This window comes from Zootoca vivipara, chromosome 1 (assembly GCF_965207765.1).
Source record: "Zootoca vivipara chromosome 1, rZooViv2.hap1.1, whole genome shotgun sequence".
NCBI lineage: Eukaryota > Metazoa > Chordata > Lepidosauria > Squamata > Lacertidae > Zootoca > Zootoca vivipara.
In genome coordinates, this window is record NC_142582.1 from 48,740,077 (window position 1) to 49,182,705 (window position 442,629).

Genomic DNA, 442,629 nt, shown 5'->3' on the forward strand with positions numbered 1-442,629 from the left:
GCAAGTTCTTAAAGAAATGGGAGTGCCTGATCACCTCATCTGTCTCCTGAGAAATCTCTATGTGGGACAAGAAGCTACAGTTAGAACTGGATATGGAACAACTGATTGGTTCAAAATTGGGAAAGGAGTACGACAAGGTTGTATATTGTCTCCCTGCTTATTTAACTTATATGCAGAATTCATCATGCGAAAGGCTGGACTAGATGAATCCCAAGCCGGAATTAAGATTGCCGGAAGAAATATCAACAACCTCAGATATGCAGATGACACAACCTTGATGGCAGAAAGCGAGGAGGAATTAAAGAACCTTTTAATGAGGGTGAAAGAGGAGAGCGCAAAATATGGTCTGAAGCTCAACATCAAAAAAACCAAGATCATGGCCACTGGTCCCATCACCTCCTGGCAAATAGAAGGGGAAGAAATGGAGGCAGTGAGAGATTTTACTTTCTTGGGCTCCTTGATCACTGCAGATGGTGACAGCAGTCACGAAATTAAAAGACGCCTGCTTCTTGGGAGAAAAGCAATGACAAACCTAGACAGCATCTTAAAAAGCAGAGACATCACCTTGCCGACAAAGGTCCGTATAGTTAAAGCTATGGTTTTCCCAGTAGTGATGTATGGAAGTGAGAGCTGGACCATAAAGAAGGCTGATCGCCGAAGAATTGATGCTTTTGAATTATGGTGCTGGAGGAGACTCTTGAGAGTCCCATGGACTGCAAGAAGATCAAACCTATCAATTCTTAAGGAAATCACCCTGAGTGCTCACTGGAAGGACAGATCCTGAAGCTGAGGCTCCAATACTTTGGCCACCTCATGAGAAGAGAAGAATCCTTGGAAAAGACCCTGATGTTGGGAAAGATTGAGGGCACTAGGAGAAGGGGACGACAGAGGACAAGATGGTTGGACAGTGTTCTCGTAGCTACGAACATGAGTTTGACCAAACTGCGGGAGGCAGTGCAAGACAGGAGTGCCTGGCGTGCTATGGTCCATGGGGTCACGAAGAGTCGGACACGACTAAACGACTAAACAACAACAACAAATGACCACTGTTAGGGACGCGGGTGGCACTGTGGGTTAAACACAGGGCCTAGAGCTTGCCTATCAGAAGGTCGGCGATTCAAATCCCCGCAACAGGGTGAGCTCCCGTTGCTTGGTCCCAGCTCCTGCCAACCTAGCAGTTCGAAAGCATGTCAAAGGGAATGTAAACGGCATTTCTGTGTGCTGCTCTGGTTTCACTAGAAGCGGCTTAGTCATGCTGGCCACATGACCCAGAAGCTGTATGCCGGCTCCCTCGGCCAATAATGTGAGATGAGCGCTACAACCCCAGAGTCAGTCATGACTGGACCTAATGGTCAGGGGTCCCTTTACCTTTACCTTTATGACCACTGTTAGTCAATGTGTACAATACCAGAAATGGTATGAGGCCACATCCTACAGTGCTGTGTTTCTTTTGTTGACCAGAGATCCTGTGATTGGTAGTTTCTGTTTCTCCTGGCTGAATAAATCCAGATGAATTAAAATGTCACAAATCCCAGAATTCTTAGTGGTACCAGAGGTTTCTGAGCAAACTCGGGAGATCTCCAGGAGATCTCCTGGAAAGCCAGGATGAAATTGTTATTCAATAGGGGTGAAAGGAGCTTGGGTAAGTCCAAAAGCCGCTGTAGGGAAATAACTAATTGGGAGAATAACTAAAATGTCAAAAAATAGCGAGGGAGCTTTTGATCTCCCTAAGTGATGCTGAGTAGACAGCTGTGTGAGAAAACGTCTGATATTCCATGCTGTAATCCAGTTCATCTCCAGCTTCAGTCACACGAGATTGTCAGTAAAACGAAGAAACACACGGTAAAGATTGAAAACAGATTGTATGACCCTATGGGTCTTTTTGAACTATATGAAATTCTTCATGACCTGTAGTCAACTTTGGGGGTCAAATGCAGTGTTTGTGGGTCTTTCCGTTTTGCAGTCATTCTCTGCTGCTACCTGTGACAGCAGCTACAGTGGTAAGAGGAGCATTCTTTCTTTTCCAGTAGCAATTCTCTTTTTCCCAAACTACCTGTAGACACAGCAGCATCATTCAAGGTTGATGGACAGGTGCTTCATTCCTTCTCGGGGGGCACCTAGTTAGTGACTGTGGCAAACAAATATGCTTGACTAGTTGACTCTTTTGTCTGAGCAAGTCTGTTCTTCTTATAATCTTAGGCTCCTTAGAGCAAAGTCATAGCTGCCAAGTTTTCCCTTTTCTCGCGAGGAAGCCTATTCAGCATAATGGAAAATCCCTGAAAAAAAGGGATAACTTGGCAGCTATGAGCAAAGTTCTTGGTGCAAAAGCTCTTAGGATGAGCAATTCCATGGTTCAGAACCACTTGAGGGCCCACACTCCAGCAAGGGAACAATCTAAAAGAGCCACCAGGACCTGCTGCTGCTGCTGCTGCTGCTGCGAGGATTTAGACTTGCTGGGGAAACTCCAGTCAATGGAGGCTGCCTTGACCATTGGCCCTCCAAAACAGTGGGTGAGAGCATTGCACAATCTGCATATTGATAACTTTGTGAGCAATCTTGAGGACAGAAAAAATAATTGTTTTAAGTCAGCAGTGGGGAAACTTTGGCCCTCTGGATGTTGCTGAACTGCAACTCCCACCAGCAAGGGCTTCTGGGAGTTGTAGTTCTGCAACATCCGGAGAGTCAAAGGGTCTCCACATCTGTTTTAAGTTGATGCAAAATCAATTACTGTGTCTCATCCTTAGGGCACGTCCATACCATACATTTAAAGTCCTCTTGTACCACTTTAACAGCAATGAATTCCTCTGAAGAATCATGGGAAGGATAATTTCTTAAGGGTGCTGGGAACAGTAGTTCTGTGATGGGTCTCCTAACTCCCAGCACCTTTAGCAAACCACATTTCCCATGATTATTTGAGGGAAGCAATATCAGTTTAAAGTGGTATGATACTGCTTTAAATGTATAGTGTGGATGTAACCACCCTCAAATTTCAAGCAACAGCCTGTGAGCTTAATGTCTGTGAGCATCAAGAGAAAAGGAAACGGGGAGAAAAGGGAGAAGGAACTGTTTTCTTTCCTTTTTTCCTTCCTTTCATCTTCGCCCACCAGTAAATAAAGGGGATAAGTGGAGGGTTGACTCAAGCACTTCACTTCCCCAAGACCCTGCTTTCATCTGCAACCACCAAAACCCAAATGTGAGACACATGATCTGGGACAAAGGGAATCTATGATTCCCCAACGGCCTGCAAGTCAGCAGGGCAGGCTGCCCTTGCTTCAAAGCCATTGAGCTGCGAATGTCTTTAACATGTGACACTGCTTAAATTCTAAATGTTCCAGAATTTTGGCCTCTAGGCCATCATGAAACGTCAAAGTGAACAACAGCATCTGGAGCTAGGGAATGGGAAAGTGGGGCAGGGCTCACTTTGGAAACGCGTCCTGTCAAAATCAAGTCGTATAAGGAAGGAAAGAAAGAACTGGGTATGTTCACCTGGAAGAAAAGAAGATTAAGGGGAGACATAAGAGTGGCTATTCCAGATGTGAAGGGCTGGCCGGGTGGAAGATGGAATGAAACTTGTCCGCTGTTGGTCCAAGGGGGCAGGACTGCAGCCAAATGAGTGGAAATAGCAGGGAAGCAGATTTTGGGCATCTGAATTTATTAGGCATCTGCTGTTGTTTTTCAATGCTGCTGCTTGAATTGTTGCTGTTTTTGTCAAATGTTTGGTATTTTAGGCTGCATAAGGCAGTCCTATGCCTGCTTACATGAGATGAAGCCCCACTGGAATCATCAGGACTTACATCTGAGAAATCAAGTATAGACTCAGGCTGGAGAAGTCTCTGACAATCATGTTAAGGCTTTTGATAAAGGAAACACTGTCGGGAAAGGTTTAGCCAACATTGCTCATGAGCTGTCTTGATGTTCCTATCTCCGTGAATTGATCGTATTTGCTATTTTACCATATTGCATTCAGCCTCCTTATATAAGTCATATTCACTTCCAGTTCAACTATTTAACAGCTATCTCCATACCGTGAAAGTGAGTTTTCAAAAACAGTGGTATGAGCTCTAGGTGTTGTGGTTTGTACTGAACAAATTCTACATGAAATCATTTTTCCTGTGGTCCCATATATTTCTAATATATCATCCCACACTCTCTTTTCTGGTGGAGAATCTGAATTCTTAAACTTTCCTCTATAGGGGAAGCATTCTGAGCCCTTGATGTCCATCCCTATACCCACTTGAATAGCTGATGTCTTTATGAAGCATCTGCTCTTATTAAGCCCCAGAACAACAATTCATGAAATTTAGTTTCAATTTTTAAATGTGGATGGATATTTCAGCTTGCATTGTACATAATTATTTCTTATACCAAATAGGAGTGAAAAACCGCATGTTTTGACAGTTTTACCATCTTTCACACCGAGTACAATATTGATCTTCCTGAAACGATTTGGGTATCCCCATCTTTGGCAACAATAACTAATCTGGTGTAAATAATTGCAGTTTGTCAGGCCGAGCTGATGAAATATCTTAATGGGAAGAAATGTGAATGGGTGAGACATTTCTGAGTGCTGGAGATCCAGTGAATTGAAAAATGAGTTACGGCTGATGGGTTTAGTGGAGTTCCTGTTGAGCAATTATATTCCATAAGGGTCCTTCATTGTACAATGTGCTATCAATTTTCACTTTATACAGTAGAGGGGATAATGGCTTCAGGTGCAGACTATGAGTTGGTTAGGTTTTCTCTCTTTTCGGCTGGGGAATAGAACAGTGATTGTTTAACATCTGACTTTTCTCACATAGTTCTCACATTTAGATTTAGTGCTGCATTTTGCATGCATCATAGACATGATCTGGGTTTTCATTCTCAATGACAGGAACGTAGCTTATCTCTAAAAACTAACAACCCGTGGATACTAAAGAGCTGTCGTCAAATGGAACATACTTTTTGAAACCCTCCACATGCCATTTTTAGGTATTACGATTCTGCAGAACTCTAAACCATTCCACAGATGTACCGTATGTTTGTAAGAAGGCTGCCTCTTTCCGAAAAAAGCCCAAGTTGCACCCTCGATGCAGTATGCAGAAAGGTTTAAAAATATGGTGCATTAAGATGGTTAATCGTGTGCTTTCACAGTATTCCACATTCTGCAAGTTAAAACAAATCTAAAGTATAAACGTGTGGTTGAATTCTAATTACATCAGTCCCGGAGAAATATAAAGAAAGCATTTTAATTTCTTTTGTTTGCACACACAAAGTTGGCCTAATCTACTGACATAACACACAGGTTGCCAACATCATGTGTGGAGGCTCCCCTGGAATGGACATTTTATTGCTGTATTTCATGAAAGATGGCATGTTGGTGCCAAACCAATCACTTGGTATGTGTCAGGGGTTCTTGCGCCTACTCCAGAGTAACAACGCTCCACATGCTTATCTTTCAACAGTATTTTATTGATGCACTCTATTTACAGTGAGACAGGTGTGGAAAACATGTCTGCTCATTCCGATGCAGAATCCGGCACTGCCCCTCCGTGTGACTTCCTCCAACATAAGAGTCTCAGGACAGTGAACCTTCTTCCCCTTTTTCTCCTGCGTAATTCCGGAACCAGAGGAAAGGGTCTACGCTCCATGCTTTCCTTCTCCCCCCTTTCCCCCTCTATCTCCTCCCTCCTGTGTAGCCGGGGCTCTCCCCTGCTGCCAGAGCCCTGGCACTCTCTCTCCACTTCCTGACTGGTTTCCTCAGCATCCTCGCTTCCATCATTGCTTGGGGAGGAGCTATTTCTGATGCAAGGGGGAGGTTCTCTATACTGTCTCCCCCTTACAGTATGCCTTTCAAATCTTTTCCCATCCAGAAAGGCACTGGATGGGTGCAGCAGTGGATGCCATGGTGTTGCTGCATCACTCACCTGACCCCCATCTGACTGAGTTGCTGCAAGCATACTGGCATGGAGACGAGTAGGGGTGTGGCAGCAGTAGGGGTGTACCCCTCAGCAACTCAGTTGAATGGAGGTCAGGTGAGTTGTGCAGCCCTGCCCTGCCCCACCACCTCATCCTCAATACTGGATGGAACGATCCCATCTATTTCATGATTGCTGTGGCCTTGCTGAAGCAACAGATAAAATTAAGACATTATAAAGTACACCAGGACTATACAATGGTAGCCTGCTACTCCAAAGGGGTAGATTAGTCAATCTTTAGTAGAAAATCCATGAATTCCTTTAGCCATGGCCTTGTCCAGTCAACTCACAGCTTGCCCCAATGTACTTCGCACTGTGGAAAGACCATCTAGCTATGGGTCCTACAAAACCTGGTCCTATATTTCTGTCTGGATCCTTTCCATTCAGCCTAGTAAGGCAGAATCCAGTCTGACTCCAGCTATGAAGGCTTTCCTGCTGCCAAAGGTGATGTATTTTATATGTTAGGGAAATGTCAATATGACTGTTTTAGTTTGCTAGCAAAAGGCACTCTATTTATGCAATGTTTTCAATATATTTATTACTACATCTGTTTGTCTTTTGCCTGTATATTGACTTGACTGTTTTTTGTGATCCTCTTTGAGCATTATTTGGAAAACTGTCAAATAAATAACCTTGATGATAACAATGATGAAATCCCCATCGTATTTCCAATATCCTCCCTACCTATTCCACCTGTTGCCCCCCTTTCTCCTTCCACCCCGCAAAATGTCGTGTCATAGCTAGAACCTGAGGATCATCTAAAGAACTTCACCCTGGGCTTGGAAATGTTGTTGCATGTCACACCCTGCAAAGGCAGATTTGCACTCACCAGTCCGTAGCAACTGCAACAACTGCCCAGCCATAATTACTGGTCATGGCAATCTCTTGACAAGCTTACCTAGTGACACTCACAACAACAGCATTTCACTCCTTTGTTTTACATTTTATTACATTTCCGCCCTGTGGTGAGACGTGCCTTCGCATCCACATTTTTCAAAAAGAGGGCTGTTGAAAAGCGTTGTTGAAATCAAAGATTGTGGGGCTATTTTGATTTGCTAATGAAACTTTTGTTTCTCCTTTCAAAAAAACAAATGAGGGACATTGGAACATTTGGACTCAATCTGAGCTGTTCATCCGTCAACTGTAAGATTGCCGCTGAGCCCAATATATACTTGGAACTGGCTCCTCTGAATGAAACGAAGGAATGTGTCACTTTCCCTATTAGTAAGAAATGAAGTCCTCAAAGACGACCTGCATGGATAAATGATATGTGCAGCAGATGTTAAAACAGAGGGAGTGGGTAGAAACAAGCTGGCTCGCGCAAAACAAAACAAAAACACAACACAAAAATTTAAAACCTGTTTCTCTTTGACATTTTGCTCAGCTGCCTCCCAAATCTTCTAGGAAAAACATTTTTTTCTAATTTTGTTATTTTGGACTAATCTTAACTTGCTTTTATCTAAAATTATGTGCATTTTTAACATCTGCACATATTTTGGAAACACTCGAATGCTGTTGCTTGGGGAAACTGAAATCATATTGAAAAAACTCTTTGCAAGGCAGTGAAGAAGAAGCTTCTAAGGATCCTGAGCAGTGAGGATTTAATCCTCTGAAATAGAGGCAAACTGGCATGCTAATTAGGCAAACAGAGAAGGCATGGGATGGGGGAAAGGCACCCCAGAATAAGAGGATTATATGCCTAGAGGATGTCTGCAGCGGAATGGATGTAGGGCTGGTTACTCTTAAAACGATGAAAAAACTTTCCATCTTTGATTGCCTTATTCTGCTTCGGAGCCTTCAAATACACCGCTGACTTTATCCCCCCCCCCTTTTCTCTTTCCAGTCATGTCCACCCCATGGCAAATATTATGGGCTATGAATGATTCAACCTGCATAAATTCAGTGCAAAAAAGAGAGCTGCGAATCAAACCTACTTTTCAAGTTGCTAGCCCTGGTTGTTTGAGTAATGCATTTCAAAATGTGTACATAATTATCTGCAAAATTAATTGTTGATAAAATAAAAGTTCTTTGCCCCTGGGTGGCTTTCTTGATTTTTGATTTGTGGCCCCCAGACATTTAGAGTGTTTTTCAACTAAACAATTGTATCAATGGAACGGCTGTCTTTCTCCACACACACTCTCTCCCCAATGTGTCCCTTGCTGCCCCCAAAACTACCCCAGAGAGTTGAGGGAACCCCCCAGAACAGTCTTAATGGGTATGTGGAGAGAGGAGGGGGGAAAGTCCCAGCACAAAAGCAGAAGTCATTCCCCATGTCCAGTGGTTTGATTGAAGACCATCCACACACACTCACTGTCTCTTAACTTCTATCCCTAAATTTTATATATGTTACTGCCATTCTTCATACTGCCAAAACCATCTCTCACACCCTACCCCCAGAAAATCCCCACCAAATATTCAAAAACCATGTTGAATCAGAAGAAACAAAATGAACAGCTAATTTGCATCTTTCAGGTTGGAGAGCAAGTGAAGGAGGGCTTTCTTGGTCCAGGGTAACATATGACTAAATAAGGACTGGTACCTTGGAACACAGACTTTAATTTCTTGCTCAGCGCTTCGATTCTTGCCCAGCTCTACTATCCATGGGCTTGCATCCAGAGGCATGTACTAAGTCCTCTGCCTCAGTGAGCCAAACTCCCAAGCTGAAAAGCCCACACACATGGAATTTGAGAAGCCAGCACTAAGGATTTCATGTAAAACTGACTCTTTTGCTTCCTTGTTTTCATCTCTGGATTGAAGCAGGCAATGTATGGTGGCCTGGGGGAAAGTCTGTAATAAGGAAGGCGGCAGTTTTTAGATAAAATGTAATATAGTTAGATCTATTTGGAGCAGATGCTTTAGGGAAGCTCATCACCAATCGAGCCTCCAAAAAAGCTTTTGCAGCCCATTCATCAAATTCAGAATTGCTTCTGGTACAGGAATGGTTGAGGAGGGGGAGGAATTGGGCTAACTTTCATCAGTGGTATGCCTCCTGCTGGTTCATATAGGCCCTGACTGGTGCTTTACTCACTTGACCACTGATGCTGAGCCTGGAAGCACTCATAAAGGTCACTCGTGCTCCCAGAATCTTATTGACTAAAAGTATATATGAAAAGATAGAATAGCCAAGGAATGAGGAGAAGGCTTCAGTCACTTCCTGCCTAAGGGGCTATTTGCTGGAACGTTCTGCCAAAAAATGCATTGGGGGAAGCAGATGTTAGTGTCCAAGTGCAGATGTGAGCATCCGAGATCAAGGCCAAGATACAGACGTTTAAAAACTTGGCCAAACACCGGACAACGGATCAGCTTCTGGAACATTTGATCAAAGATTTCAGTCCTCAAAACACATGCCCTTTAGTGCTCTCTCCTTGAAGCGCCTTTGTAGGCTGCAGGGTTTTTTCTCCGACTGTTCCAGAATAAATTGGTTGAGGATTGTAGCCAAAGGCATTCAAACAATGTGGCCTTGAAAGCAAACACACAGTTAATTATGTAATGGGGGGCGTGGTCTGATTCTCAGATAAGAAGCAATCAGTCTAACTGCCTTTTGTTAACTTGTTTCAGTAAGGAATTGTGTGCAGGGTGGTGGTAGATTGTAACTCTAGGTGCTTGTATGAATTTTAAAAAGTACTACTGTGCATATAGGTTTGTTTTTTACAGTGTGTAGAGAAAAGCAGTGATGGAGCTTACTTGGAGCCAGGATGTGGACTATGGACTGGTCTGGACCTCTAAGAATTAAGCTTTTTCCATCCTGTATTGTGGTATAAATATCATACTTGATCCAAGACGTCTACACTCTTAATCCATCCCACCCTTGGGCAATATGAATTCTTTCATATTTCTCAGTGCATACAGTTTGGAGGCCACATAATTGTTCAGATCTATCGAGCCTCAGAACTATGCAGCATGAGTTTAATAAAATGGCACTCGGCTGTCTATCGTTGTGGTTTAAAGTGGAACCTCGCTATCTAACGGTGAGGAAATGAAGCATTAAGGAGGAAATCCAGGCGCTGCGGTGAATGTGTGAAAGACATCACTCAGGGAAGTGGCTCGTCTAGCAGACAGGAGGGATGTGTGCAAAGACATGAAGGAAAATAATTGAAAACAAATCTAGGCTTTTAAATATCAGAAGAGAGGAAGAGCCTGCTGGATCAGGCTGGTCAGTTACCCATCTAGTGCAGCATCATGTTCACACAGTGGCCAGCCAGATGCCTGTGGGAAGCAAGCAAGCAGGACTCTGGCTACCTGATTCTCAGCAACTGCTGAGAGGAATAGTGCCTCTGACAGTGCAGGTGGGACAGGGTCATTACGGTTAGTAGCCCCTGCTACCCTTGTATTCCACGAATTTGTCTAATCCCCTTTTAAAGCCATCCAAGTTGGTGACCATCACTGCCTCCTGTGGAAGTGAGTGTTTACTTTTATCTGTGCTTAATCTTCCCTCATCCAGCTTCATTGGTTGTCCATGAGTTCTACTGATACAAGAAAGGGAGAAAAAAACTTTTCTCTATCCACTTCCTACATGCCATGCATAATTTTATAAGCTTCTGTCATGTTGCCTCCTAGGGGTCACTCACATTTGCCTTGTGCCTTGTGCCACAGGTCTGCAGTTTAAAGCTTTGTGTCAGAGTGCACGTTTTCCGCCCCACTGCTTTCCTCAGGAAAATCTGCTCTTTAATGCGGAATCGGAACAAACAGTGTAACCACTAAGTACAGTGGTACCTTGGAACTTGAATGGCCCCATTCTTGAACGTTTTGGCTCCTGAATGGCAAAAACCCAGAAGTGTGTGCTCCGGTTTTCAAACATTCCTCGGAACGCGAATGTCCTACGCAGCTTCTGCTGTGCAAAAACCTAGCTGTCGGCCAATCGGAAGCTGCGCCTTGGAGCTTGAATGTTTCGGAAGTCAAACGGTCTTCCGGAATGGATTATGTTCGAGTTCCGCTGGCAAAATGTTTCATGCCAGGAGGACATTGTTGCAAAAAGAGAATGCAAAAGCAAATTGCTGGCAACTCTGTTGCTGGAATCTGTTGTGGAATCTGTTCTGCTAGTTTCCACTAGCACAACTGTTGCACTGGATTCCTTCGTTGCATAATATTAAAACTCACCCAAGAGATCTTGTACTAGCAGACAGAGAGTTCTGGATACAGATGCTGAAGATTATACATTTCTTTCCTACCCCGCCTCCAGAGGGTGCCCAGGGTAGGTGTGCAACATCATAAATGCAATTATTAAATTGGCGGAAATGTTTTGCCACAGCTACTACAACTGCTTTGCAGGTGCCAAATGCCTTGGTGAAGAAAAATGTCTTCAGTTCCTGTCAAAATGGCGATAATGCTGGAGTGGGCTTCCCTGGGGAGAGAGAGAGAGAGGAAAAGGCCTTTTCCCAGGTCACCACAAACTGGTCCACACCTGCTAACAACACAATGAACAAGGCATTCCTGCATATCTTAAAACACACATACTTCCGAACAAAGCCTATTTCTAATTAACATTTATTACTACTATTATTGTTATTGTAATTTATTACCTGCTCTTCATCCTAAAGTCCTAAGATAGGTTACAACAATTAAAACACAATATTTAAAACAGTTTACAATGACTGAAATAAAAATTTACATCTCAGGGTCCTAAGATAGGTTACAACAATTAAAACACAATATTTAAAACAGTTTACAATGACTGAAATAAAAATTTACATCTCAGGGATCAAAAGCCAAAGTAAACAGATGTGTCTTCAGCATTCACCAAAAACTGTATAATGATGATGTCAGATGCACTTGTGTGAGGAGCAAGTTCCACAACCAAGGGGCTGCCGCAGAGAATTCCCTCTCCTGCGATATTGCACCTTTCACCCTAAGGTCACAGATTTGGTTTCAAGATCAGATAGTGCAATGAAATACAATCAGTAAACACAAAATTAAATTACTGAAACATTTATGCCTAGTATCAACAATCTCCATCATATTATATTTAATCTCTGGTGCACATTATAATTATAATTAACATCTGCTTCTACTGCCTGAAGGCCCAGTGAAATAAAAATGTATTCCACTGTTGTCAGAATGGATTCAGCATGGGAACCTGCCTGATCTTGGGGTCGGATGGTGGTGGGCTCATGCGAGGACTATGCATACCAGGAATTCAATCTTTGAGACTTGTGACACTAATTAAACTGACCCATACTTTGGTCACATTCACATGTTCCATGATACATCACCACTACGATACCACTTTAAACAGCCATGGCTTCCCCCAAAGAATTATGGGAGCTCTACTTTCTTAAGAGTGCTGAGAGTTAAGAGAACCCTACTCCCCACACAGAGGTAGTTGCCAGGTTATTGGTGAAGACGGCAATATCCCAAGTGAGACAGGAATGGAAGAAATTCACACAGCCTGGAGTTCACAGTGTTTGGGGGTACAACTTTTCAGTTGCAATTCACTACCTTAATCCTTGTAGGCATGCAACAAACACTTCACAATATTGACACTACAGGTCACACTCAGTCTGCTAAGGGTTCGACCTTATGCTTTTGTTTATATAAGTCCAGCTCTGGGGCAGAGTTATTGGGTTTGAGCTAGGAGTAGTGGTGTGAGCTGAGCCTGGATCCTAGGTGAGCAAATTAGCCAGGATTTACTCTGACTTCCCAATACCAATTCAGGCACATAGAATAGGGAGGTGACCAGTGTTTCTGAGGGGGTGGTCCCTGCCTGTTTGAAAGAGGCAGTGGTAAAACCACTCCTTAAGAAACCTTTCCTGGATTCAGAAAACCTAACTAACTACTGGCAGAGTGGTCACAGACCCATAGCTGCCAAGTTTTCCGTTTTCTCACGAGGAAGCCTATTCAGCATAAGGGAAAATCCCTTTAAAAAAGGGATAACTTGGCAGCTATGCACAGACCAGATCCACGCACTTTTGGAAGAAACTGATTTTCTGGATCCATTTCAATCGGGGTTTTAGCCCAGTTTGGGCACAGAAACTGCTTTGGTCACCCTGTATGATGACCTCTGTCAAGAAAGTGACAAGGGAAACATGTCCCTGTTAATTCTTCTCAACCCCTCATCAGTTTTCAATACCATCAACCATGGTATCCTTCTTGGAGTGACTGTCCAAACTAGGGGTGGGTGGCATCGCTTTGCAGTGGTGCAGTGGATCCAGTCCTACTTGGATGGTTGTTCCCAGAGGGTGTTGCTTGGGGAATGCTTTTGCGTGGACAGGCGGAGTCCCCCAAACCCCCAGGCAACCCCCTGAGTGGAATAAAGATGCAAGACAACGTGCTATGGGATTCAAATTGGCCACAACTTCATTAAGATTCAGATGTAGGGAGACCTTGGCTCAGGCATTGGGTGTTATCCTTCCTAGTCCCCAGCCGGGGTTCTGGGAGGCTTCGGGGTTATCCACATGTATGGGGGTTGGGGCTGGCTCTGGAGAACATATGTTCAAGCAGAGAGAGCCCGCCCCCCATTCGCCGCTGCAGGAAGGGGGAAGCAATGATGCCTATTGGTATGGCCAACGCTTCCCCCAATACCCAGATCTTGTTGCCACAATGGGGTGATGTCTCAGCCTCACGCCCCTCCCTCTAGGAAAATCGCCAAAGAATTCTGCCCAGGGTCTGACACTGCCAAAGTTGTGACGCATTGCTACGGGAAAGACAAAACCTGCCAATGCAGGAAAATTCCTTTCCAGCCCTTCAACAGCGGCCTTGACGTAGCACCACCTGTATACCTGTGGAGGAAAGGTTAACCTGCAAAAGAAACTTGAATGAGGGACACTCCCCCTCCTTTTTTTGTCTTTTTTTTTCTTTATACAATATATGATATAACTAAAATGATGGGAGTAAAAGGGAGGGGGTGGGGGAAAGTGGGTGGGAAAGGAGAAAAAGAAGAGAGTGGGATGGGGGGAAGGGAGAGGGAGGGAGATAATTGTTTTTCTTGGGTCGATGTATTTTGTCTTTTGTATGGATGTGCGTGTTTTCTGTTTTCTGTTTTATTTTCTGTAAGATTTTTTATATATTGAAATTTTTAAAAAGCATTAAAAAAAGAATCTTGAATGAGGGTGTGGAGGGTGGGAGAAGCTCTGGAACCAACTGGTGCTTGGAGGTAAGATTCAAATTATATTGTGTGAGCTGGAAGGTCCCTCCCCTTACCTGGCCATCCCCTGGCAACACCTCCCCAGGCAGGATTGGACGCTAGGCTGGGGTAGGCGGAGACCCCTGGCATCCTATCTGGGAAGGCAGTCCCAGCCCTGAACTACCAGGGAGTCACCTGACAACAACCTTTTGAGCACCACATATTAGTGTCAAATGGGGCTAGAGGCAAAAGTAGGCAGAGCAACACTTGCACACTGCTTCTATCCTCCGTCCAAGGCAAGTCAGATATGTTATAAGACAGGGGTGGCCAACTCCCAAGAGACTGCGGTCTACTCACAGAGTTAAAAACTGGCAGTGATCTACCCCCTTTTGGGGGGTTCAGGTCAAAGTTGTTGAGCTTTTTTTGGGGGGGAGAAGGAAACCCCTGTTTCTTTGGGATGCAGGGAAAAATCCAATGTTGTTCAGCTGCTTTGGGGGGAGCCAGTGATCTACCAGTAATCTATCAGAGACGTCCAATGATCTACCAGTAGATCACAATCTACCTGTTGGACACACCTGTTATAAGAGCTCAATGACACATGCCAGTCAGGCAAAAGTGCAATGCATAGCTGGAGATGGGTGTGGTCTGGGAACATTTGTCCCTGGGCCTGTGCTTCTACACTCCTCCTTTCCACAATGGAAATGTTGCATTCAATTTCAGGAGGCTCTGTTCCTTTTTAAAATTTCCCACTCATCTACATTATCCCTTCAAATACCCTTTCCCTCCCCCCACCTCCAGGCCTTCAGCAATCCCCTTTTCAGCTTGGAGAGCGATGGATCATGCAAAGGTCTGAGTATAAATTTTGCTTCTTGCAGACAGAGCAAGGAAATGCTTGAGCCTTCCCAGGGAGTGGTGATTTTTCCTCAGGGCATCTTTTCCCATGATGCAAAATTGAATTTGTTCAAAATTTCCAACCATGGAAGCAAGAAGATTTCCCAACTGAAAACATGAGAAGCTTTCCATGAAATGCCAGATTGTGTGATACGAACCATCAACAGCCCTCCCTCTAGCCACAGCTGCTTCCATTTAGTCATAGTGCAAGTGAAGAGACAGTCAAATAGCTCACATTCACTGGAACATCATCTCTCACAATAGCACGTGTTTACTGAAGCTGGAGCTACATCAAACCCCTGTGTATTGCATGGAAAGCAATTACCCACTGGAAAATGGTGGTGGAATGAAAGAACCTGCGGATAGCTCTTGTCCTTCGCAGAGCCGATATGGGTTGCCACTGAGGACTCAAGCCACCATGCTGCTGTTGCTCTGGTTGTTATTGTTCAGAATTGGCTCAGAATATTCAAAAGCAGCAAGAGAATAAAACCCTCTGCCAAGATAGACTTTTGCATGGTACATCAACACGGTTATGAGCAGGACTGAGTCAAAACAGATTCCCATCTTCACAAGCAATTAAAAGGGCACTCCATTGTCAGCACTTTTGGAGGAGAGCCAGCAAACATCTCAACCAAGGAAGTGTCAGCAGCAGTGGCAATAGTAGTATTGCTCCCCTTCTCCCCCAATTTGTCCGGGTACCAGGTAGCTGGTCTGGCAGCAGCTGTGGTTACAATGGCAGTGGCACTCTTCTTCCTTCTCTGCCTCTTCCTCCATCTTAGAGCTCTTTGAGAGTATCAACAAGCTTATAGATGAAAGGTGATCCAGTTGACACAGTGTACTTGGACTTTCAAAAAGCTTTTGAGAAGGCACCTCACTAAAGATTCCTGAGTAAGCTTGTTGTTGTTATTGTTGTTGTTTAGTCGTGTCCGACTCTTCGTGACCCCATGGACCAGAGCACGCCAGGCACTCCTGTCTTGCACTGCCTCCCGCAGTTTGCTCAGACTCATGTTCGTAGCTTCGAGAACACTGACCAACCATCTCGTCCTCTGTCGTCCCCTTCTCCTAGTGCCCTCCATCTTTCCCAACATCAGGGTCTTTTCCAGGGAGTCTTCTCTTCTCATAAGGTGGCCAAAGTATTGGAGCCTCAGCTTCAGGATCTGTCCTTCCAGTGAGCACTCAGGGTGATTTCCTTAAGAATGGATAGGTTTGATCTTCTTGCAGTCCGTGGGACTCTCAAGAGTCTCCTCCAGCACCATAATTCAAAAGCATCAATTCTTTGGCGATCAGCCTTCTTTATGGTCCAGCTCTCACTTCCATACATCACTTCTGGGGAAACCATAGCTTTAACTATACGAACCTTTGTCGGCAAGGTGATGTCTCTGCTTTTTAAGATGCTGTCTAGGTTTGTTATTGCTCCTGAGTAAGCTTAGTAGACATAAAATAAGGGTTGAGGTTCCTTTGTGGATCAAGAATTGATTAAGCAGCAGGAAGTAAAGAGTAGGAACAAATGGGCAGTTCTCCAAATGCAGTCATGTAGAAAGTGGAGTCTCCTAAGATCAAAGTTGGGACCTGTACTTCTTAAACCTGTTCATAGGGGTGGACAGCGAGGGAGCCAAATTTACTACTGATACTAAATTATTTAGGGTGGCTGAAACAAAAAGGGATTGTGAAGAGCTCAAAGACAATCCCTACAAACTGAGTGAATGAACAACAAAATGGCAAATGCAATTCAGTGCAAATAAGTATAAAAGTGATGCATATTGGGGCAAAAAAATCTGAATTTCACATATATGCTCTGATATGGGGCTTTAAAGTAGGGTTACCAGACATCCCCGTGTCCTGGGGACAGTACCCAGATTTGCAAATTTGTCCCCGGACAAATTCCGTCCCCAGAATGTCCCCGGATTTCATTAAATGTCCCCAGGAAATGTGGCAGTGGCAGTGGCAGTCTGGCTTCATTGAAAAAAGCCTCCCACCCAATGCCCCGCAGGCTTGCCGGAGAAAGGCCAAGAGGGCAGTGTGGCCAGGGGGGGCAGCAAGCAAGTGCGGAGTGGCCTGGCCAGTGGCGGAAGGGGCCAGGCGAGGTGTGCCGGGTTTCCACGGTGGAAGAAAAGGCAGAGGGCCCGTGAGGAGGAGCCACGGTGGCAGTGATCGGTAAAGCCGTTGGCCTGGTTGCCTTGGCCTGCTGCCAGGTGAGATGCCACCCATTTGCTTTTGGTTTTTGCCTCAGCACCTCATCCGGCACTCACTTGTGAAGGTGGAGGGAGGCCAAGCTGCGTAGGCCTCGCATGGGCCTAAAACTGCTGCATATTTATATATGCAGCACATCTTTTTGAGCTCCCGATACAGGTGAGGGTGAGGAAATGCTGGATTTAATACATTGCATGGTGGGTTTTGTTTTGTTTTGTTTTAATTAATCAAAGCTCAATTTTAAAGCAAACTTTGATCTGTGCTGTTGACTTTTTTCCTTAATTTTTTTTTCTTAATTTGTTTTCTTTTCTTCTTCTTCTTCTTTTTTTTAAAAAACTTTTATTTATTTATTTATTTATTTATTTATTTATTTATTTATTTATTTATTTTAAGTGTCCCTGGCTTTACTGAAAAAAAATCTGGTAACCTTACTTTAAAGAAATGTGTATTGGTAGTAGTTTATAAAACCAAGAATCGTATGGTGAAAGTGGATAGATAAAGGTTTCTTCCTCTCATAGAACTCATGGACGTCTGAATGTTAGAAGATTCAGGGCAGACAAAACAAGGTCCTTCTTCATGCAGCAGATTATGGAACTCGCTCCTATAGGAGGCAGTAATGACCACTAACTTGGATGTATTTAAGTGGTGTGATACTGCTTTAGATGTATAGTGCAGATGGGGCCATAGAAATCTAATTCAGGTGTCATGTGTGATTATCATGTGTTGTGGAGTTTAGAAGCCACATGTGAAGAAGCTGCAGCATCCGATCCATGACTCTCAGATGGGGGAAATCTATGTGTGGTGAACTGCATACACATAGCATTGTCCTGTGCAGCTACCTGCACTTTTTTTTACTTTTTGCATTTTTTCATGCTTTGGGTCCCCCCCCCCCGTATGCAATATGTAACATGTGAAGCATCCTCCTGAAGACAGGCATCCCCAAACTTCGGCCCTCCAGATGTTTTGGACTACAATTCCCATCTTCCCTGACCACTGGTCCTGTTAGCTAGGAATCATGGGAGTTGTAGGCCAAAACATCTGGAGGGCCGCAGTTTGGGGGTGCCTGGTATAATCCATCATTGCCTTCCAACACCACTAGCCAGATCTTTCCCTTCCTTCTTCTCTCCAAGCCTTAGTCTAATGGTCTTGCAGAAAGGTTCCATATGGAACAGTTTCCCAAGATGTTCAGAGAAGCATTAGATAGCCCAGTAAAGGAACACCCTGTTAAGCAATTACATATGCTTATGTCAAGCCAGGAGCAGCTGGATGGTGACTTTATGAATGGCACATAAATAACTCGGTGCGGGTGACAGAAACAGACTCCGGAGGGGTCTTGCATTATCTCACAAGCGAATCTCTCACAGCTACAGGGACATACTAATTTGGAGGACGTATGTTCAGTACAACTATGAGATTCGAAACAGATTCAGTTTGGGACCAGCTGGTAGCCAGGCAAAACATAACTGCAATGTTCTGAAGTTCTTGAGTTTTCAGTCTGGGATGCATGGGGCATGAAATGAAGGAGCATATTACATGCAGGGGCACATAATAAAGCACACTATTATTATTATTATTATTATTATTATTATTATTATTATTATTATTATTAATACCCTGCCCATCTGGCTGGGTTTCCCCCACCACTCTGGGCGGCTTCCAGCAAATACCAAAATACATTAAAATATCACAGTTTAAAAACTTCCCTAAACAGGACTGCCTTTAGGTGTTTTCTAAATGTCAGGTAGTTGTTTATCTCCTTGACCTCCGATGGGAGGGCGTTCCACAGGGCAGGCGCCACTACCGAAAAGGCCCTTTGCCTGGTTCCCTGTAGCTTTGCTTCTTGCAGTGAGGGAACCACCAAAAGGCCCTCGGCACTGGATCTCAGTGTCCAGGCTAAACGATGGGGGTGGAGACGCTCCTTCAGGTATACAGGGCCGAGGCCTACTCAGAATATCACTATAGCAAATGCTAGAGGCACATTGACATGCTGGAAATGTTTTTAAAAAGTGACCCACTAGAATTGTGTCAAAAATTCATCCTGCTTTTTAAAATTATTATTATTATTCTAACCACTCCCCATCAACAAATGGAAAAAGAAATTGTATTCAAATATTATCAAAGGGAGGAGAAAATTTCAGAAAAATTATCAGGGGTGTGAGGAATTGCAAGGTGTCTTTGTGAGTACAAAGTAGTTTCTTAGTGTGCAGTTGGACACCAAATATCAATTTGGGGAGAAATGTGCAGTTAGAAAGCTAATAAATAGGGGAAATTAGATGCATTAGATGCACATGTTTATTAAGTGCTTACATGGCAAGCAATGTCAGGGGCAGCATGCACATGAATTATATAAGGGGAGAATGTGCTTGCTTTCCATACCTCCCCCCACCTTAAACTGCCCAAACCATATTAAGAAACCACCTTCTTTTGGGCTAGAACCTCCTCTTCTGTACCTTTAACTTTTCTTCCCTTCCACCACATACATTTTCTTGGAAATTTGCCTTTAAATAGTATTTTTTTTAATTTAAAAAATGCATGTTCTCTCACAATATCCATCTCTGAATGTATCTTCTCTCATTGCTAAGCTACTTTCATGCTGTTCAGCTGCTGATAGTTGAAACATTCAAAATCCAGTGGCTGTTGCCATCTGGTTGAAGAGGTGCAAAAATGGCTGGTGCACTTTGGAATTTGCAAGTACTGTATTCTTTAAGCCACCCTACCTCTAATATAAAACCATAAAATCCTTTATTGTGTATTATGTTGTGTGCTGAAAAAGAAGAGGAGGAGGAGGAGGGGGAATCTTTTCTTAACATACTGTTCTCATGAAACTTGGTCCCATATCATTAGATCCTTTAGATATCTGGGGCTCAGGTCAAAAAAAGCATTTCCCCTGTTGTTCCTAGCAGTCACTGAACCAAGCTAGTATTAATTCAACAGAGCGACACATGTGGGGAGAAAGGGGAGCAGAGCTTCTCTTTGGAAATTCTGATTCTGAGGAACCTCCTAGGAAATGCTCAGCAGGAAACATAATCTCACCTTGGAAGCAAAGGGAAGGAACTGAGAGAACAAGCTGCAAAGGCCCCAAGCGCTGATGCTGGAAGATCACAGCAGCTCATGAACACGGAGGACGGCTAAGAGGCGGATGCCCAGGAGAAAGAGAGGCAAGGAACAAGGGTGTTAATGAAGAAAGCAGCAAAGAAAATATGAAATGAAATGTTAAGAGTCGGGGGGTGTCATTCAGCCCTCTGCTTGGCAGGACAAAAAGTATTTCACCAGAGTCTCGAGTTGCAGCTGCACATAGCAGGTGCAAGGCAGACAAGAGCCTGCACTGAAGCCGAAGGCAGGAAGGAAATTGAATTTTCCCAAGTTCCCAAACAGAGAGAGAGAGGCAGAGAGAGAGAGAGAAGAGATTGGCTGGGAAGCAAAAGGAGAGCTAGGCAGTGTCATTTTCTGCTTCAAGTACTTGATGGGCAGATGAAAGATGGATTGCCTCCTGGGCCTGTGGGATTTGTCAGCTGTCAAAGGGGAAAGAAATAAGTTAAACAAAATCCCCCCCTTTTTTCCAGTGCCCATGGGTCACAGTGTCTTGGGGGCATGCAGGGAGCGAGAATGTTCCTCACTGATTTCTTGAGCTACTGCTAATGCCTCTCTCTCTCTCTCTCTCTCTCTCTCTCTCTCTCTCTCTCTCTCTCTCTCTCTCTCTCTCTCATCTGGAGGAGGATCCAAACTGCTGGAAATGGAACAGCAGAGAAGAGAAATATGACTATCTGAAAATGGTAGCAACATAAGATGGAGGGGAATTTTCTCCCTGGTGCATTTTAATAATAAAAAAGGACGCGTCTGGCTAAATCACTGGTTAAATCAGTGGACCACAGCTCAAACCATCCCTGAACATCAGCCATGCTGCCTGGGTCTGATGTGAAGATATAGAGTCCAGCAACATCTGGAGGGCCACAAGTTCTCCACCTCTGGCTTAAGGAACATTAGACTTTTCTCCTTGTACACTCTATGTCTGGAGATTAGCCATGAAACTGAATTTACCACCAAAGTTAATTTCATATAAAACTTTGCACAAATGGCATCTTCAAATTCACCCTATTCACCAGCAGAGAAATTGTGGAGGACCCATACACAAAATTTGTCCGGGGTAAGGAGAAATATTCCAACAGTTTATGGCAGTGCTGCAGCTAGCTAACTTTAAGACATTGGACTTAATGGATTTATCAGGGTGGGATGGGTATTCTTTAAACAGTTTATATGTATTGCTTCAGCTGTGAAACATACAATGAACTTTTCACTACCACCACTATTTTCAAATTTTATAACTGTCACCAACAGAGTAGACAACAAGAATAATTTTGACAACTATGATAATGAAGGGAATTAAAACTAAGATTTATTCAGAGTAGATCCATTGAAAATTATGACTGAGTCACCTAGGTTCATTAATTTACTCAGATCTACTCTGAGTAAAATTGAAATTAAGGTTCATGACTAAGGGTCTGTCTGCACTTACAATTTAAACTGGGGCCCTTGCTGTTTGAGTCAGCATTTTAAGAATACAAACCACCCAGTTTATTTTTTAAATGAAAATGTCATATAAACTGGCATCCCGCCATGCTTTTAGCTATGCCTATTTTTGCTGTACTAAATGACCCATGTGGTTCCTTCCAAAATTCTATGATTCTTTGAGCGGAACAGGTGAGATATAAAAATAAAAATAATAAACTGTGTTTCTGCAACCAATAGATTTGCTAATGGAAAACCTGGCTGCTTCAGGAGTGGTGATTATGAGCAGGGGTTTAAGCAGAACTTCCTTCCCCAGCTTTGGACATTATCCCTTCACCTTTTTCATTCCATTCCAATTCAATGCAATGGAAGCAATTACATCAACGGGTCCAGAATAAAGATGTTCATGGGCAAAAAAGCGAGGAGGGTTGAAAGAATCTCATCCCATGGATTGTCCCTGTGAGGGCTTCTGCCCTTGGATGTTGTCCGCTTCCAGCCCCTCAGACTCCCCCCCCCAAGTTTGGATCAAGAGAACTTCACTAGAATCTGTAATGGCTGCAGTTCAAGGCTGAAGGAGAGACAGAATGAATTTGGGATTGTTGCTGGGTGAATATTGTATTATACAAATACTGCGTCTAGCTAGATTCTTCTTTTTCTTTCTTTTTTCCTTTTACTAATCAGCAAAATGACCTAATAAGTTCTTCTAACTAAAAAGCCTTTAAAAGTGCTTGCTCGCGTCTCAGATGCTAGAAATCGCCCATTCCTTCCTTCCTCTCCCTGCAGATAATAATTTCCTTTCTAAACCCCAAACCCTATCTGTGGGAATTAGGGTGGTCTCAGCCCTATGTTTGCCAAGATAGCAGGGGAGCAACTGCAAGGGAGGAGCAGTGGGCGTGGGTGTGCTTAAGAGGACAGCTGTGCAAGAGATGTGGTTCCCAACGCATTTTGATAAAACTCCTTAGCAAGGGAAATATTTCATGCTTCTTGATGAAAAGTGCTTGGGATAACTTTTCTACTACTGCTCATCCAACTTTCCAGGGTGGAACATTTTCAAGGGTCATACACCCCCTCTCCTTTCTCCCCTCCAAGAGTCTCCACCCCCCACGTTAGCATGACGAGGGTTAGGCCCTGGATCTCTCTTCAGCTCCCTCGACCATCCAGCTTTTCAAAGACTGCTCTTTGCTATTTTCCATTGATAGCGATCATTTCGTTCTTGCATTTAGCAGGCCTTCTAATACTGGGTTTCCTTACACTTTAGTAGGCAGAACGTAGTAAAAAAAAATGAAGTCCAATTGAAAAGAAAGGTTTGCAATGCAAGCCACCCATCACCCACCGGTGGGTCTTTTTGGACCACATCCACAGCCCCGGTGTTCATGACATGACAGCCAGAGTGGAGGGTGAGAGGGCAGTAAAATTACTCTGTCAAAAAGGAGCTGGTGTATTGGTCAGGTCTGGATATGCAACACAATGAGCAAGAGTCTCTTCTTCTGTAAATGAGACTGGTTCAGGATTCAATGTGTCTCCACCTCTCTAGAGCAACCCATGTTGGGGCTTTTCACTGGCTGCCACAAGCAAGTGTCTCACCAACAGCACTCCCAGGAGGAATGCAATGCCAATGGGAGGCCAGCTTATTCTGATGTGGAAGGACACTGCCATCCAATCCAACCCCTGCCCTCAATCAACCTGATACAAAGTGGGCTGGCTTGCTCTGGAAGTCGTGACTGTGTTGAATCCACTTCAACGGGTCTTAGTCACAGCTAATGGTTGTGGGATTGTGTCCCATTGAGTTTATCTATTTATTATTAAACTTATCCGTTGCACATAATTTTAGCATTTTGTCTTTTTATAAAGCTGCCTATGTGGAGATCTCAGAATGCCAATGTGAACAAAATAGAGACAAAATTCTTAGGCAACTCTGAGGTAATTTGTTCAGGCTTTCTCCTTTTCATAAGACTTGACCCTTTCTTGTGTTGCAATACTCTGGCTTTCTGTTTTGTTCATTTTTTATATGATTTTTTCTGTTTTTATATTGCTGTTTTATTCAGTTTGTGTTGTATTTTTGTTCTTGTTTTGATGATACTTTGTTTAGACAGTATACCATATTCAGTATAGAGATTTCTGAAATAGTAAGTGGCAAATAAATGCTAAGGAACAAACAAACAAACAAACAAACAGATACCCTGTTGCCCTCTGGGATTTTGATTCCTTAGAAGTCTAAATGGCTTAAACCCAACTATTTCAATTTACTTGAGTTGCAGAATAGCCTGTCTATCACTAAGTGGGATGAGGTTGGTAAATGTCACTTGAAAGCTATTCTTATGATCTTGTCTCTTGGTTGCTATGCTTCAACTGTGGGATGATTCAGAAAGATATCCTGTTTTTTTCTTTCAGGAGATAAGAACCCCACTGTTGAGGCTTCTTTATATCCATGCTGCCTTTTAATGGAACCGGTAATCTGTTATAATATTACCCAATTTCTGTGAGTGAATTAAATCAGAGCAAAATGAAATAGGTGATGTTAAGCAAATCTCTGTTCTTCTTAGGTATCAAATATTTATTTCTGAACTAGAATTTTCTGAAGCTGTACTATTTGCAATTAAACAAGGCAGCTTTGAAGGATCAAGCCAATACAAATGATGGCCAGTATGAATATAAGGCCTCAGCTGTAGAAGCCTGAAGTGGATAGAGTGACCAGGTGCAGTAATCCATCATTTGATTCTGTTCCCTGTTGTCCTCTGGCACAATTCAAGGTGCCAGTTTTGACCTATCACATTTTGAATGCTCTAATGTTTTACATACCAAAGAGATTGCCTCCTCCCTTCATATGGATAAGAAGACATTTAAAATTGACCTCATTTTGAATGTGCCATCTGTGTGCCAAGTTTGAAAAGCAATGATATGTGGACAGGTTTTTGGTAGCAGCACAATAACTGTGGGATACACTTCCTGAAGCAACTTGATGAAACCCCAGCATCTTCAGAAAAGCATAATCCAGTCACAGTTAAGCAGCTTACCACTGATTTCAGTGGCAAAGATGGGGGGGGGGGAATTATTAACTTTGGTGGAATCCCACCCTTTTATATGGAGGCTAAGATTTGGCAGTCATGTATAAGTTAGTACAGAGTCTGGGTTTGTGCAGTTGCATTCTAAGAGACTCTGAGCTTTAACTGAGTTGATAACCATTGTGGTTTTCTGGTGTTCTTTTGTTCTCAGACTCTATGAGAGTGGGGGTGTAAATGAAGCTCCCCGGGAAAACAGCTACAGGCTAATGGAGACTATAAGGAGGCAGACATCTGCTTCTAGGTCCGTTGGAATTCATATTTTGTAGGATGCTAAGCCTATGCCTTGGACTGGCATATATCTTGTGGAGCTGTTTGGATGTATCAATGGATGTTTCTGTTTTGTTTTAAAGAAAGTTCTGCAAGTAAAGTTTTAATTAAACTCATGGGCCTCGACAATGTTTATTTCCAAAAGGGAGTCAGTTTTCATGTATCCAGCAGCTTCAAATCTGCTGGATCACAATATTAATACCTGCAATAGGCTGTCTGCTTGCAAAGTATCCCGTTCAGAGATGGCAAAGGGGTTTTTCACAGAGACTTCAGGATGTAGGCTTGAGAGATATGTTCGTGTCGGTGGTTACTTAAACATACAGCACAATTGCTTTGATTTTATTTACTTATTAAAATAATAACAATATATAGTATACCAGATTTATAGTCAGCAAGTTTGCAATCTCAGCAATGGCATCCCATAAAGGCTTCTGTGGTTAAAAGACAATGTTCCCTTTTTTTTCCTTTCTCCGCGTCCCCAACTAATCCCCTCATGACAGTGTCTGAGGAGAAAATGGCAAATACAGTAGTGATAGGAGTTGTAGAATGGACCATAGCTCAGGCACACATAATTTGTTTCATCAACCCTCTGATAATTTCCTATAATTCCACAGGGTTAGAATTCTGGAATATTGATATATTTAAAAAGAACACAAAAAGGCTATTCTCCACCATGTATTGGCTTGAGGAACATGAAGGTGTGTAAGGGGCGCAACTGAAGTCATGGAACCTTTCTCAATTCAGGCATAACCTGCCATTAATATGGAAAAGAAAACCCCACACCCGCTCTCTAACAACAGTGACATGGGACAAAATGTGCAGACAATCAGCTTTAAATTCACTCTTTAAAACACCAGATAAAGAACCAACTATACATTCTAAGTGCTGAAAGGCACTTAATTCAGCTTTGTGGGATATTTATATGTCTTCCTGTTAATCATTCTTTCAACCAGCACTTTTCATCAATTGCCCTGTCAGTTTCCTAGCTGCAAAATGTCCATTTAAAGGGGGGGGGGCAGAGTGTTTTAATTCGCCTTAATTGCACACCCCTTCCCACAAAATGGTGACAGTCTAGAGGCTCCCACAGTTGCTTCAACAGCATGAAGAAATGTAGTATAAGGGGCAGGAGGGTTGACTGCTTTTTGAGCAAAGTTGAATCTACCTCAGAGAAAATCCAGTCCCAACACACACACATGCAGAAACACACACACACACACACACACACACACACACACACACACACAACCATGTGTACTCCTGGTCTGTTGAGTCACCTAGTCTAAGAGAAAAATTATACATTAGGAATGGAAACACTCCTAACAATTCTGATCTAACTGTGGTGTTACTGGATACTAAACCAGCAGCTATATTCTATGACTCCAAGCAACGCCTGCTTTCTTCAGTTGCATATGGGGGTAGCTACTTATGGGAACCCTGTGGTGTGCCTAGAATCACTAGATGATGTACAAACAGGGATCAGCATTATTTCCATCTACATTGTCTATGCACAGCTCCTAGTGTAGTGTGTAATTTATGCTTAAATCAGATTTTAAGCTTGGCCACCCCAGACATTTGGCTTTCAGCCCACATCCAGCTCAGATTCTCTCCACTGGGCAAGGGATATTCCCCACAAATTGCACACTAGATTCTGCCCTTGAGCTGCTGTTTGCTATGGCAGGCGGTATAGCTCTTCTGAGAGGGCTCAACATTCCCATCCTAGGGCATCTAAACAGCTGGCCTCCGTCACTCTGCCTTTGCCAAGCTAAGAAGTCTCCATGCCACATTTGCCACACTAAGTAGGTCCCCAGAATTCAAAATACTTTCTGAGCTTAACAAAATTTCACAGCTGGCTCTTGTCCTTGGCTGTCTGTCTCAGCTGGCATAAGAGCTGGGAGAGAGACATCTGGATCCATCCACTGCCTGTATAAGAATTCAGCACTCTTCTCTGTATGGTAATGAAGAGAGAATTATTGGCCCCTCCCTAGTCCTTTATTTAATCACGCATTTATCTCATTGATCCTTGAAACAGTCCCAAAAGACTGCTCTGGACTGTAGCTCATTTAGAAATGGAAAGGCGAGGCTGAGAGACAGTCCTTTGCCCAAGTCCACATCCAACTCTGCACACACCAGATAACATTGTGTTGCCACGTCAACAGGAGAAACACATGTTTGGGTCTTCAACCAAGAGTCGTGGTGCGTCATGGAAAATGGAATCTCTTGATGAAAAGAATTAGTGATGAGATAGGAGCCAAAGTTAGAGTAGGAGGGTGAGCGACAGCAGTGGCCGGGGAGAGGAGGCAACAGCTTACCAGGAAGCAAAGTTGAAGCAGTGGGGATGTCAATATTGCACAGGTGCACCAGTAGAAACACAGGGTTGCCTCTGTCTGTGGGCCAGCACAGCACTAACATCTCAGCCACGTTGCCCTTTGCCCTCCTGGTAAGCTGTAGTGATGCTACTGCTGAAACATCAGGTCCAGGGTGGCTGGTTACTATTTGTGAGCAAGGCTGACTAGCCTGGCTGTAGTACTGAAGTACTATACACAGGGCTAAAGCATGGGGCCTCTCTTAAGGATTCAGTTTACTGCTGTACCGAACGTTTATACAGCACGCACACACACCCCTGCAACATTTACAACCATTCCCCATCGATTAACGAGAAAAGAAATTGCATTCAAAAATTATCAAAGATAGGACAAAATGTTGGCGAAATTTTGATGGGCATGATCCTGCATTCACCTTACTTTTTGATTGTGTGAGAGGGTTTGTGATTGTCTTTCAGTCTACAAATCATCTATGTTGTGATCATCTCTCTATAGTCTCCTCAGGCGCTCTTGCTTCTGAAAACCACAGCTGGACTTCCTTGCATGCATGGGAATCTGAAGGTGCTGTCTGCCATGCTCCTGTGTTAGGTGTGTGTTGTTGTTTTTTAAGTGACTTCTTTCTTTCTTTTACAGCAATCCTTAGGGGATGATTCTTTTTTAAAGGTAACAGGAAGAATACTCCACCTTTGTCCGCCTTGCAATGATAATGCAAGTTTGACCCCTCATTTTCTGGAATTGTAAGAAAAATTCTAATGTACACCACAAATGAGGCAGAAAATCTTTTGCCAAAAAATTCTTTTGAGAAATTAGAGGACTGGTTTCAGCTCAGCTTTGGTTAGGGTTTGCCTAGAAATGTATCTACACAGTCGAGTTGAGCGCAATTGTGTGTGCATTATAAAAGGAGTTCTGTGGAGGTTCCTAACTTCAACAGATAAATAATAATAATTTTTTTATTTATACCCCGCCCTCCCCAGTCAAAACCGGGCTCAGGGCGGTTAACACCAATAAAATTACAATAAGACATAAAAGTAAAGAAGACAATTAATTAAAATACAGATTAAAATACAATATTAAAATTTAAAATGCAGCCTCATTTTAAGTAGTCCATAAATCAAAACTATGAGGGAGGAAAACATAGGGGTCAGACTGAATCCAACCCAAAGGCCAGGCAGAACAGCTGTCTTGCAGGCCCTGTGGAAAGATGACAAATCCCGCAGGGCCCTGGTCTCCTGTGAAAGAGCATTCCACCAAGTCGGGGCCAGTACTGAAAAGGCCCTGGCCCTAGTCGAGACCAATCTAACCACCTTATGGCTTGGAATCTCCAGAATATTGTTATTTGTGGACCTTAAGGTCCTCTGCAGGGCATACCAGGAGAGGCGGTCCTGTAGGTGCAAGGGTCCTAAGCCGCATAGGGCTTTAAAGGTCATGAGTGTTAATGTGTTGGCTAAGTGCTTCAATTAGGAAGAAACAAGGGGGCGGCATCTGCTTATGCTAGAGTATCTCACACAGCAAGCAAGAGTCATTCCCATTGTAAATGCTATGGAATGGTATTAGACCCGGTTCTCTAAGCCACACTTTAGTTCACTTTCCAGACAGAAGGGAGATTTCTAGAATCACGGTGCTGGGGTTCACAAAATAGCAGTGAGGACAAGATCTTGGGCAACAATCAAATATGGTATTGCAAATATGGAACTCACAAGGATATTGTCTAGCAACATTTTCTAACATCATAGCCAGGATAATATGAAGTACCACTGGACCTTGTTCTACTAGATCCTGAATGTGGCTCCTTTTTGCGCCATGACTTTCAGTCATGAGTCAAACCATCTGTGAAGGTTTACCGCCTAAAACATCAGCGCTGGAGCTTGTGCGGTTATCTTCCCTCCTATTTCAATCAATGGGATAGAAAATTTAAGAAAGAAGACCAAGTACAAAAAAAAACACTCCCCCCCCAAAGCCTCCGCTCTGACTGGCACAAGCTCAATGAAATTCTCGTCCTCTAACTTCCAACTAGTGCAAACTGTGCCAGTATTAAAATCTAAATTCTTACCACAGGTATTGTCCCTTTTTCTGATTTGTGCATAGTTTTTTGATAGCAGAACACTATTTCACTTACATGAGGAGTCAAGGTCCTAATATATACACATTTGAGAAGTAATATCTATACCTTCAAATGCACACATTTATGCAAATGCCCACCTTGGCTTCCAAGGAAACTCCCTCCTTTATTAGCTTAATCCAAATACTGACTTTGCATGCCCCCCATGAAAAATATTTGAGGAAATATTTTCATTACCAGCCCCACAATTCTATGGTTCTATACTGATTTAATAATTGCCTGTTAAACCAGTCTCAAGGTGAAATACACATAAGTAAATCACAAAGAGCTGTGTGCTCATAGGTATACATAAAGCTTTATAAAACTGATTAGTATATTAATATCCCATTGCACTATTAACCTTTTTAGGTGAGAAAGTGTCGAGTGTTTCCCCTGCAACCATGAGACCTCCCTTGCGAGCCTTTTTATTGTTATTATTAAGAGTGCAAAACATCCGAAAGGCTGAAAGCCAGTTGCTCCTCTGCTGGGGCTTTTGCAGATTTCACTGCGCCGTGTCCAACCTTTGCTTCCCCAAAGCTGGGCCGTTCTGATTAATGAGCTGTCGTCCCAGGTAAATGAGGTTCTCAGAGGTACCGGGGCTGTCCTAACTGCTGCTGCTTCTCATTGAGAAAAGCTTCGGGTTGCTCTGCACCATTAAGCGCAAAACTCACAGGGGTCTTAATTTATCACGTGGGAGCCGGAGATAATTACTTTTCAGGCATCGATGAGGCTGATGCACTCTGAGAGCGGATGTACAGGCTGAGGGGAAAGCAGAGCTCAGGTTGCATTTGCGTTCCATTGAAAACCGGGGCATAAAGCTATGTTCAGGAGAAGCAAAGGAGAGTCAAGTAGGGGACTGGGAGTGCCCACTGCAGGGTGACTGACATCTTAATCTCATCGTCCAGACTCTGCTCTCCCCAGGTGGGTGACCCAACAGCTGAATCTATTGAGCTTGCTGTCAGTAAAGTCAGCAGTGGTTTTAAGGAATAGAGTTGCTCTGGGTAGCATGAGCTGTTTCACCTTGCAACAAAACATATGGCTCAAGTATCACTGACTGTAGAGAGATTTGCTCAAGGAGAGATCACTCTCCTTTCTGTGGTCTGAGTAGGCTGGAATTTGTGTGTGTGTGTGTGTGTGTGTGTGCGCGCACACACACACACATGCATCCACACATGTGAGAGTGAGGTATTTTTGAGGGCTGAGGTGAAGTTCACAACCAAACATTTTCATTTTAAAGAGGGAATTCAAGGAGGGCTGAAATGCTCTCCCAAAGTCTCCCCAATGCGTACTTACCTTGCTCTGGTTCAGAGCATCTTTGTATCACTTACTGCTGTAGAACTCTCTCTCTCTCTCTCTCTCTCTCTCTCTCTCTCTCTCTCTCTCTCTCTCCACCCAACGAGTAAATGAACTGTCACATAAGGCAATCAGGTTTCGCTATGCAACAGCGTTACTGGTGGGAAAGAAAGCTAATTCGAGGTAAGCTCTTGCTACAAATTCACCTTATTTGCCGTCAGTGAGGACATCACCCGGCCAAGAAAGAGCGTGCTGCAGCACCCAGTCAAGGCTGAGAACATGCTCAGTATGGAACACTTCCCCCACTATTCCACATCGACTCCCAAGTGCCGCACACTAGCCAGTGAAGCCTGTTGTGCCGAGCAGCGTGGTTGCAATGCAGTACAGCCATAATGCAAACATTGTTGCATTGCCCCTTTCTGAGTACACACACACCGTAACAGTAGGGAGGTGCTTCTGCAGGTCACAAAGAAAGTTGAGAGGTTGGGATCATTTGGTGGGTCAATGCTAGTTTTTCCAGGTCAGTATATATACAGTGGTACCTCCGGTTGTGAACGGGGATCTGGCCAGAGGTTCAGCTGCATCCTGAGGAATCTGCAACTGGAGGACCGCTTCTGTGCATGTGTGCAGTGCGTAGAGCACTTCTGCGCATGTGCGAGGGGTGAAACCCGGAAAAATACTTCTGGGTTGGCCGCGTTCACATCCCAAAGATTACGTATCCAGAGGGATATATAAGCAGAGGTATGGCTGTAGTTGTTATCATAATCAACAGCTATTCTCCATTGCCAGTACATGGAACATCAATGCAGGGCAAACATGAATATTAGAGACAAAGAACCAGTAAATTCTGGATGGTAATGAAGTCACTCACATCTGGCTTATGGGGACTTAAAATGCTCAGCTCAAGCATAATGACCCCTGAATTCTTTTCTAGCTCAGATTTTAATTTGAGCCAGAGGGGAAGCAAACTCCTTGGTGTTCCTTACAACTCTATAGAGTTGTATGAGTGAATAATACTGAATTTCATAGGAACAGGATGGGTGGGTGGGCCTTTAAGAGCCAGCAGCACCATGCACAAAATGTTGCTTGCTGTCCGTTACTGCTTCACCATCTCTCCCCACTCCTTTGAAATCCCTCCAAGTTTGAAAAGCAACTTGGGGCTTGGCCAGGGAAACACCTTTGAAGGAAGAAAAGGGCTGGAAAAACTAAGGCGTGTGTTTGAAACTGATGTGTGTGCACCTTGCACCCCAGTCCAGGTTACATTTGCCCAACATCGCTGGTGAAAATAAGCAAGAGAATTAGTGGATTGGCAGTCCATTCTGCTCCACAAACAGTGGAGACACTTGAGGCTTCAATTCTTCCTGTTGTGATATCAGCTGCCCCCAGCAACCAGTTTTCCAGAAAACAGAAAATACACAATACACCCTTTGTATAAATAATGTGCTCTGACATAAATGGGAAGCTTGGCCGAAATATGTTGCAACTTAGCCATGGGGAAAAGTCCCAAGAACACCCATAACAACACTGGTCAATGTTTCATTGGCAAAGCATTTTAAAAAGCTTCCCTTTTTCCATGTTACAGGTTGACAAATCTGTTCCTCATAAATGGTTTAATTATGGAGGAAACAGATTGCATTTTTATGGGATTGAAGCAAATTTATTTCTAACAATATTTAATACATAATACTTCAAAGAAAAACTGGGGGTTAAATATCAGAGTGACTGCAACCACATTTCTAGTTACAGGTAGGTAGCCGTGTTGGTCTGACGTAGTCGAAACAAAATAAAACAATTTCTTCCAGCAGCACCTTAAAGACCAACTAAGTTTTTTTATTTTAGACAATTACAGCTCTCTTTCTCAAGCTCTGGGAGGAAGACCTTTCATTGCCTACAGACAGCCACCCAATCTTAAACAACTCCTCACCCACAATAATGCAACCACCAGACTTAACATAGACACTGGTACCAGAGCCTGCAATAAACCCAGATGCCAACTTTGCTGCCACATACACCCGGACAACACCATTACTGGCTCCAACAACATCCAACATACAATCTCAGGACTATTTAATTGCTCATCCTCTAACATTGTGTATGCCATCAAATGCCAACAGTGCCCTTCAGCTCTCTATATTGGACAAACAGGCCAAACCCTACGCCAAAGCATAAATGGACATAAATCTGACATCAGGAATTACAAGACAGAGAAACCATTAGGAGAACACTTCAATCTCCCAGGACATTCTATACAAGATCTCAAAGTAGCTGTCTTACTACAAAATAATTTCAGAAATAGACTGGAAAGAGAAGTTGCTGAATTGCAACTTATCACCAAGCTTAAAACCATGGAGAGACCTGGTTTGAACAGAGACGTTGGATTCTTATCTCATTATACATGATGAAGTGATCTTCAGCCATCTCACCCCTTGCTTTTTCATGCAAGACCATTTGCAGTCGTCAACAGTCGTCAACAGCTATCAGTCAGTCAATCACCCATTACCACCACCCTTCTGGGTGATACCCCTCCCCACCCTTTCTCTACATATAAGCGTCTGGGGACTTCTATTTCAGTGTATCTGAAGAAGTGTGCATGCACACGAAAGCTCATACCAAAATAAAAAAAACTTAGTTGGTCTTTAAGGTGCTGCTGGAAGGATTTTTTTTATTATTTTGTTGCAACCACATTCTGAGGTATAAAGTTGGAGCAAGGCAATGCATAAATGGATCAAGTCTGTGCATTACTTGTCATGCATTCTATTCACATAATCCAGAGTGGGCCAAAATTCTAAAGCCTGGGAGTTTCATATTAAAACTGTAATGTTTATTCATGCCCCATCATTCCCACAAAGATCCCCAAGTGGCAGATATTCTTTGACAATCCCCAGTACAGGTACCAGCCAGGGCAGATCTACTTATTTTTTGGAGATTAAGTTATAAGAGGTACCTTTAGGCTATTCCATAGCCTTTGCACATTGCTAGATTTAAGCCGGCTGTCATAGCCTCTTCAGTGCATCTTTTGAGCAAATGGGGACATCAGTAAGAATTCTGTCTGCAATTAATAAAACAAAAGAAAGTCAGCAGATTGATCAGTGAAACTCTTTTTGCTGCCAAGGAAATATAGCCTTGCTTACTGCTTTTATTCTCCTTGGCTGAAATTGATTTGTTTTGTTTTGGGCTTTTTAATAGGAAGAGATTGCCCAAAAAGAGATTGTACAGGATGAAAGCAAGAAAATATCAAAAGATGAAAAATGTAAAGCAGGCAAAGTTAATCTGGAAAATAGTCATAGAGAAGGAATTGACTTCAAAAGCCATCTATTCCAACCCCTGTCAATACAGGAACCCTGCCACCACTGACAGGTAGTTATCAAGAACCTGCTTCAAAACCTATAATGGAGAACCCATCACTTTCTGAGACAGTCTTTCCCATTGCTGAACTCCTCATACCATCAGGAAATCATAGCTGCCAAGTTATCCCTTTTTTAAAGGGATTTCCCCTTATGCTGAATAGGCTTCCTCGCGAGAAAAGGGAAAATTATGCAGCTATGCAGGAAATGTATAATCTGAATCTGTTTTCTTGTCATTGGAGTCCATTGGTTCATGAACCACTCCCTGGAGCAACAGAAAATTAAGGTGCTCCATAATCAATATGGCAGGCCTCTGACTATTTAAAGATGGCTTCTTCTTCTTCTCCTTCTTCTTCTTCAACTCACCCAACTCTTTCCTCCTAGGGCTTGGTCTCCAGGCCCTTCTCTATCTTGGTCACCATCCACCAGATATGTTTCAGTTTGTCGACATCTTTCTTGATATTGAGATGCCAAAAATTGGGCATAGTATCCCAGGTGAGGTCCGAACAAAGGAGAGAGAGAGAGAGAGAGAGAGAGAGAGAGAGAGAGAGAGAGAGAGAGAGAGAGAGAGAGAGATGCCATTTACACCAGGAGTGAAGGTTCTATCTAGTCCAGCATCTTCCTGTTTATACCAGTGGCCAGTCAGATGCCTTGGGGAGCTGACAAGCAGGTCATGAAGTTGTTTGTCCCCAGTACCTGGTGTGCTGTCTCTAGATGGATAGGTGAATATGGCTAATACATATCTTCAACAGCCTATCTCTTTCACAAAGTCATCAGAGCTAATGGCCACCATGGCAAGTTGAGCTTTGAGGCTCTCTCATTTAAGAAAAAGTGTGAACTTGTCCCATTATGTCTCAAAGGTACAGAGTAGGTCTCATGCCAAAGCTAAAATACCCCCTTATAATAGAAAGCAGTAGGGTGATTTTGTTTTGTTTTTGTTTTATTTGTATTTTATATGTTCATTTTGTAGTTTTAAGTTGTTTTATTGTGTATTTTATGATTTCATTTTGTAGTTTTAAGTTGTGAACCATGGTGATCTTTGAATGATGGGTGATATACAAATTTCATGCATTCACTCATTCATTAAGTATTAATAATACTAGTATTTTGAAAAACGTCAATTGGAAATTAACTGCAGAGCACTGTACAGACCACACATACACATTCACACATGAAACTTTATTGTTTATTATTATTATTATTATTATTATTATTATTATTATTCTAATTGGCAGTCAATGCAGTCAGTTGGTGTTATATGCTCAAACAGTCTTGCCTCAGTGAGCAGCTTGGTCACTGAATTCTGCACTGGCTGAAGTCTCTAGAATCCCTAACACTAAAAGCTAAGGAATAGAAGATCTACTTCTGAAAAACACAAAGGTTTGGACTTGGGTGAATGGCTATACCTGGGAGAAAATTCCACCTAGAGCAGGGGTCCCCAAACTAAAGCCCAGGGGCCGGATGTGGCCCAATCGCCTTCTAAATCTGGCCCGCAGACGATCTGGGAAACAGCATGTTTTTACATGAGTAGAATGTGTCCTTTTATTTAAAATGCATCTCTGGGTTATTTGTGGGGCATAGAAATTCATTCATATTTTTTTCAAAATATAGTCCAGCCCCCCCACAAGGTCTGAGGGACAGTGGACCGGCCCCCTGCTGAAAAAGTTTGCTGACCCCCTGACCTAGAGAGTAATAACCAAATATGCTACTATGTCTTTTTATGGCATGGTCTTTTTGCAAAGATGCTTCAAGGAGAATGGAGTTGTTCTCCATAGAACTCAGAACTTGTGACAAGGCACAGTGGAGGTGGGAATCTTTTCATTTTGCACCTCACAGAAGATGCCTAAAGAGATCCAGGACCATGTTTAAATCTTTGTTATCCTTGACAAGGCTTATAATTGGGTGCCTGGTAGAACAGAAGAAGAAATCACAATGCAGAAAACCCTGACTGCTCTTGAGAACTGGAAATAATTTTAAAGAGGTGAGAGGCTACAGGAAAGCAGGAGGAGGATTGCAAGGGAGACCATATTTGCTGTGTTAGGCAAGCCACTGAATTCTAGCTCAGGATGCAACATGTTTAGCCCCTGCTTTCATTTTGCTGAATCAAGAAATAATAGAGCCTCACATTCCTCGGCAACAAGTAATGGCAGAGACAACAACTGACAACAGATCTGCAAGTGATATAGTGAGATTATAAAGCCTACAAGTCCATTAAAGGTAAAGGGGCCCCTGACCATCAGGTCCAGTCGTGTCCGACTCTGGGGTTGCGGCACTCATCTTGCTCTATAGGCTGAGGGAGCCGGCGTTTGTCCGTTAGGGGCAACCTTAAGTCCATTAGGGGCAACCTTAAGAGAGGGGTCATCACAGCAAAGCACGAAGCACAGGAAAAATAGAGCTTGTGGGGAAAGCAACGACACAACGGCCCAGTGGTTAAAAAACCCAGCTCAAACATTACTACAAGCACTGCTCACTAGTCTCACTTACTGGCCCTCAGCCATCAAAGCTCAGGTTTACCATCTGATGTGATATGCATCAGGAGCCTCGGAGTGCCCTGGTTGTTCCTTTACCAATTTGACTTGCATTCGGTGCAGTTTGAATTTGGTGCCAAATGCGAGCTGTGCTGCTTTCAGCAATCATCCAATTCACTCAGGAGCTCTGATCAGGCGGTCCTATGAGGATCCACCCTGGCAGCAACACTTGTGTTTGGTTGGTTGGTTGGTTGTTTCTTTGCAAACTCAGCTTTACCTGTCCTTACATCTGACATCATACAACATCCCGGTGAGTGAAAGATGGACATGACCTGGACAAATGGCATGGTGGGCCAGGAAGCTTTATTCAGCACTCCGGCCAGAGATTCCCCACCAAAGGCGAAGTCAAGATGGTCTGATGCAGTTTAAGACAAATATTCCTATCCTCCTAGGATGTTTGATCTTACAAAACAACTTTCATTAAGTGAAAAAGGTGTTCACACTCCACACTCCAAACAGAAGATGTTTTTAAATCATCCCCACATACATTGCATCTGACTTTCTAAAGTAAAACAATAATTAAAAAAAAAACCCAGTTTCATTTTGACATCTGTGCAAGTGAAACCTATTTTGTTCCTGGCTATGTTGATGGGAGAGTTCCAACACTGACATCCAAACACATGTTCCTTGGGCTGCAGCTTCAAATAGAGTCTTTCTCTGGCAGTTGCAAGACGACCCTTTCCCAGAGAGGAATATTCTGCGCCACCTATGTAACTTTCATTCTTAACCAGTCAGCATTTTTAATCTGATCTGCTCATCACAGCATTTCATCTGTTCCATATTGTAGTTGATTTGGACTAGTGGAGACCACGTTTCTGTGGCCTTTGAAGAGGTGACTTTGAACTCAGCTCTGCTTCTGCTGGAACCCATAAAATATGAAGCAGTATTGCAGCTATGCCCACCAATTTTGGGCATCCAGCCCCATTCACAGCTGGAAACAGTCTTTTGCAAGTGAGGCCAACAGAGATTTGAACCCAGAACCTTCTGAGAAATCACCAGGTGTCGTAACAAGGGACAGGCAAATCTGTCCAATTCAGTTTCTCGATCTTAAGATCAATTATTCACATTTCCACATCAGTTTGTCATAAAAAAAAAATACTCATGAAATTTCACCTGCATTTTAATACAAATTTCTCCTAACATACAGATTATAAGCAATTTTGCCTATTATAAACATTTCTGCAAAGCACCCCCCCATTTTTTTGATATGTTCATAATGTAATTCATTTTATATATTATTTTAACCAATATATGCCTTTTCATGGACATCTTATCTGAGTGTGTGCAGTTTTGTACACTGGAGAGGTGGACTGCAAAATTTGCAAAGGTGCCGTTCCAAAGGATGGCTGTGTTTCAGTCCATGTATTGCTTTGGAAAGTGCAAATTAGTTAGATGCACCTTTAAATGTGAACTTAATTGAATTTCCCCACCTCACCCCACTCCTAGTCCTAACCAGCTGGCAGCCACCCCTCCCAACTGGTCTTATTGCCAAGACCAGACTGTATTGCAAATTTCATCGCTTGCTGCCTGTCCTTCAACTGCTGCATAAAAGTTATAGCTGGAGAGCCTGTGCCTCTGGTAAGGGAGGGAAGAGAATGATTGTTTTCAAAAGGGTTTCAACGTGTTCCCCCTTTCTTTTTAATCCTTGCCATATGAATGGCAATCAGGCAGAAACGAGCCTATTTCAGCAGAAAGGTGAGTGAACAGCATTGCGGGTGTGTCCCAATTAGTCCCACAGCCTGTGACTAAACAGGCCTGCAGGGTATGTTTATGTCTTCTTGCCTGCTTTTTGTATCTTGATTCTCTACCTCCCCCCCCCCCCCACAAAACCATTCAGCCCTGACATCTCACTCTCCCGAAGAGTATGTGATTCCCTCCTTCATCACAAAGTTGGCCATCCCACCATCCCATAATCAAAGCTGACAGCAAGTAGACTTTTTCTTTTTCCCTCTCCTCTCCTCTTCCTCACTCCCTCCCCCTCTCTCTTCCCTTTCTCTGCAGATTACACCACACACACACACACACCACACTGAATCCTGCACGCTTCTTGCCGGTGGCCATAATCAACTGTTGACTGACATTCATCCACAGCATTAACATATATTGTATTTCTAGGCTGTGAGGTTGGTAGCTAAAGGAGATAAAGCAAAACTGAGTCATACTCTTCCAAGAACCAGAAAGTTTAAGATGAGCTGTACATTTTGCGAGTAATACATAGCCGTATGCTTTGCTTTTCTATATGGATATTGTCCATGGAGCATCCAAATATGTCATAATAATAACATACAAAATAGCATACAAAAATACAATCTATTAGTCTTAGATTGTATTTTTGTATGCTATGTTGTATTCTTTGGCCACCTCATCAGAAGAGAAGACTTCCTGGAAAAGACCCTGGTGTTGGGAAAGTTTGAGGGCACAAGGAGAAGGGGATGACAGAGGACGAGATGGTTGGACAGTGTTCTCGAAGCTACGAACATGAGTTTAACCAAACTGCGGGAGGCAGTGGAAGACAGGAGTGCCTGGTGTCATGGGGTCATGAAGAGTCGGACACAACTAAACAACAACAACATGTTGTATTCTATTATTATGATATCTTTGTACAGTCTATTAAATACAAACATGAACACATTTTGTGTATAATATTGAAGAATGAAGTAATTTACAAAAAAAGAAAAAAGAAAGAGAGGAGAGATGAGAACCTGCTGCATTGCATACTCCAGACTGTTTATGTGTCGTCTAATAATAATAATAATAATAATAATAATAATAATAATAATAATAATAAATTTATTATTTATACCCCGCCCATCTGGACGGGTTCCCCCAGCCACTCTGGGCGGCTTCCAACAAAATATTAAAATACAGAAATCCATCAAACATTAAAAGCTTCCCTAAACAGGGCTGCCTTGAGATGCCTTCTAAAAGTCTGGTAATTGCTGTTCTCTTTGACATCTGGTTGGAGGGTGTTCCACAGGGTGGGTGCCACTACCGAGAAGGCCTTCTGCCTGGTTCCCTGTAACTTGCCTTCTTGTAGCGAGGGAACCGCCAGAAGGCCCTCGGCGCTGGACCCCCGTGTCCATTAACCTATAGGCTTGTTGCTATCCTGCCATCTTTGTCACTGTCCTGCTACTACTGCCCTTCCTCATCTGTTATTAGCTGGATCTGGAAATGGAAAGAGGGCTGCATGGCAAATCTGTGACCAATACAAAACAGTACCCAGCCCTGTTTGGATGAACCAATGAAGGACAGCAAAGGAAGAGGCAGTATGTGGTGAAGAAAACCAAGTGAACATGGCCAGTAGATTGTGTACTCTGCCCGTGTGTTTCATTGTACATTATGTACACACTCCATTTTTTCTCCCTTACAGCCCCCATGCCTTCCAGCAAGCTGAGTAATCTATATTTCTGATAAGCCGAGTGTGTGATTTTTATCTTGATAGTCTTCTCTTTGAAATAAGAAATCCTGTGCAACCCTTAAGGTTTTCATGTTTCATTTGATCTTCTCAAATCTAAGAAACCTTTTCTTTTTATACAATGTGAAAAAAGCACCCGCAAAATGTGTACTACAGATAAAATCCTCCCTTCAGGACTGAGCAATTTAAGAAGAGCAATTGCATCACTACTGTAATTTTAAAAATCTGATTTTCCTCCGGAGTTTGAAACAAAAGTTCTAAGTAAAGTTTGAATGAGGTGTGTCTGCGGTCTTCGAAATCAGAGACAATTTGTTTTTCAGATGTAAAGTAAAAGGATATATATATAAAACGATACACACACACACACACACACACACACACACACACACACACACACCATATATATGGCAACTGCTTCAGAATGTGACCAGTTATTGTTTATTCTCCAGTTTTGTTGTAAATTCGATAACTACACTAAAACTGCAATTCCAACCCCACTTACTTGGCAGTAAGCCCACTGAATTCAATAGGCCTTGCTTCTGAGTAGGCATGGTTAGGCTTGCACTACAATGCATTCACTAGTCATAAATATTGGGAAGATATTTAAAGTATTGAAATATGTTCTTGTAAGTCCAAGCATTAGATACCTAAGGTATCTAAGCCTATACACATTTACCTCAGAATAAGTCCCATTCAACTCAATCAGGTTTACTGCAGAGTAGATTTCCCTGGATTTGCATCAGATTTCCCTGCAAATTTGCATCAGATTTCCTTGTTATGCTACTAGTACTACAACTACTATAATTGCTAATTTGCATTTTAAATTGTTGTTCATTCATCATAATTTGGCAATTGATCAGCTAGATATCAAGGGAAGAATATGAGCCTAAATGTTTGTAGCATGAATGCCAAAGATGCCATCATAAAGTACAGTAAGATAAGCAGCCCAAGCCTGTGCATATTTCTATTCAGAAGTAAGCCATGAGGCTTAACCTTCAGCATGTAGCCTTAGTGGCATTGCCTAATAATTAGTACAAGAAGTTCAGAATCACGTGGTAAATTGCTGAAGACCTTTTTCTTCTGCCAGGCCTGTAGGTAGTAAGATATTTGAACAATGCACTACAATGAAGTTGTTTTGATGAGAGTATTAACACTGATAGATATATTGTGATGTATGGTTTGATTTCAATCCTTGTTATTCACCCTGAAATCTTTTGACAGCAGGCTGAATATGAATTGCTTAAAGCAGTATACATCTCAACCTTGGATTCCCAAGTGTTATTGGACTACAACTCCCAACATAACTGGGGATTTCCTATTTAGTTTTTCATCAGTTTTAGGCCATGAATAGCTGTCCTGTAGCATGAGTGCTTGAAATATACTCGGAGTCGAGAGTGAATTTCATGCTCTTTATTCAGCTCATAGTCATCAAGGAGAAGAAGAGAAGAATGCCCTATTCCCAAAACCATCTGCTTATATACATTATTTACACAATGGGCTTTGCGTGATTGGCTAATTCAGGGCTACACCTGCGGGCCAATCAGTTTGTGGATTGACTTCTGCCAGCAGCCTGATTGGCTGCTCCTGCAGGCCAATCAGGTTGCGGATTCACTTCTGCCAGCCGCCTGATTGGCTGCTCCTGCAGGCCAATCAGGTTGCAGATTCACTTCTGCCAGCCGCCTGATTGGCTGCTTCTGCAGGCCAATCAGGTTGCAGATTCACTTCAACCTGGAGCTGGATTGGGTGGCTCCTGCAGACCAATCAGACTGCTGATTCTGGATCCTATTGTTCTATGATTCAGCTCAGTACATAACACTGCTATTTACAAGTGGCTCAGAGCAAGGATTTTTTTTTTTTTTTTGGCACACATAACCTCAGACTTCAGGACTCTATTCCAGCCTAATAAATTGGAGCAGGGGTTCTTCTTCTGTTGTCCCTTTAAAAACTGAAACCTCATTAATTAGCCGCTTGGCAGGAAAAGGGAAGTGTTGGGGAGATTAATGGAACCCCCCCCCCCCGCCTGAACAGCTGATCATCAAAATTTCAGGTTTGAAAGGCAGGTTAATGCATACACGTATTGTAGAAGTGGAGAGAGGGAAGGTTGGAGGCAATTGGCTTGGATGATATATCTGAGACCCCTCCAAGCCTGTGGTTTCATAGCTGTAAGATGAGAGAATGTAGTAAAAGAAACTGCTGAAATGGTCAGACCACTTTCTAAGTTAATGACCCTAGCCAAGACTGGTAAGCATCCTTTTTACATGTTTAAAGAGTTGGTACTGATGTGTTGCCATAACAGCAACTAGCTAGTTGTTCTTTCCGAAGAAGACAGCAGGCCTCCTCCCTGATACCACCTGGCATTGTAGAACAGGCATCCCCAAACTGCGGCCCTCCAGATGTTTTGGCCTACAACTCCCATGATCCCTAGCTAACAGGACCAGTGGTCAGGGATGGTGGGAATTGTAGTGCAAAACATCTGGAGGGCCGAAGTTTGATGGGAATTGTAGTCCAAAACATCTGGAGGGCCGAAGTTTGGGATGCCTGTTCTAGAAGAACAATAGGCCAGTGGCTAGGCTAGGCTAAGCTCATCTGAAGCTGGGATTTTCTCCCTCTGCTGAAACCAACGCCATGGCTTTGAGGACCTCCCTCAAAACCTAATGGGGAAGCAAGATCTGCTGGGAAGTTAATGCTGTGAGCCCTTCCATCTTATGCAAACTTTATCAAAAAGACACTGCAGTCTCTAGCAGCCTTCATTCCAAGGAAACCGAAACCGAGGCAAACTGTAGCAACCTGAAGTCTCACATCACCCAGAGATTTGGGGGTGCGTAACAATATATGTGTCCCAGCTGCTCGAGACACACTTTTTTTATAACAGCAAACACTAGGCTGTGCTAGGGCAGCTGCATAAGGTATGAAGTGGCTCTGCATTCAGGTTTCTTGAGGTTTTTTACAGCTGTTTTAGCATCTCTGAACAATTTCATTTTAGTTTATCATCAAGTTTGTTTCTATAATAAAAATCCATCTATTTTGGCAATACTTGGGATTACTTGTCATTGGTTTTGTTGTTGTTGTTGCAGTTTCCAAATCAAATCACTTGATTTCTAAATGCAGCTTGTTGACTCTTTCAAGTGTTGGAGCTGGTTCACACATTTTTCACATCAGCATCTAATTTGGTAGTTCTTTCGGAAGTCTATATCTAACTGTACCAACCACATTAATTAATATGTTTCAAATGTTAATATTGAAATGTGCTGGCACACTCAAATATGAAGCACGCAAGCGTACAGCATTTCAATTTTCATTCTTGCTCCATTTTTCTTTTGCAAACTTCAACTACAGTAGTTGAAAAAGCAGGTCAGCCCTACTAATGCTATGGACTTCTTAGCAACCCCCTGTGTGCAGGGACAGCCTTGATCAGGTCTAGAGTACTTCACCACCTTCCTCAACCTCGGCCCTCCTGATGTTTTTGGTCTACAACTCCCATGATCCCTAGCTAGCAGGACCAGTGGTCAGGGATGATGGGAATTGTAGTCTCAAAACATCTGGAGGGCCAAGATTGAGGAAGCCTGTTTTGGATCAATTTGTTTCTAGGGAGATTACAAATTAAATGGTAAAAACTAGTATTATGATAAATAATAATAATCTAAATGTACAAGACTCCAGCATCCGTTCCTTGCAGATCAACAGAAAGATGCACATCTCCTGTTGGTTGGCATCTTTAGCATCACATTTGCAGGTTTTTCTCGCCTCTCCTGCTGGAGGAAAATCATGACACCAGGGATAGGGAATCTATGACCTTTCTGATGTTGCTGGACTCCAACTCCCATCAGCCCCAACCTGCATAGCCAATGGTCAGGAGTTCTGGGAGCTGGAGTACAACAACAACTGGAGGGCCATAAGATTCCTATCCCTGGCCTAGTGGAACCTGGGCAGCTTCACCACCTGCAAGAGGGCAGACCCTGCATCCCAACATAACTCTAAATTTTGTATTCTTTTGTGGATTTTTATTGTAAGCTGGAGGATAACCATAGCTGAAAACTGGGATATAAATATAAGAAATACGTAAACAGGAATGTCTTACCGGAGAACTGCCATTTGATCAATTAACACAGCACACAGCAGATGTGTTTGCCAAATGTTTGCATGGTGAACACTGTAGCTTCTGAAAGGAAGGCATATATCAGTGGACATTTCATGAATATCTGCTAAATATCCCCATATGGTTGCAGGCAAACAACTACTCTTCACATTTTGCGGACTTTGCCAGGTGACACAAAGTGGACACGACGTAGTACAATATTGCATGAAGTGTGAAGGAGGAAGGAACAGAGCTGAGAGGAAATGTTCCCTGATCTTTCCCTTACAGAACTGGACTAGATCAACTAATGGTGAGACTCCGAGAAAGGAATCAGCACACATCCATCAGAGTCAGATTTTCAGCTCTTATGTTTGCTTCCTTTCATTTTTAAGCGTTCCGGGGAAAGTTTCTTGTTCTTATTCAAAGCATTTGCAAAGCAGGATGACAGAAAATAGAACAGGTAAGACAGAGTGGCCTCTTTCTTCTCTTTACTGTGGAGCGACAGCACACTCTGGAGGTTCCTCTTGAAAGTTCAAGGTACTTGTTATACATCCTCAGTCTCTCAAAATTATCTTCCCCACTGGTGAGATTAACTTTTTTTCAATTTAAATGGTAGTCATTCTTTCTAAACTTTATGCAGATTTCTGTCTTCTTTTGCTCTTTTTGGGTGGCACGTAATTAGGCAGGTGACAGCGTCCAGGGAGGGAGGACGGGGCAGACATTGCTTTCTACACTGAGTTGATTGGGGTTCGACGTAGTGCAAATTTATGTAGTAGGCTTACATGGCAGAAGTGCCATGGGCTGTATTTTGCTATTCTCAACTTCTAATGGTGTCTTTACACGCAATCTATTCTTCTGTGATCCACTCTGTCTGTCTGTCCATCTGTCTATCATCTTTTCTTCCTTTTCCACAACAATATTCCCCCCCACCCCAGAGACAGGACCTTCCACATGACAGGAACAGTGCCGATGTGTTAATTCGGAACATGTTTGCTGCCCTTCCAGAAATGCTCCCTGTCGCCTTCCTTCTGATGTTCCCAAGCTAGAACTTCCTGTGGTCTCCTTGTCGGATTGCGTCAATAGCACTGCATCACATTAGCCACATGGCTGACAAATGCGGCAAGCATCGCATGACCGCAGGACTGCAGGGATCTGAGCAGAAGACAATGTGCTCTGTGAAAAACTTGCTGAACTTGGGGAAACCATTCAATCCAGTAATAAAGATGCTATAAAATTCCAGATGGCAGACCTTAGTTCCTTGTGGTATCAAACCATTGCAATGAAATGGCACTCCTATGCAACTGTGCAGGACAAGCCCGGTGGATGAGGTACTCTGCACGTACTATTGCTTGGTCTTATGTTCAGCTCCATCAAGGAGTGTAGCACATCATTCATTGATCCTTCTTCAATTGCAATTCCGAGAAAAACCAGCCATTTAAAAATGCGTGTGCAATGCTCCATCCAAAAGGCATTTCTTGGCTCTAGCATGATGCAGCCATCCTGACCAGAAGTAAACATGCCAGGAGTCAGAAGTGGAACAGAGGGAGGAATGTGGACTTTAGCAAAAGTCTATATCCACATACCAGCCAAGGGACAGGAGGACCATGGAAGACTGAACCAGTAGGATGAACACACAGGGTGGTGGCCATGGGAGCGATTGCAAAAGGCACCCAAGGCTCTGAGTGCATCCAAGGGGACTAACCATACTAACATCATGTTGACGGGAATATACCATTGTGAGAGGAGCACACATTACACCTGCACTGAGGGATCTTCACTGGCTGCCAGTATGCTATCAGGCCAGGCTTAAAGTTTAACAACAGGGGACCCAGGTACCTGAGAGATCACTTCCCCTCTATGTACCAGCACTACCACCACTCCAGCTGTCAGCTTCTTGTGGTGCCGCGTGCTCCTAAGGTCTCTGCTGTGGTGACACGGAGCAGAGCTTTGAGTGCACCATCTCTTATATTGTGGAACTTCCTTTGGTGGCTATCAGATAGGGCTGGCCTTCTGGGGATTTTGGCACCTATTGAAGAAAAGTTTTATTCCATCAAATCTCCTCAGGAAGATCATTCTGGCCTGGTTATACTTTGGAACAGTGTGAGGTAATTTTGATAGGTTCCCCCCCCCCCGCTTTGGTTATTAATATATTATACAGTGGTACCTCGACTTACGAATGCCTCGACTTCCGAAGGTTTCGACTTCCGAAGTCGGGAAACCCGGAAGTATTTTTGCCGTGTGCGCGTTCTGCGCATGCTCAAAGCACAAAATCATGCTTTGCGCATGCGCAAAATGAACGCTTTGACTTATAGGTAGGTAGCCGTGTTGGTCTGGATCGAAGTAAAATAAAAAAATTCCTTCAGTAGCACCTTAAAGACCAACTAAGTTTTTATTTTGGTATGAGCTTTCGTGTGCATGCACACTTCTTCAGATACCTGAAGAAGTGTGCATGCACACGAAAGCTCATACCAAAATAAAAACTTAGTTGGTCTTTAAGGTGCTACTGAAGGAATTTTTTTATTTTGCTTTGACTTATGAAGGACTTGACATCCGAAGAGCGCTGTGGAATGGATCGCCTTCGTAAGTCAAGGTACCACTGGATTGTGTTGATATATTATATTGTGATGACTTTGAGGATCTCTTTGCATATACTGTGTAGTTATTAATTAATTCCAAATCAATAATAGTTCCAGGTATCTGGTATGCCAAGGCCACAGCTGTATCGAAAGAAAGCACTTCACACAGCACATAAACTATGGAATTCATTCCCACAAGAAACAGTGATGGCCATTAACTTAGTTGGCTTTAAACGGTGATTAGACAGGTTCACTGAGGAGAATGCTCTTGATACTTCTGTTCTACCTCCACTGTTAGAGACAGCATGCCTCTGAATACCATTTACAGTGGTACCTCAGGTTACAGATGCAGGGCAGTCTCGAGCAGGTCACGCGCCCTGGCGCTGAGGGGCAGAGATCACTCCGGCGCCCCCGCCCTCGCAGGATGCAGCACAGCTTCCGCACGGCTTTGACGCGTGGCGCCCGGCCTATCGGCCCAGCGCCCTAGTGCCCTGCACCAACGGGTCTCTACCTAGAGCCGGCCCTGTACAGACGCTTCAGGTTACAGACTCCGCTAACCCAGAACTAGTACCTTGAGTTAAGAACTTTGCTTCAGGATGAGAACAGAAATCGCACGGCGGCGGCGCAGCAGCAGCAGGAGGCCCCATTAGCTAAAGTGGTACCTCAGGTTAAGAACAGTTTCAGGTTAAGAGCAGACCTCCAGAACGAATTAAGTTCTTAACCCGAGGTACCACTGTACCAGGAATCACACGCTTTTGGCTTCCATAGGCAACTGGTTCGCCACTGTGAGAACAGGATGCTGGATTAGATGGGTCTTTGGTCAGCAGGGCTCTTCTGTGTCCTATGAGCATCCTAGGAGGTAGACGTAAGATGCTGCCTTTCTGGAGGGCTCTATCTTCTCACATCATTTCATGACATTGATGACATTCACTGCAGGAAAAGCAAGGAGAGGAAAGCAAGGAAAAGTACTGAATGCCTATACACTGTTGGCCCAGGTTCAAAGTTCTTGCATTAATTAACAAGGTCTCTTAGACACTTGGGTAGAGGATACTTCATAAACTACCTGATTCCTTATATCCTGGCCTGATCACTAAGATCCTCAGTAACTGTTAGTGGTCCCCCTGGCTCAGATGTATGGCTCAGATCCACCAGGAGCCATATTGTGGGCCCAATTTTGTGGAATTCCTTCCCAGCTGAAATCAGACAGCCACCCTACCTGATTAATGTTCAGCACCTACCAAATACTTTTTAAAATTATTATTCCAGCATGCATTTAAAGCAGGCTTCCTCAAACCCGGCCCTCCAGATGTTTTTGGCCTACAACTCTCATGATCCCTAGCTAGCAAGACCAGTGGTCAGGGATGATGGGAATTGTAATCTCAAAACATCTGGAGGGCCGAGTTTGAGGAAGCCTGAATTAAAGGGATCTCTGAATATATATTTACATTTTAAACTGTTTTTATCTTTATTGCATGTATTGAGCTTGATGCACACCTCTTAGAAACAATAATAATCAAGCGGTATATAAATTGTTTAACTAAAAATAAAAAAAAAGGCATGGGCGTTTACTACTTGAAAATGGCCTTCTAAGCCATTGCACATGCTTTAGATGCATCACCAATAATTAAAAGCAGTATGAAAGTAATACAGAGTTGAACAGAACGGAATGTTGGCATGGAAAGTGATGTCATGTAGAACAGAACATTAAAATTATTTAAGCGCAGGCACTTATTCTTTCTTACATGCACATCAATCTGCACCCTTCAGTGAAAAAGAACTGAGCAGTCTTCATGATCAAAAACTCCAGATGTATATCAAAGAGCAACAAGAAGCTTAAAATAGGGGGAGCAAGCTATAAAACCCTAGACTATAGTCATAGGGAATATTGGGTGTGGGTGGGTGTTTGAATTAAGATAATAGAATTTTGATGTTTTTTTGCAAACTAATTCAAGTTTGGAGAAATTTATAGAGAATTACCCTCTCCAATTAATTAGGACTGCCATGCTCTGTAATGACCAAAGGCCAATGCAAGAATGTAAATTTCCTTCCCAAGGGACTCCTTTGCTGAAGGAATTATCTATTTCCTCCTGGATTTTTGCAAAAGCCACAGAAGACGCAGACTTGCGTGCTTTCAGCCCAAGGCCTTGAGAATGGGCTGAGGGAGGTGGGACACTCCGCACTAGTGTCCACTTGGGCAGGCAAACCCTGTAATTTAAGGTCAATGCCGGTGCCATTTGGAGAGGAGCTCACATTTCCTTAACTGCAAACAGCAAGCTCAGAGTGTAATTACAGGATTAAAGGCGTGTTTTGGAGTCAAAACGGATGATTTTTGAAGCAAAGGTTACACTTTCAGTCTGCTTTCTAAGGCACATTCAGCCTGGTTTAACCCTGTCTGTGCTGTCAAAGGAGAAATATATGCTTTCCAGTAAGTATATCAGGAGCAATGTTCATTTACAGTGTAATAAGCAATATCAAAAAACAGGCAAGCATTTATCTCACAGACATTAGAGGAACATCAGGGAGCTGTGATGGGTTATGGTACCCTGGCGTGTGTCTACTGTACACTGTAATTCCAGAACAAAGGCTGTGAATGTAAGGCAAACACCCTTGCCACAGAAAGTGTGACGCAGACAACTGTCCCTTTGCTGGAAATAAGGCTTGTCGTTTTAAGGCAGGTCTGACTGTGGTGTCTTTTGTGATAAATCATGATCGATTTGAGGACCCCCATATCTGTAGTCCCAGGCAAGCAGGAAAACCAGATGTTTATAGAGCCACTATTGGCCCTCATGTTGTCTTCAAGGTCACCAGAAGGTCCCATGCAACTTTGATGCAGTGCCTTAGATTTAGGATCCACAGCATCTAGGTTGCATGCACTGGCGGAGGAACGTGGGTGCGGAGGGAGTGGACTGCCTCCGGCACCACTATTATGGTAGGGTGCCATCACAGCGTCCATCCCCCCAACATGCGCTGCACTCACCCCCACACATCGGGCACCACACCCCCACAGGTGGCATGCCATGCCCCCGGAATGCATGCCACGGCGCTGCGGGCAGTGCGCCACACCCTCGCAGGTGGCGTACCATGCCCCTGGGATGCTTGCCACACCCCCGGAATGCACATCATGCCCCCAGGGGTGCCAGCCACGCCCCCGTCTGCTCTCCGCCTGCCCCCAGTAGCGGAGCATGCAGCTTCGCCACTGGTTGCATGGGGCCTTCTGGTGACCTTGAAGATGACTTGGAGGGGTAAACACTTGGGGGGATAAGTCCCCATCTGTAGAACGCTACTCAGGAGCTATTCCTAGTGTCATATATTACAAAGGCTAGCCCCCTCTACCCAAAGAGCTGTCCAAGGAAACTTGAAGGCAACTACTGTTTGAAGAGCTGCCCAGTCCGTCCTAAGAATGGAGGGAAGGAGCCTGCAACTAAGTAGCCCATCAACAGTGACTACCTGGTCAGCAAGCTGAGCAGGTCACCAGGTCACAGTGTTTCCTACTGCCATGAAATATTTATATTTAAATGACAGCAGCTCTTTCTAAAATTGAAGATATATTCGGATATGCACATTTTATGCTTATCTGTGTCTTCTTTTGTCCTTTTTTTTTGGTTATTGTTGCATTGCCTCTATCTTGCTGATGCAAAAGCGAACACCCTAGATATTCCTGCTGGTGCGAGGAGAGGTGATTTGCACCAATTAGCCTTCCTCCCGCGCCCCTGGAAATCTGGTCTAGATGGTTGAGAACCCTCTGGAACACTGTGGAAGATGGTGCTGGCATCGTTGGGTGGAACATTCCAGAAGGTCCAGTCAGGAAGTCCACGGACTGTGTTAAGTTAGGAGATGAGTACAGAGAGCATGGCTGATTAAAAGTCTAGCCTTGCCCACCGTGATCTTGTTTCACTCATTCAAGTGGAAAATGTGAAAAGGGATTTGGCGTGCATTCCTTTAAACCTTCCCTCACTCAATTCAGACAGACAAGCACACATCTGCCTAGTCAGCACTTTTAAGTAGGAGACCTAAAGAGACATGAAATATACCTGCAACAAAAGGACAGGGAAAACAAGATTTCAGGTTCTGCCATGTCTGGGCAAAAACAGCAGTAATGGGTTTAACCTCTCGATTGATTCTCTGATAAAGTTGTGCCTCACACTGCTAGCTGGAGGGGGAAAGCTGAGTTGTCCTCCTCTTCCTCGGAGCTTCTGTGATTTCAACAGCTTCAAGATAGGCAGACATTAAATAAGCAAAGTTTTCCCCATCTAAGGAATCTGATTTCCCACTCTTCTTGGGTAACTGTTCAAAGGTGGTTTTGGCCCCACCTTAGTGGTGACCCCAGGGATATCTCTTTACTTTCTCCAACACAAATGAATGGCTGCAATTTGATACTACGGGGGAATGTAAAGTTCTGTAATAGCACCCCCAAGTGCAATTGGGTGGCTCAGATGTTGTTGATATGGTTCCTGCAAGATGGAGTATTTAGACCCCGCCATCACCCATCCTGATAACAGGCCTTTTTTCTCAAACTCATCATTTATAGACCATTTTTTAAGTATTATCAGGCTGCAAACACTTACTTGAAAGTAACACAAAAAGTGCAAACACTTACTTGAAAGTAAGCCTCACTGAATTTTAAAGTACACTTCTCAATAGACATGCACAGAATAGTACTCTGAGCACTGTGTATGATTCTTTTGTTCCTTCATCCCCCAAGCAGCCCTGTGAAATCTATTTACACATTTAATAATTTCAATGGGAAGAATTCAATGCAGTGCTATGGTAATCGCTCCATTAGCACAAGCATTTCAACTTGTCAGGTGGAACGATCCCCCTGTCTCCCCCCCCTCCCCAGCAACATGCTGTGTTGGGGTTTCCCCAAACTTCCCAAAGCCAATTTAGATGGCATGGGGTGGCTGGCCTGGGGGGGGGAATAAAGCGTGAAAGTCCCCCATTGCACTAGCAGAAGCGCCTGCATCTGCTTCTGCCGGCAGGACTCATTAGTTAAATCTGACTCAATATACTGGGTATTCATTAGATCTTCTTCAACTGTGGATCTCAGGGCAGCTTACAGATAAAGCCAAGATAATGCACTAAAAAGATATCTCAAATGATAAATCACAGCAAGCTGTTTAAAAGCCCAGCATCAACTTGTTTTATTTTATGAATGGCATTTTTGTGCTGCCCAATAACAAAGTCCTCTGTGTGGCTTTCGAAGCCAATCAAATATGACAATTCAAATAAAAACAACTACCCATTTTTTTTAAGTAGCACAATATTGAGCAGTGAAGGTTATCATTGATAGCAGCAGGCTACTCTATAGTACAAGATTTTAAAACAAACTTTCAAGGGGGGGAACCATGAAAGGGGTGGATATATGCCTAGTCTATGCAGAGCCACAGAGTCTATGCAGAGTCTAACACAGTGTAATGCAGGCTAATGACCCATTTACATCAATGGGACTTCAAAGCACATAGGATTTCACTGGTTCTAGGCAAACTTACAGGTTATCACTGGTGTACATTGTAAAGGCCTTTGGCTATATACAATAAATTGATTGATTGATTGATTATTGATTGACTCACTGGTTCTCTGTAAAAACGTCCCAAGTTCCCTGAGAGCCAGGTCTAGGCAGAATGTGATTCTTCTTTGTCCTACAGAACTCTTCTCACATGCTTGTCACTTCAGTGGCAAAAGCAGTAAGTCATCAAGCATAATATTTGAAACGTTGTACTTTCAATTCGTCCTGATCAAAGTAGGTGTTTGAATTGCACCCTAAGAAAATGTGTGAGGCAGAAGATTTCAGACTTCCAGGCAAGTCATTAAAGCAGAAGATGTAGGAGTGGGAAGCATCACTTCCCCCAGATTTGCCAAGTTTGTGTTGCTCTGTGATGTCAGGAGGCTTCGTTGCAAGTTGTTTCCACCACCGGCGAACTTCAGGCAGACCTTTCCATTCCTCAGCAAAGGAGAATTTAATTTGAACTTGGAATTGGAACACTGACAGGAAACAGCTTATAATTTGCAGAAGTGTTTATAATTTCGCAGAAAAACAATGTATGTCCAAGTCTGTGTATCTTTTAAGATTCCTTTCAGCAAGCCATACTTCCTTACCTTGGGGCAATGAAGCTTCTGTGTACATTTTTTAAAAAATTTTTTTCTCCTCACCTCCAGCACACACACACACACTTTTGAGCTTCACCATCCCTGGCTTAGTAAGAATAACCAAGTTGTATCCACTTGGAGAAAATCATGTCCACTTTGCTGCTCCCCAGGTCCTGCTGCTGCCATGCCACCAAGAACTAAGGCTTGGTTTGATTTAGTGTTGCATGTGAACAAGACCAATGTCTCTTAATAATGTGTAAAAATCAGAGTCAGAAAAGCAAGAAAAACCAGAAAGTCTGAACTGAGAAGGCATAAAATTCAAAGTCACCCGTCACGAAAAGGGGTCAAGATGGTCTGGGGAAAGCCCCAATTAACATTTTTGGAAGCCATTTGCCTGAGCTTGCATGTGTTCCAGAACAATCCTTGAGGTCTGGAATGTGTCCAGCCAAGTGCCACCATTCCCACAGAAACCTAGAGACACACCAAGCAGTTATAAACCACAGGCATCAGCTGTGGCAACAGGAATGTTTTCTGTATCTATTTTAAGTGTTCAAATTGAGGAGAAGGCAAAACTGGGTGTTGGCTGAGGGGATGGGCAAGTTGGTGGAGGGGGAGCAGAACCTGATATCAGACACAGCCTTGCATCATGGCATCTTGGAGCAGTTAGACTATTATAACTTGTGTCAAGTGTTTGGGGACATATTGATGAAAAGAAATTCAGGACTACTGGTGGGCTGGTGGGGGCAGTAGCACACACACACACCATGCCATATACTGAGATGTTCCTTTTTTTAAAAAAAAAAAGTTTTAATTGAGTTTCCATAGCATTACAATCAGTAACAAACAAAACATAACTATCAACAAACATCACTGGTCTCCCGAGAAGAAAATAAAGGACTATATCCATACATGCAATAAATTCCACATACATCACTATGTTGAGTGAAGATATCCCCTCCACAGTGTTGAATGAGACAATGGTTTATTGACATAACTTATGAATGGCAACTACTGTATGCAGCATTAAAGGGGTCATGTTTAGCCCACCTTTTGATTACTCTTCCATTTTATATAAGATAATAAGATAGCTCTATATCGTGGGATTTTACTCTGAAATGCCTGTCAAAGATAGGCAAATTGGGGCATTAAAGTCATGGAGTCAAATGGAAAATTGGTTTTTCCCTTGTGATCTCTCTGTCTGGGGAGTTGGCTACCAATTACACAAGAGATAATTGTCACAGAGAAGATTGCCACAGAGAATCAAGTCAAGCAGAAAGGTCTCTTACTGAACAAGTTGCTCCGGCTCTAAAGTGGGACAAGAAAGGTAGAAGCCAGGGATTTTGTGAGGCTTAGACTTAGGAGTCCTGCACTCTGAATTTATGACTGAATACCACAAGACTGCCTCATAGTGGCAGTGGGAAGATCAGAGGTGGGGTTTTTGCATCTTCCCTCCCTTCTATGAAGCTCCAGAAATGGAGCCCAGAGGTTCATGGGGGGATGTAGTTCTCACAAAGGAAATTGCAGTTACATTGATCTTTGGGACAGCTACATCCACTTGACCTACCATGTTCAATTGATAGACATGCTGCTAATCTCTTTCCTCTCTCCACTCACTGCCTCTGCATGTGGTGGTGGTAGAGCAGTGTTTCCCAACCAGTGTGCCTCCAGATGTTTTGGGACTACAACTCCCATCATTCCTGACCACTGGTCTTGCTAGCTAGGGATGATGGGAGTTGTAGTCCCAAAACATCTGGAGGCACACTGGTTGGGAAACACTGTGGTAGAGGAAGAGGTGGCAATGGCTGCGGAGGATGACAACTGGGTGAAAGGAATAGGCTAGCGCTTCATGAAAAGTGAGAATGGACCAAAACCCTCTCAACTACATGCTGCTTGGGAGGTGTCTGGCAAATTGATTTGGACCCCAGATTAGGGTTGGGTCAGCCCCAGAGCATCCAAGTACTGGATCAGGGTCTAGATTGGATGGGGGGGCTGTGCACACCCACAATTTCTACCTCCAAAATCAAAGGCAGCATGCCTCTGTGTACTGAGCAAAAAAGTGTAGATAAATAGGTACAACTGCGACAGGAAGGTAAAGAGCGTTTCCATGCGCTCTGGCACTCATCACTGCATCCCATTGCACCAGAAGCGGTTTAGTCGTGCTGGCCACATGATCCAGAAAGCTGTCTACGGACAAATGCTGGCTCCCTCGGCTTGAAGGGAGATGAGTGCTGCACCCCATAGTCACAGTAGGTACAATCCAGATGAACACACATCACCTCCCTGTGTTCATTCTTTCTGATACATTGTCTGGCCAGGGCTAAAACAGCAGGGGATCCAATGCAAAATTTGCAGAACCAAGCAGAAATACGGCAAGGAAGTTCAGCACTGTGAATGACACAATTCTAATCAAAACATGCACGAGTTCACAGCAGTCGTTTAAAAAAGAAGAAGGCATATCCCATCCCAGAAATTGCCTGGTACAGTTTGGCCAACTGATTTCAGAGCTACTGTGGGTAAAAAATAAAATGAAAAAAACACACACAAAGACCAGGAAGGAAGGAAACAAGACTAGAATCCAAAGATCCATGTACTGTGCACTATTTCCACAATGTTCTTAACATTGGAACTCTAAAAGAAGACCTGGGAACATAAACACAGACCTTCTTCTTTTAAAACAGAGACATTTTCAAACCATCAGGAGCTGTGTCAGTTGAGCTTAATCCTTCATATATATCCTCCCCCCCTGGGAAATGAATGCAGCATGGCCTTGTGGTTAAGAAAGAAATGAACTCTGGAAAGTCCAGCCTGGAGATCTGGGATGTTTGAGGTCATCCACTTGGCTTGCTGCTGCCTGCAACTTGGTGAGCGGCCAGGCGAAAGGAAGGGCTGTTTCCCCTAAAATGATTTTGTGGGATCAGTAAATTTATCAAAATACTCTCAAAGCCATTTTAATGACAAAATGTGGGAACCTATCCTCCACCGAACCTCGGCTTTTCCATCCTAAAGTAGCCTATTGGTCCAGCTCGTCTGTTATCCTTCCTGTGGCTGCAGCCAATTCCTCATGCCTTGGAGGAAGACAGTAAGCCTCTATAAAGCACCTGGCCAATTCTACAGCACTGCAGAACAGCGGTGGAAAGACAGAGAGGGAGGGGGGGAAAACAGCTCTTTCCTGGCCCCTGCAATGATCTTAGCATGCTAAAGCAAGTGATCTGGTTACTGTGCTCGGCTGCAAGTGGTAGTGATCAAACCTCCATTAACCTACCCTTGATATTTAAATTCACTCTGCAAGTTCAAGAGGTTTCTTGTCCATTTGCAACGAACAGCTTGCCTTTCATTTTATTTATTCCTTCCCCCACCGCCTAATGTGAAAGCCAGTTTCCAACTTTGGTCACACCTCTCCAGAGGGACCTCTTGGAAAGAGGCAGCCATGGGCTCCATTCAGTGACTAAGAGCAGGTGATCTCCAATATTTGAGGAGACATGGGGCAGGAAGAGGCTATGGCTTTAAACCAATCGGAGATGTGAAGTCCCATTCAGAGTTGCCTAACTGCCTGATATTCCCCTGCAGGATAAAGCTGCACCAACTTACTTAGATGCCCACCAGCTCCTCCTCTTCACGTTGGTTTGCACAGCTTCCAGGTGAGCAAGCCAGCAAAATTCTCCTTTACACTAGGCTGATTCTAGGCTTCACAGAGAGGATCCCCCTGTATACACAGACTCTGTTTAATTCACCCTGTCCAAGCAACAGATCTGAACTTGTTTACATTGTGCAGTGGGACACAGTAAGTCACAGGATGAGAGTCCAGAACATTCTTTGTTGCTATCAATTATTGATGGAAAATGATAAGGATGAGCCGACTTTGAAGAAATATGAGGAAATTAAAGGACATATGACAGACTGGCTTCAATATTTTCAGCTAAATCAAAGATAAGAGGGAAGGTCTTGCAAAAGAAACATCTAAATTTTTAAAAAAGAGTTAACTCACAATAAAGGAAAATACATCTCACGAATTTATGACTCTTTATTAGAATGGGAAACTAAAGAAGAACAAGTCAAAGTTGTAGTGGTAAAGTAGGTGCAGGACCTGGGATACAACATTTGCATGGAACAATGGGAAAGATTATGGAGGACAGATATGAAATTCATGGCATGCTACAACCTCAGAGAAAACACAATGAAGATGATATACAGATGGCACCAACACCACTCTAAAACTTGCCAAAATGTATAAAGGTAGGTCGCCAACATGTTGGAGATGTAAAAAGGATATAGGGTCTTTTTTCCATATGTGGTGGAACTGTGAAGTTATCCGTGAATTTTGGAATAACATCCATAGTGAACTTTAAAAACGACAGTATTTAAATTTACATTTTAAAAAAGACCAGAAATCCTCCCATTAGGTATATTACCAACAGAATTTAAGAAAAAATATGAGACCATTGTTTATGTACACAATCACGGCAGCCAGGATAATGGTGGCAAGAAACTGGAAAAATGAAATTTTGCCAACAGTAACAGATTGGCAGATTCTCATGATAGAATACCTACAATTAGCCAAACTGCCGAGAAAAATTAGAGGAGTGTCAAATCAGAAAGTATATGGAGAATGGAAAATATTTAAAGAATACTTAAAAACATATTGTACAAATAATAAAATACTTGCAGAACTAGATTGATACTTGTAAGCAAAAAATGTATGAGATTCCGTTCTGGATTATATATACTTATCAAAAAAATGAAAAAACATGAATCTGTGCAAGAGAATACAGTTAATATAAGCAGTATAATGAGAATGATTGGAAGTTATAGATTTTAATTTGTTAGTCAATTGTAATATGTCATATGTTTCATGTTATTTTTATTTCATTTGTTTTTTATTGTATTGTTTTTGTTTTGTATGATTTGTTATTTATGTATATATATATGAATGGGATATTAATAAAGATTTATTAAAAAGACAGAACATTCTTTGTTTGTCAAACAGACAGCATGGCAAATGCAAATAAAAGCAGGTGGGGGTAGGAAATTGATTGGAATCATAAAGGGACACATTCAGGAAACCTCTTATGTCTAAATCAGCCACTCCACATTGTCACATCTGTAAGCAGTATAAACAAAAGAATTTCAGAGGATTGTGAATACATAGGCAACTCTGTGCAATAAGTTGCTTTGTAAGTCATTTCACACTTGATTCAGTAGTTCTAGAAGCATTATTCTTTCACCTGTCCAGAAAAATAAATAAATCCATTATTGTATATCAGTTCTGAAACTCCATGGAATAAACCAAGCACTGAGGACCTCTGTTGATCCACAGTTTATCTTTTCAATGGCATCCTTTTCCATTCCAGTTTTGGAATGCTAATTGGCCATAGAAGAAAGGGTGGTGACTGGATGGCTTCCTTCTGATGTCATATATAATTTCTTTGACATGGAAAGGATATAAAGGGGGAGTTGGAAAGTTCTGTAGCAGTTAGGATTGGCCAGCAGTAGCAAGCCACTAGTAATTCCAAGGGGAAACTTGGGTGCATTTTTGATTAGAATCAGCTGGAACTGAGCATGATAAAAATGTAATTTGCTCCTAATACTAATTTTCTTTGACTCATACTTGTGGAAACCAAACATACAGGGATTTGTTTGACTGGAAAAAGATGAAGGAAATGCCCAGGTATTTAAACCAGGATGCATCCATGTTGGTTGAGTTTCATGGGTACATTAGTAAAACCTTACTCTCTTTCAGTCCACGGGCTGACTTGCCAAAGTCATCAGTACAAGCTGTGACTACCCCTAAATGCTCCATGCAACTTGCCTGCTCTCTATAAGGACATATTGTTCTAACTATTACATATTACAACGATTGCATGCAGAACATGGGTAAAGTTTAAATAGAAGATTTTGTGTTTAAGGGCTGCTCCATGTGTTACGTTTTTAGTGTGTACCCATACTGTACACATCAAAACCACAGAATTAATGTTTAAAAAGATGCATTTTGGAACACATGTGCAATATGATACATGCTTCAAGGAACTTCCAATTATCTGCAGCTCCTTGCACTCATAGGAAAAGTTTGTTTTCCTTTCATAATGTGTGAAGAACCCAGCACAGGTCATTTTGTGACTTAGATTGAGGGCCAAGTTTGAAATTTAGGAACCATGTCTGATCTTGCAAAGTCCTAGACTCATAAACTTGGCTTCATTTGCTGTGTACTGTGTGTTTTGATGTTTTCATTGTTATATATACTGTCCTTTCATGCTGTCATTTCCTCCTATATACATAAACCAAAAAATACAGCATACAAGAGAGTGAGGAAGCAGCACTGGTGGCAGGTGTTTAACAAAGGAAGAGAGGTGCTTACAGAGCAGGCTGCTAGCCACAGTGTGAAGACTGTTGGAGTAAAGGAAATATATTTCCTTCTCTTGAGTTCGTAGTTAGTGCATGTGCTGCTTTGAACCATGTGAGTGCATTGTTTGTCCAGCAATCTAGCTAGCACTCCTTTGTAAGCCTCTTTGTCTAAGTTAACCTCACCTCTAAAAGCCAAGCCATTTTGTTTGTTCTTCTTTCCAGACTTTCTCTCTTATCTCCATGAATATAGCCTTTAAACTCCAGAAACTCTAAATGATTATTCTAATCTAATTCATCCAAGCTGCAAGGTCTCCTAACAAGGTCCTGCCTTATTAAATGTGGCTGCAGGGGGGAACGACACTTCACAGCACTGTGAACTGAGCTCTGTGAAGCACCTCACCCCCTCCTTTAAAAAAGGATGGAGGTTGTGGTGAGCTGTGAAGGGATAGGTGAGGTGTGAGAGAGATGTAAAGGGAAGAGCCTTGGTCAACTGTAGGGGGAAGCTGATTAACAAAGGGGTAGGTGGCATTGGTGAGCAGAGCACCTAGTAAAAATAATATTTCTTTAGCTGTCATTTAACAAGAAACCATTGCCCCTGACACCCACATTTCTTCGGAGCAGAACCCTTAAGTCAGATTTCCAGCTAGAGGCAGGAGGATTGCAGCCCCCCCTGGTCTTCTTAATTTCTGTTCTGATCAAAGTAGATAATTCAAAGACCTCTAACCAATTCCAATTGAACTGTCTTAAATCAAGGACAGAGGGGCAGAGCCCCTGTGTCAGCTATATATGATGGCCTTTAGGACATTACAACAAGCCCAATGTCAGATTTAAACTTCTCTTGAGAAAAGGATGTGAATATTTATATAAAGGAAAAGGACTGGAATACACTTTGGAATTCTAAACTTTACAAATCAGGATCTGTACATGTGAGAAGATGTTCCTTAAAAATTCTATACCAATGACATCGTACACCTGTTCAGCTATCTCATATACTTCCGACAAATCACTGTATACTGCTATTATTTTAGTTGTGTTGCTTTCAAGGTGTTCTCGATTTCTGTGTACTATTGCTGTACTTATTATGTTGTGCACTGTCCTGTGTTTGTCAAGAGGAAGGGCAGTATATAAATAAAAACAAACAAACAAACAAGCAGCATCAGCATCTGCTTGGCCTTTGTGGGAACAGAATGCTGGACTAGATGAACTTTTGGTCAGATCCAGGAGGGCTTTTCATACATTCTTACATATAAAATTAAAGTAAAGCATGGATGGAGAACAAGGTGAGATGCTTTTTTTCAGTATTACTCAGATAGCAAGGGGATCTTAAGTACGGTAGGCACAGACACTGGGGAGAAAGTAGCACTGAATAAGATATAATCACTCACACAGTTTACATCCATTTTCATTTGCCGCATTTGTCTTCCACCTCTGGCTTCTGCTGCTGTATTGTGGCAGGATTACCAATACAGATTTTACACTGCCTGTGTTTGCAGCTGTTGTCTCACTCTTTGCAGCTGCGGGAATCATGCTTCTCTCCTGTCTTTGGTTCCCTCCACATCTTTCCAGTGAATTGAGTTCTGCCAACCATTTCTTCGGCCCATGAGGACATCTGCTGGTTGGGGGCGGGCATGGGATGGGCTCACTGTCCCTTCCTTGTGTGCCTGGTCAAAGAAACTACTCAGAAGATTGCAGCAGATGGTTTTAACTAAGAGTTGTGAGGGGTTGTTTTTTTAAGTGTTAACTAGCCAACAAGTAAGCTCAAACATCAGGTTTGTTTGCTTGTCTTTTCTTTCCTGTGACACAGCTGAGCTCGGAAACATTATGGTCAAAGGGTGTGGACTGGACTTCTCTGGAGCAGAGGAAATGAACTTATTCTGGAACCCAAAAGAACAATCCTCTGTACTGTGACGATCTCTGAAAGAGCCTTAAATTGGGATTGCTGAAATAACTTGCTTGGAATGGAAAGTATTGCAATACCATCTAGGGTCAAAAAGCCACCAATGCTCTTGTAGTAATTACAGCCTATGGATCAAGGAAGACACATAGCTGGCCCTGCCATTAGGGCAAAAGTGGCAGGTGTTGTGTGTGGGAATGTTCAGGGTGGCAGGAGAGGATATATTGTTTATCAATATCCTTCCTAACTTGTGCTAGCTAAGTCCTTGATGTAACAGAGTTACATTCCCCCTTTTATATGCACAGCAGATAGCTGGTTGCAGGCTCGTGTGAGCCTCTCACTATTATACGTTCCTGGTAAGTTCCCTTGAATCCCTCTTAAAAGAATAAAGGCACAACAATCTTATTCAAAGTCAATAAAAGAAGATTACTCACATCAGTTCACAGTTGGATTCCTGAAGGCAGACTTAGTTACAAATATGTACATATGGATCTACCCCATATGGGGGAATAATCCCAGTGCTTCTGCTAGCTGAGAGCTAGCAGAGCCGTCCTAGCTAGAAGCTGGTCAAATGAAGAAGGAAGTCAAAAAGGTGTGACGCACGACTCATCCTTTTGTTACCAGGACAGGTTAGGTCATGACCACCTTCTATCACATACAAAGGCAGCAGCCAGGAGGAACAGGAAGTTTCGACTGGACTGGCTGGACCAAACATTCCCTCACATGTCTTCTCTAGCATTACAAGGAATGTTGTACTTGACTGCCTCTCATGGATCACATCCCACACTGTGGAGCAGTGTTTTGGCTGTTCTTTCTAAGCCCCAAAGCCATTCCCCTCTACCAGAGGATGGTGCTGTTGAAGCCAGTCCAGTTTGGCCTGGAATGACATGTCATCTTGTCTATTGCCTTAGACAGCAAGATATCTTGGATTGGCCCTGTGAAAGCATTCCCTTTCTTCATCTTAGACCTGCACAACTTGTGACTCACAAAGCCAGACACAGGCTTCTTCTTTGTTGAGGCAAGAGGGACCTGTACAGCTGACCTCTCTCTACATGTGCATCCATTTTTTTTTAATGGTTGCAGCCTTTTTTATCTAGAGCGACATAGCTCCATTAGACTAAATGGGGAGAATTAAAGAAACTATACCTGTGACCCACTCTTTGCAGGGGGGCTCCTCATAAGCTTTCATAGGTGCAGTGGTAAAAGGAACCCAGGGATTGTGGGAGTTTTATAACCCGCCCTGATCCTTGTCTGCAGTTGACATCCTTGGGTGATCAAGAAAAGTTTCAGGGGGGCTTCGGAGATATAGGGCTGGCTGAGTGAAAGTGAGTAAGCTGGGGGTTTTTCTCTGATTTGAATTAGAATCTAAACCAGAGCAGAATTTGGAGGATGTGCACTGCTGGGTTCTTCTTTGGCGTTAGCATTACGAGCCCCCTAAGGAATCTCCAGGCCTAATTCAACAAGCTTCACTGGCATCTGTAGTGGGCATTGAACTCAGAGCTGGCTCTGTCATTAGGCAAAGTGAAGCAATTGCATCTGGCACCGGGCACAAGGGGTAGCAAACTTGGTCTTCCCAGCCCCCCACATATTTGCCTTTTCAGCTCACCCAGCCACACTCAAATTGTATCCCTGTTAATCACTCTTCTGCCCCACTTACTCACATACACCCCTCAGATCAATTCATTTGTTACTGCTAAAATGGCAGAAGTCAAAGCCAGACCTCTGCTGTCTGCTCCTCTGTCTCAGATGTTCTTCAGAGAAGGCATTCTGGGTAAGGAGATTGCCTACACTGCCAGGGCTTTGCCTAACCATGCTTAGAATTTCTCCTTTAAATTTAGTGGGGGGGTTTAAAGGGACTTCTAGCTCCCTTTCATGCTGGCTACCTACCCTCCAACATTTCTCTGATGAAAATGGGGACGTCCCATTCCATAATGATAATTTTACTATTTATACCCAAAGCAATTTGCTGGCTTTCTCAAGTCACTCTGGACAGCTTCCAATATATATAAAAACATAATAAAACATTAAACATTAAAAAAACCCACTTCCCTATACAATGGTACCTCAGGTTAAGAACTTAATTCATTCTGGAGGTACATTCTTAACCTGAAACTGTACTTAACCTGAGGTACCACTTTAGCTAATGGGGCCTCCTGCTGCTGCCGCACGATTTCTGTTCTCATCCTGAAGCAAAGTTCTTAACCCAAGGTACTATTTCTGGGTTAGCGGAGTCTGTAACCTGAAGTGCCTGTAACCTGAAGCGTTTGTAACCCGAGGTACCACTGTACAGGATTGCCTTCAGACAGCTCAGGGGTTGGATAACTCCATACCCTCCAACATTTCTCCGATGAAAACAGGGACATCCTGAGGAAAAGTGGGACATTCTGGGATCAAATCAGAAACCGGGATGGCTTCTCTAAATCAGGGACATCCCTGGAAAATAGGGACACTTGGAGGGTCTGTGGCTAGGGATGATGGAATTGGAATCCAAAACATCTGGAGGGCACCAGGTTGGTAAAGGCTGCTCTGAAATGAGCCTGTCTCCTGTGGAACAGAAACTCGTGCATCACAGCCCTTTTCTTAGCAGTGTGACATTTAGGTTACAGGAAAGCCACGTGAAGCCAAGCTGGGGGTGTGTGGTGGAGGGGAGCATCAGCGTGTCATTCCCAAGCTAGCTCTTCCCACATCCCTTGTCTCACTAACAAAAGGGAAAGTATTTTTATTCATAGCTGTTTAGAAAGTGAATGGGTATGAATAAACAACGGTTGATATTTCTCCACTGCAGCCATCATGTCCTCTACGTAACATTCTCCAAAAATCTGTGGTGGAAATCAAGACCAGATCTCATCTGAAGTTTACCAGAATCTTTGGCAGGGGAAAAACATGAAAGGGGGGGGGGCGGGGACTATGTAAAAATAAACCCCAATGTGAAGTTTAGTGAGTCCCTAGTTGACACTTAAGATGAATTGTAAGAAATACTTTTAGACTTTAGTGTCTTCAAGGTGGGGAACAGTTCTTAATATAATATAAATTCCATAGGATTGGCTTTGTAATACAGACTCCTATTTTGTTAGGATCCTGAGGATATGTGTCTTATTTATTACCATTACCATAATTATTAGAAATATTGTGTGGCTGGTAAATTTCTAGTCCTTTTGACAATATAAATATACAGAAAATGTAGGAATGGCTGCTCAAAAGGTTAGCTGCCAGTGAACAAAATATATTCATTCTTTATAGCTCCTTTCTCTTTGGGGACTCTCAGCCCTATTGGCCTATATTTCCCTGTTCATTTTCCTATTTATTTCCACTCTCTGTACTTTGCAGAAAGAATGGTGCTGTGTTATTTTATTTTTTTTATGCACCAAAGAGCTTCACAATACATTGTTTGATCTCAAAACAGCTCAGCAACCTAGATGCCCATCATTCCCATTTTAGAGACAAAGAACCAATCAGAGGGATGAGAATTCACCTGTGGCACACTCATAATAGGGATGGATAAATCCGTCCATTTCAGTTTCTCTCCATTTCTCATTTTTCCAGGTTTAAGCTGCATGTTTCCACATTGTAATTTTTTTCTTTTTTCCTTTCTTTTTTTAAAAAAAAGCCCTCATGGAAACCGACCAGCATTTTAGGGCAAATTTCACCTAATTTTGTGTGCAATTTTGCCTAAGTGTACACATGTTTGCAGGTCAGTTTTCCTTAAAGTAGCATGTTTCTGTCTATTAGTTTTGCTAATATCTGCATTTCTATCCTAGCATATATTTATTTTTGCCCATATTATTTAGCTGGAAGACTGTACTGCAAAGATTTGGACAAGTGTGAATTTTGAAGGATGGCTGCATTTCAGCTTGTGCATTGTTTTGAAAAGTGCGGATTAGGTAGGTTTGCTTTTAAATGTGAATGCAATTAAATTTCTTCCGCATCCCGATCTTACAAGGTGGTGCAAGAGTTCCCCCATCATTTTTTACCATTAAAAACATGCCCCTTCAAGCAACACAAGGCTCTCTTTTCTGCTTCCTGCTGGCTGTGCTTTGTGCAATGCCTTTGGAGTGACGCCACATCGTAACACTTTTGCATTGCTTACAAGATATTTCACAAAGTGCAGCCAATGGGAGATTTTCTCCACAGCTTCCCAACAGCTAAACGGCTTGGTGAGAATCAGTAAGGTAAGTGCCACTGCCTTCTCAGTTTGGTGCAATTACCCATACCTCCACCATGAAAAGGGACCCAGGTGGCGCTGTGGGTTAAACCACTGAGCCTAGGGCTTGCTGATCAGAAGGTCAGCGGTTCGAATCCCTGCGACGGGGTGAGTTCCTGTTGCTCGGTCCCAGCTCCTGCCAACCTAGCAGTTCGAAAGCACGTCAAAATGCAAGTAGATAAATAGGCGTTTCCGTGTGCTGCTCTGGTTCGCCAGAAGTGGCTTTGTCATGCTGGCCACATGACCTGGAAGCTATACGCCGGCTCCCTCAGCCAATAATGCGAGATGAGCGCGCAACCCCAGAGTCAGTCATGACTGGACCTAATGGTCAGGGGTCCCTTTACCTTTACCTTTACCACCATGAAAAGAGCAGCCCCAAACCAGTCCCTGTTTTTTGTAGCGGAGGAATATTTTTAGGTGTGGTATTGACCCAGCTTTAAACACAATGACTTTTAGGAACTTGCCTATAAAATGTTTGCAACTCTAGTAACCATGCTTCCAAAGAGGTTGGCAGAATGGTTATTGTTGCTTATATATATATAAAAAATTGTGTAGGGAAGTAGGCTGGCTCTGGATAACATCATTCTAATGCTTACTTTAGACACACACCCCATTTCCATCCTTTGCCCACAGATTCAGGAGACAATGAACTCTATTGCTCCTCCTTGGCTGAAAGGGAATGTCCCCTTCAAAACTGAAAGTGTGCTCCATGGGAAGATAAGCAGGGGACAGGATGTGAGGAATTATTGGGGGGGGGATTAAATGATGGCGGGGTTTCAGAAAGAAAATGTGCACATGGCTCAGCCCAGGCCTGTGAGAGAAAAATATACAGCTGCTGGCACTCAACAGAAAGGAAGCTAGAAGACAAGTTTCTTCTTTACAGATTCCATTTGGTAAAAGGTACTAGTGGCCGTGAAACCCTGATATCTGCTCTTCCTGGCATCTCATAGTGTTGTTGTTTTCCTTGAAAAGAAAACTATACAAACTCTATATTCCTTAATAAATACAGCTTAGACAGGAATGCTGTTAAAGCAGATTTTAGAATAAAATTGACCATCTGTTGCCCATTAGACAATTGTCTGTTCCTGCTGCATTCTTATAAAATCCTTTTGGCAAGTGAGCGCCACATGTGCTTTATCTTCCAGTGTGGCCGCCTGAAAAGGGAATGACCCCAATTTAGGATTTTATAGAGGTTGGAGACTTGCTTTCTATTTTCCCAACTGGCCACTGCAGCAGCACATGTAGCGGAGTGTCTGTTGTTACTTCCAGAACAAACTAGCTCACTGCTTTCTTGCCCCAGCTGAGATTAAGTCACCTATCTGTTCTCCCTGGTTGTATATTTGAAATAGATTTTGGTATTTTAGGCTGGAACGACATGCTTCTGCTCTGGAAAGTTGGGTTGAAAGGGGTCAGAGCAACAGGTAGGCAGGGGGGCTGAACTTTTCCCAGGGTTCCAAGGTTCTCTTGGGAAAGTGGCAGGACATTTGTTTTGCGTCAAGTTCAATCTCCAGCACCTCAAGGAAAGACTCCTATCCGAAGAACTCTCTGGACAGTTGCTATCAGTCAGTGTACACAATACTGAACTGGATGGACTGATTCAGTATGAGGCAACATCCTATGTTCTGGATACGTCTTTGAGAGGGAAAACATACCTATGGAAACCCCCAACTGATGTGAATGATGCAGTGGGTGAACTGCAGTGGAGAACTGGCAGCAGGCAGGAACAAGAGATTTTGAAATGCCCATTTCTTGAGAAGCAGCTTAAAGCAAATTTGCACCTAGGAATCTGCTCTCGTACATGTTTGCCCCACCATTAGGGACACAAAGAAATGCATATGTTTGTGAAAACAGCATACAGAAATGCATTACTTTAGGGGAAATCACTTATATTATTTTAGGGGGAAGTGTTTATATTAGGCAAAATTACAGGCACATATATGTACATTAGGACAGATGTACATTTAAGATGCTGGTGTTTTTTGTGATGACTTTTTTTAAGGTCACTAACCATTTATGCAGAAATATTAAAAACTGATTTTAAGATGGGGAAAAATGGAAAAGTGAGATCCATCCCCACTATAGGCACATGAGAATGTCCTAGTCATATACTCACAAGTCAAAGTGCTCTAAGCACCCCAACTTTCTCCTTGAGTGACTGAGGAGTTTAAATGGATGAAGAGATGCACCTCCTTCTCTTGTCTTCCTAATAATCTGTTTCACAGGGGCAAAAAGGAGGTTCAGTTAGTGTTTCACTGCTTTCAGGGCCTTTGGTCCCTAATTCACTACAGATAGACATTTTTGTCATGTTATTGTATTTCTAAATTGTGAAATAATATTTGCATTGGTGTTTGGGAACTCAACCAATCCATAGTTTTGGAAATGCTTTTTGGCCACAGTTAGGAATTTTACAACTCAAGCCCATCCCTTGAAGAGCTGTGTTTCCTTTTCATCAAGCCAAGAGCAAAATGAGCTGAAGTCTGAGAACCAGGAAGAGAAAACAGTCACAAGAGCTGAAGAAGAAAACAGTTGACCGACGAAAACAGGAATAAGGATGCCTATTCATTCATACACCAGATCAAGAAAGGCAGGGAGGCAGCAATTACTGTGATGGAGAGACTGTGAGGTGACATCACTGGCCAAAACCAAAAGCCAAAAACATGGACATGGAAGGGTGGTGGAGGTCTGCACACAGTGATTTTGAAGGTATGTGCACCCAAAACACAAGAAATCAGAGCAGTCCACAGGCAGCCCCAACTTCATCTCATGCTAGCTATCCAAGCCACATGGCAGCTGCCTCTACTGGCCCAGCACAAGCAATGCAGTCATGTTTTATGTACCACAAATAACATGGCCTTTTCTTTTCTTCAGATTCCGCCTTAACCCTGCAGTTCCCTTCACCAGCATGTTGCTTCCTATTCTGCCCCAACCCCCCATGAGCAGATTTAGGGATACACAGGGGGCTGCAGAGGTATCAGCAAAAAATGTCTCTCCCACCCCCCCTTTCCACTCAGGGAAACCTTTGCTGAATCAAAGAGGCTTCTGTCAGTGAGCAGAGCCGTTGGGTCTTGGCTTGACCTTCAGCAGTGGGCATAGATCTGCTGTGCCCAATCTTGTGCACTCTAGATGTTTTGGACTACAGCTCCCATCATTTCTGACTACTGGCTACACTGGCTGGGGCTGATGGAAGTTGTCGCCCAAGAACATCTGGAGGTCATATTTGCTATCCTCAATTAAAAGCTCCAATTTGTCTTGCTTGTTTCCCATACTCTGTGCATTTGTGTAGAGACAACTGAAACCATGAGTCAATCCCTCCAGCTATTTCCTTCTTGTAGTTTCTTGCTCTTTATCAGGTTTCTGGAACACCACCTCATTTTCCTATGCATTAATGAAGCTATTATTCCCAGTACCAGGTGTTCTTCTATCATCTGTAATGTTGTCTCCCTCCCCACAGGATCTACTTTAAAGCTCTCCTGATCAAGTTTGTGAGACTCTTAGCAAACACATTCTCGATTTTGTATGAATTACTATTGTTGTTATATTGTTTTAGGCCTGTGTAGCTTATGTACATGACTACTCCATGTCCCTGACTCAGTGGAAGAGCTTTTGAGTTCCTCCAACCAATGGTGTAGCTCTAAGAGGGGCCCTGGTCATGGGAAAGTTTGTTGTTATTTGACTGTGACATGGATGTAGACATTTATAATGTTGTCTCCTACATTTTCCTTTTCTACAAACAAAATACAAAAAAATGAAGGGATGCTTCTAAAGAAGAAGAAGATCTCTGCCCCCACCCCCTGCCCAATACTAGTCGGACGGGACAGCATCAGATGTATATGCAGAGTTATTATTATTATTAAAATGCATAAAAGAATCTTGGAAGTAGAGTGCTAAGTGACATCTGGCAGTAAGCATAGTAGAACACACCTTCACTTATCAGCACCATTTTTAAGTGTACTTTTTAAAGCTCATCTTTTAATTTTTGCTAGGACCATTAAAAAATATATATTGAAGTACCTATGCAGCAGCCCTTGAATAAAAAGGCATGTGAGCACAAATCTAAATGCTGATTTTAAAAACATCTCGTATCACTCAATGACATCTTAGCAGCATGGTGTTTTGCTTTGTTTTGCCAAGCTTTTAATTTCTGCCCAAATCATTTTTAGCATTTCATTTTAAAATGGTTCTCACAGTATTAATGTACTGCAGAGTGTTCCAGTGCAACTTAAAGAACTGGTTTAAAAAACTGATTTAAAAAGAATTAGAAACAGCATGCTCAGAAGTGTCCCTTCTCAACCTACACAACTATGGTATATCACATCAACTAGTGTAGATACAGTAGTACAGGCATCCCCAAACTGTGGCCCTCCAGATGTTTTGGCCTACAACTCCCATGATCCCTAGCTAACAGGACCAGTGGTCAGGGATAATGGGAACTGTAGTCCAAAACATCTGGAGGGCCGAAGTTTGGGGATGCCTGCAGTAGTACATAGCAGGTTGTAGACAGGTAAGATGAGCCCTGCTGGATGAAGCCAGGAGCTTATCTAGTCCAATACCTGTCATCACAGTGGCCAACCCAATGCCCATGAGAAGCACACAACCACTGTATATGGTGGAGAGTCCATTGCAATTTTGTTCCTCTGCTAACATACATGTGGTGACTAAGTGCTAGCACCAAACAACCTGTAAGCCCCCACAATTCTTACTGTGCCACAGGCTTCCTTTGCCTTCTATTATGGCATGTTAACATGATTCTTCTTCTATAACTTATTCCTAGTATTTTATGTTTACTAAGCCCTGCAGTGGAATAATTAACTACTACCGGTAGAGTTGCAATTCCAGAAGTAATACCCACAGGGTGAGCTTGCTTTGTGGATCAGCACCTTTGCTGCTAGGGCAGTGCCCGTGATTGGAACCATCTTGCCTTGGATCTCGCCACAAAATAAATAAATAAAATAAAACGCTTCCCCTCCCCACCCAACCCAAGGCAGGCCTGTAAAGAACAAGGCTTTCAACACCCCCCATCCAAATATAGGTTGCTCTGATCCCCCTTCCCTACCACAGCCCTGGGGAGGATAATCATGTGGTGAGAGGACATCTGGGGACTGCAGGCGTACAGAGACATCCGTCCCCCTGCTTGTCACGTACAACAAACTTAAAGCAACTGCTCATTCTGGGGTGGCGGCGGGTTCCTCCACTATTTCTTCCTTTCTCTCAAGTTTTCAATAGCCACAGAACTTCCCAGTACTGACGCCATCACGAAACTCAGTCATCATACCAGATCATGGAGAGTGAAGACTTCCTCTGGCTCCCTCCTTTCTTCTGAGACATGTGGAATAGTGTGGTGACCAAATCATCACTGTCGGGGCTGGTGTGAAGATTACTGTTTTCTCCAGCCAAACCTCCCTCCATCTCTTAGATTCTAATAAAGGAACAGCAGCAGCGCTTAAAGTTGATTTCAGGCTCTTTCTTCCAGACACATTGTGCTGTGGCTAAATCCACTGCTCAGTTGGCCTACGAGAGAGGGAAACTCCAGGGCTGGGTAGTGACTGCTTCATCCTTAAATTGTGCAAAAGGGCTACATTTTTCACATGCAGCGTTTTACGTGTCCTCTTTCCAACCTCTCTTCCCTCCCCCTTGTGCTTCCACTCCATCCAGCCTGTTTGTCTCAATGTCTGGGCAGATGTTACTGTTTGCATTAAGAAGCAAAGAACTCGGGGCTACAGCTGGGCTGCAACCATCTGGATTTGGAATGGAGGAGGGAAATGGGGAGCAGTTGGAACCAGGGTTTCCATTTCAGCATGTGCTTTTAAAAGAGTAGCAGCTGGTTCCCACCACAGCCTTCACAAGCGCCTCTGCTCACATACATCTAGGCATGCTTCACTGGAACCCAAAGTGGGAGAGTGAATTTTTCTCACCTGCTTCAAAGGACAGATGCTACAGAGCCACTGAAGAAAAAAGCTCGTATGTCCCAATTAGTGCTTTGCCAAAAATTTATTCTGCCTTCCCCCACACTCCACCCTCTTCGATCAATTAATGAGAAATGTAATTGCATTTGAAAAATATCAAAGGGGAGGGGGGAATTTGGTGAAATTCTTATGGATCTGGTACACAGTGTTTATAGTGCTTACCTTGGCCAATGGATTTTGGGCTTTCCTTCTGCTGCATGCCACCCCAATCCCCGAGCAGTGCAAGACTCCTGGGGTTCCAGGCCCTTACCCAGGGTTCGGTATCCTTGGAATGAGGGACAGCGGAGACTGTGGTGTCTTCTGGATATATGGTTTATTTACACATATATACAACCTGAGTCTACAATTGAGGGGTTCACAACATTAAAACACCAAGAAGGCATTGCTTCTCCCATAGCCACTGTCTTGGATTTAAACACAAATCCAGCATGTCTCTCCCTTTCAGGCTTCTGCTTGCAGCTCGCTTAGTGGAGATCAGACACCTCCACTATGGTTTTTGTCCTTCTAACTACCAGCCAGTTGGTCAGCATTTTTCAGCTTTCCAAAGGTGCACTGCTTTCTGAAAACTCCACAATGTCCTTAGCTAGATTTCCTGTCAGTTGGTAAGAAGAGGAAGCTGCATATCATGCACCTGAGCACTGTCAGGTTATGCTATTTTTAAAAAAGAATTTTTATTTTAATTTTAAAACAAATCAGTGCAGAAAGGTAAAAGGAAGGGTTTCCCTTATAAACAAAATCAGTGAGCATGCCACTCTTGGGCATTCTAGATACTTACAGCCTCCCCAGCTTCCTGCACTTCAGTTAAAGCCCAGGGAAAGGCATCAAAAGAAATGGGGGGAGGGGAAGAAAAACCTCCCTTGGAGGTTTTTCAGAACAGAAAGCACCCACCGGGGAGGCTGCAGAGAGCTGGAAAGAATCATAATGGAAAGAAAGGCGCATATAGAATCCTGGGCCTTCTCATAACAATAAGGTATGTGCAACCAGTGTTAGAAACTGAGATATGAGAGCTAGGAAATAAATGGCACCTTAAACCTAGGTTATGGGCACTGCAACAGAGTGTCTAGGCGTGTTTTTTTTATAACAAAAATACAAAGCTGAAAATGAATGAACTGCAGCTAAAATCTTTTGTGCATTTTTCACATGGTCTAGTCCTATCTGAAGACTGCAAAAAACAAAGCCATGCTTCCCCTGCCTGCCCCCCCCCTAATATTCTTAAGAGGGTACTGTGACGTTTTTACGCTGTTTGTTATAGCTTTATCAACCCAACCCATCAAGGGTTAACTCAGACTCCGTGTGGACTGACTGGACATTCCAGGAGGGGAGGGGAATGGTTGAATGTTTAAAGAGAAGGGACAGCCGTTTTGTCCGTTGAGACGGTGCTGGGGAGCGGGAGTGTGAGGGTGGTTGTAAAGAAGATCTAGGAGAATAGGTTTAGGTTAGGTAGTTGTTAGGTTATCTAGCACATGAGTAACAAGCAGGCAAGGCCCTAAGGCAAGGCTGGATGGCACAGGGCGCCAGGGGGGCGCCCGCAAAGGCCGTGCTGCACCCGCCAGACAACCGCATGCTCGGAAACGGGGAGGGGGCGCCGGAGGGATAGTTCACACCCCAGCGCCAGGGCGCCAGCTACGCTTAAGACGGCCCTGGTGACAAGGTTATTACCATTGAAACTAAGCTTGTACAATAGGAATACCTTAAAGCAACCATTACGTTCTTGAGAAATAAAATTTCCAGTGTTAAAGTGCCAATCAGAAAATCGTCTGTGTTATTTTCCAGCCAAGTTACATGAAACTCATTCATGAGGACACCCATTAAAAAGACAACATTTCCTTCAAGAGTGGAACGTTGGGGTGTACCAAGAGGGCCAGCCAGGCAGACAGACCCAGGGTGTCATAAAGTTACCTCAGGGAAGGGGCAAGCTTTTACAGAAAGGGATTCTTAGAGGCAGAACTCCCTATACTGTGGACACAAGGGATAGTCTCAGATACAGCCCTGAACTTTAATAGGTACCTGGCCACGGTTGTGCTGGAAGAAGACTCTCTTTTGTATTAAAGAAAAGGAAATAGAATTAAACCCTTGAGTGCAGGAGGGAATACAGAAAGGCTAAGGGGAGCAATTGGGGGGGGGAGCCTCGGTTTACCCCAGACCATCCCTGTTAGTTCTGGCAATAAGTGAGAGGTAGAATAAATAAGACGGAAGCAAGGGTCTTTCGTCACAGGTACCTTCTCCAGTCTTCAGAGAGTGGCTGGAAGTGGGGAGGCAGAAAAAAGGTCCTCCTTTCCTTCTGGCAATGACAGTTTTAATTTGAAATCTTAGGCACAATACTGTGCCCAGAGCTCAGAAACTGCTTGCATTAATGAAATTCCCTGTTGCAAAAGGTGCGTAGAACAATGGGAATTTCAAACGCTGTGTGCAACTCGGCACTCACTATAAATAAATTAGAAAACATCCTATGAGTGAGGCAGAAAAATGGAAACCTCTTTTGCAAAGGAAGAACACTTTCAAGAAACCAAGGGACTAATTTCCGCACAGCACTAGTCCAAATACAACATGAGGGTGTAAGTCAAATGGATCTGCGCAGAGTATAGGATTTGATGCTGTAGGTCTCAGCTGTAACTTGGACCTCCTAACAACTACTTATGGCTTTCCATGGAAGACAATCTCAAATTTGGCTCCACATGCTCCACATGGTGAGAATGGCCCAGACTCTGCCCAGAAATCTCTAGCAAACTTAACAGAATAGATGTTATGGGAGATACTTGTCTACCCCCAATCCACATTTTTCCCATGCATTTTCCCTGTAACATCTAAAGAAAGAAATGTGTGGCCTCCATGTCATTGTGCTCAGCATTTCTCTGCCTACTGCAAGCACTCAGTGAACCAGAGTGGGAATGCAGACATGTTGAGCAAGATGCTGTCAAAACATGAATCACTGTCACTAGAGGTAACTGTCACTGCAAGTTCCTTTTGGGAAAATGAGAATGGGCAGTAGCCATGCATTCCCAGTAATGTTTGGGGTGAAATCCAGCAGAGGAGAAAGGAGGGCTAACCCTCAAGACTTCTGGCCAAAAGCTTCCAGGTCTTTTGCCCAGCTGCTCCCCACTCTTGAATTCCTAAGACTTTGAACTTAGTGTCATTGCTCACAATGCAGTCACAACCTCTGACTCCATGTGGCAGCTTGCCCATAGCTCTGTGCAAAACTCTCCTGGTATCTTCTAGGGATGGGGAAATCTGCCACTTTTGGTTTTTCTCAGTCTCTTATTTTTCCAATCTTAAATTCATTTCTCCACATTTCCGCATCAATTTGCAAAATTATTTGTCATGAAAATTCATCAGTATTTTAGTGTAAATATCTCCTAATAAGAACAGTTTAATGCAATATTTTTGCATGTTGTTTCCATCAATATATTCATTATTGCACACATTCCAGTAGTATATGCAGTTTTGTACACATTGTTTGGTTGGAGAGCTACGTTACAAAATTTGTAGAAGCGAGAATTTTGAAGGGTGGCTGTATTTCAGTCCAAATATTTATTTGGGAAGTTCATATTAGACAGATTTGCCTTTAAATGTGCACTGAATTAAACTCTCCCCTCTGTCCTTAGTGTCTTCTGGGATATTGTTTCATGGACAGATGTCCATGAAACATCCATTGCAAACTGCCATCATTTATTTGCCAACATAAATGGTGCCACTAGGATACCAGACAGTAATTGGTGTGATGTCTGAAAACAGCTGTTACATTATATCGTTGATGCCTTCCATCATCAAGAAGCAGACTATGAGAAATGGCCTCCTTCTAGGTGGCAAGAAGACCTAATTTCTTTCTTGGTCCAACAGGAACAGAGAAGGAGAAGGAGACGGAGAGAAAGAGACTCACTCAGCTGCTAAATTTGCCATCAGCAGCTAGCGAAAAGTTGGCTTGGCTGATTGCCCTGACAGAAATTGATGGGAGTCATGTGGCAGGCAGCACGGGAAGGAGCAATCCAATGCAAGGATTTATTATTATTATTATTATTGCTCAAGTTTGCAGTTGCTTGTGGTGTGCTGTGCCAAGTGGGCTGTGGAAGCGCAAATGAAATAAAACCAAATTGAGGCACTGCGTTAAAGAGCGAGAGAGAGCAGATCCATATACTTATAAGCATATGGAGGTACTGGGGGCACGCCAGATGGTTCACCACTAATTGGGAAAGGCCTGGGTACCCTCTTATTGTGGCTATCAGAAGTAACCTCATGGTTATGGGGAGGGAACAAAGGATTAGAATGGAAGACACTCATCTGTGGATCAGAAAAGGCTTTGAGACCCTCAGGGTAATTTTAGCAGGCTGCAGTGGGTGACTGGATTCATGTGGCACAGAAAAGGACAGGCAGGGAGTGGAAAGTGGATGGCACTCTTCCAAGTACCACCCACAAAAGCAGCTCTCTATAACAAAAGGTGAACCACTACCTTACCGAGGCATGAATTCAAGTCTCTGCTCACTCATATGCTTTCCTGATCTGACTCTGGAGCTTGTCCTCAATTTCCTTTCCGTAGAATGGGAATGTCAGTGATCTACTGCGAGAATAAATGGGGAAGTAGTTATCCTTAAATACATTTACTTTAGGAATCATCAGTATTAGTAGTTTTTAAATTACGAGATCACACAACCTTTCTTTGATTGCTTATGGGTTTCTGCAGCTTACGATAACTTGAGTTCTTGAGCTATGAGCAAAGGTCTTATGGGGAAACTGGCAACAATCCAGAACTATTGGGTTCTGGCGGCTCCCTCACTGCGGGAAGTGAAGTTGCAGGGAACCAGGCAGAGGGGCTTCTTGGTGGTGGCGCCCATCCTATGGAATGCCCTCCCATCAGATGTCAAGGAAATAAACAACTATCTGACTTTTAGAAGACATCTGAAGGCAGCCCTGTTTAGGGAAGTTTTTAATGGTTGATGTTTTAGTCTGTTTAATATTCTGTTGGGATCTGCCCAGAGTGACTGGGGAAACCCAACCAGATGGGCGGGGTATAAATAATAAAGTATTATTATTATTATTATTATTATTATTATTATTATTATTATTATTTCCACATTCCCAAGGAATCAAAATTCTGCATAGCGTGACCATATACCCTCCTTTGCAAGGGATAGTCCCCCATTTGAAGGAGTCCTGTTTTAAGTTTGTTTGTTCTCTGCTTTGTTTTGAAGAAGAGCATAGATGATGGGTATATTGGAAACATGGAGGAATTGAGAGAAACAATTGAATGAAGTCACCTGTTAATATAAATTTTATAAGAAAGACAGGCTCTTTGATCCAGCAGTAGCTTCTTTCAAGAGGAAAAGCAAAGCAATGGTGATTTAATCCCTCTTCACTCTGCAATCCTGTGTGTTCCCAATCTGCTCCAGAGGATTAGAGGACCCACCAAAACATTATGGGAGGTAACATGTGGGTTCTAATAGAAAGGGGAATTAAAAAAAAAAAAACATACCTCCTTCCCTTTTCCATTCATGGTAGCCTCCATTGCATTGAAGAGCCTTCCAGGGCAGCACTGGATACAACCCACTGTACTGCTTAGTTTACTAGCTCAGGAGAACACTTCTTCTCAAGACATGGTGTCTGGGCATGGTGCCTTATTGATGAGGTTATTGTAAGTACATCGTAAACAGGAGTACAAGGTGCATGTACATATATAGCAAACACAGAACAGGAAAATATCACAGCATTGGCTTTTCATTGTGTTTTGCCAAAATAATCCTTGCCAATGAGTTAGCGCTGCTCCTCAAGTTCCAGTTCCACTTTCTCTTAGGAATTTCTTTTTTATATATAGAAGAGATAAGGAAGGGTGCACAAGACTTCAGGGTTCAGCACAGATGGGTGAGCAACAGCCATATTAACTACTAACTAGGGACCTAGGTGCACCAAGGAGCCAAGAGGGCAAGACTCTAGTGTCCTGACTCATTGTGCCAGTAGCAGCTACAACTGCAGAATGGGTTGCCTGTTAGTATGGCCTGAAGCTGTTTTCCCAAGAATGTTTCCAGCACTTAGTTCTTTTTATAGATACAGCTTTGGGGGGTCTCCCCTCCCTGTTTAAAGGCAAATGGCTCTGAATGTCTCGGAACATGTTTCCCTAAGCAAACATATATCTTTTTACATTATGGTATCTGCTTTTTCAGATTCTATAAGCACTCTCAGAGGAGAACTAGCCCTACTGTACATTGGGGAGGGCTGTGTGGAGAGAGTTAAATTCCTAGGAGTTTATCTCAGTGACGACTTTACTTGGAAAATCAATACAACTCAGGTGGTTAAGAAAGCCCAACAGAGACTCCATTTCCTTAGAGTATTGCAAAAGAACGATGCCAATCAACATTTGATGATCTCCTTCTACTGTTCCACAAAAGAAAGTGTCCTTTCATACTGCATCACGGTGTGGTACGCTGGCTTGACATCAACGGATAGGAAGTGCCTAAAGAGGGTGGTGAATACAGCACAAGATATTATAGGCTGTCCTGTGAATCCGCTGGATGTCATCGCGGAAGACCGTTGCCTCAGGAGAGTGAGGAAAATTATTAGGGATGATTCACACCCTGGCCGGCACTTTTTTGATCTCCTGCCCTCGGGCAGAAGATATAGAAGCATGATTAGTCACACCAACAGGGTAAAGAACAGCTTCTATCCATGGGCTGTTAGGCTGCTGAATGAAAAGATAACAACAGGACAACTGACTTTCAGGTTTGGTGGGTGTGCGTAGTAAACGAGGGGGAATTAAGAGTAAGAGAGCTGAGTGGGGGTGCTCCTGTAACCTCACTGTAAACAAGTTTTACAAGTGACAATAAAGTATTTCAATATTCAATATTTCAATATTATTCTCTCTAGGTAAGTGCACAAGGCTCTTTCCTTATTGACACTGAGACACTAAGCAGGCCTTCCCCAACCTCTTGCTGTTTTCAACATGTTCCTTTTGATATCTTTCAATATGATTTTATATCATTGTTTTGTTAGCTGCCTGGGAGACTTTTAATCAGAAAGTGGGTGATAATTTTTTTTAAATTCATACATAAATGCATGTCCAAAGCTTTTATAACAGGGCTATTCCTTATAGCAATCACAAAAGCATTGAATTTTAAAATTATACAGCAAGGGCACGATGAAATGTTAAATTCCCATTGATCATTATTTTTGCCAAAGGCAAATGACGTTTATTCATAGTTGTGTTTTGGGTTTTTTTAATGAACTTGGCAGCCCAAGGCTAAACATATTTTTTTAGAAGTCAGTTTGCTCAGAACTGTAGCCCAAAACTCATGGAACATTTCAGTTTGCCGAGAACAAACATAAGAGCAAAGGGGGTGGGTGGAATATGGCGCAGTGGCTTTGGGTCTGAGCCCAAAGAGTGGGAGAGATGAGAGACTGTCCCCCCTGTCCTTCTTCAGAAACTGGAAGTTGGTTGTGGTTGTTTTAAAAGCTGTGGTCCTAACAAGAATCAATTGAAAGCAACTCCCACAAGAAATCAATGGAGCTTGTTACAACATCCAAGTGAGGAGCCTGAAAATCTAAAATCCTGTCTCAGTATGTGAGCAAAGGGATGAGGAAAATGCTTCCTGGCCTGGGATCCACTCTGCTGGCAACAGCCTTCATGTGGCTGCAGCAGCCAGCCGGATCACTGCACAGAGTGATGAAAAAGTCCCAGTCCACCCCCCCCCTCCCAAAGGGAGCTTCAGATTTCACTTCTGGTTGCATGAAGCCCATGGCGTCTTGCCAATGGCCAAGTAGCTATCAGAGCCCTGATGGATGACGGCATCCGCCACCTGAGCCAATTTCCACTGGCAGCACCACAGACCCAGCTTTCATCACCCATCAAGACATCTGTTGGTGTCCACTGGGGGCTCCAGGTCTCTGTTACAGTAGGGGATATTTTTACAGCTGAGTGGTAGGACTGGGATAGGTGAGAGAGGAAGGTTGAAGCAAAAGCCCAAGAAACTTTGCTTAAGTGGAAGGGAGGTAAGGTACCCCCACAACTTCATGGAAACTTGGGAGCCAATAATGAGAATGCTGACAGATGAGATCACTTCATTAGTATGCATTTTACCCATAAGGCCTTTCTGCACCCACCCACAGGTACTAGGATGTAAAGTACCATGGGCCTAATCCACCCACAGTCAAGGACTTTCAAGCTCTTTTGATTTTACACAAGAGTTTTAAATGCCTTTGACACTCGATACTGAGGCTGCCTTGGTGGCTACTAGTGCTTTCCCCCAGCTCCAGCTAGTTCACTAGTTCTAGACCCTTTAAGCAAAGATGACTTGGCTATGGTACTGCATGCTGTGGTAACTGGATTATAGCAATGCTCTCTGTGTGCCTTGAGGATGACTCAACAACTTCAATTGGTCAAAAATGCAATGCCCAGATTACTGGCTGGGGTTTTGATTAGGACTCCTATAACCCCTGTTTCCCCTTCATGGATCACTGCCTTGTCATGGTAAAGGAGCTTGAATAACTCCAAGAAGCTATGAGCTATGCCATGCAGGGCCACCTAAGATGGACAGGTCATAGCCGAGAGTTTAGACTAAATGTGATCCACCTGGAGAAGGAACTGGCAAACCACTCCAGAATTTTACCAAGAAAACTCAGTGGACATAAAAAAGGAGAGGCTTTGAGAAGAAAGTGAGAGTTTCAAGGCATGTTCTGGTTTATGGGGTCATGGAGAGTCAAACATGACTAAGACGACTAAACAACAACAAACACCTGTTTTAATACAACTGCATCATTTGCCAGCTGATTTCAATGCTCAACTGAAGGTGCTCATGCTAGTGGTTAAAGCCCTAAATTTCTTAGACACTAAATATCTGAATGACTGCCTCCTTCTCGAGAGATCTTCTTGGATGTTCAGATTAGCAGAGTAGTTTGTGAGGTTGGCTTGGGAGAGGGCAGACTATGACTGTAGAATTGTTTTTAAACTGTTTTGAGGCATATATATATATATATATATATATATATATATATATATATATTGCTGCAACCTACCCTATGACCTGCTGGTGAAGGGCAGGTAATAAATTGGATGGTGATTATAATTAAAAACAAAACAAAACATGTCATTGACAGTGCAATCCTATACATTTCTACCCTTTGAGTTTAATGAGACTTACTCCAAGGTAGGTAGATATAGGATTGCAGGCTAATTCTCCATTAATGAAACTTCAAAGTGCTTAGCATTATGTGGGTCATGCCATTTATTTCTGGCTTATGTATAAGATAAACATGATTCTCAGTTAACCTCTCACCTCTTACTAAATTGTTCAGCAGAAATAAAGAAATCTGAGGAGCTACTGATGACATCTGTTGTAACATAGATGTCTGAATCTTGCATCCTGACTATTTGAAACTGGGCTGCCTAATCCGCAAAATCGATCTGCTTTAAGACCTTGGGAGTGGGGCTTTGATTTAACACAGGTGCCTGCATGGCAACCACCATGTTTGCTTTGAAAAGGTCCTCTTGTTTTTAGTGAGACTCACTTCTGACTAAACAGAATTTGGTGCAACCTGCAAATCTCAGTCACGAGCTAGTACAACAACTAAGTACACCAGCTAGTGGAGACAACTAATATGAGCAGAGCAAGGACCAAGTAGGAGAGCAGAAAGCATCATGTTTTTGATTCAACCTGGTGCAGGCCAGGTCGTGTGGGTCAGGTCCTTTAAATTTACCCTACACACCACCACTAACTCATTTAATGAGTTGTTTTTAAAAAAAACAAAAAAACCACCTCCATATGAACTGACCCAGACCCTGAAACCATCATTGGAGGTCATTTTTCATGTACCTCCTCTGTAAGAGCTCCAGAGAGTGGCAACACAAGAATAGGCCTTTTCTGTGGTGGCTCCCTGCTTGTGAAATGCTCTCCCCAGGGAAGCTTGCCTGATGCCTTTATTATACTTCTTTAGGCACTGGGCAAAAACATTTATCTGGATAATTCAGTTGGTAAATCAAGAGACTCTTAATCTCAGGGTTGTAGGTTCAAGCCCTATGTTGGCCAAAAGATTCCTACATTGTACGTGGTTGGACTAGATGACCCATGTGGTCCCTTCCAACTTTACAATTCTGTGGTTCTATTCTAGGGTGCCATATCTCTGGAATTTCCCGGACATAGCCAGCAATTAACCATCTGTCAACCCATGTCGGCAGTGTCATTTTGGGCGATTTCCCTTAAAAGCGGCACAAAAACCTTTTTGCAAAAACGTAGAAAAAACTCAAATTTTCTGTCTGGATTGAAATACGGCAACCCTACATAATTCTTCCAAGCCTGTGCCTAATTAAACATTCTATGGCCTTTTAAACTGTGGGTGGGTGGGGTTATTGTTTTTGTTTATTATTATGGTATCTATTTTTGTGTTTTTACATTGTAAAAACTGTGATCTTCAAGTGAAGGGCAGTTTAGAAATTAAAATTTAAAAAATAAAGTAAAAGCTGAATATAGCAAGTTATTTTATTGTTTGTTTTCAGTAACAATGTTTGGATATTTTGACTTTCATAACATGTGCTTGAAGCTCTATTTCTAATGCAAATCCTAATCCTGCCTACTCTACCCACTGCTCCTCAGTATCCATACCACCCACTCTTCTCCTTCTCCCTCCCTCCCTCCTGCCATTTTCCTTCACACACACACCTGTTCTAACTGTCACACTTCACCCTCAGCCAATCAGCACCTGCCACACTCCAGCATTCTATCCCCCTACCCACCACACTCACTTTAACTTCAATCTTTCAAATATCTCCCTCCATAACATTTTACCGTATGTCTCTTAATATGCAAACCTGTGCAAGTCAGTTACATTAACAAACGCCACAGTGTTGCCTACAGGGAAATGCAGCCTTGTGGGGTTTTTCTTTGGGGGGGCAGGTTCCCTGCAGCACTTTTATGGTGCACTCCTCCCAGGTATCAAACTGAAGAAGGCTGCTCTCTAAATATTTTTAATGATAAACAAGCACTCAAATTAATCCCTGCTGAGGTGCAGCCACAATTAGTGAGGTCTGAGGAGATGATGACGATGCATCCTCAGCTGTGGGAATTGGACACCTGTGTTACCATGGCAACTGAGGAGGCCCTTCCCTCTTCCCCAACAGGACACAGCGAGCAACAGCTGTGATGTCCACCATTGCCCAGACTCTTTCTTGGTGGAGAAGGTGGGCTGGCAGAAGGACACAGGAAGGAGGCCCTCTGGCTGCAGAGCAATAACAAGGCAAGTTCAATTGCGGAGCGGGAGCACGGCTTGAAGGGGGCTGGTGCCTAGCGGGGGACCTAGGCCTAGGGGGAGGTGGCAGGCGTTGGTGGGGGGAAGACAGTGGAGTTTGCATTCGGAAGCTAGTGAATGCCCTTAGGTGGAAGAAGCAGGTAGTTGTTTGTGGGTGTAAGCTGGTTGATTGGAAGCCGGTTGACAAACCACAATGGATATTGGGGTGTGTGTGTGTGAGTGAGTGAGTCCATTGGGGTTCTTAATGGATGTTGCCTGGAGTATGGGGAGTTTTGAATGTGAGGCTTTGAATGTGATCAAGGTGAATGGTCTGTGTATGTGCACGAATGTGATGTGTAAAAGGAAACTGGTGGATAGATGAAACACACGAAGGGCTTAAATGCCACCTAATACTTTTAAAAAACAAAACCCACCAGTTATTTAAAAGTATATCTACCTTTTCTCTGCAAAGAAAAAGAACGGAAAGTCAAATACTTGAGTTTATGGTGCAACCTTCCCCCACTCCCATATCACTCCCCACTCCCACATGAAGGGTGGACTGTAAATATTTTCAATAAGAAATAAATAACTGCTGAGGCACCCCTTATATTGTAAAGTCTAGAGCAGGCATCCCCAAACTTCGGCCCTCCAGATGTTTTGGACTACAATTCCCATCATCCCTGGCCACTGGTCCTGTTAGCTAGCGATCATGGGAGTTGTAGGCCAAAACATCTGGAGGGCCGCAGTTTGGCGATGCCTGGTCTAGAGAAGCTGTGCTGATGCCTTTCCAGCTGTTGCCATTAACTACTACATACTGCCTCTGTTGTTGCAAAAGGACATGGCAACTGAGGAGAAAGAAACAGTTATTACTGGGAAGGGAGAGTCCAAGGAGAAGGAGGCTGAAGGGAAGCTGAGGAAGGGGCACCTGGTGGCACAGAAGGCAAATCAGGGATGGTTCTTTCCTGTTTTCTTGAGTTGCCAACTTTTTCATCTCATGAGGCTTCTGTGCCTGTCTCACCTACATAAATGTAAAAAACAAGCACACAAATTGATTTTGTCCCTATGAATCCCCTCCCCCAATCCGAAATAAACTTAAGAACCCTAGGGTCTGACTTTATTGCCATATGGAGGGGCAACCCTTGCATTACAGCACAACAAAAGCAGAACACCCTACCCCCAATGTTTGTGGTATGAAAAGGTACAGGATTTCATCAGGAAATGAAGGGACGTTCACTGATTGGAAACAAAGCAGTATGTCAAGCCCCAAAACATCTGCAGCTGCAAACAGTATTGAAGGCAGGATCCCTTATAACGCCACGCCCCCCGATACCATTATGAGCATATGTCATCATGAAGCTACAAAGGGAACGACATCTGAGGGGGCCTTGTACCTAGTTTTTACTCAGTACTTGTTCTGATTTGTTTATGGGACATTTATATGACAAGGAGCATTCATCTCCATTCAATTTGCTTGCAGCATGTTTTGGCATTTTCCTCTTAGCAGTCAGTCACCCTACAGTTTTCAATTTGTTTCCCATCACTTTCCAATCGGCTGAAAGGTCAATTCTTTTTTTACAGTACAGGCGGTAAGCATTTTGTGCGCGTCCAATTGATGTGAAACCACCAATGTGCCAGTCCTTTTGGGTGGGGCAAGTTTATGTGCGCTCCGCCAATATGTGTGGGGGGGGGCAAGAAAGGAACTGCCGTGCAAAATGGCCACTTCCTGTAGACAGTCTAGGACAGGTATTCCCAAACTTCGGCCCTCCAGATGTTTTGGACTACAATTCCCATCTTCCCTGACCACTGGTCTTGTTAGCTAGGGATCATGGGAGTTGTAGGCCAAAACATCTGGAGGGCTGCAGTTTGGGGGTGCCTGGTCTAGGGGAACAGGGCCCTTTGACCCACTTTATGTAAATCTGAAGTTCCTGTATGTGCTTGAATCATTCCCACAAAATAGTCAGAATTTGGAAGAACTCTAAATGTTAAATACCAGTTCAAAGGTGGGGAGAGTGCTGTTATTAATATTTCAGCATGCAACGAGGAGATATTTAGGCTTTCCTTCTCAACTGAAACATCTGTAAAAATCTCCCTCCCCAGAATAGCAATTAGTCTAAGGAGGAAAGTGCAATTATGCTATCTCTTAGTGCTATGAATGTTTATTTGGGTACGTTTCAAATATCTATTTATCCCAGTCATTGTGAAGCCCTTCCTTGTCCACGACCCTTTTTAGTGACTTGTTGTTGTTTTTAAAAAACTTTTAAATGCAGAAATATACCTATTCATCATTTCCTACTGAGACTTTTTGTTTCCACTCTTGTCTTTCCCACTAACCTTGAAAAACCTTCAGCTGTTTTGCAGTTTTACAGACCTCAACCCTATTTTCATTTTTACATTTCCTTTGGACAAACCCAGAAAAAAAGCAACTGGGGGCAGCACACAAGTGGTCTGTGCTCAAGTCTGCCATTACATTTAGTAATGTAGTGCATTGGACTAGGAGACAGGTGGCCCAAGTTGAAATATCCACTCAGCCATGAAACTTACTTGGTGATCTTAGGCCAGTCACTGTATCTCTGCCCAACCTACCTCACAGAGTTGTGAAGATAAAAGGGAAAACCACCATGCTCATTGCCTTGAGATCCTTGAAGGAACAAAGGAGTAAAAAATAATATAGCAATATTGGCTATATTAATATCTTTAAAGCAGTACAATTATTCAACAAAAGGACAAATTTCTGTATAGTACCACTCCATGCTTTCAGGGGACAAAGCCATGGGTAATAAAATGTTAACTAAAATGGTGGGGGGGGATTATGTAGTCACTGAGCTGCTGGGCTGATCATAGTGTAGGGATCCTAAATATCGACAGTATTGCTTTATTAATCCATGAATGCTTTGTTTGATTAATAGGATGCTTCGATTGCTAGAAAATATATACTTTGGCAAAGTAACTTACTCAAGTTTTTAGAAGGTCATGGAACATGAAAGTGGAACTTGACATTTGTAGGCAAGGGAAAGGGAAGTTCTCTTTACATACTTGGATAACTCTTGTGGTTAGCATTAGTCCATTTTGGAGCAATGTTTGGATATGCTTGGATGTGGATGATTGGGATATTTAGAAATCTAAAACTGGTACATTTGGAAACTGGTACATTTGTGAAGTTGAAGACATACAGTGGAACCTTGGTTTATGAACACCTCAGTTTATGAATTTTCGGTTTACGAACGCCGCAGACCCATCTGGAACGGATTAATTCACTTTCCATTACTTTCAACTGGAAAGTTCGCTTCAGTTTATGAACGCTTCAGTTTATTAACAGACTTCCGGAACCAATTACACCCGTGCTTCGGGTTAAGTACGCTTCAGGTTGAGTACTCCACGGACCCGTCTGGAACGGATTAATCCACTTTCCATTACTTTCAATGGGAAAGTTCGCTTCAGTTTATGAACGCTTCAGTTTAAGTACTCTGCGGACTGTCTGGAACAGATCAATCCACATTCCATTACTTTCAATGGGAAAGTTCGCTTCAGTTTATGAATGCTTCAGTTTATGAACAGACTTCCGGAACCAATTGTGTTCATAAACCGAGGTACCACTGTATATGCAAAATTCTGTATACTTTCACAGTTCATGTGAAACCAGCTAGGGAGGATGTGAAAGGTCAAGGGGAGTGAGTGATATTTAGTGATTACCTATGATGGACATAGGGGACCCTAGGCCAACTGCATAATCAAAATTTATGTGTTGCCTTATTTACCTTGGCTATGGGAGAAAAATAAGATGAAAAGAATGGAGAACAGCTGGGAGGAGGTTGTGTTCATCCAACACCAACCAGGCTGAGAGGGTCCATCTCAGGATGCAAATGCTATTTATTCTAGGGTGAATGCCATTGCCTGAATGGCTTGGAACATGCTGTCACTTTTTTTGTAAAAAAAATCTGCAAAAATTAAAAGCTAGCTGTGTTTAATTTCTAGAGGTGACCAAAGGCCACTTTCTGAGGAAATCTTGAATCTGCCCTGGGAATTTTGATCGATGGATGCGTTTACAGGAAATTGGCAACAGTGAAATCCAAAATTTTGTCCTTCACTGGAACAGTGATCATCATTTCCTGTAGGAATTTTGGGCACTGCCTGTGAGCGCAGACCGCAGAGATTTTCAACTCATGTTATTTTTTTAAAAAATTGTTGATATAGCAATGATTGGCACAAGCCCTGCTCCATAACTCCTGGCCATGCATTCATAAATGCATGGAGGGGAGAAGCAGGGCCATGCTTCACTAGCTCCACCTTCTCAAGCCCCCATACATTCAGCAGAAATTATAAAGCATGGAGACTATCCCTTCAGGTTGTCCTCTGAACTCATGTAGGTCAGGAGGGGCATACCTTTGTCCCTCTTATTGATGCTACAAGCTCACATGTGCGTTATCCATTAACCCTTTCCAACATTTCATGCACAGTTGCCATTTCTGACAGCAGCAATACTGCCACAATGAGCTACACATTTCATAGCCAAACCTCATGTTGAACTCAGTGAACTGATCCCCAGACCAGAGATCCAAGGAGGATCCAGTGGAAATGTTTGTATTTATTTATTTTTGCTGGCATTCTCCACATTGTCACTAGAGTTTTCCAGAAAAAAACAGAATGGGTGCCCAGAAATCCAACACAAAGTGCCTCCTCCCAGCCTCTGTTTACAAAATTATAAGCATTCCCCCCTTCCCATTACAATAATATTCTTCATCTTCTATCTGAGTCAGTGCATGGAAAAAATGATTTCACCGCGCAAACATTTCTGATGAATCAATACAGAGAAAGTAAACCCATGCAAATTAAAAATACTGGGATTTGGGGGGGGGGGGATCACCCTTGAAGTAGAAGCATCCAGCATTTGAGCTTTAAGAACAAGCAAATCATTGCTAGCTATTTCCAGATGGAAGGGAAAGGATATATTTTCCAGACGCCGTTTTGCATGTTGCACCTATACTTAAAGCAGTTTGGGGTTTTGCCCATGCTGTAGGAGAATCGTAACTTGAAATGAGGAACACATATTGCCCAAATTGCAAACAAATGGATGGGTTCACAGAGGGAAAACTCCGCCTAAAATTGACCAGAGTTGAAATAAAGGTAGGAGGTCAGAATTAGGAGCCAGGCAGGCCACTACACAAATTACTTAAGTCTTTGCAGTAGGACTGAGGTGGCAGGTCAGTGGCAGTGAAATGGCTCTAAATCCAAGTATTCCAGTTTAAACCATTTGTGGGTTGGGGTGAGGCCAGCTGCTAGTAATTGCTCCAAATCTGGGAAATTATTTGCATTCATTGCTTCTGAGCTTCTCTGCACAAAGAAGATGGAAGACAGGTCCCTTTTTTGCAGTGATGTACAATAACTGTATCACTGTGTACTTTCCCATGGTAGCCATGTCCCTCTCTCTTGCCTTCTGACTCCATCGCTCTGTATGATGTCTCTGCCACCCTCTTATAATTGAACTTAAATAGAAATGCATGTGTGTTACATTTGAAATGGCAGCAGTGGGTGCATCCATGATAGCAGTGGATAAGAAGCTTCTGTGGAAATGCATTATGAAACTCTGATAGTATTTTAACAGGACCTAAACCACATGGTCTTTATAGTCTCAAAATTGCCAGCTGTTGATTCTTCAACATGTCTACCTAGTAGTGCTATCTTATGCAATGTGCAATGAGTGTTTCAGAGACTGACACAGCATAATGGAGCTAATACTGAAAGATTTAAACCAGATATGGGGAATGTTTGACCCTCCAGAAGTTGCTGAACAATGATTCCCATCAGCCCCATGGCCAATGACCAGGGATAGAGTTGTAGTCCAGCAACATCTGGAGGGCAAAATGTTCCCTCACATGTAGGATGAAGGAAAAGAGGGAGTTTGATGCACCTGAGTAGTGAAAGGAGAGGCAGAGCAGGGGCTTCCTGTCGTGCCGCGCAGCCATTCAGTCGGGTTTCAGTTCAGCTGAGCTGAAACCGACGCGTCAAGGACTGGGCGCCCTGCTCCGGCGAAGCGGGCGCCCTCAGAAATCTCAAGAGGGGCTTCTTGAGAACATGGACGGTCCGGCAGCGCAGTTTTGCGGGCTCCCCCTTCCCCGGAAAGGCTTAATTTTGAGCCCCCGAGAGCGAGGGGGTCGGAGCTGCAGCGCTATGGTGGACACAGCACTCTCCTTGACAGCGTGAAGCCGCAGGACTGAATGGCAACAGCGGGCGATTCTTCCTAACAAAAGGCTAAAGAATGGACCGTGAGTACTTAGGATATTAATCTGACTTAATTTGGAATAAATTGGCCACGGATAAGGGGTTTAAAAGAAGGAAGCCAGCCCCTTTCTACTGATTGAAACGGCAGCAGCAAAAGTTACTGAAGCCGCAAAGACTTTTTTCTTTCTAAGACTCTTTCTGGAGAGCTGTCAAACCTCCCCCATAGAGAGGGGGGGGGAGACGATTTAGGTGTACTTAGAGAGCAATTAAGCAATTAAGCAATAAAGATCTAAAGGGAGTCATTTGCTGGAAACGGAGGACCTGTCAGCTCAGCCAGAGAATAGAGGCTTTGTTAGTGTAACAATGCCTCAAAAGAACTGAAAAAGAGCTGTTGAAGTCTGCCTCTTTTTAACTATTTGTAAAATTGGAGACAGTGTTATTTGAGAGTTAAGGACTTGCCACATTGTTGGAACTAAGTTATATTAAGAAGACTGCAATAGACTTTGTTGGATTTTGACTATACCCCTATGGACAGAAAGAAAGTACTTGCCGCCTGTGAGAAAGGAGCCTGATTTCCAGCACCTACCCAGTTGTTTGGGTTACAAGAAGGTTTGATGACCTTGGGAGCCAGCTGGGGGAAAGTGAGTGTTTTCCAGCATTGCAGCCTCTGTTGGTAATACAGGGGTGTTTCGAACTAAGAGGAAACGAAAGTAAATTCCAGCACGTTGGCTGCTGTGTGGATTACAAAATATTTTGGGTTTTGGAGAAAGAGAAAGTGTGTTCCAGCACATCAGCTGCTGTGTGGATTACAAATGATTTTTGGTTTGGTTGTGGAAGAACTTATGTGATTTCCAGCACGTTGGCTGCTGTGTGGATTACAAAATAATTTTAAGGGCAGGAATCCCACTGGTCTAGCACGCTAGCTGCTAAGTGGATTATAAAATTGGGGACTCTGCAAAGAAGGCATCTCTTTGGAATTAGAGACATAATAATTGCATTGTGGATTACAGTTTTCTGGCTTGGAAAGGCACATTAGCTGCCTGGTGGATTACAAATTATTTGGCAATCATAAAGGTGGAATATATAAATAAAAAATGTCGGGCACCGACAAAAAAATGCAATTGAGAAGGGATTCTAAAGATCAAGCTTTTCAAGAGCAAATTTTGGAATTTATGAAAGAAAATAAGCAGAGTCTACAAAGTTTAACTAAAGAGGTAAAAGCCACCACAAAGTGTCTCCAGGAATTTAAAGAAGAATTTGGTGTGATGAAAAAAGATCTTCAGGAAGTTAAAACACAGGTCTCTGGTTTAAATGTGAGAGTAACAGACATTGAAACAACTAAGCTAACAGACTTAGAAAAGTTGCAGGAAGAAACACAAATTAGGCTTGCTTTTATTGAACTACGGGATAAGGAGAATCAATTAAGACTCAGGAATTTGCCGGAGCTGGAGAAGGGAAAAGGAGATTTGGGAGATTTAATCGCACAAGAATTTTCTGATTGGTGGGGCCTGGACAAAGAAGAGATAAAAGCCACTATTTTGAGGGCTTACAGAGTAGGCCCAAAAAAGAAAAAGGATTCCAATTTCTTGAATGACTGTATAGTGGTTTTTCAAACAAAGGAGCAAAGAGATAAGATACTAGGTCACCACTACCAGAAAAAATTGGAAGTTCTCCAGCATACGGTAATTTTGTTTAAAGAAACTCCTAAATTCTTTTTGGCTAAAAGAAATAAATATTTAGACCTGACAACGATTCTGACGAGGAAAAATATTTTCTTTAAATGGAAATTTCCAGAAGGCCTGGCATTTAAATACAAACAAAAAGAATACAAGATCCGATCGGTTGAGGATAAAAGAAGATTTTTGGAAAGCCACGCAGAGGATTTTAAATCACCAACTGGAGGAGGCCAAGGTTTGGGAGCAGGAGCTGGACCAGGAGCATTCGATTTAGAATTGCTGGCAGGAGCAGGAGCAGGGATTGGCGCTGGACCAGGAGACGAAGATTAAACTTTAAAGTAAAACAAGATGGCGTTAAGAGTACTTTCGTGGAACGTGAATGGACTAAATTCATGCGTTAAAAGAAGGAAGATTTATCATGTAGTTAAAAAACAGAATTTGGACATTATCTGTTTACAAGAGACCCATGTAATTAGGACTCATAGAAGAATTTTACAAAATAAGTTATTGGGCCAAGAATTTATATCTTCTGATAAAGTTAAGAAAAGAGGGGTAGTCATCTATGTAAAGGAAAAATATAACCCTAGACTATTGTTTAAGGATGAAACAGGGAGATATATCGCAGTGGAAATATCTCTGCAAGGCGAAAAATGTTTGATACTTGGAATTTATGCACCAAATGAAGCTAAATCAGACTTTTTCAAGAACATTCATACTGCGCTGTTGGAATATTTGGATTATAAGATCATAATGATGGGAGATTTTAATGGGGCTGTATCGACTATGATGGATAGAACTCAAAGACAAAAAATATCTAATGATGGCAAGCTTCCAAAAACATTCTTTGATTTGGTGGAGAATTTTGATTTAGTAGATGTTTGGAGGCTAAAAAATCCATTAGAAAAAGAGTTCACCTTTTTTTCGGACTCGCAAAAGTCAGGAAGTAGATTGGACTATATTTGGATTACAAAGGACTTATGTCCAAAAGTGACAAAAAGCGAGATATGCCCCAGAACTTATTCAGACCACAACGCAGTTTTAATGGAGTTAAAACAGTACCTGCAGGGTTCTTTTAGATGGAGGATGAATGACTCTCTACTGAGAAATGAGCAGATAAATAATAAGGCCCAGAAGATGTTGAAAGATTATTTTGAATTAAATCTGAACAAAGGACAAAATATTACAATGGTTTGGGATGCCGGCAAAGCAGTAATGAGAGGATTCTTGATTCAACAGAATACAATTTGGAAGAAGAGGAGGAATGAAAAGAAGGAAAAGATTTTAGACAAATTGAAAGAAAAAGAAAAAAAATTGAGAGATAATCCAAAAAGTCAGGAAGTTCAAAAAGAGATAAAAGCTTTGCAGGTGCAGTACTCCCAAATAATAAATGAAGAAATTGAATGGAAAATTAGAAGAATGAAGCAAAGATCTTTCGAATCGGCCAATAAATGTGGAAAATTGTTGGCTTGGCAATTGAAGAAAAGACAAAAAGAGAATACAATTATAAAGATTATGGATGAAGGAAAATCTATTGAGAACCCTGCAGAGATACGGAAATGCTTTACAAAATATTACAAACAGTTATATAAAAGGGAAAAAGAAGATTTAGATGGAATTGAGAAGTTTATAAAAGAAAATGGACTGCAAAAAATTCCAACACAACAAAAGAGCCTACTGAATGGATTGATTACAAGACAGGAGGTTGAAACAGCAATACAAGAATTGAAAAACGACAAAGCCCCAGGACCTGATGGACTTACCTCCAAGTACTACAAAACATTAAAAAACTGGTTGATACAACCATTAATGGAGGTAGCAAATGAGATTTTAGGGGGGGGCAAAGCACCAGAGACTTGGAAAGAAGCTTTTATCTCTCTGATACCAAAACCGGATGTGGATAAGACTCAGGTTAAAAATTACAGACCAATCTCCTTATTAAATGTGGACTATAAGATATTTGCTAGTATTTTGGCATCAAGATTGAAAAGGGTGTTGAAAGACTTAATTCATAAAGACCAGGCAGGATTCCTGCCTGGTAGACATATGAAAGACAATGTGAGAATTATAATAGATATTCTTGAGAGATTGGAAGTGAAAATAAACACCAAAGCAATGTTAATTTTTGTAGATGCCGAAAAAGCTTTTGATAATATCTCTTGGAATTTTATGAAAAGAAATTTTGTAAAAATGGAGGTTGGCCAAAACTTTGTTAATGGGATTAATGGTATTTACTCTGAGCAAAGAGCTAAGATTATTGTAAATAATGTGGTCTCAGAAGAGATAAGAATTGAGAAAGGAACAAGACAAGGGTGCCCACTCTCCCCCCTGCTATTCATTTCCGTTCTGGAGGTTTTGTTGAACATGATAAGGAACGATGATGGTGTTAAAGGAATTACAGTGGGTACAAAACAATATAAGTTAAAAGCCTTTGCAGACGATTTAGTACTGACCTTGCAGAACCCTGAACAGAGTGCAGTGAGAGTACTGCAGATAATTCAAGAGTTTGGCAGTGTGGCAGGCTTTAAGTTAAATAAAGGGAAAACTAAAGTACTAGAAAAGAACTTGACATTGCAAGAGAGACAGAATATAGAGGATTGCACAGGACTGAAGTGTGTAAAAAAGGTGAAATACCTAGGAGTTAATATGACGTCAAAAAATTTGAACTTGTATAAAGACAATTATGAGAAACTTTGGAAAGAAATCCAAAGAGATTTGGAAGTATGGTCAAGGTTGAAATTGTCCTTAATGGGAAGAATTGCAACTGTTAAAATGAATGTATTGCCGAGAATGTTGTTTTTATTTCAGGCCCTACCGATAGTTGACAAAATGAAATGTTTTCAAGAGTGGCAGAAGACACTGTCTAAATTTGTCTGGCAGGGGAAGAAACCCAGGATTAAATACAAACTTTTGACTGATGTAAAAGAAAGAGGAGGATTCTCCTTGCCAGACTTAAAGATTTATTTTGAAGCCGCAGCTTTTTGTTGGTTGAAGGAATGGTTTTTGTTAGACAATGATGACTTGTTGGATTTAGAGGGCCATGATAATGCGTTTGGTTGGCATGCATATTTATGGTATGATAAAGTAAAATTACACAAAGGTTTTAAAAGCCATATAATTAGGAAATCATTGTTTAATGTTTGGATTAGATACAAAGATCTATTGGAAAGAAAAACTCCTAGGTGGATCTCACCACTTGAGGCAAAGAAACCTAAAAGGACAAATATGGATGAGAATAGGTTGAAATACAAAGATATCCTGATGGAGGTGGGAAACCACTTTAAGTTAAGGCCATATGAACAACTGAAAGATAGGTTGAGTGACTGGTTTCAGTATGTGCAGATAAATGAAGCATTGGTGCTCACCTGACCTCCTGTTAGCTACATCACTGCTGTGTACCATGACAAAGAATGAGGGGTGAGGTCGCAGGAAGGTTGGCTAACAGGCCAGGAGAATTGGATTGACTCTACTCGTGTGTATGCACCATACCAAGCTTGCTTCTCTCCTCTCTGTCCTGGTATGTAGTGGCAATGTGACCAATGGGAGGACAAGTAAGTGGTGACACCCTATTCCACCAAATGCCAATGACCTAACCAGCATGAGGCATCAAGATGGTTTGGTGTGCTTTGCGTAAAACAAACACAAATTCATTTCATCAATATTCTACACCAAGGAGCATTCAGTTCTTCAATCTGTATATATATTATGCAGATCAAGCTGAAGTGCACATTTTGCTTATTTTATACAATTTATTTGGTCTTTGGTGTTGCTCTGTCTCACGGGAGACAGCTAGTCTGTTGATGTTGAAATCTATGATTTAAATCTCATAGGTGGGAATCTGTGCCCAAGTTGTGCCACTTCAGGCAAAATGGGAGCTTACGATAAAAGCTCCTACATTCCAAAAAACACATGAACTTCATTTAGAAAACTAGCACATCAGAGAGAAGGCTAGAATCCTTCACTTGGACATCTGATTTACTGTGTTCCCAGACATTTTCTATGAGAAAACATTCAGTGATGTGAGCTTCCATCCACAGTGCTACAACCCAGACACAAATTTTCCATTCAGTTTTACCTCACTCTGTGAGGAGAACTATGTCTATGTTTTCATGTATATGTGAGGGAACTTTGTCTCTGCCCTAATCTCATCACATGCAGGGAGAGAAGTTTAAAGGTTTCCCTGTACAGTCGTACCTTGGTTTTTGAACAATTAGTTCATGAAAGTTTTGGTTCCCGAATGTCACAATCCAGGAAGTGACTGTTCGGTTTGTGAACTATTTTTGGAAGCCAAACATCCAACAGGGCTTCTGTGGCTTCTGGTTGGCTGCAGGAGCTTTCTGCAGCCAATCAGAAGCCGCACTTTGGTTTCCGAACATTTTGAAAGGCGAACAGACTTCCGGAACGGATTCCGTTCAACTTCCAAGATACGACTGTATATCACTGGCAATTGTGTTCACCAGCTAGGAAACAGCTAAACTATTGCATATCCTAGAGGTGTGCTAAATATGGAATAGAGGCTGTGCTTTTAGTATTGCAGCTCTAGCCTTCTGGAATCTGTTACCAACTGAAATTAGAGAAGTGCCCAGTATCTTGGTATTTAAGCAGCTACTTTTGTTAAAGGAGGCTTTCCCAATCATTTTATGGATTAATAACGATACAATGGCATGCATGGTTTTTATTACTTTACTGGTTTACCGTACTTTTGCATCTTATCTTGTTGTTTTGTATACTGCCTCAGTAGGTTTTGGTTGTGAAGCTGTTTATAAATCAGCAAACAAATAAATAAAATATGCCATAGCATTGGTGTTTACTGACAGTCTGTGTGAACCAATCTCTCTCCCTCTTAACTAGGGATGAGGAAGAAATTTGAGTCAGTTTGCATTAAAAGACAAACTTTCTGAAACAATATGAGGACCAAAGCACAGGCATCCTTCAAAATTCACAATTGCACTTCCCGAAATTTTGCAATGCAATTCTCCCACTAAGTAATATGTGTGAAAAATGCACACACTAGGATAAAGTGTACCTAAAAATGTATATATTAGTGGAAATAACCTAGAAATGTGCATTATATTAGGGACAATTGCTTTACAAATATTTGCATTTTAGGTAACAGTGCATTAAAAATGTGTGCATTAGGAGAAATCCATACTAAAATGATTATGAATTTTCATGACCAATTGATATGCTAATGTAGAGGTCTGAATTAAAGTTTGGAAAAATGAGCAACTGAGATGAAAACGAAATTGACAAATTTGTCTATCCTTACCCCATAGCACTTAACTTCTTCTGGCATATCCTGAATTAAAGAATTGGCACAAAAGGATGACTTGAAAGCCCCTGTCACACAGTTCCACAACAAAGACATCCCTGCCTTGGTGGGTGACTGCTTAGAAATGAAATGTAAACAGGTTTGGGAGGGGAAAGGTTAGCAGGAGAGAATAGCACAAGTGTACTTAATAAACTGCAGCCGCTAGCATGCCTACACTTAACCACCCACCCTGAATATTGTGGAAAAGGGAATCCTTTCCAATGGCTGGCTGTTTTTTTCCACCCAAAGAGGCAGCCTGCTCGCCTGCCCCTTTCCCCTTTGCTCTTCAAAGACCGTCTATCTTGTCAAAGGAGTTGAACTATAAAAGGAATAGCACCAACCCTGGAAAGCTGGCCCAGAGCCTGGAGAGAAAAAACTGTTTGAAAGGAAGTAGCCGACTGGCATCCACACACTGACATACCACTCAGTCCATTCTCCAGCCAAGCTATTTGCAGTTGGTCCTTTATCCCCCACCCCCCAGCAACCGCTTCGTTTGCAGGGGGTGACTAACCCCTAGCGGCAAAACCCCATAAACAAGTGGAAAGGAGCCTGGAATCATATAGCTGTTACCAATCAAAACAGCCACAAGAAAGTAATTGAGAGGAGAAAGGAAAAAGGGACAGCTTTCCCAGTGATGCTTTCAGGGTAGGGCTTTGGGGCAGTGGAATGAGCAGTGGGGCCCCAAACACAGCAGGTCTGGCTTAACACATTTAGAAGTACAGTATGTGAAGTCATATGCATTATCACCTAAAGACGTGCACACCCACACCCAAGGCTATTCAGTTTAGTGTGTGTAAGGCTACATCTGCACCATACATTTAAAGCAGTATCATACCACTTCAACAGCCATGTCTGTCTATCCCCCCGGGGGGGGGGGCATCCTGTGAACTGTAGTTAAGGATGCTGAGAGTTGTGAGGAGACCCCTGTTCCCGTCACAGAGCTACAATTCCTAGTGTTTCTTGGAAAGAGAGAATGGGGGTCTCCTAATAACTGTCAGCACCCTACACCAATTACACTTCCCGGGATTATTTGAGGGACATAATGACTGTAAAAGTTTCATAACAATTCTTTAAAAGTATGGTGCAGATGTGGCATTAAGCTACCTAAAAGAACCCATCTAGCAAAGCTCTCCAATTCATCCTTTCTTAGAGCAAGTCAGGGAATGAGCTGGTGGAGGCAGCAGAAGCAGAGGGGAGATTAAGACAGTGTGGTGGGGGTGAGGAGGACAGTGTGATTTTCCATAGGCCTTGCATCCCCTCGTACAGTCCTGATGAGGGATTAATTACTATCCAGCACTTTGCGCTCTATGATTACTCTAATACAGTAAGAGCCACAAAAGTTATTCCAGGGGCTGGGTTTATTTACTTTCTTCTCCATAGGAGGAAACCTCTGCCTGCCTGCTCCCATGCTAGCGAAAGCATGTCTAAAGGCAAAACCAATTGCTGCATCTAGCTGCGGGGCTAACATATGGATTTAGCTATAACTGGGTGGCAGGGTGGGGTGAAACCATGCTAAAGTGGTCAGCTTGGTTTTTGTGTGTTTCTAAGAGACAAAGGCATCACTTTATAGAACCCTGCGCTTGGGAGTGGGGAAGTCTGAGATTGAAAGTCTTTTAAAAGTGAAGTGACTTAAAAAAAAAAGAACAAGCCCTATGGAGAAATTCAAGGATTCTGGGCCGAAAGCATTTCCATGAAAGAGAGAATCTAGCCACCACTGCCTTCCCAGTCTTTCCAGCAGACAAGGCAAATGGAACTGTGAGATTAGTACAGTACTACAGGGCTGGAGTTAGGCAGAAGTTGGCAGGGGCCTGCTAGTAGATCTCTGGATTATTTACAAGAGATCTGCAAGGCGTTTCTCCTGTCTCCCAGTTACTTGGAATAAAACCAAAGCCCCTTTCACCAACTACATAGGGCTGCTGAAATGAAGAAAGCTAACCAGGAGTGGACTGAGCTCTAGTAACTTCTGGTACACCCTGTTATTTAATTCTTAACTACACGTACTCGGTATTTTGCACCTGGCTCTGGTTGGTAAATCTTGAGGTTCTAGCAAAAAACAAAACAGATCCAACAAGCCTGAGGTCTGCCCACTCTGCTCTACGAATCAAGTGTAACCATGTTTATTTTCCATTTGACCAAATCTCCCTGAATTTCCTTATTAATACATACTCATCTGGGTTATGAATTCCTGCGTGGTTACTGAGTGAGTGGGAAATGGATGTGAACCAATTAATTTTCATGGAGTTCTGTCTTTGCAGAAGTAGCAGTGTCCTTTTCTAATTCACATTCAGCAAAGGGATCTGTACCTTGGACTAGCCAGTCACTTCTGTTCTTCCCCAGGGATTAAACTGGATTGACCTGGTGTTTTGCAAGGAATAGAGTCAGGCTTGCAAAAACTTTAAAAAGCAGTTGGGGGCTGAGCACAGACTTGGGAGAGATCACCCAAAAGGTTGCTCAAGGCAGTTTGATGTGGTATAAGCCTAACCTGTGTCCCTTCCAAACAACCTGTTTATTGAGCATTCACCCTGCTTGGTTTGCACAGAGTTTATGCTGAGACTAGATAATACTGAGCATGCATTCTGATTTATTTGAGGGGCAGTTGTATGACAATTAGCATTTGTTCTGCATTCAGCCTCATTTGCTTGTGGGATGTTTATATGTCTTCCTTTAAGTTATTTGTTCATCTTTCACTTTTCAATGTGTTGCCCCGCCACCTTCCAAACTGCAAAAAGTCTTGTTTCTTTTTAAAGTGGATTTGTTGCACTAGGGCAGGGGTCAGCAACCTTTTTCAGCCATGGGCCAGTCCCCCGTCCCTCAGACCATATGGTGGGCTGGACTATATTTTTGGGGAAAATAATGAACGAATTCCTATGGCCCACAAATAAAGAGATGCATTTTACTCATGCACATTCTACTCATGTAAAAACACACTGATTCCCAGACCATCTTCAGGCTGGATTGAGAAGGCAATTGGGCCGTATCTAGGTTGCCTACCCCTGCACTAGGGTGACAGAACCGTTAATCCACTTTGACTGTGGAAACCTAAAGATCTGGTAAGCAGGATCATGTAAATCTGTCCTGATACCATCATGATCATAAGTTATCATGAATACACAATAAAAAGAGTCACTGGTGAGGCCCTTGGTCCCACAGAAAGCTAACATGGTCCATAATCCACCTCAAGGACCTGTGATTAATGTTAATGAGAGTCATGAGAGAGACATGCAAATGTTGAGTTTAGAAATCCAACCTAAACAGGGAACACACTGCAGATGAGTGAAATAAGAAGAAGAAATAAAGAAAGGGACTCAGAACAGAGGTATGATTGGTAAACCAAAAAGTTTGAACTAATTGAGTGTTAGCCCCGACTAAGGGCATTGCTTATCCAGAACAGGAAAGGAAAGGAAGGTAGGAAGTACTCAATATGTAAAATGACATTTCTCTCTGTGTAGAAATATGCAAGTACAATGCTGCCATCTAACGGGCAGAACAGGAAAACCATATTTTCTGTACCGCTGTGGCTTCCTATTTTAATATGCTGTAGAAAGACTTGCCACTGATGCGAAACTGACTTGTGACCAGAGCTTTTTCTCAGCCGGAACTTACTGGAACTCAGTTCTGGAACCTCTCAGGTGGGCGTCATGAACAAGGGAGGTGTTCATAGTGAGCCTCTTTTTGTAGAAAAATAGCACTGCTTGTGACTTTAAAACAGCCAGCTATTTACATATGTGCCTGATGTGAAAGGTGCCAAATTCATGAGATGGCAGAGCCTGCCCACCCCACCCTTGGACAGAGAGGCCTTTGGACAGGTCATGTGTACAGAGATGGAGACACATCTTGAAAGCAGAATTTCCCCATGTGCTGTATTCTCATAAGGCCCAAGTCCCACTCATCCCTGCTATCTCAGCTGTACAAGGACGAATGAATCCTCCCTATATATCCTGCTGAAGGGCACCTAGCAGGCTCTTCATGGAACTCTTTGCTGTGAAGAATTTTACGGCTTACCGTAAAATATATTACCCCCATTGGGTGGGCTACTCTGGCTTTTGAATTGTGGTGCTGGAGGAGACTCTTGAGAGTCCCATGGACTGCAAGTAGATCAAACCTATCCATTCTTAAGGAAATCAGCCCTGAGTGCTCACTGGAAGGACAGATCGTGAAGCTGAGGCTCCAATACTTTGGCCACCTCATGAGAAGAGAAGAATCCTTGGAAAAGACCCTGATGTTGGGAAAGATTGAGGGCACTAGGAGAAGGGGACGTCAGAGGACAAGATGGTTGGACAGTGTTCTCGAGGCTACGAACATGAGTTTGACCAAACTGCGGGAGGCAGTGCAAGACAGGAGTGCCTGGCGTGCTGTGGTCCATGGGGTCATGAAGAGTCAGACACGACTAAACGACTAAACAACAACAACTCTGGCTTCCTATTTTATTTCTGATCAATTCATAGTTTTTTCAAGCCACAAACAGGCTGCTTTGAGCCCCATATAACTTAGGCTGTGTTGTCTCCCATGTGTACACCTTTATAAAGAAGGGTGGGGTATAAATGTAATAATTGGTTACAGAATAAATCCTGCATTGGTGGCCAGTGGGGGATTTCCTTTTGGTGAAAATACCAGCTTATTAGGAAGGCTTTCCCTCAGGATCAGTGCTGGGGAGTAAGGAGTTAACTCCTCCTCTCATATCTGCTTCAGTCCTGATAAGTAATATTCTCTTTCCACTTTGTTTTAACGTATCTATATGGGGTTTATTGTTTGTTTGTTTGTCTGTCTGTCTGTCTGTCTGTCTGTCTGTCTGTCTGTCACTTTGAGCTGTTTGGAAATTTCTTTGGGTTGCCTGGGGCATGAAAAAGCGGCTATCAAATTTAATAAATAATAATTGTCAGCCCCCTTTGGCCATGCCCCCTTTGCATTTTCAAACAACAACAACCCCGCACATTAAATGCAAAGATGCATCAAGTCTAGTTTGGCCCTAAATCCCTCCCAGTCTAGCTGAATCTAGAGAGGTTGGGGAATGACAGGATCCTGAGTCTGGAAAATGGAACTTCTCAGGTGGAGGGGTGACTGGCCTGGGCATGACCTCAAAATGGTTTATGTAATTGACCGCCTTGGGCATCAAGTGTCACCAGTCTACTTCTCCCCTCCAAAAAACATTCCGTTGGGTGTGGAGACTCCCCACCACACCCTTGTTGATTATTACTGTCCCTGCCTACATGCCATGAACTTCATTTACAAAAAAACAAGGGTGTGCTTCTTCTCTAGCTTTTATTGCATTGAAATGAAAAACAGCTAGCAAATCCCCAGTGCATTTTCAAAATAAACCCATCTTCCTGTTTCTTATTTTTCTTCCTTTTTTCCCTTTGCTCAATCCATCATACTATATACTAAATAGTCATCTCACAATTTGCCTATTCTCCTTTCCTTTCCTGTTCTCCTCCCAGCATGCCCACCCCTTTCAAATCCTCACATCCTGCCATGTCATTCTCCCCCTTGTCACCTTCTTTGGCAGAATATTTTGCAAAAATTGTTGTCCTCCTCCCTACTGTAGGCCAGCTCCCTACGCATAGTTCCAAAGAATGAAACATTCTAGATCATTCCTAGAGCATGATATTACCTGGGACTATGTCTGCCAACCTAGCAGTTTGAAAGCACATCAAAGTGCAAGTAGATAAATAGGTACCGCTGCAGCGGGAAGGTAAACGGTGTTTCCGTGTGCTGCTCTGGTTCGCCAGAAGCGGCTTTGTCATGCTGGCCACATGACCTGGAAGCTGTACGCCGGCTCCCTCGGCCAATAATGAGAGATGAGTGCCGAAACCCCAGAGTCGGTTATGACTGGACCTAATGGTCAGGGGGTCCCTTTATCTTTATGTCTCAACTGCCAGGCTCAACAGCAGTTAGCTTCCCTGAAAACAATCAAGACAAAGACCAAGATAGTATGATCCAATTCATATAAAAATGCTCCCTTATCTAAGAAGAACCTCTTTGATGTAGTTGAGTACAGAAGCTTAGCCCTACAATGGATCTCAAACTGCATTTGAGGAAATGAGCTGCTTTCACCATAGTTATTGAAATTGGCAGGATGGCAAGAGGAAAGCTCAGCTTTAGCTCATGGGGTGGGGGTGGGGAACAAGAATAGGTGAAAATTGTTTCAATCTATATTCAGAAACAAAGGACACCGTGGTCAGGTAAAAATAATCTACCCAGGTTTTGTAGTTAAGATGGCTACAAATACTGTACATACCATATTTTTCGCTCCATAAGACACACTTTTTTCCTCCTAAAAAGTAAGGGAAAATATCTGTGCATCTTATGGAGCAAATGCATGGTCCCTGGAACCAAATTGCCCAGGGGTGAAAAGCAGGTCGTGTTTTTTAGAAAGAGCTAAAGGCTAAAACTCAGCAGTGGCCAGTGGATTGTCCAGTCTACATCTCAATCCTAAAGAAGGGCAGTGCCAAAGAATGCTCCAACTACCGCACATTTGCGCTCATTTCACATGCTAGCAAGGTTATGCTTAAAATTCTACAAGGCAGGCTTAAGCAATATGTGGACCGAGAACTCCCAGAAGTGCAAGCTGGATTTCGAAGGGGCAAAGGAACCAGAGACCAAATTGCAAACATGCACTGGATTATGGAGAAAGCTTAGAGAGTTCCAGAAAAAAACATTTACTTCTGCTTCATTGACTACGCAAAAGCATTTGACTGTGTCAACCACAGCAAACTATGGCAAGTTCTTAAAGAAATGGGAGCGCCTGATCATCTCATCTGTCTCCAGAGAAATCTCTATGTGGGACTAGAAGCTACAATTAGAACTGGATATGGAATAACTGATTGGTTCAAAATTGGGAAAGGAGTATGACGAGGCTGTATATTGTCTCCCTGCTTATTTAACTTAAATGCAGAATTCATCATGTGAAAGGCTGGACTAGATGAATACCAAGCCGGAATTAAGATTGCCAGAAGAAATATCAACAACCTCAGATATGCTGATAACACAACCTTGATGGCAGAAAGTGAGGAGGAATTAAAGAACCTTTTAATGAGGGTGAAAGAGGAGAGCGCAAAATATGGTCTGAAGCTCAACATCAAAAAAACTAAGATCATGGCCACTGGTCCCATCACCTCCTGGCAAATAGAAGGGGAAGAAATGGAGGCAGTGAGAGATTTTACTTTCTTGGGTTCCATGATCACTGCAGATGGTGACAGCAGTCACGAAATTAAAAGACGCCTGCTTCTTGGGAGAAAAGACAGCATCTTAAAAAGCAGAGACATCACCTTGCCGACAAAGGTCCGTATAGTTAAAGCTATGGTTTTCCCAGTAGTGATGTATGGAAGTGAGAGCTGGACCATAAAGAAGGCTGATCGCCGAAGAATTGATGCTTTTGAATTATGATGCTGGAGGAGACTCTTGAGAGTCCCATGGACTGCAAGATGATCGAACCTATCCATTCTTAAGGAAATCAGCCCTGAGTGCTCACTGGAAGGACAGATCGTGAAGCTGAGGCTCCAATACTTTGGCCACCTCATGAGAAGAGAAGACTACCTGGAAAAGACCCTGATGTTGGGAAAGATGGAGGGCACAAGGAGAAGGGGACAACAGAGGACGAGATGGTTGGACAGTGTTCTTGAAGCCACCAACATGAGTCTGACCAAACTGCGGGAGGCAGTGCAAGACAGGAGTGCCTGGCGTGCTATGGTCCATGGGGTCACGAAGAGTCAGACACGACTAAACGACTAAACAACAACAAATGTTAACAAGAGGGAAAGAGGAAGCCGCTCAGCAGCTGATTGCAAGAGATCGGGGAGGGAGATAAGGGATGCTAGCTCCCTTCCGACCCTGGCCCCTGCCTGGGCCTCCATTGTTGAATGTTCTGCAGAGGGAGGCTGTTTATTTCCCCAGCAACACGTGACTGGCTGATTGGGTTATCTGGCTGATTAGATTATCAGAAGCTGCAGAACTGAGTTGAACAGGATTTTTTCCCTTTGCTAAGTAAACTCAACAACTTTGAGCTGATCCTTTAAAAATGGGGCTTTTCCTCTGCAAAAGAAGCTGCACAACTGTGAGCTGATCCCCCCAAAATGGGGCTTTCCCCCTTCCCTCTCTGAAAACTAAGTGTGTCTTATGGTCTGGTGCGTCTTATGGAGCGAAAAATATGGCGCTTCAGATATATACATATTTCTGTCACAATAAAGCAAGATTACCACTAGTGTTATTCCACTGTATTTATGGTGGTTGGGTTTTGTATATGGGGCATAAGAGATACCCAAAGCATTAGTCAGTGGTGATGTAGTAAAGGAAAAACGCTTTGAAGGAATGTTGCAAAACCCAGAAGAGGGCATTGCAGTGTCACTAAAACACATGTGCTGACCTGGGGCAGTTTGTGTTCTCAGAAAGTCCTTTGCACTAGGCTGCAAAAGGAGCACTTCTTCAATAGAAAGTATTTCCATATAAGATAGATTCCTGTTCTTCATGAAATGTATGTGTGATAGATGGGGCCAAAACAATGGGAGGGAGTTCAGTCATCCTAAAGACGACTATGCTTTCATTCCAAATATTTGGTCTAGTGTCCACACTTTTTCATCCCTAACTATGGGAAGTAATACTTTCAGGAATGCTACCATCCTCAACATTGGAGACTGAATTTCAGTTTTGGAAACAACAGAGAATTTCCTCCAGCACAACCCAGTCATGGAAAGGGATTGCAGTTCTTCCTCCAAATTGAATGAAAGAATAACAAGAGTAACTAGTAACTAATTAATTAGGCATTGTCTCCCGCCATCCCCCAAAAGGTAGGCTATCTGTTGCAAAGGACAGGATCAATGTTCACTGGAATCAAGGGGTGCAGAAGTAAGGCTGTGGAGATGTTGGGAATCACAGGGTTTGTTTGACATAGTTGGATAAAACAGCCATTGCTAGTTAATGTGCTGTTACACCTTAGGATGCATGAAGAAATTGATAAATTAACATTCTGAAGCAAACTCACCTGATCTTCCAGATTACGTATGCAGATTGGAACATGGAATCCACATTTAATTCCACAAGGTGGTCTAAGGGTATATTTTCATTTAAAAACAAAAAACAAAAAACCCACAGAAAACTGCCACTTGGAACTTCACACACACAGTGAAAATGGGGCTGAAAGTGTCCCAGTGTTCCAGACATGGGCATATACTGAGGGGTGGGGATGGGCAAAGGAGGCAGTGCCTCTCCCAATGGAGCATAATACCCAGATTCCCATATTTTGTTATTTTTTTCTTTATGTTAAAGTTCAGATAAACACTTTTGTATTAGCCTATAGTTTAGGCATCCAACTTTGATAAAGTTAAGATGTTAGGCAAATGTACAGGCACTATCTTCATTTGTGTATGAGAAACTAGATTGCTCCCCACTTTCAGAGTTGTCCTTGCTGCCACCCCCACAAAAAAAATCCAGTAGACTCCCAGGCACTTTGTACAAAAGCGAGTGGGGGGAAAGGATGTGTGGAACTTGTCCAAATGATTCCAACAACTTTGGAAGGTGGTGACTGTTCCTGTTTGGGGTGTGCACTGAAGAAAAGGTTCCATTCAAGCCCAGATTTGACTCTTTAGAAAATGGGCTGGCTAAGCTTGAGTAGCTTCGGAATTTACCAGCTTCAGCTTGGGGTCAAATAGGTCAATTGCTTCAGAAAATCCCTTGATTTAGAACTATTGAAGTGACCCAATCAAACACTGAGGATGATAATAGTAAATGTTTGGAATTTCACTCAAAGGACTCCTATTGAAAATAGATCTGCCAACTTTGGTTCTCTCCGTTTCTCCTTTTTCCAATATTAAATTCAGTTCTCCACATTTCTGCAGCAATTTGCTTTAAAAAAAACTCATGAAAAGGGTTGAACATTTTAATGTGAATTTCTCCTAATTGTTGTTGTTTAGTCATTTAGTCGTGTCCGACTCTTCGTGACCCCATGGACCATAATGGACCATAGACCATTCTCCTAATACACACATTTATTTATGCAGTTTAGACACATGTACCACATCTTTGCAAACAATCCCCCGTAATATAATGCAATGTAAACATTGGTTGGTGAACTGCATTGCAAAATTCAGAGAAGCATGAATTTTGAAGTAGGGCTGTGTTATAGTTCTATTGTTTTAGAAAGAGCAAATTTAAAAGATCCACCTTTAAATGAAAATTGAATTGAATTTATTCCCCTTCTGTAGCTCCAGTCCTCCCTGCCAACCTGTCCAGGTCCCAAAGGGGGAATGTTTGGGATGTAGGACAGGATAGCAGGTAGCAGTTTCGACAGCTGTCGTTTCATGGATGAGAGGGGAACACTTAAGGTGCTTGCAGCTTATTGGCACTATCCCAATTGGGGCTTCATGGGTTGAAACACAATTCTCATCAGCCCCAACTGAAGCTGCCAGCATTGTTCTGCAAACCACAGCCTTCACTTTTCTGTACATTGTTGTACAGTCGCACCTTGTTTTGCGACCGGGATCCGTCCGGAGCCCTGGCTCCTAGCCAAAAAGTACGCAGGGCAAAGTGCCACATCTGCACACACACACGGATCAGTTTGCGCTTCTGCGCATGCACGAGCAGCAAACCCAGAAGTAACCCGTTCCGGTGCTTAGTCCTGGCAGTTAAGTATGAGTATGTAGGATGGGCAGTAGAACTAGGCTGTGGTAAATTAACAGATACTTTGGCGTGCAGTAGGACTCGCACCACCTACCCCCAAAAAAGGATGGAAAAGAAATCCTCCATCTTGAGAGAGGGTGGAGTCATATGGCATGAATAGCCCAGAGCAGTAAAAATTATAAATGCCTGCAATTTCTGTGCAAAACAAGCTGTTGGGCAGCAATATAAACCAGAAGCCCTGGAGGAATGTTGAAAAGGAAATAGGGCATTTGCTCCCTAACAAAAAACATTGCATTGTTTTACTGGTTTAGCAAAGAGATGTCTCCTTAGATTTACAATATATATTTTCTTTCTCTCTCATTCTGGCAGTCAAATCACACTGGACATATGGGCCCACCCATGTCCATGCTAATGCTCAATGTCAGAGATATTTGAGGGAAATCAGACTTCCTAGCTTGCTGTGGTATACTGGCTGATTCTCTGGCAAGCTGAGATTGTGAAGTGGTTGTACATGAAAGCTCTGAGCCAGTAAAACTATGGCTGAATTTTTGCCTCGCCTATACAGTCATGAGTTTGTGGTAGGCCAGTGATCTCTGATACAGAGGCCATGATCATATTGATCTTCCTTAAAGGGCAATTGCAAAGATTACAGGGAAAGCAAGAAAGTTAAACCCTTGAAAAAGACTAGAGGCCTGGAGTTGAAGGTGTTTGTTTTGTTCTTTCTGTGACTTGTAACTCACCCAGAAAAAGAACAGACACACATTTTGTTTGAGTATTCTGAGGCTGCATACACAATACACATTTTAAAGGACATCCTCCCCACTCCAAAAGAAAAAAAAGAAAGAGAATCCTGGGAATCCATACAATCCAAAGAATCCATACAGTGTTGATAGAGGATCTCTGATGCTTACAAACAAGATTTCCCTAAAATATATCTGTTTATTGTAACAAATGCATGGTGAACTGAGAGAGGGATCATTAACAGAGCATTTAAGGGTCTGAAGAGAAGCTGTAAAACCTGATTTCTGAAGAGCTGGCACCTAGGAGTGGTGTCTAAAGTGTTTGGTTGGAATTTGTTATAAAAATTAATGTTATTTGTTTTAGGACCCGCTTTCTTTCCTAGGAAGAAAAGATAGCCAGGAACTTTGATTTTATTAGTCTCAGAATATGAACAAATTTATGGCAGAAGTAGGGAACCTGAGGCCCCCTGGATGTCATTGGACTCCAGCTCCCATTGGTCCAAGCCATCATGGCCAATTGTTTGGGCTGATGGGAGCTGTAGTTCTGTAACATCCAGAGGGGTCAGGTTCTCCATCTGATTTACAGAAATAGTCACACTAGAAAACAACCCTTAGGCATGGCATACACAACTGTCTGCAATAGGGAAACATAATATCCTGCATTTCTCTCCACTGTGTCCCAGCACTCCATAGCTTGTGATTCACCTTACCCTACACTCTGATATCATACCCTCCAACACTCCACAGAGGAAAATCAGGATGCACGTCTTTCAGGGCCGTGCTCTCATGAGAGCTAGGTGACTCGTACAAGAGCATGCCCCCCCCCTAAACAGAACATCCTTTTTAGGCTGTGCTCTTGTGGGAGCCAAAACAGTAGATCCCAGGATCCAATCAGAAGCTGGGGTGGCTTCTGTAATTCTGGGATGTCCCATTCAAAGTGGGACAATTGACAGGTATGTGATATCATTGTGCTGTATATTTCCCAAGCTTCACTTTGTTGGTTGTTGGCGATGTCAGGGATTGCGTAGCAGGAGGAGGATTGCAGAATATAGGATAAACTGAAGAACATGCCGCAGAGGGGAAGAACCTCACAGATTGTTCACCATTATTGGCAGTGTCCCATGTTTCCCGTTGCCTGTAATTTTGCTTTTCCCAGGCTGAACAGAAATTACAATTTGTAATCTTGCTGAATATCATGGCTTAACATGACTGAAGATCTTGGGCTTTGTGTGTTGTTCCAAAGAGTTATTGGCAAGAGTTTGTTGATGGAAAACATTTATTGCATTGTGTGCTTCATATACTAAGTAATTTATTATTAAGTCACTGATAACAGCAAGCAACTGAAAAATATGTCAGTCATCTGGTTGCAGATGTCACTCAGAAATACCTACGTTCCAAAGCACCTTGTCTCTGTTAGGAAGAAAGACGGAAAGAGAATTGACATGGTGGACATGATGGGAGAAGTGCTTACCCAGTACATTAAGCTCCTTCAGATGAGTTTTTATTCACCGTTCCAATTTGCTTGCACAAAGTGTGCACAATGGTGGTGATGTCTGGTCTTTATAGTGCATTAATTCTTTTTTGTTCATGGGCAGATGCTTGCCAGGGTGTTTGTATGTCTTTCCTTAGTGAGTTGTTCAGCCCACACTTATCAATGCATTTCCCCATCACTTCCCAAATTGCAAAAAAGTCCATTTTTTATTTTTCAAAAGTGTATTTGTTGTGCCAGGGTAACAGTGTGTTTTAATCCACTTTAATTGTGCAAACCTAAAGTCCTTACATGTACTTGAACCCCTCTTTCAAAATATGGACACCTGCATTTTGGAGGCACTCAGATATTGTTTTAAAAAGATCCCATTTTCTAAAGAACAGAGCATAAGAATCCCACCCACTCAACCAGTGGCAAAGAGTTCATATGATGTGATATATCTAGCATGGCACAGGTGAGAGTGACTTCCCCACTTTCTCCCCCAGTGTTACTTTCCAGTGTGACAAAAGAGAAAAATAAAGCAGATTCTACGTACCTAGGCAGATTGTTCTCATCTCCCCCTCATATCCCATCTTCTCCTCAGCTCCTATTTCTTCCTCATCTCTTCACCCTTTCCTTCATCTAACTTTCCTCTTAGACCCATTGTTCTTTTCTCTGCTACTTCCTAGGGATTTTCCTACTTGGATTTCCGCTATTGCTTCTCACCAAGACCACTCCACCCACTTTTTGTAAGGGTCTTTGTGCAGCTTTACTCTGGCAACTTTATATTCCCTTCACAACAATGGCACTGCTTTTTCAAATATTGAGAAAGAATCCTCTCAACAGTATTTATAATGTATGTGACTGTCTGTGACATAATAACTTAACCAGTAGCAGCAGGAAGGTGCTTACAGTAAAAACAAAAACAAAAAACTGCCAGTTATTAGCCTATGATAATATGATAACCAGATAGATTCCAGGGACACGGATGGCGCTGTGGTCTAAACCACTGAGCCACTTGGGCTTGCCAATCAGAAGGTCAGCGGTTCGAATCCCTGCAACGGGGTGAGCTCTTGTTGCTCGGCCCCAGCTCCTGCCAACCTAGCAGTTCGAAAGCACGCCCAAAAAAGTGCAAGTAGATAAATAGGTACCGCTCCGGTGGAAAGGTAAACGGCATTTCCGTACACTGCTCTGGTTTCGCCAGAAGCAGCTTAGTCATGCTGGCCACATGACCCAGAAAAACTGTCTGCGGACAAACGCGGATCCCTCGGCCTGTAAAGCGAGATGAGCGCCACAACCCGAGAGTCATCTGTGACTGGACTTAACTGTCAGGGGGCCTTTACCTTTTTAACCAGATAGATAGATAGATTCCCCCATTTCTGTATCATACCCAATGCCTGATATGGTGCAACCTTCTTTATGTTTTTGCATGCATTGGGAATTCTAGATAAACCACTGCAGTGTAAAGAAAAGGATTCTGTGGACACAGTGACCCTTGTGTCCTCTCAAACAGGTACATGCAAGGTGCTCCACTAGAAAGCCCCTCCTGCTCTCCAGCCCAACTTTTTGTTGCAGAGGCTGGGCTGCTGTAGGAGAGGTCCACATTTACCTAAACATTTGCTTAGGTGATAATGAGTGGAAACTGCTACTGGTCGTTGTGCAATCATTTCAGTTTTTCTTCAAAATTCTCCAGGTTTGTTTGTTTGTTTTTTGTTTGCAAAAGGGGCAAGCAAGAATGGCCAAATTCACCTCAAATTTCTCTTTGGGTGAAATTCAGGAGCAACTCTAGAATTGGCTGGGACCATTTTCTATTATTCTTTTGCAGTGTGCAAACTCTTTGGTGTGAGAGTGCAAGGGAGTAGGAGTGAATACAGCCATCATCATGATTTCCCTGTGCAAAAAGTAGAGAGTCTTTATTCCTTTGCTCCCTTAAAGTTTTGAGATACAATTCCAGCAATCCAGACACCAAGCTGGGCATTTTCAAGCAACAGTATATTTCATATAATAGATTTTGTTTAAAATCTTATCATTTATAAAGCCATACAAGGAACTGCAATGAGTCAAGATAGCTGTACAAAGGGAAAGGAGAGCTTAGTTGTGCATGGTCCATTCACACGTGAACCGTGGGTGATGCAGAGGCGTCTCTTAGAGAAGTGACAAAGGATATGGGCACAAAGATACAAAATATAAAGGATAATTTTGTCTGTATAAATACATAAAAAGGGAGTTAATTCTGGCATGTGGCTTGTTTCCCTTCCCAATTACTCTTTGTGTAGGCATTTGCATGTTTGGTGTGTGCTTAAAAATGGGAAGGGATGCAAGAAGAAACAAAAAGTTGCTTTAAAAGGTCATTAATACTGATAAAGGATGCTGTAACAATATTAACCATGGTAGTCATAAAACAGCAAATAGTCTGAACTGCAGTTTTAAAGTCTGGATCTCCCTGCTTCTGGCGGCTGCAACCCTATAAGCATTGCCTATAAGCTCTATTGTCTTCAGTGGAATTGACTTCTGCATAGAACTGCCCTCTTAACTTGAGAGTAGGTGTCACTGACTTGAATGGGATGTATTTCCTAGTAAACACTGTTAGATTTGGACCATTTGGCTTTCAATCTGAAACTCATTTTGGAGCTGTGCCACTCATCTCCTGTAGACCTACTTTAAAAAATTGGAATTGACTACTGGAGATCAATGGGCGTGCTCCAGAGTTGAGTAATTTTATGCTGCTCTTTGAAAAAGTACCTACTAGCAACAGAAACCAGCACCCCAATCCTAAACCCATCACTTGTAGGACCACATAATTGTAATGGGACACTTCCAAGGAATATGGTTAGGAGTAAAATGTCATCGTTTTGTGGGGCTCAATATTCCGGTATCGTTTTAGGCGTCTTTCTTTGTTGCTTTTATTAATAACCCTATATATGCTGCTTTTCATTAGCCCCAAATTCAGGTATATATTGGATGGCATTGGCTAATGATATATTTGGAGAACCACAGGAGCTTTGTGGGTATGCTGCCAGGTTGCCATTACTGGGCACTGGGTGAATGAGGGGCCATGTTGAACAAGTTTTTGTTTTTTTGTTTTATGTGGGTGAGAATGCTGATGAAAATGGTGTACAAACACTATGATGACAAATTATGGAACAACTTCTAAAATGGGTGAAAGCTTTACAAAGGGGGCTGCAATAGGAGATGCCTTAGTATGACAGAAGCTATTATGTCCATGTATAAACCTGGGAGTTTATTCCTCACATAAAGGTAAAGGAACCCCTGACCATTAGGTCCAGTCGCGGACGACTCTGGGGTTGCGGTGCTCATCTCGCTTTACTGGCCGAGGGAGCCTGCATACAGCTTCCAGGTCATGTGGCCAGCATGACTAAGCCGCATCTTGCGAACCAGAGCAGCACATGGAAATGTCGTTTACCTTCCCACCAGAGCGGTACCTATTTATCTACTTGCACTTTGACGTGCTTTCAAACTGCTAGGTTGGCAGGAGCTGGGACCGAGCAATGGGAGCTCACTCCATCGCGGGGATTCAAACCACCAACCTTCTGATCGGCAAGCCCTAGGCTCTGTGTTTTAGGCCACAGTGACACCCGCGTCCCTTATTCCTCACATAGGCAGAGTTAATTCATTCGGTGATGGCTTTCTCCCTTTTAATTTTTAACTGAACTTCTTGGCTTAATCAGAACAGACTCAACTTGAATAGCATGTTCTGAATCATCCACAAACAGATTAATAAATTGATGGTTGCCAGGATATAGTAATATATTGGGCCTGTGGCCTTTAAATGTTTCTCCAATACATCCAGTTCTAATTACTGAGTACAGGCCATTGGTTTCTTTTGGGTATTGGTCTAGTATGATCCTTATGACTCTGGCCTTATGACTTTCTTAAACTACAAGAAAGATTTAGCAAAACTACAATGCTAGCTCAATGCCCCATGTAGAGTAGCAGTGCAGCCAGTTGCCATAATGCAGAGAGATATTAGGTCATTAATCCTCACAGCTATATTGAGCTGGGTGTCAAATAATAATTGTTGCTGCAAAATATTAAACATCTTTGTCACTGTATGTCAGCTACATAGAGACAAAAAGTGACAGTACTGTCTCTAATGCTGTTTACTTTAAATTTCTTTCACAGGCATTGGGAAGGGATTACTTATTTAAAAATGATTACTTATTTGAAGTTGTATTTAAAGCAAGCAACTGCAGGAACTTTAGGGATGAATTTGGGATTTTTATAACATTTAAAGAACTGGACATGAGGGTATCTGAATGGCTTTGCTCCTGTTCTCTTCTACATCTTACTTTGGCTGATTCACTGCTCAGTTACCTTCCTCAAATCTCAAGTTATATATCAAATTAGTTATCACGACCTAGCTGGTGGAAGGGTGATTTGAGTTTCACAAATTTGCTAGATAAAAACATAATGAACAAAGTACCACTAGTAGACAAGATTTTAAAACAAAGAAAGAAAAACTAAAGAGAGGCAAAGAGGCACATTCACGAAATGTACAGCCAACAGGAAGAGGAAAGTGCATTTCAAACAGGTATCTTTGGCAACATTATGCAGTTCTTTGTGTACGGAGGAGAGTGTTTGTGTGCATGTGTATAAAATATAACACCTTCTATTGAAAGGGTAGTGTTATTACTACATTGCATACATGAGAAAATTTACATTAGACATCAGTCCCAGGCATTGGAAATGAGTTGCTGAGTTTCAGATGGAATAATCTTATCTTGTGCTCTTTAAAAGACATTCAATAAATGGCACAAGTTTTTTGGGGGGTTGCAGCAGCTCCTCCAGCACTTGGGAATTTGGCAGAAAGCAAACTAAACCAGAGACTCTCTCTCCCCTGTGCCACAAACAGGTGAAGAAACTGTGGCTGAGGCAAATTAACACCAACAAACCAACCCAAGGATGACTCACCTAGTGAGCAGCTCACTTACATCCTGGCCAAGTGCATGGGTGGGGGGAGATCAATGGGTAAAGAACATGGCAAACGCAAATATCCCCACAAGGAGATTGCAGAGAAGGAGACAATCTGTTGCCTCTGAAGTTGTGACAGTGTTTTGAAAACTGGTTGCCTTCTCCTTCTCACATATGCCAGGATGTTCCTTCCTGGGTTGGCACTGGCAGTCCATAAAAATGGACCAGAGGTTTCCATCGAGATTGGTCTCCTTTTGATCCCTGCTCTATGGCTCTTAGCACAAATGGAGAGGCACACTGCAAGTTCAGGGAAAGGAAGGAAGGGCAGATAAAAATCATACTCCTCTAACCCAATCAAGATATACATAGAAATTATTGGGTCTGGGGGAACTCTCATTTCTTCTAGCAACTTCTTGTGCCTCTCTGTGCTCTTTTTCACAAGGACTTGGTTAGCTCTGGATTGAGAGCCACCCTGGAGGAGCTGGGGACGTGATCTATGGAAAAACTGTGGTTGATAAATACAACAGTTACTCCTAAATGCAGCTTTTGTCTTGAATGCAAGCTGGAAAAGCAACAAGTTACATAATGTGATTAGCTTTGCCTTTTAAAATAAAGCCATAGTCAGCAAGTATGGCCCAAACACATAGGGATCTTTAAATTTTCCATCTTCAGATAGTGAGTTAGTAAAGGAGCAGTGAGCAGGTCATGGCTGGAAGCAGGTATTCTGACATGCGTGTGCTCGCCATGATGACATATATATGTGACCACAGAAGCCTTATATCGAGGTCACTTCCTTTGAATGGCAAAACAATAATGAACCATAAAGTTTCAATACCGTTCTCTGTGGCAAGACAGCAAATGATGAAGGGGAAGGGTGAGATTGCAAATTTTAATTTTTTGAAAGCAGTGAAAAAAATGAAGTCTGAAAAATAGAGACTTTCAAAAAATATATATATTTATAATATTTATATATATATATCTATAGACACAGTGTTTCTCTAATTGGTTAATGGCAGGGTGAGACAGTTGCAGGTGAGGGAGGGGGAATCATCTTGCTTGAATTTTGCAGAAGGAGGAAATATTTGTAACCTATAAGAGAATAAGCTACCACAGTCTCTGGCATCCCATCTGGATGCGGGTGGGGCAGAGCCTGGACGATGACACCAATAACTGATGCTCCCACTCCATCCAAGGAACCACCTTGATGACAGTCCTTGGATGCAAAACTCATGCTTTATACAGTATCCAGAAATAAATCTCTCTCCACACACTTTCACACATACGCACACCTCTAACCTTTGCGTCACTCAGAAACAAAGTACAAAATTTATACATGTTCACTTGCTCATTTCTAAAAAGGAGGTGGTGGGGATGAGAAAGGCTGTATTGTTGCATTACCCTGTGGCATGATATCAAAATACATTGCTCTTGGGGGGATGGGGTGGAGAGGGATGGACATCTTTTGAAATCTTGCCCATGTCAATAATACTAACCAAATTAGCACTTTTACATACATAACATGGATGGGGAGGGGGGGAATGTAGGAAGATCAGAGGAAGTAAAAGATAGATAAAGCAATATGGCAAAAATAAATACTTTTTGTGTAAATTTCACTTTAAATTTTTTTGATTAGCTTACATTATTTCGTCAGTATATTTCATACATACATACATACATACATACATATATATATATTATATCAAGGCAATGAGAGAGCCACACTCTCTTGGGGAATTTAGGTGACTGCATGACTTGGAGTTCGTATTTTGATTTTTTAGTGAATGTTGCATGGCTTCATGCTGATGTGCCTCATCAACACACAGCCTGTCCCTAAAGATCTTCCCCTGCCATTTCAGGAACCCAGATGGCATTTTAGGGGAACAGACTTTTCATCCACTGTTTTAAATGGGAGGTCCCGGATACCTCTTCAAGGGTATCAGCCCAACCCAATCCGCACTGTGTGTTATGAGTCCTGTTGTGTGTTATCAACAGAGGAGGGTGTGAAGGGCTTACTACCCACATGCTCCTTATCTGTTGACTCAAATTGTTGTCATGCATGCTAGTCTCTTCATAGGTCTTTGACCAATCCCCGTTGGACCAGCTGACACAGCAAGGCAAAAGTGACTCGCTTTCAGCAGGGCCTTGACTCTAGTTTAAGTAGAGGTTGAAGAATTCACAATAAACCCATAGGATTTGACACATGGGAACATCTCTTTGTCCATTCAGCACAAGTGTTCATGTCTGGGATTTGCCAGTGCAGATGATGTGAGAACCTTACACAACAGAAGGCTACTTCCACAACCAAGCAGACGTCTCCTGACAAGTCAACCTTTCCTTGACAAAGATACCCAGAGCCATTAGTTAATAGGCAGCACTTCTGCAGCCCCCCCCCCCATTAGGAGTGACAGAAGTCCTGCTAGTAAAAAGACTAATTTGTGATGTTGGCAGAAAAATACATAATTCCTCTATGGCTGCTGCTACAATACTACCTCATTCACTGTGAAAATGGATATGTAGCGGCTCTGCACAAAAAAAGATTTGCAAGGTAGAAACTGCCTCCCTTTCCACAACAAATGTCAATTGAGGACAACACTGCCAAGTGTCAACTAGTGTGTTGGTGCAAGATCTGATGCCTCCAGAAACAAACACAAAGCCTGAAGAGGCAAAATAATGAATTTTGCTACATATTAATTGTTGAACTCAAATGGATACAGATTAATCAACTATGGCCACTAGTTTTTGGAATAGCTATGGCTGTGCTTAAGTCAAAGCCCACACCAAGCTGGCTCTCCTTGCATCATCATTCCTAGTGGCTTCAAAACAAGATCCCCCTCTCCCCAGTATTGGATCATTCATCTTGCCTTTGCACAATTGAATAATTTCCATGCAAGATACATAATGGCGTGCATGCCTACTGAGAAGGGGTAAGCCTGGTCAGGAAAGGAATGGCATTCCCAAACTGCTGGTATTTAATTTTTTAAGGGGCAAGGGGATCATGGGACAGATTCCCTGTTCAAATGACCTACCATGGGTCTCATTGCATAGAAACCAGAAGATATAATTATGACGTGGCTAGCATGCTCCTTAAACTTAGCTAGGGAAATACTCCCCGCAACTCTGGTATACGAATTATGTGTGCACATGCACTGTGCACATGTATGAAGTGTGGACTTCCTGCCTCTGTAGTAGATCAGGTGCTACTGCTCATGAGGCTTCTCCTCCAGCTGGAGTAATAGAGGCCAATGTTCCTAGAGGAGGGGGAGAATGCAGGGGTCAACCGTTCTGAATAACCATCACATCATTCAGCAAAGCCATGATCTTAACACTGCAGATTTCCACAGATATGTATTGCAACAGGTGCACACTACACAAATGCGCACACACAGGCACACGCACACACGTTCCATACATTCAGCAGTTGGAGAGTTGGGAGCAATTACTTTCAGAAATGGGTACCAATGATTGCTTGTTCGGCATGTTTCTCATTGTGATTCCTGCAGCTCACGTATTCATGATTTTTTAAAAAGTTTGCCTTATTTTCTAAACAAGCAACTACTATATAGTCCTACCCCACAAAGGTTAATAAGATCCGTGCTTTGTTCCTGTGGGGCTGAATTCTCTGATTTCATGCTGATCCAAAAAGCCAAAATTGTCTCCACCTCTTGAACTTGGCAGGGAAAGGCGACGATGTCGGTTCCTTGGTTTCTGCTATGTACGTACGTTTGCTTGGTTTGGGCTTTCCAGCAATTCAGACCTTCCCCCACTCTCCCTCTCTCCCCCCGCCCCCTAAAATTGGTTCACTTCCCTCTTTCGCAACGCACTTCCTCGCACTCCTTCTCGGAACAACTCCAAGTCCTTCTTCAAAATTCAAGGGCAAGAAGCCCCCTTCAGGGGGAAGGCATCGGTTCATCTCTTCTGAGAGGAGCCGAGCATGACCCTGGAGACAAAGTTGACAATGGCGGCAGCTGGTTGGTCGGGGTCCAGCTCAGCAAAGAGGTGGCAGACATTGTCTGTTGTACTGCCTTGTTTCCTGGCCACAAAGCCAAATAGTCTGCAGAGATGACAAAGAAAAAAAATGGGGGGTGGGAGAGAGAGAGGGAGAGGTGTAAGCTAGGGCAGACATGAATAACTACAGCTATTTGTGGAGCAGAGATTGCTACTAAAGTACCCCCCCCATCATATTGGTGTTATTAGATAAGCTATATAAAACATTCAATCTTCTACCAGTGGAACTTGAGACAAAACAAATATATCACATGGAATTGGAGGTGGTGAGGTGTGGCCTTTGGAGAAAGGATGTGGATTTCAATTGCTGTAGCTCCTTTATCTCAGTAAGAACAACATGCTTTGGGTTTGTTTGTTTGTTTGTTTTCAATTTCAACTTTCAAAAGGAAAGTTATAAATACTAGATGAAAGTGGAACAAAATGTGATCCTCCTCCTGTCATTTCTAATTAGAGAAAGAAAAACCCAGACAGCTGGAGATTCTAATAAAAACACCCCTTGCTACAGACAGTACCTAAAATTAGTGGAGCCCATAAGCCCCCAGAGCTTGCTCCAAGCTACTCAGCTAGAGGTAGCATCAGGAGGAGAACGGAAAACATGATCAGAGAGAGGAAGTAGCTCAAATTGGTCACAAAGCTTGGCTTTTAATAGGATTTTTCTCCCCTACTAGAAGTAAAAGGATCATATTCAATAAATCTCTTGTTATGTATGGGCTAGTATCACATCTATAGTACAAAAATCTTTCTCCATTTTTTATTGGAACAAATTATTACTCTGCATTTTTCTACTGCATTTTCCAGTCCTTTTTCTTTTGCTAAACAAAATGGGGAAACTTGGGAGGTTAGAAAAAAGAAGTTTTGGGATGGCAAGAGTCTTTTTCAGACTCTTGTTCTGTCTTCTGCCCTCCACCCCCTTTGGGATCATGTGAAATGTGACCTCAACATGAAGTACTGAACTCCCCAGTGTGAGTTTAGATAAGCTAGACACAGCCAACAGTCCCTAAGAGAGTTGGACATTGGTAGGATAGACCAGTGTTTCTCAACCTTTTTGGGGCCACGGCACACTTGTTCCGTGAAAAAAATCACGAGGCACACCACCTCCATAAGACATACCTCCATGCCCTGTAGAGCGAGACCACCGAGCGCCCCAGCCAGCCAGAGGGGCCTGGAACCGGCTGCTGTTGCTGCTGCTGTAGCAGCAGGGAGCGTGCGGAGCGCCCTGCAGCACCTGGCCTCTACTTTGGGGGGGGGGCGGGCTGCCCGAGGCCTGCCGCCACGGTGCCTGGAACCGGCGGCTGCAGAGCGGAGCGCTCCGAAACGGCGAGCGCTCGGAGCGCCCTGCAGCGCCTGACCTCTTCTTCTTCTTCTTCTTTTTTGGGGGGGCTGCCCAAGGCCGGCGGCTGCAGAGCGGAGCGCTCCAAAGTGCCGAGCGCTCGGAGCGCCCTGCAGCGCCTGGCCTCTTCTCTCTCTCTCTCTCTCTTTTGGGGGGGGGGCTGCCCGAGGCCTGCCGCCTCGGTGCCTGGAACCGGCGGCTGCAGAGTGGAGCACTCCGAAACGGCGAGCACTCGGAGCGCCCTGCAGCGCCTGGCCTCTTTTCTTTTCTTTTTTGCTGCCCAAGGCCGGCGGCTGCAGAGCGGAGCGCTCCGAAGCACCGAGCGCTCGGAGCGCCCTGCAGGGCCTGGCCTCTTCTTCTTCTTCTTTTTTTTGGGGGGGGGCTGCCGAAGGCCGGCGGCTGCAGAGCGGAGCGCTCCAAAGTGCCGAGCGCTCGGAGCGCCCGGCAGCGCCTGGCCTCTTCTCTCTCTTTTTTGGGGGGGGCTGCCCAAGGTCGGCGGCACGTGACAAGGCAGCAAATCGCCCTTCTCGCCGCGGCATGTCCCGGCACACCAGCCAGCGTCTGGCGGCACACTAGTGTACCGCGGAACAGCGGTTGAGAAACGCTGGGATAGACTGCCATCACTGCTTGTAGTTACAGACTGCCATATGCAGCTATTAAACTGAGGAACTGAAGTCAGGGTTGTTTCTGCGGTACCAGTTGACGGAGCAATGCTAAGCATGGTTTTGACAGCACTGAAAACAGATTGAGAGTAAATCTGTCTGAATCAAGGGTCACTCCCCACTCCCTGAAACAGATAGTCCACACTGTCTGTGCTGCTGGATGCACCAACTGAGTGGGAAATGGACATGTGCAGATGCATGCAGCCTGTTGCTGCATATAACTTTTCAACCATGTCCGTTTTGGGGTGGGGGTGGGGACACAACCAGACATTCTCAAATACTTATTATTTAAACACATTCTCTGTTTTATTTTTTAAGTAACATTTCCCAGTGTAAATGAAGTGGAAGTTGACATGTTTTTATTTCATTTCCTTAGGTAAACAATTGAAAAAATCCACGCAACTTCAAGACTTCTTGCGCAACAAAGAATTCAACCAGGGTGGTTTCTGTCAAGATTTCCTCAGAGACTTTAAGAACCTTGTGTTACATTCCCTGAAGGTTTGTATTTCCCCACTTGATCATATCCTAAGTAGCTGACTCCACATCACTTTTTTATATGAATAAGTTGTTTGGAGAAGTCAAAGATGACTTGGTATGGCAATGACACATCCCTCCTTTGGGAACCAAGGGCCATGTGGGCTGGTGTGTATTATGTTTACTGTTTTCCTGGCTAAGAATGGGCTTTGCTGTTTATTCAGGAATGTAGTGGGCATGTCCATAATGGCATGTGGAAACTGGAGTCATGACACTTCATGGGAACGATGGGGAAAACTCAACTCTTGCATAACATAAAAGGCAAGCTGGCCCCTTTGCCTAAAATAAAAACATTTTCTGGAAACAGATTTGGCCTCTTTACATCTCTCTTGGTCTGATGGTTTCTGCTTTAAAGCCTTTTGGACCTCAAAGTTGGGACCAATATGGAAGTTCAGAACAACTCTTCATCTGATCACTCCTCCCAGTTGTGTGAACCACTTTGATCCAAGATAAATTAGGCCAAAGAACCATTCATACATTTCTGTAAGCTTTGGAGAATCAGGTCACTATGAGAAGGGCCTCTGTCCTTTGTAATGGTCTAACACTGAACCTGAAGTTGAATAACAAGACTTACTTTGCAGCACCACCGCTGTCTGACTTAGTCCACCTGAGAATATAAGAACAGCCTTTGGTTAATTTTCACTGGGGGAGGAATCCACAATAATACTAAGGTCCAACCTGTACAGTGGAGTAATTAGAGTGGAGTATGGGGGTAGGGAAGACTGGTAAAGTAACACTTTGACTGAATTGGTGGCTAATCACTTGACCCCTTTCTTCCCTGTTTAAAGCAACAAATAAGTACAGCCAAGAAAGGGGCGTGGGCTCCATCTACCTCCTACTATTATGAGAACCCCCTGTTCCTTATCCCCTTATTCTTCTGAGAAACAATCTGTTGCCAGAATATATTAAGATCTTCAACAGTGTTGAAATTATGAGCTGTTGGGAAAATGTCTCTGAAATACAAGCCCAATATGTTGCTCCAGTGCCTCCACTATTGAACAGCTTTCATAAACAACAATGGGTTACAGTGTGATTTTTGCAGGCCTTCTAGTCAGTCTTGTGGAATCTCATGTCAAAATATTTATGCCAATCAAAGCCCCTGAAACTAGCAGGGATATGATATAGCTAAATGGTCCAGTAAATGGCAGGAGCTGGGACCGAGCAATGGGAGCTCACACCATCACGGGGATTCGAACCACCGACTTTCTGATCGACAAGCCCTAGGCTCTGTGGTTTAACCCACAGCGCCACCCACGTCCCCAGCTATGGGCTATTGCTCCTTTAAAAGGTTCTTAGTCTGATTAGGAGTTCCTTAAGATATGCAAACCAGGCACTGTTCAAGGTACAGTCACATACAGAGATGAAAGGGCTCTTTTTGGTGCCTATCCTGTTAGATTTTCAGAGCCAGGCTCTTGAACTTTAATGGGGTTAATGGGTGGTTTATTTTACTCCTGCCTTCTCTAGTTTATTGCTCATTTCACTGCTTATTTTTTTTTAAAAAAAATACTGCTAAAATGTTGAATTTTAGCTGCTTATTATTAGGCACCTTGCAAGCTTACACTGAAAAGTAACAGTAAAAGTCTTTAAATAGATAGATAAGGTGGGATAGAAAACAGAAAGTCATTTTCCCCCACCCCATCTTTGCTATGATATATCTGCCTATAAATACTTTTGTGATTTGAATCTGTTTAATCACAAAAAAACTAAAACCCTGCCACTTACTTTCTCTCCTGTGGGTCCACATCACAGAAGGTGACACTGATGATGGGGTAATGTCGTCTGAAGAACAGCCTGAAACAGAAACAGAAATATGAACATGAGTAAGTGACATAGTTAAAAGAAATGATAGTGGATGAATGCTGCTGGGCCCATCCATACAAATGACCAAACAACCCCAAGGTAATCAGTACCATCCTATTACATGAGTTCTGCATCAGTCATTTACAAGGCTAATGGAACACTGACCAGCAGGGATGTATTAAATGCAAAATATCCTGAGCTTTATTTGATGCCTACTAGCCAATTATGACAAAACAGAAGTTTGAAATGGGTTAATATATCAGTGCCACTGCTGAGGGCATTATTTGTGAAGCAGAGAGTAACTTGGGGAACTTCTCACTAACGCAACCAGATAATGGGTGTAAAAAGACAGCCTTTATTTCGAAGCCCACAGATCACCCTTAGTCCCAGACCATATTTGGCTCTTACTTCCTCTGGTTGTCTGTTAAGGTGATTCCTTGCGTTGAAACTTTGAAGTGGACAATAGTAGCAGATGGTGGGGTGTCAGCAGCCAGCGTCTCAGTGATAGCTTTGGCAATGGCCTGTGGACCTGTTAATGATTCCATCTCCACCGAGTTGATAAAGAGCACATTGCAGGCTGGAGGGGGGGGGGAACAGTGGCACACACATCAATAGGATGGCACAATGCAGGGTACACAAAGGCTAAAGCAGGCTCAATCCTGCTGCTGCTGCCTGGACTATAATGAGGAAAACTTGTCTTTGTGGTCTATTTGCTGTCTGCTCATAAGAGCTTTCCCCAATGATTGTGGACTATGTTAGGGAAATGTGGATCTGTATCTGACTGTCTTTTTGCAAGAAGTCAAACAAGTTTACCATTTCAGTAATCGGAGAGCCTAGAGTCTGTTGCTCCCAATGGCAGAAACCACAATAAAAAGTTGAGAAGTGATTAAGCTACATCAATATGCAGTATAATTTCCCCAATTTATGCAATATCCAAGTGCTGTTTATCTCAGAAGCTGAAAAGTTGCACATAGATCAGTTTAAGCAGCCTAGCTGTGGGCAGGGTTGCACCAAATCAACTTTATCTGCACACTCCAGCAATCCCCCCATTGGCCACTTTCAAATGCCATGGACCAATTGTTCAACTACAGCCTTAGCTGATGACTGGCAAATTGCTGGCTGTGGCTGGTGGGAACTGAAGTTTGACAAGATCTGGAGATCCATGGCTTAGCCAAGCCTACCATGAACCCTTCCACTGCCCACAATCTTTATTCCAGTTCCTTATTTTGCTGGGACCACTGTAATCTTGGAAATAAATAAGCTAGTCAGAGCTTTTCTCCTGATGGATAATTTCCACGCAAGGCTTCCACTGGTCAAAATAAGCAGATAATATCAACACTTTGTGCTCTAACACAATTTTCTAATAACATTAGGGACAATTGCTTTGTTTTCATATGATAACAACAACAAAACAAAAACAGGAAAATTATAGAAAGCTGAGTTTAGTTTTGCCCAGGCAACTCACAGCCAATCATAGATTGCTTGCTAGTATCTCTGAAGAACGTGACTGATAGTTAAAGCTGGTAAGAAAAACCCAGCAAAACTGTTTTAAACTAAAATTTCAAAAGCAAATTTTAAATTAAATATTTTAAAAGTACAGTGAAATTACAATAACATACTACAAGACCTTAAAACATTATGCAATTATGAATGCTCCCAGTGTACCTGTAATGCTCAGGCAAAAACGTTATCAGTTTTAACTTGAAACTCTAACTAGCAAAATGCAGAAGATCACTGCTATGTAAAGCCCAATTACTTATGTAAAAGTTCCATTGAAACCTCTCTTGGAAGAGAAGGCTGATTTTTTTTACTGCTACAGGTACAAGGAACTGCAGGGCTTAAAATGTATGGTGAAGTAACAAAAGGGCCGTGTATGTGTGTACAGAGCTTGCTCTGAGTACTACCAAGTTAAGTAGAAAGATTATTTTTAAACATTTTCATGCAGTGCTGCTCAGTAAATTCCAGAGACTGTATTCAACGGAGCTTTATTCCCAGACAAGGTTGGGGAGGTTTCATTTCAGTAAAAGGGTTCCAAACTGGTTGAAATGTTTCCCCTTTCTATCTGAGCTACTCACCTGCTCCCTGTTTGAGCAAGTCTGTTGCTGAGTTGCTCGATGTGGTTGTCTCTTTTGTTTCATCCATGGGATCTTACAAAAAAAAGGAAGGGAAGTTTTTGGCCATCTGCAAGAGCTCTTTCTAAGACCACATGCTCAAGTCCATTTAACACATCCATGTTACCTTGCTGTACCCACAACTGAAGTGTCACAAGGGGTACAGGTTGACTTCCCATTAACAATTCTAGCAATACATTTTTATGTATGGAGAAAATATTCTCTCTCATCTTCATATTTTTGTAAACAGAACCAGCAGGAGGTAGCCAACTAAATTAAAGCAGGAAGGATTATGTTGAATTTATGAAAAATGAACATACGGTCAGTGCCTTTTACAGAGTTTGTCCCTCTGCATGACTCCCAGGGGACAATCACACACAGAGATAGAGAAATACAGTGTTGTTGCTCGCTAATCTCACTGCTACCTAAATTGTTTTCAGTGAAACATGTTGGCGACAGAATTTGTTATGTTTATGCAAGGTCCTTATGATTTCTTATTCTTTATAAAACTGAACATTCTCTTTTCTCCTGCTCCCTCAGTGTAAGCATAGGGATGGGGGAGGAATCTTGGATTTGATCTGTATCACATCATGAGTCCACTTTAAAATCTGCAATATGGCAGATTCCTTTATTAGATAGACCAAGGTTTCCAGTACTGCCTCCGCCCCCCTCCCCATTTTCAAAATCCTTTCCCAAAGCTCCAGAGAGTCTTCCAGCCACACACAGTGCGAGCAGCTACTGTGCAGCGGGTTCTTGCCATTGCAAACTTTTGAATAGATCTGGGGAGCAACTGAACTTGAGGATATTCCATAACTCTCAGGGGGGCTTTTACAGCAAAAGCATGGCTCCCCCCAAGTAAACACTTTTATTAAATATAAGCATTCTCCTGCTCCCTTCGTGTAAGTTGTGCATTTATGACTCCTGTAATCATCTCATTCAAGGCTCCTGTTTTCAGACATGCAGTATTTCAACCCTAAAACTCATAAGGCGGGTGGGTCTGCAGGGAAAGGTTCTAGAACTTCTAATTTGGTCATTTGTATCAAACCGGGGGGGGGGGGGAGTGACTCTTCTTTTGAGAACTTTTGAACACACACACACTCCTGATGAATAAACTGTGGTGTTCTCTCCATGCACTCTGCTCCTGGTGCCCACAAGTGCTTTTCACATTTCTTTACCTCGATCCGGAATGACCAGCTTGCAGGGCAAGGCCAGAGGCATGATGGAGTGCTGGTACACGAGAGCTGACAAGCAACCTGGGCAAGAGAACAGGGAAATATGAAAAAAGTTAAAGATACCTGCTAGTGCAATTTGGTGGCACTCAGTTTCTGCTGCTGCATTCTGACGTTATGCTATGTTCACCCTCATTGGATACTTAGCTGTCTAAATATCTGAATGTCCAGGGTCAAATTCTGAAACCTGTTGCTGAGATTACTTTTGAATCTGAGACATGCTCTCTCTATATATAATTTGCAAAAGCTTATTGTATATAATAAAAAATTAATCAATCAATACAGCACAATAAGTTATTATTAAGAAACATATATCAATAAAATTATCATTATGCATCTTGGTTTTTGTTATATCCATTTCTCCCTACTGCCAGAAGTCCTCAATATATATATAATATTGTTTTTTCACCACAGCCTCCACAAGAGGGCGGAATTGGGCAGAACATTTATCTTCAATAAGACACAAGAGAATGGGATGGGACCAGGCAGTTCTATTTATGAAAAGCAGAGGGCAGGAAAAGTTTATACAAAGTATTTCTAATTCATTTTTAAAGTAGGCACTTACCAAAATTTGGTTCATTGGGGCATCCTTTTAGTTTCACACCTTTAGGGCTGGTTTCTATCAGGAAGTGCCTAACCAGCTCATTGGTGAGATCTCCTGTTGGGACAAATCAGGATTTCAGTGCAAGTTCTGAAAGCTTCTTTCAAGCCATAACACTCTGATTTAGGATATGGTGGGCCATAAACCATGCTGCCCTTCATTGGCAAGCAAGAGGAAATTATAACAATGTACCTTCTCAGTTATAGTGACTTATTTACTCTACATTACATGCTAGAAATGGTCATATATGAAGCAATGAAAGCAGGTTATCAGCATCACTATTTATGGCAGAAGAAACTCAAGGCCCTGACTTTGCACAGAATTTTTGTTGTTATTGCCACAAGATGGCATAGCTGTGTGCAATCTGGAGTAAGAATGTGTTTTCTAATGAACTAATATCAGTCACGCCCTGATTTCCCATGCTGCAGCTCAGTTCCTATTTAGAAAAACTCTTGATAGGATACAAAATCTCAGTCTCTGTTCCCTCACAAGACAAAACATTTGGAGCCTAGTCTGAAAACATGGGCTTGCTATTAGCATAAGCCACAAACACTGAAAGTATGAAATATCATACCTGGCACAGAATTTGGCATCCAGGCATTCCCCTGGCAGGGATATAACAGCCCAAATATTTTCAAATGAACAGATGAACAGATGAACAGATACTGTCAGGGTTGAGATTGATCTGCATTTCATGTGTTACATTAGGGCTAAGGGGAATAGGGGGGAGGGATTACTAAAAGTGAAAGAAGGGTATACCTTTCTTGCTCTGTTGCAAAATACCAGGAGGCGGAGAAGCAACTTTCATGGCCAATCCATAGGCTCCTCGGAAGGAGTGGCTGTCTCGAATGATAAAAGCCCCAGGGTCCTTGTCTTTCAGCAGTGCAATGGCTGAGAAAGAAGAACATAGCCCATGTATGTAAATGGATCTAAGCAGTAATAGGCAGTTACTGGACAAATGTTAAAGAAATCAACATACATTAAATGTACAAGAAAAGGCTCTGAGGCCCAATTCACACAACTAGTCCTAGCAGTTCCCACCAAGTATCCTCTCCATTGTAGCTACAGTACCAGGCATTTGCCCATCACAGCAGCAATAACCTTAGCACATGTTGAATTAGTCTCTGAGCCTTTGCCACATCTAATGCAGGATCTTCTAATCTACTTGTATACTTGAAGGCAAATGTCCTTCTAAGATTTGATTAAGGCAAGAGTAAAACTGCGGAAGGTACAAGAAAGTCCTTGCCCTGGAGAATCTGATCTGAAACACGGCCAGCCTCCATTCAGTAACAGTCACTTTACCCTTGCAAGGGGAGACATGAAGGAAATGAGGGGACGTGTTCTTGGATTAAGGATGGATCTGCAGCGCTGGGCTGCCAAGTGCCTCAGCTGTTGAATGGGTGAGAGCAATTGCTGTTGACAGAAACATAAACAAAGTCTTTTAAAGGGGTTGCTCACAATTATCTGAGAGGTTGCTTATCAGCATTGGCTGGAGACAGGAGCACCTCATTCATCATTATAACATGGCTCATGGCCAAAATCACAAGCAACATGCTTGCAAGATCTCTAAGCCTCTACACCTTGACTACCCCAATATGGCATATACTGTACTTATCTGCACATCTTTCCATGTAAACATAAGCCATCATAGGATGGAATTATTCTAAAAACCACTTCTATTATTCTCTTCTTAAAAATGTAAATTCAATACTGCACAGTACTAGTGAAGTCACTAACTCTCTGTCAGTGGGTGCCTCTCTTTTTTCAGTCCCTGTGACTCAGTAGTACATGCATGTCCACAGGTCAACAGAGGGATTCGAAGTGTGCACTTGTCACGTCTGTTGCAGACTCCCCTATTACACGTGTCAGTAGTGGACCTGAACCATCTATTTTAGGAGGTGAGAAATTGCAGAGAGGTGAGGATGAATTGTTAATCTGTGCTGGGCAAGAAACTGTACACTTATGAAGCTGAAGGGATAGCACAAGCACCAGAAGGCTCTACATTTCAAGGCACTCTAAGTGGGGAAATGTCTTGCTCCAATTTCACATTACTGCTGGATCTTTCTACAGATCACTTTGCATTTCTCTTCCCACAGCCAGCGGCCAAGGTTAAAATCCACTTAGGCCTAAATGTTGCAATGCCAAGTACAGGTTTGCTGCCAAAAAGCCCCCAAACCTGTGCTCAGATTACTTAAAATATGTGGTGTGGCTTCATTGCATTGTGTTTACCCTCATCCATGCTCTATATCATCAGCTGCTAATGGGAGAGAGCAGGGGAATGCACAGTGGGTTGTATCCAGCTAAGTTTTACTCAGAGTAGACCATTGCATTAATAGTCCCAAGTCATGTTCATTGATTTCAGTGGGTCTACTTTGAGTAGAACTAGCAGATGATATAACCGAGTATGATGACATCAAACGATATGTAAACATTTCGGTGAAAGAGGGGCACTGTTTTCAGTGGCAAACATTTGTTTGATATCACATCTAACTGCTCCCTTATAGAATCAGCAGTTAGAGACTTCTCAGCAACGTCAGTCTGCACTGATCACTTTTCAGTTGTCATTCGCTGGGTTTCTAGCACAAATGTGATCTGTGAAAATTTTGAAGCTGTAATGTGGCACAGCAGATGAAACACACAGAGCCCAACCTCTAAGGACCAAACTACACCTTACATTACTCACAACTTTTATAAAATGTGCTTAAGCTGGCCACTCTTATTTTGAAGCAAAAGCAGCCATTCAGGGCCCCAAGTTGGGACATGTTCACTGTCTTCCTATCCAGCTTGCCATTACTGCAATTGTTTAAACAAGGAGTGTGTTCTTGTTGTGGAGTGGATCTTACCTAGAGAATTGTGAGAAAAATTTGGGCAAGCATCTGCTGGGGAAAAAGGATAGCCTGCCTTAGGAGAGGGGTTAAGCTAGAAAGAAAGATCCACTCCACGTTTAGGCTAGAAAGAGTCACTATTATCCAGTCTATTTTAGTTGTTTGGGTCTTATAAAAGTCTCAGAGTCAACTCCTACTTCCCTTGAGATTAGAGAAGTTTTCCACTGTTTGGATTTAATTTAGGGGAGGGAAAGGAGCACAACTAAACTTTTCATTGCTGAGTATAGGAACAGGTAACATCCAATAGCTTTGGAAATACCCATCACCACTTAAAATAGCCATCAGACACAACTGGCCACTGAGTGAATCAAAGCAGTGATGTACGGATGAAAGGATATATCCTTCAAAGGATTAAGCTACTTAATTGCACTTTATTTTTAATACTGTCAAACTGGCTAGGGTTCAGAGGAGAGAAACAAAAGCTAGGTTTTTGGAATACCAGTTCTATGAGGGAATGGTTGACGGGACCAGGACTGTTTAGACTAAAGTTGTAAAGGTTTTTGAGGGGCAGTGAGGCAAGTCAAGCTATTTTTTTTCAAATATACATATTAAAAAGCATCTATAAAGAGAATGTGTGTTCTAACAGGTTGAAGGCAAGAGGAATACTTGGTTACATTGGCACATGATAGCTGTACCATCCATCACAGTCTAGGAGCTTGATACAGACCAAATCTGAAATCTGTATCCAAGTTCCTCCTGCCACCAATGCCAATGATTCCATATATAAACAGCCTAACTATTCCTGTGGCAAGCTCTCTCATCTTGAGATAGTCTGGCCATCTGTATCATTTTGCCAAGTGGCAATGGGAATGTTATCATGCTAGGTGCAGATGTGCTGTAAAATAGCCAATGTTAACTACCCATGGCTAATGCAGAATCACTGTGGTTAGCAATAGGAATCCAAGAGGATGTACTTTAAGTCCTATCATAATGGAGGCCCCTGGAGGAGGAAAAATGTTCTGGAACTGTTTGATTTGTCCTTGCAGATTTTGCGATTTCTTTGAATGCCAAGGACCAAAGCAATGACTCGTCCACACTTCAGCTTGTAGTTGGCTGCTCTTTATCACAGAATCAGAGCAAACAGCAATTGGGTTTCCCAGTGATTGACATTTGATCCAATTCAGTAGGAAAGAGTGAATTTTCCTAGTGAAAGTAGAAGAGCAAATGGAAAACCTCTCAGACCTGTGCATAGAAAGAACAGGACAAGCAGAAAACCTCTCAAATCTGTGCTTTCTAGGGCTTCCGGGTTCAGCGCCAGCGTCGATCGGCGGGGTTTCGTCTCGTCTCCGAGACGGCCCGTCTCTGCTAGGAGTGGGGAGGGCAGCGAGAGCAACGCTGCGCCCCTTAGAACCTCGGGAAGGGCGTCCCGAGGGCAATTTGCTCGGCACAGACCCAATCCGGACTCCCCAACTCTTCGGTTAGCTCTAATAAGAGCTCCGGAGCGAGGAGGGTAGAAGTCGCGGGGGCCATTTTGAGCGGCAACGTTATTCTAGCAGGGAGAAGCTTCAAGCCGAAGGCGGAGAGCGCTGGATTCTTCCGAAAATAAAACGATTGGAAAAGACTGTAAGTAACCTCACGATTTGGATTATAAAACAATTTGGTCTGGGAGAGAGGGGAGAAAAGAGGAAGCCACCCCCCCCCACGGCAACAAAGAGACAGTAAATAGAAACCCGAAGCCATAAACAGAAGATTTGTAATTCAAAAGGATCCCTCAAAGGCATCAAAGAGAATATCCCCTTTGATGCAGGGTGAAAAGGGGAGAGAGACTGTGGTTTATGACTGCCCTGCAGCAATGAGGTAAAGCCTAAGAAAAACCTTTCTTTCCCTCGGGAGCCGGCAGCCCAGGCAATCCAGTGAGTTGATCAGGATTTATAAGTCAATTTTTACTTCACTTTGTATTTCTGGACTTTGTGGAATTTCTTTTTTGGCTTAAGTGCTTGTGAAATGTGAGTTCGAACTTTATTGTTAACAAGACTTGAAGAATGCAGCCAGCTTGTTAAAATGGAGTCGAGAAAATAAACTGTGATCATATTCCACCCCACGTGATAAGTTTTGACCTTGGCAGGACTGAAATATGTCAACAAAAAAGTGTTCCCCTGAGTTCCAGCGGTCTGTTTTGACCTTAATGTGGGAAACAAGAATAGAGTTATGTCAAGAGGAGACACGACGACAGGAGTTACAGCAGAAATTTCAGGAGGTGATGGCGGAATATGATTTTCTAGGAGATGAAGCTTTTGACACTGAAAAAGAGCAATGTGAGAATGACAATGATGGGGAAGGAAAAGATGAAGATGAGGACTGTGATGATTCAACACAAAATGAAACACACCATGAAAAAAATGATGACTCTACTCTACAAAAAGTTGGATGGAGTGCCCTGCCTTTGAGGGGGGCACGATTGGTATTATTGGAACTCCAGAACGCCCACAGGGAAGAAGGAAAAAATATGCAGAGAAGAGAAGAAATTCAGGGGTCCTGTATGGTGGCCTGGATGGCAAGAGACTGTAAACAGGGGGTGGGGTGAAGGGAAAGTGATGTTGTGATGATAAGGATGGATTAACAGGTTTATAACTGGTCTGCTGATTTTGGAATTTGCTGGATTGGGGGGGGTGGAGCCGGTAATCGGGGATGTAAGGTTAAATTGAGAATAGTTATAGTTTTAAAAGTAAATGGATTTTGGAAAATGTAAAAATATGGAGGCTTATAGAGGGAGAAAAAAAAATTAGGCACGGGAAGAGAAAATGGGAGTTTGAATTTTCAGTGATTTGAATATTAGATGAAAATGTTAACAATTGATTTATAAGTTGTATAAGATACAAAGGTGTATTTTTATAAAGTAAGAAACTGTTGCAGATGATAAAAAAGGGATGAAAACCGGGGAAGGGGGGGAGGGGAAGCCCATAAAATATGGTTTTTCAACTATGAATGCAAGAAAAATTTTTCTGTTTTGTATTGTTTTTTTCTTTTTCTTTTTTTTTTCGCCCTTTCTTTTTCCCCTTTTTTTCCTATTTCTATTTTTCTCTTTTTTTGGTATAACAATAGATGGTTGGATGGATGTCCTCCTGCGTACTGCCCTGGTTTGCTGGAGCTCCCTGGTGGCAGGGGGGGGCTTTGGGGTCAGGGGAGGGGGAGGAGGACAGAAATCCAAGCATAAAATGGACCATTTCTGACTGTTCACAAACATGGGATACTTCTGTGGCAGGGGAGGGCCCATGTGGGTGGGTAGGAAGGAGGTGGAAAAGGGGTTTAAGTATGTACCGTTTTTTTGTTTTTTTGTATTTTGTAAAATTAATAAAAAGTATGTTAAAAAAAAAACAAATCTGTGCTTTCTAGGCATGGGACAAGCGGAGTGTGGACGAGCCCCAAGTCACTCAAATGTTTGAGCGTATGATTGCCAAGTGTTGTCTGCTGAGCTACTCTGTTCTGTAGGGCAGAGACGCACCTTGCTCCCTGGAGATCTCTGGCTTGTACCAGTATTTGGAGGTATCCTGGACAAACTTCAGGTTAGCTCTGGTCTCAGGGCTGCTGTCTAAAAGACAAAAAAGGAATGAAAATGAGAGAACTCAAGGAAAGGAAATGTTATGGGGTCTCATCAAGATAAGACAATTTTATTCCAAACAGATTAATCTGCAGTAATGCCCCATAGCACTTTTGTGATTACTAATATGGAAAATAATGAGAACCCCACCCTGTAAAGCACCTTCTCAAGCTCATGTCATAACTCTTGACGGTCTCTTTCAATTCTATATTTTTGGGGTTCTATCATTCTGTGATAAAGTGATGGCCTCCTAAACAATAGTTAAAACTCCAAGAAGTGTTAGAACTGAAGAGGTGCTTCCATATCTGATACCATGCTCAATGAAGAATAATACATGTTCAACCAAATGATGCCAATATGGAGTATCACAAGCAAAAAAAAAATGAGGAGAGCCTTGCACTCCAGGGTAGTGGTGCCTGCATGACACACCGCAAAACACTTACAGGATGCTGATCATTTCAGGACAATCCTTGGTTATGATCAGATTCTCATCTATCAAGTACTGATAAGCAGGGTAAAATAGGAAGACTAAAGACCCAGAAATGCCCCCTCCCCAATTTCCATAATACACACTACTCAAGTGAGAAGCAGCAAGATCTGAGATTTTACCTGGCATTGAGAACTTGGAGAAATCAGGCAGAGTATGATGGAAGGCCATGCCACTCCCACTGCTGGGACTGGACATGCCACTGGAGATGGGTGAAGAGGTCTTGCCATTCACTGTGGCATAGTTAGGCAGGCTGTTTGACCGATCCCCTGATGACATCCTTCTCTTTTCAGGGAGCAGTGGTTGGGTTGGGGTGGGGCTTCCCTGCCGGTACACTGCTGAGTCAGGGGACGAGGAATGTGGGCTACTGACTCCATGGTAGTAGGCCGGGGAGACAGGAAAAGATGGGGTAGAGGGAGCCTGATAACCTGAGGCACTGCTTTGGCGGGACAGCGTTGGGCGCTTCTCCTCTGGAGCCGAGTATCCATATATGATGTGCCGATCTAAGTTGGGACTTCCAGAGACCATTATGGGCTGCTGCCGAGTCAGGCTTGGACTCCCAGGCGATGCAACGAGGTTGCCGTACGGAGCCATTACGTGCCTGCTCATGCTCGGGCTTCCTGGAATGGCTCCCATGTTAGCGTTGACAGCTCTTCGCCCAAATCCTGGGCTAGGGGGAGTGTTGGTGGCTACCGTTCTGTGGAGGGAGTGGGGGCTTCCAGGCATGACATGGACCCCAACTGCATTGGCTTGGGGTTGAGGCCTTGGGTGGCTATCTTGTTGAGTGCTGGCTCGGCCATCAGGGAAGTCAGCACTCATATAGGCTGGAAGGCCCTGAGTTGATGTAGAGGTGTTTTGGTAGCTGCTGTTCACCGACGGCCCCTGAGAAAGGTTGGTGGATTGGAAACTGGACTCAGCTGATGGCTGGGATGAAATGGCTATGCTGGCATTGTTCTCTGATGGGTAGCTACCTATAGAGAACCTGGGGGAAGCAATGGGAGAGCGCAGAATCCGTTATTAACCTATTCCTGTAAAACATGATATAGAGCTGGAGATAACAGGACTCTTAAGACACAGGAAGAACCCACCTTGTTCAAACCTCTTTATCCAAAATTCTTGATTCTCCTAATTCCCCATGAGCTCCTTATGAAGCTCTAAGTCACAGTGACCGTAAACAAACCAGCTGTCATATTTAGACTTTGATGTCCACTCAGATAAATGACTGCATTTATTTGCTCACAAGAATGTTCACATCCTTGAAACAAACTTTGAGTGGACTTGGGTCATTTCCTAATAGGCTGTCATTTTTGCTTCATCTTGCAAGTTCACAGTTTGCAATCCATTATGTGATTATATGTGTGCAAAACATTCCAGAGGGGAAAATATTTCACAGGAAGCTGAGAATGTGACCTTTCTGTATGGACAAATGTTAATATGTGTATGTCAGCATGCTGCCCCTCCCCAAAAGCCAGTACTTACAATCTCTGTCCACAATCCTACTAAGAAAACAACAGCACTGTATTTAATAATAGAAATAGAGGAAGCTGTTTATACCAAGACAGACTATTGGCTCATCTATCTCAGAACTGATTTCATTTGCTAGCTGTATATCTCCAGGATTTCAGACAAGAGATATTCCCAGCCCTACCTGGAAATGCTGGGGATTCAACCTGAGACCTTCTGCAAGCAAAGTAGTTGCTCTACCATTGAATGATTACACTGTTTAGTGTTGTCCTTTGTAAGCTAGATCATTCAATGCATAACATTTGCAGAGAATACAGTAAAAGGAAATGTTTTTTTTTTCCTGAGGAAAAATGACTGTAAAGAGAGTAAGGTAACATACATATTCTGTGCGCATTGGTTTATTGTGGCATGAACTGTCATAAACAAGAGCACCTGGCATAGTAGAAAACATGAAAGTCTGGCCTGCAACCTGATAAAATAAATAAAATTATTTGGAGAGGCTACAGGTTAGCAATAGAGCTCATGTTTTGCATGCAGAAGGTTCCTGGTTCAATTCCCAGCACCTCCAAGTAGGATTGGAAAAGACCTCTGTGCTTTGAGCTACTGCCAGTCAGTGATGAGCAGCAAGAACCAATGATCTGACTCAATACAGTGGCTTTTCCAGATGTGATAAGAATTCAAAATTCAGTTGCATTTATGAAAATATGATTACTATACCAATGGGCACCTCTTCTGTGATCACCTTCCTAAAAAAAAAAAAATGGCCTGCCCACCCCACAAGAAAAACTGGTGTCATACTCTATTTATCTTAGCTTTCTTTATTCCATCCACAATAAATCCTTCCATGTTCACTTATATACCAGGTCGACAAATGACTATGAAGATAAGCATCTCACCTATGCGTACAGAAACATCTTACCATTCACACGTAAGTGTACAAAGCTGTATATCTACACTGGGGGTGGGAAACCTTTTTCAAGCCAAGAGCCACATTCCCTCAGGGGGCCTTTTAAAGGCACCTTCATACATTCAGGCTTCTTGAATTTTGCCAACAAATATCATAGCTTCTTACCTCCTCCCAGCCTGGCTCTATTCTGCCCAAGGTGGAAAGAAGGAGCAATTATCACAGTGAACAACCATGTGATCTGTCCAGTGATGTGACTTAAGGAAGTGGAAGAACCATCACAAAGTGTCTCTCCCCTATGATGGAGAAAACTGAAGTAGGGGAGTTTCTTTATTACAGAATACTTCTGTCTCTGGGCCCATTATAAACTCTGGCCACCAGCATGTGACCCTCAACAGATCACTCTTGAGGTAATCTGGCCCTCAATAGGGGGGGGGGAGATTCCCCATCCCTGCTCAAATCCATGAGTGATACAAGAAAGGGCAGAAGAACCTATAATGGCTGAACAGGAAATCTCCCTGCAGAGCAAATGCTTTCCTGATCAGTATGAGCTGGAATGGCCCTGTGTCTTCTATTTGGGGAAAGCAGCCTCCCAAGATCATGCATCAAAGAGTCTATATATGTAAGCAAAAGGGCTGCAGTCCTATGGCTAGCTGTCACAGTGAAGTCCTGCATAGTTCAGCAGCATCTGCCATCATCAGCCTGTTGAGAATGGCAAACTACAGCTGTCTTTCCTTACCCATCCATGCTGTGCATTGGACTGCTGGCAGCGACAGGACTTGGTGAAACGAAGGAGTTGGGATAAGACCCATTCCTCACTGGTGTCTCAGTGTTATAGGCCTGTGGAGACAGGGGTGCCTGGAGCTTCCCAAGAGAACTGCCACTGCCACCACTTGTTGCTGTACGGGCCACAGATTCTACATAGCTCCGGGGCTCTGAAATGAGGCAGAAAGAGAGAAGATGATTACTGAGGTGCCTCGAGGTGTGGGGCTTTTACAACAAATATTTCCAATTAGTGTAATTTATTTTGAAAATATATATATATACATACACATTGTTTTGTATAGTAAGATAAACTCAAAGCAGGTTACAACTAAGCTCATAAAACACATACATCATGCTAGTAGCAGTCCAAATTACTAAAATCAAAGTTAAGCACCCTCTTGGTCCCTAGAGCAAATCAGAGTAATTCCTCCCCCTCCTGAAAACCAGAGACTGGAAGGGCCATTGAGGCCTTCTGCTTCATGATCTTTCAATGCAAGGGCTGGATTCACATGGCCAAACTCCCCTATGCACAATGCTATTGTTGAGAGAATGTAACAGATGAACTGAATCATGCTGAGATAGAACTGCAGGGATCTGTGTTAAGTATAGAGGCTTGATAAAAGTGCAGAACTTCCAAAATCACCGGCATGTAGAGTTACTGTGGCTGACCTGTGGGCACATCTTCCATGTCATTACAATATTGCACAAGATAGCTGGTCAGGATGTACTGTATGCAGAAGAATGTCACTGCGTACACTTGGTCTTAAGTAAATATCAATAATCTCTGACAGACTCTTGCACTGCAAATTCAGCTTTTCTCCCTGTCCTCATCCACCACCACCACCTTCCTAGATGTAGACCATGTAGGGCAACTTCCTCTGGGAACTTGTTTTACCGTCCAGCTAATCTTACAGTTGCATATTGAGGGATGGGGTGGAAATCATCCTGGATTTTTAATTACAACCTCTTACTGTACAATTTAGGAGCATTTCCTCTTGTCCTACCCACAATGACCTATATATATATAGCATTTGTGAATGGGCATCTACTTCAATCTGCTCTATCTTCATAATACTGAACACTGGGTTCCATCAGCTTCTTTACACAACAAATGAGTTCCACATCCTTGCAATACACAAGAGAACTTGCTATACACAAAGAACTCTTGGGGTTTTGTATTTTGGAGCCCTGACAAGCTGCATTAAGGATCATTCTCATCTTAAAGTGTTTAAAATGCTTCATCACAGGCTTGTTTCTGGAGCTCACTCTCACCTCAAATCACTTAAAAAGATGACAACTATTTAGTTTTGAATATACACACTTGTTTTAGAATCTTATGGTGTCAACTGCATATGGTGTCACCGCATATTAAATAACATTTCCATGAACAGCTAGGCTTTCAGGACTTACTTGCAACTATTACATCATGTATGATTTTGAGATATGGGTTTTCCATAAAACTTGCATCTAGATGTTTTAAGATTACATATACTCTTGAATTGCTCCCTTGTCAGAGAAGAACACAGCTTCACTCTTGACAATATGTATTTAATTGCAACAAAAGAGGGAAAGCAATTCCCTACATTCCCCCACCAACCTATAATGTCCCTAAATTAATATTGGGGTCAACCCTCTATGCATGTTCATGCATATATCAGCCCTGCAGGCTACAGTGGTCTGACTCCAAACCAAATGCATACGGCTGCCCAGTTCCCATAACCATGCCCAGAGTTAATAGTGGACAGATGGGGGACAGGGGACGGGATGAGGACAGGAAGCAGCAGCAGCAGTTTCCCCCACCAAGGCTAGAACTAGCAAGGCAAGTTACAGCGAACAGAAAGGGGGAGAAAAACTAAACTGAGTAATTGTTGACAAGCATATTGTATGAGTAGTTGGAAATATATAAACAACCCACCCATTTTCAGTAAGGGAGGTGCCCGAGTCTGCAACCTCTCACTCCCCCCCCCCCGTGCACCACTGCTCCCAGCTACAAAAGGCAGTCCAGGGCCCCCTTTCTCCAGCCCATGCCTGAGCAGCCACAGCTGCCGAATCGCACGTCAACCTCCTCCTCCTCCTCCTCCTCCTGCTGCTGCTGTCCATGCACAGGATTTAAATACAATCGAAAGGAGGAGACGCTCCGGCTACAAAACACATACGGGGGGGGGAGTGAAAGAGAGAGAGGACGGGGCTGGCTGTAACTAAAACAGCAACTGAGCAAACTACGTGGTATAAAATAGGGTGGAGGGGGGAAGGGCAGAGATTTGAGGGGTGAGGAACTAGCTAGTGTGGCTGGTGTGGAAACACGCACCCGAAACTAGGGCGGGGAGAGAAAAGGGAAATTGTCAAGGGCGAGGTGTGGTGTGGTGTCTCTGTGTGTAACACAACCCCCAGAAAAGCGAACTCGGGACCTGACTGGAGAGTTTCTCTCTCTCTCTCTCTCTCTCTCTCTCTCTCTCTCTCTCTCTCTCTCTCTCTCTCTCTCTCTCTCTCCTGCCTAGTGAGGGGCAACCACTGCATGTGGGGATGGAGCGCCCCGAGGAGAAAAATAAAACACACACACACACAGGGGAATGGGGTGGGAGGGAGAAGTGACAGACATTGGCAGCCGACCCAATACCCGTCGCGTGCTCCCCCTCAGCCGAAACTGCCCGTCCTCCTTAACCGGCAAGCTGAGTGAGGTTGTCGGGCGCGGGGAGACGCGAAGGCAGGTCTCAGAGGCGTCGCGGCCAGAGGAAGCATGCGAGGAAGGGGAAGGAGCTGGGCGTGCACACACTCAGGTTTCACTGCCTCCCCGCCTGCGCGGCCCTGCGCCCCCTGCAGGGCTTTGCAGGGAAGCACCTCTGCAGCCAGTACCAAGCAGCAGCAGGAGGGAAAGCGGCGAGCAGGCGGGCGAGCGAGCGGGCGGCAGGCTGGCAGCGCCCCTCAGATGACGACGCTCTAGGCAGTTGCCTAGCTCACCTCAGTGGACGCACCGGCCCTGGCCCCAAGATACACCGGAGGGGAAACTAGGAACAAAGTTGCAGCCGCTCCACAGTTGGGCAAGGTATGCAAGGTAATTAATTAGGCAATCTTCTTCTGAGCCTTATTGGTGGAGTAAAATGTATGTAAACAGGACTTTGAGATTACTTTTAACCTTTCTAATATGGAAAACAGATAAACATGGGCCAGGTTTAATGAAGATGGAAGTTGGATTTCTAAACTGGCCAGATAAATCCGGTGGCCAAGCCCTATCTGTTGTGTCCAAAGCAGTGTTTGCCAGTTAACCGAGCCCACCAAGGCAGGAAGGAATGGAATGGAATGATGATAAAGAAGGCTGGTCTGCCCTCTTCATACTGAACATTCCACAAGGCAAAAGCCCAGAACAACAATCTTGACCGAACCAAGAGAGGCCATGGACATTTGGCTGTCTTGGTACTGGGCTGAACTGCAGCCTCAAAAGACTTGCAAAACACATAATAGGCTATTATGCTACTTAAAGTGATTTCATCTGTTATAGATACACACTTCATGCACTCCTCCCTAACTAAAAATGGCATGGCTCTGTATTCACAAGTTAACTTGCAAGAGGTTAATGGGAAGCTCCCCGAAAAAGCCAAGAATTTCTGTTAAACTGTGGGGAATCTCTTTCCCCCAAACCAGGAAGGGATAAAGGACAGTAAAATTGTTGTATCTCATGTCTTTGTCTTCTTCCATATATATAAGAATAAAGGATGGGCTGCCTTTAGTTTTAGATATTGTCTCCCTTTGTGAATATTTTTTCCTTCTGCTATATAATGCATCCCCCTCTGTTGCTATAGTCTTGCTCACACTTCATAAAAGCCTACGCATATGCTAAGTTCTCAAGCCCAGCTGTGTGCAAATTATCTGAGTGATATTGAAAAATTAGCATTATCAAACCATTTGTAAATGCAAAACATAGGAGAGAATGGAACTCTTGGATAACACGCAAGAATCACTTGGCCAGTCCTGTGTCATATCAAACAAAATCTAAAAATACCATCTCTGAATTTATGTGAAGCAAGCAAACATTTTGTTGTGTGGTAGGTAGGAAATAAACAGGGAGAGTCTCAAGAGACACGCCTATGACGCTGGGGGACATGAAACAATCATTTTGACGTCATAAGATACAATCTCCTATAGCCCACAATTCCAGATTCTTACACACACACACACACACACACACACACACACACACACACACACACCTTGCTAGCACTATGTTACAAGAGTCTAAGAGCCAAAAGAAGCAGTGGTAGATTAAAGAACATGAGGACTTTATGCAGACTTAACATACATTATTTAATGTATGGGAGACATTACCAAGAAATCCCTGCTAATGATAGCTGCCCCAAAGATCTCATCAATTGGTAGCACCATGAGCAGAGATCCCACCCACCTATCACCCACCACTACTGCAGCAGATCTCAAAGCACAGGTTGGTTTTATCAAGGGATGCATTCCTTGTTTGTATGATGCATATGGGGTTGGGGGGGGGGGACAAAATCTTCAATGAACTGTATATTAAAATAATAATTGCCTTGATATAAGTAGAGGGTATTTTTTAAAAATAATAATAATCTGAAACTGAATTAATGCATAAACTGAAAAGTGTGATTTTAGGCTGTGTGCTTTTTTAGATTAACGGATTAGACTAACAAAAAGAGTGTACTGGGGAAGTGACAGCAGCCGTCCCAAACGCAATCTGAACTGCGCAAAACTACAAACAAACAATTCCAAAGGTGAGATGATTTTACAGAGACTACTACATAGGGGATGAGGATGAGCTAGCACTGACCAGCAGTACAAACTTAATATTGCCTGACTAGCAAGGACTGGTACTCCCTAAAAACATCTTGCTCAAGTTTTATCTCTATTCTACCTAGAAAAAGCTGTACATCCTGTTCAGATAATGTTTTGGATTCCAATTGGGTTTGTTTGATATATCTAAACATGTAGCAGCCCTCCAAAACATGGGTTCACCCCAGCTGCGTTCTGTCCCAAACAGCATTTTAAACTTGTGAACTCTCTCCTTGGCTTTCTGCTTATTTTCACTCCCTAAAGGTCAGTAGTAGCACATATTTTGGGAAGTACTGGGAATGCAGGACCTCTGCACAGTTATGGAGCAGTGCCTAAATGCTTATTGGGGTAGCAGGAAACAAGTATCTGGGGCAGAGATGAGGAACATCCCGATGTTGCTGGACTCCAGCTCCCATCAGCCCTAGTCAGTGTGGCCAGTGTGCCAGGGATGGTGGGAGTTAGAGTCCAACAACACCTGGGGGTTACATGTTCTCCAGCCCTCCGTTAGGAGCAAATGGCACACAAAGTTGAGTTGTGGTACAGTGCTTGCACCTCTGTTTTTATTTCTTTCTACAAAATGGGGCTGCAGAAGACCCATATTAAAGAAGGGGGGCCTTTCAATTTAACCATTTCCTCTCCAGTTTACTCATGACTTTTGGAAAGCAGGTGGGGAAAATATTCAACATATAACTATCAGAGATCAAAGTGTTAAAAAACCCACTCCCCCCCACACCTTACATGTGTTTTCTGCTGAGACTGCAGAATTTACAGCTTCATATAGTGCTTAAAATCTTAGGGACTCAGTTTCATGAATAGTTTAGTTCTCACTTTGCAGCAATAGATTGTTGTTGCTAGTAGTTGCTGTTGCTACAAGTAGGGATTAGGCAGAAAGGAAACGAGATCAGTAATTTGCTCATGATGCAACAAAATGCTGCCTAAAACTGCTGCCTGCAAGGACGTGACATCCGCCTGTAGCTGGAAACACATATCTCATACCTTCAAAAAGTTATTTTGAGGTTCAAACCCAACTCTGGGATATGGTGAGGTGCAAAATTTAGCAAACAGACAAATATTATTCCAGCGTCTAAATATTATTCCAGCGTCAACCAAGTCACTTCTGTATCAGAAGGAAAGAAGGAGAAAGGGAAGAAAGGAGAGTAGGAAAGGGATCCTCCTCTGTGGCACTAAGTAATGTAGTATGTAAGTATGACTAGAAGAAGTAAAATGCCATTGCAAAATTCAGGCTTTACCTTTGTGGCAAATGTATACCTCTGGTCCCATGTCAACCTGAAAATGCCTAGTACCACCTGCCAGGTGATGGTAGCATGAGGAGCAACCATGTAATTGTGTCTATGCCTCAAGATTCCTGTTTTCATATATTCACAGATTAGCCTGAGATTTGATTTATCTAGATTTTGTTCCCATGCTGGACAGATAACATTTCTATCAGGCATCCAGCTGCAGTCCTATGCAGTTACTTGGAAAGATATCCCCTTGAACTCAACAGGGATTATGTCTATGTATACTTGCCTATGAATGCACTGCTTATCTCACACAGTATTCAGAAATGATACTCAGAATCTTAATTCAATGAAATTGATGTAATCTCCAAAAATGCCAATTTTACCACCAGTAATTGACAAAATAATGATACTTATAGTTTGGCAGAAGTGGCTCAGGAAATCTGTTGGGTTTTTTGGTTTTTTTTGCAAGAAATTCTAAAGGAGAAATGTCTTTGTATTAGCATACTTGTATCAAGGAAGCTGAAGCTATTATTATTAGAAAAGTAATGAACTCCTTGCTAATGTCTTTGCTCTCATTTATTTGCAGTTTCCATGTAAAGCAGCTCTTGGGCAATCTGTGGTGCAGCAAAATTCTGTGAGGGAAATGTTTTGGTCTTCAACTCTTCTGACCACACACAAGCCCACCAGCTTCCTTGTGGCCACTGGGACTAACAGGGGCCTGCTGGCATATTGTTATTTGCCAAATAGTTCATATAAAATGAAAACAATTCCCTCCTTACCTTCATCAGATTCAACTACTGTCTCCCCATCTAGTTCTGAGGGGCAAGCATGGAAGAAAGAAGTGTTTGGGAAGGAAAAGATGGACAATGGCAAGGTAATGAAAATGGAGAGAAGGAGGAGACATACAAAGAGAGAGAGAAAGAGATTAGCAGGATTTCTTATGTTAAGCAACTGTAAATATCAGAAGAGGTTGTTTCTGGTCTAAATCATGACCGATATGAACCAACATAAACACCACAAATCTATGTTTAAAGTTCCCAAATGCCTGAAAAACATTATTAGGAACTGGCCCAACCATCTGCATCCCCACATACAAATCAGGTATCCCTCAGGCCTTCTCGGTAGTGGCACCCACCCTGTGGAATGCCCTCCCACCAGAGGTCAAAGAGAACAACAATTACCAGACCTTTAGAAGGCATCTCAAGGCAGCCCTGTTTAGGGAAGCTTTTAATGTTTGATGGATTTCTGTATTTTAATATTTTGTTGGAAGCCGCCCAGAGTGGCTGGGGGAACCCGGCCAGATGGGCGGGGTATAAATAATAAATTATTTATTATTATTATTATTATTATTATTATTATTATTATTATTATTATTACTCTTCAATCAACTCAGAGACCTAGCGCTTAGCCTGGGAGTCAGAAGAAAATGAAAAGAAAGAGCCTTAAATCACAGAGAATACATACAAGGAGAGGTGGAAGTGAGATGACACCAAGTGTTATTCCACACAATCCAGTGAATTTTCCACCGCTTTCTTTATCACATACAGCCCAATCTTTTGGAGAAGTGAGTATATTGTGCAAGACCACCCAATTAACTATAATTGCAGATCCTGAATTTATGGGCATGTGAGTGAATCCTGACTGAAAGAAAGCAACAATATCACCTTCATGGGGGAAAGTGCTTGTTTAAAAATGTTCCGATGCCAAGGATCTCTCTACACATGAACATTTATGAGTCAAACGGAAGGCTTCTAGCCTAGAGTCCCACCTCCACCCCATGCAAGCTCTGAGATGCAACATTCATGAAAACAACTGTCCAATCTGTTCCAACGCATGCCTCCTCAAACTGGACATGTGCAAAGCCTGATAGCTTCCCATTATGCAATACACTGATTGTGGTCTCTAGGATTAACTACAAGTCTCTTACTCTGCAGTTTTTGTTCTTAAAAGGACCGATATGTTCAATAGCCTTCTATGGCATGAAGTACTGTCCAGAAAGTGGCTGGTTATACTGATGGATGGATAATCTTGAAGAAAAAAATGCATTTCAGGCTTGCTTAGGACTCAGTTTCTATTTTTCCTAATCAGCTTCAGCTTGAGCCAGGTTAGCAAGTTCACGCTTGTGCAAAAATCTGTAGCAGGCAGCTCACATGCTTATGTAAACCTCTGCAAATATTGACTCTGCACCTGAATATTCAGTAAATTGTCATGATTGGGGCTCACTCCCTACCCTTCCGCTGTGGGATTTTATCTCACATCTCCTAGTTTGCTTCTTGATTGCAATCACTATCATTCCTGTGACAGTTTGTCATAATATGTTTACTGTATTATTCTTACCCTTCAGGAATCCCAGTTCAGTTTACATGGCTGCCCCACCCCAGCAGGCAGCTCCTCTATCCAGACACTGGCAAGTGTAAAACTTACTCAGTTTTAAAAATGTAAAAGCATTATGGGGCCTTAACATCTTATGTTAAAGAGTGGCATGACATATATTCCACGGGAGTAATTTAAACTAAGCAGCATATTTCAAAATAAATTTTACAAATTGTCCAGTAGCACCTTAGTGACCAAATAAGAGACCAACTCTAAGGTGCTACTGGACATTTTTTATATATTTTAAATACACACACACACACATTATTTTGACTGCGTCAAACCCACACAGCTACCTACCTGAATCCAGCATAGATCTGTGTAATTACAAAGACTGTAACAACACTGAATATTATATGCAGGGTCACACTGAATAATCCTACAATTTGTAATCTGCATGTTAAGTGTAAATCCCCAGATATGAAAACTTGAGAGATGCCATTCCTTTTAAAATTAAAAATATGTGCCTCAAATCTGCAAGGAAGAGTTACATATGGAAGAGTGCATTTGTGTATCTCCAATGAAATACTTATTTGAGCCACAGTGAATGATCTGTTTGTGTCTTTTGAAGCATATGGGGATGTGGTTCTCTATCCAGACACCACTAGTTATTACATGCAATTAGTTGCAGATTATTTGAATTGGATAGGGACCATAGAAGATTCACACTTGATTGAATTTGTACAGAAAAACTTTTAAGGGCAAAGCTGGAGCCAGACTTTCAGACTCAGTGAAAACTGCAGAATGTGTCTCCAAAATTTGAGCCTTATGGTTGAAATCCAACTTCTGCAGCATTTGGAATCCAAGATAGACAAAAAGAAGAAGTTCAAATCAGATTTGTACTTTTTTCAAATCTGCCTCAACTCTGTAAAGAAGATTTATCTCTCCTTGTCATCCATAATTAAAAATGATGAGTGAAAATGAACAGGAGGCTCATTATTCAAACAACTTAAGGATGTACATTAAAAATACAAAATTGGCAAGAGCAGAATTGAGGAAAGGAAGCACTTTTCTCGAGCACAGAAAATTATGCTGGTTGATGGAAATCACCACCTTAAGGCAATATCAAGGTCTGGGCTTGGTAAGATTTGAAAAGTGATTGTGAGAACAGCAATGCCATTTGCTAAAACAACTGATGCCGTGTAACTGAAGGAATAAAATATATGCTTACACTCCAGAGCTAAAATCTATTTTAAAGTCTGTGTGCAGTGGGTATCTTTAAAACTACTTATACAAACTTCATGTGCCTTCTATCTTGGCAATAGGACAGTGGGCTGTACAAAAGACATATCATAATATCCAATGATGCTGCTGTTCTCCATAGTACCAGTCTCTCCATCATTAGACTACTCTTGCTTACCTCCTGTTTGCTGCAAGAAGATCTCTGCTGGGTTGTGAGGTTTTAGGCCCAGTGCTGAAAGTGGAGTTTTAGCCAGTCCTGGTGGAGAGCGTACTGTTGTCAAAAATACAGGGAGCGAAAGAAATGCATCAACAAAACCGAACATAAAAGGGTGGATTAAATGTAAAGGATAAGAAATCCAGGCATTTCCAGGTTTGTTTTTAAATACCAGTTTATAGCTAAATAGGGTTGTAACTGAATCCTAGCTATATACATGTATGGCTGGAAATACTCAGGGTGATTGGTGTGCTGAAACCACAGGAATGTAGCTGCCGGTAGCAGGCCCCCAGTCTCAGACAGCTTCTCCACTGAGAAGAGACAAAGATTGCCCTCTAAGTCATGTGCATGAAAGGAAAAGAAGCTAAATATTGCTGGAGAAGAGACTTCTCTCTTCAGTAGTGTGTAATTTCTTAAGGCAAGTGGAGCAGTGGATCTACAAAATGGAAGGCTGGTGCACTTAGGGCTCCATCCAGACTTGCACTTGTCCCATGCCTAGAAAAGCATGGGTCTGAGCATTTTTGCCCTTGCCTCACCACTTTCCCCCAGAAAACCCTTTCTTTAGTGAAAAATCAGAGGAAACGTCAATCCAAAGAAAACCTGATTGCTGTTTGCTCTGATTCAGTGGCAAAGACTGGGTTTCTTCAGGGGAAAGCTTGGCAAGCTCTTCCAACAATGTTAACTCTCAAAGGTTTGCTTGTAGCCGAGAGGACTCTTCTACACCATCCCTAAACAGGACCACCTGCTAGAGCTACAGCAACTCTACAACCAACACCTTGCTTTGTGTTTGCACCAAACTACTAAACTCAGCACAACTAGTCAAAGAAATCTGTTATCCCTCAAGTTATTAACGTGACCAGTATTGACTATAATTTATATGTTTGTGGCAAGCAGGGTTGGCTGTTGTTGTTTTAAGTAGCTTTTGTGGACAACTTACTTCACACTGATAATGTTTTCAGCAGGTCAGATACATATTTCAAGCAAACCATGCCCCCAGCTTAAATCTTGGCCTGACATTTAGCCTATTAAATTTGCTCCAATAGCAAGGATATAACTACAGATGTGTATTCAGATGCTGTACTGAGCCTGTGATGAAGCAGCAACCAGTCAAAGTCCCACTGGCAAGGAATTAGGTGCTTATGTTACATAGCAGGACTGGAGGACTGGTAACTGTCTCTGGAATGCAACTGATAATTGCACAGGACCGTGATCTTTCTGGCTCTTTTCTTCTTTGTGGAACATCCCTTAGAAAATATCTACGGGGATGACATATCCACGTTTCCATCTGCCTCTTTCCTTCAATAAATCATCACCATCCTTCCCATTTATGGCTTTTTGTGAGAGTATTGGGTTAGTGCAGAAACTGAAACATAGCAACTTCCAATTTTCTCTTTACGAGCCCAAGAGAACAACCCAATAGAGACAACCTTGGTAGCAAATGACCGCAGCATCCCCATCCCATTACCAGGACGTTTGAAGAACAGCAATGAATGAATAGATAATGTATGTCATCCTATGTCAGAGTGTTTGCCACAAGGTAGAGATGGCATCTGCAAAGATCGTGATCATGAGACGAGAAGGATTTGAAACATTGCATACGAATGGCATTGTATATCACAAATAGCATACATCATATATGTATGCATAACATGTATATCAACAAAGCATTTGCATGATTGCATTTACATATATCTCGTTTTATGTCTACCCAATCAAGAAGGAGAACAACATTTAGGACAGCCATGCATATATACACTATATATATATATATATATATATATATATATATATATATATATACATATATATACATACAGCAAGCAGCAATGGATGTAGATGTATACGTGAGATGTGTTTCAAACAGCAAGTCTCACAAAAACTCTAATGTGGGTTTTTCTCCTCTTTCAGTCTACTGCTATCATCGCTAGTGATATCATATTTCACCAGCTCCAAACAATTCAGTCTTTCTAACTTGAAATGCAAGTTCTCTTGCACAGTGGGTGTACGCAGACAAACGAAGTACTATATTGTCCATTAAGGAAAAATTCGACACATTCTCCATTATTTGCATTGCAATCCTCTGACTTACAGCTTCAGATGGGCACCCTTGCCGGGGACACAGCAGGAGGGAGGGAGGGAGGCAGGAGCATTAAAGGAAAGCCAGTAACCAAGAGCATATATTTCATCATGGATTAGCTAGGCTGGCTAGGATTAATGGCTCAATACCAATGAGTGACTGGGAAACAAGCAATTCCAAAAGCAGCTAGTCCATGTCCAGAATATCATATAGCTCAGTGCTCAACCTGCATCCTCAAGAGCCTGCTGTACAGGCTCTTGTGGGATTTGCTGATAGTACCTCGAGTGCCTTGTTCAGCTTGCTGGCAAAGACTACAGGCATTGTTACCAAATCTGTTCACATAGTGGATCTGTAACTGTTCTGTAGGAGAAAGCTATAGAGTCACATGCTTGACTATAGAGATACCTTCAGCCCACTAAGAATATGTAGCAGATCGAGTCTGTGGAAGCCTTTTGAAATGTCATTCTGGTTCAACAGAACCAGAATGAATGCGCAACTCACAGCATGTCTCTACACGTGAAGTAAGAGTCAATCATGATGAAGGCTGTAATCCCATGCACATTTATTTGGGAGTAAATCCTACTGATATCACCATGAATTACTTCTGAGTGAATATGTATGGGACTGGGCTGTGTGCTCCCATGAAATCAATGGGATGACATTTAGTCATGGCTAAATTGTGTTAATTGCTCTTGTATTATGCAACTAAAAGTACAAAAATGTCTCTGGCAGTGGTCTCCCAAGACACTTTCTGCACTGACAGTGAGAAAGACAAGATTGTGATGATTGGAAGTACTCTTCATCTAACCCTTGAAACAAGCACATTGAAGATGTGGCCTTTAAATATCAACATCAATGAATGAGGCTCAGCTGAAACTTGGAGAATTCTATTTCCCCTATTCTTTGGGGACCTATATTAAGCTACTTCTTGCTGTTATTGCTCAGAATATCATTCACCTTAGTGTTCTGTAAACATATCTGTCACAATTCACTCTGCATTGGGAAGAAGACTGGTGTGGTTGTATTTTTAAAGGCCCTGCTTTAAAATCTATGAATGATAACTGGCAGTATATATTAATAACTGGGGTGCTAATAAGTGGGAGTACCAGTTCTGTTCTGAAATAAGAGCTACCCTCTTCTGGAAGCAACAGTGATGCTTCCAGTTTGGAATCAGAATGTTCTGAAAAATTTGGGTCTGCTACTTTTGAGATCTTTGCCATTTCCCAGCTGCTCACTAGCCCATTGCTGTTGGTATGCACTTAGCCATGTTAGCACTGCCAGATGAAATATTGGCAGAACTGTTCAAAGCTAAATTAATTACATTTAAAAACCCACCACCAAGTTATCAAGGGGTTAGTCGGTCAGAGGCATGCTTGACTAGAAAAGTAAGGAAGACAGAGCATGCAAGAGGAAATTAAAGACCAGGTTTTCACCCACAGCCTCAGAAGCTGAGCTACCACAGAAATCTCAAGGCATCTGTGGATTATAAGGCCTGGGCATACGACAACAGTATCCACGGCATAAACAGACCAGATGTGTCACGTTTAACAGCCTGGGCTCATTTTACACAATTATAATTCTAATATTTTGCTTGTGCTTCATAAGAACAGTCGTACCTTGGAAGTTGAACAGAATCCGTTCCAGAAGTCCATTCGATTTCCAAAATGTTCGGAAACCCAAGCAAATCTACATGTTGTTAACTTTCATTTGAGAACTGAAGGCGGAACAGGTGTGCAACACAGCAAATGCCCTAAAGCTATATCTTTGTAGAATGGAAACCACTCATTCCACATTTGGTGCGGGCGTGTGCACATATGCACACACCTATGGAAAAAGTTGTGGCCTCTGCAGCATATGCACTCTATGTATGAAATGTATGCCCTGTCCTTCCTTACAAAACTGCCCAGAAGGGAGTGGGAGCTATCATTCATTAAATTTGTATCCAAACTTTCTACCCAATACCAGGGTTGGGGACTTCTTTCAGTCCAGGGACTGCATTCCCTTGTAATTGCTGGGGGGGGGAATATGTCAGTGGTGAGCCAAAGCTATATACACAAATACATACCCCATTCACAGCTATCTACATATGCATGCCCCATTCATACCCATCCGCTTAGGCTGTATATTGTCTCCCTGCTTATTTAACTTATATGCAGAATTCATCATGCGAAAGGCTGGACTGGATGAATCCCAAGCCGGAATTAAGATTGCCGGAAGAAATATCAACAACCTCAGATATGCTGATGACACAACCTTGATGGCAGAAAGTGAGGATGAATTAAAGAACCTTTTAATGAGGGTGAAAGAGGAGAGCGCAAAATATGGTCTGAAGCTCAACATCAAAAAAACTAAGATCATGGCCACTGGTCCCATCACCTCCTGGCAAATAGAAGGGGAAGAAATGGAGGCAGTGAGAGATTTTACTTTCTTGGGTTCCATGATCACTGCAGACGGTGACAGCAGTCATGAAATTAGAAGACGCCTGCTTCTTGGGAGAAAAGACAGCATGTTAAAAAGCAGAGACATCACCCTGCCGACAAAGGTCCGTATAGTTAACCCTATGGTTTTCCCAGTAGTGATGTATGGAAGTGAGAGCTGGACCATAAAGAAGGCTGATCGCCGAAGAATTGATGCTTTTGAATTATGGTGCTGGAGGAGACTCTTGAGAGTCCCATGGACTGCAAGAAGATCAAACCTATCCATTCTTAAGGAAATCAGCCCTGAGTGCTCACTGGAAAGACAGATCCTGAAGCTGAGGCCCCAATACTTTGGCCACCTCACGAGAAGAGAAGACTCCCTGGAAAAGACCCTGATGTTGGGAAAGATGGAGGGCACAAGGAGAAGGGGACGACAGAGGACGGGATGGTTGGACAGTGTTCTTGAAGCTACCAACATGAGTCTGACCAAACTGCAGGAGGCAGTGGAAGACAGGAGTGCCTGGCGTGCTCTGGTCCACGGGGTCACAAAGAGTCAGACATGACTAAACAACTAAACAATTCCCATTCACACACCTGCACATCCATTCATACACATACCCCTCCATAATTCACACGTATCCATACATCTGGGTCACATTTCCTTTTGGGATGCTGAGAAATGAGCTTCCTTTTTCTCAGCACAGAAATGCAGCAAGCTGCCAGTGGAAGCAGTGGAACTCTGCCAGTTGTTGCATCTCTTCCCTCATTGCTCCATTGTTCCTCATCATCATCTTTTTTTGGGGGGGGGGAGTGGGATAAGAAAGATTAGAGAAGATGAGGTTTGAACCTCCCTGCAATCTCCCACCTCCTTTGCCAGCATTCAGCTAACTAGCAGAAACAGCTGAGCAATGGGAGAAATGTGGCTGCACAGGAGAGGTCAGCAGGGCAGATGGAGAGGGCAAGTGGCTGCATCCAGCCCATAGGTCCTGCTTTAAATGGCACACATCAGTTTTGGAAGATTTTGTGCACTGCAGTATCTGGTCCCAATTTACAACTATCAGTTTTTGTCAGTGCAAACAGAAAGGAGAATGAACCTGCAAAGGGCCTTGAACGCTGGGTGCTTGGGATGGAAGAACAGTGGACCTTTCCATGCAAAAGAGCTGACACATCCCTCCATCTGTTCTGCATAAGCCCATGTCCTGTTGTGGAGGTATTTCAAGGGTGTCTTTAGGGCTTGGGTTCATTTTTATTTCCTCCCACCTGCAGAAAACAGCTGCCTCTCTCTCTCCCTCTCCCATAGAGAGAGGAAGCCACATACAAATTGCCTCAAGTAGGATCTGTGTGCCAAAAACCTAAACTTTAAATACTTCTCCTTTGGGACATTCCACAGCTCAGCTCAGGGGTTAGGCATAACCAGGACTGTTTGCCTTTTCTAACCCATCAACTTTGGTAGATTTGGGGTATTGTTTTTCTGTCTAGAAAAGCCATTAATAGTGCTGAAACTGACTGACACATGGATAGGCAGGTTTATAGGTGCAGTATGTGATTCCCCCATTTTAAATAAAAGTACTTTAAAAAAATCCCTGGAACATTACACTGGTTAGAGTATCCCTGAATGATCAAACCAAAGGGATTTCTCCAGCTTATGCATCAGGGCTTGCAGGTATGTTTTTAATTGTCAGCCAGGGAAATGTAATTACAAATTTAAGTCCATGACTCTGCCAGATGCTTCACAGGATGGGGAATTCTTCATTCATAATAACAAGGACCTGAACTTATGTACCATCTAGAATTTATGAACTGGGAATCTTCACAGTGTGGTATAAAATTCCCTCAGCAGGGAAGCAAATTTGCCTATGCAAGTGTTTTCATAGAGGTTCATAAATCATGTCATTGTTATAAGTGCATTACATAATTCATACACATAACTACTAAGTGTTGCTGATGGATATTCTTGTTAATCCAACTTTGTGTATTTGTCAATGCTATGGAGAGCAAGGCTAATTTAACGTTTCCCCCTTGGCATCTAGGAAGGCAGGTATTGTGTACCAAAAACATTGGATGGGTTTCTCTAAAATAGGCTTGCACAAAGGATGACCTACATAGCCAAATAAACCCACCAGGCATATGCTGTGGTTTAACAAGCCACACCCAACTCCAATCCTGCAATCGCTGCTTGACTGCAAGAACAGAAATATTATCAAGCCCCATGGCTGCCTACATGGCTAGTGGGCTTCACTAAGCTTAGCAGGCCGTACGTTGTGTAGTTTCGCTATCTTAACTGCAGAACTTTTATACAACAATAACAGAGCCTTATGGCATCTTCAAAATCAGCGAACAGTCTTCAAGGAGCTACAAGGCTCTTTGCTGTTTTTGCTGTAACTAGCTAGCACAGACAACACTATGGAAATTTATGATCAACTGTGAACCAACCTCCTTGTCTGGTGGACAATGAGAAGGGGGGTGTAGAAGACAGCACAGGACTCTGCTGCTATGGTTTATGCTGACATTCAGAGATTGTGGCTCCTCTTCACCACTCACTGGTAGCTAATGGCTCTAACCCTAATCAATCCCCCCCAAGAGTTGCAAAACTTTGCTGTTGTGATGATAATTATCATGGACGAATGCATACTTCTTGGTGACACTGTGAGAAGTTTACAGCAAGCAGAGATGAAAGGTGAAGGGGGAAGCAGCCAAGACTGGCAGACAGAGAGAAATGAGAAAGTGAAGGGGTGATTAAAATGGTGGTGGGTGTTGGGAAGCTGAGAACGGCTTGACCAACTGCCTCTTAAGTCTGGCTTTGCCCAAGCCACCCACCAATGCCCCCCTCTCCCATCCCCTGCCATGGAACTTACGTAGGTTACTGTAAGGGGTTTGTGGTGAGACAGGGAAGGCAGGGGTTGGGGGAGAGGTCTCACCACCACTGGAAGGTGGACTGCTTGGAGAGGTCCCCTGCATCTCTTCAAAGGCCTCTTTGTAACTGTGGAGATGGGGCTGTAAGAGAGGGAAAGCAGAATCAGTTATGAAAATTCAGGACCTTCCTGATCTCTCCCCCACAAATTGGGGCAGGGAAAATCCCTGCCTTCTCTTTGCTAGATGTTTTCCCCATCTCCTGTCTGGTCTGGTCACAATTTTAAACTGCTTGATCCCATGCTTCCTTTTCTTGCCTTTATGTCCCTTTCTCCCACTCCTAATTTCAGAAAACATTCTGCTTCTGTAGTTTGCTTCTGTTCACCATACCGTCAGAAACAGCTCCTACAGATGACCCATTAACTGAGCTACAGGTAGGTAGCCGTGTTGGAACAAAATAAAAAAATTCCTTCCAGTAGCACCTTAGAGACCAACTAAGTTTGTTATTGGTATGAGCTTTTGTGTGCATGCACACTTCTTCAGATACACTGGAAAGAAGATGTCAGTCTGTACCTGTGTAAGTTTCTTGGTGATGGTGGTGCCTTCCATAGTTCTAGTTACAGATAGGTAGCTGTGATGGTCTGCCATAGTCGAAACAAAATTTAAAAAGTGCATGCACACTTCTTCAGTGTATCTGAAGAAGTGTGCATGCACACGAAAGCTCATACCAATAACAAACTTAGTTGGTCTCTAAGGTGCTACTGGAAGGATTTTTAAAATTCTGTTTCCATTTACTGAGCATTCATAATGATTTGCTTTACTGAGTCAATCAGTCAATCAGTCATTGATCCCACACTTTTCAGTGCACTTCCCTGTCACTTTCCTAATTGCAGAAGGTCATTCCAAAAATTAAAAAGTGGATTTGTGGCACTAGAGCAACAGAGGACTTTCATCCACTTCGATTGCACAAGTCTAAATTTCCAGTGAGCACTTGAATCTGTCCTGGAATATAGTGACAGTCCAGAGGCTTCCAGCAAGTGGCCAATAGGAGGGACTGATGCCCAGTTTCAGCAACACAGGTTGCAACTGGTATTCCATCATTTACGATGTTGGATGTGAGAACAACCATGGACACTTCTGAGTCCCAAACCACTGCAACCTCTTCCAAAACTGAAGATGCAACTTCCATCCAAGGAATACCTAGGGAGGCCCACCCATGCATGTACCCTTTTCTTAATCCATTCTACTGCCAAACTAAATTCATCGCCCTTCCCAACCCTGGCCCTTCCCTACCTATTAAGTGCTGGGGTCAAAGATACATATATATCCCCTTCTGTGTTTTCATGCATGCAAGCAGCAAGGTCAGAAGGGGAAATAATAATGTTAAAAAGAAAAAGAAAAGCACCTCCTTGGGCCTTCCTCCAGGGTTGGCAGAAATGGTGCTGAACACCTCTGGTGAGACACAGTGAACTGGAGAACGAACCGTGGGGCTTCGTGGTGAACTAGGGTCCTGGGGACTGTTCTCATACTGGCCTTCACTGGTGGTACGTCTCCGTATAGGGGCTTCGGCTTCTTCTGGTGACTTCTCCCGTGGCGACTGTACTCCTGAAAGTTCAATTGCACTGTGAGAAAAGTGGAGTTCCAAGCACAGGAAGAGCTTCAAACATTTAGAAAGTCTTTATGAGCCAATATTCAGATCTTTGGGCTGTGTCTTGGCTTTGGAAAGAAACTGAATCAATTAATCAGGAGAGGGGAAATCGGCAAATCCATCACTTCCCACCGGCAGATTATAGTGAAAACCAAACCAAACCCAACAAGCACAACTCAAAATTGCGACAACCCGGTTCGTACATTTTAAAATCCCTGCATAATGAAGCAGCTGCATTGGAGAAAGCATAGAGTTCATGCTGAAGCCAAAAATCCCCAAGATGGCCTGTTCATTTCTTTCCTCACCTCCTGAGCTGGGCTTCTGGAGGATAAGACGTTGGTGTGGATGCCCTGCATCGTATTTTACTTCTCTTACCTGGCTGTAACAGGTGTGTGCATGTGATGTGTGTGCAGGATTTATTAACATGAACCAAAGCACTGATTTACGTAGGGTGTACTTAGAGCAGGCAAACTTAACAGCCTGATTGCTTCTTTTCCTTACTTTTCCTTTTTTTGGTGACCAGCTTCCATTCACCTAATATTAACACATATTCTTAGGCAACTTGGACATCTCCACCACAATAATATATTCCCCTCCTTGTCTTCATGCCTTCCTCCTTCTCCCTGCTCCGACATTTCCATACAATGACCCAGGAAACAGTTGGCAGGAGAAGGCAGATACAGGTCAAGAGAAAAGTCAGCTCAAGGAATTGGAAAGGATCCTCGTATACAATCCTTTCCATACTGTACAGAGCCAGAAGTAAGGGGGGGGGGGAATAGGTCTCAGAGACTCAAGCAACTGAACAAAGCCACACGCTGAAGGGGAAAGGAAGGGGGGAAACCCCAAGGCCACTGGCTGACGTGGCCCAGAAAAGAGATCTAAGGCTGCTTGTTATTCTTGTCCTTCTCAACTTTCAGAGTCAATCTAAGGCAACAGAGAGGAAAGTTCAAGTTTCTGAAGACATATGCTTTGTGTGTGGTGCAGTGGTTAGAGCGCGGGGCTAGAACCTGGGAGACCAGGGTTCAAATCTCCACTTAGCCATGAGGCTTGGCGGGTGAGTGGCAGTTTCTCAGCCTAACCTATCTCACAGGGTTGTTGTAAAATGAGGAGGAGAGCCATGTATGCTACCCTGAGCTCCTGGGAAGAAAGATGGAGTACAAATGTAATAATAAAAAATAATTTAATTGGCTTTTATACCCGCTAACAGTATACACTCCCTGGATTAATTATGGGAAATGTTGGCTGATGTGGGTGCTGATAAATTTCTCTTAGTGGTCTGTAGGGTGTGCATACACACACACACACACACACACACACATTCATCCCTAGACTATTAAACTTGTTTATGAATGTGATGCTGCCAAAAATTGGAACGGAGGGTTCAGAGTGCAAACTTCCCTAATTTGGAACTTCTGAACTAATTGCAAACATTTCCACACTTTGGGCTTGGCTTACAATGAGCTTTGCCCTGGCTGCCACCACCATAGGCCTCTCCCCTTTCCTGCTGAAACTTACTTGTTAGCAGCAGCATAGAGAAGACTTGTTGTTGCAGCCATTATTGGGCCCTGGAGCACGGCAGCAGCATTGTGGATGCCAAGACACCTGGGAAATGTAGATCTCTTACTGAAAAGCCCAAGGAAAGCTTGGGCAATTGTTGCTGCAACCTTTTAAAGCCTATTCAAGGTTGCTACAGCGGTTAATGCAACGGGGGGGGGCTGGTTGGGAGATCTTCAGGCTTCACTGAGTTCCCAATGATTAGGGATGGGCAAATCTGTCAATTTTGCTTCCTCTCAGTTTCAAATTTATCCAGGCTTAAGATCAAGTTCTCCACCTTTCCATGCCAGTTTGTGATTATTCTTATTTTTTAAGTCCTCATGCAGAATCATCAGCACTTTAGGGTGAATTTCTCCTCTTACACACTTTTTTTTTTTGCAAAGCGATTTATCCTGAAATTATGCATTCTGTATGTTATTTTCCACTAATATATGCACACTTTGCCTTAGTATGTGCATTTTGGTACACATTACTTGGCAGGAGAAGCACACTGCAAAATTCAGAGAAGTGCAGATTTCAAAAGATGGTTGTGTTTCACTACCTGGGTTGTTTTGAAAATTGTGAACTGAATCAAATTTCTTTCCCATCCCTACCAATGGCATCACTGGGAGTGCAAGAAAACTCTGAACTGTGACTGGGCTATAGCTAAGAATGAGCTCAGCTTGGGCCTGTTCTAATCAAATCCAAATTAGCTTGTTTTCGGTGAGCCTGATCCAAACTGAGATTGAAGTCTGTGGAACAGATAAACACCTTGAGATGTCTAGTGGCGCAGATGTGCCCTGATGTCAACCTGAGTCTCTGATTTCAACTGATGCATAACAGTGAAATCCTGAAAGTCATCTGCAGCAATGGATTTTGTTAACATGAAAACTTTGTAGCTGGGAACAGCACCTGCAACATTTCAAATTGTGCCCTGCAGCTGTGAAACGAAAGAGCAGTGCTAGGGAACAGAGGCGGTCAGAGCAAGCAAAAGACACCAAACTCTCATTGGTTATGGAGCTGTATAATGATGTGTTTGTTGCAGTGCCTGGACTTCTTTCTTTCTTTCTTTCTTTCTTTCTTTCTTTCTTTCTTTCTTTCTTTCTTTCTCCTTTTCCTTAAAGAAACCTGCCAAAGGGAGGGGTCTCATTCACTAAATGGGGTAAGCTCACTCCACCCCATTTACTTAAGATTTGCAGATGTAAGCTTAGGAGACACTACACATCAGCATGTTCAAACTCAAATTAGGGGAAAGAGCCCACTTCTTTTATATAAGCAGCAATGAATGAATTCCCTCCCTCCTGCACCCACCCCACAAACTCATTGGAACGATTTTTTAAAATTATTATCTTTTAAGGCACTGGTCCTGGCAAGATGTCCTTAAAAAAGTTTCTTTGGGGCTGCTTTTGAGTCCCTTGGCTAATCTGGATCTCTCCCTGATTAGAAACAGCTATGCCATTTTCTCAGCTGCAGAGAGTCTTGCTTTTCACACAGCTGAAAGAAAAGGGAAGTTTCTTTTCTTTTTCTTTAAAGGAGAGAAAGAACAGGAATGCACAGATTTTGGGCAGCGTTCTGAGATTCCCAAAACAGAAACCCACTTGGGAGGAGAAAGAGGAGGGAGCCAGAATCCATGGCAACAGAAGCAACCACAATACAACATCCGAAACTAAGGAAAATCCATTGATGAAAAGAGCAGTGAGCTCAAGAGGCACCACACACAAAATTCCTTAAAGTGAAGCAGCAGCATTTTGTGTGCGTGTAAAAACAGGAACGAGTGGTACTACTAAGGCTGAACTAACAGGTTCAAGTCCAGAGACTGCGCCACTGCACAGTTCACTGGCCGCCAAGCATTCCAAAAGACTCACCACAAGATAGAAAGTGAATGGCTATCACAGACAGAGAAGGCTCTAGCAGCCCACCATTTTGATTTTAACAATTGCTAAACCCAGGACAGTAGTGGCAGGGAGCTAAGCCACCCCTTTGGGGGTGCAGGACCAATGAGAGCAGCAAGGTTAGTAGGCTAAGGGGACTTGGCTCATCCTCTTGCTACAGTGATGCTCTCATTGGCCCTATGACCACGAAGCTGGCCTCTGACTGGAAAAGCTCACTGTCACTCTCACCCTGGGGTTAGTACTTTTTAAAAAAATGGTGGGCAGTTTAAGCCTTAGAGTAACTGGCTGGTGCAGCACCACTTTGTAGCATGTGTCAGCCAACAACTTTGTCCTCATCTGCCTCCTACCTATCCAGCCACTCAGGGAGGGAGAAATGTACGGCTGCCACCAAGGCAACCATGACAACAAAAGGTATAAGAAGTCAAGGCAGAGCACCAGGGAGGGAGAAACCAGGTAGTGCCTCTAAGGGAGACAAATCCCTTTCTGCAAGGACTGTTACCTGTCTGGTTTTAAACCCCAAAAATATTTCAGTCATTTTTCAAGTTAAGCTTCAGCAGTTAAGTTTCAACATCATCCTCATTTCAGGGAACTAATATATGCAAAGTGTGTATATTATCCCTCCCTGCAGCCTTGTTGTTGGAGAGGCACAAGATTTCACCTATAGAATCGCAGAACTGGAAAGGAGCTGGTGAGTAGCATCTGTATCTAGATCTATCAGGCCTCTGGGAGTGAAAGTGGGTGGTTCCAGTTATCGCCACACTGTGTTGTCTTCCTTGAACTTCCTTGGATGTTTGAAGCTGGGGATAATGCATTTTTGGGGATAATACCCCCTTCTGTTCATACTCCTATCCTTTGGCATCAACGAGCAGGAGATGCATGGAAATTGGCTTCCGTTCTAAAACCCTTATCCCTATTGAATCATACTTTCTTGCAGTTGCTGGCATAAGCTTGAAGGCCAACAAAACCCCTTTGCAACTTTAAAGTTTTATCCCGAACACAATGAGCACAACATACAAGCAAGATGCCAGCTGTCAGTACCAGGAGACCTTGGGGAAAGGCACGAGTCTGTTTGCTGAGCATGGCACACAGGAAGGGGAAGGAGGGGGAGAGAGCAAGAAAACAACAGCCTTGCTGAATGCTTGAGTGGGAAACTCATTGGGAAGCAGTGAGATACGGGCAAAGGTCAGTGCCAATTGCAATGTGGGCAAAACTCAGACTGATACTGCTAATGTGCGCAGAGAAAGAAGCCATTGCCCTCTGATGCAAGGCATTCCATATAACTCCCACACCAGAGAATGGCTGCCATAGTTCCCTCTGCATTGCTGCTGCACACACATTTCAAATGTCTTCCGCCCTAGGCTTCAAAACCTTTGCACCAAACTTTAGAAACCCTCCACTTTCTCTGGCCTTTTTATTATATGCCTCATTTCCTCCTTCTCTTTAAAGCAGACGGAGGGAGGGGAGGAAGAAGGAGACCAGTGTTTTCAGAGCCAAGAGTGGCTCAGGGTGACCAGGCTCCCTGGAATGGCTGAGGAGCAGGAAAAGCTGGGCACTAGCAACAGCGCTGCTCAGCAAAATTATCTCTCTGGCACTCTCCTCCTCCTGTGCTATATTTACTAGCAAAACTCTAAACTGAGAAGATACAGAGTGTCCCTTCCCTAGAGTGAGGCTACCATCTTTTGTAACCTTCAGCCAAGTTCTTCAGCCACACAGGGGTGGAATAGTTCCTTCCCAGCATTAATGGAATCCAGCAACAAGCCATCATGAAACTCTGGATCAGAGGACAGCTTCAAGGTGACTCATGAAGATGGTACTGAAAAACCCTTCCTTGGGGCCAAACTAGGCATGCTAGCACTGTTTACCTACCTGCACTGTTCACATACAACTCAAGGGAGAAAGGATCTATTATTCATATGAAGGGGAGGGGAGCTGAACCATCATCCCTCCTCTGTGTCTCTACCTCGCTGTGTTTTCCCATTTGATGTACTACACTCAGGTCTGACACTAGAATTAAACTGGGCAGGTGGAAAATTACTGAAAGTAATGGACCCTAGCTCAGCAGGTAAAGAATGTGCTTTGCATGCAGAAGATTCCAGGTTCAATCCGGGGCATCTCCATTTTAAAAAGGATAAGCTTGGCAATTATGTAAAAGGCTGATTCAGTCCCTGGGTAACTGCTGCCTTCCAGGTATTGTTGGACAACAGCTCCCATCAGCTCCAGCCAGCACGGCAAAAGGTCAGGAATGACGGGGGTTGTAATCCAACAACATCTGAGCAGCAGACACTCACATACGCATTTATAGACATGTAAATGTAAGTAAATTCATAGCTTTGCTTTTTGAATGCATGATAAGTTCCTTCTGCTGCTGTTTAATTAAGCATTCTGTGTAAACTGCACACTATTACACCCAATGGCCCAGGGAAAACCATACCTTACTTTCTCTTTACCATTCAACTGCAAATAAAGCATAGTCGGTTGATGCACTATAGTACATAAGAACAGCACTGCTACATTAGCCAAGGCTCCATCTAACTGAGCATGTTGGTTGCAATAGGAGTCAGGTAGGTGCTTTTGGGAAGCCACCAGGTAGGACATGAAGGTAGCAGCTTTCCCCTACTCTTGGTCCCCCAACAACTGGTATTCAACCATAGGCATTTCCAGGTAGCTGTATCATGGCTAATAACAATGACTGAGTGAATCTTATGTTATATTACTTGACTCTGCAAGGATTCAGACAGCATATTCTATTTTTCAATTTGTATCTTTCCTTTTGTGTGGGCAATACTTGTATCAAAACTTCCTCTGGCATTTTGGAGGAGATGCCAAAGGAATATTCCAACAGCAACTCCTCCACTCTCAAACTGAAAGATTATTCACAAGAAATGAGAACACAGAGGTTTAATTCACAAGCCCACTCCTGTGCGCATAGGAAACATTCTTTCATTAAAATAGTTTAGAGTCTGGTTTTTTATTAATAGATTAACATCCAGAGGAACTTTATAGCCTAAGTTCAGAGATAGCAATCTTGGCCTGGTAAACCATCGTTTATTGGCTTGAGAATGAGCTGTGTGGCCTCACACTCCACAGTTTCCTGTGACATCTTCAGTTTAACATCTGCACACAAAACTGGTTCTGATGTCACAGAAAAGTGACAAGCCATGGTAGAAGCACTGAAGTTGGGTGCACGAGGACAGGAGAAGGGAGGAGAGAAGGGAGTGTTAGAACATACAGCTTGCTCTCAATGCAATAAACCATGGTTTATCAGAATGGACTTGTGGAATGTCAACGGGGCCTATTACAAGGACAGCCCAGAGCATGTCTGTAGGAACTCACCAACAATATTAGTAAGTTCTCTCATTTAAACTAAACAAATAAAAACCTCTTTCAACTTTACGTTCCTGTAGGAACATTATATAAAGCAAGTGAGCATGAGGATCCCATGCAACCCCAAAGCAGTGAATGTGTGCACAGGAGCCCATCCTTCTAGTCTGCTGCTCTCTTTTGAATGTGACATTCCATTAGAATTTGGGCACTGTATGTATAGACCACAGGTCACCATTTCAAGGGGGGACTATAAGACAGAGTGACAGGATATCAAGCATACAGCATGCTGCTGCATTAATCCTGAAGCAGCGTGAGTGCTAGAGGCAATGTATACAGGATATTTTCTTGGAGGCCAGGGTGGGGGGTGGCAAAAGGCAGTGACCAAGTCAACCAAAGCACTGTGAAATTTTACAGGAGTACAAATTCCAAACCTGTAGGGAGAGAGGTGGGTGGATTCAGAAGAGCCAAGTATCCTGTATTGGGGCAAATGAAACACATAGAATAATAATATTAAAAAACCCAGCATCTTCTGTTAGAATGGCAACCCATACTTTTTTCTCTCTTTTTTTGCAGGGGTATAGAGATGTCATACATCTGCAATAATTTCAGAAGTAGTCCTAAGGCCACTGAGGAAATGGCTGTTAACTCCCGGAGTTTGGCGTTGTATTCTGACAGGGGGAGGCGGAGGTAGGGTGGGTAGGAATAGAGCAGCAGGAGAAGGTCAACCAAGGATGAAACAAAATCCATCACGGAGAGTGAGAAAGAGAGTGTGTAGTCAGAGATAGAACAAACATCACAAACAGACAAAGGAGAAAGGGGAGGGAAAACACAAGAAAAAATATTAGTTGGAAATGCACCCCAGGCTTGAACACACTGTGATCTGGGGTGAAGTTGAGTCAACATCAGAATACGAGATACCATTGAACCAAGTCAATTACCAGCCTCTTCATGAGATCTTGGGTGAATAGGTTGACCTCAGGAGTATGTTTTGTGGGGTAATAAATCCCATGTAGTTCCCTGGCTTTCTTTGGATTCAAGAGGAGCTAGAAAATCATGAGCGAATCATATCTACCCTGTATACTGTTTCTGGAATTCAGCTATCAGTCTGACAGTAGAAATTGAAATATTGCAACAATGTGGGAAGCACTGGCAGAACCACTCCTGCCCACCCACCGATACACCTGTGCAGCACCAGGGCACAAGTGTAGCTGGCAGCCCTGGAACACCCGTCTTGCTGCTTGGACAGGGATTTCCAAGGGTGGGTAAACAAAACACACAAACGGTCACAAAACAACTTGTGGAGGCATCTCCGTCTCAGCTGGCTCATGCTAATTGTTTCAGAGCTTCCATTTCAGGTCCCCGAGTCTCTGAGCCAGGCAGGATTTGCAGCAGTTGAGGGCGGCGGTGGTGATGATGATGGTGAGATTTCTCTGGGAAGGGAGTCCTCCTAGAGGCCTTTTGCCTTAATCATTACAGGCTGCTCCCACCCTGCTGCATAGGAAATCTGAGTTCTCATGATAGCGAGAACCAGGGAGGATGATGATCTGTGAAATTCCACACATACTCGCCTTGGAACAAGCAGGCAATTTATAGTAGCATGCATTGTAAATAACATGCTGGCCCCTGAGCGCTCTCTCTCTCTCTCAACCCCTCTCTCACAGCTTGTTCTAGCCAGTTCCATCCCCTCCCCTCCCCTCCTCCTCATTCTCTAGCACCAGCCAGATCTCTTGCTTCACTCCATGTCCTGTGGTCATGGGACACTTATTATGAACTGTTAACCTAGAGTGCAGGCTCATGCTTCCACAGCAGCTATTCTTTCCCCAGGATCTTGGGACATAATGTCCCTTGGGATTATACACTGGCCCATGTGCAGCTCAGATAGAAGGTTCCCACAATATAACAACACTCAGAAAGGCTGCTATGTCCCCCCCAAATCAGGAACAGGTGAGTTGGAAAATGCCACTGTAAGCAGGTAATTCTGCACCAGTTTCCTCCCATGGTTCTGATACACATATGCCCATCCACAATACCTTTTCTCTCCCTACCCAAGTGTTGCTATGTCGTAATGCAGTGGGGTAAAAATCTAGTCCTCTTCCATCTGCATCAGCATCTCAACGTGATGGAAGTGTGTGGGTGCATGGATGGCCATGGGAGAGGGAGGCAGCTCAATGCTGGTGTAAGTGGCAAATACAGTGGCTTGTGAACTTCCTAGAAGCATTTGGATGACCACTGTGGGAAGCTGGATGCTGATCTAGATGGGCCATTCCTTGGTCTGACCCAGCAGGGCTCCAAGGTTCAACTCACACACTGCTGCTGTTGTTATTGCCCAGCTGCCCCCTGCCTTTGCAATGCAAAGTAAAATGGAGATCAAATCAAACATTGATTCATCAGTCTGCTTTGTGCTCCCCTCTACACTTCAAGTCATCTTCCTGTTTTCTCGTAAAGCACTCGGTGTAGATTTTAGAAGCAAATAAGTAAAGGAGGAATCAATTTTGCACAATGCTGAAAAGCTAGTTTGGAGAGGATGAGAAACATAATGTCACCAACTTCCAGAAACCCAGAGCTGTTAACAGCTAGCTTCTGCTATGGACACAAAGAACTCATTTCCCCTGAGCCCAGCCTGGAAAAGAAAATGGTACATCTAAAGAAAATGTGGTGAGTGCATTTCTATAGCAGGTTTGCTCCTCACGCTATGTCTACCTCTGTATACACCCTTAGATGCCACAGTGACTCAGCCTCCAGCTTGGTTTCCCATCCACCAGCCCTCCTTATCCCAGAACCAAGCCATTTCCCTTTGGCCGAATGCTTTTAATGCCTGTGGTCCAGGAGCTGAACTGGACGGAGCCCAGCAGCTGAGCCTGGCATTGCAGGCTGGATTATGTCCAGGACATTTCTGAGGAGCTCTGCAATTAAAAACTTTCATGTGTAATTACAATCCCAGAAGCTGCCAGGGCTGAGGCTGCATACCGGATACAAGACATCACAAGAGTCCTTAAGCAACACTGTATGTTGTTTTTATCAAGAAGCCCAAATGCCTCAGGCCCAAAGACTGATCATTTTGCAAAGTGTGCCCCCCCCCTTCCCATCACTGCCCATAATTCATGCTTGGGCAGCCCTGCCTACAGTGTGCCCTGTGGAGAATTAGTGAGGATGCCCAGGTGAATTACATGGAGGAAAGACTCATTCTGGGAAAACCCGTTAGGACCCATTAAAAAGGAGACTCAGCTGTACACATCAGAAGACCTTGAAAGCTCCCAAGAGAAAGGCATTTGTGTATGTGCGCTCTTCATGCTTATACACAGCATGAGGAAGAATCTAGAATCTCAGCTTAAAAAGAAAAAAAATATGGCTATTATTATTATTATTATTATTATTATTATTATTATTATTATTATTATTTTCAAATAACAAGCTTCAATCTCTCAGGGTCTTAGAGAAAGGTTTTCCCCAAAAAGCCATCTGTCAGGAATGCTTTGGTGGTATTTCCTGCTTGGCAGGGGGTTGGACTGGATGGCCCTTGTGGTCTCTTCCAACTCTATGATTCTATATCTGCTTGAAGGGATGGGCCAACAGATGTTACGGGGGAGCTCCATGCTTGGAGCTGCTGCTATCCTTTTTCTTTCTGAAAAAGTGACCAGAGGGGAATGGAGGGCTGATTTGGATTTGGCTTACTAAGTACCGAGAGGAAAACCCACAGGTTTAAAAAGCCTGTATATGTTCTTCTCGGAGGATTAAAACAACTTTGGGGGAGGGCTGATTTGGATTGGGGATGTGGAGAAGGCAAAGGGTTAAACTGCCTTATTTCCCCTATGGCATCACCTCAGTTTAAATTGCCCCCTTCCCCGTGTTGACTTTTTCCAAAATATTAAAGTGTTAGGAGCTCCAAGCATGAAGTTCCTATATCAATCATGTCTATTGGGCCCCTAAGCCCAAAGAATGATGATTGGGTGTCCGACCTATGCCTCTGCCTGTGGCTTCCAGGACTAATTCCACTTGCTCCACCCTCTTCATTCCATGCCTTCCCCTCATTTCTTGCCTTTTATTATTGCCAAGCCCCTACAAAATGCCCTGAATCTTGCAAAAGCCATACGCAGAAGGAACTGTATGAATCCCACCCATTTAAGCAAAAGTGCATAATTTGTTCTGGGTAAATTTCAGCTCCCTTGGTGCCGGGAACACAGAGTCCTGCCCAAGACTGCCAGTGCACTGGGCTTCAGAGGAAGGGCATGAAAGAAGCGCCAAAGGCTATGGAATATTACCCTTTTGTGGGTGTGGTGGACATTTCCTTCCTGACTCAACATCTCACAGCAGAATCATTAAAGGCTCTTGTGCCGCTCATTCAGTGAGCATAAAATCAAGTCAGAGCCCTGCCTTGTTTACAGCCTTCTCCCCAGCAGTTGCTGAGCATTTCATTCCTAAGCTCCAACCCTGCCATGCATGTTGCATCCCCATGCCTTAATGCCAAATACCAGTAAGTTACAAATCAGGAATGATGGCTTTCATCTGTTCCAAGCTGCAGGTTTGCAGTTAGCTCTGCAGAAACCTGGCATTAGCCACTAGGACTCGGGGAGATGCATCTAAATCTAGACAAGTGCATTCAGTTGCTCCAGAGCAACAATTGTTCTCTTGCAGAGGATGAAGGGAAGCCTCCCTGTACCTTCTGAAGGAACAGGGAGGGAGGCTGAGATCTAGTGCTGTCACAGTAGCTTCTTGTTAAATCTGGAATGTGGTGTAGCAGTTGCACTAAAGAGTTGCAGTTCCCAGCAACTCTAAGTATGGCATGTTTACCCCCCCCCCAAAAAAAACCACCCACCCCTGGCATAGATAGATCCTATGACATTTGCATGTTGTTTGCAAGTGTGGTTGCGAGAGCCCTCCTACCAGGCATTCCCCCAACACACCGCCCCCAGGACTGCTGTGGGAACAGTTCAGTTTATCCATTCTATTTTGGACTAAGCCACAGGAAACAATCTGGGGCCCTGGAGCAGCATTCTTCTCCTACCAGCCCTAAAAGATTACATGGGGGTGGGGGACTTCTGAGCCCTAAGGATAAAAACCCCTGACTCATAAGAAAACAGAGAATAAGGCTTCCTACCTGCTACCCTGTGGGCCACCAGACCTTCAAGATGCAAAGGCTCTTCCTCTGCGGGGCGAGAAGGTTCCTCACTGTTCTCCACATCCTTTATTGGTACCTGGGCTTGAATTGTCATCCCAGGGGATGGCGGTGACGTCAGCAGGGGATGCTGAGCTTCCATGAGCTTATATGCCATTGCATGGGGCCTGGGAGACGTAGGAGGGCTTCCTGCAGCCTGGCCGTAGCTCCTGGCTTGCTGGTTCGGATAGCCATAGGACAAATAAGCCTCCTGGTCATCCTGCATGGGGTACTCTGGCTCTGAAGCATTGTGGAGCAATAGCTTTGTGGGATGAGCTTTAGGTGCCTGGTGGTCCGGCAGCTGGGACACAGAGATGCCCATGGAGTTGTGGGAAGGGCTTCCTGGAATAGGGCCAAAAGGATTGGTAGACTTTGGCTGCACCACTTGAGGACCAGTCACGGGCTGGGCAGATACTGAGAGAGCCACTGGGCGTGGCTTATCTTCTCTGGAAGACACCGGGACACTCTGGGACTTGTGCATCATGGAGACAGAAGGATCCAGGTCAAGCATGAGCATGTTGAGGGCCTCAATGGACTGCTCTATTTCCTTCTGGGAGGCCACCCTGGGGAATTCAGGGATGCTGATGCTTTGAGGGGGTGCTGCTTGCGAAGGGCTGGGCTGAGGGCTTGCACTGGAAACACTGGGACTTTGGCTGTCTCGGGCACCATCCTGTTGGCGGGAAGGCGGTCTGCTGCCTCCACTTTGCTGCTGCCAAGAGTTAAGTCCCCTCTGGACAGCTTCCCGGCTACTCGTGCTCCGGGCTGGTGCCTGGGGCAGCTGGGGGCTCTCCGCAGTCGCTGTGGGGAAGGACTGCGAGCGGTATATGCCATTTGGATCGTAGCCATAGGGGTACTGCTGGCTGGCAGCTGGCGGCTGGGGTTGCAACCAGCCAGGAGTGGGGAAGCCATGCTGGTAGTAGTCGGCCAAATTCTCCTGGGCAGACACTGAAGGACGGATGTGCCCATACGGGTCCTGGGGGTGACGCCCCATCATGCTCCGCAAGGTGTTCTGGTTGTTGTAGGGGTAGCCACCATTGATCACTGTCTCTGAATCATGCAGCTTGTCTATGCCGTTGAAGTTGGATGACCCATTGGGCAAGGAGTTGAGGCTCTCCATCCGAGGGGCCTCGTGGTAGCCCATGTCACTGGTGTTGGTGGTGCCATCAAATGATGAGAGGGTGCCCAGGCTCCCCACGCTGTGCCCATCCTGGTTGGGCAACTCGTCATCCAGAATGTCTGTTTCCCTCTCGGCCACCAAGCTGGCAGCTTCCCCATTGACATGCACCTGAGCTGGAACAATGTGGCGGCCTGAGGTGGTGGAAGCAACCACTGCTCCCCCGCTGGGGTTGTGGTTATGCATGGCGGCCTCGTTCTCCAAGCCAAAGCCGCTGAGCAAGCTGTCAAGCTCCCGCTTCTCCTCCGGGGTTAGTATAGGGTTGCTTCCTCCGCTGCTGCCGGGGACTGTGGCCACTGCCTGCTCGTCAGTCTTGTCTGTCTTGGTGGAGGCGGTAGAGTTGCCTGAATCACTGCTAACAGAGAGTGTGTGCTCAATGTGGTTGGGGGCAGCCGAGAGCGTGATGCGGTTGGTGTTGACGGTGCCGGTGCTGCCGTGGAGCGAGTCTTTCTTCTTCACCTTGGCATACAGGCTGCCATCTAGAGGCCCTTGGGTGTGACCAACCTCTGCATGGAGGAAGAGAGAAGGGAGACAGGAAAATCAATAGCTGTTATGCTGCAAAAGCTTATGTGTTCCAATTAAGACATAAACAATACCTGGGCTGGCCGCCTGCATTTAGCTACAATGAGAAGGGACACTGCGACCCTGCCAACCAGCTGCCAAGCATTATCGCATCCTGTGCCCTCCAGGCCTCTGAAGACAAGAGACGCCAGTGTGTCTCTCTGATGGTAGCACAGCCCCTGCCATGTTCTGCTCCCACAGGACCTAATCGCAGCTAGAGAAGTAAGTGCTGGCGGCTACTGGAGTAAAACACATTTACTGGCTATTTTCTTCTTGACTTGCTTTTACAAAACACAGCATGTTTTGTAGCAAAAGTACCTGTATTGATCTCAGGATACATGAAACCTCTTTAGCAAAGGGTAAGCAAGTTGGGAATGGTTGGGACACCATGAAAAGGCAGAGACCAGAAGATCCTCCAGTCAAGTCTGCACAAGTTGTGGCCCACCAAGACAAAGGACTTCAATAATCCTATTTTTGCTGCATGACCAGGGGGGGGGGCTTTTAGGCGCAGGCAGGCCCCAATATGCAGCTGATAGGTTGTGTTAGGTTTGGTGAGTCACATGTTGTACAGCCCTGATGTTGTATAACCCTGACGTAGCACCAAGCCTGGATCCTCCAACCAAAGGCTCAGAACATGCAACCTTCTCATAAGAGGGAAGCCAACCACCAGCTTCCCTTCTATAGGTTTGGAACTTTACTGTAAGAGCAAAAGTAGCCAAAGTGTGCCTGCTCAGAGGAACATGCAAATTCATCTGTTTCCCTTAATCCCTTAATTCAAGCAACAGTGATTTTTTAAACAGCAAAAAACAAACCCTGATTCCACCAACTAAAAAAAGCATTGTGTTCTCTTTGCAGTCCAAAAATAAAACAAATGGTCTTGATGGGGATAAAAAGAGCTCTCCTGCTAATGTTTCATTCTGCTTTTGATTAAGAAGTTTTGAAGGCCAGGGCCAAGTTAAAATGGAGGGGGGCACTTCTCACTAACACTTTAATCCATAATCGGCACCTCTTCTCCTTTCAGTGATGAGAGAGGGAGCTTGAAAGGGAGAAAAAGTGTTTGCAGTGCCGCAAGTGGAGGAATTTACCTTCCTCTTCATACCCATTTAAGTGGTTGCTGTGTTCTGCCTTCCCCACAGAGTGAGGGTCATGCAATGCAGAAAGCGCTGCCTTCTCTCTGAATTCAGTTGGAATTAGGCAAGCCTGGTTGGCTATGTGGCATTCTGACAACATGGCACTCACTAATAGTGGTGCTTGATTGGATGGGGTCACTTCAGAAAAGAGACCCTAACCAAATAAAATAAAATGATATCATAACTAGTGAAAAGAAACATGGCTATGAATAGCACTGGGAATGGTTTTAAGAAATGTGTGTGTTTGTGGCGGAGAACATTTTACACTTTTGCTCACCATAAGACTGTTTTGTATAAACCACTTGGAGGTTTCTTGGATTAAGTGGTATATAAATCATGTTAAATGGATGAATGAATAAATAAACAAGCAAGCCAATTTTCACTAGCATCATGGGCACTGAGGAATTGTATAGACAGATCTAGAGATGAACCTTATGCTGCAGGTGGTTTGCAAGGTAATGCGGTAATGTTTTGAGGATATATTTGATCTCCTCAGTCATGGGATTATGCAGCAATACGGTAGGTTTTCCTGACCTTCTTTGGGCAATCTATTATAGTATTATAGTCTATTATAGTCAAGACACTGGTGACAGTTCGTGTGGGTACAGAGGACCCACCTACTCTGCATCAGCTGCACTATCTGCCTATATGTCCTAATAGTGACCATTAAAGTCCTCCTGAAACACCTGGGATCAAGTAGATCAAAGGAGCACCGATGACCTATACTATAACCTTTCAAGGATTTGAGATCAGCCACCAAGGCTCTGTTCATGTGCCCACCAGGAAGGGAGGTCAGGCTGGCTGGTACAGCAGATGAGACCTTTTTCTGAGGCAGCCCCACAACTATGGATGACTCTCCCCCCCCCCCACCCCGATAAATGATGAGCCCCCCCACCTGGGTTCTTAAAAAGGTCTTTATTCAGGATTGCTTTTAAAAAGGAGATTTTATAGATGACAAACTTCAATTTATAGTGTTACATTAAAATAGTTGGCTGTGATCCATTGATCTACAATACTTTTACTGCTGCTATCATGACTGTGATTATGCTGTTTATATGTTTTTAATCATTTTAAGAAGCCGTGACTTAAAACCATGACATTTAATACATTATACATAACAACAACAACAACAACAACAACAACAACAACAACAATTTTTATTATACTCTTGTGCTTGTACTAGCCATCAATGGAAAACTATATGGTCTCATTAGATCACACATTACTTTCTCTTTGCAGCTGAGGTTTCAGGACTGCTCCATGAAGGGATTTTAAGCATGCATGAAGTGGGCTCATGAAACATAAAAAATATATAAAAATGGCAATAATTTAATTACACAGAAAACAAAGCAATTTGGGATATAGGGTTGTTTCAGCGTGAGTTCCAGCTCATACTGGAGGATCCTTTCTTTCTCACGCAGAAACGTTCTGCCTTTTTCTTAGGTCTCCTGCGAGGTTTCCTGGAACTGGCTGCACCACAATATGGAATGCTTTCATTTAGGGGGAAAAAGTGACTTCTATCTGGCAATAAGCCAAGGATTGACTTCAGGAACGGAATATGGCCTAATGGAAGAGTGTGAAGTCATAGGGCTCCTATCTGCAAACAGCAAGCACTTCCGTAACTGCTTCGAAGTTCTAACCTGCCAGCAGGAAGCCTAATTTCTTTCCTACAGAACACTACCTAAGCAAAAGCATGTGCACACACAAACAAAAACACACAGAAGCAGCAGACACAAAATGAAAATAGGTTTACTTTAGACCAGGCATCCCCAAACTGTGGCCCTCCAGATGTTTTGGCTTACAACTCCCATGATCCCTAGCTAAAGGACCAGTGGTCAGGGATGATGGGAATTGTAGGCCAAAACATCTGGAGGGCCAAAGTTTGGGGATGCCTGCTTTAGACCAACGATCACACAAGGCAGACAACCAAGTAAAGTTGTGTTGTCTTCACTGAGAGCATGCCCTACTTCACTCCCCTCTTTCTTAGGTACTAAAGCTGTAGAATACTTTAAAAAGAGAGGAGAGAATACCAAACTTGGGTGTTTATAGGGGTGTGGGTGGGTGTAGCATAACAGTGTATGTGGACACACACAAATATTCAGCAAACGGGAACAGACATGGACTCAGAATAACCACCACCACCACCGATTGCATATAATATACTACTCAAAAGCAACAATCAGACTTTTTATATGTTTATACACAGAGTAACCATTCAAGAAATACACACAGAGACAGTAGTGCTTAACCAGTGCTTAACCCAGAGAAGCAGCGGCACACCATGTACATTCTTTCATACACCAGCAATTATGGGACAGTGGTACAGATACACATTCAGCACCATTCCAAAATTTATTTAAAGTAACTGTTTTCCAGAGGATGCAGACATATGTATTCACAAAGCTGTAGCCCTAAAATATACTAGCTTACCTCCCAGTGTTTTCTATGTATACCGCTGACCCAAGCCTATCAAATAATTTCTGGCCCCTTTTGAGAAGCAGCTCTCCACACATAGCTTCTCTAAACTGACCTTTTCCCACAATAGTTATTTGTAGCCCAGGTTGCCCATCGGCTGGCATGCCTCCCACTTTGCTTTAAAAAAGGATGGGACGAAGCTCTAACATTCTTCCCAAGGGCTGGGCAACCACACACATAGCCCTCAAATCAACTGGTGAACTTTGTGGGGAAGCCACAAAGTAATACTGGAGGAGAAAGTTCACTCCACTCCCCACTTCTCTTGAAGGAACACCAGCTCTCCAGATCTCTAACCACCTTCCTCAGCTAGTTTGTGTGGAGAAAGATGGAACTGTGGCCATGGGGGAATTTGTCCAGGCCTCTTGGTGTTGCTGCTGTATTAAGCACATGGGGCAGGTGGCAATAATAGGAAACGAGGAACGAAAGGGGGGGGGAGGGGAGGACACAAGTATCTTTATTTGGTCAATGGGACCAGCATTGGTGCCAGTAGAACCCTCTCAAAGTTATCCTTCTGCCAAGCTCAAGTGATTATTTTTAAATTACAAACACAGCCAGAAAACATCCCAGAATGCACCCTGAGTGTCATCCTATTTGAAAGTCCCATGGTAACATTAGTAGGGGACACAGAGGAAAGAGACTCATCCCTTTCCTCCGCAATGCCATCTTCAGAGGGGAAAGAGCACATTAAGGGTTCCTCCAGAGGACCCGTTTATTTACCATTCACCCTGATCTGCTTGCACGGAGCTTACCCAGCCGTTAGACGATGTCTGGTCTTTATTCAGCACTTGTTCCAATATGTTACAGGACAGTTATATGACAATGAGTATTCATCCCAATTTACATGTGTTCATGCATTTTTCAACGCATTTCTCCATCACTTTCCAAATCACAAAAAGTTCGGGGTTTCTTTCTTTTCCCTTTTTAGTGGATTTGCTATGCAAGGGCGGCAGAAGCCTGTAATCCACTTTAACTGTGGAAACCTAAAATTCTGGCAGGCACTTGAATCCCTCCCGCAAAATACTGAGGATGGTATTCAGTTAAGTTTTCCTCAAAGTCAACTCACTGAAATGAATGAGCACCACTAAGTTACGTTTATTAATACCAATTGGTATATTTTGAGTAGAACTTAGTCGACCACCACCCTGCCAGTCTGAACATGCCACAGGCCACTTAGCAAAAGAAGGATGGGTGTCCAGGGTGCCTCGGTTCCATAGGGCTTACGTTGCTGTGTACCCCCACTGTGAGGATGAAAACAAGCCCAATCTCTGTGGCAAGTGAGAAGTTCACATCAAAGTAATAATAATACTTTATTATTTATACCCCGCCCATCTGGCTGGGTTTGACAGATCAGGGCCAAGGTCAGATGCAATTCAGCATCTATGATCAGGAGTGCCCGCCATTTTACATAACAACAACAGCTGCGGGGAACTGTTGGGGCTGTTTATTCTACTTAGCAAAATGCAATGGACCGCTTGAACAAAAGAAAAAGAAAAACACCTTAGCAGTTTACATAAAATACTGTAAAAATGTTTTCTCAAAAGATACAGTTTAAATCAACAAAATTCAGGTTGTCTGTGTTTCTCCTTAGAGGTGGCATTATTTTACCTCCAAAGTTCATGCTTTTTGAGCCTCCTGAATATAAGGCTTTGCTTCCAACAGGCAAAAACCAGTCAGCAGACTTATGGAACTACAATGAAATGAAAGGTCCAGGCAGGTGAACAACTGCAGTGCTCCTCGCTGCCTCTGTTTGCTATCTCTGTGAGCTCTTCCAAGAGAGATCAACATTACCGCTGGCACCCTATTATGATGGAGAATCACCATATGTGCCACAGAGAGGAATCCACGGGTTGAAACCACCCTCACATGCCCTCTGTCAATAGATTTATTTTAACATTTTGTTTGTCTCTCTCTCTCTCTCCTGCACGCACTCAATGATCGTTTCCAGCTAACACAAGGGCCAATTCCCCAGAAGCTAAACAACAACAAAAACCTGTTGCGATGCCCAGCTTACTAGTAACAGGTGCCCCTCTTGTCCATCTCCTCTGTTACAGTAATGAGTGCCAGCAGAGCTATTCAGTCAAGTGACATGAAGGGAGGAGGAAGAACACCCATTTGTTTATTGACCCAGCTGCCAGAGTTGTCAGAGGCATTTGATACTGCGGTGGTATGAAAGGGGGAAGAAGTAGCTGGAGCTATCTGTATTGATTCAGATGCAAGAACGGGGATCTCCACACCAGGAGAAAACAAGCCCTTTCCCCTCCGGATCTCACCCCTGCTCTCTGCTTCACTGATGGATATTGACCAGCCTAGCCAGGTCGGCATATACCACACCCAGCCTTTGAAGCCGCACTTCTTTCACCAAAATTGAAAATAATATACCGGTATAGTCAAGCAGTTTTCTGTCTCCCTGCATCCTTGGCCACATATCTTGCACCCCCTCACCCCCCACACAAAAAGGAACAAGTCAATGTCCAGATAGACAAAAGATATAAAAAGAAGCAGCAGTAAGAAAGGCAGTGGTGCCAATTGGCACAGAGTCCAGCTTTCTGGAAATGAAAATGAAATGAAAGTCAATTCCAAATATACTTTTTGCAAGCCTGGGTGGCGTCAGTTGCATCCCTGCGTAAAAATACGAACGAGAAGGAATCGTTTACATGTCAGAGTAAACAACAGCCCCTAAGACACGAGAGTACAAAATCAAATATTCAGCTTTGGGTGGGCTGGGGTTGGGGAGGCTCGATTTATTCTTCAGAGTTCAGTTCTTATTCCCTGAGGACTGCAGTTAGCACTGGGTTCAGCTTTCAACCTGTGCTCAGTATGTAGTACCCTGAGAGGTACCTTTGGTATGATTCAGACCGCCAGCCCCCACTGACCCCAGAGAGTACTGATTTGCACCCAGAAATCTATGGGTAAAGCTTTTGCATCCTGTCACCCTTGTGCCATCCCGAGAAACTGTGTGACAAGTCTTAATACAAGACAGATGACGAAAACACCTTGAGTGGGCATGCTGTGAAGATTAGCTTACACAAGTTCAATCAAGTTAATACTACAAGGCTTTTATTTGTGTATGTTGCAAAAAAAAAAAACCACCCAAAAAACCCCCAATGATAATTATAATCAGAAAGCGGCTTGCCCTCGGCAGATTTCCAGTTTGCCTGCAGTTAGAGTGGCCTGCACAAGATGCTCTCTTTGTAGGTAGGCAAAGACCCTGAGGGGGCAAGGCTATGCCGCAGTTCCACCAGGAGAGCTGTGTGCACTCTGTACTCTGAACCTCAGTGCCAGCCTAGCTTCTGCTATGAGGCTTCTGCGATACCAAGAAACTGTTCCTTGTCTCCCAGCACCATCATCCCAGGTGGAAAGGACTGAACACTCTGAGCAGAGATCATCCCAAGAGAAAAACTGAACCCCAAGACAGGGAAGGTAAACTCACCGCACAGGAAAGCCTCTCCGCAGCTGGAGAGAAACTGGGCTTGGCTATTTATTCTTCAGAGCTGAAGTTTGCAGCGGCTGCTCCTGGAAGACCCTGCTGGAGCACACTGCCTTTCCATCTGTCAGGCATGGGAGTGAGGTTTATTTTTCCCCTGGCTTGTAGGAAGCGAGTGGGATAAAACCCTGTCTGTAAATTCAGCCAGTCAGATCCCGAGGGCTCCACTTATCATCCCGTAGTTATGTGATTTCAGAAATGACATCACAGAAGAGGCTGAGTGACCGGAGCATGGAAGAAGGAGGGCTGCGGGGAGCTCCCAGCCACTGAAATGCTCAACACAAGTCACTGAGAGGCACAAGAGTTGGGGAGTGGTGGTAGGGGGAGCAGGAGGGAGGGAAAGAGGTGGAGAAAGAGGCAGAATGACAGAAGGGAGTGGAAAAAGAGTGCAGCTGGAGGGAGAGAGGGAGGGAGAAAAAGAGACAGTTCTGCCCAAAGGGGAGGAGACCAGGGACATAGCCAGATCATTCCTTTCCATTTCATACTCGCCAAAACTTTTCTTTTTCTTCCAGAGGGACCTCACACAACCACAGCAGCATTTTTCCAGCTGCTGAACAATGAAGACATAGAAAGGCATAATTCCTCTCCTCACCCCCCACCCCCCAGCAGCCTTGGTTTTAAATAAGGGCAGACGGCATTTAAAGAACACTGTTTGGGTCAAGTCCACACCTTTAGCTGTGCTGAAACCAATGGACTGATGGGTTTAGATCATCAGAAAACTAAATATCAAGTCGGGAATGCAACTGATCCTTCACACTTCTTGACACCAGCACTGTCTCAATGCTTCCCTGCTTCTTTTATAAGCTCCCATCGTATTCGTTCTCCTCACCCCAGTTCCTGGGGATTGGGGGTGCCAGCCTTCTCCCAACCGCCTTGCAACCTACACCAGAAAAGATGTCTTAGTTTGAAGCCAAGCCCATGTGCCATTATCATTCACCATGGTGGGCAGAGCAGAATCGGTCATCTTCAGATGAAGGACAGTATATAAATTTAATACATCACCGACATCATCATCATCATCATGTAGCTTAGTGGGGCTTTAACCCCCCCCCCCCCAGATTGTTCAGAGGCTGGAAGCTTTAATAGTACTGTTGCACACTGAGTGATATAGTCATTTGATGCTCCTGCTGTATTCACAGTCAGGACAGGGAGATCGCTTGAGTGTACACATTCTCCCCCCACCCCCCAAAAAACCCAACAACAATTCCAGCCAAATACACTCTTATTACTCAGGCTGACTTGCAACCGAAGGAAATCTTGGAAGTGAAAAATAGCATCTTTGTTTTGTTTTGTTTTCATATCCTTGTTCTAACAAGAAAAAAAAGTGCCTCCTTTCCTTTCAGAGGAAGGTAGATGATGTCATTCACCACTTTGGTGACAAATGGACAGTGCCAGGGTCTGCCCCTGAGAGGTGGAGCCACTTTGCAGAATGCAACCCTAAATACATTTTAAGCTCTCCTGGGTGTTGGCAACTGCAAAAGAAAGGTGACATTATAAGGCCCATTGCTAAGTGGTCAAGGATCTGCTTTGCTTGCAGAAGGTCCCAGGTTCAATCCCCAGCATCTCCACATAGGACTGAGAGGTAGGTCTGAAATCTGAGGGAATTACTGCCAGTCAGTGTAGACAAGCCTGAGCTAGATGGATCAGAGGTCTGACTCTGCATAACAGAGCTTCTTATGTTCCCCACACATGCCAGGGCAGGCTCCTCAGGGGAGTGTTGTTGGCCATTGGCTGAGGCCCCAAGGTTGGGGAAGGGCCCATCAAACACCAGTGTCATTCTCACTCTGCACAGAAGAATGCCTGCTTCCTACTTTTATCCATTTGCATTTCACAGTTCTGCAAATCAGGGCTATTCAGGATGATACTTGTTGCGAGTCCACTGGGTTAGCATAGGCAAAGTACCAGTGCACCAAAATTGCTCTAAAACTAAAACCCCACAATGGGAATTACACCTTTTTTTCTGAAGTGCTCTACTAGTGTTTTTTAGGGTGACACCTTGAACGCAACTGCAGAGCTTCTAGAATGGAAGGTGGGGAGGTTTTCTAACAACGACCCATGGTGGTGGGGCAGGTGGGGCAACTATTTAGAAGCCTACAAGATTCAGGGGGCATGGTTCAGCCTGAGCAGATATGGAAAGATGTATTGTCCAAGGCTTAACTCTAAAGTTGGAAGGTATTTTCAGAGGAGGGGGTGTTGCTCCCGCATCATATCACACAATGCACCTGGGCCGGCCCAATACATTTTGGCACCTGAGACAAACCACAAAATGCCTCCCCACCCGCCAGGGAAGAAAGGGTGAGTGAAGACCTACATCAAGAACAAGGGAGAGGGGTGAAGATCTACATCGGGGACAAGGGGGGGATGCAGTAGCAGCGGGCAATGCATTCCTTGGAGGCCGGATCTGTTGTTCCTGTGGACCCTGCTGCCTGAGGCAGCCGCCTCAGCTTGCCTCATGGGTGGGCCAGCCCTGCAATGCACCATATCTCAGAGCAGGGCTGTCCCGATTTCACAGCAAAGGCTTCTGCACTGCGGCAGTCAAGAAGACTTCCCGCCAGCTCCTAGTCCTGCACCTTGAAAACTCAGACCACAGTAGAGGCTGTCCATGCCAACAAAAGGGGGAGGGAGCAGAGAAGGTAGATTCCTCTTGCTTTAGTCAGCTGTTGAAAGGCAAGGAGACGGCCTCCATCTCCCTACAGGCAAGAGCGAAGGGGGGGGGAGGAAGGGAGAGAGAGTGAAGGAGCCAGACATAACGATGAAAACAAAAGCCTTACGCTTGCTGATGGGAGTTTCATATGGGTTTGTCGATAGCTTTAGCAGCTCAGGCAGACAGAAGGCACAACTCAATGTGAAAGGTGCTCAATCACTCACCTCCGCCAGCTTTTCTGTGGTTTGAAAGTGTATTGACTATTGTGGTCTTTTCACTCTTGAGTTCATCCTTCTTTATGCTGGGCTAGAAACCAATACCACCCTTCTCATTTTAATGTTCCTGGGGGTGCGGGTGGGGGCAATGGGCTGTGCTCCTAATGACGCATGTGCCCAGTGGGGTGGCAAATCAAAGGACAGCATCCACAGGACCCCACAGGACCCAGGTTGCCCCCAAGAAAGCCCTTATATTATTTTACTAAACTAAAGCCACATAAAGTGACAGGATCAATAAGAGCTGCAGACAATTAAAAAGCAAAGGGGGGGGGGACAGAAGCACAATAGATAAGTTTCACAGAGGAGAACTATTTGTCAAGTCTGCTTAGGTGAGCTGAAGGAGAGAAGTATAAGGCAAGAAGTTTTCAGTAAGAATCTGCATCAAAGCAACATCGCGCCCTCCAGATGTTGTTGAACTACAACTCCCACTGTCCCTGGCTATTGATCATGCTGGTTGGAACTGGGAGTCCAACCACATCTGAAAGGCACAGCACTGGTTGTTCCCTGCATTAAACATTCCCTTGAGGAAATGTTCCCTTCAAATGGGCAGTGTCAAACACACAGCTTATCCCTCCTCTTCGGCCCAGAGGCAAACTCATGTGCACAGCTGTACGCCTGGCAGCTTGCATCCTCTGTATTTCACATGCGCTCACCATCACAGCACTATCTGCTTTTCTCATTTCTAAGTTGTAGAAGGGGATATTTTCATTCCCATGCTCCCAGCAACACTTCAATATTTGCCAGCCCATCTGCTTCACCCAGATGGACGAGCAGATTCCCCTAGTCATATGTGCCAAATTAGGTCAGACTGTCATCAAGCACAGGCGCAGCAGCCACAGGCTAAATGTAAAATTAAAGCCCACTCTGAAAAAGGAAAATGGCTGCCATGTAGTAAACAGGACAGAGACTCTGGGCACATAAGCCCAGTGGTTTTGCTCAGGCTCACAAACTGTGCAGGTGCTAAGATGATCCCCTGGGTTGATCACTAAGGGAAAACAGGGTGGTACTCTCCACACAATGCTGTTACCGAAACCTATGAGGTCCATGCACAGGATAACTCCTATTTTGCTATTTTCTGTTGCATGTTGTTCCTTTGAGCAAGTTGTGTGGCACTGGAGTAAACTCAAGGTCATCACAAGAGGTCAGCTCCATGGTTATAACTATTAGGATAAACTTTGCAAGAGGTCAGCTGCTAAACAGCTAAGATGGAAATCTATACAACACTGAAACAAGCATATAAAGAAACATCCATCGACTCATTTTTAACAAACAGCACTATGGAATCTCAAAAAACAAAGATACGTACCAAGCATTTGTTTTTCTTAGACAAAGAGTTTGGATGACTTGTGACCTCAGTCCTAACCAAAGGATCTTGAGGTTCCAAGTGCAAATTAAATATTTAAAGTTTTTTTAAGAACATTTCCTAAGAGTTTTCAGAAAAGAAAAGGTTCTAAATAATGTATTTTCCCTGGTTTGAGATTTAAGCAACAGCAACAACACTATCAAAAGTTAGACATGGAAGGTGATGGACAATGGATTTGGGCAAAGGAGTCACTGTTCAAAAAGAGAAAGAATTCTTTGCGTTCAACAAACACCACAGAAAGATGCTAATGAGATACTGAGCCTACTTTCTGCCGATGTCACACCATATTTTTTCCACCTTTTATTAGTAGTATAAAATCATAATTTATAATTTTATACTACTACAAAAATGGCTCTCCCACACCCCTCTCCCACTCCTGTATCCTTCTAGTTACAGCTGAGCCCCTGAGAGTAGCTGAGCAAAGAGGACAAGCTACGGAAGAGAATTCAGAGCACAACACACCTTCAGGAATATGAAGTGCTGGAATCAAGCCCACAATTCCCACCACATATTTGTGAAGTTGTTATTTGGGAACATCCCAGGAACAAAATGAGTGTTGTGGGCATGAAAGGAGAGGCACTCAGAAGATGAAAAGAGAGAGAAGAGTCAGTGGGGGAGGCAAGATGGGAACATATAGGGCCACTTAAGGCCTTTTTGAGCTGAGCTGCCCTGAGATCAGCACCGGGATGGATTTCTGCTCATTTGTTTCAAAGTATATGTCAGTGGGTGGTGCTGTGGTCTAAACCACTGAGCCTAGGGCTTGCCAATCAAAAGGTTGGCTCCCCGCAACGGGGTGAGTTCCCATTGCTCAGCCCCTGCTCCTGCCCACCTAGCAATTTGAAAGCACGTCAAAGTGCAAGTAGATAATAATAATAATAATAATAATAATAATAATAATAATAATAATAATTTATTTATACCCCGCCCATCTGGCCGGGTTCCCCCAGCCACTCTGGGCGGCTTCCAACAAAACAGAAATTCTAAAACACAGAAATCCATCAAACATTAAAATACAGAGATCCATCAAACATTAAAAGCTTCCCTAAACAGGGCAGCCTGTTAAATAGGTACTGCTCCGGCAGGAAGGTAAACGGTGTTTCCGTGTGCTGCTCTGGTTTCGCCAGTAGCGGCTTAGTCATGCTGGCCGCATGACCCTGAAAAACTGTCTGCGGACAAACATCGGCTCCCTCGGCCAGTAAAGTGAGATGAGCGTCACAACCCCAGAGTTGTTTGCAACTGGACTTAACTGTCAGGGGTCCCTTTACCTTTATATATCTGTCAGCAGTATTAGGCAGGTGGGGAAACCAAAGGTAAGTGCCTTACAGTTGTTGAGTGGGGCATGGGTGAAAAAGTAGTCATCCCAACAGCTCTTAGTCCTTTCAGAGAATCATAGAGTTGGAAGAGACCACAAGGGCCATCCAGTCCAACCCCCTGCCAAGCAGGAAACACCATCAAAGCATTATTGACATATGCCTGTCAAGCCTCTGCTTAAAGACCTCCAAAGGAGGAGACACCACCACACTTATTGGCAGCAAATTCCACTGTCGAACAGCTCTTACTGTCAGGAAGTTCTTCCTAATGTTTAGGTGGAATTTTCTTTCTTGTAGTTTAAATCCATTGCTCTGTGTCCGCTTCTCTGGAGCAGCAGAAAACAACCTTTCTCCCTCCTCTATATATAAAACAACCTCCTCCCTCCCTTTTATATATTTGAACATGGCTATCATATCACCCCTTAACCTTCTCTTCTCCAGGCTAAACATACCCAGCTCCCTAAGCTGTTCCTCATAAGGCATCGTTTCCAGGCCTTTGACCAGTTTGGTTGCCCTCTTCTGGACACGTTCCAGCTTGTCAGTATCCTTCTTGAACTGTGGTGCCCAGAACTGGACACAGTACTCCAGGTGAGGTCTCACCAGAGCAGAATACAGTGGTACTATTACTTCCCTTGATCTAGATGCTATACTCCTATTGATGCAGCCCAGAATTGCATTGGCTTTTTTAGCTGCTGCATCACACTGTTGACTCATGTCAAGTTTGTGGTCTACCAAGACTCCTAGATCCTTTTCACATGTACTGCTCTCAAGCCAGGTGTCTCCCATCCTGTATTTGTGCCTTTCATTATTTTTTTTTGCCCAAGTGTAGTACTTTACATTTTTCCTTGTTAAAATTCATCTTCTTTGCTTTGGCCCAGTTGTCTAATCTGTTAAGGTCATTGTGAAGTGTGATCCTGTCCTCTGGGGTATTAGCCACCCCTCCCAATTTGGTGTCACCTGCAAACTTGCTCAGGATGCCCTCAAGCCCATCATCCAAGTCATTGATAAAGATGTTGAATAAGATTGGGCCCAAGACAGAACCCTGTGGCACCCCACTAGTCACTACTCTCCAGGATGAGGAGGAGCCATTGATGAGCACCCTTTGGGTTCGGTCAGTCAGCCAGTTACAAATCCACTGAATGGTAGCCTTTCAAAGGGCTTCAGGAAACCATTTACAGCAGGGGTGTGGGGGCCCTTTGGTCCTCCAGATGTTGCTGAACTACAACTCCCATCAGCCCCAGCAAGCATGGCCATGGATGGTGGGAGTTGTAGTTCAGCAACACCTGGTGAGTCAAAGATTTCCTATGCCTGATTTATGTGAAAGCAACTCACAGGATGATATGAAAGGAAGGAAGAACATATTGAGGGAAATGGAGCTCTGCCTCAAAAAAATCCACATTGTGTTAATTTCACAGCAGAAACGGCTTACGAAGGTAGAGACTGCCACTTCGTTCTCCCTCTTTAAAGCTGCATTTGAATGTAGAAAATAATTGTCATCTTTGGCTGTATTCAATAGCACATTCTCTTTGTTTGTTCTGTAGACCCATGCCCGGCAGACCTACGGCCCAAACCAAATGCTAAGAATTCCTGCTCCTCTATATTTGCAATATTTCAAGAAAGTGACATATGAAAATGAGTAGCAAGTACAATTCTCTGTTGTCCCCTCACCACAACTGCCTCTTAAGTACAACAGGCACATCAGGATCTCATCACTTTCCCAAGATGGCCAGCCATCACAACAACACAGGGTGGCCACAAATACACAGACAGAAGTGGCTGCCAGGGACAGGCTGTTGATATTCAACTTCACATCCTTCCCACACAAATGCCCTCTGATCATTTCTCTTTCTCAGTATCCCAGGATGATTTAGGAACCCACAGTAGCTTGGTTACATTCACTGCCGCTCTTCTCTGACCCTAAATGCTATTTATGAGGCAGCCACAAAACCCTGGACAAACAGGATAAATATGGTGCCTTACAGATACAGTCCCTTAAATAAACTCACTCTGGGAGATCTATTTCTATTGGCCCTGCATGGTTAGGCCCAGATTTATTTACTGTCTCTGTAGCAAAAGAGACGGAGATGAATTTTCAAGTCCATAGAGTTTATTAAATTAAGGATAGTTTGGGAATTAATGTGTTAGGGGGTTCCTACCAGGGACTTAGCCTGACCACCAGCAAATACATGCTGTACCCACATTTTATCCTTCTGTTGCAAAATAATTAGGGGCCAGTTTCTAATATACTATTCTCATGCAAGATGGTCAGATAACTCATTTCCAGGGTGTGCTGGATGATACTGGTCATTGTGTTTCGTATTGATCTGGCTTTGGGCCTTGTTTTGATCTCTATTGTAGAGGATATATAGGGAAGTGTGAATCTGTTGACTTCCTTGGACTGCTCTGCTGCTTTTAGTACCATAAGCCATGGTATCCTTCTGGGTCACCTTGAAGAGTTGGGAGCTGGTGTGATCTCAGTTTGTTGGTTCTCCTCTTACCTGTCCTATGAGTGATAATGGGGAAATTCCTTCTCTGTCACATTTTTTTGTACCATGTTGTAAGCCTACCTAAAGGTTCCCCTGGGCTATGCTTAGCAGGATATATATTTAATAATAAATATATAAAAATAAAGTGATATATCAAGTTAGTGACCACTTGATGGGACAGTGAGCAGAAGAAGAGGAGGAGTTTGGATTTGATACCCCGCCTTTCACTCCCCTTAAGGAGTCTCAAAGCCACTAACAATCTCCTTTCCCTTCCTCCCCCAGAGCAAACACTCTGTGAAGGGAGTGGGGCTGAGAGACTTCAGAGAAGTGTGACTAGCCCAAGGTCACCCAGCAGCTGCACGTGGAGGAACGGGGAATCGAACCTGGTTCACCAGATTATGAGTCCACCGCTCTTAACCATTACACCATGCTGGCTCCAGTTAGGCAGCAGTTAGTGTGTGGAAGATTTGTGGTGCATTCTAAATAACTAAAATTGATATACCCAGTGTGGCTTATTTATGGCAGGCATGACACAGCCTATATTTCAGACCGTAACCCACCCCACACCCCACCCTACAAGCAGCAAGAAAATATATCCTATCCACTTCTGCAGAACCAATTCTTTCTGATGGTCCTTACAAAATACCTACTAAAAAAATGTATAAAAAAAAAACAAATAAGGCATTTTAGGCTCCTTCACTTTATCTCTGAAATTTAAATCCTGGTAAAAGTCAAAAGGTCCGTAATCATTTCTTTTAATATCTGTATATTTATTTCGATTACTTCTCTAAATTTATTTGCTCAAAGTAAACATATTAAGTGATGCTACATTTTAGAGCTGAACAATAGATTTAATTAACGTTTTGTTCTGTCCTTCCAGTTTTTGTAAATTTCAACCAGTGTTCTTGTAGATGGATTCTTGTAAAGCATATCCTAATAATTGTACTGATGTATTGATTGGCTGACTGATCCACCCAACAACCAAGTACTGACAAGGCAGCATCATAGAAAGATCAACGGAGCAAATTGCTCCAACAAGGCTGGAGGTGAACAGAGGCCTTGTGAGTCTGTCCACCCCATGCACCTCTCCTAAAATCCACCCGCTTCCCTGAAGAGTGTGAATCCATAACGGGTCACCCACTAGGCTGAAGACTAGCACTTTTTCTTTCTGTAGCCTCCTGCTGAGCAGGTACAGTGTAGTGGGAGGTATTTGATTCAGGTGAAGTGGGCATGGAAGAAGATGCTCACTAGAGTCCAGGCTTGGCTTCTACCAGCTATTGACCATTAACCACAAGTTCAGTGTTGAGATCTAGGTCCAGTTATCAGCTGGTGGAACAGCAGCCCTAGCTTACTCTCCTCTGGGTCTGAGCTCGAGGCTGGGGCCATGACAGTAGTTGCACTGGATGAGAGCTCTTGCAGCAAGCTTGGGTTTAATCTGTTACAAACAAGTCTTGTCCAAAAGGTATAGATGCGACGAATGTTAAACATGGAGGTCAAGAGACACATGGTGATCCCGGGAATATGGGTAGGGTGCAAGCATGGGGTGTTGTGACAGGTTTCTGCCTGACGGAGGGAACTTAACCCACAGAGGGAGCTTGGGGTTTAGACATGCCCTGATCCACACTGTGACACAAAGGTGACAAGAATATCTGAAATCCTGCCTAAAGCCAATATTTATAGCCCTGTGGGTATTAACAAGCCAGAGAGACAAGACACTTGTGCCGCAAGCAGCTGCTGTGAGCCTTTTCCGCGCCACAACCCGCAGTGACCTCACTGGCAAACTAGATATATCCCCCCCCCCTTTACTGCTCTGCTCCCTGGTGTGAAGGCAGATGATTTACAAGGGCTCCAAGCACTCAACTCTGTGAATTAAAAAATGATACCAAAGATGGGGAGGGACCGACGTAGTGGTCTGTAAATAACAATATGGACTTAGTGGGGAAAGCATGGCAAACATCTGAAGGCAGAGAGCCTCGTGTAACATATACATGCACTGACGACAACAGGCAGCTACTGTATTAGTTTATAGCACAAGCATGTGTACAGCAACCAACATATATACACAGATACACTGATCAAACATGCTTTCCAAAATATACGAAAGGGGCTATTTTTAACTCATCCTGAAGAGCCCAGGAAGATTTAGAATTCTACACTATAAATGCCTCTGAGTTCTCCAGCCACAATCTCTGTAAATTATACACCTAAGAAAAAAATGCATGCTTCATTTTAATTACATTTCCCCCAAGTTATCCTATTTACTCTGGGAATGTCTATATTTGTGTAAACTTAAATATTCTTCCTGATCCTTTTGAATCAAGAGATTTAGTGCAGATCGCGTTCTGACAGAGCATCATTTACCATCCTGGTGTTTGGGCTATAACTCCCATCAGCCTTGGCCAGCACAGCAAATGGATATTTGGTACTTTTAAGATCTTTGATCAGGGTGGTCCAACATGCATGCGGCTCTCAAGGCCTTGGGAAGGAAGTGTGAGAGCTGGGCTGCGTGTGTCAAATTTTAGCTTTGCTCCCCCCCCTCCCTGAGCAACAAGGCAGTGCGAGGTCCATGAGTTCCATTTCAAAGCACTCTTGTGGCCCATTTGATATGAAAAGTTGGACTGCCCTGTCTTAGATGAAGTGTTCTCTTGAGGTCATCTCCCCTTTATTTAAAGAACCAAAAACAAAGACCAAAAATGTGATTAGGATTCCCCAAACCCCTGATTCCTGAAACCAATTAACTGGGCAAGAAAACTAGCTTGTGCAAATTCTAGGCAGGGAACCTTGTCTCCTGATGCAGTTTAATCAGCAGTTTAATCAGCATTAAGTATCCCCCTTGCAAACCACAATGCCTTCTCTTACCGTTGGGCAATTCCACTCCTGCTTTCAGCCAGCCCTCGGAATTCTCCCAGGCATTTGACAGAGTTATTTGAATCTACTGTTTACAATTTTATCCAGTCCTTCCACCAAGGAAATCTCTGCCTGTTTTATTTTCACAGCAACCCGGTCAGGTAGGTCATGCCGAAAGAAACAACCAGCCCAAGATCACTCAGTGACCTTCAAGGCTGAGTGGGGATTTGAACCTGTGCCTCCCCAGTTCTAGTCTGACACACCATCCACTACACTGTGCTACTTCTGCAGTGAATGGCAGAACTAATGAAACTGTAATTCAGAGAAAGAAAGCGGAACTAATTAAACCAAGGCATGCCCTTACAAACAGCAGATTTCAAAATGCAAAGTGATTTTCCATGAGGTGGCAGGACTGAATTATGAAGGTGTTGTTGTTGTTCCTACTATTATTCTTAGGCATTTGAGCTTCACTGCGTGCAACAGACGGTTGGGGATAAATGCATGCTAAAGAGTTGCTGGGAATCCCGCTGTGTGCAGAACCAAACGGATTTACCCTCACCCTCATTTTACTTTATGATCCCAGCACAGAAAAACAATTACCTTCTACACACAAACGCAGCAAGAAGCTGTGCTGCCTGCCTCACAACAAGCTCTCCTGGTAGGAACGTCTGCTGGCACCAGGCCCCAGGGTAATTAGAGTGCAGCAAGAGTGATTGCTTCTGGCAGCCTGTCGCAGGGATAGCAGAGATACATCCTTCATGCTGCTAATCCAGCCTTTCAGAGAAACAGGGGCGGGAGCTCTGGCATCCCTGCCAAACGGCTGCACCTGCAGAAAGCTTTGCATTCCTCTTAGGAAGACCCTTGGGGGATTGCCCATTATACCTTTTCTCCTCACTGAATTTGCTGTCCTAATGACCACTTAGAGCCACTTTAAAGCAAACTGAAAACACATTCGGAAGAAGAAGAAGAAGAAGAAGAAGAAGAAGAAGAAGAAGAAGAAGAAGAAGAAGAAGAAGAAGAAGAAGAAGCAGCAGCAGCAGCAGCAGCAGCAGCTATTGGACCTGTTGATCAAGATGGTATTGGAGTGAAGTTTGAATACAAACTGGATAACTTATTTTTCAGTGTAAATCCCTCCCACAGCAAAGGGAGTTCCATTTCGTTGTTATTATGTCATAAGCTTTCATAGACTTAAATGTAGATGTGCACTCTAGCTTATGCCGCAAAAAAAACCCAGCAGCAGGTACTCTTGACACCCTGTGACAAAACACTCCGTTGATTTGCTACTACAGGATAAAACAGCTAAACCTCTGGAGTTTAAATGAAGCATTAACCATCACTAGCCTTTATGATGGGGATAGATTACAGATAACTAAGTGACAAAAAGTAAATCGAACATGTGGGGAGGTAGTTCCATTAGCACAAAGTTTTCTGGCTGCACAATGGAACTGCAGCTTCCTTTCCACTCTCTGCAGCCCCCAATCTGCTCGGGGTGTGGGTGGGTGTCCCCCAACCATCTGGGAGGGGCCCGGGGGGCATGGGGAAGAGGGGGAGAAGTTTGGTTGCACAAACAGAAATCTTAGCATTAACAGAGCTACTTGGTTGGATGCCTCCCCCAGTCCTCTGTAGCATTTACATATGAGGGCTATGTTAGTTCGTGGTTAAACCAAAACCTGGACATAAACCGGGGGTAACCAGGGTGCTGCCCTCCAGATACTGCTGGACTGCAACACCCATCAGCACCAGCTATCACTGCAATGGTCAAGAATGATGGGAGTTGCAATCTAGCAACCTCTGGGGGCTCCACATTGTCTATCCCTGTCATCAGCATTTGATGGAAAGAGAGTTCTGCTGTGTGTGTTTTATAATAATAATAAATGTGATTACTCTTGTGAGTTAGGCAATGTTTAGATAACTCTTTCACAGTGGGCTCTGCAATATAGTATTCTGTGCACCAATTTTATCTTAAGTATTTATGTGCCACAGAGCTCTTCTTAGTAAACTAGAGCAAATTAGCATGGCTGGCCCCTTGGAATCTGTGATTAAGTATTGCAACTTCTTGGTAGACCCCTTGTGAAATCCGAACTCTGCCCCGGAGAATAACTTTTACAGATGCTTAGCAGCACTAGGCTGTGCTGAGATTTTGCAGAGCACATACCATACCGCTGTACTGGGAACCATCTTCTCAGCGCGGAGGATGAATAAAAGGGCACTTTTCTGGACAAGTGCCAACCTGTGTTCTATGCAGCTACAATGCAACTGTACTGGCTCTTTCCTAGGCTGGTATGGTGTGTATGTACGTATGTTTCTTGTAGTGCTCCCAAACCTCACCACCATATTTCAGACTCCTAATTAGACATCCTATCCCAGGTATGCTATTGCCAGGCCAAAGGGATTCTTAATGAAGCACTTGAGCAGAATGAGACCCCTCTCCCCCCACTCTGAATCCCATCTCATCTAGGAAGCACTGAGGCAGGAATTCAAGGGGGTGGGGGCAAAGCTCTGACCAAACAATGTAGCATCTGTAACAGAGAGTCTATCTTTGGAAAAAGCCATTGGCATTGCCCCATCCATGTGACCAGGCTCAGCTTGGCCCAAATGCATTTGCAAGGGTACTGAAGCAATTGGCCAGTGGCAGAGTGGACCGAGATATTTGGCTCAGCTGAAAGCAAACAAAGCAGTGACTTGCGCTTAAAGGCGACGCATTTCCGAAAGGATACAAACTCTAAACACAAGCCCTGAGTTTTCACTGGTAGCAAGATCTAATATCTCCATTTGCTTGATTTTCACTTGCAAAATCATGAGGTTTTGCCACAAATTTCATATGGGTTTTATGTACCTGAATATTAGAAGTCGTATCCACTACTAAAAGTCTCCTTTGTACATACCAGCTTTCATTTTAGGAATAAAAGATAGGAGAATATACCCTCTTTCATAGTTTTAAAGACAAACTTGAACTGGGGGTCACTTCATGCAGTGAGTTCTGCTATTGGCTGGTACAAAGCGACTGCTCAATCTCAAGCCTCTTGAAGGAGTGCCCGTTTGCTCACCCAGTCCAAAGATGCCTCTTGCTTGCTGCACTAAAGTGGTACCTGCTCTGCTCTTTAAAAATGGCAGGGGTGGGTCGTTTGTTGGATCAACATAAAATCATAAAATTGTAGAGTTGGGAGGGATCCAGAGGGTCATCTAGTCCAACCCTCCCAATCTTATCTTGCTTAGCCATGCATACCACCTGCTGTGCCAATGAACCCATGCCATAGCAGAAACCGTAAGTCAAGTTCTTCATCCAGCAAGTGGCAGGACAGGTAGCCGGCCGGCCAGGTGTGGGGGTGTGGGCATGAGGGAGTAAACTTTTGATGTGCTCACATGACCATCCAAGATCAACAGCTCAGCCATTTCAGCTGTGTATCTGGCTCCTTACCTACTACATCTGTTAATCCAGTTAATAAAAGATCAAATCCAGACTGCGACACAACACCCCCAGCTACTTTACAAAAGAAGGAAGCTGCTCTAGCAACCAACTGGCACACTTTTGTTGCGGTAGTCAGGAAGGGAATTAGAGTCTTTTTTCTTATTTATCTACCCCCCACCCCCTTTAAAAGGAAAGACTTGCACATCACTGAGAACTGAACCATCATTGTCTGGAGAGACCTCCCATCCCTCTCTGTCTGTGTCTCTCATGTTAGCATTCTGGCAATGAAGCCACCATCTGTCCTGCCTTGCTCTGACTTCCTCAGCTTCATGCCAGCTTCTCCTGACCACTAGGCACACACTTATTATTGCCGTGCCAGAAACTCTGCATGCAGCTCCATCACCAAATATGGCAAGAAAAACTGCAAATAAGGAATATTCTGCCTTCGTTCCAGTCCCACCCACCTACCGCTCTGTGCTGGCCATGTTCCCCCCCCCCTTCATTCTGACAAAAACTCCAGCTAGACAGAATTCCCAAAGGGGTTGGTTATGTGTTCCTCCGTGCCCCCCCCCTCTTAAATTAACAGGATGCATGCAAATACATTGCACACCTGGCCCTTCGTCACTCTGCTACAACAGCTGATAAAAGCAGACTGAACAAATATCTGCCTACATCCCAGCTTGTATCTCTGTATATCCTGGAGTACTTCAGACATTACACAATAAATGGGCAACAGGAAGCAGTAGTAGATTTGCACTTCATGCTCTTTCTGCTTGCTTGTAGTGTATGAAGAGAAAACTTGACCATTTCTCTCATCCTCTCTTTCTTGCTTCCCATGTTACGGAAAAAGGAGATGTTGAGAACAGGGAGGGAAGTCTCAGATGGAAAGAAAGTAAGCAAAGCAAAATAAAGTAACGTACTGAGGCTTTCAGTAACCCGACCATGAACTTGCATGGGGATCTGCTCATGGAATCAACCTGGGGAATTGCAAGTATCACAACTGATGATTTAAAATTTGTGTATTTCAATATTTATACCTTGCCACTTTGCACCAAAGCACATCTGGGCAGTCTACAGCCAGATAACAAAAACATATTACAGCAAGAACAACCAAATACTTTGGGGGATGGGGGCTTTGAGAGAGATTACCTGAAATTAAATTTCCTGCAACCAGAAAGTGCTTCTATCCCTAGGCAGAAATTATTTGTCATTGTTCTCCTGCCACTGGCCTCTGCAGCCAAAAGTGGTGAGCAGATCATTGTGCAGTTGGTTTCTGCAGGGCTATGTACAGCCAAATACACAGGTGAGTCACCTCATGCCCAACACAGCCCTTTGGGCCTCTCTATTTAACCCTCAGAGCTCTGCCCATCTGCCCCCCCTTTTCTCAGGCCGCACCCCTCACTGGCTTCGCACCCTCCTTGAGTGTTTTGGCCTGGCTGGAATGTGTCCTTGGTATCTCTTACTTGTCTGGATGGAGGTTAGAGAGGGGTGTGTGAGTGTGAGTAGAAATTACCCTAATGTACAAAAATAAAATTCACATTCTTTTTTCTGCCCGCTTTTTTCTCTGGCTTTGCCCACCCCTGGCATGTGACCCTTGAAATAACTGAATTGAAAGAAATGAAGAACTCCCTGTTGCCCATATCCTTGAGGAAAGAAGTAGAAGTTCCCCAGCTGCGAGAAAAAAGGGGAGTGGGGGGAGGAGAGAGGAGCAAGAACAGTTCTGAATACCAAACCCAACTGGAAGATGAGCCAAGCCTTCCTGAACATATTTTTGGCTCAGTTCACCTGAGTATTTTCCATGAGGCTGCCATGCAGGGACTTTGGCCAGCAATGAAAGGCTCAGCATTAGCAAATACAATCCCAGTTCCCTCCTTTCTGCACATCTTCCGCCTTCTGAAACTACAGGATGCGTGACAAGCAGGGGAAAGCCATAAATACCAAAGATGAAGCAAGGACTCCTTTGAGATTTTCACAACCCATCCATTATCATTAATGTTTCCTTGCACATGGGATGAAGTGCTTTGAATGCTAATGACTCCAGGAATGGAAACCTTTGCTAACCTTACAAGGGAATGGAATGGGGTTCTACATGGAAGATGGGCAGTGAAGCTTAGGAACATTTCAGGGTGATATTGTGGGGACTGTGCAGCACAGATGCATAAAATAGGCCTTGATGTTTCTCCATGCCTGAAAATTTATATTGCACATCCATTAGTTGGAGACAGTGCATTAGTTGGAGACAATTCTGCAAATGGGCTGGCAATTTCCAAAGGCTGGGAACAGTTTCTATTAATACTTGGGTCCCTATTTAGATATATTATCCCCCAAACAATCTATCCTTGTTCTGCCCAATGCAATATTTGATTGCATGTGAACATTCTGTTTTCAGTTAAACTGCATCTAAATAACTATTTAAGCACAAAAGCTGTAAGTAGTCAGAGCTCTGCTAAACACTTTTCACATTTCTACAAAATCAGAGAAAGGAGGTTGAGAGGGCCCTGCTTTCATCATGGATAATACAACTCTGTGCCTACACAGTATGGAGAGGAAAGGACTGTCAGGAAGAGGTGGGAGTTTGAGAAAGAGAGATCTGATGCAGCAGTTGTTGCTTTACAGGTAAGAGGCAGAAGTCAGAACTGTCTGTGTCCATCTCAACAGCTACCCTAAGCTACCAAGCTTTGAAGCATAATCCTCAGCATTTATCACCCTTATCACTTCAGACTTTATAAAGGGATGTGTCCCTGTGGCCCTTCAGATGTTGTTGGACTCCAACTCTTATCATCAGCCCCAGCCAGCCTGGCTAATAGGAATGATGGGAGGTGGAGTCCAACAATATCTGAAAGTCCACAGGTTTCCTCTACCCCTGCCCGAAATCTCCAGGCTCATGGTGTACCATGAAGTCTAGATAAAGCAGGTCATAAAGGGTTCTACAATAAGGAACTTTTCAGCGATATGCAACTAGTTGGTTCAAGTAAGAAAGGCAGACTACTAATGTACAAAGGAAAACAAAACATACCAACATGTTCTCTGATATGGAATTGGAGAGTGGGGGGATTGGCTAGGCATTATCAATGCCAACACAATTGCTAGTGGGCTCAAGGGGTTCCTTTATAATACACACAGAGTTCCCATCATCTCAGCACAGAATGGTGATCCACAACCACAGTGGATCATGTGGATCAGATGCCCCTTCTGACATTCATTGGGGATATGCATGCAAGAGCTCTGTGAGAAAATAATATCTGTCTATGAAGCCGCCCAGGAGAAAATATTTTCATCTCCGCACCATCCTTAAACCTGAATGGGAGGGTGAGTATCATACACACTCCCAATAAAAAATAGTAACTCTAAGCATACACAGATAATTTTAGGATTCAATAAATTACATCCGGAGCCAAACAAGCCACAGAGGCCAATATAAATCGCTACATTTCCCAAAGTTGATCCAATTTTCTGCTTGGTTGGTAATTGTGGCGATTTTAAAACATTTCTCAAAACTCTTTCCCCCACCCCCACCCCACAATAAACTGGCACATGCAAAAGAAGCTATAGAGTCTCTGATTCTCTGGAACAGCATCCAACGGGTATCCTTATATACTGAACAATTCAGGCCATAGAATCATCCAACTTATTCATCACTCAGTAAAATTAATAACAATAGGCTTTTGCTGGGTGAGCTAAGCAGAAGCCAAACATTGCTGGTTTCAAAGTCACATGCAGCATTGTTCCCATTCTGCTGCAGTTCTTCTTCACCGAAGACTACATTTTTCACCTTGCTGTCCACTGTGGCAAAATTACATTATTTACACAGTTAATTACGTAAGTTACATTGCCATTATGTTATTGCACTCCATTCATTTCAATGTTGGGGGGGGGGAATCAATGTAAATGGAGGGGAAGTAATCAATGATATATCATTTGAGGAAAGAAAGCAACAGCAGCAGCAAATATTAGTTGCACTCTCTGGATTGTTTTCTGTTGTGAACATGGGACGGATAAATAAACCTCAGTCATTTCTGCTCCTCTTTCCTTCTTCGTCAGAATTCTCCAACAGCCCTGTGCACCCCCACCCCTGTGCACACAACAAGGTCTCATCTCTGCTGCTTAGTTAAACACAGTGAACACTTGTTATGCCTTAAGCTTGGGTCCTAGAACAATAGGCAAGTAGGATCCTAAAATGCAACAACTGATTGGCCTGCAGGAAAAGACCAATCAGGCTCCAGGAGGGAAGCAGAATCAGCCAATCAGATGGGACTCATTGTGTAAATAATGTATATAAAAGCCTGAGGTTTGGGGGGCGTTTCATTCACTGTTTCACAAGCTGCAATAAAGAGCATGAAGTCACTACAGGACTCTGAGTATATTTCAACACTCAACCCTATTTTCTTCTGAAAGTTGGTAAGCAAAGAACAACAACAACTCTCCACAGTTCTGGTGGGTAGGGACTTACTTCTGCCCATCGAAATGTAAATGCCAAAGCACTGTCTTCTAAGAAACTGGTCACGATTGCAGCCTGTTCTAGGAGCAGCACGTGTGAGCTCACGCTGAACTACCTGGTACGTCCACCATGTATTCAAGCGTGTGAGCCCACGTGCCCAGCTTTCTCTCTCAGGCAGGAATCCAGACGTTCCTCCATAGCCAGCAAGGATGGGAGGGAAGCCATGCCATTCCAGCCACCTCATCGATAGCTGGAGCACTCGCTCTCGCTCTCAGGCACCTGAAGCATCCTGTCTCTCTGGAACCTATCCCTAAACCTATCACTCAGCCTGAGGACCTGGGTGAGAGACTCTGCAGAAATCTTGGCTTCGCTCTCTGGGCCTTATCATACACATCACTCAGGCACTTCGCAAACATCCGTGCCATCTGTTTCTTGGGCAGGGCCCGCTTGCTGCCCGTGACCTTCAGGCCGTCCAGAAAATGCATCTGTTCCCACCTCTCCCCATTCCTCTTCGTACACTGGCTCTGAGGCAGGCTGCCCGTGACAGTCTGTACTATGCGTGTGGGCAAGGATAGGAGTGATCATGACTTAGCAACTGGGGGGGGGACCCAAGGCAAAATAAAACACCGTTGCCAAGTTTGTCGAGTGACCTCAGTGGAAACTGGGCCTAGGGAAAGGAACCCACCCTTTTGGTGTCGTCATGGGATTCATCTGGAAAGGGAGCAAGCGGCAGATGATCTCAAGCCAATTTAATTCAGTTGGACACAGAGGTCAAGGCAAAGGGGCTGCCTGGCTAAAAGATGCATTTGCAGTGGCTACTTGCATTAGCAGTTGCTTCCTTATAAATCAAACCAATTTTTGCCCACTAAGGGAAAACTCCAGACTCGACATTAAAAGGACTTTCTGAGCCTTGTATTGTGAGTGTTGCTAATGTGTAATAGGAAGCAGAAGAGGGGAAAGTGTAGGCCTTGCTTTCATATCACAAGCCACTTTTAAACAAAACTGATTTATGCATCACCATGTGAAAATGTTGCATACATTGGTTCACACTGCTATAACCAACACTTGGTTTTCAATAGGGCTGCAGGAAAAAGCCTCCCCCCCCTTTTACCTGTTCTGTCAGAGTCTTGCTGTACAGCTTTGGGTAGTTATGGTCAGAACAATGGTTTATTCAACCCACTGTCCTGTTTCCAAAGTGTGTTTTAGAGTATTTCTCCCCTTCCCTTACCCGTCAAAGCCATTCATGCCTCCCCTACAATAAAGCCATTCACGCAAAGCCATTCATTCCCAAGCATCTAACAGACTGAGATTTAGGGAGATCCTGAGCACGAAGTTGGCAGTCCACTGATCATCTTTGTTGAACAGCTATTGCCACTTCAGAAAGTATTTAATCCTTTTGGAGCTCTACTTACACTGCCACTATTGGCATCATTCCATACCAGAGAGTTGCACAAAACAAATCTTGTTGCTTTAAAGTTTCTAAAAAAGGCAGCCTAATGTATCAACTTCTGTGTTATATGCTCAGCAGTGGAATATCCCGCTGCCTACCCTGTTTCAAAAAGTACCTGAATCTTTGATTTTCCAGAGCCCAACACATAGACTTTTGCAGCTACCTAAATGCAATGTTATAGCATGTTGCCCATATGTATACTTGTTAACTCTTCTTCATCCCTTTTGTGTCATTCTTCAACCAGTCGACCAACCCCACACAGAAACTCCCCCTTTCAGACTAGTAAGTAGGAAGGCTACTGTTCAATTCTGGCATCTAAGAGAAGAAACTGTGCTCCTTCAAAAGTGTTGTCACAATATGGGAGAGGGCTTGAAGTGGAAACTGCACAGACATTATAACATAGAGGTTTGGTTTTCAAGAACTCTCATTCAAAGACTGAAAGCAGAAATGCTTTGGGATAAGGTGGGGGATTGTGGGATGCCAATTAGACCCTGTGTAAGGATTGTGATCCCCTGCTTGACTCAGACCTTGTTTTAAACAAAGAGCATGAAAGCTAGCTCTTGTTGCACTTGCATTTCCCGTTCCTTCCCTCTCGGTATTGTTTTGTTTCCCTTGTCTCTCCCTCAATCCCTGTTCCAGCGCCAGATCTGGACTGTAAGCTCCTTGGAGCAGAGGCCTGCTTCTTGCTTCTGTTTTTTAAAGTAACATGTGGATTCAGTAGCAGCTAGTGCTTCCTAACACTGCACACTGCTGCTGCTGCTGCTGCTGCTGCTGCTGCTGCTGCTGTGGCTTACCAAGAGGGAGAAAGGCAAGGAAATAGGGAGCTTGGCATGGTGCAGGTGAAGCATCAAGTGGGCTCCACCACTGCTCCTGCTCTGTGCCACATTCCCCACTGCCTTGCCACTCCACCTGATAAGTTTCCAGAGTTCCCCTTTTTGCATGAAAAGTCTCAAGAAGCACTTCACAGATGTATACAATCATGTGCATTGTCCTAAAATGTTATCTGAAAATAGGGGAGGAATGCTGATGGGAGCTATAGATACCACTATCTGAAGGGCACCAAAGGAAGCACATCCGTCAATTTAAGACTTGGATCACAACACTGAAGTGTAAGGTGATGCTAGGCTTTATCTCATGCCCTCCAGAAAGTTGATCCCTAGTAATAGGCCTCCGCAAAAATGTGTGCTTTCACTGAGCTGGCATTTACCAGGTGGCACATGAGCACACCAGTACCCGTGAACTAGGGTGTGTACAATGGGAGACTGAGGCACCTACCCTCCATGCTGTCCTCACGACGCATGTTGAAGTTTTCATAGGAGTCCCGGCGGATGAGCGGGTCAGAGGTGTTGTAGTCCACTGAGACGCTGGGGCCGTTCTCAAGATGCTCCATGCCTGCAGAGGAAGGACAGCACGGTTTCAGCAACAGAGCTGGCCGACACCTTCCAGTGCATGCCCAGTCACAGAAGAAGCCAGCAATGTGGTAAGGAAATAGTAAGAAGTGAAGAGACAGAGGGAGCAAGATAAAGGGGAAACAGGACCTGTAGAAGACAGATGATGCAAGGAAAAACCAGAACTGAGTCACAGTTAGGAATCAAAGGGTAGAGAAAGGGGAGCAGCACAAGGTTAGAGGTAGGCAGCTATGGAAGAGCCTGGGCACAAGCAAGGCTGTAGCTCAGTGGTAGAGCATCTGATCCAGGCAGGGCTGGGGAAAACCTCAGTCTGAAACCCCGGAGAGTTACAGGTGTGGACAATACTAAGCTAGACAAACTAATGTCTGACTGAGTATATGGCAGTTCTTAAGACCAAGTGAACTGCCACTCAAGCAAGGACCTAAGATGGATCTAGAGGATTTTTTTCCCAGAAGAGTCCACTGCGGACATTAGGGAATGCCACGGATGAAGCCTCAATCAACCAGGCAAGCATGAATGGGGAAAGAAGGTGTCTGCTGCTAAGGAAAAGCAGGACAAGGTGGCTCAACTGGATCAGCAGCTGGCTCTTAGTTATGATGGTGCTGATGAACTGAAGCACCCTCTGGCCACCAGCAGCAGTGACAAAGGGGAAGTCCCAATGCAAGGTTACATGCCCTATCAGCAAAGAATGGCCAAGCTGTGAAGGAATTATGTGCAGGGCTGCATAAACAGATCTGTAGGGCCTGGCAATGGGAAGGAAACAGGGAATGGGAGCAGTAGAAGTTGGTGATTAGAAAACACAGTACCTTGAATCTTCTCAGGTCCATAGGAGAACACGAACTCCACCTTCCCATACTCTGGAAACCGCTCATCTGCAATGAACAAGAAGACCAAAGGATATTCAGGTATCTCTAGCTGTCTGTACTGACTGAGGACATATAAACTGGGGCAATACCATGACTGCTAGGGAAGCTGAATTCAGTGGGAATCTGTCTAGATATCCTGGGGTCTCACACCAACAAGCTGCCCATCTTCATGGCTATGACTACCATGAATAATTTGTCTTTTTCTCTAGCTACATTTCATCAAAGGACAGTTAGCCATGAGACAACATACGCACAGCTTTGGCTCTAATGAGGGTATGTTTATGACATTTCTTCCCATCCCTGCACTTCTTGGTGAAGATCACTCTTATTACAGCCAACAACTGTATCACACACCACTGGGCAGCCCACCCTCTTCAAATGTGCATTGGCACTGTACAAATAAAGCACAATAAGGTCTCCTCTTTTCTAGTGGAGCCAAGGTGATGGCTTTTGGATGGAAGTAAGACTGAAGAGGAATTGTTCTTGGAATGGCTGGCAGCCATGGAGGAGTCACTCACATGACCCTCTCAAACACTGGTCCCTGCCTACCACACTGGCAGGACAATCAGAATCAGGACAGGAGGTCAATTCATCTGTCTGGTATTTCAATTGCCCTGTAAAGCCGGGGGGGGGCAGAATCTTTTTTATGCACTTCTAAACTGATTCTTGCACTACTTTGGGTAATGTCATGATGGTCAATAGAAGCGTAGTCCAGCAAATCAAAATCAAGGAAGGGATAAAAATATAAGTGAATAGAATGCCAAGTTCCAGAGAAGGTTAATAGTTACAGTCACCAACAGATCCTCCAATCTACCTGTGGCCCAACAAACTAAATGATTTGATCCTAACATAAACCAAAAATAACAGCTTGGGACCAGTTCACTTGAGAGATCGATTTGCCCCACATGTGCTACGTGACTGCTTTAAACTCCAGAGTTTCCACTTTTATAAGTACCATATAATGTTTGTTTCACATCTGTTGGGAGTCAGTCTTTCAGCATGGCAGCATCTATCCTTTGGAACTCTCTGCTGTTAACATCTGGCAGGAAACTTTGTTTACTCTTTTAGGCACTTGCTCATACTTTTTTATTTAGTTAAACAAGCCTATCTAGATTTTAGTATTTGCTTTTAAGTTTTACCTGATTTTATCTGTGCCCATTGGCAATTGTTTCATACTGTTTTATGTACATTGCATATTATTTTTATTAAAAAAATTAAGTGGTATATAATTTTTATAAATAAATAGCATATTCCTATATACTCTTAAGTGCCACAGTGAGCGGAACTACATGAAAGCTGCATTACATGAAAAGAGGCACCACTCTCCAAACAAAAAAGCACACAAAACAACAACACTCTTATACTCATTGGAGGTTTTTAAGCAAGAATTGGGTGGCCACCTGTCATGCATGCTTTAGTTGAGATTCCTGCATTACAGGGGGTTGGGTCCCTTCCAGTGCTACAATTCTATGATTCTATCCTCTGCTTACTAAGCCAGCTTCCCTTCATTCCCATTTATACAATTGTTCTTACCTTTAAAGGCATCATCCAGGTCCTCCTTATTGAAGACAATGGCCAGGTCGTGAATGGCACAGGTGTGGAATTGCACTCGGAAGATCACATCTCGAGTTGGGCTACGGAACTCTTTGTGATAGCATTTCAACTGCCAGCGGGTGACGGGCAGTGAAGAGAAGGGAAAGGAAGAGTCATAAGCTTGGGGACCTGCCAGAAAACAAACGATTCTCTCCACCCCACACCAACTGCACAGTATCCCAGAGTAAGCAGATTGTGGTCTGCAGACTGTGCATGTCTCCGGCATCCTATTCTGGTGTCTCCAAAACTGAACCACCAACCAATGCTGCATGCAGGGGTGGATGAATCTGTCCATGTCAGTTCCTCATTTTCTCAACCTTATGCAGTTTGCCCTATTTTTGCATCAATTTGTGTGCATCTCTCCCAATATATGCATGTTTATATGCACATTTGCCTAATATACACATTTTTATGCAAGCATTTTCCCCTACTACAGACATAGGCAAACTCGGCCCTCCAGATGTTTTGGGACTACAACCCCCATCATCCCTAGCTAACAGGACCAGGGGTCAGGGATGATGGGAGCTGTAGTCCCAAAACATCTGGAGGGCCGAGTTTGCCTATGCCTGCCCTACTATAATGTTTTGTATGTTATTTGCACTGATATATGCATAGTGGTGCAGTTTTTGGTTGAAGGACTCATATCATAAAATTTGGAGAAATGCAAATTTCAAAGGACAGCTGTGTTTCATTTTGCTAAGGCTGTGTACACACTACATAAGGTATTTTTAAAAAAGGTAAAACACCCCTGGACAGTTAATTCCAGTCAAAGGTGACTATGGGGTTGCAGCGCTCATCTCGCTTTCAGGCCAAGGGAGCCGGCGTCCACAGACAGTTTTCCGGGTCATGTGGCCAGCATGACTAAACTGCTACTGGCGCACAGAGGACCATGACGAGTGCCACAGAAACGCCGTTTACCTTCCCACTGCAGTGGTACCTATTTATTTACTTGCACTGGCATGCTTTCGAACTGCTAGGTTGGCAGGAGCTGGAACAGAGCAGCAGGAGCTCACTCCATCATGGGGATTCGAACCACCGACCTTCCGATCGGCAAGCCCAAGAGGCTCAGTTATTTAAACCACAGCATCACCCACGTCCCTACACTATATATATATTCAAAGCACACAGGCACAAAGAATCATGGGAACTGGAGTTTGATAAGGATGGTGGAACTTGTAGCTCTGTGAGTAGTAAACAACAGTTCCTGGGTTTCTTTGGTGAAGAGAGGAATTTGCTTTAAACGTATGGTGTGTATGCAGCCTCATTGGTTCAGGAAGCATGAATTGAAATGTGAACAGAACTAATTTCTCTCTCATTCCTTGCTAAATCGAGTGAGCCAAAGCCCCACAACGGCAGAAAATGGAAACAAACAAACGAAGCAGCTATGTTTTACTCTTACCAAGATATCTCCCTTTAAGAGAAGTCCAGGCTCTATAGTGATGCAGATGCTGGTCTGACTGTCCCCCTGCACGTTGCTACAAAGAAGAAGAAATAAGTTAAGCAAAGATAGCTGGGATGCTGTTCCCTAACACTGGGTCCACATAGGAGCCTCATCTACTCAGGGCAGATCTAAACAGGAAATTGGGACAGAAGAACAGAGGAGAGCCAACTAGCGTGAGAGTTTGGGGCTGCCTTGGTTGGCTACAGTCACTGATTTATTCTTGTCTTATTTGGAGAGATTAGAACAGGGGATCGGCACTATGAACATGTCAATTATGCAAGACAACCTATAGCAATCAGCAAAATTATGGACGAGGAGCTTCCATAATAAAATTGCTGATGAGAAAGCTTGCATGCCAGATGATCTTCACAAAATCTTGTCCCGGCCAGAATTTAACATGACTAGTTTGCACACTCCTAACCTCCTTTACTCAGATCTACTCAGCACTTCCACTTCTGAGTTTCTTAATATGGAAGCTGCTACCCCATAAACAGGTACTAATCCTTCCCTACAGTGCTGCATATGTCTAGACAAATGTTTACAGAACTCTTTCAGCTCATCCAATCATCTGCAACCAGCGATTCAATCAGTACATGAATCAACCAAAGCTTTCACAGGTCAAAAATCAGTCAGGACCAATTTTAATGGGTGATGTTAAAACTGGATGACACACTTGTTGATTTGAAAACGAAAAAGAAGGTATTGAAGACTGAGTTTCTTTCCATCTCAGATTTCCTTTTGAATAAAACACATCTAAAGTTTTAGTGTAGATTTATTAAATATGCACTTTTATATTTAAGTGATTAAATATAAGTAAGCCCTCAGTTAAAACTCATATAGGTAGTCATTTTTTAAAAATAATAATAATAGCCAATTAAGACTTGTAGCTGTTTCATAGCTGTTTCTTCCTTGGAAGAAAAGTTATACTGAGCTGAAAACAGCTTAACCGTGTAGATATACCAAAGGCTGCTTAGTAGATGATGTTTTGCCCACATGGAGGAAAAATTAAGTGTCACATGCAGAGAGTCTTAAATGCTACTCTCATGGGGGATAGTATGCCTGTAATGTCTTCTCCTGCCCTTTGCTATGCCTATGCAGTTCAATAGGTCTTTAGGGAAGGGACCATCTCCCTCCTTTACGGTTTTCTTGGCAGGTTCCTGGCAAGGCAGGTTAGAGCAAAGCACAAATGATGTGCAATGAGAGCCCTCCCAGATCCCACCGCTACCCAAGATTCAGACAGAGTCCCCACCCCAATGGTCTGAAAGGAACGGAGGGGAAACTTGAGTGCTGGAAATTAAAAGAAGAATAAGAAGTGCCAACTCCAGGGCAATATTTACTAGATTCCAGATGTGTAGACAGGCTGCATAGCTTGGTATATCTTGAGGAAGGGCCGGCAGCCTAAGAAACATAAATCAGAGACAAGGAGAAAAAGACCTTCATTAGTCAGGGAGATTAGTTGGAAAAGGGAAAACAAACAGCAAGAGGCCAAGACAAACAGTCTCGCCTGGAGGAGAGCTTCCCAGTGACCCTGCAGCCAACAAGACCTGGTCTGTGACACTGACAGATGCCCTGGGGAAAAAACACACAGCACAAACAGCAGGCACTTCCTTTATTTGGAGGCATAAGGGGTTCAGGTATCTCCCTGAATGTACTGCCTAGCTTCACCTAAAGTGCTGGGTTGTAGGACCACATAAACCTTAGACGGCTGAAAGTTGGGCCTTGGTGTCACAGAATGGATCACCCCATTCTTGTGACGATTTACAACTGTTGCAGCAAAACCAAAGAAGACTCTTGGGGTACCGTGTGTGTATCAGTTCCTATGCTAAAGAATAAATGGACCCAAATCTGGCATCCAAAACAGTAATATAACCCAGTACAGTAACTTTTCAATCTGCCAGGACACTCTGCAACTCATCTTAAAGTGGCAGTTCTTGAAAAACAAGAGGCTCCATCATGAAACTGCCTGACATCATCATTCTTTTACTCTTTCTCCCTAGGGATATCAGTGGTGTACAATAAAAACAGTAAAATAATATAAACAAGCAACAGCAAGGGCTGGGGGGGGGGACTTCAGCACAGTCAAAGTAACTAGGAGAAACCAGAAATTGTAATAATAATTACACAATAAGAAAAGATAACAATGTTGGCTCACGGGGGAAAGCCCAAAATCCTTATTAGAGGAATACCTTTATTAGGCCAACCAAATTGCCACAAAATTCCAGGTGCAACCTTAACCTGCATAGCAGCTAACAAAGCCTCATTTGAACTTCCACTACAGCCTCCCACATTTTGCTTTAAGTCTGTGATCAGATATATTCTCTTCTCTATCCCCATTCTGTTTACCATGAGCTGATCTGGATAAGTCAGAAGCTTGCATACTGTTTTGTGGCATTCTAATTGGCCTAATAAAGGTATTAGGGTGATATGGATTTTGGAAGTTCAGCTCTGTTCATTTGGATCTGAATAGAGACGATGTTTTCCTCCCCCTCTACAGAAGTTAATTAGCATGGTTGTCAAGTGGATTGTTTTATCACCTAGCACTGCTGTTGTAAAGAGTAGCCATGCTGATCTTGCAGGCATTCTAGCTCTAATTGAATTGTCACTATCTGCACTATTTCCTATTTCAATTCCTTCTGATCTCACTGCTTACAATCTCTCCCCCATATGTATATACATACCTGCCAAGTAAATGTTACATTTCATGCATCTGACGCATAGGCAGGGCCGGCTCTAGGTAGAGTCCCGGTGGCGCAGTGTGACAGGGCGCCGGGCCGGTAGGCAGGGTGCTGCACGACAAAGCCGCACGGAAACCATGCTGCGCCCTGCGAGGGCAAGGGCGCCGGAGCAATCTCCGCCCCTCAACGCCAGGGCGCCCGACCTGCTCGAGACTGCCCTGCGCATAGGTTCTAGTCCATACAAGTTTATGTCATAATAAAACTTAAGGTGACACAAAACTGTTGTTCCACTGCTGTGCAGTGTCTTAGGGTCATGATACACAAGTAGAGGGAACACTGGAAATTACATAGGGCTGTTCTTGTGCTCTTATCAAACATCCTGAGCTGGAATTGAATAACTACAAGAACATTCAGCCTGAGGATGTTAAAATGGATTTTACTGCAAGTGGGTGAATGAATCTGAGCTGACTTGGAACATGTGAGAGCATCTGCTCCAATTCCATGTGATAAAACCAACAGAAGCTGCCAAAATAAGCTGCTGAGAGCAAGAGCAATGGGTTAAAGGAAGACAGTTGTGGCTGTGACTGGCCCTATTGTATTGCAGTATAAGGTGGTAAAACAGACTGCACAACTTCAGGTTAGGCATGTTGTAGGACACCACTTCTGAATCCTCCTCCAGATAAAAAAGGAAGAAAAAGAAATCCGTGCAAACAGAAAACTAGCATGTCAAGGAGAATGGTTCCTAATGTGCCCTTTCCTTGATTTGGCTTTCTGCCTGCAAGAAATTTGCAATGGAGGAGGACATTTAAAAACATGATCTGCACCCTGCATTCTACAATGGTGCAGTCTATTCTATCTACTGAATACACTATCACTTTGTTCTTCTGTATCTGTCGGTCTATAGTGAGAATTACAAATTATGGGATTCCTCATTGTTATCTTTCAGCCTCGCGACGGCTATATTTGCGTGATGTTGGCTGGGTTGGAAAAGGCCAGTTACCTCCTTGAGACTCAAAGTTGGGAATTCCATGCATGATGACATGATGCAGGAAGAGGGGCTTGTTGTTCATTTTGATGGTGCCAGACAGCAGACCACTGAAGTAGTGGACATACCTAGGGAAGGAACCACAATAGTAGTCAGGAGGTTAGTTGGAGCCTCTTAAAAGACTAATGATTCAATGAAAAAAAGTTGCCCTCTGCAAACAGTCTGTTAAACTGGGTAATTCTCTCATAGTGATGTATACTAAGGTCTCAGTCACAAGTCTCTAAATCTACTTGTTTTTTAAATGTGCATGATTTTATTAAGATATCTCAGAAGCTGGCATGAAAGATTTCTGCTCAGCAGAACTTGTCTGGAATTAGTGTGTTGCCTTCCCTAGCTTTCGGCACTGTAGGGCCCGTTTTTGAATAATCTGCCTGACAGCTGTTGGCACAAGTTTGGTTCATTTTAGCCTTAATATTCTGGAGTACCAACCAGATTTACATTTGGTGTCAAATTTTGCTAGTGCAGTTCTGGGCTTGGACAGGTATCTTGATTTGTAGTATAGCATCCGCAAGGACGGCATCTTGTTAAGAAGGCTGCTTTATGCAGTCCTGGTGTCTCCCTTTCTGGCTAACCTAGAAACATAACCTGGGTGCCTAGACATATTTCTGTAGTCAACAGAGCCACTGGAAATAGTCCCAATAGCACCAGGAGAACCAATCAAATGCCCACATTCTGTTTCTAGGCTACCCAGAAGTGGGGAACCTCCGAACAACAAATGGAGGAGCCGACCTAAGTCTTTTCAGTTCTTCTGTATGCATTATCTAGAATGCCAATGGTTAACTACTCAGTTCTGATTTTACTTCAGGGGTCTACAGCAGAATGACTCGTTCCCTCTTCCACTTTTTTTTTTTTGCAGGCAACTGTTTTCAGACATGAAAAATGTATTTGTATTATGTCACGCAAAGTTCATATTTTGATGCTGGGATGCCCTTTAAAAAGGAGAACTCATGCTGAGATGTTGGTAGTGGCTACAAGACAGAGGAACATTTGCCCATTAAAAACCAAAGACTCATCATGACTGGCTCCAGCACCACCTAGTGAAACTGACTGCAAATACACTGCAGGCCCAATAGGTATCTTACTTTCAGAAATTCAACACAAAACAGAGTGTCTTTTTGCAACACGAGAAACATCATGAGCTTTGATATCTACACTATGATAGCCATAAAGACACCCATTCTGAATGTATCACAGCGAAAGCAGTTCATTCCGTGAAGCTCACAGCCCACACTCAATAGAAGGGGGCAAATCCTCACCAGCCTGCCCTCCAGACTAACCTCTTCTGCGATGGCTGCCCCACTGGGATCACCTTGTCCTCATAGAACCTCTTCATGGCAAACCGGTCCAGAGCTTGGTCTGCACTGTGGAATAAAGAAAAGTGTTTGGCACAGACATATTCGATGGGAAAGGGGAAAACATTCCTAGCTGAGGTGTGGGGGGTGTAGAGGGGCCCCAAGTAAGGAGAGGTTTCTGCTTTCTTCCCCAATAACTGATATAGGGAATTTCAATAGGGATTTCAGGCTGCAATCCCAGGTCAGCTAACATGCTGCCCTCCATATGTTGCTGGAGTCCTTTGACCCTTGCCTATTGGTCATGCTGAGTGGGGCTGATGGGAACTGCGGTCCAACAACATACAGAGGGCACAACGTTGGCTATACACACCCAAGTGGGAACAAATCCAATTGAATTCCGTGGGGGTTCTTAATAGACCTGCATGGGATGGGTTATCATGCTGCCAAATGTTTGGTTTCAAATTAGAAATGCTAACATTTCAAGGCATCCTATCAATAAGTTAATTGACTGTATTGATGCAATGAGTCAATTGAGGTACTGATGCAATAAGCCAATCCTCAGTAGAGCAATGCATCTTCATATATCACAGCTTTATGTTTCTTTCTCCAGTGTAGTGCGTATATAATACTGTCACTTATTGGAGATTCTGCCTCAACTTGTACAGCAGGAAATGTGATATCAGCCTAACTATAACAAACTTTTTTCTTTCCACTGACCCCTCTGGGACCAAAAAATTGAGACCCAGAAGATCAAAGCTTCTGCACCCCAACTCAGCAGCCCCAGTGCATGTTTTCATCCCTCTTTGTTGGCCTTGCCCTCCAGTCACTCTCTCTGGCCACCTCCCTTCAAGCTCATACCCTGGAGAATTGGCCATCAGGAAGCTTCACTGGGGCCCTTCGTTCCCATATAAACCAAACAGAAAGGCTTTCTCCAGAAGTCAAAGCACTGTGGGAAACTTCTCCCACTCACAGAATGGCCAGACAAGAGCTATTTCCCGTTCGGTATTTTGTGTTCTATAGAACAGCATCACAGGAGTGCATATAATCACCACCAGCTTTGATGTGACGCGAGAGCATGATTGGAGTGCCTGTATTAGGATGGGTGATCTGGGACTGCTTCAGGAAAGTACATTCCAAGGTTGTTTTCTGGACTGCTATGATCAAAATAGACATGCTAAAGTTGCAGAGACTCCAGAATAGCCTGTTCCCTCTTCCACTTTACCTCTCACCACTAAAACTATGGTCTTCCCTACCCCTCATGCAACACAGCATGAGGCTCTCTTACCTGGCTGAAATGTTGCTGTAGTGCATGTAGGCAGCAATGACTACTCCTGTCCGGCCTCTGTTCCCCTGCAGAAGACATAAGCAAAACAAGTGGTTTAGAGTGAGCAGTAAGAAAGTCTTGTAAAAGAGAAAACAGCTATCCATTTCCACTAAAAGGTCTGATCTCTCCAAAGTGAATAAAACAACAATATCCATTCCATGTCGGTTTTGCCTATGTACGCTTATTTCCACATCACTCTGCATTCTTTTTATTTAAAAAGTCACACCAAAAGTTGCATTTAAATACCTATTTTAAAAATGTGTTTTCTCTCAAAATGCACATTTGCAAATGTAACTTGCTACATTTTTGCTCCAAGAACTCTGTCAAAACATTCAGGAAACATGAAAGGCTGTGGGTAATTAAGTTCCAATCTACATGTTGGTCCGGAAGGTCCAAATCAGGTCAATTCATATCGGCATTTGCAAAGGTTTAATTTCTCAAGCATTCCATGGAACAATGTCCTACTGATATGTCCAGGCTTTTGAGAGGAGCAGGCTCCATTCAGACCAGGCAGCCTATTACTGGAAATTAAAAGAATCAAAGGTTATGTTGGCTGGCAGGGAGAAACCGGCTGGTTGATTCCGCTTCACTCTCGATTACTCCTTACAATGCATTTTCCACCAGGAAGGAAAGACTGGTCAATAGATGTCGCTGTTCCCTTTGACACCAATTGACCTGTGGGGAATCTAAGAGGCCGTTAGAGAGCTCTGATTTTGCAGCATCCTCTCATAAACCCAATCTCCACGTTGTGAAGAAAAGGCTTTTCAGAGGAAACTGGTGCACCCACTGTCACACCTCAAAACACAAATTGCTCAATGTCTAACCAGGGAACTATTTTAAAATGAGAAAGCTGATGTATTACAGTGGATAATGGAGATCTGTGCATACCTATCTGCTTCACCCTGAAGCCATTGGGTATTATGTTTATTATTTCTATCTATAGTCCAGTCTTCCTCCCAACGGAGCCCAGGGACACCCCACCCACCCAATCCAGCCCTTGCACTGCCTTTCCAAAGCCAGGTAAGGGAAATGTCAGGCTTTGGAAGGAGGTACAAAGCTCTGGCAGGGTCCCAGAATCCTCCCACCTCCTTCCCAAAGCTGGGAAACACTAACTAGGCTTTGGGAAGGAGGAGTGGACTCTAGGACCCTATCAGAGCCCTCACACCTCTTTCCCAAAACCCAGCACTTCGCTGGAAGGCAGCGCAAGGGTCAAATGTTGCTGAGGGCCCTTGGGCCATGTATTGGACCACCCTGACCTGGAGGGTACCACATAGGCTAGCTGTGTTTCAAACAATTTTCTCTCAATTCAACTCCAGTGCTGGTAGCTTGAAAGGAACAGTGGAGACAAGGAAGTACATTGGGGAGAAGTTAGCACCAACATCCCTCATCTATGCACTCTGTTTCAATTTTTAAAATGGGCTTCACCCCAATCCTGCTCCATAGGCAAGCTGGGCAGATTCACAAATAAGCATGGCTGCCCTGTTGCATCTAGTATGACTCTGAATCTGTTGTCAGGGTCTGTTTTGTTTTATCCGTTGTACTTAAAACTGCGCACAGAGTGTGTTTTGATCAATCCAAAGCAGGTTACATCATAAAAACACAGTAACATTCAATACAATACAGCAAAAACATAAAAAGGGACCAAACTCATAAATAAGCACTGAAATAAAAACTGAAGTGGCGGATAAATTGCATCACACACCCAAATGGCCTGGGGAAAACAATAACCTTGCTGGATTGATTTGGTTTTAAGATCCTGGTTAATAAGTTGGCATTAAGTCATATTTCCCCATTTTGGACATGATGTGAAACTGCAATGTAAACTGACCAGGATCAAGGGAGCGAAAGGGAGAGAAAAATGTGCAGGCCCCACAGACTTTCATGGCTTAATTGTGGTTTTTAAACCCAGGAAAATCACATCTGAAAAAGCCATCAGAGTTGGATGTCATCATCATACTCATGGCACCTCATTCTAAAAATCTCAAGCAATCTCTCCAAAGAGGTTCCATGCAGATTTCAGAACAAAGGAGGACTACAGCACCAACAGTAGAAATCCAAAGGCAGTAGAAAGCCCCAAACTATCAGCTAAAAGGTATTTGATTGATCTTCCATAGTTATCTGATGCATATCAAATCCATATGCATTTTCATCACAGTCTAGATAGTGATTTATAAAGATATGCTTCCTTCTCCTTTCACAACTTGCTAAATACCTAATCCCCATCCAACTCCCATCTTTACTCCCATACTATCCTTCCAATACTCTTATACCCATTATACTTTCTGATTCCCATTACAGGCATAGAAGAAAACTGCTTCCTTTTTCCACTGCTTGCATTTCTGACTGAAGTTTAATGATCTGAACAAAAGAGCAAGAGTCCTTTTGTAAGCAACAACAGTCTCCCATCCTCATACATAAGCAATGAAAGGAATAAAATGTCCAAATATCACAACAATGCAAATATAATCATTAATGCAATACCAGCAGCATCAGGGCTGGTCCTATCATTAGGCAGAGAAAGACAGATGATGAGGGCAGGGAGGTGCTGCAGGAGAGATCTGTGTGCACCACACAGCCTGCATGGGCCTTCTGTGAAGCCACTCTACTACCCTCAGCTGCCATGGAGAAATAAAATTCAGTTGCCAGTCCAGACATGTGTGTTGGTCATAGGCTTGCTAAAGGGAGGGTGGACTTTCTTTCCCATCTGCTACTAGGCCAGGTTGCACTAATGAACAAAACACCTGCAAAAGTTAGGCAATGGATACCTTAAAGCTTGCTTGACCCTGTATGTCCTAAGCCAATCACTGAGATGATCTGGGGGAGCGTATTAATGGTCTCCCATAGACCAGAAGCACAAATTATGGCAATGAGGACTCATGCCTTCCAATGTAGTAGGCCCAGTTCTAGGGAATTCCTTCCCATTAAAAATCAGGTGGGCACTATGCCTGGTAAGTTTCAGATGCCAGGTTAAAATGTTGTTGTTGTTGTTGTTGTTGTTGTTGTTGTTGTTGTTATTGAATTTTTATTCCGCCCTATAACCGGAGGTCTCAGGGCGGTTCACAGAATAAAATCAGAATATAAAACCAGAAAGTATATAATCAAAATAAAAACAACCAAATAACCCCCACACACCCCAAAACACACACACACACAGAAGTGAAAAATAAATGGCTGTCATTCACACAGCCACCTATCCTGTCCTTTCCTACTAAGCAGAGGAGGGAACCACATGGAAACTTTGCAGGGAAAACTCCTTCGCTTCTCTCTCACCTTATTATGCAGAACCACCACATTGTGAGGATCAGCATTGAGCCACGTATCCATGGCCTTGCAGATGCTGCATATCTTCTCAAGGGCAGGTGTGTGTAAGTCGGGCCATCCGAAATCCAGCACCTGTGGCAGAAGGAGAGCAGAGGTTTCCAAGCAAGAGGTAGACGAAGAAGAAAGGAAACTGTTAAAGAAGATGGAGATCCCTCCCCTGGTACACTTTTGGTTAGATGTTCCTATTGCACAAAGGTATCCTAGTTTTGAAGACCATTAGGCAGGATGAGGCTAGCCCAATTCAGGCACAAGATTCTGAGGCAGCATGAGAGGACAACAAATTCCCATAGTACTTCATGGCATAATCCACTTTACAGAGTTTTGAGGCTGGGTTTATATGGAAAGTTGGGGAGCTCTGAGCACATTCCTTAAGAACATCTCAAGAGCTTCCAGCAGAACTTTGCAAAGGCCATACTTTGCAAAGGCATACAGAACTACCAATGCTAACAACCTTCATTTGATGAATAATTGACCATCTTACAAAATGTGTGCATAAAGGTAAAGGTAAAGGGACCCCTGACCATTAGGTCCAGTCGTGACCAACTCTGGGGTTGCGCGCTCATCTCGCATTATTGGCCGAGGGAGCCGGCGTATAGCTTCCAGGTCATGTGGCCAGCATGACAAAGCCGCTTCTGGCAAACCAGAGCAGCACATGAAAACGCCGTTTACCTTCCCGCTGTAGCGGTTCCTATTTATCTACTTGCATTTTGACGTGCTTTCGAACTGCTAGGTTGGCAGGAGCTGGGACCAAGCAACGGGAGCTCACCCCGTCACAGGGATTTGAACTGCCAACCTTCTGATCAGCAAGCCCTAGGCTCAGTGGTTTAACCACAGCGCCACCTGGGTCCCTGTGTAATGTGTGCATACTCATATGCTGACTACAAGCATGACTGCCTCTGCAAGGAGCTCACAAGGCAAGACACTATTATCTCAGCCTTGGCTTCTACCCTGCTCTGAAACAGGGGGATATTGACCTACTGTGCAGGGTTGTTCTAAAGATTGCTTAGATGAAGTACTTTGAACACCATCAAAAGCTTATATACGGTAAATGCTAGATTGCATTCAGATCCCAATTTCCAATACTTTTATCTCATCTTTTTGCTTTGCTGTGATTTCTGACCAGTGAAGCTAGAGCCTTTGCTTGCAGAAGGAAACCACTTCCTATCTCTGTCCCAGAAATTTCTAGGAGGTTGCTATTTTCCCCCTGGCTCCCCGCCTGACTACAACTTGCCAACCTAGCGATATCAACCTGCTGCCACTGTCCTTTGATACATGTTGTGGCAAACCTACAACATTAGCTGTTCCTTCAGAGCAGAGAGGCAGGCGAAGTATTTCAGCCCTGTGCCTGGCTTTGGATGGATGAACAGCTTCTTTGGCAACCAAAGACAGCAGCAGCATGGTTGGATTAGTGGACAAAACAAACATGCAGAGAGAAGTACACATACAAAAGGCTTAAGGAGCAGCGCATTAGAGGGAACTCCAAAAAACAGGAACAACTCAGGCAGTCCCCTCTGAGACTAAAGCCTAGAGCCAAAAACTACATACAACTGAGGGGAAGTAGATCTGGGGGTTGAATTGTAGCATGTTTAGGTTCATAGATTTATATACAGTAGCTGGAAGGGACCCTGGGTATCATCGGGAGAGTTTTCTTCCCCAGCCTGTCATAGATATCACCCTTTCCACCAAAAAACATGATTCTCCATCTTACCTTGGAATGGAGCTTGCTGATGTCATGCCTCTTCTCTGACAGGTTAAAAAGCTAGTGGATGGGAAAGAAATAAAGCAGGTTAGATGAGTTGGTTGATGAGGTGGAGGCCCATGGGCAACAATATAATAGGAAACTGAATGGGAGCATCAACTACAAGATACCAAGGCTATGACATGTTTCTCCCCCACCACCACCACAAACACACACATGCACATGTGCTTCCTCTTCCTAGAATTGCAAGCATGAGCTGTAAATCATCATCATCATCATCTCCATGTGCTGCTTAGGCACCCATATATTTCCTGCAATTTACTGGAATGGAAAATGAAATGGATTTGAGAATGAGGTGGGCTTTCGGGATTTTGAAGCCGCCAGCATTACGTTAACAACAAAAATGAGTAGCATTCAACTAAGGTTTGCTCAGAGTAAACCCATTGCCATTAATGAACATAACTAAGTCTACTTTGAGTAAATCCTAGTTGAATACCACCCAGTGGACAGAATCAGCAGTGTTGTCTATGGTGAAAGGGGTTTAGAGATGTTGTGGCACAAAACCACAATGAAATTTTTAAAAGTAGAAATCAGAAAAGAAGGGTTTCATCAATGACCAGGAAAATGAGTTAGGTCTCTAGACCAACTACAAAAGAAAGTCTAGACTTCTTTGATGTATTCGTGGGAAATAGAATACAGCTAACGATGTCTGAATTCCATGCTCACAGAATGCAGTTGCTCCCAGCATTTTTCTGAAGACAGTAAAAATGAATTAAAATATCCCACACTTATTACCAGGTAACTGTCCCCATGCTTGGATTTCAGCATCTGTGCCACCTCCTTCAGGTTGCTAGAGAAGGTCTGCTCCTCCGACAAACTTGCAAAGTTGACTGCAATGATCCGTTCTGTGACATACACCAGGTCCAGTTCACAAGTATCCTCCATGGCCTGGTTTAGGCTCAAGCTCCTAGGGCAAAGAGAAGCAACTAAACCGTCAATGGCAGAGAGGAAAGAACAAAGGTATAAAGATAGGAAAGTCTGTCTATGTAATCTTCCTGTTGAAGTACAATAGGTGCCCACTATCTGCCCTTTCCAGAAACCATTGGACACATTTTTTCCCCAGCAGGCCTTCCCAAAATGGGTCTTTGACATGAGTATCTGTTCTGTATTGTGTTAGTTTTATTTTAAATACATCAGCTGTTTCCCCCCAGTTTTTTTGTTTATTACACATCATCATGACAGAATTGTGTGGAGGGCGATTAATAAATTACTATTATTAGCAGTAATAAATACACAAACTTGTTTCACTTTGCTTCTGCTGACAACTTTAGAGGACATTCACAGGGTGTTTCAAGTGGGCTTCTGAACGTTTTTCAAAGTGCAGTTGTTCCATGGAGATTTTCATTAAATCATCATGTGTGCTTATGAACATTTATCAGGAATAAGGCAATACTGTGGCTCCCAGGAAGAGAGACACCATTCTCAACATTCTCTTTGAGCTTTTCTTTCACTGGAATACTGCGCGGCAGAATATGGTTCCATCGTGCAGGATGACCGGTGCAAAATGCGGAGAATGAAATCTGGGGGTACCCAGAGACTGCAGCAACCAGAGAAACGGCTGTGAGTATAATTCCAACCAAGGAATACAGCACCATGAAGAAGTATTGTTGCATAATGTCTATAAGTGTGTGTGTGTTTGGAGAAGGGGGAGCATTTAAGCCAAACACTGGATATCAGCACTGGCACCATATAACGCAAGCATGGGGCCACACAGAAACACATTTTCCAGTTTTTAACAAGCATCCTGAATCAAGAAACCCTTTGTCCAATTTTTTTTTGTAGATTCATGGGGAAAGTAGAACAAAAACAAGCGCTGCCCTTTTGTGCAGGATGTTAATATGCACCCTGAAAATACTGTTCTGGCAATAACGTAAATAGGGAACAAAAACTGTCATTGCACCCTATTCAAGAGTGAGCCAGTAAGAGCTCTTTCTAAGAAGAAGCATGGGTGCAAATGCAACGGCTGCCTCCAGCATCAGAGGCAACATGCTAGTTACTGGGAGAAAACAGCAGAGGAGAGTGACTGCCCTTTTGGGCTCCCAAGAGACATACTGTTGGCCACTATAGGAAACATGATGCTGAACTAGACAGGCCTTTGGCCTGATCTCTTCATGCTCTTATTATATTCTTAAAGTTACCCCTTTCAGTTCCAGTTACTACACCTTGCCTTTCAGCTGGGAGCCATGCACAACACATCCTAAATTTCTGTGCCTTTAAATGAGAACAAAGCAGTATAACAGCGGATCTGAACACATGAACTAACATGTCAAATAACTATCTGGGGAAAACCCTACCCTTGTTTTTAAAAAGAAAAAGATACTTTCGCAGATAAGTATCTTGAACATGTGTTATCAATTTTAAGCAAGGCAGATCTATCCATGGAAATAATGGAGGCAGTTTTGCATGTCCCTAATTATGAATAGAGCGGTGTAACACAAGAAGAGCCCTGCTGGATCAGGCCACAGGTCCATTTAGACCAGCATCCTGTTCTCACACTGGCCAAGCAGATGCCTGTGGGAAACCTGAACACAGCTGCGCTCCCCCCACTTGTGATTCTTGGTGTTTTGAGTTTCACAAGAAAGACTCTCCATGAAGTACTCTCATCAAACACTGAGCCTTACCTTGAGGGTTTACGTCGTGCCTGGATAATTTTGGGGGACTTTGCAAACACCTAAATAAAAGGAGAGTGACAAAAGGGTGAGAAAGCATGTTACTGCAGTATGTTGCTTCATTGTAGAGTGACACGTTCAACAGCAATGGAAGCAACTGGGTCTCCTTCTGCCTAGCTTATGAGCCTGACCTGATCTGGAAAATATCACTTTAAGGTGACCTGATCAAAGATATTTTCTGCTCCCTTCCCCCCCACAAAATATCCCTGTTATAGACATTTCACAGAAGCTCATTCTGGAACATCTGCATTTAAGGTTCTGGAGTTTCAGTTAGACTGCAACCTCCTCCTTTCCCCACTTCTCAGGTACTGTATTTGAATAGCCTTCAGTACTGCACCCTGCATTCCATCAATGTTTACTTCACTGAAGATCACCAATGGAGCAAATTAAGGATCTTTTTTCCATTTTACAGCTCGGCAAATGAAATCCAGCGCATGCCCCTCAAAAAAAGGAGGGGGGAGTGGGCTTGGCAAGCAAGATACACAAGTTAAATTAATCATTTTTTTACAGTCACTTTCCAATATTGCTCCATGGAAGGAAAAGGATACATCAGATTCATGCCCCAAGAATACTTACAGCTGGCCCAACTTGACCTGGAAGTTAGCTCTGTGCTAAAATGTATTTATATGTCAAAGGCTGATTCCATGAATTCCAGGGCTCCGGGTTAATGGCACAAGGGTCTAAAGTGGGGGTGGCACAATTGGCAGATTGTGCCTCACACCTAGTATGATGGAAGCCAAGGAACTGTATGATGCTTTTCAAGGTTGCAAATGTTCCCTATATTGGCAGCTGTATTGATACGTAAAGTAAGAAGTGGGCTCCAGCATGCTCAGTCATGGCAGATGCTGCCACACACCTCTCAAATGATGCACCATAATCATTTGAGGCAACCAACGTATCTTGTGTTGGTCTCAGTGAAGACTGAAAGGGCTTGCTCCTTCACAAACAGAGCAGCTACTCAGTCTTGGAGGGATGATTTCCACAGGTCTGATCCCATAGCTACTCCCTCTTCAATCAAGGAGCAAGTGCTTTGAGGCAACACACAGATATCTAACAAGCTAACTGGCAGGCTACCTGATAGCACCCTTATTTTCTCTGGACTACCTCTCTAAATCTGTACGGTTGTGACCACCCACAGTTTTGAGAGTATAGCCAGAAGGTACTTTTCATAGCTTGTTGTGGGTTGAAATAAGAACTACGCTTCAGGTCAAGTATCACCACACAGCTCCTCTACTGTAAAGATTATCAAAATTTCAAGACAGAAGAGCCACTGTGAAATCGTAGTGTCTGAAATGAGGAGCATCCACTAGGATCTATGGAGCAGCGATGTGTTATGAAATAAATAAGGAACAATAATTCTTTATTTCCCAACATATCCCCCTGGGCTCCCTCGCCTCCTCCTGTTTTGAAATGAGGGGTGGTGGAAGACATAATTTACTGGTGACAACTGAGCTCTGCAGAGAGTTAAGAGATCCTTTGGCAGTTCAACAGCCTCTCAATACAGCCCAATCCTGACAGCTGTAGTGGTGAAACAAAAGATCATGTAGCACTTATTGGTGGGCAAGGATCTAAGTACAAAAGCTCCATGAGGAAAGAGCAAACAGGGAGATGAAAGCAAACAGGAAGTAAGGAGGCTGGAGAAGAGCTGTGAAATAAGAGTAGACACTATCTTAACCTGCACAGCTAACTGATACATGTAAGGTGAAAGGGCTTTTTTTGTTGGGGCTGTTCTCTGAGCATGTGTTTTCCTAGAGGAAAGAATATCTCATATCAATATGAAAATCTGCTGTTGCTCGGTACCTGTGCATCAGTTTGCATGTTGTAAGTGATAGTCCTGTGTCTCCATCCACAACATTCTTTAAAATTCTACTTATGAAATATCCCATATCCTAATAGCATCGTTACAGGTGCCACATAATACTTGCTCTGCACTTGGAAGAAATAAACCTTTCAGTGTGGCAGCACCTATACTTTAGAAGTCCCTTCCTCTTGAAATCAGGCAGGCACCTTTGTTGTGTTTCCCCAGGGCCTTTCCAGACATGTAAAAGTTGCATATGTTTTATATCTGTTGACTTTACCAACCAATGACACAATCCTCTCGCCATATGGGGGAGCTCTGTGATTGCTCCTGTCACAATCAAGGGCTGTTTAGGATAGAAACAGCCATATGACTCTGCAGAAGCCCAAGGCGAGATATGTCTCTTCCATTCAAGCTCAAGCCTCATGCTCTTTTCCTCTGCAGAGACTCTGCCCCTCCACCAAAAAGAAGGAAAGAAAGATGGAGATAGGGAGTCTATGCATATTGGACAGAGGAGGAGAAAAACCACCTACCCCTTTTCCCTCTGATAATTTTCAAGCTCAAAATCATTCTTGCCCAGTTGTTTTCTTTGGGGGTTTTTTACCCATGGTTTTAACCTATAGTGGAAAAAGTACCCAGGCATTTTTAAAGAGGCTACTATTTGGGACTTTAGCTGTGTTGTTGTTGTTGTTGTTGTTGTTGTTGTTGTTGTTGTATGACGGCTGATATATTGGTTTTCTGATGGGTTATGTTTTGCTTTTATTGAATGTGAAAATTATTTCTAATTGTTCTTATTGTGCACTATCCTGGGATCTGTTTCAATGAAGCCTTAAAAAAAAAGTGATATAGGCATAAGCATAGCCAAGTAAATAAAAACACTTAGCTAACTGACCAATTATGTGGCAGATAGCTCGGTTCTGCTCCCCCAACATTGATCCTCCCCCTGCCCATATAAATCCTGGCTATGCCCATGGATCTGGAGACCCTGTTTCTCATCCTTCACAGGTGAAAGAGCAGACTGCTTCACCTGCAGTGCTACACAGCCCAGGCTGATTTTGCTTCTTCTACTTTAGCAGAGGGAAAGGAGCACAGAGCACCACACAATGCCTTGACTGCAGTTTGAATTCCTTGGTCCTACTAGCAGAGATAATTGGCTAATTAGCAGCCGGGGTTTACAAATACATGGGGGGATCAAGGCCCTAACAAGGATCATTAGGAGACTATTTATCAAGCTGGACAGAACAAAAGCCACCAGGGATTGAAGAGGAGGAGAACTGCAGGAAGTAATTTAAAGGCTGTGTTGAGTTTCATTTTCTCAAAAGTCAGTCAAGATAATAGCAGCGGCTTGGAAGGCTGGTGGACTAGATGCAAGGCCAGTTTTACTGCACAAGCACATAGGCTGCAGTCACTACCATGAAGATACGGAAGAGCCCTTTTCCAGTCAAGGTATTTGCTCCAATTCAATGACAGTAAATTTCCACAGGACGGAATCTGCTAAACTTCGTCACATCTGTTCAGTTAAGACAGGTCAGGGCTTCTGTCCATCACTGAAGGTAAGAAAAGCTATGGGGTGCTAGGATCACCTATAATTTATCTGTGGTGTCAAGGGAATATCTGCTAGGCAGGTTTTCAGGCACTGTCTTGCCACAGCTATGTCAGCGTTGTGGCAGGACAAACTGTTCTAGGGCTGAATATTATCATGTTCAGAAGACAGAATTTAAATGTTCCCAAGGTTAGATCACGGCTGCCTATGGGGATGGCTTTAGTACATGTACTGCATATCAGCACCATGGACAACTGTGGGGTGTGTATGAGGAAAAGTGTTCACCACACATGTTTAATGCGCATCATTTCTGTGCAAGCTGTAAATAGCTTCATTCACTCCACTATCACCTGAAACTAGTAATTTAGATCTCAGTGTTGCCAAGTGTAGCATTCCAGAAAACGAATCACAACCACTCCTTTTAACAAATGACCTGCCGGTTAACCGACTTCTATTAGATGGAGAATTGGCTTAGTTTTGGACAATACATTAGTGTTTAGTTCACCTTCTATATACACACACTGGGTTGCTCTAACTGGGGAGCCCCAAAGGTATGTTCTCCATTTGACACATATGGCTATTTTCCCCAAACCACACCCACCTTCCCCACACCTGGCATTATAGGTGACATCAGGTGTGGTATAGGCAGAGGCACAGCTGGTGGGCAGATCCCAGCAGAAAGCAGGACCGAACTCTCTGCCCATCGGCTGATGCATGGGGATGTTTTCCTCTGTCTGAATCCTCCACAAGGCAGATTTGAACCCCCTGCCCCTCAGTGGATGCACAGGGGCCAAAAGGGTAACCAACCCAGACCAATTGTGCAATAGCCATTGTTTCTTCATGTGTAAGATGCTGCACACTACAGAGAAGTGAAATAGTCTGTGTTCACAAACAGGGCATGCAGTCTTGATAAACCTTTTTAATCGAGGGGTTCATTAATTGGGGAGGGGCTAGAAAGTGCAGATAGATTATGAAAGCAGACTTTGCCCTAACTAACGTAAGGGGGGTTATGTTGCCTTAGATGGCTAAATTTGCTTGCAGCGTCAGAATTTTGGAAAGGTGAGAATAGAACACACTAACCTTCGCTACGGTAAAGGTAAAGAGACCCCTGACCATTAGGTCCAGTCGCGGACGACTCTGGGGTTGCGGCACTCATCTCGTGTTACTGGCCGAGGGAGCCAGCGTACAGCTTCCAGGTCATGTGGCCAGCATAACTAAGCCGTTTCTGGCAAACCAGAGCAGTGCACAGAAATGCCGTTTACCTTCCCACTGGAGCGGTACCTATTTATCTACTTGCACTTTGACGTGCTTTCGAACTGCTAGGTTGGCAGGTACTACTGATATATTGTTCTAAGATGATATCCTAACTACTTTTCCAAGATTTTCCAGGATATTAAAAAGACACAATTTCAAAGTACCCAGAATAACTGGAAAGACTAGTTTGGTACGCACACACACACACACACACACACACACACACACACACACACTGAACAATCAGTGTAAAGGACAACCACCATATAAATCTGGCCTGTTTGGCTCAGTGTTACATGCAAGTGAGGGCAAAGTCATGCCGGAGCATGCTACAGAACTTTGGATGCAGGGAATTTAACAGCCCCATTATAACTACTGTATATTGGAGCAGCCCAGCAATAAGGTTTACAGAGCAGAAAACATCGCACTATGCAACAAAAAGGTCTTCCCCAAGCCATTAGAACTGAACTCTGGCTCGCCTTGGCTTGGGCCTTGATGGAACAGAACGCCAGGAGGAAATGTGTGAGTTGTACGAGCAGGAAGCTTCTATTTGTGCACCATTCCCATGGCCTCAAAAATTCCATATGTGCTCGATTTGTTTGGTGACTTTGTGACCTCATCTGAAACACTAAGTGGGGGTTCTAATTAAAGAAAGATCTGACTGAGAGGAAAATATACATTCACACCTTGTTTGTTTTAGTATCTTCAGTTTAAAGCATTTGTTAAAGGTTTTAGTAAATAAAACTCTTGTCCCAAGGTGGCTCCACACTCCCGTGCCCATGGTGAGTTTGCAGAGCTCAGATCTGATCACCTACTTCTAAAACAGCTGCTGAATTATAGGGTCCCAGTAATGGAAATGCCAATTGAGGGAACAAGCACAAAGCAGCATGCTGAACCTAAAGATGGTCATTATGGGTTTGTCTTTGACTACATGTGTTATACCAGAGAGGTGGGGAAGTTCTGGCCTGTAGGCTATATTTGGCCCAGCAAAGGTCCCAATTTGGCCTGCAAGGCCACTTTCCTTGGCCATTAGGTGTGCCCACCTACATCACACCTAATGTCATATCTACTGTCTGGTATGGGGCACGTACAGATTCATCTACATCAGCTCTTCGCTGAAGTTCCCCATTCAGAACATGACTGTATGGCTGATCCCCACAGAAAACAGGGTTGAGGCTCCTGCCCCTTCAACTGATGGGCAGTGAGTTCAAGCCTGCTCAGTTGGCTTCGCAGCTGAGTTCCCCGTGGAGAACTTGATCACACAGTTAATCCCAACAGAAAGCAGTTTTGCCCGCCTATTCTTGGTGATTGGGAAGCGCTAAGTACAGAGCTTGCAAAGCACTTTGCACAGTGATTCCCAAACACTCAACAGCTAGCTCAGGCATAGGCAAACTCGGCCCTCCAGATGTTTTGGGACTACAACTCCCATCATCCCTGACAACTGGTCCTGTTAGCTAGGGGTGATGGGAGTCGATGGTGTCCCACGCATCTGTCAAAGTGGATCTGTAGAGGGTAGGGGCAGATAAGGATCTGGCCCACCAAGCAAAAATGGTGGCCCACCGCTAGTGCAGCTGACCCACTCCTGAAACAATTCAGATCTCTAACATCCAGTGAGAAATTCAGATGAAGACAATTTTAGAAGGCAGTCAGAAGTCTCCCATCCTCTCTCCCACATGCACTCCTGCAAAATTATCCTCCACACATATGCAGACACAGAGGAGGAACCATTCACCCTCATACACATTCACACAGAGAGACACAGAAAACTAACACACACACAATAAAACACACATACACATTAGCAAACTCCCTCAAATGCACATACACGTTTAAACCACCTGTCCCATGTAGAAAAATTTTACACACGCCATACACACAACCTAACCAGACTAGGAATTGAATCTTACTTCAACACTGGTAAAAGGACAGTGTCCTTTACCACACCTGAAGCAGCAGGCTAGCGTAAGGGGTGCAGGTTAGCCCACAAAGCACAGACAGTTCTGCCCTCCAACAGCTCACCATCACTTTCACTTTCCCCTCCTCAGTATCTGCTGCCTGAGATAGGGCGGTTCTGTTTATATCTCAGGAGGGAAGGTATGTACTTTTGCTTTGAGGGGGGGGGGTCCCTGCTTTGGCTAAAGACAAAAGCACATCTAGGTTACTGTGCAGCCTCCCCTCAGCCAAGTGGATTCATGCAGGCAGGGTGGCATGCAGGTATCATCACACATTAATGGCTTGGCTTCAAGTGGCTGCACATGCCATTTGTAGGCACTGAAATGTCTCCAGGAAGTGCTCTTAAAGCTGATAAGCTGCCATTGTCTGTACCTGCCTTAATGGCTAAAACCGACACACACACGCACAGTGCATAACTTGTCCTTGCCTCAGCTCCCATTTATTACAACTGGTTAACTCTGAAACCTTATTCCTTTATATGCACACAGTGGATTCTCAACAAAAGAGAAGTCCAAGCAACATACCTGGATGCTGGATATAACTGCCAAAAGAATATTTTTAAGGCATTACTTGGCAGTGTGGGGGAGGTGCCGCCTCACACAGGCATTAAATGAAAAGTTTTACGCTGAATAACTTTGTCATTCTCCATCAGATCCCTATGAAATTCAGTTACTGACTACACCACAAAACAAGTAGATTCTCAGTGCCAAATAAATTTCGTATAGATTGGAAAAACCATTTTGATTATATGAGGTTTGGGATATTCAGACGTTAAAGTGATAATAAAACCTTGAAACACCATACTTCCCCCCTTTTGGTATCATCCGTAGACATGAGAACAAATTACTCCTGGCTCGTTGAGCCAGCTGGCTGTGATGAAGGGAGAAAGCAAGCTGCATACTGAACCAGATCTGGATTTTCTTCCATCAAAGCAGCACTCCATGATGCTGCTCAAAAGAGATGAGCGCTAGAACCATGTGCATGCAGTAACTGTAGTTGTTGTTGTTCACAAAACTCGTATAAAGATCTGATCCAAAGATTCCATCCTGCCCAGAGAGAACAGAGCTCAAGGCAAATCCCTATTTGGAGATGTTTAACTAATCCCCACCCTATTCCTATGTGCAAATCCAATTACAAGGCTTGGCATCTCCACCACAGCACACACACACCCCTCCAACCCTAAACAAAGGCTTACCTTCGGGAGAGTAGCAGTTTTCCTAATCCATTTCCAGGGCATGGTGCCCACTCTTTCTTAAATCTCTCTCCAGAGCAATCCCTCTCTCCTCCCCAGAGCCTCAATCCAAGGAAGTCCACAAGAATAAAGGGACGGTGTTTGATTAAAGAGTGGCACAAGCCTGGCACGCAGCGGGCACCATGTTTGGCATGGTCAGTCTCTGGCACTGCCGTTGGGTCCCTGTGGCTCACGATGCAACACACTAACCACAAAGAGCTCTCCTGTTGTTGTTACTGCTGGTGGAAATGGAGCCCCACCTCTTCCTGAAACGCTCTCCCCAACACACACACACCACGAGGAAGAGTCAGGCAGATATCAGCTGATAGGAATAACAGCTTCCAGGCAAATTAAATGCTCAGAAAGCACCCTATCCAGAATTCAGGACCAGGCGGGAAAATGAAAGTGACAAATGATCCTTTTTAAAGGCTGACACCCCACTTATTCTAGAGTGTTGCCCTCAATATCACCACCTTCTTTACTGTTCAACACACACCTTGCTTCCGTTTCTATGCCAGCCTGTCGCAGCAAAAGCAACAAGGCTTTAGTAACCAAGGTCTGTGCTGCAGAATATGAGCCTGACAGCTGGATTCATAGAGAATTAAAAAATGGAAATTGGGGTTTTTTCTTGTCTGGATTAATGATGTACAAATCTTCAAAACATGAAGGTTCTTAAAAAGGTCATCATGTAGGAGTGTTCCTCAGAACCCAAAGAAAATTCATCAGGGGTTCTTCAACAAGGATCAATACAAGCAGGATTTCCTTAAAAGTAGTTTGCGTATTGCCACTACCAATCATCCCTAATGCATGCTGCTGCTGGAGAGTGCTAGGTGCATTTTGGAGAGCATTTTGACACCCAAGGCTGCAATGATGCCCAAAGCGTCCTGGACATACACCTCTGAGGTGTATGGGGGGGAATTCACTCTAGTTATCATTCCATCAGCGCAAACATTTCTGCTTCCCAGGCAGAACAGCCTGCCCTCTCCTCTCTTCATTTGCTGTTCTGGGGAGTTCTCCTGACCCTTTAGAGTGGATCTGGTGGGCACAGGGAGATTGTCTGGAGAGGAGAGGGGGATGCCCTGTTGCACTAGCAGGAGCTTCTGTTAGCATTCTGGGTTAGCTGGATCCCGGCCCATATGCCCTACAACATGCTCCCTGAATCTTTTAGAGCCCACAGGCATTCTCAGGCTGATAGGCAATGCTTCTTGCCCCACAAGCGAGCATGGGAAGACTCTCCTGAAACTAGAAATTTTGAGAATCGCTTGTTGTGTGCCACCCTTCCCCCTGTTTCCACTACTGCAGTCATACAATGAGAGCTGGGAAAGAAAATGGGAAAGAAGGCATGTTATGGTTCCAATAGTAATTGACTTCTTTCTTATGCTTCCAGTTCCTGCACCTGTAATTCTTCAGATGTTGCTGAACTACAGCTTCCACCATCCCTGGCCATGGGTTGTGCTGGTTGGGGCTGTTGGATGTCCAGCAATATCTGGAGGGCTACAGATTCTCCACCTCTGCTCTAAATGAACACACATATCTAGATCATGGCTACTTCTCAAACATCCAGTTTCATACAATTGTTATGTTGCTTTCATCCATGCAGCAGCACTTTTTTTTAACCATGAATAACTATAGAAGAATTACAAGAATGTATAAACTCAACCTTAGGCAAATTTAACTGACAGCAGGCATTGGGGAAAGGAGAGAGAGAGCGCAAGAAAGCGTCCCCACCATTCTGCCTCCATCAGATGGTAGGGTTGCTGCAAGCAGGAACTCGGTCTTTTCTGTTGTGATTTTTTGGGGAAATCTAGTTTTAGGAACCATAAAACCATTTCTATTCTGCACAAGAACTGTGAGGTGCTGTTATTTTATCTGGATGCCACCAGCATTATGTTGCTCCTGGTTTGTTTGTTATTTGATTGTTGTGCTGAATTGGTTCTGGGGTTGTTGTTTTTATAAAAGGTTCATGTATTGATGAAGCTTTCTAGCTGAACTTGAGTCCACTCTTAAGCAGTAAATTTAACTCATTCCATAGTGAAGTTAATTCCTTTAAAAGTTGCCTGGGCCCCATTTGGGGTGATCTCCCCACTGCTCCAAGCAGCTGCATGTACCCATGCCATTCATGGCAATATTGAATCTCTTGGGAAATACTTTTCAAGGATTGGGTGAGGCGGGTTGCAGAATAGAGGAGGAAAATGGAAGTTTCCTTGCATCAACCCCGTGATGTGACACTTCTTATGACCCAAGCCACTTTTATTGCACAATGCAGGTGATTATTGGTAGTAGCCGGGAAGCTGTCCTTCAGGAAGAACTTTTGTCCAGCACCACTGATTTTCTCAGTGAGGAATACCCCAAAAGCTTTCCCGGTATATAGTCTGAAATTCACTGTATAAATATGTGAAGGAAGAAGAAGAAGAAGAAGAAGAAGAAGAAGAAGAAGAAGAAGAAGAAGAAGAAGAAGAAGAAGAAGAAGAAGAAGAAGTTTGGCTGGTAATAAAATAAATAAATACATCCCCCATATTCCACTGATGGCCCACTGAAGGGAACAACATTAAGTACTGCATGTAAAATTACGACAGTCTGAAAATCCTCGAAGACATCCTTGTCTCTTCCAAGAGATCACTGATAAGCAAAGAGTGTCATGGTAATGAAGAGGTGCTCAACTGCAGGGAGAGGCCTCTATCAGTGTTTATGCATGTAATGGAAAAAAGGGACAGTGCCAGAAGAATCTTGTTTTCCTAAGCACACAGAAGCCTTGTTCAGTTCAAATCCACATGATTTGATTTCAGCTTTCCTAATTGTTAAGAATTTCGACTGGATGGCCAAGGAGGGAGCAACCCATCTCGTGAGCAGCTGCCAGGTCACCTCCACTTTCCCCAGGCAATGGGGATTGAAGGTCCTGAGGTGCCAAGGCAACCACAAAGGATTGGCTGGATCTATCTGGAGAGGCATCCAATGCCACCCTGTCATAAGGAGGGACAACCCTTTGTGGTTGCGAGATTGGCTTGAGCACACATTCCATCTAGCCTAGTATTCCCGGCATCTTTTGCTAGGTGCTTTAGGTGGGTGTCTGAGCCAAAAGGGCAGGGGGAGAAAATCCTCTTTGGAAAACAAACATGGAAGACCCAGGAAGAGTCTCTTCATACCTCTGTTGTTTGAACAAAAGCCATTCGGCTTGGGGCAAGAGGTTTTGCATACATCCTAAAATAATAACAGTTTTGTTTCCAGAAATTCCTTGAATCTCATAAAACTTCCATCCTATCAGAGCAGATGTCATATTTCTAAAGATTATCCATTTCTCTTTTCATGTTTCAAAACATCTGAAGTAGAGGATCACAGATTGCAATGTCTAAATCTGGTGATTAGGAGAATGGTTTCTTGCAATTTAACTAATCACAGAAGTAGTCTGTGCAACCTTTTGTGACTCCCTACTTCAGACACTGCAGCACACAAACAAGTAGACCACCCATGAGGACAGTTATTTACAGGGGTTTAGCAAACTGGCTAACTTCAAAAAAATACCAGTTTTTCCATACTTTTTGATACTGAGTCCTTTAGGGTTGGTCTGTTTCAATTGTACTGTATGTAGACAGAAGAGGGTGACTTGGACTTTCAAACAGAACAAATGTAAAAGAACACAAACACACACAAAGCACAGAGCAAAGGGACAAAAAAAAATTAAACAAATTATTCCGATAACAATGCAATGAAATTACCCTAATGAGTTTCAAACTGAGTTTCTCTTCATCAGAGCAACAAATTTAATGGACACCACAGTGGCAATAGCTGACAAGTCTGCCTTTGTCACTTCTAGTCTGTTGGCAAGTGCCTTGCACTATAGCTTACCGCTGAGTATATTAAATTTGTTCCCTGATCAACAGCTCTTGTGATTCCAATGCATTGGATAATATTGTCAATAGAAAAAAAATATTTTGTGGATTTCTACTATACTTTTTTATGTTCGTGAACTGGTGTACCCCTTCCTCTGTTTCATACACTAATGGAGCACACAGGCAGAAGCTCCATGGGATCAGACATCTCACAACTGCACAACTGCACACAGAACAAGTCCCCGCCTTCTTAAAAACTACAAACAGAACTCCTGAGAAAAGACCACACATTTATCCTCAATGCTTCAGAACATGACTTTTATTTTGGGGGTTTGCAAGGAAGTTTTTATTTGGCATTCCTCAACTGCCTTTTAAAAAACAGTGTTGTGGGAGATAAGAAGAAAAGCTGTTTTCTGACATTTCTCAAGGTTGTTTATTTCCTCCAGAAGTTTTATTTTGCCTTTCCTTATTTGTTTTTATTATTATTGTACACAGGATATGTTGCCATCATCTTTTCAGTATCTCTCTCTCAGCAGATGTTTTTGCACTCTTTAGATGCGGGCTCGCTACTGTTCTCAATCCCTGAACATACCTGCTAGTCAGCTATCAATGGTTTTCCAGGTGTGAGGGGGGGCTCACTATGGAGGCACAAGCAGCTGACACGAGAAACTCAAGCTCTTCCCACCAAGTCAAGCCATGGCTTAGCAGGCATCCCCAAACTTCGGCCCTCCAGATGTTTTGGACTACAATTCCCATCATCCCTGACCACTGGCTCTGTTAGCTAGGGATCATGGGAGTTGTAGGCCAAAACATCTGGAGGGCCACAGTTTGGGGATGCCTGGCTTAAAGTGTGAATGCATAAGTGTGGGGGGTCCTGGAGAGGAGAGTGCAACTGCTTTGCTCTTCCTCTAGTCCTCCTGCTGCAGCTGTACTGGTGCGAGCTGAGCCATGGTTTGGCTTAACGTGTTGCCTGAACTCAGACTTGTGGTTTGTCTTGCTCCAGACAAATCACAAGTCATAGCCAAGGCTTGTTCTTGGTTTACAGCTCATAGTTTGTCTGGAGTGAGGCAAACCATTAATCCAGATTCAGATGGCATCCTGAGGCAAACCATGGCTTAGCTCACAGCAATGCAGCAGCAGCAGCAGGACTGCAGGAGGAGCAAAACAACGATTGCCTCTTCAGAGTCCTAGTTTGGCTAAGCATTATATGCAAACAGAGTCAGCGTGCCTTTTGATGAGTCACGATCCATCACAACAACATCATCCATCAATCACTGCAGTTCAGGAAGCTGTGCACCTTATGCTGCATTTGAGCCTACTGAATTGGTCTCACTATTCATTTGCAACATATAAATATCACAACTCAACATGCCGAGTTCAAAACATGCCTGTCCTTTGGAAATGTAGCTTATGTTTAATAGATTACTGTGTTTTATTTTTCTGTTGGAAGCCGCCCAGAGTGGCTGGGGAAACCCAGCCAGATGGGCGGGGTATAAATAAAAAATTATTATTATTATTATTATTATTATTATTATTTAGTTGGTTTTAAACAAGGCCATGTTACTTTAATGTAGAATTAAACACAGGGGCTGCTAGAGCGGTTTTTGAACTGGGCTCAATAAGACTCACTATGCCAAAGTTCATTTTCTGAATCTATTTCGTAAATCATGCCATGTGTAACTGTTTAGCAATTGTTCTTATGAACTTGATACTTGACTACAAGACGGCTTGCATTCTGTTTACAGACCAGAGCAAGCCTCTGCTTGAAATCAGATGAAATGCAGTTGCTAAATAGGTAAGAGACATAGTAGGCTACAAGGAGGTCCGAATAGGAAAGGTTGTGGGAAGCTGAGATTTGCAGGGAGATCATGGACAGGAGGATTAAGAAGCTGCAGAGAAGTAAATGGGAAGACACATGACAAGGAGCAGAACCACTGCACACAAGGCAACGGGATTCCCTTGGGACATCCCCCCTCCTAAATGTTCTTGGCTGCAGCAGAGGCAAATCATATCACTTACCGGGGTTTCTAAGTGCTTCGCAGGACTTTCCTCAGTGGATGGCTGTATAGGAGAGACAGACAGAGAAAGCATGAAGGCTTAGCATAAGTTCAAAGTTCCCCCACTTATTTATAGTACTAAGCTGCACATTCCCAGGCAATGTTCAAAAATTCTACTTCCTTCTCAAAACTGAGGGAAAAGATTCAAGAGGTCCCTGGAAGGTGGGCCAGACTTCTCAGTTTGTGACAAAGTTGAATTTTAATGGGCAGAGAGGAAGTTAATGTTTAGTGCACAACAAATCACTTGGAGAACCATTTTTAAATTGTGATTAACCAGAGAGATCTACATTGCTATGCTAACCGTAAATAAGCATTTTGTCACCGTTCTAATTCTGTGTTTTCTTGTAGCCCAGGGCCTGGCTCAAGACATTTTGCTGCCTGAGGCAAAAGGCAAGGTGGCAAACAGACACCACAATTCCACCTACGGAGAATAACATTCAACATTGGCAAAGGGACGGTGCACCTAGGGGCTGCTGGCTCACTTAGGGGGCACTGGGGGAGACGGCATGGCATGCATATCTCTGCCCACCAATACCTTACTCCCAGTATCTGCTGCCTGAGGTGGTTGCCTCACTCTGCCCAACTGTAGAGCTGGCCCTTTTTAGACTATTCTTAGTCAGCTCCCTTTCCTCCTTCAATGCACCACAATACTGCTTCTTCTCTCTCTGCACAACCATGTCTCCCTTCTGTGTTAAACCTTGCTCCTATACAGCTGCAAATAAAAGTGCAATATACAATGTGACACTAGACGGCGATAGTGAGCCTTATGGAAAATTCAATGTATTGTTAAAAACGCTTTTGAAAAAAAGCATATCCCAAATGGATTTTTTTTAAATATGTGTGTAGATTCCACCTCTGCCCACTTATTTCAAGTTTTCCCCCTCCCTACCCCCATCATCTTGCACCCTATCTATTTCAATAGCCTCAACCTCACATTTTTCTGCATCTTCATATGTATCACATAGAAGGGTCATAGCCCTTTTAAAAGTCACAAGGAAAATCCACATTTTTATTTGCAAATATTCATTTTTCATATTGCAAATGTTGACGTTGGAGCTAGGCATTGGAGAAGGGGGTTGCCAAAAGAAAAAATATGGGAGTAATAGCTGATGCCAGTTCCCTGAATCACAGCGTTTGGCCAAACAGTCTTGAGTTTTCCTCTACAACCTGCCAATTTTTCTAGGTAACTTACATGTAGTAAGCTCTGTTCTTGAGGGTTGAGTGATTACCATGCGGGCTTTTTCAATTATGGAGCTCATTCTGCATAATTCTATCTCTAGGCAAATCATCTGGGTGGGTTCCCTTCAGACTCTTAGAAGAGAATTTAGGACCATCTAGTTTTAAGATATTTTAGAGATCTCTAAGTGAACCATTTTATTTTATTTTTATTCCTTGAAATTTTATTTGATTCTCCTTGTAATTTGACATATTTTTTACTACAAAAGTTGGCAATAACAGCTGGCTTTTTAGTGAACTTTTTAGTTTTGTTTTAATGTTAATATTTTAAATGGATTTGATTGTGAACCATCTTGAGGACCTTATTGTGCCAAAGCCAGTATACAAATTGAATAAATGGGCAAATTAATAAATTTATCCTTCAAAAAAAAAGGCCTCTGTAGGAAAAACACATTTGCCTTGGTTCCTTGCACAGAACGATGTTAAATGTTCCATACATAATTCAATTAGCAACCTGAGCTTTGATCACACAGAAAAGCAAGGGAGTCCAGTTCATCTCTTGAATCAGCTGTAAAAGCTGGTGCTTCCCCCTCTCCCCTCACCCCATCTCCTTCTGAATTTATGTAAACAGAAGCAGCAAAGCTCACTGCCACTGGAGGTAGATGTGTCTCTGCAAGCCAGCCGTCATGAAACACCATCCATGCCTAAGGCGGTTTGGATGCATACAAGGGACCCCTGTTTTCTGTGGTTTGTGTGTTGTTCTTCCAGAGTACTGGTTAAGATTGCTTTGCTGTAAATATTAAAAATAAGACCTCTAGCATATTAGTCATGGCAGCAGTTCAAGGCAACACTCGGTATCTCAAAGTATCATATGTCGTGTACTAATTATGCATCTTTTTAAAGATATTGCTCATAGCTTTTTTATTGACAAGTTGTTTTGAAGGAGTTCAGGGTTTCCTGCTTAGCTGAACATATATCTTCTGTAGCAAAATCTCCTGATCTGTGTGCATGATTCACATTTCTGAAGAGTATTTTAGCTTACATCTGCAAGAATGCACCAGACTGGCCATATGATTCATGGCCGTCCTCCGTATAATTGAAGTCTTTCTCTTACAAGGAGCAGACCTAATTCAGAGATGAGGAACATCCCATGCCTATTTGACCCAACATGGCCATCTCACATCTCTGTGTAACCAAGGCACTTCCATACAAATGAGAAACAGACAAGAAACACAGCCGCATGGCAGGCCTGGAAGGGAAGGGAACACCCATCTCAGAAGAGGACGAATATTCGCTAAAGGCAACGTGCTTCCTGAGCAACATGGGTTCTGCATGGCTGTTGTTTTAAGGGAAGACATTTCCTTCACCTAGCTTGGGAAGTCTTCGCTGGCAAGGAGGAGATATAAATCTTCCCCATTGGCAACTCCTCGTGCCTACCAGCCAAGGAACTCGGAGCATGCCACATTCTGCATCTGCACAATGGTGCCATTGCGGAGAGTCCTTGGGTTCCTGGCAAATGTACAGGTCTCCTCTTAGGCAGCCCTTCAGGAGAAGGCTGGCTCCTAGCACACCGCACAGCTTCCTTGACAAACCCACAATAACGGTCCCAAGGAGACCAGAGCATGTGCCTTCCACAGATAAACTTCCCTGGCCAGCCTAGGAAGCTCTCTTGGGGACCTATGCATGCCGTGTTTACCATCCAAATATGCCAGTGTGTGCACAGAGATTAATCTGTGTACGGAGATAATAAGCAGCAGACCACTTGTGAAAAGAAACTTGCAGAGCAGCTGGCAGCAAAGGAGCACAGAAGCAGATAGACGAAATGCTCTGTTTTGACGAGGGGGGCTAGATTTGTGAAGAGGCATGTATATGGCTTGGCAGGGATCTGTGCAGGTACCTACATGAGGCCACCTCTAACTGCTCCCTTGGCTTGCTGCCAGTGCATATGGGTGCAACACTGAATAGCCCAAGAAGATAGGGCTCTGTATGCCAGCAAGCCAGTTACCCAAGCAAGTTGCTTTTGGCAAAGGATCACAGGGCATTTGAAGGTCTCCAGACCTTGGTATGCCAGCCAAAGAACAGAGGCGTGCGTATCAAGACTTACCAAATTGGAACAATAACGGGAATCGAGAGCAGAGTTTGGTCTAGCCCTGCCATTTGTAATTCCAGCAAGGGATCATGAGACAGCTGTGTTGTGCTTTATCCCTAGCATCTGATAATCAAAGATATACTGCCTCTGAACACAGATGCTCTGTTTAACTGCTGGAGCTAAGACAAGAGCCATTTATCATTAGGCACAGCTTGTGACTTTCCAGAGGAATGTGGGCGGCTACTGCTGGAGACAGGAATCCACATGTCTTGCCCACCCGTGGCAGTCAATGAAATGATGTGCTCCTCTCCAAAGGGGCAGGGTCCCAGAAGGGGCAGGTGTAGGAATAAGCCCCCATTCTCCCCCCCCCCCAGCTCCAAGCTGGAGAGGGTGATGGAGGCTCATCCCAGTTACAGGAAACTTAAAGAGGTGTTCTATACATGTCCATGGCCAAATATGATGAGCCCAGTCCTCTTGCCTAATCAGAGTGGGGCTGGGGGCTTGTCCCTGTTGTGCTCAGCTTCAAAGGTCCTCTGAGCACCTAATAAGCCCACTCTCCATCCCAGCTAAGAGACTGGGGGGTGGGGGTGGACTGGGAGCTTGTCCCTGTCACACTGAGCTTTGTGCTTGACAGAGGTGGGGGAAGGAGGAATACTCACCATGGGAACCATGACAAGAGAATTTGTGGAATTTGATGACATTATACCGCTGGTGAAGATGGCTGTTTTTATAGTACAACCCTCTTGAATCTACAGGAGCCCCTGATCCAGCAATGCTATATACTAAAACACCATTAGAACTATGGCTGTTAAGAAGAGGCCTGCTGGATCAGGCCAATGGCTCATTGAGTCCAGCATCCTGTTCTCACAGTGGCCAACCAGATGCTTATGGGAAACTCACAAGTGAGAACTGAGCACAACCTCCTGCCCTGTGGTTTCCAGCAACTGGTAACTGATAACAACGCTGAAATCCACCCATCCTTGGCTCAAAATACAAACCCTGCAGACATATAATGCTTGCCTTAAATGCAAAATGAGTATTACAGACTGGGCTCTTTTCATGTGAGCTAAAGCAGAACTCCTCCCTTGCTTGCTCCCATTCCCACTTTGCTGCTGCAGCTGCTCTGGTGACAACAGGAAGGCCTGTTCCCCGCTTCCCGGTACCTGAAAGAAAGGTTGCTATGGCAGCATCTCAGGTGAAAGGGACTCTGGGAAATATAGTTGGTACTGTGGGGAAAAGTGCATTTCCTAGGCACCCCGGTGCTCAGGAAGCTGTAATAGTAATGTTCATTGTGTAGGAGTACCAGGTGTGTGTGTGTGTGACTCACATGACACTGGCAAAGAACTGGCAGATGTTCCACAAGAAAAGGAGGCCAAGTGGGGCAGCGGTTATGGGGCATTTGGAAACTCAGGCAGGGGAAAGAGAATAGGTTTTTCTGCAAGTTCTGCAATGCTCTGTGTTACTGCCACCCCCCAATCTAAAGCAAGCCTGGGGGAGGTTGCCCATTACTAGTCACAGCTTTCGTAACTAGAGAACAAGAAACATCTATGAAAAGGAGGGCAGGGCCTCCTTCCCTTGATACTTGTTTATGTCAGCACAGATGGAACATGCTGACTGTTTTTGCACAGAGAGCTTCTTTTGGAATTCCTTGCTCCTCTTTCACGGCAACTTAGGGCTTTGCAAAGCTTTGATCCAGAGTGCCCTGCTGCCTGTCTCCCTAACAGCTTCTGACTTACCATTAAAAGATTTCCAGGGGAAAGGAAGAGACAAAAATAAAGATTTGGGCAATGACGACAAAGCCCAAGAACCATCTGCTAGAGCGATTTGTGTTGTGCTGGGAAGGCAATGCCAAGTGCTCCAAGACACAGAAACTGCATACCGTCAGCCATGTCTGGCAGCAGGAGGACCATTCCAAGAAAGGGGAAGGGCATAGGAGAAGCGAGAACTCTGTGCACCTATTGGAGATGTAGACAAATCTTTCAGCTTGCATTTGGTGAGATGCTGTGAGTTTGCAATGGAACCAGATGCCTGATGTCACCCAATGGATAAAATGCTTACATGGCACAAGACTGTAGCCATGCAAGTTGAGAGGTATTGCTAAGGCCAATTATGAAGCCTCTACACTGGGGCTCTGAAAAGGTTGGATAAGTATATCTGCATCTAATCTACATTTTCCCAGGTCCTCAGACTATGTACAGACTGTGCATTCTGCATGACTTTCTTCAGTTACAGAATATGCAAGACAGTGTACCTTAATTCCTTTATGCACTCCTACTTTAGTGCTAAACTGAAGTTGTCACACCAATCATCCCTCAATTCCTCATCATTTTCCTTACTTCAAAGAAGCCTGATTTTTATTTTTATTTTATTTTTTGTAAGCAGGTTTGTTGTGCCAAATCCACTTTAATTGTCTATGCCAAATCTGGAAGCATTGCCCGATTTATTCTTCCTGAGGCAATTGCATACCAGCCCTGCAGTTACCAAATTCGTAGCCCACCATCACTGTGATTTCCAGTTTCCCCATTTGGTGAAATGGTCCCTGCCACTAAAGGGTGTGCCTCTGTTTTAAATGTGAGCGCACCAAAAAAAGAGTTGCATTCGTGGAATGGAAAATGTTAGCCTCTGCAATCCCAAGTAAGAAGAGTAGGAAGATTCCTTTTTGCCTTCAGATTCCTTTTAAAAAATATGGCAGAGAGGTCCTGTTTGCAAGTAGACTTATTGCACAGCTGCTAAGAGGCAGCCCCCAAGCAAGCCTCCTCCTCCCTCCCTCCCACCACCCACCACCCTGGGTGAGCCAAGGACACTGTTTCCAAAGCTAAACTCTGATTTATTCAGATTTGGCAGAGCCTGGCTGGGGCCCACAATGTGATTGGACCAGCATGTGGGTGGTTTCAATATGCAAGAGTTAACAAACCAATTTGGAGCTTTCACTAAGCCAGCCCCACCCTTCCAGACATAGGAGGGATGGATTCTGCCAGAAGAATCTGCCCTTGCAGGCTGGACACTTTTCCACATGAAAAACAAAACAAACTCCCAAAAAATGAAAGGAAAATCATGTTGAAGTGATGATAAATCAGGCCAATGCTGGAATGTATCATATAAATGATGTTGAGGGCAGATTTTCAATACAGCAATTCTTTTCTTTGCTTCTGGAGCTCTGATGCACACACAAGGCCAGGGACATTGTTAGCTGGTGCCCTGGGGAACCTGAGACTTGGGGCTTTTACACCATGCCCTAGGTCTTTTGACCCTTTCCCTTGTGCTCTGTTTTTTTTAACAAACAAACAAAATGTTTACAGGGTAATTGGATGCACTGCTGAGTTCAGTTTTGATGAGACCCTCAGCATCAGCAATCTTTATTTTCCCAGAGGCATCTATATCAAGTACCATGTGCAAATTAGTGTGCCTTGGGCACACAATGTCTGTCTGCAAGGTTTATTCCCATGACATGGCAATGGACCATTAAGGAGGAATGCTGCCAGGCTGTTCCACTGTTTCAAGAGGCAGCAAAATATTTTATGGGTGGGGTGGGAACCACCTGGTTAGTGGTATTAAGCCGCCTCCTGAAAAGATTAGAATTCAGCAACACCACCCCTCTGAAAGACACCAACAAACTATTTATGTGAGGACAAATGGTCCTACCAAAGGGTGGGTGGGTGGGTGCAGAGCCGTATTTGGTTCAGTCTACCACCATGTTGCCTATCCAAGAAGTTAACAGTGAAAGCTTGCAATTCTGAAATGTAGGGTGACCTGTGATAGGGCCTTCTCAGTAGTGACACCACATATTTGGGGTGCCCTTCCTAGAGATGGTCACCTGACCCTGACCCCGATGTCTTTTTATCACCCATTGAAGATGTTTCAGATTTTCTGTTTTAGATTTATGTTTTAACCTGAACAACAAGCAACCGTTTTGGATGTAACTATCTTGCCTTCCTATACCATGAGTCAGGAAATAGATTAGCGCCCACACACTCCCCCGTTCACCTCTCTCCTCCTTTAACACACTGGCTTTGGCACTGCAATCCTGGTCGGCTTAAACCACTGTTCCCAATCATGTACAAAACAGGGAACTTTGGCTTAACATCAGTTTACTAACCAGAATCGTAAACCACGGTTTGATCCTGATTTAAGTTCCTGGTGGTTAGTAAACCAACATTTAATGACAGTTCCCCATTTTGGTTCCATTAGGGTATTCCCTTTTAAACAGAACAGGACTGAAGTGCAGAATCTAGTGCACAAAGATAGGAACTGAGAGAGTTGCTCTAAGCCTCCTTCTGGGCATCCTTAACCATTGTTTAGAAAGCTGGGTGAATTATCTCCAAACATGTACTATGTCTGTTTTAAATTTTGGGGGTTTTTTTCCTTTTTTTGTCCCTCTTCTGTTTTATGTTTTATTGCAGTTTTTTATTGTACTTTAAAAAATTGTACTTTTGCAGTTTTTTTATTGTACTTTAAAAAATTTGTTAGCTGCTCTGAGAGTCCCTGGAGAGTGGGATACAAATGCTGAGTATGTGTGTGTATGTGTGCGCGCACACACACACACACACACACACACACACACACACACACACACTGCACACACCCCTGCAAAATCTCATTAACAAATAAAGGCTTTCATAGTACAGAAATGGATCGAAAGATTTTCTTGTTAGCCTATCTAAAAGAGATTCTTCATTTGGGTGTTTAAAGGATAAGGAGATACTATTTACCCTGATGGTTGCAACAAAGAATGTACACAGTAAACAGATACTAGAGGATGTTTCATGATTACAAGGATGATTTGACAGTCTTTATGGCACTAATATGGGAACAATCCAACATTATATACATGTTTAAGAAGGAAAACAGAGAATTAATTCCAGTTTGGGCAACGAAACATAAATTATTTTTAAAAAGTTATGTGCAGCCCAGTCCTATGCATGTTTACTCAGCAGGAAGCCCAGTAAACAATATGCAATCAGACTCATTTGATATGGAAAATATGCTTGCTTGCACTGTCTAGTCCCACCCCTTTATCTGTTTGCCATATATTTTTATAACATCCAGAAAATCAATTTAAAACAAATAACATCAAATACATTAACCATGTGCATGTGTGACAGAGGGGGGTGGTGGTAGAGCTGTCCCTCCTGTGTATTTTGAACTCCACCTCACTTCACCTTACTTGGGGCACATTTTACAGAGCTGAAGCACATCAGCTCATTGTAAATTTGCAGACCCTCCAATTGCCCATCCTTCTGCAGTCCATGTACCATACAAATAAATGCCTTTGTGCAAATAAATGCAGAGAGGGCAGAAAGCAACAGCCAAAGGAGGAGGAGAAACAGGTCACTTACCAGCTCATGATTGCCAGCAGGCATGCAAGGCGTGGCAGCCTAAAGGGCAGAACACAAAAGAGAGCAGTGTTAGAATCCTTGCACTTGCAATACAAAGAGAAAAGAGAAAAGAAAAGACAGCATTATGAGCATTACTATCTGCACAATGTAACCACCTCCGTCCCACCATCCAAGAGTAGTCCCACCAATACTGAGCGGATCCACCTGTATTGGGAAACTGCTCCCTTCCCACTAAGTAACCAAGGATTTAGCCAGGTCTCTGAGTAGTTGCTTGGGACAGAAACTTCAAGACCCTACCATAAGAACTCATATAAATCTGCTTCCAGGACAACTGCCCAGGAGTGAAAATTCTTACTGAAGCTGCAGCCTAGGAAGGATGCACACGCTCTGGACTATTCCAAGCTGCCACTGAGAGAAGATGAAGAGGACAACCAAGACCTGCCACGTGGATGGTTTTTGCATTGTGAAGCAAAATGTGATTGGCAGGGAACGGGATTACATGACGAAGGGGTTCTGTACTACTGAATCTCCTTTTAAACTTGTTTTGGGTTGTTTGTTTTTGTTTATAATCTGAAAAAAAGATGCTTGCCAAAGGACGAACCAACTGCAGCTGAAGAATGAATGTACTCCTCACAAGTCAACAAAGAAACCCTGGTTCGCTGCTCTGGTTCGCCAGAAGTGGCTTTGTCATGCTGGCCACATGATCTGGAAGCTGTACGCAGGCTCCCTCGGCCAGTAAAGTGAGATGAGCGCTGCAACCCCAGAGTCGGTCATGACTGGACCTAATGGTCAGGGGTCCCTTTACCACCTACAAATGGCCACAGCTTGAGTCAGCATTGAGATTGCAGCTGCACAAGTTCACAACTGAAGTCTTTTATGGCAAGGATGGAGGGGGCAAAATCTGTGGACCTTCAGATGCTGCTGGACTCCCAACTCCCACCAGTCCTATCCAGCATGGCCAATGGCCAGGGATCATGACAGCCGCTGTAGTCTAGTAACATTTGGAGGGCCACAGATTCATGATCTCTGCTTTATAGAATCGATTCAGCCTGCTTCTGCATGGAGAGAAATCCAGGTTGAAATCCCAAATTTGGAATTAAAATATAAAACTGATTTCCTCACTAGGCTTCTGCACATATACACTGTGGGGCATTAGTTAAGAGCTGTTTTACGCCATGGATCAATGTAGTAATACAAATATTGCCAGATCGACATTTAAGAAGAGGCTACTGCAGACTTGCCATCTCTGTTCCATGTAGAGTTTAGTCCATAGAACTGTTCTGGAAAAAGTTGGGGAGGAACCAAACAAGCAAACCCTTCACTCTATTTGTCTTTAATGTTCCAAAGAGGCAGTCTCTCTTACAACCACGGGCACGCAATAACAGAAAACAGGAAAACAAGAATGGGTAGATAATGGAACAGTCACACTGGATCCCACCAGTCCTGCAAATGTGGGTAGCAGATTTTCTTACTGACCACAGACATCAAGTAGCCTAAATTGTGGTCTGCTTTTGAATAAAATGTATTTGCTATCCATATGTTCCATGTAACACCTCAAAGCTAGTGAATGAGCCTGACATGAGCCATATCAACTTTCAGGTTACTTCGGGAATAACGAGATTTAAAATACATTACTTTTAAATGGGGGCTTCTTTATTTGCTTTCTCAGTTTTGAAGCAATTGATAGCCCTTACCCTACTCCTGGATAACCATTAACTTTGAGTTTGATGTAAGGGGGGGGCAACATTGGACTCCAGAATCTTCATTATCTTCATTATTACCATAGTTACCATTAAAATTACCATCATCATAGCCTCATTATTGTTCTTATTCTCATTAACAGTGTTTTAGTGTACAAAATGCTTCACACTTCTTACCACATTTCTCCCTCAAAACAATCCTGCACTGTGACTTTCCCATGGCCACAAACTAGGTGAGCAGAAGATTCACATTCTAACCAGACCCTTTGATTCACTGTGCCATGCAGGGCCTCTTTTTTTCTGAGGGGGAGGGAGAAACAACTGCTTGTAAAAGCCATCATAAAAATCAAGAAAGTTGGCCACAACCAGAAGAACTTCATATCCACTTAATTAAACCCCCATGTTACGGAATATTTGTAGAAGAACAAAAGGGGATGGGGAGAAAAAGAGTTTTTCCACAGATGCCAAGTAAACACCCAGTCCAGCCAAGCTACAGTTCCAATCATTTCCAGAGGCGATTGCAATTGGCCTTTTGGCCTTTGTGAGTTGTTCTTTGTGCCAACTCTTTCTTGTATTCTTTTCTTGTAGTGGAGAGAGGAATAGCTCAGTCACTAGGCCACGAGACTCTTCATCTCAGGTTTGTGGGTTCAAGCTGCATGTTGGGCAAAAGATGCCTACATTGCAGAGGCCTGGGCTAGATGGCCTTCGTGGTCCCTTCCAACTCCACAATTTTATGATTCTATGAACCCTTGCAAACAGAGGGGACTAGTGACAATATTGACTTCCAAACAGCAGAGGGCATCAACAGATTGGAACTGTGAGAGCCCACAGGAGCCTGTCACATTCTTCAATATTTTTTCCAGGCTGTGCCCTCCATCCTCACAGAAACAAGCAGGTTCATTTTCTGGATAAAAGGCAATTAGAATTAAACACTCTTGACATACACAGTCTGGCAAGCAAATATTCTTTGAACGTTTCAGCAGGCAGCACGCTAACTTGGCTGATTTGGCAGTAAGCTGCTAGACTGGATTTGAGTTGGGTCCAGTCTGTTTCTGCGTATTATAATTATTCTCCCCACATTCCCCCCACTATACATGGTTGTTCACTCTGCCAGAGTAACTGTCCCACGTCCTAAGCCTTCCAAGACACACTGTAAGGTCTACTCAGCAGGAAGTCTCTTCCAGAATTTCCAGCGAATTGCACTGTTGACCCAACCTATAATTTGCAGGAAAAAACTTGTGGCTAAGAACTATTTTTGGCTGAGCAATGTGAGTCCCTGGCAACCAATGTGATGATGTTTCACTCTTTGTCCTGTAATGCAATCACTTTTTAAAGTAACCAACAAAAGGATTCCTAAATGGTGGGGGGGTGCTCTCTAGGACCTTCCTGAGCAGAATCCTCAGTACAGTTTTCTTGAAAGCAGAGCAAAGCTGGAAAATCAAAGCTGTGTTTCTTGAAATTGGGTCCATAGGAATGCAGTAGCCAGGAAGGATGCCAAGGAACACAAGCAGTTAACCATTTCAGCTGCACCTTGTTATCTACTGCTTGGCTGCATTGAAAACACAACCCAGAGCAGAGAGGTTACTGTCACAGAAAACAAAGTCCGAGTGATCTCCCTGTTATATATAGACAGGGAAGATGCATGCAAGACGGCAGGTGCAGAAGTGTAAATATCTGATTAGGTAATCAGAAATAAGTGATTTTACTTAAATCTCTGCCATCAGTTCATAACCATCTCTTCATTGACAGCACAACTTTACACCAACCAGACTTGGCACAAAGAGTCTCTCTCCTATTGATTTCAATTGGAGGGGGGATATCCTGAAAAAATAGCTACTACCAAGTCAGTGACTGCCCTGCACACATTGCCATGACACACCACAGGTTATGTTGTGATTCAGGGGTCACCCACATGGCACTCATAGATACACATGTATTTGAAGATGCTTTGCTTGGTGCCTGCAGGGTCCCCTCTTTGAAATTCAGCTTGAAAGAAGCATTCTGTGGTAGCCAATGGTTGTGGGTCTGCGCTTGGTTGTGGGAGATGTGGTGCCCCCTACAGTTTTTGCAGTTTGCAAGTGTGCCGGGGCCCAAAAGACATCAGGTAGCTCAACTCAGGTCAATCCACAACTACAGCACATCACCACTAGGATATAAGCCACACCCAGGGAGACCATTGCAGAGTCCTATTGTGCATCTTGTTTCATGGATATTGTTCTCCACCTGTTCATTCTTTTCCCTGTTCGTCTATCTTTGCTCTCAAGCAGGCACAAGAACAATCCCACATCCTGTCCTGTGCTAACCAAGAGAGGGGACCACCCCATGACCAGAAGCAGCAATCAGGACACTACTGCCTGGTTCCTTCATTACTCGTTCAAGGCAGGCGCTTGTACTGTATGTCTCTCCAGTCATGGGGAAACATCCCGAACCAGCAATCTGCACTGAGGGATCACAAAAGCTGCCCAGTGTATCCTGCACAACTATGCAAGGGACCATTTGTGGGTGGATCATGTCCTCAGTGGTGAACCACCACTACATTATCGACACAGCAAAAGCATGTCTGGGCAGCTAACGTGAATAAGTGGATGGTGACTCTGGAATATATTTGGCCAAGAGAGAAATCTGAGGTCTGGAAGTAGCCGGTGAAACGAAGCACGAAGCAGAATAACAAAAACTATAATAGAGGTTTCCTACTTCGCTGGATAAGCAGAGCCTCCTGGCCTCAGTGCAAGGATGTTAGGGATGCTGTTCGTAGCCAGTTAGACAATAATTAGCCAACAGCGCTGAAAACACATTGCAAAGAATGTTCACCCCTCGTGCTGATGCTTCAAAACTATTTGCTGCACGCCCCCCCCCCCCCGGCAAAAAAATGCCTCAGTCAATTCACCAAGTGACCAAACAAAGCTCATAAGAAAATGTTTGCTCTCCCCTTTTGCATGTCGCGCCCTGCCCGTCAGACGCACATTCCTGCATTATCATCCTACCAACAGCAGAGAAGAGGTTTTTTTGCACTCCTAATTATTTGATCTGTCTTCCCACCCAAGGGCTCCCTTCAGCATTACTGTTCCCCAGCCAGCACTGAACACATTCCAGGGACTGTGTTTGTGTTCTCTCCTCTGTTTTGTTATGGGCTGAGTGGTTGTGGCTTTATATATATATATATATATATTCTAATAGAGAAATGCTACCATAAAAGGACCTTCTCCTAGCCTTCAGGGCTGGCCCTGATCCACTAAGCACAAGGAATGTTCTACTTTGGCCCACTTGTGAGTTACAAGCAGGGAGAGATTTTGGCTCAAGGAAGATATTATGTTTACACAGCATCTCCAGGCAATTGCACAGAGAGGGCCAATATTTCAGAAGCACCCTCTTGAGCTCCTGTAGCACACCTGCAGCAAGCTCATTCATCAATTCAAAGGGTTGCCTTCTTCAACCACACAACGATTTGTTCCATCAAACTGTGGTCTAGCCATGCGGGGGTGCAAGTCTGATCAGCAACAGGTTCAGGACAGACAAAACAAAATATGTCTTCACACGATGCATAATTAACGTTTGGAATTCAGTAGCTCAAGGTGTGCCTTAAATGGCTTTTTTTTAAAAAATGATGGTGATGTATCCATGGAAGATAAATCTATGAACTGTCATTAGCCATGATAGCAAAATAGCAAAATAGAATCTTAATGTTCAGAGTCAGTGCATAGGAATTCGTTCATTATTATTATTATTATTTTCAAAATCTAGTCTGGCCCACCACATGGTCTGAGGGTTTTCGGCCCACGGCTGAAAAAGGTTGCTGACCCCTGGTTTAGAGAAATAGAATACAGTGCATGGTGAGACAATCTCTCTTGTTGTGCACCATGGAACACTTACTAAATTCTGCAGTGTTACTAAGTTCTGCTCTATAGAACCCTATATAATGGATAATGCTACTTTTAAACAAGGAGCATCCCTTTTTATATGCAAAGGATATCTGGTAACCATACCACCAAATCAATCAATTCCATCGACATATGAATTGAGACTTGGGCCTGAAAGAGGGTGGGTTATTGGGGGGGTGAGTAGGAACCCAATTCATCTGGACAGTTTTTTGGAATACTGTATAGTTTTTTAAACATACACACACATACACACAATAGCAGCTCATGTGCAAACCATGTGCACAGACACAAGGAAAGCTTGGCATTTGTCCATGGGGAATGTGGTATATGCATGCAATAAGTGCCTTTTAAGGGCTTTGCTTCCCCAGCCTTTTTCTAGCCTTAGATTGAAATCTCCTGTCAACAAGGAACTTCAGCCCTGAAGATTCCACAAGAAATAATTAGAATTAAAAGGATTTGATTGCTGCTGTTTTTAAAAACACTCATTCATTGTACCTTTGCCTGTTTGTTTGCCACTTCTGTGTTTTCTGCTTCAGCGATTGTAGATTAAGAACACATTTGTTTTGTGTTTTTGTGCATTTAGGGTTCAGCAAGCTCTTGATGGCACTTGTGGTTGGCACACAAATGTCATGTATGCCATGGCAGTGGAAAATAAAACTCTGCTCAGATGTTCATCAAGGGTGGAAAGTCAACACTGTCGAAATGAATTGATGAGATGTGAACAGAGGATGGTGCTAGACAAGAATCCAAAAGCACAAGGATAAATCCCAAATACCTATCTATATGTTCACTTCATGGCAAGAAAATAAACTTAAATATTACAGTGAAGCTCCCCAAAAGGATTCTTCCTCCACGGCATGCCTACTATTACACTACAAAACAGAGAACAGCCATAGTTCAATAGCACAGGTCCATCACTGTATGGCTTCCCCCAATGATATTCCCTCTCATTCAGAAGGGAATTTTAACACTCCACAATGAAGAACAAGGGGCAACAAGGGAGACTCACTGAAAATGCACAGGTGACATACCAGCCAACTAAACTGTAGTCAAAAGTGCATGCAAGACAAACATGTGATTCATTGGTTTGTGATTATTATTATTTTTGCCTAACATCTAACAGGTGGCATCTACATACACTCTCCACCTCCAATACCATATTGTCCCTAATTGTCCCCAATTATTCAGCATCTCCAGTTTACAGACGTCAGTCCAGCAGTAATGGACTTTATTATTTATGACTCTGGTAATTACTATTTAAGACCTATGAATCCCGAGAGAAGGCAGGAGAGGAGAGACCAAGACCAGGGAGCTTCTAAAGAGACAATCAATGCACCCAAGTGAAGTCTTCAGGCTGTTTAAGAGCTATGAGTGGTAATCAACTATGTTTTACTCAAAGCAGACCCAGTGCAAGTAATGAGCATAACTTTGTTAAGTCCCCCCCCCATTACTTTCAATGGGTCTACTCTGAGTAAAGGTTTGTTGCCTACTACCCTGTGTGTCTTGAGGGAAGGCAGAAGTACAGAGGCAGCTTGTGCTAATGGCTCCTTGAGGGGACCATCAGTTTGTCTGAAAGAACTCAGTTGTTTTACATTTTGCAGTATTTGTTTGCAGTATTTCACACCTGTTTTGGGTGTCTTGACAGCAATGTAGTATATAAATATAATAGATTACTCCAAGTTATTACTCTGTACCCTATTGCTATTTCCTTCTGCAGTGTGCTGGTAACACACTGAAATAATAATAATAATAATAATAATAATAATAATAATAATAATAATAATAATTTATTATTTATACCCCGCCCATCTGGCTGGGTTTCCCCAGCCACTCTGGGCAGCTTCCAACCAAATATTAAAAACAATACAGCATCAAACATTAAAAACTTCCCTAAACAGCCTTCAGTTGTCTTTTAAAAGTAAAATAGTTGCTTATTGCCTTGACATCTGTTGGGAGGGCGCTCCACAGGGCAGGCGCCACTGCCAAGAAGGCCCTCTGCCTGGTTCCCTGTAACCTCACTTCTCACAGCGAGGGAACTGCCAGAAGGTCAGAAGGTCCTCAGCACTGGACCTCAGTGGCCGGGCTGGACAATGAGGGTGGAGACGCTCCTTCAGGTATACAGGACCGAGGCCGGTCTAATGAAGATAACGTCATTAGAAAATACTGAATATTTAGCGTTCTTACAATAATGGGTCCAGCCTATAGAATAAGTACCATTCCCTGCTTGTGATTCCACAATAAATAATACAAGGTAAAAATCACTACTGGAATGATGCCTTCAAGATTTCTGGAAGCTAAATTCGCAAGGAGGTTATCTAAATCTAATGTTTGTTAATGTCATGCACGCTTGCCTAAGTACTATGACCCCTGGAACCATAGTACTTAAGCAAGCTCTCCTGAAGCCTCTACCAGTCTGTCTCCATCCAATAAGGATCATGAAGCCTCTTTATGTGTTTAAGGAGGAGACCACAGGTTGCTAACATGGACATCCCTGTTCTGCCCACTTCAATGAAGGAACTGACTGCTGGCCACTGAGGGGAAGGGCACTCACTTTGATCATGACCACCCCTTAGCCATCTGCTGTGTTTTTCTGTGTTTCCCTATCTTAGTAATGGCCCCAGAAATCTTCAAATAAAAACTCCCCGTAATCTGCACTTCACCAAAGCTCTCCGGTGTCTGCGGCACTTCTGATTGTTGGCGCAGCATGAAAGCCATTGCGCACATGGAATCCATCAGCCTGCAAGCCAGACACAGAGCAGTGTTGATAGCACACCAGGCTCATGTTCCAGGACTGAATTTATGCAGCAGGAGAAGCGATGGAAAAGATTGGCACATGCAATCCAAGCTCAAGTAATGAAGTAGGTACATTGAGTGGCACCATATATTTGGGGGAAGGGATTGTGAAGCACAACACAAATATTCTGCCCTGCACAGGAGCAGTTGTTCCACGGCAGAGGTAGGTTGTGAATTTCAGATATTTTAAAGTAAGAATGCTCACAAATATCATCTGGACCAGGGGTCAGCAAACTTCTTCTGCAGGGGGCCGGTCCACTGTCCCTCAGACCTTGTGGGGGGCCGGACGATAGTTTGAAGGGGGGGAAATGAACACATTCCTATGCCCCACAAATAACCCAGAGCTGCATTTTAAATAAAAGGACACATTCTACTCATGTAAAAACACACTGATTCCCAGACCGTCCGTCCACGGGCCGGATTTAGAAGGCGATTGGGCCAGATCCGGCCCCCGGGCCTTAGTTTGTCTACCCATGATCTGGACGAATGTTTCATCTTGCATGATCCAGTATTTTTTGCTACAGTAGGCAAAACAGCAGTTCTTTTCCAATCATATGCACAACATTTCTGTCCTGCTTTATTTAGTGGACACATTTATGCCAGATTATCTTCTGCCTTTGAGGGTGGGGGAGAGTTTGGATGCCCCCAGATGGAGATGTACTGTGGATTTCTTTCACACCATTTGCATGATGTCATCCTCATCAAAATGTCTTTTTATATTTTATCTGGCTTAATAAGAGCATCCCCAGCCACCACTGATGTGGATGCTTGTTAGTGCATTTTAAATTTTTTGGTGGGTGGCTATGTAGTGATGCTTTGGTGGGTGGTTCCTATTGCCACAACTCTTATGTGTGCTTGCTCCTCCCATATGCACATCCTAGCCATTTTGTTCTGGCAGCCCAAATGATAAGAGCATGCCTGCTTCCACTGATTACCCTATGCTGAAAGCACCTCCAAATTTCAACACCTCTGGAGGAACTGTTCCCTCAAGATCTCAACACGTCTGGGGAAATACTCTGGAGAGTGCAGTTGCAGTATGTGCACTGGGATTTTAAAAATAAAAAAATACGGAGGACTTGCGCAAGACCTGTTTATCAGAATTTTGGTGTCGTTAAGTATCCAGTCACTTTCATGTCTGGAATGTGGAAACTGAGCAGTACAACCTGCTCAAAAGGAATAGAACAAACAGGAAGGGAGGAGAAGGCACATTCTGTATGTAAAGTATATGTACACTTGTGAAAAGATCAATACCTGGAGTGTGGAAGGCAGATTGAAAACAAATGAGTAAAAATTGTAGGAGAGAGAAACAACAGGGACTTGTTTGCTCTCAGACTCATTCATGCTTCCTATGGGGATTTTATCTATATCTATCTATATCTATCTATATCTATATCTATATGCCCAGAATGGGGAAAGGTAGCAGAGGTTGAGGGAGTAGTGACTGAGAGGAGGGGCCAAGAAACATAGCATGGAAACTGAGTGTTCAGAAGCTACACACGATCACACACTCTTGATTCTAGGAGCACAACTACCTACCCCACACTCTCCTAGCGCCTTATAAAGCCTTGAAGACGTGCTCTCTTGCAGTGGAGGGGGGGGGGGTGCAGTGCTGATGGAAAGCAGGCTGCATGTGGCTCCCAGGAACATCCCCTGCCAAAGTGCCGGGCAGAGGCACGGTGCTGAGATATCGTGCCATAACTCATCTGATTTGGAAGCGCTGCCCATTCTCATCCATCAAGCTTCCTGTAACTCTTACCCTCCTTTGCTCCATGCCATTCCTGGAAAGCCGATCTCAGCTCTGCTCCATTTGTTCTCGACTGCTGATTCCTTCCCTTATATAGATTCTTTTTTTCCCCCTTTAGTGCTGGGAGGGGAAGGAAAGAAATGCACGGGAAATAACGTTCCTGTGCGGAGGAGGTCACTGGATGATGCCATCACCTGACTATTTGAAGTTGTTCAGCTGGGAATGCTTTGGGAATGAACACGCAGCTGGATGAGGGCATGGTAACTGCTGCTTGTTTGTTTGCTGAGAAGCACTCTGTGTGGAGCCAACAGGCACGTGAGTCCCTGTGCGCAGCATTAGTGAAATCTGGCATCCACGTCTTCCAACGGGTATTGGCAGCAGTGGGAAGGAAGGCTGCAAAAACAAGGTCCTGGAAAGCCTGCCTTCGAGTCCAGCGTGTAAAAAGAACACACCCAAGTGAAAATCGCTAGCGTTTGCTTTGGGGTGCCCAACTTCTGGTATGCATGAAGACAGACATGGATCCCACTGAGATCTCTCTCTTTCCGTCTCATACATACACAAACATGCACGCCCCAAAGATCAACCCTAAGGCATGTTTAGCCCAATATCTTTGTTTTCCACAGTGACTATCAAGATGGTTGAAATTGCTTTATGTTCCATATATGTAACCACAAACTGGCCAGGTGGGCAACTGACTGAGTTACAATGGGTTGCTGAGTATTCATCTTTCTTGTAAACTACAATTTTATGCATTTGGGGTTTTTTTGAGGGTGGACAAGGATTGCTAACGTATCACTGAATGCAATGGATATTACATGTGCATGTTAAGTCTTTTAATGAGACTTGGGAATGTGTTATCTAAATATTCAGTAGATAAAGCTTGCAGTTTCGGAGGAGACAAACATTTTTTCAGCAAGAAAGTGGGTGGATCAGGGGACCAACAAGAGAACATGTTCATGTAAATACAAAAAAAGGTGTTGCAGATTATTACTAGTGTTTCTAGAAATGTGCCTTTGCTTCTGCTTCAGTCAGAACTCAGCGAAAGAAGTAGAACAGCCTTGAGCAATGGCCAACCGAGTTATACAGGCAGATTCCTTCATGATGGATTAGGACTGGGAGTGTGGGCAGATGAGTGGGAGCTGTTTTATATGACCCTTGCCCATAGTTCCCTCCTCTGCTTCAGGAAGCTCCTCTGGTTTGAACACTGCTGGCAGACATCCCAGCGCCTTCAAGTCACAGTGGATGGTCAGGCCTGCTTCTGAAACAAATGCAACTCTTCCCTATGGGTTTTCCCCCACCAAATGTTTTAAACTTTCCTCCTGGAATGTCATGTGACCATAGCAGACAAGAAACTTAGACCAATCTGGAGGAGAGTGGGATAGTGATATTCAGGGGAAATTCCTCTCTGCAGAAAATGCTCCAAGTCATGAATGGCTCCTGAAGATAGTGGTATGTTCCCCACAGTCCTTTGCTTCCTCAAACTCGGCCCTCCAGATGTTTTTGGTCTACAACTCCCATGATCCCTAGCTAGCAGGACCAGTAGTCAGGGATGATGAGAATCGTAGTCTCAAAACATCTGGAGGGCTGAGTTTGAGGAAGCCTGGCTTAGACCTCTCTGACAATTCTGCTGCAACCAATCCATCTTTTTACTCACATCATGCCTCTTTGGCCTCTTCCTATCGCTTCCATGGCACCTCTTCAACATGCTTCCCTTCTCTCTCCCCCTCTCAGCCACTTTTTCACTTAGCCTTAATCAACAGCTTTACTACAATTTTTAACACTGTGGATCAGGGATATGGAAAGCAAATGGCGGATGGGCCAAACTAGACAAACAGTGAAACATGTGGCAGCGTCAGACATGCTTCTGTGAGTCATTTATTTATTTAAATAGCAGCACTGGGGAGGCAATTGGTGCACTTGTGCTGTTCTGCTGTTCTGGGGTGCTTCAAGTGGCAGAACATGGAGGATGTTTGAAGGACTGAAAAGAAACAAAACAAGCCAGAATCTCCAAACACGAGGGAAAGGGGAGGGTTTTTGCAGATTTTTGATTTTAAAAAAAGAGGGAGAAAGGAGTTTCCCACTGGCAAATGTTATGGAAAACTGCCCCAGATGTTGCTCAGTGGTTGGTCCTTCAACCCAGTGAATTTCCTCAGGCTTCGCTTGCTTTCCCAGAGAAGAAGTCGGAGACACTGCCAGCTCTGCACAGTCTCCTCCCTAGCTGGAAACTCTGGGAAATGCTGAAAAGCCACCACTGGGAAAAGTGGAAAGAAGGGGACTGAAAGGACACTGCCCCCTCCAAATAAGCAATCTGATTAATTCCTCCGAGTTTAACTAATACAATTTCCCTTCAAATTTATGTATGCCCAGGTTCTCCATCTCTAGACAGACAATTTTCTGTCTGCCATGTCAGTTCTGCCTACTTAAAAATTCAGGTTGCTGACTGGGTCAGCTGCAAAACATACTGTCCTGAAGAGAGAGAAAAACACACAGAAGCTATCTTTGGGATATGTGGATGTTAAGACCTACCACTGCTGAACACTCCCTCAAAAATAAATGTTCAGGGAGCATTTTTCCATTGAGAAAAAAATGCTGGTCTTGCTGAGCAGCATTACAATTAGGAATGGGTGAATTATCCATAGCTCTGCCTAATCTCATTGGGATTGCCACCTACAGCTCTAACGCAGTCCAGCGTCTCTGAGGCCCATGCAAGAACTTCTGTCAGCAAAATTATTTCTATACAATGAATGCCCTCCTCAGGCTCTGGGGAGGGTCTCCTTGCGAGCACTCTCTAGAGTGCTCACAATGTGCTTTTGGTTACATGCGTGGAGTCCTGGAATGCAACCTCTGTGTAAATTAGGAGTTGACTGTACAATCTGAGCTCATCACACCATTTTTGACCATCTCCACTGGCTTCCAACGTGTGAGCCTTACACAGCTCAGGACCCCAATACCTCACAGCACATCTCCACCCGAAGGAGCCTGTCTGGACATTAAGGTCAGCATTGGAAGCTCCCCATAGAGCAATCACTCAGGCAGAAATTGGAGAGTGAAGAAGAATGAGAGTTTGGATTTGATATCCCGCTTTATCACTACCCGAAGGAGTCTCAAAGCGGCTAACAATCTCCTTTCCCCTCCTCCCCCACAACAAACACTCTGTGAGGTGAGTGGGGCTGAGAGACTTCAGAGAAGTGTGACTAGCCCAAGGTCACCCAGCAGCTGCATGTGGAGGAGCAGAGACGTGAACCTGGTTCCCCTGATTATGAGTCTACCGCTCTTAACCACTACACCACACTGGCTCTCTGATGATGAGAAAGAGGGTGCTTTTGGTGGTGGACCTCATTTAGGGAATGCTTGCCAAAGATGAGCACCTGGCACCTACCAGGAAAATATTTTCCCTAAAAGATTTGATTGCTGATATCTTTTTGCTACTGTTAGGGAATATTGTTTAGTTGATTAATTTTGTGGTGACCGTGTTTATTCATCTGGGAGGGGTTTTGATTAACAAACTGAGAATTATGTATACAACCACTTGTAGCTGATTGCTGCTATTATGTTTTTAAATTGTATAGGTCCTTTTTGCATTTGACTTGCACCATTTTTTTGATTGTAAGTCACACTGGTGTTTCGTACAGAGTGATTGATAAGTGACATAAACCATTACCATCTCCTCCTCTCCTCAGATTGTGTATGTAATGCTCATGCTACGCCCGGGTGCATTTACTCTGCAATTATGAACCATCAGTTTTATTTGGGGGGCCAGCCAGATAATTTTGTGAGGAGGTCAGATTGAATGGCAAAACATATTCCTGGACATCCAAACCACTGTATGGAGAAGAAAGTGACCTTCAGCATAGAAGTTGCCCGTTCCTACTTTAGATGACAGTCAACTTTTTAGTTTAAAAAAATAACCCTGGACTCTCAATTATTTAATGACAGAGTATACTGTAATCTTCGGAAGTGATCCAAGGAACAGAAGTAATGAAACTAAATCCCAAAAGAGAAGAGGCAACCAGATATTGTTACATTTAATGTGGATCTCTCTATACAACAAGCAAATCAAGCATAAATAACTTCCTCAGGCATGAAGCATCATTTGGGCACTTTCTAAAACCACCTCTCTTCTTAACAAATTTGAGCTGGAAAGTCCAACTGGACAGAAGATAGTTCAGCTGTTCTTTCCTAACATCCTAAGAGCTGAACTAACAGAACTCTAAGCAGGCAGAGCTGCTTAACATAAGTGATCTGCCACAGAGACCACATCCATCTTCCCTTAGCACCTCTCACTAAATTATCCAAATGCACCCAGTATATATGTGCACCTTCCCCATATTTTTGAGCAGCCAACTGATTCACCTTCCACAAAAGCACACCAGTGAAGCTGGGATAAAAGGTGCGATATTCGTTCAACATTCATTATATTTGGAAAATGTAGGATTTAGAGAGCGAGAATTCCTTTCCCCAGCTGACTTCTGTCGCCAGTTATTAGAACACTTAGCACAGCATGTTGAAAATCAGTGATATTTCTCCCTCCTCACTGGGAAGAAGGCTCTAAATATTGTGTTATATTTTTATATTCAGTAGGGCAGGAATGTCCAGCAGGTAGATCGTGATCTACTGGTAGATCACGGGGTGTTCCTGGTAGATCCTGGTTGATCTCTGGCCCCCCAGAAATCTCCCAGCGATCTTACAAGAAAGAAGATTCCAACTCAACATTAGGAAGAACTTCCTGACAGTAAGAGCTGTTTGACAGTAGAATTTGCTACCAAGGAGTGTGGTGGAGTCTCCTTCTTTGGAGGTCTTTAAGCGGAGGCTTGACAGCCATCTGTCAGGAATGCTTTGAGGGTGTTTCCTGCTTGGCAGGGGGTTGGACTGGATGGCCCTTGTGGTCTCTTCCAACTCTATGATTCTTTGGAAGAAGCAAAAAAAAAAAAGTAAAACAACCACAACTTTGGCTTCCTACAAAAGCTGAACAACTCTTGCTTCCCCCAAAAGCTCAAAAACTTTGGGTAGATCACTGATAGATTTTTTTAATGACAATGGGTAGATCACTGCCAAGTTTTTTAATACTGTGAGTAGATCGCAGTCTATTGGGAGTTGGACGTCCCTGCAGTAGGGTATTATTTTGAACCCTGAGCTGCGATAAATACTGTTGAGTCATCACCTGTATGGGTAACCATAATTTACAAGGGGAAAGCATGAAGATTGGTGTTGTTTGCAGGTAGCATCATGTGGGCTACTGAACTTAAATGGGAAAGCAAACAGCTGCAAACACGTAGCAAACCCCAATGTAGACAAGCCCTGAAAGTCCTAACAGCACCTGCTATATATTTGTGTGTGTGATTCTAGCTGGGCCATTTATCTTAGAGAAAGGAAATGGCAAGTTAAGGCAACACAGTGCCTTTCAGGAATCCCTGGATGTCAGTGAGTGGAAGATATTTTGCATCTCCCAGGCAGATGGGAAGCGCCTTTACAGCTTTCCTTCCTTCCAGCCATTGCGTCTTTTCCCCAGTCTCTGAACATAAAATTACAGCCCCACCCATGCCTTCAGCCAACACATAATTTGAACTTGAAGAAAATGAATAAAATATGCAAGAGAATAGGGTTTAAAAATGTTTTTGGGAAATATGTAATATAATCCCTGCAACAACATTCTGCTCCAAGACCTACTGGGGAAGAGTGGGCTGCAAGTCCCTGTTAGTGAACAACAAATGCATATTCTGAAGTCTCCTCTGGTTGTTGATCAACAAGTGATATGTTTTGGAATGCAAACTGAGATGACTAAGTCAAGGGAGCAGTACCCTGTGCTCAGCTACAGGATGGAAGGGTGTGGTGTGGAAGTCAGTCAATCCATAAATATGATGCCATAACTCATTAATTCACTCCCATCTCTTCTAAAAAACATACAGTGGTACCTTGGTTCTCAGACGCCTTGGTACTCAAATGTCTTGGTTCCCAAACACCGAAAACCTGGAAGTAAGAGTTCCGGTTTTCGAACTTTTTTTGGAAGCCAAACGTCCAAAGCGGCTGTCAGCTATTGTTTCTGGAGTGCCTGCACCAGTCAGAAGATTCACCTTGGTTTTCAAACATTTCATAAATCAAACAGACTTCTGGAATGGATTAAGTTTGGCACTTTTGTTTTTGCTATTTATTTTGCGTTTTTGTTAATTTGTTTTTGTGGCTGTGTGGAACCCATTTCAGCTACTGATTGATTGATTGATTGATTGTGTGGCTGCAGAAATGGATAAAAGCCCCCCCCCCCATCCTAACAATGACTATCATCAGTGCAAGTAATAATTTTATTTTATTTTATCATCTAAAATGCTGTCTTATTTATTTTATAGTATAGTACAGTGCATTGATTATTGCTTTCATTTTATGGTCTCGTTAGATAGTAAAATTCATGTTAAATTGCTGCTTTAGGGGTTGTTTTTAAAAGTCTGGAACGGATTAATCTATTTTGCATTACTTTCTATGGGAAAACGTGCCTTGGTTTTGGAATGCTTCCGGAATGGATTAAGTTTGAGAACCAAGGTACCACGACATTAGCCACTTCATGAAAAATTCCTGAGTCTTGCTATGTGCTAAAGTTAAGATGCATTGGCAAAAACTTATTGCCACTGTGCTGCTTAACCATTTAAAAACTGCAGGCAGGATTTTCATGTACTTATTATATTTGCTTCTTGCATTTCCCCACAAGGAGGTCAGGTAGCCGCCATTTCAGCCTTACAACCTTGCGAAAGAGGGCAAGGCTGAAGGAGAGAAAATTGCCTGAAGCCACCCAGTGAACTTCATAGCTGATCAAGGTCTTGGACCCAGGTTTCCCATTCTCAAATCCAATATGCTAACTTGGACAACACATATTGATCATCAGTGACTACATAAACATGGACTGGGGTTTAGGTGGAGTTCACATTCTTACCTTATCTAGCAATAATGGCCTCTCCCTCAAAGAGGGCCAAAACAGACAGAATGAGCAAGAAGTAAATGATGTTCCTGAATTGTTGAAGCTAAACAAGTCTCAGTCCAATCAGTGTCTAAATAAGTATTGCCTTGTAATCCAGGAAAGTTTCTTGCTCGAAGAACAGGGTATAAGTGTAATACTGTCAGCTAATTATTTTCTCCCCGGTATTACTGTTTTCAGGGAGTGGGGTGCCAAAAAAAAATGTCCCAAAGGGTAGCATACGTTCAAAGCTGGCTTATTCTTTCCTTATAGGTCAAAATACTTTGGTACAACAAGAATCCAAAAAAGGCAAAAATTGAGAATGTTTTTATATTATGTTACATGCACAGAGCTGGAAGCAACATACTGTACATTTCGCATGTAGGCCTTTCTATGCATTTTATTGCAGCAGTCTCTAGGAATCCCATTGCTACGGCATCCTTATGACCAGTGGGTGAAGGTTTGGATGATTCCAGGACTGGGATTGGGGAAGCCACACATCCAAACAGTGGAAGCTGCTGCAGCTGTCTACAAACGTAGCAATCAGGAAGAATGGGTGGTTTCCCATTGAGATAAAGAAAGAGGTTAGAGGAATCAAATTCTGAGCATGCTCCAACAGCAAGTGGACAAATACAGTATCAGTTGAAATATGCCTTGTTCTTAGTTATGAATGGAGTTAAGAATTTCAGAGTAAGAATGACTGGGAAATGGCAATCTGTAACATGGAGGAGCAAGTCAAGAACAAGTGGGTTTTAGGTACTCAGCCTCAACATTTGTCCCCACCCTGGAAAATGTGAAAATAAGGGACAGTTTCATCCCCACTTTCACTTTACACACACACACACACACACACACACACACAGGGGGTGTGTGAAAACTTGAAATATTCAAATGTTCGACCCAGCCTTAGCCAAAACTGAAAGTTCCTGTTGGCTTTCCACAGATATCCCCAACATTTGTCTGCACAACAGCTGTCCAATGTTCCATCAGCAGGATGCCACAATCTCTCTCACTAAATTCCTTTGCAAAAGCCCAATGATCTGCCTCTATCTGATTTATTTTTTTCATACACGATACATTTTCTTACAGCCCCGGATAATCTTCTGTTTATATCACACAAGTACGGGATGTTTCTTTTGCATTAATTTTTTTCCATGCACAGACACGAGTTTACTTGGCTGTTTTCCCCAAGCAAACAGAGCCTGTACCTTTCGTTGCGATCCCAAGTCCTCAAATGCTCAAACACTTGAATTCGTGGTCCCCGCTCAGATGTACAGGAGAGAAGGAATGGAACACTAAAAGTGGATCCTCAGGAATAGAAAGAAAGACGATACATGATACCCTGGGGTTCAGGAAAGGAGGCTCATCATCCACAGGAAAACACTTAGGGGTTTGCTTGTATGTCTTTGTAACCTATGAGTTTCAAATCTGCTCTGTTGTCTGGCTCATGGGCCTTTTTCATACCCAGATCAGGGTTAGTAGTCTAAGACATGGATGGTTTGGCTTGAGTCACAGGGTGAGTCAAAGGCTTGGGATCTTCAGAGGCTCCCCAGCCCCTGCCAGTTCTTAGAAACACCACATCCCCAGATGATACAATGGATGGAACAATTAAAGCAAGATGCTAGGAAGATGAACTGCTAGGCTGACAGTTTATCCAGCCCAAAGTTATCAGGAGCCATTGCTGACCAACAAGCTTGGAAGAGTCATCCTTTCTCTTACACACTTAGACTTCTTCAGCAAGTATCAGTACTTTCTTATGTCTCATGATGTCATTCCAGGAGTGTAGGGTGGAGATGGCTGTCAGGTAAACTTCTGTCATAAAGAGCCACACAGCTGCTGCTGCTGCCGCCACCCACAAGCAGCAGCAAAACGATATGTCTGAATCCGTATCAAAACAGCCCGACTTTATTTAGCAGGGTGGGAGGAAACTAAAGATATGAGGGGTAAGAAAACCTTTATGAGGTGGTTGAGCTCCCCCCCCCCCTTCTGCTAATCTTTCTCATAACAGCAAAATACTTTGCGGTATCTCCGCATCCTCCTGCCTGGCCATTCTTCCTGAAATGCCCCTGGGAGGATTCTAGGAAGTGCAGCCAGCTGGGAGGCTTCAGAGTGTCAGAGTGTCTCACATGAAGATAAGACCATATGCATTTTTAAGCAAAAAAAGAAAAATGTTCAAAGAGGGGGAAGTGTCATTGGCTGCTTTGTAAAGTAAAGGTATGCACCAATCGCCAAAATCCCCAAACTTGTCAAAATCTATGATGCCTGACAATCTTTTTTTTTTAATGAACAGTAATATGCCGTGGGACGCGGTAATGGGATGCGGGTGGCGCTGTGGGTTAAACCACAGAGCCTAGGGCTTGCCGATCAGAAGGTCAGCAGTTTGAATCCCTGCAACGGGCTGAGCTCCCATTGCTTGGTCCCAGCTCCTGCCCACCTAGCAGTTTGGAAGCACGTCAAAGTGCAAGTAGATAAATAAGTACCACTACAGCGGGAAGGTAAATGGCGTTTCCGTGTGCTGCTCTGGTTCACCAGAAACAGCTTTGTCATGCTGGCTACATGACCTGGAAGCTGTACGCCGGCTCCCTCGGCCAATAAAGCGAGATGAGCGCCGCAACCCCAGAGTCAGTCATGACTGGACCTAATGGTCAGGGGTCCCTTTACCTTTAATATGCCTTTTGGTTAATATGGTATATGACAAAAAAAAAATTCCTTCAGTAGCACCTTAAAGACCAACTAAGTTTTTATTTTGGTATGAGCTCATACCAAAATAAAAACTTAGTTGGTCTTTAAGGTGCTACTGAAGGAATTTTTTTATTTTACTTCGACCCAGACCAACACGGCTACCTACCTGTAACCATGGTATATGACAGAACAACAGAAAAATGGGCCACACACTTTGCAGGGGTGATTTTCTTTTTCACAAAAGGAGTGGCCCTCCAGACTTTGTTGAACTGCAGCTCCCATCATCCCTGACTGTTGGCCATGCAGACAGGGGTTGAGAGGAGCTGGAGTCCAACAGCACACAGGTTCTCCATCACTGCTTTAAAAATGGGTGGCGGCAGGGGGAACAAAGTCACTGCTGCCACAGCAAGCAGCCTATTAAAACAATTTTGCACATCCTAACCCCCATAACCAAAGGTAACTGGTAGCAAAGCATGGTATTGGAAAGCCAAGTGAGGAACCCCAGCACACCCACACTGACCCGCTGGCCGCTATTGCTTGAATTTCTTTCCCAAAGACTTAGGCCTATTATCATATGTGTCTGTCATCTACAGGGAGGAGACAGGTTTCAAGTGTTATTGTGTACATGAAAAACAAACCAAAAGGAACAAATCACAGATAATAAGCTTTTGTTGACTGCTGTAGAAAGTATCAAAAAATTAAAATTTCATGCAATTCTTTCAATAGATGAAAAGGAAGCACTTCCAAGCACAAAAAGATAGGGGTGTGTGGTGTGTATGAAAGTGTCTACTGGAAAACAAACCCTCTTTGCAATGAATTTTTTTATTTAAAAAATTATTTTTATCCTCTGTATTGTTGTGAAATGTTTATCCAATTGCATTCTGCCCACTGAAGAGTTCGGAGAACATCTGGAAGCTTGCATGCGGCTCCAACAACCTAAGTTGGTCCAAGCAGAAAGGCAATTTTGTAAGAACATAAGACCACCCATTGAACCAAAGTCCAGTATTTTCACCAAGATGCTTACAGAAAGCCCACAAGCAAAAGATGAACACAGCAGCACTCTCCCATGCTTCAGACCAAGAGATTAAGCACCGTCTACTGAATGCTTTATTAACTTAAAGTTGCCTGAGGACACTCGCCCACACACAGAGCATCTGCCGAAAACCTGGGCCTGCCCTTGCCAGACATGCTCAGCAGCGTTATTTTGGTGGTAGCCATGCACTACTCAATCATATTTAGATTCAACTTGACCTGATTGTGACCTCTGGAAGCTGGATTCTTTCCAGGTTAGGTTCCTACGTGCTGGTGGGGAATACGTTTCTGCTGGAGGAAAGTGAGTGGGCTCATCTGAACTTAGATCTTAGTGGGGAGACATGGAGGATGATGTTTAATGCAACGTCAACAGCAGTTTGGCTACAGAAAGCTTTGCTTCTTTGGTTGCAGTGCTTCTGGTCTTTGCATTTAAACACAAGCTCTTTGCACCTGTGGGAGAGAAGCCATGCTGATCAGAGTTAACGCAGCATGACATCTAGGCTGTGTACTGTACACACTCCCATTTACTCTGCATATGCAGTGCACTCCCACTTCTGGTTTGGGACAACGTTAGCTGCAATCCATATTGTAATCCATATCTATCCTGTCATTTCTTATGAAACCATGCATTTTGATGCGTATTTTTTTCACCAACCAGAACGACCTAGCTGTATTTTCAGCCAGTGATATTAGTCATAGTCACAAGGTTGAACTATCTGCATGCTGAAATGAAAGATAAAAAATAGTGTGTGTAGGCAACTGGGGCACGCAACAGCAGATCGAAATCTCAGGACCATCACACAGGACCACGAGGCTCCCAAGCTGCAGTACAAACAAGGTCATTAGTTTTTTGCGCACTGTGATAAGCTCACAATCTGGTGCCCAGCAATGACAGAAGAGGGGATGACCTGATTCTTGTGTGTTTTAAAGAAGAGATAAGGAGTAACCACACACACAAAATATTATTAGCCTAGAGACAGAACTTATCAAGAATTTTGGGCAGTGGGATGCAAGCCCTAACATTTTATTCTAATTGAGAACAAACGACTTTCCCTGAAAACCAACAGAAAAAGAGAAACTATTTTTCATTTCAGCCACAATCACTATTAAGAAAAGGCCAGACATTGCTTCCACATTTGCCCTTTCTCTGGTTCCCATCTTTTGTTCAATCACTTTTTAAAAATGAAGAATCCATACAAAGCCATTATTAAATTACATGCCAGTGGGGGGTGGGGGTGGGGCATTTTTTAATTTTTATTTATTTATTTATTTTCCTATCATATAAAATGACAGCAACAACAATTTGAGCTTTTAAGGGATACCGTTCATTTAGATTGAAAGCCTCCTGTTTGTGGGTGTAGCTTATTTTATTGCTTCCTTGGTCAGCACCATTGAAGGATTCATGTTGAATTGCCAGTTATTGAGCCATTTTTTTGCCCTCTGTACAGCAGTTATTTCTTTACTCCTTCATCTTTTCTTCCCATCGCAGAGAACAGAGTTGTTTTGCTACCAAGGAGGTGGAGGAGAGAGAGAGAGAGAGAGAAAGAGATTTAAAAGAATGGGTAGTATTCAACAAAGTATTGCTCAGAGTAGTCCCGTTGAAATTAATGGACCTAAAGTAGTCATGTTAATTAATCTCAATAGGTCTGCTCTGAGTAAATCTTAGTTCCCAGTGTAAAGAAATGAATAATGTATACAAATCAAGAAGACAGGTGACAAAAGGGGGCAATTCAGCACTAGACCCCATGCCACATTGACCAGGGTAGCAATAAAACAGCTGAACCTGCAAACAGGAATATTTCAATTGTCATTGGAAAGAACCTTTACTGACTGGAGCTTACTTGTGAGTAGATATTACAAGAGGCTCGTATACATGGAAAGGGGAATGACTAGTTAAATTATTACTGAATTAATTAAGGCACTCCATGGAAGCACTGTTTTTAATTGCACTTCCAGCTAATTCTGGAAAGGCGTTGCCTCTGCAACAAAGGGCTCCAGAGGGGAAGCAACCAGAGTTGCAAAGAGTGATGGAACCATGTGGATTTCAAAGAATTCTGACTGAGGTCCCAGGAAGCCTGAGGGTCATTGGAAGATTATCGGATCAACCATGGTAACTGTGCTTCCCTGAGAAAGGTCATGTCCGTACTATACACTTTAATGCACGTCACTTCCCACAAAGAGTCTTTGGAGCTGTAGTTTCCCCTTGGCAGAGATACAATTCCCAGGACTCTTAACAAACTACGGTTCCCAAGATTCTTGGGGGGAAGTTGCAAGCTTTCAATGTGAACAAAGGCTATTTGCCCACCATTTCTTATCCATGGCGATGTGAGGTTCAATCAGCCTTAGCCAGCGCCCTACATGAAAGGAACCCTTGACGCAAGGAACCATTCAGCTACTACAAGAAAGTAAGCTTTACTGAGAGACTCTGAAGTGATGACTTTAATGTGGAGATGAATGCCTTCAGGGAGCAAGGAGTATTATTAAAAGGCTGGATAATGGATATTTCTCTTGCCCCCGTAGGTGCTATGAAGCACAGAACATGCATTCCAAACCAGAATCCTACTCCCTAGGAATCTTCCCATCTACATATTTTCCCCAAAAAAGGGAAGTTTCTAGGTTTTATAACGTTGCAAGAAAGTCTGAAATTGTGCAAAGGCTATGAAATCAAAAGGAGCCATGGAATGGGCTTCTGATGACAAAGAAGAGGGATGTTCTGTTCACCTTGGCTGCTAAACCTTGACCTCCAGGACTTACTATTTCCCACCCCAATCCATTTCCATCCCCTTTCTTTGGTCTTTTATTGCACCCGATTTTGGCCATATATTCCAACAAGAAAGACCCAATGAAAACAGGAAGAACACCCAAGGCAAATTCGTGAGAGGTAGATCAATGCCAGGTAGAAGCAACTGCCAAATCCATTAATTGATCTAGAACTAACTTCTCTCTCTCTCTCTCTCTCTCTCTCTCTCTCTCTCTCTCACACACACACACACACACACACACACACACACACACACACAAAGCACCCAGGGCCTGGACTCTCTTCATATGATTTCCATGACCCACCAACTGCAGGTCAATAATGCAAAGTTTTATAGCTACTGCAATAACATCTATACTGTCAAAGCCTAATGCTCTGTTAGTAAACCCAACAATAGACTACCAGTAATGCATTCTATTGTGGAACTGTAAATCCACTGCATTCCTTATGACTTATTAAAGAAATACAAGCAAGCTCAAGCAACTGCGATCATACTTGATCATACTTCTATCTGATCTCTCCCACTTTCTTTCCCAAGTATTCAGTTCCTATATGGCTCTAACTTGTCCTGCTATGGAATCTCAACTCCCTTCTGGTCAGCTGCGGCTTTGGTATTTAAAAGCTGGGATCACTGATAAAATATCAGTAGGGCTTGAAACACTGTAATCTGAACTTAAGAAATACCATTACAAATGGCATCAGGAAGTTGCATATTTATAGCCTGGTGTTTGTTCCAGATCAGATTTGAAGAGATTACAAGGAAAAGCAAAAATGTCTCCATTTTTTTTCTTCCCTTCTTGCATTATTATTCTTACTAATCTGCCAGGGCAGCCTCCCTTACTAATCCACCCTCCTGGGATCGAAAGTTTAGCAAAGGGTCTTTCTGGCTCACATCTTTATTACCAGGATGAGAAATTCTGCCTAGCTGACAATTCTGCCCACAATGCAGCAGAACCCTTCACTCAGGTCTGCTCTTCCCACATCCCCACGGCCAGGACTGTGTTGACTCTAAGGGTTAAAAATGGAGGAAGACTTCTCTTTAAGGACCAAACCAGATGAGATTATGAGATTATGAAGATCTGTGATTTGTTCCCCCATCCTTTCAAATGTTTACCAAAAATTTTTTAGGAGAAGGGGGATTTGATTCAAGTCAATAGCGCATGCACACACACACACACACACACACACACACACACACACTGTGGCTGCATACACATTACCATTTACTCTGGCTACATACACATTACCATTTACTCTGAAGGCAGCCCTGTTTAGGGAAGTTTTTAATATTTGATGCTGTATTGTTTTTAACACTCGATTGGGAGCCGTCCAGAGTAGTTGGGGAGACTCAGCCAGATGGGTGGGGTATAAATAAAATATTATTATTATTATTATTATTATTATTATTAATAAAATTAATAAGAATAATAAATGAAAACTTGAGCCACATTCACTGCACAGTTAAGCTGAGATGTGTACATTTTAGACAGCCATTGTGCATACATGGATGACAGCACATGTACAGGTGACAGCTTCAAGGACAGGAGTTTGGGGGTTTGCAGCGGCAGAGAAAGCCTTGATTCCAATCAGGGGGAAAGGTGGGATATATATATATATATATATATATATATATATATATATATATATATAAAATACTAATGTACCAAACAAGTAATGTGCATTGAATGAACCTCTGGTGTGTACAACAGTGTGCAATTGCAACTTGAAACATAGTGGAAGCTGGCTAATGTGTACATAGCCTGCATTACCAATGGGGGAAAACCCTTCCTCAAAATTACTTGCTCGTGTAGGAAAAATGTAGGAGGGTACTTCCAGACTGTCACTATATATTCAGGTAGGGTTCAATCGTATACTGCCAAATTCAGGTTGTGCACTGATAGCTGAAACTCTGACACTTCTCTAAAAGATTGGGCACTTTGCGAAGATTGGAAGGTGACAGTAAAATGCATTTGTTTGATGCAGCATCCCCTGACCTCCCTATAAACCAATTAGAATGAATATTCAATAAATAGCTAACTTTGTCTAATCTCCCTGCAAACAAATCAGGTTGAATAAACAGGTGACCTGGAAGCAACCTCACCTGCATCAGGAGGTGCTGCTATTGTCAGAACCACCCCTCCTTCTCTAGTCTTTAAAAACAAACCAAGAGCTATAAATCCTGACCAGGAGCTGTCAGGGTTTTTGCCTGTTTGGCGCTTGTAGAATGGGGGCCAGGATAACAAACCTCTTGAATACTTCCTAAAAACCTTCATTGTTGTGCCCTTTTGAGTGAGACACGACAAGTGGCAGCTTCCTACTTTGTTGTTTGCACAAGGAGAGGATTTTCATTTGCAGTTGGGACTTTTCTGTTTGCTGCTGTTGGCTCCCAGGCCTAAAAAGGCAAAGTTTACAAAGCTCCTCTTTGGGACTCATAGAGGGTGACGCTGAAAATTGGCTGGAAACCACCAGCTTCGAAGTCGGCAGAAGATCTCTCTCCTGACCCCAAACCTGCCGTTTTGCCCTGACTTTTTGCCTGAATCCACTCCTCCAGAGAACCCTGCCCCACATAATCCCATGCTTCCCACATGGCACTCCAAAATAATCCTGGCAGCTGCAGTTCTCTCCCCCCCCCCCCACACACACACAATAACTACAATTCCCAGCACCCTCAACTAACTACAGTTCCCAGGATGCTCTGGGGAAGTCACGTGCTTTAAATAAGCTTTAGATGTTTCATGTGGATCTGCCTTTTCCTTCACATTTAGGGACAAGGGGGGTCTGAGTGTGACTTGCACGGGCGCACACTTGCCTGCCTTTGCACGCATATTCTTATTTATGCAAAATCCAAACGGACTTACTGACATTTATACACATATTTAGGCTTAAAAGCTGACCTAGCCATAAAACCCGGGGCAGTTCACATAAATATTTACATAGGGCAGGAGGGGGTCGGGAGAGAACAGCTTCTCTCCTACATTCATTTCCTGCCCCTTCAAGTGATTTCCCAGGCAGACACAGTGACATCAACTTTTAACAGCAACTGTAGTTGTTCCCTTCAAGTAAACCTAGCTGCATAAACACTATATTCTTTCACCCAAAGAATTCTGGGCATTATAGTGTATCCCTCACCAAGTTATAACTCCCAACAAAGTTCAGTTATTAATATGGGTACATGTGGACAGGTTGTCTAGTAAATATTTTGATACACTCCTTACTTTTATAGACTTTTTTGAAAGGCTGCTAAGAACTATCGTATGTACACATATTTCTACAGATCAGAAGCCTGTGTGTTTTCCAGAGGTCAATACAAAGCTAAATCCAAATTGCACCCTTTCCCAGAATTTCAAATCTCAACATATGCGAGCAAAGCAGTTAATGTCCCTCTCACCAAATGACAAAGGCTATTTTTTACCAGCCAGCTAGCTGCTAACTGGTAAGCATGACAAGAAAGCAGGTAATGCTCTTGTCGTGGAAATACAAGGTGGGAATTATAGGAAGCTCTCTACCTGGCAAACTAATTTTAAAATGCACATGTGTACCCATGAGTCTTTACTTTTTGAAGAAAATGTGACAGAGAAGACAAAGTCACCTGTAGATTTCTGCCTACTTAGTATGCTAATCAAATTCCCTTTGCGCCAACTCTCCCAGCTAAACTCATCTAGAGTTTGCTATGTCTGCCTATCTAGATAAATGATTTACCAGCTTTGATTTTTTTTTCCTGGCAGCAGCTCCCAGGTGACATCTGAGGGTGGTGGTGGGGGGTCTAATCTACGAACACCTGCCTTACCTTATGGGTTTCACTTCCTGGCCTGCATCCTATTTTCCAAACCAAGGCAATGACCCCCAGTAACCAAGGTCTTGCTCAGGATAAGGGTGGGAAACCCAAATTGACTTCATCCACTTATTCCAGGCCAGCACACAGCCTGAGGGAATCCTACTTGTGTCTGCAGCAAAGACAGGTTTTACCTGTCACACACACTCAGAGCCAAATCCCAGACTAGAATTGGCCACAGCGGTGAGGAAAAGGCCAGTGCAAAGTTTGATGCCTTTGACCTGTCATTTACGCTTCCACTAGGTTTTATCTGTTACTTCTCAGATGAACAAGAGTCTCCTGTCTCTGGCCTTAGGCTTGAACAAAAATAGCTGCTTCCCAGCTGGCTGTTTTAGCGCATTCATGTTTAGCATTCATGCTACATTGTTTCAACAAATGTTAAACTAATCTACTGCATTCACCTTGAGCTGCCTCCACCAGGGTGCTTTTTCCAGACATCTTCAGTTCCCATGTTAGGGAGTTGATCTACAAACGCCTCCAGCCATGTGTAGTAACACACCTACCTGCCACATTTTCACCCCACTAAATGCATCTGATAAAGAAGTACATAGCTGCCAATGGAAATTCACACAACAATAAATCAGCTGGCCCTAACATTACTCCAGACATGGCTACCCTCGTGGAATTTTCCAGGGGCGGGCACCCTGACCCCCAGTGAGTGCTTGTCAATAATCCCAAGTATAATGCAAAATAGTCACATCGCCTACAACACACTTCTCCTTCACCCCATTGCTTAAGCCCTTCATTTACTGTCCCCGAGCCATAACATGTTACTCTTGGCTTTCTCTCCATCCTTCCCTCTGCTTTCTTCTCCATTGAAGGCTTCTTGGGGCAGAGACCTGTCTTTTGTGTTTATGATGCACCAAACCATGTACACTGATAGCACGGCATAAATCAGAAGAATAATATTGTGCTTCCTCCAATTGTCCTTTATATCCTCCAGCACTTTCGTAATGCTGGGAGCCCTTCGGTGAGTGAGCTGTGATTTGCTTTCAAATGTTTGAACCAACAGCTATCAGCACACTGGACTCCCGACTTTGTTCCTGGAACTCCTTGGTGTTGGCATTCACAGAACATATGTAACAACCCAGCATGTCCATGCTAAGATTAAAAAAAATGCACCAAGAAGTGCTGCTTTTGCAACAAACAGAAATGTTGCCAAGAACCCCATCCAAGAAAGCAGGAGCCTGTAGCCAACTTTCTGATGATGCCAGACCCAACAGCTCAGCGACAGTGTACGCCTATGTGCTGGCCTCCTCCCTTTCTAGCCTGGGACGATTTCTTGGATCTATACACCCTAATGGAAACCCAGGCAGGGAGTCATGGTCAATCCACCCAAACGCCGTTCGGTGACTCAGCACAGCCTTGCCAAGCAGTCTCAGCAGTGCCAACCAGTGTGCCTGTTAGCCATCTGGTTCTCACCCTGGGCATGCAAAAACAAACACACAAACAGTGCAATCCCAGACAGGGGCAGGCTAATGGAATCCATGTACACATCCCTGATTGTATCAATATATTTCCCCTCCATGGCAACAGGCCTGATGCACATGTTCAAAAGTGTTCACAACACTGTCCCATGTGAGAGGCTTCACATGCTAGGCACCTTGAAGTTCCAATAACCCCCACTTCCACAACACATTTTAAAAAGGCAATCTAGACCTGGCATAGTGAAAATTTAAAGAACTCGTCCCCTGCCCCAGCAAGTTTGAGATGGCAGAGGATTTCTTCTTGCTCGGCAGCTCTGGGAACTGATTTCCCTGCTCTGTCCCCATCCCATTTGCCACACCTGCCTCAAGAGAGGTATACTTATCGCCTTTTTTATGCTCGTGCAGAAGTCCCAGTATTGACAGGTCAACTAAATTATTCAACAACACACTGGAGAGGCACAATGCAGACAACAGTGTCTGGAGCGGCTAACAGGAAGAATGGGATGACCAGGGACAGCCAAGCAAAGTCAGTCCAAACAAGCAGAAAATAAAAAGAAACACTTCCTAAAGAGTTCATCCAGCCCCAAGAAGTCTCAGTGTGTCTTCCACAATGAGGAATGTTACACCGAGACAGCTTTTGTTGAAAACGAAGGTGCCACGTACAGTAATGGCTGAAAAATGCAAGGGTCATGCACCACGTGGATTGCCCAAACCATGAGAGTTTCCTTGCCAGTGTCAGCTGCCACAAGGAGTGGGATGCTGCCGCACAGCAACATTTCCACAAGTCTCTATGTGGTGAGTACTAGCTATTTGTGTGTATGAAGTACACAACTGTAGAGCTCATAAGATCTGGAGGAACCCACGCTCACCTCCACAACTAGCCATGAACCTCTCTAGGTGATATTGAGCTAATCACCATTTCTTAACCTAACCCTCCCTGAAGGCTTGTTGTGTGGTAAAATAGTGGGGGGGGGCATGTATTGCCATCCTGAGCTCCTTAGAGAAAGGACAGGAGAAAGTCATCTCTACAGTGGGAGAGGATCCAGTTACACTCCCAGCAAGAGAAAAACAGAGCCTATGGATAACACATAGAGATTAGAGTGTGAAGCAGCAAAAGAGCTGGAAGGCACAAACATTGTACGTTGAAAGGGAAATGCATACATTTAGCAAACAAACAGCTTCCTTGCAGATATAGATATCTATGTATTATTTCCCAGAGTGCATCTGGGTGGGCAGAGAGGCATTATGGGCTCCGATACTACTTAGTTATTGGCATCTGCTTAGTTACACTTGGCAGCATGTAAGCACAGCGCTGCCTGCAAAACTCACTTCAACCTCAGACCAAAAGTAATTTGCTGTTATTAGATCTCAACTAAGATATTGCAAGAACCAGCAGGCCTGGGAAAGGAGGTCTGTCTCCAGAGGCAAATACCACTGGCCTGTCCCAAACAACTTTAAATGCCAGCCCACCCCCATGTAGAAGACAGCAGCCAGTTGCATGGTTTACACCTGGTGGGAAAAGAACCAAGGGGACCAAAAAGTAAAGAAAGAGTTCGTATTTCCCAGTTTTGAGCAGAAATGGATGGAATTGATTAGGCTTAGGCTCAAGTAAAGAATATAGAAGTAAGTTAAGGTAATTGTTTTCTACTATGTGAAAGAGAACAGAGATCACTTGTTTTCTGCAGATGCTGAGGATAGCATAAGGGGAAACTGCTTCTCATTTTTATAAGGTGCAATTCAGGCTTTATGCAACACTCAGAAATGTCTGCAAACATGGATATGTCCCTCACTGAAGCTACTGTTTGATCTTAACACAGGACCTGGATTTATGCAGAATAGATTGCCAATGTCTTGGGGGAGAGGTGGCAAAGAAAGTGAGAAGGATGGGCAGGAGCAAAGAAAGAGACTTAGAACCACAAGGGGGTGGGGGCAAGAAGTTGCAATGTTTAGCTCTTTGACTTCAGAGCCTTCATCAGTACAAGCAATCAGAAGTATTCACTCTTTTTCTTCTACACTTTTGTAAGGACTAGAAATTGTTATCTTCCATTATATGCACTGGAAGCTTTTTTAAAGGAGGAGGTGGAGGAGGGCATGGGGAAAGGGCTTATGGTCTCATTAAACCAAATAATGTTTCAGTTTGCTGATTCTGCACTGTTATACAGGTACACATGCCCATGTTTAAATTTTAACAGGTGCATTCAAATGATAGTGAAAATGTTTAAAGTGCAAACCCAACCTGCTCCCTGCTGTTAATGGCTGGGAGGAAGAGGATTCTGTGTAACTGCATCCCCAACTAGCCCCCATCAGTGCAGAAGAGTGCCATCATTTGCCATGGGTGAATGGAGGGCTCCACCACAGAAGAGACTCCAGTTTCGCCCACACAGGCTGAAAACCACTACTGGTGATTCTCCCACCAGTAATAGTAACCAAAAAGTCCCCATACAAGGTATTTCAGGAGAGGGGTGCCAGTGGATTTGGATCTGGTTGATCCACAGTCCCCCAAATCCCCCTAAAGAGCTGATTCTCAGGGTCCTCTGCTTTGCCACCCTGGATCTGGCACAGTGGGAAATTAAAGAACTCACCCCTGCCCCAGCAGGTTTGAGATGGCATAGGATTAAAGAGATTCCTTCTTGCTCAGCAGTTCTAGGAACTGATATCCCTGCTCTGTCCCCATCCCAGTTATTCACCATCTGTCTCAAGAGAGTACCCTCTAATACTTATGGCCCTTTTTATGCTTGTGCAGAAGTCCCCATGTTGACATGTCAACAAAATTATTCAGCAACACACTGGAGAAATACTGGGTAGGCACAATGAAGACAACCATGGCTGGAGTGGCTAATGGGAAGCATAGGATGGTCTGAGCAGATAGCCAAGTGAAGTCAGTCCAAACAAGCAGAAAATAAAAACACTTCCCAAAGAGTTCACCCAGCCCCAGGAAGTCTCATTAATGTTACACCCTTCCACAAAACAATGCCTCAAGCACACTGCTTTAATTGCCAAGGCAGATTTGTTTTAAAGAACTCTAGCCCTTTGTTAAGTGTTTTGCTGAAGCTTTCTGCTTTTCAACCCACCCTAGAAACACAGTGAAGTCCAAACATGGGTTAAAACCACATAGCTGTCTCACAGCATTCCTCCTATGCAGGAAGATTGGCTTCATGAACACATCTACAATGATTTGGGGGAAAGGTGCTGGGAGCGCTGTGGTCTAAACCAATGAGTTTCTTGGGCTTGCTAATTGGAAGGCCGGCAGTGATGGGGTGAGCTCCCATTGCTCTGTCCCAGCTTCTGCCAACCTAGCAGTTCAAAAGCATACCAGCGCAAGTAGATAACTAGGTACTGCTGCAGTGGAACAGTAAACAGTGTTTCTGTGCGCTCTGGCAATCGTCATGGTCCTCTGTGTGCCAGCAGTGATTTGATAATGACCCAGAAAGCTGTGGACAAACACTGGCTCCCTCGGCCTGAAAAGGGAAATGAGCACCATACCCCATAGTCACCTTTGACTGGACTTAACCGTCCAGGGTTCCTTTACCTTTACCTTACACAGGTCCTGTCCTTTCAACTATAGCTTCATTTCTCAATTACTATATGTGCACTGGTAAGCTAACGTGCATGGGTGTTTTTTTGGGAGGGTTGCCTAAATGTGGGTACCCAGTCACCTGCAAACAGTACCTGTTTGGACAATATGATGGAAAATTTGTCTTCACTGAAGAAGCAAATCTAAAAATCCTAGCTTGTGTTCACAGGAATTTTACAATTTTAGTGATTTGAGACTGAGACACACAAGAAGGGGACTAGCCACCTGTTTCCAAAACAGAGGTGAACTGTTATCATGGCTCTCCCCAATGCAACTTCCTTCTCCAAAAAAAAAAAACCCACACAAGTTTAACCAAAAATATAAAACCTTGCAAAAAATTTCCATACGGAATTGTCTCTTTATGTGGACAGAGAGTGCACATCTCCACCCTGGACCTGACTAAATCTGAATTGGGGCCATAATACAAAGAAAATGTCCATCAAATATTGAAGGATGTGGTATACTGAACTCTGTTGCTGAACGCACAGGAATCACTCCAAGCAAAGCTTGAAATGTTTCTGTTTAATTGACATTAATGCAACATAAACCACACAGATCAGAACTTAAAAGCCCATCTATCTCAGAAGGATTTTAGTGTGCTTACCCTTTTCTGAAATGTGCCCATCGTTTGACTGTAACTGAACTTTTTTCCAAATAATGTTTGGTGCTCTTGTCTTTATCATTGTGCCTGGGCTCAGAGGTTGTAGTGACTGATGTTGATTTAGTGGATAAACATTGAACATCTCACCACATACCTGCATACCAGCCTGTATTAGTGAGTCCTTCTGCCTGAGACAAATGACCCCTTGGCTAACCTCTGTTGGGTGAGGGATTCCTCCCCCTGCAACCTAGAATGCTCTGCAATATGCCCAAGATTCATGTCACAACATGCAGTTACTCCTAAGCTTTTCTCTCTCTAACATGTACTCTGCACAGACGGCCTGGAGCTTGTTGATTTCTGTAGCCTCCGGCCGGTCATGAGAAGCTTCCGACAGTGGCCTTTGTTTTGCTTTTTTTGTAGAATGACGCATCCATTTCCAGGCTTGCAAGGGCTGTTTCCTTTTTCAAAGAACAGCTCGCGGACCAAGCCTAAATCCATCTGTGCTGAAAGCTCTGCTCAGAGTGTTAAATCAAGCCAGACATACCATCGCGTTAGCCTAGCTTTCTCTTGGACTGTCAAGCCTCTCTTGATAACTCTCCTAAGAAAAATCAGAGCATCTGGGGTACAGCACGGATACTTGCCATGCTGAGGAGATGGAGAAGAATTCTGGATTTCTGCAACTTGTGGTCTTGAATTTCATGCCACCAAGTTTTGCTGGCATTCATTAACCAGAAGAACAATTACTGCAGGACCTGACATCGAAGGCAGAAAGTGACGGTGCCAGCCACGGACACCCCAGTCTGGAAAACGGTCAGAATTATCCCATCTCTTTCCTAGCAAAACCCTCACAGAGTGTAGACATTGGTGTTAAAGGCTGGAGTTACTGCTCTCTGGATAGAGGGTGGATTGGGAGAGCTTTACAAAAAGATTGCAAATATGTATTGGAAAGTGGATCCCTGCAGCCTAGTTAAATGAAGAGCTTCAGTTAAGATTTAAAGCAAGGAACACAAACCAGAGCTGAAATTATGAGCAAGTTTGAATCCATGTGCTTTGAGGAATTCTTCAGTAAAAAATCTGGACCTGCTGCTGGCTCTGACTTTCAGCTGTGACAACTTTAGCTCTTTACAAATGCTACTAAAAATCAAAACTAATGTTACCTTCAGGTTCTTGTGACACATTGATTCTACCACTGACACTTACTAAATATATGAACATGCTACCAAAAAAAAAATTCTACAATTGCGCATAATGAACAATCAATGATAAGGATCACTTCTGCTCTGATGGTAAAGTTAATCAGACTTGGCAAGTGATGTGTGTACATTTCTCTATGCTGGGGATTTAGGAAAGTGGTCAAATCTGAATTTTGCTTTACACATCCCCTTCCGATATAAAAGAACTTCACCCTTTTGAAATCTAACTTTGGCACTTTCTTCTGATTGCTGCCTGCAAATGCCTCATATGCTCCTTCCAATTATTTGCCCCATAGTCCTTACCAAGCTGATGAGCCAACAGGTAGAAGGGGCAGAGTTTATGTGCAGGCACCCACCTTCAGCTCTGCATTCTCCTCCTCACTTTCACAGTGCTGGATCCAAAACTGCCCCATCAAACCTGCCTGCTACAGTATATTCCTTTATGCCAGCTAACAGTGGTGCTAGCAGGGTTATGGGTGCAGAATGACAGACCATCTCCTTTACATACTGAAGGAGTAATACGCCTATCCCAATAAAAAGGAGAGAACACAGAAGCACACTGAACTGAAAAGAGATCACTATGGGAACAGAAGAACAGTACAGCACATAATCCTTCAACAGCATATTCCTAACTTTCTTCAGATGTTTAATGCTTTCCCCAAATGCCCAGCTGTTTTTTTTTAGCTGTCACCATTTTGCAACTCATTTTATAATCCCTGTATACTTCTAGCCTCTAGAATTTTTGTGATTAAACTAAATACATTTCTTCACTCACTTTCAAGCAGTTCTTCTGATTTCCAAATGACACTTTTCCCAACTTCCCTATTAAATTGGGGTGGGGGGGGGAGAGAGAGAGAGACAGATAAACAGTACCTGGTTCATTACGCTTCCAAAATCCATCTCGCTGTGCTGTTCTATCTCAAATTGCACCTCCAAGATGGTTACTACATCCAAGGGACAGGAAACTCTTGGCCTCACCTTAGTGAGCTTCTCCTTCTGCCATAGTGAAGCGAGAAGCAGCAATTGTTTGCGCAAAAGTTAGCCAGTGCAGATGATGTTAGTCAAAGCTGGCAGAGAGGAGGAAGAAGTTACACAGTATTCTGTTGAAGATGGAGAGGAGCCAAGGTCTTGATTTCAGACATCGGTGAAAGGGGAGGCAGACCTGTTTGTCTGGGGCTTTCTGGGGTGGTGAGCTTGGGAGAGCAGGGTGTGCAGTGTGATTAAGCAGAGAGGAAAAAGCTTTCAGACTCGAAAGGGATTTTCCTTCCCAATCTCCACCTTATTAGCACAGCCTCTCTTCCCCCCCACCCCACCCGTCAATGCATCACTGTCCAAGTACAACATCACACACGCCCAAAAACAACACCACTAGCTGTGCGGGGCTCTTTTTCCCTCCTTCGGCTTTAAAGGGCATGGCATTCATAAGCTAGCCCATATGAAGAATCAGAGTGGGAGTCCAAGGGGTGGGGAGAGAATTGATTGTTTCTTGGAGGGGGGGTGAAATAAAACATTTGCAAATTCCTTATGCAAACGGGCTGCCCGTCTGAGTCTTATCAGCCTGTCCAGACACAAAGCTGGAAAATGTGGCATGTCTGCCATGCCATTCTTATGGAGAGCAGAGTTGAGCAGAGGTGTCCTGGGGGCTTTCTCGGGAAAGTTATACCTCATGCTCCATCTTCGAAAATGACCTCTCCACAGAACTCATGCTGGCCTGGCCCACAAGCACAGTCCACTAAGGCGGGCAGGAGGGGACAGAGTTCTGAGGTGAGAGAATCGATTGCATCGCTTTCAGTGTTGGCTTGCTCCCTTTGGGACTGGTAGGGCAGAAGGCAGGGAGACCAACAGTAGGTGGCGCCAGAGCCAATTCATTCTAGTTTTGACCCCATCCTCCCACCTTCCAAGTTCTACAAGGACAATCATGAGGCTAAGGAGGAAGGAGCTGACAGCCAGTGTCATGCTCTGGACTGGTTGTAGGTAAGAAATCAGGCAGCTGGGGGGTGGCTGAGGGCAGACTAAGGTTGGTGAGGCAGTGCTCCATTGTCCCTAGTGGGTCAGCCTCCACTGACCACTTTATAGACTGCAAATGGGAGGATCACATTTGTTAATGTCCACCTGTGCTTAAAGATTTCTTGCAAGAAGGAAACTAACACAGCAGGAAATGGGTTGAGCTATAATTTTTATCCCTGATAAACTAGCTTTTTTTCCCCTACAGGGATTTTAATATGGGGAAACATTTTTAATTAGAGGACTCCCTGACTTATACTCTGGGGTGGCACTACTATCTCAGGATCTGGCCGCTTCAGGCTGCTGCATTTGTAGACAACCCAAAGATACCCCATATAAATAGCCCAGACAGCCCATCGTCTTTGCAAGTGTGATCTGTTCTCAGATAACATAGGAACAGAGTTAGACCGCTAGTCCATCCAGCTCAATATTATCTACATTGGCTGGAAGTAGCTCTCCAGAGTTTCAAACAAGGAATTTCCCCAAGCCAGAGGTTGAACCTGGAACCTTCTGCATGCAAAGCGGATTCTCTCCCACTGAGCTCTGGCCCTTCCCCCAGACAATTCAATTTCTATAGAATGCTAGAGAGCAGTCACTTCCTAAAGTTCTGAAGTCCCACAGAATGCAATTGCTCTTACATACACGGAATACCGCGTCATAAAATGTGTTCAGCAAAGAGCCCTGCTCCCATTAATCCTTTTACAACCAGCACAAGGAGGCTCACGGAATGTTTAGAGAAGACGGCTCACCATTTCCCAGTTTTGTTTACCTAGCTGTCCATGTCAGATCATACACAGAAGATGAGGGACAGGCCATGACCCCCCCCTCCGCCTTAACCCGTAATTACTGGTTTAGGTTTTGGCTATTCCCTGACAATGGGGAGAACAGCAATTGAGAATGTGTGCAGAGTAAGGCCAAGTCTAAGCCTGTAGGCCTATACTCACTTACTATAATTGAATCCAATGGAACTTTTCTGAATAGCTATGCATAGAATTGTGCTGTAAGGCTGAAAAAGAGGAATACAAAAACTGCATTTCTCTGACTCAAGGACATAAACTTACATGTTACATGCAAACTTCACCAGCCATTTTTCTGATTCCACATTTATTTATTTATTTATTTATTTCTATTTATATTCCCATCTTTCTTCCAAGGAGCTTGAGGAAGCAAACATAATTTTCCCCTTCTCATTTCATCCTCACAACAGCCCTGTGAGGTTGGTCAGGCTGAGAGACAGTGGCTGGCCCAGGGTCACCCTTTGAGATTCATGCTGAGTGGGGATTTGAACCCTGTTCTCCCAAGCTGCTTCTTCACCCACCCCCAATATTCTAGCAGTTGCGGGGTGGGGGGGGACTTATGGCCCCCCAGCTCCCATCAGCCCAGCCATGGTCAATGGTTAGAGATTATGGGTGTTACAGTCCAGTAACACCTAGAGGACCACACACAACCTTGGTTGTGGAATGGAATGGAATCGGCTGGAGAGGGGTGTTTTTGAACAGGAAAATGCCCAACAGGGAGATGAAAGATGTGCTCAGAATAGACAGACTTGTGCACAAAGGCTACATTTTACTTCTGATTCTGTGGGAGTATCGAGACCGACGTCTGTAAGAGAAATTTCTGGACCAGGCTCCACAGTGCCTATTAAGCAAGTATGGAATACCCACAGCCCTGCCCTTCTATTAGCCCATCCTTTCTCTCCTAATTACCCCCACTCTTGCAGGATCCCACGTGAGACACAGAGGAATTGACATTTTACATTCACTTACTCATGGCAGATGCTAGCATTCACCAGGTACAAATGCAACATCAACAAAAATCCAGGCAGCGGGAAGGTTCCACTGAGCTCCTTTTAAACTGCCCAAACATTTGGGCAGCTGGACAGTTCCTTTAAGGGCAGTTCCTTGGAAGACAGCACAGGAACTGGCCCCTCCCTTACTTCTGGGATTAATTATTCTCTGAGCCTTTTTTAAAATTTCCATCAGCTCAAGAGGAGTCGCACTGCATGTATTACGATCCCCCCCGCTCATACACCTCCCTGGCCAGAAGCCTATACCTCCCAAAACACAGTCGGCCCTTGATGAGTCAAGCTTTCCGGGTGCCTCCCCCTCTTCCCATCCCTACGCTGCAACTTTATTGCACATCTGGATCCAGTTGTGGCTTGCACATTAGGGGCATTTGTCTCAGGGATGGCTGCTTCTAAAAAGCTGGAGCCGCCAAATGTCTCAAACAAAAGAAGAAAGAGAGGGGAACATTTGCAAACCAAGTAAGTCTGAAGGGATTCGCTGCCGTTCCTGGACTCGGCCGTGCGAGCTTGCCGAAGATGGAAGCTTGGAAGCGGAGCCTGAACAATGCTGCGACCTTGCAGAGTGTCTGGCCACCATGGAATACTTTTTAGAGAAGGAGAGGTGACATACCAGGATGAGCTCTCGGGGATGGAGAAAGCCAGAAAGTCTCAAGCCGTGTTCTTCCAAGACACTAATCGCCAAATGAATGGATATCCCCAGGTCCTTCCCTTGTCACCTGCTCTTCCACAGTTCTCCCTGCCTGTGCTCAGGCAGCTTCAGCTGTGCCCACCCCTTCCCTGCTTTTGCACAGAAGTGTGGCTGAACTGAAAGGTGGTGCCTGTGCTGTTCATGAATTGATTTCTTCAGTATGCAAAGTGTCCACCTGACTGCTGGCAATGGGAACCTTTTATATTATTTATACGATGTATGGACTGATGTTTGAAATCTTCCACTGTAGAGAGCAGTGCATTTCCTTATGGAAAAACCTGGTGGGTGGGTACTACACTTCCCCTTGCATCATTGGCCAGAGAAGGCGATTGAATAGTGACTAACCTATCCAGCTGCAATCAACCAGTGCCTCAATGTATCTCCTCATTCTGCTACCTCTCTTGGACCACAAAAGCAGGAATGGAGAGAGTATCAAGCAGGGATACAGTACTGTGTTTTGGAAACACAGTTTCCAAAAAAGGACTGTGGTTCCTCCAGACTGTCACTATTATGCAGGAGGGATACAAGCACATATTAGAACCTTAGGTTTCCGGTTAAGGCGGATGAAAGGGCTTTGTTGCCCCAGGACAACAAACCCACTTTTAAATAAGAATCCGATTTTTATCTTTTTATTTTTTTGCCATTTGCAAAGTTATGGGAAAATGCATCAAAATGTCTGGGGTGACTGAATAACAGGAAGATGTATAAACACCCCACTAGCAAATCAGACTGAATGCTCAATAATAATCTAACATCCAGATAGGGATTGTGCAACCAAATTAGGTGCTCAATAAACAGGTCATCTGGGGAGGTGATGCTCAATCCTTGATGAGTCAATCTTTGACCTGGTTTTTTTTCCTCTTCTCTCCCCCCCCCTTAGTGCCTCGCCCTCCTGTGGGCAGTTGAGCAGACATCCTCATATCTTCTGGAACTCTTTCCTTTCCCTCCTCGCTCATACACAGTGCTATTTTTCTTTAACAAGAGGTGCTGGAAGTCACCATGAGCACCTTCCTTGTTCTCCTATAATGGCAATGGTGCCCACCTGAGATGTGCTGGAACTGAGTTCTGGCAAATTCCAGCTGGGGGAAAAAGGCCCTGCTCACGCAGCTGATAATATTCATGGTCTTGTTGTTTCTTCTTGTTGTTCTCTTGATGAACTCATTAGATCACCATTTATTTATTTATTTATTTTATTCCTCAATATTCTCCTTTGCATTCCTCCTCTGTCTCATGCTCTCTTTTGACCATCAGTCACATGATCCCAATAACTTCTGTTTATCTCTATCTGCTTTCATCTGCTTCCTTCGCACACTCTGCAACATCATCACTTACCTCTGTACTTCCTTTCTCACTTGTCTGTTTTGCTCTGTTGTGTTGATCATGCTTTCTTTTTCCTCTGTCATCCTGTTTACTCCAAGTGTTCATTATTTCTATCCTTTATTCCACTGAAGGTCTTTGGCGTAAAGATCATTCTTCTCCTGAATACTTTCATTCCAGTTTTTTGTTTTCTTCAGCTCTGTCCTAAGCTAAGCAATTAAAATTTTCTTCTTATATACATTCCTCATCCCCTACTCTTTCCTTTTTGTAAACTTTACTTCCTCAGCCTGTCACCCATGCTCTTCTTTCTTTTGTCCACAAGCTTTTAGTGAATTTTCTTTGGACAAGACTTTTTTCTATCCGCCCTTCATTCTGAACATCTTCTGCATTGCTTCTTTTCTACCATTTCTTCCATATCATTAAGATGCTGATTCCTTTGCTTCTTTTTCTCTAACTTACCTGATTTGTTTCCATTTAAATCCATGCTAATACTAATCCTCTTGAGCAAGTTCCCATTTAAAATTCTATTACCCTTTTGAACTTTCCCTCTAGGTCCTATTCTACATTTGCCATGTTTCTGTCTTCCGGTTCTTCCTTTAATTCTGCCCTTCTGGGCCTTTTTTAAGAAGTCTTTTCTTCCTTTGTTCTTATCTTATCTTATTGATTATCTTATTCTGTGGCTTACTTATGAATAGGCATGCCTAAGATTGTTTTGCTACTTTCCTCTCTTTCACTTTCTCTTATAGATCCTCTTCAATCTGATTTTGCTCTTTTCTAACCCATATTGCCAATTACGTATTTCCTTTCAGCAAAATCTAAGAGTTAATATTCTGCACATCTAGTGTTGGGCCCATCTCCAATACAGTCTCTGATTAAGTTTCTCCTTTCTATCTTACATTTTCCAGACATTGTTTTCTCATGATTTCAACAATAACTTTCTCATCACTCTTTTAAGGAGTTTTCCAATTGTTCATTTTTTTCAGTTTTTCCCCTTTACAGGAGTTCTTGAGAGATCAGTATTAGGCCCCCTTCTTTTTACATTATCTATTCATTTGTGTTCAACACCACCTTAAGAATGATGACCTACAACTGTTTGCTACTTTAATTTTTCAACTCATCTCTTGCCCCAATTTTATATTCTGGCCTACTCTGCCATCTCTCATAGAATGAATACCCATTTTCTCAAACTTAATCATGCTAAAACGGATCTTCTGGGTTTGGGTTTGATTTAATCTTCCAGTCTTGCTCTTTTTTACGTATTTGTCTTTTCCTCTTTCTCTACACGTTTTTCCATAAATTCTTCATTCTACATGACCAAAGATGCTGCTCTGTGTTCACTGCTTGCATCTTCTTTCCCATACCACTGAATTGTTTCCCATATGACTCCCCCCCCATTTTTACATTTAAGAGCTTCATTTAGGTATGTTCCGTTTACCAAAACTCCCAACAATTCACCTGAATTTTGCAAATACAGTACCCTGCCTTCCCACCTAATCTTTTTTCCATGCACTTAATAGATAGATACCTGATACATCTTTCTGGAATACATTTATTCCCTAGATATGTCTAACAGTAGTCTGGATTGCAAAGAATGGTCAGATGCAGGGATGGCTTATTCCTCTTGCCTGGGTGGGACTGGTTTTATTTTGCTCTAGCAAAAGTAATGGGACCCAGGTGGCGCTGTGGTTAAACCACTGAGCCTGGGGCTTGCTGATCAGAAGGTCGGCGGTTCGAATCCCTGTGACGGGGTGAACTCCCATTGCTCAGTCCCAGCTCCTGCCAACCTAGCAGTTCAAAAGCACGTCAAAATGCAAGTAGATAAATAGGAACCGCTCCAGCAGGAAGGTAAACGGCATTTCCATGTGCTGCTCTGGTTTGCCAGAAGTGGCTTTGTCATGCTGGCCACATGACCTGGAAGCTATATGCCGGCTCCCTCGGCCAATAATGCGAGATGAGTGTGCAACCCCAGAGTCGGTCACGACTGGACCTAATGGTCAGGGGTCCCTTTACCTTTATCTTTAAGCAAAAGTAATATTTATTTATTTAAAGCATTTGTACCCCACTCTTCAGCCATAAACACAAGCTGAATGAACTTCCAACAGCATTCAATATGAGTCAACATTCCTCCCGCCATTTTTTTTCAAGTGTACAGCTCTTCAATTTATGTTTCTCATTTGCTTCTTTGTCATTCAAGGTGTCTTCCTATCCACAGCTAAAACTGGCAGATAGTGAGATGTGCAGGTAACCAATCTGGTTCCCTCCAATCAGCTCTGATCAGCCCCATCCAACATGGCCCAATAGTCAGGGATGCTGGGAGTTGTAGTCCAACAACATCTGGAGGGCACCAGATTGGCCACTCCTGGTGTGACAGAAAAAACATAAATGCTTTCTTCCAAGACTGGATTATACTTTTTCCATATCTGCCTATTCCAAGCTCTGATTTCTGACTAGATCAAGGTTCATGAACCAACTGAGACCTTTCAGATGATACGCAATGCTCATCTGTGTTGCCATAGCCCTGTGAAAGTTACCAAGTTAAGGCTTCTAGTTTAGATAGCCACAGACAGGCAGAGCTTGCTGACTCAGACTGCATCCCTCTGACTCTTTCTGCCAGTTGGCAAAAGAGTTGAAAGAAAGTTTAGTGAAGCTGCTGCTGAAAGTACACAGCAAAGGAATGATACAATTTGCAACCACTGTAAATGTCAACCCAAAAGCCATGCAAAGCCATACAAGGGTATTGCCAACTGAAATGAAAACGCAGCCATGTACTTCCATCTCAGAGTGGCTTTTTACAAGCACTCTTCATCCTACACATGAAAAGGATGGCAACACCAAAGGGCATTATGAACTTATCCCGTTAAAAAAAATGTGGCACAGAATTTATTTTATCCTGCAACAGAATAGTGTACATCTGAAGCATGTGGTAGAAGCTCATGTGCTCTATATGGATTAAGTTCTCTACTACTTATTTTACAGTGACTCTCTAATTATACTATGGAAATTGCATTAAAGTTCATTTAAACAGAAACCAGTTGTGCACAGCCATGCCACAATAAACCTAAAGTGGAAGTTGCTGCTCTGTGTCTGGATCACTGATCAGAGCAAGACTACCTTACTTCGAGATTGTGTGCTAGATTTCTGACCAGCTCCAGAAGTAACAAATCTGGGAATTCTGTGTCAATCCTGTGTGAAGGCTGAACAACATAGGAAAAGAAACAAAGTGTATGGGTGTGGCCAGGGTCAATCATTCATTCCGTAATTACCTTCACACCATTGAAGGTATCTTATTAAAAAGGAAAAAAAAGAAACACCCAAACACTTTCAACATTGAACATTTCATAGTTCAATGACATGTAACTACAAATATATAAGAACATCAGAAGAAGAAGAGGAAGAAGAAGAGTTTGGAATTGATATCCCGCTTTATCACTACCCGAAGGAGTCTCAAAGCAGCTAACATTCTCCTTTCCCTTCCTCCCCCGCAACAAACACTCTGTAAGTTGAGTGGGGCTGAGAGACTTCAGAGAAGTGTGACTAGCCCAAGGTCACCCAGCAGCTGCATGTGGAGGAGCGGAGACGCGAACCCGGTTCCCCAGATTACGAGTCTACCGCTCTTAACCACCACACCACACTGGCTCACACTGGATCAGGCCAAAGGCCCATCTAATCCATCACCCTGTTCTCAGTGGCTGACCAGATGTTCGCGGGACACCAGCAAGCAGTATTTGAGCACAAGAGCACTCTTCCCTCCTGTGGCTTCCAGAAATTTTGTGACTACATATGTGTGTGCTGCTGCTGCTGATATTAGACCAGGATTTTATTGAAGGTTATGCTTCTGCACCCAAATAACTGCCTTACATGAAGGTGGGTATGCTCAATAAATCAACCCATTCCTGAACAGAGCAGCTGCTATATTGCTCATTATGCATTCCATCAGGTCTAAGCTGAACCCTTACTATCCTGAAACTAATGGATAGCTGTCAGGCCAACTGGCTTACAGGACCAGCAGGATAATGCACACCCTGGATCAGCTGACAAAGACACTTTACATAATCCATCAGAATCACTTGTCAAATTCAGCTTGAGATGACACTACTGATTAGAAACCTGCTGTGATCCACCCCTCACCCCTTTCCTTACAATGAAAGCTATTCCCTTTTGCGACATCCCACAGTGCTTCCCAGTTTTAGACAGGTGCTGCTTCACTCTCTGGGGCTGCTGCATGGAGAAGTCTTGCATGATGCTCTGAATTGTGCTAGCTTTACTTGCCACTAATGAAGTGAGTAAAAAGGAAGTGAGTGTCCAGGGACAGGCACACACTCCATTTTTCCAAGCGGCAACAACATTCCTGAGATTCCAACAGCTTCTTTCCAGGCTCTGTGAACTGCATTTCATTGGGGAACCATTAAAAATTTATGGCTCAAAAAAAGCGCGCAGAAATCCTGGGAAATATTGAGTACAGTGGGTGTTCGGGTTGTGAACATGATCCATGCAGGAGGCACGTTCACAACTCACAGCGTCGCATCTGCGCACGCACGTGTTGTGATTCTGCAATTCTGCGCATGTGCAAAGCGTTATTTTGTGTTTCTGCGCATGCGCGAGAGCCAAAACCCGGAAGTAACCCATTCAAGTCAAGGTATGACTGTACCAAAGCTTCCTACTGAAAAACGATGTGATGCATTGCTTGATCCTCAAACAATACAAACACACAGCACAACAAAGCCCCAAATTCATGAACAAAAAAGGTAATTTTCAGGAACACTATCATTCCCACATGCATAGTTACAGCTGGGTTTCGTTAACAATGTCTGATAGTAACTCTGTAGGGGAAGATTTGTGCAGAGAAAATGCACAAAGTGATGTAGCTAAGGGACAAGTTCAAGTAGCACCTACTTCTCCATGAGCGGAGTTATGCTAAGTATGTATCTGCTTAATTTGCATTATATATGCAGGCTGCAGAATCCCCCCTTTTTAATTGCCCAGACATTTTAAACTTTTAGCACTGGCTACACCCACTTGATATGCATCTCTTGAGGGCCAGTGGCTAGAAGGCACCTCGGTCTCCTCTTGTGTATCCTGCAATCTTGTTGGAATCTTGAGAATGCTAACTTCATTTAAAATTATGTGAGAGGCAGACAAAAATGCAAATACAAAATAAGTTCAAGCTTTCCCTGGCTTCCTAAGGGCATATCAACACAGGGCATTTTGTCAGGGCTTGAAGGAGTTGACTAAGTACACCTCATCACCACAAAATCTGCAGGTGAACACAGAAAGAAGAGGAACCAAAGGCGCTGCTTATATATAGTGAAATACAGGAGGAAATCTCCACACCATATGGCACCTCCACCCCTTATTTTTCCAATTTTTATCCTAGATCTCCTCCAGACAACCTTTTTATTGTGCAGCCATCATAATCTCTACTCATGAAAGCATGAGGACAGTTATATGCAATACTGCTTTCCATAATGTTCGAGCCTGGAAATGTTTTGGGGCAGACATACTGCTCCATTTCCAATCAATCCCATAATTGATTGTTTAGGGAGGCTTTTAATGTTTAGGAAATTAGTGTATTTTAATGTTTCTGTTGGAAGCCACCCAGAGTGGCTGGGGAAACCCAGCCAGATGGGCAGGGTATAAATAATAAATTATTATTATTATTATTATTATTATTAAATGCCTGGGGCGGTGGTCCACTTTTATTGCACTGTAGTGCAAGAGGGCCCTTCCATATAGCAATGATGTAATGACTAACGTTGGGGAAGCATCACAGAACAACTAATAAACTGAGATGATGTGTGGACAGCCCAGTGTAAATTCAGCACTAATGCACTAGTATTGCATCAATGGCAAAGTGCTGAATTCTCCTGCAAAAAAACACAAGTCTGGAGAGGCTCCTAGTGTGGTATTCAGCTAACACATCCCATCAGCACAAGGATTTACACTTGAGCAATGGAACTCCCCACCCACCCACTAAATCTGTTCTAGGGGTTTCCCCAACCCTCCAGAGCAGATCTGGGGAAGATGCAGGGCAGGCACACACAGTGAAGAGAGGGGTGAAGTTCTGTTGCACAAGCATAAATCATTGCGCTGAAGGAATGTGTTCATTGGATACTGCCCCTAAAAAGTAAAGGACCCTTGACAGTTAAGTCCAGTCGCAGGTGACTCTGGGGTTGCTGGCATTTGGCCACAGACAGTTTTTCTCGGTCATGTGGCCAGCATGACTAAGCCACTTCTGGCGCAATGGAACACCAAAACCAGAGCAGCGCACAGAAACACTGTTTACCTTCCCGCCAGAGCGGTACCTATTTATCTACTTGCACTTTTTGGCATGCTTTCGAACTGCTAGGTTGGCAGGAGCTGGGACCAAGCAACAGGAGCTCACCCCGTCGCGGGGATTCGAACTGCCGACCTTCTAATTGGCAAGCCCAATAGGCTTAGTGGTTTAGACCACAGCGCCACCCACATCCCCTGGATACTGCCCCTAGTGTACTGCTAAAATGGCAAATTAGTTTTGTGTGAAACTTTGTGGGGGATGCTCTAAACTCATTCTGGCCAAAGGGAGGATAATTCAGGCAGCTGAAAGATCTGCCTGCCTGCTTCCACTCACTAGGCTAATACTGGGCATGTTTTGATACTAGCAAGAAGGAAAGGAAGATCTCCTCACATCAGACTAGGGAATAGAAGACAATTGCTTTTCTTCTTCCTTTCATGAGCAGCATTCATGAGCAGCGACTGTAGCCCCAAGCTGCTAAAGGCAGGTGTTCCAAAGTTGCCCTCATAGCTGGAAAGCAATGACACATCCCAGAAGCATCTCTCCCTAGCCTCGTAGGAGGAAAGCATCGCCTCTGATCCAGACAGTGTGACACAAAACCTACTTCCTGTTCCCAGCCATTTCTCGAGAACCAAGCCAAATAATATGTCTATAGAGTGAGTGGGCGGCAAATGAATGACTAGAGTTAGAGGCGGGGCTTTTCTGAAAAGCTGTAGCAAGAGCAGGAGACTGGGGGGCAGCAAGCTGGATTCCCATAAACTGTCAAATGGAGATAACCTCTCTGACTACTCCGGCTTCCATATGGAATAGGCCTTGCTTAGCTCTCAGTGGGGGGAGGGAAGGGGAAAGGGAGTTACTCGTGGTCCATGTGGAAAAGTCCTGGGTCAGAGAGGCAGTGACAGCCACCAACTTGGAATGGGTTTAAAAGAGGATTCGACAAATTCATGGTGAACAAGGTTACCGTTTGCCATGATGGTTGTGTTCTATGTCCATTGACTGAGGAACTGTGCTGGGAATTCAAGTGACTGGGAATCACAGGGCAGGGGAGTGCTGTTGTGCTCAGGTTCTGCTTTCTGGCTTCCCATGAACATCTGGTTGGCCAATGTGAGAACAGAGCAGTTACTGAAGCGGTGCTACTGCTCCCCATAAGGAATCCCTCTGCAGCAGAAGCAGTCCCATTCACCCTACATTCCTGAGTGCAGTGAAATGTTAAAATCTCTAGACCAGATCTCTAGAAGCATAGGAGGTTTCCACTCTTGCTCCTGGTGGAAGAAGCCCTGGCTACTTGATGCAGGAAACAAAGAAACCCAGTGGAGGAAAAATTCTATAGGGTAAAGCTACCACCGAGAGATGTCACAAGTCCTGAGAATTTAGGCAAGGACCTGAGGATGGAGTCATTTATAGCACTTCTTTGCATGTCCAGGTGCCATGTTGCCCACTGCCCTGCAGGCCACCACTGACCAAAGACCACTTGTGACAACCTTATATGGTTCAAATCAGGCCAAAGCTTTCTTGATGACAAATGCAAGAGGTTTGGTAAAGGCATTGGATTACAACCGATATCAACCAGCCTGACTGCTTCTGGGGAGTGGACCTGCGTAGAGTCCTCAGTGGACCCAGTCAGGTCCACCCCCTGCCCCCCCCTCGAGTGAGCCTGCCCTGAGCCCACCTGCCATTGGCCCAGTTTGGCAGGCTGGCTAAATCTAAACTATCCATCTGGAGGCCGAGCTCAGGAGCCATTGCTGCAGCTGCTATGGCAGCTGGCAAAGCCGCCCACTGCTTAAGGTAAATGGTATTGTTACAGCAACTCATGCGATGTTGGGAAATTATTAGGCCCCTTTCCCCATCATCAGATGAAGTATATCCCAACCACACTTTTGTGTAATTCTAATACAGGATCTTCTTGGATGCCAGTACTACTGATGCCATATTCTGCCTGTGCAAAATAGAGAGGAGAAAGGAAGTTGGAAGTGAGAGGTATGCCTTCAAGTCTTCAAAATCTGGGTAAATATGCATCCCAATGAGTGGAAGAGAGTTCTCCCACCAGAATACAAATTAATTAAAAATCAAACTGGTTGTAGGAACCCTGCAGAGACAAAGTGCAGAGGTAAACAGTGTGCCTGCCATCTACTTGCTGTTCTTAATGTGAGCTGCCACAAGATGAAGGTGTTCTAAGTAAGTTTCCAAAGCGGTGGGGGGGAAACAGGCTCCAGCCTTGCTCTCTGAGTTAAAAGATAGAACATTCCCTGGATACCTTGCTGTATTTTTTTTTAAAAAAACCCACATGTTTTAGATTCCCAAGAACAAGAGAGTGGGTGTGTCTGTACTGGAAGGTGATAGAAAGGCAGCACAAATACTCTTAATACCATCAAGTTAAGAAGAGGCACAGACACAGGTCATGCCAGGAGGAAAACCCTAAGTTGCTCCTCACTCTCCTCCTGCTCTCGGGTTTGCCCAGGTTTGCCCAGATCCCCTGAGCAACTGTCCTGAGAACACAATGTTCAGGCTGAACCAAGTCTTGGCTCCCAGACTCCTCTGGCTGCTGTCCAACAGCCTGTTTAATAATGTACACATGGCCATTAACTTAGATTTCTGAAGAAGGGAAAAACTAGTTTGCAATAACAAGTTGCTTGTGGCTCAGTAACCTAACAGATACTCTGTCACTGCAAACGGACAGAGTGAAGTGTAGGATAGGGATCCGAGAATAACAGTCAATAGTGAAATACTAGGATCCATAGTATTTGTAGGGAACACTAAAATATCTACTGTCCCCTCAAGGATCACAACATTCTCACCCAAAACATAAGCAATAGATTGTAAGTAAAATGCAGTGGCTAGGTTTGCACATCATGATAAACCATGGTTTGTTAAAATAGGAATGAACCTTGGCAAGCCTAGGGCCTGTGAACTTTCTCCACATTGGTCTTCCAGCACAGCTGCAAAAAAAAGAGTTTGGAAGAAATTGTTTCTGGGGGGTTTCATTAACTCACTGCTTTTTAAAAATTTGAACCTGGCAGACCATGGTTAGTTACTCTGGTTTGTTTAAAAACAAGCTAATTTAAAACCATGGTTTATGAAGCTTGCTTGTTTTAACAAACCATAGCAAGGATTAAGCACAGTTGGACATAAAGGTAAAGTACAATTAACAAAGCTTCCAATCTCCTTCTCATGTCCATGCTAGAGGACAGGAGAATGTGCAAGTCCTGTTCATCTAGGCTCCTTCTCATCGTGATAAACTATAGTCTGGATGCAATCAGTGAAGGAGAGGTATAGAATGGGAAAACAGGATGGCTACACACAAAGAAAAGGTTTGTATAAAGTGTAGGGGCCTCATGAGGAGTCAAATACACAAGTACCCACTGCCACCACCTCAACCATCTTCCCTATTCCTTGCCCTCCTAGGGACCCGTGAAACTTACCCGAGGAGAGAAAGGAAGAAGTGGCAATTGCAGGTGCTCAGAGCAGAATGTCTTATTATGCCAAGAAGGGGGCTGGGACTGCACATCCCAGAGTCCCCAGCAGGAATTTGATGCTATTCACATTAATTTCCACTAACAAAGGGCCTCAAAATTTTCCAGTGCTATATTATCACATTGTCTGTATGTAGATCCTGCAAGCTAAAAAAAGAGCATTGGCAACCTTGAGCTTTCTGTTTCAAGGAAGAGCTGTTTCTGAATGACTGCAGGTCATTTAATATTTATTTTTTTCCATTTTTCCCTTTGCAGCAGTTTATATAAGTGGCCGCTCTTGGCTATCAATAGGTATTACATAACCAGGATGGGATCTTGCCACAATGCTTACAAGTCAGTTACTATTGTTCTTCGTCTTCTTGCTGTGCTGCTAAAATTTATATTGTTTGCTTTCTTATAGGTTTGGTTGTTGTTTGTTGTGCTACGATAATTATTTCTGTCTGCTACTTTATTTTATTTTATTTTATTTACTTTTTTCACCTAGAGTCTGACTTATGAGGCAAGGGTTTTTTTCTGTATATGACCAAAGGCTGCCATGCAACTGCTGCACAATACAGAAGCAGACTTGTATTCTGTAAAACAGAAGTTAATAAATGCACAATAAATTAGATTACTCAGTGTTGTTTCAATTTGGATATGCATTGCCTGTTTTTAATTGCTGGTCCTATAGTTAGGAATACAGTAGTGTATTTTTTACATGTAAAGGGTCTTTATTGTTCTGTGGTAGACACCCCTCAAGCAAGATTGGTCCATGTGAGACAACTCTTAATTTTATCCTCACAACAACCTTTTGAGGTAGGTTAAGCTGAGAGATACTGACTTATCCAAGATCACCTGGTGAGCTTCATGGCTGAGTTGGAACCTGAAATTGGATCTCCCTAGTCCTAGTACAAAACTCTTAACGTTTAACTAGCCCATGTAGTGTCTTCCATATATTGTTGAAACACAACTGCCATCAGCCCCAGTCAGCATGCTCAACAGTCATGATAGCTATCTACGCAACCAATACAGAACACTGACTTCCTTAGATAAAGACAGACAGTTGGACTGCAAGTTATATAGATGCAATGATAGGAAGAAACGCCACTAGATTCTTTGTTGTATATGTTGTCCTTTGTTTGAATTTGTGGCCCTGGTACAATATACGTAAAAGTGGAGGAGATGGGGAAGGGGAAGAAAAATGTGTTTGCACTTTGGATTCAGAGCGAGCCAACACCCTTCATAGTTCTTCATTACATGAGCCATGAAAACAGAATGCATTTGTTTCACTGACCTTTGCAAATCCTCAAACACGTGAGCATCCCTGATGGTCCCAGAAGGGGAATGCATGGGGCAGAGTTCGCCTCTTCCCATGCTCTTTCCACCCTGGAATCTGGGAAGAAACAAATCTCTAGTGGCAGATGGATGCAGACCAATGCAAGAAGCATCTTCAACCTCCTTTTAAATGCTCATTCAAGCTTCTCTCTCCCTCTCCCTCTCCCCCTCCCTCTGGTCCTTGAAGCTAAACATCCAGGAGGAAAGCTACACAGGGTGGAGCAGCAAAACTTTTGAAACAAATTGCTGCTGTTGAATTCTCACTTCCAGGTTAATAGATTAGACATTAAACACTGGCTTCTGGAGCCATATGGGCAGGAGGAAGAGAACCGTCTCACAAACCCAGATTTGTATTACAGCACCAAAACTAACAGCAGCAGCTTACTTACCGGAAAGGTGCCTGTGAATTACTAAGAATGATGAACCAAACACAGTGTGAGTTTGTATAGGTGTCACCACCACGGCTAACCATGCTCTAAAGCTAAAATGACCACTACAGGACTTAAACCAGCATATAGCCCAGCAATCACAAGAGCTTCTCCAGTTTTTTTGAACAAAGGACAGTGCCTACATAGAACTTTAGCCGACCAAAATTGCACCAACAGAATCAACCCCAGCCAATAAAAGCATACACGCTTCCTTCGCTATTATCCGTTTCAAAAAGGAAGGAACTGTGCATTTAGTAAATCCAACTTTAATGTGATCAGATGAGAGAGTGCCACCTACTGATGCAGATCCTAACAGAGAATAGCTGATCTTGATTGAAACTGGGGACAAACTGAAGCTCTTGCTGGCTTGCTGGGAAGTAAAAGCCTGCAAGAGGTAATTAGGAGCAAAAACTTTATAGGTTTGGTGGGGGTCGTTATATTATTTACATCAAACGATGTCCTTTCGATGAGGTCAAAGCTCCCGTTGAAAAAAGTGCAACCAGTTAATCATATGGATCAATCAGTGAAATAAGGCAATCCTGCACATCTGCAGCAGGGTGTGTGTGACAGCACTGGCCTTGCACTCTGTACAAGAACCAGCTGTCATTTCCCCAGTCGGGAAACTATATATTTCTTCCTGCTTTGTAGCATTAAAACAACAGACTGGAAAGCTGCCAGATGCGTGGGCAGCTCTTAGTGTCTGAAGTGGCAGGGCATTCCACTGTGATCCCCTCCCTTTTTAAAAAAAAAAATCATCAATTTTTCCTTCTAGCTACAGAGCTGAATTTTCCTTGGTAGCATAATCTCCTGGATAAATGTACTTTGAGGGCACACTATGGAAGTCTTTTTTTCATGGTATATTTGCCAGAAACAGAGCAAAAGACCATGCCCTGCAGTGCTGGAAACACCTCTCTCTCTTTCTGCCCCTGCCCCCTGCATCTCTGCCTGTTGCAGCCCAAGAGTCACAGTCAGAGCTCTAAAAGTTTTTTGCAGCTGGAGGGCTGGGTAGGAATAAAAGCAGCTGAGGAAGGGGAGGTTTCACTCAAAAGCCATAGGCAGCCTCTTGTCCAGGCATCCCCAAACTGCGGCCCTCCAGATGTTTTGGCCTACAACTCCCATGATCCCTAGCTAAAAGGACCAGTGGTCGGAGAAGATGGGAATTGTAGTCCAAAACATCTGGAGGGCCGAAGTTTGGGGATGTCTGCTCTTGTCCATGAGCTGACTTCTCACAGGAATATAGGAAGCTGCTTTATATTGGTAAAGGTAAAGGTAAAGGACCCCTGACAGTCCGGTCGCAAACGACTCTGGGGTTGTGGCATTGATCTCGCTTTACTGGCCGAGGGAGCCGACATTTGTCTGCAGGCAGTTTTTCTGGGTCATGTGGCCAGCATGACTAAGCCGCTTCTGGCAAAACCACAGCAGTGCATGGAAACGCTGTTTACCTTCCCACCACAGCGGTACCTATTTATCTACTTGCACTTTGACGTGCTTTCAAACTGCTAGGTGGGCAGGAGCTGGGACCGAGCAACGGGAGCTCACCCCGTCGCGGGGATTCGAACCACCGACCTTTCGATCGGCAAGCCCAAGAGGCTCAGTGGTTTAGACCACAGCGCCACCTGCTTTATACTGAGTCAGGCTATTGATCCAGCAAGGCCAATAATGTCAACACTGACTTGGCAGCAGCTGTCCAGGCTTTCAGACAGGATATACATACATAATTTTATTTGTATGCCACCTTTCCATAGTTAAAACCATGCTCAAGGCAGTTTACAACACGGGGAAAAGAACATTCATTTCATGTGCGTTTTTACCAATGTGCATGAGCAAATCTAGCCATCAAATCCCACACAAAAATAACTATGATGAGTTCATATGTACAGTCCCCATCACCACTTTTTCTTTTGGGCAGTGTTTTATGAATGCACACATTCATGTGAGGGAGGAAGAGAAGGGAGAAACGAACTGGTGCACCTATCAAACTGCATATCCTTCAGCTCCTGAGTTAATTGTAGAAATTTCTCCTACAACAAAATTCAGGGAATTGCTTACTATAAGAGGGAGCAATGCATTCAGAAACCCTGTTCAGAAACGCAACATTTCTGTACCTCCATAAAACTTTCATCCTAATGATAAGTATACACAGGAACGTATTCCTAGAAAAGTAGGGGATTGTAACACAATTTACAGGATGAGGGATACTCCCTCTGCAGGCCCATAAATTAGACCACATTCCTCAAGCCCAAGGGTTCTGCACATTTTAAGAGGGCTATAGGAGGAACAATATTCCCTCTGTTGGGTCACGCTCTGCCTGTATGTTTATGCAGCTGAGGGTCTGCTCCATTACCTGTTTATACTAGCATTTGCCTAGTGATCTCTCTTTCCCCACCCTTCTGCCCCTTAATCCTTCTCATTGCCAAGGTTCTGCTCAGCCATAATCCCCCCCCTTGTAGTTTCAAATAGATCAAGTGTACTAATCCTTAACTCAACATACACATACACTTTAGTGGGCTTCAAAGGCAGCTTTTACCTTGGCACCCCAGGGGTGATGACATCACACCAAGGAATTGCTGATCTACCCCATTAAGCATGGCAGTATTTACAAGGAAATGAGATACTCATCTCCATATCTCAGTAGCGGCCTCTTTAAAAACTATGTATGCACTACTTGTATATGAGGCAACAGGGAGTTCCGGTGAGAAGCAAACTGAAGAGCACACAATCTCCACTTGCTGATTTTACTAAGCAAACCCATTCAAGGAACTATCAGTGATTTAGGACCTCTCAGCCCAGTCACTTTATAGCACAATAAATACACAGTTTATTAACCTGTGCAAACCTCTCAATGGAGAGTAGGGGTGGGTAACATAGTGCCCTCCTGATGTTGTTGAACTCCAATTCCCATCAGTCCCTGCCAGGGATTATAGTACTTGTAGTCCAACAACATCTAAAAGCACTCTTCTGGCTACCCCACTGTAGAGCTTTAGTTGTAGCATTCTCATCTCTTTCCAGCACAAATAGTATTGATAGCAGGTTCGCATCATGAGAACAAATCACAATGAATATGCTATAAAAACAGGATGTATCGAAGAGTTACTTCAGCAACAGACTACCCCCAAAAGACACAAACACAGGGGCCTGAAGCAAACCCAGATGCCAACTGTCTCACAACTATTTTGAGAGCTAGTAACATCAGTCAGAACATCAAGGATCCGTTCACCTGCTCATCTACCAACACAATACGTGTACCATCTGTCAGCAATGCTCTTCTGCATTCAGTCTCTATGAAAGGATAAATGGACACAAATCTGATATCACAAAGGACAATATGTGGAAACCAGTGGGAGAACATTTCAACCTCCCAGGGCCTTAAACTTTAAAACTTTAAAAGGGTCATACGGCCTATAGAGGAGATGAGCACCGCAACCCCAGAGTCGGACACGACTGGACCTGATGGTCAGGGGCCCCTTTACCTTTACCAGCATGAAACTGCTGTATTGCAACTTATCAGGACATTCAGTTCTGCCACTTCCAGCCTGAATAGAAACGATGGTTGCCTATCCCAATAAAGATTTTGATTAGCAATTCTAGGATGCTTGTATTGCCATTAATTACTGCTGCTGCAAATGGTCACTCAGATCAAGTCATGTTTTAAACCAGGCAAGTGCTTATTTCGCTTTCATTTAAGCTTCATGTAATTGTCAGAGTAGAATTTTCCCCATTTAATTTTCATCTCACTGTATAGTTTATTCCCTCTGTACCCATACATATATGTATCCTTGCCAGCTGAGGATAACATCTGATGGAGTCCATGAGTGCTTATGCCAAAATACATGTGTTAGCCTTTAAGATGCCATGAGACTTGTTTCTTGTTGCAACAGACTAATATGGCTGCTCCTCTGGAAATGTGGCCTTTGGAAAAAAAGAAGCCTTGAATGGCACTGTTGTTCTAGTGAGAGGTCCCTTTGTAAGTCTGATATGCTGAGGCCCTTGTTACCTTTGCTTGTAAGTAACTGGCTCCTAGATGCAGCCTAACTGTGAAAGAGGCAGGATTCTGAGGAAATACTGAGATAAAATTACTATCCATTACACTTCCTCCAAAGTGATTAGAGTGGCAGACAAGACTCTTTCCCTCCCTATTTTATCCTCACAACAACCCTGTGAGGTAGGTTAACCTGAGAGACAGGGATAAACCAGTGTCATTGCATAGCAGAGTAAGGATTTAAACTCCAGTCTCCCCAATTCTTGACCAACACTGTATCTATTTGACTCTATCTAGAATGTGCAAATTAAGACGTTACAAGCAACTTCTGGGATTCTTCAGAAGAAGCAAATAATCCAGACTGTTACAGTATTTTTAATTTTTGGGAAGAGCTTTTTTTACAGGGAACTCAATGCAATTTACTGAGACATCTAGTGGCTGAATGACACAGTGCAGAGAAATGGAGACAATGCAACCCAACACTTCAGCTTGCAATCACTCCTGCTTCTTGTTTCAGAAATTGCCTCCATGGAGAAAAGATGCAGGCAGGGCAACCAACATCCTGGTAGTTTGGGCACATACTTGAGGACTGTTAATTCAATCATTTGCTGTGCCACTTCAGCTGATGAAGTGGGCACTGGCCCATAAAAGCTTAGGTCAAAATGAACTTCTTATTCTTTTAAGATGCCACCATACCTTTTGGTCATACCACAGTGGCAGCTTCCTGCAGCCCATTTTCTCCTTGCTCTAGCTATTTCTTCTGCTCAGATTATAAATTCATCTTGATCGAAAGCCTTGCCATAGGGCTCTGTTGTTTCACAGTCTCTAGAGCAAGAGGAACAATATCTGCAGAACCTCAGATCAAATAATGTTTCAAATCAGCAAGCCTGTGTGACTCCTACAGCTATAGGCTGTAGGATACCTTTTGGGTCTCTTAATCCAAAAAAGTGAACGTGGTCACAGGCCAACTCCAAAGGAAGTAGAATAGCCAAGCCCAATTCTCTGTGGCACTGTCTCTCACACAGCTTCAGAAAGAAATGCAAACTGAGACTAGTAGAGATAAAATATAAAATGTTAATCTATGTCAGGCATCCCCAAACTGCGGCCCTCCAGATGTTTTGGCCTACAACTCCCATGATCCCTAACCCTTCTCCCTAATCAGAGCAACTATCTCTCCCCTTGATTCTTCTTGCCTGCACAGATGGTGTACAGATATGATGCATGCATCTTGGAAAGGTGTTGTGATCTTTGACTCCATCATGCAAACAAGCCAGATGCATCTTGGAAATGGCTATCACCTTTGTCTCCTCCATCTCTGACTGCAGCCAACTCCAAGAAACCAACTCCATCTACAACTATTCCTAGCTCAAGCTTGGAAGGTGGGAGACTCCAGTATGGCATTGGCCAGAGTTTTTATGAGTATTGGGTTTTCCAGACGAGTCCCTTGGACCCATGAAACAAGAGCCTCCTGTCCAAATAGTCAACTTAACAAGGGCCAATGACTGGTCACCTGTAGGGTTGCCATATTTCAACAGGACACCCCTTTTTTGTTGAGCTTTTCTTCAGGAAACCACCAGAATTGTTGGGTTTTTACAAAAACGTCCCGTCCCGTCCCCCCCGACGTAAATTCCGCCCTAGTCACCTGAACCGTGCCATAGCTTTTCGGAAGCAGAGGAAGAAAGGGAATAAACAAAATTTTGAACAACTCCAGGAAGGGATTTCCCTGCAAAGCCAGTGATTCCAGAAGCCACGGGCTTTCGGCTGCACAAGAGGCTAAGTTCCTATAGGCGGCAGTTCTTCTGCATCCCCCCCCCCACCAATCCCATTCCAGCCAGTTGATGCTGGGGGCTGCTTTTTTGGATAAAGAGACCTAAAAGGGGGCTGCTTTTTATGGCCAACCTCATGACGTTTAAAGCATAACACTGACCAGATGTCAGCAATTTTAGCAATCGAGTGCCAAATAAGTTTGGAGCCAATTCAAGGAAACAGTTTCCCCCCTGGGGGATGTCGGGTGGGGGAGAGAGAGAGCATGCTCCACATCCCCATGACCAGGAATGCAGGGAAGGAGAAATTCCAAAATGTTGAGGTAAGAGCTTATTAGTAGCACAGACCAACTTCATGGGCAGCCCTGCGGTGCTATTGTAAGCAGTGAGCAGCCTCCTGCCCCCTACACCAGGGTTCTCGATATAGCAACCCAGGGTAAGGGGCTCCTAAGGATGCATCTGTGTAAGACATGGCATGACTTACACAGATGCCCCCCTTGGCACTGCATGGCTGAAGTACTGCAACATCCCCATGTTTGCAAGGCACCAATGAATGCAGAAGTAGCTTCTGAGGAGGTAAAAACAGGCCACAATCCTAAAGCCACTTTTAAAAATAACTCAGCAGCGGTCCTACGGGTACACAAAGTTACCATTCCTGAATATATGGCTTTAAGACTGAAATATATACTGAGGATTTTGTTATTCTTGTTGTTATTACTAATTCCATTGATATCCTGTCCTTCCTCCCCATAGAGCTCAAGGCAGCAAAATTCTGTGATTAATACAGGGGTGGAGAACCTGTGGCATTTAAGATATGGCTGGACTCCAAATGCTGTAAGTCCCCTCCAGCATGGCCAACGGGGAGCAACATCAGGAGCACCACAGGTCCTCTCATCTCTGGATTAATGGTATCTGAAAATATTCGCTGCTTAGAGGGTCTGAGCTCCTGCTTAAAACCAGCTTGGTCCCAGCTTGCAAGTTTTGCTGTCTCTGGGTAGAGACAGAACAGAGGGTGCAGGCCAAGGCTCTACACTTCTTCAGCAGCTACCAGGCAAATGCTCAGTACAGTGGTACCTCGGTTTAAGAACAGCCCTGTTTACGAACTATTCGGTATACGAACTCCACAAAACCAGATGCAGTGTTCCGGTTAGCGAACTTTACCTCGGTCTACGAATGAATCCGAACAGTGGAAGGGCACCGGTGGCGGGAGGCCTCATTAGGGAAAGTGCACCTCGGTTTAAGAATGGATTCGGTTTAAGAATGGACTTCCAGAACGGATTAAGTTCATAAACCGAAGTACCACTGTACAAGGAAGCAGAAACAGGAAAGGTGGAGCTAAGGAATTAAAGTGCTTCCTGCGTTATCCCTTCAAGAGGCAGATTGGCTGCTTTCCGTGAATGCATATGAAATATAGTTTTGTGAAACATAGGCATGGTGACTTAGTTTGCAAGGAATGCTAAACTAAATAGATAAATCTGAGCAAAGCATAGAGCTGCTGTGCTCCCCACTCCTCCCTTCCCCATCGTCTCTCCTCTTCCCACCAATGGAGTTGGGGAAAAGAGTGTGGCAGAGTTTAGTTTCACTTTTAAAGCATCCCTGCTTAGCTTTCTTTTCAAACCAGAGGTTCTAAGTTTAAAGCAAACAGCAGTCAGCCAAGTTGACTTCTTTGTTGATGAATGAATCACTTCCCATGAGGCATCCCGAAGTGATTTATAGTACAGTACAATGAAAATATGTATGGAACAGTTGCACATATACAGTGAAAACCTTTTAACACTCTTATGGAACTCACTGTTGCTTTAAATCAGGGTAGTTAGTTTGAATGCAAGCATAGGTAAAGGTAAAGGGACCCCTGACCATTAGGTCCAGTCGTGACCAACTCTGGGGTTGTGCGCTCATCTCGCATTATTGGCCAAGGGAGCCGGCGTACAGCTTCCAGGTCATGTGGCCAGCATGACAAAATCGCTTCTGGCAAACCAGAGCAGCACATGGAAACGCCGTTTACCTTCCCACTGTAGCGGTTCCTATTTATCTACTTGCATTTTGACGTGCTTTCGAACTGCTAGGTGGGCAGGAGCTGGGACCAAGCAATGGGAGCTCACCCCGTCACAGGGATTCGAACCGCCGACCTTCTGATCAGCAAGCCCCAGGCTCAGTGGTTTAACCACAGTGCCACCTGGGTCCCCAGTGAATGCAAGCATAACCTAGCCCTAAATTGTGACCCTTTAGAAGTGAAACTAAACTCTGATTAACTCCTCCTTTTTGGCCATTTGGTACAGGTGGCTGGCAGCGCGCAAGTCTGACATTTGAATCAGGATCATCCGCTGAACCACTGTTTTGAGTTACATGCAAACGTGGCCAGTGCATCTTTTCCTAACAAGTGGAAGTATGAGCATAAGGATTTATATTAGCTTGCTTTCAGAATGGTAGTTGTTCTAGGGTGATGGTTGTAACATTGGCTCAAGGTCTGGTTGCAGGTCAATCTTGGACCTCCGTCCTCTAAACAACATGAACTCAAATTGTACAAAATGTAACTGGGAAATCCTGCAGTGCAGACACAGCCTAGATGTCTGCATTGGCTATGAATGCAAAATTGGGTGGTCTCTTTCCCACACGAAAGGTCTCTGCCGTGCGTAACTATCAGAGCCTGAATCCAAAATCCAATGCTACCCCTTTGCCAAAGTGTACAGCCAGATTTATAGGTAGAGTGCTTCCCATTAAACGGAAAGTTGCGAAACATAGCTAGAGCAAATACAGAAACCCTTAAAAACAAAGAGCAAACAAAACACATCAGCATTTAACCGACTCCAGTCATGTGACAAGCTCACCACACTACAAGCACTGAAAGGGGCACTAGTTTAAACAGACGAAAGGTGACTTTGGCAGTTAAAGCACATGAAGGATACCAGCCTCCAAAGGCCTGAATCCAATTCCAACTGTGCCATAAACTCCCAGAGTGACCTTGGGCATATCCTTGTGCCTTTCTAGGGGCCTCCATTCCTGCCTTAATCTTTACTTTCATTAAACACAGCCAGACCCTTTAACCTTTCCTCACACATCATATATACCCATTAATATCCCCCTCAGTCATTCCTGTTGATAAATTCATTTCCTCCTCTGCCCACATTTCTTACCCACAATCCATAGATATACGTAAGGTTCTCAGGCACTCAGAAACAGAGGGGAAAGAATCAGAATCTGTTTTCATTTTAATTTTTTTTAAAGACAGGCTGAGTTGGGAAGGAAATGTAAATAATGGATGTGATTTATTCAGAGTACACAACCAGGAACAACAGGCTGAGGGGGAAGTGTTCTGTCAGACATTTCCTACTGATGGTATCAAGTATGGTCTATTGGACAGCATGATGGATTTCAGGGCTGCCATACGTCTGGAATTTCCCAGGCATCCCCAGAATACTGCAGCTGGAAGCAGTGTCCTAGTGGAGAGACATGTTTTGTTGCAGCTGAGGCAGAAGGTGGCGTCCGGTTGTGCTGATGCAGATGCACCTTTGTAATATTTTATTTAAATTGTCTATTGTTGCTTCTGTTTTCTGTACACCACCTAGAGATATTTTTAAATATATTAAGCAGTACACAAATTAAAGAATCAAAATTATCAAATCAATCCTCTCCCTCACACCTGGCAGCAGGCATTACATCAGAAGAGAAAATGGGAAGCAACTTTTGGCTAGTTCTTTCCAGTTTTCACTGCAGCTGAGTTTTTCAGAACAGGTGCCTCTGTTGTTTTTCCTTCTCCTCAGTCCCTCTTCCTTTTGTGTTGTGCCTTTTAGATTCTAAATCTGAGGGTAAGGACTGTCTGATATTTGTAAGCCGCTGTGAGAGTTGTGGTTTTTGTTTTTGGCTGAAGGATGAAGATTGCTATATATCAATCAAAGCTTCAGGTTCTCCAGTTCCAATCCCTAAAAGGCTTTGAAAGTAAGCACTAGTACCTCACACTGTGCCCAGAAACTGACTAAGCCCTAGCAAAATGCCATTCTACTTTGCCTGGTCCCAGTTAGAAGTTGAGCAAGTGTCATGATATTACATAATGCCCACACATCTATTGTTTTCTTTTGCACATCACCTGCATTGTATATTTTGTTGGCTGTGTCACATGGAAACTTACAACCAAAAGAAGTTCTCACTATACCAAAACAAAGAGTACGGTTCATAAAATATGCACTCAGGGCTAGGATCCTAAGCCACTTATGTGGAAGTGCATTCCACTGAAATCGATGCGACTTATTTCAGCATAATATTTTCTAAGGCTGGGGAGGCAGGTATAAATCAAAGCATGAATAATGGATAGATGATGAAAACCTAACACAGCAATTGACATAAAAATGCATTAAGTTAATGGACTGTTTGGGCCTGGAGGCGTTCAGTGAGGTTTGCCTTAATTCTTCATTGAAGTGTTTTACTTTACTCTCCCCCCCCCCCTTTTGTTAAATTAGCTTTGGTTCACAGCCCTACCCAAAGTACCTGTATGTGATTTGACTTGGGGGGGTACAGCATAGGTTGCAGTCCCCAGAGATGCTTTGAAAATGGCTTTACCATGGCGTGTAAGCCCCATTCTGGCTTTAACGCCATATGATGGCACCAATCTATACGTTCAGTGCTTGCAACAAGCGTGACTTGCCACACAAAACTCATTTTGGGTGATAAGTCCCTTGGCAATCGCAAGGTATGCTCTGAGTCTGGCAGATATATTCCAAGATCCATACATTCTACCTATCTGTGAGTGGTCAACTCCTAAATTATGCCTGCTCTCATCAACCCCTGTGGATCAAAACCCCTTTGGAGGTTTATGTATACAGTATACCCATTAAAGCCTGTGTTAAAATAAGCAAAGCTTGCTTACACAGGATTTGTCTGATGCAGTAAGTTTAAGCAGGGCAGTCTCGAGCAGGTCGCACGCCCTGGTGCTGAGGGGCGGAGATCGCTCCAGCGCCCCCGCCCTCGCAGGGCGCAGCATGGTTTCCGTGCGGCTTTGCCACGCAACGCCCTGCCTACCAGCCCAGCGCCCTGGCGCACCGCGCCACCGGGGGTCTACCTAGAGCCGGCCCTGAGTTTAAGGAAATGATTTATACGGAGTAGAATTTTGCATTGTTATGTTACCACCTAGGGACATGGCTGGCTAGGGTTGTATCCTGGTCATCCAGAAGGTAACACCAGGACATTGGGTTTCTTATGCCTTAGTTGTGAACCAACTGTGCTAGCCACAGTGTTAAAAGAAAAACATGCTGGGAAACTCCCTTGCTGAACAACAACTTGCACCTAAGGCTATCAAGGGCTTCCAACCAGGATTGCTATGTAGTACCTCCCATATCAGAAACAGGAGGTTTCTGAATAGAAGTTGCTGGAGATCATGAGCAGGAGAATGCTGCTGTGTTCATGCCCTGCTTTGGACTTCCTGTAGGCATCCGGTCGGTCATTGTAAAACAGACTGCTGGACTAGCTGGGCCCTTGGTATAATCCAGTAGGGCTCTTATGTTCACTGAGGTTTCCTACACAGTATCACAAAGGCAACCCAGAAGCTCGTGCAAAAGAAAAATTGTTAAATCAAATCCAAGATCTTTGCAAGATCTTTACCTCTTCAGCTAATTAGTCAAAGGTGGTAGAGGCATACAACACTTCGTATTAGTTCACGAATGTTTATTTTGTTACCACCTCTGGGCAAACAGTTTTCTGGGGATTTGGGCATAATGCAAAAACCTGCCAAGCCTGTTTGTACCATGAGAAGTGATCCCTCTGTTGAAGGACCTTAACTCTCTGAAAAAGATGTTGTTTGTCCCTACCTAAAATAAGAAGGATGAGTTCTGTAAGAGGCCAACTATCATGTCCAAAGAGTGCTTTGCAAAAATTGCACAAAACCCCTAGCTATTCATAAAACACGATATGAAAGTGTCCATATCATTTAAGAATGGAAAACATGCAAATGTTAGAAAATCGAATATGACATTATTGACTTTACCTCCCCCATGGGGCAGGTTTATGTGTCAAAAAAAAGAATTTAAATCTGTATCTTGCATTTGCTGTTGACATATGTGAAATAATCACCTAAGAGAGTCTGTGAAGAAAGAAGAATTTGTAAAAGTAGCAAAGGCCTAGCAGCCGAAGCTACAAATCAGACACTTCATAGTCAACATTTCCCCTGCATGAAATATACCATGTTTGCTGGAATATGCATAACTTACCAGTGCATAAAGGACACAAGGCTTTATTTTGTCAGTTATGCACTTGTCTGGGACTCACTCCAATTCCAGTTCCCCAAAAACTACACACCCAACAAAAATATATTGTACTGTGTTTACTACTGCACACACCTATCAGAGTACTAGACATCCATGAAGCAAAAATGGCATGTGTATACAGACCCCAAGAAAAGAATCAGTGGCCTTGCTTATATGATGCATTTGCATTGGATAACAGATGGATTCGTGATTTTAGAGGAGACGTTTTATTTTTTAACCAGCACTTAGACTTGGCAAGAGTAAAATTTGGGTAATTTGTTAAACAACAAGCAAAAGTTTAGAAAGGAAGCAAAAGTTAGCATGTGTGTGAGAGATGGATAGAGAGAAGGAGAGAGAGGAGGAGAGAAGCCAGAACATCCTTACTAACTTCCCTGCCAAATTTCCTCGGCATGTACACATTTCCATCTTCCAAATGCTGACACTTCCAGTGCATGATCTGCTCACAGGCTTGCAGCGCTTAAAACCATGTTTTTGAGATCATTGCCAACTTTGCATTCTGCAACTTATGCAACAGTTCCACCTTCAAATTCACAGCTGATAATGCTGAGAGGAACAATGGCAATATATACAGTGGAGATAACACTACCTGTGACTTCTAAAGCCCAAGATGAATGCTTAAATGGGAACAAGACTGTGCTTACCTCAGCTTCCTTAAGCATAATGCCAGGCTGTGTATACACCATACCTTTAAAGCACAAGACACACACACACCCCAAGGAATCCCGGTAAATGTCACTTAACCCTTATGCCTTATGAAGCATACTTTTCAAGTCTTGCACATCATGTGTGACCTGCAACAAAATGGTGCTGTTGTTCAGAGTTCCAGCCAGTCAGCTACACCTTCCTCCAAGATCCTAGAAGCTGAAAGGCTAACACACTCTGCCCTTGCTCTTCCATCCCCCCCCCCAGTCCACATTCTAGGGTTCCAGAAAATTACTGATCCTGGGGTGGGGGTGGAAATCCCCTTTGGGATTTTAAAAATGTTCTGTACTTCAACATACCACAGGGATCATGTTAGCATACTGATAGCTCCCTCCTCTTTCTCACTGGCCCACATTTTGGCTACGATACTGTCAGCAATCAGTCACTCAAGGTCACTGTTAGTGAGTAGGACAGTGGTGATGATGCTTCCCACCTGCATCCGCTGGGTGGTTCATTATATTTTTGTGTCAAAAGAAATAGAGAGAAAGGTGAGACAGGAGATTGAAATATCTGTGTCAGATTCGGAGCTTCTTTCTTGCACCAAATAGTGGGTGGGTGGGGGGACACTTTCATTGGTGTAGGAGCACCAGGGTTAAGTTCCCATGGATCATGGTACCAAACTTGATTGGGCAGCCCAACATCATATATAGGATCATATACATATGAACCAACAACGAGGCACTAGGTTTTAGCAGTAAAAAGACCTCTGGCAGTTGAGCACAATCCAGTATGTGACGTGGTTTCAGATACAGAGGGCAATATGCTTCACATCAAAGAGCCACACAGCGTGGATCCTGTCTCCAATCTAGAGTTCTAGGCAAAGTCCAGACCATTCTCAGAGCTCCTGCACAGCATTCAATAGAAGCAACAACTCTGTGCCCACCTTTCTTCGTAAGCACTGGGCTGCCTACTCTTTTAAGCAACAGAGGCGGGCCATGCTTGCGAGACAGTTTAGTGTGCATGCTGAACTTCATGCTAAACACACTCAAAGAACTGCTCACCAATCCACCATATATTCTTGGCTTGTTTCAGCAAGTCTCCTCACTGCAGGTGAAGATGCAAGGGCTACCCTGGAGCAGCAGAGCTTTGTCATCTTTCCTAACTCTTGCACGCGGAATACAACTGTTTTATCTATTTATATGGCTATAGTGATGCCTTTGGGAGCTGGGTAGATGTCATACCTAACAGAGCTGTACTCTTTAAATGCTTTCATATTTCTTTCCACTCATCTGATAAATTGTTTTTTTGAAAAAACAATCTCCTTGTAAAACACTGTGTGTTGTTTCTCCAGTCTAAAGCACCAAACTAGATGTTGCTTGTCTTTATGACAACAATATTTGCTCACAGACATATATGCACCTAATATGTGCTGTATGCCAAGTCATATATCACCTGACCCTGGGCCTTACCTCCGCACACAGTGGCATTCTGTTCTGTTTGCTTCCTGTAATTATGTCACTTTAAAAAATATACAACACAGCTAACCAATTCAAAAACATCAGAGACTGCCCTGGGCATCAACATGCAGGGCCTAATAGAGTTTTGGAGCACAAAAATACAATCATTAATCATTTTGCTATGATGTGGTGTTTTATTTGTTTTGTTACAACAAAACTTAAAATAACGAGTTTTTCAATATGATTTGTGGTTCATCCTATTTGTGCTGTTTATTCAAATGACTGAAATATTTAGCGCATTACACCTTTGAGTTAATCTTTATGTGAGTGCATATAATAAAAAAATACAGGAGCTTTACAATTCTAGTTACAGGTAGGTAGCCGTGTTGGTCTGAGTCGAAACAAAATAACAAAAATTCCTTCAGTAGCACCTTAAAGACCAACTAAAATAAAAACTTATTTGGTCTTTAAGGTGCTACTGAAGGAATTTTTTTACAATTCTAATGAGACTGTACAATCATAAATGGATTTTTCACATACATGGACTCATTCCCCATAGGACGAGTGCTTTGTTTGTGATGGTACTCAATGATATGGAGTAATCATCAGATTTTTTTCCCTTTTTTCTTTTTTGCTGCCCATGGCATCTATTTTGCACTGGCACTCATGGCACTTTTATCAAGATATGAGCACCAGAACATCATTTTTTACCACCACCACCCTGAATAAAGGCACTGCATATGACTATCACATTGCTATGTATTACTGATGTGCAATTTCATCAGAGAGAAAAGGATCAGTGATTCAGTGCATTGCCTTGGAAGGTTCTGGGGTGATGGGGTGACCATCAGCACTGAGAAGGGATAAGACATACTCAGGGAACTTGGTCATATGAAGGGAGGCTGGGGAGAATGCAGGATATGTGAGACCTTTATGAGCCAATTGGAATTGGTAAAAATATAACTGCAATTCAGTCTAAAACCTAATGTCTCTGGCATGAGATCTAAGTGAGCAGTTGATTTATTAATGAAATAAAACAGGCATTTCTGCATCACAGTTCAAATTCTGGTTTTGATGTCATTAAGCTAATACAGTACTCAAAATGGGACTTGTAGCCCAATGAATATGATTTGTTTGACTCTGGTTAAGTTGTAATAAACTTTCAAAACTGAACTATGCCACATCAAAACTGAGATGAAGACCATTTTGCATAACTGGGTCATGCAACAGCCACCGCATTATAAAGCAGGCCAATGGCCCACCCAGTCCAATACAGTGACCCATCAGAAGCCTATGAGAAACCCACAAGAACCTGAGCACAATGACACTCTTACCACCTTTGATTCCCAGAAACTGGTATTGAGAAGCATACTGCCTCCAACAATGGAAGTAGAGGATAGCCATCATGACTAGTAGACACTGTTAGCTTTATCCTCTATTAATTTCTCTTACCATCTTTTAATGCCACCCAAGTTGGTGGCTATCACTACCTCTTGTGGGAGTCAAACAAAACTACTGTATTTTAAAAAAATATTAACCTTTCATCACAGGGGAGCTGCTCCACACCCTTGGTCAATGTGCCTGCCCTTTACTGAACCTTGCTTCATTCTCCCTGGGCTAAGTTTGTGACCCCTTATTGGTTGGATTCTGCTAACCATCCTTATCTCCACTTTCACTAATGTCATCTCTGGTCCAGCAGTTTGGTTCATTGTGGCCATACTCCATCCTGGTCCAACACATCACTGGCTCCTTTGGAGAATATGATTGTATGATTCATGCTTCTCATTTGTGATCTGTTCTCATTCCCACCTTCAAACACCATGAGAGAAAGACTCAACAAGTCTTAATCTTTCTCCATAATTCCATCTCCACCTACTTATATATAGCTTACAAAGTAGGAGAGGACTAAAGACCCAGACCATCTTCACAAGGCATCCCATTCAACAATAGGAATAATCCCTCGAGGATCCTCCCCTTTGCAGTCCTGAATTAGTGTCAATATACATGTTACTGTTCTTATACAACAGATAGGTGTATAGCCCAATAGACTTATTAGAGCAGGCTTCCTCAAACTCAGCCCTCCAGATGTTTTTGGCCCACAACTCCTATGATCCCTAGCTAGCAGGACCAGTGGTCGGGGATGATGGGAATTGTAGTCTCAAAACATCTGGAGGGCAGAGTTTGAGGAAGCCTGTATTAGAGTCTAAAGAAAACAGGGGAAAAATCAAAAGGTCATGGCAAGGAGGCAATTCTTTCAGAACAGAACAGAACAGGAGGAACAGGAGATGAACAGGAGATGAAGAATGGTGAATGGTGAAGGTCAGAGCCTTTGACCTGACCATGGTAGATGAAAGAATCATTGAATTGCAGGCCTGGTACCCTGATCATCTAGCCCAGCACTCTGCTGAATGCAAGTTAAGCAATGCAGAATGCAACTGCAGCATCCTAAGCAGAAGACCATCCAGCCTCTGCTTAAATACCTCCAGGGAATGGCATGCCAGCTGGAGGAGTTGACTGGCATATTTGTGCCCTCTCCACACAAATGGCCAGGTCCAAACAGTCCCAGAATGTTGTCCAGTTGTCCACTGTTAGGACAATGTGGCAAACGGGCCCTTGCACAGCAATGAATGTGCCAGGAAGGGTACAGTCCATCAGAGGAACACGTGAAAGAACCACAGCTGCCACTACCTCCTAAATCAACCATGCAAAAATCCCAAGTAGGGGTGTGTGGCTTGGAACTTCATGCATCACCACTGGCACAAGTTCCACTGAAGCAAGCAAAGGATGGTAATGAAGAAGGAAATGCAATGCTAAGTCCATCTACCTTCAACAAAGATCTGCCCTGTTCAGAACTGTCTGAAGGAAGCACCCAGCCCAAATGAAAGCGGTTGCCGATGGTAGGCTGGGCTCATGGACGACTTAAGGGAGAAGAAGTTATGTTTGTGCCAGCAGCGTTTCTTCTGGTGGGCATTACTGCCCCCCATTCTGTCACCACCATCTTGCCTTAAGCTTAGACTGTTGCCACCCCTGTGAACAGCAGCACGAGAACTTCAGTTTCTCTTTACTTTGTGGAGATCACTGATATTATCCATGGACCGCTGAGCCTAGGTCTGCCTGGCTTCTAAGAACCAATGCAATCCAACAGAGACAGAGGGGTGGGCTGATTTCCCAATCTAAGCCCCACTTTAGACCCAGATTCACTAGGCAGCCCTGAGCAAGTCACTATCCGGTGGCCTGTATGCCCAGTCTGTTAAATGGGAATAATACAGCAAGGGTGGCATGAGGCGCAGCACCACAATAAGAACGATAAAGCATTTCTTAACATCAAGATCCAAACTGACTGGATCTTATTAAAGCACAGAGCACGAAAAGAGAGAGATTCTTTTGTAGCTCAACTCAACTGCCCCAGGCATCCTTGACTGCTTCAAAGGGCATACGACCTCCTAAAGTGAGTTAGCAAGGACAGAATAATACTCAGGTGGCTGCATTTATTTTATAGCCTTGCCCATGGATGAGGAAAGATCATTCACCTTGAGAGCTTTAGCAAACCTTTCCTGCTAATATAGCAGCCTCCTCTGGGGAAAGAAAAAGAAGAAGGAGGGGAAGAAAGAAAGAAAAAAATGAGGCAGACCGCCATAACGCTGGCCCGGGAAGGAATTTTTCAAAAGACTTATTGCAAAAAAATAATCATTGAACATTTCAGATCAAGGTAGGTACCCTCCTCTCCTTTCAAGCAATTCAAGGCAGAGGTACTCCCAGAGAGTTTGCAATAAGAACTTCCAGACCTGGTGGGAACATGGCAAATTTCACCTTGAGGAACAATCACAGCATTTTCTTTTTTTAAAAAAAGATAAACAAAGTACAGAAGCGTGGGGGGGGGGGGAGAGAAAGAAGGAGAGAGAGGAGGAGAGCAACAGAAGTTCCCTGTTCCTCATCCAAATGACTTTTCAAAGAAGATTCACATCAGACAGAAGGAAAAGGTAGCACAAACCGCAATGTTGTTGTAAGACAATGAGAGTAGGAACAAGGCGCTCTCTTACCTTGGCTTCACATTTCTTGTGACAGGAGAGCTTGCAACCTGTACGGAAACAGAAAAGGAGCGGGGAGGGGAGGGGTGGAAGAAGAGAGAAATGAAAAAACAAGAAATCTTACGTTTCAAACCGAAACATTCAAGAAACTGGGGAAGAAAAGGGGCCTCACCCAGGAAAAAAAACGGAAGCAAGGCAAGAAAGAACAGATGAGCAAATCCCCCCCCCCCCAGAAAAAAAAGAAGAAGAAGAAGAGGGAGGGGAAATCACAAAAAAAAAACTCCACCCAGCTCTAGACAGTGCTACAAAAGGAGCCGCTTCCAGGCTTTCTGAACAACTCCTGCGAGAAGGGGGAGAAAGGCTACACACCAAACGCAGGAGGAGAGAGGGAGGGAAGGCAGAGGGAGGGGGGAAGTAACCCTCTCCGCACGCTGGCACCTAGCCAAAGATAGCCCAGGCTGCACAGGTACGCGCCAGCCCGCTCCGACAGCTCCAGTCCTGGGGATAATACTAAGCACATTGTTTGGGAGCTGCCTGCCAGCCCACTGCGCTGTCAGAGGCTGCCCTGAGGCTGTGCATTTTTTCCCTATTTCCACCCCTCCTTTCGTGACTAAACTTCACACACACACACACACCCCACACACAAATGGGCCGAGCCCTCCCTCTTTGGGGGAGTCATGTTTCTAAGTCGTTAACTCCAGCAAGAATGTTGAAAATGTACAGGCTATGCTCCCCCCCCCCTTAGGAGGCAGCATCACTTTACGGTTGTATGGATTTGGAACAGGACCAGAAAAAGAAAAGAAGGGGGGATTGTTCCTCCCTCCTCCCACTGTCCCAAAAAAAACCCAGCTTAGGAAACAAAAGGATGAGCGTTCTTGGCCTGATTTTCTCATCTCATCTCACCTTGCTTTGCTTTGTTCAAATGCTTGTTGCAAAAGCTCACCAGACAGCAAGGCAGCAAAGTCATTATTTTATTATATCGGCTGTTCAGGCTGGGGAAAGTCCTTACAATCCATTTCCTCATAAGAGCCCTGTTCCCATTTTGCAGAAGAAGAACTGAGGACATGGAAGTAGGATTGCCCCAGGCCAACCACTAAAGTCCTAGTCTGCTCAACTAACCAATAAGACAAACCAATTCACAAGGAACTATGTTTTAAAATGTTATAATTGAAAGTACCATGATTCAGCAACGGGCCTCCCATCCCACCCTGCTTTCCAACTGTGGCTTCCTTGGCATCTGCATCTAATGTGGAGCTCACTGCCCTCTGCAGCCAACCCCAGCACTCTCCACTCAGGTAAGACCAGCAACAAGTGAAAGAGGAAGACAATGGGCTCATTCATGCTGTTACTTAATATCAGGCACCCCCAAACTGCAGCTCTCCAGATGTTTTGGCCTACAACTCCCATGATCCCTAGCTAAGAGGACCAGTGGTCAGGGATGATGGGAATTGTAGTCCAAAACATCTGGAGGGCTGAAGTCTGGGGATGCCTGCTTAATATGAATAGCAAGCTTCCTGTGCCACCATTCATTCTCTGCTGTCCATACGACATTCTCCCTCAAAATCACTGCTTCCAACACTTCCCCCTCCCACAATCCAGATTTCCTCATATCCCCACCTTTTCAGAATATCCCTGGTGTAAGAAAGTCTAGATTTACAGAGGGGAAAGTGTGGGAAGGCTGTGATTTGGAGGAGAACGTACAATGGACACTTAACGGAGCTATGGGAAGCTTACTATCCACATTGAACACAAGTGTGGAGAAGCCCCTTGTTCCAAAGACTGCTCTTGTCAGCATCATGATAACAAGCTCTTCGCAATCAACTCACATCACAAAACAAGCAGAAAGGTGAGTACTTTATAATCCCTCCCATCCTTTCCAATAAGAGCTGTGGTTGAGAGTTCAAGCTGGACACATTTTAACTAGAAATCTGCCACCACTGCTTAGCTGTGCAGACATGGGCAGGCTTTACAGCCAGGTAAGGATCCATTCCACTGCCATCTCTGGTCCAAGTCCAACTTTCTATCTCCTACAAGAGGTGTGGGCAACCTGGTGCCCTCCAGATGTTGCTGGACCTCAGCACCCATTATCCCAAACCCCTGACAATACTGGCTAGGGATATAGACAGCTGTCTTATACTGATTCTGCCCATTGGGTCCATCAAGTTCAGTAGCGTCTACTCTGACTGGCAGCAGCCTTTCCAGGATTTCAGGCAGAAGTTTCCCACCTAAAGATGTGGGGAATTGAAACTGGGACCTTTTGCATGTTAGGAAAACAGGCTATCACTGAGTTGCATGTGGAAGGGATGCAATGGAAACAGGAGTTCAAAAGTATATTGAGAGCCACCACCATCCCCCAGTCCAGCCCTACAAAACACCAGCTCATCTTAGCCAAAAGGCTAGGAGAATGTAATAACAAACTGTTCACCTAGCTGATAGGTGATCAAAATCCTCACAAGCTTGAGGATGAAGTGAAGGTGGGGGGGACTAGGGGGGAGATTATTTTTTCATGCTTAAACTGCCTTGAGGCTTTAAAAAATATTTTATGTTAAAAAAGAAAAGCCCGAGATAGAGCAAAGCCAGATGCATTACTTTTGCTCCTCTCTAAGGTTTGAAGTTGTGTGGGCACAGAACAGTTGCAGAAAGCGCTACAAGGAGGCTGTGTGAATTTCAAAGTACCTTCTATAAAACATTCCGTGTGGGACGGGGAGCATAGTGGACTCCTGAACAATAAATGCATACATGGAATTTCATGGGAATGCCTTAATTCCACAAGCACAAGTTCTCCCTGCCTCCCTAACCCAGCACATTGGTAGAGATCTTGAGCTCTTGATAAAATTCACTTCCCGGTGCCATCCAATTTTGTCTGGGAAACAGAGCTCCCAAACCAGCTTACAAGGCCAACTTGGTATCATGCATGGAGGCGCATTAGCCTCTACATAGCAATGCTCTGTGTATGCTGCCATGTCACAAGGACAAACAGAAAAGGCACCGAATGTGATACTGAGTGCAGGCTTCAGAGTGCTTTAAAGAAATCCCAGATTTCATTTTACATAGCTGCTCTTAGAAATGTGTGGCCAATGCCTACTGGAATGATGGCTGAATAAGATTTCTAGCGTGTGGACGTGAGACATCAGAACCTTCAATAGTTGCTTCTTCCTCCTCATGATTAACAAAATCAAATTCTGCAAAAAAAAAGGGGGGGGACCCTGAAAATTATGCAAAATAAAGAGAAGTAATGCATGCTTGTACTACTTGGGGTTTGTTCACACTGGAGTTCACTATCTGTGTGCAGCTCTTTGCCTTCCCATGTAAATGGCCCAGTAATTTCAGGTTTACCCAATAATGGGTATAATCTGATAAATTGCAGGAAAACAGATTTGTCCAAACTGCTCCATTTGGGGTTGTGGGTTATTTGTTTTGGTGCTTTGGGGTGGGTGAATCAATTGTCACTTTCTGCTGATCCCCTTTTCATGCCCACTACTTCTTCAGTGCTTTCACTTCATAACTGGTATGCTCCTGAATGGAGGTTTTTTTTCTTTTCTTTCAATCCCTCTGACTTGCACAAAAACAAAAAACTGAACAAGCAAACCACATTTAAGAAATTCTGCACCAGATATCCTGGGCAGCAATCTGAAAAGTTGGTGCTGAAAATGTACAATTGCTTTCTTTTCTTTTCTTTTTTTCAACATAAAGGCGTGTAAGGAGCTTAGCCATATATCAGATTTGCACAAAAACCAAATGCTGCACAAGCAAATCTACAATTGCCTGGGCTGTGTGTTTTTGCACAATTCTGGGGCAGGGAAACACTAAAAGGAATGCCTATTGGTATGAGCAGGAAGGACTGAAGCTGTTCCTCCTATACAAATTCAAATACATGCAGATGTGGGCTTTTCTGGTCTAAATCAAACGGAGGGAAAGTGGATAAATAGCTAAATATGCCCAAATGTGGAAAACATAACCATAAATTATTTAGGTTGCAGAATTCAGTATTTCTTGGCACACAATCTGAATTGTCTGGTCGCATAATTTATTTTATTCCATATTGAACATATACAGTGCTGTCCAAGTGATACACTTAGTGGAGGCAAATAACAGGTTGCTTTCACACCAGCCCCTTTTCTTTCAAATTTGCATCATTCATTCACTCATTCATTCATATTACAAAGAATTGAAACAACATCACTGCCAAACTGTTGCAATCCAACACTTCTCCTGTTGTCTTTCCATCCTTCCTTGGTTCATAGCACTTTTAAAAAATGCAGTACGTTTCCTATCCATCAGGAAGTGGCAAAGCTTTCTTATAGCAGCTAAGAGGAGCTATTGTGGGTAGAGATATCCCAACATTTCCTGGTTGCACTACCTTCCATGAGTGCCAGGCTACTCTTTTATTTCATTTATTTACTTATTTATTTGCTAAACCTGTATCCCAACTTTCCCCCAAATGGTGCTCAAAGCAGCTACGGGCCCTGCAGTGTGGTTCCTCCCACCACTGCTTTAAAATCCAAATGCTGCAATTAAAATAATAATAATAATAATTCCTTTGATGCAATACGTCACACTTTTTAATATAACATTTTCTTTTCCTATCAGTGTACAACAGCACAAGCATGTTTAATATACAGAGGAGGAGGAGGAGGAAGTGAAGAAAGAGAAGGAAGAGAGACAGCCAGCCAACCGTTGCCGCCACTGGGGAAGAATAACTGCATCGCCAGAATTGGAGTCCTTACCCCAGTTGAGATCAAGCACTGGAGAGACCATCCAAACTTGCCATAGTCAAAACAACAGAGGACAAAGGAACCCCAAGGCAAGCAGAAAAGACAGGGAATGGAACACACACAGAGAGAGGGGGGGCTCACCCACACTTCCACTTGTCCCATGTTTTCTTCTGCTTGTTCCCTGCTTTCTAGACATGGGTCCAAAGAGTTTTTCTTTCATCCTGCCACTTTCCCCAGGAAAACCCACTGTTTACTGCTGAATCGGAACAAACGCCAAACCGCAGAAAACCCAATTCAGGTTTGTAAACAGCGATCCCCCAGTAAACAACGGGTTTTCCCAGGGAAAGTGGTGGTGCAAAAGGAAAAAAACCTCCCGGAACTGTGCCTAGAAAGCACAGCACAAGCGGTAGCAGGGACAAGCCCACAATTACCACAGGAAAGGACTGGCCAGGAACAGAATGCACCCGGCTACTGTCCTGCTACAAAGAACATGCCAATAACCACACCGCGCTTGCCTTGTTTTCTAGGAAATGTCCCGCTGAAGCAAACAGAGCTTACTTCTGATTAAACATACGCAGGATCTTGCTATAAGGCCTAAGTCGGATGTAAGGGGGAGGGATTACAGAGACACCCCCCCTCATCAGAAGCAGCCCGTCTCCGAGTAGTCAGGAAAGTGAGGAGCCTGAAGGGATGAGTCAGGAGATGGAGAAGGAGTGCCAGGGCTCTGGCAGCACTGGAGAGCCCCTGCTTCACAGGCAGAAAGAGAGAGAGGTGGGAAGGGTGGACAGGAACAGGGCAGACCGTAGACCCTTCCCCCCCCCGACACCGGTATTGAGAAGGAGGAGAAAGGGGAGGAGATTCACTGTTCCGAGGCTTTTATGTTGGTCAAAATCGTGAAAAGGGGCAGTGCCAGATTCTGATTCGGAATGAGGAGACATGAAACCAGCAGCTCGCTACACTGTAAATAATGTGCACTAATAAAGACAAGCATGTGGAAGGTCGTTACTCAGGAGTAGTCATAACAACTCTGACATCAGCCATACCCATCCTCTTCTGCCTTTGCCATGGGAACAGTCTCAGTGAAGACAGCAAAGGGGAATGTGTTGCACTAGATTACCGTATGTGCCGTGTGGTACCATCATTTAAATATTATTTGTAGCTTATCGCCGAAGAACCATAGTATGGCTTGCAGACCAACAGTGACCATCTGTTGGCCAGGTGTAATTACAGGGCCACCAGTTGCTGGACCAGTCATAGGAATCTGGAGTAGGGAGGCAAGGGAATGTCTTCCTCCCCTGGATGAACCAAAAAAGTAAGGCCTCACCTGCACTATAGATTTAAAGCAGTTTCATGGCTTCCTCCCGAGAATACTGGGCCAGTGCTGGATTTACGTATAAGCTAAACAAGCTATAGCTTAGGGCCCCACTCTCTTGCCCCCCCCCCCAAAAAAAATTTAAAGGGGGAAAATGTATTTCACTATTAATATACTTCTTCTTAATTGTATTTCAATTACTTCGATAAAAGATTAAATTCAGCAGTAAGGAATATTAAGATATAAAACTGAGAAAAAATAAGATATGGGGGAAATTAGAATATTTAATGGAAAAGAAATTAACAAAATGAACCATAGCAAAGGTGGGAGTCAATACCAATTCTGCATTTTGTATTTGAAGTATTGTTATTGTTTCAATTGTTAAAATGATTAATTTTTTTAAAAGAGAAGAAGGACATCATCAAAACACCAAGTGTGCTCAACGAGTTACTCAAAGGCCAGGTCTACCAAGCCTCACCACTCAGACACCAGATATACCAAAAATGGAAGATCTGTTACCTGATAGTAGTTATATGTGTAGATACTTTATGTGCCCCATTCCTGCCTGCCCACCTTCACCCCATGTACACCCAACATGCCCGAATACTACCCCTTTCTGTTTACAAGAAAAACAAAACAAATAATCAATTACAGTGGTACCTTGACTTACGAATTTAATCCGTTCCGAACGGACCTTCATAAGTCGAAAAAATTGTAAGTCGAAGCCAATGGGGGGAAATTTTTTAAAACATCGCAAGTCGAAAAAATCCTATCTAAACCGCATCCAAAATGGCGGACGGAACTCCATTCGTAACTCGAAACATTCGTAAGTCGAGTTATTCGTAAGCCGAGGTACTACTGTAGTCCTGTTTCCACGGGGCTCAGAAATCACAGGACAAACAACAAACATGCTTTTTGATGATATAGCATCTTGTAATTTTGCATGATTTTGAGGGTTTAGTTCCTAATTTTGCTCTGACAAAGAAGCTGCCCTGCATCTCCACCCAACTGTGGTCTGGTAACTAACAACATACACAAGCAAAATTTTGCAGATTTTTGCGGCTGATGAGTAACTTTGACAATATGCAAGTGACATATCATCATTTGGCCCATGGTGGATTTCCTGGGTGGCCTTCATTTCTAAACAAGATGTTCACCCTTGGGGGGGGGGTATGCATTTAAGGTTCATTGCTCTGTTACTATTTAATGTGTCACTAGTTGATCTCGAGCTCCATTGGATGAGCACTTACCAAAGAGGAGGTTCTAATGCATGTAACTATATCCAACACAAACATTGCCTTCGCTAAAGAGATCTTGTGGTGTATACACACCAATCTGGCTATAGAGCATTTCAAAGCACATTGTGAACATTTTCTCATAAATCCATATAATAGTCCTATAAGGTACTCCAGAACTTTTCTTACTTTGAAGGTTGGTGTCTGCATGTGTTGGGGCTGAAAATGAGAGAATAGATTTCCCTAAAGACATCTCCCTGCACAGCTGAGGGGAGACTTGAGTTTACAGCAGTAGTAGTAGACCAGCCATTAAAAAAAATAAATCAAAATATAGCTTAATCTTTGGTAAAGAGTCTGTTGTTTATTCATGGTACAGATAATAAGAGAGGGGACGCTTGGTTCTCTACACTATTCCTAATAAATCTTATGGCTATGTACAGTTTTAAAAAAGACTCTCTTGCTGTGTAATTCTTTCCTAGGAATATGGTTTTATATGGAGGCATTGACTTTTATTACAATGGGAATGAATATAGCTGGGTGTCAAGTCGAACTAGCACCTACTTTAACCCAGATTAAGTGCTGCACACCAGCGCAGAATTCAACCTAGATGGGGACGTGGCCCTGTCGAGGGGCAACATTTCCAGATTTATGCACTGCAAAGTCCTACCCCATTCCCCTTTCCTCCCCAGCCTACCCCTGTGAAGCCCAAAACTTTGGTATGTTGCCAGCAAAGCCTTGGGTTGGGTCAAGTTCAATCACCCCAGAGCGGTTTACATTGGCGGCTGCAGCCCTTGCCAGAAACAGCATCTGTTACTTTGATACACAAGACAGCCATTGTTCTTAGCAAGGAAAGGTTACAGGAGCAGGGGATTGCTATACAGGATATGTTACCTTTGCATTTTTAGGCCAAGATTTGAACAGTAGAGAAAACCTGGCCTAGCAGCGAGCAGAAGAGGAGTAGGAGCCAGGGCACTCAGCCCTCTCCGTCCTTCTCTTAAAAAAAAAAAAAGAGAGACTTGGGAAAAGAATGCCGCCAAGTCCAGACTTGTTAACTGTACTTTTCTGGGAAGTGGGCTATCAGTATCTGGGCTGATCTACCCCTCCCAACAGTTTTTGAATCTTATCCATGAAACTCTCTTTGTTTGTTCTGCTTAGCCTTATCTAAAGTGGATTTATTATACTTTAGTTTGCTCTGCTATGCCTCCCCAATGTTACCACATTATTGCTATAGCACAACAACAATAAACCAGAACAATTGTGTCCTATGCACTGACTGAAAATGAAGCACTGTGATTGCCCCATGCGGAATGAAAGGGACACCGGGAGGGACTCGGAAGAAACGAGATTTGCAGCAGGTAGCAAAACTTGGTAGGTAGCAGGTAGGGAAGACCCCCAAGGAAGTGAGCCTATGCTGGCAGCCTTAGCTCTGTTGTTCAGAAGAACTCACTGCTGGTTAACATCCAAGTCCAATTTAAAGTGTCAACTCTGACCTTTAAAGCCCTAAATGATTAGGGGTCAAGTTACTTGCATCCATTTGAGCCTGGCCATCTTGCAGGTGCACCACTGGGTACCATTAGGCTTGAGGGAATGCGGGAAAGGGAAGGGCTTTTTCAGCAGTGATCCCTCACCTATGGAACTCCTTCTCCCAGAAGCTATGTTTGGCTCCTTTCCAGTTTTATTTTAGGTAGGCCCTAAACATATATATGTATTTCAATCCACCTTTGGTTAGGTAGACAGTAGGGTTTAAAACATGGTTTTATTATTGCTATTGGAATGGTATCTGATGTTAGAGGCTGTCATGTTGTTATATATGCTGTTTTTGCTTTGTGCTGCTCCGTTGGTTTTTAAATTTATAAAAAAAAGTTATAACCTGTAAAGGTAAAGGTTAAGGACCCCTAACAGCGAAGTCCAGTCGCAAACGACTATGGGGTTGCGGCGCTCATCTTGCTTTACTGGCCAAAGGAGCCGACGTTTGTCCGCAGACAGTTTTTCCAGGTCATGTGGCCAGCATGACTAAGCCACTTCTGGCAAAACCAGAGCAGTGCACGGAAATGCCATTAACCTTCCTGCTGGAGTGGTACCTATTTATCTACTTGCACTTTGATGTGCTTTCGAACTGCTAGGTTGGCAGGAGCTGGGACTGAGCAACGGGAGCTCACCCCATGGCGGGGATTCGAACTGCCGACCTTCCGATCGGCAAGCCCAAGAGGTTCAGTGGTTTAGACCACAGCACCACCCCTGTCCCTCTGTAGGTGGTTTTAATTATTTTGTTACAATTTTTTTTATTGCAAGTGGGTTTGAAAGGACCTTGGTCCTGAAAGGGGCCCCATAGTCACTCAAATGAAGAAAAATATATAAAAAGTTAAAACATATCAAATATCTTTTGACAGCTTTGTTTTCAACAAAAATGTATGGATGCAATCCAAACATATGTAAATATTAAAATATCTCTTCCAGGGTTCTTGCCTTTACTTGCAAAATGAGTCTAAGGGTGGGGGACTTCAGGGTCAGGACATTGAGTGTGACAGCCAGCGAATGATTCCAGAGCAATACTTATTCACCCAAATGTCAAATCTTGACCATAGCATGCATACTTAATCTTCAAAAGCTGAACAGCCCTAGAAAGGGGCACTTCAATTCCCTGCTCTATACGCAATCTCTCTGGGTATAGGATCCTATATGAATTATCTAGTCATCCTGAGCCTTCCTACCAACCTTTTCAGCTGATCAGAAGTGGACAGAGGCCAGTGGATTCCAGTCAATTTCTTTCTCTCTCTCTCTCTCTCTCTCTCTCTCTCTCTCTCTCTCTCTCTCTCTCTCTCTCTCTCTCACACACACACACACACACACACACACACCTATCCCCACAAGAATTGAGGAATTTTCACAGAATTCCTTTGTAAAGGCTTATAGCCAAGCCCCCAGCATTCAATTTTTCTCAAATACCTCAGTTGTCAACACAACCAGCTTAATATTTCCAGGTTTCATGACAGAGTAATATGACCATCATAACTAGAATTATGCAAACCATCAAGCTTTTTTCTTCTTCTGGACTGTTATGGTCTTCAGGCCAGCATAATTCAAGGGAGTTTATTTATTTATTTTGAGAGGCATGTTAATAGGCGTATAATTCTGTTTTGATTAATAAATAGGTGCATAATTGGCCAGTTGCAACTGGAAATGAACAGGAAGGTTCACAACAGAAAGCTATTTAGTTTTAACATTTTTATACGGTCTTTCTGAAAGAGGTCACCCAAGGCAGTCCACAAATATGCCAAAACCAAATGACACCAAGACAACCCACCAGCCAAGCAGCATGCAGGATCTCAGGGCTACCCATAAAGCTGTAACACAATGCACTATGAGGACAATGAAGCCCAGAGCCCGTGCTGTAGCCTCTGCTGGTGCTGTGCACCAACCTATTGCCTAGAAAGTGCAGCAGTGCTGAAGCATGCACTACATCACTCAGAGGTGGATCTGCCAAGCACATCATCATGTGCCTGCCTACAACTGCAAGACCAGCAGTTTTTCATCAGAAGAAGGTTGCCATTGCACAATTGCTTGCAAACTACTCCAACTCAAAAAGATCAGGTTGGGGAAAAGGTGCTTAATTGAGTGAGGGCTCAGTGAATGAGATCTGGGAAAATAAAAAATTAGACACCTTAGTGCTGTGCTTGATCCTATCTGGTTTTTTCCAACTGCAAGCAGTAGGGTCGAATTTATGACTGCCATTATTAAGCATTTGCTACTATTTGTACTGCTTTGTTTTTACTGGCAATTAATTATATGTTTGCAGATTTAATTGTTGCTGCTGTATGCATTATTGGGCATCAACCCTAGTGGTTGAAGGTGCAGGATATACATTGAACAAGCAAACAAATACAATTGCGTCAAGTGCTGCCTTCTGAACTAGATGACTTTTGGGTCCTTTCCAGCCATACAATTTAGTGGAGCATGGCAATGGCGTGATAATGACTGGAACTGTGTTATGATAAGATGCAACCATGGCACCACCTCTAGCCTGGCACACAGTGTTTGGGTGGCCACTTAAAATGGCACTGCATTGCGGGTGGGGTCAGAGAGCTGTTCCATATGTCCTGTTCTTCATGCTCATCCTGAGAATCTGGCCATTATCTCCAGATTCTCCTAACTTTGGTTAGGAGCGGGAGGAGGGAACAGACCCCATTTAGCAGCTGCCAGTGGCACTGCAGAAAGAGTCAGATAAGGGCTATCCTGTTTCCACTGCAATATTATAGCTTCTCTCTTTCTCCAAGCTACCCAAGAGCCACTCAAAGGGAAGCACATTGAAAGCTTCACAGAACCTGAATTGCTGAAGAACTGCCAAGAGGTAATCCAAATTCCCAGAAGTGCCAGAGTCCTTAAAGCCAGAGGAGAAGCAGTTCCATTCCTCTCGAATTCCATTTATTCTTGTTTAATTTTAATTGTTTTTCTACAGCATTTTTAGCTGGCATAAAGCTTTACCATTCTTATCTGCAAATGGACAGTAATGGCCTCCTGGGAGTAGAGAAAAGCACTCTGGAATTACAAGCATCTGAGAACTTCTCCAGAAACACTTGTATTTGTTAATATTTTACCCAAATTAAGCTCTCATTTCTGATACAGTCCAGTCGCTTGTAATGCACCTAATGACCAAGAAATGTTTGCAAATAAAACCAGCAGCTATTAGCTCTCCAGCAGAACAGGAAGCAGCAAGTGCTGTTTCGGGTCATATGAGATGCTGACGCATAAATAGGCAAGTTACAGGAAATCGGTGTTGTTTAGCAGGCAAAATACTGGGTTTCAGCTTTTAGAAGAATTCAGTTCCTATATCCATGTTCCTAATTTAATAGCTGCACCATCAAGTGATGACTAGCATGTCTCAGTGAGTCAGCTCACATCCAAGACCACAAATGGAACTTCCATACTCTCTCAAACTATCTCAAGACACTCATCCATGGGATCCATTTATACATTCATCCACATGTTGAGAAATATGAGTGGTGCACGCTCATGTATGAGCCAATCCTTGGTGGGACAAGTCATTGCCCTTCAGCTTCCCCCTTTGTTAAATGTGAGCTCAGGTGACTTTGCTAGCAAAGGTGGAGGGTGAGCAACATTAAAGGTTGCGCAAACCAAAACAAAACAAAAGGTGGCACAGCACAGAGAAAGAGATGGGAAGGGCAAAACTTGTGCCTAGCTTCAGTAAACCATGGCTTATAAAGTCGCAAACGTACACATCAATGCGACACAAAAATAATAGGACTTCTGCGCAATCCAGTTACTTAAAAAGTGAGGCAGACTAGCCACCTTCTCCACCAGTGTTTTCAGATTGGTTGCTTCTGGAGAGTTAACAAAAGCTGGAGAAGACAACCTCTTTAAGTTTTGTGTGCCTGCTTCTGGAGCTTTCTCTTAAACTTCCAGCTGCTGGACTAAGATGGACTTCTCCTGAAAGCTCCCATCATCTTCCTCCTCCTCCTCTCCCAACTTCAGCCCTCTTCTCTGCCCCTCTGGAACAGCAGAACTGTCAGAGGCTTTATTTATCTCAGGAGGTAAAGGCTTCCTACTGCTCATGCTCAGAAAAGAAGCACAAACAGAAGCTCACAAAGTAGCAAGTGGGGACCCCTGGTGGAGCCCACTCATGCTCTCCCACATACTTCTAATTCAATCGATGTGCCACTGAAATTTTGGTTTGCAGAACAAGCCAGACTACATGTACATGCACACATGCATGGTCAGAATATACAATTTCAGCTAGACGTTCTGCAGCAAACATGCCATTAGGTTAAAACATTGAAGAGCCTTCTTTGGGGCTTCCTGTTTAGATGCAAGAAGGGCTGTGGCTGCTCCCTTCCACACTGCAGCAAGGGTAGGACGTGCAAATGCCATGCAACAGAGGGAGAGAAGCCCGAATCAGCCCAGATTTCCAAGCAAAGACTGGTGGCTTAATCAGCCCTCAGGCATTCTCTGCTGCTGCGCTTGTTTCCTGCCTGAGGGAACACAGGAAGCGGGCATTGTTGAAGTCTCAATAAGCATTTCCTCCTTGTCTGAGACATCGGAAAGAGAACTGTGCACCTGACCAGGTCCGATAAAAAGAACTTGGCTGAACATATGAACACAACTCACTGCCCAGTGACTTCCACCTGATCTGTATCAGCTGTGTCAGACTGACAGCGTGAGCTGCTGGGGTCTGCAGTGGGCCATCCTATTCCTTCCGGCACATGTGCGCTCTTCTGAGTCACATGCAAGACGGGAAGGTAATGACCTCCCATTCCTGCAGTAACCTTCTGCTCAACTTTACTCATCCTTGTTATTTGTGCAGAAAAATCCTTCCCCTCCCAGAGACCATCCTTCTACCAGCAACAAAAGCCATTCTGGCTGAGAGTGCAGGAGTACTAAACAGTTATAGAGCAATAGGAAACAATCAGAGCTACCTTTAGCTAAACCTGTAACTTGTGGTGGCTTGAATGAATGCCTCCAAGTTTTTTTCTCTTTTCCACCTTGTTGTTGTTTAGTCGTTTAGTCGTGTCCGACTCTTCGTGACCCCATGGACCAGAGCACGCCAGGCACTCCTGTCTTCCACTGCCTCCCGCAGTTTGGTCAAACTCATGTTTGTAGCTTCGAGAACACTGTCCAGCCATCTCGTCCTCTGTCGTCCCCTTCTCCTTGTGCCCTCCATCTTTCCCAACATCAGGGTCTTTTCCAGGGAGTCTTCTCTTCTCATGAAGTGGCCAAAGTATTGTAGCCTCAGCTTCAGGATCTGTCCTTCCAGTGAGCACTCGGGGCTGATTTCCTTCAGAATGGATAGGTTTGATCTTCTTGCAGTCCATGGGACTCTCAAGAGTCTCCTCCAGCACCAAAATTCAAAAGCATCAATTCCACCTTAGACTCTGGTTATTTTTTGAAGAGTTACTAAACTGAAACGCACTGCTTGCTCTGCCCTCCACAGAGACCACCAAGGGGCAGTTCACACAACCACCCTGTGTTCAAAACCTGGACAAGTTGTGGAAGTGATTCATCACAAAGTGGCAGGCCTGATTTTGCACGCTATCGCTCAGCTCACTTTCAGAAGGTTTGGAGAGGGTGCAAAGTCAAAGGCTACGCGATGGTGAACCACTCGCAAGCTGAATGCAGCATGAATGTTATGAGCCCTGTACTATATAAAAAACAGTTAAATAAATAAACAAGTTAAAACTATAAAAAGCAGACTCTTCTACTAAAGCCAAAGGGTGGCAGGGCCTCGGGTGTGAGTCAATTCTTATCCCACCTAATGTTTTAAGTTATGTGTTATGTGCAGGAGGCCTCCCAACAGAGGAGGGAACTGTTCCATCTGAAGCAGGTGGGCTATTTCCCTAAACATTTTCTCCCAAACCTTTATAATAATAAACCCCAGGTGCCCATCTCAGCTCTTTCCAAGCTTGCAGGAAAATCTCTCCTTGTCTTACTTGGTGAAAGGAAGCTTTTTATTTTTCAAAATTGACCTGGGTTGGGGGTTTGACAGAGCATGGGGAGGGGGAGGGCTTTGGTGTTAAGGAGTCGTGCCTCCAATATGAACACGGACTGCAGCTGTGAACCAAGATGCTTTACATCTTGCGTGTTTTTGCACATGGAGCAAAAACAGAGAATACAGTACATTTAGCTGGAAAGCTCCCTTTGTGGGGCGCACACAGATCCTGATTTGGGCTAAAAATCAGTCAAGAGCAGGCGCCAGAAGGTGGGGAAGGCGGGGGAGAAGAATTGTGTGCTGTCAGTGTTCACTCAATTAGCATTTCAAACATGGCAGCAACATCCTAAGCAAATATAATTAAAGTGTGCTCTGGAAGGGATGTTTATTTTAAGGGGCTACTAAATACGATGGTGTGTGTGTGTGTGTGTGTGTGTGTGTGTGTGTGTGTTTGATGAAACACAGTAGGTTAATTCACATCCCAGCTCTTTCCTAGAAAGTGCTGCCAGATCTTTAACATTCATTGCTTCTATTTTAAATCTGTGTGATGTGTTCCAACTTGTATAGTTAGCCTGGACTGTATGAGAGCCCCGGTGAAGGCTAGGGGGTATCACATACTTGTTCTTGAAAGAGTGTTAAAAACAGAAGCAGTAAATGTTAAAAGAGCTGTAGTGAATTATTAAGAGTGAGAATTAGCCTATGGCAGGGATGGGAAACTCCAGGCTCTAGGGGCAGATATGGCCCTCCAGGCCTCTCTGTCTGGCCCTTGGATCTCTCCCCAAGCCACATCTCTAGCAGGTCTTGCTTCCTGCCCAAAATGTTCTGCCTGACTAGAATGTGTCCCTGAAATTTGATAATGCCTCTTGTTTTCCTGGATGGGGGAAAGAAAGGGATATGAGAGAGAAAAGAGCTTATTATACAAAGAAAGGAGTGTGCGGAGCGTTAGGGGAGGGATAGTACCTCTGGTGGGGGACACACTGTGTTCCTTCTGGGGTAGTTTGTCCACCTTTGGTCCCCGTCCTGGACTTAACTATCACCTGTGACTCCTAGAAGCTATCAGCATGGGACAGCAGCCACACCCCAGGAAGCGTCTTCAACTGGCTGCCCCTGGGAAGGTCACTCAGGTGCTGCTAACGCAGCAAAAACAACCTGGAAGACAGCAGCTACGAGTTACCTGTCTCTGCAGCCACAGCAGGCACTGTGATTCTCCAGCAGTTTGACTTCATCCCCAGAGGGGCAGCCCATTGTCTTATGAGGCAGAAAGGTGCCAACAAAAATGCACATTCATTGCACCGCCCACTTTTACCTCTAGCTCTGCTCACCACTGGCATCTGGCCTTCAGAAGGATACCCAGAAAGGAAGGCAGCCCTCAGGATGAAATGGGTTCCCCACACCTGACATGAAATGGGTTCCCCCCCTTCCCAACAACCAACCAGGCAACCAGCATGTCCTGCCACTGCACTCCATCCTCTGCTTCTTGCCACTCACCTGCCACCTTGAACTATGCTGCTTCCTTCCCCAGCCCAACCCATGTTCCCCTGTGTTTGAAATCCAAAGAGTCCACTTCACTGCTACCACAGACAGCACTTCATCCTCTACTCCAGGGGTCATGGAAAAACTTGTTCTCCAGCAGTCCCCTAAGCATGTAAAGCCCACAAGGAGCTGCTTTTTGCAGCTCTGCTTCCATCGACAGTTGACTCACTCAGATGTTATGTTTGGGTCACAAGACTAAGAGTGGGTGCCCCCCTCTTGTACCATAAGGGCTGGTCCACATGTTACAAGGAAGCAGAACATGGGTGCGTCTTGCAATTATTTTCTGGGTGGGACTTGTGGATCTCATGCATTGCACATGAGATCGGATAGTCCCACTTCCCAAATCAAAGCACAGGTGAGGAAGGAGCATGAATCACTCGTGTTTCCTCTTTTGCCATCTTTTTTGCAATAGATAACATGGCTCTGAAGGAAATACCCTACCAGCAAACTGTGACTTTGCACGTGGATATTGTCACCACTCTCTGTACTAAGCTGCAAAACTCTCAAGGAACAGCCAGGGGTACAAACAGGCTACAAGTGCTTAAACCTGCAGCTACAGGAGTTGCCTGCAATAATTCTTTTTGGGGTCATGACTACAGAATTCCAAAGCATGTTCTTCTATCTATTGGGCATGATAAAAGCTGAAGTCACTGGCAGCAGATGAGGACCTAATACCAAATCATTATAAATGCAACACTGAAACATGAAAATCTATTACTTATGAAGGCAACCCATCACATTCTTAAGTGCTTACCCTATTTACAAAGCCCATACTCCATGTCACACCAGTTCAGCAAATCCTGGGGTTCACATGAACACATGGCACATGTGTGGGCTAGCAAAGGGGTTAGGGATCTTTTCAAAATATGTTAGAGGTCACACAGAGCACCCAGATGAGTAAATGCTTTGTGAATTGTGGTGTTATAGTAAAATCCATAGGTATCAGGGAAGCCCATATTTCTATACATTTTGCTAAAGATCGCACTCCTTCCTCTTCAAAAGTGTCCAAGTCTGGTCTAGACATTACATCTACCACATGTTTAAGCCCACTGTGTGTTGTTTATGTTCATTTTTAATTCCTACCATGTGCAGCTAGCATGCTGGATCACTTCCACCTCAGAAACCCATTTCCCACATTCCGTGATTGCTTGGCATGGCAAAGTTTTCCTATGGGGTTCAGAAAGTTCATATGGGAGAAACATCATGGAGGGGGTGTTTCCAGGACTAAAATGAAACTGTGAATCTCCCTTGTTATATTTGCTACTGGATGCTGCATGTTGTTTAAGTAATCTTGTTATATTTATAGTATTGAAATGTGGGGGTTTTGTATGTTATTGTATTTTTGTTTTGCTATGTTATTATGAAATTGTCACTATGGTATTGTATTGTTTTGTTATGTTATTAGGAAATTGTTACTGTTATAATTTTTGCTATGTTATTATGGAAATGTTTTTATAGTGTTCATTTGAAATGCAACTCTGTTTCTTTGTTGCAGGCTGCTAAGTACAGAGGGGTTTTTTGTGGAAAAGTGGCAAACAAATAAAATGAAAGAATGAACGAATGAATGAACTACTGAGTCTCATCATGTATCCATCCAATCAATTGGTGTAAGTGCCAAAGCTCCTGAATGTCTGTAGATGATTCTGGACCCATTTTTCTACAGTTGTGCTTGTGCTGTTCACAGACCTGATAGCATATGGTCCCCCGGACTGTGCTTTTAGATTCCTAGTTGTGCCTTTCAGGTTAATTTGCCAATTACCAGAAGTGAATTATGCACCACATTCACACCATATCCAAACCTTCCTGGTAAGGAAATTGAATGGAGTGCTATGAAAGTCACCAACATACCCCTTCTGGCACCTTTCCTGCCACAACTGAATGCAGGTAATTAACTGCACCAAGCAATGATTCCATTTCATTCACACAAAGCTACCATGGAATGAAAAGGTAGTACAGTAGATGCTAAGTGTGACATCCTGTGGCCAACTGCAAAACTACAGTCACTGAAATACCATTGAGAAGACCTAGGAAGTCTTGGCAACACCATGAAGCGTTATGGTAAACAGCATCTGCATCATTTCACCTCTGCTCCCGCCTCCCTGCTGGCTTCCAAATGACCCACAGGGGCTACAAAATGACTATTTACTTCACAATCACCCCGTGTAAACTTACTGCAGTATTGCCATATGGACGCAGGACACTTATAGTGTTTAGCCACATAGTGAATTTCAGCGTGCCTATGCTCTCCCATATATCTATGAGTGTCTACTCTGTTGCATGGTCAGATACAGACAGAATGTGTAACTGACATGGTTACATGCACATGGTAGTAAGTTAGAAGCTCATCATTGATTGAACAGTCATCTGTAGACATCTATTGGAGCTCTAGAACTTCCACATGGTCCCTCCTCCCCACACTTCTAAAATGGGGAGAAGAAGAAGAAGAAGAAGAAGAAGAAGAAGAAGAAGAAGAAGAAGAAGAAGAAGAAGAAGAAGAAGAAGAGGAGGAGGAGGAGGAGGAGGAGGAGGAGGAGGAGGAGGAGGAGGAGGAGGAGGAGGAGGAGGAGGAGTTTGGATTTGATATCCCGCTTTATCACTACCTGAAGGAGTCTCAAAGCGGCTAACAATCTCCTTTCCCCTCCTCCCCCACAACAGACACCCTGTGAGGTGGGTGGGGCTGAGAGACTTCAGAGAAGTGTGACTAGCCCAAGGTCACCCAGCAGCTGCATGTGGAGGAGCGGAGACACGAACCCGGTTCCCCAGATTACAAGTCTACTGCTCTTAACCACTACACCACACTGGCTCTCACACTGGCACTGCTCCTTGCTATAGCTTAAAATTTATCTCTCTATCTCAGATTTATATCCCACCTTTTTCCCAGGAAGCATGGACCCAGATCTAGATGTGCTTCATTTCAGCAAGGTGGTAACCTCACCTGTGTTCAGACTATACTCTTGGACACTGCTTCTTCATTTGGCTGAGCATGGCAAAGATTGTCCAGGGTGCTACATATTTTGGCCAGTGCCGTTATACAGTTTGTTCACCAAACTGAATCAGCTCTCCTTCCCCACCCAACAAATTAGCCATATTTCCCATTCCAACCTTTCCACACCCAGCCTCACTCACCTCGGCAGGTGCTACCCTCCCGGGTAATAGCCTGACGACATATCCCACATGGTTTCACTTTCTTGAAGCTCTTCACTTTGAAGGTGTGGGTTGCGGATGCTTCAAGGTCCTCAGGCTGCAGGGAGGAAAGGAAAGAGCAACAGCACTGTTAAAAGAAGTAAAAGAGTTCTCCATTTCGAAACCAGTGAATGGATTAAGAAATTACTATGCAGAGTTTGTGGAGTCCCTACTTTTATCACCAAGGAGAGCCCATCCACCTCATCTAATGCATGTTGTCATTCTTGCAGCAACTACCCAAGCAGTAACAAAATCTCTCCAGAGAAAGCAAAGCAGTTCTGCCAAGATACTAGTGAAAGACCTACATTGGCTTCCAGTATGTTTCCGAGCACAATTCAAAGTGTTGGTGCTGACCTTTAAAGCCCTAAATTGCCTCGGTCCTGTATACCTGAAGGAGCGTCTCCACCCGCATCGTTCAACCCGGACACTGAGGTCCAGCGGTGAGGGCCTTCTGGAGGTACCCTCACTGTGAGATGCCAAGTTACAGGGAACGAGGCAGAGGGCCTTCTCAGTAGTGGCACCCACCCTGTGGAATGTCCTCCCATCAGATGTCAAAGAAATAAACTACAGTGGTACCTCTAGTTACGAATTTAATGTGTTCCGAACACACATTTGTAAGTAGAAAATCGAATCCCATAGGAATGCATTGGGAGAAAAAATTCGTAAGTCGAAGCAACCCTATCTAAAAATTCATAAGTAGAAAAAATCCTATCTAAACCGCATCCAAGATGGCGGACAGAGCTCCATTCGTAAGTAGAAACATTCGTAAGTAGAGTTATTCATAAGTAGAGGTACCACTGTATATGACATTTAGAAGACATCTGAAAGCAGACCTGTTTAGGGAAGTTTTTTAATGACTGATGTTTTAATGTATTTTTAACCTTCTGTTGGAAGCCGCCAAGAGTGGCTGGAGAAACCTAAGCCCAGAGGGGGAGTAATGAAGCCAATATGGCAGCTCCTTGATAATAAAGGGAATTCTCCACATGTCCAGGGACAAACTCCTTTCTGCCAGCCAGGAAATCCACAGAATTACAGTTCTAGCAACTGGATGACATGGGAGATCTAAACAGCACGTCACACATCTCATTTTGCACAAAGAAACACACTGTCCACACATGAAGGAAACAAGCAAAGGACCCCAAGTGTGTAATGATAGTTTTTACCCTATGTGTGAGGCCCAATAAACATTTTCATCCCCTAACTACCACATTGGCCCAAATATAAGCCACACTTTTTTTTTTTCAAATTCCGACCGTGAAATGTTAAAGTGTGGCTTATAATCGCAACCTTACAAAAATTGGCTTTTTGATCGGCTGTGAGGTGGCGCGCTGTTGCGGGGAGCCATTCAGCTGGTCTGCGGCAGCGGCGTTGTTGGAGCTTGGCTGCAGTGCTCAGGACCACACGGGTTCTGGGCATGCCGCAGAAGCCTATCACCTGTGAGGCGGCATTCCCCCAATCTGAGCAGAGGCTGCTGCCCACGCAAGGTTTCTCCTACGCGGCAGCGGTGTCCTACACACTGCAATCACGGATCAGCTGTGAGGCGGTTCCTTTATAGCTGGGCAGCGAGCGTCTTCCAGTTACTGTACTAGGATGACAGTGTGGGCTTCGGTGGTGAGAGTGTGCTTGTTTGGGACAGGTGCTTGTTTTGGGGGGTTTAATAGTACAGTGGTACCTCGGGTTACAGACACTTCAGTTTACAGACTCTGCTAACCCAGAAATAGTACCTCGGGTTAAGAACTTTGCTTCAGGATGAGAACAGAAATCGCGCGGCGGAGGCCCCTTTAGCTAAAGTGGTACCTCAGGTTAAGAACAGTTTCAGGTTAAGAACAGACCTCCAGAATGAATTAAGTTCTTAACCCGAGGTACCACTGTATTTTTATTAAGAATTTCAACAAAAGTAACAAAATTTATAATTAAAAAAAACCAGACAGTAACAAATGCAGTAACATCCATAAACAAAGAAAGTTATACGTAAAGCATTATCAAATCTATAAAATGGGATTCTCCGAATCCCATGACTTCCCTCTCCCCCCCCTTCCTTAGTTTTCTTTTTCAACTGCATATCATTTCTACTCCAAATTATTTTTCTACCTCAAATGGGATGGGTGCTTGTTGACCCCCTTTTGATTCCCCCCCACCCTCCCTGGGCAAGCCTTGTGTGTGTGTGTTCCTTGTTGTGTGGTTGCGCTTCATAGGGCGATTGCCTTTCGGAATTCTCCCCCCCCCCTCCAATTTTAAGGGAGTGGCTTATATTCTGGTGCGGCTTATATTTGGGCCAATACAGTCCTTTTTGCATTTTGCACTCTTGAGCTCAATATTTTTTTTTAAAAAAAAATGACACTATGAATTTGTGTTTTATATCTGGGAGTGCAAAATGTGACATATGGAACAGCTCCAAGCAGCCAGCCGGTTTTGAAACATTATGCCATGTAATGTTTCGCTGCTCTTTGGTTTTATTGAAGGCTTTTAATTATCATGTCTTCTTATGGTTCGATGTATGCTGCTCTGGGTACTTCAGCTGAATGGCTACTCATAAATATCATTCAAAATCAAATAAATGAGATAGTTTTTAAGGGCTTCTAGGATCCAACATCAGCAAGCACCAGCCAATGTATAAAGCATATCCTTAAACTGGAGCAAAACTGCTTCCCTGTGATTGGAGAAAAGCTGGGGGGAGGGCAAACTAGATGGGGTGAGGTGGCTGATCCTTCACATGCCTCCCCCTTCACGAATAAAATGCAGGTGAGACTAATGCTAACATCAAAAGGGGCACACAAGTGTGGGGAGCCAATTGCTCCCTCCTACCTACACACCCTCTCACACTCTACTGCTCAGGCATTTTTCTCCCAGTCCAGCTTCAGCACTTGAAAAGGGACACATTGGGGAGAGAAGCACTCAAAGCCACAGGGTGAGGAGAGGTATAGTAGGGGAAGGTTCAACTCCCTTCACCCATTACGTGTCACATTTTATTGTGAAAAACCGGATCCGTCCCCATATGTGAATAGGGAAGGTACATGGATCTCCCTCCTGCATCAACTTTGGGCTCCTCCAGACAAGCTGCTCATTGAGCATTCATCCCGATTTGTTTTCCACTTTGTCCTGTCTTTCTTGAGCATTCGTTCTGTTTTTGCTTGTATGAAGGTTACACATCTTCCCATTTGTTGTTTATTCAACCCACACTTCCCAGTGCATTTGCCCATCGCTTTCCAAACCGCGAAATGTCTGTTTTAAAAAATAAATAAATATGTGTTTGCTGCACCATTGCGCAAACCTAAATTTTTCACATGTGCTTGAATTTCCGCTGCAAAATTCTGATCCCCTGGAGGCAGCCTTTGGTTCTTAGACCACATCTGCACCACATGTTTAAAGCACTATTATACCACTTTAACAAATAATTCTGGGAAGTGTAGTTTGTTAAGGATATGGAGAGCTGTTAAGAGACACCTATTTCCTTCACTGGGATACAATCCTGAAAGTTCCCTGGGAATAGGGATTGATTGGTAAACCATTCAGGTATCTGTACCTCTGTTAAGGGAACAGCGGTTTCCTACAACTCTCAGTACCCTCAACAAACTACAGTTCCCAAGATTCTTCGGGGAAAGCAGTGACTGTTAAAGTAGTATTACACTGTTTTAAATGTGTAGTGCAGATGGGGCCTCAGACTAAGGATTATTACTTTAAAGGTTCATTTCTTCACTGCACCACTGGGTGCCAGTCTCTGTTGCTAATCCACCAGCAAAGCAAATTCTGGGTCAGATGTTGGCTCAAACATCCTAGGGACAGCGACTGAAGGAAGAACCCTGCTAGCTTTTATTTCAGACACTTAGGTTGCAGCAACATTCTACCTACTGGCAAGTAGGCTCTGGGATACTCTAAAAGCATCTGTCAGACAGCGAGCCATTTTAGTGAGATGCCTGGATATAGTTAGAAGTGAAGCAATGCAGGGGGAGGGGGAAGAAGAGGGGGAAATTCTTGTGTGGATTTCTCCAAGCTCAAATTAATTTGCCAACATTCACATTTATATTTTCCTAGCTTTTCTCACCATGATGCTACTTGAATTAAGGACTGTACAAACTGTATTTCATTTGTGGAGGGTTTTTTTTGTTTGTTTTTTGAGGGGGAGTATGTGCGAGTCACATTTTTTAAGAGGGAAAAAAATGAAAGAGTAAATATTTAACATGCATATAAATTTTGAAATGTTTTGAAATTTTGAAAAAAATTGAAAAATTCATCTGCGCAAAATTTCAACCCTACCTACAATGGCACAAGGTAAAGGTGGGAAATCCCACTGTGTGTATTAAGAGGGAAAGGGTGCACAGACATCCCATCAGCTCCGTTGCTATTTGGATATCATCCAGACTTCCATGTGCACTGAACACACATCTAGATGCACAATCCCATCTGTATCATATCCCAGTTGTCCTACTGAACTGGTTAGGCACAACTTTTAATGTGAATAGTAGTAGTGCCCATCTGCATCTAGGGGGCACACCTGTTATGTGTGACTAGCTGCCTGCAATGGCTGGTGGACTGAGGCTCCGGTCAGCTACTCTCGATTCAGCCAAAGCATGAGGCTTTGTTTCTATACTTCAGAGACAAAAGCAAACTAATTGTAGAGCTGGGTGGGCCCGCGTGTAAAGACCACGTTGGCTCAAAGAGACCAGCCCTTCCTTCCACAAAAGAACACGAAGTCCCTTCTTTCCTCCTAACCACAGGTTTCCAAACGATGCTGTGGAAGAGCTACCACAAATGGAAAACAAATGTAGCCAAGGGTATATCTGGGCAAGTGTCTGCTAAAGGAATTGTTATGAAAATTTACTTTTTGTGTCTTGTCAGAAAAGACTTCAATACAGTACATGCATCTCAGATGCTGAAAGATCTGACTCGCAGTCTCAGCCAGGCAGAACCCCCTTGGTAGTGTTGCCTGATATGGAAGTTTCACAGGCACACCCAAATATAGTTTCACAGCATCTGTACCATGATCCTTTAGTAGCCAAGTGCTGCAAATGGCCATAGCTCAGTGGCAGAGCTTTGCACACACAGAAAGAGCCAAGATTCAATCTGCAGCATCTTTGGGCAGGGCTGTGACAGACCCCCCCCCCTGAAATCCCAGAGACGTGTTGCCCATGGGTGTATCTGGGGGGGCAGGGGGGCAACTGCCCCCGATCATTGAAAAGCAATAGAAATACTTAACTGACCAATCATGTCTGTTCTGCGCCCCCCCCCCCAAAAAAATCCTGGCTATGCCCATGCTGCTGCCTGTCAGTGTAGGCAGTAAGGAGCTAACTGGACCACAGTCCTGGCTCTGAATAATTTCAAGATGAAGGGGTATATTGGTCTCACCACACCCACACCAAATCCCACCACTCACAAGCCATTTACTTCTTGTCTCTTCCCCACAAGAGGCCATGGGTAGGGTAGCCAGTTTAATTCTCTCCCGGACATAGAGATGGAGAGCCTGCCTCCTCTCAGGCTCCAAGGTTATGGAAGGAAGAGGGGCCGTCATGCTGAGGCAGCATCCTTCTGTGACGGGATGGAAAGGAAATCAATCCCCAGTTCCCTCCATCACCCACCCTCAAGGGAATTGGGAACACCTGAGGTAAAACTACCGGTATTAGGGCACCAGCTGTCTCCTTCCAGTGTCCTCTCCTACCTTCCTCCAGCTTCAGAAGGCTGAGCTGCCCTCTGCTTGGCAGCAAACCCTTTTAACGTCCAGCAATCCAACGCTACATGCCCATTTCCTCCTTTGACAGACTTGGACCATTCTTGGGTGAACGTTCCCTGGGCCCTTTGGAAAGCTGGAAGGGCGAATGCTGGTTGATTCAATGCCACAGAGAGCAAGAACCTCAGTGACGCAATGCATCATCCTGCACAGAGAAGTTATAGCTCATCCTTCCCCAACCTGCTGCCTTCTAGAATGCTTTGGAATGCAACTCCCATCATCCCTAACATCACACATGCTAGTTTGGGCTGTGGCCCCAAATGAAAGGTTGGGGAAGGGTGCTCTAGTTAAGTTTTAAAACCCCATCAATATTTATTCTTTGGGAAATACTTCTAGTCTGAAAAACGTTTTGGGGTCTTGGCTGTGTCTAATCTCATAATAAATCAATGGCAGAGGTGAGTTTCTAGACCAAAGTCCAGCTTCATTCATTGAACTGCACTAATCCTCGTCACCCCACACTTGTTTAGCTCCCTGGACTACCAGAACAGATGGGAACCATTAACACACTTCCTCTTTCAAGTACCCCCTCAAGCAGTCCTTTCCCCAGTGTACCAACCCGGAGAACTCTGCACATCAAAAGTTCTTCTGATGCTGGTCTGCTTTGACTGTCGCACACCCAAGCTCATTCTCCATACAGGCCAAGTTACAGATTTTTGTAGGCTCCTACAAAATTGCATATTTATGGTAGCACCCGCCCTGTGCCACGCTCATTTATGTCGGTGATTTCAGAGTTCTTAACTTGGACTTCTCCCACAATCGATAATTTTGAAGTGAATCACCACTTCACTCCGGAGGCACTTCTTTGGAAGAGCAGGAGAAATACATCCTTTTAAACTGCTTTTTGATCATCCTGAGTATGTGAACACAAAGGGAGGAGGCTTAAATTGCATTAAATATGTTCAATTCATCTAGCGCTTTGATTATGCTAAGTGATAAAGTAAAACTACACACCAATTTTCTCTGCATCGTTCAAGCTTTAATAAAACCTCAAGGGGTGGGGGGAGGTTGTGCATCCAACACTTTCCACTATCAATGCTAAATCTCAGTCCAAATCTCCCTGCTAAAAGAAAGTTACGGTACTTGAACATGAGTTCCCTCTACTCAGATGACCTCCTTTCCTTCCTTCCCCAACCAACTCTCACTCTCAGCCTCAAGGGAGAGTTGAGTGGGGGAGGGATGGCTGTTTATTTAATTTGCACATGAAGAATGAAGTATTGTCAGGCTGATAAACTCTATGTCTGGATACCAGACTGCAGATACATTCCCCCTTTCAGAAGTGTCTCTCTTTCTCTCCCTCCCTCTCTTTCCATCTCTCTTACAACACTGCTGCTTCCACCAGATGCTGCCACTACTCTTTACTACTATTACCACTTCTGCTGGTGCTATTTTAATGTTTAATGTGTTTTTATTTATATTTTAAGAAAAAGAAAAACTATTCAAAAACACCCAGCACTGAACAAAGAGCTACACAGCATGGGACTTGCATAGGGTTAGAAGGCTAAAACTTGGAGACTGGAGTCATAGGTTTAAAACCAACAAGGAAGCAGCAGAGGAAGCAGCCACAACTTTTGCTGAAATACTCCAGGCCTTTTCTTCTGCCCCCTCACCTCACCCTATTGAAGCATTGCAAGACTCCTGGTATTTTGCACAGCAAGCAGGGGAAGGGTAGAGAGAATGGGCAAAAGGACCAGGTAGATACCAATGGGACCACTGAAGGCTGATCTATTAGGATAAATCAAGTACTGCCCCACTAATCTCAGTCTGTCCAAGCAAGCTCCCACTTGCCTACCTTCTTACTTATGACCAGTCCAGGAAGTGGCACAATCAGCTTCCTCAGAGGATAGAGACTAAACTAGAATTACGGTAGTCATCTCTGCATGTCCTTAGCTCTGGCTCTAACCTACTGTTGGTTATCCTGCCTTCCTCTCCACCAAACCCAATGGGATTCCCAATGGGCACAAGCACTAATATATAGAGTGATCTCATTAAGCACTGGGTGGAAGGAACATTGAATGATAAAGGTCACAGGTAATGAGCCATCAGCAGGCACCATAGTACATTTTTTTCTGTCAGAGAGTGGCTGGGAGGTCATGTGGTCTCTGGGCAATCAGAAAGTACAACCAGGTGACTGAGCTGTCCCTCATAAGGAAAGATGGAGACATTTCATATGAAATGTAACTTTTGACTTAATTCAGTTACCTGTGGAAGATGTCTTCTGGAGTCTGCCTTAATATTGCTTTCCTTGAGTTACGTAGTAACTGAACAAGGGTGTCTACTTGCATTACATATGGGGAAGGTTCTGGGGACTTAATTCAGATTATGCCCTTGCATAATCATAATGCATATCAGATGTGCACATCTGATACTGAGGGGAAATTTTCCATGCAGCAACTACTGTGGTGAGGCCATTTGGCTGGAACCACTAGGACCTCCCCTGATAAAAGACTTAGCTTGAACTACAGTGGAACCTCGGTTTATGAACACCTCGGTTTACGAATTTTCGGTTTACGAACGGCGCGGGCCCATCTGGAACGGATTAATTCACTTTCCATTACTTTCAATGGGAAAGTTTGCTTCAGTTTATGAACGCTTCAGTTTATGAACAGACTTCCGGAACCAATTACACCCATGCTTCGGGTTAAGTACGCTTCAGGTTGAGTATTCCACGGACCCGTCTGGAACGGATTAATCCTCTTTCCATTACTTTCAATGGGAAATTTCGCTTCAGTTTATGAACGCTTCAGTTTATGAAAAGACTTCCGGAACCAATTGTGTTCATAAACTGAGGTACCACTGTACTGTATCCTTCTCTGATTCCTTGCAATAACACCAGGCTCATTGATCAGAACAAAACCAAAATAAGCACCTAACTCCAGGCCACGTGCAAAGTGTCAGCTGCACTGAGCTTCTCAGAAGCAGGGACCATCATGTCATGTTTTCTCACATCCCACTAGAAGCAGCTACTGTGAAGCTACTGTGGAGGACCATGCACAACATAAGAATGTTGCATCAAAGTCACACATTACGAGGAAATAGGGGAGAACATGACTTTCAGCAGCCATCTCATGCCTGCTGTCATATGTAGCTTGGCCCAGAACTAAAAGTGATAGGTGTCTTGTTTTCAAGGATGCCTTATTTTAGAAGGGCTGCTTCTCCAGAGCCTGTGGGAGGGTAGGAATAGCAGTGGTGATTCCCAGAGGCAGCCCTTCCAGATTGCCTAGTCTAGCCATCAGCAGTGCGACAATGAAGCAATTCCATTTGCTAAATTTGGCCAGAGAGCAGCCGGTCAGCAGGCAGAAATAGTGCAGCCTTTCTTTCCTCTGTTCAGAACTAATCACACGTGGCCATAAGCAACGTCTCTCCCATTGAGAGATGGGCAGGTCCATAGCTGCCAAGTTATCCCCCTTTTTAAGGGACTTCCCCTTATGCTCAATAGGCTTCCTCGTGAGAAAAGGGAAAACTTGGCAGCTATGGGCAGGTCAGTCTATCACCAGACTGTGTCAGTTTTGCATGCTTTCAATCATAGCTCACTTCTGTTTTCCATCTCTTTTTGAAAAACACGGCAAAAAACTTCATCTAAATTGCACCTATTATGCATTTTTGTATGCATTTTTCTTCAAGGCACACATTTGTATATGCATTTTGTTGTGCTTTTTGGTTTTTTTAGCTGAGAAGTGCACTGCAAAATCCAAAGACCAAGTGCAGATACCACAACTTAGCTCTGAGATGGTGCAGATTAGACCAATTTACTTAAAAATGTGGACCAAATGGCATTCCTATACTTCAAGAATCCGAAACCTCTCAATATACCCAACAACAGTTCCTCATCCAAAGCCATTGCAACTCCATGGAGAAGTTGTGGGGAGGAGACTTAATTTCTGCTCTCACAACTTCTTCTTTTTTGTTTTTAATAATAATGATAACGGTAAAAGATTAGATCTGGGAGCACTGCTGGGAATGACAAAAGAAAACAAGGAAGGTAAGAGGAGACCTGGGCTCCCTTCCTTCCTTCCTTCCCACCAAACATTTAGAATAAGATTATGTTGCTGCATTATCAGTCAGCAGACAGTCGAACTGACTGGAGTCTGACCCCATACATAAAGGATGAAGGAGGCACCGTTGTTTTCTTATGCCACAAACCTGGATGTTTTATTATACAGGTCCCACGACAGTCCGGCCTACAGGCTTCCCACACCCCAGCCCCCTAAATGGCTTTGGGGCCTTTTATATTTGATGGTCCCCATGGAGAAATTAGGGCACTGTTGCCGAGTTAAAGACAATCGGGCCAGTCTGCTCCCCCTCCCCTGCCCGCCTCATCGCTCCACACCTCATGCCTTAACGATACCCAGCTGTTTGCACAAGCTGGGCTGGCAAGGAAGTTCCCAGACCTTGACCCTCAACCTCCTCGGTTCATGTTGGCTCCAAAGGGGCTGTGGCAGAAAAAAGCCCCCTCTCTTTCCCCAATTCCCTCCCCCTCCCCCTGCCAGGGGAAGCCAGGTCACATGAGCCTCATGGGGTTGCAAGGGGGCAGCCGGTGGCGAAGGAAGGATTCAGAGATACATAGGGGAGGGGAGATTAAACTTGGACTTTTTCCCAAATATGAAGTTGTCAGTGTAAAACTAAATCTCCCCTCTTCCATGGTGACTCAAGACCTAATTAGATTAGCATCTTTGTTGAGCAGCACTCAGGCACTCAATGAGGCCACTGCATGGCTCTTGAGAGGAAACAGTGCAGCTGCTTCAGACAAGGGGATGTTTTGCTTGGGGATGCAAACATTATTTAGGGTGTCGCGAACACATCATCATCTGCATTTCCCCCACCCTGCCCCAACCCCCTGCTTTTAGAAAATAAAATAAAATAAAATAACCCACCTCAAGAAAACCCACATCTACTGTCGTTTCTTAATGTGTCTCAGAAATACAGAGACGGTCACAAAAATGTGAATTGAAATTGTGCACGTGTGCAAAAATGTGTAAATAAATATAGACACATAAAGAAAGGACTGTATTGAGTCATCAAGCGAGTTAAGCAGAGGTTTCCAAGCGCCGTTATTGTGAGCCTCCCTAAGTCAAGAAAAGAATCCTCAGCAAATGGAAACAAGGCCTTTTAGTGGGCCACTCGCCTGACAGCGTTCTCCCTCAGAACAGAAATGGCTGAAAAGCCCACACAGACACACACGTACACAGCACTGCTAAGAAAGAAGGCATGAGAAAAAAAAAGACAGAGGAAAAAAGATGATCTGTACTCTCTCCCAAAACTAAATTTCACACGCACAGCCTTCTGGGTGTAAGAGGTACATCTGGAACTTTGCCTTTTGGCCACATAATGACAAATGCTGGGTGTGATGAAGGGATCCTTCAACTCCCAAACAGTCTCAGTCCCCACATCCATAAGGACTATGGAAGCTGCTCTCAGTCAGATGATGGAAGAGGGCAGATATTCTAAAATGGATGCTGTCTACCTGAGGAACCTGGGAGATTCTTCCACCTTGACTTTGAAAGGGACCAAAAGGTAATCTAATTCAATATCCTGCAAGAAGGACAGAGCTGTGTGGTAATGACCTGATCCAGCACTTTACCTGAGTGCCCTAATTCCGAAGAAGGGTTGTGACTTAAGTGAATTCATTCTATATAATGATATACTGTAATGGAAGATGGCCAGGGTAATGTTCAAACAAAATTAGTTAAACTACTGAGGTATAGCATGAGCCTTAAAAGGGATGAGAGCTATTCAGTTTAAGAGAAGCTTAGAGTGGGAAAAGGAGCTGGTTGCACTCTAGATGTGCTACATGACAAATAAATGTGCAAAAGTGGATGTCATTAATCATTGTATTTGCCTTTTATGCTGCAGTTTTTTCTGCCAACAAAATGGGTTAAAGGACCATGTTCCAGTTCCTCCACTACTGGATAAAGCAGTGTTAGCTAAATGAAAATCTTCATGGGTACTGTGAGCCTAAAGACTCATCCTATAACCGGAGAGTTTAGTGCTGCAGATAGGATACCTAGTGTGGTAGAATCCTCCTAGCAAAGACACACAGAGAAAAAAAGATTCAGATAAGGGTTGGACCACTTACCAGAATGCATCTCTGAACCCTTCCCAAGAAGAACAAGACCAATCCCCTTTTCTTCTTCCCTCAGTGGGGCAGAAAAATGCCCACAGTGCCTCTCTCCAGCTTGTCAATGCTGTGCTATTTTATTCCAGGTCAGCCACTCCCAAGATCTGCCCAAAACCATGGACTTTGCACTGCTTTAGTATAAACAACGGGATTGCAATCAGACAGCTTAGAGGCCCAACAAGACTGGGAACCTAGCAGTTATCCTGAGATTACCCAGAGACATGCTATTTTCCCCTGACAAGGGTGGAGACCCACCATGCTGTTTGCAGTATCCAAGCTCTCCCCTCAGAATCCCACAGCTTCCTTTTAGGAACCAGGGGCCATTCAAAGGGGACACTGAGAATAGGTTTAGCTGGAGCACACAGGCCAAAGAAAAGGACTAGAACTGAGATTTAGGGCTGATTCTTCACTGGAAACCTAAACTGCAGGAAAGATTCCAACACAAATATTTGAGAAACCAAAGCTGGGCTGGGGGGTTGAGGGGGAGAGGGGGAGAGTATATATTGGCTACATATCCATGCTGCGTCTAGCTGTGGACAAAGTTCCTGGCAACCACATTTACGGATTCAATCACCGCTTGGTGATTTAACCCTGTTTTATAGCTACACAGAGAGTTCAAAGCCAGAGGGAGTTATCAGAACGAGAAGTCACAGGGGAAAAATACAAACCCAAATGAAATCCTGATTGTGAACACACAGACACAAACACATACACATGTGCTACAATGCAATGTAAGGTGAAGGCCCTTCCCAAACAACACCCCTGTTCCCTCTAATTGCTTCTTAAAACAGCACATCATCCAACACTAGTGAGACTATATCCCAGTCTGGAAGTTGTGTGGATGGCTGGATAATACTTGGAAAGGGATTTCACTGGGGGAAGGAAATGCGCCTCAGTGTTGAAGAGCCAGAGTGGAATTAACATAAAGGGGGGAAGGAACAGAAGAAAGGAATACAAGGTCATTCATTTATAACAGTTGTAAATGGTATGGAAGGCAGAAGAGGTAGGTACCTATGTTGCAGTTGCTGCCACAATTATGACATCAAACTCTGCACATCCACAACCTGGAGAACCACAATTTCCATTATAGGTGGAACTCCCAGGAAACAAGCAGTAACTGGTTTGTTACTGAGAACGCAATTCCTTGTGCAAAATGTGATTCCTGGGAATGGATGCACTAACTGGGAAGACTGCCATCTGCGTCCTGTGCCAGGAATGAAGAAATGCCTCTGCATTCCCTGTGCAAAACCAACACTGTCTTGAAAACCTCTGAAAAGATATTCCACCCTGGATAGCAACATTGGGAAGGTAGCCCTTAGAAAAGGCCCTCTCGTCTCCCAGATAGGCCCATTTCCCCCCCAGGGGATTTTGTTCCCATACAGAGCAGAGAAGGACACACACAGTATCACAGCTGCACAAATCTTGGAGGACAGTCAAATGTGAGTTGCTTTCTAATCAGAATCTCGGGCAAAAAGAGGAGGGGACCCCAGTGTATGTGTGCCCTTGTCCTCCTCATATCCCTTTGCTTCCAAGTCAAGGCAAAACAATCCCTAAGACCCCAAAGCAAGTCTGCATTCCCGCACTCCACCCTCACCCCACCTCACGGCAATGATAGGCAATGGGGGTGGGTGGGGGGAGGGAGGGGGGATTAGCCTGTTTTGTTTCCAGACCGTTTCCTCTGTTCCTCCAGAGTTTGCCCCAGACATCACATTACATCAGAGCAAATAAAGATAGAGACTGCTCCTTTCAGGCTAAGTTGGAGGGGGGCGGTGGGGGGGCGGGGATGGGTGAGTTGAGAGAAACCAGATTGAGCGCTTGCATGCAAGTTCCCCTCCACCACCGCTCCCCACATTTGTAACCTCAGAATGGGGAAAATGGGGGGACAAATGTGCTCAATCAGGAAAGTTTAATAGGCTACAGGAAGTGGAACATATGATGTTGCCTTATATCAGCTGAGACCACTGGTGCTTCCAGCTCAGCTTTGTCTAGACCAGGCACCCCCAAACTCGGCCCTCCAGCTGTTTTGGGACTACAACTCCCATCATCTCTAACTACCAGGACCAGTGGTCAGGGATGATGGGAACTGTAGTCCCGAAATAGCTGGAGGGCCGAGTTTGGGGAATGCCTGGTCTAGACTGACTGCCAGTGGCTCTCCAGGGTTTCAGACAAGAAACATTCCCAGCCCTACTGTGAGATGCTGGGGATTGAACCTGGGACCTTTTGGGTGCAAAGCAGATTCTCTAACCACTGAGCTTTGGCTCTTCCCATAGGTAGGAGAAAAGTGCTGTTAGTTAGCACCCCTGGCATTGCACTCGCAGAGGTTGCGTGCAGTACAGGCAAGGACCTTTTCCCTCAAACTGCCAAGAGGGAAAGAGCAAACATGGTGAACTGAATGCCCTCAACTAGAGAAGCAGCTGAAGGCAGGAGGGGCAAGAGGCCTTCTCCAGTGACCTGTATGATTCAATCAGGAAAAGATCCTAGGGGAGAACATATTCTGAATTGTCTGTCTTCTCTCCGTCTATCCACAGAAACATTAAAAGGAAGGAGAATTCCAATTTAAATATTTGCATACAAGCTAGCACTAGAAGATTTTTCTTCAAAACTTCCTATCCCATCTCATCCCAACTTATTTATAGGCCAAATAGTCTAGCCAAGCAGTAAGAACACAGAAGAGGACTTCGTTGCTTTGCTGAAGAAGTTGGATAACATGACTGCCGTCCAAACCTGAGGTTCAGACCAAATAGGCACAGCCAATTTGATCCCCCACAATGGTTCAATTTGAATACATTTGCAGCAGCTGATCATGCAAATGCATCCCTATGCACTACTATGATTTTAAAATTATAAGAAAGAAAGAAAGAAAGAAAGAAAGAAAGAAAGAAAGAAAGAAAGAAAGAAAGAAAGAAAGAAAGAAAGAAACTTGGTGGGGGAGCAGCTATCGGTGGCATTTTAAAATCTGGTTAAAAACTGTTTCCATCTCAGCTGGTATCTGAATTTCCTTTGTCCTCCTGTTTCCGCAACTCTATACTCCTTGCCTGTCGTAGCTTTTAGATTGTAAGCCTGTGAGAAAGGACTGTCTTACTATCTTCATAAGCCACTCTGGGAACCTTCTCAGCAAAGTGCGGGGGTGGCAATAAAATGCTGTAAATCACAAAATAAATAGTATGAATAAATAAATGTGGAAATTGTTCTCTGATGGTAGAAAGTATAAAAAACTGCTGCTTTACCTCTGAACGATGGTCCCTGTGCCACCATGAAATCTAGCCACGCACCCCACTGCCAGTCACATGCTGTCATTGTAAGAAACAATGTAGGACACATCACATCGTGATAATGATAATGATTTTTTTGTTTATACCCCACCCATCTAGCTGGGTTTCCCCAGCCACTCTGGGCGGCTTACAACATAACTAAAACCATAATAAAAACATCAATCCTTAACAACGTCTCTAAACAGGGCTGCCTTCAGATGTCTTCTAGAAGTCAGATAGTTGTTTATTTCCTTGACATCTGAAGGGAGGGCACAGGGAGGGTGCCACTACCAAGAAGGTTCTCTGTAACCTCACTTCTCACAGTGAGGGAACCAGCAGAAGATCCTCAGAGGAGGACCTCAGTGTCTGGACTGAGCAATGGGGGTGGAGACGCTCCTTCAGGTATACTGGGCCGAGGCCATTTAGGGCTTTAAAGGTAAGCACCAACAATTTGAAACAATGCTCAGAAACGTACAGGGAGCCAATGAAGATCTTCCAGGACTGGTGTTATATTGTCTCAGTGGCCTAGCTGCCACATTCTGGATTAGTTGTAATTTCCGAGTCACCTTCAAACGTAGCCCCACGTAGAGCATATTGCAGTAGTCCAAGCAGGAGATAACCAGGGCATGCACCCTGGCGAGACAGTCTGTGGGCAGGTAGGGTCTCAGCCTGCATACCAGATGGAGCTGGTAAACAACTGCCCTGGACACAGAATTGACCCACACCTCCATGGAAAGCTGTGAGTCCAAGATGACTCCCAGGCTGCGCACTCGATCTTTCAGGGGCACGGTTACCCCATTTAGGACCAGGGAGTCCCCCACACCCACCTGCCCCCTGTCCCCCAAGAACAGTACTTCTGTCTTGTCAGGATTCAACCTCAATGTGTTAGCCGCCATCCATCCGTCAACCACATCCAGGCACTCACACAGGACTTTCACTGCCCTCACTGGTTCTGATTTGAAGGAGAGATAGTGCTGGCTATCATCTGCGTACTGGTGGACATCCAGCCCAAACCCCCTGATGATCTCTCCCAGCAGCTTCATATAGATGTTAAAAAGCATGGGGAAGAGGACATAGCCCTGAGGCACTCCACAAGTGAGAGCCATAGGGTCCGAACACTCTTCCTCCGACACCACTTTCTGGACACGGCCCAGGAGGAAGGAGCGGAACCACTGTATAACAGTGCTCGCAGCTCCTCTAGATCAGGCATCCCCAGACTGCAGCCCTCCAGATGTTTTGACCTACAACTCCCATGATCCCTAGCTAACAGGACCAGTGGTCGGGGAAGATGGGAATTGTAGTCCAAAACATCTGGAGGGCCGAAGTTTGGGGATGCCTGCTCTAGATGGTCCATTAGCTTTGGCATGCTGAAAAACATAGGACAACCCATCCAGACAACCAACACTATTTTTTCCCTCTCCTTTCCCTCATGCTTGAAGAGGGAAGTGTGGAAATGTAAAAATAAAGCAATCCTTATGAGTCGTTTTCCAAAAATGGAAGACTTCATGTGACATCCACTCAATGTTTCTGTATATACTTTTAAACATTAATACTATACAATGATGCTGCCATACCAGAGCTTTCCAACTCAGTTTTAAACCAGACCTCCTCCTTCTTTTTGGTCTACCCTCCATGTCAGCAGATATCTAATTTGTATCTCTTAAAATAAATTAGCAAATTAGATATTGCTGGGAATAGACACTGAGCAGCAATGGCTGCTTGTATCTTGTAACATCTAGCTGGCCCCTCACTTTTCTTCTTCCAGAGTTCAGGGAGCAGGGTTGAGAATGCAATGTGAGGTTACAGAGGGTGAAATGCAGATGCGAGACATCAGAAGTGGGAAGAGGGAGGGGAGGAAGAAAATATCATCCGGGAATTGCATCATTTTGCTGAATATATCAAGCAGGTGAAACTGGGGGTGACAGAGAGTACACACCCACCCTTGAGACAGTACTGTATTATGTTGAAATTGCTGGGTAACTGGGAGGGGAAAATGAGTTTAAGGTAAACATTTCTAAAGAAAATACAACATTTTGATTACAGGTCAATGGTTCTCTCATATGATATGTATATACATAAACACACTGCTATAAAGCCTTAATCTGCCAAACAGGTTTCTACAAAGTCCTCCACAGTGGCATATTAAAAAACATATTGCAATCCTAGGGAAAAGAAATATAACAAAGTAAACAGAAGATTGAGATTTTTGTTTTTATTTATTTTTGCAGAATTGCAAAAATATGGCCCTGAGGAAGACTCTGTTGAAACAGATTTGGCATATTAAAGATTTATAGTAGTATATTTATATTTGTTGTGTGTGTGTGTGTGTGTGTGTGTGTGTGTGTGTGTGTGTGGGATATTCATTGAACTGCAATTTTTTACAATTACCTTTTTATACCTTCACTCCATTTCCCTCCCCCCCCCCAGTTATCTGCTTATTGTTAAGGACAATATTAATCTCGGTTTGTTTTTACATTGAAGTTACTGACACCTTAGCTGAGCTGGGGGGGGGGGAAGTAGGGCAACAAAGCTAACTTGGTGGCATCCAAAAGGTTAGCAGGCAGGGGCTCAGAAAATACCCTAAGAATATTTGTGCAGGATGGGAAGAACAATGAAACCTCCCTAAGACGGTCTGAGGGACATGTGTGTCCCAAGCACCAGGGTGAAACTGCCACACTACCATCATCATTCAAAACAACCTCTGCCAACCTGGTGCCCACAACTCACATCGGCCCCAAGAAGGCAGAGACTGATCTAAAAGATGGAAGAAACCCACATTTTTACAATCAGTGGGAGCCATGAGGAATGTTGCTCACGGCATCGCCTGCCTCAGATAGCCTGGCAAGCAACTGTGACTGGAAGCTTCCCTCTCATCTAACACTTATCCTCATCCCTATATCCTCATGCCACATGCCTGCAAAGTCACTAAGTCGCCCCTCAGAGAAAGTGACAGGAGCCCATGGGGCTCTTTGACATCCCCCACCTCACCCCACACACTCAGTATCCAAAGCATCTTCTCCAGCACTTTAGCCTGTTGACCTTGTCAATTATTCCCTTGGCCTCGTGACCTCCAGCCCCCTAGGGAAAAGGTATCTAAGCCAAAGAGCTTTCCATGGGGAAATTCAATCACAAAAGTAGGAATGGAGAGGGGGGGAATATAACTGCCACAGCTTTAAACAGGCCCATCCAAAATTGTTCCAAGTCTCAGGTTGGGTACAGGCCTGGGCTTGAGTGCTGACAAGCAGCACCAGAATATCAGAAGTGAAAGACAGCAGAATTCTCGAAGAGGAGGATTAGCGAAGGGCTCAACCATACTTTTGTCTGCCCCACCGCTTTCCCCCTGGAAAACCAGCAACTTAGCACTGAATTGGAGCAAATGGCATTTGTGTTCTCTGCGGATGGCCATTTGCTCCAATATAGCGTTTAAGAGTGGGTTTTCCAGGGGGAAGAGGCAGGACAAAGACAAAACCACTTGGACCCATGCCTGGAAAGTGTGGGACAAGTTGAAAACTGCATGGGATGAGACCTCAGTGCAGACAGAGGCACAACAAAGCTGCTTCCTGACCCACAGCTAATAAGACGAAGTCCAATTCATCCAGCAAACTGATATATAACTGACCAGCCAAATCCTACATCAAGAGAGGAAGAGCCACAGCTCAGTGGTAGAGCACATGCTTTGAATGCAGAAGGTCCAAGGTCCAATCATTTGCATCTCCAGGTAGGACTGGAAGAGATCCTTCTTTGAAACCCTGAAGAGCCACCATCAATCGGTGTGGACAACATGGGCCTAAATGAACCAATGATCTGATAAGTGAACCTTTGAAGTAAAGGCAGTCCTGTTGTTAGTGCATGGGGGACAAAAGGATACTAGTGTCTATGCAGCATAAAGACGATGCAGTGTTAGGGCAATCCTCCAAAGGCCTAGACTGCCCCCTAAGGCCCATCATAGAGAGGTAGCATTGCAATTTGGTGGTAGAACCCATAAGGCACATATAGTAGTCCATTATTTCCCAACTGTTGATGGTTTTACCACTGGGATGTGTGGTGCTACAAAGCATAGCCTGAACCAAGTACCCACAGCATCACACTTGTATAAAGTAAACTCAACCTGCCTGTGGTTTTTCTGAATGAAACCCGCTAACATCTTAGGCAGAGAGGCATCTGCAAAAGCAAAGCCCAAACTGGGGGAAAATAAGTCCTTCATTACCACAAGACCAAGAGCTGGGACCTTAAATTGTGCTCCCTGCACCCAATACAGCTGTTAAGGAGGAAGGTACCACATAAGGTCACCATCCCCACCTGCAAATAGAAGACATGAACCATGTCACCAGTTGTGGTCAGAATGAAAGATGCCTTCTCCACAGTAGCAGATGACATGATGGGGTGGAGGCACTTACCTGACCTCCTGGCAGGCAAGTCACTGCTGCTTATGGGGGGAGGCAAGACTGATGGGATGAGGTCATCACAGTACAAATGTACCAGCTGAGCCAATCTGGCACTCCAAATAGTGCATCTGGCTCTCCCCCCCCCCTCTGCCACCTTGCCCCTTCCAGTAAGCAGCAATGACTCACCAATGGGGTGAGCCCCATTATGCGGCCGTCCACTACTGCTTCTCTAATGTTGCTCTATGTGGCTGACATTGGGGAAAGAAACAGTTTCTTATGCCTTTGATTTCCTCCATAGTCTTGTTATAAAGTTGCTCAACGGCTTGCATTTCATTCCGTCGCAATAAACCAACAACCTTCTTGAACCCGCATTTAACTCTCCCTTCCCTTCTCCCCTTGAGCCACACCCTCCCCTCCATTTGCCACACTCACATAACATGTTTTTACTGCAGGGCTCCCCAATCAAGAGCTCAACTGCTGCCTTTTAAATTGCTGTCTAATTAAGAGTGATTATTCTCATTAAGTTTACAGGCCACGGGTGCCACTGAAAGGCAAGAGAGGTTTACTAAAGCACAAGGACTGTGTCCTCCCTGAGCTACATGAATAGGAAATCAATCTTGCCTGGGGCTAACCATGGGGACAAGAACTAGTTTGTTCATTTATTAAGAAAATTTATACCCCAAACCTATCAGCTTTGCACTCAGGGGCAGCTGAGTGTACTTGCTGAAGCAAAGAGTTCTCAGATGTGCGGTTAGTAAGGGCATGAACTTAGGACATGGGCTTTGAAATCCATGTGTTCTGCCTTCTCTGAGAGCCAGGAACTATATTGGAGGAAAGACCTTGCTTCAGAGTAAACCATCAGCAGTCCGGACAGATGATTATTTTAACCTCGAACACAAATTCCGACAGTAACACAATCTTCCCCAAGTTTACTTAGCAGTAAGCTCCAGTGTGTTAAAGTGGGGCAAGGATTGCATCCCCAGGTCCATTTGACTTTTGTCAAGCTGTTTAATATTTTGAGGGATAGCAGAATGAGGCCCAGCCAGCATGAACCAGAGCAGTAATACCGGTAGTGATCCACCCAGTTCCAGAGCAGTAATAGTGATCCACCCATTTCGGCACCTGCCTCTAACTGCAGCCAATACTGGACAGATCAGAGAAGTGCTCCCTTGTTTGTTGCCTTAGTGCAAAAAAATCTAGTGAAGTCTTGTGCATCAACATTTCACTCCAGAAATCTTTTGCTTTCTAATCCTCCCCAATTTTGATTAGTAAGTAAAGTAAAGTAGTTTATTGCATTGGCCATATGGCCATGGCACATGTACAAACACCATTTCACACCAAAATCACACCGCTGATTGCAGCTTGGAAATGAAGTACCCTGCTCATTAAAATGTCTTGGGAAAACTCAAATCTAACCACTGTCAAAAGACACAGGGTTGAATGGCCTACTGCCCGAACCAAACATGGCTGCTCTTGTGTTCTTTCCCAAGTTGCACTGCACTTACCACAGCACTCAAGGAGAAGGATGCATCTAATCCAATTCTTTCTTTACCATTTCCCATGCAAGTTTGGGAGGAGGCCATGGTTGCCAGGCAACCTTAGCTGCCTGCCTAGCACACAAGGAATCCATATGAAGAACTGTAAGCGTCTAACATTTTTTTTGAAAGCAGACAAATAAAGCTAGGGCTGTAGCCATAGCCAATTTTTTAACTGACTAACCATGTTTCAGGGTTGAAGGACAGCAAAAGAGCTTTGACAAGACTGAACACATAGAATGAGGTGATATTGCTCAAATCACTCACCTGCACACACATCAATCCAAGCTAATTTTTGTCTCCCAGAGGAAATGATGAACACATCTGATTGTAATGGGAAATGATAATTGGTGGCGCAGGGAAGCAGGCAACCCAAGGATATTGAGAGTTGCTAACTTAGGACTTAGCAACTCTCAATATCCTTGTGTTGCCTGCTTCCCTGCGCCACCAAAACTTAGGACTTGCAAATATTTTCTGTTTATGTGAAATAGTAGCCATTTACGTTGCTTCACTTTAGAGGTGATTAAAGTTAAAATTATGGAAAAGAGCTCCAATATTGGCAAGCTGGAATGTGTGCAGAGGAGGGTAAGCAAGATGATCAAGGGTCTGGAAACCAAACCTTATGAAGAACGGCTGAGGGAGCTGGGTATGTTTAACCTGGAAAAGAGGAGACTGAGCGGAGATATGATAGCCATCTTCAAATATCTAAAGTGTTGTCCTATGGAAGATGGTGCAAGCTTGTTTTCTCCTGCTCTTGATATTAAATTTATTCAAGTTACAAGCAAGGAGATTCCAACCAAACTTTCTGACAGAAAGAGCAGTTTGACAGTGGAACCACCTCCCTCAGGAGGTTGTGGACTCTCCTTCCTTGGAGGTTTTTTAAGCCAAGGGTGCATGGCCATCTGTCATGGATGCTTTAGTTGAGAGTCCCGTATAGAAAGGGGGTTGGACTAGATGACCCTCAGGATCCCTTCCAACTCTACACTTCTATGATTCTATGCTGCCTAACTGCACAAACAGTCCTCTAGCTTGTACCTGAAGGCAATTTCATGTACTAGCTTTTCTTACACAGCCATAACCTCCCCAAAGAAAAGACATGGGTAGTCAAATGCCCTTTTATCCAAGGGTACCCAGAGGATTAAATATCTGACATCCAGTCAATGTTCCAAGAGAATAAAACCATTTGAGCACATATACACACTCTTTCCATACATTGTAATATTCCGTTTCCTATCAGGAAATTACTGTATCTCAATGAAGGGATTTGCAATTATGCATGGAACGTGCCAAATTGTTTGTTTTATTAAATTTATATAGTTCAAATCAAGGCAATTTAAATAAAATCAGGAATGTTTAATCTGCAGTTTAATTCACCAAGAAAAAGGTTTTGCACATCTTGCCACCTGGTTGGTAGAATATAACGGTTTTCATTTAAAGAGGGCATTTATATAGGAGCATATGACAGAACCTTTGGTCAAAGCCTTAACGTGCCTTTCGAGCTGCAAAATTATATGCATATGGTTATATACCAAGTGTTTAACATGGGTGGGGAGCCTGAAGTCCAAAGGCCAAATGCAGCCATCAAGACTTCCTCCGTCTGGCTGTAGCAGCCAGCAAGGAGGGGCACTGGCACACAAATGACCTCTCAGCAGCAGAGTAGCTGCCACTTAGAAGTAGCTGCTGAAGGGGTAGGGGCCCTGGTACTGCGCAGGAGCACCAGACTGACTCTGCTGGTGCTCCCACACAGTGCCAACATCCCCACCACCTTGCTTGCCCTTACCTCTTCTAGTAGACAGTAGTACTTCTGTTGCCTGGAAGTCAGATGCACAGTGGCAGATCACTACTAGCCACTATTGCTCTCCCGTCCCCATGCCTCTTACTAGGTCACACTCTCCCCAAAGCCACACCCCCTTTCCCCAGCTGACACCCCTCACCTGTCCTGCTCCAAACCTTACTCTGGTTCATTTGTCTGCCTGGAATGTGCCCCATCAACTCTTGTTTGCCTGAATGGAGGATGGAGAGTTGTGGGCGCGCGTCAATAGCTGTAGAAATCTCCCACTTTAGTTGGGCTTGCTGTGTTGTGCAAACAACGCCTTTAATTCAGTGTTTGATTTTGGGTTGCAGATTTATTGACATAGAGCCTTCCTTGCAGAATGCACAGTATAAAGAACAGGTGTGATGGGTCCCTTTCCTAAAAGGATTACAATCTAAAACAGACACAGAAAATTATGGAGGTATAATTAGGCAGAAGAATATGTGATCACCCTGTTTTGCTATCTATAAAAAAAGGATCAAATATTTTAAGTCTAATCAGTTTCTTTTCTTAATTCAGATTTTGTTGCAAACTACATTTTTAAACAAAAGGCAGTTAATGTAATTGAGCTTTTTAAATTGCACAAATCCCTTTTTTATTTTTTAAAATATGATGTTTTAAACATAATTGAATTTCCATCCTTTTATTTTCTTTCATTGCATAAAGCTGGCACAATTTCTGATTCCAGCTGGTACAAATATGACTGGCACCTTGGAATTACAAATATTCTCCAGATTTCCTAAGTAACCCTATTACTGTATTCATGATTCTTAATCAGAAAGGGGTGCTATAAATGCTTAGTGTCTAGACTTGAGCTAATATCTGATCACTGAATAGCATCCCCCCACCCCCACCCCAAAAAGCTGGCTCTGGTCTTTCACCTCCCTTTATTGTTGCTTTTGGAAAAGCAGACAAGCTCCTGGGAACTCCTATGTTCTTCTCCCAAAAACATCAGCTTCCAACAGGCTGGAAGTGATCAACAGAGACTGGAGTTCCTGGTTAGTACCCCATGCTGTTAAAACATTTCCTCAAAAGCATCTGGAACTGGCCATTATCAGAGAAAGGATACTAGGCGCAATGAACTCTCTGACCTGGCAAAGCTACTCCTCCCCTGTTCTTGTCCAGGATGATAAATCACAACACGTGTCATCCCCCATCATTTAAATCATCACAATAAAATCCCCCTAAAGCAAAAAAAAAGAAAGAAAGAAAAAGGAAAAGATAAAATTCTGAACACGTTGTGATCTTACATCACTGGAGAGCTTCGTTAGCTCATTAAGCAGCCAGCAATCAGGAAGCAGAGGGAAGCATGGTCTGAAAACATACACAAACACACTTCTTATTTTGGGAGGCCACACACTGCTTCCATTTAAATGCTTCCCTGCATTGTTTTTCATCTCTGGTACTTGGGGGTGGGGGGAGGTGGAATCCAACTAGCTCATGAACCCTATGGCTGGGCCTGCTGATCAGAAGGTTGGCGGTTCGAATCCCCGCAATGGGGTGAGCTCCCGTTGCTCTGTCCCATCTCCTGCCAACCTAGCAGTTTGAAAGCATGCCAGTGCAAGTAGATAAATAGGTACCACTGTGGCAGGAAGGTAAACGGCGTTTCCGTGCGCTCTGGTTTCCGTCACGGTGTTCCGTTGCGCCAGAAACGGTTTAGTCCTGCAGGCCACATGACCCGGAAAGCTGCCTGTGGACAAACGCCGGCTCCCTCAGCCTGAAAGCGAGATGAGCGCCAAAACCCCATAGTCGCCTTTGACTGGTCTTAACCATCCAGGGGTCCTTTACCTTTACCTTTTTACCTATTCTTTGAACACAGGGTTCGGCTTCCTCTGTACACATGCAAGGAGACTAAGCAAACCATCAAAGAAGTAAGGAACTTTCCCCATGAGTCCAAGGGGACTCTGGGCCTGTAAATGGAAGTCTCATGAAGGCTGAAACTGTTTAGGTCTCTTGTACATATATTCAGATTACTCTCAAAAGTAATTGCCTCCATTTTGACCATAACTGGGAATAGATGGCAGAGTGGGGAAAGGCTCCTGCGCAAGATAGATCATGGGCCAATTCATGCCCAGAGATCTCGACTCAGTGCCCATATTTCAAATGATTTTCAGGAACCAGAGGATTCTGAATTTTTTTTATAAAAAAAACCCATTCCTGACTACTCACAAGGCCAGTCACCAGAGCATAGAGAGGGCTCATCCACATTTGTATGCACCCCATGCCTAGAAAGCATGGCTCCAAGCAGTTTTTCCCTTGCCCCACTCGTTTCCCAGGGAAAACTCACTCTTTAGTGCTAGATCGGAGCAAATGCCAGTCCAGAGAAAACCTGAATTGCTGTTTGCTCCGATTTAACACTAAGGAGCAGTTTTCCTTGAGGGAGAAAGCAGCGGGACAAGGGAATGTGTAGATAAGCATAGCTTGTAGGAAATGCTTTTGTGAATCGGCACTCGTGAGTCTATCCCTCTGCTTGCTTCTGTTTCTTTAGGGAGACATCTAAAACTGAACAAAAAATCTGCCACTGTTTCTCCATGGCTTACCACCTCGCTTTGCAAAGATCAGCAAGAATAGCTCACATCTTTATTACTTTGGAGTAACTAATATGAGGTAGTGTTGGAAACAGACCCCAACAACACTAGCTCTTCCACCCAGATTTGAGAACCTGCTGATCCATTGCCACTCTCTCCCCCTGAAAGGCCACTTCAGAACCCAGGCTAATTTTGGCAGTTGCAGAGTCCCCCCACTCTCACTTCTTCTTGGCTTCATTTTGTCCTCCAACTACCCACCACCTCCCCCCCCCACGCCTTTGGGACCACCCAAAGCATCACTATGGCAACAAAGCGATGTCACAAACAGCGGGTTGTAACTGTAGGGACCAGGCAGACAGGCTCCGCTCTGGAGAAGCAGAGTTCTCTTTTCATGCAAATGTTTGTCCGATTAGTTATGTCCCAAAGCCCATCCCCCCCCCTCCCAGGCTGAGCAGCTACGGAGCAAATCCTGCCCTGTTACAAATGGGTCTCATGGTGGCCTTCCAAGTCACTGGGCCCAACTGTATCAGGATCTGGCCAGCAGGATTACTAGACAAAGTATTATAGGAAGGAAGCACAAATAATGCTCTTTAAAAACAGAATTATTTTTGGCATCTCTGTTTTCCTGCCTATGGAAGCACCTAACCTCTGGTATTTTCCCACTGGCAGCTTCTCTCCCATAACAGGGAATGCCTTTAAATCAGAAATCTTGTTTATTCTCACATAAGCCACGTGCAGCAGGTTACCTGACCTACAGGACATGGAAAAGAAATAGGTGGCCGGAGATGATCCTAGCTTCGACACTCACTTGTGTACAGCAGGTCACATGCATGTCTCCAATATGATCTGTCAGGATGCCTGAAAGGGGCTTAGAACATCCAGATCCACTTCTAGCTATCCGTGCCACCATCATGCGTCCCAAGATGCAACTGCAAAACACCTTTCTAGCCTAGTGGGTGGTCTCCAATATGTCATCCTCGTGTTTCCACAGATCCAAATACCCATCCACTATCTGCATTAAGAGATCGCCTCCAGATGACCATAGAGGCTCTCTCGGTGAGCACAGTTCACTTTGCCCTCCCTTTCGCTGCAAAACCGGTAAAGAAAGGGGCGAGCGATCTGGTTCTCGCAAGCGCCGGGAAAACAGTGAAAAGTCATTTCCCCCCTCACGTGAAAACTAATGGCATTTTAAACAGGGGAGAAAGGAAGAAAATGCTTCTAAGCCCGACATCCCCCGGCTTCCCTGCAGTGTTCTCCAGTGGCGCAGCGAGCCGGATAGTTGGACATCTGCTTCCCAGCAAGCATCAAAGGCTTTCCTTGCAAAGTCACATCCAGATGGAATCCTTTAGGAGGGCTTTCCTCTCCTTTTCCCGATCCTCGTCTCCCTTTCCAATCCCTGAGAGGCAGAGTCTTTGAAATCCATCCATCAACTAGCATTAACACATGGATACACACACACACACACACACACACACAGAGAGAGAGAGAGAGAGAGAGAGAGAGAGAGAGAGAGAGAGAGAGAGAGAGAGAGAGAGAGAGAGAGAGAGAGAGAGCTCCCCTCCTTCCTCCTCTACAGTTGCCCTGTTTGGAAATGCGGTCAAAAGTGGAAGGAAACACTCCAGCCCAGTAACTGCAACCCCTCGACCAGAAGCCCGGCTTCGCTTTGCAACACAACCAAAAGCAAGCAACTTGGGAGTGAGGCGGGGGAGAAAAATGATGCTGCGGGATGTCGTCGAAAGACATCTACGTACCCAAAGCATGCAAGACAGGCAAACCCAGGTCATCCTGTCACCAGATCGGCCCTTTGGGAGACTCAGTGAAACGGACAGCATAACAGCATCAGCTCAGCACATCCTCCGCGCAGCCTAGGGGTAGGAGGGCTAGGCAGAGGCAAGGAGAAAGTGCAAGGCTTTCCAGCCAGCAGCAACGTATGGGCATGTGCCTCTCTGCCGCTGCTGCCTCTTCGCCTTCCCTTGCCTGGTGTCACCGTGGATTCCTCTCCTTGCTTCTTCTTGGGTCAGCTCCTTCACCTCCAAAGGAAAGGGGGAGGGGCGGTGCCTCTGGAGAAACCCTCTCTTTATGGCTGCAGACCCCTCCCCTCCAGGCCCCTCCTCGATGGGCAGCTGCATAACTTTGCCGCGCTTTTATATAGTTTAATGGTTGAAAGGCTGCCGGGTTTCAGCTGCAGCCCCATCCCCACAAGAGGAGCAAAGGGAGGAGGAGGGAGAGAGAAATGAAACACACTGCTATGCTCCTCTGGGGGAAGCTGGGGCTGGCTAAGCACGAAAGGACGCTGAAATCGTATTCAGGAGAGTCTAGCAGATTTAGACCCACAACCCACGAGCAATAAAATCCTTACTGTGAGAAGCCTGTCTCTGAACCTGCGGCAGGCTATCTGAGCATAAGATATTACAAAATCAATCTCCAGGACTGAATTCTTCTGGGTGGTGGTGGGAGTGTCAACGCCATCTCTGAATACAAACAGCATCATTTTGGTGTTAAATGAAGACTAACTTACAGCAGCAGATATTCAGCCAGAGGCTTTGATTCTTTGCTCTTTTAAGTCATGGAATCTGGTTTCTGGCCAGTCACTATTTATGCCAAAAAATGGCATTTGAGTTAAGTTCTAATGCAAAAGCAACCAATTCACCATGAATTCACTTGTAGGGCTTGGGTTTGGGGGATAGAGAGAGGTCTGGATCTTTTGGCTGCATTTCTTTTAACATGCGTACAAGCACAATTGTTGCAGTCTAAATGTCAACATCAGATATCTGAATTAGGATTTTGATATTTTTTTTTTATGACAGGAACTATTATGACGAAGTTTACTTTTTGAAGACAGGGACTAGTACAGCCCATGCCATGTGGAAATGTAAAAAGGAAGAAAGTGCTTGAAAAAGAGATACAGTGGTACCTCTGGTTAAGAACTTAATTTGTTCCGGAGGTCCGTTCTTAACCTGAAACTGTTCTTAACCTGAAGAACCACTTTAGCTAATGGGGCCTCCTGCTGCTGCCGCGCCGCCAGAGGACAATTTCTGTTCTCATCCTGAAGCAAAGTTCTTAACCCGAGGTACTATTTCTGGGTTAGCAGAGTTTGTAACCTGAAGCATTTGTAACCCGAGGTACCACTGTAAATACATATTCTCTTAATTGGTTTTGGAAACTTGCCAAATGCATTCTGCTTCTGGAAAATAAGGTGTGTGCATTAACTTTCCTGCATTTTTTGCAAGCACCTTAAGACAGGTGGATACATTCATACTCCCCTCCCCCCTCAAAAAAACAAGTCTAATTGGCTCTTGGTTTCAGCCTTAGATATCTCTTATTTCCAACTCCTGCCATACAGAATACCCAACATAAAGAAACAGCCATCAAACCATATTGCCCCAGGTTAATGTGCCTCTAGGCCCTGCCCCAAAGAGAGATTCCTCCTGGAAGCACCATTCACCTACGGAGCTTATAATCAGGGCTGCTATAATAAATAGCTGTGCAAGGCTTGGAGAGGCAGAGATGTGAGGGAGCATCAGAGGAGGGGGGGGGAGGAAAGAAGGACAGAGGGTAGTGTTACCCACAGCACCTCTGACCATCATTCAAGGCATCCCAGGGTGCCACAGCACGCTGGTTGAAATCCACTGCCTCAATATGCAGAAGAGAGGCGACTCCTTCCATTCCCAGTCCACTTCCTGAAACTAGACAGTAGCATGAGACTGAAAGAAGAATATAACCTTGCTACAAATAGGCAAGTTTGCACACACAGAGACACACACAAACCAAGGACAACTAGCTGGGTGGAAGAAGAAGAAGAAGAAGAAGAAGAAGAAGAAGAAGAAGAAGAAGAAGAAGAAGAAGAAGAAGAAGAAGAAGAAGAAGAAGAAGAAGAAGAAGAAAAGAAGAAGAAGAAAGAAGAAGAAGAAAGAAGAAGAAGAAAGAAGAAGAAGAAGAAGAAGAAGAAGAAGAAGAAGAAGAAGAAGAAGAAGAAGAAGAAGAAGAAAGAAAGAAGAAGAAAGAAGAAGAAGAAGAAGCCTTAATTTGGCAAATCTGGAGCAGCTGAATTGACCACATGTGTCCTCCTCACTCTCCTACTAGCTCAGCGCTGATTGTTCTTTTTTCTTGGGCTTCCTTGAGCCTGCTGCCTTGGCGTTGCCGGGTCCTGCCAATTGAGATCCCTTATTAAAAACAGCTTGGGCCTGGAAGTGTGCTTACATTTGGTTCATATTTCCTTCCAGCAACACACAGAATTCGGTTCACGTTCGATTTCCAGATTAGACAAGCCTTGGAAACGCAGCAGGGGGTGGACCAGTGATTGGCAGCTTTGAAAGAAAGGAGTAAATGTGGGGGAGAAAAGAGAAAAGCAGAGAGAGGGGGGGTTGGCTGATGTGCTGTACAATCTTAACTGAGCTAAAAGACCTAGACCTATGAGCCCTGAAATTGATATGGGGAGGGTCTGTAGCTCACTGGCAGAACACATTCTTTGCATCCAAAAGGTCCCAGATTCAATCACCACCATCTCCAGTTTAAAAAGGATCTCAGGTTAGCAGGGCTGCAGAGGAAAATGCCTGAGTCCTTGAAAGCTGCTGCCAGTCAGAGTAGACCATACTGAGCTTGATAAACTAATGATCTGGCTCCGTTTAAGGCAGTTTTATATGTCCAATTATTGGCCAATAAATGCAGCCTTGCAAATACAGTGGTACCACTAGTTACGAACTTAATTCGTTTCGGAGGTCAGTTCTTAACCTGAAACTGTTCTTAACTAGAGGCATGCTTTCGCTAATGGGGCCTCTTGCTGCCGCTGCGCCACTGGCACACAAATTCCGTTCTCATCCTGAGGCAAAGGTCTCAAAGGTTAGCGGAGTTTGTAACCTGAAGTGTTTGTAACTCGAGGTACCACTGTATGCCTACAGACATTCCTAGCCTGCCTGTCTATATATACCTACATTTGTGGCAAATGGGAAGCCCAAAGGGGGGGGGACTTTCAGTTTACAAAAACTTATTTGCTTGGGCACCTGAAGGAACAATCTGCAGTCCTAAGTGAACAGTCTGGGGACAAAGTCTGAAACTACAGGACACAGATATCACCGCCTCTGTGGGATCCACATGAATTTCCTACGGAAATTGGTTGCATGAGGGAGCTCCTCGCACAGTGCTGCCCAGTATGTCATTCACCTATACCAGTGGTTCTCAAAGGGTGTGGCGCACCACACTGGGGGGCCATGGGGTATCCTCATAATCATATTAAAACGTAGTTGTGTTCTATGTTGTTTCTTTTTGTTTTCCAATGTATTTCTTCAATTAAAAAAACTTTGTTGTGGTGCAAGCAAATTTTTATTCTGAAAGTGGGGCCCGGAGAGATAAGTTTGAGAACCATGAGCCTATGCTATCAGCCGCCTCTGGCCCAATGGCTACTGCAGAATTGACATTGGCTTAGGTCTGACATGGCCATTCAACATTCGTCTTCATCTGATAGAACCAAACCCACAACTGGGTCATGTCCCAATGTAATGTGGCTCGTATATCAGCAGCGCCATTTCCTTCCTCTGGTGGTATTGCTTTTTAAAGAGGAGAAGAATATTAGGGAGGGTTGAAGAAGGAAAGTGAAGTGGGGAGGGACAGAGAGAAAATGAGAAAGATAGTCGGCGTGCAAACAAGTTAGTCCCAAGCCTTAGGCTGGGACAAAATGGTGAGTCCCAGACAACAGTACCACTATAAACAGCTCACTAGACATTACCACATCAGGACAAAGCCCAGTAGGCCCAGTTTATCCCTGGGTTTAAGGATTTCTTTCAGAATATGTCAGTGTTTCCTGTGCACCAAGGGAGCAAGCTCAACTTATTACCACACACAAAAATGGCGACCACACCTTCAGCTCTCCATCTCCTTCCAGAACATTCTAAAAGAATTTACCTATCTCGGTGTCACTGCCATCACATACTTCCCCCCAGCCCTGTTGCCAGCAGCCAATGATATTAACTGTGGTGGTAGGAAAACTCAGAAATGTCATGCCATGGGTTAAGTTTTACTAGACATTATGAACCAGGAGCTAAACACTGATATGATCAAAGCGCAGCTACCACTAGACAGGCCGAGGGACATTTCCCATGCTGCTGATTTCTCCAGGTACAGGACTCTAAAGGAACTTAAAGGCAGCATCCATTTAACAGGAGATTATACTTTTGCCATATATGTCTCAGGTTCTGTTGTGCTACCGACACAAAACAGGAAGTCCTAAGGTACACCACACCAGAGATAGTCAGAGTACATATCTATTAATATAGGCTACATTCACACCATCTATTTCAATTGTTGTTGTTGTTGTTAAAGCACTATGACACCACTTTAAACAGCCATGGCTTCCACCTTAAAATTCTGGGAGCTACAGTTTGTTTAAAGTTGCTGAGAGTTTTTAGGAGACCCCTTTTCCCCTCACAGACCTATGACTCCCAGAGTTCCTGTGAAGAGGGATTGGTTGTTAAAAAGCCACACTGGGAACTGTAGCTCTGAAATGGGAACAGGGGTCTCAGGGCCCTTAAACTACAGCTCCTTGAATTCTTTGGGGGAAGCCATGACTCCTTAAAGTGCTACAGTAATGCTTTAAATGGATGGGGTGAATGTGGCCATAATCACACAACTGGGATACCTGCACAGTTGTGACAGGAAAATCATAGGTGCCTATGGGGCCATCTCTTAAAATAAAGTATATCTGGTGCCTCTGTTAATTAGTTCATTTATACAGTTGCCCCACTCTTTGTCACAACATTTTCAAGACCAGGTTAGGGCAAGAGACATGCCGTGCCAGAGTCCGCTCCATTTGCTGTGCTCCCTGATGCAATGAGACCTTCCAACAAAACCAGAGGCGGCAGCAGGCCTGGAGGACAAGGGACCCCACTCGCCAAGCCCTGTCTGTGAAACCACAACAATGCCGCCTTTTATCCAGTACCACAGCAGGGGAGAGAGGAACCACCACAGCTCTGCCTTTCCTTCCCCTCTGCTCCTTCCAAACCGCAACCCCTGCCATGCCAAGCCCCAGCATGGAGATATCAGTCAATGAAATGGCTTTGCAGATTCTGGTGGATAAAACCCAGATTTTGGCATCTTTAGGGAATTTAATGGTCTGTCATCCAAATTAAAGAATTCTTAGTCAATTAATTGCAGGGGTTTCATTTGTTTAATTGACTAATCAATTGTTTGGGTTGAATATGCCATTGTTATCATCCTGGCATCAAGTTGGGGCTTAATTCATTTGCCCAGGCTTTCCAAGTTTTGTAAGCTGATTAGGGCTTAATCTGCTCTGTTGTTTTCAGCTGCTTTATTTGTTTCATGGCGCATTTCAGTATGTATCATTATTATTTCATTATTTGGTTTAGTTGTTTTACCCTGTGTTCTGTATATTGCCCTGCTATCTGTACTGACGAATGTCAGATTCTACACATAAAAAAATTCCTTCCAGTAGCACCTTAGAGACCAACTAGGTTTGTCATTGGTATGAGCTTTTGTGTGCATGCACACTTCTTCAGATACTAAGTGTGCATGCACATGAAAGCTCATATCAATGACAAACTTAGTTGGTCTCTAAGGTGCTACTGGAAGGAATTTTTTAATTTTGTTTCAACTACGGCAGACCAACACGGCTACCTACCTGTAACTAGATTCTACACACATTTAATAAAACAAATTAGATACTTATTTTTATTTGTTTAGCGGGGGAAATTCTCAATCATTTTATATTCAAAAGAAGTTAAAACTGATTTCTAAAATAGTAATAAAGTACAATACAATATAGTAATAATAAAATAAAATCAATGTGAGTAAACAGTGAAACCACTAGAATTTGTGTGGCACCATATTGTATTTTTTTTTTCATTGAAAACTCCTTCTGTATATTTTCTTTAAATAAAAAAATTCTGTATGCCTTAATTACAATTATGAAATGTATCAGCTTCTTCTTTCTATATTTTCATTCTCTTCTCCTTTTCTCACCTTTCTTGTCCTTTCCCCTCTTTTTCTTCTCTTTTTCTTTCCTCCCATTATCTGAAATACATGCTGTATCTTTTTTGATGTACCTTACACATGGGCGTAACCAAGGGTGGGCAGGGGACAGCTCCCCCCCAACCCCGATCAAGTAAAACAATAGAAATACTAAACTAACTGACCAATCACATCGGTTCTGCCTCCCCTAACAAAAATCCTGGCTACACCAGTGACCTTACATGACTTTTACTTTTTGATGACCTGTTGCCATCAATGTCTTTTCTCTCTCTCTCTCTCTCTCTCTCTCTCTCTCTCTCTCTGTTTTTTTAAAGGAGGAAACATAAAAATCCTGAAGCAAACATATTTTGATGTTCTTTTGGTGGAGACCTAAATGCGTGGGAGCATTTGCTTCTGTTTGACGGGGAAAAAGAAATGTCTCTTCTGATACTGTGTTTCTATTTTAATTATTTAAAAAAATCAAAACAAAATCTGCTGTCCACTTAACTGGGATACCTTATCAGTCCATCAAGAGTGATTTTTTTATTGTTTAACTCTAACTGATTAAATGTTGGAACTCCAACCTATGGGCAACGGGAGCATACCTAGACTCACAAAAGGCATATCGTATATATCTCAGCATGCCCAGTGCAAAATGAATTTGGAAAGTGGAGGGAAATTCCCTTTAAACCAGCCTTTGCCTGATTGGGAGTGATAAGAGTTACAGGCCAAAGCATCTGCAAGGCACCAGATGGGTGAAGGCTGCCTTAAGCAGGGCTACTCTGTAAGTAAGAAAGGCACCCTGGAGAACTCAGCAGCCCATTCTAGTGATGTGAGTAGCTACCCTGTTTCTCCAAAAATAAGACGTAGCCATAAGACGTAGCAGGATTTTTAAGCATTCAATGAATATAAGCCATACCCCGAAAAATAAGACATAGTGATAGGCACAGCAGCAATGCCAGCCATGGCAGGAAAAGGAGGGAAAAAATAAGACATCCCCTGAAAATAAGCCATAGTGTGTTGTTCTTTTTTAGGAAAAATAAATGTAAGGCAGTGTCTTATTTTCAGAGAAACACGGTAGGTTCCCAGGTCCTCTGAAGAAAGAGAAGGTGGTGTTTCAATATCCCTCTACATGTGTGTCTTGAAGAATGCATGACAAAAGAGGAGAAAGGGCAAGGGAAACCAAATAAAGCACTTTTTGTGTATTCTCTCCCACCTATATCAATGTCCCTTTAAGTCATTCCGAAAATGAAAGCTGGTGAAACAAGATTCAATATTTTACATTTTGCATTCAAGGCACTTATCCATGCCAAGTTTTAGGGCTAAACAGTAGGTTTCATTCATCTCTGTTCAGAAGTTCTGATTGTAATTGACTTGCAGCTGACATCTTGGCAAGCTTATCCTGCTAATTAACTTGCAAGGGAGCTCTAGTCTTGTGTAGCACTTGCAACTCAGCTCATGAAAAGGGCACTTGCTGTGCTCTTCCTAATTGCCAGTAGCATCATCAACTCAGATGGGACTGGAGAACCTGCTTATCATTGCACTTAGGTGAAAACAACTATTTGCATATTTCTGATCCATTATAGTACCCAAACGCACCCAGCCTAGATTTCTAGTTAGAGATGGCAACCCCAGAATAGGTTCCTGCTATCATAAAGGATCCAGTTTTATTGACGCCCTAAAGGAAGTTCTTGCTAAGGAAAACGGAGGCATGCTTCAGATTTCCTCCATGCAAAATGTACACATTCTAAAGATCCTGGCCAAACATTTGACTGAATATGTTGGATTATCCTTCTCTTTTCCTAGATAAGTTTCCCCACAACCTGTCCAAAATGTAACTTCAGTGGATCTATCCTGAACAGGATCAGAAAGCTACACTAGATATCCAAGGTCCTCAAGCTCATTTTGTGTCAGAATTTCCTAGAATTCAATGTACTGTATCCCCAACAGAGGCCTCACAGGCTATGCACACACCATACATTTTAAGCATATTTAAAGCACATCACTACCCAACAATGAATCCTGGGAACTGTAGTTTGCTATGGGTGCTGGGAACTAGAACTATGTGAGGAATAAACTATAGTTCCCAGGATTCTTTGGGGAAGTCATGTGCTTTAAATGCTTGCTGTGTACACAGCCACAGTCCCACTCAATGATTTTGAGAGAATCCACAAAGTCTCTAACAGAGTCACAATACAGTGTGATCACATTGCATTGATATGCCTTTGTCTTGGGAAATGGTGGAATTCAGAGAAAATCTTGATTTAGAGCCTCAAAACAAACAGTGCTGGAGGCCATAAGGTGGATCCTGAGTGCTCTCTCCCATCCACTTTTTTTTGGTTCCCTGCCTCCCTCTCAGTTTACAGCTGTGCTATCAAAGAGCCAGCTCATTAAAGCCCTTTATCACCTCATAAGTGCTTTTACTGCTGTTTCCCCTCCTGTTAAAAAAAACTTTACAAAGTGATAGTTGTAGCCAATGCAGTTCATTGCCCAGCTGATCTCATTACATGGTGGGACAGCCTCCTCCCACATCCCTGCCCCAAAGCACAGGGGAGACAGGAAAGAAGGCCACAGGCAACAGTTGCCAAACTGGAGACTTGAAGACGATGCCAATATCTTGGGAAGAGAACACAAATGTTGTGCCTCCCCAATAGCCTGTTCATTCCCTTCACCTCCTATCCTCTTTTGCATGCTGCCTTATAACAGAATCATATAGCTCAGCCAGTAGAGCATGAGACTCTTAATCTCAGGGTTGTGGGTTTGAGTCCCACTTTGGGTGGACAATTCCTGAATAGCAGGGGTTTGGACTATATGACCCTCCGTTGTCCCTTCCAACTCCACAAATCTGTGGTTCTGTGTTTTGCCCATGTTGCAGATAGGGGAATGCAGTCTGAGATATATCAGCTTCCTTAAACCACAGCATCTCATCTCCTACACTAGGGATGGAGAACCTTTCTCAGTATGACAGAGCCACATTCCCTCATGGGCGACCTTTCAGGGAGCACATGCCAGTGCTGGCCAGGACCAGAAGCAAAGGTGGGTGGAGCAACAGGTGAGACTCTGACAGTTAAAGTTAGAGGCTTCTACATGTACCCATGTTCCACACAAATCTCTACTCCTACCCTCCAGGCGAGTAAGAGGCATTGTCACAGTTCAAAGGCACATTACAGAAAGGCAAAAGGCGGGCATGGGGAAGGACTCTTGAGGGGCATAGCCTGGGGTTAGGAACGTGGACTGGGAAGTGGAGAAGGACTGGGAAGACTCCTAAGGGCCAGGTAGAGAGGTCCGGAGGGCAACATTCAGCCGCTGGGCCCAAGGTTCCCCACCTGTGTCCTACACCAACGCACAATGCAGAAAGGTCAAAATAAAGAGTGCAAATGCTGGGTGGTTACATGAGAAGCAAGTGTTGCATGCAAACAGCAAACCAAAGAAAAAAACTATGGCAATATATGCCAAGAACAAAATAGAGGGAGATGGGAGGCAATGAATACAATAGGCCAGGCATCCCCAAACTTTGGCCCTCCAGACGTTTTGGCCTACAACTCCCATGATCCCTAGCTAACAGGACCAGTGGTCGGGGAAGATGGGAATTGTAGTCCAAAACATCTGGAAGGCCGAAGTTTGGGGATGCCTGCAATAGGCTGTCAAGAATGCACTTTCCATCACTCCCAGTATCAGCCTGCTTCTACCAGGGCCATCTTAAGCGTAGCTGGCGCCCTGGCGCCATGGTGCAAACTGTTCCTCCGGCGCCCCTCCCCCCCGTTTCCGAATGCGCAGCTGTCTGGCGGGCGCAGCATGGCTTTCGTGGGCGCTGCAGCACAGCGCCCACCCACCCCTGGCGGCCCGGTGCCCTGCGCCACCCAGCCTTGCCTTAGGGCCAGCCCTGGCTTCTACCAAAGGCCTGCAGAACAAGGCTTTCCATTCATCTGCAAGTACAGAAGGAAGGAGGATTCGGTGCTACATCCGGAGACTCCAAAATAAACTAGTGCTAGTCCCACTCAACTCTTTGGCTGCAAGATATTTGTTTTTAAAATAACATATTTAAGATTGGATAAGTGCAATTTTACGATAGAGTAACTATGAGAATTTTCATAACACAATTGGGCATTAATAGAACATTAAGTCACTTGTAGGTGGGAAAGACTTCCTGTCTAAAACCCTGGAGGTCTCATGCAACAAACCCACTTTTTGCTGTAAGGAAAGCAAGGGGGTGCACCGAAAAGTGTGGGGTAACACTTGCTTTGATGCAACATCATCTACTCTCCCCACAAATAAATCGGGCTGAACGAATTCATTAGTGAACACTGTCTATTCTCTAGGCAAACAAATCAGGCTGAACACTCAATGAATAGATCATCTGGAAGTGGCCACAGAGGTACCAAAATATCTAGGGCAGTAACTAACAGCAGCGATGGTCAATTGGTATTCTTATGGACCAGACCAGATATGCCCCCCAAAGTAACTTCACATAACTCCAGTGGCCCTACAAAACTTGAAAGTATGGCAGGAAAAAAACTGCTCAAGTTATTGCATCAATAACTCATGTGCAAAGACGAACAACTACTGTCCGTCTGCCTCTTGAAAAGATTGTGCAGGAAGCACATTAGCTACTTCCTAGCTCTGCCACCCCCACCCCCACCCAATCATGATCTACAATCCAAGTGCATGTGTTCCACTGCTGTGGAGTTCTTACTACTAGTGCCAACTTTTAGAACCTGACCATCCACAAAGAGCTGAGATTGTATGTCAAAATACCCATTACCAGACTATTGCCTGAAGAATAGTGTGATTCCCAAGAAACTGGCCATCCTCCAGCTTACATTGAACAAAGGGAAATATTGAATAAATTACAGAGCACTCAGAACCAGATGAAATTCAAAATGGCAGCTGAAATCAGGCTCCCAAGACACTGGAACTGTTGGGTGGAATTCTTCCTACGACATTTGCATGAGCTCCAGGAGAAAAGCAGCAGGCAAACATAATAAACAAATGTGAAAGGAGTCCCCCTCCCCACCACCTCTTTCTCTCTTGAGTGAAAGGAAGGAGGGAGATGAATATGCTCAGGCAATATTTCATCAAAGGGGCAGGAGGATGAAATTTCCAGGCCTATTTGGCTCAAAACATAAATGTATCATCTTTTTTTAAAAAAATTAAAAAAGAGGTCCACCCTGCTCCCCAACCCAGATCCTTTAAGAAGACCCTAATGAAGGTTTCAAATGAGAGACTTCATTACACTCTGGGCATCAAAAGGAGCTGATCCATCCAACAAGACCCCCTTGCTGGGCCAAGAGGCTATTTGGACCCCTCATCAATCAGCACTAGCTCACTAATTACCTTTAATGGCAGCCCAGGTGTCCTGTTGTAAGGGCCAAGGAGCCAGCTAGACCACTTCGGCGCTCCCGCCTGCTCCATAAATCTTAGCCATGGCGCATTCACCAGCATAATGGATCCAGGCTGCCCTTTGGTGCTCTTCTGAGGGGAAGGGTCAAGAGGCAGGGGGGGGGGGTGAGGGTGCAGTTCATTAGCATGATTTAGGGAATCATTAAGAGGTGTAATGGGGAGAACTGCAGATTAGCCATTATGGCATTCCCCCTCCGCCAGGAATGACTCCGGCCACCTAGCAACCAAGAGGCTGGGGGAGAGAGAAACGGGAGACACAGGCAATCCCAATTTGCAGTTGCATCGGGCTCTCCACTTTTCACCCCTTCTTGGGCAAACTGGCTGTGCGTGCGTGCGCTTCCTCATTTCACCAGGTCTCAAAATAGCCTGGGGAGCAGCATTTGGGGGGCACCCTCTTCCCTCAGTTTAGTAATCTGTCCCAATGTAAAAGGTGGTCATTTCAAGGGAAGTCCACCAACTCAGTTTATCTGCAGCTGCTGTAGCAGAGGCGTGAAAGAACGTTTTGCAGCTCAAAGGTCACATTTCCTTTTGAGGGTCCCATGCTTTGGGGGGGGGGAGCAACAAATGCTAATGTTACCTTTCTATGACAACTAAGTTTGATCTATTACAAACTTAGTTGGTCTCTAAGGTGCTACTGGAAGGAAAAAAATTTGTTACCTTTCTTCAGGCATTCCTATACCATTTCTGGGCAAGCAAGGGGCATTCTGGGCATTCATGTTCCAGCCAAGCAAAAAATATTCAAGGTGCATTGCAGGACCAGTGAGGGATGTGGCCTGGGAAGAGTTCTGAGGGCCAGAATGAAAGGCCAGGAGGGTCTGAAGCTCTCCATCCCTATTGTAGCATGTTCCCTGTGAGATGGGTGGTTAACATCAGCCCCAGAATGGGTTTATTTTCCTTTAAGAGTAACATAATGATAACCAAAGGCTTGGCTTACAATATGCCCACAACATTGGCAGTTGGAGAAAAATGACCAATGCCAATCTCATTTTAAGGGATGGTGGGTGGGAGTCTCTTCGGGATCCTGGCTAGTCTTTCCCAACCTGATGCTTTCAAGCTGTTTTGGACTGCAACTCCCCATAATCCCTGAAAATTAGCCACCCTGGGTTGGAGCTGATGGGAGTTGTGATCCAAAACATTTTGAAGGCACCAGGTTGGGGGAATCTGGTCAAACCTAGACCGAGTGACAAGCATTACAAGGGCTCTGAGCCATCTCTGCGCAAAGGAAACTAAAATGCTACCCTATTAATTATGCAAATTAAATTTGAATGTGTATTTACTTAGCCTAGATTATTCTGCCTCTAGAGGCCTAACTAGATGTTACAGAGGACGCACGGCTGACACCAAGCTACATCTCCCTGGTAAAATCTAGCAGAAGAAGCAAGCAAAGTGTGGAGATTTCCCCTGTTTCGGTCTTGTTCAGTAGGTTCGCTCCACCCCATCTGCCGGCTGGTTAAACTTAGAGGGCATCTCAAATTAATTAAAAATTGATTTTGCAATTGGTGCATTAGTTTGCTGCAGTTTTCAGTTTGCATCTTCCATTTCCCCATCCCCACTTGCATAGCCACAATGCACACCTGGGCAATTTGCATGACGGTTTAACTCACAAGCACTTAAGGGAATCCTAGTGAGACTCCTGCAAACTGCATGTATACAGTACAGTGATCTGAACAAAAGTCTGAAAACTGAAAACCCGAAGGACGGCAGATCACTCAGGTGTTGCTACAACTCCAGGAACTAGTTCAGGTGATGCAGAATCCCAAAATCCCAGCCTTGCCCCACTCACTGCAACTAGCTACTAATGAATTGCAGCTGGAAAATGTTGTCCACTGTGAAGTCTCTCTTTAAAAACAAAGCAAAATGTGTATATTGCTGAGAAAATGTGTGGGAGAAATGTAATTCAGCAGCAGTTATTCAGCCCCCAGTAGCAGCTAGCTAGGCCCTAAGATTAGGTGTGTGGTTTTTTTTAAGCACAGGGAAGAAGACAGAAAGCTGAATCAGACCATTGGTCCTTTAGTCCACCTAGCTCAGTACAGTGGTACCTCGGTTTATGAACACAATTGGTTCTGGAAGTCTGTTCATAAACTGAAGCGTTCATAAACTGAAGCGAACTTTCCCATTGAAAATAATGGAAAGTGAATTAATCCGTTCCAGACGGTCCGCGGAGTAAGCGTTCATAAACTGAAGCAAACTTTCCCATTGAAAGTAATGGAAAGTGGATTAATCCGTTCCAGACGGGTCCACGGAGTACTTAAACTGAAGTGTTCATAAACTGAAGCATGGGTGTAATTGGTTCCGGAAGTCTGTTCATAAACTGAAGCGTTCATAAACTGAAGCAAACTTTCCCATTGAAAGTAATGGAAAATGAATTAATCCGTTCCAGATGGGTCTGTGGCGTTCATAAACCGAAAATTCATAAACCGAGGTGTTCATAAACCGAGGTTCCACTGTATTTATCTCACTGATTGACAGTGTGGCTCTCCAAGATTTCATTCTCCCAGGGGAGGTGGGGTGTGGCCCAGGCCTACCTGGGGGAAACTGAGTTCCGTTTTGCTTTTCATCCCAGGGAAACAAAGGAAATTTGGGAGCAGGGTAGAACTGAAATATAAGCATGGTTAACTTTCTAAGACTTTCTACTTTAAGAACATAAAATGCACTCGCCGTGTATTGGCACACAAAATTATAGTGTTTACTATGTTTTTAAAACTTAAACATGTAACTGCTTTTATGTACCATTCAAACTATAATTTAGCTTTACTGAACTGTTTACTCTACACATCCAGTGACTGTGATGAAGCAACATGCCATTGCAACCAAAAGTATCTAAATGTACCTTAGATTTTGTCAATTTTAGCAGGGGAGAGGGTAAAATAAAAGTTGAAAATAGGAAGTATCAACCTTCACAAACAAAAGGAAGTTTTCACCATTCAGACTCAGAAACAGTATTCCACTCATAATGGATAATGCTAATCAGCCTGCAACAGGGGCAAACTAGGTGACATTTTAAATACTTGTTTTTAAGTAACTGTCATGGTGTGGTGGGAAGACTCAGACACACAAAAGATTTGTTTAACCCTTTTCCCCATATGAGAACCCCATCACACACATACACACCACTTTTCTATTCTTTTTTTCCTCTTCTCCTAGGTCTTTACGTCTAGAGTAGGAGCCAGATACCACCAGCCAAGATTGGGAGCAGGAGTCTCATCTCCTGACTCTTTGAATTTTATTTATGAACTCGCAGCTGACTCATCCAACCAATATTCCAATTTTTTTTATAACAGAGGCGTGCCTAGGCTCCCATGCACCTGTGGCAAGGAGCTGTATCGTTGCCGCCACCATCTTCCCCCCCACACACACACCTCCAGTCCCTTGCACACTTGGCAAGGAGATGTTGGGCACCCAGAACAGTGGAGGAGCAGCCTGGGGGAGTGCAGAGGGGCAAGCAGCCCCCTAGCCATTCCAAGGCAGAGTGGAGAGGCATGATTTCTGCAGCCCCCTGCCCAGACCCTGCGTCCTTGGCAGAGGCCAACCCAGCCAACCCATAGCCACACCCGTTTTCTAAGTAACCATAAGAACTAAAAACACAACTTCTTTAAATACAAAATCAAAGATCTTCTGGCTGCCGAACTCTACTACAGATTGCGTAGTAATGCTGTAAAACTTCAACAATAACAAAATCCATCCTGCTTATGGAATACTTCTACTCCATTTTCACTATCTATGTGTCTTGCAGTCTTAAGGCAGAAACTGAGAACAGCTCATGGCCAAGACTGCCTTGGTCCTGTATACCTGAAGGAGCGTCTCCACCCCCATCATTCTACTCGGACACTGAGGTCCAGTGCAGAGGGCCTTCTGGTGGTTCCCTCACTGCGAGATGCCAAGTTACAGGAAAGCAGGCAGAGGGCCTTCTCAGTAGTGGCACCCACCATGTGGAATGCCCCCCCCACCAGATGTCAAAAAGAACAACTACCAGACTTTTAGAAGATATCTGAAGGCAGCCTGTTTAGGGAAGCTTTTAATGTTTGATGGACTGCTGCATTTTAATATTTTGTTGGAAGCTGCCCAGAGTGGCTGGGGAAACCCAGCTAGATGGGCAGGGTATAAATAATAAGTTGTTGTTGTTGTTGCTGTTGCTGCTGCTGCTGCTGCTGTTATATTGTCTCAGAGCCATTTATATTCATCCATTGATTCGCCTAGTTTTTGTTGAAACCCCTTCTAATGTTGGCAATCACAATCCCACATTAATGGTACACTGTGTTAAGCAATGGTCTATGTTAAAGTTTTTGACTGCTATATTTCACCAAGGTTTAATTTGAAAGGGTAAACAAAATGTGCTCTACCTATTTCTTCCAAAGGGCAAGTACCAAACTGGGAAGAGGAGACCTCCATATATGCTTATCTGAGTCCTCTGGCAAAAAGAAAGGATTCAAATTTAACAGATCAGTTTTGTGAGCTGAGAAGTCCTGGCCTTTTAATACAGTCCTCCTGCAGAAGGGACCACCAACTGGTGGACCTGAGGCTACTCCTCACCCTCCAACAGATGGGTATCATCTGCCCCACTAGTTGCCAACCCAGAGGCAGCGGGGTACTGTTGATGGACAGGCAGCAAGTCTGTTTTAGGGGGTGATATTGGGGAAACCTCTTGCTGAAATAGACCTCCAATGAAATTCCTTCCTGGCTAGAATCCTGGAGCATTCCACACTCCTGATCATTCCTGTCCTCCTCTTCTTCGGTGTCCTTTTTCAGAGGAGGCAGCTGGAACTGTGCACAAGATTCAACAGAGAACCATTGCTATTAATATTGCTCTATCTGCAGAGAGGCTCTGGGATGCCCCCACCGCACCCCATTATTCTATTTCCTAATTGTCCCTAAAATTATGTTTTACATTTTTGACAGCAGCAATGTATCACTGCAGTGTTTTGTTTTGTCCTCCCCCCCCCCCAGTCTATGCAGTCCACAGAAATTCCAAGGTCTCTCCTCGCAGCTCCATCCTGATGCAGGCTCGCTTCAGAAGAGACAAAACCGACCACCTGCCATTTCCTTGCTCCTCCTCCTGCTTACCAAGAGGCTGTTTCTGTGTATATTGCCACCTAACACCTCTGAGTCTTCCATCTCCTAATAATCTTACCTTGATGTCCTTGCCTGGAGATTGGCCCCCTTCTCTGTAAGGCCTTGAGATGAGGTGGAATGGAAGAGGCAGGATTTTTGAAGGCTTCTGCTTGGCTTTCCCACACGTTATGAAGCAACTCCCCTTTGAGGAGAGCTTACAGCATTTGGGGCTTTTGAGTTTAGAGAAAAAGCAGGTCAAGAGGCAAAATGATAGATGTGTGCATGGTGTTGAGGAACTGGATAGCGAGATGTTTCCCCCCCCCCCATAACACCAAAATATAGGGACATCCAATGCAGCTGAATCTTGCAAGATAGAAAAGAAAGTACACCACAAAGTTAAAATATCAATTTTGCACCCACAAAGAGTAGGGCTGTGTGATATCTGGTTTTCAACATTGTAATATATCAGCAGCTAAACATCACAATATACCGATGTATCACAATGTCTGAAATAAGGATGGCGCTATGTAGAAGCATTGGCTGGCTTCATGGTTTTCCCCACATTGTGATTTTTGCATAACACACACACATCATGATTTGTGATATATTGCCAGATCAAAAATTATGAAATCGATATCACGATGTGGACTTCAAAACAGTTTTTGACAATATATCAATATATCTCCCTGCGCTACACACAAGAGGCAGTGATGCCCACCAACTTGGATGGCTTTAAAAGAGGGATTAGGCAAATTCATGGAGCAAAAGACTATGAGTGGCGAACGAGCCATGATGGCCATGGTCTACCTCCATTGTCAGAGGCACTATGCTTCTGAATACCAATTGCTAGGAAACACGAATGGGGAGAGTGCTGTTGCACTTGGGTTCTGCTTGTGGGCTTCTCATAGGCACCTGGTTAGACACTAGGATGCTGGACTAAATGGGCCACTGATGTGATACAGCAGGGCCCTTCTGCTCTTATTATGGGGCTCATGTAAGAGACAAGACACAAGCACACGGAAGCCCAACTGCGCTGAAACAGCAAACTCTCAGGCATAGCTGAAGAAGATGGAGGCAATACAAGGACCAAGGACCTGTGTCTGTAACTCTAAGAACTGTTACAGAAACAAACAAGATCATACATTGCCATTAGCCATTAAGATTTCAGAGCTGGGTTTATTTCCCAATGTCGCTGAATGTCCATCTGTCCCTACCCCCCACTTTCTTTCTTAGTTCTTTGATCTTCTAGAGCCCAACCCCTCATCCCTTTTGAAAATGAAATAAACCAGAGTAAATCAATGTCTGCCTTAACAAAGAGCATTCCTCTCCACCCCACATCTTATTTAATCAGAAGAAAAGTGAGACCAGGAGAAATGGCAGATAGCATCTCGGGAAAACTATTAAGCTGCCAATAGCCAAAAGATTAATGTCCGGCCTTTTTCTTTTCTTTCTTTTTTTTAAAAAAAGGCTTGCAAAGATCTCATTTAGTGGGAAAATACGTCTCCCAGTCCAACAGCCACAGAGACACACAGTTTCCTGCCTTAATTAAAAGGTTTGAGTATGGCGGGGGGGGCAGTGGCAGGAGAGAGGGAAAACAGAAGGAAAGTGACATGATGCTTTCACAAGAGGATGATGGTCTAGGAGGGCTCAGCGTGTTGCCCATGGGGCCAGACAATGGCTAGTCACCATGCATCCTTGCCACCTTTGGCATAATGTCCAGGATGGCAGGCTCTTCTGCTTGGAGCCATCTCCAAGAGTATTTGTTGTTGTTGTTTAGTCGTTTAGTCGTGTCCGACTCTTCGTGACCCCATGGACCATAGCACGCCAGGCACTCCTGTCTTGCACTGCCTCCTGCAGTTTGGTCAAACTCATGTTCGTAGCTTCGAGAACACTGTCCAACCATCTTGTCCTCTGTCGTCCCCTTCTCCTAGTGCCCTCAATCTTTCCCAACATCAGGGTCTTTTCCAAGGATTCTTCTCTTCTCATGAGGTGGCCAAAGTATTGGAGCCTCAGCTTCACGATCTGTCCTTCCAGGGAGCACTCAGGGCTGATTTCCTTAAGAATGGATAGGTTTGATCTTCTAGCAGTCCATGGGACTCTCAAGAGTCTCCTCCAGCACCATAATTCAAAAGCATCAATTCTTCGGCGATCAGCCCTCTTTATGGTCCAGCTCTCACTTCCATACATCACTACTGGGAAAACCATAGCTTTAACTATACGGACCTTTGTCGGCAAAGTGATGTCTCTGCTTTTTAAGATGCTGTCTAGGTTTGTCATTGCTTTTCTCCCAAGAAGCAGGCGTCTTTTAATTTCGTGACTGCTGTCACCATCTGCAGTGATCAAGGAGCCCAAGAAAGTAAAATCTCTCACTGCCTCCATTTCTTCCCCTTCTATTTGCCAGGAGGTGATGGGACCGGTGGCCATGATCTTGGTTTTTTTGATGTTGAGCTTCAGACCATATTTTGCGCTCTCCTCTTTCACCCTCATTAAAAGGTTCTTTAATTCCTCCTCGCTTTCTGCCATCAAGGTTGTGTCATCTGCATATCTGAGGTTGTTGATATTTCTTCCGGCAATCTTAATTCCGGCTTGGGATTCATCTAGTCCAGCCTTTCGCATGATGAATTCTGCATATAAGTTAAATAAGCAGGGAGACAATATACAACCTTGTCGTACTCCTTTCCCAATTTTGAACCAATCAGTTGTTCCATATCCAGTTCTAACTGTAGCTTCTTGTCCCACATAGAGATTTCTCAGGAGACAGATGAGGTGATCAGGCACTCCCATTTCTTTAAGAACTTGCCATAGTTTGCTGTGGTCGACACAGTCAAAGGCTTTGGCATAGTCAATGAAGCAGAAGTAGACATTTTTCTGGAACTCTCTAGCTTTCTCCATAATCCAGCGCATGTTTGCTATTTGGTCTCTGGTTCCTCTGCCCTTTCGAAATCCAGCTTGCACTTCTGGGAGTTCTCGGTCCACATACTGCCTAAGCCTGCCTTGTAGAATTTTAAGCATAACCTTGCTAGCGTGTGAAATGAGCGCAATTGTGCGGTAGTTGGAGCATTCTTTGGCACTGCCCTTCTTTGGAATTGGGATGTAGACTGATCTTCTCCAATCCTCTGGCCATTGCTGAGTTTTCCAAACTTGCTGGCATATTGGGTGTAGCACCTTAACAGCATCATCTTTTAAAATTTTAAATAGTTCAGCTGGAATATCATCACTTCCACTGGCCTTGTTATTAGCAATGCTTTCTAAGGCCCATTTGACTTCACTCTCCAAGATGTCTGGCTCAAGGTCAGCAACCACACTACCTGGGGTGTATGAGACCTCCATATCTTTCTGGTATAATTCCTCTGTGTATTCTTGCCACCTCTTCTTGATGTCTTCTGCTTCTGTTAGGTCCTTACCACTTTTGTCCTTGATTATGGTAATCTTTGTACGAAATGTTCCTTTCATATCTCCAATTTTCTTGAACAGATCTCTGGTTTTCCCCATTCTATTGTTTTCCTCTATTTCTTTGCATTGCTCATTTAAGAAGACCCTCTTGTCTCTCCTTGCTGTTTTTTGGAAATCTGCATTCAGTTTCCTGTATCTTTCCCTATCTCCCTTGCATTTTGCTTGCCTCCTCTCCTCCGCTATTTGTAAGGCCTCGTTGGATAGCCATTTTGCTTTCTTGCATTTCCTTTTCCTTGGGATGGTTTTCGTTGCTGCCTCCTGTATAATGTTACGAGCCTCCATCCATAGTTCTTCAGGCACTCTGTCCACCAAATCTAAATCCTTAAACCTGTTCCTCACTTCCACTGTGTATTCATAAGGGATTTGATTCAGATTGTATCTTACTGGCCCAGTGGTTTTTCCTACTTTCTTCAGTTTAAGCTGGAATTTTGCTATAAGAAGCTGATGATCTGAGTTACAGTCAGCTCCAGGTCTTGTTTTTGCTGACTGTATAGAGCTTCTCCATCTTTGGCTGCAGAGAATATAATCAATCTGATTTCGATGCTGCCCATTTGGTGATATCCATGTGTAGAGTCGTCTCTTGTGTTGTTGGAAGAGAGTGTTTGTGATGACCAGCTTGTTCTCTTGACAGAACTCTATTAGCCTTTGCCCTGCTTCATTTTGAACTCCAAGGCCAAACTTGCCAGTTGTTCCTTTTATCTCTTGATTCCCTACTTTAGCATTCCAATCCCCTGTAATGAGAAGAACATCCTTCTTTGGTGTCATTTCTAGAAGTTGTTGTAGGTCTTCATAGAATTGGTCAATTTCACTTTCTTCAGCACCGGTAGTTGGTGCATAAACTTGGATTACTGTGATGTTAAAAGGTCTGCCTTGGATTCGTATCGAGATCATTCTGTCATTTTTGAGATTGCATCCCATTACAGCTTTTGCCACTCTTTTGTTGACTATGAGGGCCACTCCATTTCTGCTACAGGATTCTTGCCCACAGTAGTAGATATGATAGTCACCCGAACTGAATTCGCCCATTCCCTTCCATTTTAGTTCACTGATGCCCAGGATGTCGATATTTATTCTTGTCATCTCATTTTTTACCACATCCAGCTTACCTCCACTCATGGTTCTTACATTCCAGGTTCCTATGCAATATTTTTCTTTACAGCATCGGACTTTCCTTTCGCTTCCAGGCATATCCGCAACTGAGCGTCCTTTCGGCTTTGGCCCAGCCGCTTCATCAGCTCTGAATCTACTTGTACTTGTCCTCCGCTCTTCCTCAGTAGCATGTTGGACGCCTTCCGACCTGAGGGGCTCATCTTCCAGCGTCATAACTTTTATATGCCTGTTGTCTTTGTCCATGGAGTTTTCTTGGCAGGGATACTGGAGTGGCTTGCCAGTTCCTTCTCCAGGTGGATCACGTTTAGTCAAAACTCTCCACTATGACCTGTCCATCTTGGGTGGCCCTGCATGGCATAGCTCATAGCTTCTCTGAGTTATTCAAGCCCCTTCGCCACGACAAGGCATTGATCCATGAAGGGGCTCCAAGAGTATATGGTTAATTATACCCTCTTATGTCGAGAATGGATAGTCTCTCGTTTGCAGTAATTTTCTCTTCAGGTTTTATGAGCATAAAGTGGTAATTCACAGAGTACGACTGCTGAATATTCATGAACATCAATATCCTGTAGCTTCCTTACAACTGAACATGCTGCCGTAAATGTGAGAAATGTTATTTAATACCACAAGAGACCTTGCCTATGAATCCAATGGATCCATGGCAGAATAGAGAGTGCTTCCTCTCTAGCCAAACATACGCACACTGAACTACATTCTAGAATAGTGCACATATATCTTACAGGAAGAAAACCTCAGTTCTATCCTCAAAACCAGCAGGTTCTCCATGGCCCAAGATCACCAAATCCAATGCTGATTTCCAGCCCCCCGGCTTGCCAATAACCCTCCCCCTTCCCCATCCGGTGCCTTATTCTTACACTGTGTCTCATTACCGCAAGTCATCTATAAAAATATTATTCCTGGCTCTTGGCCTCTTCCACTCAGATGGTGACCATCCAGGTTGCTTTAATTTACTCTCCACCCCATACTTTTTTTTCCACCAGAGCTCAGTAATTTATACCATACACCTCTCGCCGTCTTGCAGAGCCAGCCCATAAAGTAGGCCTCCTCACAGGCAGCTGGCATGAAAGCTGCTCTGCAGAGAAAGCTCGCCCTGCACAGGATTTCTGGAATGTCCCCCAATGTTTTACATCTTTGGGCAATTACACAGATATATATGCTATTCCCCAGCAAGGGGTGGGGTTTTTTTGGGGGGGGGATGTTAAAAAGCTTTTGCCGAGAGCTGGACAAGATTTCTTCCAGATGAATCCAAGACATTAATGAGCATGAGTCAGAAACAGGAATTCCAGATACTAACATATTTCACCTTCATGCTTTTCGTACAAGTGACCCGTGCAACAGGAATTTCCATCCTGTCTCCCCGCTCTCCCAAACAATGGCCCAGTTTGAATGATCATATATCAGCTTAACAAGCTAAGATTTGAGCCAGCTTTTTGCCTACACGACACTTTTGAACAAGCCATAAACTCTCTGATTAACCACGGTTTCCCATTTTGTCCAAGCCAGGAAACTATGGTTGCTTCCAGGCAATCTGTTTATTGAGCGTTCAGCCTGAGGTTAGATGATGTTGCATCAAAGCAAGCCTTATTCCGCATTTCCCCCTCACTTCCTGTATTGGAAAAAGTCAAAACTTTTGGGAAAGCAGGTTCTTTTCACAAGAGCTTCAAACCAGCTTTAATAGTGCAGCCTGAATTGGCCAGGATGGAAATCTGGAAGTGTCCTAAGGATACAGCTTCAGAATAAAGCAGGATATTGAACAACAGTTTAAAGTTGATTTAATACAGGGGTCGGCAACCTTGTTCAGCCATGGCCCAGTCTACCATCCCTCAGACCTCATGGGGGGCCGGACTATATTGGGGGGGAGGGGAAATGAACAAATTCCTAGGCCCCACAAATAACCCATAGATGCATTTTAAATAAAAGCACACATTCTACTCATGTAAAAACACACTAATTCCCAGACCGTCCACAGGCCGGATTGAGAAGGCGATTGGGCCGCATCTGGCACCCAGGCCTTAGGTTGCCTACCCCTGGTTTAATATCTTGGGTTGTGTCAAGACTAGCGGCCACAGGTTCATAGTTCAAACAAAACAAGAACTTATGGTAAATTAGAGACTCCTTATACAAAGCAACTGGTTGCATGGGCAAAAGGCTTGCTCATATATTAGCTTCTTGCTGAGATGAGATATAATCCACCCATAAACCCCATCTCCAACTCCTCAAAAGATTCCATCAAAGGTGTCTCCCCCCAAAAAAAAATTACACATCAGATGGGAAGACAGGCGAACAAATGTCAGTGTACTGGAAGAAGCAAAGATCACCAGTGTCGAAGCAATGATTCTTCAACATCAGCTTTGTTGAACTGGTCATGTTGTTTGGATGCCTGATTAGCGTCTTCCAAAGCAATTACTCTATTCCCAGCTTAAGAATGGAAAGTGAAATATCGGTGGACAACAAAAGAGGTTTAAAGACACTCTCAAGGCAAATCTTTAAAAATTCAGTATTATAAGCACTGATAATGGGGAAACACTGGCCTGTGAGCACTCCAATTGGAGAACAGCCTTTACCAAAGGTGTCGTGGACTTTGAAGAAGCACAAACTCAAGGCGAAAAAGAGAAATGAGCCAAGAGGAAGGCACGTTTGGCATACCCTCACCGCAATCATCTCCTGCCTGAAAACCTATGTCCCCACTGTGGAAGGGTGTGTGGATCCAGAATTGGCCTCCACAGTCACTTACAGACTCATCGTTAAGAGCGTGTTCATGGAAGACAATTTTACTTGGCTATGAGTGATCACCAAAGAAGAAGAGGAGATATAATTGTCCAAACAAAGCCACTGTGTCTGCAAAGGATTGTTGTTATTTAAAAGCATTTAAGTGCTTTGAGACAGGATCGAGAAGTTTTTTTCACCCACTCTAATCGAGCAAGCCTTTTAACACAAAATTCCTTTAACCAGGAAAAATAAAAATCCCCCTGTCTCATGCACATGTGTCACGTCTTCTACATACTGGTTGGTTTTCCATTGTGCATAAGTGAAAGAATTTTTACCAGCTGATCCTCCCCTGTATTAGCCAACAGCAAACCTACAGCCATACATCGAAAGAGGCAATCCTTCTACACAAGAGAGCTGTTAAAAGTCATGATCTGAACATCTGGCATAGTCTAGACTGACCTCAAGAATTACTCATCAAAAAAAGCTGGAGAGGTTTTTGCATACATGAAGCATTCCTTCACACAAAACACAGCACAATCGCACTAACGTACAAAGGATGGACATAGGAGGCTGCCTCTTTGTCCATCTAGCACAGTTTTGTCTACTCCAAGGTACCCAGAAAAGGTATTTCCCTTCATCTACTGCCTATATCTTAGGGTTTTTCTTCATACCTCTTCAGATGTTTGAAGGCAGCAATCATGTCTCCCCGTAACCTCTTCTTCCAGCTAAACATACTCAGCTTTTTGGACCATTCCACTTGAAGTCCAGACCCCCTCCTCATGTCCAGGTCACCCTTCTCTGGGAACACTCCAGCTTATTAATCTCATTCTTAAAAATGTGGAGCCCAAAATGGAGCATAGTAGTTCAGATTGGCAATGCCAGTGTAGAACCACAATGGTTGTGTTCTATCTCTAGTGTCAGCCTCTGAATACCAGTTGCTGTCATCTCGTGGGCATTTGGTTGGCCACTGTGAGAATTGGATGCTGGGCTAGAAGGTTCAAGGGCCTGATCCAGCTCTCCCTATATCCTAATGTTAACTATAGTGCTGCTTGTATGGAAGCAGGTACGTTGGGAAAAGTGACTGCTGGGACAGCTCAGCCAGTAGAGCATGAAACTCTTAACCTCAAGGTTGTGGGTTCAACACCCCCCCCCCCGTTGGGCAAAAGATTGCAGGGAGCTGAACCCCCTGATCCTCGGGGTTCCTTCCAGCTCTACAACTGTATGTTTCTAAGTGCACTCACCTTCTGTGTCAAATTTCATCTTGTTGGCTTCAGTCTAGCATTCCAGCCTATCTGTGCAACAGACAGAAATCCAGCAGGTGATACTTTCCACATCACTGTACCACCATGCCTGGAAAAACTGCGAGAACTGCATTTCTAACTCTCATGCAGCTGTTTAAAGCACGGCAGCACTGCTAAGCCTTGCTTGGGAGTGAGGCCGACAGGCTTGCAACCTACATATGAAAATGGGTAGAAAGAAATAGAGCTAATTCAATGAAGGTGCTCCCCAGGAGAAGAAGCCTGCACACCTGCATGGGGCTTGACAGAGCAGAGCCAAATTGCTTTCCCAGCCTTCACACTGCTCTTGACAGCTGCAGCTGTTTCTGAGCAATCTTGGTTATTTCTCAAACACAACCACATGGGCCTCTGTTAATATTTTACACTTCTCATTGTGTGGGAAGAGAGCTGCAGCTTTGCCCGTTTGTTTGCCTTCCAGTTTCTAGCTAGGAATTCACATGAGAATGGGGAGACCAAATGACAAGGGGGAGACCAACTTTTGGGCTTCCAGGTTGATGATGATGGGGACGTCTTGACCACTCTGTGGCACCTGACACTATGATGGGAGTATATTGTGCGTCATTTGCACTGGCCAACCGCAAGCTTCTGGCTCCAATTTAAGGTACTTCGATATAACTTAGAGAGCATCTCTCTCCCTATCAGCAAACTCGCCTTTTAGGAGCTTCACAGAGCCTGCCTCAAAGTACTCTCTTTTCATTAAGTTAGATTGTCAATACTTTTAAGGGGCAGGGCTTTCTCAGTGGTTGCCCCAATTTCATGGGAAGATTTCTGCCCAAGTTGACCAGTGTTCCTCCCTCCTGGCCTTCAGACACATTTGTTAAGGGCTTTAGTCAGAGAGAGGAGTGTGCTTTGGTTTTAGAGGTGCTGCTGTTTTTAAGTTTTAATGTTCCCATGTTTGGTGTTTACTCGTGTCTGTCGTATTGTTTAGTATTTGAAACTGACGCTGTGAGCCAGCTTGAGCACCTCTGATAAAGTGGGAAATAAATGTTCTAAACAATCAATCATATTTAAACCAGAATTTCTACATAAACAATAAAAACAATCAATCTGCGGTTTATCAATCAATATGGTAATTAAGTGTACTTAAAAGACGTAATTAGGTGACTCAAGCATTCCTAAAGCTTAAATCAGGCATCCCCAAACTGCGGCCCTCCAGATGTTTTGGCCTACAACTCCCATGATCCCTAGCTAAGAGGACCAGTGGTCAGGGATGATGGGAATTGTAGTCCAAAACATCTGGAGGGCTGAAGTTTGGGGATGCCTGGCTTAAATCTTCACCCCACTAACTTGGGAGTCAACTGGCCCCCTGCTGAAAAAGTTTGCTGACCCCCGCACCAGACCAACTCCTGGCCATGGTGTGCCACAATTAGGAGGCAGATGCATACACTACATAACAACACCCTCCAAGCAAAAAAAACTCCCAGGTAACTCAAGAAAGTGAGCCAAACCATGTATTACAGACAAAGGCAGAAGAGGAAACCAAGGCAAAGGAAAGCTAAGCGAAATTCCCAAAATCAAATGCACACTGGAGCAGTGTTATCTAGCCAACAAAAAGTAACTGCTTCACACCACCTGGCTAACACACTCTTTCCCCCTAGTTGTTGGGGCGGCCAGGTAGGTCACTTGCTGATCTGGTTGCTTTGTCTGCCATATGTATGACATTTGTCATCCAGCAGTAAGAAGAATGGTTCCATCATCATACTGCTCAGGTTTCAAGGTGTAAGCAGGCAGCCTTGGGCTCCAGGAGGAATATCTCACCCTCTTCGGTCACCACGTGTGATGCCCTTTACCTCTTGCTGGGACACCAGAGATCACGACTTTGGAGAAAAAGGTAGGAATGGGACTCAGGGGTGAGGGGGGGCAGGAAATGCAAAGTGAGAGGGAAAACTTTTGCAGCTCTGCTCCGCTTGAAGCAGAACCGTTCAGGAGCAGGCAGCCCTACACTGCTGCAGAGAAGCCACTGGACAAAATCTCATGAGGCCATCTATGTGCTGCTGGGAGACAGACAGTCAGTGTCACTTATGCAAACCCACTCTGCTCTGATTCTTAATTAAAAGCCAATAAAAGTGACAAGGTAAACATTGCCGCTCCCTTTCCCCCTCCCCACCCCGCGTACATTCCTCTGCCACCCCCTCAAGGAGATCGCAGGCACACAGCCAAATGAGTGCCCAATTATCGACTCTCAGGCGCATGGGGATCACATAAAGCAAAGATACCTGTTCCAAGCAGGATGCCTAAGCCAAGTTCTGATGCTAATCCCCCTTGGCAGCAGATTCGCAAAGGAAAACAAAACCAAATGGCTTCAGGGACAGTAGCTGAAAGTGCTTGGGAGGAGGGAATATGTGTCAAAATCAAAGGGGCTGGGCAAATGGGCCACAGCTTGGTTCAACCCCCCCGCCCAACACAGGGCTGGCCCAAGACAATCTAGCACCTGAGGCGAACTCCAAGGTGGCGCACCCCAACCTCCACCAGGGAAGAAGGGGTGAGTGAAGATCTACATCAGGAACAAGGGGGAAATAAAGATCTACATCGGGAACAAGGGTAATAATGGAACAGCAGCACCTCCTCTTCACCAAGAGGCCACTACAGTGGTAACTTGGTTTGCAACCACTTTGGATTACAACCACATCAAACCTGGAAGTGCGTGTCCCTTTTAAAAAAAAATTACAACCCATTTTTTTTTTATTACAACCAATTTTGGGGGGGAGACCCCAATGGTGAAAGTGCACCTTAGGTTGCAACCTGTTTTGGTTTACAACCGGACCTCCGGAATGGTTGTAAACCAAGGTACCACTGTCTAGAGAAGCCCTGACAGAAGACTTGCAAGGTGTAACAAAACTTAGGTGTGCCAAGCCCATTTTCTCCCCTTTGTGCTGCGAAGACAACCATGCTAAGGACCAATCATGTCCGTACCACTTTCCATTCTGGGTTTGTTCTCATAAGTTACATCTAGCACCACTACCTGTGTGCCAGCATGCTAGTTTTGCTGCGTTTGTTCCTCCATAATGCGGTCTTAGATAATGCTGTCTGCAATTAGCGCATGCAAGAGAAGCATTGCAGTTGCTAAGCTGACAAATCCAAACTCCTCGCAAGAGCTCATATCTCCTGCAGGGAAATTTACACACCTTGTCAAAACAACCTTTTCACATTTCCTGGGACTTGTACAAACAGGCATAATATCAGTCGTGGTGGGAATTATTTGGGCCCCTCCAGACAACATTTTTTTTTTTATGCATTCGTGATTCGTGCTCATGATGGCATCAGGGCAGTTACACATGATCCTGCTTTCTGTACTGTTTGATCTGCAAAAGTTTCCAGGTGGACAAACTGCTTTGAAACAATCCGTGTATGTTCCATAAGTTCCTGCTGAAAGCTTTTATCTGCATTTATTCCATAAATGTTCTGCTTTATTATTATTTTTATCTCACTTTTGCTGTACAACAGTACAAGACTATACTCATCCCCCTTGCCAGTAGGAAATAATGTGATAACATTGGGGAAGCATTGCTGAACAACTCACAAAATGGAATGCCCAGTATGAACCCACCACTAATTAACTACTAATGGGGTAATGACATGTTGCAAAATACAGCCACCAAAAAACAACAACAACCAACACTAGTCTGGAGATGCACTCACATTCACAGAAACTCTCTCATTCCTTGTATCAAGCGAAGGGAAAGCCAATTCTGCCAGCTTCCAGTAGAAATTGACTGTGCACAGTCCCTACTGGTTTGTATCTATTCTGTCACAGATCATCTTGTCATTTCCTCCCACAGCAGGTTTTAACCTCTCTCTCTCTTGAATTTTTTTTTTAAAAAAATAAATAAATACAGTGGTACCTCTGGATGCAAACGAGATCCATTCCGGAGCCCCGTTCGCAACCTGAACAGTGCGCAACCTGAAGTGCCGAATCTGTGCATGCTCACCGTACGATTCTGTGCTTCTGTGCATGCACGTTACGTCATTTGGCACTTTTGCACATGCGCGAATCGCTGAACCCAGAAGTAACCCATTCCGGTTCTTCCGGGTTTGGCACAGTCGTATCCCGTGATGTACGCAACCCGCAGCGAACGTAACCAGAGGTATGACTGTAAACTAATGAATAAATATTCAGTTGAACAAGTGTGTGTCTTGCATTCGGCCATCTTCAGCAAAGTTCTCTCCACTGGAAACCCCTAAACACTTACACACACACACACACACACACACACACACACGCACGCACACACACACACACACACACACACAGAGAGAGAGAGAGAGAGAGAGAGAGAGAGAGAGAATGCTCCAAGGCGTGTCTGAGAGTGCCACCATTTTAATTTCCTACAATGCCAGAAAAGCAATGCTATGTTGGTTGGATTTTGGGGGATTTTAAGAGTGGCTCCCCTAACTCCAGCCTTCTAGGATTTATTGTAGCACAAGGAGGGGGGAATTAAGGTGTCAGCAGTGGGTCCTGTTCAGATGCTCAGACTCCTTCAGCTCTCTGCTGACAACGGCCCTGATGCTGCATTTTTTAAAAAAAATAAGGAGGTGGACAGTCTGCCTGATGTACATGAGGAAGAACAATGGCAGTCTGTCCTTTGCAGTGAAAAGGCAGGGAGGAACTGGGCTCACTCTGCGGGGGGGGGGGGAGATATGTGGTTTTTCAGGTACATTTGTATGTGTCCTTAATAACAAGAGCCACTTCACGGAATGCCCTCAGAAGCCATGCATCTTCCAAAGCAAGTGCATTTGACACTGAGCTGCAGCCAGCAGAGAGTTCCTGCAATCCATATCAAATCTCTGTGTGTTTTTTTAAAAATGCTACAGATAATGTCGAGGGGCGGGGGGAGAACCCACTTGAATCTACTGTGACAGGGTACAGTCATACACACCTCTGCAAAGGTGCTCTGCTTATCTCTGGTCAGCGGAGGACATGCTGATGCCAGGATGCGCTCGTTTCACCAGGGACGTTGCTGATGTAGCAAAACCCAATTCCTCCTGAGTTATGTGAAATCACACAGGCAATATGAACAGTCAAATGGAGAAAGGAGGGAAGAGGAAATGACACAGACTGGCACAGTCAAGGGTACTCCACCATCATCACCACTCCTGTCTCAGAGGGGCTGGCATGATGGCTGTTTCTTGGTATAAATACTCACATTGCTTGAGTGAGTTGCAAGAGCACTTCTATGCATGAAAATCAGGACAGTGGAAATTATCCCAAAACATTTTGAGCAACAGATACCCTAAATTGGGGGCAACCTCTGGTGAGATCATCTAAGATACCTTCCACAGCAGACCACACGCTCTAGGTGTTGTTGGGCTCCCAGCACCCCTGATTGTCAGCCATGCTGGCTAGGGCTGACGGGAGCAGGAATCTCAATAACATCTGGAGTGCACCAGGTTGGGGAAGACTGATCCAAAGTGACAGAAAGAGCTTTGACTTTAAGCGAGTTACTGCCCATTAAGATAAGCTTGTAAAGGGTGAGCTCACATCACATCTGTACAGATCACAATAAACTTTTAAATGCTCTCTTCATCTGAAATACCTTAAGTTTTCACTTTTTGACACACACGGTGTCCTTGCAGATTTGTTGCTATGGTATTTGGGGGGTGGGATTCAATCAAATCCTGGCAAATTCAGGATGCATAATCTCAGTTTATTTGGCACTCCTGCACAACAAATCCCACCCTCCCAAATCAGACTTTTGGTCATAAGGAAAGTGATGGGAAAATGCACTGGAAACCGTGGGTCAAGGCTTGCTTTGATGCCACATCATTTAACCTCCCCACAATGATGTCAGGATGAATGCTAATTAAATAGCCAGCGTCATCTAGCCTGCAAACAAATCAGGCTGAATGCTCAATAAACAGGTCATCCGGAAGCAACCTTTGAAATACAATCCAAATGAAAGCATATATTAAAATATGTGACCTATTTTTCTTCTCTTTCTTTTTGCTACAAGGCAAAAGGTCACTGGGGTTAGTGAAACAAGGAAAGGGATTTGTAGGTCAAGTTCCATCTCCTTACCATCCTACACTCTGGATTTTCCCTACACATTCATTTAGTCAATTTCTATGCCGGTTATTTGCAGCCTGGGAAGCTGTGAGTAATAAATGCACTTCCCAGCGCATGTGAATGCAGTTCACATAAACATAAAAGCAATAGCAGCATCAAGACCTGTGCTCATAGCCAGTGCATACCTGTGAAACTGAAGGAGTCGCCAAGCCTGCAATCCCATGCACCACTGGGGCAGAAATATGCCCACTGTGTGCCCTGTTGTGCAGCATCACAAACAACAGCTTCAGAAGGGGGATCTGAAGCAGAGAAGTGACGGGTTACTTAATGCTTTCCCCATCCACAACTTCTCTCCATTATCAAACTCTTCCCAAAAGCTGTCCCTCTCACTCACCCACCCTGGTTCCAAATATAAGGACACCCAACCCTGCCCACAGCCAAGGCATGCCTGTGAGATGGGAAGGCATTTAGTCAGAGAAACCATGGGTGATGACAGGGTTAATCACCCACCACAGTATAGCTTTCCCCCTCCAAATGCTTCTTTTCCATTTTAAAAAGGCTTTCGTTGTACATTTTTGCCTGTAGGCTTTTCTCCCCATACAGACATAGAACGCAAAAGGTTGGATAATATGTTACCAACAATTGCACTGTCTAACTACCGTACTGTTTCTTTGTTTTGTGAGCTGCCCTTATTGCCTAAAGAGTGGGATATAAATTATATGAATGAATGAATGAATGAATGAATGAATGAATGAATGAATGAATGAATGAAAACCTAGCTAGCTTCTTCTTCTTCTAGGGAACAATAACTACAGAAGCAGGCAATTTTGAACTGACCACTGTTTTTCTACCACAACTACACCCAGCAGCTTTCCAGGTCTGCAATACTCTTACAGTCTCTGGAACACCACAGGGGGAAAGTGACTCGAGAGGAAGATGTAGTGGAAGGGAGAAGGATTAAGCACCCCCTCCTACCTTGTTAAGGGACGCGGGTGGCGCTGTGGGTTAAACCACAGAGCCTAGGGCTTGCCAATCAAAAGGTCGGCGGTTCGAATCCCTGCGACGGGGTGAGCTCCTGTTGCTTGGTCCCAGCTCCTGCCAACCTAGCAGTTCAAAAGCACGTCAAAGTGCAAGTAGATAAATAGGTACCGCTACAGCGAGAAGGTAAATGGCGTTTCCGTGTGCTGCTCTGGTTCGCCAGAAGTGGCTTTGTCATGCTGGACACATGACCTGGAAGCTGTACGCCGGCTCCCTCAGCCAATAATGCGAGATGAGCACCGCAACCCCAGAGTCGGTCACGACTGGACCTAATGGTCAGGGGTCCCTTTACCTTTACCTACCTTGTTACGGTACTTTTCCATTCCAAATCTCACACTGAAGCTGGTTTCTACACACAAGTTAGTTCTTAAATCGGTTCTTACTTCATTCACATTTGTAGCCACCTTCAGCCATGTGAAAGCAAGTCCAAGACTGGCCACAATGCTCATTCACATCACAACTGCCCCTCCTCTCTTCCTTCTCCCACGTCTTCAACATCCAGGCTTTATTAAAACAGAAGCTCCCAGGGGTCTACTGAAGCTTCACATTGGAAAAACACTCAGCACAACTTCCTCTGGTGGCCCCTGCCCTGCAGATACAAGGAGCCAAAATTGCCTCCATTGCTCCCAGTTTTGGCTCTGGCCTGCTCTAAGGAATCTGATGCTTCTCTGCCACTCAGGGTGAGAGCTTGGATGGGATGGAGAGTTGGAGGCGGGTGAAAGATGTTAAGTTGCTCAAAAGCCACCGAGCGAGTCTGTTGACACAGAGTGGGGCCCTCATTGTGTGTGAGACAGAGGGGGAGTGAGTGGGCTCCCATAAGTGAAAAATGGGGTGGGGATTCTTGCTAAGACCAATGGCTGTTTAATCTGTTTGAATGCCTTGTGTTTGTTTTTTACCTAGGCATTTGGTTAAACTGGAATGCTTACCATTTTTGTCATAGTTTTTAACATCTACCTCCTGGCAGAATGGCAAATCTGTTGTTTATCTGACCTGTTTATATTATTTTGTAACCTTCAAATACTATTGTTTTATCTCTGTTTATTTTTATTACTTTGTTTTCCCACTCTGAGATTGAAAAAAAAAATTTCAATGAAGAGCAGGTTATAAATACTGTCAACAAATGATAAAAGAAATCAATTATGCAAGCCAAATCCCTTGAGTTAAGCCAGGGGGAGCCTGAGGCATCAGAGAGCTGCGGTCTGCCACCAAAAGTTTAGTGGACATTCACAGTTGCCCCCAAACAGGGGTATGGGAGGGGAAACCTGGTGCATGCCAGCTATCATTAGATAACAACCAGCCCTGACCAGCAAGGCCAGTGGTCAGGGCTGATAGGGGCTGCAGTTCAGCAGTATCTGGAAGGTCACAGGTTCCCCACCCTTGCCCCACAGTAATGGGATGAAAACAACTCCTGAGCCCACTGCAACACAAGTGTCACTGCATAGCACAGCACCCCCTTCAGGGCCTCAGAAGCACAGCAAGCACAAAGGGCTCTGGGGTGGAGAGAGAAGGTCTGGCCCCTCACTGCTGCCTGCTAGCAAGCCTGTGTGGTCCCACTGCACTGGAACCAATTTGGCCTTTGCTATACACCCTACAGCTAAGCAATTTGCTCAAAGTACTTCTTGCACCAAAGACAACAGCTGCCTTCTCTCTCTCTCTCTCTCTCTCTCTCTCTCTCCCCTCCCCAATCCACACACACACCCCATCTCCAGAGGCATTGCTTTGGCTGCAGCAGAAGCCCAGGAAGCCACTGCAGCGTGGTGGTGAGGATGGCAGAAGCTTCGCAGCAGCAGCAGCAGCAGCAGCAATACAACTTGGCCCCTAAACTCCCTGCTAAGCAAGCAGAGAGGGGAGAGCTAATCATCATGACAAAAGAGGCAGCGCAGAGAAGCTGGGCTGCAAAGTGCCCGTGGTGCAAGGCAACGGCTTCACTCAGTCGGAACAAGCCACTTTGCTAAAGGACCCTGCAAGGGCAAAGGGAAGAAGAAAAGCCCGTTGCCTCCTTCTCCTCTTCCTGCTGCTGCTGCTGGGGACTCCTGCTCTGTGAAGGAAACTGCAGCTACCACTGGGTCTCAAACAACTGGAATTGAAAAGGGGGGTACTCTCTCTTTAGCATTCTGCCCTCCTAGTTCCTCCCACCTCCAGCTCTGATGGTGCTGCTCAATTTGGGCTGGATAACCTGAGCTATTAGAGCTTGTTATAGACCATTCAGACCAGTATCCTGTTTCCACTGGTGGGCAGGTATGGCTGCTTATATCAGCATAAAGATTAAACTCTCCATTCCCCCTTTCCCACTCCAACCTACACTGCTCACTCTAATTGTGGGTCCCACGTGCTCTTTCCCTTCTCCCAGCATCTTATGGCACTATCCTAACATCTACTTTCTCCTATTGAAGTGAATGGGGCTTACTCCCAGTTGAGGGTTTGGATTGCATTGGGTGCTATAATTGCCGATCCCTAGAATACACTGCCAACCTAGCAGTTCGAAAGCACATCAAAGTGCAAAAAGATAAATAGGGACCGCACAGGCGGGAAGGTAAACAGCGTTTCCGTGTGCTGCTCTGGTTCGCCAGAAGCAGCTTTGTCATGCTGGCCACATGACCCGGAAGCTGTTTGCGGACAAACGCCGGCTCCCTCGGCCTATAGAGTGAGATGAGCACCGCAACCCCAGAGTCAGACACAACTGGACTTGATGGTCAGGGGCCCCTTTACCCTTTACCTAGAATACACAGGTGATAGCTATGATGCAGGAGGGTTAGCTTCCCCCTCGCTCATTTTAAAAAAATTAAATACCCCAAGCAGGAGGGATTAAAAGTTATATGGTACATCATCAGAGATGGCATGGGCACTAGCCAATAGGTATTTATGACTCTCATTCAACCATTTTCTCTACACAGGATTCATCAATACAACAGGAATATTAGCTAAGGAACAAAATACTGTTGTCTTGGTTGTTGAAAAGTGTGATTCTTCAGCAACAAATGTGACAGCTGTAAGAAATATACTGTGATCCCTCAGAATAAATGAGAAATGCCCGCATGTTTATTGCCATCAATGGCCTTTTGCAAGCATGGTTTTGTGTATTGTGTGATTCTACAACTGCACTGCATTGTAAGTAAGGAATCCGGTATTCCACATAAAATTTTGTCTCTTAAGAAACTCGGGTTTCATTACAAATAAAGTTTCTGGGCCTTAGGACTGCAATGCTAGGCTTGAAAGTGCATTGGCAATGCCTGGCAAAATGTCAGGAAGCTGAGAGCCAATGCTGCTGCAACTATGGTTCCCACATGACTGGCTACTGATACTTCAGCTGAGGGTGACTGTATGCTTAGTCCACACATCAAACCCCTCTCTCCTGCTTTAGCCTTGGTTAAGGAACTGGTCATCACTGACATTAACCCTGTCATTAAGGTGAACCTGCCTCTCTTCTTAATGAGAACTTGAAACCAGGGTCTGAATTTGATTAACAAACTTGTTTAAAAGGGAACCATAGTGGCCTTAACCCTGGTTACCATGGGAGTGGGGAGAACTGACATATTCTGTAACTGTGGTTATGACAAAAGAATGCAATTTGTTTCTCTTGGTCTCTTAACTGTGACCAGGAGCTAGCAATATATCTGCACATCCTGAGAGAGGACTAAGCAGGATTTTAAGTCATTGGAGGTGAAGGCTTCGTGGTTTTCCCTTTTTACGAGCACAAGTTATGCAAAATAAGCAAATACATGCACATCTGCTCAATTTATTCAATTCACAGAATCCAGATCTTCACAGGCCAGAATATGGGTTTCACTAGTGCAGAACTTGCATCTTATTTTAGTTTACTGCAGAGTATAGACAGCTCTAGTAACAGATTCATGATGCCATGTTCCCCTGTTGTGTTTCACATCTACAGTCTTGGCAAAGCTTCCTCCCTCACCCTCCACCCACAAGAATATCTGTAATCCTTCCTGGCTCTTGCACACTCAGCATGGGAGCCTTGAAACGTTGGGGTAGGGGAGAGAGATAGGGGTCAGCAGTGATGGGAAGGTATCTTCCTCTGGCTGCAAAGGCAAGCCAATTCCGCTTTAAAAGCAGAGGATGTTCAGGGCCCAAAACATTCTTAAGGTCATCCAAATGCACTCCCAAACTTCACCAGAAACCCTTCCCAGGAGAGCTTCTGCAGAAGATGCCAGAGCACCGACTCCCTTCCCCCCTCAGATCAAAGACAGCAGAGTGGGTTGCAGATCTGCTCCATGAGGAACTTGTGAGCTGGAGGGTCCTAAAAGGCGCTGGTGGTCACCCATGCTGCTTTCCCATTGCCCTGGTGATGACATGACTGAGAAACCGGGAAGAACATTTTAAAAATCAAGGGAGGGGGACAAGGAAGGAAAAGAGGCGGGGGGGGAATAGTTTAGAAGAACTTGGTCAGCTTCTTATTTTACTTTATTATTGCATTCCACAGAGCTTGAGGAAGGGGGAGGCATTCCAAAGGAATTCTCTCCCTCCCCCCCACCCCACCCGGCGCCCCTCTGCACTCTTTCAAATAATCCTCCTGCTGAGATGGATGTGAAAACCTTACCCATCATTTCCCCAGGACAGACACACTTCTGACATTCCATCACTATATGCTCTCCAGACAGACAGACAGACAGACAGACCCTTTACTTGTACCACGGTTACCATGCTCTCCTTCAAGATATATGGTGAGATTTTACAAAGAAAAAAGAAAAGCCTGGCTTCTTACAGATGCAGAAACCAGCATCTGCCTCTGGGATACCCAAGTAACAAGTGGTATGTTGCTGTGATGTGTCACCCCCTGCTGGCTCATGGAGGACACAAGACACTTGGCAGGGCAGATCCGAAGCAGGATCACTGCAAAGCCCTATGTACTGTATATGCTAACATTTGATCTGAGTGTGGTCTTTAGCATGCAGTTTGATACTGGACAACAGCCACATGGAACCTGCTTTGCGATCCTGCCTGCCTCCCCACCTGTTATACCTATCTGGGTAGCTTTCACTGTTTGACCAGCAGCAGCCCTTTTGTTCAGAACCTTCCCAACAATGCAGCAGCAGCAGCAGCAAACTGATGGCAGCTCCCAACAGCATCATCTCTCCTGGTCCCCTGCTGGTGACATTCCCTAAGGGAGCCAGGAAAGAAAGAGCTACAGAAGCAATAAGGCAATAGTGTTTGTGGATAGGGCGAGACAGGCCCTTGGAGCAGCCGGCACAAGCATCCCTCTGACTGTATAACCAATGTGCAAATCAGGCAGGAGGAGATTGGTCAGTAGCCCCCCCACCCCACCCCGCACCTATGTGCAGTGCTTAGACTGTGTGCGCTTTGCACCTGGCTCCTTCTGAGCAGTGGAATCGCTGAATTCAGGAGCAAGTTGCCTTTCCCCCCTTTCTGCTGTAGGAACCTGTGTGAATTTGTCAGGCACCAAAGAGAGGTGCATTATGTGGGTGAGCTGGTGGGTGTGCAGAGATCCAAGTGCATGGTAGAGAGTGCGTGTGTGCTAAAGGGTATATAAGCCTTAAGTGGCTTGAGACGTGTGTGTGTGTGTGTGTGCAGTGCTCCATGTTACAGCAACTGTGCCCCGCTCTCAGCAGCTGATGAACACGAGGGCGCTTCTGCAGTCTGCGAGCCAGCGAGCATGTCACGGTTGTGTGCGTGTGCATGCATCCAAGGGAGAGTTGGACAGAGCACACTCGGGCAGCGGTTGCAGGGGACTTGGTGGCCCTGAGGCAAGCACACCTGGTGAGCAGACGACTAAGACTGTGCAGAGGAATTGGAGGGGGGGCGGTGAACTGAACAATCAAGGCGCGAGCCAGTTTTATGCAGCGCGCGCGGGGAAAGGACCAGGGAAAACTCGATTGGGGAGAGGGGATCCGATGTGCCTTCATGATCGCGCTGCTGCGGGTGGCGTGGGGGGCTCTTCTCGCCAGTTAACTCGGAACTCCCTTACACTACGCAGCTTTTTCGAGGCGGCGACGCCATCTCTCTCTCTCCCCCCCCCCCCGGCCATTGCAGCCCCGCTTACCTCCCGGTGCAGGCAGAATCGCAGGGGCAGGAAGCACGAGAAGAAGTATTTTCCCCAGCGGATCAGGGAAGCGAAGCACCAGCTCAGGCGCGTCATCGTTGCTGCTGCTGCCGGGCTAGGGATCCCGCTTCGCCCCGAAGTGGGAATCCCCGTTCACACTCCAGCCCCCACCAGCAGGCGACCGAGGAGCGGGATGGGGAGTGAGGGGGGTGTCCTTCCCAGCAGGAGGGAAATAGAGAGGGGAGAGAGGGACGCGGGCAGGCGGGCGACAGCCGGGGTTGGTGCAGGCGCGTCGCGTCCCCCTTGCTTCGTCGATCGCAGCTCTGCAGAGCCCTGCGCGCCGCGGCGCCGGCGGCGGGAGGCAACAAGAGAGGCGAGGACCCTGCGGGGCGGCGATGCCGGCCGGATGGATTCCCCTCGCAGCACTGACCGCCGCACGCGGCTTCCCGACCTGCTGAGCGCTAGCGGCGGCGGCGACACCGCCCCCTCCTCCTCCTTTCCCTCCTCCTTCTCACCTCCCGCCCCCCCCCCGCGCCCGCCTGCTCGCGCGCCTCTCCGGCAGCGGCAAACGGTAGCGCGGACTCTCCAGCCCCGCAGTGCGCGTAGGGGCGCAGGACGACGCGGCGCTGCCTCGATCAGCTCCCTCCAAGCCGCCGGGGAGCGCTCCGAGTCCGAGCCGCGCGCTGCTGGGGGGTGGCGGCGGCGGAGGGCGGAGACGCACGTGCCGCAGCCGCGACCCGAACCTGCCCTCACGCCCAAGCGGACCGCGAAGGACAGCGCTGCCCTGGCCTGGCCTGCGTCTAGGAAGAGAGGCTGGCGGGCGGTCCCGCCCCCTCCCTCCCCGCGGCGTTAACCCTAATCGATCCTGTGAGTCGCTCAGCCTTCACCTCTTGCTCCCTTTATCGATAATCCACGCCTCCCCCTTCGCCGTGGGAGCCTCAACGACGGAGGGTTTTTATAAGGGGAGGGGGACACCAGCCCGGGGTCTCGCTCCCATCCCCAAATGTTCTGCTCGTGGGTGATTAAAGCGCAGCGTCTTCCCTCTCTTCTCCCCACCCCCACCCCGCATCAAACCATCTCCATCGATGGCTGATCGACACCCCCGCCCCCTTAGTAATATGCCCCTCTTCGAGGGGTACGTGATTTCCTTCTCCTGACCTTCCCAGTTCGTTGCCACAATCCAGTCTCTAGATTTGTCATGCTTAATTAACCAGTTAGCAACACATCATTCTGAAGAGCTGCGTAAATGGCACTCTTGATCCTTTATCAGTTAGAAGTAAATGGGATCTGTGCATACACATAGATGCACGCGTTTAGCCTTGATGTCTGAGGAGCGCGATTGAGGGGCGCTGGGAAAGGGAATGGGAATGGTTTGTCAGTTCAACCCGCCGAGTCCTGGCTTTGAGGGCCATCAGAGTTGTAGGCGTGCGCGTGTGTGTGAAGAAGCAAGGATGCAGGAGCAGGTGGAACTCTGCAAAGTCAGTGGTGTAAGGCTGTAAAAAAAAATGAAGTAAAATGTGGGACATCTTATTTGAGAAATTTGGAGGAGAGGGCCAATAAGAGTGGCTGCCTTGCTAAAGCTGCACACTTACACGAGAACAAAGCAGCAGGCTCAAGGGAGTGTGCAAATGCACACTTACAACCAGGGTACATCAAATCAGGCTGCATCAACACAAAGCATGTGACAACAGTTCTATAAGTCAAATCCACACTGGATATCTGAAAATGGCTTAAATCCTCAAACTACACAAGGATGTTGCAGGTTAAACACTGGCCATCACAAGGAGATTTCAAGCAACTTGTTGCTAATGCAGGCACAGATGCAGCCTGCTCCGTCGCTATTGGCTACACCCAGTTCTTTTTTCAAGAACCACGCTGCCTCATTCTGAAACAATAATGTATCTAAATCAGGGGTCAGCAAACCTTTTCAGCAGGGGGCCAGGCCACTGTCCCTCAGACATTGTGGGGGGCTGGACTATATTTTGGGAAAAAAATATGAACGAATTCCTATGCCCCACAAATAACCCAGAGATGCATTTTAAATAAAAGGACACATTCTACTCATGAAAAAACATGCTGATTCCCGGGCCATCCGCGCGCCAGACTGAGAAGGCAATTGGGCTGCATCCGGCCCCCGGGCCTTAGTTTGGGGACCCCTGATCTAAATTTTCAATGAACCACCAAATGGGCTGTATAAGCTTTCAGCCCAGCATTCCTCATACACTCACACTCTAACCAAGGATGAGGAACAATGCTGGCTTTTGGGCACATGTTGATTTGCTGCTGGCTGGAAGCTTATCTGAATCCAACTGGCTCACTTCTCCCAGTTTGGAAGCATCCCAAAAAGGTTGTTGTTGTTTAGTCATTTAGTCGTGTCCGACTCTTTGTGGCCCCATGGACCAGAGCACGACAGGCAAAAGGAGGTCCCTGCTAATCTCGGTTGGTTCTGAGACATGTCTGGGCAGCAGAAAAGCCATGCAGACAAGAAATAGATGGTGAGTTGGGGAAAAGAGACACAAGACTACAGCAGAAAGGCACAGACTTGGTAGTGCAGGTGATGAGAGACTGTGATTGGATTCAATGATCATACATGGGTCCCCTTTTTGACAGTACTGTGTATTACTTCAAAACGTGACAAGTCATTCCTGTTGCATTTGGGAGCCCCTCCTGTTCTTTCTGCCAAGTGAGGCCCTGGACTTCTGCCCCAAAGTCCTGCCCTGGCAGCATCACAGGGCACAGACTCAATTAAGAGGACCTGATGTCATCAAATACTTGCTGTGATGGTGTTTGGCACAAAATCCAGGGCACCTCAGCAGGAATAGGACATGCATCAGTTAGGATGTACCGTTCCAGAAAAAAAGCTATTTTGCACCATGATGGACAAGGTCAGTGATAGCCCATGACAAGGTTCCTCCAGAAGATGCTAATTTAAGTCTTCACAGCCAACAAAGGAAAATATGGCATGGATTGGACCAAAGGCACAGAAGTAAGACAACAACAACAACAACAACAACAACAACAACCTCAGTTAAATGTAGGCCAAGTCCAACTGTGTCCCCTCAGCAAGAAAAGGGGACTTGTGTTATGCCAATGTCTTTGCCATGACCAAAACTACCAGATTCAGTAGATTTGCCTCTTGATCCTAACCCATATTCCAAACAGCCCTCCAGTTGGAAACCATATAACATATCAAGACTAAATTTCTGTCAGCAGGATTCCCAAAAGTCAAGTTACTTTTAAGAGTCACCCAGTTATCCTTCAAAATTAAACTGCGGTTAGATGCTGTGAAAATGTTGGCTGATGAAACATAGGAAGCTTCCTTATATTGTTTCAAACAGTTGGTCCATCTGCACTGTCTGGCAATGGCCCTCTAAAGTTTTATGCAGGAGTCTTTCCCAACCTATTCAAAAATGCCAGGTATCAAACCTGGGATACTGTACATCCAAAGCAGATGCTCTACTACAAGGACCGCAATACCTCAAGGACCGCCTTTTTCCATATGAACCTACCTGGACCCTGAGATCATCTTCCGAGGCCCTTCTTCTTGTGTCTCCTTGAGAGGTCTGGAGGGTGGCAACATGAGAATGGGCCTTCTCTGCAATGGCTCCCCGTCTGTGGAAGGCTCTCCCCAGGGAAGTTTGCCTGGTGCCTTCATTATACCTTTATGCGTCAGGCAAAAACATTCCTTTTAAACCAGGCCTTTGGTTGATTTAATTGACATCCTATGCCCTTTTAAAATGTGGGGTTTGGGGGGGGAGTTTACTGGGTTGTTGCTTTTATTTTGATTATGTATTTTGTCGTTTTATACTTTGATTTTATTCTGTGAACCACCCTGAGACCTCCGGGTATAGGGCAGTATATAAATTCTAATAATAATAATAATAATAATAATAATAATAATAATAATAATACCACTGCAATGATCTCTGGGTCCCAGGCAGCATGCTGCATTATTGGCTTATAAACCTCACCAGAACCTAATGCCTATTAACAGCAGTGCAAATTGAACTGTTGCTTCACAGCTGCAACTTAACCTTGCAGCAAAACACAGGACTGACAGACTCTGCTGGTTAATAGGGAAAGAGAACTGTGAAGAATTCACTGGTGTACTGTACAGTCCTTGGAAGCACCAATCTCCTACCAGTCACAGAAGAATGGATGGGACACCAGGTAAAAATAAGACCCACCAAGCTTTGCTAACTAGACTGTTCCAGAGGAGAGTCAACAAGTATTAATGCCAACTTCTCTGAGAAGAGGCTACTGGGTTACACCAGTGACCCATCTAGTCCAGCATCCTGTTCTCACAATGGCCAACCACATGCCTATGGGAAACCTGCAAGCAAGGAACCTCTTTATTAGGTTCAAAACAAACAAACTTGGTTGAATGGACTAATAGTTTTATTCACCATGGCCTTGTATTTTTGTTTTAGCCCAAGTGTAGTGGTAATGTGGGCATAGATTAGATGACATTTTGGAATTTTGTTCCTGTTTTTCTCTTGTCTCGGGAATCTCCATGTTGGATGACCACCAAAAGCTGCATCTGAGTTTGTATACAGTCATACCTCAGTTTAAGTACACCTCGGTTTGAGTATTTTCAGTTTAAGTACTCCGCGGACCTGTCTGGAACGGATAAATCCACTTTCCATTACTTTCAATGGGAAAGTTCGCTTCAGGTTAAGTATGCTTCAGGTTAAGTACAGACTTCCGGAACCAATTGTGTTTGTAAACCGAGGTACCACTGTACTATAAATCTGCATTCCCCAGTAGTCTTTTTTTCCCCTGGCCTAGCTTGTCTCATGCAAATTGCCCATTTCCTGTCTGGTCACGTCCCTTGTTGTACAAAGGCCTGCTTGGTTTACTGTTTCTTCCTGGCCAAAGAAAACAATAGTCTAATTACTGGGCTGTTCCTTCTCACTAAATAGTTCATAGCTTTCCCCATATGTGAGCCCTGGCAGACCTACTCTGTTGACATTATGTACTCTTAGGTCATTCTGTGATACCTGCCTAAATGTGAAAAGTAAGATCTGTCTCCAAGAAATTAACAACACAATCTTATAAGGGCTACTCAGAATTAACCCCCATTGAGTTCACATGGGCTTATTCCCAGGTAAGTGATGATAGGATTGCAGTCTAAGTTTGAAAATTACTTGATCCTGGCAACCTCAGTTAAGAAAGACTAGAATTGGCTGGTTCAATTGTGATGTCACTTTGTCCCTGCAAGGAGTTGTTTTAAAATAGGAATCATTTCCAAAAGAGTAGTTGTGTTAATCTGTTGCAACAAAAACTACTGAGAGTCTCATGGCCCCATTAAAGCAGTAGAACCTGTGGTCTTCCAGATGTTGGACCTCAACTCCTACCAACCCTATACGAAGGCTGCTCTTGCCAATTTGGAGGAAGAGCATTGTGTCCCAGCAACCTAGCAGAGAGTGGGGTGCATTTCTTGCCTGAAACTATTTTCCTAGCCACTCTGGGCCAGGGTGTAGAGGCACAATTTTTGCACTCTTGGCCTGGGCCTTTGCCAGGAGCCAACCTACCCAACCCCTAGGTATGTCCCTGCCTGTCCTGAACCATGAAGTACCAACCTGGTGGCAAGTCCCACTGGAGTGCACAATCCCACAGCAGTTGCTAGCACACATTCCAGCAGGCCAACATCTCCAAAGTCCAGTCAGGCCAGGTTCCTACCTTTGCAGCCAATCTGGGGTTCAGGGCACATGGAGGTCAGTCCCACACAAGCATAGCCCCAAAGAGCTCCCTGGACCATCCAAGCCATGGTCCAACCAACGTTGGAAGCTAAGCAGACACAGCAGCTCAACTCTGCTTCCCTGTGACCCTCACCTGTCCTGAGTCTACTCCAGCTGAGGAATCACACACCTCCTCCCAGAGCTAGCGAGTCCCACCTGGGCAGCTAATGAGCTGGGCTGTGGGCCCTTGCCTGCCTCAGCCTCCTACAGAATACCTCCCACTGCTCCTTACACCTCAGAGCCTGCCATGTTTGGGAAGACAGGAGCCCCTCTGGCTCTGATGATGGGTCCTGCTGCTCCAGTTCCTGTAAACTGACCTCCATCCCCTCGCCATCCTCCACCACCCCATGAGTACTTTCTACACCAACCTCTCCCTCTCCATCCCCAGCCTGCCCCAGTGTGCCCCAGTCATGGCTATACCCCTCACCAGGATCCTCTTCCTCCTCCCTGCTGTCCTGCCAGTTCATTACACTGGCCAATCAGCATGCAGTTAGGCTAAGGGCAGCAGCTTAGCCCTCTCCAGGTAGGCTTGCAACTGCCCATTGCATTTTGCACTTTCAGATGCTTAGCATTTGTGTAGCACTTTAGAGTGTTCAATCTATTTTGTGTGCATTATCTCAGTCATTGCCTTGCAACAGCTTTGCAAGATAGGTCAGCAATATTATTGCCATCTGCCACCTTGAGAATGCTGGGTGAGTGGGCTGAAGGAATATTGGCCACTTTGAGGAGCAGACTAGGGGATTTACATCTAGTCTAGTGTCCTCTCCTCACAGTGGCCAACTAGACGCCTATGGGAAGCCTGCAACCAGGACTGAAGCCCCACAGCAGTCTCCCCACTTGTGCTCCCCAGCAACTAGTATTCAGATGCTTACAGCTTCTGATGTGACCATCATGACTAGTAACTATTGATAGCCTTAATAATCCACTGATAGCCTTAATAATTTACTAGTTCACTCTTCAGCCTCTTAGCCACTGTGTTCCACCAGATGTATTCAGCGCAGCATAACAACAAAGGATAGGGCAGCTCTCATAAAGGAGCTCCTGGGCTAGGCCAGCCTCAAGTCTAATTCTCTCTTGTCAAGAGCCTATTTCTTGCAGATGAACAAAGACGGGGGTCCGCGTTTGGCTAATTCATTTGTATGGCCCGCATAAGACTCACACACTGCTCGCATCCCTTAAGCAATTCAGTGCTAGGTGTTAAGCTGAGCTGTTGCGATCAGCTCTACTGATTACATTGCCAGGGAATGCAAGCACAGCACAAAAACCCGCAGGCCACCTACTGGCACAGAGAGGAGCTTTGGCTGCTACTGGGTCTGACCTGGATCTTTCCCTCCAAGCCAAAGTGTGCAGAATACTAAGCTTCTGCCTACAGACATCCATGACCTCTGCCTGCAGTGGCAGGCACGGACCTACAGTACTCAGTTATTTTTTTATCAGGGTGGAACAGCATTTTATAGGTAGCAGCATAGGCCTGTTCCCCAAATTAGCAACTCAGTATCCAGTTCCTCCCTTCCCTCTTTAACATGTAGCAATGCTATACCCACATCCTGCCTCATTACAATGTGCATTTTCCCTACCCTACATACTGCACAGCACAATGGATAAGTGTAGGTGGGACAGCATTGACATAATATGTCACTCTGAGTCTTGCAGCCATGTTCTGAACTAACACTGGCTTCTGAACAATCTTCAAATGCAGCTCTGTATATAATGCATTGCAGTAGTCTAACCCAGAGGTTATTAGAGCATGGATAATTGAGACCAGGTCAGGATATAATCAGGTTTTCCTGTTTGTTTTAGTTTCTTCTCACTACCATCTGCTAGATCACCTGGTCACAGTCTTCCCTGCTGTATTGAGATGCATTGTATTTCAATTTCAATTATATAAGTGATTTGCAAAATGGCATCTATATGTATAAATTAGCACCTGCAGATTTATGCAGATCTATGTCCTCTTTTGTCTTCTTTCTGTTTCTTTTTGTGTGATTAATTTCCTTCTTTGGGGCAATGTGTTATTTGCTATTCCATAGCTACCTGAAGTCCAGTTGCACAATACGCCTTGCAACTACCACAATGCCTGAGTCATAGGCTATCCTTGATGTTGGATTCAGCATTTGCTCCTCTTCCAAGTGATGTATCTTGAACAACTGCTCAAGTCAAAACTCTAGTGGCACCAACCAGAAACATTTGAGAAGTTTCCAGTGAAGAAACTGGTCATTAGCTGCTGCCTAGAACACTTCAGCTTAGCATTGTGGTGAACTCCCAACATGCAGCAGCCTAAGAAGCTGAAGTAGAGCCACAATGCTCTCAAATGCTTCTTGTCATTCAGAGCAGGGTATCCTTATGATGGCCAATAGTGTCCAGAGGGTCCAGCATAGCTGCCAAGTTATCCCTTTTTTACAGGGATTTTCCCTTATGCTGAATAGGCTTCCTCGCGAGAAAAGCGAAAACTTGGCAGCTATGGCCTGGTCCAGATTATGTTGAGATTGCCACAAATCCAGATGTTAGCCCATCCCTGCATCTTCTGAATGACCCTGCTACCAAAGACCTCATCACCACCACTCTCCTCACAGATGTTAAGTTGCCAAATCCCTCGCAGAGTGAATGAATGGTGAATAAAATCTGCCTGGGAACCAAACAAGAGGGAGGGAGGAAGAGAAACTATAGACTGCCTGGTTTGAAACATGCCAGATGGCAGTCCAGCTTGACCTCAACGCCAGGCAATGGACAACTTCACTTTCTGCATTCATTTCAATGCAACAACATACACAGGTGACAAGCTTGCCTCTTATTTCCTTCAGAGAGGTGCCAGTTCTCCCTGACTATTTATTGCGCCAGTGCCTTTCCAGAACTATTAAACCAAGCGGGTTAGGAGGAGGTCCTTGTTCCTCTCCCATCTGCTGCAGCCTGGTGCATTGGAACTAGGAACACAGAAGCTGACATTGCTCTTGACAGAGTTGTGGCCTAGGCCTGGCCTCGCCTCAGGAACACTTGGCTAATTACTCTGCCAGGCACTTTAATCAGGGAATTGCCAGCAAGGCCTCACACAGCCCTTGATCAAGAACCCCTCCCCCTCTTCTTCCAGCACTGGCCCATTTGCTTTATTGTCTCCAGAGAGCTCAGGCCCAACTAATTTAATTTTGTGCTCTGACCAAGGACGCACAGCCGTCCTCTGCCTTCAACTGGGAACGGGGAGGAGGGGAGCAGCTCCTTTAAGCTCCCCCCCCCCCCAATCCCCTGTGCATATGTATGAGTGCAACCATAAGCCGAGATCTCCCATGCACCCACCAATAAGGGGGCTTAACACAGCTGCCAGGTCATTAAACCATCTTATTTAAAGATGTGTGTATCCTGTTTCTGATGAGGGGAGAAGGAAGCAAGTCTGCAGTGCCCGGTGCCCATTGGGACTGGTAGGGTGGAAGACAGGGAGCCTGACAGTAGGGGGCAACAGAGTCAATGACAGGCAGAGCAAACTAATTCTAGTTTTGTCTCCTTTGTCTTCTCTACTGAGTTATATAAGGGCAGCACGGAGACTAAGGGAGAGGAAGCTGACAGGCAGGACTGCTTACTGGACTGGCTGTGAGGAAGAAAACAGACGAAGGGCCCTAGCTGAGGGCAGGTTGAGATTGATGGGCCATTGAGATTGAAGCAGCCTCCACTGGTATGAGAAGCGTATCAGGGATGGAAGAGAACAAGGCCAGCTGCCTTGTTCTGCTGCCTGAGGAGGAACAGCTAATGGCACCCCTCTCCCCTACTCAAGGCCATTAAGATTGGCTGCATTCTTCTGACACAGGTGACCATAAATCCCACAAGTGCCTCAGCAAATACAACAACAGTGAAATTAAATTGCTGTCAATTTGCTGCCCTTTCACAAGACCCCAAACTCAGCTGCTTGAGGCAGCCACCTCGCTGTGCTCTGGCCAGTGCCAGATTTTAGAGGGCCCTGGGCAATGTGCCCTTTGGCGAGCCCTCTGTTGGTAGGCTGTGGGGAGGCTTACCAGAATCAGTCCAAAATGGCCCAAACACCATTTTAATTTTTTGCAGTGTCCTGGAGCTACACTACACTATGACAGAGACAGTCTGGGGAATTTAAGTTGTGCCTGTATTCACCTGGCTGGGGCTAGGTGCTGTGCCAGGTTGGGTCTTTAGGTTTTTTAATAAGAGGTCTCAGAGCAGGTACCAGTGGTGGGTCCCTTTTGTGACCCTGGCAGCTACTAAAGGATGCCAGGTGCTGACCCTGACCCTGGCAAAGAGAGACAGGGCCAAATTAGAAGTATCCATGCAGCTTGAAGAGAGCCTTCCATGTTCAGGAGCCAAGTTGCCATGCATGGACCATTTTCACAGACCATATCTGGTTTGCAAATCAGTAGTTCCTCCTCGCTGCCCTAAGGGGAGCTACTGCTAACCATGGTTGACAATATAAACTGGAAAGACAAATAATCTGACCTGGTAGAAGAGAGTGTTTTATGTTTCTAGCTTAGTCTCTGAAAAAAATGCATTGCCTGATGTCCAGTGGCACTCACACATGTGCACACATTTGTCTACACTGAGGGAATCCTTGGACGCCCACCCCCAAGTGCCCCTGCCTTTAGAGGTGGTGACTGGGGGAGAAGGTTGTCCTTGTTGCTGCAACTACACGTGTCTTTTCAGCACCAGGCAAATACTCCACCCCCCCCCCAAACCAGGCCTTTTAAACCAGGCTTCCCTAAACTGCGACCCTCTGGCTATTTTGGCCTACAACTCCCATGATCCCTAGCTAACAAAGTGTAAAGTTTACAGGATTGTAGCCAAAGTCTTCCATAAGTAAGGACAACTTACACACTGGGCCTTTTGGGGTGTAAATGCTAAACTATGGTTTAGCATTATGTGCATGACCCTACACAGTCCTCAGACTTGCTCACCACACCCTCTGCTTCCTCCTCTGGCACAGGCACAAGGAAGAAACTGGGAGATTATGATTTTAAACTAAACATAGTTCCCTGTAACATCTGAACTCAGAGAAACTATGGTTAATTTAAACCAAGGGAGGGGAACCTGTGCTCTCTAGACATTGTGAGACTCCACCTTCCATCATCTTTGACCATTAGCTACGCTGGCTTTAGCTTGATGGGAGTTGAAGTCCCAACAACATCTGGAGGACCACAGGATCCCAATCCCTGGTTTAAACTATCTTCAAACAAGCCTGCATCAGTCCTTAGTTTATGAACCTAACATATTTGATAACCAGAGTTTAAACTAACCAGAGTTCCCCCAAGTTCAGATGTAACAGGGAACTTTAGACACTTCCACTTTTAAACTGAAGGAAGTGGGGGGAAGCAGACCTTGCAAGCCTGAGACTCATGAACGGAGTAGCCAGTGTGCTTTTGATGTGCTTTTAAAATCACATACTTCCAAAAATGTAGCAATATGAATGAGACAAAGAGGTCTTTGCAAAAACATGCACCACACACTTTCCTGCATCATGGAAGAACATTACTGAGAGAGCTGGGACTGGCTGCTACACATTCTATCCATACAGGGAGAGAGTTGTAGGTTTTATTTTGCCCTATTGCCGTTGCTCCCCGCCCTCAAAATATCCTGGTTTTCTACTGCATCTTCCTAGGGGTAGTTGGATAACATGGATGCCTAAGAGAGCAGCGTGTCCCAATCATTCACTTTACAATATCATCACTGTCATTTGGGATCCCAGTCCTGACACAGCAGAAACCGTTTTGCAGATGAGGCTTCAGACAAGCTGTTGGCAATGATTCCAAAGTCTTTTTTTGACTGGGAGCCCAGCAATTTTGTTATTTAAGTAATTCACTCGGACAATGGTCTAAGAGAGCAAAGGCTTAATCATAAGGGAGGCCTGGGGAAGTGGCAGTGGTGCAGGGATCCGGTGGGGGGTGGGGAGAGAGAGAGAGAGAGAGAGAGAGAGAGAGAGAGAGAGAGAGAGAGAGCGCTAGCGCTAGCGCTAGACAATGCAGATTTCATATTTAGTCAACGGATGGCAAAACAGATACCAGGGTCTGATTTGGTCACTGGAGGCCGATTCCTGTAATAACAACAACAACAACAAAAACCCAGCATCCTCAAAATTGAATTTCAGGCTGGGGGAAATCCAATGTCAACATGAGACACACAAGCAAAGAAACTGTGCTCTGCAGCTAGGAAAGGAGAGGGATAAGTTAACAGGAGCAAGCTGAGTATTCAAAGAATGCCAAGAATTCTCAGTCCTGAATTCATAAAGCCAGCATCATGACATGCATTAGTTGATTCTGGACTAAGAGGTCTCTTCGTTTTGCAGTGGAGGGTTGAGGACAGAAGCTGCATCACTGGTGGACGACCAGCCAGGCCATTAGCTCCTCTGAGCAGAGCAGGGCTTTCACTACTATACACTCTTGCAGCAAGAAAGCATCTCCTCACAAAGTATAGTACTAGGTGGTCATGTGACCTCCTTTAGGGAAGGGTTGTAGCTCAGTGGTAGCACATCTGCAAACATCTCCCTTCTTTTGTCCTTTTTACTTATGACAAATTTCTTCTCTCCCCACCCCATGAGTGGTCAGTCGATATTGTACAGAGTATAGTTCCAGGACAGCAATCCTGTACATCATTGCCTGCGTGCAAGTCCCATTCATTCCCAGCAGGTCTTATTCACAGGCAGCTGTGTGAATGACTGGCGCCAGAGGCAACATTTCCTTTTATTTTATTTTATTAAAACAAAACAAAAACCACAACACTCTTTTTACATTAAGGACCTTCTTGCACAACCACTTTTATTGTACAAAAAGTAATTATTTATCCCCCGCGTGCATGCGTGGCTCATGGTCTGCACGCTTCCTTTCAATGATAAGCATCTTTTACAGGGACTTTGCATTCTCTAGTCTTTTAGAAGTGCATTATTTTCTACCTAAGAAGGCAGAAGACTTCCTTCCTGAGTGGAATGTGGTCATGTGAATATTGTGAGCACCAGGAGACTTTTTTGTGTGATGTGACTGATGATCAGCAGCACAACTCTTCAATATGCGTGGTCCTGTTTTATTAACTCTTTAAAATGTTTTCTTTTCTTAATTAAATTAAAAAGTTAATGTTGTTGGGTATTTTAGGCCATTCACTCTTTTCCTGGGGAGTTATACACATCTGGGCAGATTCAAGGATGGGCTGTGCCTGGTGACCATATGCAAATGTCTTGATTGTTCCTCTAATATTCAGGTACAAGAAGGGATTTGAGCAGAAATATCATCCCATGTAGGGATGAGAAAAACAACCCCATCTTCTATTCAGCTCTTAAGGTTACAGGGGCCTTATGCTCCTTTGTATCCTATATCCATCTCTCAACCAGATTGGCCTTGGCTCTTGGAATAAGTACATCACACCTAGCAGGTAACTAAAGACGCATTTTGAATTGATGCAAGGGCGCACGCTCATCTCAGACTTCTCTACTATCTAAGCAACCACTAGAGGGCAACAGTAGCCCTCCCTAACTGCATGCTCATAGGTAGGCTCTTTCTCTCTCTTTATCTCAACCCTCCACCTCTTATTTTCAAGATATGCCTTATATTTCACCAACCCTTGGAAATCCTGCCATGCCTTATTTTGTAGGGATGCCTTAAAATATGAGAAACACGGTAGGTCAGGATATCTCTCTACCAAGAAGAGGCAAATCTCTCTACCAAGAAGAGGCAGAAGCTGGGGGCTGTCCAGGTGAAGAGTTTCCCTGCCACCAAGGTCCAACACATTTGCTGCTACCTGGTCTCCTGGTTACAAGACACCAAGGTAGTTCATAACTGACTTTTTGAAGCTACAGATCTTTAGGTCTAGCCAGAGCTTTAGGCTGTATCCATGACCACATATATGGTAAGTGGCTTAAAATTTGACAGTCCTTATATGGTTGGATTTAAGGTGTCTCAGGTCTTCAGAACACTGTTTCTTAGCACTGGGCTTCCCTAGCCCTTCTGTGACATGGAAGTGGCTGAAGTCAATGGCAGGCAGAGATTGTGACAGCTCCGTCTGTCCAGGTCCACTGTTACATCAGAGCATATCAGCCCAAAGAGCCAGGGCAGGCAGAGAGATTGGAGGTCCACAAGGTGATTGCAACTGTGAAGAGGTCAGAGGTCAAGGACAGGCATGCAGGACCACCAAGACTTGTGCCTTCTCTTATTTATTAGGCCTACTATGAGATGTGCATATGATCCCACATGACCTGTGTGCACAAAATGTACTTGGATATTGCTCATTGCCCAGTCATACTGATTCTCTGGTGTCGCTCGGTGTCCACTGTAGGAGACAGGACAGAGGGTGAGTTTACTCATTGCTCTGTAACCCAGTCTGGCAGTAGCATGGTTCTTAACTCCACTGACCTTCTGACAAGAAGAAACCCTGTTTATTGACCGTGCTAATTTTTTCTCAGCTGCATTTTTTAAACAGTAAATGTGCAGCATGTTGTAGAAAGTGTTTTCAGCTAAAGTGTTCACACACACACACACACACACACACACACACACACACACACAGACACACACACCACCTCAAGGGGTGTCAGAACTTGACTGTGATGTGGATTGTAAAGCTAGGGAATGTTGGCAGGAAGGACCGAAAAGGCTTTCCCAAAAGCATCATGTGGACTTTTATCTCTCTCTTGGAGACCTACCAGACAGTCCAGTTTGGGGAAGGGAGAAGCATTGGCTTTATCGGAGCCAAGGTGCTAATGACAGGGAACAGCAGGCCTTTTTCTACAAAGTGACAAGGCTTTCCACAGTTAAAACCTCCATTTTAGTGAGAACCCACCAGTGTCCTGCCTCAGCTGAGAAAGCCCTGCCCATGTTTCATTCCTTTCAAGGTTTGCTGGAACTCACAACATGGAGTTATGGGTTACAAGTACACACCCCACCTTGGAGACTTGAAGTTTACATCTAAAGCAGGGGTGGGGAACTTGTTGAAGATTCATTCCCCGTGTCTGCAGTCGTGGGATTGTTGTCTATCACATGACGGTGTATGTTTTGACTCCACAGAGTGGGAAGTGACTGAGAGAGGATGTTTGTGATACTGTGTTCCATGAAGTGGGACTATTGCCCTTTGTTCTTTCTCTTTGCTGTCTGATGCTAGAGAGAGAGGGAGCCATGTTGCAGTGCTCCGAGTGTATTATATGTAAATAAATGTAGATTAGCCAAAATGCTGAGTTGCTGAAGTCTGTTACGCAAACTGTGAAGACTCTGCAGATCCCTAAGTGTGCTGATGTCTCCAAGGCATCAGTCGCTGTGATGTTCGGGTTGGAGAAAGTTTTTGAAGCTCCCAAATGATTGACCAGGAGCAGGGCCGTCTTAAGCCCATCCAGCGCCCTGACGCTAGGTCCCTCCAGCGCCCCCTCCAGAGCCTCTCCAAGGGCCCGGGAGTGCCAAGCGGACCGCGGCAGCAGCAGGAGGCCACCTCTGAGGACTCCACGCTGCGCCTCCTTCTCGTTTCCACAGCACTGGGTTCCGCTCAGTCAAGCTTTGCCACCAGCGCGTGCACCATGGGACCAGCAAGAGCTGCTTGGGCGCTGTGTGCGCGCTGGTGGCGAAGCTCGACTGAGCGGAACCCAGCGCTGGGGAAATGAGAAGGAGGCGTAGCGTGGAGTCCTCGGAGAAGGAGCGCAGTCCTGGCCAGATCACCGGAACCCTGCGCTCACTTGGCGCCCTTCCAGCGCCCGGCGCCGTGGTTCTCCACGCCACTAGCCTCTATGACGAGGACGGGCCTGACCAGGAGGGAGAGAACATGCCAGAGTTAATCCTCTCACTGCATCCACTCCCAGCTTGGGTCTGGGCTCTTCATAGTGGATGATAGAAAAGTAGCACAATAAACAAAGGGCAAGGTGGCCCTTACCTGGGATGTTCACAGGGCTAGGGACTTGTTTGTTAAAACACACCGAGATACCTCAAGGTCAGGCTACTGATGACACGAGGAGACCTACTGAAGTGAATGGACCTAATTTAATTACCTTCATTCATTTCAGTGGGTCTTCTCTGAGTAAACGATACCTGAATATAAGCACACACACATATATTCATATGTGCAAACTATTCAGATCCCTTCTTACCAGATGTTTTTCATGGCTGTATCCTACTGTAATTCATCATAGCAGAATTAGCTGGAAAGTGTCCAACTTGCAATATAGCCATTCCCCTCCCCACTTTTCCTCCAGAGACTTTGACAGCTGCTGGACAGGCAGACATTCAACAAGCAACTTTCCCTAGCCTTAGATGGAGTGACAGGGAAATGCTACACCTGTTGAATTGCTTCCTGTCCCACAGCTATTAATAGCATACAGCCTCTGTCAGCTGGGGGGAGGTGGGCAATTATTGCGCCAAACCTAAGTCCAGTTGCCTACTCTTTCTCCCCCTACCCATAACATCTTCACCAGATGCCATACAGTGGGGTGGGTGTTACTTATTCCAGGCATCAAAACGTTCCTAAAAGATGGGTCATTTTAATCTTGCGATCCTGGTACCCTAGGAGAATTGCACTGGCATGGTGAGGGCGAATGAGGGAGGAAATCACCTGCAAATAACAGGGCCGAGGTAGGCAGAGTTTAGCAGTGGGAACAGGACAGGGTCACCTCTAGGGCCTGGGAAAGGAAGAAAGTGCCCGCTTCCCCAAACAGGCCTTCGATTCAGGCAGCCACCCTCCATTTGAGCCAAAGGCTCCTCTGTGCTTCTCCCTTCCAAGTGTGATAGGCAGGCAAGAGGCCTTGTTTGTCTCGCTCTTGGATGGGGTCCAGCTGCGAGGGAGACATCAAAGAGGGACTGGGAACAAAACCCAAGGAAGGCACAGCCCTGGGAGTGGGAAGAGCGAGAGCTCCCGGGCGGCACATAAAGGAGTTTTGCAGAGGGCCCATCAGCAGGGGATTGTCTGTAAGCCCCCAAGAGAGCAATGCTTGGAGATAAGGGAGGGAAACGACAGCCAGCTACCTAATTGTGATTACAAGGCCCTTTTCAATGACACGATGAGTCACTTGGAAACATGGGACACAGCAAGGGCAATGTGGAAGGGGGCCATGTTGGCCCATAGGGAGACCAAGGTGGATCAGAGACAGGATGGAGCTGAGAATTTAGTGGGAAAAGCCAAATGGAAAAACATGATGGAGGGAAGCCACTTTGCAAGCAGAAGAAAGGAATGGAAAGCAATCCCCAACTACAGATGCCATCCTTTTTCTTGGTCAAGACTCCTGTGTGCTAACAGCCAGAAATCCAACAGGCAAAGTAACTTCTAGTTTTAGTGTCACTCAATAGTGCAGACCTCACCTCTTGAACTGCTGCCTGCCATAGTGCTGTTAAATTCCCAGGAGCTCTGGCAAGAAACAAGGCAGCGATTCTAACTGCAGTTTCTGAACAACAAATTGGCTGCTGAGCTCGAGGGCCTCTCCCTCGAAAGACTCCTCTGTGATTTAATTCCGACAATGCTAAACTGGATCCCAGGGGCATATCACTTTGAATTGATCCCGGCAATGTCCCGAGGGTGTGAATGTAACATATGTTTTAGCACGAGCATTTTGCTGTTCAACAAAGGTTATATGTATGTGTGCGCAGCTACTACTCCAAGGGTAGACAAGGTGGTGCCTTTCAGGTGTTGTTGGTCTAAATTTCCCATCATCTCTCTCCATTGGCCACGCTGGCTGGGGCTGATGGGAGTTGCAGCCCAACAACGTATGGAGCCTACTCCTGTGCTAATCTATGTTGGCTGCACCAGGTCAATTTCTTCATTTCTATCTTGGGTGCATCCCAACCAAGATGCCATCACTACACGTGTTAAGACTCTTGCACAAATTATATCCTCTATTAATGCAGTAATTTCCAACCTACCATCGCCAGCTTTTTCATCCCAAATGCAAATGAATTAAACTAGAAAAGTTACTGCAAGTCACTTTTGCTCCATGGTCCATGCCCCATGGATACCAGAAAGGGGATAGTAGGTTTTAATACCAGAGGTTTCTAATTGGTTTATTTAGGCAAAAAAAATTATACTGCTTTATTGTAAAACAAAAACAAAACCTCTAAGTTGTTCGCAACAATATAAATTAGTTGCAACTTGTAATAGTAACACTTTGCACTTCAGGCTGCAATCCAATACTGTATCCACTTACCTGGAAATAAACCCCACTGAACAGAATGAGATTTACTTCTGAGTAGATATATATAGGATTGCTTGGTTAACATGTTTGAAGTGCTTCACATATACCTGGGGTGGGCAGATATTAGGCTTGCAGGAGCCACTTTGGGGTTTTTTTATGGGAACCAGAGGATAGAACAAAAGTCATACACTTACAGTCAAAGTTGGTGACCTGATTCGCATGTAAGGCTAAGTCAAACCATGTCTTAGCCCCACTGTGTACTGCTGCAGCAAAAGCAGGACAGGGGAAGAAGCACAGTGGCTGTGATCTTCTCTCCAGGAACATGCGTTTCTTCATGCTAAACCATGGTTTACCTTAGTATTATGTGTGAACTGGGCCAGTGCCTTGCCCAAGGTCACCCAATGAGTTTCATGGCTGGTTGGGGATTTGAATCTGGGTCTCCCCAGCCCAAGTCCTATGCTCTAACCCAGGGGTGTAGAACCTCCAGCCCGTGGGCAAAGTCTGTCTTGCCAGTCCTCCCCATATGGCCTGAGAGGCCATTTCAGGCAACCAATGCACTCCTGCCATACATCAGGTGTGAGGCAGGTAAGGGCTGGGCTTGGCAGGCACTGCCAAAGTCAGCCAGATCCTGCTACTACACCGCACTAGCATTTATGATGACTCAATAAACACTGTGCACAACTAACTTCTGCTGCAAATGGACAGAGCTGGTCTTCCCTGAGTTTGATCCTAAATTTAAAAATTGTTCATTGATGAGTGCACTTCTACGGTGAATCAGGTGCTCAACATAACATAGGTTTGCATGTGGCCCTGAGAGGCTCGTTTTCACTCAAAGTAGCCTTTCCCATCCCAAAGTTATCCTGGTTTCCAGAAAGGGACTAGACACCCACCTTCAATTTTGTCCAGCCTGACTGAAAATCCAGCCAAAGATGACACAACAGAAACTGCTGGAGTGGATCCATTTTGTGTGCTTTTGAAAAACCTTCCCTTTCTCTTAGCGCCTAATTGGAATCTGGCTCTTTTTTTCCATAACAAATCTGGCCCAGATTTTGGGAATGAAGCCCTTGGAAAACACACTTAGGTTAGGTGTGACCTATGCGTCATTTGCAAAGATAATGGATCTCACTTTAGGATTTGTTTCCCCAGTAGAGTTGCTTAAGCCAAAACAGAATCCAGAGCCTTCACAGCAAGCTCACCTACACTCATGGTCCTGCAGCAGGATGCATTTGAGAGGAGATAACTCTCACTTTGGCTCCATGATCTGGTGCAACACCTTATTCCAGATGTCAAGATGACACAGGTGGGATCAGGCTTATTTTAATTTTTTTTAAAAAAAAGAAAAGAAAAGAAGTATGAGATTTTAAAAGATGGCACGCTAGTCTTCTTGGACTGATGCTATAGGAAAAAAGCAGCCTGGCCAATCATCCATGATTTTACAGGCCCAGCTGCAATTTCATTCTTTAGGCCACATGCCAGAATTGAAGGATAGAAAAGTAGAATAAAATTCCAGCAGAAACTTGATTGCTTTGTATGGGGGTTCTTCTGACCACACTCTTTCAGCTTGCAAACACTGCTGCTTCTGCAGTACCAATGTGTTCTGTAGTATTTAGGAGTGGTTTGAGGAATCTGGGTTCACAGGGCTAGAGGTAGAGACCTAAACCTAATCCTGAGTGATTGCTTCTCTTGGGTAACTGAAGTGCTGCTGTACTGGCCTCGGACTGGACTGTTTTAAAATTGGGGGACCTGTGACAATTAGTAGTGGGGCCTAGAAGCTGAATTAATTTACCTATTCCCGCTTCACTTTGTTGCTGGTGCCCATTGAGAGTCCAAGCCTGAAGAAAGATAAGAGGAAGGACTCTCCAAGATATGTCACATGACAGTGCTTACTCATGATATAGCAGGGATGGATGAGAGCATTGCAGTTTCATTTTGTTCAGACTCTGGAGCCGAATAAGGAATTCAGAGGGGATCCAGGGGGCTTTGGAGAACAAGCAAAATGATCCAAAATTGGCCCTCCAGTCCTAGAATTCTGAACTTTCTTGAATTCCGTGGCATTACTATCACAAATAAATAGGGTCCAGGATACCTCTAGGCCCTTCTGTTCCAGCTCGACCATTGAGATAATCCAGAGGAGCTCTCCTAGTTGTCCCCTGTGTTACAGAGGCCCATCTGGCCTCACCCAGGAGCCAAGTGCCAGTGTCACCTGTCCCAAGCTGTGAAAGACTCTTCCAGGACGGACTCAGCAGGCATCCTCACTTGTGACTTTCAGGCACCCCCGAAGAGTGGTGTACAAAAGCAGCTGAAGAGTGGTGTACAAAAGCAGCCGTGTGTATGGCCAGACATTTAAAGGGCCGGATCTTCCCAAAAAGAATTCCGAGAACCCTTGTTAAAGGTGCTGGGAACTGTAGCTCTGTGAGATGTGGGGTAGCGTCTCTGTGGGAAAGTGATAAATGGGTGCATGGCAGCTGCACCCATCAAACCACAAGCAATTTTGTAGAGCAGAAACTCCAACGGGAAGTGAACAATCAGTTCCCATGACACAAAGCGGGGGTCTCCTCCTCCTCCTCCTCCTCCTCCTCCTCCTCCTCCTCCTCCTCCTCCTCCTCCAGAAAGGAGATGGTCATGGTCCCTTCATCACCTTGGGGAGAGAACACATGGCTTCATAGAGTGCCTTCATTAAAGAGACTTTCTCTTTAATTTAGCTTAATTTAATTTGATGAAAGAGTCTCTCTGTGGAAAAGGGACAGCCTGGTCCCAGACACCATGGTTAGCCAGAGGGCCAGCAGTTCCTGAGAGCTTCTTTCTCCCTCCCTGCTTCCTTCCCTCCCAAAGAGAATTCAGCTAGAACAGCCATTTGGCCCATGGCCACAGAAGCACAGCAGGCGCCATTAGCCTGGCACCAGAGGACGAAGAGCTGCTACAAGTTTGTCTGTGCATCCTTCCTGCCCAGGAAGGCCAATATCACACACACCATACTGTACATTTAAGGCACATTTAAAGTGCATCACTTCCCCCAAATTATCCCGGGAACTGTAGTTTCACCCCACAGAGCTACAATTCCCAGCACCCTTAACAAACTACAGTTCCCAGGATTCTTTGGGATAGATACATCATGTGCTTTAGAGAGACAGTGTATATGCAGCCACAGTAGCAAGCTGCTCTTTGGTTTAATGCCCAAAGGGGCTGCCTATAGGGAGGGAGGGTGCATTGGAACATTTGCTACAATTGTATTTCCTTGGGTGTTCCCCCCACCCCCACCCCGCACAACAGCCGCTGCCGTTAAAAGAAAAATAAAATCGAAAATATGTGAACTGCCCAGATCTTGCAGGATAGAAATCAAAGAAGTAGAAAAGCAACCAGGCTCACAATGCACATGATAAATGTTTTAAGAGTATTTATTTATTCAGCCCAGGCTGGGATGAAAAGTCAAAAGATTTTCAATTTCCCAGGGAAATGGGATGGGAAAGGGAAAGTGATTAGTGTTGCCTGCAGTCAGACAGCCATGAGGAGGAGGAGGAGGAAGCGGCAGTGAGTTTGGGCTGTGAAATGCAGTAGACTTGGCAAGGGGCCAGCTCATAAGGGATTTGTCGATGACAGTTTATTTGAGATGAGCAAGGGGCAGAGAGATCATCTTGATCTGACATCGTTTTTCATCATGGCCAATGCTCTCAGTACAAGGAGGAAATGCTGGTTAGCAAAATAGCAGGTCAGAGCTTGAAACCTCAAAGGTCTGGCACAGAATCTGGAAGGAAGCTGAGAGACCATCCCAGAGGGAGGACTGAAGTGGTTCTACTCCGCCCAGCAGTCCTTGCACCAAGAGGCATTCAGTATAAAACAATCTCATACGCAAAACACTTGGGATTGTACAATGTCATACTCATAGCTGTCAAGTTTCGGATTTGAAAATAAGGGATCAGCACCCTCACCTGTCCCAGGGACAGTCTACGACTCTCAGGGACAGTCCACACCGCGGTAATCCCCCCCAGGCTACAAATTAATTTACACCAGGCTACACACCATCATCTTTCCCCACCTTCAGAATGTCCTGCAAAATGGACACCGCCCCCATCCATCTCCCCATCCCAACCTCCTCTTCCCCCCTTTTCTTCCCAATGTCTCAATAACCAAAACTGATTTGTTAAAATGTTAGAGGGGGGAAATATGAGAGAGACATTGTACACGCCTTCTGTAAATCAAGAAAATCTTTAATAAAAAATAGTCAATTCTTCATGGGGGGATTGATCAGGTTCAGTCTTTTGGCTCTCTGGAATCCATTAATGACTTATTATACAAATGTGTTGCAGGCTTTGCATCCTTTAGCACTCCAAAAAACGCACTCACCTCACCTCAGAGCGATAGACCCCCCCCCCACAGATATACACAAACCAGAGGGGTAGCAATGAAGACTCTGAATGAAGAAAAGCCGGCAGGGGGAGGGAGAGGAGCTGCAGCAGGAAACGGCTTGGAATAAGGGAGTTTCCCGCAAAAAAGGGAGGGTTGAGAGCTATGGTCACACTACCACCTTTTCCTCCTCCCTTTTAAAAGCATCCATTATTCTGAAAGGTTGCCCCTTTTTCCAGAAGGCCATCATAGTCCTAGACAGCACACTGAGTACCCTGTTTCCCTGTGGTTCAAATGGCCATAGAGCACAATGCTGTACTTAATTGTCAGCACCATGGCTACACAATGGATCAAGAAATGTGGGTGATATACCTGTTCTCCAAGAAGCTCAACGCACCAAACATAGTTCCTTCCCCACACACAGTTTATCCGCTCAACAACCCTGTGAGGTAGGTTAGGCTGAGAGACAATAACCACTACATCACTTCCAATAGGCTCTCTGATATATCTCCCACTGTAAGTTATATGCCATCACCCAGGCATCACCAGGAGAGCTTTAGAGTGAAGTCTTTCTCAGACCAGGATGACTTGATGCTGGGGGCAGGGGAGGGTCTTCAATTCAGATTGAAGTTTATTCCATAGCTGCCAAGTTTTCGCTTTTCTCGTGAGGAAGCCTATTCAGCATAAGGGAAAATCCCTGTAAAAAAGGGATAACTTGGCAGCTATGGTTTATTCTAGTTGAGTACAGTAGGTCATATAAGTGCTCCCCCACAGCTGAAGAGAAGCAGTCAGTCCTGCAACTTTTCCTCCTGTGTTTGTATTGCAGGTGGCAATGCCATATTTCAAAAAGTAAAAACCAGGACACCCCAAATGTTGTATAAAACCACAATTTTATTTGATTTCCTTCGCTAAGATCCAGGACAAGGCACTGCCTTCCTCCCTGACGTCAATTCAGATCTCTCTCTCTCTCTCTCTCTCTCTCTCTCTCTCTCTCTCTCTCTCTCTCACACACACACACACACACACACACACACACACACCACTACAGCTGTAGACATGCTAAATGCACAAGTCAATCCATTCCTTCTATGGTTACCTTAATGGTTACCATGTTGCCTGTGTGCTGGATGCTCAGTGTTAATTGACCAGCATCTGAACTGAACCATGTGGCTCAAAGCTGCTTCCCCCTCCTCTGCTCTTGTGCTGGGGGTTACTGACCAAAGAAAGCCTTGACAAGGAGAGAGTAAGTTAAAACAAAACAAAAACAAAACAAAAACAAAACAAAAACAAAACAAAAACAAAACAAAAACAAAACAAAAACAAAACAAAAACAAAACAAAAACAAAACAAAAACAAAAACAAAAACAAAACAAAAACAAAACAAAACAAAAACAAAACAAAAACAAAACAAAAACAAAACAAACCCACCCCATAGATATTTATAGTACCCTCTTTCTAGGAAAAATAAGGAAGTAGTGCCACTGACAGCTTGAAGCCACACATCATGCACACACACCCTGTGCAGAAAAGTATGTTAGCTGAAGAATATCTATGATACTGCTGAATAAAGCAGGTTCCTCAGTCCATTGCCTGTATTCTACTGCTGCTGCATCCCAAATGCCTCCTATCCTCAGGTTGTTTGGTGCAGTTTCTCTGGCTGGAATTCAGCCCAGCCCACACCCCAAAAAGGAAATAGGTTGAGAGCATTGTAGACGAGGTTAGACCAAAGTCACAAGGTGAATGTGTGCAGAGCCAGGAGTTAACTCCAGAGAGCCAGTCTGGTCCATTCTCAAACTCATTGCTTCCTATTTATTAATCTGCCAGCAGAGCTGCCCTGTCATTCAGACCTCCCGATTTCTCTTTTCCTTTTCCACCGGGTTTCAAGCCTTTGTGTTGTGCTGACACAGGTTTATTTTATTACCCCTCCCCCATTTAATTCCGTCTGTTTAAGAACGATAAGGGATAACATAGAAGCCAATGGGGAAACCAAGAAAAGGAAAGAAAGGGGGGGGGAGGACTCCTGGCTGCTTCTCAATAGGCTCCTTCTGTAAGGCATGCAGCAAAGCGGTTGCAGCTGCTGCACCACCAGAGCTCTGAGTTACACAAGGCTGCAGCGAAAGCGCCTGAGCCACTGCAGCTGGGGCCCTGCTGCAGTGCTGAACTGTGAGGGAGCAGGGGCGCTCATGCAGCAAGGCAGAGGCGACAGGGAATGAGTGCATGCGTGCCAAGGAGCATGAGGGCCACTTTAACTATGACAGATCTCTTGTATGGAGAGTCCTCTCTTGCACATGAAACTACATGCAAATCATTTTGCAGAGTGATGATTGCACGTGTGTCCTGCTGGGAAAGAAGGTATTAAGTGTACTTGTGGATAGTAGAGAGACACTGTGGGCAGTCAGTGGCAACCACAGACATTTTTCCCCACAAAGTGGAAAGCTGGTATGGCAACTACGCTGTCCTCAATGCACCACCTGCTTGGTAAAATGATGCAGGGACATGGAAGCAAGGAAATGCTGCTCATAGCCACCACCAGCTTGGAGGAGGAGGAGGATTTATATACCACCCTATACCCGTAGGTCTCAAGGCGATTCACAGGATAAAGTCACAACACAGTTTTATGAAGTGTTGAGAATTATGTTAATTCCTAGTCCTTCCCTTACTTAAAATTCTGGAGTTTACTGAAGTGTGAATATTCTAAAGTGGCTGTCAATAACTTTCTTGTAATACAGATTGACACCATAAACAGACATTTTGCAGCATTTGTTAGAAGTGTCTTTTGCTAATGACATCTGATGAAGAAGCTCCAACCGTCTTAGCAACTGTCACATGTGCCTTTGTAACATGCTTTTTCTAGTGCAGGTTCACCCTCAGGCACACAGCCCATGCCTTATCTCTATGAAATGTTTTTAAAACACAACCCTATAAATATAATATACCTTGCACCCTTGAATGGCATAATTCAATCATGGTATCCCAAAGGACATTGCTTCTTCCCAAGCTGGCCATCAACCCTTTTATGTGTACCTTGGGGGGCTCAGAAGAATGGGGGGGAATGTAGCCTTGTTAGTTATAGGACATGCCCATAGGACCATAGCTTTGACTCCAACTAGGGCTTTGTTTTGTTGCTATATAACAGGCATCCCCAAACTTTGGCCCTCCAGATGTTTTGGACTACAATTCCCATCTTCCCCAACCACTGGTCCTGTTAGCTAGGGATCATGGGAAATGTAGGCCAAAACATCTGGAGGGCTGCAGTTTGGGGATGCCTGCTATATAATATATGACCAAGGTAATTTGTGCTTTAGTGACAAACCAGTTTAAACTACTCTAATGTGTTCTACATGCAGTTAGAGCAGGGATCAGTAAACGTTTTCAACAGGGGGGCCAGTCCACTGTCCCCTAGATGTTGTGGGGGGGGGGCTAGACTATATTTTTTGGGGGGGGTGAATGAATTCCTATGCCCCACAAATAACCCAGAGATGCATTTTAAATAAATGGACACATTCTACTCATGTAAAAACACGCTGATTCCCGGACTGTCCATGGCCCGGATTGAGAAGGTGATTGGGCCGGATCCGGACCCTGAGCCTTAGTTTGCCTACCCATGAGCTAGAGCATCCCAAATATTTTCCTGCAGACTAACCTGTTGCATTCATGAGGGGATTCATCTGACACATTCCACAATTTCCATTTTCTGCTGTCTGGTGAAGATGGTTTTATTTGGGTGAGCTTTTAAATTAACCAAGATAGTTAGCCCATATTTCACACTGTTTCTTTTATGCACCTTTTTTATTTTGTATTGTTGAGGGTTGTTTTGTTTTTGTTTTTTATTTGTTTTTATGAATTTGTTTTTAGCCACCTTGAATGCACACACATATATAGGAAATGTGAGATAAAAATAGTCTCAAAGAAACAAGTACAATTTATTTAAATCATCAATCATTGCCTTTTTCTTTTCTTTTTATAAAGTGAAATCAATTGAAAAAGAATTTGCAAAGTTGTTCTGGAGCGGGAGGGGGGGGAATGATATCATAGGTATAAGCCAATCAGTGCTATTCATAGCGGGCTTCTTCAGCACACTCACTTAATCAGTTTGTCCTGAGCTTGACCCTGGAGAGAAATGGTTTGTTATAAAAAATCTCAGTCAGTGCCCTTCCACAGCAGTCCTGCCACTTAATAATGCTATAACTCTGTATACATACTGTGTGGAGTTCTAGGGAAGGAATCTCTCTCTCTCTCTCTCTCTCTCTCTCTCTCTCTCTCTCTCTCTCTCTCTCTCTCTCTCTCTCTCTCCACACTATACCTGTAGAGCACACTCAAAGCACATATCCCTTCTCAAAGAATTCTGGGCACTGTTTGTTTGTTGAGGGTTGCTGGAAATTGTAACGCTGTGAGGGGTAAACTACAGCGTCCACAATTCTTTGTGCTTTAAAGGCACAGTGTGACTTTAAAGCACAGTTTATGTGTTTGTTTGTGTGTGTGTGTGAGTGAAGGGGAGAGAGATGGTTCTGCTTTATATAGATGTATATTTAAACTTGAGTGGGTTTGGCCAAGCAGTTTTTTTAAAGGAACAACAACAACAACAACAACAACAACAACAACAACAACAACAACAACAACAGAATCGTTTTTCATCATGAAAGAGGTAGTTTTGATTTTGTTGTTGTGGTTTTCAGGTCTGTTCTGGCAAAGTAAGAAAGTTGGCAATCATGTTCAGGGCTGTGCTCATGCAATGATCTTTTGATCTTGTGGAAAAGAAGCTGAAATGGTACCCCATGGGCTAAAACCTGGAATGCTCCCCTCATTGACAACCCTGAGAGAGGTGTATAGTACTGTACAAATAAATGCAAGAAAAAGACACACACACACGCACGCGCACGCGCGCACACACACACACACAACAAAACTATTTTTCTCTTTTGGAATGAAAAAAACACAACAGTGTTTTGCATCTACACCACATTTTAGGGCAGAAGAGAAAGAAGTTCTGTCTGAAACTGGGGAATCTGAGCAGGTGGACTGACAAAGCATTCCTTGGCCCGAAGGCTAAGGTTCAAGGCATTTTGAAATGGAGCCATTTTACTGACTTTGGTTTCATCTTATCCCCCACCTGGAAACAGGCCCTATACTGCAAGTGCAGCACGGCCTTGAGTACCAAACAAGGGTGTCCATTGAAGTCGGTAGAGTAGAAAGCAGGGAGGCCGACAGTAGGTGGTGCCAGATGATGGGCAGGTCCAGCTAATTCTAGTTTTGTCCCCATCTCCCTCCCTCCCTGCTGGGTTCCAAAAGTGGCTGCACTGAGACTAAGGAAGAGGGAACTGACATCTGCCACCTGAGCTAGTTGTAAGTAGGGAGGCACTCAGGGTAGGGATTGGCTGAAGGCAGATTGAAGTTGGTGGGGGGGCCCTGCTCTATTTGCCTTAGCAGGTCAGCCCCCACTGTATCTGCAGACTCAATATATGTCTCTCCACCCGCTTCTCTTTCAACCTTTTCTAGAGCTCCTCTCCCATTAGTGAAAGGGGATCCTAATGATTTCCACGGCAACTGAACAGATGTCACAAACAAAAGATTATCTTCAGGCTGAGATTAATCAGAAGCCAGTGAAATTAATCTCATAACAAGCCAGAGACGCCTCCCAGAAAAAAATGTGGCAGACAGACAAGTTGGCATTCCCCGCTAGGATAACTATCCGGTGCATAATTTCTAAAATGAAAAGATAAGAGTTGGTGAGACTGAAGGTTGCTATGCTATCTGCCCTGGGGGCACCTGACTCCTGAATTCTATTATTGTGTGGACAGGCTGTGGGTCCTGAGCGTTGTGTATGGACAAGAACCTCTCTTTCCCACAGACAACCCAAGACATTATGCTGCCTGACACGGAATAGCAAATCTCCCCATCCCCTGCTAAGGTGCCTAGCATCCAAGGCTGACTAAGGTAAAGGTAAAGGACCCCTGGACAGTTATGTCCAGTTGAAGGCGACTATGGGGTGTGGTGCTCATCTCGCTTTCAGGCCAAGGGGGCCAGCATTTGTCCGCAGGCAGCTTTCCAGGTCATGTGGCCAGCATGACTAAACCGCTTCTGGCACAACGGAACACCGTGATGGAAACCAGAGCACACGGAAACACCATTTACCTTTCTGCTGCAGCGGTACCTATATATCTACTTGCACTGGTGTGGTTTCGAACTGCTAGGTTGGCAGAAGCTGGGATAGAGCAATGGGAACTCACCCCGTCATTGGGATTCAAACTGCCGACCTTTTGATCGGCAAGCGAGCCCAATAGGCTCAGTGCTTTAGACCACAGCGCCACCCGCGTCTTAGGCTGACTAAGTTATGTTGGCACCTAAGTCAGGGAGCCCCATAAGTTCTCCCCCCCCCCCCCGGAGGAAAAATATAACTAAAAACTTAATAATAATTAAAAAGTAACAACAATTTTAAAAATTAATACTAATTAAAAAGTAACAATTTTCTGACCTTTCTTGACACCCCAGATGAGCTGCCTGGGACAATGGAAGGCCTGGCCTTGTGCTCTGCATACGCTCAGAGGTATTCTTGCTTTGCATATTCCATGGGTCAGCTATGATATTCAAATTAGTTTTGTATTGTTTTTAGTTTGGCCCTAATAAATTAAGGTTATCACTTTCCAGTTCTGGTTTTTCCTGGCCCAGAATAAAAATTCAGGGTTGTTCCCGAGCTCGGCTGCTTTCGATAAGAATGAGACTTCTTATCAGTTAATGCTTTCAGCTGTAATGTAAATACCTTGGCTAATTGGACTGCACACAAAAGCTTCCTTATAATCTGAAAATAGGCTGTTCTGTGAGTAAAGAGAGGGGACTGCGCTCCAAGAAGGATCTTGTCCCTCACATGAACTGAAGGCTCATTGGAACTGGAGCATTTGAACCAACTGGGGGAGTTTTCATGTGGGCGACTTAACTTGGTTTGGGCTGTAAACACCACAGGTCAGAAAGTGCTTCCAAATGACAAACCTTTGCTATTCCACATTAACAGCATTCATCTGTGGCATGAGTAGTGAAAGGTGCCCTGGGGGCAAAGGGCCATACAAACGAATTACAACTCAGGAATTTAATGTAAATGATGTCCCAGGTTTAAAGAGGGTGATTTCTAATCAGCACATTTTCTGTAAGTTCCAGCTGAAATCCTGAAACTTTCCATACCACAAATGTCCTGGGCTGCGTTTTTCCCCGGCCCCACTCTTGTTGTGCTCTAGTGCAAGGGTGTCCCTTGAGATTTCAATAATGCAATCTCATTAGGGAACCATTGCAGGACAACTAATATTTGGATGCTGCACCCCATAGTCAAGCTTGACTGGACTTAACTGTCCAGGGGTCCTTTACCTTACCCATTATAAATCCACCACTAATGCACTATTGTTGCTTCAGTGACAGGTTGCAGAACACACTCACAAGAACCCACTAGTCTAGAGGCTCTTGATATGAGGCGACAGTTAATAAAGCAGCCCTGGGGGACCATAGCCTCCACAAAAATCACCTCTCAGAGGCTGCTACTTGCATCCATTGGAGAGCATCCATTGGCGCCAATAGACAGAGGCAAATACAGTAGAAACTTTCTCTGACTGCAGCACAATCACTTCTCAGAAGCTGTTGTATCACCTGGTGAAAAACCCTGACCTTTCACTTTATTAAAGCAACCCATAGGAGAGGATTAAGAGGCAGCAGATTACGTCAATAAATTTGCAGGTGTTGAAGCCAGATGAATGCCACATCGTGTTTGCTGCTGGAAATCAAAAATGGCCAAAGTGAAATGATATCAGAAGGAACCGAAAGGGTTTTGCAAGTTAGCCCAGTTCTCTACAGTCCTCTGGAGAAGGGCCCAACAGCAGCAGTGAGCATGGACTGGGTAGAGATAGTCCAATGCAATGCAAACGGGAATGCAAACTCGTGCTGGTTACAGCATGAGGGAGTGCTCAAGAGGACAGAACCTAGGCACAATCGTGTTTCAGCCGCAGTGCAAGCTTGTCTGTATGGGATGGCATGTTAGTTGGCAGGCTGATGGAGGAGACATGAAGAGTGGATGCCTGCTCTTGTTTTTCTTTTTCCACTGGGCATATCTACGGTAAGAGGGCAACAGGCCAATAGCACACAGGCTTCCACCCCCACAACAGAAAGGCCTGCTTATTATATGGTGAGAAGTGAAGTGATGAGTGCATAGGCACATGTTTGCCTGCTAATGTCTCCTCTTTTGTTTTCCCCAGCTGATCTTGCTTTCTCCCTCTTCCCTACCACTGTGGGTGGCTTAATAAGGGAGGACGACAAGACGGCAAAAGGTTACCAGGAATACATGGCTTCCGTTTTCCTCAAGCCAATGCCCTGTGGGTGTTTGGGCTACAGCTCTCATCAGCCCCAGCCAGCACAGCTGAAAAGCAGGAAACGTGAGTCTCTTTCCCCAAGCAAAAGAAAAGGCAACATCATCCCCAAATAGCCTGGCCTCAGCTTAAGTATAGACCTTGGGGCTCCAAAAATAGAGAACAACTGCATGTTGGCTAAGCTGTTCTGGGCACTGCAGGTTTGCCAACACTATAGGTGCATGAGGCATGACCACACTCTGGCACTGTGCTCTTTTAAAACTGAGAAGCATAAAATAGAGTCTAGGGGTGTGTTTTCCCTTTCTTTCTATTCTGGGCCCTTCCTTCCTTCCTTCTTTCCTTCCTTCCTCCTAAATGCAGGTTGCAGGGAGAAGAACAGTGACTGCTACTCTCATTTTGAGTGAGAATGAAACTGGCAGAGAATCATTCCTGGAAGACACCCATCCAAACTTTTGCCCTGAGATTGGATCGTTGTGTGCTAAAACATCTTTGATAGATACCTGTACAGCCTCTCCTCAAAGACCTCCGAGCTATGATATGCCACAACTTCCTTAGGCAGACTGACTGCTGCAATAGCTGGGACATTTCTCCAGATATTTAACTTCAATATACCTCTCTATGGTTTAACCCTGTTGTTCAGATCATCAACAAATAGGCCAAACAATTATTTCCCCCCTTTTTTTCTGGCACGTTCCATGTTGTACCATGAACATCAGGATCAATCTCTCATAAATGACTTAAATTTGATGGGGTGCCCCATCTTTCAGATGCCTAACCCAGCTGCTGTAAGGTCCCCAGTCCTTTCATCTAACTACCAGTTTGCCCACTCTCATTCACCCAACATTCCCTTCGGACCTTCCCTCAAATTCACTCTCATCTCCCAGGACTTCTTCACACAGTGCACAGTTAAGTTATGGAATTCACTACCAGAAGATGTAGTGGTAGCCACAGATGTGGATAGCAGTAAAAGGAGATTAAGTAAGTTCATGGTGGATGAGACTTTCCGTCTCAATAGCTATATTACCTCTGATACAGCAGTTGCTGGGGATCAGTTGTGAAAGAGGGTTATTATGCTCATGTCTTGCTTGTGGACTTCCCTTTGGAAGCCATAGGTGGCCAAAGCTTGGCCACTATAGGAATGAAATACTTGGCGGGGGGGGGGATACACAAAGAAAAGAAACACAAAAGTAGCAGATCCAAAGCCATGGTCATTCAGCTCTATCAAAGGTAAATAGAAAAATAAAAGTCTTCAGTTGTCCAAAGTTTCATAGAAAAGGTTGTGTGAGCTCTGAATTGGAGAACAGGACTGACAGCCTCTAGCCTGAGCATTTCTTAATTGATTTCAGACCCCCAATAACACATTTCCTTTCCCCACAGTGATGCCTCTTTTCTTCTGTTAAAAATCACAGGCTTCAGTCTATTTCTCACCACACCACAGAAAGTGAGGGCAAGTTCACATGGTCATGCTACACATAGCCAGCAGAAACCCTCCCTGCCTCTCTAACCAAGACTGTGCTAAGCACGTAGCAAGTAAGTTGCCCAAACAGCTGTGTGTGTGTGTGTGGCAGCACAGCACTGCTTAAACCGCACAAGCCATATGTCAGTGGGCCCTTGTGACAAATCCTGAGGATGATCCACTTGACTGAGTTTGCTTTGACTGACCCACCTCTCCTTCCCTTTATCTCCGTTCCTTCCGGGGCGGCTGGGGCCCATTGGGACTAGGAGGGCAGAAGCCAAGAAGCCCAACAGTAAGGTTACCAGACACTTTTCAACTTCAATGGATTTTGTATGGGGACTGATTTGTAAATCTGGGGACTGTCCCCGGAAACGGAAATCTGGTAACCTTACCCAACAGGAGCTGGGGGCCAAGTATAGGCCAGGCAGAGCCAAGGAAAGCCAGTCTCCTTCCTGTTCTCCCTCTCCCTGCTAGGGCAACATGCATCCTGTTAATCAAGCTGACAGGCCTGGGCACCCTTTGGCACAAGCAGTTTGGGGTCTGGCTGGCAGGGGACTGAGCTGGGTGGGACAGAGACCCCTTCACCCTAATGGGCCAGCTCCTAAAATGGCTGCAGTTGTCCCCTCAGAGTCCTGCACACCTGCAGGACTGGAACCCAGCTCCTTCTAAGCCCCCTTCATCTCCCTGCTTCCCTTTTATTCCTCCCCTCCCTTTAAAAAAAGTTTCTGACTCTTCTAAGGTGCCTCTCTCCCTTCCCACTTCCCTGCTTTTTGCCTCAGGGACTCATTACTCACCCTTGGCAGCTGCTTCCTTCTCTGAGGCGCCGCCGCCGCCGCTGTCCCTCGGTGCCTCAGTGGCCCGGGCAAGGGAACGGGCCGAGGGGTCCCCTCACAGCACACCAGGCTCACGGTACATCCCATTCAACCCGGTTCCCGCGCAAAGCGTACCAGGGGGAGGGGAGGGGACTGAGGCAGCGAAGAAGCCCCTGCGCTCCAGGCTTCGAGAACTCCAGCTGCCCGGAGAAGGGGCAGCTCAGGGCAACCTTGCAGGTGCGTCGAGGGGAGAGTTGCCTGAGTGTGGAAAGGGCTGCCTGGCTCAACCCGCTGGGCTGCTGCTCCTCCTCCTCCCCTTCTCCTCCCTGAGGTTGGGTCAAGGTACCTTCCCCCCTACCTCACACGCACACGCGCGCGCTCAAACGTACTTCTCCCCGCTTCTGCGCCTCTCTCCAAAGGGGACGCGGGAGGGGAGGGTTCAAGGGCGAAGCCTCCCCCCTCCACAAACACACACCTCGCTTGGGGGGGCGGCGGAGGGAGGGAAAGCTCACCCGGCCCGAGGAATTTCTCAGAGTCAGGTGGCACCCTGCCTAGAGAGAGGGGGGCTATTGGGGTGTGTGGGTGGGTGTCGCCTATGGAGGCAGACAGACCCATTTGCTAGCGCAGGGACGGTGTCCCAGAAAGAGGGGAGAGAGAAAGCTCAGGGAAAGCTGGCACAGGCACGCACACACGATCCTCTCTCCTCAGGAAAGAACAAAGGGGAAACTGTGCGGGGCTGTGAAAGAAAGAAAGAAAGCGAGGGAGAGGGAGATGGCACAGTGGGACAGGGCACCCTGACACTGGAACGGGCACGCAGGAGAAGGAAAGGCGCAGGGGCAGGGCGAGAAAGAGCAGTAAACTCCTCCAATTCCAAAAGTGCCCTGGCTGGATCCCTCACAGCCTGTCACAGAGACCCGCAGAACTGGCACCTATGTTATGCCTGCCTGCACAAGTTGCTTCCCATGGGATATATGCCCGTGCAGCAGAGTGCCCATAATGTTCACTTCACGACCTTCATAGGTATGGGGATCCCTCTATGTACCGAATAGATCCGTGATGTACTGAGGTGCCGCTTCCTATGGATGGAAACAGCTGTCGCTTCCTAGACTGAGCAACAGGGCAGATGACATTGTCCATCTCTTTGGAATCAGGAGCTGGGGAGCTTTTTCAGCCCTAGGGGCCACATTCCTCAGGGGCCACACACTGGAGTGTGTGGGGCCAAAGGCAAAAGGGGTGGGGCAATGGCTGAGGCTCTTACTTTTGCACTGTAGGCTAGGCTACATGCCAGCAGCACAAAAGTCAGAGGTTTCTATGCCCAGACTCCCATTTCTCCATCTTCTAGCTAGACAAGCAAGAGTTATTACCTTTGCTCAAGGAAGAACACATTCCAGCTGGGCAAATGCATTTGAGCAGGGAGCAGAGCTAGTGAAGGGTGTGACCTGGAGAGAGTCCTGAGGGCCTGACAGAGAGGCATGGAGGGCTGCATTTGGCCCCCAAGCCTAAGGTTCCTTGCCCCTGCTTTAAATCATAAAGCACCATCATAGATGCAGTGTTGCTATGGTAGTTGATCTAGGTCCCTTGGGCCGGGTAGTAATTTGCCAGGGACTACAATTTGGGGACAAGCATGTGGGGATGGATGGACAAAAGTAGTTATATAAGTCCTCATTACACACTTTGGGGAAAATATATCTATAAACGCCAAACATATAGGAGTGATTACAATGGAAAACTTAACCATGTTAGCAACAATCTTCTTTAAAACTTGGAGAGAGCTGCTTCACTTCTAAGAGAATGGCATGCAAGTTTTGTTACATACAGTGAAACCTCATGGAACTTAAGCCACCATGTATGAAATTACAGCAGCCCTCTAAACCATTTTCCCCATGCATGCACAGAAAAGTGTAGATTCAGCTGAGAGGCAGCACATGGAGATCCGCACTGACTGCTGCATTGCATTTTAATTATTATTGTTGTATAATTATAAGATCATTGCATAATTTTAGAAGTTTGCGTAATCTTAGAATGGGCGTGGCTGTGAGCAGGCATGGCTGCAACTATCATTTCTGCATTTCTGAACCAACCACTGCTGCAAAGGATCCCAATAGCTAAAGGCTCTCATTCAAGACACCAAAGAGCTCTCACCAGCCAGTGCACCAACCCAATATAAGATAGTCTCCCTCCCACCCTCCTTCCTCCTTCCTTCCTTTTACATTTGCAAATAGCCAGGGTTAGGGTTGGGGGTTAGTTTTATTTCTATTACACTGTGTGAAACAGCACTGCTCCGTTAGAGAATTCCCCATAGTCTCCATGGTGAGAAATAACATAGGAAATAAAAAGAGACATGTTTACAAGCAGGCATAATTTCCTCTTGCGTGGGCGTGCAATTTCACAATTCTCACCAGAGATTTTGAAAAGGGATGCCTGTCCAGTTGTTGGTTGTGTCAAGCAAAGGAAAGAGACCTCTGTTTTTCTGAACACTGCCTGCTCCAGCTCTAACCTGTCCCACCCACCCCCCTCCCAAATACCGGTATGTCCCAAAACATAACTGGAAACAGCTGGGGTGGCCTGACCCTTATTTGTCTATGATTATAGTTCCGGTTCTACATTTTGCACTGGGAAAATCGGTGCCTCTTTAAAGACGTTCTAATTCCCCCCCCTCCCCATAAAGTCCCTCACTATGTCAGAACAGACACCAGGAGGGATACTGACCTGCTTTAAGCTTGTCATTGAAATTATAGGCAAGGCAAGAGTCTAGTATATACTGTTTACTCACTACAAATTCTGTTTGTGATGAGGTAGCTGGGCCCACTATTTCAAGCAAATGGCTGGCGTGTTTACCCACCAGTAAATGCTCTTGCAATTTGAAGCAGCAGCCTTGGGCAGTGACCTAAACATACTTGAACCATACTTATCCCAGTTTCAGCTGAGTATCTGCTAAAGTAAGATGGTCACTTATGAAGATAAAAGCCTTCCAAAAAAAGTTAGTCTCAATGTGCCATTGAATACATTTCTTTCTCTCTGCTTATGAAAGGCTACCACAGCTCTTACGTTGTTTACACTTGGAAGAGGCCATCCATCCTGTCAGTTTAAGTGGATGCTTCCAGGTGGATTTATTTGGAAGTAAATCCACCTGGCTTAACACATCACATTTGTCCCTTGTTGCGCCACACCCCTCTTTGTTACTCTGCTCATCTTTACACAGATATATTGAACAAATGCAAAAAGCATTACACAACAGGGGTGGGGGTGAAAAGCAGCAAAACAGGCTGCGTGTGGACCTAGCCCCCACCCCACACCCTGGTCTTTCTATTCTGCATTCATGGTGGTATCTGGCTGGGTAGACTCAATCCTGCTTTCAAAACTGTTTTTACCTGCACAAGTTTTTGTTGGGGGGGGCATGCTGCTTTGCTTCCAATTTGTACATGCCCCTTAACTTCCTGCTGAAATCCTCTTTTTATACCACAAATGTTCTGGTATACCTTTTGGCCCACTTCTGTTGCACTATAGCACAAGTGTGCCCCTAAAGGCAGCAATAATGCAATAATATTGGGGAAGCATTGCAGAACAATTCATAAGGCAGAATGAGGTATGAACAGACAGTCCAGTATAAAGCCACTAGTAATACACTACTATTGCATCAAGAACACACCCACAAAAAACCCAACAAATACACACACACACACACACACACACACACACACAAGCAAAACACCAGTTTGAAGGGGTACCTGTTCTTAAATGAGAGAGGGCAATTTTGGTATCTAATTACACAGGCATATGTCCCATTGTGGGGCTTCACCAAACTCTTTCTATCACCACATGGATGTTTATACTGCTCTTGGATTTCATGTGGGGTATGGCAGAGTGGGGAGGAATCTCCATCCTTAAGATCTAGGCAATAAGCCCACACGCTTTTGTCCTGTGCCCAGATCTCACTTGTTGCTAGGCAAATCCCAGGCAAAAGTTGATTAGCTTTTAAAAATAAATCTCTGTTTGAAAATTACAACTGGAAGTTCAGGGCCTGCAGCTCTTAGAAGTTATTTTTTGTGTAGCTGGAAGAACTGGAACTGAGGCAAGAGGACTGGGTCAGCAACAGCAGGAAAAAACAGGTGAAAGTCTGGAAGAGGAACAAGATGGGATTGCAACTGCATAAGTCAGGCATGTCAAACCTGCGGCCCTCCAGATGTTATGGACTACAATTCCCATCTTCCCCAACCACTGGTCCTGCTAGCTAGGGATCATGGGAGTTGTAGGCCAAAACATCTGGAGGGCCGCAGGTTTGACATGCCTGGCATAAGTCAATGGTTGTCTTCTTTTTGGACTGTGTGTAGGGACAGAGGCTGTGACCCTGATCACTGACAAAGCAGGGAGGAAGATGACTGCTGTGTCACTCTTTCATGAGTGGAGGACAACTTGGAACTCAGCCTCTTTCAGGCTTCAGTCCTTCAAGTGCAACTACTTCAAATATCACAGGATCTGCAACACAGAGAGAGGATTCCCCCACAGCTAGTGAAACCAATGATTAAATCAGGCGCTTCCTAGAGCCAAAGACTCATAGCAGACCTGCATATCCTATGCAGGTAAATCATGGTGAAAGAAGTAGAACACGCAAAAGCACCCAAGGAAAATCTCACTATTTAGATCAGGGATGGGGAGCCTGCAGCTCTCCTGATATTACTGGGCCACAATTCCCATCATCCCTGGTTTTCAGTCATGCTGACAGGGACAGATGAACGTTGGAGTCCAGAAGCACCTGGAGGCTTGCAGGTTCCGCCACCCCTGCTTCAGATAGACCTGTCAGATTTTTGATGAGGTTTTGAATGAATAGCAATGCGTAAGATGATGTATATGGTCTCCAGCTCTTCCTGCAATAGCTTTGAATGGCAAAGACTTACACCATCAGGAAGTATGTGTACCTCTTGGCCTTCACCTGGACTCAGCCCGATTACCTGAGCTACAAGGCTACTTGATGGCAGACTAGACCTGTTTTGTCAGTTGGTGCAGATGGGATGGAGAGCGCAGACAGGAGAGCAGGATACCGGGGGATCAAGGGGCAGGGGAGGGCTCAGAGCCTATGGACACAACCCCAACCTCCACTTCATGTGTATTGTGTAAGCATAGGACCTAAGTTGTTGCTTTGTTGATGTCTCCCCCAAGCTGCCCCAGGTGGAAATGAAAACTGCCAAATAAAACAATAAAGTCCTGATCTGCTGATCCAACCTTAATGGCCTTCAAATGTCTAGAGGCAAGAATGCAGCCAGGGGAGGGAGTTAGTCGAATTCAGATGGAGTTTGACCTCATGCCTTCCCTCTCCAGCAGCATTCACCATTACACCATCAATTTCCTTCATAGAGTGAAAGTCCAGGTCAGTCCCCTGCTGGGGGGGTTTACATTCCTGCCATATCTCAACTAATTGAAATCAGGAGTTGACAGTCACCACAGGGCATGGGAATGGAGCTGGGGCAGGTGGGGTTTGCTGGAGAGATCCAACTCTCTGAATTCATGTTGTGCCTAAGAGTGCGGATCTAGCTTAAGCGTGTGTGACAAAGGAACTTCACAATTCTCCTGAAGGTCTTGCATGGAACCAACAGGAGGTGCTGCAGTTCGTGATTTTCTCCTAAATATTCGACACTCCACCACTACTTTTTAGCTGGTGTGTGTCATAGCTGCCAAGTTTTCCCTTTTCTCGCGAGGAAGCCTATTCAGCATAAGGGAATTTCCCTTTAAAAAAAAAAGGAGAACTTGGCAGGTATGGTGTGTGTTTCCCAATCCATGAGACTATTGATTTGAGGTTGCCTGCCTCTCCCTCCTTGTGTGACTGTGCTGTGCCATTCAAACAGAGAAGAAAGGGAGAGGGCAATGGCTGAGCAAAGCAGAGGCATGGTGAATATTACCCGCAAATTATATTAATCAGATGAGACAAGAAGGAGCACAGCTGGGACAATGAATCATAGACTGCCTACACACCATACATTTAAAGCACATTGCTTCCCCAAATAACTGCTGGAGCTGTAGTTTGCCCCTCACAGAACTATGCTTCCCAGAACCTGTAACAAACTACAGTTCCCAAGATTCTTTGGGGGGCAAGTCATGTGCTTTAAATGTAGGGGGGTGTATGCAGCCATAGATGGATGAGATGGAATGTTCTGATTGCAGAGGGCATCTGGCCCACTCTCTGCCCTGTGGAAGGAGCATTCATCAGAACTAAGCAAAGCTCTGGATGTCTACACTGAGCTTGTTTTATCTATGACCATGCAGATGGCCAGGAATGCATGCATTTTCTATCTCTGGAAAATAGGCATAATTCTACCTCTCTGCGAATCTCACCAGTGGGAAGCAATCACTTTGGGAAGAGCTCTGCAAATCTCACTAGCAAAATGCCTCTCTCTTTTGACCTCCGCACCAGAAACTGTAAGATTTACAGAGGGAATTCTTAGTCAGCACCCCCTTACTCATGTATATATTCTGCTACATTGTTTTGTGTGTGTGTGTGAATACACATTAGCATGAAAGAGAGAGATGATGTCAGAGTTACCATAGGAAACAAATTGCCTTGAAGAATGGTGAACTTTTCTGAGATGCTCCCCCCCAATTTAAACATTAACAGGGATAGTTAATTAAATGCAATGTTCTCATCTGGAGTTTATTACATCTGACTTTTCTCTGCACTAATCCTAACATTGGCAAGCTGAATGCGTTTGTGCATTTGAAAGTGTCTGCACACATGTAAATCTGCATGAGTGCAAATCTGGGCATGATGTTTTTGTAGATATCATCCATGCATTTCTGGTTGGGAGGTGATCTGAGGAGATTGAAGTTGATCAATAAGGGGTGATCCAAGCATAGCTGCCAAGTTTTCCCTTTTCTCGCGAGGAAGCCTATTCAGCATAAGGGAAAATCCCTTAAAAAAAGGGATAACTTGGCAACTATGGATCCAAGCACTGGTCACTACTTTGGGGAAAATGCAGCTTGAAATTTACAAAACCTAATAGTGGACAGATTGTTGCACTCAGACCTATAAACCAGTCCACCATGAAGCTCGCTTGCTTTGGACAAGTCACCATTTCCCATCCTACCTAATGTGATGACAAGAGATATGGGATAACCTCGTGGAACTTGGAGGGAGAAGTTTCCTGTTGCAGACTTTGTAAGCAGGAGACTAGAGTGTCCTTAAAGGAACTTTCATTTGAACCGTGCTAACATGTATGGTGATAATAGAACCTAGACTGTGTCTTATGTGGTGTTCCCAAGAAATATGTCCCTCCTGTCCAACCACACATAGAACATATTGGTTCCTACTAATGATCCTATGGTTGAAGGTGGGTTACATAGTTGAGAAATCAGTTATAATCCAAACTTGATCATTCCCCACTCTGTGCCAAAAAGATATGCAAAGCTATTATTTTATTTTTATTTAGTGCCTTTACACCCCTTTACACCTTTCTTGTATCATGGAATTCAAGATGGCATACCTGGGGTTCCCAGGCAATTTCCATTCCAGGCACCGACCAAATCCAGACCTGTTTGGCTTTAGTAAGGTGGCTGCACCAGCTGCACCACCCTCAGAAAACAACAGTCAAAAGTACTGGTGTTCTGTTTAATTACACACCCCATAATGGTCCGGCTTCATTTTGCAGAATGAATTATTGGCATTAAGATTTTTATTGAAGTTTTTCATTATACAGTAAGATATAGAAACCTAATGCGTTTTTTAAAAAAAGACAAAAACAGCCACATTTTCCTTTTCTCCTTTCCTTCCTTACTCCCATTTTGCAGAATGAACTATTCATGACTCTTGAAGATGGACAACTTTAGGTGGCATGTTTGGTTGCCAATGTTAAAGTACTCCTAGCGAAGAGGTTGTGATTATATACCTATAAGCAGGCAATTAAAAAGAAAGTGGATTTAGTTTCTTACACAAGCCAAGCTCCCTAGAGAACTCGCACTAGCTTCAAGTTTCTAAAGGAGTAGATTTACCTCTGACTTGTGAGATTGGATCAGACAGTTTGAATCTAGAATCTCTCTCCCAGCCCTTCAGGCAGTTTGGTTTCAGCAACATTCCATAGCTGGACAGCTCCATATGGAAAAGCAGCAACAGGGTACGCTCCATACATTTAAAGTGCTCCTCCCACAAGAATCCTGGGAATTGTAGTTTGTTAAGGGTGCTGGGAATTTTAACTCTGTGAGGGGTAGACTACAGTTCCCAGGATTCTTTGCGGGGGGACGTACTTTAAATGTATTGTGTCTGTTCAGCCTAAGTCTCAAACCAGAGTCTAATCCAAGACACACTCACAATATCTCAAATTTGTAGGTAAAATGGGGGCAGGAGGAGGAGGAGACACAATTTCCCCAAGGAAAGTAGAAATCGTTGCAAGCTTCCCTTTAGCTGACGACTTTGCTCCCCTAAATATGGTTGGTGTCTGTCCAATAAGACAGAATTACGTAAGGCAAAGTCCCTTGGTGGATTTTTAATTAAAATGTTGAGCATTAAGGGAAATTGAAAAAGGCATCCTAATTCAGGGCTCTTTGGAGGACGGAAACAAGACATCTCCCTATCTTAATTGGCAAGGAAGTTGCCCAGCTGACCAAACACAGAAAACGCTCCTTCCCCAAAGAAATAGAGTCATTCACTAGCCCAATATTGTACGCGACTGTCAGCCCCTTATCCATCACTGCACACATTGCAACCTATAATTCACAACACCACCTGGCCAATATAAAAAAGAATTGCAACATTTAGAGGGTCCCTTTATTGCCAAGGAGAATGACCATCTGCTACAGAGGCCTGTGCTAACCATGCAATTAGCAGTCCCAGAAATGAGGAGAGGGAACCAATGCGGTCATTTTGTAACAACAACAACAACAACAACAACAACAACAACAACAACCCTCCTGTCCTTTAAGCCTATCCTGCAATGTCATGTGGAAGGGCTGCAGCTCAATGATAGAGCCTCTGCTTTGCATGCTTTGCATTGGTCCAATCCCTGGACTGCCTCCAAGTAAGACTAGGGAAGACCCCTACCTGACATCATGGAATCACTACAGTCAATACTGAGCTGTATGGACCAATGGCCTAACTCAGTACAAGGCAGCTTCCTATATGTGTGAGAGGAGAACCCCTTTATTTTCACCTTTGGTTCTGGCACATCCTTCACTTTTTGTGGGCAGAGCCTGCCAGACCATTAAAAATGGATGGGCAATTGAAAGCCTTGTGTCAAGAGGCAATGTCATCTTTGATCGAGAAAGATACTAATGGCTACCCAGGTATCCGAGCTCAGAGGATCAATGCCTTTTAAGAAGCACTTGTCACTAATTAAATCATTCACAGTGTTTGCGTGAAAGGGAGGCAGGCATGTTATCAGTTGTTTAATTCTGTTACAGCTAACACTTTTTGGCAGTTTGAGGAGTCCTGCAGTGCCTGCAGGCTGCACAGAGCGACTTGAAGCACTTGCTTTTGGCCTCCTGGTGGCATGTGAGAATCTTGGACACGATCATCTTTCCTGTAGTAAATCTTCTCGTTCTCATCATTATGAAAAGTTTGAAACCATGAGTTTGAAACGGAGGAGCATCTTGCTGCCTGATCCTTTGGTCCAGAGACCTTGACACAAGGTCATTGTGGAGATGTTAGGGACTGGACCTTCTGCAAAGAAAGTGTGTTCTCCATCTGCGCATGGCCTGCCTGGAGAGCAGCCACATTCTTGCTGCAACACACAGAGTGAAGATACGGGGTATTTTAAGTGTCGCTCGTGCCAACCAGCAAACAAACAAACTTTCTCTTTGCCCCACAGCCCTGCCGCACTGGCAACAGGACGTCATTCCAGCAATGGGGCCTGCTGAGACTTGGAAATATTTGTCTGAAAGAAGGATTGGCACAAAAGAACCATCTTAGTCTGGTCAATTATTAATAAGCATTCCTAGCTGCAGCCAGAATGGGCCGGAAGCACATTTATCGGGCAGCAAACGCAACGTGGGAGAGTGGGGCTGGTAGATTCAGGGTTGCCACCCACCCCCTTGGTCCTGTAAAAGCACTGCTTCCCCCCTAGACAATCGCCTTCAAAGGCTCCCTGGGATGTTCAATGGAGCTCTTGTCTTGGCAAAATACCTCTGGCTTCTCAGCAATCAAGCACTGTCCCGTCTCTGATATGCGCTGGCAGCCTCTGCTGGGTGACACGTTTTCACTTGTCAAGGCACAAAGGGGTTGTGCAATGAAGCCAGAGCAGTGGGAGTGTTTTAGGCACTGTCCTGCAAACAACCATTACACAAACACACTGGCCAAGTCGTAAAAGGCAACTTGGCTGCAGCAATGATTTGGGAGGCCAGGAGGGAAGCGATCTGTAGGGAGCAACCCAGCTGTCTGGCGGGCCGGCCTGAAAGAGGAGTTGCTTGCTACTTTAGGAAAACAGGGAAGGCAGGCAAGGACCCACAGCCCAGGTGGGGCTCTCTAGCTTGGGGAGGAGGCATGTGATTTCTCAGCTGGAGTAGGCTCAGAACAGGTGAGGGTCACATGCATCACCAAGTCCAGAAAGTATAAAAGAAAGCCAGCCTACTGGACAAAGGCTGACATAGGTTGCTTCACCCATCTTTGTCCCTGACCCTCTTCAACAATGGCACATGATCCCTGGAAGTTGTCCAGAAGTGAAAGCAGCACTTGGTTCAAAAACAAGTTTTCCAACTGGATCAAGGTCACCCAGGGTGCCTTTCCTGGCCAAATGGGATTGTATCCAGATATCCTTAGTTCTAGTCTGCTGCTCTAACCACATGGTCTCCAACAAAGCACCCCCAGACACCCCCTTGGGTGCCCACAAAAACTAACTACCCAAAATAAAATTTTATTTTATTTTCTATTGGGGGGATTGTCTGTTTGTTTGGTTTTTGTCTACGTTTTGTGAAGTATAGGTGATTTGTCTGGATTTCCATGCCTGTGTCTGAATACCCTCAATTTTTCTTTTGTATTTTGTGGTGGCCACAACAGTTCCTTAGATTGCCAAATGGGCCCTGGGGCTCACTTGCTCTTACTGTACTAAGTGGCACAATCACACTTCACTTCTGTAATATTTAAAATTCCCCTCTATTGAGGCCTGGACTTTTATCTTCTTTGTAAGAGGAGTCTAGCCAGAGGGGTTACCTCCCTCTTTTTCATTGGCTCTGAACTAAGCAGATTCCAGGCTTGTCTTTTTGAAAGATGGTCTTCTGTTTTTCCCTCTATGCCCAGAAGATGGTGCTACCATACCATGCACAAATAACTCACTTTAATGTGCAGTACAAGCAATAAAGAACATAGAAAGAGCCATGACAGATCAGGTCAATGGCACATCTAGTCCAGCATCCTATTCTCACAGTGGCCAACCCTGCCTACCTGCCAACCACTTTGCCAACCCCCTTCTTTTACACCTGGGCAACCCTCGCAGCTTACACAGACTTCCTGTCTCCTCCTCACAGCTTGCCCTGCCTCTACTCCCTCACAGCTCGCCCCAAACCACCCCCTTCCCCAGTGCTGGATTTATGTATGGGCTAAGTAGGCTGAAGCCTAGGGCCTCTAAATCTAGGGGGCTTCACCAGCCTGCCTTCTCCCCAGTGCCGCAGTCTCCCCTCTCCCAAAATTGTAAATCCAAGACTTCATGCAAGGGCAGGGCAACTCCGGCCCAGCAACTATTAGGGCTAGCCAGTGGAGCCGTTTGAAGCAGTGGGGCGCAACTTGAATTTGGGGGGGGGGGTAGGGGCCCCAGTTCACAGCCAAAGTCTGCAAAATATTATAGATATAAATAAAATCCATCTAGATTGCCTTGGTATGGGGTGTGGGATGGAACACTGGGGCAGACAAGTCACAACAGTTCCTAGAGTGTCCACTAACAGGAACTCACCTGGAGGGACACCTGACTACAGGTCAGTTCCTGTTCCCTCAGACATGCAAATGAGTTGGATTAGACAAAAGCCCTAGCCTGCAATCACTCTCTCTCTTAGCTACTTCCTCCCTCGATGGGAACACATCTCCAGAGAATCTCCAGTTAGCATGGTTCTCACTCTAGGCCTGCAGCCAAGAGTGAGACCAAATGGAGTCTTACTTTACTAAGTAGTCTCTAGATGTATATATCCCCTTCATGGATCAATGCCTTGTCGTGGCGAAGGGGCTTGAATAACTCGGAGAAGCTATGAGCTATGCCATGCAGGGCCACCCAAGATGGACAGGTCATAGTGGAGAGTTTTGACTAAACGTGATCCACCTGGAGAAGGAACTGGCAAGCCACTCCAGTATCCCTGCCAAGAAAACTCCATGGACAAAGACAACAGGCATATAAAAGTTATGACGCTGGAAGATGAGCCCCTCAGGTCGGAAGGCGTCCAACATGCTACTGAGGAAGAGCGGAGGACAAGTACAAGTAGATTCAGAGCTGATGAAGCGGCTGGGCCAAAGCCGAAAGGATGCTCAGTTGCGGATATGCCTGGAAGCGAAAGGAAAGTCCGATGCTGTAAAGAAAAATATTGCATAGGAACCTGGAATGTAAGAACCATGAGTGGAGGTAAGCTGGATGTGGTCAAAAATGAGATGACAAGAATAAATATCGACATCCTGGGCATCAGTGAACTAAAATGGAAGGGAATGGGCGAATTCAGTTCGGGTGACTATCATATCTACTACTGTGGGCAAGAATCCTGTAGCAGAAATGGAGTGGCCCTCATAGTCAACAAAAGAGTGGCAAAAGCTGTAATGGGATGCAATCTCAAAAATGACAGAATGATCTCGATACGAATCCAAGGCAGACCTTTTAACATCACAGTAATCCAAGTTTATGCACCAACTACCGGTGCTGAAGAAAGTGAAATTGACCAATTCTATGAAGACCTACAACAACTTCTAGAAATGACACCAAAGAAGGATGTTCTTCTCATTACAGGGGATTGGAATGCTAAAGTAGGGAATCAAGAGATAAAAGGAACAACTGGCAAGTTTGGCCTTGGAGTTCAAAATGAAGCAGGGCAAAGGCTAATAGAGTTCTGTCAAGAGAACAAGCTGGTCATCACAAACACTCTCTTCCAACAACACAAGAGACGACTCTACACATGGATATCACCAAATGGGCAGCATCGAAATCAGATTGATTATATTCTCTGCAGCCAAAGATGGAGAAGCTCTATACAGTCAGCAAAAACAAGACCTGGAGCTGACTGTAACTCAGATCATCAGCTTCTTATAGCAAAATTCCAGCTTAAACTGAAGAAAGTAGGAAAAAGCACTGGGCCAGTAAGATACAATCTGAATCAAATCCCTTATGAATACACAGTGGAAGTGAGGAACAGGTTTAAGGATTTAGATTTGGTGGACAGAGTGCCTGAAGAACTATGGATGGAGGCTCGTAACATTATACAGGAGGCAGCAACGAAAACCATCCCAAGGAAAAGGAAATGCAAGAAAGCAAAATGGCTATCCAACGAGGCCTTACAAATAGCGGAGGAGAGGAGGCAAGCAAAATGCAAGGGAGATAGGGAAAGATACAGGAAACTGAATGCAGATTTCCAAAAAACAGCAAGGAGAGACAAGAGGGTCTTCTTAAATGAGCAATGCAAAGAAATAGAGGAAAACAATAGAATGGGGAAAACCAGAGATCTGTTCAAGAAAATTGGAGATATGAAAGGAACATTTCGTACAAAGATTACCATAATCAAGGACAAAAGTGGTAAGGACCTAACAGAAGCAGAAGACATCAAGAAGAGGTGGCAGGAATACACAGAGGAATTATACCAGAAAGATATGGAGGTCTCGTACACCCCAGGTAGTGTGGTTGCTGACCTTGAGCCAGACATCTTGGAGAGTGAAGTCAAATGGGCCTTAGAAAGCATTGCTAATAACAAGGCCAGTGGAAGTGATGATATTCCAGCTGAACTATTTAAAATTTTAAAAGATGATGCTGTTAAGGTGCTACACCCAATATGCCAGCAAGTTTGGAAAACTCAGCAATGGCCAGAGGATTGGAGAAGATCAGTCTACATCCCAATTCCAAAGAAGGGCAGTGCCAAAGAATGCTCCAACTACCGCACAATTGCGCTCATTTCACACGCTAGCAAGGTTATGCTTAAAATTCTACAAGGCAGGCTTAGGCAGTATGTGGACCGAGAACTCCCAGAAGTGCAAGCTGGATTTCGAAAGGGCAGAGGAACCAGAGACCAAATAGCAAACATGCGCTGGATTATGGAGAAAGCTAGAGAGTTCCAGAAAAACGTCTACTTCTGCTTCATTGACTATGCAAAAGCCTTCGACTGTGTCGACCACAGCAAACTATGGCAAGTTCTTAAAGAAATGGGAGTGCCTGATCACCTCATCTGTCTCCTGAGAAATCTCTATGTGGGACAAGAAGCTACAGTTAGAACTGGATATGGAACAACTGATTGGTTCAAAATTGGGAAAGGAGTACGACAAGGTTGTATATTGTCTCCCTGCTTATTTAACTTATATGCAGAATTCATCATGCGAAAGGCTGGACTAGATGAATCCCAAGCCGGAATTAAGATTGCCGGAAGAAATATCAACAACCTCAGATATGCAGATGACACAACCTTGATGGCAGAAAGCGAGGAGGAATTAAAGAACCTTTTAATGAGGGTGAAAGAGGAGAGCGCAAAATATGGTCTGAAGCTCAACATCAAAAAAACCAAGATCATGGCCACTGGTCCCATCACCTCCTGGCAAATAGAAGGGGAAGAAATGGAGGCAGTGAGAGATTTTACTTTCTTGGGCTCCTTGATCATTGCAGATGGTGACAGCAGTCACGAAATTAAAAGACGCCTGCTTCTTGGGAGAAAAGCAATGACAAACCTAGACAGCATCTTAAAAAGCAGAGACATCACCTTGCCGACAAAGGTCCGTATAGTTAAAGCTATGGTTTTCCCAGTAGTGATGTATGGAAGTGAGAGCTGGACCATAAAGAAGGCTGATCGTCGAAGAATTGATGCTTTTGAATTATGGTGCTGGAGGAGACTCTTGAGAGTCCCATGGACTGCTAGAAGATCAAACCTATCCATTCTTAAGGAAATCAGCCCTGAGTGCTCCCTGGAAGGACAGATCGTGAAGCTGAGGCTCCAATACTTTGGCCACCTCATGAGAAGAGAAGAATCCTTGGAAAAGACCCTGATGTTGGGAAAGATGGAGGGCACTAGGAGAAGGGGACGACAGAGGACGAGATGGTTGGACAGTGTTCTCGAAGCTACGAACATGAGTTTGACCAAACTGCGGGAGGCAGTGCAAGACAGGAGTGCCTGGCGTGCTATGGTCCATGGGGTCACGAAGAGTCGGACACGACTAAACGACTAAACAACAACAAGATGTATATATACTTGTAACTTTTCTAAGCAAGCCTGCCTTTCTGAGATTATGCTGTAACTCAGGATGAAACTGTAAGTAAACTCTATCTTATTTTATAAACACTGTGTTGTGTATTTCTTTTAAGAGGGACAAAGGGGACCTTTGCCAGGAAGTGTAATATTGAACTATAAAGTGTAATATTGTTATAGAGATTCTAGTGAATCTAACGCACATGCTTTGCTGCGCACAAAAGGGGAATGTCACTCTGCTGATATTGGAAGCTTGCTAACACAAGCTTGGATAGGATCTATCTAATAATATATCCTAATCCACATCCCTAACATTCCCATAAAGGGTTATTACGGCCCAGGACTGCGTATTTTTGTGTATTTTTGAAGGATTGCTTTGGGTTGTGATTTTGAACTGAGTAGGATTTTTCAGTTAGAACTTCCTGGTGAGCACATGGTCTATTGTTCTCCAGTGTGCCTAGGGGATTAGCTACCCCTCCCCTCCCTCAGAGTTTACAGCACTGAGAACTCAGAGGCAGTGAAGATTATTTTGCATTTTGAGATATTTTTAGAGATTTTGATTTTGGAATTTTTGGCAAATTTTTGAATTTTGAGAAATTTTTAGAATTTTGAGATTCCAAGATGGCTTTTGCAGATTTTGATAGTGGAGTTAAGCCAGGATTCATGGCTCTAGATGATGACAATTATGTATTTTGGAAACAACGCCTGATAGCATTTTTAGATGCAAGGAATGTTTTGGATGCCATTGAAAATCCTATGCCTACTGGCGAAACAGAAGAGGATTTAGCAAAGATAGCAACTTGGAAACGCATGAACAGCGAGGCGAGACACATAATTTTGAGTGGACTTCGCAATAAGCATCTAACGTCAATTAATAGCAGAGATGATGCAGCGCAAATCTTAAAGGATATTGAGCGCAAGTATGGAGCATCTACAAAGAATGAATCCCGCCCCTTTCCACCAAAAGGCGAAAAGAAGGGGGGTCGTGGGCGTGCAATGATATTGCAAGAAAGAAATGTAGCCTTCCAGAGCTGTGAAGGAAAGCGCAATAAGTGGCTTCTGGACAGTGCAGCAAGCAGCCATTTCTGTTATAAAAGGGAATATTTCAATGAAATAGACAATAATAAACAGTCTGAGAGTGAAATTGCTGATGGAAATGTTATAAAGTCAATAGGTGCAGGATCTTTGAACTTGAATTTCAAAGTGAACAATGAGTCTTTTGATACTACAGTGAGTAATGTTAAGTACGCACCAAAGCTGAACTGTAATCTAATAAGTGTGTCTAGCTTGGACAAGAAAGGTTTTGAAATTATATTTAAAAATGGACAATGCAATGTGATAAAAGATGGTGAAGTGTTTATTCAAGCCAAACTAATCAATGATGTGTATGAGATTGATATTTCAGAGAATGAGTCTGCAAGGGTTGCACAACCCAGCAGAAAGGATCAACCAGATCTGGAACTCTGGCACAAAAGGCTTGGACACAGGGATACCAACCTTATCCTGAAAATGCAGAAGGAAAATCTGGTAAAAGGTCTACAGGTAAAGAATTGCAGTACACCAATGCCAAACTGTACAACTTGCATAACTGAAAAGGCAGTCAAGCCTTCCTTCCCACGTTGTACAGAGAAGAGAAGCACAAAAGTCATGGACACTGTTCATACTGACCTATGTGGTCCGCTGAATGTACCTTCCCTAGGAAACAATAAGTACATTCTGATATTTATAGATGACTTCTCAAGATATTGTGTTGGATATTTTCTAGAAGAAAAGAGTCAGACACCGGAATTGTTCAAACTGTACTTAAACATGGTGAAGAACAAATTCCAGAGAGCTCCTTCCACCCTAATTTCGGATAATGGTGGAGAGTTTTGCTCACGGCAGATGAAGGCCATCATGGCACAAGAAGGCATAGCACATGTAACTACAGTTGCTTACACGCCTCAACAGAACTCCATTGCTGAGAGAAAGTTTAGGTCTATTATGGAGATGACAAGGTGCATGTTAAAAGAGGCCAACTTGTCACAGAAGCTATGGGCTGAAGCGGCGAATACGGCGATTTATCTGCAGAACAGATTGCCTACAAAGGGTGCAGAACGCACACCATTTGAACTTTGGCACGGGAGAGTCCCAAGTCTGCAGCACATACGTGTGTTTGGAAGTGTCTGTTATTACCACGTGCCCAAAGAGCGCAGACACAAGCTTGACTCCAGAGCAAAAGCAGGTATCCTGGTTGGATATGCTCCTGGAGGAAAGGGATATAGAGTTCTAGATCCAAAGAGTGGCAGAGTAGACCCACACCATGTGGTTCATTTTGATGAACTAGGAAAGTTTGATACAAAGAACACTGTTATTGACTGTTCTAGAGAGTCACCAGATGAAGAGTTTATAAGTTTTCCTTTAGCACAAGGAACTAATATACCTCCTAGTGTCACAACACCCCCTACAGGCGACACCCCAGAAGACGCAGAGGTCCAGACCCCTGGCGGCACCAGAGACGAAGAGGAGGAGCTGTACGTGGACATGCCAGCGTTGGAGGAGGATGAGGATGCTGATGCGGTTGCACAACCAGAGGTCAGATGCTCATCCAGAACCAACAAGGGCGTTCCGCCACTACGACTGTCCTACTTTGCAGGGTCAGCGTCCCCACCAGAACCTTCCACTTGGGAAGAGGTAGAGCAGATGCCAACCACCGAAGCCAGTCTCTGGAGGAAAGCCGCGCAGGAGGAGATTGACGCACTGCACAAGAACAAGACCTGGACACTCACAGAATTACCTGCTGGTAAGAAAGCAATTGGGAGCAAATGGGTGTTCAAGGTTAAAAGGGGTTCAGAAGGGGAGGTGCAACGTTACAAAGCAAGACTAGTGGCACAAGGTTTTTCACAGCAATATGGCCACGACTATGACCAAGTCTTTGCACCGACAGTAAGATACAGTAGCGTAAGATTACTTTTAAGCATCGCAGCATCAAAAGGGATGGAGGTGAAACACATCGATATAGCTACTGCGTTTTTGCATGGGGAAATTTCTGAAGAAATTTACATGAAGCAGCCTAAAGGTTTTATAAAGCCAAATGAGGCACATTTGGTTTGCAAGCTTCAAAAGGGACTGTATGGTTTAAAACAAGCAGCCAGAGCCTGGAACTTGAAATTGCATGGAATGCTGGTGAAACTTGGGTACAAGCAAGGTGAA

General features: G+C 44.3%; 1 protein-coding gene and 2 long non-coding RNA genes across 36 annotated transcripts; 2 read left to right on the forward strand and 1 right to left on the reverse strand.

The window, feature by feature from the left end:
* Positions 1-114,147: 114,147 nt before the first annotated feature.
* On the reverse strand, positions 114,148-424,528 carry TNS1 (tensin 1). 34 transcript variants are annotated; one of them, XM_088662877.1, is made up of 36 exons: positions 424,096-424,528; positions 325,874-325,988; positions 306,524-306,561; positions 236,936-236,974; positions 228,297-228,338; positions 214,624-214,673; positions 212,738-212,909; positions 211,952-212,002; positions 210,193-210,315; positions 206,884-206,948; positions 205,584-205,667; positions 204,262-204,374; positions 201,924-201,984; positions 200,545-200,620; positions 199,086-199,215; positions 197,493-197,558; positions 196,553-196,669; positions 166,175-167,911; positions 161,707-161,747; positions 161,625-161,673; positions 161,511-161,552; positions 154,088-154,287; positions 152,688-152,826; positions 145,303-145,395; positions 142,349-142,384; positions 135,503-135,698; positions 132,518-133,377; positions 131,813-131,899; positions 126,245-126,376; positions 125,450-125,542; positions 124,831-124,908; positions 123,620-123,691; positions 121,953-122,121; positions 121,467-121,535; positions 120,319-120,351; positions 114,807-117,264 (listed from the first exon to the last, which is right to left on the reverse strand). In XM_088662877.1, the coding sequence occupies exons 1-36, from the start codon at positions 424,219-424,221 to the stop codon at positions 117,120-117,122; spliced, it is 5,739 nt and encodes a 1,912-aa protein (XP_088519003.1). In that variant the 5' UTR covers positions 424,222-424,528; the 3' UTR covers positions 114,807-117,119. The 34 variants fall into 34 exon arrangements, with proteins under 34 accessions (XP_088518855.1, XP_088518880.1, XP_088518851.1 ...); XM_088662729.1 differs by lacking the exons at positions 161,625-161,673; positions 161,707-161,747 and having other exon boundaries at positions 114,148-117,264; positions 212,738-212,906; XM_088662754.1 differs by lacking the exons at positions 161,625-161,673; positions 161,707-161,747 and having other exon boundaries at positions 114,148-117,264; positions 152,751-152,826.
* Positions 158,201-161,727, forward strand: LOC148687549 (uncharacterized). Its single transcript, XR_015948361.1, has 3 exons — positions 158,201-158,443; positions 158,690-158,937; positions 161,653-161,727. It is a non-coding gene; the product is annotated as an uncharacterized LOC148687549 (long non-coding RNA).
* LOC132592617 (uncharacterized) lies at positions 270,408-293,700 on the forward strand. The gene is made up of 3 exons (XR_009558112.2): positions 270,408-270,709; positions 285,073-285,180; positions 293,569-293,700. It is a non-coding gene; the product is annotated as an uncharacterized LOC132592617 (long non-coding RNA).
* Positions 424,529-442,629: the final 18,101 nt, after the last annotated feature.

Bases quoted from the DNA above. Each gene is read 5' to 3' on its own strand.
- TNS1 (XM_088662877.1), bottom strand. From the start codon at position 424,221: ATGGGATGTACCGTGAGCCTGGTGTGCTGTGAGGGGACCCCTCGGCCC. The intron at 228,339-236,935 runs GTAAGTGACCTG...TCTCCTATACAG, and splicing joins CTGCTGGCAATCATGAGCTG to CCATCCACTGAGGAAAGTCC. The intron at 145,396-152,687 runs GTAAGTTCCATG...TTTTGACAACAG, and splicing joins AACCCCTTACAGTAACCTAC to TACGCTCTCCACCAGGACTG.